At 50.0% G+C, this 502299-nt stretch overlaps 4 protein-coding genes across 7 annotated transcripts; 1 reads left to right on the top strand and 3 right to left on the bottom strand.

The window, feature by feature from the left end:
• Positions 1-1929: 1929 nt before the first annotated feature.
• On the bottom strand, positions 1930-20678 carry TTLL12 (tubulin tyrosine ligase like 12). Its single transcript, XM_045554721.1, has 14 exons — positions 20436-20678; positions 16346-16521; positions 14071-14269; positions 13150-13309; positions 12927-13060; positions 10853-10929; positions 9589-9705; positions 9317-9511; positions 8916-9027; positions 7948-8099; positions 7430-7511; positions 5438-5506; positions 4717-4855; positions 1930-4186 (listed from the first exon to the last, which is right to left on the bottom strand). Exons 1-14 carry the CDS (start codon positions 20610-20612, stop codon positions 4035-4037), a joined length of 1941 nt encoding a protein of 646 aa, XP_045410677.1. The 5' UTR covers positions 20613-20678; the 3' UTR covers positions 1930-4034.
• Positions 20679-31855: 11177 nt separating this feature from the next.
• Positions 31856-149873, bottom strand: SCUBE1 (signal peptide, CUB domain and EGF like domain containing 1). Of its 2 annotated transcripts, XM_045554718.1 has the most exons (23): positions 149772-149859; positions 146130-146261; positions 130621-130749; positions 106237-106371; positions 83841-83966; positions 79482-79598; positions 76816-76905; positions 63830-63946; positions 58071-58193; positions 55486-55602; positions 53821-53943; positions 49873-49992; positions 49421-49525; positions 48279-48395; positions 47675-47812; positions 46284-46487; positions 45274-45435; positions 43775-43942; positions 42692-42853; positions 41828-42025; positions 40665-40817; positions 40147-40226; positions 31856-32685 (listed from the first exon to the last, which is right to left on the bottom strand). In XM_045554718.1, the coding sequence occupies exons 1-23, from the start codon at positions 149857-149859 to the stop codon at positions 32533-32535; spliced, it is 3057 nt and encodes a 1018-aa protein (XP_045410674.1). In that variant the 3' UTR covers positions 31856-32532. The 2 variants fall into 2 exon arrangements, with proteins under 2 accessions (XP_045410674.1, XP_045410675.1); XM_045554719.1 differs by lacking the exon at positions 76816-76905 and having other exon boundaries at positions 149772-149873.
• A 53572-nt stretch (positions 149874-203445) lies between these two features.
• Positions 203446-277163, top strand: MPPED1 (metallophosphoesterase domain containing 1). 2 transcript variants are annotated; one of them, XM_045554717.1, is made up of 7 exons: positions 203446-203584; positions 215495-215783; positions 223959-224140; positions 254836-255061; positions 270864-270979; positions 273592-273705; positions 276609-277163. In XM_045554717.1, the coding sequence occupies exons 2-7, from the start codon at positions 215560-215562 to the stop codon at positions 276725-276727; spliced, it is 981 nt and encodes a 326-aa protein (XP_045410673.1). In that variant the 5' UTR covers positions 203446-203584; positions 215495-215559; the 3' UTR covers positions 276728-277163. The 2 variants fall into 2 exon arrangements, with proteins under 2 accessions (XP_045410673.1, XP_045410672.1); XM_045554716.1 differs by lacking the exon at positions 203446-203584 and adding an exon at positions 208079-208333.
• An 886-nt stretch (positions 277164-278049) lies between these two features.
• On the bottom strand, positions 278050-499249 carry EFCAB6 (EF-hand calcium binding domain 6). 2 transcript variants are annotated; one of them, XM_045554715.1, is made up of 34 exons: positions 499156-499249; positions 497795-497985; positions 494640-494808; positions 492047-492153; positions 480440-480591; positions 470683-470894; positions 462151-462239; positions 454911-454977; positions 438311-438447; positions 434379-434491; positions 427561-427685; positions 421817-421965; positions 412879-412989; positions 408090-408198; positions 402310-402477; positions 398626-398685; positions 398350-398510; positions 394091-394261; positions 392310-392478; positions 375096-375225; positions 372836-372969; positions 368826-369058; positions 361886-361982; positions 357084-357202; positions 346633-346827; positions 338481-338636; positions 329208-329403; positions 325733-325924; positions 303752-303979; positions 291496-291726; positions 289146-289308; positions 286907-287091; positions 283516-283665; positions 278050-281766 (listed from the first exon to the last, which is right to left on the bottom strand). In XM_045554715.1, exons 4-34 carry the CDS (start codon positions 492115-492117, stop codon positions 281644-281646), a joined length of 4596 nt encoding a protein of 1531 aa, XP_045410671.1. In that variant the 5' UTR covers positions 492118-492153; positions 494640-494808; positions 497795-497985; positions 499156-499249; the 3' UTR covers positions 278050-281643. The 2 variants fall into 2 exon arrangements, 1 of the variants encoding a protein (XP_045410671.1); XR_006735936.1 differs by lacking the exons at positions 470683-470894; positions 480440-480591; positions 492047-492153; ... (1 more) ...; positions 497795-497985; positions 499156-499249 and having other exon boundaries at positions 278050-280430; positions 280512-281766; positions 462151-462279.
• Positions 499250-502299: the final 3050 nt, after the last annotated feature.

Below are 502299 nucleotides of genomic sequence, written 5' to 3'. Positions count from 1 at the left end.
GGCACTTGGCCAAGGCTCTGAACGGCTGGGGCCCCAACCAGAGTCCAATGCCTGGCTCTGCCCAGACCCCATGCAGGGTCCTCAACTGGTCTTGCCCACAACAGAGCTGGGGACACCGACTGACCCTTTCCCTGGGTGCCCGGACTCATGCCAGCTGCATTCCACCGGGGGTGGCCCCACAAACGCCCAGTCAGCAGGAGGTAGGTGTCAGAGGTCCGAACCCCAGCAGATGGGGCCTCCTTGCTGGCCCAGACTTGCCCAGGTTTGGACGTATCACCCCCAACGTGCCCCCTATCCTGGCTGTAAATTGGGTGACCCACGACCTCTGCAGGCAGCTGGGTGGGGTAAATGAGCCGGGCAAAGCGCCTCACACAGGCAGGCTACTGCCCGGACAAGGGCGCTCCTGTCCCGTTCCCGTCACCACATCCTGGGAGGCACCTGGCAGCACAGGGCTGCGGCGCCCTCCCCTCGGCCAGGCCTGGCCTGCTGGGCCTTCCACGGTTGGTTTTTGGTGGTTGAATTAAGTTGACCCAAACCGGCAGAACGTGCACGATCTCCCTTATCAGCCCCTCCCACGCCCTCCTCCCACTGCACGTGCAGAAGCCACCGAATGTTAGGACAGCTCGGGGAGATGCGCGAGGACAGGGGACCGCGTTCTGAGAGAAGGGCGGCTCCCGTCCAGGGGCTGCCATGAAGAGCCGTGCCCTGAGCCCAGCCTCTCCTCACTCCACTGTGGGGCAGTTTGATGCCCAACAGATCACGCCCTGCAGGAATCTAGCAGCTTCTCGGCCTCGACTCCACTGAGCCCTCGGCCAGCCCACAGGGTTCCCCTGACACTCGGCAGTGCAGAGGCGGCGGGTGGGGGCCCTGCGTGTGTGCTTCCTACCCACTGGTTTCTCAAGTTCTCTGAGGTGTCGGGGCGTATTCCCCGCAGAGCTTTGTGCAGACACGTGTCTGGCACCGAGGTGGCGCGCCTTGCTAGCAACGAGCTCGCTCGCAGGCTGGTCTCCTGCTCCCGCACGCCTTGTGAGCGTGTGAGGTCCCCGCAGGGCTCAGGGGTGGCCCTCAGGGCGTCACGGGGCACCTGAGTGTGTACCAGACACTTAGGGCAAGTGCACCTGAGAGTCTTGGGGTCTTTTCAGGACGGTTCCTCAAGGCTGTGTGGCCCATGCCACACATTCCACATGCTTCCTGCTGGCCACGAAACACACGCACCACAGAAACACTCCGGAAAGCCGGGCGGGAGAACCCATCGAGCCATTTTGTCTGCCAGCTTTCTACTAACAGCCCCATGACGCGCTCCTCGTTCATAACATGCGATGTTATCTCCTTTTCTAAGCTGTCATCGCGTTGGGGACTTTAGGGTTCTGACAGGTTCACGGTGGTTTCAATAGGAAAATCCACACCCCACAGACGAGGTAAGTCCTTCCGGTCTGCCCTCCTGCCTAGAGCCACCGCACAGTGAGGTCCCAAACTGTGCACTCGCCCCCTTGCCAGCCGACTGGCCACAGAGGGCGCGAGGCCAGGCCGTCCGCATGGCCCCAGAGGGCTCGGCCGGCCGGGCAGCAGCACAGAAGCAACCGTGACCTTAGGAGTCTGTCAAACGCTTCGGTTCTGTGGCCGGCCACTCCGGGCTGGGCTGGGAGAAACTGGGCTCCCCTGCACCGCGATGCCACAGTGCATTGGTGCTTCCTGACAAAAGAGCCGCCACCCGTGGGTGTATTTACGTCCACAGGGGCCACCGGGACAGGTTCTAAGTCTCGCTGCCAGCAGCTCGAGCTCTGCCTTTTGATTTCTCCTGCCTCGCTCTGTAGGACTTCGGTACCATCACCTTCACCACCCAGACTCTCCAGTTGACTCCAAACGTCCGATGCTGACAAATTCTGGCTTCTGATGCATTTTCAACACAGAAAGTGACACGGGTGCAAATGAGTTCCAGGAATTAGTATTTGGTGGGATAAGCACCATCTCCATGGCAACTGTCTCAGCCTGTGGAGCCCCCGACTCATGGCCCTCCCTGGGGGTTGTCCCTGTGCACCGGGCAGAGGTGCCGGGACGTCTGGGAACAGAGAAAAGCACAGGTAGCATCAGGGATAGCCCGGACCATGTGGTCCTGACCCCAGGGGCTGTCCCCGCTCACTCGTGGGCATCGGGTTCTAGGTGCATGGGGAGAAGGCAAGAGCAGCACCCTGGCCAGGCTCTGGACAGACAGCCCCGCGTGGGCGTCCTCCCGAGGGGCACCCTGCGTAGTGCCGCTCGAGAGAAGCAGCATCGTGCAGGCTGCTCCCCTTCCCAGTTTTAACCTCTCAGGCCACCAGGTGGCGCCGCTGCCGCCGGCGTCCTGCACCTACCCTGCCGCAGCCCTTGGAACCCTCCACACCCCAGAGTTGGGGTCTCTTATCATCCCCACCTCTGCGCAAGGTGGCAGGTGTGGGAAGAACGCCATTGCCCAGGGCCGCCAGGGCTCTGGGCTCACGAGGACCGAGGCTGCTGGGCGGTGGTGGCAGAGCTGGCAGGGGCTCAGCCTCCTGTGGCTTGGAAATTCCCAGCGCTGGGAAATCATACTTTGGAGTGGGGGACTCTGAAATCTAAATGCCATCTTATTTCTTCTGTGGCTTCCCAAAGTGACATTGGTATTTTGGGGGTTTTTGGCAACAGCAGGGGAAACAGCTGCCACACCAGGCCAAGCCCATGGCTCCAGGCCCCAGAGACAGGAGGGTAGGCGTGAGAGGAGGCGTCCTTTACTGCAGCACATAACCCAGTGGAAGGGACATGGGACGGCAGTGCTCCCAGGGAAACCGGTGAGGTGCCCGCCCCACCCAGCAGCTACAGGCCTGGGCCTGCCGGGGAGGGCGAGGCTCTCCTTAACCCCAAGGGGGCAGGCGGAATCACTGTGTGCAGTTTTGCCACAAGGGTCACTTGTATCTTCACAAATGAAACACCACCATGCGCAGCCCTGCCTTCCTGCAAACCAGAAGGCCCTGGAAGCAGCTCCCACCTGCCCAGGGCGTCAGGCCCACCCGCTGCCGTGAGCCCGGCCCAGGTGCGCTGCGGTTACACAAAACACCAGCAGCTGACTCTAGATTTCAGAAACAAAATTAGGAAAGAACTAGAATTCTGTATTTTCCTCCCATAAGTTAAAAAACAAACAAAAGCCAACATTATGACTGTAGACGCTGGTAGAAGATGGCATCTGACTTTAACATAAAGTTCTCCGCGGAATCATCTTCTACCTGCTGCCTGCCTGGTGCTCTGCCCCCCACACTTGCCCCGAGACCCCTTGCCAGAGGGTCCCAGCTGAAATCAGACTAAGGTGGTGAGCAGGGAGGCCACTGGGACAAAAGGGACTCTACAGGCCGACTTCCCTGTTGGGGTCTGGGACCCTTGATGTTGGAAAAGGAACCTAACAGAAGACAGCTGCCCTCCTGCCTGGAACTCAGGGGAGGTTTGCTGGTGAAGGTCCTGGCAGCTGGGGGTGCTGATAAGGCGGGTTTGGCCAGCAGCTTCCCCAGGCTGTTCCGGGTCACCCGTCAGAGCCCTGCGGGCAGCGCGTGAGGCCCGACACCCGTACAGGGGAGCCACGGTGCACGAGGGCAGAGACTCTGGGACAGAGGCCCACCCGGCCCTGTTCGCTGCAGGGTCCCCAGCGCCTCCCTGGGGAGCCCCGACTGAGGAGCACATCATTGTGCTCCTGCACAGAGCCCGTCCCCACACGCCCTGGGAACGGCAGCCTGGAGCCGCCTGCTCAGCGCCGGGAAGGAAGCCCTGGCAGCCATGGTCCCTCACCAGATGGTGGTGAGGGGAGTGGATGGGGCAGCGCTCAGTCCCGGGGACACCACCGCTGTCCTGCTCCGACCCCCTGGCAGGAGATGGACCCTGAGCTCCCAGGGTGAGGCCAGGACCATGGCTGAGGACAGAGCCCGGGGCCGGGCCCGAGGGAGGGAGGGGGAGGACGGGCGGGGCCTTTCAGAAGCAGCTCAGAGAACTGAGGTGGGGATCCCGCCCCCAGCACAGGTTGAGGGGACAGCAAGTGCCTAGATGAGGCGGGTGACATGGCAGTCGCTGGGCTGGTCCAGAAACAAGGTGCTGAAGACGTCGTTGAAGAAGGTGGGGTGATACCTGCAGGCTCGCTCACAGTCCGGGTTGAAGTTCACCTCCAGGATCTGCGGCTGCATCACTTGCCTCCCTGAGGGCACAGAGCAGAGCTGGCGGGGAGGCTCACCTGCGCCTCGAGCCCCGGAGGGGCAGCTGGGGACCCCGTGAAGGCCGGGGCGGACCTGGCCCCAGCTCCCACAGTGGGCGGGCGCAGGGCCCCAAACTCCTGCTTTGCGGGGGGGCCTGGCCTGACACCTGCTCCTCCAGGACAGACCAGAGCTGCCGCCAGCCTTAGGGACAAGAGTGTCACTTTAAGCTTAGATGTTCAGTTTAGTCAAAAAACAGAGATGCAGGGCCTAGCGCCAAGGGGGCCTGGCCAAGGTTGTGCGGGGATGGGGACGAGGGGCCTGTCACACGGGACTCCTATGCTGGGCACTCTCTCCCCGCTGCAGGTGTTTCCCCTTCCCAGTGGGCTAAGCCAGGGCCTCCCCCAGCCTGGATCTCCCGCCCCTGCGAGCCAAAGGCCAGCCTGGGTCTGTGCCTCCCACCCCTGTTCTCCTGGGGTGTGGCCAGCCGGGGAGGCCTGGTGTTTTGGATGGGGGACAGGGGAGACCCTCTCACCATCTGGACGGTTGTCCCACTTCAGCATGAGGTCAACAGCATACATGGCCCGGGACGAGGGGTAGTCACACAGGCCCAGGGGTGGTGGCTTGGCACAGGCCACCTGGAACAGTTCCGTGAAGGCCCGGAAGATCTCCGCCTGGGGACCGGAGGAGGCTGAGTCACGAGCCCTCCTTGACCCTGATGCTGGGACTAGCCGCCCAGAGCAGCCTCTCAATAAAGGGTTCGCTGTCCCTGCCTGAGTCCTGGCCTCCACATACCCCACATCACCCCCTCCTACACCTTCATGTCTCTAAACCTGGCCATGGCCACCTCCAACTGCCACCTGCCCCCTCATTCCTGGCGTCCACCTTCTGCAAATCTGCCTGCGTCTCCAGCCTCAGAGACCCTGCTGCTCCCCTGCACCGCAGAGCTCAGCCAGCACCTGAAACGCTGCTCCGGGACGTGAGGACCAGCCCGCGTCTCCAGATGGCCCGGATTCCAGGGGCAGGTGGAGCCCGTTGCCTTCTGGCTGTCTCAGGAGTGTCCCAGGTCACCCCCTCCCTCTGAAGAGGCCCCACAAAGGCCTAGAGCAGAAGGAGGGGAGCTCTCGCTGTCTCCTCCAAGGCAAAGCACCATCTGGAGCCGGCGAAGACCCCACCCAGCCCACGAGAGGGGGCGGCTCCTGCAGGGCCCAGCCCAGGACCCAAACCCCTGACACCTGGTGGAACTCAGGACTCACCTGGACGTCGCTCCAGGGAAACTCTGGGTATTGCTTCTCAAACTCGGGGATGAACTCGTCATGATGCACCTGCGACAGACACAGGGCCCATCACACGCTGCCAGGGCCGCCTCAGGCAGGGGTGGGGAAGGCTCCGGCCTTGGCCAGCAGCCTGCGACTTGCTGGGGGTGACAGGAGGTCAGCACGGGCAGGAGGGTATGTGGCCCCAGCCCTTTAGGGTACAAATGGGAGGCAGGAGACTGGGTTTGAGCTCTGGCTCTTACTGTGTAACTCTGGACAAGCAGATTAACTTCTCTGAGCCTCAGTTTCCTCCTCTGTGAAACGGGAGAATGCCCCCTGTCCAGCAAACTGACTCTGCGTGGTTGCTGGGAGGCTCAGGGCTCGAGGGGTTGCAGGCTGGGGCCGGTGCCTATCCTCACACCCAACTCAGAGCAGGGCACTGGCAGAAGAGCTCGGACCCCATCTGCAGGGCCAGCCCGTGCCACTGCTCGGCACTGGCTCAGAAGTGCCTGTGGGACAGCAGCATAGTCTCATGCCCAAGACTTCACCCACAACACACCTCAGTGAGGTGGCAGTCTGCTCAGGTCTCTCTTAGAGAAGGACAAGCCAGGACAGGGCCTCTGTGGGAACCCAACACTCAAGCCCTGGCACAGTCCCAGGCACAGGGCTTCAGGGATTAGCTCTCAGGATGACTCAGGCACGACACAGAGGGGGTTGCTCGGTGCCTTAAGGGATGACTTCCAGCAATGTTCTGGGTCCCGATGGCAGCTCTGGGTCCTAGGACTGGCCTTCAACACAACCGAGAACAAGAGGGGACAAGAGCAACAGGACTACTCAGTCAGCACGGCCACTCTGTGCCGCAGGGCCCTTTCTGCAAGTCCTCTGGGGACCTCTCGGGCTCGGGCACGGCAAGGCGCCCCCGCAAGGCTGTTCGAGGCAGCAGGCGTATGAACAGTGAAAACTAGGAGTAACACAAGAATGACCTGCAGCTCTGCTTAGCAACATCGATGAAGCTAAACGTGACACTCAGAAAAAAAGGTGCAAAAGTCCAGTAAGATGGTATTTATACAGAAACCTAAACAGGCCAAACAACAGTTCAGAGACAAGCTTGCGCTGGAAAGAATCAAGACGCGACTGGGTGCGCCAATCGCACATTCCGGAGAGGGTGGAGGAGTGGGCAGGTGTGCGGGGGCTTCCCGGGACCTGCGACCCTGGCGTCGGGCGGGACAGGGTAGGTGGGCGCTCCATGCTCTGTTTGCCTGAAATACCTGTTAACCAGCCAGGTCAGAGAACTTTGGGCCACTGAACCCAGTGACCTATCTCTCCTTTCCGTCTTCCTGTATCCAGAGCTGGCCCCTCACTTCCGTGCGGGCTGTGCCCACCTGTCTCAGGTGTGCTGGTAGGCCGGCTCTGGCTTCTTGCCCTCAGCTTGGAAGCAGCTTTGCCCTGATGCCCCAAGTGCCAGGCGCCCAGATGGTACAGCCACCACTCACTGAGCGCCCACCGCGTGGGGCACTGCTCAGAGAAGACAGGAGATTCTAGACCCTGGCAGGGTCACAGGCCAGCAGGTGGCGGGGCCAGGTGGGCTGGGGAGGGTCGGCGGTCTCTGGGTGGGGCCATGCGTCATCTCCCTGCCCCGCCACCCCTCCTGTCCTGGTGCTCGCAGGGGCAGGCTGTCCTGCCCGGTTGAGGCGGCCGAGGGAAGCTCCGGCTGAGAACCCGCTCTGCTCTAACCTGCTGCAGACCTGCGGAAGCCCCCTGTAGCGCGTTGTCATACACGGAGCAAGTGCCCTTCTGAGCTCCAGAACAGCCCACCTGACACGACACAGGCACCCGAGCCTGGCACACCACGGCTGTTCTAAAAACTGCCTTTGAAAGCGTGGACTCAGAAGGCAGCTCCTCGGACGGGCCCGCGTGCCCAGAAGGCAGGCGAGGGCTGGGTCTGCACTGACCTCCATGCGAACCTGCTCCCCAGACCCCACCATGCCCCACCTGCTTAAGCACCACATCCGGGTCGTAGTTCATGACCGTGAAATGCTTCTCATAGTCGTCCAGGTCATTGAGCTCGAAGGGCCTGGAGGACGAGGAGACACAGAGACCCGCGTGAGTTCCTGAGCCGGCCTCGTCTGCCCGTGGAGGGAGGTCACTGACCGAGCCTTCCCGCCTGGGGGGCTCGGGGCAGGACTGCCGCTGCCCGGGCTGGGCGCCGGCTCCCTCATCTGTGAGGGTGGGGCAGCCCCAGGGCCCCGCTTAGAGCTGGGGTCAAGGGAGTGACGTGCTAACTGGGAAAAATCTCCCTGGGTCCATAAACCGTCCTCATAATTCTCATGTGCTGGTGCCTACTTTAGAAAGAACGTTCACGTCCATAACCGTGGCTGATGCGGGAACGCTGGGTGGGTGATGGAGGAGCCCAGCCCAGGCGTGTCAACGACCCAGGCGTCTCAGCCCAAGTCTAAAGGGCCCAGGGCCCTGCCCCTCCTGGACCCCAGGACCCCGCAGGCCCCAGTTACCGGTTGGAGAAGCGCAGCCAGAACACGTCGTACACGAACAAGCTCAGGGGTTTCACCAACCGCAGCAGCACAACGTAGCGGATGTCGAACTTGACCTTGCCGACGTCATCTCGAAGGAACAAGACGGGACTTTCAATGTACTTGGACACAACCTGGAGGACACAGACGCGGGCTCACTGGCGGCTCTCGCCTCCCCGGGGCCAGGACAGAGAGAACCTCGAGCTTGTGCAGCCCACCCCGAGCACTTGGGGCCCCACAACGAGGGCCCCTCTCTTGTCACGGCAGAACCCATGCCCAGCGCTGAAAGGCAGAGCCACAGCTGCGCTTCCCTCCTCCTGCCCTTTCAAACCCTGTCTAGGTTCCAGCAAATTCTTTTTATTCGTCTCTTCTTTAATTAAACAAAATCCTGCCAGCTTTCAGGTTTTGACAACAGAATACGAATCCTCATGGATGACTCCGCCCACCTCCTCCTACTACCTGCGGCCCTCATAGTGACCGTCCCCGCAATGCTTTTCCTTCCGCCTCTGCCCAGGGACACATCCCACTGCTGTAGCCACGGCCTGGGTGGATGTCATGCCCTGCAATCCCAGCACTGCCTCTGATGTCCTGTCACCGTGGAATCTTGGCCTTGGCCCTGAGGGGCTCCCTGCACAGGCCTGGCGACCCCCCTCCTGCCAGGCAGTCACATCTGGTGCAGCATGTCCTGGGGACTTTGAGGTCAGATGCACCCAGGACGCTTCTGAGGGTCTCCTGCACTCGCCTGGGCTGTCACACAGCCCCCTCCTTGATGGTGACAGCACAGTGGAAGGAGTGAGGGTGGGGGCGTCAGATACCAGGCTCCAGCCCAGCCGGAGTCACTGCAGACCCTCCCCAAGCCTCCCCACCACGTTCCCTATCCGCAGAGGTCCCCTGGCACGCGAGCCCCCTCCCCAGCTGCGCGCCCTGGCACATGGCACCGTGGGGCCCACCTTGGGGGTGCTCTCTCGGTGCCGGATGATGCTGTGGAGGCTCCTGGTGATGTGGGTGTCCAGGCTGCGGGCCAGGTTCCAGGGCTTGCAGATCCAGTGGTTGTCCTCACCCCTGGGGGGCGGAGAGGGCTGGCTGGGTTGCTCCTGGGGCCTGTCCTCCCAGGACCCCAGCAGCAGAGCTGGGAGGGGGGACTCGGGGAGTAAGGAGGTGTCTGTCAGAGTCAAGGGCGCCGTGTCCTAGTAGAAGCAGCAGCCCCAGCAGAGGCCTAGAGAGAAGCCTGTGGTCCCCATGCCACAGCTTGGACACCGCAGGCGCTTGGCTGAGGGGCAGGCTGGGCACTGCTGAGATGGGGACCAGGCCGTGGGAGCGTGGTGGACCGTCTCCATCGCACGGGGCTTACCGCCGCTCCCGCTGCTGGAAGTAGCTGATAAACTGGGGCAGCTCGGTGCGCAGGTTGAAGGTTCGGGGCAGCCAGGGGGGGCCCTCGGGGCCCCCGGCCCGGCGCGCAATGGAGGCCAGGCAGTCCTTCACGGTCAGCAGGCTCTCGCAGGGGAACTGGTTCAGCAGCACGCCCGGCCTCTCCTGGCTCAGCCTCCTGCGGGCAGAGGCAGGCGTGGTGGTCAAGGGGGACGCGGGGCTCGGAGAGCGTGGCGGGGCTGGAGGCGCCCTCACCTGTAGTCCTTGAAGTGGGAGAAGTTGAAGAGGATGTCGGCGTCCGCCTGGCTCTGGGTGAAGGTGAAGCGCGGGTGAGTGAGGGCGCTGAGCACCTGCTGCATGTCTGTGTAGACCCTGTGGGAGGCGCTGAGTGAGCCGGGCCCCACGCGCCCCCGGGGAGCCCTGTCCCCGGCCGAGTCTCGACGCGGGACAGCCTGGGCCCTCCACTGACCTGCCAAGGGCTGGGGCAACTCGTACCCTGCACCCCCAGGCTCCCCACCTGTAGGATGGACCACAGGGTCTGCCTCACATTTGTCGTTATAGCATTAAACATGGTTCATTTGGGTGTTTAATGCTAGTTCTTCCTTCCCACACAGAACAAGAGGATGCAGCGGACACTGCAGGTCTCACACGGACGTGCCAAGTGGGCCTCGTGAGGCCTCTGCCCCAGAGGAGGTGGAGAGTCGCTGGGCAGGGGTCACAGCCAGACCGTGTCTCAGCAACAGCCCCTGGGAGGCCCGGCTGGGGCCAGCACCAAGGAGACCCCGGGGACCTGGTGGAAGGGGGGTAGAGGCCAGCCTCTGCCCTGGCTGCAGGGGGACCTGCCCGAGTCCTGCTCTGCACCAGATGGGCGCAGCTGTCTGCACCCCACTTCCTCTCCTGCAAAACACAGCAACTGCTTCCGCAAGGGGTCCAGCCTGGACCTGCCGTGCCGTGACTCACCGGCCCACACCTGCAGACTCCTAGGAGGCCCCCCGGCAGCCCAGGCACCTGTTCTAGGTGCCTGGCACAGTCACAGCCAGCACGGGCTCCCCTGGCAGGGGCTGGTGTGCGGAGGCCTGGCCGTGCATCTGCGTCTCCTGGACCAAATGAGCACAGCAGACCCAGCAAGCAGCAGCCCCGCGTGGCAGAGTTGGGGACATGACCCCCCATGCCTGGAGGACAGCAGGTGGGGACCCGCGGGAGCCCAATGCCTCTGCCCGGAGTGCCCCTTGCCTGTGGCCAGCATTTCCATGGCCTACTCCTATTTTTAATTTTCAAGGGCAAGTTTAAAATCTGCTTTCTCCAGGAAGCCCTGTTCGCCCTCCACTCTCCACAGCACTCTGTGATCCTAAGGTCTGTGCCTGGGTATCTCTGTCACCACCGTGCCCAGACTGCGTGGCCAGGGCACAGCTGACCTACTGAGCCCTGTGTGCCAGGCACTGTTCTAGGGCCGTGGGAACCGTGGTGAGCGTAGGAGACAAGGACGAGTCCCAGCACACGCAGAGAAGGGGCTACGCACCTGAAGATGTGGTCGTGGGGACGCAGCACTGGGCTGATGGCAAGTGGCAGCTTCTCCTTGTTCTCCTCCAGAATGGCCTAGAAGGAAACACACTGGAGCTAGAAACGGACCTTAGTGAAGGCACGTCGGGGTTGAGGTCTCGTGGGGCACACGGCCACCCTCAGGTAGAGCCCTCACAGCTGCCGCCGACTCCCAGTATACGTCTCTGACCAGCCCCCGTTTGGTATCAAAAGAAGAGGTAAACATCGTTTTAAATCACAGGTGCCTCCAAATCACAGGTGGCCGAGAAGGTGCCAAACCTGTCCCGGGAGGGCACTGCTTGGTCCTGGAGGAGCCCCGAGGGCTGCGCTGAGCTCAGGCAGTGACGGTTTAAAACGCGTCCATAAACTCTCTGATGTCCCCTTCAAAGGCAGGGCTTAATGAGCTGTTTCTCGCAGATAGAGAAAGTGAAAGCGACAGTGTTTCAGTGTTTCTTTCTTCCACGAAGGCCCCGCAGCTTCCTCTGGGCTTTCTCTCGGATGACTGGGTCGAGGAGGAGCCAGCACCGCGGCGGGGCCACTCAAGCAGCCCCGAGGAGGGGCCCAGGTGGGGAGGCACCGACTCGCCAGGCGCGAGTGTGCTGCGTGGGAGCAGGTCCTCGGCCCTGTCACACCTCCAGCAACGCAGCCCGGCGGGCGCCTGGGCACCTTATGAGACCCTGAGCCAGAAGCACCAGCTGAGCCACTCCTGAACTTCTGCTGCACAGAAATTGTTCCTGATGCTCCACGTTTGCTGTTTTGGAGTCATTTGTCACCCGGCCATAGCTGACCAATACAGGCAACGCCAAGGCCCAGACCGCAGGCCTGGCCCTGCCGGCTCACACGGGAACAACAAGGAGCGCTTGGCCTCGTGTCTCCTCTCCCTGGTCAGCACAGAGCTTCCCCGGGAGAAGTACTAACTGGAATTCATGTTCCATTAACAACCTCAACGCCAGGAAGCGTCTGCCCTTAGCCATTCACTGGCTTGTTCAGACAAACGTTTACTAAGCGCCCCCCACGCCTCTGAACCAAGAGTGATCTGGATTTCAGCCTGGTTAGTTCAATCCCTGCCGACTCGGACTGAGAAGCGCCAACAGGCCCACTGCCCATTCCAGCGAGCTAACGTGTTTCATCCTTCCCAGACCCTCAGAGGCCGGGCGTGGGTGCCTGGGGTGCGAGTGGGGCGGCCGAGGGCAGCCTCTGCCGGCCACCATCAGGTCCCCTTAGTTCTGGACTCCAGCTCTCCCACCAGCTGTGTGGCCTTTGGCAGGTTACTTAACTTCTCTGTGCTTCAGTTTCCTCATCCTCAGTAAAATGAAAATAAAGCAGAACCAAGAAGCTGCCGCAGGAACGCAGCAGAGCGCGCCCTCGCGGGGCCGGTGCCCCCAGCCGACGGGAGGCCGCGGCAGACCAGAGCCGGGCAGGAGGAGAGGGCTCAGTTCTGGCGGGGGCTGTGTCCCCATCCGCTCCACTTCCTCCTGCCCCTGGCTCCCTCACTGCCAGCCGGCACTTCAGCGGGGCAGGCTGGGCCCTGACCGCGGCTGCCCAGACTGGACGTGCCTTTGTTATCCATGACAGTGACAAAAACGAAGACTTGTCGAGGGCCTGCTGCGTGCTGGGAAACGTCCTCCAGCATTTGCACAGAGGGCCTTCCCGTCCCCTGGCGAGGGAGGTGTCAATAGGAGGAAAGGGGACCGAGCAGGGTTCACAGCCAAGTCCGGTGGCACAGCCCCCAGCGTCCCTCCGGAGAGGAGCAGACCAACCGCCAGCACCGCCAGCTCTGCACAAACCTCTGGGGACGGATTCCCAACTCCAGCACCTGGGATCTGGATTCGGGGCTGGTGCCCAAGCTGTGCGGCCACAGCAGCTGGTGGTCACTCTCTGAGCCCCTTGTCACTCAGACTCTCCCACAACCCTTCTCTACCTCCCACAGTAATCAGCTCAGGGCCTGGCACCCAGCTGGAATTCAGTACCACTTGGTGCCTGGGTGGAGAACATTCCAGAAGCCACCAAGCAAGCAGGCCCAGGGTCGGAGGTGGAGGCAGAGGCGGTCACACCTGGTAGTGCTCAGCCGGCGGCTCGGGCGTGGAGGAGCTGAGGTCCTGCATGTCGGCAGGGGCCCAGGGCAGCAGCATGCATCTCCGGATCAGAGGGTCTGCCTCTCCATAGGCAAAGTCCCGGGTCACCTCCTCTGTGCCAAGACACGCGTGCCCATCAGAGCGGGCAGCAGGAAACCGGGCCTGATGCCCATCCTCCAGGGCAGGTGGGCACTGGACTTACCGCCCGTGTCCAGGTCCCTCAGGGGCCACAGCAGCGTGTAGGCCACCTGCTGGGGCATGTAGAAGAAAGGCGCGGTGGCAAAGCTGGCTACGTCCGCGTGCTGGATTCGAGAGCCGAATTCGTCCATGATGTACCACACCGGCACCTTCTCCTCGGCTGTCTGTGAGCAGAGCACAGGTGGCAACCCTCGTCCATCTGCCTACTCACCCGAACCCCCTGCCACATACCCAAACGCCAAGCACTCGTGCCTCCACACCCACCTCGCCAGGCCTGCAGAGTTTCCCACACGTGCTCCCTTTAGCGAACCCAGGCCCCCCTTGCAGACAAACACAGGCCCGTCCAGTGCAGTGCGCCACCCTGTGTGGCAAAAGGGTGCTCGGAGACAAGCACTTAGCCCAGCAACCACAGGGGTGCGTCTGGGTGTGTATGTATGTGTAGAGCGGGGAGGAGAGACCTGGAGTCAGGGAAGGCTCCCTGGAGGAGGTGACATCTAAGCTGAGATCATGAGAAATAAACGTCTCTTCCCAGACCAAGAATGGGGAGGGGCTGGATCGCAGGGGTGAGTCTGGAGGGGCTGGCAGGGCTGGGTGAAGAGGACGTGCTGGAGGGACTCAACTTCTCCCACACACGGTGAAAAACTGTTGAGGACTTTTAGGAGGGTGACAGAATCAGAGGGGCCAGAAAAGAGGCAGCTGAGTCACCTGGGCCCAGGTTTAGGGGTCTAAGAGAGGGCTGTGCCCTGTGAGCTCAAAGGCCAGGAAGGCAACCGAGTTCTCGGCGCTGGCTGGCCCAGGTGAAGAGGTAACGTGTGCCTCTGAAGCCACAGGGACGCGGGACGTTTCCAGGGGCCACAGGAGAAAATGAGTTTGCTTCCTCTGGCCTGTGTCCTAGTCTGCCCTCCCCTGCCCCCCGCCCACTCACCCCCTGGGCCAGCTGGTAGGTCTGGTTGAACTTCCACATCTCCTCCAGCACCAGGGCCACCGTGTCCGCGCTGGGCAGCTCGCCATGGAACTCGACGCCCATCAGGTTGGCCATGCGGTGCAGCAGCCCTGGCACCTGCTGCAGCTGCTGGCGGGCGTGCTCCACGCGACACGTCCAGGCGTGGTCAATGAGGAAGATGCTGTGGGCACAGGCCACACGTGAGGCTGCCGGGTGGGCAGGGCACCAAGGGAAGGGGCAGAAAAGGCCCAGGGCTGCGGCCAGGACCTGGCACCCAACTTTCCTGAGACTCGGTGTCCCCAGCACCACAGTTGTGCAGTTGTGGCATCTAGCGGGCCCCGGTCAGGTCACTGTGTGGCCCTGAGCAAGTTCTGCTTTCTCCTCAAACAGGGCAGCAGGGGTCTCCACCACCCACCACTAGCCTGTCACAAGCACCAAACGAGAGCAGATAAACGGCACGCCGACTGCATGCCAGCACTCGCAACAGACAGCAGCATCACGAGCACCGCGTGTCCTCACCGCACTCCGAGCTGCTGGAGGACTGGTCTGTGCTCCCCATCCCGCCCCCTGGGCCTGGCATGCGGCAAGTGCTCAGCAAAAGCAAAGGCTCCATGTACTGGGAGGCCAGCAGCAGGTGGCTCGCGCAGGAGCTGTGACACGTAGCTCGTGCACACACCCCCAGGGCTCCTGGAAGCACCAAGGCCTTTCTGTGGGACAGGCTTCAAGTCCCCCCACACAGATGCCCGCAGCCCCACGCTCTGGCTTCCCCAGAAGAGCCCAGGTGGGCCTGCTGCACAGCTGCTGCCAAACACGACGTGGCCGCGGCAGAGCGTCAGGCGTCCCCACTGCAGGTCCGAGGCCACACCCACCCTCCCACCCTGCAGGGCCAGGGGCTGACCAGCAACAATCCCAGACCCTGTGGAGCAGCAATGACAAGGCCCCAACAAGCAGGGCAGCCCCTCGTTGGCCCCAGGACCCTATTATTCTTTTAAGACGAAAGGAACAGCAAACGTTCCAGTTCCTAGGTTGGGTGGCAAGTCCAGGAGTATTTATTTTACTGTGCTTGTATCTGTTGCGTTTGTTTGCATACCCTAAAATAAATGACGATTTATTCTTGCTCCTGTGATCAGAGCTGGTGACTGTACGATGCAGCGTGCAGAGACAGGCCTTCGAGGTCCAACCCTTGCGGGTGACCCTTGGAAATGCGCTGGGGGCTGGTACACACAGTGGCAGGTGTGGGGGACAGAGGATGGAGGAACTTCTTGGGGACTGGTAATCAGGGAAGGCTCAGTGGACAAGGGTCTGGGGACAAAAAGGCCCAGGAGCAGGTGGAGCTGAAATTAACCCCTCCCAACCCTGGGTGGTGGCAGTGTGTGTTGTTAGGCCTGAGAGAGACCTTGGGCTCCCAAGAGTGGCCGCTGCATCTGATTCGCCTGTACCTGGGCCCGCACAGCACCAGGCGGGAGCAGAGCACGAAGGCTCGCTGCCCGGAACCTAAGGGGGAAGGCGGGCTGAGCTGGGACGTGTGGCTGGAGGTGCTGGGCTGTGCGTATGACCGGGTGGACAGTGCCACCCGCTCACGGCTGGAGCAGCTATGCAGAAGAGAGCAGACCCTGCCAAAGAGCTGTGAGTGGACACAGGGGCCCAGTGACCCTTGGAGACCAGGAAGTGTCTTCCTCAAGGCTCCGACAATGCCTTCAGCAGAGGGGCCTGCAGGCCTGCCCTGCCCCAGCCACCGTGTGGCCCTGGGCAAGGTCAGGCCTGCTCCAGGTTTCAGGCCCTCACGCCTCCCGGGGCCCACCCCAGAGAATCAGATCCAGGGGGACTGAGGGGGAGCTCTGAGCAAGGCTGCCTGGGTTCAGTACCCGCACTCTTGGCCGGTGGGGTGACCTCAGGCAAGCCCTTGCCCTGTGTGCTTCCCCACCAGCAAACTCGGAACTCGACACGCTGTAGCGGGACCACTGTGAGGGCAAGGCCACCGGGAGGCACTCTCAGGACCTCATCGACCCAGTCACCGTGGGACTGAGATCAGCGTTGACACGGATACTGCTCTGAGGCCGCGATGGGAACGCAGCTGGCCACACGTCACACCACAAGGCCATCCCGGGGATGAAGTCCAGCCCTGGTGCTTGGCACACAGGAAGCACAGAGCGTCTGTAGTCATCGCCTTCCCCCCAGCAGTGATGACCTTGGTAAACCTCTCTAAAAGGAAAACAGGCCCTGAGAGTAAGTGACCGGTGGCAGCCCCAGCTCCTACCTGCTGGGGTCGGCCGCCTGGAGCCCGCTCTCCCTGGTCACGATGACCTTGTAGCACAGCTCGTGGCCTGGGTTGGGCTGCTTCCTCCTCGCCTCCTGTGCCGCTGCCGCCTCCTCCTCCTCCTCGCCCGCCTCCTCCACTTGCATTATCCCAAACACCTCCCCAGCGTCGAACACCTGGGGGCCGGAGCACGGTCAGCAGTGGGCGTGGGCAGGAGACCCCATCCAACCCCTTAAGGACGCCAAAGGTGCCGCAGCCAGGCCGCAGAGACAAACCTGACTCCTGAGAGAAGCAGGGCCTGTGGTGGTGACCTACCCACCCCAGCTTACAGGCGGGGAAACTGACTGTTAGCGACATCAGTCACATCACCTGTGGGGTCGCCAAGGCCCCTCAGCCCACAGCACACCACGCCTGGAGATGGGACCGCTCCTATGTGGTGGTGTTCTCTCCAGTCATGCCCCTTGCTTTATAGGGAAAAGCGGTCCAAACGGCAAGATGGCTCCAGTCACAGTGGAGGTGGATGGAAGAGTCAGGATCTTGGGGTCTGGGGAGTGCACCCCAGTTTTCCTCTAACCAGAAGAATCCAACCAACACCAGAGCTGCTGAGGTAACCCACAGGGAAGCCTCCTCTGGCCACCCTGCCAACCCCACCAGCAGCCCAGGCTGGTGGAAGCAAGGCTGGACGGCCCGAGCTACTCTCAGAGGCCCCAGGTCCAGGCGGGACAGGACGATGGGGCCTTGGTCCTGGAGTTTCCCTGGCAAAGCCATGTGTAGATAGTAAAGCATACAGATCGGCCACTTCTTGCATGCTCTGGGGCCAGAGGGGCCCCAGGCCCAGCCACTCCTGCAGTGTCCCTCATAGGCTAGCAAGGGGGGGCCTCTGGACAGATTCTGGAGCCAGGCTATGTGGGTTCAAATCTTGGCTTCACCAATTCCTAGATGTGTGACCTTGAACAAGTTACTTAACCACCTTGCGCCTGTTTCCTCATCTATACAATGGGAGTAACAACTGAGCTCAGTGTTACCGGAAGGATTAAATGATTAACACACACGAAGAGCTCAGATAGGGCCTCGACCACGGCAAATGCTCTGAGTGCTTGGTACCATCATTATGCTTCTGAGACTCAGTTTCCTGATTTGTGAGATGAGGGTATCATCTGCCTTCCAGGACAGCTGAGAGAATTAAATAGAACAGTGCCCGTAAAGGCTCTGGCATACAGCAAGGACTCAGCAAAGGCTAGGTCCTCCCTCAAACCTCCTTCTCACCCCTATACTACAAACGGCAGCGAGGAGCCAGCTGTCTCCCCAGGCACAGGCAGCTTCTGTGCGGGGCAGGACTGGGCAGCTCCGTGGTGTGAGGATGAATCACTCATGATCTTGCCTAGAAGCCGGCTGCTGCTCAAGGTCCAGGGCATTTGAGTATCAGGTAAATCGCTCCGGGGCCTGGGAAGGCTACAGGCGAGAAGAGGTAATGAGAGGTGAGCTCCAAGGAAGGGGAGATGTAAACACCAGCGACTCCCTGGGGGAGGAAACGCTCCAGGCGGAGGGAACGCCCAGGAGCAGGGAGGGCTGCACACCCACACCCAGCAGCACAGACCAGGGATCACTCAAAGACACGGGAGCTCAGGCACTTCCTGGGAGCAGGTGGACCGAGTTCTCCCGGCCCTGGGGAGGCCAACACCTTCTTCTCCAGTTTAAGAGATCAGGAGAGGCTCAGGGGGCTGGAATCCACAGCTCGGGCTTCGCCCCAGCTCTCCAAATCCCAGCCTTCCACCCCAAACCTTATGGAGGACTGTGAGGGCAGTGCAAGGCTGAGGGACAGAGAGCCTGCCTCAAGCCTAGCTGGGCTTCTCCAAACTGCGAAATGGGGGTGACCACAACCCCTTCATGGCGGACTGGAGGATATCCTAAGGAGATGAAAGGAGGGAATGGCTTCGCCACCGCAAAGTTGTGCAGAAGAGTAGACATTTATTTTTAAAACATCCTTTTGGCTGGGCCTGGTGGCTCATGTAACCCCAGCACTTTGGGATGCTGAGATACCAGGATTGCTTGAGGTCAAGAGTTCGAGGCCAGCCTGGGTGACACAGCGAGATCCTGTCTCCACAAAAAATTTTAAAAATTACCTGGGTGTGGTGGTGTCTACAGTCCTAGCTACTCAGGAGGCCGAGGTGGGAGGATCGCTTGAGCCCAGGAGTTCCAACCTGGGCAACAGCACAAGATCCTGACTCTTAAACACCTCCCCCCAAAAAACACAATAGTCTTCTTTTCAGGCTGCTGGGGGGGGGAAAAAAAAACCCCCACAAACTGCCCCTCCCCCCCAAAACCATCCTTCTAAATCTTCCCATCCTTTCCGAGGGAACTGGTCTAAGGCAAGGCCTGGCGGGGGCGGGGGGGTGTGCCCTCCCCCACACCTGGGCCCACAGCAGCAGGAGGCTTCACTCAGGAACAGCGGCTGCAGGTTTATGTCTGGCACAGTGGTGACTCAGCTCTGGCTGGAATGGCTCGGGAGGGTCATGGAAAAACACTGGCTGCCCCTCAGCAGGGCACCAGCAGCCAGGGTGGCCTGGGCAGAGGGGACCTGGCTCTGTGGCGACTGGCCTCTATGTGTTGGGCACTGGCTGAAGCTTACTCCTCATGCCACCCCCACCCCCCACCTCTGTAGGAGCCAGGTGCTCTAGTCTCACCATCCCCTTTCCACATGAGGACAGGGACTCAGATGGGCTAGTGACCTGCCCAGTGAGGGGCTACTGCCAATGGAGGCTGGCTGGGCAGGAGGGGGGCACTCCCACATTGTGCTCCTTTCACCCAGCACATAGGGACTCTTTATCCTCTTGAACAAACTGGGGTCCCCTTCCACCCCACGCCTGGGACCAGGGCAAGTCCTCAGGAAATGGTGGCAGAAGCGAGGGCACAAGGCTTATGAGCAAAGAAAATCGAGTTATAAACACACTGTATTTAAGGAGGTGCGACTGTACAGTTCTATTCTGTGTTTTGAGCAGGAAGGTTCCTGGTACAACCAGGATTACATGTAGAGAGAAACTGGCTCAGAGGGGGTGGGGTTCACCCAGCAGCCAGACTGGTTCCCGCTGGGACATCCTCCTCTTGGCTTTGGAGTTCTGCTTCATCACCTGAACCACACAGCTTGTCTCAGTCCTCCCAAAAAGGGAGAACCCAGAAGCCTCTGAGCCCTTTTCATTTCCCTTTAGATTCCTTCTCCACCTCCCACAGCCTGTTTCCTTTACTCTGAAAAAACGTGGGGGCCCTGAGGCTCAAGCCAAATGAAGAAACAGAATTCTATGAACCAAATGGTTAAAGCTACACAAATTCACGAGGCTCCTATTCTCCCCGGGGGAGGCAGTGGCTGAAAGAAACCTGGTTGTGGCCAACTGTGGTGGCTCACACCTATAATCCTAGCACCCTAGGAGGCCAAAGCAGGAGGATCGCTTAAGTTCAGGAGTTCGAGCAAGAGTGAGACCTCCTCTCTACAAAAAAACAGAAAAATTAGCCAGGCATGGTGGCACACACCTGCAGTCCCACCTATTCGGGAGGCTGAGGCAGGAAGATCGCTGGAGCACAGGAGTTTGAGGTTGCAGTGAGCTATGATGATGCCACACTGCACTTTATGGGGGATGGGAGGGACAGAGCCAGACACTATCTTAAAAAAAAAAAAAAAGAAACCTGGTTGTTAAGTCTGACAGACCTTGGGAGAGTCCCTGAGCCTCAGTTCTCTCAACTGTAAAATGGGGTGATGAATCTAACTCCTTACAGGGCTGTCGCGGGGCTGGGATGTGTGGGCTTAGCTCAGGGGCCGGCACACACTGGGAGCCAAGTCCCCACCGCAGCCCCGGCCTCAGGCCCTGGCAGGACAGGGGCCACAGGTACCGCTCTCCTGCAGTCACTCTTCGGCGCCAAACTCCAAACCGCTCCCTTTTTCTTTTGGCCAAGGACGCAAAGTCTAAGTCGCTCGTCACGGCGCCCGCGTCTCCAGCCTTCCCCTCCCGCCCGCACACCGTGCTCGCCTCTCCGCGCCGCAGACGCCCTCCCGCCCGCAGTGCACGTGTCCGCCCGGTGCCCGCGCCCTTGCCCGCACCTCGTGCTCCAGCTTGTGCAGGAGGCGGCCCCAGTACCGCTCAGGGACCCCCGAGGCGCGCAGCGCCGGACCGTGCAGCGCCGCGAACTCAGCCAGGGCCCGCGCGCCCTCCGCCGGCTTCCGGCCCGGGCCGCTGCGCTCCGCAGGCGGGTTCTCCGGCCCCCGCTCGGCCTCCATGGCGCCCGCACCCGCGCCAGCGCCGACTGCAGCGCCGCCGCCGCCCGTGGCCCGGCCCTCCCCATTCGGCCCGCCCGCCGGCGCCGCGGGCCCCGCCCTCCTCCTCGGGCCCCGCCTCCGCCCGCCCTCCGCCGGCTCGCCGCGGGCCTCCGGGTCACCGAGCTCGGAGGCCCACGGATGTGGAGCGTGTCCACCTGCTGAGCGCGTGAGCGCGGGGTCCCCCGTTGGGGATCCGCGCGCGCGCGCGCGCGCAGCCGCGTTGGTGGCTTGAAGTGCCGGCGTATGCGCACGCGCGCCTGACGGGGACGGTGTTTATTACACGCACCCTGCGGCTGCCGCAGGGGATGCCGGGAGGGCGGGCTGCCTGCGTGCCGCGTGGTAAGAGCCGGAAGAGACCCGAGAATGACCGGAAGGGACCTGAGGCCCGGTGGCCCGGCGGGGTATAGCTGCAGCCCCTGCTCTGACCACGCTTTGACGCCCTGCAGACCCCTGGGGTGGTAGAGGAGCTCAGTTCTTTCAATGCTTCACCAAATTTAGATGCTGCGAAATCGTGACCCCTCTTGATTTCTTCATATTTGGATTTGGAATGTAAATTAATCCAATCAGAACTGGATATAGTATCAAAATAGTTTTGTCTTGCAAGTCGAGATATTTTGAAGTGCAATTGAGCGTGGTCGCACGCGCCTGTAGTCCCAGCTACTTGGAAGGTTGAGGAAGGAAGGTCGCTTGAAGGCTGGCGTTTGAGACCGGCCTGGACAACATAGTGAGACCCCACGTCTAGAAGAAAAAAACGTGCAGTTATAGAGTTTCAAAAGTTCGTTGAACTCATTTTTTTTCCAGTTCTGTTGCGCCATAGGAATGCATATCAATGTCTGTTTGCATCTTTGCAATAATTGGTATTTGCTAAGAAGTTAAAAGGCTGAAGTTTTTGGTGCTTTAGTTGGGGACTATTTTGACTTAACATTTTTGAACTGAATTTGAACAAAAGGCACTAGTTTAGAGAACTTGTTCAATGCCATCTCAGCTGAAATGTTACCTCCTGATAGGATGGCCTTGCTAATAAACTATCTAACAGGAAAAAAAGGGGAAAACTCTCAGCACATAATTGCCCCTTTGAAGAGAAAGATCACAGCGGCACAAGTGCCCCTTTGTTTAACCACCTGTGGCTTAAATGGTCTTATTTGAGAGTTTAACAGCCTTGAAGAGACCTGAGCAGACAGCAGTGGTGTGAGTGCCCCATCCCAGCTCTGATTCCAAGGACCCTGATTAGCTAGCTTCACAGAGAAGAAAAAAAAGGGGACATTTCATAGCTATTTTCTGCTATCAGCTGGCAACAACCACTTTTTTCTTCCTTTTTTCCCCCATAAAAACTCCAAGCCCCTTAGCCTTGAGGCTGGAACTTTTTTCTTTTTCTTTCTTCCTTGTGCTGAGCTCTTTCCCTCTCTCTCTAAGGAAAAGCAAAATAAACTTTTTTTCCTTTTTCTTTTTTCTTTTTTGAGACAGAGTCTCACTCTGTTGCCTGGGCTAGAGTGCTGTGGTGTCAGCCTAGCTCACAGCAACCTCAAACTCCTGGGCTCACACAATCCTCCTGCTTCAGACTCCCAAGTAGCTGGGACTACAGGAATGTGCCACAACACCTGGCTAATTTTCTCATTTTTTTGTGAAAATAGGGTCTCATTACAATTGCCCAAGCTGGTTTTGAACTCCTGGCCTTGAACAATCCTCTCACCTCAGCCTCCCAAAGTGCTGGGGTTACAGTCATGAGCCACTGGGCCCAGCCTGTCCATTTTTATTAACAAATTAGGTTATTTGTCTTATTGTTGAGTTATGAGAGTCCTTTATATATGCTGGACACTAGAGCCTTATCAGATAATATGATTTGCAAAGATTTTTCTTTCATTCTATGAGTTACCCTTTTTCTTTCTTGATTGTCCTTTCAAGTATAAGTTTTTAATTTTTTTCATTTTATTTATACATCAGGAAAGTTGAGACAAAATAAATTTTTAATTTTGATGAAGCCCAATTTATCTATTTTTTTTCTTTGGTTGGTTGTTATTTAGGTGTCACATCTAAGAATCTGTTACCTAATTCAGGCTCACAAAGATTTATCCATCTGTTTTCTTCTAAGGGTTTTATAGTTTTACCTCTTACATTTAGGTCCTTGGTCACTTTGAGTTAATTTTTTGTATCCCTCTTTTGCATGTAGATATCCAGTTGTCCTAGCACCATTCGTTGAAAAGACTATTTTTTCGCCATGGAATTGTCTTGGAAACCTTGTTGAAAATCAACTGATAAATTCAAGGGTTCATTTCTGGACTCTGAATTCTATTCCATTGATCTATATGTCTGTCCTTATATCAATGCCACACAATCTTGATTAATGTAGGCTTATAGTAAGTTTTCAAAATGGGAAATCGGCAAGGCTTAGTTCTTCCAAATTCTTCTGCAGAAGGGTCTTGGCCATTTCAAACCATTTGCTTTTCTATATCCAGTGATGGAAAGTTTTGGGTTTTTTTTCTTTTTTGGCTAGTCAAGTGAAGCAGTGGGAGTGGAAAAGGAACAAAGAAATATGTAACTGGTTGTGATTAATTAGTTGTAAACACCACTGCACTCAGACCAGCCAAGTAGTTCTAAATTACTGATTCAATTACAGATGCTTGTCAACTTATGAGCATAGGGTTAAATCCAGTAAACTCACTGTAAGTTGAAAGTATCATAAGTCAAAAATGCATTTAATACACCTAGTCTACCAAACATTATAGCTTAGCCTACTGTACCATAAATATGCTCAGAATGCTTATGTTAGTACAGTTGGGCAAAATCATCTAACATAAAACCTATTTGACAATAAAGTGTTGAATATATCATGTAATTTATTGATTACTGTACTGAAAGTGAAAAAAAATGGTTCTGTGGTACAACTGTACAGGTTTCTACTGAATGCCTATCATTTTCATACCATCATAAAGTCAAAAAACTGTGCACTGAACCATCATAAAACAAGGACTGCTTGTATTTGTTATTCTGATTTTCTATTTCTTCTTGTGTTGTTTGGTAAGTTTTCTAGGAATTTGTCCATTACATCTAAATTTTCAGATCTGTTGGCATAATATATTCATACTCTCCTCCCACCAGAAGTTTAAGAACTGAGAATTTCATTTGTGGAAATATATTATTAATACATATTTAATCTCTTAATCCTAAAATGAATAGAAAAGGCAGCAGATGTCATCCACACTTTATTTGCATGCCTGGATTTGATTAGTGAGCTCTCTTGGAGTTTAGAGAGTCTAGAAATACTGTAATGTGTGACAGGTCAGTCCCAGACCGACCAGAGGTAAAGTCTCCTGAATCTCCATACCAGCAAGCTGGAATATGGGCCTTATGCTCTACAAGGCATTTGGAATTCATCTTGGATTTGGGATCTGGGGAATAAATTGGGCCACACTGACCCCATACTTCTCTCACACTTGTGAGCTGGGCCAGGCTGTTCCTTAGGTCATTGTCCAATCCAAAAAGGCTGAATCTTTTGATCCTATCTTCATGTGGGCTTGAGCAGAAACTTGGTAGAAATGTCCAGTGTGTTGAGTGCTCTGAGGATGTCATCATTGCTTTCTCCTTAGACTTTATTGTCTTTAATTATGGTAAAATAGATGTAATATAGAATTTACCATTTTAACAATTTAAAATAATACAATACATTGACATCGTTGTACCACCGTCACCACCATCCACCTCAAGAACTTTTCCACCTCTCAGACTGAAACTCTGTACTGATTAAACACTAGCTCCCCGGTCTTTCCACCCCTGGCCCTTGGCAACCACCATTCTACTTTCTGTCTCTATGAATTTGACTATTGTAGGTATCTAAGTGGAATCATACAGGATTTTTCCTTTTGTGTCTGGCTTATTTCACTTAGCATTATGTCCCCCAGGTTCATCCATGTTATAAGATGTGTCAGAATTTCCTTCTTTTTCAAGGCTGACTAATATTCCATTGTATGGCTAGACCATATTTTGTTTATCCATTCATCTGTCAATGGATATTTGAGTTGTTTCCACCCTTTGGCTACTGTGAATAATGCTGCTGTGAACATGGGCGCACAAGTACCTGTCCAAGTCCCTAATTTTAGTTTTTTTTGGTATATATGCAGAAGCTTCACTTTGTTGCCCAGGCTAGAGTGCAGCGGCATCATCATAGCTCGCTGTAACCTTAAACTCCTGGGTTCAAGTGATCCTCCTGTCTCAGCCTCTCCAGTAGCTGGGACCACAGACATGTGCCACCACACCTGCCTAATTTTTGTATTTGTTTTTGTAGAGACAGGGTCTCTCTATGTTGCTCAGGCTGATTTTGAACTCCTGGCTTTGAGTGATCCTCTGCCTCAGCCTCCCAAGGTGCTGGGATTACAGGTGTGAGCCACTGCGCCCGGCCCTCCTTGGACTTTCAAGTCACCATGTTAATCAAGAAATGACCTGGTATTCACCCTGTCATTTATTTGGAACATTAACTGATATTTTATAAAATTGTTTCTTCTCCTTTTGAGTGTTTGATGCCCGGAGGGCTCCTTATTGAGGAGAGTATTTGTTTTAGCCTTTATGGGGTTCTAGATTTCTTTTGGAATCTGATCAAAGCTATGGGCCATATTCCCAGAGAAATGTGTACATATGCACATGTGCACACACACATGCACACACACAGCATTGTGCAGCTAATTTCAAGAGGTCTCAGATTCCACGAGGCTCACCGTGACCAGGACTTCCAGATCAAAGACCCACTCACTGTAAAAGAAAATCTCTCATTTCATAATATAAATTATGAGGAGAAACGGGATCTGAAACATGGACATTTTCCTTGCTGGCCATTCGTTTGGGAGCATGTCTACTCCTGAAATTTGGGTGCCGTCCACCTCTCCACACGCAGCTCTCAGACTCGGTTTTACTTTCCATGAAGTTATTGTAGCTCCTTTACTTCCAGCCCTCAATAGTGTCATGACATTTCTTTTTTTTTTTTTTTTTTGAGACAGAGTCTCGCTCCGTTGCCCGGGCTAGAGTGAGTGCCGTGGCGTCAGCCTAGCTCACAGCAACCTCAAACTCCTGGACTCAAGCGATCCTCCTGCCTCAGCCTCCCGAGTAGCTGGGACTACAGGCATGTGCCACCATGCCCAGCTAATTTTTTCTATATATATTTTTAGTTGGCCAGATAATTTATTTCTATTTTTAGTAGAGACGGGGTCTTGCTCTTGCTCAGGCTGGTCTCGAACTCCTGACCTCGAGCGATCCTGCCGCCTCGGCCTCCCAGAGTGCTAGGATTACAGACGTGAGCCACTGTGCCCGGCCTCATGACATTTCTTAATTTTTTTTTTCCTTTTCTGGAATCCAGTTACCATTGTCCCCCCAATCATGACCTCTGATAAGAGAAAAGAGCAATATTTAGGTTCATTTGCTGTTTATTATTAAAGTGGTTTTCACAAATGTTTCATCACATGCATATGAGGGAATGTGATGGAGAAAACAAAACTTTGAACATTTGAGGCAACTGGAAGGAAGATGTGGTGATGCTGACATTTGTCACTCTCATGGGACGAGTTCTTGCCAAGTGCCGGGATGGCACAGCACAGAAGCTGCGGACACGAGAGTACAGCCCCCTGGTATCCCGCTTCCAGAGCACTGTGAACCAGGTCTGCTTGGAGTGTTTAGGGTTCTGACCTCAGCAGAGTAAGGATTTCCCCTGCAGATTGACACGGGCTCTGGACTGAAAAACAAAACACTTGGCAGCAGCCTGCTCCCTCTTTCTCCCTCCACTTTCTGCCGCCAGGCCCCACACTCTCTCTAGTGTGTGTCTCTCCAGGGCTGGGCGCGGGCATCACCCAGAGCAGCAGGAAGGACCAGGCGGGAGCTCGGCGCCTGGCCTAGGTGCTGTGCCCTGCCCACTTGGTAGGGAAAGCAGGATCCCGTCCTTTCTCCGGGTGAGTGTCAGTGCTTGTTGAGGAGGCAGGGAAGTCACTGAAGTCACCAGGGCCCCAGCTCCTCCTTGCGCTGTCCTCTCTCTGCCCTTCATGACCCCGTCCCTGCACTCCCTGCTGCCAGGGCTGACCTAGCTGAGTCTCCAGTCTGTAAAATTCAGATTAATCAACGTTTTAGAGACATTTCCTACCATGGGATTAGATGGGCTTTGGTTTGATTCCAGACTCCAGGAACTACCAACTACTTGTCTTGGGCACGCCATCGGTCTCCCCGAGTCTTCACTTCCACACCTAAAGGACTGGTTTAGCCCCAGCCTCACAGGGCTGGGAGGAGGGGCTGTGTGGCCATAAGAGTTGAGCCCAGAGCCTGGCACACAGGCATGTCTTCCTGTAGAGGCCTGGACAATAGGGACAGTTTCAGAGGGCTCATCCAGGGGCCTCCATGCCAGTGCGGGGCTGGGGAGGCCTCGGAGAAGCAAAGACCTGTGGGGGCCAGTGGAGCAGGGTGCCGGGAGGGAGCACGGGCCGTGCTGTGTCATCTGGGCCCCAAGGTGATGTGCCCCCACCTGGTGCCGTTTGCTAGAAGCAAAGCAGGCCGGAGGAAGCAAACTCCAGCTCTGCCCTGCGCAGGACTTACTCCCGGATGGGCAGGGCTTTCTGGTGCTGAGGGGGCAGAGGCAGCCATGGCTCTATCTCCACCAGTTTGACGGGCATTTTCACCCAAACATCAAGTCCTTCAGCCTTCGGCCTGGATGACATCAACTCAGCTCTGTCACCTTGGGCTGAAGGAAGGCCCGAGCTGCCACCATGTGTATTTTTAGGGAAGAAAAGGGGCCTCGATATAAGATGCAGTTTGCCAGGTTGACCGAACTTTCCACACATGGAACAGGGCAGGTAAAAACAGCTGGACTCCCCAGGTGAGAAGACAGACACCTTCCTTCCTGGGCACTGACGGTGCCAGGTGAGGTCAGTGGGCGACTGTCTGCTGTCCTGGGCGAGATGCCATCTCAGTGTCCATGTGGTGCACCAGTTCCCCACCTTTCAAGGAGGCTGACAAACAGCAGGTGCTCAGTAAACGCTTTGCTAAACGACCCAACTTATTTGAGCATGTTATGTTTCTGCTGGGGGCTGTGGAGGCACTGGGATAACACTCGGCTCACGAAGTGTCAATTAAGCACCCACTACGGCTCCAGCGGGCTGGGGGCCTCTTGACGTGGACAAGCTGGGCTGGGGGCAGCTGCGGCCCTGGGAGGCTGCCTGGGGCCCACGGCCGAGTCTTCAGGGAGGAAAACTGCATTTGTCAGTCGGGAGGTGGGAGAAAGAGGTTCTCTTTTGAGGTTTTCAGATTTGGTCTCTTGTGCCATTGCTCTGGGGACTTTTTGGCCCATATTTCAGTTCTACTTTATCTGTGTGTCCCAGACTGATGGCGGCAGGAGGGAAAGCCACCTGATGCCTCCATCTTGGGCCCCGCAGCCTGGGTCACCAGAGAGTTGGGGAGGGGCTGGGAAGTGTGTCCCCTGGGGAGGCAGAGTTTGAGAAACTGGTCACCCCACTGGCCAGTCGGCCTGTGCAGGGGTGAGGGGCACAGAGATGGAGGGAGCACAGGCTGACTGCTGCTTAAGAGCGTGGACGGGAGCCCCAGTGGGAGGAGGCAGGGCAGCATGGCAGGCCAGTTGCACAGCAGGTAAGAGAGGAATCGGGAAATGCAAAACCTAATTCTGGGGACCAGCCGAGGCTGCCTGGCTCACTGAGGGCTCGGCCAGCCACTAACCTTGAGGCAGGTTCTTTCTCTTCTCAGTGTTTCTGCAGAAGCAGAGTACGGAGGTGCCAGGAAGGCGGGATAGAAAGGCTTCTTCCAGGCCCTACCGCTGCGGCCCCTCCATGTCGGGTCCCACCTGGGGAGCTGTGAGGGGCACCTGACAGACGTGCTCCAGTTGCCCCAGGGCACAGTGCTCCTCTAGGAGCCTGGAGACCTTGGCACCCTCTTTCAGGCCCAGTCAAATGGCAAAACTTTTACTTCTAGAAGCTTGTTCCTTTGTTCCTTTCCTTGGGAGCGCAGGGTGCAGTGCAGCTGCTGGGGCGTTTATCCGCTGGCCAGCTACTGAGGGCCCTCGGCTGCGGAAGGCCACAGGCCAGGAGTGTGCTGTGCTGGCCTCTCCCTCAGGCAGCGCGGGAGGCTCCTGCCCTCTCCAGCCTCAGCTTCTGTCCTTCTTGGGGCCTTCACGTGGCCTGGCCCTGCCTGGGCCCAGTCCTCACCCCCTTCCCTTTCTCTACACCTCCACTTGAACCAGGTGGGGTGGCCACCTCGTGTCAGTCACGCTACCACTGGCTTCAACATGCTTTGCTGTCCAGGGAGGGCTCCCTGGGACCACCAAGCCCTGAGGTGCAGGGTCAGCTCTGGGTTTAACAGGTGGGATTCCCCAAGGTCCCCAATTTAGGGCTAATGTGGAGATTCGGGGCAGTCCCCACCTTGGACTTCACGTGGCCCAGAGGGTGCAGGAGGCAGTTTACTGGGAGGCCTGGGTGGGGACTGTGCCGGCAGCTGGTGAGTCTGAGCTGCCGGCGGCCTCACACTCCTCAAGCCTCTTGCGTGGGGTGAGAGCGGCACCTGGGCTTTAGAGCGAGAGTAAGAGGAGAGGCCTGCACCTCTGTCTGCATCTGCACCTGCCTCGTCCTACTGGGCCTCGGGGACGCCGGGCACAGTCTGACCATGGTCGTGGAACAGGAGGGGAGATGGCAGTGGATCTGTGAGTATGCGGACACCAACTGCCAGAAACCCCTCATAAGAATTGCTGAAAGAGTTCAAGAGAGGTTAAGAGGTCTTTCTGGTCCTCTCTGGTTTTTAAGAGGATTTAAAAAACCCAAAGACTTAAGTATGATGGTTAATTTCTTTTTGGGGCCTTGCTATGTTGTCCAGGCTGGTCTCTAATTGCTGGGCTCAAGAGATCCTCCTCCCTCAGCCTCCCAAAGTACTGGGATTACATGTGTGAGCCACTACACACGGCATGATGGGCATTCCATGGCTTGACTTGGCTGGGGTAAGGGATACTCAGGTAGCTGGTAAAACATTATTTGTGGGTGTGTCTGTGAGGGTGTTTCCAGAAGAGATTAACGTTTGAGTCAGTAGACTGAGTAAAGAAGCTCTGCCCTCACCACGGTGGGGGGGCACCAGCCAATGCAATGCGGGCCCAGATAGAACAAAAGGTGGAAGAAGGGAGATTCCCTCTCTTTTGGAGCTGGGACCTCCATCTTCTCCGGCCCTTGGACATCAGAGCTCCTGGTTCTCAGGCCTTTGGCCCCTGGGACTCACACCAGTGGCCCTCCAGCTTCTCAGGCTTTCAGACTCAGACTGAATTATAGCACGAGTTTTCCTGGGTCTCCAGCTTGCAGACTGCAGATTGCGGGACACTCATCTTGGCCTCCAGAACTCTGTGAGCCAATTCTCATAATAAACCCCTCCTGTGTACCTGTATCTGTATCTGTATCTGAATCCACCCTATTGGCTCTGTTTTCTCTGGAGGACCCTAATAAAGAAGCAAAACCCCTCACAGTCTCCTCCCTCAGGTGGCTGTTGTTTTGGGCTCATTCTGGAGGAGGAGTTTGTCTCTAATTTCTGGGCATGGCCAAGAGTTTGACACAGAGAGGGAGGCTGGCCTGCATGGGAACCAGGAGAGCGGCAGTGTGGCCCCTGCAGGGCTCGTCCCCGCCAAGTGCAGGGGCTCTACCCTGCCCCTCTCCCAGCTTCAGCTGGACCGTAGCAGAGAAGGCAGGTGATGGCAGCGGTAGCCAAATTGAGGAGCCAAACTCCAATGCTGCTCACATACGTAATGGCAGTGGCTCATTCCTGAGTTCCAGGCCCTTTTTTGGGCTATAGAATGTGTCATGACCTGCCTGCCTCATCACCAAGCCCTGAATCTCCAGCGACCTCACTCGCCCGCCCTCCGTCTGCACGGTCCTGGGAGTGCCACAGCTGTCTGGCAAACTGTGCGTTCCTCTGGTCAGTCAGATGGGCCCAGGGGTGGCCAGGAGGAAACCTAAAGGCAACTTGGAGCTGGCCACTGGAATTCAATTTACAATTCTCCTGCATTCCCTGGAATTTTCAATATTTGCTAACCCCTCAAATATAGGCCATTTCCTACACTGGCAGCAAGCAGTCCGGGGGCAGGCGAGGCCACCCAGACCTCGGCCCTCAGCACCCTACTCCAGGCACTGGCTTCCTGGCTGGGTGGGACATGATGCAGCCTGGTCACACCCACACTTCTCCTTTTTATTTTATTTATCTATTTTCTGAGACAGGGTCTTGCTCTGTTGTCTAGGCTGGAGTGCAGTGGCGTGCTCATAACTCACTGCAGCCTTGAACTCTTGGGCTAAGGTGATCCTCCTGCCTCAGCCTCCTGAATAGCTGGGACTATAAGTGTGCACCACCACACCCGGCCGATTTTTCTATTTTTTGTAGAGATGGGGGTCTCGCTATGTTGCTCAGGCTGGTCTCGAACTCCTGGCCTCAAATGATCCTCCCACCTCAGACTCCCAAAATGCTGAGATTACAGATGTGAACCACCGCGCCCCACGATGTCTCCTTTTTAAAGAGACTCAGAAGAGGCAGCAGAAGGGAGACTGCACTGGGAGCCAGGCCTCCTGACAGCCTCGCCTGCCCCCGTACTGCCTTGAGGGTGGCTACCTGCTCTCCCTGGGCCTCAGTTTCCCTCAGTGGGCAGCTACCTTCTGAGGCCCCTCATGGTTTCACAGCCTGAGTGCCTGTGGAAAGGCTTTGCTTCTTGGTGACATGAGGGCACAGCATGGACCCCAAGGTTACTACTGCGGGGTCAGAACTGAGGCCCCTTCCAGAGTTTACTGCTGGACCCCTGCAGCCTCTGGCAATGGATCCGAGAGGAAACTGCTTTCCTCTACATCCTGTCCAAGGGCAGTGACATTGCTTGTGAGGGGACTGGGATGGGGCCAGCAGTCCAGCAAGGCAGCTGAGGCCCGTTCTCAGAGAATGCGTATTCAGAAGTATTCAACAGCCACGGCCCAGGCAAGCTATGCCGGCCCTAGTCCCGGGGGCTCCCGGCCTCACGTGAACGGAGGGGCAGGTGCTTGGAGGAGCAGTTTAATCACTCAGGGAGGCTGACGATGGCTGGGACTCCCAAGGGTTCGTGCGAGAAATGGGGTTGCAATTAATATTTACAATTGCTGAAGAGCATTTTCCAAAAGTACCCACAAATAGAAGTATATATATATTTTATACATACGTACATATATATAGAATACTTACTTAGATGTTCTAGGAAGGGAAAGCACAAACCTACAGTTTCCTCCCCTAGCAGCTCTGTTCCGTCCCATCACAGAATCCTTAGAGCCCAACAGCAAGGCACCGCGGTGTCCTCGCTTGTGACTGGAGGAGTCGCCAAGGTGTGGAGGCCCCTGGGCATCTGGGCATCGACGACACAGGCTCATCAACCCCCCAGATGGTGCCTTCACACACCCCTCCTTCCATGCCTGCTTCCCGTCGCGATTACCACGGCTGAGCCTCCGGGAGCCTCCATGGGAAAGTGTCGGCCACGCTCCTCTCTCTCCTGCAGCGCCAGGTGGACGGCGCGTGCAATCCTGCCCCCCGCGTGGTGGGCACGGGCGTCCCAGCTGGGCAGCGTCCTGCCAGAGCTGGCTCAGGAGGGAGCGCTCTCTGCGTCCTGGGAAATGAAGAGGCAGAGGCAGGAAGGGAGGGAGGCTTTCTGAAGCAATGCTTCCCCGCTGGGGCGGTGGGTCCGAGGGGTGCCTGGGCTCGGTCGCAGCCCCCCACCGGCTGGTGGTCTTTCCTGAAGGGCACAAGCCACGGATTTCCCAAGGCTACGTGGAGGCCTGTGACGCCACCTTGCAGCTTCTGCTGTGGAGGGAAGGAACTCTTCCCCTCCCCTGCGGGAGACCCGGCCGCCCCCAAGCAGGGCAGCTCCCGAGCGTTATTTGTAGGGCCGCAGGAATCGGGACACTTTGGAGCGCAGCAGTTTGATGAAGGACCTTGGGAACATCTCCTTGGACTCCTGGGCTGTGTACTTGAAGTAGTTCTGGGGATGAGCCAACACGTCGAAGAGGGCCTTGATCAGCTTCTTGTCCTGCAAGGCATGGCGAGACCAGGGTGAGCGGGGGTGAGGCTGAAGGGGCCTGTGGGGTCTCTGCCAGGTGGGGTTGGGGGCAGAGGTTGGGCTGGCTGGTGGGTTCAGGAACCCACAGACCCTCTCTGCCACAGATAGTCTTTTGGTTTTATTAATAATAGTGTAATTGGTTTTTAAACAGTCTAACACTTGGGATTCTAATAGTATTTATTTAAAAAGAGTTCTGCTGCAAAGTGGAACACTTAGGAAACCACAGAACACTCCGCCGAGAGCGCAGGCTTTGCGGCCCGCAGCCCGGGTTTCAAACCGTTGCCTTCCCACCAGCGCACCAGCTCCTTGACCTTGGGAAGTCACACTGCTGCTCTCAACTTCCCTCTCTGCCCTGTGCAGAGGGGTGATGGTGCCTGCTCCTAGGGCTGCCACGAAGGTTAACTGCAAACAGAGGCTGTCCTCACTGAGTGGCCTTTGCAGGGGCGGACACAGCCCTCAGCGGGTGCCGTCACTCACCAGCCAGGCTCCCCCTCTGAGCCCCAGTATCCTCTGAAGTGGGCAATGCCACCCTGGAGGAGAGACTAAGGAGATGTGGGGCCCGCCCGAGTCTCCCTGGGGGCAGGCCCGCTGCCTCTGGCCCCTGGCAGCGTCCTCAGACCTTGCGCGGGGAAGGCGAAAGCCAATGGCCACCGCCACCTCCCGAGGGCTCCGAGGCTCCCTGTCCCAGTGACTTCAGCTGCATTTTCTGTCTTTGGGTTTGACCTGTTCTGGTGCACACGCGTAGCTTCTCTCCCACGCACACATCCACCCCCTCTCACCGCACACTCACCACACACCCACTCACCACACTCACCACACACACCACACACTCACCACACACCCACTCACCACACACACCACACACACCCAACACACACACTCACCACACACACTCACCACACACACTCACCACACACACCACACACCCACTCACCACACACACTCACCACACACACTCACCACACACCCAACACACACACTCACCACACACACTCACCACACACACCACACACACTCACCACACACACTCACCACACACCCAACACACACACTCACCACACACACTCACCACACACCCAACACACACACTCACCACACACACTCACCACACACACCACACACACTCACCACACACACTCACCACACACACCACACATACCCAACACACAAACTCACCACACACACCCACCACACACCCACCACACACCACACACACCACACTCACCACACACACCACACACCCACTCACCACACACACCACACACCACACACTCACCACACACTCACCACACACACCACACTCACCACACACACCACACACCCACTCACCACACACACCACACACCACACACTCACCACACACTCACCACACACACCACACACTCACCCCACACCCACTCACCACACACACCACACACTCACCACACACACCACACACTCACCCCACACCCACTCACCACACACACCACACACTCACCACACACACCACACACCCACTCACCACACACACCACACACCACACACTCACCACACACTCACCACACACACCACACACTCACCCCACACCCACTCACCACACACACCACACAATCACCACACACACACCACACACCCACCACACACCCAACACACACACTCACCACACACACCACACACTCACCACACACCCAACACAGACACCACACACACCACACACACACACTCACCACACACACTCACCACACACCCAGCACACACCCATTCACCACACCCACTCACCACACACACTCACCACACCCAACACACACCCACTCACCACACCCACTCACCACACACACTCACCACACACACCACACACACCCACTCACCACACCCACTCACCACACACTCACCACACACATTCACCACACACCACACACACCACACACCCACTCACCACACACACTCACCACACACACCACACACTCACCGCACACACTCACCACACACACCACACACTCACCACACACATACCACACACACTCATCACACACACACCACACACACTCACCACACACACACCACACACTCACCACACACACCACACACTCACCACACACACACCACACACCCACTCACCACACACCCACTCACCACACACACCACACACTCACCACACACCCACCACACACCCACTCACCACACACCCACTCACCACACACCCACTCACCACACACACCACCCACTCACCACACACACCACACACTCACCACACACCCACCACACACCCACTCACCACACACCCACTCACCACACACACCACACACTCACCACACACACTCACCACACACCCACTCACCACACACACCACACACTCACCACACACTCACCACACACACACCACACACACACCACACACTCACCACACACACACCACACACACACCACACACTCACCACACACCACACACTCACCACACACACACCACACACTCACCACACACCACACACACACCACACACTCACCACACACACACCACACACTCACCACACACACACCACACGCTCACCACACACACTACACGCTCACCACACACACACCACACGCTCACCACACACACACCACACGCTCACCACACACTCACCACACGCTCACCACACACACACCACACGCTCACCACACACACTACACGCTCACCACACACACACCACACGCTCACCACACACCCACCACACACCCACTCACCACACCCACTCACCACACCACACACCACACACACTCAACACACACACCACACACTCACCACACACCCACTCACCACACACACCACACACTCACCACACACACACCACACACTCACCACACACTCACCACACACACACCACACACACTGACCACACACACCACACACGACACACACACCACACAGTCACCACACACACACACCACACACTCACCACACACACACCACACACACACCACACACTCACCACACACACACCACACACTCACCACACACTCACCACTCACCACACACTCACCACACACACCACACACTCACCACACACCCACTCACCACACACACCACACACTCACCAAACACCACACACACTCACCACACACACCACACACTCACCACACACACTCACCACACACACCACACACTCACCACACACACCACACACTCACCACACACCCACTCACCACACACCCACTCACCACACACACACCACACACTCACCACACACTCACCACACACACACCACACACTCACCACACACTCACCACACACACACCACACACACACCACACACCACACACACACCACACTCACCACACACACACAACACACACTCACCACACACACCACACACTCACCACACACACCACACACTCACCACACACACACCACACACTCACCACACACACACCACACACCCTCACCACACACACACCACACACCCTCACCACACACACACCACACACTCACCACACACATACCACACACCACACACTCACCCCACACCCACTCACCACACACACCACACACTCACCACACACCCACTCACCACACACACCACCCACTCACCACACACCCACCACACACCCACTCACCACACCCACTCACCACACCCACTCACCACACACACCACACACTCACCACACACACTCACCACACACACCACACACTCACCACACACCCACACACTCACCACACACACACCACACACCCACCACACACCCACTCACCACACACACCACACACTCACCACACACACTCACCACACACACCACACACACTCACCACACACACCACACACTCACCACACACACCACACACTCACCACACACCCACTCACCACACACACCACACACTCACCACACACACACCACACACTCACCACACACTCACCACACACACACCACACACACCACACACACACCACACACACTCACCACACACACACCACACACCACACACACACACTCACCACACACACACCACACACACTCACCACACACACCACACACTCACCACACACACCACACACTCACCACACACACACCACACCCTCACCACACACACACCACACACCCTCACCACACACACACCACACACCCTCACCACACACACCACACACTCACCACACACTCACCACACACTCACCACACACACCACACACTCACCACACACCCACTCACCACACACACCACACACTCACCACACACCCACTCACCACACACACCACCCACTCACCACACACCCACCACACACCCACTCACCACACCCACTCACCACACCCACTCACCACACACACCACACACTCACCACACACACTCACCACACACACCACACACTCACCACACACACCACACACACCACACACTCACCACACACCCACTCACCACACACACCACACACTCACCACACACACACCACACACTCACCACACACACACCACACACACACCACACACACCACACACTCACCACACACCCACTCACCACACACACCACACACACCACACACTCACCAGACACTCACCACACACTCACCACACACACACCACACACTCACCACACACTCACCACACACCCACTCACCACACACACCACACTCACCACACACACCACACACTCACCACACACTCACCACACACACACACCACACACTCACCACACACACACCACACACCCACACCCACTCACCACACACACCACACACTCACCACACACCCACTCACCACACACACCACACACTCACCACACACACCACACTCACCACACACACCACACACTCACCACACACCCACTCACCACACACACCACACTCACCACACACTCACCACACACACACCACACACTCACCACACACACCACACACTCACCACACACACCACACTCACCACACACACCACACACTCACCACACACTCACCACACACACACCACACACTCACCACACACACACCATACACTCACCACACATCCACTCACCACACACACACCACACACTCACCACACACACACCACACACTCACCACACACACTCACCACACACACCACACACACCACACACACCACACACTCACCACACACCCACTCACCACACACACCACACACTCACCACACACACACCACACACTCACCACACACACACCACACACACCACACACCACACACCCACTCACCACACACACCACACACACCACACACTCACCAGACACTCACCACACACTCACCACACACACACCACACACTCACCACACACTCACCACACACCCACTCACCACACACACCACACTCACCACACACACCACACACTCACCACACACTCACCACACACACACACCACACACTCACCACACACTCACCACACACCCACACCCACTCACCACACACACCACACACTCACCACACACCCACTCACCACACACACCACACACTCACCACACACACCACACTCACCACACACACCACACACTCACCACACACCCACTCACCACACACACCACACTCACCACACACTCACCACACACACACCACACACTCACCACACACACCACACACTCACCACACACACCACACTCACCACACACACCACACACTCACCACACACTCACCACACACACACCACACACTCACCACACACACACCATACACTCACCACACATCCACTCACCACACACACACCACACACTCACCACACACACACCACACACTCACCACACACACACCACACACTCACCACACACCCACTCACCACACACACACCACACACTCACCACACACACACCACACAGTCACCACACACTCACCACACACACACCACACACTCACCACACGCCCACTCACCACACACACAACACACTCACCACACACACACCACACTCACCACACACACCACACACTCACCACACACCCACACCCACTCACCACACACACCACACACCCACCACACACCCACCACACACTCACCACACACACACACCACACACTCACCACACACTCACCACACACTCACCACACACCCACTCACCACACACTCACCACACTCACCACACACCCACCACACACCCACTCACCACACACCCACTCACCACACACCCACTCACCACACACACTCACCACACACACCACACACTCACCACACACACTCACCACACACACTCACCACACACACCACACACTCACCCACTCGCCACACACGCCCCTCACACCCCCACCCCCGGCCTGCATCCGTACCCTTGAGAAACAGAGGGTCCCGGCTGCTGGACACAGAATAGGGACCCAGAGCCCCGCGGCTGCTCCCCGTGAGGGGCCGGGTCCACACAACCACAGAAGAAACCCAAGGTGCAGCGCTCACGGGTGCCAGGAGGGAGGGCCGGGGGGGGCTCTAAGAGTCTGTGCCGGGTGTGCACCCTGGTCGGGGAGGTCTGGGCAGGCTGCCCAGAGGGTGGGACGCCTGAGCTGAGGAGGGAAGGATGGGTGGACATTCTCTGAGGAAGAATGTTCCAGAGAAGCTCTTGGCGAGCAAGAGTGTGGTGAGCACGAAGAACTGGGAGCTGCTGCCGAGGCAGGGCAGGGGCCTCGCCGGCCACGGTTTTGCCCCAGCCCAGGAGAGGTGAAGCTAAGGGCAGAGCTGAGGGCTGGGGCCGGGTGGCAGGGAGGGTGAGGAGGACAGAGCGCTCCTGCCTACGAGACTGACTGGCGGAAGGCCAGGAGGACTCTGGTTTCTGCTGTGACAGACAGGCGGCCTGAGGAGGACGGGAGGAGCCGAGTGCAGCAGGGGGGCAGACCGCAGGCTGGTGGACCGCCCGCCGCACGGCCCAGACGATTCCAAGTGAATCTTCCCCGAACTCTGCAACAGTCCCTTTTCTCAGACCCGTGACAGCTGGAGCAGGGTGAGCGGGGCCCATGTGGCCTGGCGCTGCTCCGTCCTCTGCACCACCCTGGGCTCCCAGGCCGAGGGTGAGAACCAGGTCCCTGGGCCTCCGGCCAGTGCCCGCTACGTGACAGTCACAGCCCCCACTCTATGTCAAGGTGGCTCTGCTTCTTAAGGCCATAATCAGAAAGAGGAGGAAGCCTAGTCCCAATGGTAGGGGTGGCTCCAAGTGACAATGGCGTCGGGTGGCTCCCACTGATTTTAAGATACCACCCTGTTGAACTACCCTCATTTCCCTGATGAGGAAAGTGACGCTGAGAACTGGCAAGGAGCCTGCCCAAGGCCACATCACCAGGTCTTGGTCCCCACAGCCCCACCAGGCGGCTTGTCTCAGGCCTCCTGGTCTGGAGGGACAGTCCTCGCTCCCAGAGCCCCTGTGGTCCCCGGGCCTCCTCCTCCTCTCCCATCACCACCCTCCCTCCCTCCCCTCTCCAGGTGGCCTGGGCAGGGCTGGGGCAGGGCCGGCCTGGCTCACCACAGGCCACTACTGCCGGGTTACACGGGTTCCCTCCCAATAAACTCACTCACTTTCAAGATCTCCTGGTGATTCTCCGAGGCGTACAGCCGCCCGTCGCGCACGATGTCCTCTATGAGCTGCTGGTAGTCCTCTGGGAAGCGCGGCGCGGAGGAGGAGGCCGTGAGGCCCAGCCGCGGCCCCAACCTCCGGCCTCTGCCCTCCCCCGCCCCGCCGCGGCCTTCTGGTGTGGCTGCATGCAGCTCTGCCTCTGTGCCCTTGACCCTGGGGTTCCCTCCGCCTGCACTGTCCTCCTTGGGGTTCAGCTACCTGGGAAAGCCCTATTTAACCTCAAAACCCTGCTTGGGCCGTGCCTCACACTGACGCCTGCACACACCTGGCTGCGCCCTCATCTGCACACCTGCGGCCTCTCCCGGCCTGTGTGCATCGCTCCTCTGAGAACCCTGTTTCTGGGTCTGTCCCCTGCCAGGTCGGAGCTCCTTGCGGGAGGGTATGTGTGACCCATCTCTGCGTCCTGCGGCCCAGCCTGGGCTGGCACACAGTGGACTGTGATGAGATGGCTGTGCCTTACCATCGTAGGTGACGTAGGGCACTTGGAACCCTTTGCCACTGTTGCCTTCGTTGGATTTGAACTGGATCCAGAGCTTCCGGGAGCGGGAGGTGAAGGCAATGGGCCTCTCGTAGGTCTGGCAGGTCTCGTAGGTGGTGATAGATGTGGGCGAGGCTGCAGGGGCGCCACGCCATCGCTGAGTTGCCACAGACGGCAGCTCTGCACGGACCCCACCCTCCTGCTGCAGGCCGCATGCCCCCACCCAGTCAGCCACGCAGCCCCTGTGAGGAACCCTGGTCCCCCCAACACAAAGGCTCTCCTGCCTTTGTGCTTGCTCCCTTTGTCTCAAATGCCCTTCTCTACTCTCAACCCTGCTTCCTACTTGTCCTTTGGAGACCCATTTCCGTGCCCCCTCCTCCAGGAAGCCTCCCTGACTGCTCCCTCCCCACGCTACCATGTTCCTGCTCTGCCCTAGTGAATCCCGTATTGCAGCCCCCTCCAGCTCTGTCTCCCTCCAGCTCACTGCTCCTCTGTGACAGGGCTCACGTGGCACCCGGTGCACAGCCAGGGCCGCAGTGGAAGCTCAGGGAGGGTGTGGCAGATGAGCTGGCATGGGCTGTGGGGCTGAAGGCTTAGACTTGGGAAGTCCTCTGTCCCTGGGAGCGAATGGTGAGCCTCCTGGGCCCGGGGTGCCCGCCACTCGCTGCTCCCTGGGGAGCCTTCCTGAGGTGCCCCCGAGGCGGGAGAGGCTGGCCCCCCTTGAGCTCAGCTATGGGTGGACCATGAAGCGGAGGGTGCTGGGGCCAGTGGAGCTGGTGACAGGAACGGTTGGAGAAGTGGTCCCAGGCTGAGCCCAGACCTGCTGTGGCACCCTGGGCAGGTCCCCTGCCCTTTCACAGCAGGGATGAGAGACCGGCTTGTGGCCAGAGTTGAGACCAGACCTGACCAGGTCCTGACTCATGCTCAGGGCATACCCTAAGCTTTCTAGACCTTTCCACAGAGCTCTGTAAAGCTAACTCTTACAGTCAGACCCAAGTGGGTTTCAAACCTGCCTGACAGGTGAACTCTGCCTGTCCTCTCTGAGTCCCAGGGGGAGAGGCCCCTGCCTGGCGGAGCTGTGCCAAGATGGTGAGGGGTGTGCGCACACGGCTGAGGCTGCCTCTGGTCCCCCGCCCCACACGTACCACTCTTCCTCATGACCAGGACATCGCCGCACTCATCCTCGATGGGCAGGAAGATCTCGGGGACCACTATGAGGATCCTGCGCTTGGGTGGGGGCGCAATGTGCCACACGCACTCGGCATTGGCTGGGTAGTCGCCGGGGTAGTTGGGGGACTCGATGTAGCCTGTGTAGTCACCAAGCTCACCACCGCAGTGCTGGTCTGGCGGCACACGGCCCGAGGGCCTGATCAGGCTCAGCTGGAAGGGGGCCCTGGCCGGCCGGGGCCCCAACAGCCTGGGAGGCCCAGGGCAGGGCTGGCAGGTGTTCCTGTTCCCTCCTTGGCCCAGCCTCCACCCAGCCCTCCTATGCCAGCCAGGCCCTGAGCCCACCTCCCTGGGGGACCCTGCCTGGGCTGCCCCTGAGTGGGAGGGCAGGTTCCGCACTCATGCCTAGTGGTTCTCAGAGGCCCTGCCCAAGGGGCTCCTTCTTGCTGGGCTGCCTTATCTGACACAGGCCTGCCCTATTTCTCTGTGGCTGGGCCTGGTCAGCCTGTCCCCTCCCCAGGAGGTCCAATCGGTACCCCTGCAGGCTGTAAGCTCCCCCAGCAGACCCAGAAACTAGAGCAGGGCCTGGCCTGGGCAGAGGCCCACGCTGTGTCCGGGGAGTGAGGGGAAGTGGTGAGTGATGGGCACTGTGTCACTGCGTAAGGCAGGGCTAAGCTGGGGCTGCCGCTCCATGCCACCAGGTTGGGATGGATGTCAGGTGCCAGAGAGCAGGCGAAATGGAGCAGGGAGCCAATAGTCTCCTCGCAGCCGTGGTGTGCGACCAGGTCTCACCCTGCCCCACAACCTGCCCAGCCCCTCCCATGCGGAAGGGCAGCACCTACTTTTGCAGTGTGTGACGTTGGTAGAGCCGTCGAAGTCAGTGCTAGTGTTGCCTGGACAGGTGATGCAGTGGTTCTGGCCAAACTCAGGCTGGTAGGTGCCGACAGGGCAGCGGATACACCGGTGGGTGGACGTGTTGTAGTGGTGGCCAGGGGAGCAGTGCACTGCGGGGAGGGGACACACATGGGGTGAAGGATGCTGGTGGGAAGGGCAGGGCAGGGGGCACTCTCCCCAGGGCCTCCCATGCCCTCCAGGTCCGGCTCAGCACAGAGTTCAAGGTGCTCCTCCCACCCCATGGCCTCCCGCCACGCGGGGTCCACCACAGGTGGGGGAAGGTGGCCAGCAAGGGTGGCCTCCTGGAAGCCAGGAAGAGCACTTGGAGGGGGCACGTGGCAGACCAGGCTGGGAACTGATGCTTGCCCCAGTAATGTAGGGACCACCCAGTAATGCTGCCACCTTCATGGCAGCAGTGGGGGTGACAGTGTGACCAGAGGAGTTCAGGTGCAGAAGTGGGGCCAGGAGGCCAGACAGTCTTTCTATAAGGTCAGTGGGGTGGAGGCTAGAAGGTGGCCGTTTCTTTGTTTAGAATGGGAGAATTCGGAGCAGTTAGTACGTTGGGGGAGCCCCTGGGGATGCAGCAGCCCACTCGATGGGACCCCAGGCCTGGCTGCCCAGCCCCCGCTGGCAGCACAGACAGACTGACAGCTGCTGAGAGGCAGGAGTGGAGAGAAGCCGTGCCACCAGCCGAGCGGGGGCTGGGGTTTGGTGGGTGAGGAGGGGGCCACCGAGGCCAGTCTGCCCTGATCCTGACCTTGGCCCTGCCCTCCTACACCTTCCCAACCCTCCCAACCTTCCTTCTAGATACTCTGAAGGACAGAGGCCTTCCCCAGTGTCCCCTCAGTGCTTCTAGGCACTCAGCAAGTGGCGACTGTAACTGCAGCCCTGTCCTAGTGCTGGTCACCTGTGTCCACTGCCTGACGGCTCCAGGTTCCTCCTCTGACCACAGAGGAGGTGGGAGGAGCTCAGGGAGAAGGTGCCTGGGCAGCCCAGCCCCACCCTCGGGTGGGCAGGTGGGGCATCCTCACCTTTGGCCTCACAGTCCTGGAAGGAGGCAGTGCCCTCGTGCTTGGTGAGCAGCCCCCCTCCGCAGGGGAAGCAGCCGGTGCGCCCGGGCTCGGGCTGGTACGTGCCCGCAGGGCAGGCCTGGCAGGGCTTGAAGCCATCGACTGAGAAGAAGCCTGGAGAGCACTGGCCTGGAAGGCAGAGGTCACGACTCAGGCTGGCGGGAGGGGGCGCCGCAGTCTCTGAGGCTGTGGGGGGCCTCAGGCCCTGCCCCTGGAAAAGGCACCAAGGCAGCAGAGGCCTGAGGTGGGGAGGACACAGCGGCCGGGATGGCAGGAGGCTGGGCCCTCAGTCCAGATGCTGCCAGTGGCTCGCTGTGCAGCAGTGGCCAAGCCTGGCCTTACTGCTCCCACCAGAAAGAAGGGCTGGGGGTCAAAGAACATGTGGCCTTACGCTGAGCTGGGAGTGGACACCCCTCGGGCGGGGGGCAGTCATTTATTTCCGAGGGGCTCTCCCCATTGGGCAGGAGGACCTGGCCTGTTCAGCTCCTGACCGACGCTGCCTTGTCTATCAGCAGTGCCTGGCCAGAGCAGAGGGAAAGAGGGGCTGCGACGGTCTTTGAGGGACCCAAGTGCACCCCGTGGACAAAGGGAGGAGACCATAGGAAAGCCAGTTTCAGCTCAACATAAAGAACATTCTAGCATTCCAGCAGAAAGTCAGGATGCAGAGGACATTCTGGCATTGAGTAATGTGTAGGTTTAGTGTCCTCTCAGCCCAGACCCTGGAATATTCTCGGCTTCTAACCAGTGATTCTCCCCCGAGTGGCCACCCTGTGCTCTAACAGTTGCCAGTCCCCATGGGGGTGGAGAACGCACGGCAGAAGCAGGCAGTGGGCGAGAGTAGCCAGCAGCCTGCACACTCAGGGTGGGGCTCTGGTCTCTTTCGTCCCTGGGAAAAGGCTGGTCCTACCCCAAGGACCACTCAGCCACCCTCGCAGGCACCACACTTCTCAGGGCGCTGAGTCTCTCCCCATGCATTCTCTGGGGTGAGCCCCACAGAAGAGAGGCCTACGGGAGACTAGGAGCCCATTTCACAGATGGGGTTAAGTGGGGGGTAGTCACTGGAAATGCTCTTTGCAAACCCAGTTGTGCTTGGTAAATTGAAAAAGGGCTTTCTAAACCATTTATAAGGCAAATTATAAACTTCTTTGTGTTCAGCAAAGTTCTTGCTCCCCTATACAGTACACTGTGGAAAGCGTTTTGATCATGGAGTATTCCATAAAATGTAATCTATTTCGGTCAACCGCAAAGCACTTATGCACCTTGTTATAAACCCTAAGTTGACCCGTAAGTGTTTGCGTGCTGCACGGAAATCGTGAAAGTGTTTGGAAATGGCAAAGAGCTTTAGAAAATACCATGCTCTGTGGCCACACCAGGCCTTTGCTCTGGGAGCCTGAGCCTAGACAGGAGGGGCCCTATCTGCCTCCTCTCCCCCCCCCTTTCCAGGGTGCACCCACACTCGCCTCCACATTCAGATACGTTGCGGGCACCTGCCAGACCAAGCCCGTCGCTGCTGGGGCACGGTGTGCAACTGAGCTGGCCTTCCAAATCCTGGTAGGTCCCCGGCACGCACAGCACACACTGGCTGAGCTCGCCACTGAAGTAGGTGCCAGGCCCGCAGGCCCCTGGGAGGCAAAGTGGAGAAACTGCTGGAGGTGGAGGTGGGGAGTGGTGGCCGGGTGGTCATGTCTGTGTGCTCAAGCCCAGGCTCTCCCCTGCCATATACGGCACAGCCTGTGTTCCCTGGGGCTCGGAGGACACAGAGGGGCCCCAGACACATCCCAGAAGAGCCTGGGGCAGGATCCAGGCCTGTGAGGACCCTAGAGCCTGACCCCTCTGGCTGCTCCTGCAGCGTCCTCTCCTGCATGCCTGGGCTCGCTCTCTGCTCCACATCCTGCCCTCCAGCCCACGATTCTTGGCCTGTCCTCCTGGAGGTCTCCACCTGGATGTCCCACAGTCATTTTGTCCCAAACCAAGCTCCCATTTCCTTCCCTTCCTTTTTCCTTTGCACGGGGAGGAGTTGGCACCTGGGGACGTGGGGCAGTGCAGAGGGGTTGGCTGGGCTGAGAGGGAGGCTGCAGGGGCAATAATGAAGAGACACATGGTGGCTGAACAGAGTGGGCTGGCTACACTGAGCAAAACAAACTGACAAGCAAAGAAGGAAACCGGGTGCATCAGTAAATGCGGGAGAAAGGGAGCGGGTTTCCCACTGCTGGGGAAGAGCCTTATAAACACGGAGAAGGGGACTTAGAAGGAACCCTGGGGTGTTGCACTGGGGGTATCGGTATGAACTCATGGTTTTATAACACGCACACGCACACCCCTACAGAAACAATACAGGCGTGTGCGTGAGCGTGTACACACACCCACATGCCCCTATGTGCCCACCGCTGCTTACCTACGTTGCATGTGCAAAGAAGGACAGAGAAAGTTTGTCAAGTCAGCATCTGAGTGGCCATGGGCAAGGACTCACCGCACTTGTTGTCCTGAAGCACCTGGCCTGTGCTGCACGTCCCCGGCCCCTCCAGGGCCTTGGCTGGCCGCTGGGCTACCTCGTACTCAGTGCCTGAGACCTGGACATAGAACTGCTGCCGGCCAATGGACTTCCGCAGGGTCTTGATGGCAGCCTGCAAGCTCTGCTCCGCCCGCTTCCGCATGCAGTCTGCTTCGCAGGTGTCTGCAGGGACCGGAGAAGGAGAACAAGAGTAACCCGCAGCCTGACCAGCAGCCGCCTGCTTTGCTGAGGGTGCCCCTACGCCAGGCCCTGCGCTGTGCTAGGCCTCTGCTTGACCACCTCAGTGCATCCTCACAGCAGCCCCGGGGCAGTGCCACTGTCATGCCCATCTGACAGGTGAGGAGACTGAAGCTCTGAGAAGTGTGACCTGCCCAAGGCCACGAAGATCTGAGTGCACACCATGCCTCTGCCATGGCAACACGTCACACATACCTCACTGGGTGGGGGCTTCTTTCTGTCACTCAAACACCCCTGAGGACTGCCACTGTCCCCAGGATACTATCCAGGTCTCTGGCCTTGAATCCAAGCCCTTTGAGGTCCCGCCCTCGCCTGCCTTGCCAGCCTCAATCCCATGCTCCCATGCGCGTATGAACGCCACTGTCGAGCCACCTGCCCTCCTCTCTTCCTGGACACATCCTCCTCTCTCTGACCTCTGTGCCTTTGCCTAGTCTGTTCCCTCTGCCTCAGTGCCACTCCTTGACACCTCTTCCACCCAATGAACTTAGATTTCAAGCTCTCACTCAAGCTTCCTGAGACCCTCCCGTGGGGAGAGACCTCAGCTCCAGGCTCTGTGTGTTCTCACGTGCCCACCACCCAGTCTCACCCGGCACTGGGTGTTCTTTGTGTACGTGTGTCTCTCTGTGGTGGGGAGCGTTGCCTGGGCAGAGACTTTTCCTTCCATGGTGCCCAGGCCCAGGGCCAGGCACACCCCGCGCACACCTGCAGACACATCTCAACTCCTCTGTCACAACTCAGTACTCAGTCACAGCCAGGAGGAAAGCAGTGGGGTGAAGCAAGCCGGTGACAAGCTCCCTTCTGCAACCTGGGAGACAGTCCTTGGCTCGACTGTTCTGGGGAGCTGCACACATTTGTCCTTCCAGACGCTGGCAGGGGGGCGGGGGGAGAGGCCATGGGGCTCTCTGTGGTCCCTGGAGCCCTTCCTCTCATTGCCCCGGCTGCCTCTTCCACCACAGGCTATGGGCCAGTCCCCTCTGCTCACGGGCTGGCCTCTCCTCCAGAAGCCACGGTGGGGTGGGGAGCCCAGCCTTGTGTCCAGCCGACCCCGCCAGCGCCCAGTCTGCTGTTTTCCCTCAGGTCCGCCACAGCCCACGAGAGAAGCCCTCACCTACCTGAGGCCTCTTCCATCTTTGTCTCAACCTCAAATTCTGCTGTGATGTGGGACACCTCTTTGGAAGGGGACTTGCGGCCACGGCGCTTCTTCTTAGAGGAGTCACACTTGAGGGTCACGAAAGTCACGTGACAGTTGTCTAGACAATGAAGGGACCATGGTGGCCTGGGGCAGGGAGCAGGATCTTACCTATCCCTGCACACAGACTGCTGTTAGGAAGGGTCCCTCCATGCCTAATAGTCCATGGTACAGATGGGAAACTGAGGCTGGAGAAGGCCAGGGCTGGCTCAGGGTCTCATGAGGGTTTGGTGGCTGACCCAGGTCCCACACTGAGCCCTTCTGAGTCCCCCACACCACTGCACATGTAGGCACCTCCTGCATATTCATTAATGAGCGGTGCACCCCAGCTCAGGGCCTGCTGAGGGTCTGGCCAGGGGAGACTCAGGCTAAGCCTGCTGCGTGATCAGAGTTCAGGCAGGTTTGAGAAAGAATCTTCATGGAATCAGAGCGGGATGCTTTCCTCCTGGGCCCTGGGCCCCAGCTCCAGGCCTGGGGGCTCCCCCCTTGCCCTCTAGTATGGGGTGGCACCAGGGTGGCCCACTCACCCAGCAGCGGCTGCCTTGGGGTCTCCTTTGTTCGCTCGCGGCTATGGGGCCAGAGGTGGCATTTGGCATCTCTGATCTTGAAGCGGGCCTTCTGCTTGATTGTAGTGGCAGGGGCATCTGGGGAAAGCCAAAATCCCCCAGGTGGTGGCCTCTCCTGCGGGCAAGGAGGTGGTGGGGGACGGGGGCTGCCAGGGGACAAATCCACCTGGAGCTGGGGTGGGGCTTGGTTTGAGTCACTCTTCCCTGACGGCCCTCCCAGAGTAGGGGACGCTTCCCTGCCCCTTTCTCTCCCTGTAAGGCCTGGTAAAGATGAACGTGTGTGTGTGTGTGTGTGTGTGTGTGTGTGTTGGGGGTGCGGTGTCAGGCGTAAGCTCAGGGGCCATCTAGCCAGAGGTATTCTCATCCCCATCACCAAACCATTAGTGTGCCTCACGCTTTTAGGAAGGAGGCCAGAACAGAGGCGAGCAGGGAACAAGGAAGGGAAGGGGTGTGAAATATCACAGATACTCAGAACTGCTGATTCCCTCAAAGGGCAAGTCATGGCCCCTTGGACTAAAAAATCCTACAATCACAGATGCTTAGAATCACATCATGTATGCGGTAAATTTACACAAATGCACCTATCTTATTGAATCCAGCATTCTGAATAAGAAAAGCTGCTGAAGACCCCGCCCCCAAGCTGGTGGGAAGGCTGGCTGTGCTGTGCCCACAGCCCTGCTGCTGTTCCAAAGGGCTGGGAGCGCGCTGTGCCTCGGCACTTACTGGGCACAGTCTTCAAGGGTAGCTTTCTGACTCAGACAGCTTTCAGAACCTCACTGCCACAGCAGATGCAACTCACTCCACCGAAACAGAGTCTGAGATCTGTGGACTCGCATTTTAGAGTCACTGAAACATCCTTGTACTGTGACCTCAGAGCCAGAAGGGCTCTCCCACCATCCACAGCCCTGAGCTGGGACGCAGCCCGCACCCTGCGGGCTTCCAGGTCCTGGCCTGGCCCACCTCCACTGCCGCAGGCCGCGCTGGGCAGGGCCCAGACCAGGGAGCTCTTCCCTGGGTGGTGCCCCTCTCTCCCATTCATGGTGCCGGACGCAAAGTCAAGGGGTCACCCAGGTGTGTGCAGTGTGGACAGGCCTAAGGGCTACCTGAGCAGCTGGGCCCGGGGCCAGAGCTGGTGCCGTTGCGCTTCTGTAGCGTCCTGTCCTGAAGGCCTGGAACACCGCAGCTCAGGATGTAGCTGTTTTCCGAGTCTGCAGAGAGGCCAGTGGGTGAGATGGGGCTGGGTGCACCTCCCTCCCGGGCCCTCGGATTCTTGGGGCCTCAGAGCGGTTGCTGAAGGAGATGAAGGTCAGGACTGACCCCTGTGCCGGTTTGCTTCTGCTACAAGACTACAGGGAAGTGGCTGGCAGGAATGAGCCACTGCCTTTGCGGAGGACAGTGAGGTCCGCAGAGAACCAGCAGCTGCCCTGGATCACTTACGATCAGGGCCCTTCTTTAGGTTGGGCTCTTTCCCGGAGAACAGGAGGGGGCAGGGGCTGGACCTCAGGGAAGAAGCCCCCCACAACACCATCCCATCCCAGAGACAGCCTGGGGTTACCTGGCATGAAGAGCGTGTGGCCCGGGCAGGAAAGGAAGCAGCTCTCCACACCGCCCACCTTGCTGCAGGATAGCTGGGCCTGGGGTGAGGACTTGGCCCGAGAAAGGCACTTGCCCGTCTCTGAGGAGAAGGAAGACACAAGAGCAAGCCTGAGAGAGGCCGGGGGGCAGGCTTCCTGGAGCTGGCAGGGCCCCTGAGCATGGACCAACAGGGACACCCGCCATGCCTCCTCCCCTGCTAGACTGTCTTGGTGGGAAGGGGCTTGGAGATGGCAGGGTCCAGACCCAGTTGGCCTTGTAGGGATGCTGGCTTAGTCCCTCTTCCCCTTCAGACACGAGCTGTCTGTGCTCCCTGAGGGCAGGCCGAGTTCTCCAGAGCAGGTGTCCACTAGACCACCCCACAGACGTTTGCAAACATCTTCCCTAGGACGACTCATTCCTGTAAGGGAGAAACCGGCTGTGATGCCAGCAGCGCTGCTGAGAAACTCCTCCAGGGCAGCAGAGGAAACGGCCAGTTCATGACTGTTCTGGAACCAACAGAATCCTGGGCAGACTGTAAAGACAGGAACCAGGCCCTACGGTACCCTCTGAGCCTCTGTGCGGACCGTGTGGGCCACACGTATGTACGAGCAGTATGGTCATATTCTGGATGAACGGAAGCAGTCACTTCTTGAAAAAAATAATAGCACTCAAAGGGGCCAAAATATTAGATTTTGTATTTCTCATTTGGGATGTTCCAACTTATTTATTTAGTAATATGCAAACACATTTTATCAGAAGAATTATTTATAAACTACTGAGAAATTTCAGTGTCTTTACTTGCCCTACTCTTTTGGAAAAATAGAAATGAATTTTTCAGAAATGTAAAGTTAAAGTTACCATTTAGAGGTTTGAACCTGAGGTTCTTCAGAGAACTTCCAAAAGCAGACAGTTCACAGAAATCTCACTACCCAAGATTCTGAAGTCAGCTGACTACATAAAGCAGCAAGCTTTTGCCCAAGACCACTGGAATAAATTCTCCTATATGTTTGCAACTGCTGATTTCCATACCCTCCTTTGTATACTTTTTGTTTTTCACTCTTTTGGTTGTGTTTTCCCACCTTAAGGATTTAAGGTTACGCACTCTGACATAACCTATCATGTTTCCCTTAAAAATAACAACTCACCTAGCTCTGGGCTTTACTAGGGATAACCACTACCCTAATTCTATAAATCAGCTCTCCCAAGCTATTGCTAGCGCAGCCAATTTGACAAATGGTATGAAGTATATCATCTGCACCTTATTATAATGTTAAGATAATACATAAAAAAGAAGGAAAGTGCTATTGCACCGGGACAGGTGGATTCAGCTATTCTTGCAATGTATCTGTCCCCCACATGCCACCCACAGACGACACACCTCCAGCTCCACTCAGGCTGGCCGTACTCCCGTGTGGAAACCCGGCTCGGCACAGTCACCATAGACAGAGGCTGTTAGACTGTTCCAAGTGGGTGACCCCCAAACCCACAGTGAACCGCTTTCCTGCAAAGAATCTGAAGTATACTACCCTGCCTAGGGTGTGAACAGCTGGTGAAACAGACTGCGGAAGATACTGAGCCCCTCCGTAGGAACTGGACAGCTCACAATGCTCATTAAAAATCCCTCCTGCCTTGGGCCATGCAGTAAATAACACAACCTACACCGTGGTGGGGCAGGGCAGGGGCACAACAAACCAGTGTGACACGCCAGCACAAGTAGTTGCGGACAATAGTACAACCCTGGATTTCCTTTTGGCCAGCTGGGGAGAGTGTGCACCACTGCCAGGCACCGCATTTTGACCCTGCATTTGCAGGAGAGGTGAGGTGGAACCATCTACGCTGAGCTAAAAGCAGCAGCAACCTGAATATCTAAGGCAGACTTAGGGAGTTGTTGGGACCTGTTTCCTTGGTCAGGCTTAGGAAACCTTAGATCATGGTTCTAGAGAAACTTCCAGCACCTTCTCATAATACCTTTGGTTATACTTGTCTCAGTCATCCCACGTCTATTATCAGAATATTAAATGCTTTTATGTAGCCTCAGTCCTAGCAGATGACTTCAAGACAAAAATATGATAACACCATGCTGACTGATATGTGACCTGAAGGTCTGACCTCCACCAACGACTCTTCATGGAGGTCTAGTGACAGGGTCAAGATCTGGACAAGCCCTATAGGCGGCCTCTCCTATAGCTCTGACTGAGGGAGGACCAAAAAGGGGACTGCGAAAAACAAAACCAAAAAACACCTCCCTATACCCCTGGAGAAGGACCGTCAGCCCTAGAGCACGGGCAGCGAGTAAACACCAGCGCTGGACACGCCTCTGGAAGCCCCAGGCAGAGCCGCGTGAACAGGCTCCCGAGGCTGGTGAGAGTCCATGCCTGTCTCTGATCCGCACACACCATGCTCCAGGATCCGCATCACCCAGTCCTGCCTCTGTAACCAGCACAACGGACTCTTTCCCCAAACTCAACTTCAGACCAGCAGTTTGCTCCCTTCAACAAACACTGTGCCCGAGCAGCACAGCAATTCCTAATTTAAGTAAGCAACCAATTCATCTTTGTGATTTCAGATATTAAGTGGTGGTCTCCATTCTTTGATGCATTCATTCATTAAACAAACACTTAGTGCCTGTGGTTGCCAGGCTCTGTTCTAGGGGCTGGGGATGTAGCAGTAAAAGGGACAGGCCAAGAATACCTGTTTAACCTTATAAAACTTACATTCCAGTGCAGACAGACAGACACAAACCAACATGAGCTCATAAAATATATGTCACATCTGGTGGATGGAAGTGCGATGGGAAAAGAAAGCTGGATAGCAAAGAGGGCCGAGAAGGGGCCAGAGGTGGGCAGGGCTGCTGCTCTGGGCTGGGGGTCAGGGCAGGCCTTGCTGAGCAGACCCCCCAGCAAGGAAGGAGTGCGGAGCGCGGACGGGAGCCCTCCAGGCCCAGAGAAGAGCAGGGCTCAGCCCAGCGCGGTGAGGCTGACACGAGCAAATGAGGGAGAGGAGAAGGTGACCAGGCCAGTCGGGAGTAGCATTCTGGCCATTCTGAGAATGGTGGTTTTGATTCTGAGTGAAACGTGGAGTCGCTGGAAGGCTCTGGGCCGGGAGGGACGTTCCAACAGATCTGATATAACAGGTTTCCCCAGCACACGGACCCAGGAGGGCAGAGGAGGTGGCGGTGAAGTTCCCTTCCAGCTGGGTCCTGTGGGCAGGGAGTGGCCTGATCTCACAGTGGGACTGTGGACAAGCCCCCTCCCAGCCTCAGTGCCCATCCCGCTCACTCCAGCGGCCCTGGGGACCGAGAGCCCAGCAGGGCAAGGACCTGGACAGCGGGTTCCGGAGGGCAGGCACACAGCCCTGTGCCCCATCAGGGCCCAGCTGGTGTGCGGGACCCAGGGAATGTGCGGGCCGTGTGGAACTCAGCCTTTCTAGGGGGCACTGCCCTGCTCCCCAGCTGTGGGTCTGGCAGCTGGACAGGCGGAGGGTTTGGAAAGACAGATGGGACCTGATGCTGCTACACCCGCTGTAACCACTACCCTTCCCCTCAGCTTCCTCAGCAGGACAAGGGGAAGCTGGGTGAGGTGGGGCCTCCACGCGCACTCCCCATGAGCCCCCAGCCCCACTTAGACACCAGCAGGGTCCCTGGCCCCATGGCTCTGGCTGCACACTGACTCCTGGATATCCTCCTTGGGACCCCTCTCTGCCACAGGTCCCTGTTTCTGTGTCTCCAGCTGACCCTAAGCTTGCTGTCACCTGTGACCCACTCCATTAGCCACATCCCTCCAGCAGAGAACCCCTGCCTAGTAACCCAAGGCCCAAAGGAAGAGGGTGGCCCTGCCTTGCTCACCTCCACCTTGGAAAGCCACTGCCCCGCCGTCCAACCCCAGGCGGAAGGGGAGGAGCCAGCGCAGGTGGCCCCGCCCCCACTCACCCACACAGTCCTTCCTGTTCCAGTGGAGCCGCCTCCCTGGGGGGCAGATGCACTCGTAGCTGCCCTTGGTGTTGACGCAGCCCTGGTCACAGCTCCCGTTGTTCATGCTGCACTCATCCACATCTGGAAGCACAGCGGGGAGTGAGAGCAGAAGGGGAGGTGGGGCTGGCCGGCCCAGGCCACACCCACACGGCTGGCAGGGCAAGGGCCCACGGGGACAGGAGAGCCTGATGCCCTCATGCCACGCCAGCAAGTAGCTGCACACGCCATACACACACGCACACACATGCACGCTCAGGGGCACGAGGCTCCTCACAGGCACTAACACACTTCCCTTCCCCTCGAACCTCCGAGGTTTTCTGAACTTAAGCAGCTGCACACAGACTGGGGGGGGGGGCAGAGGAGGTGCGTGAAGTTCCCACCCAGCTGGGTCCTGTGGGCAGGGAGTTGCCTGATCTCATGGCAGGACTGGGGACAAGCCCCCTCCCAGCCTCAGTGCCCATCCTGTACGGTGGGCACAGGGGAAAGAAGTCACGCCCAACGCCCTGCCTCTTCTGACCAGAGCTCCTGCTGGAGACAGACAAGGGCGGGACCTCACGCCCTGTCGGCGCTCAGGCTGCCTGCACGCAGGGAGTGCAGGCCCAGGGATGCGATGCTGATTTTTGAGTCTTTCCAGAGAATCTGTAGCCCACCTCCAGCAGCCACCCCCCACCAGCTGTGCCCTGATCAGTCCATTGCTGACCCCACCTGATCTCCAAGCTGCTGGCACGGTGAGTGTGGCTACCCCCAGGTCACAGAAAAGGGAGAGACACCCGGGCCATCCTTGAGCCACCTTCACCCATCACACCTGTATAACACCAAGTCCTGTCAGCTCAGCTCTGCTCCTAAACACACCTAGAGCCTTCCCTCCTCTCCGGCTGAGCCCACCCTGCCCCAGCTCCAGCAGCACCTGAGCTGTGCCCAGAGCTGTCTCCCCTCAGGGGACCCCGGATTCCACTCCTTTCCACATGCCAGCGGATGCATCTCGTGATGTGAACTTGGCCACATTATACCCCCGCCCAAACCCTCCAGTGGTTTCTCCTCTCACTGGGGATAAAACCCCATGTCCCCTCGGGGCTAACGGAACCCTGCGTGTCGGGTCATGCCACCTCCCAGCCTGCCTCTCCCACCACCACCCCTTCTCCGGGGGGCTCCAGCTGCATCAGCTGCAGGCTACTCCCTCGCACCGCTCTGCGCAGTGCCTTCACTGCAGAGCCTCCACCGCAGAGCCCTCTGGAGTGCTTCCCCATCGCGACCCAGCATTCCTCCGTCAGAACTGTGGCCACGCACTGCCCTTCTGCCGTGACCCTCTGGATTTTCTGTGTGCTGGCCACGCCCCCTTCTGGCTGGGTGGGGGCGGGTTCTCCAGTGCCTGTGGTTGCTAGGCCTACCCCACAACCTGGCCAAGGCCCAGCACCCAGCAGGTGCCTGGTGCCCCTCCCGCATCCCTGCTCCTGCCCTGCCCACGGCTGAGCCCCTCTGCCCAGCAGTCCCCAGCCTGGCCGACATCCCTCCCAGGCCCACCAGGGTAGAGGTCAGGGTTGGGATGTGGGATGCAGTGTAGGTGGCCGTGTGGCCAGGCGCGTGCCTCGGGGGGAAGGTGGCCCTGGCGGGCAGGCTGCAGACCTCCGCAGTGGGTTGTCCCGTAGAGTGTGTAGCCACGGTGACACAGGCACTGGAAGCTGCCGGGGGAGTTGATGCAGATGTGGTCGCAGGTCCGCTCGAAGGAGCACTCGTCGATGTCTGTGTGGCCACAGGGAGACAAAGTTTGGGGAGGAATTTGAGGTGTGCTGGGTAGGCATGGCCTGTCACTGTCACTCAATGCACATCTGTGTGGGACAGTCCCTGGGCCCTGAGGCTCAGTACAGAGGTGACCCACGGTAAATGTTAGCCTTCTTGTTGCTGGTTAATTTTCCATTTTGTCTCCATCAACCTTCTGTTGCTGGGTTAGAAGCCACCTCACTTCTTTTCTGGAGGCAAGCGAGGTAGGAATAGTTTGCATAGAAGGGATTATTATGAATCTCTGCCATTTTAATACCTCATATTCAACTGTGATTAGTAGAGGTATTTAATCCACACCTGCAGGAAACTGGGGCTTGCCCCAGGGCTCTGAGGAAGCAGCTGAACTAGGACATGAGCCCAGGCCTCTTGGATGCTAACCAAAGCATATTTTCCTATCACCCCAGGATGTTTCTTGAGAAATAAGGAAAACAGCAGAAATAGAAAGAGGGGAAGGGAAAATATGCCACCAATAAAGGGTAAAAAGGGAGTTCTGATACTATGTGAAATTTGATTGAGTTTCCTGGAAGCCAAGGTAAAAAGCAAAAGAAGAAGGGTCACCTAGTGCTTGTTCCTGGAAAGGAGAAAATGAATCACATACTGACAGGAGACAAGTCTATCCCGGCTATAAATTCTGAGGAAAATGGCTCCTACAGGACAGCTGATGGGGGCCCATGAGGGTAAAGCAGACATCACTTGACCCTCCACAGGCATAGCAGTTAGGAGTTCATTCTTTGAATACATTAGCTCACGCCACTTCACAAATACTCATAATACACACGTGTTTACAAAAACACTAACACAAGGAAGGAATTGTGCTGTGAGTGCTCAAAGGAGGATGTGACCCTTCCCAGGAGTGATCTGGGAAGACCTCCTGGTGCTTGTGGCACCTGGGCTAGACCTGGTAGGATAGGCCAGCTTGGAATGCAGGAGTGACAGCGGAGGAAGGGCTCCACGCAAAGGCTGGGAGGTGGCAGCATAGGGTGCCCAGGGGATTATGTGGAGCTCAAAGGGGCCTGGGGTTGTGTCTTGGGTCCCCATCACAAGAGTGCCAAGCAAAGGAGCATGGACCCCTCCCTGTCGGACCTGGGGAGCCTAGAGCCCAGGGCCTCGGAGAGATGAGCCCGGAAGAGGGTGGAGAAGACATGGGTGGGGTTAGGCAGGGGAGGACAGAGCCTTGCCCTGGAGCCCAGAAGCAGACACGCTATCCCGCCGTCTCACCACCTCCTTGGCAGCTGGCCGCCATTCTCAGGGGGCAGCTGGGAATGCCAGGCCAAGGGCCCCCCTCAGCCCTCCACAGAACTTGGCAAGGCCGACTGAAACAAAGTCAAGGTCAGAGGAGCCCTTATCAGGACCTGGACAGATTTCTTGCTCCTGACCGGCCCCTGTGCCCTGAGAGGAAGACAAGGCTGGGATGCCCAGCCAGGGACGAAGAGGGGCATTGACTGACCTGGGTCACAAGGTGAGCCGAGGACGGGCTGGCCCCGGACCCTGCCTTGCCAGCCTCCTGCTCTCACCTTCCTCAGGACCTCACACTGCCCCAGTGCCAGCCTCTGAGCAGCACTGGCAGGCAGAAGCTGCGAGCCCTGCAGCCAGACTGGCCATGTGCAGCTGCAGCCACCAGTACCCCGCAGAAACAGAACAACTGATCACAACAGAGTAACCACCGGGGAGACGGAGCCCCCCACCACAGGGCACTCACCTCCTTCCTAAGGGCCTCATCCAGCCCCACTGAGCTCCCTGTGGCCCCCTGAAGCCTCCTCAGCCCAGCAGCGCCATCTCCTGGGTGAGTTTATCTGCCCGGCTCCTCCTGGAAACTCATCCTTCAAGCGTTTCACTAAGGAACCCTCCCCAGGAGGCCTTCCCTGACCACCTCCCTCCACTGTCCGCCCCCTGGGCTCCCGCTGCATCCTGCACTCCACGGGACTTGTCCTGGGCTGTGATTCTTGGCTTCTGCTCTGGCCTCTCTGCCCACCACCCCTGTTCCCAGCAGGCACGCAGGACCCTAAGGACAGACTGTTGGAGAGCGTCTGCGATGTACAATTCTGGCCACCAGGTGGCAGCACCCCACCGCGGGAGCCTGGGCGGTTCAGCCCCTGGAGGCGGCCTGGGGGACACCTGGAGGGGAGGGGTGGGACCTGGGACATGTGCTGATCCCTCCCTGGGCCTCAGTTCCCATCTATAAAAGGGACAGGTTGGACCGGATGGCCCCTAGACGCATAAAGGACAGGGAAGGCAGGGTGCGGGGGAGCACACGCTTAGGACTGAAAAACTGCCCAGCCCGGCAGAGTGGGCCAACCCCATCCACACTCACCTCCTCTCCTAGCAGCCTGCATAGGCCCAGGAGGAGAAGGGACACTGACCCTGCCGGACCCGATGAGGACGGGGAGCCCAGGCCCCGAGGGCTGCCCAGGGCACAGCAGGAGGCTCACCTTGGCACGTCCGCTCGTCCGTCAGCAGCTTGTAGCCCTTCCGGCAGCCGCACTCGAAGCTGCCCACGGTGTTGCGGCAGAAGTGGTCGCAGCCTCCGTTGTTGACCAGGCACTCGTTGATGTCTGTGGGAGCCAAGGGCGGGGGGAGGCGAGGAGAATGAGCCTGTGCACCTACCCAGCGGGACACGCCGGACCCGCGTGCAGGACGGCACTGTCCTCACTTGCCTGCTCCCACCGCCGAGGGCTGGCCTCAGGCCCCTAGCTGAGCACATGGCTGGGCCTGTCTCACTGAGGTGGGGGTCGGGGGCTGGGTTACATGTGGAGGTGCAGCCCCCCACGTTTCCCTGCTTCCCCTGAGCTCGGAGAGCCTGGCATTCACAACACATAACAGAGGAAGTGGTATCTGCTGTGCCAGGCAAGACAGCAGGGACGATGACATCCCCCACGTCCTTTCATTTACGTACTCTGCATACTCGGGGAGGCAGCCTGGCTGTGGGGCTGGACCAGACAAGAACCACTTCTGCCGACCTTGGGCAAGCTACTGCCCCTCCCAGGGCTCTTGTCTGCAGACCCAGGGTAGGAAGCGCACGTGCTCTGAAGGACAGCGTGAGGACTGCATGCCATCCCATTCCTAAGGTGGTGCTGCTCAGAGCTTAATAAACTTTTTTACAAAAGTAGGTGTTAGCCAGGCGCAGTGACACACACCTGCAGTCCCAGCTACTCGGGAGGCTGAGGCAGGAGGATCGCTTGAGCCCAGGAGTTCGAGATTACAGTGAGCTGTGATCACACCACTGCACTCCAGCCTGGGCAACAAACTGAGACCCTGTCTCTAAAAAAATAATAATAAAAAAGGTAGGCCTTACTGCCCCTGTCTGAGGAGGAGACTGCGGCTTAGAAGGATAAAGCACCTGGTTCAAAAGCTTCAAGTGGGAGTGGGAGCTGGGCTGCTCCCTGGGCCGACTGACGTCCCAGTACCCCACCCAGACTCCCCACCTGCCTGGCCTCTTTCTCTGCTCAGCAAGCAATGAACTGCAGCTGTATTCTGAAGGTTGCCTGGCCCAATCCGGTGAAATAAGTGATGTCCTCCTGAGTATCTCTGCCAGCCCTCCTCGCCCTGTGCACAGCCCTGACCCCTGAGTCCCCCAGACCTGTTCCCCCACCATGCTCACCTGGGCTTCCCTCTCGGGCCCCAGCCCGATATTCTGTGCTATCAGAGGCCCTGACCCTGAGGGGACATAGTCCCAGCTACCCTGAAGTTCCTCTTGGGGCCCGGTCTCCAGGCCCCCACACTGGTCACCCCCTCCAGACATGACCCCAGCATTGGTGACAAAGCAAGAGATGACTGGCAGACGCGGCCTCACCCTCCTGCGGAGGGGCACAAGGGAAGTGCTGGAAGAGGCCCTTCCGGCAGGGAGAACGGACAGCACGTCTTCCTGGTGGCCGATGGCCGTGTCTCAGCAGAGCTGCCCGACACCGATTCCAGCGTCTGCCAAGCCCGTCCTGAGTGTGGCTGCTGGGCCAGGTGCCTGGAGGCCCCTGTCTCGTGTGGCTGGCACTGACCCGTGAGGAAGGTAAACCTGCCCCACTTTACACGGGGCCCCAAGCCCCGGTCACGGCGACTGGCCTCAGGCCACCCTCATTTCTTTTGCCTGAAACAGTCTGGACTCAATCCCTGCCCAAAGTCCTAAAGCAGCGTTCCCACAGAATGTTCCCCAACAAGGACGAAACAGAAACCCGGGCTCTGGGCCAGCATATCAGAGAACATGGGTTAAAGAGAGCGGGGCTGAGATGCCCCACGCAGCGCCCTGGAAGCCTCGGGAGGGGAATGTGCCATGTACCTTCTGGCAACATCTCACGGGACCTTCACGGCTGGGAGAGCAGAACGCCCATCTTACAGGTGGGTCACAGACCACATGTGGGAGCCGGACCTCTGCCTGCACCAGCTGTCCCCAAAGGTGGGCCTTCTCCAGCACATTGCCTGGCCCTGCAGCCCCCACAGAAAGAGACATTAAGTCCAGCGTGGCCTCAGCCGGGGCAGAGCCTCGGGCATCTCCATCGCCCCCTCCCCTCCAACCCCGGGATCACAGGAGAGGGCAGAATTTCTAGCTACAAGCTCAGACTCCAGGAGAACAGAGGCCCATCTCAGCCCTGCCTTGGCCAGCCGTGTGGCCTTGGGCAGGGAAAGGCAGGTTCCTGTCTGCAAACAGGGCTGGTAACCTTGGTCGCTTCTCCTGGTGTTGTCTCTCCTAGCGTCGCCTCTCCTAGCATCCTCAGCGAGATCAAACGGGCTGACACTGCTAAGCAGACAGGGGCCCCTGCCTCAGGCCTTCCGGAACCCCCCAACCCCAACCTCTTCCCCATATGGTCCTGTCTGCTAAGGGGCTGTCATAGCAACCAGACAGGCAGAGGCAGGCATGTTTGCCTGAGGCCCAGGCTGCTGTAGCTGGCTGCCTGGGGGTCAGAGTGGGGGAAGCCCCCTTCTCACGCCAGTCCAGGACATAGTGAGGGGGTGCTGGGCTCACACGGCCCCTCGACCTCCATTCCAATAGCCCCTGGGGGTACAGCTCCGTTCTGCCTCTCTCTCCACTTCCCTCCTTCACTGGCTCCCACACCCCCTCCCCCAGCGAGCACCCCCTTCCACATGCAAACCTGGCCGAGTCCCCTACCTGCCAACAGCCTTCTGAGGCCCTGGGTCTCCCAGGATGAAGGCTGCCTCTCTCCAGAGGCTCACAGCCTTCCCTTTGCAGCCCGGGCCAGCTGCCCAGACTCTGGTCACCCCACCCGGCCGCAGTCCACTTCCCACCTGCTGACTCTCTGCAGGGAGGCCCACCCCCCGGGAAGACTGCACTTCTGGGAAGCCTTTCCTGATGTTCTCTCCACAGTTAGCTGCTCCCTTGTCACAGGACCTGCCCTCAGGGGCAGGAGAGGGCCTGGGGACCACGGTGATGGGGGTATCTGCTCCTGCCTGGCACCCTAGGGCCCACAAGTGACTGCCTAGGACTGTTCATAGGTTTCCAGCTCTGGGTTTTCCAAGCCCTCTGTTACCTGCCCCCTGTCCATCTTCCTTGACAATGACTTTTTGGCTTCCAAAAAACACTGAACCTTTGAAATCACTCCTTGCTGAGATGAGGGTATGTGCCCTGATGGAGGGGCCAAAGCCCTGGGGCCAGGGCTGCGGGTCTGCCAGGACCCCCTGCCCACATCTCTCCAGCCAAGCCGGGAGAACGCCAGGTACTGACCCTGAGCTCTAGAGGTCAGTCACTGCCTGGTTTCTCAGGCTCCCTGACTCCACAGCATTACGACGACTTTCGTACTATGCAGCTCTAGACTAGTCCCACGGTCTTTAAATTCAAATATCTCTGGACATGTCTAGGCTCTACTTCTCCACCTCTGCTGCCAGCCCTGGCAGAGCCCTGCTGTCTTGAGCCTGGGCAACCACAGCTGCATCTCACGGCTCTTCCAGACCCTGCCCAGGGCCCACTGTGCCAGTATGGCCAGGGATCATTTCAGAAGGGAAACTTGGGCCTGTGCCTCCCCTGCCCAGGGCTGCCCAAGGCCTGGCCAGGCCACCGGGTCACAGGCTGGCCCCTTGCCCCGGCCCCCAGGCCCTGCACCATCTGGCCGGCTCCTTCGCATCCTTCCCAGACTGGAGTCCTTGAGCCTGTAGGCCTCTGCGTGGCAGCCTCAGCTCAGGAATGCTGCTCCCCACCCACTGTCCCCCCAGCCCCCCTGCCCTCCCGCACTGCCAGCTCTGGCCAGTTCCTCCCGCTCCTGTCCCACTGCACTTCTCTAGCCAACATGAAGTGGTCTGTAATACACATTCATCTTAGTAATTTAAAAAATTAAAATCTGTCCTCTGCACTCAGTAGAGGTCCCCAGGGGTAGGGGATGTCTGATTTATTCGTCCCATCTCCCTTGAACCTGCACACAGTAGGAGCCCAGAAAACCTGTTTGTTCAGTGAGTGAATGAGACGACCACCTGACTGCAGGCCCACGGCCCTGCCTGAGGACTCTCACTGCATGGCAGGCCCCAGGTGGCGGCCACAGAGGGGGTTTGGCCGAAGGGGCAGCCCTGGTTAAAGGGCTCCTATTGTTCCAACAAGATTTTGTTTCAAGAAGAGCTCCAGAAAATGTGGTGGTGGTGGTTGGGGGAGCTCAGGCTGGTTGGCTTGGGGCTATGTGGACGGCTCTCCTGAGCACCTCCTGTCCCCCAGAAATGGAGGGGGAGGGGACGAGTGCCCCTTGGGCCACCAAGAGCTGGGCAGGGGCAGGGGGCAGCAGCCAGAACTCCTGGGCCCAGACAGGCTGGCCCCTGGCCTCCACCCCCGATTCCGGGCAGCCCTGCCCCGCCCCTCTGCCCCGGGCAGCAGCGCTGCACCTCAGAGGGAGGCAGGTGGCTGCCTGCCCGGACGTCACTGCGCCCTGAGAATGCCCAGATTTGCGCAGACCCCTGCCATCCTCAGTGAGTCACTCCTGGCACCAAGTGCGTGCGGCAAGGACTCAGATGCCACCCACCTGCCCACCCGCCTGCCAGGAACCCACCAAGGCTATGAACAGGCTGAGTGGTGGCTACAGAAGGGCTTTATTTTCAAATAAACAGGAGGAAGAACTGTTATTTCTGTCAATAATCACCGGGTTCTTCCTAGTGAGTTGGCAAGGAAGAAGGCAAATACGCTGTTTATTTTTACAGGCTTAAAAAAAGTCCATCTTGAACTATTTTAAATCACTCTAACCTCCGCTTTCAATATTTTCACTCATGGGACTTTAAAAGCTCTAGTTCCTCTCCCCTTCCATGCCCCACCCTCTGAGGCCTGGCAAGGTCGGGGAGGAGAGTGGCCAGGGCCATGGGCGCGCAGGGGCTTTGCTGTTTGGGCCTGATGCCCTGCCTGGAGGGCCTGTGGCTTCTCCGGCTCACAGTCACCTGGCCTGGTGACGGTCCTCCCCGCCTGCAGGGCTGGCCCATTCCTTCCCCAGCGCCTGTCTCCAGAGCTCAGCCAGCTCCTCTTCCAGCTCACTGGGCTGCTTATTTCCTGAGGGTCCCTTGTCCCCCAGCAGGCACTCTAACTCTCTGTGGGACGAATCAGTGACTGAGTGGAAAGATAAACCTCTGTCCTCTCTCCCCGCACACCGCCCTTCCCTGCCTTTCTTCAGCTGCGGTCACTCAGACCCTCATGAGTCCCCACTTTCTAAGGCGAGAGGACATCCTTCCGTGTCCTCCTCCCTTCAGCTGAAATCTCCCTGCTTTGCTCACCCAGTGACAATGACACAGTGTCCTTGTTTTTCCCACGATGAGATCTGCACCTCCCAAACGGCCCAGTGCTTAACTATGCCCACCAGCTCTGCAAGACCCCCTGCAACTAAAGGTCAGGTAGGTAGGAAATGTGCCACGCTCCACCCTCCTTGGGAAGCCTCGAGTCACCGAAGGCCCAGGAGGGCCCACGGTAGACACACCCATTTAATTGCTTAACCCAGTGTGCAGCCAAATTCTTTGGGCCAGGAACCTACTGATGTGCCATGGAACCAGTGTTCTCTGGGACCCTGCTGGGGACCCTGGTGCTGACTGGCTGTCCCTCTTGCCCTCTTCAATAACAATGTGAATGACTGCTGAGTGCCCGTATTCCGGCAGCCACACACCGTCCCCCACCCAGCCCCATGCTGGGCCCAGCTCATGGGGGCTCTCGGCCCCTGCTCCTGCCCATGTGGCTTTGGGGTCAGGTGAGCACAGGTGGGGGCGAGCCCACGTGGCTCCAGGTGCTGACCTTTGCATGTCTTCCCATCCGGCTGCAGCGTGAATCCAACTGGGCAGCTACATCGCACGCCAGTGGCTGTGTCCTTGCATGTCCGGTCGCAGCCTCCATTATTTACTGCACACGTCTCTGGGGAGGAAAAGAGACAGAGATGCTCAGTCTCCTTGGGCAGAAGCCACTGCCTTTCCCTGTCCACGGGGGTGGGGGGATCTATAAGACAGGAAGACCTGGGTTCAAGTTCCGGCTCTGAAACCCTCCAGCCATGGGGCGCTAGGGAAGCTGCGCTGCCTCTCTGAGCCTCAGGCTCCCATTTGTGAAATGGGAGGACACCATTCCCGTGGGGTGGCTGGTGCAGATCCGACGTGATGAGGGATAGGCCGACTGCACAGGGCTGTGCTTGTGCAAAGGTGCCTGCCAACAGGTCAGCCGTGCTGAGAGTGGCCTGGCTGGTATTCCCCTGCCCAGGGCCAGGTTCCTCAAGCTTCGCCCCAGCTGGACTCAGACTGCAGGTCCAGGCTGGTGTTACCAGGAGGCAGCTGGGGCTTGTGGCCCTGGTCGTTGAGTCACGACTGAGGTTCTCAGGGCCCGCACACCATCCATCACCTTGATGAGGCTCTTAGCCCAACATCTGTTCTCACTGAACGATAAGCCAACGGCATCTGGCTTTTGTCTACTTGAAGCTTGTCTAGGGCTTTTTTTTCTTTTGCAAAATTCAAAGGGGCTAGAGTGGCTGGGGGCATAACTGAGGTCACCGCAGCCGTCGTGCGGTGAGAGTGATCCTCCCCAGGCCTGGAGACGCGGCTGGCAGAGCTGGCTCGCAGGGCTATGGTGCAGCTCCAGAGGAGCCGCTGCCCCACACCTCTCATCCTGGCCACCTGGGCTTCTTCCCCAGCATCTGGCAGGCTTTTATCTTGTGGAAACTGTGCCTGAGAGGGCTTCCCTCTTCTCTTTGCTGCTAGAAAGTAGAGAGCCGACAGGCGCCCATCTTCCGTGACCTGAACTCCCCTGCCTGGCCTCCCCTTGGCTCCCCCGGGTGCCTGGTCCTGGCCTTCCCTGCAGGTTCCCCCTAATCCGTGTACTCTGTTAGTGTCTGTGTCCTTGCAGGCTGCCTTCAGTTCTCACTGGGTCCTCTCTGGTCTGGGGACAAACGTAGGAGTGAATAAATGAATCCATACTCTCAGCTGCCAGGAGTTGCTGCTACTAATTAAATCAAATTCATGGTTCCTTTCCTTTGAACCTTACCTTGGAGGAGGTGTGCAGGGGGAGAAGGAAACGGGACGTTCCCGTGTGTGTGTGTGTGTGTGTGTGTGTGCGTGACTGTGCATCTGTGATTCTGCAGGGCCACAGGGGCTGCTTGCTGTGGAGGGCCACCCGTCCTCCCCCTCATAACCCACGTCTTCACCGTCACAGGGTGAGCTGCAGACCCGCCAACTCCTCCTGGCCTGCCTTCGTGTCTCCACAAATCCTGACCTCTAGCTGCCATGGGCAGTCGCTGTGACCCAGCCTTGCCTTTGCAGCATGCTGGCCCAGGGCTCGGAGGCCTCCTGCCTGCTCATCCTTCAAGGCCCAGCTCAAAGACCACCTCCACAAGGAGCCCCCCTGAAGCCCCAGAGGGAAGGTGCTACCCTTCTCTGTACTCGCGCAGTTGGCTTCTGTGCCCATGTGGGCCACATTCTGACTGGCACTCGGCCTGCTCGTGCCCTTGCGTCTTCCCACAGGACCAGCTACCGGGGCAGTGGAGGTGGGCAGGCCATGATATGCACCCTGGCTCTGTCCTTCACAGGGTGACCAGGCAGGCCCCCCTTGGGGCTGGACCTCAACACCCCCCCAGGGCAGAGGTGAGGGCAAACAATCTCCCCACTTAAAAGCACCTGGCCTGGGTACCAGCACATAGCAGTTGCTCAACAAATGTTAGTTTCCTCTCCTGGGCTGACAGCCAGAGAGCAAAATCCTGCCTCCCACCCCAAATCAGGGAGCCATGCACCCCACCCTGCCACCGACAGCCCTTTTCGGTGGGAGAGCCCTCTGTGGAGAGGAGCAGAGGGCTGCCTGTTTCCCAGGTGGGGTAATTAAGGCTCAGGCTCGGGGTGGGGTGGGGGCCAGGCACTGAGAGCTTGGGCTGGGCACTGGGTCTGCAATGTGGAGGTGCAGGCACAGGTGGGGTGTGGTGCAGGCGCTGGGGGCCATGTCCCTGAGGAGTGGACCTGGCCAGGCAGGCTTCAGGGATCCTGCAGGTTCTTCCATTCCCTGGAGGCCCTGATGGGACTGGGACTCTCCACCCTCCAGAGCCAAGAGGGTCTCAGGGATGTGCTGTGCCCCTGCCCGCTGGGCAGGCTGAGGCTGAGGGGGCTGGGGCACAGCTGGAATAGACGCCCACTGCAGGACAGGCAGTTTTAGTCTCCCTGCCTTGCCCCAGCCTATGGCTCTGAGTGAAGGGTCCTGGGGCCCTTCTTGGGTGCCAACAGCCCACTCACAGTCTCCTCATGGCCGTCGCCACATGCCAGGCCCTGCTCTGCCTCCCATGTCTCACACCCCCACCTGAACAGCTCCAGTGCCCTCCACCGCCCTGATGAGTGCGGGGCACAGCGTGAGGGACGCTGCCCAGGCCATGCAGACCACATGGTGGGGCTGGTGGGACTCACGCAGCCTGACTCTACCCCTCTAGGCCCTCGAGGAAGGAGGCCCACCTGATGGCTCCCTACAAGCCCCCCAACCACTCTTCATCTTCCTCCCCAGCAGCCCCTCCCCCAGTCTCCCCCGGAAGGCCACCCCCACCTGCGCCTCTCCTGGGGCTGCGCCTGCTGCTTCCCTAACATCCCTCGACTCTGGCCCCTGCTCTTACTGCTGCCATCTGGGCCAGGTCATCACAGTCCCGTTGACTGTCATGGCCTCCCAACGGCCCCTCTTTCCAACCACTGCCTCACTTGGGGTAGCCAGAGAAATGTGCCCTCGTTGGGCTCATGCGATAATGCCCAGAGCCAAAGTTCCCCAGGACTTCCTCTGTGCCAGGCCCTGGCTGCCCACCCTCACCTCCTCCCGCTGCAGGGCCTCAGGCAGCCCGCCGCGTCTCACCTTCCTCCATCCCTCCCCTACAACACAGGGATAGTAGTTTCTGCCATGCCCACCTCAGCTATACTGTCCCGAGGCTAACAGACGTCCACTACAAAATGCAATGAACGTGGACAGCAAAACAATGAAATCTACCTCGGTCCTTTGGGCTGAAGTGCGGTTTGGGGACTGAAGTCTACATTACAGGACCCGGGTAGGACTGAGCACCTTGTCCCTGTTAGTTTGCAGAGGCCCCCGCTGCTGCCAAGGGTCCCTTGCCTTCAGTGGCAATCAGCCTGGGGCATCGAACCAGTCCCCCATCTCTGAGTGTCTCAGAAGCAGTCTCACCTCTGTCCTGGGTGCTGGGAGAGCGACGTGGAAGCTGAGGTGGGCGGAACTGAAGGGTGAACAGGCTCACCCGGTTGAGGACACGATGCGGCGGCCGCTGGAGCAGGCCACAACAGGGCGCTCCACGGCACCCCGCAATGACAACTAGGTGTGGCGCCAGGCTCAGCTTCCAACACAGTGGGGGATTTGGGCCAAGGCCCGGGGTTTCCTGCCTGTGCTGAGCCTGGACATCACTGAGGGGCCTGTCAACAGTGCAGGGCCCGGCCCGCTCCCATGGGCTCTGATCCGGTGAGTCTTGTGTGGGCCCAGCACCCCATGGAGACCCTGCAGCCCTAATCTGCCCTGTGTCTAGAAGGCCTGACCCTGGTGGCTCGAGCAGCCCAAGGTCCTTGATGTGACCTGTCGAGGCCTCAGGTAGGGCTGGTCCACCTGCTCTCTGCCACCAAAATCAACTGAAGCTGGCTGTGAGGAGGGTTAGCCACTGGCTCTCTCGGCCGGTCTGTTGACCCCCTGAGCCTCTTCCCTCCGCTGACTGCTGGGCCCTCCATGGCCCCCATCACTTTAGGCAAAAGCCACACCCCTGGTGAGGCCCTTCCACAGTGGCCCTGGTACCCCTCACCTGCCCCATCTCCTGAGGGGCCCTCTGAACTCTGGGACAGGCTGTGGCTCGTCCCTGGTGCTGTGCAGCAGGCTTGTGTCTGGCACTGTGCGGGGCACGATGAGCATGACCTCTCCTGCTACCTCCTGTCTTTCGGCAGGGAGTGGTGTGGTGGGGGCCTGACCCCACCTGCAAGTGCCAGCGCCCTGGTCCTGACCACGCTTCCACTCTTACCTCCGCCAGGGACACCAGGTCCGCCGCCAGCTGAGCAAACGTCCACTCCTGAAGGCTGTCTGCCTGCTGGGGTGGCTGCTGGATGAGTCTGCCCCAGGGCAGCCTAGGGGACGTGCTGGTGACAGTGTGCATGTACGTGGGGGCAGGGGGAGTTGGTGCAGCTGGAGGCAGGGAGGCTGTGAAGGCCAGGACTGCGGCCCTGACAAAGCAGGGGGCTCCCAAAAAGAAAGTGGGAAAGGAGGCTTGGGAAGGCGTCCCTGGACCCGGCAGCCAGCACCAGCACTGCTCACACCTGAGGCCTGTGGACCCTCGACGGGGTGCCGTGGCCTCTGGGGCAGTCCCGGTGTGCCTGTGACTCTGCCGTTTTAGCCCACAGCCCGGGTGACTCAGGGCTGTTTAGGCCCTTTGCTGACTTTGGCCTGGCTGTGTGGAAACAAAAGGCCCACAGGCCCAACCACCCTGCAGGCCTCCACCCACCCTGCTCAGGGGAGTTCTCTGCAAGGTAAAACTTTGTCAGTGTCTTCCAGAGACACCACGTGGGTTCATGATTCCAGGGCCATGCTGAGCGCGTGGCAAACCATACCCTCGTGTGCCCGTTTGGTGGGCGGGAGGAGGCCTGAGGCTGATGGTGCCAGAAGCAGAGAAGACGCCAATCCAGAAGCCAGACAAGAAGACCCTGGGAGAGGCCTCCTCACCTGGCTTGAGGGTTCTCGAGTGCCCGTCCACTCAGAGGGACATAGTGGCTGAACACTACAGCACATGGCAGGGGCAGAGCTGCTGCGAGTCTCCTCCTGGCCTCTGCCCCCTCACCTCCTGCCTTTCCCTGGCTGTTCAGAGGCTGCATGGGGCAGGCAAGGGGGCTCACGCTCAGTGTCTCACTGGAGTCTATCCTTTGGAGGCAGATGGGGTGGGAGCCTTGTGCCCACCCTAGAGAAGGCTCAGGGGACTGAGGCATGGGGAGGGGAAGGAGCCAGAGCAAGGTTTTACAGCTGGCGAACAGCTGGGCTGGCAGTCCTCTGCAAGGGGCTGCCCCCCAGCTGTGAGACTGGGGAGGTCTGGCGGTCAGACCCTCCTGCCTAGAATACCCCAAACAGCAGCTAAGGCTTGCTGAGCACGCCCACATCAGGCCCTGTGCAAAGCGCCGGGAGCATGTGGGGGTCCAGCACGCCTTGTCCCCACTGGGATGGAGTGGAATATGAGGGAAGCCGGGGCGGGGGGGAGGGCAGGGTCACCTTTTGTCTGTGGGGCTCACCTCTACTCTTGCTGCCCACAGCAGGTGGTGAGGCAGCAGAGGGACCCCTCCAGCCAGGCTTGGTCCCCAGAAGTGCCAAGGTGGCCCTGGGCAGGCCTCAGTCTCCCCAGCTGGGCCAGCCAATGCCCTGCCCCCTTCTTGTCTCTACTAAGCCCTATCTGGCACTGTGCCTCCACCCTGCCCACTCTACCCCTCGAGACAGCTGAGTCATTGTGACCTACCTTCCTCTGCCAGCCCCAGCCGCGTTTGTGTGTTTGTGTGAGACTAAACTTGAGACAGGAGCTCAGGCCCCAGCTGACCAGAGACCAGCCACTCTTGGGACCAGTCCAGTGACTGGGTGTAGCCTGACCACCTGATCCTTCTCTGACAGAGCTCAGTCTCAGAGCCAGTGGGCAGGGAGCCCCAGCTCAAGGAGAGAGAGTCTGCCTCCCACTACTCTGACCAGGTCTCCTGCTAAGCACCTGGGCCTGGGGAACTGCCCTGTGTCACCACCTCACTAGCCAGCACTCAGATCTGCTGCCAGGCACACTCAGGCTCCAGGTCCCATCCTTTCTCTCTGAGCCGGACACCTGCCTGTCTGAGCAGTGAAGCCCCACCCATCCCCGGCACCTCTTCCAGGAAGCCTTCATTCGTGACTGAGCTAACCAGCCTGCCCCAAGCTCCTGCTCTGGGCAAGGCCCTGTGCTGCATGCTGGGGGCAGGAGCTGGTGCAGACCTGGCCTCTATTTCCAGGCAGGGGGTGCTGGCATAGGAGGGGTGAGCAGAGGGGACGGGGAGGGAAGGTCCAGTGAGGTCTGGACACACAAGGTGGCCTTTGCCAGGTAGAATCATACAAGATGGCATCTGAGTAGAGTGATAGGTGGCATGATGGGCTGAATGTGCAGAGCCTAAGGGACAGACAGAGGGTGGCTTCCAGGAGGTGTGTGGATGTGTGGGGCGGAGGGCTGGGACATAGGTTGGTGACATCAGGAGTGACCCATGTCCCTGGAGGTGGTGCCTGCAGAAGAGGCGGCATAGGCAGGCAGCCCCTGGGTAGACAGGGGAGCTGGCACAGAGCTGGCAGCTGGGCAGGGGAAGCAGTCTGTGTCCCCTAAGTGTCAGCCACTGTTACCATAATAGCTCTCCCATCCTCCCAGTCTTCCCTGGCCTTCCAGGTCTCCAGTCTCGGCCCCCTGCCTGGAATGCTCGTGACAGAGCAGCCCCTTATGGAGCACTGGCTCGGTGCCAGCCCCTCCAGCCTTTCACTTCCAGCTCCGTTGACCCTGGCAAGGGAAGCTGGTCATGCCCATTTGACAGATGGAAAACCCAGGGCTCAGAAGCTAAGGTCATAGCAGCAGAAAGCCTCCTCCCTCTTCCTCTTCTCAGCAGGACAGGGTCCCTGAGTGCAGGCATGAGGTCCAGGTCGGCTGCTTCCTCATGCCCCAGAGGGCTTGGCTGGGGTTAAACAGGACAGAGATGGCCACATTGCTGGGGAGACAGGTTTAGGGGACGAAGGGTTGGGGAAGACCAGAATGCCAGTTGTGCCCTGCCTGCTCACCTGCAACTCAACTCCTGGCGGCCTCCCTTTGCAGCGTTTGCACCTCGGCACCCCAACGATGCCAACACAGCAGACGCACAGTGAGCGCCCTCTGCCTGGCACCCCTCTAAGCACTTTCTGTTTGTCAGCTCATCGCATCCTCACAACTCGAGGAAGCACACACTGCTGTGATCCTCATTTTACAGATGAGGAAACACTCAGAGAAGAAACTTGCTTGACCAAGTGTAGCTACTGGGGAGTGGACAGACCTGGAACCGAAGCCTGAAGCTTTTCCCCTCTCCTCTGGCCACCCTGGGGCTCCTGTTGTTCTGGGTTGTGCCCCCGAGAGATGCCCAGCAATGTTTGCAGATTGAGGGACTCACGGACCCTGGTGCTGGTCCCAGGTTCTGTTGGGCAATGGCCCAGGGGACATTTATGAAGAGGGCTCTTACTGTACAAAGGGACAGGTAAGGCTTCCAGGGGCCGTCCCTGCTGGAACCTGAGGCGCCCTCAGACCAGGCACTGCTTCTCAGGCAGCGTCCCGGCAGCTCTGACTTCTGTAAGCATCACCTAGCACCTACTCCCGGCCAGACCCCAAGAGGAAGCAGAAAAGCGTGGGCCTAAGCCTGACCAGGCAGGTGCACTGCAGGAGGACAGGGACAGGAATTGCGAGCTGCCTTTCTGTGCCACGGTCTCCTCATCTCCAAAACACATTTGCACCTGCCCACAGGGTGGCTGTGAGGCTGGGGAAGCCTGGGGGGAAGGCAAAGCCCAGAGAGCGCTGGGCTGGCAGTCAGCTCGGGGTAGGCTGGCTGTGGACACTGCTGCTTTAGTGCCCGGAGGAGGCGTGTCCAGCTCTGAGCCTGCGGGGCGTGTCCCTCAGGCCTGACGGGGGCCCTGGACTTGGCGTGCACAGGGCTCGACCCTTGGCCCAGATTGCTGCTTACTGACCAAGCAATCTCCCTCCCCAGGGCCTCAGGTTCTTCATCTGTAAAATGGGGACAGTTGCCTCACAGGGTTGTGAGCTGGCTGGAAAGTCCTTTGCAAACCGTGGAGTGCTGCGGTGGTCCTGGTGAGGCGGAAGAGCTCAGGCAGGGGGCAGCTGAGAAGTGTGAGGCTGCCTGAGGCAAGAGCTGGGGGATGAGAGCGGCCCTTCTGAAGGGGGTGGGGGGCCTCCCACACTCTCAGCACTGGCTCTGGAGCGCCCACTGAGTGCTGGGACATTCGTGGTCCTGGGGACAAGTCAGCGAGGAGGGCAGGTGTGGGCTCCACCCTGACGGAGGTCCTCGCAGCCCAAGTTGAACCACTTGTTTTAGGCAGAATAGTGGTCCCCTAAAATACCCATGTCCTAACCCCAGGACCCGCAACCCTACACAGCAAAAAGGACTTTGCAGGTGTTAAGAACCTTGAGATGAGAGGTGCCCCTGCACTATCTGGATGAGCCCAGTGAGATCACAAGGGGTCCTTAAAAGTGGCAGATGGGGGCAGAAAAGATGGGCTAGGGAAAGGGCTGTGACAATGGGTGGGTCACAGAGAGGCCAGGCTGCTGGCACCGAAGGTGGAGGATGGGCCCCGAGCCAAGGGACACGGGGAGCTCTAGAAGCTGGGAAAGCAGAGGAAGGGGTTCACTGAGAGCCTTCCGAAGCTGCCCATACTACACTCTTAGCCCTGGGAGAGCCATGTCCCATCTCTGACCTAGAGAAGATAATAAATTTGTGATGTTTTAAGCCACTAAGATTGTGGTAATTTGTTAATAGCCACAGTAGGAAATGAACACACCATGTGCCCTCAGTGTTCCTCTGGGAAAGGAACTTGCTGTACAACCAGAGCTGACACATCTGACCAACGGCGTCCCACCAATCTTGCCACAAGTAGGGCCCAAGGAGCCCGTGGCAAACTTCGACCCACACCCGTTGCCAGGCATGCAGACGTGTCACGGAGCAAGCCTACCAGGTCCTCGACATTTATCACTTTACCCTTCAAATTCAAAACCTGTAATTGATTTTCAAGGCAATCTAAAGCTGGTTACATGTTTTGAGGCCTCTTCAAAGGAAACATAACTGACCCTGCCCTTACCCTGTGCTCAGTGACGGGGTAACTGCCATAAACAGCAACTGCTTGGTGCCACTGTGAACCCAAGAGTGCGGCAGGGCCACGTAGCCCTGAATGGCCCCACACCACTGTGCTAGAGGCCCCTGGGCCCCCGGCCCCCAGAGAATAGCTCTCTGGAGGTATTCTCTCTCCCCACGCACACTCCAGACTGACAACCACTGCGTCTGCTGCTGGGAGCACTCCCTTCGCCCCTGGAGCCAGAATCCCGGCTCTGTCCTGACCAGCTGTGCAGCTGCAGCCACTGAACCCCTCTGAGCCATGTGTCCTCCCTTCTGTGGTTTCTATCGGAGATGGCCTTTTCTGCATCCTGGTGCTGCCAGAGGATGGAGTTCTGTGCACCTAAGGACTCTTGTGGGAGCTGGCCAGGCAACAGCCAAGAGCACAGACTTGCTGCAAGTAATGCTGCAAAATTTCAGTCAATGCTGGTGCTCATATCACTTCGTGTTCATGTCACGTCACTTATGGTTTCTAAACTTGGGAACCTTATAATCAAAATGTCACAACTTGAGCAAACAAAAAGCAGGCAGGTTTCAGGCAAGGAATTGAGAGCCTCAGAGATGGGCAAACCGCCTCAGTTTTAGTTCATATATTTTGTGTCCTCTGTTTCTCACTTCTGTCCTGGCTCTTGGGTGTTAGGTGAGGCTGTTAATTATATGACTTGCAGATATCTAAGGGACTGTGACCTCTTCAGTCTGGGCACAAAATATCTCCAAAATAATTCTAATTCAAACAGCTGGTAAGAGTGTATGAAATCTAAATTCTGCATCTCCTTTTGGGGGAAAGCAAGTTGGAACAGGAAGCCTGCAACAGAGCTGCGGCACTGAGGCCACGCCCCCTCCCGGAGACTGACGGCTTGTCCGTCCAGAATGGAGGGTGTGGCCCTGGACACCCCATGGCAAGAGGAGAAAGCTCACAAGGAGGAGATTTCACTCTGTCTGCTCCTCATGTGTGGCCCGCAGGGAGAATGACAAAGATGGGTATATGCCCAGAGGTTCCTGGGGCTGGCAAAAGCAGCCCTGGGAGCCCTTTGCCCTGAGCTCTCCGCACCTGCTCACTCCTGGGGGAAAGGGAGCCCTCTCTCGATCCTCCCCTACCCACTCTAAAAATAAACCCTTAACACAGGAGATCACTGGCAACTCAGGGCCAGAAGAAACCTGCGGCTGTCTTAGCCCCCATGTGACTATGGCACAGGTGCCCTGCTCTGGAGCAAGCCTGTCCCAGGACTCCAACGGGCCCTGCTCACATCAGACCATTCTGGCCGCCCAGTCTTCTCTCACACCCAGCACCCATCTCCGTGCTCTCGTGGGAGCTGGCCAGTGCAGCAGTCAAGGGCACAGACTTGGGAGCCCGGCGGCCCAGGGTCTGACTTTGCCATGTCTCGCCTTCTCCATCTGTTGCTGGGTCCTTCCCCCTCTGCCTGTCCTACCTCACTCCCCTCCTAGGACCCCAAACAGGGCTCGAGCTGCCCAGCAGCCCCACAGGCTAACAGGATAAAGCGCTGGTGCTCTCTCCCACGGGCCGGTGACGCTGGCAGCACTGACAGATGGGGCTGAGCAGCTCTGAGTCCCCTCCCCATCCAGGCTGCTCTCTCCACGCAGGGCCTGGCTCTGAGTGTGATGCCCAGGTGTGCTCTTACCAGCACGGGGCAGAAGGGGAGGGTCACCTCCCCCGCTCTCCATACCTTGCCTCTATGAATACAGCGTGGGGGCAGCCACGCCTCCCTGGGGACTAGGTCTTTATCACACAGGTGGCTCTCAGAGACAGGTGCTAAGAACTATGAGCTCGCCAGATAGGGGCTCACCTGTGCTCTAGATTTGGAGCCCCAAGACTGACCTTTTGTGGAAGCCTCTGAGTCTGGCTACCTGGTTCAGGGTGAGGCCTGGGCTGTGGGCCCTGTCCCCTCGTTGCAGGGAGACCAGAGGGAGAAGTCTCCTCCGTCTGGGGGGCAGGACAGGCTCTAAGAGGGTGGGATGGGGGGATTTTGATAACCAGAGAGGTGGGAACACAGGGAGCCGTTTCCTTGGTCCCCACCCCAATGCCTGGCACAGACCCCCCGAAGCAATCCCTCTGTCTGCCTCCAAACCCAGGGTGAGGTTACCTGTACTCTCAGCGCCTCCCTCCTCACCTCCCCAACCTGCTCCAGGATCTGGTTCTGGGCCATTTCCCAAACTCTAATTATAAAAAGCAAGTACAGAGGCCCCTCTCCCCACCGACCCACCCACTGCACCGCCCACCTGCTCTATGCCAACGCAGCTCAGCCCTCTTCTGCCACCCATCCTCTTCCCAGGAAGGGCACGGGGTACCTGAGGGGCCCAGCTCCTGGTTCTGCCCTGCTCTGGCTTTGGACAGTAGTGCCACCACTCCTAGTGAGTGACGCTGAGGGCTCTGGGCCCTCTGAGACCTGAGCATGGCCTCAGAACAGTGACAACTCTGGGTCTCCCACTGCCACCTCCAGCCACCTTTCCAGAAAGTCCACGGTGCTGACTCCCGCCTTCCTGGAGGGTACCGGTCATTCCTGCTGGCTGGGGCCTGGGCTGGAGGCTCGAAGCCTAACCCCTCTGCTCTTTCCAGCTCTTTCTAGGCCAACCCAGACTGCCCAAGTCAACGAGAAAGCCCTGCCCAAAGATCTGCGGAGAGCTGGCTTCCAGCCCAAGCTTGTCCCGTCTGTCTGTGTGACCAGAGGAGGGGAGGGCTCTGGCCTCTGTGGCCCTTAGTGTGCCCATCTGAGTCCTCCCTAGCATGGACTTTAGGGTTCACAGAACACCATCAGCCAGGCCCATGGGCGCTTTTGCTCCCCCAAACTCCCCAGAGGCAGGCTGGCCACAGGCTTCCTCACCAGCACACGAGGCCACCTGTCTCCCTGTGCTCCGCCCCAACCTTCCTCCTGGTTCCTCTCTGGACGACTGAGCCGCTCTAAGGTCTACACACAGTCCACAAAACCAGGTGACCTCTCTGGGACCTTCAGGCTCTGACCTTCACGGTCCTGTGACCCCAACACCTGAGACAGCCCACACAGCCATGACCTCTGGGCGGAGCTCAGCTAGGTTGGGCAGTGTGCGACCTTGGGCAAGCCAGGGCCCCCCAGGGAGCCTCAGTTTCTTCCTCTGAAAAATGGAGACTGCACCACCAACCCCACAGCTGCCAGGGCTGGTGTGAGCTACCCAAGAGCCATAGCCCTGGGTGACCACAGCTATGCTCAGGAGGCCCTGGGCAGCTAGTGCAGCCCAGAGGCCAGCAAGCCTAGCACTGTGGAACCAACTGACGGACACAGGAGTGACCGAGGGAGGAGGCAGACTGAGCTGCCCAAGAGCAGGGATTTTCTCCTCTTCCTTCTCTTCCCACACACTGGCCCTGGATCAACCCTGCCAGCAGCCTCCGGAGACACTCTGAGTGGCACGTGAGAAATAGGTGGCTTTCCCCTTGTGAGGTACTAGAGGCCCTGGATGGTGGCTTCCTTCCTGGAGGGGAGACAGGTAAGGACCCCCTTCTACTTGAGCGCCCTGCTCTGTGGCTGAGCCGCAGTGCTGCTCTGCGGGTGCTGGGGTCCTGCTGCAAATGTGGGTGCTTCCTGCGAGTAGGGGAGCTTTACCCCAGTGTCTCCTCACAGGCTCAGGCCAGCAGACACAAAGAACACATGTGCTTTATGGAGGGTACAAACTTTAAAAAGGAAGAGGTGAGGTCACATCTGGAGTGGAGCCCCCCACACTCACACACACACATGACTGCACACATGTGGGCACACCCCACAACACACAGATTCACACCAGCACACACATGCTCACACCCACACACCAGCACATGCCTGAGACACGCACATGCGCGTGCACACACACACACACACATACACACAAAGTGCAAGTACGACAAAGGAAGTGGAAGAAAAGTGTTACCCATGAGTAGCCGCCGTTTCACCCGCTTGTCCACATCAGCTACTGACGTGGCATTGAACTGAGAGCGCTCAATTGCAGCCTCATCCTTCTCTAAAACACAAGTAAGGGACAAACATGGAGCCGGTGGTTAATGAGAGCCCACTTCCCGCGGCCCAAGACAGTCAGCCTCTCGGCGTGGCGCACACAAAGCCAACGCAGCATGCCAGGCCAGCACGGCGTCCGCGCCGAGGGCTAATCCCAGGAACCTCCAGGTGGGTATGTTCAGGGCAAAGCGAGAGGCAGCAAGGGCGAGGGCGGGGGTCGTGCAGAAAAGGAGGAATGACCACAAAATGCCCTGGGGCACAGAAGGGACTCTGGGCCCACGAGCAAACAGAGGCGGCGGTGGCGGCGGCTCAGGCAGAGGGCCACGGCAGCAGACGGCACCACTGCGGTGCTCACGAACATAGGTGATTACAGGGCCTGCTCAGGCTGGAGAGGCAGGCGCAGGACAAGGCACAGGACGAGGGAACAGAGACAGGGCCGCGAGGTCCGGTGATGGATGTGCCTGGGACAGCAGATGCCCTGTCACAAGGAAGTGAAGTGTGCCAAACACTTGTGCAAAATGAAGAACAAAACACACAAAGGAACACACATACACACACAACAACGGACCCAATCGCACAGATACAGAGAAGCCGCGGGATCGATTGGGGCAGCGCTGGTTGCCTGCTTGTCTATAGAGGACTAGAGCTAAACATCCAGGTGCCCGACAAGGGGCTGCTGAGAGGGGTCAGTCATTTTAGGAGCATACAGAAAAGCAAAGGCCCGGGGCGGGCCAGGGAGCGTGCTGGCTGCGCCAAGACGCTTCCTGCGGGGCGGTGTACGAGGTTAGCGGGCTTGAGTTTCTCTGCTCAGTCAGAAGACGTTCGTTCCCAAGGGGGGACCGATGAACAGTGAGCAAAGTCAGATGAAAGGCGCTCATCCTGGCAGGAGTGGAGCAGCGGCAGCGGGAGCTGGCATGGAGGATATTTTCTAATGAGAGGGGAGGGAAGAGGGGCTTGGAAGTTACTTTAGAAAGCGGATTCAAGCTGGGACCTTCACATGCAGCAGACATTAAAAAATAAAAAAATCAGAAAGGATGAGTCAGGCAGACAAAGACGAGATGTGTTAGACAAAGGCTGGGTGTGTGTCTGGCCCGGCAGCTGTTTGCACCGGTCCAGCGGCCGCAGAGCCGGCTCCACTGGAGATGGCAAACCCTGGGGGAGACCTGGAGCACACGAGACAGCGGAGAGGCCAGCAGGGCCTGGGAGAGCCCCCAGGCGGGACAGCAGAGGGAGAGGCTGGAGGGGAGGAGGTTCTAGACGGGATCAGGCTGCAATAGAGACACTGGTCTGAGACCGGGTTTGACTTTCAATTTTTTTTTTTTTTTGATTATTTGGTTGGTTTGGTTTGGCTTTTGGCTCTGAAAATAATTAATGAACGTCAGTTACCAGACAAGACAGGCAATCAGGGACCATCACCAGAAAAGCAGGAAGAATGAGATAAAAATGAAATAAAAAAAATGGTTGTCTGAAAGAAGAGACCACACAGAGGAAGGGAGAACCACCGCAGGCAGCAGCACCCTGTGACCACAGCCCCAGATGACAGAGGTGACGGCCTGGTGCCCCCACCGGCCCAGGGCCCAGCTCCCGGAGAGGCAGGAGCAGAGTCCCAGGGGACAGGGCAGAAGCCAGCTCTGCTCCCCGCGCTTCTGCCTGCTTACTGACCCTCAAGAAATACCTTCTGAGTTTACAATAAGAAATGGGGCCTTTTTAAAATGAATAATAAATGTGATAACCGATTTGTGTGGGGTTTCTAACGTTTGCTAACACTGAAGAGAAAGAAGAGGGCGAACTCTGGTGTCAACTTTGCAATCCCCCTCTTTCTTAGTTAAAAAATCCGCTGTTATTTCTGAGTGGGAGAAAAGAGCCTACTAGCGATCATGGTAGGAAATACAAATATTCTAGCTTCCCCTTGGAAATATGGAGCAGGAGGAAGGAGGTGACAGAGACTCATGTGACAGGTGAGTAAATGGGGCAGGGCAATGCTGGGAAACGTGGACTTCAAGAGGGAGGGAAGTTCTGAGAGAGGCCGGTTCCTCGGAATAAGACACCCAACCCCACACAGGATTCACGCCACCCATCTACCCTGGACTTTTGGGCAATAGCGACTTAACGCAAAGTTCTGAGAAAAACCTCTCGGTTTTCCAGACTGCTGTAGGTGGGCAGCTCACGTGACTAACGGAGCCACTGCAGTGGGTCTGGCCGTGGGCTTCCGTGTTAGGGGAGGAAACCTTGTACTTCAGGAAGGGCAGATGCCTGCTCAGGTACACACACCTTCCTTCTCCCCACAGAACACCTGTCTGGGACCAGCCCTCACTTTGAGGATGAGGACAAGCAGAAAGCCCCATTAGGGAGCCCCCAGGCAGGTGTCACCAGGGAACACAAGGCAGGCGGGCATGGCCCTGGGCTGCCTTTGGGGACGCCTGCCATCTCCATCATTCCCATGGGCCTTCCTCCTCCTGTTCCCCTTACGCTTCCTTCTGAGAAACCGGGACTGGGAGAGTACTGGCAGGCTTCAGGCCTCACGGTGTGCCCCGCGTGGGGGTGGTGACGCAAGGGCGGTGTGCGGCAGAGGCACCTACTTACCGATGCACGTCCGACCGTCTGAGTGGAGGGCATACTTCTGGTGGCAGCCACACATGGGGCCCGTGTCCGTGTCCTCGCAGCTGTGCTGGCAGCCTCCGTTTCCATAGTTACAGGTTACTAGTTAGGCCCAAAGTATACACACGTGTGTGTAAACAGAACAATAAAAACAATTAGTTTGTCGGTGTTGGTTGTGTGTTTCAGGCTATGGGGAAAGAGAGGCCAAAGATGGTGAGTGGGCAGGACCACGGAGGCCTGCCAGGCACCAGATGGGCATCTCCCAGCAAGTCACCCCGCCGGGGTCTTCCCTGGGACTGCTAACTCCCTAGAGCTGAACTGGGGGGACAGAGAATGAATTTGGGGTTCTGCGGGCTTTAAACAGAGTGGGCACACAGCTGATGTGCTCAGACAGTAGTAGCTGAAGAAAGTGACAAGCTAGACACCTTTATCCTTCCTAGGTTGCAAGACACTTTACAATGGACTCTTTCAATGGGGCAAATGTCTATTAATACCAGGACAAACTCAGCAAGTTGTCAGAGGAGGGGAGATGGCAGGCCGATGGCTAGAGGTGACACTCATTTCCTTAGTTCTTGCAGAGCTTTCTTTTCTCTGCCTATGTCTTGGGGTACGTGGAAGGATGTCCCCACAATGTCCACCCAGAGGAAGGGAGAACCACCGCAGGCAGCAGCACCCTGTGACCACAGCCCCAGACTACCGAGGGGATGGCCTGGTGATGGCCAAGTCCCAGTGGCCATCTCAAACTCTATGCCCAAAAGCCCTAATCCTCCTGGAGCTTGGCAATGCAAATTAATATCATCGAGGTGCAGCTCTGAAAATGGCCTAAATAAAAACACGTGGCATAGTTTTTGATGCCTGTGGCCTGGAGGACCTAGTGCCCTTCAGCCCAGAATCTCAAAGTGTTCCACAACAGCAGCAACCTGGCCTGGTTGAAAAAGAGGCTGAACAGAAAGGAGTCAGTCTGAAGTAGAAAAAATTACAAATTCCAGTTTATTTAAAAGAAAACCCATTATCAGTTTCCAGGGTGAGAGAGATTGCTGGAGGAGGACAAGGTGATCCAAGGTCCCTTTGGGAGGGGTTCTCAGAGCCCCGGCTTTGTTATGCTAGTGAGACTGCAAGCCTGTCACCTGCACACAAAGGGTACACCAGGGCCTCAGCACACGGTGTGTTCCTGGATACCTTAACCACTTGTCCAGAATTCTGTCTCCACTCTTGAATTTACTTGGCAAAACCCTAGTGATGATCAAATATGCAAAAATAAATCTCAGACCAACTATAGTCAGAGGGTTCAAAAATTCTAAACCCTGAGAGTTTCAATTAATTAGATTCTATTAGGCTGATCCATTAGCATGGCTGGTACGAGAGGAAAGTCATTTGGTGGCAACTCCCCGGGAAAGGATTCCAAACATTTCAGAAGTAACTTTGGCAGCTGCTCTCCTCAGGCACTCCTCCTTTCACAAAGATTGTCGTGAGTGACGGTGGCCCTTTCAGCCTTGGACACGTGCAGCCTCCACGGCAGGTGAGGAGGATATAAAGAGAATGGCTTGATGGGGACAAGTGTCTGCTCAGTGCCTTAGATGCTGTCCTCAGCAGGCAGAGGGTCTAAGGGGCTGCCCCTCTTCTGCAGGGAGCTGGTGACCATCTGAAGGAGGGGTTCAACTTCTAGGGTGAAATTTAAAGGACCTAAAAAATACTTCTGGAAACACAACTGGGGCTTCAAGCACAAAGCCCTCTGGCCCCTTTTTCGCAGAAGTGACTCTTCTCTTAGCACTCTGGGATGGAGCCTGGCATCCGGAAGTCACATTCGCTCATCTCTGAAGCATCTTGTCTCTCTCGCCAGAAAGAGGCTCAGCGAAGCCAAGGGTTCCAGGAGGCTGCAGCTTTGCAAACATCTCAGGTGATGGGGAGAGACCCAGGTAGAGCCCAGCTTGGGCTGGACATCCTGTGCCTTTCTGGGACTAAGCAGAGTCCCATTTCAGAGTGCGCAGGGATGGAGCTAGGGAGAAGGCAGTGAGAATACTGCAGACAGCTCTCCCCAAGCTCCAGGGGACTTCTGGGATGGGCTGCACCCCCAAAGTGCCTCCAATGAGGACACAGGCCTGCCTGAGGCAACTGGAGGGAGGTCTCCACTCAGGGCCCTTGTTCCTTCCACACAGGTGTTTGTGCATCTCACAGACCCCCACGGGCCGAGCCTTCGAGCACCTGGAGAGCCTACAGCTCTCATGGAAATAACTGAGCCCAAGCTCTATGAAGACAAGGAAGGATGGAGAAAGCCTGCTGTGGCCCTAGTATGGATCCCGGGCTCTGGACAGAGGAGAATTTGGTCCCCCTGGTCCAGAAAAGCTGGCTAAGTCAGGCGTCAGCCCCCAACCCAACTTGAAATGATAATTTCCTGGACCACAAGTGACCTCAAGGACTAGAGTGAAAGTCTCAGAGCTCAGAGCTAAGTTCACACCAACACTGCTTCCCTAACCACATAGAGGGGCCAAAGCGGGACTGGCTGGGCAGCCACCTGTGCAGGCCCTTCATGGGGGGCCTCAGGGCCTCGGAAACCGCACCAGGCTCTCCACACCTTGGCAACACCCAGCCACCCAGTGGGGGTGTGGGACTACTGCTTCGGAAACCAGCCAATGCTCTGGGCAAGGGTTTAGCTCCTCTCTGATGGGGCAGCCAGGGTAGGGGTGGGGGGTCTTAACTGCTCACAGACCCCTGCCTTGTCCCTGACCTCTCACAACAGGCCAGCTCCTCAGGAGATGCTCTCTGAACAAACTCTCCTTGTAGCACTTGTCCCAGATGGCACTGTGGAATCAGGTAGTGAGCTGTCCCAGCCACGCTGGCCTGCGGCCCGTGCCCTGATTGAGGGAGTGCACTGTCCTTCTGGCTATCGAGGAGCCTGCCAACTCCACGTGTTCTTGCCCTTGGCCTTTCTTGTGAGGAAACTTGGATCATGCAACAGGGAAGACTGGGGAAAATGAAGTCAGCATTTTCTGTTCTGAAAGCACCAGCTGGCAGGAGGTTCCTCTGCAGTTAAAGGAATCCATCTGGCATAGAGGAAAGGGTGCCTCACTGGGGTCCCAGGGCTGGAGCTGCCCCCACCTGGTCCTGCCCTTGGTGACAGCATACCTGCTTATCTTTGTTATTCCACAGGAAAGAGCCAGAACACAGGAAGGCTGGCCCACCCCTCGGACCATAGCTGGGGCAAAAGGAAGCACCTCCACTTTGGGGAATGGGTGAATCAGATCTTGGCTGATGCACGTGGGTCCCCAGGGCCTTGGCGGCTGCTTGAGGACAGCATGAATTGGAAAGCTGTGACGAGATGCCCAAAGGAGAGCTGAGGACAGCTGAGAGAATCGCAGACTAAGGAGGACGGACCAACAGGGGCCAGCTGTCTTCTCCACAGAATGAGGGAGAAAGAAAGGTCATTTTCTTTATGACAGCCCGTCAGCCTCAGTCTCCCATTTCAACAGCTAGGTGAGGACCGCTTTCTCCATCGAGAGTTGGAACTGGATGCCTCCGTAACTCTTTTCTGCATCAGAAAGTGGGCTTGGTATGAAACACCTGTCTCTGGCCAGAGATGGGAAGTGCTCACAACAGCCCCCTCCACTCTGTGTAGACAAAGGGCAGATGCAACAGCAGTCCAGGTATCCCTGCTGCCCAATGAGGAGAGGCCACATCCTGCCATCCCCCTACATGGCTATTGGGCAAGTGTGTTGGGTCTGAAGCATTTGTGGATCAGCTGAGTGTGCTCAGCTATTGTCCTACTTGTTTCCTGGCTCCCACTCCTTCTGGGGAACTGGGTGACCCTGTTAAGAGGCTGGATTACACTTGAGCCCTGCAGGCAGACCTCCGAGCAGGTTCTGAAATGGCCCCTTTGGCCAGAGGCCTCATTTGACCCAAATCTCCCAAGGTATCATCATTTGCAGTCAGCTTTGCAAGGGTCAGAATATGAGTTCTGATCTTTGATTCTGGAAATAAGGTCAGCACAGCCAGAATGGGACCCCGAAACCAAACTCCTGTCCTTCTTCGTACAAACCCATTACCAAGGGCTTCCCAGGCCTATGGAGAAACCTGGGCTTTTAGACCTCTGTGCCACAGCCCTCCATTCCTGCTGGAGAGCTCAGGCTCAGGGCCCAGTGTGAGATCCAGCCCAGCTCCTGGGGCAGCATTGGTGGTGTCGTGCCTAGTGGGGAAGACTCCAAGCCTGGAGTTCACAATCCCTGTCCCTCATGCCTCCCCCAAGCCTTGCCCTCCCTGGCCAACGTCCAGCAGGCTGGATAGACCCTCCACAAAGCAAAGGCAGGAGGCACATGGGGATGTCTGACCCAGTTGCCTCCATCTACCTACGTGTGCAGTCCTTCTGGTTTTGGGCAAGGTCAAAGCCGGGCCTGCAGTCGCAGGCCACCCCACCTTTGGGCGTCTCCCGGCAGATGTGGGCACAGCCATGGTCTTTGTTCATGCAGTTCATACCCTCTGGGAAGAGAGATGGACAAGAAAGGGGTTGGGGACCAGGGAGAGGGAGGGAGAGAGAAAATTTCAGGCTGAAAAGAGATAGCCAGATGGTACGTCACAATCAAATAGTGCGCTCTTGGGCTGCCACTGCATGCACCGTGCACACACGCGTGTACACACACGCATACACACACACACGTGTGCATCAGCCACTCACATGGAGATCCCTTAGGGAGAAACCAAGGGCCTGGTGCCTGGGTCTGGAGTTGGCCTCGCTCTGTGAGCTGCACTGTCAATGACACCTCGGGACCCACGGGGGCGAAGCTCCTGCCCTAGGTCAGGTTACAGACGTGGTCTGTGGAACTACTTTCATTTTGGAGTCATTTGCTCCCCCCGCCCCAGTCACCCATGGTTCTAGGACACCCCCACCCCAGCAGAACTGACCTCCCCTCCCTGTCTGCCTGGGGTAGCTCAGACCCTCTTCCATTGACCCAGCTGATGTTTATCTTCCTGTGGTTTGTGAGGAGTTTCCAGAATTTATGAGGTCAGGGATCAAGTGAGAGGTTGTAAGTCACAAGTCCATCAAGAGGCCAAAGGCAGATGAAAGGGAAGAGCTGCTGTCTGCCAGCACACCAGCTCTGTGACCCGACTCCCACCTCCACCTCAGGAAACTAACGCGGGAGCGAGGCTGGCCTTGGAGAGAGGAAGTGAACGCCGTGGGCAGCTGCACACACACAGGGCGGCCTCCTTCCCCAGGGCACACACTGGCCTCTTGCTCAAGGTGAGGCCCAGCTCAATCTCAATCCTGTCCACTTTAAACATGGGTGTGTGGCAACTTAGCATATGTTGAAAACACAAACACCCTGGTAGTTATGACAAAGATAAAAAAAAGTCTTAAGTTAAAATCAAACAAACGAACAAGAGTGAAGCCTGCACTCTTCCTAGTACCCTTACTCCTGGTTTCACCGGATTTTGCCATTTTTATCATTCTTTCACCTTGACTTTCTCATATCTCCAAATCAAATTGTTGGACTGACGCAGAGTAAAACCAGCTAACCAATGACTGAATAAGTAAAGCACTCTCATGCTGCTGCTCCTCACAGAAGTGACCCGTTCACGTGGAGAGAGCTTTCCGCTGACTCAATTCCAAGAGAATTTATGCACGAATCGCACAGACCGTGGCATGCTGATAGGCATTTAACCACCTGCAGGGTGGAGGGCTGATCCGTGGCGTTTGCCAGTTTCTGTGGTATAAATACTCTGACCATGGCTGGTTCCAAGCTACCAGGGAGATGTCACTGAAGGCGGAGCTGGAAAGAAATTGTGTACAGTTGGCTCTTACGAGCTGAGACAAGCCGGCCCTAGCACGTGGCTTTCTTAGAAAGGTTGTTGTGAAGTCAGGGAGGTGTAGGTGTGAATCCAGCCTCCTCACTAGCTGTGTGCTCTGCAGACAACTGCTTCCCTCCTCTGAGCCTCCTCTGTAGAATGGGCACGGTAACCTCTGCCTCCGGAGGAGGGATGCGAATGAAATGTGGTCAGACAGGAAAAGCGCCAGGCACACACAGACTGGATCTCTCTACGGAGCACTAACTTCTGAAGGCTGCAGAGGGGGAGGAAGTGTAACTCCTCCCTGGGGCCCTAGCCAGGCAGCCCCACCTCAGGGGTGGCTTTAAGTAGAGGGACTTCCTTGGCCCATTGAGACATATTCAATCTCTCATCAGGTCTTCTGGGAGACTCCTGCCCTGCCTGCCCTGGCGAGGGTGTGGCCTGGGGTGGTGGCCACGAAGCAGTCTCCCTGACCATCATTAATGTCCATGGTAAGTGGTGGGCTCAAGGCCCAGGGTCACCTGCCCTCCCTCCTTATATGTCTCCCGTGGCTCTCTGCTGTCCAGCTTCTTCCCAGCCCTGTGTCCCACCCTCCCACACGCATTGCCTGGGCCTGCAATCAATCCCATGCTGCCTGTTGACTGTCCCCCAGAGGTGCCCCATCCTCCTTTTCTCCTTTGCTCCTCCATCCTCCCTGGATACCCTCTCCTGTCTTCCATAAACTAACTCCTAGGCCCGTCTCCAAGTCCACCAATTCCTCAAAGCTGTTTCTTTTTTTGGGGGGGTGCGGGGGGGACGGAGTTGCACTCTGTCACCTGGGCTAGAGTGCCATGGTGTCAGCCTAGCTCACAACAACCTCAACGTCCTGGGCTCAAGCAACTCTCCTGCCTCAGCCTCCCGAGTGGCTGGGATTACAGGCACACGCCACCACGCCTGGCTCATTTTTCTATTTTTAGTGGAGACAGGGTCTCACTCTTGCTCAGGCTGGTCTCGAACTCCTGAGCTCAAGCAACCCTCCTGCCTCGGCCTCCCAGAGTGCCAGGATTACAGGCGTGAGCCACCACCCCTGGCCTCTTGGATCTTGTTGACTCATGGGCTATGCTCCCTAGCACTACCGCCCCACGTTACTTTCCCAGGGCTGTCCCACGGGTGGCACGGAGATCAATGCTGTAAGCAGAGCTGTGCTTCTTCGTAAGCTGGGAAGAGCCCAAGGGCCCCTGTTTAGCTCAGGCTTACGTGTGATGAAGAAAGGGAGATTGAATTTCCATTCCCAGCCAAAGAACCACAATTTACGAGAAGCCCTGCTAATCATCAAGAGCCATGAATGTGTCTCTGGGGAGCTCACATGGCCCCGAACCTCGGACTACAGAGTATTAAGCTGTAGAGATCACTCAGTTTTCTCATTCACCGTGGACTTGCCATCAAGTGATTTTTCTTTTTGAGTCTCTTGACTTTAATAATGAGCCAAGATGTTGTTGCTTTGCTATCATAGGATAATTTTTGGGGTAATCTAGCATCACTACCAACTATAGTAATCCATGGTCACCATGACACGAAGCAACAGAACTGCAGAGCTGGGAAGGGTGAGCCCCAGTTCCCATTGGCAGTGCCAATCTCAAAGGTCTCCACCTTAGTCCTCTGAACCACTGTGGGGACAGAGGGGGCCTCCACTCCACCTGAAGACCCTGAGGTGGAGCCGAGGTGCTGTGATCAGTCCTCAGCACTCCAGGCCAGGCTCCCGCACCCTGCCTCTGGCCCAGCAGCCCTAGCATGAGGCCCCACTGTCCCTCCAATGGAGGGCAAGGGATGGGGCGGTGATCGTTAGTGGGACTGGCTTCAGGACCTCTTTATGTTCGTAATAATTATAGAGGAGCCCCAAGAGCTTTGGTATATGTGTTTATGGGTTACAGCTATTAATATTTACCATACTAGAAATTAAAGGAGAGGAATTTATGTTTATTAACTTACTTAAAAATTAAAAACTTATTACAAGTTAACATAACTAATATATTTTTATTGAAAACTGTATTTTCCAAAATGAGGTGAGGGCCGCCTGAGACAAGAGCCCTCGCAGCCCTACCAGCCCCCAGGCTGGAGTGAGCCAGGCTCCCTGGCTGTGCTGCAAGGCTGGCATCTGCTCAGCATGAGTGCTCCCAGGGTGCTGTGTCCCCAAGATGTGTGGGTGTCAGGGCATCACCATCACACTTCAAAATGACCCCTGCAACCACTCCAAGGATGGCTGTAAGTGACCAGCCTGGGGTGACTGTGGCTTCCCTGAGCTGATAATCCAGCTTCCCTGGCAGCACTGGCCTTCAGGCTGTGAGCAGACAGGCTGTGTGGCCGGTGGAACCACAGAAGGTCAGGGCTGGGCGGATCCGTGCAGCCCATCTTGTCCATCTACCTTTCAGGAAGAGAAAATGAGACCCTGAGATGGGCAGCGAGTGTCTCAGAGCACACAGCAGGGCTGGAACCCAGGCCGCCGGGCTCCCAGCCAAGGCTCTCCGGCCCTGGAGTCCGCCCAGAGGGGCTGACTGGCAGCAAACATTTCCTGGGTGAGCAGAATCCGGAACCAGCACAGCACTAGCCTAATACATGGTGCCTGTTACTGCTAATTGTCCCCAACTTAAAAGCCTATTAAAATTCAGGGCCAATTCAGATGCTGCCTCCCGCTGCAGCTCTCTGGGCAGCCCTTCAACAAAGCACACAACACCTGGCTCCTCTTTTGACCTTCCGTGGCTGTCACGGAAAGGCCCTGAGCTAGAATGGAGCCTCAGCCCCATGCACCACGGGATGTCTCTGACTGCATCCGCCACCCCTCCAGCCTTTCCAAATGGGGCAAGGTTCCCCCGAGGAGCTGTGTGACGACTGCCTGGGTCTGTGACTCCCTCACCGGCTTGTCCTCTGAGCCCCACTGAGGCCAGAAGCAGGCCTGGCAGAGCCTCCTCCACAACCCTTCCTCCTCTGGGCTTGGCCTTGGAAACTAGTCCCTCTTCTGCCTAACTGATGCTTTCATCTTCCCAGAGCTGCTCAGGACCCAACCCCAATCCAAGCTGCTGTTCTTGGTTCCCTTGGCTCTCCAGTTTAAAACATGCTGACGGGGTAGCTCTGTATCTACACCTGCTCTTGGTCTCTCCCATTAGATGGTGAGCTCCTCAGGCAGGGGATGTGTCCTGGTCACTGCTGGCTGCGGCATCTAGAACCACAGCTGCACACAGCAGACGCTCAGCCAATGCTTAGTGAGTACCTGAAAAGCCACCAGGAGGAGAGGCCAACTCCAGGCCCCGAAGGTGGCACAGCCATGGGCTCACCACACTCAAGACAGCCAGAGGAAGACTGCCCCACTCAATAGATGGGCTGGGGGCAGGACCCCCCTCTGGCTGCCGTGCTGCCTTCTCTGGGTCGCTTGTTTTCTGAGCTGTGAAATGGGGATGTGATAATCTTTACCTCCAAGGACTGCCGTGAAGCTCAAATGAGATAACTGTATCAAGTATGGCACAGGGCAGGTTCTCAATAAAGTGTGACTGTTACTACACTGTTTCCACTTTGCTGCTGCTTCCTTCTGCTTGTCTTAAATCGGAACAGCTGCTTATGCTACTCTCTTTCCTGCCAGCCATGGGTAACTGGGGGAGGCCTGAGCTTTGCTTTTCTGTATCACGAGTACCCAGCACAGGGCCTGGCACAGCGCTAGGAATCAGCAAACAGTGGCTGGAAGAAAGAGAAGAACGAGTAGAGAAAGAGAGAAGGAAGGGTGGAAAAGAAGAGAGGGAGGAAGGAGGAAGGAAGGAGAGAGAAATAAAGGCTCTCCTATCTCAGAACAGATCAAGCCATTGTCTGTTATTTTAGGGGGCAAGACAAGAATTCCGGAAAGCTATTGTGGCATCCCTTGTGTGTTCTCTGAAACACAGTGCTTTGGACGCCTGATGCAGGAAATTCACAGCTTACAGCTCTGAGAAGTCCTATGGTCAGTCCCTTCCCCCTCACTTAGCTCAGAACCCTGGAGTGGAGGAGACCCCAGGACTAGCAGGAATTGAAGATGGCCCACTCCAGTGCCTCACCTGATAGACTAAGCCACAGTGGCACAGGGACAGGGGCAGCAGGCTGGTGCAGAGACAGGACACCACTCCACCCCGGAGCGTGTGTGGCTTCCTCTGTGCCTCAGAGCCTCTGGGGCAGAGCGGGTGGCATCCCCTCCCTGTCCTCTCCCAGGAGGGCCATCCTGAGGGCAGTGAGCTAACGGGAAGGAATGCCAGTGTGCCTCCTCCTGCAGGCAGTATTGCTGCATGGTTACTGCCAAGGCCATGGGGGCCAGGTGGAGACCAAAGGTGGAGAGGTGAACCCTGGGGCATGTGAGGTCTCAGTACTAAGCACTGCTGTTCCAGGAGAATGGTCCTGGCACTTTGTGGGTCTGCGACTCCACTTCCTCTGCCAAAGCCTCGGAGGCAGCCTCCAGCCCCACCCTAACTCCTCCCAGCCAGCCAGGCCCACTGGGGCTGGCTCCGGTTGGCAGACTGCTCACCCTGACGTGAGCCTGCGTGTTCCTCAAGAGCAGGCTGAGCCTACACGTGTCCACCCCCAATCCCAGAGGCCCAGCCCTGGCCCAGGCACAGAGCAGACTTCCCTGAGCCTGTTGGACTAAGGGGCCCTGGCTCAAACTCTGCCCTGTGGCTCCCTGCTTTGTTCCATGTTTGCTCTTGGGAGCCACACATCTCCCTCAGCCTCGATATGGGGGGGCAGCCAGAGATGAGTTCAGCAGAAAGCCTGTTGTCTTCCCTCCTGGAGGGGAAGTGAGATAGAATTTCAGAGTCATTCCCAGAAACCCTGGTCCTCAGAGGGCCAGTGCCCATTAGGCCAGGCTGCCTGCCAGGTCGAATCTAATCCGATCCAATCCATCCAAATCCAATTACACTCTGCAAACTCTGACCGAGTGTCTCCTTGGTGCCCAGGATGGGCTGGGAGCAGTGAGGAGACAGATGCCTTGCTGCCACATTGCCAGGTTCACATTCGGACTCTGCCACTTGCTGTGTGACCTCAGGCAATTCACTACACCTCTGGACCTTAGTGCCTAAAGTCACAGGACCTGCCTCCCAGATGCACAACGAATGTGCGGCCCCTGCTCTGCGTGAGTGAGGCACTGGCTAAGGGTGCACTGGGCAGGAGGGAGTCACAGGAGGGCTGTCAACAGGGAAACGATGTACTGATGTGTCAGAAAGATCTCTGGATGCTGTGTGGAAGGTGCCCCGAGGGGCAGGACTGCAGGTCAGAGACAAGAGGAGAGGCTGTTGCTGTCACCCTGAAAAGGATAAAGGAGCCTGGTGGGGGGACAGTGGCTGTGGGGACAGGGAGGAAAGCTGATTGGACATATTTAAGAGCCTCTTCCCTGAGTTTTCTGGAAGGCATGACATATGGACTTGGGCCCTTACAACAGGCCTAAGAAGCAGGAGTTGCCAGGCCCACCTCACAGACAGGCACCTGGAGGCTGGGGCAGAGCAGATGAAAGACGTGCCCTAAGATGTGCCCTCTCTTCCCAAGTGCCCCGAGCTTCCTCCTGATGGGCCCCATCTCCAACTCCTTGCCCTCTCTGGACCCTCTGACAGGCCCCTTCCCCACTAGAACCTGTTTTTCCTAAAGGCTACCATTGTTGGATACTCCACCAGAGTGTTCACAGAGAGAAACAATGGCAGGACCTGCCTGGCCCCAGCCAGTGTGCGCCTCCCACCCTCTGGCAAGTTCATGGATGCATCCAAGGCAGGGAGTGGTGGCAGGCCCAGTGTTTGTACTTAGGAGCAGGGCCTAAGTACAAACACACTGGGAGCCCCCAGCCCGGGACAACAAAGCCGGAATGTGTCCTGAGGGTCATTGCTATGGCAACTTCATCAATAACATCATTTTCTGCATCCATGTCCCTTAAACACATGGGAAGGGACGGCAAGCTGGGAACGGCAGAGCAGGAAGAAAAGAACAATTACCTTGTCCCGCCCTTCCCCCCACAACTTGGGAGGAAGGGACCCTCCTTCCCTTCACCTCATCAACAGAAAATTATGGAGCCAGGAAAGAGGCCAGAGCCCTGGGGGCGGGGGCAGGCGGAGGCTGCTGCCACGACCCAGACTCAGCGAGCTGTCCAAGTCAGGCAGAGAAAACAAACAGGGGCTCCCACCAACTTCGAAGGGGGCCTGAAGAAAGTACCAGAAAGGTTCTGCCAGCGAAAAGGTACAGGAGCAGCTGTGGGGACTGAGGACGATGACAGCAGTGGTAGCTGCATGTGTTCACCTAGAACTACCTGTGTACCAAGTGCTGTCCACACACCGCAGATGCGTCACCTCAGTGACTCCCCCGGCAGCCCCAGGAGGCGGGTATGGCGCAGTACAGGTTGAGAGTCCTTCAACCGAAAACTTGAAATCTAAACTGCTCCAAAATCCAAAACTTTTTGAGCACTGACATGATGCCACAAGTGGAAAATTCCACACATAAGTACTTAACACAAACTTTGTTTTATGCACAAATTAAAATACTGTATAAAATTACCTCCAGGCTATGTGTCTAAAACAAATGAATGAAACAAATGAATTTTGTGTTTAGACTTGGGTCCTATCCCGAAGATGTCACATTACGTACATGCAAATATTCCCAAATCTAAAAAAATCCAAAATCTGAAACACTTCTGGTCCCAAGCATTTCGGATAAGGGACCCTCGGCCTGCATTACGTCCACTTAACAGGTGAGAACACTGAGCACACAGGGGTCAGTGACTGGGGGGAGAGGCTGCACCTGGGACAGAGTGGGAACGAGACAGAATGGTGGCAGCTGTGGCTGCAACACAGGCCACCAGGAGCTTGCTGTGGGCTGAGGACGCCAGAGCTGCCATTTACTCAGGACACCACACGAATTGTAACCGGTTATATATCACCCCCTCACCCCACCAGAGGGGGGCTTCTCAAGGGGGCAGGGCCCACACTTAAGTGACCTCTTTGCTCCCACGCCCCAGGCAGTGCCTAACTCCCAACGAATGCACAAGAAACATTCGCTGAACCCAACCATGCTGGTGAGAGGCCTGGGCTCAGCCACTCTAGGATCTGGACTCTGCATCAGAACAGGGGCCAACACTCAGACAACAGCGGTGCGTCTGTCTGCCTGGCCGCCGGTCTGGCTCCCCCAGATCCCCTAATTACACGCTAATAGCATTTGCCCCTGGAGCAGTGTGCTGAGAGCCTCTCATTATGTGGTGGGCTTTAGCAGAGATGCAACACTCTGCCTCCCACCCTGTACTCCCCTCTGGGGGCAAATCCAGTCCTGGCCAGGTACTAGTAGCTAGCTGCCCCAGACCAGACCCCCAGCTGACCCTGAGCCTAGCCACTCCCAGGTAGCACCCCAAGAGGCAGCCCCATTTGTAAAATGGGAGCAACTGAAGAGGCTGTGGGCTTCCACCGACCCAGAGGGTCTGTGCCAGGCCCCATGCCAGGCTCTCTGCAAACTTCCCTAATTAAATCTCTCAACAACCGACTGCCAGGTACCACCAGTAGCCCCACCTGACAGGTGAGGATGCCGCAGCTCAAAGAAGTAAAGAGACTTGCCCAGATCTGCCAACTTGTATGACAGAGCCAGGATCCACCCTCCTGATGACCATTCCAGCAGTGGGTCCAAAGGTGTCCCAGCCCTCAGCCAAATGCTCACCTTACTCCTGCCCTAGTGCCCACGCAGCAGGTGATGGCCCCTGAAGGGGACTCTGCTCCTCTCACCCTCCCTCCCACTCCCCACTGCTTTGGCCCATGCCACTCTAGCGGATGCAGAGGAAAGAGACTGTTCCCTGGAGCCTCTCTGCCTGCTCCTCTTCCTGTCCACCCCACGTGCCTGAGTACTGGCCCCTCTGCTCTCACACCATCCAGGCCCTCCTTTGGGGCTTGGAGGCCACTGCCAGGGCCCCAGGAGGACTAGTCCCTCTGGGCATGCACTTGCCACCCAGCCTGTCCAGCCACAAAAGCCCACCTGGTATTGTTTGGCTCCCAAGGCCTTCCAAGTCCATCTGCTCGCCTGCTCACGTGCCCACTCATTCCGCAGACGTGCAGGGAGAGCCTCCTTTGTTTCAGGCCTGAGATCCCATTCAGGCGCCGGCCTTTCCACATGATCAGTCTGCGCCTTTCATCCTGTCCTGCTCTCCCAGTGGTCAGACCAGTCAAGCCCATAGCAGGTGTCCATCAAACACCTGCAGGGCGGTCGCTCGATGAGCTCACTGAGTAGGGACATGGGGCACAGCCCTGAGAGATACTGTCCTGCTTTGTGTTAACACTCACGCAAATGGCCAGAGTGGGTGGGTTTTCCAGAAAGCTAGAATTGGAAGGGCCCTTGGAGAGTGCGTGGATGGAGGCTCTCCTTCCCATGGAAGAGGATGAAGCCCACAAGATAGCAACTGTCTTGAGTCACACAGAGCCACCTGCCCTGGGCCATGCAGCCATCACGCAGAGTCCATGTGTAACCTCCTGCTTCAGCACCTGGATTCTCAAGCTCAGCATTCTTTCCATCACATCAGGAGGTGGCTCACAAGGCACCACTGTCCTTGTTTGGGGACTGTCAATCAGGCTTTCAGCTCATGCATTCATTTACTCCCTTGTTCTATAATATAAGCCTTTGCTAAGCGCCACCTGTGTGCAGTTCTGTGTTGAGACTCTGGGCAGAAACAGCCGGTGTGCCCATGCCCACAGGTGCATTCTCAGTTGGATACCAAGTCCGTCGCCACGCTGCTCACTGCAGGCAGGCACCAGGTACACAGATAGCAGACGGAGAGCTGAGGCTGTGGTCGGCTCCTGGCACACCAGATGCGAGTAGAGGGGTGGGCTGGGTCCTGCCATCTCCGAAAGCAGGATGGACAGCAGCCTCCCTTCAGCCTCCCCTCCCTGCCCTGGTGCCTCGGCCAGTCCTGGCACTGGGAACCCCAGGACAGCTGCCTCTATGAAATAGGAGGTGATCCTGTCTCTGACAGTTGGGAGGACTAAGAATCATTTGTAGAGCCACAAAGTGCCACATGGCATCATGGAGGTGGGGTAGGTTGACTTCAGCAGCTCCGTGTCATGTCCCCGTTCCCACCCTTTCTTAGGTGTGTGGTCTTAGAACATGCTCAGTTTCCTCATCTGTAAGGCAGGGAGACTAAAGCCCTCTTGTAAGAGTGCTAAAGGGCAGTAAAAAGGGTGATGAGCTCCAGCTCAGATCCCTGAAGCCCCCCAAGACTGGGGTGCTCAGGAGAGGCCTCCCCCTCCCCAGCACCCTGGCGTCTCCTGCCGCCACCCCGTCCCAGGGCGATCCCTCCTTCCTCTTCCTCAACTCCTGAAGTTCCCCAAGCTGATCGCTAGGTGTCACCCCACTCAAGTCAAGGCCCTGCTGAGGCCCAGAGAGGACCTGCCGGAGAGACCTACTCACCTCCTGAGCTTCCACTGCCCGTGGCCTGGAGGCCAGAGGCGTCCTTCTTCCCCTCACTAGGGTTGCCAGATTTAGCAAATATAAATATGGGATGCTCGGTTAAATCTGCATTTCAGATACACAGCAAATGCTTTCTGAGTATAAGTATATCCAAAAGTTGTATGGGTCATACTTATACTAAAAAAGGCTCTTGTTTATCTGAAATCCCAATTTAAATGGGCACCCTGCATTTTTATCTGCCAACCCTACCCCTCCTTTCGCAGGGACCCTAAAGGAAGCCACTGGTGGGGGGGCTGATGTCCGGTGCCACCCTCAGCCCTGCTGTGAGCAGGGAACAAGTCTGTTTCTCCTTCCCAATAGGTGAGCAGATGGAGGCAGCCCAGGCACGGGGGCCACGGTGGTAGCATCCTTAAGGTGTTCTCACAGCAGCCCCCTGGGGACCCGGGAGGAGAAGCCAACAGGAACACTGGGGGACACACTAGCAGGAGTTTCTCTAAGGCCGTTAGCAGCTCCCCAGTGCCACAGCCAGCCACCCTCCACCACTGTCCACCTACGTCCACGGCGAGGGGCAGGGGCTGCAGAGCCACAGGCCTGACCCGAGCCTGGCAGCAGCACACCAGAGGTAAGCACCTCCCTCCACCATGTACACGACAGGGCGGCAGCTGGTACTTCCCCAGGCCCTTCGAGGATTGAAGGGCCCAAGGGCTTAGGGCACGGTAGGCACTCAACAAATCCCACACCTTGGATCCACAGATGGTACAACCACCCTTGGGAACTTAGGCCAATTCCCACCATTTATTCTCACTTAAACAGGCTGCATTCAGTAAACAGATCTGCGGGTGCATGCTGTAGTGAGGCCTGGGGGAAAGGAGCAGGCCGGCAGCAGGGAGGACAGGTGCTCCCAATGAGGAACCGGCTTACGCAGAGACCTGGAGGCACCAACCCGTGGGAGGCTGGGGTCTCTGAACTTGTGACAAACTTGGGCTACCCTGCGAGAGACCTTGTGGCGAGAAAAGCCCAGCGGACCTGCAAGCTGGCTGCAGCTGAGGGAGGGAGCCCAGGAGACAGCCGCAGCGGCACCCAGCCAAACCGCAGAACCGTGAGAAATCGCAAGATGTGGCACACCCCTGGGCAGCCCTCTCCTGGGGGTGGCTGTGCACACGGCTGGGCACACAGGGCACTTTGCAACTCAATGCCACACATAACTGAGGCATTGTCTCCCTCATGCTATGGATCTCATCTCCTTTTCACTTCCATCTGACATGTGTCCTCTGCACTCAGCCCTGTGTGCGACATAAAAACACAAAGATGACTCAGACGCATCCCGTCTCTTCTTGGGAGTCGCAGCCTGGTCCTCTAGCAGAGGACTGAACCTCTTTACAACACGAGTGCGGGTCAAGAGGAAGACATGCCTGCCAAAGAGCCAGAGACTGTCAGAAAGGAAGTGAATGTGAGCTGGGATTTGAAGGGTGACTGAGTTCTTCAGGGAGAGAGGGGACAGGGAATGGCAGTCCAGGCAGAGGGCATGGCAGGAACGAGGGCACAGGTAGTTAAGGGCCTGCGTGCAGGAGCCAGAGGGAGCTGGACCGTGAGAGGCCTTGGAAGGCAGTGAGGGCCTAGCCTGGGGGGACAGGAATGATGTGGGCTTTGGAGAGAGAGCACCCTGGCCACAGTGTGCAGCAGGGAAGGGGGAAGAGGCAGATGCCAAGTATGCCAATTAGCAACCACAGTGCCTGAAGAAAGGAGGGTGATTTGAGAGGTGCGGAACATGATCAGGCTGGGATGTGGAAGCCAAGGGCGTGGAAGGGTCCAGGGTGACAACACGCTGGGAAGAAGGTCTGGGGGCATGGGAAGATAATACATTTGATTCGAAGCAGTTGGCAATGCTGCAGCTGGGGACTCTGTCCAGGGGACAGTTGGCTCGGGGTCACGGCTGGAGCTGGGTAAGTGGCCACTGCTGGTCAGGGAGGAGGCCAGAGCAGCCCTGGGGAGGACTAGGAGAGGGCTGAGGGCAAGGAGGAGCCCGGGTTGGTGCTGAGGAGGAATGGAAGACACATGGGCCATAAATACCGGAAGAGTTCCGTGAGACAATCCAGTGGCCACCAGGCTGGGGGACAAAAGCCTGCCTGGCTGGCCTCAGTCAGGTGACGAGGCCCTGGGAATGCTGCGGCTAGTGGGTGGCTGGGCAGACGTCCTGCCAGGAGATCGGCTGAGGCCTCATGGCCACAGTCACAACCCAGTTCCCCTAATGAGGCCCACAGAGGCTGGGGAGGAATAAGACCCCAAATGACCCAGGATTACTGTGGCTGGTTCCACAGTGCCAGCCAGGCATCTGCCCAGCGGTTTCTGAACCCACACTCTGGATCTGCGCAGCTTTTTACATGCTGGGCATCTGCTCACAACCCCCGCGCTGGAGGCGGGGACGTGGGCTGCAGTGTAGGCGATGGGCTCTGGCCTAGAGGCCTCTGCCACCAGCATGTGAGGTGACCTCCGACAGGCCACATGGCCTTTCCAGGGCCTCTGCTACCTTACTCTAGAGCAGGCGTGCAGGCCAGTTCCCACCAAATGGTCCTTTCAGTTCTGGTGCGCCTTGGCTCAATGACATGTCCTCATCTTCCCCAGACTGCCTGCTCCCTACCAGGCCACATTCTGGACACCAGGGGTACAAGGGGTCCTTGTGTCCAAACAAAAAAACCTCATTTGAGGGAGAAAGACCTGGGAGCAGAGACAGGAGAGACAGCGGAAGGAGGCAGAGGGTAGGGCGTGGACAAGACAGAGACAGGTCCAAAGAGGCAGGGGCCCACCTGCTCTGCCTGGGTGTCAGCAGGGAACAGGGAGGAGGGCTCTGTGCAGAGTGCTCTTGAGTAAGTGGCGGTCAGGGTAAGAGGGTGCTTCAGACAGAGAGAGCTCTGTGAGTGCAGGCTGGGACAAGACTTTTGTTGTGGCTGGTTCATGACACGCAAGGTAAGGAGAGGCTGAGAGCCAGAGCCCTCTGGGGAGCCACAGGCAGGTCCTGGGCGGAGAATGATGTGGCCAAAGGGACAGGAGGAGCAGTGGCTCTGCCTGGGGCGGAAAGACGCACTGGGCAGCTGCTGCGCTAACTTAGGAAAAGGATGGCAGCCTGGCCCAGGCAAAAGGGATGGTGAGGTGGGGGCTCTCTGCATCATGGGGGTCTGGGCTGTGTGGCACCCCCTGCTCTTGCCCCTCCATCTGTTTGTTCATTTGGTTTCTTTGATCTTAGGAGGCAGTCAGACCTGGGTTCAAATCCTGCCTCTGCTACTTACTCATTACGGACAAATCACTTTGCTTTCAGCCTCCATTTTCTTACCTGCAAAATGGGGATAACAGTAGCTACATGACACAGATTGTTCTCAGGATTACATGACTCGTGTCAATCTGGGCACAATGTTTGGCCCGTAGTGATGCTCAGCTACGATGCATGTGATAGCTGTTCTGCTGACCCCAGGGCCAGGTGCTACACTAGGGCTATACCTTGTATATATGATCTAATTTTAATCCTCATAAACAATTCTGTAATGAAAGACTCTAACATTTGCCCCTCTTTATAGATAAGAAACCAGGACTTGTGGCTGAGAAGGGAGCCAGAGCCGGGGCAGCTACCTCCTGGCCTGGTGCCCTCTGAGCTGCAGATCAGCCCCTGCCCTGTACCGTCCACTCCAGGAGACTTGAAGTTTCTGCAGCTCGGAGAATATTTCCACTGCTAATGTCGTGAAGTAGGTACTGGGGGTGCCCCCAGCGCTGGCTCAAGGCCAGGCCAGGAGAGGGGCGTGAAACTGGGCTCACCAGCCAAAGGAGTTGTTTATGGGGTGGGAGGCTCATAAAAAATAATGGGCTGGATTTATTGTCCCCGCCTTGAGGGCCATTCCGGACCGCACAGGCCCAGGACAGGTCTTCCCCAGTAGCACCGTAAATCTCCCCACTAAGCAAGAGAGCTGTTTATTCTCCTGGTCTGTAGCAGGCAGGGGAGCAGGAGAACCTACAATGCCACACGTCCCACCCAGCGCTCTGGCCTGGCTGGTCCACCCCAAGGAGTGGTGGAGGGGCAGTTGCTGAGGCTGGAGCCATCTCCCCTCATTTTAAACAGTTCCTAGCCATGCTACCCCAACATCCACAGCCGATGAGGGAAAGCACTAGAACAGGGCAGCAGATGTCCCTGGCTGTGCAGGGCCATGCTAGGGCCCCTCAGGTCAAGGCCTGGCCCACATCCCACAATGTGGGAATCACATCCCAGAAGCCAATAGGAGCCCAACAGCCAGGCACAGGGATAGGATCCTACGCCCACATGTGGCTGGGGTGGCTCAGGAGGGGCTGTGGGTCTCTGCCCATTGGCTTGTTTATCTGAGTCTGGGAGCGGGATGGAGCTGGGGAAAAAGAACTGGCTTTGGCATCAGACATCCGGGCCCTGCTACTGAAGTGCTGCCTACAGAGCGGCACAGGGAAGCTGTTTCCCCTTCTGTGACGGGGATGGTGGCACTCATCCGGAGTGCCTCACGGGCTGGCTGTGAGCATCAAGGTGGTGCTGCCCGGAAAACCACAGCAAAGCTGCCGGAGGGCGGAGGGGACCTGCCGAGGACACCTGTGGGCTGAGACAGGATTGGGGGAAGGGCGGTGTCCAGTCGGCCTGCAGGCCACGCGCAAGTGGGAGCAGGATAGGCAGAGCAGGAGACCCAGTCGGGAGGAGGACCAGGGACTAGGCTGGAGGAGGGTGGCAGGAGGGCCAAGAATAAGAATTTTAGACACAGGCTGCCCCAGAGGCTGCCCCTACAGTGAGACCTCCCAGATCTCTGCCCTGACCCAGCCCCAGGGAATCTGCACCTGAAAACTCTTGGGTAATCTTTGTCAAGGAGCCCCCAGCCAGTCCCGAGACTGCTGTGGGCTTGGAGCAGGAGCTCAGGATGCAGGGGCAGGGTGTGCCTGGTCTCCTATAATGCTTCTGACCATGGCCCACTTGACGGGGTTTAAGGTACAGGGCTTCACCTCCACTCAGCTTAGGAGTCTGAGTGCTGCCTGGAAAGAAACACTTGATTTTTAAGTCCACCACGCAGTAAGCATGTGCTATGGCTTGAAAGTGTCTGTCCCCTCCACAAATTCATGTTTTGAAAGTTAATCCCCAATGCAGCAGTATTAGGAGGCTCTGCCTTCATGGATGGATTAGTGGCTTTTAAAAGGGCTGGAGAGACAAGCTAGGCCCTTTTGCCCTTCTACCCTCTGCCTGCAAAGAGGCACCATCCAAGAAGCAGAGAACAGCCCTCACTAGACACTGAATATGCTGGTGCCCTGGTCTTGCACCTCCACCTCCAGAAGTGTGAGAGGTAAATTTCTGTTCTTTATAAACTAACCCCTCTCAGCTATTTTGTTATAGCAGCAGGAACGGGCTAAGATGGCATGCAATCTTGCTGACTGAGGGAGTGAGCTCCCTCCCAGTCTCCCGCACCCCCCGTGAGGCATCTGCCGAGCCCTTCACCCATTGGTCGGGACCTAGGGCAGGTCTGCCTCTCCCACAGCCTGTGGGTTCTGAAAGGACCTGCCCTGGCACAAAGCTCTACTTGTGCAGGTGGGATGGAGGGGTCTGGGCACATGGTCACTGAAATGCAGTACAGAGAGGGCAGGAAGAGTCCTGCTGTCCCCACAGCCCTAGAACACCTACAGGGACAGCTGAAACCCCATGAGTCTCCCAAGCTCCTGACTCTCAGTGAAGCCCCAATTCCTGAGCTTTTCCTCACTTATACCAGTCAAGTCCCAGTGACAGACTCAGGCTCCCGGAGCCTGCTACCTCCCTCTCAGCCATTCTGCGCCAGCCTATTAGGAGAGGGAGGGTGGACGTCTGCCCTTTGCATAAGCCTTTCCTGGACACTTGAAATAGACACTGAATGAGATGCTGAGGACTCAGCATTTTCAGCCTCTTAAAAGGCAGACTAGCTAGTCCCCCAGACCTCAGGGCTCTTTGCCATAAAGAGAACAAGGCCTCACCTTGTCCAGAGACACCTGCCACTAAAATATTCCACACCTATGTGACACGAGTAACAGACCTCTCTGAAGTGTAAATCTGAGGCAGACAGAGGGCTCAGTTGAGGGTGTGCCTGCCCTGCCTATCACCTTCCCCTCAGTGACCCTCCTTCCACCCCCCGCTCAGCCACCCTGTCAACTCCCCTCTCAACTATCCTCCTGCCACCTCCCCGCAGCCATTCTCCTGTCCTCTCCCCTCAGCCATCTCCTGTCATGTCCCCTCAGTCACCCTCCTATCATCTCCCCTCTCAGCCATCCTGCTCTCCACCCATGCTGCCCCCGTGTGAGTTCCAGACCCTGAAGGCTGCCAGCCGCCCTGCCCTGTTCCTTGCATGATCTCCCCGTGCAACAGAGGCGAATGTGATCTCCTTACAGTGGGATCATACACTGTTGGAACAACGCGATGTTTCCTCTCACTTGGTGTCTGCCACCACAGCTGAGGCAGGACCACAGTGGGTGTCCAGTGAGGCTTCAGAGCAGAGCCCTGCAGGACAGTCCCTGTGTACAGGGGCACAGGCCTCTCAACCCACAGGCTGTCAACAGCTGGTGTGGCCCAGGGTCAGTGCTGGCAAGAGGAGATGTGATCATGAACATCTCTGCTGTTCAGATGAGAAAGTCAAAGCTATAGAAGCCCCAGAGAGTTAGGGTCTCACTCTGTCGCCCAGACTGGAGCACAGTGGCATCATCATAGCTCACTGCAGCCTAGAACTCCTGGGGTGGAGCGATCCTCCTGCCGCAGCCTCCCGAGTAACTGGGACGACAGGTGTATATCACCATGACTAACTCATTATTTTCATTTTTTTAGAGATGGGGTCTTACTATGTTGCCCAGGCTGGGCTGGAACTCCAGAGCTCAAGTGATCCTCCTGCCTCACCCTCCCAAGTCACTGGGATTACAAGGGTGAGCCACCACACCTGTCTTTCCCAGAGCATTTTTCTCAGCTCATTATTATACAGTAACTCTTAGGACCCTTGTTTAGCATTCTATCCTCTTTCTAGACTGAAAGCTTCACAGGGGACCATGCCTGGGATCCTAGGGACTAGCTGAACACCTAGCACACAAATGAATGAATAAATGAGAGAATAAATGAACAGTGACCTGGAATCACACAGCTAGTAAACCCAGGCCTTTCAGAGCCCTTTCTACTCCCAAATCAGTTCTGTTCAGACTGAAAGAAAGAATTCTTCATTGAGAGAAAAGGAGAAAGTTCCTCCAGGAGGAAATACCTTCCTGGAGCACAAATATGACATAAGTTAAAGACAAGAGGAGCAAATGTGGCAGAGGGAGAGAGCTTGAAGGTGCCAGCTCCTGGGCAGACCAGGCACATGGCTATTACCGGGACGGTGGAGGCTGGGCCTTGGCCAAATATGGGGCTGATGCACTTGTTGGGCCGGGGCTCAGTGGGAGGTGAGCATGAGCTGTCATGGGGCCAGAACCAGCGCTGGGGAACGCAGAGCAGAGGGAGACTGGCCGATCTCAAATGCTCTAGATACCCTTCTGTCCAGTGCATGGACAAAGGAGCAGCCTGTGTGTGTCCCCAAATCAGTCCTGAGTTCTAAAGACCTGAAGAAGCGGCCTACATCAGTTACCACCTGTAGGACAGGTACCGCACTTGACTGCTTCAGAGCATTTTCCCCTAACAGATCTCTGGCTCGCCAGGGAGGGACTACCAGCCCATTTCACACTGAAGGGATCCAAAGAGGCAGGAGTGATTGTGTGGAGGCCACAAGGCCACATGGAGAGCTGGAGCTGAGAACTCAACACTCCCAAACCCACAGCCGGCGCCTGGGAAGTGGGGCCACTCAGAAGGGCTGAGCCCTGTGGCCTTGTTTCTTGGCCAGGAACCCGGACTGACTCTGGCAGACCTCTCTTGTGCACCTGGCTCCGTCTAACCAAAACCAGTCTGTGTGCCTTTGCCCCTGTTCAGGGGTAGGCTCCAAAGAGCTGGACAGGCATTAGGAAGAGTCAGGTTACACGAGGCTCTGGATCCGTCAGCCCTCCCAGGAGCCTTGGGAATCGGAAGTCACTTATGTGCAAAACAAGCTCAGGTTCAGCACCCCAACATGCTCTGATTTTGAGCTACGACAATCATTATTACAGTTGAAACTAATGGTGGGCAACTGTCACAACAACAGACTGAGACTCAGAGAGGCAGACAACCTGCTGTCACCCAGGTCTGTCTCCCCCACGAGCACTAGTGAGCTGCTGGCCCACAGACTGTGTGCCTGCTCTGTCCCCTTCAGACCTGCCACACAGCCTTGGGAGCCCTGGGAATGCTGCTGCCTGTCCTTCAGGAGGTATCCAAGAAGTCATCTGTTGCTTTTTAGATTGGTCTTGTTGCCCAGATTTATTAATAAAAATCAGGAGATTCTACACAAAAATACTAAGGAGAAAAGGGACTTCTTTAACACAGATTGGGGCTAAGGCCTCCAAATCTGTATTCTGGTTAAATCTGGGTTCCTGGCTTACTTACTAATCAGGATCTGGCCACCGGGGGCCTTTGGGTGGGGTGAGCCACGGGTGCTGCACAATTCCTTGGATACCCAGCCCCCGAAGCATCCGAGTGTCCCTGGAAATCCTCCACCATCATCTCCCCTCCAGCATCATCTTCCCACCTCTGCTTAACCAGCTTTCCACGGCTGCCCTCCTGCCACAGCCCACCAGGCCCCATGGGGTCTGGCCCCCAGCCCCACATCCTGGGCTCCTCTCTCTGTTGCTCAGTGCGCTCCTCTGTCCTGCTCTCTGTCTGCTTTTCACAGGTGCCTGGGCCATTCCTACCTCAGGGCCTTTGCACACACCCTGCCTGGCACACTCCCCCCCGTACCGCCGGCACAGCTCATTCTCATCAGTCGGTTTCAGCTCAAATGTGGTTTCCTCAGAGAGGTCTCCAGCTCTAGCCTCTCTATTCCTCCACCCTATTTCTTTCCTTACGAGCGTCATCACCTTCTGAGAAGCGAGCTCCAGAGCTAGTGTGCCTGGGCTCTGCTACTTCCTGGGCTTTGGCTCCCCATCAATCCAGCCCCATGGCCGGGTGGGGTGGAGTGAGCTGGCCTGCAGGCAGGGCTCAGCCCACACAGGCTCCAGTAAGCACAGGCCCCACGGCAGCTCCTGTCACTGTACCCCACGTCCCCACTTCCCCCACCCCACTCCTTTGGTGGATGCCAAGTTTGCAGCCTCCATAGTACGGCAAATGCTTGCAGGTCAAACGAGAGCCCTGTGACAAACAGGCCCCAGCCACTGTCCCACATGGCGCTGGCCTCCCTTCCCACGTGCCCTTGCAACCAGCAGCCTCGCAACTTCACCTGGAGTCTGCTTTGGGGGAAGCCACTCTTCAGAGGAACACAGCACACACAACCTGGCTGAAAAAGAGGCTCAGGCCACCCTGGCCTTGAGGACTTTCCAGCCTGCTCAGAGCAGTCACCCTGTGAAGTCCCATCTCCCGAGGAAGGCAGGACTCCTTCTCCCACCCTCACTCTCTCTCCCCCACATAGATCTGTTTCTTACACAACCCTGCTGGGCTTGGAATCTCATTTATGAGTTGTGCCTCCACCCTGGGCAGCTTGACCCACGGTACTACGGCTGGGAGGTCTCGTGAGGAGCAAAAGGAGCTCCAGACGGCAGAGGAGCCACCTGGGGGAGTCTGGACAGTGGGGTGAGTGCCAGGAGCCACAGAGCTGGGTCTTTACGTCCTCCGGGAGCCCTGCAGTGCTGGGGATTAGCAGGCCCCTCTTGCCTTTGAGGAAACTCCCAAAGCAAACACTAAGAATTCTAAGGAGCTCATTAAAGTATTTCTGCTTATTACTCTGAGTTTTGTACTTTTTTTTTTTTTTTTTTTTGAGACAGAGTCTCGCTTTGTTGCCCGGCTAGAGTGAGTGCCGTGGCGTCAGCCTAGCTCACAGCAACCTCAAACTCCTGGGCTTAAACAATTCTACTGCCTCAGCCTCCCGAGTAGCTGGGACTACAGGCATGCGCCACCATGCCCGGCTAATTTTTTTTTTTCTATATATATATTTTAGTTGGCCAGATAATTTCTTTCTATTTTTAGTAGAGATGGGGTCTCGCTCTTGCTCAGGCTGGTCTCGAACTCCTGAGCTCACCCGCCTTGGCCTCCCAGAGTGCTAGGATTACAGGCGTGAGCCACCGGGCCCGGCCTGAGTTTTGTACTTTTTAAATGTTTTTGCCTTTACTTTCTCAGGAACTGTTTTCTAATAAAAATCATGTCGGGGGTCCCCGGAGTATCACCTTACAGCCCCCTGCCAGCCTCCCTGGACCCCAGGCTCTTCATACCCACGGCCTCACTCATTCCCTGAACACCTTGCCAGGTCAACACCAAAGTCCCCATTTTGTGGATGAGGAAGCCGGGGTTCAGAGCAGCTGGCGGAGCTGCCCGAGGAATGGCAGGGAGAGGAGGAGCTGGATTCACTCCCGGTCCAGCTGAGCAGGAGCCCAGCCTGGGCTCTTTTTGTTCCCCACTTTTCAGTGTGAGCTACTCCACAGGCCTCTGCTGGTGCCCTGTGTTTACTGGAGGCCTCTCCGTGGCCTCAGGCCTCCAGCACCTCCTCCTGTCAAGGGTCAGTGGTGGGAGAGGGCTCAGGCAGGGCAGGGGGCTGTCCTGGCTCCTTCCTTTCATTCACCCCTTGGTCACTCAGAACACCTGGCCCCAGGAGCCTCGGCTGTGGCCTCTGCCCACAGGGCCTGCTCTGTTGTAGCACACAACACTGCCTTGGGGGTCCAGACCCTGCCATTATCTCAAGCAAGAGATGTCTCTGTGCCTTTGCAAACGCTGTTCGCTTTGCCAGGAAGCCCCTCTCTTCCAAGCACATGTGTCCTGGCTTCTGGTCAGCTCTGCCCCCACCTCACAGCCCTGATGTCCTGGGCCCAAACTCCGGGATCTGACCACCAGTGTCCTGACACTAAGTACCTTCACTGCTGGGCTTGGCAGTGGATCTGTCCCCAGGCTACCCTGGCACTCCAGCTGGCAGGGTGTCTTCCTGGGGCCCTCTGTACCTCCCCAGGCTGGCCTGCCATTCCACCTGGCCTCCAGGGCACAGCAGGCTCCTGACCACAAGGACCCTCTGCTGGCTGGGGACCCAGTTAACACAGCAGAGAGTCGTTGGTGCTGCCAGAGTCACAGAGATGGGGAAATTGGCATGCAACCCGGGTAGGCCTCGAGACACCCTTGGAAAAGGGGACCAGTGGGAATTGAGCCCCACTCTTCCTGGCCACAGCCAGCCCCCAACCCAGAAAGGAAAACAGCTTCTTTAGTCACATCTGCCACTTGTGGCCCACCTGTCTCCATACATAAACATGAGAAACACTGACAGCTCCGGAACAGCAGGGAAGAGAAGGAGCTGGAAAGACTTCCATGCAGAACCAACACCAGAAGCACAAAACAGACATGCAGGCCACCACCAAGATGCCCTGTCTTGAGCCTGAGGGCCCCTGGAATCGAGACGTGGACAGGGGATTTCCACGGGGCCGCCCGTTTCTTTGGGGATGGGCAGCGTGCCTGGTCAGCTCGGGCCATACTCACCGTTGGAGCGGTGGATGCAGGTGTGCTGGTTGTCACTGAGGAAGAAGCCACTGTGGCACTGACACTCGTAGCTGCCCATGGCATTGACACAGATTTGCTGGCAGCCACCATTGTTGTCCTGACACTCATCCACATCTGCGAGGAGAGAAAGATAGGGGGAGAAGAAATCATACCTGGAGCTGGAGTGAGGAGTGATGGGCTCGTTGGACACAGAGGCAATGAATGTCCCCAGAATGCACCGAAGGGGCTCCCGAGGGACCCTGTGGCACTGCACTCCAACGGTACTCTACAGTGGTACTCCAAGGAGGCACTGCATGGTGGCACTCTACAGGCGTACTCCACACTAGTACTGCACAGTGCTGCACACAGAGGTACTCTCCAGAGGTACTCCAGGGTGCTGCACCATGGCAGCACAGAGGTACTCGCCAGAGGGACTCCTCAGAAGCAGCCAGTTAGCACAGCTGTCTTGCTATCTGACCCTGACAGTTTCCCGAGTGCCTGGCACTGGTCTACGCATATCACCTGCATTGGAAAAGAGATCACTCCTTTGATTCCTCAGCAACCCTGTAAGTCAGATCCAGGTATTAGCCCATTTTATAGATGAGGAAACTGAGGTACAGGGAGGCAAAGTCACCTGTCCAAGGCCCCACACACAGTACGTGGCAGAGGCAGGATTTAAACCTGGTGGTCTGACTCTCAAACCTAGGATCTCCCTGATGTCGCCAGACTGCCCCTCTCGAGGAAGACAGAGCAGCCTGCACCGGCTCCCCAGCACATGCAGCCTCACCAACCAGGCCCCCCCCCCACTTCCTCCACAGCCACCTCAGGTCTACAGCCAGCAGCACAAGACCTCGGCACTAGAGGCCGGAGAACAAGGCAGCAACCTGAGGCTTTGTGCCCTGCAAATTGATTCCACAAGACCAGAGAACGGGGAGGTTTTTAAAAGGTCCTGACCTCTGGCTGCCAAGACTGCCACGGAAGGCTGCCAAGTGGTCTTTCCCATTCTCCAGGAGAGACAGACCTCAGGGCTGACACTCATTTTTGACCAGGGGCCACTGGCACAAAAGGTGCTATTGGCTGAGAAGAGTCTTTATGGAGTTCTGGTCTTGAACAGAACAGCATGTTTCAATTACCAGAGTCATAACCCCCTACTCTGTTGGTTTGTTTAATGAAAGAAGGGCTTCTTAAACCTTAATGTTCCATGTCTGTATTGTCATTTTAATAGGCAAATATATAAAACCACAAAGGCAACGTGAGCTACTGGCTGCTTCTGGCCAATCCTCGGCCCCCAACACACACATGCACGCACACTTTGGCACTGAGCTTTTTGATGCAGTTCTTTTTAACACAGACATCTTTTACTATTGGGACCAAAAAGACGTGAGAAGGTAAAGAGTCAGGCAGACTGACCTGCACTGGGCTGGGAGAGGACTCGGCTCTGGAATGATTTCAGCTGGGTCCTATTTAGGCTCACAGACAACAGACCACTTCACCACCCAGGAGACTGTGCGGCTGCCTTTGAGGCCGACGGCGAGGTCATTATTCTCTTGCAACCTCAAATGTCAGCTGTGCAGCAGCCGGAGGGGGGAGGCAGAGCTCTGAACTCTAAAAGCCACCAGGAGTTACAGCTAAAATGGTAAAGGTGGCTCTTGCTGAGACGAGCCACGTGATCATACCACGGCCTGAGAGTCTGACTGGGGGAAGCCTGGGAAGTATAGACAGGGATTATTCTGAATACCTTTCTCCACCCAGCAAAGTCTTCCTCATGGCTCCCTAAAGGCCCAGTGCCAATGTCACCTTTGCTGGGGGGACCCCTGAGGTGTGGCAAGTGGTTGCCTCCCCTCCACCCCTCAGAGCGTTCGTCTCCAGCCTGCACTGGACCACGACCAGCACCGTGTCTATTCATCCTATTCAAACACAAAGCGGACAGCCCTCGAGTGTTTACTGAGTGTCAAGCGCAGACTCACGATCCTCACAGAGCCGGTGTGGTAGGGCGTGTTGCCGGCTCCACTGTGTTGGTGAGGACGTGGAGGCCGAGCGCTGAAGGAACTGGGGCAAAGTCACACAGTGGGTGAGAGCGAGGGCAGGACTCTCACCCGCTATCTAGCTCCAGAGCGTGTGCCTTTGGCTCCCGTGCGTTCAGACTAATGCTATGAAGAACCGGCTACTCCTAACACGAGCTGGAGTCCGGGTGTCAACTTGAGCATGTGCAAGTGAACCCCAGATGCAAACTGCCATAGCTAGCATCAAGAATGACCCAGCATTCCTGGAGTTAGTCCCATCTCTGGCCCTAGAAGGTCCTGCAGGGGCACCTATGCCTACATCCTGGCACACACTTAATGGTGAGATCTGAGCACAGGCAGCTGTCCCTGGACTCAGTCTAGACCCTTCTCAAGCCACAGTCACTGCCTTTCTTCCTGTGTTCTCAGACTCTTTGCTCTGTACCTTGGCTTCCCCACCTTAGTAAAGGTTCAGCTGTAAACCAAACAAAACAGATATAGTCCCTCAAATGCTGAATTCATGGTACAGAAATACTACCTTGTCCCTGCCATGAATAAGCTCCTGGTGTCACCCATGTGCAGCCATCTGGCCTGGCCCAGCTCCTCACCTCGCTGAAAGCTAGGAACCAAAGGGCAGTTGACGTAACACATCTACAAACCCTTGATGACCTGGCAGGGTGGCTGGGCCTTGGGACAGGGCTGTTTACACTAGCAGGGAACAATGACTTGCCAACACTGATGAATAATTAGAAACAAATGCAAAGCCATGTAAACATTTCTTTCCCCCACTCCCAAACGACAAAGCCCCAGGATTAAGTAGGCGGGAAGAGGGGGCTGCCCCTCTGCATCGTTTTTCTACTGTGGTCCCAACTCAGACCTCCCCTTCTCCCGTCACCCCCGTCCCCAAACAGAGCGGACAGGAAATTATGCTGCCAAATTAACCCTTTGGGCAGCCTGAGGCTGTTACCAACATCTCTAGGGGCTGGATTAAGGGCCTGAGGCCCCACTTTTACCCCTTTGCACCCCTGTGTCTCCAGCCCTCCAAACAGGACCCACAGTAAGGTACGAAGGAAGAGTGTCTAGCTGGGGCAGTTGGGTCTGTGAGATGGCTGCTCATGGGCCCAGGACAGACTGGGTTCACTTGGAGGCCCTGCAAGTCACTATGGGAAACAGACCCCTGGCCCTGTCCAAGAAGTGGGGCAAGCCCAGCACACCCTGCCCCATGGCCCCTAGTACTTGGCATACTCTGTTATAAGAGGTGCAAGAAGGGAACCCACACCTGGGAGTCAGACTCCCTGAGTTCTGCCCCACCCTGCCCTGTAGCCTAGGGGTGGTGCCCAGGCCTTGTCCACAGGAAGTGCTCCCAGAGCTTCAGGGACTGCAGACTGTGTCCTCCAGGAACCCTCCTGGAGTGCCCATGGCACGCACAGACCTCTTCCTTCTCTGCCCCATGGAACTGACTGCTCCATGCACTGAGGTTTCGCATGCAGCTGGCCCCAGGCCTGCACACAGAGGTGAGCATCTGGGCTTGCTGGGCGGGGCTGGCAGCCTTATTACCATAAATATTAATAACAGTGCTGGGGCCAGCAAGGCCCCGCTCAGGCACTCACGCACTATCTTAATCCATTCACCCAGCAGCTCCACACCAGGGTGTTATTCTTTTTTTTTTTGAGACAGAGTCTCACTTTGTTGCCCAGGCTAGAGTGCCATAGTGTCAGCCTAGCTCACAGCAACCTCAAACTCCTGGGCTCAAGCTATCCTACTGCCTCAGCTTCCCGAGTAGCTGGGACTATAGGCATGCGCCACCATGCCCGGCTAATTTTTTTTTTTTCTATATATATATTTTTAGTTGTCCAGCTAATTTCTTTCTATTTTTAGTAGAGACGGGGTCTCGCTCTTGCTCAGGCTGATCTTGATCTCCTGACCTCGAGCGATCCTCCCACCTCGGCCTCCCAGAGTGCTAGGATTACAGGTGTGAGCCACTGCGCCCGGCCTGGGGCGTTATTCTTATCATCCTTGGGTCTCAGATGAGAAAACTGAGGCTGAGAGAGGAAGAGACTTGCCTAAAGCTGTAAAAGAGGCAGAAGGGGGATTTGAAGCCCAGGGAGTCCAAAGTCCTCACTCTGTCTCCATGTCTCCATGGCATAGCCCTGGCCTGGCCCTCAGCTTCCTCTCGGGGAAGACTGCACACTTCTCCTGGGTCGCCAGCCTCTACCCCTCCCTCCCAATCCCTTCTCTATGGGCAGCAGCCACCGTGATGACTCTAGCTGGAACACGACATGGGATCTTGGCACCAAAGTTCAACAGGGTCTCTGGGGCCAGGTTCCCTTCACTCTGCAGTGCCCTGCATGAGCACAACCCTGACTACTGGGGTGGGGACAGCAGCCCTCAGTTGTGACTCCCGCCCACCTCCACTCGGGGTGCTCCCTCCTCGCAGGCAAGGGCCATGTCTCCCGTGCTCCTGCCAGCTGCTGAAGGGTCATGTCTGGGATGGGACCCATACATGGTGACTGACACTGCTGTTTTCCAGCAAGAAGAGTTTCCAGAACCGACACCAACAGACTGTAGGTCAACTGGCTTCTGAAAGGTCTATGCAGGCAGGACTATGGTTTGCCTGTGAGGTCTGGTTTTTTGGTCCAAGGTGCTGTTTGTTTTTATTAATAGCTAGTTGTTTATCCTACTTTGGACCAAGAATCCAGGTTTTCAGTTATTTATAATAACTAAAAATTACTTCTGGATCCAGCTTTGGTTGCTTTGTGTTTCCCTTGAATGTTTCACAATTTGAAACAGAGACTGCCTGGACCCACCCATGTTTTCATGGATGTCAAGAGCCTACTGTGTGTCAGGCCCTGCACTGGCTCCGGCACCCCAGGTCCCACTGAGGGTCTGGGAACAGAGGCAGAGGTGCCCTGCCCATCTTAGGAACCAAACTTGACCTCGAACACTGAGAGCTCCCACCCGGTCCCCGAGGGCTGAGGCCCCAGCCCTCCCCTGGCTCTTTTCAGAAGGGTGGCTTAGGCAGAAAGGCCTCTTGGCTATCGAGCGGCTCTTGCAAAACTGCATTTGATGAGTTAAATGTAAATAAATGAGAACCAGATGGATTAGATTTCGGGTAAAATACACATGGGTCTTAGAGCTTTGAGGCCTGGGTTCTGCTAGATCCAGAACACTCTCTGAGCTGTCAAGAGCTGCTGGCACAGGCAGGCAGGAGGCAGACTGGGGTCTCCCAGGGCCTGTCTGCTTCCCGGCCTGGGCATCAGCTGAGGCCTCGCCCAGGGCCCCTGACTCCCCAGTAGGCCGGCTGTGTGGAGAAGACACAGGGTCAACGGCTGTGGCTCCCTGGGCTGGGCCTAAGTCCAAGGTACGCGGACGGCGGGGTCCGCTTGGCAGACCAGCAGGCTCCTGCTCACACCCAGGTCCGGTGGGCCAGCCCGGGAGAGGCTGAGCTCTGTTGGAGCCTGCTGGCTGTGAGGGCCTGCTCCTCATGCGCCCCCACCGGAGCCCTGCCGTCCCCCACGGTGGCACATCCCTGAGGACAGGGAGTCTGCCACCAAGTACAGACTGCTGACCACTCCTTCTTAGGATGGTCTGTATGATGCTGCCCTGTGGCCGCTACCCATGGGACCTGGCTCTTGCCCCACAAGTCACACCAGATGGGGTGCAAGATTCAGTGAGTAACTTGCTCTGTGACCTTGAGTAGGTCATTTAACCACTTTGGGACTTGGTTTCCTTCCCCATAAAACAGATAATAGCACCTGTAGTGTGTGGGGAATTAAAAGGGAACACTCAGCACGGCGCCTGGCACACACAACACACAAACCACCGGGACATGGCAGCCGACTGCTCGCAAAGCTGCTGTAAGTGCCTCAGGGAATCACCACTGGGAACGTAATCTGGGGGCTCTAAAGTCCCTTCCAAATTGGAACAGCAACGACAAGCCACATCAGAAGGGAAAGCTCAGCCTGCTGTAGCCTTCTGGCCTCTGAGCGAAGCGGCGGCAGCTCCTCACACTGCTCCCCCCCTGACCTAGCCTCCAGCCCCTCACCACCTGGCCGCCCCTCTCTGGGGGACCCCAGCTAATTGAGGTGCTTAAACCTGACCCAGAACTGGACACAAGGCCGTGCAAGTGGTCTGCTCAGAGGGTGTGGGACAAGCCTTCTGCTGCTTTGCACGTGCCACCTCCTCTATTTCTCCACTTTTTTTTTGTTGAAATATAATTCACATAGCATAAGATTCACCATCTGTAAGTGTACACCTCAGTGGGTTTTAGCATATTCACTATGTTGTGCAACCATCACCACTATCTAATTCCAGAATATTGCCATCACTCCAAAAAGAAGCCCCACGCCCATTTTCAGTGAGTACCAACTCCTCCTTCCCCCCAGCCCCTGGCAACCACAAGTCTACTTTCTGTCTCTGTGGATTTGCCTATTCTGGACATGACATGTAAATGGAATCATATAATATTCGTCATTTTGTGAGTAGCTTCTTTCACTTAGCATAATGTTTTCAAGCTTCATCTGTGTAAGCATAGATTAGTACTTCACTCCTTTTTATGGCTGAATAATATTCCATAGTGTGGATAGACCATATTTTGTTTATCCACTCACCAGTTGATAAGACGTTCGGGTTGTTTCTACTTTTTTGTCTATTATGAATAATGCTGCTATGAACATTCATGTATAAGCTTTTATGTGGACATATGTTTTTAATTCTCTTGGGTATATACCTTAGGGTGGCATTGTTAGATCATATGGTAACTTTAATGTTTTGAGGAAATGCTCAACTATTTTCCACAGGGCTACACCACTTTACATTCCTACCAGCAAAGTACAAGGTTTCCAATTTCTCCATATCCTTGTCAACACTTATAATTTTCTGTTTTTTTTTTAAATAGCCATCCTAGTGGGTATGAAGTGGTATCATTATGGTTTCAATTTGCATTTCCCTAACTACTAATGATGTTCAGAATCTTTTCATGTGCTTATTGGCCATTTGTATATATTCTTTGGAGAAATGTCTATTCAAATCCATTTTTAAATTGTGTTGTCTTGAGTTGTTAAGAGTTCTTTATATATTCCAGATATTAGAGCCAGATATGATTGACAAGTACCTTCTCCATGCTGTGGACACCTCCTCCTATACATCAGCCTTGGGCAGCAAGAAATACCAGGAGCTCTGTGCAAGTGTTGGGGCCAGGCAAGTGAGACCTGGGCCCCCCTTGGGCTCTGCCTTTTCCCCATCTACGTTCTGTTCCTGGAAGATTTCACCCTGTTCCATGGCTTCACCAGCTACACACTTGCCAACGCCACCCCAAACTTCTAGGGCTGTCTGCTCCACCACCCTCCCAACTTAGTCATCAATGGCAGACCTGGTGCCTGCATGTGGATGTCCAACAGGCATGACAAACCTTACAGGGCCTAAGCTAACCTCCTAACTGCCCTTCCATGAAAGCAGAACAGAAAGAAGCCCAGTCTGCCCTCAGCCTTCCCTGTCTTAGCAAATGGCTGCATAACCCACAGTCACTTCAGCCAAAATACCTGGCAGTTACTCTCAATACTGTCTTCCCCATGCCCACATACGATCCTTTAGCAGGTCCAGGCCTGTCAGCTCTGCCTGCAAAATCACCCCCGAGTATACCCTCTCTCCTTACCTCCACTGCTGGGATGGCTGGGCCACCCTTGTCTCTGGCCTAGGTTATTGGCCTCACCTCCCCACTGGCCTCCCAGCCTCCACCTTTGCCCCCATCCCACCCCCCCAATCCTTCATGGACCTTGGAAGACATCAGCCAGCTGTGCGATTCCCCTGCCTAAAGGCCCCCAAAGTTCTCATAAACATAGACTCTCTTCCGTGGCCACCAAGACCTATGGGAACTACTCTGCCCACGTCCCCTGCCAGCCACCTCCTCACTCACCCAGCTCGGGTCATGCTGCTGTGGCCTGCTCTCCGTGACCACAACTCTCTTGCTCCCACGTTGAGGCTTTTGCACATGCTTCTCTGCCTGGAGTGCTCTTCACTCATCTTGGCATGGCTGACTCCTCCTTCAGGCCTCAGCTTACATGTCACTTCCCCAGGGACACTCTCCCTGAGCACCAACCTAAAGCAGCAGACAAGCCATTCTGCCACGCTACCCTGCCCTGCTTCCTTCAGAGCATGTTCCATCCACCTGCTGTCTTCTTTCATGATTGTTTCCCTCTGGCTCTCTCCGGACCATACAGAGTCCTTGGGAACAGGGATCGTGTGTGACACAGGATCACTCTATCCAGGATTTTGAATAGCACATGGGGCACTTGCTATATGTCTGTGACCCGAGTAACTGACTGTGCACTATAAAAGTGTGGTTGGGGAATAGAGCTTCTGGCCCTGGCTCTAGGCCTGTCCCATTGGGGATGAGCTGGAATTTAGTGCAGTGCTGACTGCAGAGGGGCTGCCATGAGGCCCGGGGGTCCCAGGACCCAGTTAAGAAAGCAGGTCTAGGTGAGTGAGATGAGCACATGCTGGCCGCTGGCACGTCAGGAGAAGTCTGGTCAGAGAAGGCCAGTGCTCATCTGCCTGCCTTAGCCAAGCCTGGGAGTGGGCCCACTGTGGGCTGAGCACAGCCTGCCCGTGGGGAGCCTGCAGAGATCATGATGGAGGAAGACCAGATGCCCTCACAGTCACTGCCAGCTTGTGGCTGTGGTGCTCAGTGCCATTCATAACTGCTCTGTGAACAAAGGGACTCACGCTGGGGGCCTTGGCCAGTGGGTGCAGCTCAGCATGTCCTCCTGCTTTGCTGGCAGCTTCACTCATATGAGGACCAAAGTCTTCCACTAAAGAGAAGTCGCTCTAGTTGGGCAGAGTCACAGGAAGTAGGTGGAGAAGGGAGGGATTTGGAGACACAGTGGGATGCCCTCCTGAGGGGCACCTCCCTGACTCTCGTCTAGGCCACCCAGGCAAGACCAGCTCCTCCTCTAACCTCTAAAGTGCAGGCAGGGGAGGAGGCTGCAGAGCCCCTGATTGTGGCAGGCATTTCCACTACAGTATCTCATTTAACCTCGGCCCAGGGCGGGAGCAGCCTGCCTGTGGTTCCCAGCACGTGGGCGACAGAGCCAGGATGGGAGCTGGACGCTTTCATCCCCACCCTCAGGCCCCTGACGGCGCAGCTGTGAGTGTGATCCTGGCTGCACATCTGTGGGAGGCACTGGAGTTGTTAAAAATCTCTTTTGAAGGGGATAAGAATGGAGGACTGGAGAGAGGGAAGGAAGAAAACCAAACAAACAAATCACGGAACCAAAGCGAGAAGCTGTAAGAAAAGACAGGGGAAGTGCTCCAACGGGATTCTTAATGAACAGCCGCAGAGCTGAAGCAGGCCCAGCTGGATGTGATTACCTCCAGGCCGGTGGATGGGGTGGCAGGGGAAGTCCCCCTCCTTGTAAAAAACTCCCTGAACCAGGGAGGGGCCCTGGAGCTTCCCATGACTTCCCAGTTGACACAGGTCCTCTGACCCAAGCTGATCAATTTAGTCCTAGCATAACCCCCCAGTGAACCTTCAGGCATTAATTCCTCCCAGTGAAACTAGGCATTTTCTTCTACCTTCCAAAGCTGTGAGTGTAAAATCCAGGCCTTTCTACTTCCAGGTTGCTGCGGCTGTCCATTCTCTTCCTTCTCACTAGCGCCTGCCAATTGCACACCAGTCCCCTCCTGAGAGGTCTCCGTGAGTGTGGGGCCATCAGCACACCCTGAGCTGTGGCCACACCCTGGTCCAGGCCACTCGGCCTCCTGGCCCATGTCCTGCAAGCTTCTCACCTGGGCTTGCTATGTTGACTTGTTCCTTCCTGCGCCCAGCAGGCCCTCACTGTCAGGCTCTGGGGTGGGTCATGCGACAACAACCAGGACTCAGAAACAGTTTTGTCTCATCAGAGTTGGCACCTCTGAGAAAGTGGCAGACAGAGGGGCCTCTAAGAGGGCAGAGGCAGAGGGCTGACCGTGGGCACCAGGGAGCTTTGAGGAAAAGAGGGCATTTCAACTTGGCTGAAGCACCAGGGTGACTGCACACCTCCCCACAGCCAACCCCATCCTCTCCAATCTGAGTCTGCGGCCACCTGCTTTCCGTGGCACTCTTTCCCACAGGAAACTAGCGTGGCTTCCCATCACTTGTCCAATAAAATTGGTTTATTATTTAAGATTTTGAACTGACAAGGAATTTTGAAAAATAGTGAAAAAAAATGGATCAACAATCGTACACTCTAGATACAACCACAATCACAAGCACCTACTTTGCTTCTGTCTTTTCTCGTGTGCCGATTTTCTCCTCACTGTAACAAGTCACTCTGCACATGGTCTGCACAGCCTGCTTCACTGAGTTGAGTTAAAGCATTTTCCATGCTGTGACTTGGTCCTGACCACCCTTCTAACCTGCTGCCTGTCCACTCAGCAAGTGACCCCCTACCCTAGGCTCTCCGTGCAATTGTCCCTGCTCCATCCTTGTTAATGGGCTCCCCTGTGAAGGACACATCTGGGCAGCTACAGCCCTTTTCAGCCGAGGCCTTATTTCCTTCAGACGATCCCCAGAGCAGGATTCCTGGGTCACAGAGGGTGAGCTTTCTACTTCTCATCCCTCCCTGGGGACCCCCGCTAACCTGCATACCACGTACAAACCTGCAGTGGCCCCGTGTGCTGTGGTCTCTCCTACTGCACACGTCCTCCCCCAAAGAGAACCTCCGTGATTAGCCACACGGTTTATTCAGCCACTCAACAAGGGCACAAGGCACCATGCTGGTGCAGAGACAAAGAAGTGAAGGAGAGGCCAAGGCCTGTTCCCCAGGGGAGCAAGAGGTGGTGAGGACATTGGCAGACCACTCGCCATCAGCCACTGAGTGGGGTTGGAGCTCTGCAGGACAATAAGAGGGAGCAGACAGGCTGAACGCCTCTCTCTGGCATAGCCAGGCAAGGACCAGTGAAGAGAAAGGTGCTACTGGTGGTGGGATTCGGTGGGTCACGTGTGTGTGTGTGTGCGCGCATGCACGCATGTGTAGAGGCTAGAGCAGAGGTGGGGCTGGACAGCAGGGCCCTGGCGGCTGTGGCAGGAAGGGCTGAGAGCCAAGCTCAAGTCCACGGCATGCTCAATATACAGCCACTGGTGATCCCCTGACATCCCTATGCTTGCAGGTATAAGTCTCCAGGTTTCAGACCCAGAAAGCATTTGGCATGCTTGGCTCGCCTGACAGAGACTGTCTTTTCATACACCGTCACCCCCAAGCCCACTCTCCTATCTGGCTGAGCCTTTCCCACCTCTAGGCGTTGCACATGCTGTTCCCAACTCCTAAAATGTCCTCCCCTCCCCCATCCCCACCCCCACCTGGGGACCCTCTAATCATTCCGGGAAGGGTGAACTGCTCACTCTGCAACACCCTCTGCACATACACCTGGTATTGATTACACAAGGAATGCCATTTTGAGATTATTTCTCCACGTGGCCTGGGAGCTCCCTGAGGACAAGAAGTCATGTCTAACCAACCTCAGAATCCCCGACCTGGCAGATATAGGCACTCAGGGGACATGTCCTGACAGAGAAGAGTCTGGGCATTTTCGCTGTGCCAACCAGAGTGCCTGCTGGCTCCCCACATACTGGGTTTTGGTGACATTCCCACATCTCAGCAACACAATTATATATCAACAGTGAAGAAAGTTCTGCTAGAATATTGGGGGGGAAGCAGTGCACAAACATCGACGTGATGATTATAACCATATAAAGTTATGTCTAAACCCAGACAATATTGGACATGAACAACAGGACATGAAAACTGTTGATCTACTGGGGTGGTAAGAGAATGGGGGAATTATTTTCTGTCTTTTCTCTTGATTTCTCTAAGTGTTTTTGTATAAGTGTTACATGTGTGAAAGATGGATAAGTAAACAGACATTTGCAACTCAGCCTAATCCTGGTTGGTCCGAGTGCAGGGGGAGCAGAGAGCAGGGAGCAGGTCACTGCCCAGGAGCCCAGCGAAGAGGTGCAGGAGGAAGAACTGGAGTGCTCGGGACAGGCAGGGGGAACAGGACATGCAGAGGCCCGGAGGGCATGGGGTGCCTGGGCACAGGCTTAACATTTAGTTTGCTGGGGGCAAGGGGAGAGAAGGAAAGCTGGAGTGGCAAGCAGGGGACTGACCATGAGGGGCCAGCTGCCAGGCTGAGGAAGCCAGACTTCCCCAATGGCAACGGGGGCCTCCACCAATGGCTGGTTCCAAATGATTCCACTGGCATCTGACCCCTTGGTGGCCAGGAGATGAGGCAACAGGAGGACAAGCCTCTGGGCTCCTCTCCCTACCATTAAGGTAGCACCTGGGAGGTTACTTAGACCAAGCAGCTGGGCTGCTGCCATGGCTGCCCACTTCCCACAAATAAAGAGTGCCAGCCAGGCGCAGGGTGTCTCTGCCAGCAGTCTATTTCTAGCTGCATGTGGTTGGGACGAGGTGGGTGACAGGGAGGGGTGCCAGGGCAGCCTGGTGCACAGGGCTGGCTAATGGCCACTATAAACAGCTTGAGCCTGTCCTGCTGGGGGAGACGAGTCACTGCAGCATCTGCCCAGATGCAGCCAGGCCCAGCAAATGTCCAGGGTGACCCCAAATGCCACACAGGGCCCAGGCTACTCCAAGATAAGCAAACTGTTGGCAGAGGAAGTGCAGGACCGGAGACTCTGGGACACCCTCATCTGTTGCTAATGCCCCCTTTTAGGTACATGGCTCAGTGTCTGGTTTGGGGCACATGTTTTGGTGGTAGGATATTTTTAAAGAACCTTCACAAGACACTTATTTTGTGTTTATTTCTCAGGGTTATGACCAAGCCCTTGGCACAAGGATTGCAAACAGGAACAGATGAAGCCAAGTGTCTGCAGTGGGTGTTCTTCTTTGCTGTTTGTGGACTTGGTATTCCCTGCCCTGGGACAGAGCAGGACTTCTTCCCCAAGCCACCAAATCAAGACCTATCCAAAGGTGGGGCTGGCACCAGGCTGAGTGACAACTGATTTCACCGCAGTGAAGGGAGGACAGGTCTGACCATTAACAAACACTCCTACCAATGGGAAGGGTGGCCTCATCCAGGGATGCAATCCCTGACGTGAACATACAACCGGAGGGAGGGGGAAGGAGGAAGGAGGTGAATGCTCCTGGTGCCTACCAGATCCCACCTTTCTTTCACACAGACCACCACGCTGTGTTCCGAGAGGCCCCTCCCAGGAACATCATCACGCCTCCTTTCCAGGTAAGAAAAGTGAGAGCAGAGAGCTGGCCCCCAACCAGCAGAGAGGAGGGAGCCAGGAGTCAAGGCCCAGTGTGCTTGATTCCCAACTCCATGCTCTGCCTGCATCTAGAACAGGGGCCAGAAGGAGCCTGGCATGGAGATGTGGACAGGGGGAGTCACCAGCCACCGCAGGCCACAGGAGGAGGCTAGGAGACTCTGCCAGCAGACCTCCCCGGTTTCAAGTGCGCAGACACTCCGCCTCAGCAGCAGGCCTGTGCACTCACCACCATTCAGTCGTGCTCCTCCCAATTGTCAGAATCAAAGCCCCTTACCTGCCATCCGCCTACTGCTCCATCACCAAATGAGCCTGCTCTGGGCCCAGCCTTTGCAGGCCTCGGGATGAAGAGCTAAGTCTACCCAGAGCTCAGCACTCCAGGAGTTCCCAAGGAAGGTGGGGAGAGCCACCCTGAGATGCCCAGTGCCAGTCCCGGGAGCTCAGTGCTGAATCCGAGGAAAGCCCAGGGGAGGGTGTGCAGCTCAGAGAGATTTCCTCTAGGGGCTGATGTTGCAGCTGAGTCCTAAGGGACAAGTGGGGTCAGCAAAACAAAGCACTGATTAAGAGTCTAAGGAAGGGCGACAGGGGCAGAAGGAACAGCAGGTATAAGGATAGGCTGCAGAAGGGAAGGCTGGCACCTTAGGAAGAGGAAACTTGTTCCACATGCCAGGGGTTACAGTTCTGAGAAACAAGGAGAGAGGCAGACAGGGACTGTGTCTTGCTGGGACCAGGAGGACACAGAAAAGAGCTAAGCCACTGTCCCTGGAGCCAAATCATGAACATCAGGCTGCTAAGTCACAAGATGCTAGAGGAAGAAGGGCTCTGATGCAGCAGCCAGCCAGGGGGTTCCAAACTATGCCCCCCGGGGCTTTAGGGAACTTTTGAGGTAGAGACAGGCTCCACGGCGAGTGGGGCCCTAATCACAGTCAGTCCTGGCCCGACATGGCCAGTGCAGCATGAGCACCTTGTGGTTCTGTTGTAAACCAGGGTTCTGCTGCTACATACAAACCCCACAAAACTTAAATCCACTGGTTGAATCCCATCCTTTTATTTCACATATGATGGAGAAACTGAGGCACAAAGAGGCAGGGAGTTTCCCAAGGTCCCCCAACAAGTCAGTGACCCGAAGAGCCTGACTCCTGGCCCACCCCTCTTTCACCCCAGCCCCCACCTGGCCCCTCTGTATGAGGCACCCCACTGTCCCCCACATAATCCCAGGCCGGCATGGGCATGAGGCTGTGGAAGGCCACTGCACCCCAACACACAACTGGGTCTGAGTCAGTCTGCCTCCCCGCACCCTGCTCCAGGATCTCCCCACTTTTGTAGTGATTTGGGGAGAGAAGGAAGCTCATTCATAAAGATGCACAAAACTGTCCAGCATGTTCCTTTTTCTCAGGGCAAAGAATTTCCATCAGATTAGCAGTTGGAAAAAGCTAAGAGAAGTGGGCCTGAATCCGACTTGGGCTCTGACAGCAAATCCCTCCAACCAGCGTGTTCAGATCACCTGACTGCGGGTCGAGAGTGGAGAAAAGGTGGGGGGTGGGAGATGGGCATAAAGGAAGAGAACGGGAAGAAACCTCTTGAGTTTACCTTAGAAAATATTGTTGTTTATGGAGTAACTATATGACTGTCCAAAATTGTTTAGTTTTACATTAAAATGGTCAGCATTTTTTTCCCCAGCAAGAAATGCATTTGAGCTGTTGAAGTATAAAGACAAATAAACAGAAGCACTCGAGCCTTCATTAGGGGTTCGAGGGAGCAGCACACTGTCTCCAGCTGTCCTGCAGCATGAGAGGGACGCCTTCAAAAGGGCCGGGGTGGCGCAGGCCCTCTCATCATGCCAGGGACCAGCCCAGCCCAGTGTGGGCAGAGCTGCGCCTGCTGTGGTGACGTGGAGCATCTGGGATGCCCGTGGGTGACTTCCTCTCCCAGGTGCAGCTGGGATCTAGGCCCCATCAGGCCCATCCTCTTCTCCTTCCACTTGGCAGCCTCCAGTGTCACTTGCAGATCCATGTCCTCATCTGATCCTAACAGATAGGGACCGTCTGCATTTCACAGAGACCCAAACTGAGAGACTATAGGGAATGGGGTGATATGTCCCAGGTTACAAAACAAGTACACGGCAGAGCTGGGATTTGAAACCCGGTTGTCATGTGACCCCACGGCCAATGGATGAGTGTGAGAACCAATGCAAGAGGATGGGGAAGCTTGTTGGCCTGGGGGCAGGGAGCAGTGGTCTGTGGGCAGCAGCTCATCTGGCAGGAGCGCCCTGTGGCATGGGAGGGGCAGGTCCCAGCCAAAGAGCTTCCCACACAGCCCAGGGCCCAGGCTCGTCCCCTGCAACTCTGCCAGCACAAAAATACATCCATTTTCTCTAAAATGTGTTCTGACTTTGCACACTAGGAGTAAGTGCTAATTAGACAACTCACACTGCTGAGCTCTTGCTATGCGCCAGGCACAGTGGTACGTTCTGCGCAAGCTCACCCCATTAGGCCTCTGCATCATCCCTGCCAAACAGGCACTATTGGTCCTGCCTTCCAAAAGAGGATACAGAGGCCCAGAGAAGCCAAGTTACTTGCTCAAGGTCACAACAGTAAGCAACGGATCCAGGGTTTAAAGCCAGGCAGGTCGATTTCCTATCTCCTTGAGGGCCAGAAATAATGTCATCCATCTCCTAGCTGAGCTCCCAGCCAAGGGCATGGCACAGGGCAGGTGCTCATGGAATCTTTATGAAACGTGCAAATGTTAGTATTTCTGGCATCCACAGCCATCTAGGAGCTGACCATTCTCATATTTTCCCCAGACTTCTGAACTTGCACACTATTTCCATCTAGATGGCTATTTACCATCTCAAACAGACTCTAGAGTCCTGCACCCCACCCGCAAATCTGTCTCCCCACCGTCCTCCCCATCTCAGCCCAGCAGCAGAGCCACACAGCTCTGGACAAAACCTTGCAGTCAGTTTTGACCCTCTTTCCCCCTTACCTCTCATGTCTCTTCCACCGGCCATTCCCGTTGGCTGTTTTCAAAATACACTGAGTTCACAGTCCCCTCTCTCTCACTGTCACTGAATTGAGCCACCAACATCTCTGACCCAGAACACAGCAGTAGTCTCCCTGTTCAAGCCACTCCACCTCTTATGACCTATAACACCTCCCTATTCAGCATCCAGAAAAGGTTTTTTATTAAAATGTCAATCAGAACATGACAATCCTGGTGAAAATGCACCATGGCTTCCCAGGAACTTAGAATAAGATCCAAGCCCCTTTCTTGTGCTTCTAGGGCCCTGTGAGGCCAGCCCAAGGCTGCCTCCCTGATTCATCTCCAGCCCCTCTCCCTCACTCCTGATCCTCCAGGCACACTGACCTGTCCCAAAATTCACTTAGCTTGTTCCCGCTGCAGGGCCATTGCACTTGTCCCATTCGGCCTGGATGGAGGACCTTCTCTAGATCTTCAAATGGCACTTCCTCCTCCTCACGGAGGCCTCCTCCCCTTGCATCTGGGTGGACCTTCGTAACTGCCTTCACTGGTAGTCTGGTGGAAGTGACTTCTCAGGCCAGACTGTAAAACTTCCAAGCACTGGATTTTGTTCTCTTGGGACCCAGCTGCCATGCTGTGAGGAAGCTCACAACAGCCCATGCAGAAAGACTAAATAAAGGGCTACCCACAGTATCCTGGCTGACAGCCAACAATAACCACCAGAAATGAGCATAGAAGCTTCCAGATGATTCCAGCTTCTGGCCATCAAGTTATCCCCAGCCTTCATGTCTTCCCAGCTGAGGCCCCAGACACTGTGGAGCAGAGACTATCTGTTCCTGCTGTGCCCTGTCTGAATTCCTGACCCACAGAATTCCTGAGCAGAATGAGATGGTGTTTCACACCACTAAGCATAAGGTGGTTTTTACGGAGCAATAATAACTGGAATCCTGCCCTAGCCAAAGCTGTCGCCCTCCCTCTGTTGCCTTTTATCACCTATTTTGTTATTTTTTCAACGGATCTGACCCGACTGCAATGACTGAGCTACATGCGCGCTTGTTTATGGCCTTTCTCCCCTTACTGTGCAAGTTCATGAGCACAGGGATGTTGCCACTTTTGTTCACCTCTGTTTCCTCAGCACTTAACACCATGTGTGGCATACAGGAGTGCTCAGAACAATTTTCTGGAATACACAAATGGATGATTCTAGGTGGAAGGCTACAGTATTCTGCCAACATCACACTTTCTACCTTTCATTACGGTTGTGAGTATCTGCTTCCTGGGAAGGCCTGCGAGAGATGCCTCACCTAGATCACCTCCCTCTCTGCCCTGTGCCAGCACAGAGGTTTGCTGAGCACGAGGGTTTTTACGTGTCAAGGCACTTTTACAAATGTGTGTATTCATTCGATAAATATTTATTAAATGCCTACGATACGTCTGACACTGTGCTAGGTTCCGAGGAGGAAAATGGAAAGATAAACAGGACAAATTCTGCTTGCAGGGCATGAAAAGAGGACCCCAACACAGAGCTACGGTGGAGGTGCGCAGCTTGGTTTAGGTCACAGAAGGCTTCAGAGCAAGGGGAGATTTGCGCTGGGGCTTGAATGGTGAGCTGGACCTCACCAGATCTGTGCTGTGTATGAGGGTTGGTGGGGGGTCACACAGGAGCAGACTGTAGACAGCAGAGATGTGCAGAAGGACCCTAAGGGTCTGAGAAAGGCTGGGTCAGAGGGCACAGGTAAGTAAGGGTGAGTGGTGAGGGGAAGAAGCTGGCAGGGCTCTGGCCTGAGGGGCCTCATGAGCCAGTGGGCTGATGAACAGGTGGTACTGTGACAACAACGGGAACCATGAGAGGACAGCTCTGCATGGTCAGATAGGGTGAGACAATGTCCCAAGAGAAGCTCGAGGGTGACGTGAGGTGCCTAATCAAGGCGGCAAGCTCTTGCGTTGGCCCAGGGAGGCTGAACAAGCTTTGGGCAGGAGGGCATGGACTCTCTGGAGCAAGGGTGCTCACCCTCCCACTGCCTGGCCTGGCAGATGCCAGGGTTTCTGAACACCCTCAGTGACTTCCAAACTCACGCACAGGTACGGGCTGCATACCTAATATCCTACGACAGGGAGGCCCTCCCTGACCCCAGCTGACCTCCCACAGCTAGCGCTGTGGGGCAGGCTGGGCAGTGGGGGCAGGCTTAGAGGCTTCGACTGGCAAAATCACAGACCTAGTCCCTGGTCCCAGCTCCACACAACCACTTACTGGCTGTGTGACCCTGGGTAGGTCACTTTCCCACTCTGAGCCCCCCAGTTTCCTTATTTGTAAAAAGAAGATACTAATGCCTTCTGCCTAGAGATGCTGTGAGGACTAACGAGAAAATGTGAGCACAACATCCCATGCAACTCCGGGTACATGGCAGAGACTCACCCAAAATTCACTCAAGCAGAACTGTCTATCTAGCACCAGGCCAGGCACATAGCAGGTGCTCAATAAAAATGGTAATGGGAATAGAGTGATCTGGTCAATAAATAAATTCTTCTGCTGAACATGGCTATGAATTACTTCTCTTCATCAGGGCAAAAAAGTGCTGAGAGGCAAGTCCAAAATTCAAACTGTGAGCGACTTGAGAAACATATTTTTCAGTGAGTCAAGGTAAAGATCGGGGTCGAAGAAAACATCTGGCTAAGTGAACTAATGGCTTTAGAGAAAAAAGAGACTTGCTTTGTGGAGACGGGAAAAAATTATCCACTGCTGGTTTTAATTTAAGATGAAAAAAATCTTATTCTATTAGCCTAAATAGCGCTCCGCTGTCCAATTGCATGGAGTTTGGAATAATATTTTTCAAATGGAACTACTGCTATTTCAAGTAATTACACAGCTAAAAGCAGCCATTTGGGGTTGAGCAAGATCTCATCATGGTTTCAATTCCCTCTGGTGTCATTTTCTGTTATATTTGAGAAATTCCTCAATAAAGATGTCAAATAGAGAGAGGGTTTTGCTCCCCAGAGGACAGACTTGGCCACCCTCCAGGACACAGTCACAGGCAAGCCATCTCCACAAGAAAATAACCTCGTTTACTCAAAAGAAAAGGTTCAACTATGAAAACTTAGGCAAGAAAATAACCCTTAAGTCATCAGCCTCATTTCTCCTAATTAACTCAGAATGCTTTTCAAACCGTGTGTTTATTTCTAAGGTGATCAGGGTTTCACCCCAGCCATCATCCCTAAGGAATTCAGCAGTGGTTCAAAGAGGAATGTCACAACTGGACAAGACTCTTGACCCAGACTTCTGGAGACAAAACAACAGTAGGTGCAAGAGGCCTAACTGTCCCTGATGGGTGATGGGCCATGGGGGGAGATTCAGTGACGGGTGAGGCCATCAGGACTGCACGTGGCAGTGAGAATCGAACCTTCCAATAATTTCATTGCTCATGGCCACCGAACACCCACCAAGGCCAGGCCCCGTGCTGGAAGCTTTGTGTTAGGCAGCACAAACATAATTCCAAGCAGGTAGTCAAATGACCAAAGCCCACTGGTTGTGAGCAACAGGGACTGGTGGGGATTGTGGCAAATAGGAGAGCACACACCCTCCAAAGGGGACAGCTGCAATGCCACACCCTCCAGCTGTAGCCAGTACTACCCTGAGATGGAGGCAAGAGGTACTGCTGCCCTGGGCCCCATGCTTTGGGGGTCCCTGCTCTACTTCTCCTGTGGCCGCAGCCCTCCCATGGAGTAAGGGGCCCAGGTTCCTGGGCACCTGGAATACATATCCACCACTTTAGACCACATCCTGGTTATTTGGGACCCTAGAATTTCCCTCAACTGGCCCCAAGCAGCCCCAAGTCTGTCGGTTCTCAGAAGGACACATGACACTTAGGTCTGAGCAACAGCAAAAGGCAGTTGCTTTGGAGACAATTGGCCAGAGCTTGAATGTTCAGGTCAGGGTGTCCTGGGGTTCAACTCCAAGGAGTCCTAGAATTCTAAATTCAAATCTAGCCTGCCAGGTCAGTAAGAAGGAATATTTGTCAAGGCAAAAGACATATATTCTAGTTCTGGAGCTTCATAATTACTTTTAAATACTTAGCCGTGTGGGACAGGGGCCTCCACTTGCACTCCTGCCCCAAGTCCCACAAATGTCATGGGCTCGGTGACCGTGGCCAAATAGGAGTGATGCTGGAAATAGCAATTTTCACGTGAAAACCTCTAATCTTTAACTGTTGACAAATAATTTGGTAACAACAAATGACACCACTGTGGGGACAAACTGAACATGTTTGTGGGCTACATGAGAACTGTGGGTGGCCAGCAGGAAGCCCCTGCTACAACATGATGACAACATCTGGCGCTTATACAGAATTTACATCTGTACATACAGTTCTGCACATCTCCTTCCAGATTTAGCTGTCACATCAACCCTCTGAGTCAGGTATTACCAACTCATTTCATAGTTATGGGAGCCAAAGCTTGGCGGGCTTGAGGAACAGGTCCCAAACTGTAAAACTCACATGTGGTGGTGACAGAATTTGAGCCTAAATCTTCAAACTCCAAGCCCAGCTTACTCTTATATTTAATAGCATTATTTGTTTCAGCCAACATTTATCAAGCCCCCATGATTCTGACAGTCTCATAGGTACTCTAATTCCCACAGTTTCGTGAATGAAGGAGCTGAGATTCCAAGAGGTCAGCCAACAAGCCCGGGGTCACACGGTCAGTCTGGGGTGGAGCTGGTGGGAAGCATGGTGTGACTTCTTTAGAGCTGGAGTTTTGTCTTGCGATGGAAAAAAACAAACAAAAAGAAGTCTGTTGAGAAGGGTCTGCCCTCAGCTAAAAGCAGAGGAACAACAGAGAGCGCCTTTTCTTGGCTGCCATATGTGCAAGTTAGAGCCGCGTAAAGTTGCAATCTGTACTCAGAGGTGGTGGTAGTGGAGTGGAATCTTACCCAGTTCTTTTAAATTAATCAGTCTAAAAAGAATCCATTGTGAAAACAATGTTGTTGAAACAAAGACCCGCACAGACTTCTCTGTTAGTCTGGAGGCTGGCAGCATCAGCTGTCAGAGGCATGGGTGGACCTGCCATGGCCAAGAACAAGGGTGTTTACAAACAGGTGGGTTCCACCCAGGTAACAGTGCTGTGGCCAGAAGGAGAGCCCGTATGGAGACACAGCCCTGGGGGTGCAGACAGTGGGTTCTGCCTCCACTCCCCCGAGGTCCTGGCAGCATCAAACCAGCCCGCATCAACACATCTCATCTGGAAGTTGATGACCAGATGGATGCCTGTCACATTTTAAGTGTTTGGCGCCAGGCACTCTGCTACATGCCCTACACCCACAATTTCACTGAATCCTCACAAGAACTCTCCAAGACAGAGACTACACATTCCACTTCGTAGGTGAGGAGGGGAGGCGTGGAGAGGGGAGGTGACTGGCCAAAGGCCACGCAGCTGATAACTGGAAAGCCAGGATTTAAGTCTCAAACTGGCAGTTCTCAAGCTCTGTCCTCTCAACCTCTAGGTGATACAGCCTGCTTTAAATAGTTGTCCCACAGGGACTGTCAGCTCTGCCTTCACTGACTAATCAATTACTAAAATGTACCCTCTCTATCATTTGAAAAAGGAGCAAATGACCAGGAAAGCTAAGTGCTTACAATTTGGGAGGATTAAATGAGATAACACTTGGACAATACTTAACCTGGCCTCTGGCACAATAAATGACATAGGGTCCTCATTCTTTATAATCTAATCAAAGGCTCTGCCTACCTCCACAGCCACCCCCCCTGCCTGCCACTCCTCCCATACACCCGGAGCCAGGCTCCATGGAGCTGCCTACAGCTCTCTACTCAGGCTGTGCCCTCAACCCAGCAAACTGCTCCCCAGCCTTTGGAGGGCCCACTCAATGCTACCTCCTCTTTGAAGCCCCCCTGGGGAGTCAGCCCCACTTCCACCCCCACCCTCACCCAACAATAGGGGTAGCTCTTCACAGGCCACCTCTGGGCTTCAATAACCTGCTGTCTTGACCTCCGTTTTGGCACTTATTTGGGGTATAATTACATGTTCACAGATCTGTTTCCCATAACAAGCTCATCTAAAATCCAGCGTGCATTAAACAAAAACAGGCAGGGAAATCTAAGGGTAATACATCACTAAGAGGAAAAGTTCCAGAGTACCCAGTATGTCCAGCTTCTTATACTATACTCTGCCCCAACAAAACAGCTGGCACAATGGGAGGTTTGCAGAGCCCTTTTGGAAAACACTGCATTGAAAGCCATACAAAATCTGAATGATCCTTTGACCCAGTTCTACTTTTGTGAAGCATTCCTAAGGAAATAATTGGGAAAACAGGAAAAAAATGTTTTATGTTCAGAACCACCTGTGGATTCTGATGATAAAAACAAACAAAAAAGCAAACAATCTACAGTGGCTGAGTCACCTAAAGTAATAATGCTTGTTTGTTGACTATTTAGCACCTACTAAGTACCAGTCCCTTCACTTCACATTGTCACGTCATCCTCGTACACAACCTTGAGAAGTAGGTAGCATAATTCTCCCTACTTTAAAGGGGAGAAGACTGAGGCTCAGAGACCTGTGAGGACAGTTAATAGCAGCCAGCTGCTGAGAGCCCAAGCCAGGCCTGCTCCTCAGCTGTCTGGACATTTTCCCAGTCGCTGCTCCTGACAGCCTTCCTCTACCAGCAAGGGCCTGAGACCCACGCAAGTCAACAATATATCTACGCCTGTACTCCCCTGGCTTCAGGGGCTGTGCCCCAGGTCCCCTAGCAGCCGGTGGCAGATGAGGGACTGGGGGACAGGCACGACTGCTTTGAAATCCATGCACTTTCTAGCGTGAGATATCGCTCCTCCTATTACAGATTTCAAACCACCTCTATTATGAGTTGAATTATGTCCCCTCAAAAAATGTTAAAGTTCTAACCCCCAGTACTCCTGAATGTGACCCTTGTTGGAAATAAGGTCTTGGCAGATGATCAGGTTAAGATGAGGTCGTTAGGGTGGGCCCTAATCCAATATGACTGGTGTCCTTATAAAAAAGGGAAATTTGGACACAGAGACAAACATGCAGAGAACTTAGACAATGTGAAGACAGAGAGAGAGTGCCATCTACAAGCCAAAGAATACCTGAGGTTACCAGAAGCTACAAGAATGGCCTGGAACAGATTCTTCCTCACAGCCGTCAGAAGCAACCGGTCCTGCCTATGCCTCCAGTTTAGACTTCTGGCCTCCATGAGGGTGAAAGAAAAACTTTCTGTTGTTTAAGACACCCAGTCTGTTACTTTGTTATGGCAGTGCCAGGAAACTAATACAGGTTTTGTTAATTGATCAGACTATGGGGCAACTAGGAAAATGGTGGTAACAGGGACCCCGTAAAAACGGCTGAGATATATATGACGTTAAAGGACAAAACCATACTGATCACCTGATCACCACTACGGTAAAAACACACCTGCATACAGACAGAAGACTGAAAAGAAACATGCCGGCATAATTAAGACGCTTTCCAAATTCTTCTTCCTACTCTTCCACAATTTTCCAATTTCATCTGGCAAATGTGGACTACTCTTATAAATTTTATACAACTGGCTTAAAAAATGTATTTGAACCATGGGAATATGGAGGTATATAAGTTTATGGGCTGAATTGTGTCCCCTCAAAATTCCTATGTTGAAGGAATTCAACCCCTAGTACCTCAAAATGTGACTATATTTGGAGACGGGGCCTTTAAAGAGCTAATTAAGTTAAAAATGGAGTTGCTAGGGTGGGCCCTACTCCAATGACTGGTGTCCTTACAGGAAAAGGTGATTAGGACTCAGAGACACACTAGACACTCTGCATGCACAGAGGAAAGACAATGTGAAGACACAGGGAGAAGGTGGCCATCTGCAAGCCAAGGAGAGAGGCCTCAGAAAAAAAACAAGCCTGTCAGCACCTTGATCTCAGACTTCCAGCCTCCAGAACTGTGAGGAAATAAACTTCTGTTGTTTAAGCCACCCAGTCTGTGGCATTTTGTTATGGCACCCCTACCAAACTAATATAAGGAGGCAAAGGAGGGCAAGCCTTCCCACAGCCCCCTACTCTGCAAGTTAGAGCTGAGAAACAGGCAAGGTGCGCCCAGAGGGCAGGGCATGGCTATATCACTCACCCAGGCAGTTGTGTCCATCATGTGCCAGCATGAAGCCATCAAAGCAGGTGCACCTGTAGTTCCCTGGGATGTTGATGCACTCGTGGACACAGCCCCCGTTGTAGTAGTCATTCTCACACTCGTCAATGTCTGAAAAATGAGTGGCAGGAGAGGTGTCAGAGGAAGAGCCTGGGGGTCCCTCTCCCACCACCACAGAAGCCAACAGAATATAAGTGATTAGGAGATGACTAAACAGGTGTTAGGTGAAGTCCTCCCTGGGGGCTGGGGACCCAATAGTCATAAAAAATGAAGATCCTAGCTCTGCAACAAGGCTGGCCAACACCTTGCAGAGCACATTGCTGGGGATGTATGGGGTACCTTCCAGTTCCTACCATAGTGAAGCAGGCAAGATTCACACCTAGTTCTGCCTCCCTAGAAAGCCTCTCAACACTAACAGTTCGTGGGGATCCAGTCTACAATTCCTGAAAACTAGCTCTCTTGAAGCAGAGGCATCAGTAAAATTAACTTTGCACACCACCAAAAACTGTAATCTCTGGAGTGAAAGAAAAGTCCACTAACTCCTCCAAATAGTTTCCTTCCACATCAGCAGTCTGATGCCTGAATTTCAACTGCTCCAGCTTCCTTGTTATAACAAAGGCTTCTGTCTCATAAACAATGGCCAATAGCCTTTCTAAAGGTCACCCTTTTTGCTGTCTTAAGTCTTTTTCAACATTTCCCATCAAGGGTCAAAGGGCTATCAATTCTGGAGTTCCAGAGAGATTTGAGAGACCTCGGAGAATAATAGGAACACATATAGTTAACCTTCAGGGAGTTGCTTCTAAACCCAAGTTCTGCTTGCTAGACTATGTCATCATCTCTTCAATCCCCACACTCAGTGATGTAGGCACCACTATCATTATTCCAAGTTTACAAGAGCACTGAAGAAACCAAGGGACAGAGAAGCTAAAACCTTGCCAAGGGTCACACCCCTAGGAGGTGGTACGAGTGGGACTGGCACTTGCCGGCCTGGCGCAGGAGCCCAGGGGGCCCTAACCCGGGTCACATCCGGTCTCTCCGGGAGTACCGGGCACAGGGAGACCCGGTCACCCACGGCCTGGGGGTGCGGGTCTTCAGCCTCCCCACTCCGAAGTGCTCCCTGGGCTCGCCCACCTCAGCCTACACCCACCCTGACCTCCAGAGGCTCCGGGACAGAGCAGGGAAGAAGCCGGAAATTCCCCACACACAGCGGAAGCGGAACCAGAACTGGAAGCGCTGAGCTAAGTGGAACCGGAAGTGCCCCACTAAGCAGGACCGGAAGTGCCGCTCAAGAGGCAGCTGAGCTTGGAGAAAGCAGTCTTTCTCCGTTCGGTAGAAGAGGGATTTTTGAGGCTGGGTTCTAGCTCTGAAGGTGAGGATGGGGCCAGCCTGTACTGGAGGCAGGACTGGCCGCTCCCTCAACTGCCTGAGGAGCTGCCACAGGGGGACGCCGAGCTCCATGCTCTCTCCATGCTGGTCCGCAGGGCAGGGCTGCGCATGGCCCGGGCAAGCCATGGGGGCCAGTCAGCGTTCACGGGTAAGAGAGCCAATCTGGAAGGCAGAAGCTCGCTTAGGAGGTAGTGAACTCCCTGACTCTGCAAATGACTAAGCACTGCCCAGACACCTGCCTGCCAGAGATACTGCAGAGCAGAGGAGTTAGCTTAAGTGAAAACAGAAGCAAAAATGCCAGAGTACGGGGTCTGGCCCAGACACGATGAGATAAGAACAAAATAGCCTGAGTCTCCAAAGGAACAAGAAACAGGAGGCTTTGCCTAACCTGCCCATAATGGCCATCTGCATCAGCTGGGAAGCAGATCCAATTCTGCAACTCATTTGAATTGTTTTTAATCATGATATTTAATACACTTAGCCATTGTAAATATCATTAAAGGAGGATGTAAGATTTTATGTTTATTGAAAGGGCACATAGATTTATAAAGAGATACTGGTTAATTCCCAGTCTCTGTTTGCAGCCCAGACCTTTCCCCAGAGTCCTAGATACACCAATCCAACCACCTCTCCCCCTGGATCTTCCACAGACTGCAAAGGCAACATAGCCCAACTCATCAATCTGCACTTGAAGTTCCCCATCCCAGTGAATATTGTTTCCCTTTCACTGCTCCCTTGACATACAATCAGCTACCAAAGCATGTTTTTTCTACACCTTTGACATGGTTACAGCCTGCCCACTGGTCACTTATTTCCCCTGCCTGTCAGCATGAGTATCACCTCACATCTGATCTGACAGAGCAACCCTCAAACTGTTCCCTCCCTGGCTTTCTTCCTTCTAGCAGGTGACCCAGGGTAAGCTGGCCTGGTCCTGACTCTGGGGTAGAGCCTGATCAGTCTAATCCAAACAACACATGCCATTAGCAACTGCTATTGGTCCCAGGGTGGGTACATGACTTAGGCTGGATCAATAAGACTGGGGGAAAGGGCTTTTATTTCATGCTTGGGTAAAAAAATTTTCTCTCATGTTGTGTCTCAGAAAGAAATATGAGGTATTTACTCCTGAAAAAAACACCAGCCCTTTCAATTCTCATAGCAACCCTCTGGGGTAGGTATTTTAACTCCATTTATGGTCAAGGAAACTAAAGTGCAGAGAGGTTAGGTACTTGCTCAAGGTCACATAGTAAGTGGGAGGGCAAGGATCAGAACAAAGTCTTTCAGTCTATGAACCCCACATCATTTCTAATAAGTTAGAATGCCCATGACATGTCAGTCATTGGCAAAGTTATTTATACATGATATTTCACCCTTGGCACATTTACACTGTACCAAGAAAGTATTATCCAATCACCCAAATACCCCTTTACTCATCTATTCTTTTTTTTCTATATCACAAGTCATTAAGCAATGCCCATCTATTCTTGTTCCACATCCATCCATCCACACACACATACATGCATGTGTGCATGCATATCCATCTACTCAAAACAACTCTAGCCATTTCCTTCCTTTGACTCCGCATAGGATAGATCACAGTAGTTGCCAATGGGCTGGAGAGTGCAAGAATGTTTGCTGCTCTCATCTCTTCCCTTATTTCATCCCCAAAGAGTCCCCCCAGATCTGACCAACTCTTAGAGTGACTAGTTCCTCTGAGATCCCCAGGCCTGCCCTGCTCCCATGGACTCCCACGGCAACCAGATTTACTTCCCCAGTGCCCTGGATGGAGGACATCTGCTCACAAACCAAACCTCCCCCAGTTTTCTGTGTTTGTGCCTTGAATTTTTGTTTCTTTAAATCATGTGAGTCTCCTCCTTTAATACATAAGAGATAAACACACAAACAAACCAAATAAAAAAAAAATCTCTGCCAAAGCAAATGGATTTATTATTTCTGTTATTTGAGATACGGTCTCCCTGTGTTGCCCAGGCTGGAGTGCCGTGGTGTCATCACAGTTCACTGCAGCCTCAAACTCCTGGGCTCAAGCGATCCTCCTGCCTCAGCCTCCCAAGTAGCTGGGATTACAGGTGCATGCCACCATGCCCAGCTAATTTTTCTATTTCTGGTACAGATGGGGCCTCGCTATGTTGCTCAGGCTGGTCTTGAACTCCTGGGCTCAAGCAATCCTCTTGCCTCAGCCTCCCGAAGTGCTGGGATTACAGGCGTGAGCCACTGCACCAGGCCCAAATGGATTTATTATTATAAAAACATGTCCAGAAGTCCCCTCCCTGGAAGAGGCCCCACAGATTGCCAAGACACCCATTAGGCTCAGACCAGTTTTCCAGGCCTAGAGAATGAAGAACAGGCAGATAGGGCAGGGAGAGGGTAAAGGAATGGAGGGGACAGAGCAGGCTCTCTGGATCTTTATTACTAAAGGGCTGTTGTGGGGTGAATTGTGTCCCCCAGAAAGATGTGTTGAAGTCCTAATCCTCAGGACCTGAAAATGTGACCTGATTTGGAAATAGGGTCTTTCCAGATGTGGTCAAGTTCAGATGAGGTCATACTGGGTTAGGGTGGTCCCTAATCAAATGGATGGTGTCCTTCTAAGAGAGGGAAATTGGACACAGACTCACAGAAAGGAGAATACCTGTGAAGACAGACACGCAGAAGGAAGACAGCCATGTGAGACAGAGGCAGAGACTGGAGTGACACAGCTGCACATGAAGCGGGTATGAATGCCGCTCTCATTTCCCCGAAAAGGAGGCTGAGGCATAGCATGGCTGAGGACCTCGTCTCCAGGCCTCCAGCTGGTGGCTGCATTCAAATGCAAGCCCTATTCCTGTGGCTGGAGCCACATCCTCATCTTCAGGGTGCATGAGATGAATGCTTTTAAAAATACTGCTTCATGCTCCAAAAAGTTATTGAGGAGAAAGGTGTGGAAGAGATGTCACGTGCATTATTATTTCTATTTCCAATGTCTGTGTACCTACTCTTGAGGTTGAAGGATGGTGACAGTTGATGGGTGGTGACAGAGCTGGTTCATAGGAATGGAGAAAGTGGGCAGGACAAAAACTCTGGCCAGGTTTCAGAACTCTAAGCACTGACGAAAAGGAGTCCAACAGCTCAATCCAGGCATCCCTGCTCCTGCCCCTGCTTAGATTTTTTTTTTTTAATTGAAAATTCAATTCCCACCAAAGACAGCTCCCAGCATCCAATAAGGCAGAGAAAAACAGCACAGGGAACTGCTCATTATGGGATTTTTGAAAAATCAAACAGTTCCATTTTTTGTATATTAAAATGGCAGTGTGCACACACACAATCCCATAGCTATGGTTATGTGCCAACAATACTGGTTTGGAACCCAAAGTAGGATGAATTGGTTTTTTTTCATTTAATTAAATTAAATTAAAATTGATTCTTGCTGCTCCATAAAATATATATTTATTCTGTGGTGGCTACGTTCTAAAAGTTTCTATTGCAATGAATCAGAGTGCCTTCTCATTTTATTTTAATACTATTTTAGGGCATTTTCCTCAAAATCAGGAAAACTTTTCAAAATGAGGATTTTTAAAGCACCCACTCTCCACTCCAGGCAATCGTTACTGAAAATGTCTTCTCATTTCCCCCTGAAACTGGCATTTTTCTAGACATTCCTCATAGACAGTGGAGACCAAACACTCTAACAAAGACCCCTTCCCTGGCTGGGCTCTAGGACGTCCTCTCCTTTGTCTGGGGGCTTTAGGAAAAACCATGTACTCCTTAGATCAGGCAACCATTCTGGGAGAGATGTATGGCTTAGGAAGTTGAGTCCTTATTGATGAATAAATCTTAATCCGGTTTGTTGGCTAATTACGCTCTCGGGAAGGTAGTTTCTCGGGCTGCCTAGCAGGAAGGATTAAGCCCCCTGTCTCCGGTGGCGCGGGGTTAAGCTCTGCGTTTGTAATGACTGAGTAATGAGACCCGCTCTCGGAGGACCCCTGGCATCCATTGATCAGGTTTCTCTTCTGCAAAGACAATGCTAGAAGTGGGCCCAGCAGTTAATTACGGGAAAGGTCAAAGGTCACACAAAACCAACACAAATCTATATACTTTTTCATTCCTAACTGCACACAATTGACCGTGGCTCAGCCAGAGGGTGGGAAGTTTCCCTCCCCCGTCCCACCCTGTGATCCAAGATAACCATGAGGTTCGAGCTCCTTGGTGACCTCTCCCAGTTCCCTGTGTGGCTCATGCTGGTCCCTGTGCCTGGAGCTCCTTCCCCTGCACAAATGCCTGCTCATCTCTGTACCCCAAGCCCCAGCACGACCTCCTCCCTGAAGCCTCTGCCCATCTCCTAGCAGATATAAGCCCTCCCCCCGCCTTGGGCTCTGTGGCCCCCAAACAGACACTACCGTTCCTGACCTCGCTTGCTTATGCATGTGTCCTTCCATGCTGCAAGTCCATGAGGAGGAGAACTGTGTCCTGTTCGGCTAAAGCCTCAGAACCTGGCAGAATGTGCTCGACATAAGCCTGCTGATCGTTGAACAGAGGAACAGTCATGACCGTGGCCTCATTTACTGACCCTCATGACGTGTGAGGCCATCTGCAGGCCCCACACACATGACTGCCCTGAGAGGTGGGTGCCAACATCTTCATTTTACAGCAAGGGAAACCAAGGCTCAGAGACGTTGCCTGCCCTGCCTCAAATCACACAGCTAATATAAAGGGAGCCAGGAATTGAGCCAGGCCCCCTGACTTCAAAGTTAAGGCTATCTCAGTCACACAGGACCACATATTATGTGATTCCATTTATATGAAATCTCCAGGAAAAGCAAATCAATTGAGACAGACAGTAAATTAGTGGTTTCCTAGGGCTGGAGGGGCTGGAGGCTCGAAGGGGAGATGGTCAAGGAGTATGGGGTTTCTTTTTGGAGTAATGAAAAGATTCTAAAATTGATTGTGGTAATGGATGAACAATGTGAATATGCTAAAAGACATTGAATTATATGCTTTAAATGATTGAATTATATAGTATGTGAATTATATCTCAATAAAGCTGCTTAAAAAATAAAAATAAAATAAGTTCATGTTGTCAGCTTTCTTATCTGCTGGGCCAGGTCTGCCTGGATGCAGGGAAACCACAAGGCTACTCACTGTGAACTGACCTCAAATGCCACCTGCCCAGCTTGGGTACATGGTGGGGGGCGTGGCTCCCAGGAACCAGGGGGATTCCCCTACCCAACCAGTAGGCTGAGGCCCAGTTAATTATTTCCTTTACCCCTCAAAAACACACCGAACCCTTTGCTGGGGGCTGTTTCCAGCCTCGGGCATCAGGACTAACGGACACGGAAGCGACCTGGTCAAGGGAGCTGACCTGTTGGAGTGTTTGAGATAGAAGTGAGGAGGGGCCCCAGGGGACCTGCCAGGCTTGAGTTGGCTCTGCTAGCCCTGGGTCAAGGGTCCTATTGCTCCCTCCTGCCAATCACAGGCATGGTCATTCTCTCACCCCTCCAGGAAAGGCAGGGGAGATGTGCCAGGCCCCGAGACTACAGGCTCTGAGGGGCCACTCCATAGGCCTGGCCACCTCTGAGCTCTAAAGGAGGATAATCAGAAACATACAGTTGCCAGAAAACCCGAACCACCGCTTAGAATCAGTAAGCCAGAATCCTAGAGCTCTTCTGCTCCACCATCCTGGGTTTTATAAAGGGGCAACTGAGCAACTGAGGGACAAAGGATGCCCTCAGCCTGGACGCTGACCACAGTGTCCCTGGAGGGGGAAAATGACCCAACACAGACAAACACAACCTCATGTGGGGTGAGTCTCTCCTGCTCTGGACCAGCCAGGCCCAGGTCTGCCCATGGGGCTGGCAGTGGGAAGGGACAAGTGGCTAAGCCTGGCTGAAACCTACCTACCACCCCTGCAGTCTGAGCTGGCATTGGGCACCACCAAAGCAGGGATCGCCAGGTGGAAGGAGCTGCCCACAATGAGAGGCCGAGGGGCCCGGGATCTCCTGGCCCCCCTGAACTTTGCAGTTGGCATGCTAAGGGCTGAAAGGCCCACAGACCTGCCCCAGGTCACACAGGGCCAGGACCCAGGTCTCCACGGACCTACTCTCATCTCAACGCCCCTCTACATGAAGGGTAGGAGGCCCAGACAGAAGGCATGGGGGCTCCTGGAGGGAGGGGTACATCTTACAGACCTTGGAGAGGGGAGTGGTCACCACCACCAGCTGGTATCAGCCCAGGCCAGCTGGCTGGAGTTTGCAACTCCCTCTGCCCAGGGGCTGCAGCCCTGGCCCATCTGGAGGACCCCCTCAGAGCACCCCCTCTAGACCCCCTGACCTTGCCCTTACACACAAGCCCCCCAGCCCTCTTTGTCTCAAGGCCTTTGGGGAAGGCCGCCATCCATTTCAGTAGCATTCAAAGGCACATAAGCCCACAGTTTATTTTCTTAGAAATAATGGTTTTTTCTGGTTAGCATTCCTCTGATGGGAAAACAAATACAGCCACTGTAATGAGAAGCGGCCAAGAGGAGGCGAGAGGGCCCGGAGGAAGAGGGCAGAGAAGGGCTGCCACCCGGGGAGCTCAGAGACACGGGGGGCGGGAGGTGGGGGACAGAGACCCCCAACCCTGGCAGAAATGTGGATTTAGAGGAAAAAAGCCCAATACGCAGGCACCGGTGCTGCCTTCAACATGTGCTCATGGGCAGTGAGGCCTTTCCCTCCAATCTCTACTCACACGCGTGTTCTGTAAGGCAGGTGTGGTGGCGCCCATTTGATGGGCGAGGAAACCAGGGCTCAGGAGGTTAAGTCACTTGTTAGGCTTACCAAGCTAGCAAGGACCAAACCACACGCCTCCAAATCCTTGCTACAAATGCTTCCATCGACCATCAGAGCTGGAAGGACCCTCAGAGACCCTATTCTGCTTTTCTAACCTGGCGCAGATGACACCTCCTCCAGGGAGCCCTCCCTGATTTCTTCCCCTCCTCCGGCAGAATATGCATTCTCTCTACTTTACCCCACTGAGTCTTGTCTGCATTTCCTTCGCTGCACTTTCCATATCCCCTTATGATCCCGTCGTTTCCAGTCTGTCTCTCCTACAAACCAGCAAGGTCTTCAAGGGCAGGAAACATGTCTTGGCCCCAGCACCAAGCCTGGCACAGAGCAGGTACTCAGTGAATGTAGATGATCCCTAACTGAATCCAGTCCAGTGCATATATTTTACAGCCGGGCAAACTGAGGCTCAGAGAGGCAAACTGACCTCCTAGGCTTAAATGCAACAGCTTGAGCTTTTTATTTTTCCTCCTAAAAATGAACATGGGCTCCAAGAACTCTCCAAGGAGCCTAAACTCTGCAGCAGAGCTGGGCCCAGTTGCAAGCAACACTGCCTAATTACTAGCTGACAGCAACTCGGAATTTTAAGTCACATCCAATTTCTTCCTGCCCGCTGGTCTGCTGGACTTGAATGCTTTCATCTTCGGCACAGCACACGTTAGCATACATAATTGCATGTTTTAAGACTCGAAGGGGAAGAATTTCCCCTTCTTCCCCCATTGTCCCCCATCCCCACTTACCTCCTACCGCCTTTCCTGCCCTCCCAAATAGCAGAATTTTATCTGGAGTTTCAATACAGTGTGCAGTAATGATGATGAAAATGATTTAATAAGGTCATGGACGTTATATCCTAAGAAGGCCAATTGGTTTCAAGAGTTTTTTCCCCCTAATGTTAAACTAAATAGATCACTGGGTATGTTATTATGAGTTTTGTTAAAACGCTTTAATAACATGTTCTGTAATCTACCTAACTTCAGTGATTGACAAGCAGACCCCGGGGATATAAAACTCAGGAAGTGACTATTTAGATTCATTACACACATGCTAATTTTGTGATCTCTCATGGCCAGAAGGTTGTCATTTTTTTCCCTTTCACACAAAAAAGGAAAATAGTAATATATTTGATATACTGTGGCCAAAACAAAAAGTTACTTCCCCCAAGAGTTTTAATTATAGCATTTGGAAAAGGCCGGAGTTGGAACTTGCAAGTGGAATAAACCACTTGAATAAATGGTCTAAAAAATGAAGTACACATAGATGGGGTGATGTGTGCTGCTGCTTCAGGTGAAGCAGCGATTACCCGGAGCGTCTCAGTTATCTAAACAAGCCGTCTGAAGGCCGTTTGCTCCTCCTTTGGGGCCTGGTCCTGATTATAAATGAGAGCTTTTAATTAAGATTAGTAAGACCCAATTCAAGCTATAATTTGGTCCTTTTCCTTAGCAAATGTCTATGAAAACAAGGCAATTAAGGTTAAATGAGTTGAAGCCTTCAAAAGGGATGAAATGCCCCCTCCTTACCCCTGGCCTGCCCCCTCCCAGAATGAGCACAGACAGGCCTGGCTAATTCAGAGTAGGAGGCCAGTGCAGGGTGGCCTGGAAGCTTCCAAAAGGCCCACACCCAAGGGGCTGGGTGAGCTGGGGATCTGCAGGCTTAGCTAAGTGAAGAGGGACAGAGGACACAGAATGTGCAAAGGCCCTTCGGTAGGAAGGAGCTGGCAAGTGTGGGAAACTATTATAAAAAAAGAGTGGTATTGGAGTGAGGTTAGGGAGGGAAGGATAGCAAATAATAGCAGCTCAAAGTGGGTGAGCTGCAGCTAAGCCCCAGGGCGTCATCCCCCAGTTGTACCGAGGGGTGATGAGTCTCTGGCACTCACATTCCTGAGGCCTGTCCTAGACCAGCTGGCAGTAGCAGGGAGCGGATGTGTGAAAAAGGAAAGGGTCTCTGCAGCCCCCTCTGTCACTCTGTAGCTGAGAAGCCTCCCCCACTGCCTTCTGACAGGCTTATGGGGCCTGGCCTGCTGCTGGGACCCCTTGGCTGGTGGAGGTGGAAGCCAGGCCCTGCTGCCTCTCACCTAGGTGGCCTGGCTAGAGGCTGACCTCTCTGAACCCAATTTCCCCAGGCTAACTCTGCCACTGGCCACACCAGATATCCTTAGAATAGGCCCCTCCCCGCCTGGGCCTCAGCTTCCTCATCTGTAAAACCTTCAGAGTTTGTGAGGTTCTGGGAGGCCTTTCTGGGAACCCCCAGGAAGGATAACGGTCATTCACTGTCCACCGACCCCAGCTCTGGGCCTGGCCCTGAGGGAAGTCACACAACCTAGTGTGACAGAAGCACTGAGGAGGAAGGCTCATAGGTGGTAGCTTACCTGTCTGGGGGACCAGGCAAGACTTCCTGGAGGAGATGACCCTCGAGACCCATCCTTTCACCCGACAAATGCCTTCCATGGCCTTGCCGGGCCCGTGCTGGGTTCCAGGGATGGGAGCTGAACAGGTCACAGACCCTGCCCTGGAGGAGCCCACATTTCAGGAGGAGACACAGGAAAACGTAAGTGCAGTGTGGCATAGGCTAAAATGGGTGTGCATGTGGGACGGGCAGTGGAGAGGGACGGCACCTGTCACTCACAGGGGCTGCCCCGCATACCCTCTAAAGTTTCTTCCAACTCCACACATCCGTGAGTCACTTCAGATCCCGACAAGAGCCAGTCACGAAGAAAACGGGATTTATCCTCAGCCTTGCTCAGAGCCTTTCCAGCCGTCCGAGGTGCCTCGTCAGTCTGGCTACAGCAAGCCCCGGCCGGCACTGAGCTGACCACACGGGGCCCCAGACCGCCCTCTGGACACAGCCGCAACGTCGCTGCACGTGTGCAGGCCACGTCATCATCACATGTCCACTGGCCACATGCCAAGATGGCCTGGAAACTGTGGTAAGAAACTGTCCCCAGAATGAGAGGCAGGTTGCCTCCAGTGTGGGGTTTGCTAATGGGGGTTCACAAGCAGTGGAGTTTCAGGGTGACATGGGTAAGGGTGTAAGAGGCTATGTCAGCCCCCGCAGGGCTTCCCACGGTCTGGGCTCATTTCCCGTGAAGATCCAGACTGTGGACCACGCACTCGCAGGGTCCGTTTTGCTGAGTGCCTCCTCTGTGTCTACCACAGCAAACAGCGACGTCGATGAGATCTGTAGGATAGGGTGCACATTTTCCCCAAAACTCCAACCCTGACCTCTGCAGAACCCCACAGCAGCTCAGGACCTGCAGATGCAGGAGCCCAGGGAGGGAAAACAGACTTCATCTACTGCAGAAATGACTGTCCGGAGGGTGTGGGGATTGATTACTGATGTCTGCTCCGGGAGAAGGTAGCAGCAAATCTGCGTCCCTGAAGAGTAGGTTTAGTTGAACAAAGGAAGGCCTTCTGTTCTGTGTATTTTTTGTTGTACATTCCGTTTTTTTTTTTTTAAAGAGATGAGGTCTGGCTGACTCTGTCACCCAAGCTGGAGTGCAGTGGCACAACCAGAGCTCACTGCAGCCTGAAACTCCTGGTCCCAAACAATCCTCCCACCTTGGCCTCTCATATTGTACCTTCTTGATAAAGCATCACCTGTGAAGGGCACACCTGTCTGTACACCTCTACGGGGATATGGATGTATGCATATGGTTTATAGGAACAGTCGATGAACCAGAATACCCCATTTCCCAACCATTTTAGATCTTGGGAATTGTAGGAAAAAGAAAAGCTTCACCTCTTTTCACATATTAACCAAATTATGATCATCAACATTGTGACGATGATCACCATCAACACTGCTGTCATCAACATCTTCATCATTGTCATCATCACCACCACCACCATCATCACCATCACAGTAACAGCAGCTAATGCTTATACAGTGTGTCCTGTGTGCCAGGCTATGTTCAAATGCTTTAAGTACATTAACTCATTGAATTCTCAAACTGTCTATGAAGTAGGTACTAGTATCATGTCCATTTTACAGATAAACAAATAGAGGTTAAGTAATGCTACACAGGCAGCATTTGAACCCAAGCAGTCTGGCTCCAAAGTCAATGCTTTAACCATTATGCTCAACTGAATACAGACTGTTCATTCTCTCTTCTCGGAACAGAAAGCCACAGACGGAAGAAACCACTCGCAGAAATGCGGTGTGGAGAAATGGGCCTACCAAACCTGGGGTCTGGTCCACACTCAGGAAAGATCCCTGTCCTCTCAGGCCTCCATCTCCCCATCTGCAAACCAAGGAGTGGACATCTGGCTGGTCTCCAAGCTCCCCCAGGCCATGCTGCATGTGGCCTGACACACACTTCAGATTTCAAAGCTCCCAGAAGTCCCTGCACAGTCATCCCGGGGAAGCCAGCAGGGATCTGACATCTCTCGGGGGAACACTCCGGCAGGCTGCCTTGATTCTGACTGATGACTGTGGGTGGGTCCCCAGGGATGAGAGAACCTGAGTGCAAGTGGGATAGGGTCCACTCGGGTCCCCAGAACCCACGCCAGCACTCACTCACTGAAGGCTTAGGGAGCGAGTAACCAAATGGCATTTTCCTCTTGGTTCCTCATGTTATTTTTATACTGTTAGTATGAAACTCGGCAGGTACTGACCTGTGCTATCCTAAATCTGCTAACAAGGAATTTCCAGCTCATGCAGCCGGACCAGACCACAAGCTCTTCAAAGGCAGGGACTGGGTTGCACCCTAACTATCACCTCTAAAGTATATAGCTGAGTCATTTTCAAAGGTCTCCACCATTCATAATCTCATTTGAGCCTGAAACCACTGTGAGAGGCAGTGAGAGCTGATGATGATGACGGTGATGATGAGGCAATGGCACTGTCATCTGTGTGCTGAGCACAGAACTGTGTACCAAGTGCCTGCCGTGTGTTGAGTGCCAGGCCCCCAGTGCACTACACTGCATCTCACTCAGTCTTCAGAATGACCTATGAGAAAGTACTTGAGGCCCATATAGGAGAAACTGGGGCTCAGTGAGGGCAAATCACCACCCACATTTTCACATCAGCGGTGGGCTGCACCTCAGGCTCCCATGAGCGGTCAGGCCTGTCCCTGCTCTCCTCTTTCATTACACGGGGTCAAGATGACACCATGGCAAGAAGAAGCCCTTCCAGGGACCCAGCATGCCGCACTTCCCTCTGTGGGTATCTCACAGATTGCTCATTTAATGTGAAACCCCAGTCTGGGCAGAAGAGAGCCAACTCAGACTAGACATTTTCCACACACCCATGCTAGCCCCAGGCCCTGCCTCAAGAGCTGGGAACACAGTGACAAGCACAAAGCATCTCTGTAATTGAGAAGCTCGCTGGGCACTCCTAGGGGCATGGCCTGAGATTGACAGCTTCAGTGTGGTGGCCCCACCACCGAGCTCATGGCAGGCCCTCAGCAAATGAGCTCACAGCTCAGTGGGGGAACAAGATGTGTAATTATAACCCAGAGTCGGAAGCGTGACACTGGAGCAGAGTAGGTACTTAACACAGCCCAGCGTGCGTGTGTGCAGGTGTGTGTGGAAGTAGAGGTATCAGGGAAGGCTGCCGAGAGGAGGCAAATCTAAGGGATGATTATCCTTTAGCCAGGACACAAAAAGAGGGCAGAAGCTCTAGGCACAGGGAAAACCTGAGCTGGGGCTCACAAGCGTGGAACAGCCCAGCGTGCGTGTGTGCGCTGGGACACGCAGTGTTCCGCGTTTCAGGATATAAGGGCCAGAGGCTGGAGCCTGGCCGAAGAGATAGGGAGACCCCTGGCAGTTCCTGAAGCACACTCACGAGCCTCGTCCTCTCTCCTCCTCATGCCTAGCAGATGAGGATGTGAGGCCCACAGAGCCAGCGAGTGGCAGAGCTGGGCTTGGGACACAGTTTGACCCCTAACCCAGGGCTCAAGCAGAGGGGGGAGTTAAAGCTGACTCTGAAGGCCCTCAAGGAAACAGGAGACACAGTGGCTCCTGGGCAGAAGACAGGAGGACAGGGCCTATGGAGCTGGGCTGGGGGAGGAAACATGACCCTCCTTTGCCAGGGCACTGGGTCTGTGAGGCCCAGGGGAGGATCAGAAAACATTGCCCACAGCCTCACATGTGCCACTTGAACCATGAAGCTGGCCTCCAGGCCCTGCCGGTAGCTGGGCCAGCCCGTCCCGCTAGGCTTCTTGCTAACGGCCTGATCTATCTGCCTCCAGCCTGGCCTCCTTCCAGAGGTCTGTGGATAGGCGCCAGCTCCCCACTGTGGTTTCTGGGCCCTGACCAAGCCAGGGATATGACCAAACCAGGCATGGTCCAGGACGATGGCATCTGCCCAGCACTCAGCCTTAAGTATTTGCTCAATAAATGAGATGGACAAACACTGTCAGTATCCGGAGGAGTCATATCTCCATCTCCTGTAAAATGCCGGCCCTGCAAAGCCTCACGTAGAAAGAACATGTCGCTTTCCTAACACAAATATCACATTTTGAAAAAGCAAACTGGCAGGGCCCAGGGAGAAGAAAATGAGATGCTGGAGAGTCACTGGGTGGGAGTTAGAAGACCCGGGTTTCAGTCCTTGCCATGTCACTGAGAAACTTGGGGACTTTGCCAAGGATGCTTCTCCTCCCTAAGTGTCAGTTTTCCTCATTCATACAGTGGGGCAGATAGGGACAATCTGGATCAGTGACCCCAACCAGGCTGCACGTCAGTCATGGAGAGCTGTTTCCAGCCCCCCGATGCCGAGTTCTGCCCCAGACCCCAGACTCCAAACACAGCTGGAGTTCTCCTCACTCTGACTTTCAGCCTGCCAGGAAGGCAGCTTCTAACACCAGGCAGTCAAACTAGCACCCCAGGTGCAAGGAAGGAAGGCTGGACAGACAGACAGATGCCACAAATCTACCAGTCTCTGTCTGTGCTCTGGAGCTGGAGACCTGAGCCAGCCTCATGAATGCCATGGTTGGCTACTGAGCAGGTCCTTTGGGGAAGCTAAGGCTACCTAGGTTGGTTTTGGACTTGACATTAGGGACCTGGAGGGAGGGGTCACCCCCTAACACCCCCTGACACACATATCCAGTCAGGAACAGATGTATAAACACATCATTCAATGCTTCACTCAGTTGCTCTAAAACACAAAGTTTCAAACCCGGGTGAGAATCAGATACCCCATGACTCCAGCTTCATCTCCCAGGGAAGCAGCCTGCATTCCCAGAAAGCCTGTGGCCTCCCTCCCAAGGCCGAGAGAAGCCAGTTCTGTCAGCATCGGTGGTGGCAGGCTGGAGGCTTGGCCCTAGCTGGTGTCAGATGGGGAGGGCTGGGCTCCACTCACCTTCACACTGCCTCCCTTCCCCCTTGTAGCCTGGCTTGCAGAGGCATTTGTAGGACTTAGGCGTGTTCTGACAGATGGCGTCGATGTGGCAGTCATCTGTGCCCTCGGAGCACTCGTCCACGTCAACTGCCCCTGGTGGGGGGACAACAGATGAGCTGTGGCCTGGGAGCAGGCAGTGGGTAGTGTGTGCAGGGAGCTCCTGCCTCCTCCCTGCCACTGACCATTGGGGTAATTAACAGCAACAGCTGTCGCGTGACAGTCTGGTGTGACAAGTGGCAACTGGTAGCATCTCTGGGGCAGCTACTCTGTGCCAGGCACAGTGCTACCAATACGCCTGGCTTCATTTATATCACAACCCCACTGAGTAGGGCTATTCTTCTGCAAACAGATAAGGAAACAGGCTTAGGGACACACGAGGAAAAGCCTTTCTCTGTGTGTCCTGCTCTTCCTACAGGTTTCACTGCAACCCTCTTCGCTCTCATTACTTTAGAATTTAGAGCCAGAAGAGTCCTTGGAGGATTTAACTCCAGCCCCTTTGGGTTACAGCTTGGAAAACTGAGGCCAGGGTAGAGCAGTGAGCAGAGGCCAGGCCAGCAGTCTCCTGCAGGTGAACACAGGATCCCAGCCAGCCCTAGGCTGGGAGGACATGAGATTCTTCATTCCACACCCCACACTGGAGTGTCCGGTGGCAGGACCACACCCTCACTGGGTTAACTCAGCTGACCGATGGTTCTGGTCTCCCCAGTGGTCCCTCTTCCCCTCCTCGGAAATCTACATGTGACCTGGTTCTCATAACCTCACTTCTAAACTAAAGTTCCATCTAGGGTGAGGGCCCCTGACACCCCCCACCTCCTGCCCTAACACACATGTACAGCTCCAGTCTGGAAGAGCTACTGGGGCAAAGTAAGGCAAAACGGATCCTGTGTATCTGTGTATACACTCCAACATTCCCTCCCTCTCTTGCGCGCGCTCTCTCTCTCTCTCTCTCTCTCTCTCTCTCTCTCTCTCTCTCTCTCTCTCTCTCTCTCTCACTCACACACACACACACACACACACACAGGGCTCAGACAGAAAGAGGACCCTCATGGCCTAGGATAGCACAGCCAGAAGAACCTTAGCTGTAACACAGTTGAATTCCTCAGGCTATAGATGAGGAACCTGAGGTGCAGTGAGGTGTGTCACAGGTCGGTAGCTCATTGGGGCAGAGACTAGAACACAGAATAAGCTTTTCTACGTGCCAGTTACTTCCAACTAGCTATGAATAAAATGCAGGGGGATGACAGAAGGACAGGAGGGCAGCACCAGGGACTCTCTGCAGCTGCTATTAATATGATGGCAGCCCCCTAGGGGTGAGCTCAGAATGTCCCCATCTCTTTATGCCTCTGGCCCTACTGCAGATTGCCTTGTCCCCAAGTGTCCACCCTGAATTACTCCCCTGGCTGACATCTGGGTTCTAAATCTGCATGTGGGGCCTCTGTAAGAGACCATATCCCCCTTCCCAGGGCTTCTTCTCCTCTAGCCCCCAAGGCTCCAGCCCAGCCCTGAAGGAAGAGAGGCATCAAAAAGAAACATAACAGGATGATGAGCGTGCGTGCACGCACACACGGCAGGCAGCATCAGTTGTCAGGGGGCTGCATCTGCTCAGGTGGGCAGCCCATCCTCTACAGCTGCCCAAAGGAAGGGTGAAAAGCTGCCCGGGAGGCAGTGGGCGGAGGGGGTCAGAGCTGGCGCTCAGATGGCCAGGGGCCAGCAGGAACATTGGTGAGGGGCCTTCTGGGGAAGTGGCAACAGAGGGAGCCCAGTGCAGGGGTGGCACTGCCTCAAGGGAAGGAAATCAGATGCCAGAGGGGGCCAATCTACATGCTTCCAGCGGGGAGGAAGGGCCATTTCTAAGACAGGACCAGCGGGGGCAGTGGCCACAGAGACGGCTCTTCCCACTTCCCAAGGGTCAGTGTCTGGGAATGAGGGGAGGGAAACTGCCTGGGGCTCTGGAGCCCCTTGCGCTGCCCACCCCCAGTCTCCCACCTAGGTAGCTGTCCTGTCAGGATGGAAATGGACCGATGTTGGTGAGGGGTGGGTGGAGCCATCTCCCAACACACCTCCTAAGCATGTCCTTAGGTGGAGGGTGGGGAGAGGGCTGGCAAGTTCCAGGAGAGAGGGTGAGGAGCCACAGCCATTGGAAGGCCTGGGCTCCCTGGTCTGGGCTGGAGATTCCCTCACAGGGACTCTCAGGGAATCACAGGGAGCCGGGGCCTCCCATCACAGGCTGCTCACTTTGACTTTGGTTTGCTTATGCTGGGGACCGGCGGGGCTTCACAGCCACAGGGCTTCCCTGGGTGGGAGGATGGGGGCAGGAGACAGACACAGAGACCTGAGAGGGGACTGAGAGGTGGAGAGAGGCACACACACGAACAGTCATTCAGAGGCAAAGGAGCCTGAAGCTTGAGAGAGACACAGGTATGAGGGGGTGTGGACAGCAGGGTGAGCGGAACAGTTTAAATGGCCTGGCATCCTGACTCACGGCGTGACTACCAGGAATAGACCCCCAAGCCGCCAAACACAGACCTCAGGGAGCCCAGAGGGGCAGGCAGGACCCTCCCGGCCATGTCCCTCTCCAGGGAGAGAAAGGGGAGGAAGCTCCTCTAAAGACGTGGGAGGAGAGAATGTCACTCCAGCTTAGCCAGGAGCCCCTCCAGGCAGCCAGAGAGCAGGAGGGACGGGGTGGGAGGACGGGGGACGGGGAGTCCCCGTGAAATACGCCCCCACCTCCCGTGGCCCCACCTGGCCTCTGCCCCGACCCCTCCCTGGATCCTCTGCTCCCGCTTCCCTCTCCTGGATCCCCTGCGCTATGTCCCGAGCCTGGTCCCGCGCTCCCGAGTCCGTCCTCTCCGCCTTCCATCCTCATCCCCACCGCTCCTGTCTGACCGTCCTCCGGCCGCAGCCTCCCAGGTAGCCCCGGCCTCCTTCCCCGTCTCCCTCCTCCTTCGCCCCTCCGAGGTCTCCTTTCGCAGCGTCCGTCTGTCCCGCCTCCCGCTTCCTCCCGTCGTCAGTCCATCCCTTTCTCATCTCTTTCCTCCCGCGGTCCTTCTGCCTTCTCCTCCCTCCCTCGGGTTTCTCCTTGCGCCCCCGGCCTTTCTCGCCTCTTCTCTACCGCTGTGTCTGTCTTTTTCTGGTTGCTTCTCGTGTCCTTTTGTCTGCTCCCTCTGCGCCTGCTTTCCTGTCCGTCTGTCCCTCCAGCCACCGCCTCCCCTCCCCTTTCTCGGGGTCCGTCCTTTTCTCGAGCACGTCCTCGGGGCTCCCCGGACCCTCCCTCCGCCCGCGCCCCATCTCCCCAGGCAGCGCCCCTCCCGGCCCCGCCGTCCCAGCCGCGGTCCGCACGCCGGGCCCTCGGCCGTCGCGCTTCCTTCCTCCCTCCGGCCTCACTCTCCCCTCCCCGGGCCTCGGCCCACCGCCCCTGCCGCGGCCCGCGGGGCTGCAGGAGCCCGGCCGCCTGGCTGCGGGGAGGGGGCGCCGGGCCGGCCCAGAAGTTACTTTGTAAAGAGGCGGGGCCGGGCGGGTGCGGCCTCTGGACGGCGCGGAGTGGGGGGCGCCCGGCCCGCGCCCCCCGCGTCTCCCGCCCGCAGTCCCGGGCCCGGCGCTTACCTGGGAGCCCGCTGCCCCCCGCCAGCCGCCCGCGCGCACCCAGCGCGAGCAGCACGCACAAGTGCCAGCGCACGGCTGCCGCGCCCATGCTCGCTGCGGGCCCGGCTGGGCGTGCGGGGCTCGGGGACCCGACCGACCGGCCGCTCCCGCGAGCGCTCCTCGCTGCCTACAGCCCCGCCAGGGCTCGGGATACCGAGCCAGCGAGCCGGCGCGGCTGACGAGCTGACAGCGCGCGCTCATTGGCCCGCGGCAGCTAGGGGGCGGGGCGCTGCTCGCGGCCGGCCAATGGGCGCCGCCCGCCGGCCCGTGGGGGGAGGGGCGGGCGCGGGCAGCCGGGGCGGCCCCCTCCCCTCGGGGCGGCGGCAGGTGGGGGGTGGGGGCCAGGCTGGGTGGTGCGGCCGCGGGGGGCTCTGTCTCGACCCGGCCGGGGCGTGCTCGGGGCTGCCCCCCCTGCTCTTGGCCCCCGCGGCCCCAGTCGTCTAGGGTGGTCGCCCCCGGGGCAGCGTCTCCCCCCGCCGCCAGCGCTCCAGGCAGAGGAGGGGGCTGCGAAGCGACTCTCGGAGGTCGGGAGAGGCCGGCGCCCCGCGTTTGTAGCGGGAGAAACGCGACGCGCGCGGCAGAACTGCGCGCAGCCAGTCGGCAAGGGTCCCCTGAGCGCCACTGGGTGCCCAGCGCGGGCCCGGCAGCAGCGAGCGAGCCAGACGCGGAAAAATAGTGAAATCATCTTAAAATTCATGCTCAAAACAAACGAACTTTTTACCCCTCCCCAAAAGACAATGGCCCGTAAGTGCGCTCGTCGTGGGGCAGCCGCAGGACCCGCGTCTGGCACCGGGCGCCCCGGACGGCTCCGGCGGACAATGCGCCTTTGCGCCGGGTCCCGACGGGCGCCGCCCACGCGTGGGCAGAGCCGGGACAGCGAGTTCGCCGCCGGTGATGCGAGGCCTGGGCCTCCTGGGACAGCGACAGGCCGACGGGGTCGGGGACAGGAGGTGGGGCGGGACGAACATCACGGTCGTTCGGCCCAGGAACGTCTCTGGCTGGCCTGGGGTCTACACCTGACGCCTGCCCTGCCGGCCTCGGCCGGCCCCACCGCCCGGGAGGGAGGCGAGGCCACAAATAAATGGCCCCTCTCAGCTGCAGGCAGGACGCTTTAAGGCAAGAAAGTTCAGCAAACCCCAAGGCCCATCTCCTTGACAACCACCAATAAGAGCTCCTTTTTTCTCTCCTGCCCTCCAGGCCCGACTCAAAGACAAGACTTTTCTCTTTTTTGTCCACTCTGCCTGCACCAGTTTGCGCCCAACGTTGCCTCTGCACACCAGCTCCCTTCCCTGCCCCAACACACCCCCACACGCATAGACAGACACCGCTGTCACACACAGCCACTGGGACACAGCCCCACACATGCTCATGCGCCCTTCTGTACACAGTCTCCTCCGAGCGCAACGTTAAATCTGTGTCCAGACGGCTCCCAATCTGACTTCACCTCAGCTGTGGCACTAATCTGGTGCACTGATCTGAGACAAGGGGTCCCCGACATGCGGGTCCCAAAAAGGCCAGAGAGGAAGTGCTGCTTCTTGCTTCCACTAAGCCCGCTCCCCATTGCTTGGACATTTTCCTCTGCACAGCTGCTCCTGGCTGGCGGTTTAACTTGGGAGACCCTGTCATCAGGTTTTATTTTGTCCTCCTCTCAGTGTGGCTTTGGGTTTCTGGGGGTGGGACAGAACCACATATTATTAATACCTTGTGCACTGGGCAACAAGGGCAGGAAGTGTGAGAGGGGGCTGTGACCTGCTAGGAACAATGTCCTTTAATGTGCCTATTCATCAGGGCCCCCCAACCCAGCCAGGTGTCCCCCAAGCTCGATGGCAGCAGAACCTTCTTCCAGGCTCTGTCCCCCTAAATCAAGGTGGGAATGGAGGCAGATGATAGGCTGTTATTCTGTGACCTTCAGTGCCCAGGGGTAGCTCTCACTCATACCAAGTTTCAGTCCCCAGCCTGCTCCCAAGTAATTGGTCAGGTCAAGTTTGCTGGTGAATTAACACCCTCTGAGGTGTGCAGACAGAGAAAAAGTGGCTCTTTTCAGAAGGAGATCGGGGTCTGTGTGGAGGATTCAGAGAAAGGGGAGGGAAGTGGAGAGAAACACATGAGTGCACTAAAGGAGGTGGCTTACGGAGCAGAGAAAGAGGAGGTCACTCCTGGCCCAGGGGGCCGTCAGGGAGGTCCCCCAGGGCAGGTGATCTGGGCTGGACACAAAGCACAGTAAATCTTCCCGATGGACAAGAAAGGACAGACGAGAGAACATGCCAAGGTCCACGAGAGAAGGCAAGGACCCAGCAAGCAAGCCAGAGAATGTTCTCGGAGCACCTTAAAAACTGTAGGGCACTATACAAGTGTGACAGTGACGGGGGGGGGGGGGCTGCCCATGGAGACTGGTGTGTGTGTTTGGGAGTGGGGTGGGGGGGCTGAGAACCTGTACATCAAGCCCCCAGCAAAAGGTGCCTTGGAGCCTCTGGACACTGAGCTGGGAGAGCGGAGGGTGACAGCTGAATCACACAGTGACTTTGGGAGGGAGCTCTCTGTGGCTCCCATCACCTTCCAAATGACCTGTGAGCTCTTTGCATGGCAAACAAGGCAGCCCTTGCCCTCCACAGCAACCCCAGCCTCACCAAATTGCTGCAAAGGGTGCCCCACAGACATCCTGCTTTCCACACCCCTGAGCCCGCACACCCCCCTCTGCCAGGAGCACCCTTTGTTCCCCTCCCTTGTAAGGCGCGGCCCTCCTCTTCTGCCCACCCCCACCCCCCAGCCGCTGATCTATGTCTGAGGCCACAGCTCCCCGTTGGGGCCTGAGAAATTATTGTCAAATGAATGAATGAATGAAGAAAGGAACAAAGAAACAAGACAGACGTTATTTAACTGAGATGTCTTTTTGCTCCATGGAAAAGATTCTCTGGCTATTTGATGGGGCATTGAGAAGTGAATCCAGCTGCTCACTGTCTCCTGTCCACCTCCCCCTCCATGCCCTGTGGGCAAGCTGGGACAGCCGGTTGCAGGACCACAGTTCTTGGTGCCCAGGGCAGCCGACCTGGGCCCTTTGGCTCCCCCTGGTGACGCCTAGCACAGATCTAGCAAGAAGAGGAGGGAAGAGGTGAGCTCCCCTCTTTCTCCCCTCCAGGCACACCCTCTGCCACCCTGACTCCAGCAGCTGACCTCAGCCCTAGCACGACATCCAGCAGGTCTGGGCTCAGACCACACCTTCGATGCTCACCAGCCCCACAACATTGGCTAAATTGCTTAACACCTCCGTGCGCCTCAGGTTCCACCTCTGTGTAACTGACCCCTTAGAGTTGTCGGGAAGATTAAACACAGGCAAAAAAGGGTGTGGGTCCACTCTGAGGCTCAGTTTTCTCATCAGTAAAATGGAAGTGATGCTAATGTCTTTCTCACGAGGCTGTGGGAGGGATTCAATGAGATTTTGTACATAAAGCCCTGGCACATGGAGGTAGTCAGTACGTGCTGTTATTACAATTACTGCTATTACACTATTACTAGTACTAATACTATTACTAATAGCAGCAGGTGGTAGTAATATTCAACTGGTTAAGAGCACCTTACTTTTTAAAATTTCCTCATGAAAAATCCTCTTGATTAATAACAGTGTGACAGTTCTTAGAGAAAATAAGTTTCTCTGCAAGCATAAAATGTCATTACACAGACGTCAAGCCTCTGTCTTGAGGACATTAGAGGCATTTGTCATTCTTTTTTCATAAAAACGAAATTGCGTGGTACCTCCAGTATTGCACACGTCTCTAGACCTTTGAGGGTAGTCTTTTCCCCAATTCCTGGGTGACCCTGAGCCACACAGGCCCCGTTTCTTGGGTTGACCTGTCAAATGAGGATCTCAGTTCCCAGGAGCCTATGTCCCTCTGAAATGACCTGCCTGGGTTGTGACACTCAGCAGATCCTGACCTGTCGCTGTTGACTCCTCCCCTAGGGGTAACAACAGCGTCCCCGTGTACCTGGCACTGTGCTGAAATGCCCTGGGTGTTGCAGTACGTAAGCCTGCGAGGCAGAAACTGCCACCAGCCCCACTCCACACTTGCGAAACGGGGCCTCGTGCTGCCTGCCCAGGACCCAGTGCCAAAAAGCGGCAGAGGTGAGATTTGAACCTAGGTCTATGTGACACCCCCCCAACAAGACACACTCTGAAATTAACCATTACCTGTTAAGGAAACACACTCAAAGGCTCAAAGGGCTGGGGGGGCAGGGGCAGTAGAGCGCTCCTCCTTGTAATGCTTCAAGGTTTACTTTCTGTGTTTCCATATTGAGAAAAGTGGTTTTTACGTGTAACAGTTCATAATTTGAATGGTTGATTTTAGGTCTACTCAGTTTTATGTTCTCTCATCTTTCTAATAGTTCCAAAATCTGTTGGAACCGCTGCCCTCCACCGCCCCCACCCACCGTGTCGAGGAGGCAGATGAGACAGGGCGACACCTAGGAGAGCTTCACAACGGGAGCCCAAGGACCGGCAGCTTTGCCTTGGCAGCACGTCCTGCAGAGCCTGGCAGCGTGCCGGGCACGTCCCCACCCATGGCCTCTGGGGCTGCAAGTTCATGGACATCTTGGCAGGAAAAGCTGCAGATGAGTTCTAAAGACAGCCCAGCCTATGCTTCTTATTTTACAGCTGGGGAAACTGAGGCCCAGCCTCACAGATCCACTACCCCTTGGACACATCTACCCAGAGCCCCCTCAGGCACCTAAACTCTGCCAAGTGGGCCCTCCTGCCCAAGCCTGTCAGGGCTCCCCACTTGGGGGGTGCCTCTCTCCTCTCCTCACTCCACTCTCCAGCCCCTGTCAACCTGCATCCATGATCTCTCTTGTCCGTCCCCGCGGCCACTGGCTTTGTTGAGCCACTACTGTCTCTCACCCCGGTGACTCCACAGAGGCTCAAAGCCATGCCCGCCAGGGTAGCCGGAGTCAGCTCGCAAAGGCTGGCCTGACTTCACCACTCCAGAAATTAACATTTTTTTCCTATTTAAAGTCCTATCTATCTGCTTAATACAGAAAAGACTCTGAAGGACAAGTAACATTCTACTGTCTGTCCTTCCAGTGTTTTTTCTGTGAGCATATACATTAAAAAAATAAATAAAACTAAGACCATATTACACATACAGCGTATTTTTCTGGCCTCTATGTTTACTTTTGTTTTATTTAAATGATCTTTGTAGAGGCGTACTTTACATACAGTAATATGCACTGTTTTAAGTGAATAGTTGGGTGAGTTAAAATTTTTTTATTGTGGTCAAATATACATAACATAAAATTTACCTTTTAAATGAACAGTTCTGTGGCATTAAGTACATTTACACTGTTGTGCAACCATCACCACCACCCATCTCCAGAACTTTCTCATCTTCCCAAACTGAAACTCTGTCCCCATGAAATGCTAACTTCCCCTCTCCCTTCCTCTTCCCCCGCAGCCCCCAGTCACCACTGCTCCACTTTCTGTCTCTACGGATTCTGTACCTCATATAAGTGGAATCATATGATGTTGGTCCTTTTGTGTCTGGCTTATTTCACATATCGTAACATTTTGAAGGCTCATTCATGTTGTAGCATGTATCAGAATTAATTTTATTCCTTTTTAAGGCTGAGTAATATTCCATTGTATGTATGTACCACATTTTGTTTACCCATTCATCTGTGGATGGACATTTGGGTCATTTCCACCTTTTGATATTGTGAATAATACTGCTCTGAACGCTGCTGTACAAATACTGGTTTGTGTCCCTGCTTTCAGTTCTTTGGGGTATATCGATATATCTAGAAGTAGGATTCCTGCATCACATGGTAATTTTATATTTAAGTTTTTGAGAAACCACCATAATGTTTTCCACAGTGGCTGCACCCTCAAATGAGTTTTGACGAACGAATGCACACACCTGTATAATTTCCACCACACTCAAGACAGAAAACATTTCCAGTACTCCCAGAATTTCTACTTGCCCTTCCCAGTCAATTGCCCTAACCAAACACAAGCAGCCACTGATCTGATACCTTTGACTATGGATTAATTTGGACTATTCTGGAGCTTTATATGAATGGAATCATGCATAACGGTGTACCCTTTTCTTTCTGGCTTCTTTTATTGGGCATACTTTCTGAGTTTCATTTGACACATACATTTTTGCAACCTATTTTCTCTTATTTCACTCAAAATCATTAGCATAAAATCTTTCAAAATGTGTGATTTTAATTTTTTTAAAAATTTTTTAGAGACAGGGTCTCACTCTGTTGCCCAGGCTGGAGTGCAGTGGTGGGATCATAGCTCACTGTAACCTTGAACTCTAGGGCTCACATCCTCCTGACTCAGCCCCCTGAGTAGCTAGGACTACACAGCTATGTGCCACCATGCCTGGCTAATTTTTCAAAAACTTTTGTAGAGACAGAGTTTCACTATGTTGCCTAGACTAATCTTGAACTCCTGGCCTCAAGTTGTCCTCCTGCCTTGGTCTCCCAAAGTGCTGGCATTACAGCCACCACACCCAGCCTAAAATGAGTGACTTTTAAGTTGGATATGTAGTATTCCACTGCAGGGATGCACCATAATTTGCAGTATAGACTGATTCAAATTTTTCGCTGTTATAAACAACACAGAGTGGAACATCCTTGACCTAAATCTTTGCCCACATGTCTGATCATGTCTTTAAAATAAATCTGTGGAGGTGAAATAACTGGTTGGAAGGGAATCAGGTTTTTGTCTCCTATCTACTGCCAAACGGCTTCTCAGAAAGACATTACCAAGTTCTGTCAGTTTTACCTCCCAAGTATCTCTGAGATCTGTGGAGCCCTCTTTATCTTACCCTTTGCCCTTGGGGGTCACTGCCTAGCACTCTTCCTGGGGCCCCTGTGCGAGGATGCTACCCACCTGCGCTGTGAGCAATTCTCTGTACCCAAGACCAACGCTGACCTCCAAGGGGGTGGCACCAACAGGAAGCAGGTAAGGACATCAAGGCTGCAGTTGCTCGGAGAGGAGCCTTGATACCAGGTACATGGGGGGACCCTATGACTTTGGGGCATCAGTAAATTAGGGGGTCGCTAGTCCCCTTCCCCCCTTCTTCCTCCAGTGCCAGCAGAGGGCCAGCAAGGCAGATACTGAACATACGTATGGCAGTGCAGACACGTGCCTGGATTCCCCTCAAACGTGTTTCTCCCAGACTAATCACTGGCAGTGATGATATACAAGTAGGAGGCTATGATGCTGGCCAGCAACATCCCAGGGTGCGTCTCCTGGGATCCAGAGAGAAGTTAAGGTCTCAGCCCAGGGACCCGCAGCTTTCTGTCCTCTGGGGCCTCGCCCTCCTTTGCCATTTTGAGTGGAAAAGGCCTAGTTGAGCTCAATTCCAAGATTGTCCCCAGCACAAAGGAGGAGGGCATAAGTATCACCAGGATAAAAGTCTCCCACAGCTGCCCACGCCAGGCTGTAGACAGACACATGCCCCACGCACAGTGAGCCATGATGGCCTCCTGCTGACGTCCTTATCTCCCAGAATGCTGGAGGAGTGGAGACTGGCCAGAGCGAGCTCCACCAAGGGACCTGGGCTCTTCTGCCCCCAAGGCCAGCTATGCTCTTTGATAAGTAGCCTCGTGGTTGTGATGTAGCCGGGGTGGGTCACGGAGATAGTGACAATGGGCATTTGTGCAGGACTTCACAGACTCAGTCACGCCTTTCATCTTATTGGATCCTCATAGTCAAAGACTGAGGTTGGGAATCTCATATCCTGTTTTTCAGGCAGAGAAACTGAGGCCAAGAAAGTGAATTACCCCTCCCCCAGGTTGTGCTGGTCCTACCTAAGTTGTTGGAGAAAGAAAAAGAGCTATTTAGTTGTTGCGATAGTGCCCAGCAGAGATGGAAGAGGATTTATTTCACTTATAGAAAGAAACTCACTAAGCAATGGCTCCATGCCAGGCCCTGTGCCAGACGCTAGGAACACAGGACAAGACCTGGCCCCTGCTCATGAGCAGCTCAAGGCCGGAGAAGGAGACTTGAAGAATGAATTCTGCAGGAGGCCGCCAAGATTCCAGCCAGAGGGGCCCTTTTTCCTGTCTGCTAGATGGCAAGTCTCCTGCAACTGACCATGTGAATTGGTTTTGGTCTCAGTGGACCCAACCACTTAACCAGCTGTGTGTCCTTGGGGAAGTTACTTAGCCTCTCTGAGCTTTGGCTTCCTCATATATAAAATGAGAATTAAAAACTCTCATCACTGGGGTTCAGTGAGGGAGAGATGAGATGACACATGTAAAGTCCTGGCATGGTGGCTGGCATACAGCCGGTACTCAATAAATACTGACGTAAATTTTTGGCAGGATAGAATAAGTGTCAACATACACTTGTAAAGAACATTGTAGGGAGTGCCAACCTGGGTGGGACAAGGCACGTGGCCTAGAGGTGATAGGTTATAACTCTGGCTACCTGAAGCAGCACAAGATCTCCTGGGAAGAGGTGGGTACCCCACTGAAGGGAGACGTCCCAGACCGCAGGCCTCGGGAGGGGCAGGGTCAAGGCGGCCGAGGGATCTGGTTCGGGAAGCAGGAACTAGAGGCCATGCTCTCCAGGGCGGGACGGATCTGCCCCAGTGAGTCTCTGGCCTGGAGTCAAGATTTAGGAGCCCAGGAGTGAGTCTAGTGGGTCAAGCCAGGGTCGTGGGCCCAGCCAGGGTTTGGGTGCCTTGCCCGATAAGTCCACCAGACTGCAGGCCGTGGGGCACTGGGGAGTCTGCAAAGGAGGTGCCGTGGCCAGAGGAGCACTGGAGAGCAGGCTGCAGGCTCAGCAGGTGCCTGCTCTAGGAGGGAGGGAGGAAGAAAGGAAACCTCTCCTGAGAACTCACCGTGTGCCTCCAGGAAGGCTTCTGTGGGGAAGTGGCATTGGCTCTGGGACAAAGTTACACCCAAAGGGTATGGAGAGTAGGTAAAGGAATGCTGTCCTCTGTCACCCAGACCTACCCAGAAGGACTTACTGAGGGATACCACATCATTAGAACCTAAGGGCCAGTGGCATTTTTGGCAGTATCTTTCCTGCCACGCCAATGTCCAGGCTTTAATTTCTTCTTTGGGTTTCTGGTCCTGGATAATTGATTCCGCACAACTCAGTGAGGAGAAAGCATCTGTCATTAAACCTCTGTGCCTGTGTTTGGGTGACATTCTGTTAGAGCAACATTCATTGTCATTCAACAAACATTTAACCAAGCACCCACTACTATGTGCCAAGCACTACTAAGCACCAAGCACTGTTCTGGGCACAGTTTCTATTCCCCAGGAACTCAGACCCTAGCGGAAGGGAGATACAGACAGTCACCCCTCAGAGAGATAGGGGCTAGATTTGAGGCCCATATGACATGCAGTTTTGTGGTGAAGGAGGGTGGCAGCAACCCAGCAGGCCTGGTGGCAGGGGAGGGAGACACATGTGCAAGGGTAAAGTTTCACAGGAGAGGTAAGTGGGTTTTGTGGGATGACTAGGAGTTCAACAGGTGCTTGGAGACTAACAGCATTCCAAGTGGAGGAACAGACGTGAAGCAGAGGAAACTGCAAATAGTTTGGGGAGCCTGGAGGCAAAGCTGTGAGCCGGGGCGGGGGTCCAACTGTATCCTGGCAGTGGTGTGAGCCACAGGGGACAGACAGGATCCGGGCAAGGGAATGGCATGGCAGAGTTGTGTTTTAGAAAGGTCCCTCTGGCCTGGGTAGGATGCTGCAAGTAAGGCTGGGGCATTTATTTACCCCACCCAAGTGGTGGCTTTCCCAGAGCAGACACCCGGGGTATTTCTCCCGCTGCTCTGGGAATTCAGGGTCAAATCCACTCGGGAACTACCCCACATGCAGCCCACCCCCTGGAGAGTGGTCCCTCGCTGCTGGCATGTTAAGGGCTCTGAGAGATGCCGCAGCACAGACATCCTATGTCTGCGGGGCCCACAGTACCCCACACTGCTTTGACCACTCCCACCCCCTGTATTTCAACCATGTAGCATCTATTTAAGATTCTTTGGAACACTCTTTGAGGAACAGTCTAGGTCCTTTTTGATCCCAGGGTTTGAGAAAAGCTGCTTTAAAGTAACCCTTGGGGGTCTCCCCACTGTGGACCCAGAGCCCCTAAATCCCTGGTCCTTCCTCATCTTTCAGCAATAGGAATCCAGTTCCAGGGGGCTCCTCAGTTTGGAACCCAAGAAAGGGCTGGGAAAATAAGTTCTTAATAAGGGCCAACCATTCACAATCTCATTTCGTTCATAAAACACCCTTGCCACGAGGGTGTGCATCTCACCAGGCTACAGATGCAGAAACTGAGGCTCAGAGAGGTTAAGTGAGCTGTCCCAGGTGTTCTGTGGTAAGAATGCCAGGAAGGCGGACTTCCAGCAGCAAACAAAGGACGATATTTAAACCCTTCCTTCCCTACCAGGGCGAAGAGCCCGGAAGCGTGGGGGAAGAGGACGCAGAACGTGGGGAGGGAAAGGGCTCAGACCGACCCCAGGCTGCAGGGTGGCCAAGATGGCAAGTCTTAAGGGACTAAGTAAAGGGGCAAAGGATGTGAACTGGCAATTCGCAGATGAAGAATTACTAAAGGCAGAGTATTTTTGGAGAAAAAACTTTAGCTTCACTCCCATCCAAGGGTTCAACTAGGTCAACACAAGACACACCTTTCCCCTGCAGAATTGGCAAAAAAGACAGGGATCAGTGACACACAGTGCTGGCCAGGGTGTTGGGAGACAGAGTCTTGAACATGGCCAGTGAGGGGTAAAATGGAGCAGCTTTTATGGAGGGATTGTAATTTTAAATACTCCTTCCTACCTGGGGATGGGGGTTGTCAGGGAGGGCACACAGGGAGCCTTCTGGGGGTGTGGGAAGTGTTTTCTGTCTTGATCTGGGTGGGATTACCCAGACATAGGGATGCGTAGAATGTATTGAGCTGAACACTTAAGATAAGTGCCTAATGCACCTTGCTCTATGCGTTGTATAAAAAGGGAAAATAGAAATACATGCAACTACCTTTGAATCAACAATTGCCCATCCAAGAATCTCTGCAGAAATATTTGCCCGTGGAGAGGCTGGGCATGGTGGCTCACACCTGTAATCCTAGCAACTCTGGGAGGCTGAGGTGGGTGGATCACTTGAGCTTAGGAGTTCAAGACCAGCCTGAGCAAGAGTGAGACCCCATCTTTACTAAAAATAGAAAATACTAGCTGGCATGGTAGTGCGCACCTGTAGTCCCAGTGACTCGGGAAGCTGAAGCAGGAGGATTACTTGAGCCCAGGAGTTTGAAGTTGCTGTGAGCTATGACAATGCTCTAGCCAGGGCAATAGAGCGAGACTCTATCTCAAAAAAAAAAAAAAGAAATAAAGAAAGAAATACTTGCCCACGGACAGAGATACCTGTTCAAGGGTGCTCAGGACAACATCACTGGTTATGAAGAACACTTGAAAACAACCTAAAAATCCTCCAGCAGGGGAATGACTGAGCCAGTGATGCACAAACATCATAGAATAGTAATATGCAGCCATTAAAGAGTATCTCAAAACATGCTCCTGCTACATTGTGACAAAAGCAAGTTTTAAAACAGGATTTGTCTATGATCCTGTGTTTGCAAAAGCACAACAAACTATAAAAACCCTCTCTGCTTGTGTGAGAGTGTGTGTGTGTGTATTTGTATAAAGAAAGTCTCAAAAAGTGACACATCCGAATGTTAACAGTGGTTTCCTCCCAGGAGTGGGATTAAGAGGTCCCTGGTGGGACTTTTGCTTCTTACTGCAAACCCCGTAGCGTGCCATGGAATTGTTTTGCAATTGTCATTCACTGCTTTTTCAATTAAAACAATTTTAAAAACCCATAAAAATAGAATTAATCGGTAGAGGTGCCTGGCACATAGTAGGTGCTCACTAAATATTTGTTGAAGGCGGTGCCTCCCCCTCAGACCATGGGCCTGTGGGATGTTGCTGGAATAGATGTTAGGAATGCGTGAAGCTGGCAGCCACGTTTCCCTGGGGGACTGCTCTAAGGCCAGAGCTCTGTTTGGTCGGCCAAAAGTTTTATTTGTGGGGAGATTAAGAAAAAATAAAATAAAAAATTTAAAGCAATCCAGCCCTCCTTTCCGTCCACTGCGGGTGAATGGTGGGGCTTCAGGCAGGCCTGCCCCCGGCGCCTGCAGACTTGCTGCCCACAAAACAAACAAACGGACTGGGGATGGGATCCTGGGGACAGAAACAGACATTATGCATGGCCCCCGCCTCCCCCTTCCCAGGCCATCACTCCACAGGCTCAGCCTCCCAGTGCCCCCCCCTCCCAGGCAGCCCGGGGGACCAGGAGACCCTCCCCACTCCACCCCCACCCCAACCTCCTCCCGCTCCCACCTCCCACCCGACCAAAGACTTTTTGAAGTTGATCAATGAAACATGTTTTATTTAAGGGCCCTATTCCTGAGCGGGGACTCTGCGAGGCCTTCATTAGTTCCACATAATGAAAGAATGGGCCGATTCAAGGAGACCAGGGGAGAGAAAAGAGGGAAAATTAGAGTTCAGTCTGCTCACTTAAAAAAAAAAAAAAAAAAGAGGAGGGGGCAGGGTAGAAATTGTGGATTTGCTAAGTAAAGCTCCGGCTGTATTCAGAGCTTGGGGAAGGGTCCCCCACTCAATCCTCTTAGGCCTGACAAAGTGGGACCCGGAGATCCTCTGCCCGGCGCTCACATTCCACATGGGGATGGAAGGGCAATGGACTGTTTAAATTGCTACTTAGGTTTCCAGCTGTTTTACCAGTGATTTGCCCGACTTAATAGCTCTTTAAGGCTTTAAACAAGAAAATAGCTCTTCTCACGACTCAAAGAATCGGCCCTGGTTAGTTCAGACGGCGCCCATTGTCCAGGGCTTAAACCCTTCTCTGCAGCCGAATTCCCCTTCCCCCTCCGGCCGGCCCAGACTTTGTCCAGCTCCCAGAGACTCTTTATTTATCCTTTTAACATTCTGGTTTTCTGAGCCTGCGTCGGGAGGCCTTCTCCGTGAGTGCTTACTAGAGGGGCTGCCTGCCTGCTGCCTCTGAACATCCCCCGACAAGTTAGCAATAAACAATGATGATGATGATGATGATGATGACTGCACCTCCTTATTGAGTGCCTACTATGTGCCAGGCCTTGGATTCGGCACTTTTCTTCCTTCATCCCATTTCATTCTCATCCAGGTCTACAAAGGAGGTGACTACTGCTGTGATGGCCATTTTACAGATGGGGAAATTGAGGCACAGAGAAAGGGATCACTTGGCCAAGTTCACACAGAGCATACACCAGGGTCAGGGCTTGTCAGACTTCTGGAGTTTGGGCTTTTCACCACCCCTCTTTCTGTCAGGTAGCAGTTAAAACAAATCAGGGGAGAGGACTCCCGGGATCTGGGGTTCTAGCTTCACCCTCTGAGGATGCGTAGTTAGAGGCAGCTGTCGGGCCCAGGTTTCAGGGGGGCTGTAGGGGAGGGGGGAGTGGGCAGGAGAGGAGGGGGTCCGGAAGCCTAGACATCTCACCTGGAAGGTGGTCGGGGGAGTCTGACCTTAGCTGTCTGTGTCTAGAACCTTTAACTGCATGAAAATAATTCACAATTTAACTCTAATACACTAAAAAGCAACATGTGTTTCTGATTACAAAAGTCATCCATATAAATTACATAGAATTTGAAATATATTAATATGATTAACGAGAACCTATAAAATATTTAGTGTGCTTCTTGGCATGCAGTGCTTAACTCATGTAAGCTATTGTCTCACCATTATCAATGTTATTACCTTGAAGATACACAAAGAGCATTTAGTTATCATATTTCCTTCTGGTCTTTTTTTCCCACACATTACACACACCCAAGCTTAACTGTAACTGTACCACATGCCTATTTGGAATGTGCATGCTTTTTTCCTCTTTGGTTCGCTAAGATTCACTGAGCCAGAAAGCCCTGATGAAGGGCTTATAGATTTTCACTGTCCTGACCCTGTGGCCTTTGACTCTTACATCAGATTACACGCTACAGATTATGCAGAAGGGCACACACGATTGGTGGAAAAGGAAGTCCCTAGAGATGGATGGGAGGACGTTGCAGGTGAACACAGTTCTGGCGGAAGGGAAGCCCTCAGGTAAGATGTATGTTCAAAGCTCAGTTTGCGGAAAATAGAGACTATGCTTCGGGCCAGACGGTAGTGGGAGGCTGGAAGTGGAGCCTGGAGCCTTACATCCCTGGGCAGTGGGGAGCCACAGATGGTTCTGAGCAAGATCGGTGTTTGAATGGCCCACACCTAAACCACCAGGAAAGGCAGCCCTGGGGCCCAACCGCACAGTGGCAGGAAAACAACCACCTCTCCAACAGAGCAGACATCGGCTTCCCCACCGTCCTCAGCTGTAGCTTAGGAATGAGACCCGCGCCTGTCTGCCCGGGCTGGGCCAGGCTGGAGCCCCTCTGTGGCTGCTTCGCTGGTGTGTACGAGGGAAGGCGGGCAAGGACCACCTCCCACCACCCCCGCCACCCGGGACCCTCAGGGTAAGGCCAACTCACTCTTTGTCATTCGGTGAGGAGCTTTAAAAATGTGAATTTATTTCATCCCCCTTGTTTTACAGGTGGGAAACTGAGATCCGGGGAGGGGAGCAGATCTGCTGAGGACCACACAGCAGGTAAGTGGCAAAGGCAGAAAGAAGAAAAATTCCTTACATTTGTAGCACAGTTTGCAGTTCCTGACTGGTTTCTATCCCACCCATGCACCCACAGTGTCCTTTTTTTTTTTTTTTAAAAAAAATGGACTTAACAATGAAAACAATATTAATGTTATGATTCTTGGTGCTGGAGCAGGTGCAGGGACCCAGGCGTTCACACACACGACGGGTTGGTGTTAACCACTGCAACCCTGTGGGAAGGCACTTTGGCAGCACCCCTCAACATTTGCATAGCAAAGGCCGTTCCTTGAGCAATCCACGCCAAGACTCTTTCCTAAGGAAATATTTATGCACGTGTGCAAAGCCGGATGCACAAGGATGTTCGTCACAGCGCTGCTTTTCAGACCAAAACTGGAAAAACAACCCTAAGTATCTATAAACAAGGACTGGTTAAATAAATTTCTCTACAGCGACACGTGGAGTATCATACAGCAATCAAAAGGCATAGAATAGACCAATCTATACTCCTTCTAATAGTGTTTGAGAATAGCTATTTCTCCATATATTCAGGGCATTTTCAAACTTACAGGCCAGGCGCAGTGGCTCACGCCTGTAATCCTAGCACTCTGGGAGGCTGAGGCAGGTGGATTGTTTGAGCTCAGGTGTTCGAGACCAGCCTGAGCAAGAGCGAGACCCCGTCTCCACTAAAAAAATATAGAAAGAAATTAGCCGGATAACCAAAAATATATATAGAAAGAATTAGCAGGGCATGGTGGCACATGCCTGTAGTCCCAGCTACTCAGGAGGCTGAGGCAGGAGGATCACTTGAGACCAGGAGTTTGAGGTTGCTGTGAGCCAGGCTGACGCCACGGCACTCTAGCCTGGGCAACAGAGTGAGACTCTTGTCTCAAAAAAAAAAAAAAAAAAAGAAAACTTACAAATCTTGGCCAATTTGATAGGTAAAAACGGCATCTTATTGTTTTTACTTATGTTTCTTAATTATGAATGAGGTTGGACATTTTTCGTATGGTTATTGTTCATTTTAATGTCTTTTTCTGGGAAGTTCCTTTTCATATACAGCTTTTGTCATTTTTTTCTGCTAGGTTTTAAGGCTTTTTCTCACTTATTTGTATGGGTGTTCTCTAAATTAAAGCAATTAATCCTGTGACATGTCAGCCCCCATCTAGCTTCTATCTTTACTTTGTTTATACTTATTTTTTCAGTATTTTTATTAAAATACGTAATTTTAAAATGTTATGTAGTCAAAGTTATTTAACTTTGATTTTTTGGTACAGAAACCTTTTTTACATAGCTGTATCAGTTCTTTCCTTTTTTGATTTCCTCAATCATTTTAAAGCTTGGAAGGTTCTCATTCCTCCAGAGATCTGTTCAATATTCCCTTATATTTGGGGGCAGTCTTTCTAGGATTCGATTTGCTTCATAAAGAATTCATTTTTAGTATATGTGAAAATGGATTTAAACTGATATTTGTCCTTACGTGGCGTCCCAACTGCATTGAGCCAACATTCTTCCCGTTGTTCATTCTCCGAGGAAGACCCGTGATCACGTATTGAGTCACTTTACGTAGGGAAGCCTGTTTCTCTGCTCTCTGCTAATCGTATGTTTTCATGTCAGGGAGGACTCACTCTTCATTGTTTCCAAAATACTCTTTGGCTGTCTCACCCATGTATTTCTGCAAATGAATTTTATTATAGCTTCTGGGTTCTGTATCCTGCTTAGAAAGACCTTTCCTTTCCAAGGTCATAAATACGTTCACCTATGTTTTCTTTTAGAATTTTTATGGTTCAATTTTTTTTTTAAATTTTGGATCCATCTGGAATTTATTTGGGTGTAAGGGGTGAGGTAGGGATTCAATGTTATTTTTTCCAGATGGCTGATGACCCGGTTATCTCACGCCAGGCTTTGAGCGGCGAATGCGTCTGTCCCCCGTGGTGGGAACTGCCTCCCTGCACACGGGCCACATCCCCACGTTCCCACCCCGTGTCTGCACTCAGGTCTGGATGGAGCTGTCTATTTCTTTTCCAGCACTAAACTTTAAAAATTATTGTACTTTCATACGACATTTCAACATCTGGTAAAGCCAGTTGTCCTCCACTACTTTTGTTTTTGCTCAGAATTTCCCTGGCTGGTCTCACATGTTTATTTTTCCAGATGAAATTTGGTATCATTTTGTCAAGTTCCAAAAAATAAAAGAAAATAAAAACTCTGTTGGTTTAAGGCTTTTCTTACCACTGAGCGTAGTGTTTTCATAGATTATTGGTCTTAACCCCTCGCCATTCATTTGCTTGTCAGTCTATTTCTCCCTTGTTCATTTTTTTTCTGTAGTATAGAAGATTTTTTGTTTTTATACAGTCAATCAGTTCTCTTTTCCCTTTAAAAAAAAGATCTCCCTAATGATTTCAAAGCTCGAAAACTTCCCGTTCCCCAGAGAGCCGGTAAATATTCACTTACATGTTTGGCCAGTCTTCCAAGGATTTGCTTTGCTTTATAAATATTCCTTTTTTTCAGTGTATGTGAAAGATTTGAAGAATGCGTCTGCACTGGGTTTTTATTCGGGACACCTTCCGTGGCTCTTTGTCTACTAAAGACAACTTTGTCATGTACTGAACTCTTTGCACGAGGACGTTTCTCTGCTCTCCAGTCGGTTCCATTCACGCCTGCTCTGCGGCTCCATCAGGGACTTAATCATCTGCTTTAACATCTGAGAGGGTTGATTGCTTGAGTTTCTCAAAATAGTCCTTGGATTTCACACCCTTTTATTTCCCAAAATACCCCTGCCTGCGTGATTCATGTGGCCCTCGCAGGAACCCTGAGAAGTAGGCGAGAAGTATTAATTCCACTAGCTGAGAGTTTGCTTGGGCTGAAACAAGGTAAGGGACAGAGTAGACGACACAGCTGTCATAGGTGTGAGGGGAAAGGTGTGACTTCTAGGATCTGAAACTTCCATAGGAAGGGGGTTGTCCCCATTCAGCCCCAAGTTTGGTTATTGAGTTTGACACAAAGAGGAAGGGGGGGTGATGTGTATGCAGTGGCATCTAATACTCAGTCTCAGATGATCTGTTCTGGGGGCCATCACCTGTGACCCTTCAGTAAAATCTGCCTCCTGCAACTGTGAGTCAGTGTGGAGGAAACTGGCAGAAAAGGGCAGGGACTGGGGTGGGGGCAACAGCACAGGATTCGATGTGACTCGATGGTCCCCCACATCCCTGGGGTACCCCTCCCACAGATTCTACTTTGTCTCTGTGACCTCAGGTGCTTGAGGTGTCTCTTGAGGGCCTGATGTGTCAGTGCCCGTGTCATTAGCATGTGCGGTGACAGCCCTCTACAGCCCAGTTCCTTTTGTGGAGCAGCAGCCTGGAATGAGGGCCGGCAGGGCAGCCCTGGGCGGGCTCCTCATTTGCAATTGACATCAATAGGTCAATACAGAGGCCGTGAGTGAGCAGGAAGGTTGGTGCAGATGGGTCTCCTGCAGGCAGGCGATTCTCTGTTGGGATCTTCAACCAATCTGCGGCCATAATTCATACGGGGTGTGGGAGGCATCATGTGCTGGAGGGTCGGAGGGGTGTCTCCCGGGTCAAAGGCGGAGTCTCCAGGGGAAACAGAAAAGCCTGGGCTCTCCGCCTCCAGGCCCCGCCCTGGCAGCCCTGGCTTGCAGGATCTGTCTAGGATCAGGGAACATTGTTTATTTCTTTTCTTTATTTTTAGCTTTTATTTTTATCAAGCTTATACAGGCAAATAGTTCTACAAGGTTTGTTAGGAAAAACAGCAATTTCCTGCCCTGTCCCTCTTCCCCCTCCTGTGTGCCCTCCGGAGGCAACTATTTCACCTCCTTTAACTAGCTACTCGGGTTTTTACCTGTGTCATTAAATACGTGCCCCTGAGACCACAGCTTGAGTTGTTTTTAGTTGTCAGCCTTCTAGGTTGACCCGCCATCCTGGAAGGTGAGGACTGGGCTGGTTCCTGGCTCTCCCTCACCACGCACACCTTCCCATGTCCTCACACCTGTCCGTGCAGGCCTAGGATTTGGGTCACCTCTGTTGTCAGCAATGAAGGGTATGGAGTCTGGTCCTCCTCTGCCTCTCAGCTGCGTGATCTTGGGCAGATCATTCGACCTCTCGGTTGGAGCCACTGACCCAGCCTTGCCGGGCCTGAGCTTTCAGTGAGTCAACTCCGGCAACATGCTTCAAACAGTGAAGAAACCTTTCCTGCAGTGGCGCCCCCGTGCCCAGCTAATAGGCTTGTTTCTTTTTTGCTTAGTTTTCTACACAACTGTCGCTAATTCCGCCCCCAACTTTCCTGGCAGGACTTCCAGGAGCACTGCGTCTTCTCTACCCACATCTGCCTGGTGTGGGTCTCTTCTTATGCATTCGTCCAGAGAAGTACTTGGTGGATCCTTTTGCTTTGAAAAATTTCCCAAGTTGTGGTTGGGTGCAATATATTTTATATATTTATATATAAAATAAGGAATTGGATCAAGTGAGAAGTCCCACAATCTGCTGTCTACAAGCTAGAGGCCCAGAGAAGCCAGTGGTATAGTTCTGAGAACCTATCGGTCCCAGTCTGAGGACAGGAGAAGACCAGTGTCCCAGCAAGGAGTCAGGTGGGGAGAGAAAATTTGCTCTTCCTCCAATTTTTGTTCTATTCAGGCCCTCAGGATTGGTTGATGCCCACTCGCATTGTGGAGTGCGGTGTGCTTTACTAAGTCTACCCATTCAAATGCTAATATCATCTGGAAACATCCTCACAGACTCTGAAATAATGTTTAGCAAAATATCTGGCCACCCCATGATCCAGCCAAGTTGATACGGAAAATTAATCATCACACCTCCTATTTTCTATCTCTGTCCTTTGGGCGCATTCACTCAAATTTATATTCCAGCTTTTTTACTAAGTGTTGAAAATCTCTGCTATTTTTTTTTAGTTTCCAAAAGCTCTTTTTAAATTCTCAGGATGTACATTTTTTATAGCATCCTGTTCTTGTTTCATGAGTACAGTATCTTCTCTTCTTTAAGAATGTCAATGGCAGCTATTTAAAAGGCTTTCCTCCCCACAAATAGAGACTTGTTCCAAGTTGCTTTTGTCTGATTGTTGTTTGTTGCATGTGTGCTGCTTTCCTCCCATGACTAATAACTCTTGGTTGTCTGTTCATAAGATTGATCTTTCTGAATGTGTGCATGGAGCCTGGTGGTATGAGTGTCTCTGGGAGTCATTTGGATGATTGGTTTGAGAAATGTTAACATCTGTGTGTAGAGACCTTTTCCTTTGGGCTGGTAAGATTCCCTGGAGAAAGCTTTTCCAATCTCTTGCCTGGAGTGTGCAGGACTGGCTGGGACTGAGTGTTCTGGGACAGAGGTAGGAGGAAAGTTCTAGGATTCCCATCCCATATACACCTGTCCAGAAGGCCTCTGTCTCAGGCAAGGGGTGTGTTGCTTGGTTGCTTGGAGTTGGGGAGAAGATGGGGTTTTTAACTATTCCTTGAACAGATGCTCCATTAGTTCTGCTCCTGATTTTTTTTTTTTTTTGAGGAGAAAGAAAGAGGAGGTTGGTAGACTCCCGTCTCAAAGTACTGACATCCTGCTTCTGAGCAGAAGTACAGTCTGCTCCTGATTTTAGCTCCATTCACTTCCTGGTATAGCCCATCCCCCAAGCACTGGGGACTTGTGATATAAGTGCAGTCAAGACCGTCATCTTAGGATTGTCCCCGAACCTGCAAAGTTGGTCTGATCTTCAGGTTCCCGAATTTGGTTGCTGCTGTCTCCTCTCCTGCCCTCTCCATCATTCTCAGTTTCTGGGGTTTGAAGAAGTCCCTTTACTGCTGCTTTGATAGGGTTTGGGGAGGGAGAAACACTAGATGCAGGTGTTGCATCTGTCATTTCTGTTGGAAACCTCTGTTTATTTCTTTCAATGTCCTTCTGCCTTCTACTCTGTGGGTGCCCTCAGGGTACCCTTGCTCAAGTCCCCTGAGTGAGCACAGTCCCTGGCCTCAGTAAATGCCAGTTTGATGTTTTACAGCAGAAAAGCAGGGTCGACCTTCCCACAAGGGAGGCAGATCTCAAGCCAAGAGATCTGAGTTCATATTCCAGTTCTGCTTCTGACCTACTAGAATTGGATAAGTTATTTTAGTTCTCTGTTTCTTAGTTTCTTCATCTGCAAAATGGGCATACACAGATTACCTCACAAAATTGATATAAAACAGAAACAAAAGATGTGTGTGGGAGCAGTGACTGGGCAGTAAGCCTCTTTAGAGATGTAGGTAGTTACTAGTAACACTGAAAGAACGACGGCAGTGTTAGTTACAAGCAATCGTAGAAGGAACACAGGATTGGAGACAGGAAAGCTAGGCTGCAATCCTGCGTCTGCCACTGACCATTTTTAAAAATGACTTTAATCCTGTCTCTTTCTCTCTTAGGTTCCATTTCTTCTCCTCCTCCTTTATCATCATCATCATCATCATCTCAAAAGTGTCAACGCAACAATAAAAATGTGGCATTTGTCATTATGAGCACTTAGTGAGCACTAGAAGCTTGCTAAGCCCTGTGATTATACACAGTTGCATGTATATTTTCATCTGATTGTTATCTGACCTTACAAGGTAGGTTTAATAGCCTCATCTCTGTTTTACAGCGCAGAAAGTAGAGGTCAAATGACTTGCCCAGGATCACACAACCGAGAGGGAGTGGGGAAGGCCTCAAATTCAGTTTTGCCGGACTCACAACCTCGCCTGTCACCTCTGGGGCCTGCTCAGCTCCAGGGTTTTGCGATTCTTCCTGTGCCCTGAGAAGGAGTGTGCGGGAGGCCACGTGTGCAGGCGCTGAGGGGCTGCCTCACGTTCTAGCTGGTGAGAATTCCCTTTCTGACCTGTATTTTTAACTGGTTTTACATGGCGAGTGTTTTAAGGTGTTTTTTGTAAAGTTAAAACACACTTTCCCGAGGTTGGCAGCGCAGATGTAGACACTGAGACACTGTTTGGCTTGGCACAGCTTCCAAGCGTCTCCCAGCCACGGCTGCTTTCTATTTCTTTTTGCCAGGACCAAGATCAGAAATAACTCAGCTGTGAAAAAAAAATTATAAGCTTGCCGGCAGCCCTTGAAGGAGATGAATTGCTGGTGGGTTATTTTTCCCCCTTGAGTCAGAAGTGTGAAGGTAGGTGGGAGAAGGAGCAAGCTTTTGAAAGACCTGTGTATATTTAGGTACCAGGGCTGGTTCCATTTTAGGAAAGGTGCGGGTTGAGGCATCCACCCTCGGTCAGCCAGTCCGGCTTATTCCCTGCCAGCCTCTTGCCGCCCATCGGTTGGGCCTTCTGGTTAGGGCCGCTAAGATCCACAGGCCCCAAATTTGGTTGGTGTGATTCCAACTGGCAAGCAGTATTTTCATTTTGTGGCATTAAAACTTTTTTGTACAGGTCAGTTTTGAAGCTTTCTGTGACTGTATCCCGGTTGAAACGTGGCCCACAGTAGAGAGGGGAAGCTGTGATTAACAGCGGGTGACACGCAAATCTCCTGCACACACGCTGTCCCCGCACGCTAGGAGAGACCTGAGACAGGCCCAGGACACGGGTCGTACTTAACATTCTCAGATGGTGCAGATGAAGCAGCTTGGATGTTATAAGGAGGATTCATCCATTTATTCAGTTAGTCAACTGTCCCCACATGTTTCTGAAGTGCCTTCCTTGTTCCAAGCCCACACCAAGGTTGGGAACACTGAACTTTCCCTTCCTCCTGGCCCTTGAGAAGCCCATGTGGGAGGAAACACGGCCACCATGACAACAGCCCACAGACAGCTACCTAAATGTGCTGTGGTGTGTGTTAAAAGGGAAGAATAGGCGTAAGGTCAAAACAAGCTCTGGAAGGTTTTCAGAGAGAACTTCTGCTTCTGGCACTCTGCCAGATTAGATACCTTTAATAACTCCCCTGATTATAACTAAAATGCCGGATAAAATATTTTTGTAGAGTCTTTTCTTTTTCATGCATTGCTAAGTTGACATGAAAATAAGAACATGATGAATCTCCACATGCAGTGAAGGTAGAAGCCTTGGAGAGCTGAGCCTGTGTTTTGACCGATGCGTGAGATGCCAGGAACAGGAGAGCCAGCCTGGGCTTCTCCCAAGGGGGAGTGTTACAGGAGACCCCTTCCGAGCTAGCATCCAACAAGTCTATGTCCCGAGTGTCAGAAAGAATGAAAAGAGAACAGAAAGGAAACCTGCCTGCCCTGCCCTTGACATTGGGTTGAGAGAAAAATATTTCCACTGGGAATCTATAATCACAAGCTGGCCCTCACGTGATTTTCAATTAGAATTCCTGCTACTTGTGTGGTTCACAAAAACTCAAGTTGAAAATTTAAAGTGGCCTCTCTTTGATAGTGCCACAAATAAATTCCAAAGAAAATGAGCACCTCGCAGTGAAAAATAATAAATCTCACAAGGAACAAAAGAGATATTAGTTATATATAAACTGAGAACTGTTATAGCTTCCTGGGGAATTGAACCTTCCACCATTATCTAGTGACTATCTTATCCCTAGTAATGCCTTTTCCTCTTATAGTTTATTTTTATCTTATATTAAAAAGATAAGCAGAAACAAGAGATAGTAGAAGTAGATCCTTAGAGCTTTCAGATTGGAAATTATCATATGCAGAATACAAATTTAAAATAAGAATTTTTGTGTTTTTAAAGAAATAAAAGAGAAGTTTAAAATATGAGCAGGGAATAAGAGATTATAAAGAACATCCAGATTTGAAAAAGAATCAAATAAAACTTATAGAAGTAAAAAATATAATATTTGAAATTAAAAATGGGCAGATTGAACAGCAGATAAGACACAAAGAGAGGATCAATAAGCTAGTAGAACCAAAGGAATTATCCAGAAAAATAAAGTGACAGGGCCTGATGTACATCTATTCACATTTCTAAAAGGAGCTAATAGAATAGGGGAACAGGAAATGTATGAATAATGGCTGATGATTTTGTGGAATTGTTGTATATAACAAATCTCAGATCTAGGAAGCCCAGTGAATCCCAAGCAAGATACATAAAAAGAAATTCACATCTAGATACATCCTAGTAAGACTATAGAACATTAGAGAAAAAGAAAAGATGTTAAAAGCATCAGAGGAAAAAAAAAGATTATCTTCAAAGAATCAATAATTAGATCCACGGCTGACTTGTCACTGTCATCAATGGGAAGCAGAAGACAGTGGAATTCTATCTTTCATGTGCTGAGAAAAAAATAATTTGTCAACTTAGAACTCTATACTGTCTTTCAAGAATGAGAGTGAAATAAAGACATCTTCAGACAAATAAAAACTGTGAGATTTTATAACAAAAAGTTCCTCACTGGAGAAAATTTTAAATATAATGTACTTTGGACAGAATAAAAATTATTCCAGAGAAAACACCAGATTCAGAGGAAGGAACAGTGGGCAAAGACACTGCAAATATTTGGGGAAAAACTAAGCAAACACAGACTGTTTGGCTCCACAATAATAATGTCTAATTTATGGTAGGAAAAAAGGCTAGTACTAAAATATCGGACAATACCATATAATTTGGGAAGGATGTTGAAAATTGAAGTTTTAAAGTCTTTCAACTATTTGGGAATAGGGCAAATATATTGTTTAAGTTTAGACTTCATTAGTTAAGTGCTCAGTGTTAAAATAACTAGGGTAAGCACTGAAAAGTAGTCTTGGAGTGTATAACTTCTAAATAATTAGAAAGAAAAATTAGGATCAGAAGAAGAAGACAAAAATCTTAAATGATTCAAAGGAAGGCAAGAAAGGAAATTGTGGGCAGGAAAAGCAGAATGAATAGAAAACACAATATAAGACTGTAGAAATTCATATAAATGTACGTTATCAGTAATTCATGTCAAAGGACTAAACTGTTCAGTTAAAAAATGGTTGCCAGACTGAATTTTTAAAACATACAGGTTAGGCTCTGTTTACAAGAGACATACCTCAAACATAAGAACCCAGAACTGTTGAAAGTCCAAGTACAGAAAAAATGCTGGGGCAAATACCAACTAAAAGAAAGCTGCCGTGGCTGTCTTAATATAAGATAAAAACAGACTTTAAGAGAGAAAAGCATTAGTGATAAGACAGTCACTAGATAATGGTGGAAGGTTCAATTCACCAGGAAGCTGTAACAGTTCTCAGTTTATATATAACTAATATCATCATAGCTGCAAGAAATATAAAACAAAAATGGAAAGAACAAGAATAGACATATCCACCTTCGTGAAGGGATATTTTTAGGCCATCTCAGGGAGGATACAGAAGGTTTGAGGAGCACAATTACAAGCCTAAAATAATTAACATGTAGCATATGGAACCCCCAAGTTGGGGAAAACACCTTCTTTCCAAGCACGCATGGGACATTTAGAAAATATGCTAGACTGTAGCGCTAACCTCAACACGTTTTGAAGATTAGAGCTGCAGGTTGGATCTCCTGGGAGCCAGACTCTGAGATGGAGATTGGGGTGCAGGAGTTTTATTAGAGAACACACCTGGGATCAGCACCTGTGGAATGGAGGGGAAGAAGCAGGTCCGTACGGTACCAGTGGGAGCCTCAGCCAACTCCGCGGAGAGCTTTGGAGCCGGGCTGGTCCTTCAGAGCCATCTTGAGTTGGGTAACGGGCCAAGCCTTTACACTCCTGCACGGAGCAGCCATTGGACGTGGGCTGCCTGTTGAAGGAGGCATGGCCTTGGCTGCGCAGGGCAATGTCTTTAGCTCAGGCGCCGCTAAGGAGAGCTGCAGCTGAGGGCCCCTGGGGGCGTAAGTCCTTCCTTCTGGAAGGGGAAGCTGGGTGGTTCTCATAGTATCCTCCACAATTTGCATAGAGATGACATTCTCTAATCACAATCTAAACAAGTTAGACGTTCATAACCCAAAAGACAACTAACAAATGCTTATACTTTAGGAAAAACAGTACCTCTAAATAATTCACAGGCTAAAAAAAAAATGTCACAACTAAAGTTAGAAAATAGTTAGAACTGAGCATTCACAAAAATATTTTGTATCAAAACTTGTGAGATCCAACCAAAGCAGTTTTTAGAGGAGAGTTTATAATCTTAAATGCCTGTATTGGCAGATTAAAAAATGCTTCAAATAAATGAGCTAAGCATCCAATTTAAAAAGTTAGAATAAGAATATTTTAATAAACCCAAAGATAATAAAAGGAATTAAATATTAAGATAAGAACAGAAATTAATGAAATAGAAAAAAACTTGTAGGGAAGTTGATCAAAGACAAAAGATTAAATTTTGGAAAGACTAAAATTATTACACAAATATCTTACAAGATTAAGATAAAAGAGAGAGCACAAATAAGCAATACTAGGGATGAAACAAGGGACATAATTCTAGATGCTTCATAGATTAAAAGAGTGACACAACAAGTGACTTTATGCCAAAACATTAGAAGTCTTAAGTGAAATACCAAATTCCTAGAAAAATACCAATTTATCAAAATCAACTCAAGAAGAAGTAGAAAACCTGAATGGTCCTATAATTATTAAATAAATTAAATTAGTAACTGAAAATCTTCCTATAAAGAAAATATCTGTTCCACATGGCAATTCCAGATGCGTAAATTTGGTTAAATATTCAAAGAACCGACAGTTCCAGCTTACCCGAATCTCCACTCCAGAGTGCAGAGGCAGAGTCAGCACTCCTCAGCTTCCCTGTTAGTTTAGTGTAAGCTTGATAACCAGAGGAAGACAGTATAATAAGGAAAACTTCAAACTGATTCTACTCGTGAACATAAATTCCAAAAAGTCTTTAAAATTATTAGCGTAGTGAATTCAGCAATAATAATCATTGAAAAATATAGTACATTATGATTAAGTTGTATTTATCTTATGAATGCAAGGTTGGCTTTCTGTTAGGAAATTAATTAATGCAATCATAATATCAACAGTTTAAAGGAAAATCATATAATCATTTCAGTAGGACCTGGGGGGCACCAGGAACCACCATGGCCCTGGCTGGAGCATGGGGACAACCCAAGGCTGTGTGACCTGCACCTCGAGCAGGAGGTAACAGAGATGCTCAGTCTATGGGGACCGGATGGGGAAACCAGGGAGGGGGGTGCATGAAAATGGCAATAACCGTAATCTGATAGGGGCTGGTGCTCACCCACCCCCTCTTCCCATTTGTCTGGAAAGGAAGCCCAAGTTAGTGAAAAAGACTTGACTTTCCCTCTCACCCCACCCACCCCCACCCACCCCACTCTCTTCTGTGATTGCTGTAACCCAGGAGTTACAACCTTGAAGGCCTATTGTGGCCAGACAGGTGCCAAAAATAGGTGATGTGGAGCTGAGTGTAAGAAATATTGTGTATTATATGCTTTACATGGGATACATCTTTGTTGCATGCTCCCTGGAGACTGCCTTCTCTCCTGTGAAGAAAATTGTCTCTGCTTTTTTGTTTCTTCAAATAGGCAGGCTTCTCTGGCCAGCTCTCTCTCTCTCTCTTTTTTTTTTTTTTTTGAGACAGAGTCTCGATTTGTTGTCCAGGCTAGAGTGAGTGCCGTGGCGTCAGCCTAGCTCACAGCAACATCAGAGTCCTGGGCTTAAGCGATCCTTCTGCCTCAGCCTCCCAAGTAGCTGGGACTACAGGCATGCACCACCATGCCCGGCTAATTTTTTCTATATATATATTTTTAGTTGGCCAGATAATTTCTTTCTATTTTTAGTAGAGACGGGGTCTCGCTCTTGCTCAGGCTGGTCTCAAACTTCTGACCTCGAGCAATCCACCCACCTCGGCCTCCCAGAGTGCTAGGATTACAGGCGTGAGCCACCGTGCCCGGCCTCTGGCCAGCTCTCTTTCCTACACACTTGATGGGACAAAGAGACATCTCCTCAATGTAAAAAGCACATCAGTGCAACCCAGCACTCGACAGCAGCTGACCTGGGGCCCCAGAGTCAGGGAGGCAGCAGGGAGCGGTGAAGCCTGCAGCACACCCCAATCCAAAAGGACAGCCTAGATGTGGTTCAAGCCAATTTTTGTCACCCTAAGAGGTGGGTCTAGGGACAATCCACAGGGCTGGGTGACAGGTTGGAGGGGAGATGGGGGGTTACGGGGACTCAGACTAGTTGCGGGTGATTCTAGGTTGCAGGCTTGGGGGTCTCAGTGCAGTGGAACCCCTCACTGAGGGGGTACAGAAGGAGGGAAGAGCAATGAGTTGGCTTTGGGTGGGCCATGTTTGTGACCGGCTGTGGGACATCCTGGAGGCCACTGTCGGTGGCTCAGGGCTCCTGCAAGCAGCCAGCTCTCTCTGGGAGATGGTGGGCCTCCTAGTCTTGACTCTGCACCTACCCTGGCAAATCGCTCCAGCCTTTGGAGTCTCCTGTCCACCCTCACGGAGGCAGCAACACCATCAAGCCAGCACGTCTGTGAAATGGAACCAGTGCGTGGCTCACTGACCCCTTTTATTTTTCTCCCCCAGCCTGGCCAGCCAGGCACAAGCACTAATGGAAGTTATCCAGAGCCTGGGCTTCCTCGCTGGGGACACGTGCCCCGGCCTGCAACCCTGTGTGACATACTGAGATTGACCCGAGGGGCCCTCCGCACGACTTCCCTGATGGGCTAATAGCTTGTCTTGGGGGCGTCCAGGGACCCTGACGTCTTACTGCTCTGTGGTCCTGGAGTCTGTGTTTACCCAGCACCTGGGGCTTGGCTCTGGGTGGGGAGGGGAGAAGGGGGAGAGAGGTCTCAGGTGTCGTCTCACGGTGGGATTGGAGGAGTGGACTGATGTAGTTCTAGATTAGTTTGTGCTGGGCCCTGAGACAGGCGTGTGTATACACACACACACACACACACACACACACACACACGTGTGTGTATACATACGTATAAAATCTCAAACTTCACAGCCACTCCAGGTTATACCCACTTTTACAGAGGAGAAGTGAGGCCAAAAAAAAAAAAAAAAACCAGTAAATTGTTGTCTGTGCCTAAGGCTAAGCCTTTCCTCCCACAGAGGACGGTGGTCCTAGACCCTGGGGGTCGTCCTGAGGGTGGACCCTGGGGGTCGCCCCGAGGGCAGGCAGACGAGAAGTTGGGGCAGGGCCTTGTGAGCCCCTCCTGGAAGGCGGGTTCCCAGCCTGGCTCCCCGGGGGCTGCTGGCTCTGGGGTGGGGGTGAGGGGGTGCTGGGTGGCCAACAAGCCGGGGCTTTGCTCAGGTGGGTGGCAGAGGACCTGGACGCTGGCAGAGGCTGGGGGGGAGGCCACATGGGCCACCTGTCTGGCCAGGCCACTCTGTAGGAGAAGCAGTCAACCAATTATAATTTTGAAAAACACTGCGTGGATTGAAAAAAAGTGCAGACTGTCAATTTGCTATCCCTGACCTGACCCACATTTTGCAGGGAAACTGAGGCCCAGAGAGGGGCTTGCCCAGGTCACACTGCAAAACTCCCCGAGCTGGGCTAGGCGCAGCCCTCTGCCGGCACCGCAGCCCGCCAGCCTTGTACCTGTGGCATTTGCTCCACGGCAGTGGAAGCATCGGGACGTAGCCTGGGCCCGTCGCAGACCCGAGAGGCCCTCAGACGCGCGCGGCAGCTGCGCCCCCCAGGCCTCGGCAGGCGGCGCGCGGGTGGGCGGGGAAGAGGCGCTGCCCGGCCGCGATGGCTGGGGCGCTGCTGCCCCCCTGTGGCCAAGGTGCGGAGGTGCGGCTGTGATTCGGAGAAGAGTGTGGTTTTTCGCCAGCACGCAGGCTCAGGTGCAGGCTGTTGCCCTGATGAGCCGAAGCTGACCCTCCCTGGAACCCGAGGTTTGATTCCAGCATTGCCCAATTTGAATACAGCCCTGCCCCAGCACTGTGTGACACTAGGAATGTCTCTCCCTCCTCTGGGCCTCAGTTTCCCCATCTGGAAAACAGGGGTAGAAACGGGTTTGGTGAGGGTTCAGTGAGGTAATGGATGCGAGGGTGCCAAGTACTGTGTGAGCTGATTGGTGTGTGCACAGCCAACGTTTGCCCGGCCACCCTTCATCCTTCTTTCGAGGACGCTGACACGGCCAGCCTGGGCGGCGGTCACCGTCAGGGCTGACCCTTGGGCACCAGTGATGCCGAGGTACTCTGCATTCTGCTGCACAGGGTCGTCCTATCCCGTCCTACCACCACCAGCCCCCTTTGGCAGATGAGACGGGGCACCGATGGAGGGAACAGGCAGCTGCCCAAGGGCACACGGCCATTAAACCACAGTGCCGCTGGGCTTGACCCTGCCCCATCTTTCCCACCACATTTATGGACAGGGCATGATTGGCCCCAGAGGGGCTTTGGATTCCAGCTGAAGGGGGGTCTGCAGGTACAGCGAGGGGCTGAAACTCGGAGAGGGAAGGGACACGCCCAGGGGGGCTGGCCAGGGGTTGTATCACTGACCCTGAGGAGGCAGGGCTGTCCTGCCTGCTGCGTCCTTGAGTTGCCACACTGCCGGGGAGTCCTGTTTGCTTCCATGTTCACCAAACCGTTTTGGCTTTGGTTTCCTAAAGATGGGTCACCTTGGGGAAACTGAGGGTGCCCAGCACCACTGGGAGGTATGTGTGTTTGCACTTGCTGATGAGGGGAGGCAGGGAGAGAGGGTTATAATATTTCAGATCAACTTCTTACTAGGTAGACAGGAGGGGAAACTGAGGCTGGGTAGGAGATGGCAATTTGTAGGTGGCCCAGGCTCTGCCAATCTCACTGCAGGGCCCTCTTCCCTCATGAAAGCTGGTGGGCTTGTTGGCTGGGTGGAGGGGGTGAGGATCGGGGAGAGGGAGCTGGTCTCTGGTGGACAGTGTTTGAGGACTCATGTTCTGTCTGCTTATGGAGAACACAGCTCTTGCAGGAGGCCTGGTCTAACCCCTAGCAGTGGCTGAAACCTGCTGGAACCAGCCTCTGGAGAAACAGCAGCCTCCTGAGCCTTGTTAGGGAGGGAGTTGGGGGTTGTTTTTGCAGCCTGGCAGTGGGTCTGCCGGGGACCCTGCACCCTCCCAGCCTCTTAGAGCCTGGTAGACTTGGGTCCCTCTCTGAGCCCCACCTCCTCTTGCTATGTGACATTGGGGGAGTCACTCCACCTCTCTGAGCCTCATCTTTAAAAAGCAATTAATCCTGCCTTGCAGAACTGGTGGGGAGATCAAATGAAACAATGTTGCATTCTCTCCTTCCCCATTAAGCATGATTATGCTTGCAATTAAATGGCTCCTTGTATAATGATTTGTTTAATCTCAGCCTCCAGCCCTCAGAGCCTGCAGGGACCATGAATGTCTAGTTGGTTACAGTGCCATCGGTGCCTAGCACAGGGCTGGCCCTCAGCACATGTTTGGGGAGTGAATGAAGATTTATAGTCTGACACACCTGTGACATGTAAAAATGTCACGTCTGTGAACAAAACCTGGAGCAGCTGTTGGGAGAGACTTGTGGGGAGGAGGATGCTTTGCCACCGGGCAGGAGCCCAGGACACACGCCCAGGGCTGCGGGATCCTCAGCAAGTCTCAGTCCCGAAGACCCGAGGGCAAGAGCGGGCTCCGGCGCGCACGTCTCACCTGTGACCAGCAGGTGGCGCCCGTCCCCACCGCCGGCCAGTGGGCGCCCCGCTGCCTGCGCGCGGGGATGCGGGCGCCCCATCCCGCTGTATTCGGTTTGGGGGTGTGTCTGCCTCCAGCTCCCTGCCAGGAGCGGTGGACTTTTGCTCTTCCTCTGACGCCAGCTCTGCGGGGGCAGCTTCAAGGGGCAGCTCCAGGTGGAAATGACCCCTCATCGCGGAGCCCGGCCTGGGGTCTGGCTGGGGGCTGCGCAAATGTTGTGGCCTCAGTGATGGACAGAGCCAGCGAGGTCAGGAGGGAGGGGTCTAGGGTTGGGGAAGGAGAGAGCAGCCCTGGGTCGCATGTTTCATTTGTTAAAAATGAATAAATGTATAAAGCATGCTTGTGAGCAGGTATCTCTGCTGCCCCCGCCCCCTCCCCACTCCAGAGACCCCCACAGACCCCCAGAGTCCTCTTGGCTTCTTGAACGTTTTTCCAGAGACATCTACCCAGATGTGTGTGTGTGCAGGGGTGCTGGTGCACGAAGCCTGTTTGCTACAACCGTGTGGGAAGAAACAGTCTCATCTTGAAAAACCCCTTAGCCAGAAATATTATAGTTCCTGCTATAGAATGACCTTCTTGGGAATTTGTGGGGTGGGGAGAGGCTGAGTCCCTGAGTGGAGCTTCGGGGTCTGGCTCCCGTTGCCTGTGCCCTTCGCAGTGGACAGCACCTCGTAGTTTGCAAAGTACCCTTTTTAATTTTACGCTTGATGCTGGCTTTGGTCCTCCCAACAGCCCGGGTTGGGGAGTGTTATGGATTCCCACTGCACAGGTGGGGACCACGGCCGCAGAGGTTAAGGGACAGCTGTGTGCCACACAGCTGGTGACAGAGAAGCTGCGGCACAAATTGGGGTATCCTGACTGCCCCTCCCTCCCCCATTATGGCGATTTTCCAGATGGTTAGGGAAAGGCCAGGCCACTGGGGGGGCCTGGGCTGTGTGCCTGGGCAGCAGGTAGGAACCAACCAGTTGACCCCCCCCCCCAGGCCGTTTGAATTCAGGGGTTCTTAAGGCCGCTGGAAACCAGCCTGCAAAATAGTCTTCTGTTCTCCCTCCTCCTTTTCCCTCCTCCCTCTTCCCCTCTTGTCAGGAGTCTGCAAGAAGAGTGGAGAGCGGATTATAATTGCCCCCCGCGGAACTCACCTGCCATGAAAGGGTGTTAAATAACACGCAATTTACATGTCTTCCCTGTAGGAAATTATAGAATCAGAGCTTTCAAATTAGCAATAGATTTTTCTAATTGAATCTATTTCCCGTACGGCAGGTGAAGTGAGAAATGATCAGGTAGTTCAGTTTCCCCTGCAAATGGACCACCAGACGATTGAAGGAATTAAATGCTTATTAAAAGTGCAGGTAAAATTGATGTTATGTTTCTGGGAACTATGTCTGCAGAAAGATACTGAAGGTGCATTTGTGTCCATATGATCACTTGCTTGACAAGATAAAGGGTCTGCACCCAAAGATGACACGGTGTGGATGGGGGGGGGAAGGGAATTGGGCTGGATGCTCCCGGGCCACCTTCCGCTTCTCCAGCCAGTTCTGAGCCCAGAGCCAGGCCCGTCATTTCAATTGTTCCGAGCCCCCGTTCATCTGCAAATGGTAACCATAGCATGGTCGTGGCTAGTGTGAGGAATAAATAAGACAATGCAAGTGAAGCGCTTAAAATGGTGCCTGGCACATAGTATGTGCTCAGTGGTCTTTCTACTACTACTATCAATTATTGTCGTTTGCCTGGTAGACTAGTTGTCTATTGCTGCATAATAAATTACCACAACACTTAGAGGCTTAAAACAAAATGCATTTGTTTCTCCTGGTTTTTGTGGGTCAGGAGCCTGGGTGCAGCTTAGCAGGGTCCTCTGCTCGAGAGTCTTTGACAAGGCTACAATAAGGGTGTTGGAACAGGGGCTGCAGTCTCACCGGAAGGCTGGACTAGGGAGGGATCTGCTTCCAAGCTCTTGTGGTTGTTGGCAGGATTCAGCTCCTTTCTGGCTCTTGCACCGAGAGCCTCAGTACCTGGCCACATGTGGCCTCTCTAAGGTGGCAGCTTGCTTCGTGACAGCCAGCAAGGGAGCGAGTCTGCAAGACAAAAGCCATAAGCTTATACCACCTCATCGCAGAAGGGACATCCACCACCTTTGCCATATCCCGTTGGCCAGACTCAAGTCCCAGTCCTGTTCACACTCCCGGCAAGGGGCAGGAAGACCAAGAGGCAGAGCTCTTTGGGGGCCTCTTGGAAGCTGCCCACCAGAGCAGTAACCAGCGGCCTGAGGCAGAGGTTTGGCAGACAATGGCAGTGCCTTAGCGGGCCATGGTTTCTCGCCTGGTGGGCCGACCCTAACCTTCATTCCTAAAGGGTCCAGGCCCTTAGGAATCCTGCCTGAACTGGGTTATTGTGGTTCCCACTGACTATTTTCCAATCCTCATTCTGCTGTCAAGGACCTCAGCTTCCTTCAGAGTCAGGGCACTTTGCCCCCGAGGGCGTTTTGACCCTGCCTGAGTCCTGACACTTTGCTTTGTAGCCCTAAATCTCTTGGCTGCAGGAAGTCAGCACAAACCCAGAGTCCTTCACCCGGTGCAGGGTACATCTCACCGGGAGAATTGCCAGCCTCAAACCAAACCTGCACCACGGAAAACCTTTTGATTTAGAGACTGATGGAAGAATCAAACCTTCCTAACCAAGTTTTTTTTTCTTGAGACAGAATCTTGCTCTGGGCTAGAGTGCCATGGCATCAGCCTCGCTCACAGCAACCTCAAACTCCTGGGCTCAAGTGATCCTCCTGCCTCAGCCTCCTGGGTAGCTGGGACTACAGGCATGCACCACCACACCTGGCTATTTTTTTCTATTTTTAGTAGAGACGGGGGTCTCACTCTTGCTCAGGCTGGTCTCGAACTCCTGAGCTGAAGCAGTTCTCCTGCCTTGGCCTCCCAGAGTGCTAGGATTACAGGCATGAGCCACTGCACCCAGCCGCCTAACCAAGTTTAGAACTTACAATATTTGTCTCTGAAACAGTGGCCTTAGCAGAAAAAAAATGGTCTCCAAAGGCACTCACAGTGGCAGAAGCTAAGATGGGATGTGGCTGAAAACCGTTCAGAAGACGAAATCTTCAGTGGAAATGTCATAGGGAAAATATTGATGCCAACAAAAATAAGTTCAGTAAAATGGAATGAAAATAAAAATAATAAACTAGAAACAATTGAACCACACTTAACAGAAGACTGGCCAAGGAACTAAATTAACTTACGGAGCTCTAATCTGAAAAATACTTGCTCTTGAAAATGACACAATGCCGTCAAAACTCTGATGAAAATGCTATTATTCATAAGCAAGGAGTTGGAAGGCCTGGCCAGGCGTCCCGTCTCCCTCGCACCCTGCACACAGCCCCCACCAAGCCTGCTCTGTTCCCTCCAGGACACAAGGCCCCCCGTATCCAGCAGCCGACCCGACCCAGGGATTGTCCCCCTTCCCAGGGAGAGGGACCTGATGGCAAAGGGCAGGGCGAGGGCTCCCCAGACCCCAGGGGCAGGTGCTCCTCCTCGGGGCCCCTCAGGGCTGGGGCAGTAACCAGGGGCCCAGGCAGAGATCCAGGCGTGGACACCAGGCGGCCTTGCCCGGGCTCGCATGTGAGGATGGAGGCCCCCCAGCCCCCCGGCCCTGGGCTCAGGAAACCGGAGCAGGAGGCACGCTGGTGCTGGGGCTCAGCCAGGGGTCTCTGGGGAGGGGGTCCTGCCAGGCTGTGGGAGATGGGAGGGCCAGGAATGAGAAAAGTCTAGAAAAGAAGGAGGAGGAGAGAGAGTGCAAGTGAGCCAGAGTCATTGGGCAGGGAGAAATGGGTATTTATTGAGCACTTACTGTGTGCTTGGCACCGGACCTCCATTATCTAATATAGATCCCATAACAACCCCATGTAGAAGGTGTTACTATTATTTGCCCGTTTGCAGAAGAGGATACAGGCTCGGCGTGAGGGAGTCTCTGGTCCAAGGCTGCAGAGCAGGCAGTTTCTGGGCCCTGGTCCGTCTGTCTGTCGCTCTGCGTCTCCAAAACCCACTCAAGCACACAGTCTTTCCCCAGGATCCTTTCTGAAGGGTTAAATCTCCCCTCCCCTAATTATTCCTGCTAATGAAAAACACCCTTGTCTTGTCTTACCCCTGGAATCTCAATCTCTCTCTCTGTTTGTCCCAGGCCTCAGCCCCCGGGCCTTTCCCGACCTAGGCCTGGCCACCCCCACCCCTCTGTTCCCCACTTCCCTGTCCCCTCCTGGGCCCCATCTCGGGAGGCCCTGGTGAGGTCACCCCTGTGTCAACAGGAGCTGCACAATAGGGCCGGCTCCGCCTTCCTGCTGAAGAGGGAGACTTGGGTGGGGGAGCGAGAGGCCGGAGGCTGCAATTACAGGACCCACAATGGGCGCAGGCAAGGGGGCCGTGCCAAGGGGGCCTCTGCCAATTAGGGCCACTGCGGGAGGAGTTGGGGGCAGGGGCAGGGGCCCAGGCAGGGCCTGGGAGGATCAGCCCAGGTGGGCCCCGACATTCACTGTTCATTCATTCGTGCTGTCGATATTGCCTGAGCACCTACTATGTGCCAGACCCAGGCCCTGTGCTAAACACCAGGGACACAGCAGAGACTGTGTGGATGAGGCCCCGCTCTGACAGAGCGAACGCCGTACGTAGTAGGTAAGACACACAATAACACATAAATACACATAACACATAAACATGGGTCACACTTGTAAGTTGAGTAAAGTGCCACACAGGAAGTAAAACAGCATGAAATCGCAGAATGGCAGGTGGTGGGGTGGGAGGAAGCAAGATTAACAAGGTGGTCAGGGCAGGCTTCTTGGAGGAGGTGATGTTTAAGCCAAGATCTGGAAAGCAAGACACCACCAGCTGTCTTAACCTGTTTGTGTTGCTATAAAGGAATAGTGAAGTCTGGATAATTTATACAGAAAAGGGGTTTATTTGGCTCACGGTTCTGCCAGCACCTGCTCCTGATGAGGGCCTCAGACGGCTTCCACTCGTGGTGGAGGAAGGGGAGCTGGCGTGTGCAGAGGTCACATGGCGAGAGAGCGGGGGATGCCAGGCTCTTTTTAACAACCAGCTCTCTCTGGAACTAATAGAGCAAGAACTCACTCACTCCGCCCCCTCCGGGGAGGCCATTAATCTATTCGTGAGCTGTCCACCCCCATGCCACTACTAGGGGAGGAATGTTCCAGGCAGAGGACACAACCATAAGTGCAAAGGCCCTGAGGCAGGAACACACCCGGCATGTGTAGGGACCAGAAACATGGTGGGTGTGGTAGGAGGGTATTCTGTTGAGGAGAGGGTGGGTGACAGAGAAGGGTGGCTGTGGGGAGCTGTGGGGTCATGGAGCTGCCCCTCATCACTCCTGAGGGCCGTCTGTGCACAGCTGGGCACAATGCTGTGTGCAGGTTGGTAGCTTCAAATTGATCACAGGAGTGTTTACACCATGGAAATGGGCAAATGCTACAAGTCAGGGCTTTGAGAAAGAGAAGGGAGAGAGGGGAGAGAGGGAGAATGCATAAGAGCATCTTTTCCCAAGTATTCACAGATTCAAGGAGTGAAGTGCTAATGAGACTAATATTAATTAAGCTCCTACTGTGTGCAGACACTCCTAGACCCCTTCATGTGCCTTTCCCATTTAATCCCTGCAAAGAGGCTCAGAGAGGCTAACTAACACGACCAAGGTCACCCAGCTCTTATGTGATGGATTCAGCATCAAAACCCATGCATGCCTGACACCCTCGCTGGGCCCTTTCCCACTTTGCCAGGCCCCTGTGCCCCGCGTCCATCCTTCTTCATAACTCTACAAACACTCTGCGTGACTAGAACACTCTGCAAAGCACTTCCACTGGAGAGCTGATGGCTAGCATGGCTCTTTCCGCTGAGCACGCGCCACGTACCTGCTGCTGCCTGACGTTCTGATCTCTGGTGTGTTTGTCCCACAGTCCTGTGATGTGGGGCATGATGTCATTGGCCTCGCTTTGCAGATGAGGAAACAGGCTCAGGGAGGTTTGGTCAGGACCCCAGGGCTCCCCTAGCTGCTGTGGCTCTCACTGTGCAGATGCGGGAATGAGGCTGGGTCCCGGCTGCTCCTGAACCGAGGGGCAGCTTTGGCCAACAGCTACCTGGGCTTCTTCCACCAGCGCTGCCCCTGTTTTCTGCTTCTCCAAAGGTGGATTATCCTGCCAGGTGCTGGGGCCCAGGACATCCAAGATGAGACACAGGCCTAAAGGGAGCTCTGGGCTGGAGACCACTGGGAGGGGACCCTGAGAGAGGAGTGGATTCCTCATGGCCACTTCCCACCTCTGTGGAAATGGGGACCTTGGTGCAGACTCAAAGGAAGGCCCTGGAGGGCAAGGACCGGTCAGCGTTGTCTCTGTCCCCAGCTTTCTCAGCACAGAAAGGGACCTGAGAGCCCCAGCGTGGGGGCTCCAAAGGAGCTGGATCCCTGGGATGCTCAAAGGCTTCTTGGAGGAGGGGTAGTTGGGCCAGCATATGGGGACAAAGGCAGGGATGGCTGCCCTGGCTCTGGCTGAGATGGGGCCGCAAGGCTGCTGGCCTCCTAAGGGACATGGAAGCTAGGATTGGCCCTGGTGGGGCCTGGACTGGCCCCTGGGAAGCCACCTCCCTACCAAAGCAAAACGCTGTGCACTGTCCCCCTCCTCCCTGTCCAGTCCTTTCCACCAGGGCTTGGTGGGTCAAATCTAGGCTCCACACAGCCTAGTGGCTCTGGCGGGACCTCAGTTTCCTCCCTATCCTGTGGGTCTGATGACAGTCATCTTGCAGAGGTTTTGTGAGGATGGAGTCTCGAGTGCAAAGCACCGCTGCCCGTGCTCTGGACCCTCAGGCCCCAGCACCAGTGATGTTGGCGAGGTGCCAATGACTGACATCCACGGGGCTCGCGGGCTGTGGCCAGTGCTTTGCTGAACGCGTTCCTGCCCAGACAGTGGCCCTGTGAGGACACTGTGGTTCACACCCTCCCGTTTCACAGGTGAAGGAGAAAGGAGGCCCAGAGCCGTGCAGTGACTTGCCAGTGAGCAGGGGCTGGGGTTCTGGCTCAGAGCCTGTGCTCTTGGCCTCTCCTGGCTTCTGTCCCCCTGGCCCATGGGCAGGAGCTGGCTCGTTCACCTTTGTCCACCGACAGGGAGCACCGGGCCCAGCATGAGGGCTGCTTGTCAAAGGGATGAGGGTTGGGATGGAGCTTTCTGGGGCAGCTTTGACAGTGACTAGAGGGGTGATGCTGCCGGCAGAGAGGTGACGCCAGAGACGGGATGAGGGGCAGATGAGGCTGGGGGTGGCGGGCTGTGGCTGGGGAAGCACTGGGGACAGGAAGCAGGGTCTGCCCTGCATCTCTGCATCAGCCAAATCCCAGCTGGGAGGAAGCGGGCTTGTGGGGGGGTGAGCCTCCCTAACAATGTAGAGATAAAGCGCGCTCCGCCACCCACACACAGCACACGCTGCACGAGCTGAAGACAAATTGAGCTAATCAATGCTCTGGCTGCTGGTGGCAGCGAGAACCCCTGGGGACTAGGGCAAATGCAAGGCCTGGCACCTGGGCGTCTGCACCTCCCTGAAGCTGAATCCATGGCACAATCTCCCCTCAGCCTCTGTTTGCAGTGTAAACACCCACTTTCCTGTGCGGCTGCCCGGTCCTGCCTGCCCGCCCTGCTGCCAGGCAGGAGTGGTGGGGGCGGGGGTAGGCACTTGGCTTCCTCAGCCTCCTGGGCCTGTGGGTGGTTTCAGATGGGCCGTCTGTGTGGCACCAACAACTGCCGCCAAGAGAAGACAGCCGGGAGAGCATGTCAGCCCAGAGGGTGTAGATACAGGCCAACGGTCAGTGAGAGCCTCGAAGGATGGGCATGATGTGGGCACGGCACAGGCAAAGGCAGGGAGGAGGGAAATACTACTGGATCATATTTTTAGGGAATATTGGGACCCTGGCACCCCCACAGGGCCGTCCATCCGTCTGCTGTTAGAGTGTGTGAGTTCCCATCTGTCTCCCCCATCAGCTATGTGAGGCCAGGTTCTGCCCTGGATCTGTCTTTGTCTTTTGGCTGGTCCTAAGATCAAGACCTGGCATAAAGAGGGTTCCTCCCTCTCCAGGCAACTATTCAAAGGGCAACTCACTCAATCCCCAAGGTAGTCCTGGGAGATAGGCACATAAACCCCATTTTGCAGATGAGGAAACCAAGGTTCTGACATAGGGTCCAGACTCGCCCAAGATCGTGCAGGTAGCAGGTGGCAGAGTCAGGACATGAACCTGAGCCCATCAAGCCCCAAACCTCATGTGGGCTCCAAAAAGTCACAATATTCCTGGCATTGCCCTAATCTGAGAGCCCATCTGCCTGTGTGCCCCGCTCCCGGGGTTGCAGTGTGTGTGGCGGCAGCTCCCTGGAGGCCAGAGTGGGTGTCTGCCCAGAATGTCCCAGGCCATACGGGGGCTGATTCCCACCTGAGGCCTCCCGGGGAGAGCTGGGCACCTGCAGGCTGGGCTTTCCCTGGCCGCACCAGGCTGGTCTAGAGAGGACACCACAGCCAAGCAGAGGCCTAGCTGAGGCTCCTGGGGCAGGGGGCTGAGGCCTGAGGAGAAGTCTAGCCCAAGTCTCCTTCCCCTGCAATGGCCATGACATTCACTGCTAGCATCACTTGGGGCATGGTCGGGCCAGGAGGAGAGAGCGCTGCCACCGGGGGCCCTGATCCTGGGCCTGGCTCTGCCCTTGGACGAGCTGCCCCCACTCATTTTCTCATCTGTAAAATGGGGCTCTGCTAGGGGCCCTGGGAACACAATGTAGCTGTTTCCTGACACATTTCAGACACCGGTCCCTTCTAGCCAAAGAAATCTCTGCCCCGACAAACACTGGGGTCATTGTTCTCAACATAAAAGAGAATTGCTCCCGAGCGCTGGAGAGATGCCCTGCTTCAGGGGGTGTCTCCCCTTCTCACCGCCACCATCCCAGCCCCCTCGGGAACCCTCTCCTAAAGGTCCCCCATGGCCTTCCCGTTGTTAAGCCCCAGTTCTCTCACTGGGGCCCTGCTCCTGGACCTGGTCTCTTCCCTCTCTGTCCCGCCCACCCCCAGCTGTTTCTCCCTGTTTTTTCTGTACCCTTCTTTTGAATGTTGGGTTCCCCAGGACTCAGCCCAGGGCCCCCTGTCTCCTGGGTGTTTCCCAAGTGATCCTGACTACTCCCTTGGCCTCCCGGGCCATCTCTGTTCATTCCAGTCACCCCAAGTCACTGATTAAAGCTCAGGCCTCTTTCCCTGTGGCCCCTGCCCTCTCGCTGTCTCTCCGGGTACCTCACAAAACCTCATGCTGAAATGTCCCCGGCTAAACTCTTCATCCTCGCCCCAGCAGGCTGCCCGCCCTCCTCCCCACCTCCCCAGCACGCGCCATCGTGCATCCTGCAGCCCCGGCGGCAGCTCCTCCCTCCCACCTGCCCGCAGTGGCCTGGATCCAGGCATTCACCCTCAATCCCTGTCCCCATCTACTCCCTCCCTCCTCCCGGATCGCCTCCTGGCCTCCCACTACCAGCGTCATTGCTGCAGACAGGGACCTCATCACGCCTGTCCTGCCCCAGGCCCTGAAGTCCATCTCAGGTCCTCTCCCCTGGGGCCCTACCCCCCTTCCTCCCTCCTCTCCACCAGGACACACCTGGCTCTCTCCCACTTCAGGGCTTTTGTCTGGGTTGGTCCAGGGACGCTGGGACACACTGCCCAGCGACCTTTTGTTGGGGGCCTGTCAACCTCCCACCTGTAAAATGGGAAGCCACCTGTTGGTGACTGCCCCGCCCACCGACTTTCTCGCTTCTCTGGGATTGGCCAAACCCACTCAAGGTGGCCCCACCTCCCACCGTGGCTGATTGGTCCAGGCTGGACACCTGACCCAACTGTGGCCCAATGGGATGCTCTCCCGCGGTTCTGGGGCCTGGAGTCGGTTACTGACAGCTGTGGCGGCTGAGGCCCCCAGTGCCCAGCGGATCTCTCCCTTCCTCGCCTTCTTTCCTGCCCTTTCCTTTGCCCGCTGCCCTCCCAGAGGACACCCTTCCCCCGAACTCCTGGACCGGGCTCCTGTTGCCGCCGAGAGTTACCCAGCCTGTGCCTGCCGGGCGAGCCCAGGCCAGCCCCGGAGAGCCCCTCCCGGCCGTGCGCTGGCGCCCGCCGCTGCCACCTGGCGCTGCCCCTTGCTCCGCGCTCCCGCATCGCGCCCGCCGTGGCCGGCGAGGGGCCTCGCCCAGTGCTGCCAGGGCCCAGGCAGGGCGGTCGGGCTGCTCACAGCTTTCTCCCTCTGCAAGGGGCAAGGGGGCAGCAGGGGGCTGGGGCCTGGGCCCTCACCTCCTTCCACCTGCCACCAGCCTGGCCGGAAATATCAGAATCAGTTTGGCAGAGGAGGAAGCGAGGCTCAGAGACAGGGAGTGAGTGACTCCACGAGATGACCTTGGAGCCAGGGCGGGTCTCAGGTCTGGGTGACCCTAGGCTCTCTCATCCTCACCTCACGGCCAAGGCCAGCAGGCAGAGTGTCCTGGCATCTGTGGGGATCAGATGTCCTCCTGCCCGGCCCTCAGTTGCCTCTGTGGGCTCAGAGTCAGGAAGGAGACACAGAAGTCCAGCCTCCAGGAGCCAAACACAGCCGTTATGAAGAGCCAGCCAGGCGCCCAAGCTCGGGGAGAAGCAGCACCCGCAAGTGGACAGCAGAGGAGCCCTGGGGAGCCTCATCTCCCACCCCTAAGCGACCTTAGCTGTGAAGTGCCCACCCGTGGCTGTCTGTTGCTGGGCACCTGAGAGGGAGCTTTGACCAGACTGGAGGTCAGGACCCTCCTCTGAGAAAGTGCCCGCCAGTATTGAGCTGGGAGGGACCAGTGGCCGGTGGAATGGGAGCATTCTGGCAGAGGGGACTGCCTTCCACAGACTTCTGATCGTCACCCTGACAGGTTGGTCTTACCAATTTAGCCAGTTTCAAGAGTCTCCCCTCCAGCTTCAGTTTCCTGATTTGCACTGGGAGGGCCGGATCCCCCAGTGCTGATGCCCCCACCCCGTGGCCGTAGAAGCAGTGCCCACCCTGCCGGCCTGGTGGCTGTGGGGCGGCTCGAGGTGATGTTTGCCAAGGCTGCTGCTGGCACTCCCTCTGGCTGCCTTGGGGCGATGACAGGAGCTGACGGCTTGGCAGCAGCTCCCAAGGAGGCAGCAGCCGGGCTGGCGGCGGGTGGTGGGGACGGGAGGGGGCTCCTGGGGCGGAGAACAAAGTGCTGAGGGTGCTGGGCCCTAGGACCAACTCAGGCAGTGGGGGTGGGAGTGTTCTGGAGTGTTCAGCCCACAGGGAGGCCATGGCATGGGGGCGGGGGTGGGGTACAGCACTTGGAGCCCACTTCATGGCTGTGTGAGCCCAGGCAGGTCACTTAGCCTCTGTGAGTCTCAGCTTCCACACTTGTACAATTGGAACAATAATACCTTCATAGTTCACTGCTGTATCTCCAGTGCTTAGTGTGTGGCATATAACAGGGACTTAATAAATATTTTTTGAGTCAATAAACACATAGGGTTGATGTAGGATGGGACTGGCTAATTCATGCTTAGCACAATGCGTGATGCGTGGTGTCTCTAGATAAGCAACAGTTTTGTTATTATTATTGCCGTGGTTGTTTGTGGAGGGAGGGTGCAGAGGACTGAGCCAGCATGGAGTCCCAGAGCAAATGAGAAGGAAGTTGGTCAGTGTGTGGAGAGCAGGGTGGGAGGAGTGGGTCGTGGAACTGGCTGGATACTGGGACCAGAGTGTGGGGATTGAGGGCATGGCCAGGAGTCTGGACTCTGTCCTGAGAGCAGGGCAGGGGCCCACATGGCCAGAGGTGAGCAGAATGAGGTCTGAGCAAGACTGCTGTGGACACCAGGGGCTGTTGGTGGCCCTGGCCTAGCCTGAGGAGGCAGAGAAGCGGAGAGGGCACGTGTGCACGGCCGTTTTGGGAAACTTGGCTGAGAAGGTGGAAGAGATGAGGCAGCAGCCGGAGGGCGATGCAGGAGGGACAGAGGCTTGTTTCTTAGGTCAGGTGTAAATGGGACGGAGAGGGGCTGGTGCCCTGGGGTGCCTGAATATGCGGAGAAGTGGGGGACTGGCTAGAGGGGTCCCTGAGGGAGGCAGAGGCAGGAGGGGTGGCAGAGAGGGGCTTCAGGAAGGGCTACAGCTTTGGTTTAGGCCAGAGGGTATTTCCATGGCCCAATGGGGTGCATCGCTGGGCATCCCTTCAAGGCAGGGACCTGGAGACCCCAGAAAGCTGTGAGGAGGGGGCAGGTCTCTGGGGAGAGAAGGCAGCATGGAGGGGTGCAGAGCCCCCCTGGATCACAGTGTGGCCCAGGTCCGCTCCAGACCCAGCACTGCGGGGAAGTGACGGCCCCTATCACCCATGACTGGGCCTGAGCTGCCTGCTGAGGCCCTGTGGGCAGATGGGAGCTCGGTGGATCTTTCATGAGAGATGCCAGCTTCTATGGCAAACTTCTAATGACCTCAAGATAATCTCCCAACCTTCCAGTTGCCGTTACACCTGTGGAGCCCGGGGAGTGCCCTGTTAGGCAGGCAGGCCCCAGGACTCCACTGCATTTTGGGGAAGCTCTGGTGGGCCCTAGGGTGGGCAGGAAGCAGGGACTCCAAGCCTGGCCTGGAGCACAGGCTCTGCTCTACCAGCTTGCTGTATGCCTGGGGCAGGTCACCTCTTTCTCTATCTCTGTGCCCAAAGGGTCCTTCCAGCATAGTGCTCTGGGATTCTGGGCCAGCTTCAGGTCTGTCACAGCTGAGTAAGAGCAGAAGGGCACCCATGGAATGTCAGGCAGCTCCTTGAGAAGCTTGGCCTGGCCTGGGGCCTGGCCTGGCCAGCAGTTGCAAGTGGACATCATTTCTAGAGCCACCCCATCACCGTGGCTGCCTGGAGTCCTGTGCAAGGAATCTGAGCCTACATCCTGGTTTAACAGGGAAGAGTGTTGTGATTGATTGGTGATGTCTGCTGTGGGCACACTATGGAAGGTGCAGAACTTGAGCAGTTTCTGTGCCACCCCTGCCTAGGTTCTTTCCTCTGCCCCAGGCAGCAGCAGAGAGCTAGAGGCCAGGGGATGGAGTGGTGCCAAAACTGGGTGTCATTTCACCCCTACCAGGGACTCAAGGTGTGTCCTTGGGCCGGTCCATCTCCAAGCCTGTTTGTCATCTGTAAACTGGAGATAATAACACCATCTTTCCCGATGTTTATGAGGATTAAGTGCTTAATGTGTGCAGAGTGCCCAGCTCAGGGCAGATGCTCAAACACAGCAGGTTTGATCACTGAGAGTGGTTTGCAGAGGCAGGGCTGTCCAGGGCAGTATGAATGGGAGTCAGCGGGGTGCTGAGTGAGTGATGTCCCGCTGGCATGGTGGCCTGAGGACTGCGTGTGCACACACACCTTTCTTTTCCCCTCTGCTGTTGGTGGAGTGGTGCCAGGGAGTGGAAGCATGTGGAGGCTGGAGTCTGGGAGATCTGGGCAGGACTGCAATGTGCCCATTGGCCGAGTTACTCTACTGCTTCAACCTCCCTGTCCTCGTCTGTGAAATAGAGAATTGTCCTGACGGAGTACAGCGGTAAGGTTCAGCAGCAGCCTCTGTGGCCTGTAGTAACTAGGTATCAACAATCCTGGACAGAGAAACACAAAGGCGTCTTTTCAGCCCTGTCCTGACACCCTTGACCTGCTCTGCAGGGGCATCCATCCTTTCCTCTAGTCTAAAGCCAGAGTATTCCCTCTCCTACCTTTCTTCCTTAGTCTAGGCCTCAGTTTCCCTATTTGTACAGTGGAGGAATAGAGCAGGGTTGAAGAGGAGCACTGAGGTCCCTCCCAGATCTAATTTTTTTTTTTTTTTTTGAGACAGAGTCTCACTTTGTTGCCCGGGCTAGAGTGAATGCCGTGGCGTCAGCCTAGCTCACAGCAACCTCAGACTCCTGGGCTTAAGCGATCCTACTGCCTCAGCCTCCCGAGTAGCTGGGACTACAGGCATGAGCCACCATGCCCGGCTAATTTTTTTGTATATATATTTTTAGTTGGCCAGATAATTTCTTTCTATTTTTGGTAGAGATGGGGTCTCACTCTTGCTCAGGCTGGTCTCGAACTCCTGACCTCGAGCGATCCACCCGCCTCGGCCTCCCAGAGCTAGGATTACAGGCGTGAGCCACCACGCCCGGCTAATTTTGATGATTCTGACTCAAATCTTTTGTTATGAAAGAGCTGGAAACATTCCGACTAGGGTGTGAATGACTGCCACAGCAGAAGCATTACTCTGCTTAGCCAGGTTCTCCCTCATCCACACCTGCCTAAGAGCTGCACTTGGCCTCAGCTGGTCTGGCGGCCACACCGTGAGGGGAAGGAGACCCTGGGGCTCATCCAGAGAGGCGGAACAAGACGGGCAGCAGGTGTGTGGCCAGGTTAGCTGAGAGACAGTTGCAGGACAGGCTGTGGAGGCTGGGGAGAAACAGGCTCAGGGAGTCCCGCTGATGATGCCAGGGCTCCCCAGGGCCACCCAGGAGGGAGCTGAGGGTGCTGGGCAGCCCTGGAGGTAGGGTGGGAAGCAAAGGGGAAAGAAGCTACAGGCTCGACGGAAGGAAGAAACTGCTGATGGGTGAACACTCCCAAAGGTGGAACAGGTCCCAGGGGAGGTGGGGAGCCCTGGGCACAGAAGGCACCTGGGTCCCTGCAGGAATGCAGGGGACAGGCTCCTTCCTGAGGAGGGGAGCAGGGGGCAGCTGCATCAGGCGGCTGGCTCCATTTCCCCAGCTCTAAGGTCCCTGCCCTGGACATCACAGTCCCTCCCTCAACTCTACTGTCCCTGCCCTGACTCTACTGCCTCTCCCCCAGCTCTACTGTCCCTCCAGCTCTACTGTCCTTCCCGGCCCCAGCTCTACTGGGTCCTCTCCCTGGGATACACCTCCCTTTTGGGGGGATTTCAGGTATCCACAAAAGCAGGGGTGCTTCCTGAGGTTCCTTTTTCTGACACACCTGGTGCATGTCGTGTTTACTGGGTTGTAGGAATGAAGCTGGGGGTCCCGTGGGGAAAAGCACGAGCTGCTGTGGTCCGGCAGGGGATGGGCAGCTGCCCACTGGCTCTCCTGGGGTCCCCCTGCTGCTCCTGGCATCAGAGCTGGCACTCGGCGGCAGCTCATAATCCGTATCTCGTGTAATCAGCACAACCTTGAGCGGCAGGTATCTTTACCCTCATTTCACAGGTGAGGCCTGGGCCTGTCTGCCACCTCAGGGCCTGCTCCTCCCAGCCCCTGCTCTGTGAGGCAGAGGCGCTGAAGGGGGATTTCTGGCAGGAGAGGGAGGGGCAGGAATTAGCTCCGGGAGGGCACCTGCGTAGCAGGCAGCTCCGGCTGCACGTGCTGCTGGCCCCAGGCCTGCCAACTGCCCCCTGGCTCCCGATCCTCCCCAGGGGTCACAGGCTCAGGCTCTGCCCCAGCCCTGGACAGAGTAGAGGGCAGAGCACCAGTCCCATGGTGGGCTGGGGGCTAGGTTGCTGGGGTAAGTACAGCCTTGGCAGGACAGGCAGGACCCCTCTCCCCAGACAGAATGCAGACTTAAGAGCACTTGGCAGCCACTAGGGTTCCTATGGACGGGGTGCGCAGCAAGCCCAGGGAAGGTACGAGGACAGGGAGGATGGCAGGGACCGCAGACAGATTCGGGAGGCAGGTGACAGGACCTGGGGTGCTGCCTGCTGCAGGAGGAGGGAACAGGAGACAGGGCATGGAGTGCCCAGGTTTCAGGTCTCGCTCCTTCGAAGGAGGTGCCCACTCTGAGCCGTCACCACCCAGCGCATCACTCTCAGGGCGCTCACTCCAGCATTGCCAGGATGCCTACGCTGAGACCCGTCCAAACCCCTTCTTATCCGAGCCGCCCCCAGACCTCTCTGGATGGGTGGGGTGTGTGTGTGGGCTGGGGCCAGCAGAGCTCTGGGTCTGGGCTCCACAGCCGGAGCCAGGACCGCTCTACTTGTCCCCCTTTCCTGGCTCCCAGGAGCAAACCCTCTTTGGCTTCCTCCTTCCCCACGTTTGGCTCCAGCACCACCACTGACCTGGCTCTGGTGTCAGACTGCCTGACTCAAACTCCATGTCCCACTACTGGCCTTGGCACTTGGGGACTTCTGTGGGTGGGGCAGCTCCTGAGCTGCAGAGAGAAGGAGACACAAGGGATCCAGCCCCAAAGAGAGGCTTGTGAGCTCACCCAAGTTCCTGCAGTAGGATAAGATGTCCCCAAGAATAGAGGCCCCGGTTTTCAGGGTCCGTTGACAGTCCATGCTTCACCCGACCCCCACCAGACCCCCAGGCGCTTTTATCTTCTTTCTGAATGTGGACGCTGAGCTCAGGAACATTAAGGAAATCATAAGCTCAGCTGGAGGGGGTCATTGGCACCTGTGGACCCCACAGTGCCCTAGTTCCTGCCACCATTGTCCCCCACTCCACACTGAGCCAATGGGCAGGTCCTGAGGACTGAAGGAGGAGATCCAGGTAGAGTGCCTGGCACAGCGCCTGGAGCCCAGCGAGGGCTGACTGTCATTGTCATTATCCTGTAAGTCATGGAGCCCTGGCCTTTCTACCTCCTGGGGCCCCTCCTCACTGACCCCCCACCTATGCCCTGCCCAGGCCTCATCAACTTTCCCCTGGACTCCACCTCCGCTTTGCACCTAGATTTTTTTCTCTCTCCTTCCTTCCTTCCTTCCTTCCTTCCTTCCTTCCTTCCTTCCTTCCTTCCTTCCTTCCTTCCTTCCTTCCTTCCTTCCTTCCTTCCTCCCTCCCTCCCTTCCTTTCTTCCTTCCTTTCTTTTTGAGACAGAGTCTTGCTTTGTCACTCAGGCTACAGTGCAGTAGCATCATCATAGCTCACAGCAACCTCCAACTCCTGGGCTCAAGTGATCCTCCTGCCTCAGCCTCCCAAGTAGCTGGGACTACAGGTGCGCTCCATAAGCACCTGGCTAATTTTTCTATTTTTAGTAGAGATGGGGTCTCACTTTTGTTCTGGCTGGTCTTGAACTCCTGAGCTCAAGCAATCCTCCCACCTCGACCTCCCAGAGTGCTAGGATTACAAGCGTGAGCCACTGTGCCTGGCCTGCACCTGTATTTCAACCTTAAGCCTCCATCCACTGCCTGAGGGATCTGCCCAGGATCTGGTCTGGCTCCAACCACCGTCCCTGGTGTTCTGCTGTGTGGCTGCAGGCAGTGCTGGGGAGGGACTGCCTGTGCCTCCCTGTCCCTCTCCACACCAGACTGCCACTGGCTCCTGCTAAGCATGTGCTTTTGCCCCCTCTGTCTGGAATGCACTTCTCTGCACTCTCCAAGCGCCTCCCCTTCTCTGCCCCCAGAGTGATGGGAGCCCCACTGTGCTCAGCCTGTGCAGTCATTGTTCATTTCCAGGCCCCTCTGGGCCTCTTGCCCAAGGGCAGGGCCAGGTCCAAGTCTCTCTGGGTCTCTGACTTTGCCTGGCCCAGAGGAGGCAACACAGACATGTGGAAGTTTGCCGAATATGAATGGCCTCCTGGCCTGCCCCATGTTGGGCCCATTTTTCAGAAAAGGAAACTGAGGCCCTGAGTGTTGACGTGTAGTATCCAAGGGCCACAGGACATACAGGAAGTGCAGGGACAGGAGCCCTTGGGGCAGGCCCAGCCTCACATGTTCCTTCTTCTTTTCTTTGATATTCAGGGGTGGGACAGGTGGTGGCTGGGGAAAGATCAGAAAAGGCTACGGGGCAGGGCTGGGCCTGGCCAGGACCCTGGACAGCTCACCAGGGCCCATCTGACGGGGCAGTGCTGGGATGGCACCTGAGATGCATTTGGGGGCCCTAGCTGGGTTGGGAGCAGCTGGCCTGGCCCCTGGTGGGGGAGGGGCAGTCCTAAATGGAGGGGAAAGCTCGTGTTTTGGAGTCTGAAGGCTGGCCTTGTGGCCCCGACTTTACCATATACTGGTAAAGCTGGACAGCTCTAGAAACCTCTTGGAGCCTCAGTTTTTTCATCTATAAAACGGGGAAGGTTGCCCCTGAGGTCCCAGCCAGGCTGTTGTTAGAAATGAACCAGCTGCAAAGCATCTGGAGAAGTCCTCTAGAACAACAAAGGAATGAGGGGCCAAGGGCCACGGCTACGACGGCCCTCAGGAGCAGTGACAGGTAGCCCAGGAGTGGCACCATAAGCTGACTCCTGCAGACTGCAGGGGGCAGCTGGCCTTGCCTGGGCTTGGCTTCTGTCCAGCTCTCTCCTGGCTTTCCGGGTGACGGCCTGGGGTCATATGGTGGGAATGCCATGGAGTGGGGTGGGGGGCTCATTCGGACAACAGCCTGACCAGGAAGAGGAGCTTCTGGGATCTTTCCCTATCTCGTCATTTCATCCATGAGCAAGCCCAGGGTCGAGCTATTACACCCCCTTTTCTACTCAAGCTAAGAAAACTGAGACTCAGAGAAACGTGAGAATGTCCCAAGGTCCCAAACAAGTTAGTGACAGAACTAGGTTATAATCCAGATCTCCAGACCTGGTATCTAGAACTGTGGCAATGTTAACTGCCACAACTTGCTGAATACTAATTGTATAGCAGGTACTCTATGTGTGCACTGCCCGTGAGATAGAGATTATTGTATTGGCTTTACAGAAGAGGAGACTGAGGTTCAGAGTTACATGCTGTAAGTGGCAGAGGCAGTATCTGAATCTGTGGTCAGGGCATGGTTCGAGAGTTGGGGTAGTCATTGCAGGTTGTACCTGAGCCTGCTGGAGGTAGGCAGGGCCTGGGGTCCTTGACAGGGTGTGGCTTGTCCATCTTGGGCTCTGGGCCTGAGGAAGGCCTGGAATGAGGCCCATGCCAGACAGCTGGACTGAAAGTGACTTCCCTTGGGCTGTGTGGGGATCCAGACAGACCTGGGCTGGCAGGGGTAGACCTCAGAGGGGTCTAATGGGGCAGAAGTGGGGACATGAAGCCAGGCTCCATCCTTCAAGTCTCAGCTTGGGTCACCTTCTCTTGGGAGCCTCTCCCAACTCTCAGCCCATGCCGACTTCCACCTCCCCTGAGCTCCTCTGGCTTCTCTGCCAGGGTGACTCCTGGTGCCTAGAGCGGTGCCTATGAATATATGCTGATTAATAACCCCGTCTGGCATGCTGGCTGTGAGCCAGTCACCAGGGAGCCCCCAAGGAAGGCATGAGCGCTTGGTCACTCTATCAGCAAGGCACTGGAAGCCTCTGTGGCCTGGGCCTTGCCCGGCCTTGAGCTTATCCCAGCCCCTGCCCTACAGGCACCCATAGTCCGCTCACACATCTCCCGGAATGTCCCCCATGTCCCATCCTTCATGACTTCCTGATGGGCACGGGAAAGTAGGAGACAAAAAAAAAAAAATCCCTAAGTAATGTGGAAAATCACCCATAATCTTATCATCAAGGTTGACATTTTGCTGTACTTACTTCCTGTCTTCTTTCTCCCTCTTTCCCTCTAGTTTTTATTTTCAAAACATAGAATTAGGTACACTCTTGTGTACCCACTTCACCCATTCACAGGATGTGTGCTGAGCATGGAGATCATTTTCCCAACACATCACATTTGTGTTGTGGCTACTTGAAATTCCCCGGGTGTACCATAATTTAAAAAACTGATCCCCTCCGGCTGGGCATTTAGGTTGCTTTCAGTTTGGGGCTATTATAAATAGCTTGCAGTTACTCAGGACTCCTTCCTGGAAGGTGAATTTCTTAGCCAGGGGATATCACACACGCTCTTTGGAGACTCTGAGCCTTTGCACAGGCTGTTCCCTCTGCCGGGCTGCCCCTCCGGAGTGCGCACACTGCCTCGTCTGCAGTGTCCTGGCTGCATCTGATGTCCCCTCTTTGCCCTCAGCTGTCCTCTTCTCCCTGCTGTCGGGAGCGTCTGCTGATCTCCTGCCTCTCCTGGGGCAGAGAGCCTGCCTCCTCCTCCTCTTCTCCCTTGGCCTCCAGCACATAGTAGGCGCCTGGGAAATGCTTCCCAGAGAGAGCCATCTCCTGGCTGGTTCAGCAGTGTGGGATTGTGTGGTGTTTCTATTAGTCTCCATGAACAAGTGCCACTGTGTTATTAAATTTTTCCAAAAGCAGAATGTCGGCTGTGTTTGCCAGAATGGTTGCTCTTTTAGGAGTGGGTCTGTCCTGCCCATCCTGCACTCCTCATTTTCTCGTTGCTTGGAGCCCATTCACTGGGCACCTAATGAGTGCCAGGCCCCGCAGGTGCAGCACTGGGCTCTGGGGAGCCTGACATCTGGGGTGCAGCCTGGCCCAGGGAGGTGTGAGGGTTACACAAGGCAGTGTGGGTCAAGCTCAGTCAAGCGCAGGACTCAGTGCCTGGGCCCGGGTGGTGCAGGTGATGGGAGGCCCCGTTGGGGAGCTTGAGCTTTGCTCCAAAGGAGGTGCTGAGTGCCAGGTATACAGTAGGTGCTCAATAAATGTGTATCTAGGGAAGGTAAGAGATGGTGTTCTGGGCGCTGAGAGGAGTTCTGGTAGGATTGGAGGTGGTGACGAAGCTGGCCTTGGAGGACAAATGTCATAGGAACTTCCCCGCTCTCAACCCAGGGACCAAGAAGGCACATTTTTCACTATCGTTCGGCATCTCCTGAGGCCACAGCCAAGCTGGCTTTGTCCTTGGCAGACAGAAGGTGGAGTCTGCTGAGACGCTGAGCCCCAGTCCTGTCTCGTGGGCGGACAGGGCAGTTTCCTCATCTCCCTTGCAGCCATTGCGCTCGGAAGCCGGCAGCCTGAGGAGGGAGAGGCTCCCAGGTTGAGCTTTGGATGTTCTGAGAGAGAACTGGGGTCCAAAGACAAGGAAGCAGGAGGAGGTGACCACCTAAGGCCCCCTCAGGCAGCCCCTGTCCCCCTGGCCTCAGGGCCCCAGGGTTCCATTCTTTCCCTCCACAACACTGCTTCTTGCCTCCAGCCCCTCCTCCTCCTCTGCCAGGGCTATGGAGTAACCTCTGAAAAGATAAACCTGACCGAGTCGCAACCCTGCTCACAAACCCTCTGTGGCTCCCCACTGCCACTCCCTTAGCCTGGCATCCAAGGCTCTTCCCCACCTGGCGTCTGCCCCTCGTCTGGCCACCCCATCTTCCCTCCTCCCTACTTTTCCTTTGTCTCTAACCCACCGAGCTTATGGCCCCAACATGCCAACAAGGCCTTTGCATGTGCTGTTCCCTCTGCCTGGAATGCCTTTCCCGTACCCTCTCTCCTTGGCGAACACTCATTCAGCTGGGGCATCTCCACCTCCAGGAAGCCATGCCAGGTCCTTTGTCTGCTTCTCTGAGCAAACTGGGCTCTCCCTGAGGGCAGAACAGGCCTGAAGTGCCCCCCAGGGGGCTCTTGGTGCCCATGTCTACGGTCTGATGAACGGGAGCGAGAGGCACCTTGTGGAGTGTGAACTGGGGAAGGGGGGACCCACAGACATTTGTTGAAGGGCCTTAAATGGGCCCCTGAAGGGTCACACCCCTTCTCATCTCCCTCAGCCAGAGTGACCTGCGCCCTGACTATACAAAGCCCCGTGGACACCCCTGACCACCGCTGCGGGGGCTAGAGGTCACAAGGGGCCTCTCAACCTGCCCAGGGTGACTACCCCGCTGCAGTGTTGCTCGCTCCTCTCCCCGCTAAAGCAGGGCCTTCTTCAAACCAGGTGCCGGGTCTCCAAGGTCCTGGCTCGCTCACCTGCCCCGCTCCGGGTGAGGCCGCTGCCTGCTACCCACTTGCCCAGGGACTGGGGACCTGGGACCCCCGCGTAGAAGAGATGGGGGCTCGGAGGAGGTCCCCCGGCCTATTCTGACTACGAGCTGGGGTCCAGTCTCTCCGGAAGTGGGGCGGAGGGGGAAATTCCAGACCCCTGGCAGGAGGGGCCGGAGCAGGGTGCCCGGGAGGCCCCGAGAGGGGGTCGGGGCCTCGGGCGGGGGCTGCGGCGCCCCGGAAGGAGCCGCGCACGCCCCTGCACGCGGTGCCCGCCGCGGCGGCCGCGGATTCGGAGGTGAGAGCGCCCCCGCCCCGCCGCCCGCCCAACCCGCCGGCCGGCCCGGGGCTGGGGGCGGGCGCGGAGGGGGTGCCGGGCGCGGCGGGGCGGCCCCTACCCCTTTGCGCAGCGCGGGCCCCGCTCCTCCTCCCCGAGTCCGGGCCGGCTTCCGCGCTCCCTTCCCCTCCGCAGCGGGATGCGGGCGCCGGGCCCGGGCGGGGACCGAGGGCCGAGGCCTGGCCGGCCTGGCGGGGGCCCCGGCGGGCGGCCGCGCAGGGGCCGGATCCGAGGACGCGGGCGCGCCCCTCCCGGCGCCGGGCGGGGGTAGGCGGGCAGGGCGGGCGGGCGCGGGGAGGGCGGCGGCGGGAGGGGGAGGCTCGGAGCCTCGCGGCGCGCGGGCTGCCGAGGGAGGGGGCGCGGGGAGCCCCCCGCCCCCCGAAGGAGGAGTCTGGCTCCCACTTGCATCCTCGGACGCGCGGCTAGGCGGCCGCTGCCGGAGGAGCCCCCGCCCCTGCGCGCCTCCCTCCCGGGAGCCCCTGCCTCCCTCGGTGCGCGCTGCTGCTCGCGGCCGCCGCGGCCGCCGAAGAGGAGCCCGGGGCCAGGTAGGGCTGGGGGCGGGCGGGGCGCAGGCTGGGGCGCGACGGGCGACGGGCGCGGACGGCCGGCCGGGCGGGGGCGCGGCCGGGACCCTCTACGGGCGCGGGGTGACGCCCGCGGCTCAGCGCAGGGCGCCCGCAAAGTTACTTTGGCCGCCTTTGCCAGGTGCCGGCGCCCGGCCGGGCACCCCAGCTGCCCTGCCTGCCGAGCGGGTGCCGGCAGGAGGGGCCTCGGCCGGGGCGCAGGACTCCGGCTGGGGCCGCGGGGTCAGCGAAACTTTTCCCCCGCCTGCCAGTTGCTGCTGGCTGCTGGCGGAGTAGCTGGTGGCCGAAGGGGGGCTGCTGGGGTACAAGTGATGACGACGGTGGTAACAATAGCCGCCCCTGGTTGTGGAGCGCCTACTGTGCGCAGCGAAGCCCCTACGGCACTTGGGGCGAAGGGAGGGGAGTCTAATGCTGCTGGTCGAGTGGCCACTTTTGCAGGTATTGCTGGAAACTTCATCCGTTTCCGTCAATCTATTCATCCATCCATCCATCCATCCATCCACTCACTCATTCAACACATATTTATTGCCGCCTGCTATGTGCCCTGCCAGGGAATCGTTGGCTACCCAGACAGTATTTCATGGAATGCCAGTGCTAAGGAGCAGTTCTGTCTCTTGTGTGTTTGCTCTGGGACATGCTGTAGGAGAGTGAATTCATGCACAGTCTCCCTTCACTCTGGTAGGGCCAGAGAAGGGTCAGTCTGAGAGCAGATATGTCCAGGAGTCTGGGAGGCCACCGCTTGGGGTTTGGGACCCACCCTCCTCCATCCCCTCCAACCCCCCTGGGCTCAGGCTGGGTGGCCCAGGCCCAGGTGCTGTCTGGAGGCCGCACTCTGGAGCTGATCCCCTCCCTGCCCAGCTGACCTCTGTGGGGTGTCTCTCCTGAGAGCTGGGCTGGCCTCTCTCCGGGCTCCAGGAGCTGCTTTGCCTCCCCCTCCCCACGTCCACTGCTCCACTGATGGCCGGGAGGAGAGCTTGTTAAGTGGCAAACAATTATGAAATTAAACCGCAGGAACCAAAGTGACAGGAGTTGAATGGCGGGGATCTGCTGTGCTGGGGGGTGGGGCGGGGGTCATGCAGACACACTGTCAATGCTCTGATTGGACTTTGCAAAAAAAAAAAACAAATAAAAACCCCCAACTCGGTGATTAGTCTGGCACAGGGCTACACATGCCTCCGGGAGTGTCGGGGAGGCCACCAGCTGACCACCAGTCCCCGCTGGAATTGAGGCCTTGGTCCACAAGAGCCAAAGCTCCAAGAGGCCATTTGGGGCGGGGGGGGGGGGGGATCATGGATGGGGCTGGGCTGAGGACACCAGGGCTTCAGAGAGGCTTCTGGAGAGAGGCTCAGTCTGCAGGGCCCACCGAGTAGGAGCCAGGCGTAATAAACCAGGCTTTGCCATGCCCGGCTCCCCCTAGACTGGCTTTCCGAGTGGCAGCCCCACAGCACTTGTAAAATCTTTTTTCTCAAGACGGATTTCGGTGAAATGGCTACATCTATTCGAGTGCTCACTCGTTGGAGGTACATTAATTGGCTGATGGCTAGTCAAAAAGCGATGATCCAGTCGCGGAGGTTTAATCATGTGCTTGGAAGTGTTTCAACATGGGGCTGCCTTCCTATTTATTCCTCGGCCCCAGGAATTTTGGAAGACCTGGATTGCATTAGATACCTGTGATGTTGACATGAGTAGGCTCAGAGTGTCACCTACGTGTCAGAGGAAGCACCCATATAGCCGCTGTGCGACATGCTTAGAATCACTGACGCACCCCCCAGCCAGTGCCCTGTGGGCTGCGTCTCTGGACAGATAGAGCAGGTCTGGGTCTAGGGAAACAACAGTAATTTTAGGGTATTTCTACTTAAGCCCAAACTGTCAAGAATACACAGACCGACATGTGAAATAATCGTTTAAGAAAAGCCTGCTTTTTGAAATTTCCCAGTCCACCCATGAGACTATTAAATCTTCATCCAATGAAATTGATTTAAGTTCATTTGTTCTCCCTTGAACTCGCTGCCTTCCTACGCAGGCAGTGCAGCCTCTGGCTTGCTCACCCCATCCAGGACACCGCTCCCCGCGTGTTTGAAGAATGACGGGTGGCTGCTGGGTTTCACCGAAGGGTAGCATTCAGTGAGAAAAATCAGCATTCTGGGTGCGGGTTCTGGACTTCTGGAAAAAAGAAACCCTCCCCAAAGTGCAATCATCTTTTAATCTATCAAAATGACTTCATTTTTCCAGTTGCAGGCCTGTGAACTGATCGTGAATAGCAGGGCAGAGGAAATTAATCGCCCAGGCAAAGACTTTTAACAAGTAAATATTATGCACAGAAAAACATGCAATTAGTGGAGGGTAGTTAATGCCTTTCAAGTTTCTGCGAGCTGCAGCTACGGGTGGAATTTCTGCCTTATCCCTGAATTGTCTGTCAAAATCTTTAATGTGACAATGTGACATGTCTCTCCCATCGCCCCTCCCTCACCGGGAACAAAAAAGGGTCTTTTCACGAATTTTCCCTTTCCATTCTTCTTCTCCCTGAGATCTTTCCGTTCAGCAGTCAGTACCTTTGTCTGCAGCACCTCTGGAGTGAGGGTCCCTGGGGCAAAGGGCTCCCCAGGTGCAGAGGCCCACGAATGGGTTCTCAGGCTCACTCTGTCCCCACAGATCAAAGTTGATGGCACCTCAGATAATACACAGGCCTACTTGTGGGGTCTTTCTTCTGGCCTCACGCTCAGGGGCCAGATGTGCCCAGTGCTTGCGGGGCCAGGGAGAAGAGAGGGTGAAGGGAATGTTTCTCTCAGGGAGAACCGTTTAGAGCAGGCTGTGCTGGGGCGCTCTGAAAGCAATTTGCTGCAGCCCCGGTGGCTGGTGTGTGGACGTCCCCCCGCAATGATGCCATCAGCCAGCATCCTCTCCAGACTGCCACTGAAATTGTTTGACTTGAGTCTGAAGAGGTGACTAAAATGTCAAAAGCAAAAAACAACCCCAAGGGGAAAAATATAAGAGGCCCCTTTTTGGGGGTGGTGGTGGAAGGAAGGTATAAATATATAAATAGTTTCTTGGTTAATTTGATTCACTGTGGCTCTTTCTGGTGACCGGACCAGTCTGCGGCCAACAGAAATGTTTTACTTTATTTTGACATTTTTTCCCTAATGAAACAAGACTTAGTTATGTTCTATTTCTATTTAAAATACCTATGAGGGATGAGGGCAGCCCAATCTTGTGAAACAAATCGTAACAAATTGAGACGATATGTATTAATTTTGAATTCAAATCCTGAGTTGAGATCTACCTTGGTCCTTCCAGGCCTTTCTGTGAACTACCCTATGGGGGGGTTTCTTGGACACGAGCTTAGCTAGATTAATGTCAGAACCTGGTCGTCCTCATAAACAGAAGCAGCTGCAGAAAAGAAAAAAATCTCCCCTCTGGCTGACTGTGATCTGCATCCGGTTCAGAGCCAGGGGTGAGGAGGGTCCTCTTTCTGCCACCCAGTCTGCCCCTGAAAGTTTGTTTCTGCAGTGTAACTTGTCTCTTGCTCATCTGCACATTTCCCCCCTTCCAAGAAGGATTTGAGGTTCAGCGTTGATGCACATGAAAGGACGTTTGGCATCGCCCATGCTAATTTCGTCACTTTAAGGAGAAAATGATGCCTGCTTCCAATTTCCAACACTCTCATCATTTCCCCTTCATTTCATTCTTTTGCATTTTCTGGACAGCTCTGCAGTCTGCAAGGCTGCAAAATATATTTCACCGGCTACCTGAGAAATGTAGGGCCTTCCCGGCACCCTGCCTTTCCCCCTTCGTAACGAAGCGCTTTTCAGTGTTTCGGTGTTCATGGAAAAGGCAAATGTTCCCTCCCCCCACCCTTAGCCTAGCCAGGGCTCCCTGCACAAATGGTAGGTGGGGGGCTTGGAGGATGGAGTTTTGCTTTTCTAAGTTTGTCATTCAGACGCATTAGTTAATTGATCATACTTTAGAGGTTTAATCCTTAATTGCAAATTCCTGCACGATCACAAAAAATATACTCAAACTGATCATAAAAATGGCAAAACCCCAATCTTAGACTTAAGTGTAGAATTACCATAGTGCCGATTTGATTATGCTTCAGTGACATCTGTTTAATAGATTTCCACGAGAACTGTAAATCCACATTTACTTTCTTTGCAAATTGTATTTGAATGTTGAGCAACCACGACCCTCCTGCCTCTTCCCCTCCCTAATCATGCATGTCCCAAACCCCCATGGATGTTGAGTGTAACTTGATGTGTATGTGGGAAGGGGACACAGAATGCTGATCTTTACACATTTCCCTCTTGCTTCCTTTTGTGTGTGGGTATGTCTGTGTGCATGTTTGAAACGGATCTGAGCAGCTTCCCATTTCAACTCCACAGATACGTGACTCTCCAAGTGCTTTATTTTGAAAACTAGGACATAGCACTTTGCAGAAGAAAAATCAGTCCACTCACTATTATTTATGTGATTGCTGATCTGCTAGATGGATATAGAAAGCACCAAGAATTATAATAATTTATGGAGTGAAGCACTGGTTTACAAACATATCTCTCTGCCCGAGCTTTGTGGGTTTCTTTGCATCTCGGCCCTCGTTCCGTGCGATGGGAACGGAGAATATTCGGAATTTGAAGTCGGGCAAACCGACTGCATTCATGTCTAAAATTAAAGGAATAAGTGAGCAGCTATTTGTGGCAGACAGGACATGATCCAGTAAGTAGCACTCTTCATATTCCGAAATAAAAGTACATAATTGGAAAATGAGGCGGCAGAGCCTGCTGGGGTGGTGGTGGGGAGGAATTAGAAAGTGTAATTTAAAATCATGTAGTCATAATTCAAAATGGGCCCAGCTAAAAGGTTTTTAAGTGGTAAATGCTTTAAAGTCACTTGTGGTTGATCCTTTTTCAAGGAATAGGGTCTAATTTTCACTATATTTGTGGATTCCTTCATCTACTTAGCTCATCAACTCATTCAACTTAGCTGCTAACACCAGCTGCAGGCCAGCATCTTCTTTCCTTGAAACCCACGGTTGACGGAGAGGGAGGTCAGGCATCAGGGCCTGTCCTTTCAGGACGTGGTGGGAACTGGGTTTGATTGTTACCCCCCCCTTCCATTGGGTTATTTGTTTCTTTTCCTTTCTTTTGAGTCCCTCTTTATTTTTTTACCCTGTATGACATTTTCAGCTATCGGCTAATCAATTGCATATTTTCGGGCACAAGCAAAACAAGGAAAGAGAATACAGTTTAAAAGTGATTTTTGAGCTTGTGTGGGAATCGTGGCTTGTAAAATAATTCTCCCCACACTTTGGCACTTTTCTGTTCAATATTATCTCCTGCATTTTGCTTGGCGGGGTGTGGGGGGACCACTTAGGAGGTGTTAGCGTGGTTTCTCTGTGACATTTCACCACGTTGCAACAAAAGCCTCAGTCAGCAGTGGCTTCGCTGAGCTGAGCGGGCTTTCTCTCCGCATCGCTCTGAGCCACCGGCCGAGGAACGGCAGCCGCGCTTCGGGCTGGCCAGTGAGAGGGGCCGGGGCTGCTCACGGTCACAGGCCGCGAGGCGGAGTGGGAGAAAGGTGTGGCTGGAACGCCGGTGAAAGCTGCCCAAGCGAGGGGTTCTCCAGGACGCTGCGCAGGGAAGGCTGCTGGGGCATCTTCTTCTGTTTAATGAGACAGTCGTCCCTCTGTGGCCATCGCTTGTCAACCGAGTTTTGGACTCAGGACAACGCGATATCGTCCTAGCCTCACAGATATTGTTTAGGAAGTGCCAGTGAATGGAGGAGAAACACTGGCAGCTTTTGGGGGTGGCTGTCTTAGTAGCGTCACGTTGACTTTGATTAGAGTGACCTTTACCTTCCAAATTGGGACGCTTTTGAGAGCCGGAGGGACACTGAGAACAATGGCACCAGAGCAACACTCATGAGCGGGCCCTGTCCCGGGCCAGCACTGACTCTCAGGGGCCCGTGCTGGGTGGAAGTGACTGCTTCCAGTCACTCGGCAAAGCAAATGTGTCTTTGGTGTGCGGGTCAGCAACCGCCCCGGGGCAGTGCAAATGCCCCAAGGTTTTCCTCACATGTCTTTGGGCAGATGAGAGCCGTTAGGGTGACCCAGCGTCTGTTTTGCAGAAATCCACCTGCTGTTGAGATGCTCCACCTGAGCCGAGGCTCTTTGGACAGATGAGGGCCGTTAGGGTGATCCAGCGTCTGTTCTGCAGAAATCCACCTGCTGTTGAGATGCTCCACCTGAGCCATCCTTCTCAGTCTGTCTCCTGTTGGGCCTGCGGCACACCCGGCAGGCCCCGGTTTGGTGGGGGCCTTCGTGGGGCCCCACAGACCCCCTCCCCCGTATCTCCCCGTACCGGGGTTCCGAGGAGGCCTGTTGGTCTGTCTGCACTCACTGGTCTGAGCCCTTTGAGTGCAAGTTTCAAGTCTGAGTCATTTGGGTCTCAGAACAGGGCCTGGCCCAGAGGAGGAGCAGCATGTTTTGGGGTTGTGCCCAGGTAAGGGGGGTGGTGAAGAGTTTTCCTAGAAAAGCTAGCCAAGGTCAGGCTGCATGTGTCCAGCCACAACACCCTGGGAGGTATGACAGCCAGTGGCCCACTCATTCATGCTGCCGACTGGGAGCCCCGGTTCTGGGCAGGGGAGGAGGTGGTTGCTTGACTCTCTGGAAGTCTCTGTTGGATTCTCCAAAGTTCTCTCCGGAGCTTCTGGGTTTTATCACAGCTTTCTAACAGGGGAGGAGGAGATAGTAAGTAAGTACCTACTGTGTGCCGGGTGGGCCCTTGGCTGGGTGCTTTTGCAGCTGCTGTGCCCTTTAATGTTCCCGGCAGTCCTGAGAGGGGGTGGTTTAGCATCTGCGTGTTTGCAGGTGAAACCAAGCTCCAGGAGGTAATTGCCGCTTCTGAACCTGGGCTGTCGGACTCTCCAAGGCCTGTGCATTTTCTCTCATTCATTCATTCATTTGTTGGTTTGTTCAGGTAGCATTTTATTTTTGGCTTCTCATTCAGCTCAGACACCGAACCAGACTGTGTGCTGGGAGCTTCGATGAGGGAAGCCCTGAGGGGCTGTGGGTGGAGGCTCCTGACCCAGCCTGGGGAGCCGGGGAAGACGTCTGCAAGGCCCTGAGCCACCTTGAGTCTGCGTGGGCACGAGTCAGGACACGGAGGTGACTGCAGGGCGGGGCGGTGTGCGCAGCTTTCCAGGTAGGGGGAACAGTGGTGTGGAGGCTCCAGCTGTGCCAGGAAAGCCCGAGGGTCGAGCTAGGCCTGAGAAGTGAGAGGGGCCGTGGCCGGGCAGGTGCGGCCTCTTGAGCTGGGTTTCACCCGAGAGGCTTGGTGTGCCAGAGGGAATGGCCTGGTCACAAGTGAGTTCTAGCACATTCCTTCTGGGGGCTGGTGTGGTGTGGCCGTGGTGGTGGAGGGCCAAGACCAGCGGAAGGCTGGACAAGGTTGGGGGTGCGTCAGCGAGAGGCACAGGCACACAAGGGCGGGAGGCTGGAGTCAGACCTCTTTCCCAGACTCAGCTTTCCATACAGTCGGCGCCTAATGGCTACTTGCTCCTTGCTGTCTTGGCTAAAACCCAGGTTTTCCTTATAGTACCCTGGTCCAAGTCAACTTATGGTACCTAAGTACCAACAAATAAATGGCTTTGAGAGGAAAACAGAAAGAGGAACTATTGTATAAAAGAATGAGACTTAAAAAGCAAGCTCTTAAAAATGGAAGGAATTTTCAATGAGTGCTGGGCTGGGAGGACCCGCAGCCTCCAGATCTGGGCTCACTGGGCCTTTATGGAGGGGCAGGCACGTGGCTCATTATGAACCTTCTGCAACCAGTGAAGAAATGGGAACAGAGAGGTTGAGTGACTTGCCCAGTGTCCCACAGCTCAGCAGCACCTGAGACTGAATTTGAACTCCGTTTCTTCTGACTTCAAAGTCCAGGCTCTCTCCATTGCAGAAGCGGGCCAGTGGCCAGCAGCAACAGCAGTCAAAGTGAGGCCATTTACTGATGCCACCTCTGCCTCAGGGCCTTTGCACTTGCTGTTCCCTCTGCCTCAGTTCTCTTTCCCCAGGTCTGAGCGTGGCTGGCTTCTCTCATCATTCCTGTGTGGGGTGACGTCACCTCTTCAGATAGGCCTTTCTTAATCATCCAGTTTAAAGTGAACCCTCCGCCTTACTCCTCGCCCCCTTACCCTGCTCTGTCTGCTCCCGGGGGCGTGTCTTTTCTGTTTGCTGTGCATTAACTCGATTGTCCCGCCCCATTCCTTGAGGGCAGGGATCTCTTTGCTTTTCCACTGCTCTTGCTGGCACCTGGCGCAGTGAGGGCACGCAGGGCTGTGGCAAATATCTGTTGACTGAGTAGTGCTTCGTCCATTCATCCCACCCTCCTCCCTAGTGCCGTTTCCCCCGACCCACTTGCACAGAGGATGCATGACTTGCTCAAGGTCGCTCTGCTGAACGGGAGCCAGGACAGAAGCCCAGGTGGCCTCCCTGCGTTGGGTCCCAGTGCACTGCGTTGCTCGCGAGCTGTGCTGTTTTGTGGACCAGGTGTAAACGCGTCCCAGCTCAAAGCTGTTTGTTTGGTAAAGGCTGCTCCCCCTCTGCGGATGGGCTGCACGGCAGAGAATGCTCCCTTCCCACACGGCGGCTAACGCGCTGCTGCGGCTCCATAAATATTAAATGGGTATTAAAAGAAGGCGCTGCGTTCCCAGTTTCCCTGATTTCTCCGAGCAGGGCCCATTGCAAACCCCCTTTATGTGAAATGCAGCATTTCGCCGCAGAGCGCCTCTGGGATGCCTTGCCGCCTGCCTTTTCCAGCTGAGTCCCTTGGTGCGGAGCAGTTCTCCCCCCAGTGCAAGCCATCCGCGTGCTGGGGCCTGCTTCTCTGGGGAAAGGATGGGCGGAAGCCCCTGGGACCCCCCCCCCCTTCACCAGAGCTGTGCCCTGGCCGGCCTCCTGGCAGGGCTATGGGGTGGGCAAGGTGGAGAGGGGTGACGATGCTTCAGTCTTTAGCTGAGCTCTCTTGACACCCATCGCCAGGCCTGTGCTGAGAGAGTCCACTCATCCCTGTGTCTGTCCCTCCATCCATTGTCCCTGCATCTGTCCCTCCATCCACCTGTCCCTCCATCCTTTCACCTATTCACCCATCCACTGATTCAGTATTGATGAAGGATTTGTGATAGGCCCTGGGGTGATAATAATGTAAAAATAACAATCGCTAGCATTTATTGAGCACTTACTATGTGCTGGGCTCTGTGATAAGCAGTTTACACTTGTCACCTCGTTTACTACCCAGGACTCTGAGCGAGGGCTGCTGTTCTTTCTTCCCATCTTGTAGGGGAGGAAATGGAGCTCCTGGAGGTTAAACCGCTTGCTCAGGGTCACAGAGCTGGTGGGGCCTCAGTGGCATCCAGAGTAAGCAGGGGAGACCCAGGCTCTGCCCTCCAGGGACACCTAGGCTCTTCCTGGGTCCTGGCCCGCAGTCCTCTCTGAGGAGACCCTGGCGTGGTGAGAGGAAGGGCGAGTTGGCTGTAGCCCCTGGGGAGGAGGACGGAGTGTCTAGCAGAGGGAGGCGGAACCTGGGAGCCAGGCAGCCTGGGTCTGGGCCTCAGCTCTGCCACCTGCTCTCTGTGCGATGCTGGCAGGAGACGTGGCTTCTCTGAGACACGCCCTTCTTATTTGCAAAACGAGAGATACAGGATACCTGCCTCTTAGGAGGTGAGCCTTAGAGAGGACAACCCTTGTCATGTGTTGGAATTTCATGGCTCTGAAAAGAGCATGGCACCTGGTCCCTGAAGGCCTCCGGGCGCAAGAGCCCAGTGGGCACTGGCCTGTGGCAGGGCAGGGCCTTGTGGTCAAGGGCCTCTGTCAGAGCCACGGCAAGGATTTCAAGCAGGGGTGTGACGTGGTCAGCTTGTGTTTGAGAGAGAGGAGAGTCCCCCAGGGCCCTGTGGGGCACTTCCAGCTCCTGGGGCTGGGCCCTGGGCTCACACTGGACACCCCCACACCACACATGTCCCAGTACCCGGGCAGCCAGCTGACGGCGGGCCTTCAATCCCCAGACATCACATTGACCTGAACAGTGATTGTGACAGTCACAGCGGGTGTTAGCTGGGCACTTGGTTGGACTCAGAAGTCCTGCTTCCTTCCTCATCCAGCTGCACACTCGCACCTGGGAGGTGGCACTACTATGATCAAAGCCACTTCCCAGAGGAGGAAGCTGAGGCTCAGAGAGGTTAGGAAGTTGGCCCAAGGACACACAGCAAGGCAGTCAATGCTGAGGCTCCAGGCATTCTGGCTCAGAGCAGCAGGAGCCCTCAGCGTGTGGTCCCTGGGCCTCTCCCAGGGCTTCTCGGTGCCGGGCAGCAGTGACAGGCAGGACGGGAGCAGGTGTCTCTGTGAGCCCTGCGGCCAGGAGACCCCGACCCACCCCCCCAGAGGCCTGCTGCGCTGGCATCTGCAGGGAAAGCCGGTTCACTCAGGAGCACCAGGGCCAAAGGGCCAGGGCAAGTGTGTCTGAGGAAAAGCAGATTTTTTTCTTGTCATCCCAGGTGGAGAAGAGAGGGCTGTCCGGTGGGTCGGGACACGTTTTTGGGGATGGGTGGGGGAGGAGGAGGAGGATGTTGCTATTTATTTCACCTTTTATGGAAATGATCGAGGTTTTTAAAAAATTAATAACCCATTTCTCCTCTGCACATAATTAAAATGTTCTCCAGTCTCTAATTTTTGCCATTTTCCTAATCTAATTTGTTTTCTGACTGTGTCGATTCTTCTTCCAAGCACAAAGCAAAGGGGATTTTTCTTCGTTTAATGTGACTGGGACATGACTGTCCAGGAATAGTTTAAATGATGTTATTTTCTCCTTGGTTAAATACAGTGCAAATGGAATCATCGGAGGGTCTTAATGGCCAAAAACTGAAAACAACAAAAACAAAATATCTTCAAGGCATTTCCTATTTATACAGTTTAAAAAATAATTACGAAAAGGAACAAGAAAAATCGCCGGTCTTAGCACGGAGGTGTCGGCTGCCAGGTTGAGTGCCGGGCCAGGATGGGGTCTTGCCCAGCGCCTGAATTTCCGACTTTCTCCGTAGCTGGGCTGGAAGGGGCGTTTTAGTCTAGAAAATATGAATACAAACTGCACTTTCCAGTGAAGGGAATGATAAAAAATGATAGCATTGGGAAGCTGCGATTCCAAGTGCATTCAAGGAGTGACAGGGATGTCAGCATTCCTGAGATCCTTACAAGGGAGTGAGAGTGAGGTAGGGGAGTAGATCCCTCCTCCCGCCTCCCCCCAGCCACCACCCCAAGCCGAGGAGGTGTGTGGCAATCCGTGTCTGGGAAAGTCCCTCCTCCAGGGCCACTAGGAGGCACCTTTAGGTGAAACCGGTGTTGAGGAAGGAACTCCCGCCTGGGCGGTCCGCGCCTGCTCAGGCTTGCAGGGGTGTGGGGTGTGGGGTGAGGGAGACTCCTTGCTATTGCCCAGTTCTGAGAGTAAAACTTAACTCACCTGTTTGCAAAACCCAGCCGCTGCCTTGCCCCAGCTCCCTGTCACCCCGGAGGTTCTGGAGGATTTTGTTGAAGGGGAAAAATAGGCCTGAAGTATTTGAACACGGGCCGTGCTCGCATCCGTCCCCGGCGCTGCCGGTTGTTTTTCTTTTTTTTTTTCCCCCTGGTCCCCTCCCTCCCTTCTCTTTTCTTTTTACCAAAGTATATTCATCAAACTGCTGAGTTGGAAAGATTTGTAATGAGTTTTTGAGCTGTACGACTGTGTTTTTTCCCTCTCCCCCCGCCCTCTCCCTCTTTCTAAATCTTCATCTGACATTAAATAAAGCAAATCCCAAACAGATTAACTGTCGCACGGTTCTGCTCCGTCTCCTCAGTCTGCTTCCAGGTCTGGCGGGGGCCGGGCGGCGGCGGGAGATGCCCGGGCGGCCCGCGGAGGCCCATGTGGCGCTCTAGGTGGGATGCCGGCGTCCTGAAGGCGGAGGCCCTGGCGCTGCTCCCCTGCGGCCTGGGCATGGCGTTCTCCCAGTCGCACGTGATGGCCGCGCGGCGGCACCAGCACGGCCGGCTCATCATCGAGGTGGACGAGTACAGCTCCAACCCCACCCAGGCCTTCACCTTCTACAACATCAACCAGGGCCGCTTCCAGCCACCGCACGTGCAGATGTAAGTGGGCGGCCCGGTGGGACCGGCGGGCGCGGGTGGTGACGGCGGTGACGGCGGTGACGGCCGCCGGGTGGGCTCCTGCGCTCGGGGCGCCTCCTGGCTTCCGGGCGCAGTTAACAAGCCTTGAATGTTTGTTGCCTGAACCAATTCTGGAATCCTAGGATCATTGGGGCCCTGAGTTGGGAGGGACCCGCGAGAAGCTGCAGATTGGTGGCCTGTGGGCGATTCTGGCCCGCAGTCCTGTTTTATTTGGCCAGGAGAATGTTTTACAAATATTTAAAATGAGGTGAATGCATATAGAAACCCAGACTTCTGGTTTCACTTGACAAAACCAAAGGGCCTGGCAACTCCAGGCCCACACGTCCTCTTGGCAATGTCTGGGGGGCTGAATTCCGGCTCCCCGCCTTGGCTTTTGGGCCAGCGACCCTTTTCTGATTGACTCTCCTCATTGTACAGATGGGGAGACTGAGTCCTGGAGCGGGCGAGGTACTTGCTGCAGGCCCCCTGTCAGGTTAGGACCCTAGTCTTGGGCTGACTGTCTCCCCTGTACCCCACCACCCCTTCCCTTCGTCCAGACCCCTGTGCTTCTTGTGAGAGCAGAGATGCTTTTCTAGAAGGACTAAGGAGTTCTGCCGCCTGCCCCTTGTGGCTGTGACGGAAATACCAGGGGTGCCGGAGCATGAGGCCTTGGGGAATACACAGACTCGGGACCCCCTTAGAGCAGCACCCAGGACTTGTCCCAACACCTGTGCGTGGGCCAAAATCCCTGGATTTTCTCTGAGGTCTTGGAGGGGTATGGGTGGCCCAGGGTGGAGGTGCACAAGCTCCTGGCCCTGCTCTGCGACTCCGTGTGTCCCTAGGGGACTCTCCTCCTTTATCTCCATTGCTCCTCCCATTGGTCCTGTGTGGCACAGCTCACCTGGTTAAGGTTAGGGTTAGGGTTACAGTTAGGGTCTTGGTGGGGACCCAGGGGCCCAGACCGGTGAATTGACCCACCCCAGCCCACCCAGATATTTAGTGCCAGAGCTGGCCTCACAGGCAAGTGGCCTGACCCCAGTCCCGGGCTCTCTCCACGCCCAGCGTCTCCGCATCCTTTGCTTGTGGCATCTGCGGATGTGCGCACCTCCACCTGGGGGCTGAGTCGTCTGTCCCCTCAGCCATCACACCTTCTCCTGGCCGCTCTGGGAGCCGCCCCTGTGCTGGGCCTGCTCACAGGCGAACCCCTGTGGAGTGGGCAGGTGGCAGCGCAGGGGGATGAGAGCTGTGATGAGGGTGGCCTGGCGCTGTGGGCACAGAGCAGGCCCTCCTGAGGGGGTCCAGGCGCTGGGCCTCCACCAGGGCCATGAGCACCATCTCTGGGCAGAGGTGTTCTGGTGGCGTCCCAGACACTGGAGGAGCCTCATGTGGACCCTCAGAGACGGGGCCTGGCCTGGCAGTGTGGGTGGTGCCCACCTCCCTGTGTGCTGCCCCTCCAGAAAGGGCTCGGGAGGGCGGCAGGCCCCGGGCTGGGGTGGGTTCTGGCGCCAGGAACTCCCTCTTCTCAGTGGCACTTGCTCAGGAAAGCGCTTGTTTCTGTGGGGGCGGTGGGGCGGCAGGACGGGCGTTGTCATTGGCTGCCTACTGTATTCTTTGGTAGATTCTATTTGGGCGACTGCCTCTAATTTTCTGTTTTGGGAGCCAGACTGGTGGATTTGGGCAGGATGGGAGGCCCTGGATCTTAGGACTGCTCCGCAGGTGGCGGGACTGTGAGGCCCGGCAGGGCTGCTGCCGGGAGGGGGCCCTGCCCTGGGCTGGCTTTCTCTTCTGTTGGTGGGCTCAGTTCTCCGGGTGGGTGGGTCGGAGGTGACTGTGCCTGAGGTCCCTGGAGGCTGGGCTGGATGCCTGCCCAGCGGGATGGAGAGAGAGCTGGGCCCTCAGAGAGCAGGTGGGGTTTGCGCGTCTGCACCTGTGTGCGTACCCCGTCACCCTCTCAGAGGGTCCCCGGCCCCACAGATAGTACCATGCAGAGCTGTTATTTACAGCACCCCGCCTGGGCCAGGCAGACACCTGGGAGCCCCTAGTCTGAGAACAGAGCCAGGGAAACGGGAAGGCAGGGAGGAGGCTCCTGCCAATTTCCGGGGATTCAAAAAGGACCCCCTGGAGAAGGCAACTGCTAGGTTGAGACCCCAAGAAGGAGAAGGGGTGTGAGGAGGAAGTGGGCAGACAGGAGGAGCTGCGGGGCCACGGCCAGGAGGTGGCTGGGAGAAGAGGGTGTCTGGGAACTGCAGAGCTGCCCAGCTGGGGAGGTGGCCCCGTGTGGGAGACGCTAGGCCCCACGGACTGGCCTGTGTCCTGAGGAAGGCCACTGAATGTCCCAGCGAGAGAGGAGTGATTGCTCCCATTTAACTGGGCAACTGAGGGTCGTTTGTTGCTTTGTTCATTCATTGGGGACAGTTGTGAGCAGCTGAGTAGGTCACTGGTTAGGAACCTGAGCTAGCCTGCGGGTCGGGTTCATGCCTCTTGGTGCCTCAGTTTCCCCAACCACAGACTGCTGCTCAGAGTAATAGTGGGATGAAATCCCACAAATAGGTCTTGGTGGGTAGCAGCAAATCTTCAGTACCATTAGCACATGCCATGCCTGGGCTGGGTGTCACAGCAGTGACCCAGCAGTGATTGAAGACCAACCTCTGCCCACGAGGAGCTCACATCCAGCGGGATGGTGGACATTGGCAAACTGTCATAAAAGTGTGTGAGGCTGGGAGTGGGAGTGCTGTGGAGGAAGAGCTTAGTGGCTCTCTCGTGGTCCAGCTGGGGAGCTGGGTGGCCCAGCAGGACTCACACCTGGCCTGCCCACTCCCACCCTGGGCTCCCCCACGACATGAGGGTTCCCGGCTTCCACTGGCAGTGGGGCTCCGAGGCGGCTGGGGCTTTGAGGGGGCCCCAGGAAGGGCATGCACTAGGCTCCGCCTTTGAGACACAACTTCGCACACAGCCAGGTAAAGCCAGGCAGGCCGGGACCAGGGGGCTGTGGCCTCCCCTTCATCCCATGTGCAGGCGCCGGAGGTGGCCATGTGGGCTTCTGTGGTGAGTCAGCTGCTCCACCTCGGAGAGGTGGGAGGATGGATGCCGCTTCCCGACACATGGCCTGTTGCCACCCTGGACTTTGTTTCCGGGTGAAGGAGTGATGGGGCCTTATTTAACAAATCCACAATTTATATTTAATAACAACAGTGACAGTCCAGATGTGGCCTCTGATTGAGCCGTGTGATTTACGCAGTTGCCCCCAGAGACCCTGCCGGTGAGGAGGCCGCCTTTGCCGGAGTCACGGATCTCCAGGCCTGTCCCCTGGGCTGTGGCCCTGAGGTGAAGACGCTGCGTGCTGGGGCTGGGAAACCCTGCGGGCCCTGGGAGGGCGGGCGGGCGGGGTGCCTGGGGGTCAGCAAGGGCGAGTGCTGCGGGACAGGGTTGTCCTGCAGGGGTTCCGCAGCGCCAGGCACAGCCACTCTCCTCTCTGGCCTTTGACAAGAATCACGGGGGAGACTTGAGTCACCCCTCTGAAGACCCTCTGAGCCTTCTTGAAGAATGTTGAGGAGGGGCCGGGAGAGCACACAGGGCTGGCAGGGCCCCTTTGTACCCTGTTCCCGGCCCTCCCAGCCGTGCCAGGCCAGGGCGCTGACCCCCTCCACAGATGAGGGAGCCAAGCCCAGGCAGTGTCCGCGCACTCAGAGGTCTGGGAGACGGGGGCCTTGGCCTGGAGCCTGGGAGGAGGGCGGGCAAGGCAGGAGGGGGGACTCAAATTGGGCACCATCTGGCTCTAAAGCCTCATCTTGCTCCCCCCCCCCCACTGAGCAATAGATGCAGAAGCTGCTCCCAGTTTCCTGAACGTTCCATTCTTCCTCCTGCCTCAGGTCTTTGCACATGCTGTTCCCTGTGCTTCCCTGTCTCTTTGCCCTACCAGCACTGACTCCTTTCTCAGATCACACACAGGTGTCACTTCTTCACAGAGTATTCCCTGGCCCCTCCCCAGACCAGGTCACCTCCTGGCCCAGCTCTAGTTGCTCAGAGTCCCTCCATTCCTCCCTTGGTGGCACGTGCTTCAGTCTGTGCTAACACATCCATCTGTGGAAAAATTTCCCAAGTGACTGTCCCCTCCACCAGCTTGGGGCTGTGTCCCTGAGCCCAGCACAGTGAATGGGAAGAAGGAAAGAAAAGGGAGCGAGGACAAGACAGGTAGTAAGGCCCAGGAAGAATGCTGGGAATCAAGGAGGGCCTCCTGGGGTGGCAGCATAAGCCCTGGGCTTGGAGGACCAGCAGCTCTTTGACCCGAGTAGGGCTGGCCACTCTAGGTGGCAGGGCCAGCAGAAGCACAGGCTGGGAGGTGGGAAGGAAGGGTGGGCATCAGGACATAGCCGGTGGTGTGGCCATGTCACCTTGGTACCAGCGCTTCGTGGGAACAGCACCAGGCAGGGAGTCAGGGTGGCTGTTGTGTGATACTGAGCCAGCCAATCATTGTCCCTCCCCAGGCCTCAGTGTCCCCATTTGTAAAATGAGAGGAAGGGACTAGAGGTCCTTCCTGTTCCAGAATGCTGTGGTTCATGTCCAGTTACATGGCTGGACTTGTTGGAACCTCTGTCCTCCCCCGGACCTTCAGAGGACCCCATTTCCCCGAGGCTGGGGTAACAAGGGGGTAACAACCTCTGCTTCTGATGGTCCTGTGGGCTTTGGGCATCAGGGTGGGAGAGAGACCCAGGCGCAGGGTGCAGGGAGACTGCAGGGTGGTGCATCAGGGCTTCCAGCTGAGCAGCCCATTTAAGTGCTCACAGCATCCCAAAGAGAGAGTGGCCTGTCTGCCCCCCGCAGAGCTGGACGGAGCCTGGGAGGGTCAAGGGGCCCAGAGCAGAGGAGGTCACTGGGCCAAGTGCCAGCCTAAGTCTCAGTGCCACACCATTCCTGCTGCCATGATTCCCACTGGAAGATCCGGAGTTAGGCTGGGGAGAGCTGGGGAAGTCAGGTTTGGCTCCAACAAACAAGGAGCATTTATTTCTATACCTTCTCTTTCACCCCTGCAGAATGTTACAGGGAAATAACCATTTTTCCTGTGGTTTTTTTTTTTTTTTTTTTTTTGGTCACAATAAGGTATTGAGGTTAGATGCCTAAATTCCTGTTGTGAGGACTTGGGTTCAAATTCTATTCTTTAACTTACTAGCTGGGACCTTGGGCTTGGGATTGACTTTTCCAGGGCTCAGTTACTTCATCCACAGGGCTGTTATAACTCAGGTGTTAGCCAGAGTTTTGTCACTGCAAGTGCCAGAAACAAAACTTAAATGGCTTTGAGCATGAAAAGGCATTTACTGGCTCATGTCTTAGCTAGGAAGTTCAGGTTTGGGTCTGGCTTCAGGTACAGCTGGATCTAGGGGTCAAATGATGGTCTCTCATACACTGTCCATAGCTCCACTCTTTTCGCTCTTTTTGTCACTTCAAACACAGGCAGGGTTTCTGGGAACTCCTGTGTGGGTGACGTGTCCACAGGTGTATCCAGCACACCTAGCAGGTGCCTAGCATTTGGGAGGCACTCAGTAAGCATTTATCTGTAGGTGGAATGGAATGAAGTTGGGCCTGGAAATAATAGTCCAGCCTGGTGTGAGTTCTAGGACCAAAAACCAGCTTCAAATTTCAGCTCCGGTAGCTGGGATCATGGGCCAGTCTGCTTTTCTTGAGCCTCAGTTTCCTCACCTGTGAAGTGGGGCCACCCATAGTACCCTGCTGCAATGGCCATTGTGAGGGTGAAGAGAGCAGATGCCTGTACCGTGCTTAGCACATCGTGAGCTCTCTGTACGTGGGGATCGTGGATAGCACGATTGTTGTTATTATTTCAAAGTCGAGCATTTGGTGCAATCCAAATAGCCAGAGGACTGTGCAGGGAAATGAGTCTGTTTTTTTCTCTGGAGATTAGGAAGTCTGCATCTTCACTGTGCTCCAAAAGCCTCAGGGCGTAGGGAAGTAAGAGCAGAGTTAATTAAAGAACTCTGGCTCCGACACAGGCCGGCCCAGAACGCGCACTGGTCCTGGCTGGCCGGTGGCGGCGGGAGCTGCGGCCCTCTCAGGGCTCCTGGGAGAGGTGGGGCTGATTGCTGGCGTCTGAGGCAGCTCTGGGGGTGGCATCGCGCTCCTGTATGTCCCTTCTGTGTCTCTCTAACTTGGTCTTTGTCACCTTGTGGCATCTTCAAAACCCGAGAGAGACAGACAGAATGAGCGAATGAATTTGATTGGCTCCCTGGCGTTCCTGAGCCAATAGCCCAGCAGTGACTGGCTGCCCTTGGTCCAATCAGCTGTGGGGCGGGCAGGGTGTGCAGGTGGAGCCGCAGCCGGCTGGACTGCCTGTCTTGGGGGAGGGGGGGTGTTGGGGACCCCAGAGGACAGAGTGTTGGTGGCAATTACTGGCAGGGAGATTTCGGCTTCCAGACCAGCTCCGGTGTTGCCTCCTGCTGGAAGCTTCCAGGAGGCCCCAGGCCAGGTTAGGGCCTTCACTGGCCCCCAGCCTCTCTGCTGCGCATCGGCAGAGGTGGATGTCTGGCCGTCAGCCCGTGGGCTCCTGGCGGGCAGCGAGCAGGCCTGGTTCATCCCTGTGGCCCTCACTGAGCCCAGGGCTGGCACACGGTGGGCATTTAGAGTGTGTTGTGTTGAGTGACCGAGTGAGTGAGTGAATGAATGAATGGAGAGAGACGAGGAAGAGCTGCCAGCGCCTCCCTGATTGGTCATCACTGGACTCACTCGGGGGATTTTCCTCTCCCCAGTCCAGCCCGCCCGACCTGCTGGGACTGTCCCTTGGCTTAACAGCCCCGGAAGGAAGGGGCTGGGGGTGCTCCCTCCCGCCGTGCCATCGCCGTGGCGGGAGGCTGGCTTGCTGCCTCCGACTGTGGCGGATGGAGCGTGCTAAGGCTCCCTGCACATTAGCATGCTGAACCCACGTCTCTTGTAAGGTGTTAATTAAATTTCTTCGAAGTATATTGTCTGAAAAAAAAAAGGATAATTAGAAAGATGTCTTTAAAAGTATTTATGTAACTGATATGGTACCGCTTTTGGTTTGCCGCATAATTAGATTTAAACACAACTCCTCGAGCGGCATACTCATTTGGAGAGAGCTGCTTGTTGAAATGTCATTGTGTTGTTTTTAAGAGTTTTGAGCCTGGCAAAGTCATTCAGCTGAGGGGTTAGTGTGTAGCGAGAGCACTGGACTGGGAGCCTCGGGCCGGGCACCGGATTCTTAGCCATGTCCACATTTATGCATGGGGTGGGGGCAGGGCCACTCACTCAGCCTGGCTGGATCTCAGTGTCCTCATCTGTCACACGATGGGCTCCGGAGGAACAAGAACCTGTTATACATTTGTGCCACTTTTTACAATTTTCTGTGTGTTTTGCTTGGTGAAGTAGCTCCATTTCACAGATACACAAACCAGGCCAGGCAGAGCCTGGGTTTCCTGAGTCCAGGAGTGTTTTCCTGCACAATCCTGTGAGGCCCTTGGTCTGCCATTGGACAGGCTATCTCATAGCTTGGAAAAGCTGCCTTTATTTCAGGTGCCCATGAAGTTCCCTGTCCCATGTTGCTCTCCTGGGGTGGTGTATGTGTTCTGTGTGGCACTGGGGCATCAGTCCCGACCACTCTCAGTGGCGGCGACAGCACCCCACCGGGTGGAAACTGGTTTGGAGGTGGAAAAACGTCTTGCTCCTCTTAGTCTAAAGCCTGGATCAATATAAAGTGCATCAACAGACACACAGCGTGTCTGTGGTGTTCAAATCTCACGGGAGGAGGGCAAGTAGGGACAGACATCTGAAAGGCCACTCTGGGGGTGAAAGTGAACAAAAGACGGAAGTGTGAGCTGCCACCGTGTGAGCTGCCGTGCACAGCAGCCAGGCCCTCATTGTACCGGCCCTTCTGCCCACCCTCTCCCTTAACCTCCCCCAGCAGCCCGCTGAGCTTCCATTCCCATGTTATAGAGGGGGAAACCAAGGCTCTAGGGCCAAAAATGTTTTGCCTGACTATTGGGGGGGGGTCAGGATTTAGACCCAGGTAGAAGGCTGGGCTGACCTGAGTCGATGGGGCTGTGAGCTGCAGCCTTGCCTGCATCCTGGAGATGTGCCACACGCAGGTGCCTGGCTCTGTGGCCCCGTGACTGGCAGTGTCTTCTCTCGCTGCAGGGTGGACCCGGTGCCTCACGATGCCCCCAAGCCTCCTGGCTACACCCGCTTTGTCTGTGTCTCTGACACCCACTCGAGGACGGACCCCATCCAGATGCCCTACGGCGACGTGCTGATCCACGCTGGGGACTTCACCGAGCTGGGGCTCCCGAGCGAGGTGAAGAAGTTCAACGAGTGGCTCGGTAGGTCCCCTCTGCCCAGGGCGGGCCAGCTCCTGAGGCTGCCCCTCTGCCCCAGCCCCTCCTTGGACTTTGTCTGTCTGTTCACCCTCCCTGCCCCTCCCGCTCCCACCCACCTCGGACCTGTCCCACCCCAGCACCTGTCTCAGTTCGGACATTGCATTTGTTTGTGGGATTTTTTGGCCTCGGGACCCCCTTCCCAAAGGGACTTTGTTTACATCTGTTTCTGTCTACTTGTGTGTCCAGCCCCAGTGCCTGGCATAGGTAGGTGCTCAACGAATAACTGATGAATGAATGAATGGCTGATTGGGCGAATGAATGAATGACTCTAAGAATGGCAATGCCAGCGTAGATACTAAGCTGGTATGTACTAGCTCAGCCACCCACTGCCATCAGGATGGCTTCCCCAGTGAGGGGACACACCAGCCTCTGCGGCCCCTAGCAGGGCCCAGGGGACCAGATGTGGGCTCCCGCAGGCAGCTGTCGGTACCGGCAGCAGAAACAGCAGAATGCATTCGCGCGGTGGTGATGATTTACAAGACACCCCTAGGGTTTTGTCTTTGTGCTTTTTTTCTAAAATAAGAAATAAGTAAACCTGGGAGGGCCCCCTGGGAGAAGTCGCTTGCCTTGGAATCCAGAGAAACCTCACTGTGGGGAAGACAGATGGATGGCCCCTGCGCAGGCCGGCGCTCGGGCCTGCTGTCACGGTGGCGTGGGTGCGGGGCGCTCACCTCCGAACACAGCCCCATGTGGCTGCCAGACGGTCTCTTCTGCCTCCCCAGGGGCGTCCCGCTGTGCACTTGGCTGGGAGCTGTTCGAACAGAGGGCCGGGCGCGAGGCAGGGCGCCGTGGCCAGCAGGGGCCTGGCTCTGCCAGGCGGGACAAATATTTACAAGCAAGGCCTTCCCTTCTGCTTGGCAGGCCGAGGGCTTTCAATATTGATTTTCCAAAGGGGAAGCTCTAATCAAGGGCCCATTTGGGCTGGACAAAGTGAAGGCCGTGGAGCAAGGGCTCCTGCAGGGGCTGCTGCAGGCTTCTCACCGGCCCCTGCCGCCTCCAGGTCTGCTCTGCCTCTGAGGAGGGGGCCCTTCGCCCAGGGAGGCTCTTATCCTATCTGTCGCAGGGCTCAAAAGACGTGAGGCCCACTTGGCTGAGTCAAGAGGCCATCTCCAAGGCAGAGACCAGAGTCACTGTGGGCCGTGCACCTACTATGTGCCAGGCATGGGGTGGCAGGCTCTTTGCCACATCTGTCTTGTTGAATTTGGGAACAGCCCTTTGGGGTGGGTACTGTTTGCATCCCATCTGACAGAGGAGAACTGAGGTTTCCCCGGGGACGGGGACTGTCTCTGACATGCAGCCTGGCCTGCGACGTGCCCCGTGGGGTGTGTGAATGAACCGCACAAGGGCACGGACAGTGGATGTGGGCACCCGGGGCTGGGCTCAGCGAGCAGTGACTGACTGTGGCTTTCTCCGGGATGGGGGAAGGCTTCTCAGAGAAGCAGACTTCCGGCCTGGGCTCGATGGAGGAGTTGGTGTTTGTGCAGGGAAGGGAGCAGTTTCAGGCTGGGGACAGCTCAGGCCAAGGTGTGCTCCAGGACACTTGCAAGGAGGAACGGTGTGTCGTGGCTGGAGCAAGGGGCTTTGGAGGATATGCTGGTGACGGGCTGGAAGGAAGGGTGGGGTGTGGCTGTGACTCTGCAGCTGGGGGGACCAGGGAAGGGCTTTAGCCTGGGAGGGCCAGGCCAATGAGAAAGACCTCTCCCCTGCCGCTTGGTAGAGGTGAATCGGGGGAATTTGGGAGGAGGCCTTCTTCATAATTTGCACCTATAGTTGGGTTGATTTTTTATTTGCCTGGGTTGTGATGGGTGGGAAGTGTGAGCTTACAAAGGGGTCTTCCTTTTACACAAGGTTCCTTCCCCAGCCAAAGCCCCCGGCCTCTCCCCTTTGCCGTCTGAAAGTGTTGGCCGATGGCAGGGCCCTCACAGGTGGGGTGGGCTTCAGACCGCAGAACGAGGAGCTGCTCTGCCCTGGGGTGAGTGGCAGGGGACTCACACGTGAGTGGGAGCATGAGCAGGAGCCACGTCATGGGAGTCTGTTTGCATTTGTAGGAACTGTCCCGTGCACAGAGTGAGACTCACCTTATGGGCCAGTGTTCAGGTCCCCAGGGTTTGGTGACCACGGCTGAGAGATGAACTCGCCAGCTGTATCTGGCCAGGCAATTTTATATAGAACTAGTGTTTATTGAGTGTCTAAGATGTGCTAGGTGCTGTTCAGTACCCTTCATGTGTGCTACTAACTCATTTAATCCTCCTGACAATGGAATGAGGCAGGAAGTATTGTCATCCCCATTTTACAGAGGAAAAAACCAAGGCCCAGAGAAGTGAAATAACTTGCCCAAGTTCACACAGCTAATAAGCCGCAGAACTGGGATTCAAACCCAGGCAGTTGGACTCCAGAGCCAAACTCTTGGTGTCTTCTCTGCATTGCCTCTCCTTAAGGCGACACCTTTCTGATTGGCAGCAAGGGGAAGGACTACCTCTCTGGACCTCCATGGCCTCATTTTAGATGGGAGTGGCCAGGCTCCTGGGCCCCACTTCCCTCCGGAGGTTGTTTTAAGGCTCTATTGGGATGGAGGAAATAACCAAATTTTATAAACTGAGAAGTGCTGCATAAATGTTCTTATTGTCCTATGACCTGGCATTTGCCGGGTCTGGGCTGCCCTGGGCAGGGCTGGGGGTCCTGGGATGGTCCCACAGGAGGAGGACACTGGACCTGAGCCTTGAGGCTGCATCAGCAGGGAAGGCACTAGAACAGCCCGTGTTAGTGTGTAGAGTGTATGAGAAGTGTTGGTGTGTGGTCTCAGCTGTCAACAGCCCCCCGCACCCCGACACACAAAGAGAAAAAAGACTGGAAGGAAATATTCACTCGTCCATTTGCTACACCTCACTGAGGACCCACTGGGTGCCAGGTGTGTCCCCAACCCTGGTGACAGTGGGGAGAGCATGTGCAGGGCCTGCTCAGTCTGATGAGAGTAGACTGGGTCAGTGGACACGGAGACAGCAAGAGAACCATTAGAGCCGCAGGGTCTGCCGAGGACCGACCCCGGGGCTGCGTGGTGACCACCGTTAGCTGAGTGGGCACAGAAGGCCTCCCTGAGGAGGTAACGTTGGGTGGCCGGGCCTGAGGTGAGATGAGGCAGCCTCATATGGATTTTGGGGACGACCTGTTCCAGGCAGAGGACACAGGGTGGCAGAGGCCTGGGGTGGGAGCAGGGAGCAGAGGGTGCCGAGCGGGGGGAGTTTGAGCAGGGCAGGGGCTGGTTTGCACCCGCCCTGTGGGCCAGGGACAGGAGTGTGGGGCTGATTCTCAGTTTGAGGGGGGCTTTGGGAAGGTTTCTGTGGGGGCATGATCTTTAAAATTTTTTTCCAGAGGCCATTATGATTGTAGACTCAAAGTGGAAGCAGTGAGGGCAAAGGCTCCAGAATGTTCCAGAATCAATGTCTGGGTAGTGGGATCATGGGATATGACTGTCTTCTTTACGGAGCGTGCTCTCTCCCTCTCTTGCACAAGCTCTCTCTCTCTCTGTCTCTGATTTTTCATGGGGTGAGGGTGTGTATTGTTCTGGTAGTATCAAATCAAGGCAGCACTCATTGTTTTCAGAAATGGCCGCTTGGCCTCTCTGCTGTCTGACGCACAGTGTGTCTGGCGGGGCGGGGGCCGTGCTGGCCTCAGTCCATGCTGGCACCACCCAGACACTGAGAAGGTCTCCACGAGCCCCTGCCCCAGGCCATCGGGGTCCTGCCTCCCTCACAGGCCCAGCCCCTTCTCCCAGGTGAGAAAGTTACCGGCTTGAAATGCACGACCAGCTTCTTCACTGTTCATCGATCTCATAGAGAGCTTTAAAATCATATTCCAGGGGCACCTCCAGACAGACGAGAGGCGATGTAAAAGATTAATAAAGACCCACCGTGTAAGACAGGTGGGCTCCTGACCGGGCTGCGCGGCTGATTCCGCCGACTCCGACTTGGGGGCGGGGCGTTGCCCTCAGCTTGGCCGTGAGCTGCCTCCGCCCTTCGCCCCTGTGCAGGCTTCTCTCTGGGTCTGCACTCACTGGAGGGGACCGAGTTGGGGTGACAGGGCCCCTGTAAGCAGACCCTCTTTCCCGTTGGCTGTTAATATCTCGAATGCATTCATGAAATAGGAACATCAGCTCGATTTGTAAATATCCCAGAAAGCAGCTAACAACTCGCTAAGGGTGCGTTCCCCAGCTATAAAGAGTGAAAGGAAAAGTCTAACTGGCGTGAAATGGCAAAGCGCGTGCTGGCAGTTCCTTGCTGCCCCACCGCTCACAGCGCGATGGTTGGCACGAAGCCTGCAGCTCCCAGCCTGGCCAGGGCAGTTGCGCCTGTGTGGCGGTGAGGGGCGCAGCGTGAAGGTCAGAGGTCCTGCCCAGGGGCCCAGCTGATCTGTCTTCAGCCTTGCTTCCTCTTCCTCTTTGCTGTGTGACCTTAGCCCAGTTGCTCAACCTCTCTGTGCCCCATCTGTAAAAAGGGGAGAATTATTTACTTACCCAGTAGGGTTGTGGGAGGATTGAAGAATAACAGTCTGGGCACAGGGGGAGCCCTTGAAAAGTGGCGGCTTCTACTGTGAAAACCTGCCTCTGCCTGGTGTCCGCCCCACACAAAACAAACAGGCCCATCGATCCCTTCGTGCCAGCCACACCAGCCCACTGCACTTGGCACTCGTAGAACAAGCCTCCCAGGACTGGGCTCACGCTCTCCTCTCTGCTGTGAATGCTCTTCCTTCTCTGCTCACAGTCCCTCTGATGCCACCTCCCCACGCCCCCGCGTGAAGCCTGTCCCGCCTCCCTCTGTACACCCAGAGCTCCCGGTCCAGCCTTGGTGGTGGCTCTCCCCTTGCAGCAGGTAGTCCTCTGTGTCTCCCCGCCTAGACCGCCGGGCCCTGGGACACAGCCCAGTGCGGAACTGGAGCAGTCATCTGAGACGACTCAGGGAGAAGAGGCGAGTTGGGTTCTAGCAGATAATCGGGACCCAGTCGAGGTTGCCAGGTGTTCCAGGTGGGCAGATGCACTCCGTGGGTGGCGATCAGGGTGCTGAGGGCAGGGGCAGAGGCTGAGAGCCCAGCAGCACCCTCCTCCCAGGATGCCAGCTGCAGAGGCAGCAACTGACCCGAGGCCCTGACACCACCCACATCCTCCCCAAGGCAAGAATACTAGGCCCGAATTCTGCTGCTCTGAGTGACAGCCATGCCTGCAAGAACTGTCAGCTCATGAGCTGGGATTTGCAAGATGCCAGAAAGTTCCCCCTCTGTGACTGGCAGGCGCCAGGCTGGCTTCCCCACCCCCCACCATGGGGAGCCTGCAGCCTCAGCGGCCTTTGCTGCCATGCCCCCAGCTCCCACAGCCTCAGGACCCTGCATTCCCCCGGGAGTGACCGCCCAGAGGCCACAGGTGGCTTTGTACCACCTCTCCTGGCCTTTTCTCTGCAGCATCTGATGCTGGACGCTGCCGCGTCTAATGTGGGTCTCCTTCCCAGCTTCCATAGAGCCTCCCTCTCCAGCCCCTTCTCCATCTCTTGCTTTTACTCCTGTTCTCCTCCTGTCCACTGGATGGGGCTCCTCCCAGGGGCCATCCTTGGGCCTCTGACCACCTTCTTTCTAGATGACAACCACTCAGACCCCAGCTCTCCCACCTAGCCCTGCAGAACGCCTGCCTCCCTCTTTGTCCCTGAGATCCAGCAGCGCATTGTTCAGTCCTCTTAAAAAACTCCTCCTCCTGGGTGTCTGCTAGGATTTCAGACTTGCTCTATCCCAAACTGAACTTCCAGACCTCTGACTCATCCCCATAGCCTGCTTAGTAAGACGTGCACCCCAGGGTGGCCTTTGGGGCTCTCTCTCCCTTCCCTCTGAGGCTGATGTCAGCTGCCAACTATAGTTATGCAGACTCTGCTGTTGTCTGTCCTGCCCGCCATCCCCTCTGCCCACTCACATCACCTGCTGAGCCGCCGTGGGCACTCTGGCCAGCCCGCCGGGCTCCCCTTCCTCCCGCTGAATCCTCGGAGCCCCTCCAGGGCCGAGACCACGCCCAGGTCGGCAAGGGTCTTTGGAGCCCCTGAGCTGTGCTCGTGGGCGTTTGTGGAATACAGCATGGGGGGTCTGCAAAGCACTGGAAGAGCCAGTCGATGAGGCAGCACCATCCTTAGCAGGACCAGGAAGGGGAGGAGGAAGAGGGCCTGGTAATGGAGTGTTTAGAAGTTATAATTAACTTTGTTCTGCTGCCCTGGCATAACACGATATATAAGACAATATAAAAGGGGTCCAAGGATTTAGTTAAATACAGCTAGGTCTTTTTGCAAGTAAACCCTTAATTAAAATCTGTGAGGGAGGAAGGGAGAGACAGGGAAATGGAGAATTCCTTTCACGGCAGTTTCATCGGCTCTGGCCTCATCTGCCAGGGTGTGGAAGGCCCCAGGGCCGCCGGGGTTTGACCCGCAGGTCGCAGGTCGAGGGCGCCGCCCTGCGGAATGGGCACCTTCTCTGCGGGGCTCCCGGCTCAGCAGGGAGCGGGGCTGGGGGGGCTCGCCCTCCCCTGCAGGGCAGGAGGCTGCTCACGGGCACAGAAATTAAGTTTATTTGTGGGAAAAAGTCTTTTGTGGAAGCAGCTGGAGGATGACCCCCTTTTTAGCCCCCCTTCTGCCCCCCAAATTTGGCTGTTCCCTTCAGGAGGAAGGGAAGGAGGAAGCTCCCTGGCTTCCTCTCTTCTTTGGGGGTGCTGGTGGGGGGCTGAGGGAGGTGGCCAACCTCAGATGCCCATGGGGGATGTTCAAGGCTCTCTGTCCCCGGCAGCTTGTGCAGGACCCAGCTTTTGTCTCGTTCCTTCAATATTTTTCCCTCTGTCTTCCCGCCCAATGAGTGGCTCCCCTCCCAGCCCCCACCGGTGGGGGGAGCCCCGTGCTCGGCTCCTCTCCTGCGCACCTGTCTGGCTTGCCCTGCCGTATGCGACCTCGCCCTTCCTCAGTTTCCTGACTTTAGCTCCGGAAGATCTTGCCACATGGCCACCCCTTCTGACCACTGCTGTGGCATGTTCTGGGCAGGCCCTCATTTTGTGGGTCATGCCCTAGAGCCAGTGTGTGGGTGGCCCCCCGGTGCAGGATGCTCTAGTGCACACGGCAGGTGAGGGTTTCCCTGGGTGCTACCAGCTGGCTCTGGGGTGCCCAGTACAGCCCAGGCAGGTGGGTGGGTGGAGGTGGGATGGGAGTTTTCCCAGGAACGGCCACAATCCCTGGGTGCCAGCAGCTTCAGGCTGGGGAGGCAGACGCAGTCTAACCGACCTCACTCTGACCACGTCAGGACTGGCAGCCTCTCCCAGCACAGGGCACGGGCGCACTTGAGGTCGGGGACCTGGGCACACTTCTGTCTCTGCTCCTCACCGGCCAGGTCACCTCCCTGCCTCCCTGCTAGGTGTCCACCTCATTCAAATGAGACCACGTGTGGACCATGTGTTAACCCAGCCCCCTTCCTGGCACTCATGTCCCTGTGGGTCCCACACCTCCCAGCATCAGAACACCGGTGTGAGTTAGGAAAGTGTTTGCCTTTGTCACTGCTGGATGATGGTGTGAACTCTACACTCACCTCAGTCAACACCTGTCTCGGGGGGCCTAGTGCATTCACTGGTTTGATGTTGGAGATTGAGTGACGATGGTGCAGAAGTGTCCCTGTCCTCTCAGGCCCGAGGACCAATGCAGAGAGAAGTGGTAGGCAGTAAGCAAAGTGATTAGACAAGATCATTTTGGGTGATCAGATCCATGAATCAGACCAATGGGCAGGGTGAGGTGATAGTGACTGGGGGAGGTTTCTTGACATAAGATGGCAGGGAAGGCCCCTCCGGGAGGGTCCTGTGTGGAGAAGGACCCAGCTGTGAATTCCTGGGGTGCAGTGGAGGCCTGCGGTGGAACTGAGCCCAGTGAGCCCAGGGTGGAGGCCAGGGAGAGAGGCCGGGGCTAGTGCATGGGTTTAATTCCCACTGGGGGCCTTAGGGAGGAGAGGGACAGGGTCTGGTTCAGGGTTTCCAAAGACCGTCTGGTGTCAAGGTGGACCGTGACTGCGGCAGGCAGGAGAGGACATGGGGGCACCAGGGGATGCTGGTGCAGGTGTCAGCAAGAGGCCGGCGTAGCTGGGACTGGACGTGGAGGTGGCCCAGGGACAGAGCACAGTGGTGTTTGGCTGTGGCTCAGAGGTGCAATCGCGGATTTGCTCATGGAAGGTAAACACGTTGTTATTCTTGCAAAGACTCAAGATTGAATATTTTAAAAATAATTTGTTTTTAAATTCCGGGGACTCATGTCATCTCTGGCCCTCTGATTGGAAGCCAGTCGTTTGTTTGTGGAGGGATTTTGGTTTAGGGGAATCACAGCCCCAGCACGAGTGATAAACAGAGTGGCTGCCCGGGGAGCGAGGTCGGGGCTCAGGTGGAAAATGGACGGGCCGTGCGGCAGAGGCTCCCTGTTCACTTAAAAATTAATTTTCTGTATTCTTTATCAAAGAAAGTTCCTCCCAAAGCCAAACTGTGTTTTAGGGGCTAAGAGGGAGAAAAATAACTCCTAATAAGATGAAAAATCTAGAATTCTAAGTTGTAGTCAAGCGATTTTGGCCAGCCATAATTACAGTATTTTCATGTTAATGTATAAACCCCTTGAAAGGTGTGCCTAAGTGCTAATTATCTATTTACAACAGAATGGCTTTGGAAATGAAATGAGACCCTCTGGGGGGTGTGTGTGTGCTTCAAACATGTTCTGCAGTGTTTTTTCTTTTCTCTTTTTTTTTAAAGACTATCACCCTAAATATCTCTGCCTTAAATTGAAAAAAAATTTTTTTTGAGACAAGGTCTCGCTGTCACCCTGGCTAGAGTGCTGTGGCATCATCATAGCTCACTGCAACCTTCAACTCCTGGGCTCAAGCGATCCTCCTGCCTCAGCCTCCCAAGTAGCTGGGACTACAGGCGCCCACCACTATGCCTGACTGATTTTTTTTTTTTAGTTTTGTAGAGACAGGGTCTTGCTCTTGCTCAGGCTGGTCTCAAACACCTGAGTTCAAGTGATCCTCCTGCCTCGGCCTCCCCAAAGAGCTAGGATTACAGGCATGAGCCACCTCTTCTGGCTGAAATTTTTTTTTTTTTTTAATGTTTAAACAAGGTAGCAATGCATTTCTCTGAAAGGACTGGGCTATCTGGAAGTTCTTATATGGTTTTATTTTGTGTATTATGTTATTTGTTTGGTTTTTTTGCTTAGTTATTTATATCTCATTTGTGTCAAATGGTTTGAAATAGTTTATAAAAACAACAAGAATAATAAAATGGGCAGAGTATTGATGACAAATTTGAAGCCAAGTTTTTTTTAAAAAAAGAAATTAGAGCAGTTCAGAGGGAGGACCTAGAATTTTAACACCCAGAGCTATGTGGGCTCTATGAGTGGGAAACTGGGGTCTGAGCTTCCCGGGGGCCAAAGTGAAAAAGGAGATGCATTTGATTCTGATTGTTGGAAGATATACCAGCTCCTCTGATTGGTCTATCCCGTGTAATGTGTTTGATATCCGTCTCACTCAGCTGTGAGTACCTTGAGTGACTGGAGTCATTTCAGTGTAGGAGGACCTTGGTAAAATTGTTTGTATTTCAATAATAGCAACAAATACTTGTTTGGTGTTTCCTGTTGCATAAAACATGCCTGTTTCTGTCATTCATTTTGTACTCTCTATCCCCGCACCCCCACCTCCTTTTGGATTTATTGAGGCTTCTTTTTTTCCCTTTTACTAGTTTGGAAATTGTGCATTCTTTTTTGATTCATTTAGTAGTTACTCATAAATGTTTAATATGCATATCTGACTTAACTCAGTCTAAAATTAATCACCATCTCCGTGCTTCCCCGAAGGACTCTGGGATGCACCTACCCCATCCCCTCGTGCTGCCATCTTATGTATTTGCTGTCTGGTGCTCACATCTAACTCGTTTTTAACCCTGCTCCAAAGAAGTCCTGGTGGTTGTTTGTTTTCCAGTTTGCACTTCATTATTTACTCAACAGATGTTTACTGAGCAGTTTTTAGGCCCTTGGGGATGCAGCAGTGAAGGAAACCTAGTGCCTGCCTGTGTGAGGCAGGGGAGACAGACCATGGCTAAACGGGGGCCAGGGTGTGGGGACAGGGAGGGATGGGGTAAGGCGGGACCCTCTGCTGAGGGCACAGTTGAGCAGAGACCTGAATGGAGCCTGGGCAGAGGCAGCAGCTCTGCTTGGGGGTGTCGGCGGAGCTGAGGACCAGCAAGGAGGCCATGGCTGGGGTTCCACGGAGTGTCTAAGGGAGCCGGGGAGAGAATTGGAGGTCACGTGGGGGATGGGACCAGGTAGGGAAGCTGGGGGCGGTTCATGCAGGAAGTGGCACTTGAGGCAGACCTGGGCACTTGGGCAGTGCTTGGACAAGTCCAGCTCAAGGGAGCGGGCTGACCAGGGGCCCAAGGCTGGAGCTCCTGCTTGCCATTGGTTTGCAATCATTCATTCATTCAGTAAACATTTATGGAGCACCTACCTTGTTCTACACCCTGTGCTAGGTCCTGGGGCTACAGGGGGCAGCAAATCAACCGAGTCCCATTTAAGAGTCATATCAACAAGAAAAGGCCATGACACGATGGAGACAGGAAGGGTGAAGAGGTAGCCTGGGACCAAATTAGACCATCCAGGTTTCACTTGCAGCTCACCTGCCTCCCAGGTGTGGGGTTGAGGGCAGGTGACTTTCCTGCGCAGAGGAGGCTGGTGGTTGTGCGGATGGGAGAAGGCGTGTGTTCCAAGCATGCGGTCCGTGGCCTTGCCAAGCTTCCTGGTGGGAGCCTTCCTCTTCATTCTCAAGTGCGCCTTCACGTGCTATCTCGTTGGCGGCTGTGGAGCCGCCGGGAGAAATCGCTGGCTGGTCGTCCGAGAGCAGGCTGGTGGGGGAGGCGAGACTTCCTTGCTGGTGCACCGCTTCTCTTTCTCACAAACATGGAGAGACTGCGTTTGGATGTGAAATAAACCTGTGGGTTTTTAAAAATGTCATTTTCATACTGGATTTCATTCCAGAATAGGAATCATGAACAAGCCAGAAAATCCTGGCCGGCACAGAATTAAAATGTTCTGCTCCTGTGCGCACACAGACTTCTGGAATGTGTGGACGATTCCGCCATTTCCTGTCTACGCAGCCTCCCCTGCCCATCTCTGGCACCTGGACTCAGCATAGGCTGTCAGAGCTCTGTGACCGGTTTGGTTTGGAGAATGCGATCACCGCTTAGCGAGAGTGGAAACCGCCAGGGCTGTCTCCCTCCTGGGCTCGCACTTAAGCCCATAAGCAGCCCTGCTCAGACTTCAGCACCCAAGGACCCCCTGGGGAGGGAGATCTTGTTAAAGATCCTGGAGGACATGCAATTGTGCATTTTTAATAAGCGCCCAGGGGATGGCTCTTTTGTTCTCCTGGGACTCTTTTGGGGACCACACTTTGAGTGGCAGGGCCCTAGACCAGCCCTGTCCCAAAGAGCCTCCTGCGAGGGCAGTATGCTACCCCTGTGTTGTCCAGCATGGCAGCCACTGGCCTCGTGTGGGTATCCAGCGCTTGAATGTCGTTTGTGTGACTGACAAACTTGACGTTTGTATTTTATTACATTGTGATTAATTTGAAATTAAACAGCCACAGGGGGTTCATAGCTACTGTATTGGACAACACCGGCGAGACAACCCCCAGAGGTGTCTGCTGTCACTGTCTCGCTTTGCAGGTGAAGAAACCGAGCTCTAAGCGGCAGAGAGCTGGCCCAGCATCACACAGCAAATAAAATGGAGTCAAGGGTGTGACCCAAGGTTTACATTCTTTTTAAAATTTTTATTTTTTTTAATACCTGAGGTGACCTTTTTTTATGTGGGAACTACCCTTGTGTGTCCATAAAATCCCAGCCAGCCCTTTCTATTAACAAATTCCTCCTTTCCAAGCTGTGTTTGATATTTGTGGTCAGGAGTAATGCTTTCTGGCATTAGGACAACTGAACAAAGTCGTGTTAAAGCTGCTGACGGAATATGAAAATTTCCAATGTCCTACATTTCATATTAAAAAAAAACAAATTTTGCTACAAAACCTATCCAAGTCACACAGGCTTAACAGCAGTAATGACTTCTGGATAGCACATCACAGTTTACAGGCACTTTCACGTTGTTTTCTCACTTCTCCCTCACAACAAACATCCTGGGTCCTGAATATTGACCCCACTTTACAGATGGGGAGACCGAGGCCCAGTGCAGGGACATGGTTCCCCAGCAGTCATGCATCTTGAGTGGCCACCATATTTTCAGCACCACGGACAGGTCCCACCCACCCCAGCACTCAGGATTGTTGTTATTGGTTAAATGAAGCAATGGCAGTGCCCACCGTCCCCTTACCCCATGGCCCTGTGCCAAGTGTGGGCACTGGAGTCCCCTTATACACTGTGGATATGCCAGGCCTCTGCCTGCCTTGACCCCTGGCTCGCCCCATCCCTCTGCCCTGAACCCCCTCCACCCCCCGGCCAGTGGGTGAAGGGGCAGGGGCCCTTGAGGGTCACATATGTGTCAGGACGTGGTTGAGAGCCCAGACTTTGGACTGAAGCCAGAGCTGGGCCACCCTGCCTCCTCGATGTGTGGCCTTGGGCAGCGTGGCCTTGGACAGGTGACTTCACCTCCCTGGACATCAGTGTTTTCATCTGCAAAATGGGGGAATAACGGGATGTTTCTCACAGGGCCTTTGTGAGGGCTGCACAAGACAATGCAGGTGAAGTGGAAGTCAGGGCCTGTACAGGGTAAACTCTGAGCTGTTTCTGTCCAGAGTGTGGCGCATGTGAGAAGAGAGACACAGTAGATTCAACTGGGATTGCGGTGAGGGGTGGGAGTGGGGCTGCAGGGTGGGTGGGCTGGGCCAGGCCAGGCCCAGTCAGAGGGCAGTGGTTTGCAGAGCCTTGGGGTCTTCCCAGGGGTCCCAGCAACTACTCTGGGCACAGGCTGCCCACCCTGCCTCGATGGGGCCAGCCATGCTCTGCTCAGGTGTAAGCATTAGGCTTCCATGGAAGGCCGTGTTGGAAGCTGGTCTGAAAACGGGTCCCCGGAATGTCTGGGACAAAGGAACCCGAAAACAGGCTAACCTCCCTCCCACTCAGTGTTCCCTGTAGCCCAAGGTCCCTTGGAGTCTCCCCATGTCACAGGAGTTGTCTGGGTTTCAAAGGGAGCCGAGATGTGGCCGTAGCCATGGTCCTGGCCTGAAATGAGTCAGGGGCCAGTGGGAAGGAAGGGGCAGACCCCTCCCCAGCCCCGCCTGGCCACGGGCCTGCTGCGCAGCCTTGAGAAAGTCATCGGTCCACTGGGCCTCAGTGTCTGCACCTACAAAATGGGGTCATTTACTTGATTTGTAGGGCTGCTGTGGGGATGGAATAAGATAGTGTAGTTGTGATCTTGTCTAAGCAGGTGGGTCTGGAGAGACCCGGGGGATTTGGAGCCTGGCTCCCTTCTTCCCAGCTGTCTGGGCTAGGGCATGTTATGTCCCATCTCTGAGCCGCAGTTTTCCCACTTGTAAGAGGGCACCGATATTGGGAGAGTGGAATGAGACAGTGGGTGATCTGGGCTTATCACAGAGCCCGGCATCATTGTGTGCGTAACCGTAAGTTAGGGTTAGGGTTAGGGCTGATATCGTGTTAGTTTGCTAGGGCTGCCATGACAAAGCACCGCACACTGGGCAGCTTAAAACAACAGAAACTTCCTGTCTCACAGTTCTGGAGGCCAGAAGTCCAAGGTCAAGGTGTCAGCAGGGTTGGTTTCTTCTACAGCCTCTCTCCTTGGCTGGTAGATGGCCTCTTCTTGCATCATCAATGCAGCTGTTGCTGTGGTTTTATGAATACATCTAAAGTGCCCAGCACAAAGTAGATGCTCAGCTGATGGTAGCTTTAATTACTGTTATTAATATCATCCAAGGAGGCATTTTTTTAAATCATACATATAAAAGTTAGGATTTAGTTCATTGAAATTTGTTTCAAAAGGAAAGCAGATTTTTAAAGTGTATAGGTTTGTTTCTTTGATCTCTCTTAAGAAGAAGAATTTCACACCTTTCGGAGTGTGCACGATGCAAATGAAGATCTGAGAGCTCTCGGGGAGGCCGTGCGGAGCTAATTCCGGGCCTGTTTGACAGCCACGACACCAAAGGGGAAGCATGGAGCTGACAGAGCGAGGCTTTCTTTGGTAACATCCCAACCTCTCAAAATAGTCACTTTCCAAACTAACATTTGTCATACTGGTGTTTGAAAGAAGTTTCTTGTTCATTGATCCAACTGTGTCCCCCCTCCGTCCTCAGAGCTCCTCGGAGGTTTCCTGCTGTGTCCCGGGAGAGTCCAGACGCTTTGCCTGGCAGTGAGGAGCCCCTGGGGTGACTCCCTGTGCCTTCTAGGCCTGGCTCCACTCCTCCCCATGGTCTGTTCGGGGCTTCTAGGCGGTTGTCAGATGCGTTGAAAGTTTTCCCGCCTCCGTGTCTTTCGGGTGTGGGTGCTGCTGCGGGTGCCGTTCTCCTGCTGCTGTCTGTCCTCGATACGGTGTGCGCGCAACTCGCCCTTAAGCAGCACTGCCGTTTGTGACTCCGCGGGACTCAGTACCACCCGCAGCACGATCCCCACTCTCGGGGATCCCCACTCTTGGGGTGTGTCTTCCTCTCGGCCTGGACAGCAGGGGAAGGGGCCCAGATGGGGCCTCTCTGGTTCCAGCTGTCGCGACAGCGCAGGAGCTTCCCAGGGCGAAGGAAGGGGATTGTGGAGTGAAGGAATGAATAGCAGAGGTGGCAAGATAATTTTATTTCAGTGTATCCTAACATCCGAGATGTTTATTTAGTCTTAAAACACTTGGCTTCACTTAGAAATATTTAAAAAACAGGAACCTCTAGTCTTAGCTGTTTCTACTGCAAAGAATGTTGCTCTGCCCTGGTATTTTTCTCCCTTTAAATGAGTTGTGTTTGGCCAGAAGGCACCTGCAAGACCTTTTGAAAAAGTGTTTGCTCAGTATCACAAGGGCTGGGCCTCTGACCCCGCGGCTGTGTCTGTCATCCGGGGCTTTGGTCAAACGCTGGTGCAGTCCTTGCTGGGGGTTTCCTGGTGGTGGGGCCGGCTTGTCCTGAGGCTTCTCAAGAGAGCGTCGCAATGGTGGGGTGGGGGCGTGGGGGTGGGGGATAGGGTGGGCGTGGACTCTAGATGGCCCCTGTGTCTCTCTTTTCCTCTAAACCTCACTGACTTCTAAAATTCTAAAATTGTTTCTTTCTAAGATTAGATTCCAAGATTTCTAAAAACTGCATTTCTCCCAGAGCTCCGTGCAACTACAGCCCTGTGTGCTCACAGCTCCAGTTGTCTGCGATCCTGGCGCCTCGGATTGTTTTTTAATTTGTGGTGCAATATACATAACGTAACATTTATCATTTTCACCTTTTAAGACGTGTGCAGCTCACTGGCATTCAGGACATGCACGTGTGCTGCCATTGCCACATCTGTCTCCAGAACTTTCGCATCTTCCCCAACTGGAACCCCACACCCCCTAAGTGCGACTCCCCACCGCCCCTCCCGGCCCCCCGCACCCACCATTCTACTTGGTCTCTGTGGATTTGCCTACTCTGGGGGCCTCGCGTAAGTGGAGTCATACGGTGTCTGTCCTTTCGAGACTGGCTTATGTCACTGAGCAGATGTCCTCAAGGGTCATCTGTGTTGTAGCAGGTGTCAGGCTCTCCTTCCTTTGTGAAGCCGTGCGATGTTCCACCCTGCGTCTGCCCCGTGTCTTGTTGTCCGTTCATCCGTCCGCGGCACTGGGGCTGCTGCCACCGTTTGGCTGCTGTGATCCCGCAGCTGTGGACACGGTGCACAGACGTCTCTCCCAGGCAGCACTGCCCGTTCTTCTAACGATACGACTTTCCTTTCAGTTAACGTGACTGGGCAGACACATACCATGTATGACTGAACTCGAACATAGGAATATTTAGAGATGGAGATCAAATAATCAAACTGGTGATAAAATTTAAATTTTTCCTATAGTCATGTATTTTGAAAATATTAAAATATTTTTCATTCTCACATTGTACGAAACATTTATTTGCAGAGTCTCCGAGCGCAGACTTGGGTTAGTTCGCCAGGGCTGCCTTCACGAAGCACGCGGGCTGCGTGGCTTAAAACAGCAGGAACTTCCTTTCTCCCAGTTCCGGGGCCAGAAGTCCGAGATGGAGGCGTCAGCAGGGCTGGTGTCTTCTGAGGCCGCTCTGCTTGGCTTCCAGGTGGCCGTCTCCTTGCCGTGTTGTCACACGGTTTTTCTTCTGTGCCTGTGTGTGTCCTAACATCCTCTTCCTACAGGACACCAGTGGTATTGGATTAGGTGTCCCGATAGTGACCTCGTTGTACCTTGATTACCTGTTTAAAGGCCCTTTCTCTACCATCATACCCTGAGGTACTGGGGATTAAGACTCCAACATGGGGCTTTGGGGGGATGCAGTTCACCCCGTAACAGGTGAAGCTGCCATCACTGGAACCGTGTGTTGTGGTCCAGTGTACCCTCCCGAGAGCGTCATAGTCCCCACGCCTTGGGTGTTGGACGGCATTTTCGAATCTATTGCAGGAAGCCGTGGAAGCCACCGAAACCTCCACGACCGCCTGGTGCGTTGTCGTGTTGACTGACCCGCTGTCAGCCTTCCTGCTGACTCTTGAAGATGCTGTGTCCTCCTTCCCCTCTCATTGTGTTAAACAGTTTCTTGCCTTTGCTTTCTAGCACTTTGACTGCTGTGTGAGTCTCCCGAGGCTGCTGTGAAAAATCACCACACACTTGTTGGTTTCAAACAACGGAAGTTTGTCCTCTCCGTGTTCTGGAGGCCGGAAGTCTGAGTCAAGGTGTGGGCAGGGCTGGAGGCTCCATCCGGGACAGGGAGGTGAGGCTCTGTCCTTGCCTCTTGGGGCTGTTGGCAACCTGTGGCTTCCTTGATTTGTGGCTGCAAGATTATGTTATCTGTGAGTAGAGACAGTCTTATTTCTTCCATTCCATTCTGGATGCTTTTATTTCTGTTTCTTGCTTAATTTCCCTGGCTTAGAACCTCCAGTACAATGTTGATAGAAATGGTAAGCGTGGCCATCCTTGTATTGTTACTGATTTTTAAAAAAATTATGTATTCATTCATTCATTTATTCATTCATTCAGAGATGGGCTCTTGCTATGTTTCCTAGGCTGGCTTCAAACTCCTAGGCTGCAGCAATCCTCTTGCCTCGGCCTCCCAAGTGGCGTGGACTACAGGTGTGTGCCACTGTGCCTGGCTGCCTGTGATTTTTGGATATGCTCTTTATCAGTTTGGGAAGGTCCCTTCTTTTTCTAGTTTTTAAGTGTTTCTGTCATGAAAAGGTGCTGGATTTTGTCAAATGCTTGTCTGTGTCTATGGAGATGAGCATGTGGGTTTTTCCCCACTTATTATTATGGTATATTACATTGATTAATTGTATGTTGCATCAACCTTACATTCCTGGGATAATCCCGTTTGGTCAGGTGTATAATACTTTTTATATTAATATGTTTGTTGGATTTGATTTGCTAGTATTTTATTGAGGATTTTGTATCTATGTTCAGAAGGAAGATTGGTTTGTAGTTTTCTTTTCTTGTGATTTCTTTGATTTTGGTGTCAGGACCCCATAGAATGAGTTGGGAAGTGGTTTTTTTCCTCTTTTATTTTTAAGAAGAGTTTGTCAAGGACTGGTGTTAATTCTTCTTGAAATGTTTGGTGAAAATCACCAGTGAAGCCATCTGGTGCTGGGCTTTTTATCGTTATAAAATATTCTTACTTTTCTCTAGCAAAAATTTTTGTCTTAAAATCTGTTTTGCCTGATATTGGTATAGCTACTATAGCTCTCCTTTGGTTACTGTTTGCATAGTATGTCTTTTTTTATCCTTTTACTTTCAACCTGCTTGTTTCTTTGGTTCTAAAGTGTCTCTTGTCTCTTATAAACAGCATATAATTGGATTTTTAAAAAATCCATTCTTCTAATCTCTGTGTTTTGGTGGGAGTGCTTAAACATTTTAGGTTTAATATAATTACTGCTAAGGTAAGATTCATATCTGCCAGTTTGGTCTTGTTTTCTTTATATCTTATGTCTTTTTTGCCCATCTTTCTTCCATTATTGCCTGCCTTTGTGTTAAATAGATATTTTCTATTTACCATTTTAATCCCATTTCTTTTCCTATATTAAAACTTTTTTTCTTAATGGTTGCCCTGGGGATTATAATTAACCTTTTTAACTTATAACAATCTAGTTTGGATTAATAGCAAATTAATTTCATTAATATATAAAAACTGTGCTCTAATATAAAATTCCATTTCCTCTCCTCTCCTTTGTGCTATTATAGTCACACAAATTATATTTTTGTGCATTATAAGCTCATCAACACAGTTTTATAACTATAGCCATGGGCTGCATAATGATGTTTTGGTCAACACCGGACCACATAGATGACAGTGACCCCATACTATTGTGACACCATGTTTTTACTTACCTTTTCACGTTTGGATTTGTTTAGATACACAAATACTTGCCATTGTGTTACAGTTGCCTACAGTCCTCAGAACAGTAACATGCTGTGCAGGTTTGTAGCCTGGGACTGACAGGCTATATTGCATAGCCCAGCTGTGTAGCAGGCTCTGCCATTTGGTTTGTGTAAGTGCACTCTGTGATGTTTGTACAATGGCAAAATTGCCAAACAATGCGTTTCTCAGAACGCATTCCTGTTGTCAAGGGATGCATGACTGTATTCCTTTATGTAGTTGTTTTTTAAACCAGATGGGAGGATAAAAGAATTGCAAACAGAAATACATTTGTATATTGACCTGTGTAGTTACTTTTACCAGGGCGCTCTGTTTCTTCATGTGGATTTGGGTTACTGTCATTTACCCCTTTCATTTCAGCCTGAAAGGTTCCCTTTAGAATTTCTTGTGCAGAATGACTGCTAGTGATATATTCTGTTTTTGTTTATCTGGGAATGACTTAATTTGTCCTTCATTTTTGAAAGATAGTTTTGCTGGTTATAGAATTCCTGGTTGACAGTGTTTTTTCAGCATTTTGTGTATGCCATCCTACTGCCTTCTGGTTTCTATGGTTTCTGATGAGAAGTCAGCTGTTAGTCTTATTGAAGATTATTTGTGTGATGAGTAATTTTTCTCTTTCTGCTTTTTGACAGTTTTATTCATGATGTGTGGTGATGTGACTCTCTTTGAATTTATCCTGCTTAGAGTTATTTGAGTTTCTTGAATCTGTCAATGAATATTTTTCATCAAATGTGGGGAGAGTTTTGGATACTATTTCTTCAATTATTCTTTCTGTCCCTTCTCTCTTCTCTTTCTGTGACTCCTCTTGTGTGTGTGTTAGTATGCCGGATGGTGTCCCACAGTTCTCAGAGGCTCTGCTCATTTTTCTCCATTCTTTTTCCTTCCTCTTCCTCAGACTGGATAATCTCAATTGACCTGCCTTCAAGTTTGCCCATTCTGTCTCCTGCTGGCTCAAAACTGCTATTGAGTCACTTTAATGAAATTTTTGTTTTAGTTATCATACTTTTCCACTCCAGAGTTTGATTCTTTTTTTACAGTTATACCTCTTTATTGATATTCTCTATTTGCTAACACATAATTATCATAATTTCTTTGAATTCTTTAGACGTAGTTTCCTTTAGTTCTTTGAACATATTTCTAATAGCTGATTTAAAGGCATTATTTAGTTCAGTCTGACATCTGGGTTTCCTCAGGGAGAGTTTCTGTTGACTGCTCTTTTCCCTAAGGGCCATACTTTCCTATTTCTTTGTGTGTATCATTTTTAAAGATAAAACTGGATATTTTAAATAATATAATTTGCCAGCTATGAAAATCAGATCCCCTGTCCCACCAAGGGTTGCTGTTGTTGCCATTTATTTAGTGAATTTCCTGTAACGTTTGTATTCTTTGTCATGAGTGGGCGGCCACTAAAGTCTCTTCTTGGTTAACTTGTCAGCTAATGAGTGGTTAGAGATTTCCTTACATGCCACGAACCATTAAGTCTCCCATCATTTGGTGAGGGGCTCCCAGCTGTTGTGTTGGGCCATGACCTCGACGCTCTAGCACTTTTTAAAAGCCTCCCCTTCTTGCATTTGTAGAGCTTCAAGGTCAACCAGAGGTGAGTGATCAGGGCTTTTTCAGGTCTTTCCTGGTCATGTGCACAGCCCTGCACATGACCACGATCCTCTAGATCTCCTGTGGACACCTCATTTCCCAGATTTTCTTTTTATGTTTTTTTGGCTAGGTTCTTGTTTGCCCCAGCTGGTATTCCCTCCTTGGGAAACTGTGATGTTAAACAGCTGCCACTGATTGTTTTCAACAAACGCTGTGGTGATAGGGTCTTCCTTACTGAGCAAGCTCCGAGTCAGCTCAAATAAAGACAAATCCTGTGAATGGGGTTTTACATGATCAATAGTGACAGTTCTTTATGGATGGGGATTTCTGGGGAGTCTCAAAGCTATTTTACCCCCCACCTCCAGTGGCTGCTGGGCTGCTGGTTTTCACAGCTACGATATTTCTGAGGCTGCTGGTTTTCAGGCTACTACAGCACTGGGGAGAGGGTGGGAATAGGGTAAGTTAGAATGCCACAAAGCTCCGCTGTTTTTCTTAAATATATGCTCCTTGGATTTTTGCAAACCATTGCAAACCTTTCCAGAATTCTAAAAAAATGGATTTTTGACCATTTTTGCCAGTGTTGTCATTGCCTTTGTGGAGGAGCATGTGCTCAAAGGTCCTTACTCCTCTGTCCGCAGAGAGCTTCTCTGTATTGCTTTCTGTTCACAGTGGTCACAGGGTCTTCCCCAGAGTGTTATGTTGCTTAAAATAAAGTCATCGAGAACTCCTAATAACAGCAGAGACATTGTAAAGACTCAAATATAAGGCAATGCTCTTTCTTTTTCTTTTTCTTTTTTTTTTTGAGAAATGTTTAATGAAGAAACCTGAGAATATGTAATGTCTGTGTGGTTGTGACAGAGAGGGAGAAATCGTGGGCTTCAGCTTCCAAGGGACCTGGGTTCAAATTCCCACTTCTCTGCATATCAATCACGTAGTTATTGAGCTTCATAAAGCCCCAGTTTCTTCATCTGCCAAAAAGTACTGCCCGTTTTGTGGGACTGTTGTGAGAATTAGAAATAGGGCAGGTGACAGCTGTGGTGTCATTGTGGCTGCCTGGCCTGCCAAGGTGAGGAGCTGCTTAGCTGGGTCTCCTGCCTTGGAACCTGGTGCCAGAGTAATCCCAGCACTCGGACCCTCAGAAGCAGCAGCCACTTAGGTTTTCTACCTGTTCTTTCCGTCAATCTTAACTGGTGGCCCAGGCTGCTTGGGTCCTAGATTTTGAGCAAGGGGCAGAGCAAGTGGGAGGTCAGGCTGCCCTAGACAGAGTTAGGAAGTGGATGAGAGCACCTGGCCCCTATGCCTTCTACTTTAGTGGACGTATTATTTGCATTCAGGCAATGCAGGTGCACGTAAGTCACAAAGTGCTGCAAGGCTTACGATAAAGACGGCAGCTCCCTCCCCAGTGCAGTAACTCTGGAGCTGCCTCTCTTGTGTACCTGTTTCTCTAAGGAAAACCCTGAGATTGCTCTCTTTTGAGTTTTCAATTTTGTCCATTACTTTTATTTATTTATTTTTTCTTTATTTCTTTTTTCTTTTTTTTAAATTTTCATTTTATTTTTTTATTATTATTTCAGCATATTGTGGGGGTACAAAAGTTTAGGTTACGTATATTGCCCTTGCCCCCCCCACCCCCCCAAGTCAGAGCTTCAAATGTGACCATCGCCTAGACAGTGTGCATTGCACTCATTATGTTGTCCATTACTTTTTTTTTTTTTGAGACAGAGTCTCGCTTTGTTGCCTGGGCTAGAGTGAGTGCCGTGGCGTCAGCCTAGCTCACAACAACCTCAAACTCCTGGGCTTAAACGATCCTACTGCCTCAGCCTCCCCAGTAGCTGGGACTACAGGCATGTGCCACCACGCCCGGCTAATTTTTTCTATATATATTTTATTTGGTCAGATAATTTCTTTCTATTTTTAGTAGAGACGGGGTCTCGCTCTTGCTCAGGCTGGTCTCGAACTCCTGAGCTCAAGCAATCCACCCGCCTTGGCCTCCCAGAGTGCTAGGATTACAGGCGTGAGCCACCGCGCCCGGCCTCATTATGTTGTCCATTACTTTTAAAGTTCATACAAGGAAGAATGAAGCTCTAGAGATTTAGCCTCCCCACTCCCATAGATGTCTTTTTACCTATCTTTTAAATATATTCCTACCACAGTTTTTGTTGCATATTCATTATATGACTTGTTATTTTTCCTAAAGTAGTTAATTACTTTGTTCGTTTGCTTGTGGTTCTGTGTAGCCGTCATAGCTCATGCCTAAGTCTCCTGCAGGCCTTTAAATGCCCTGCAGCAGTGTGATGAGGTGCGCTGGGTCATGTTTCTCTTGGAGGCTTAGCTCCGGGAGAATCCGAGCCCTGCTCTTGCTGGGACTGATTGGTACCCAGGCCTGCCCACGTCATTGTCCTGGGATGGCTACTTTCTCTCGTTGCCTCTTTTCTGTCTGGGAGCCCCCGGTTCTGGGATCCAGTGGCTTCCTTTTTCTTGGTTTACTCCCTCATTTCGGTGGAACACACCCCCCAGTAGCTTTCTGAGAAAGAGTGCATGCGAGATAAATGTCTGGCAGACTTGCATGTCAGAAGTGTTCATTCTGTCCTTAGTCTTAACTAATAGTTCGTCTGAGTGTAGAATCCTCGGTTGCAAGTCGTTTTCCCTCAGACTCTGGGAGGCATTGGTCCATTTCCTTTTAGCGACCAGTGTCACTATTGAAAATTCCTCTGCCTTTGGGATTCCTCATTCTTCATATGTGACCTGTTGTGTGTCTAGACAGTGTGCCTCAGGGGTGGGTTTTTTTCATTCATTTTTCTGGGCAATTTTTTAGTGGAGTGAATTTTGTCCTTTAATTCCGGGACATTTTCTCATATTGTTTTCTAATTTTCCTTATGTCTGCTTTCTGTGACTTCTTTTTCTGCAGCTGATAGTACTTAGATGTTGGACGTCTGGTTTGATTTCCTTACCTTTTCTCATCTTTACTCACTTCATTGTCTTTTTGTTTTAGTCCCTGCTGGATTTCCTACTCTTTAGCCAAATTTCATCTTCCTACTCTGTAGCCAAATTTCAAAAAATCTTGCTACATTTTTATTTCTCTTGTAAGCGTGCCCTGCTAGAATTTCATCAGTGCAATATCTTCTATCATCTGGCCAAGGGTGTTAATTGAAGAGTAAAAATTATTTCCTGCCTGAGCCCCGTTTCCTCTGATTTCCTGTCTTCTGTTTGTTTCGGACTCTGACTGTGTTCACTGGGGGCTTCTCAGAGGCCTGATGACACCGTGCGGCTGTTGGTGAGCCACGTGTGTGTGTGGAGGGGGGGAGATGGCATCACAGGGACCTGGCCGTGTCTTTGGGGAACATCCCATGTTGACATCTGTCGGCATTTTCTCCCCAGCCTGTTCCTCTTCTCAGTGTCCGGTTTGTAAGCCCGGCTGCCGCATTTGAGTGCTGAGAGGGAAAGCGGGCCGGGGTCTCTGTGGTCACTGTGTCTGTGTGTGTTTTCACTTCTGTTGTTCACCCCCGGCCTCACTGCCCGTCTCCCCTGGGCCTGATACTCCCCAGCGGGGCTCTCTGGCATGTCTGTACCCCTGAGAACCCACCCTCTCTGCTGGGGTGGGGTGGAGGGTGAGTGGAGTTGGAGCTGACTTGGAAGGAAGGGCAGGAAGGGGATCCCGGGTGCGCGGAACAGCATAAGCAAATGTCAGGAGGCCTTGTGCAGCCCAGATGGGTGCAGGGGTGGCGAGAGGTGAGGTAAGAACACCAGCGGGGGGCGCTGCCACCCCCAGCACCCGTGATTCCCGCCTGAGCCCCGCGTGAGGCCACCAGGGGCCTTTTGTGAATGTCTGGGGGCACGTGTGTTCTGCCAGACTGGGCTTCGGCTTCGGGGAGGTTCCCACAAGTCCTGGCCACAGGCAGCCTTCGCTCTGGGGGAAACCAGGAAACTGTCGGCTCCTTTCCGGCCTACAGTCGTGTGTGCTCTGCAGCAGCAAAGGAGACAAGTGGTTGAAGATGATTAGGAGTGAATGTTCCTGTTTTTAAAACATTTCCCTGGAAAAACAAGTGTTTGAAAGTTAGACATTTTGGATATCAGGGTGGAACAGAAGAAAAATCACATTTTCCCTTTAAATACGGCACCGATGCTGAGTGCGTGTCCAGGCACCTCCGCACAGGACCCACGGGCTGGGCCAGGCTGGTGGCCCGAACCTGGTGGCCTGAACCTGGTGGCGGGTCTGCTGTCCCAGGACATGTCTGTCCACAGGGAGTGTCGTGGCTGCCGTGGGCTCCCATGAGCCTCTGTGTGGCCCTGGGCAGGTGACCTGGCCTTCTAGAGTCTCTGTTCCCATCTCCGGCTTGGCAGCTCTCATTTCTGGGCCATGTGGCAGATTACAGCGTTATCCTCCTGAATGGCCCATAGTGCAGTGAAATCGGCCACTGTCCAGTTTGTGTCAGCCTTGCCTTTTAGTTTCTGCTTTCTGATGTTCAACATCTGAGGCCTTGCTGGCCCTGGGGGACTGTCCCCCAGGGTTAACCGGTTCCTCCAGACAGCACACAACTTACCTTCTATATGCAAACCACCACGCCTCAGCCCACACCCCAGCCACCCCTTGGGGTCTCACACTTGGACCAGGCTCCACCTGCCTGATCACTGCAGGGTCAGCACCAGACAGTTGGGGACAGCCGTATGCCCCAGAGCCAGAGTCATTCAAACCCGCCAGTCCCCAGCCTGTTTTCCCTGCCTTGCCTGTCCTTCCTTCTGGAACCACCACAGAGGCTCTTGCCCACGTGTTCCCCTCCCGCTCCCCTCCTGAGCGACCCCGGTGCTTCCCCATGTGGCCCTGCGTGGCGGGGCATGGCTGTTTCCGGGGAACAGAGCGTATCAACCGCCGTCACCACAGTTAGCTCTGTGTCCCTGTGTCTTACCGAACCTGCTTCAAACCCACCCCCAAGTAAGTACAACACAGGGCTCCGTGTGTCTGCCCTGGCTCGATTGTTACAAGGACCCCATGGACATCCTTGCTTTACAGATGGGGACACTGAGGCTCAGGGAAGTGAGGGCTCTCACCCCCGCCAGGGGCCAGTAGCAGGTAGAGATGGGTGGAGGCCCCACCGCCCACACCCCTGCCACTCTGCCACACCACCTGTGCTCTGTGCAGCGGGGAGGGGAGGGCGGCCTTTGCCTGCTGGGGGCCTGGAAGCATTGAATGCAAAGTGCTAGTCACAGGCTGGGCCAGGGGAGATGCTCAGTGCAGGGAGCCCGACTTCCGCAGGCACAGCCGGGCTTTGTCCTCCTGCAGCTCAGCCCCGCCGCCCTCCCGCACCCGACTCCAGAGCTCTCCCGCCTGGGTGGTCGCACACAGAATCCCCTTTCTCTGCATTGCCGGCCGCACGCTCGCGTGTGCTTGGCCGTGGGATTCCTGAGCCACACCGAGACCCCACGGTGGCTCGAGCCGCTGGCGGAGCTCGCTGCGTTCCAGCCTTGTTCTAGACCGCGCTGTAGCGGGAAGTCTGCTGGTGTGAATCTCCCAGACACCGGCAAGTGTTTAAACACAGAACTGTCAAAGACGTACTAAAAATGCAATCAGAGATCGTTATGCCGTCTCTTTATTCCATCCCCCTCTGCTGTGCTCCGCGAGATGGGAATGGGCGGAAGAAGCCGTAAGTGGGCATTTTCCTGATTGTCACCGCATTTAGAGAACACTAAAACTCCGCCGGGCTCCATACGCCGCTCCGGGAATGGCATGGATGGCGGAGAAGCTTACACATATCTTGTTGAATTTAACAGATTATGCAGTTTGGAGGTAGCACTTTCTGCTAAATGGGATGGGTAAGTGTTAGCAATGAAGAATTGTAACCTTTTGGAGGGAGATTAATCTCGGAAGCACAAATAGCAGAGATTTCCATTTGTGTCCCCCCCCCCCCGCACATCAGCCACGCTGGCTCACATGGGCTGTGTGTGGGGGCGCAGTCCATCTGGATAGACGAATGTGGCACAGGAAGAGTTAAAGCAGGGCCAGCCTCTGCTGCTTTGCTGACCACTGCAAAATGGTCGCTTCACCCCAAGAAACCCACGGCTGGTGCCGGCATCTCTGTGATCTGGCTGAGAGGGAAGCTTTTGGGAAGCAGGTGTGAATGCCATCACGCAGAATGCAGAGGCATGCCATTGCCCCAGCTCTGAAAAGCAGGGGGGCAGGGCTGCTTTCGAGTCAGGGACGTGGTGCTTGTGTCAGAGGTTGGGAAGTCAGTGTCCTGGCCCACCCAGCAGGGCCCACCCTGCGAGTCTCCAGTGGCAGGATGTGGCCTGGGCTGCAGTCCCTGCTCCGTTCTTCCAGCATGTCCTCCAAACCTTCCTTCCAGTTCCCCAAACCATCTGCCTGTTGGGCACGTCCTGCAAGAGGCTGGTCATTGTTCAGGCGTCCACAAGGCAGGAGGCCTGGGTTCCAGTCCCAGCTCGGCACTGTCTTGCTGTGTGATCCTGGGCAAGTCCCTTCCCCTCTCTGAGCTTCAGTTGCCTCCTTTTTCCAGTGAGTGGTATGGACTGGAAGCCCTGCAGGCCTCGCCACTGTGTCCTGTTCACTGTGTCTCCAGCAGAGCCTCGCCAGGGTCTGGAACACGGCCCGTGCCCAGTCAGGGCTTGTGGAGAGCTGACCAGGGCTGGGGCTTTACAGCCGGCACAGGGTCAGGGAAGAAGGAGAGCGTCTGTCTTGGTGGGCTTTGGGATAGGTAGGCTGAGTGGATTCCTAGCTTCTGTTGGGTTGATGGAGGGGCAGGGGGGAAAAGCATTTGGACCCATCTGTCCCCTCGCTGAGCCTTGCCAAGGCCAGCACAGCCCCCCGGGCATCTGCCGCTGCCCGCTTCGCCAGCCTGGGTGCCCTCAGACAGCTGGCTTTCTTCCCTGTGCTGTGCCCGCCCTTGGTCCCCGGGGTGCTGGTGTGTTCTGGCTCCAAGGCCCATGCTGCTGCCTGATCTCTTTTCCCACCTGCCTGGAGAACACCCGCTCCCTGGGCTTCAGGCGCTTCTGGTGCCCTGTCAGGGCAGCTGTTCCCATCCGTCACTGAGGCAGCTCCCTGTGTGTCAGCCTTGTGTGCTGCAGGGAAGGGTAAGGGGAACAGCATTGCTTTCCTCTGTGTGCAGGCATTGGGTGGAAGAGCTTGTGTTCATCTCATCCCCCCGACAAAGCCCCTGTGAATCAGTCAGTTGGATGGGCCCCCAGACACTCCCTCATTCCCGCCCAGGCAGAGGGTGGAGAAGAAACTAAGCAAGACAGTTGCTAGGCATTCTGTCCACAGTCGGGCCTGTAAAAGCTGCAGGGTGATGTGAGCGCTGGGAGATGAATGCAGCCTTGGGCTGTAATAACAGAGGTAGCAGCCCTAGAACAGAGGAGGGGACCCCTCCTCCCACCCTATGGTGGTCAGGCCATGCCAGAGCTTCAGTTCTGTCTCCTCCTCCCCCTGCTAGAGAGCAGGTCCGGCTGGAGAAGATTCAGAGGTAGACACTCGGGACTGTGGGTGAGGGGTGGGTCCGAAAAACATGCCCTGCAGGGACAGTTGGAGGAAAAGGAGGGACGCGGGGGTCAGTCGGTAGAGAGGAGACAGTCAGCCCTGTCTAAGGATGGACGGATTGATAAATGCGTCCATCCACCCATGTGTCAGCCCGTCCGTCTGTCCATCCATGTGTGCGTCTGTGTATCTGTCCATCTATAAACCAACCTTCTGCCCGTCCACCCGTCCATCTGTCCGTCTGCCCACTGCAAGGCGGGGTGGTGTGGTGGTTCAGAGTGCGCCTCAGGACACTGCCACAGGGGCCGTCCAGTGTCCACTGTCGTCTGTAATTGCAATAATTGTCCATCATTTTAGTATAGATTTGTGTGACCTCAGGCAGTGTCTGAGCCTCGGTGTTCCCGGCTGTGACATGGGGGAGTAAAGCTCAGGTGTCTGTGAAGCTCGTATACCGGTTCGAGCCGCCAGGGCCAGGCGGACACACAGACGGCACACTCGTGGCTAGACCTGCAGCCCCGAGGGACGTGGCGCTGGACGGGTCCTGTGTTCATGGATGACACAGCCCTGCTGCCACGCTGTGGGCGCCCACCTTGTGGGAGGGAGCACACAATGAGGGTGTCACCCCAGCAGGTGGTGGCTGCTGCCCAGCTGCCTGGCTTTGCGTGCACCCTTTCCTGGGAGGGAGGGAGCCCCAGCCTTCCTCCTCGGCCGGGTGGGAGGAAGAGGGGAGAGCTGACAGCTTCCTGCACACCCCCAGCCTGGTAGTCGGGAGCTGCAGAAATAAATGAAGCTGTACAGTTGGAGTAATTTGCTAATTTGCTTAAGTAACACCCCCAGTCAGAGACTTGACATAAATACGCGAGTGCGGGCTGTGGCCCCCCCGGCTTGGGCGGCCCCCGGAGCAGGGTGGATGGGTGCTGTGAAGTGGAAGCACGGATGAATCAGAGCCCGACGGCAGGCGGCGGCCACCTCCTCCCCAGCCAGTGTGGACTCTTGCCGCCTCCCCACCGCAGTATGTCGGGGAGGGGCTCAACGAGGGGTCCCACCCCTTCTCTGCGGTCTAGTGGCCTTGGAGGAGTCTGAGGCACTACCTTCTCCCCACGGCCTGGTTGGCTGGACTCCTGCTGGGGCCCGCCGGGGTCACATGCGCTCCTGTGTTCCTGGAGGTCTCCTGCGAGGGGAATGAGCAGGCTGCTCAGTACCCTGGGGGGCCGATGGGTGGGCTGCGCTGAAAGATAGGAGTATGTGGGGGGTGGAGGGGCGTGGAGAGCTTCCTCTCTGGCCCGATTGGATGCCCCCTGCCGGGGGCCAGGTCTGCTCCCTTCATGTCTCCAGGGGCCAGGAACCCAAACGCCTCCTATGGGTGGGCAGCACCTTAAAATGAGTGAAGTGGCCTGGGTGTGAGCAGTAGGGACAGGTGGGGCCTGGGGCAAACTGGACGTTTCCATCCTGTCTAAGGGGACCCAGATGCTCAGCACCTCCTGACTGGGCCAGGACTGCCAGACGTTATATTTTATTTATTTATTTTAAGAAAACAGAAACAATGAAGTGTTATTGGGAGTCTCTCAAATTTTTAATGTTGGCAACAAATTCAAATTCAAAAAAGAAAAAGTTGTGCCCAATAAAATATGTCTGTGGGCGGGTCTGGCCTCCACGATTCTAGTTTGCAAACTGCGGCTCAGGGAAGCTGACTTATTTTTTTTAACATAAAAAGTTTTGTACTTTTCCGTTCATACTCTTGCAAGAAGAGCCTTGCAAGGTAGATGTTGCTGTTCTCATTTTACAGGTGAGGAAACTGAGGCACAGACAGGTGAAATTGTGCAGCTGGTTAGGAGCAGAGCGGCGCCTGGGACCCAGGCTGCCGGAGCTGAGAGCCCACGGCTGCCGTGTCCCCAAGGCCTCCCGAGCTAATAAATACCGAAGCAGGGAGAACACTGTTCTATCAAACCTGTAAAGACGTCCGGGGTGGGTGGCGAGTGGGTGATGAGTAGACACGTTTCTGCCTCTTGCCTCTGGGCTCCTGCCTCCGCCCCCACGGCCGGCCCACTGGAGGGGCCAGTCTGGGAATTGGCCATTGCTGTGGTCACGGGCATGTGACTGTGACTGGACGGACAGTGCAGGTCCCTTCTGGGGAGGAACATGGAGAAGTTTATAACTGGGTTCTGGACTCTTCTGTGTCACTGCGATTAGAATGTAACAGCAGCGGTTGTTACAGAACACGGTTTGTTGTAAGGCCATGAACCCCACCTGCCCTTCCCTGGAGCTCAGCCTAGGGGCTGGGGACCGAGCTCCTTCCTAGAACACCCAGTGGGAGCGGAGTCTGCGCACAGATCTGTTCTGATCCCACACTGTGAGCGTCAGTTCCAGTTAGACCCACAGTCCTCCGTGTTTGGAGCAGAGGCATTTCTGGAATTCGGTTCCCGAGGAATGCCCACGCAGCGGGACAGGTAGCGTTTTGTGTCACGGTCAGAGGTGGGAGAGACTCTGCTGTTGCTAGACTTGTCGGGTTCCCCAGGAGACAGACCACGGTGCCTGGGGGGAGGAGGAGCGAGGGGAGCCCCAGGGAAGGGGCTCGGGGCAGCCTGAGTTCCCTTTCTCCCCTGGGAAGGGGCAGGCACCAGGCTCACCCCTCTGATCAGAGGGGAAACTGAGGCTCAGAGAGGTTAAGTAACTTGCCCAGGTGAGAGGTGACAGGACCCAGGACAGCTGGCTCCACAGCCAGGGCCTTTGCCTTGTGAGTGGCTTGGTGGGGTGGGGGAGCCTGTCCAGCCCCTCCCACTGGTCTCAGGGGCTGACACCAGCCGAGGCCTGGGCAGGCAGGGCCATGGGGACAGTGATCCGAGGACAGCGGTTGAGGGGCAAGCAGCAGGGGTGCCCCTACCAGCGATTCGGGCGGCTCTCGTCTGCCCCCCTCCCTCGGCTGTGCTGTGGCTTCTGGAAGGGCCACAGCTGTGTGCCGTGTGTCTGTCCGTGTCTGCCCCTGCAGGCAGCCTGCCCTACGAGTACAAGATCGTGATCGCCGGCAACCACGAGCTGACCTTTGACCAGGAGTTCATGGCCGACCTCATCAAGCAGGACTTTTACTACTTCCCGTCCGTGTCGAAGCTGAAGCCGGAGAGCTACGAGAACGTTCAGTCGCTGCTGACCAACTGCATCTACCTGCAGGACTCGGAGGTCACCGTGCGTGGCTTCAGGATCTACGGCTCCCCGTGGTGAGCGGCCAGGGCGCTGGGCGGAGCGCGGAGTGGGTGGGCGGTTGAAGAGGCAGCAGCATCCTCTGCGTGCTGCCCTCTGGGCCTCTGTTTGCCGTATCCAACCGGACGGTAGTAGTACCCGTGGTGCCCTGCGCGCTGCACTGTACTGCATCACATACAGCCAGCTATTGTTTTTATCCTCATTTTTCAGGGGAGGAACCTGGGGCACAGAGAGGGTGAGGACCTGTGGAAAGTCACACAGCTAGGAAGGGGCAGAGCTGGGATTAAGCCCAGGCAGCTTGGTTCTAGAGCCACCCCTTTTCAGCTGTCATTCTGGGGTGCTAGGGATCTTCCCCACTGCTTGTCTTCCTTCCGCCCCAGAGGTGCCTGGGGGTGATGACTGAGCAGCCTGACTGAGGAAGGGCGGTCAGAATTTTCATGGGTGGCCAAAAGCCTGATTTACTGCATGAGGATGGCAGTTGTTTAAAAAACAAATACGCATCAAGCCCAGATTCTTTGTGTGGGACAGAACGATCATGCCTCTACTCTGAGCTCATCTGGCTGGGTGGGGATCGAGGTGAGAATGGGTCACGACTGTTCTATGTGACGGTCGTTGTGTCTGTGGGAGCCCTGGTGGTAACGGTGGTGATGTGGTGATGGTGGTGGTGGTGGTGATGACAGTGACGGTGGTGATGGTGGTGATGATGATGGTGGTGGTGATGGTGGTGTTGATGGTGGTAGTGATGACAGTGATGGTGATGATGGTGATGGTGGTGATGGTGGTGATGACGGTGGTGATGTGGTGATGGTGGTGGTGATGACAGTAATGGTGGTGATGTGATGGTGATGGTGGTGGTGATGACAGTGATGGTGGTGATGGTGGTGATGACGGTGGTGATGATGGTGATGGTGGTGGTGATGACAGTGATGGTGGTGATGGTGGTGATGACGGTGGTGATGATGGTGATGGTGGTGATGTGGTGATGGTGGTGATGGTGATGACAGTGATGGTGGTGATAGTGGTGGTGATGATGGTGATGATGTGGTGATGACAGTGATGGTGGTGGTGGTGGTGATGGTGGTGTTGATGGTGGTGGTGATGACAGTGATGGTGGTGATGGTGGTGGTGATGATGGTGATGTGGTGATGGTGGTGGTGATGGTGGTGATGACAGTGATGGTGGTGATGTGGTGATGGTGGTGGTAGTGATGACAGTGATGGTGGTGATGGTGGTGATGACGGTGGTGATGTGGTGATGGTGGTGGTGGTGATGACAGTGATGGTGGTGATAGTGGTGGTGATGATGGTGATGATGGTGATGGTGGTGATGTGGTAATGATTGTGATGGTGGTGGTGATGGTGATGACAGTGATGGTGGTGATGTGGTGATGATTAAGACAATGGTGACAGTGCCAAGTGCTGGCAGGGTGAGGCAGGTACCATACACAGAAAGGAGAGACCATATGTGCTTGATAGTGTGGCTTGATCCTGGAAGGCTCCCTGGAGGAGGCGTGGTGACTTGAGCCTTACAGGAAGAGAAGGGTATTCACAGGCAGGGAGGGCCCAGCGTGAGCAAAGGCCTGGAGCTGAGCAGGCGCAGGCGGCTGCAGTGTAAGGTGCAGGAAGAGGGGAAGTGGACAAGGAAGAGGCGGCAGAGAGGGCAGCAGGAGAGCCCGGGGAATCTGGGCTGAATCTCTTTGCCCAGTGGTCCCACCCCTCCCCCACACTTCTTTTTTTTAAGTTGTATTTTGTAGAAGTTAAGAGCACGGCTTGGAACCAAACTGCGCTCAAATCTTGGCCTCACCTTTTACTGGCTGGGTGACTCTGGGTGAGTCACTTAACCTCCCTGTGCCTCAGTTTCCTCCTCTGCAAAATGGGAGTGACAGTGTGCCTCCTCCAAGGGGTGGTTGTAAGGGTGTCACGAGGGTTCAGCTGAGCCCGGTGCCAGGATGGAGACATTGTCATTGTTACTTGCCGCAGAGCCCGTCCTCCCAGCACGGCCTTGCCCGGAGCCCAGTGAGTGGGGTGAAGGATAGTGGGGGATCGGGGCTGACAGGCATATCTTGGGGTCCTGCCCCCTACCCCCAGAGCATCCCTGTGTGTCCCGACACTGGGCTCTGAAGAACCCCGGGGCCAACAGGCTCGCTAGGCTCAGGGGGGACTGAGGGCAGCATGGGCCCAGCCCTGTGGACTTCTGCTGCTGGGGCCAAGTCCTGACGCTGCTGTGGCGCTGGGCCTGAGGCCTGGCGAGCCTGGCTGTTGGTCAAGCCACCAGTGGTCCCTGCTTTTGGCTCCTGTGGCTTCCAGCGTGAGCAGTTTTGGACTCCCTAGTTCCCAGTTGCCCCCGGGGTCTGAGTACAAGTGGCACTTTCTCTTTGACATCCTCACTGGCTGGGCACATGCATGCAGCCTGGAGTGGGACTAGAACCCAGGAGATGGCTTCAGGGGCCGTGTGACCCTGCTGCAAGAGGGCTTGGTGAGATCCAGGAGGGCTCCCTGTTGGAGGGGGCATTTGAGTGGGGGCCAGAAGCGTTGAGGGGTTTCCATGGTGGAGGAGGCAGGGACGACCCACACATCTGAGCCCCTGTTACGTGCCAGGCTCTGTGCCAGACTCTCCGTGGGGCTGATGTCATTTAACAGCTCTTAATGCTGAAGGCTGAACGCCCCCCCCCACCCCCCGCCCCCAGCGCAGGCTGCCCGGAGCACCCGCGGTTTCTCTCTGGCCCCGTCTGGGGCTGGGAGCAGGTGGTGGGAGGTGAGACCCGGGCTCATTTGCTGGGCAGGTTTCACTGAATCTCCAACTGGTGTGAGCTAATTGCTTGCATCTGCTTCCGTGGCGATGGGGAAATTAACCCTGAGCAGCTCTGGCTGCCACCTGCCCCCTGGGCCTGTGTGCCCGGGAAGCTGGGTCCCTGCCACAGAGCCACAGCACGGGCTGTTCAAATCGGGGTGCCACTGCTTTTTAGCTGTGTGACTTTGGGCAAGTGACTTCGCCTCTCTGGTCCCTCTGTCTAGTGGGGGTGTTGTGAGGGCTGCGGGGCCCATCGGGATGAAGGCCTGGCCCAGGGAGCCCTGGGTGTCGGTTGCGGTGCTCGTCACTGGGTGCTCTGCGGGGCGGGGGGAGGATGGCTTTATCCACGGCAACCTCACCAGCCCCCAAGGCAAGGCGAGGCCTACAAGGACCCCTTTTACAGAAGGGCAAGTGGAGGCCCGGCGGGGGATGTGGCTTGCCCGGGGCCACACAGTGAGCCCTCCAGGGTGGAGGCCACTCTGTCCTCTCCGAGGCTCCTCCTGTGTGCCAGGCCTTGGTCCTCAGGGTGCTGTAGGACGCGCACAGGGCTTACTGGCCCCACGAGGACATTCAGGCCTGGGGGTCTCATGGCCTCAGGAATGAATCTGTCAGTTCATTCATCAAGTATATGTCGCGTTCCTGGGAGCCCCAGGACACAGATGGATAGGCACAGCTCTGCCTTTGGGGTCCACACTCCCAGGGGAGACACATCCCGTGGCCAGTTCCTTGATTCAGCGAGAGCCGGGAATCAGGGGCCCCGGGAGCCGGGTCAGGAGGGCTTCCCGCCGGAGAGCCGCAGGCTGAAGGGACACAGGCAGCCGTGGGGGCTGGGGAAGGGTGTGGCAGGCAGAGGGAACAGCCCGGGCAAAGGCAGGAGGCTTGAGAGGGCCAGGGCCTGGGTGGGTCTCCATGAGAGAGCAGAGCTGGGCAGCCAGCCCGTGCTTGGTGCCACCAGAACCTGGGTCTCTGGGTCCTCGGCCACCATCTCTCCCCCGGCCGTGCCGCCCGGAGCCAGGACTGTGCAGAGTGGCCTAATCCCTCGGGAGAGTCGTGTCACCTCCCTGAGCCCCGGGTTTCTGGCCAGAAAGTAGAAAGATGACATGAGGTGATCTGGGGGGTGGGACTGGGCACTGCCCCACTAGGGTCCTCAGCTGCTGGTGTCCCCAGGTGACGCTAGAAGCCACACAAGTGGAAATGTCATTAACCGGCCCCCAAGAAGGTATTGGTGGCTGAAGAAGCTCCTGGCCTGGCCGCTGGTTCTGCTGGGGTGGGGCAGGTGCATGGGGTTGTGCAGCCCCCCCGCTGTCTGTCGGGGTTCAGGCTGGGGCACTCAGCTCCCTGGCACCGGGTGCCTGGCCATATGGCAGCTCATTAGGAGGGTACAGGTGACAAAGCCGACTGTGACCATTATTAAATTCAGTTCGGGATCTTCGTTTTCTTTTTCCCCTCCCCTTAACCTACTGGCTCACATGCGGGATTCCGGAGATGGTCTCCCGGCCGTAGACACACAGTTACCAGTAGGTAGGGATCAGGGACTGAGCAAACACTAGCCTTGAGTGACCTAATAGCTGTGGCAGCTGGGGCACGTGGCCAGGCTGATGGGGCCGAGGGGCAGATGTGTTCCACGTGGCCCTAGAAGGCAGAGCAGGGGGCAGAGGGACATGACAAGAGGCAGTCTCACCAGTGTGGGAAGACTCCGGCATAGGCAGGAGCCCAGAGCAGAGTCCATGTTGCCTTACCAAGTAGTGAGCTGCCCGTCACAAGAGGTATGCAAACAGGGATTAGCTGTGGGTGGGCCCAGTGTCCTTCCAGCCCCTTGCCCCTTAAAGGGCCATAGTTCCTCTGCCTGCGGCTGATGATCCGCCCTGTACGCAGAGGGATGCAGAGGCACGTTCCCAGGGGAGGTCCCCCATGCTAGGCTTGGGGGGCGCTGGGCTTGACACTGAGGACGCTCTAAAGCAAGCTAGGAAGGGGAAGCAAAACGCAAACTCACGGTTACGGCCACTGAGCGACACCACTGGGAGGTAGTCTGCTTGGGAGACCGGTGGTCGGGTTTCAGTGGTTCCGACTTTGCTCTTTCTTAGGCTGCGTGACCCGGCCCTGTGCACGGCTCAGGAGCCCCCGAAATGGATCAAGCCTGGCCCTGCCACCCAGGAGCTCAGGCTGGGAGGCTGGGGCAGGGGCCCGTGACCGTCGGCAACGTGTGCTTGCCAGGCCTTGGCACAGCCAGTGCTTGTTTCCTGTGCTCATTCTGTCCTCGCAGTGGCCTTGTGACCAGGCACCTTTACCAAGCCCACGTGCAGGAGCTGAACCTTTTTTTTTCTTCCCCCCCGTAAGAGACAGGGTCTTGCTGTGTCCCCCAGGCTGCAGTGCAGTGGTGTCATCATAGCTCACTGCAGCCTCAAACTCCTGGGCTCAAGTGATCCTCCCACCTCGGCCTCCCAAAGTGCTGGGACTACAGGTGTGAGCCACTGTGCCCGGCCTAACCTGTTTCCAAAGTGGGTGTGCCAGTCTACTTCCCCTGCCAGCAGTACCTCACCTCGCCTCCTGCCAGCACTTGGTATTGTGGGACTTTTACATTTTGTCCATCCTGATGGCGTGTGCTGGTATCCCGGAGTGGTTCTCATCTGTCTTCTCCTGCTGACCAGTGAAATCAAGAATCTTTCCACATGTTCTTTGTCCACCTAGATTTACTCTTTTGTGAAGTGCTTATCTTTCGCCCATCTAAAAAATAGTTGGCTTCTCTGTCTTTTTCTCATTGGCTCATGGAGATTCTGTGTGTATTCTGAACACGAGCATGAGCCCTTTCTCAGCTATAACGTCACAAGTAGCTTTTCCTCCTCTGTGACCTGCCTTTCCCTCTCTTAGCAGAGCCTTCAGATGAACAGAAGTTTTAAACTTTGGTGTAGTCAAATGCCTTAGTGTTTCTCTTTGTGGTAACTGCTTCTGGCGCCCTACTGAGGACATCTTCCCTCGTCCAAAGTCGTGAACGTTTGTTTCTATATCGCCTTGCAGAACTTGCGTCGTTTCGCCTTTTACGTCTGGGTGTTGGATCCACCAGAAATGATGGTGTCGATGGTGTGAGGTAGGGGTCCCATTTTGGGTTTTCCCACGTGGACGCCCACCTGGCCTGGCCCCCTGGGCAGAAAGCCTGTCCTCTGCGCTGCCACCCTTATCCTGCACGTGGCGTCGCGGGTAGCTCTCGCTCCTGCTCCACTGGTGCAGGTGGGGCAGGGCCACACTGTCTTAATTACTCCAGCAATTCCACTGATTTCTTCAATATCTCTTTTCCTACTAGAACATTTGAGGCTCCATGAGGGAAGGGACTTGAATCTCTCTCTCCTGTGCACCCGACACCTGGTGCAGTGTCTAGCTCAGCGTAATAAATATTTATTGAATGGATGAAAATGAATGGCTGAGCCAACATGGGCGGCAAGTGGTGGCCTCAGTTAACAACCAGGCCTGGCCTGCATTTCCTGTGTTGGACTGTTCCTGTGGCCTCCTCTCTGTCCCGCCACCAGCTCTCTGCCTGCTGGTTCCGTCCTCGTCTTCCTTGCTGCCACCCATAAAGCCAGGTCTGACGGAGCCCCCGCCTGGCTTGCCACACTGCCCCTGCAATGCCATCCCCGTCACCCCAGGCCAAGGCTGCCCCCCAGCCCAGATCCTGTGCCCTACCTTCCCCCAGCAGGGTCCCTTCCTGCAGCCCCTCATCCGGTGGGCAGGGAAGGGTGAGTCTCACTGGGGCCGCGTGTCTGTGCTGCCTTCCAAGGGCTCTGTGACTTTCCAGGGCACAGGGAAGCCGTCTGTGGCCCCGTCAGGTGCAGACTCGGCCCTGGGCCTTCGCCGAGAGCAGCTTAGAGGAAGGGGGCGGGAACCAACTGCAGGAGAAGAGGAAGAACTCAGCTGTTACCAAATCCTAAGTGTTAAAAAAAAATTCCGTATACATACCGTATTCATTTATGGGTTTTGGATGCATTTTTTTGTTCTCATTTAACTGAAAACGGCCTTGATTTAAAAAAAAAAAGAGTGAGCGAGAGAGTGAAATTGGCACGCAGCGAGTCCATCTGGTCTAATCACTTCTGGTATTTTGAAAGAAGGAATCTAAACCTGCTGAGACATTAAACTTTGAGAAGTGGCTGCGGGGCCCGTTGCTGGGCGTCTGGGCTCGGATCCTGGTTCTCGGCTTGGAGGTTTGGCTGCCTCCCGGTGGGGCTGAGCCTCGGGCGGGCAGGGGTGTCCGGGACACCCTGCACAGCTCCGCCAGGACCTGGGGCTGCCACGCAGGGCCATTGTGGCACACACGTCCCAGCGAGTGGCCCCCAGCCGTGTAACCTCGGGTTGGAATCTTGGCTTTCTGTGAAATGGCAACAGGGATGGTCTCCTGGTGGCGTTTTCTCAGGATTCAAGGAGGGCACGTGTGTGTGTCACTTGGCACCCAGTGGGCATCCACACACCTGCTGCTGGCTGCTTAAGGCCACCGAGGATGGGGACGGGGTGGTGACGGTGGTCTGTGTGCAGCGCCGGCTGTGGGACAGAGCTGCCCCAGGGAGGCACTGCTGGAACTGGGCGGTTCCGTCTCTCCGTCCCTGTCCCTGCCCTAGTGGCCCAGTCGTAGTCAGCCTGTTGTGGGTGGGGGTGGGGGGCCAGAACCCAGCAGCCTGGGAACCGTAGCTCTGTCCTCCGGAGGAGCCGGGGGGCCCACGTGTCGCTGTGGCCCTGTGACGGTAACTGTCCTGCCGCCATCCTGAGGCTCAGGGCCTCAGCCGCTCAGGCCTGCACAGCAGCCTGTGAGCAGAGACTCTCGTCCCCGCTTTACAGCTCGAATAACCTCCCGCGGGAGTCGGGCGGCAGGCTGGGCCTGGGTGGGTGGAAGGACGGGGTCCTGCCCAGGACTGTGCACAGCGAGCTGCTCAATTTCTTCTTTTGAAACTTTATAAATATCCTTTGTAGAGAAAACGAACACAGGATGTTGTCACGAATCCATGGTGTCCTCCTTGCCTCTCCGATGCGCCTCACCAGAATGGGGCGGAGGCCCCGAGTGGAGCGCGGGTGGCCGGCTTCCTGGCCAGCCCTGAGGCAGCCCCGACTGTCCCCCCGGCTCTCGCTGGCCGTGGCCGCAGCCACATGCTGTCGTGTGACAGCGGTGAGGCCGGCTCTGCCCGCCTTGGCCCCTGCCCCCTGGCCGTGTTCCGCCCAGCGACGCCACCCTTTCCAGGAGGCCCCGCGAGGCCAGTGTGGACTGACAGCCCCTGCGGCGCCCAGGCCCTCGGCCCTTCCTCCCGGTCAGCGTGGGGAGTGGGTCAGGCACCTGACCCCAAATCCTCTTTCTCTTAAGAAACATTTTTAATCTTTTGAAAAACATTTATTTTTTAGCCTCTGTCCAGTAATTCTTTCTGAGGTCTTTGGGATATTGTAATTTTGGATTACACGTTCAGCACGGTTTTCTGGGGGAGTCCTGGGCTGCCTGGTTTGGGGGTGTGGTCTGGTTTGGGGGTGTGGCCTTGTTTGGGGCGTGGCCTTATTTGGGGTGTGGCCTAGTTTGGGGGTGTGGCCTAGTTTGGGGGTGTGGCCTAGTTTGGGGCTGTAGCCTGGTTGGGGGTGTGGCCTGGTTTGGGGTGTGGCCTCTTTGGGGCGTGGCCCGGTTTGGGGGTGCCGGTCCGGATTGTGTCTGCCTCAGTCTGCAGGTGTGCCCAGCAGGGACCACTTCACGTGAATTTCCTGGCCTGTGGCTTCCGGGGCCGCACAGGTTCACACCTAGGACGGCCTTGGCCAGAGGCCTGGGGTTCTGGGTCCCGCTCCCCGTAGTCAGCCCTTTCCGCCCTGCTCTCTTCCTGAGGCCCCGGGTCCCAGCTTCTCAGGTGGGTCGCAAGTCCATCTCCCCCTGAACCAGCTGAGGCCTCTTCTCTCTCGCGGCCTCACAACTGTGAAGACCCGCGTCCCCCGGTTCAGAGGCCCGTAGTCCCTGCACATCTAGACCAGTGTTGGTGACATGTTGTCTTGTGTTTCAGGGTGGCTTCAGCATGAGGCTGTGGCCTTCCCCAGTTTGTTCAAGCAGGTGAGGCAAAGACTTCCCCTTCCCTTTTACATCTGAGACTCCCACTCTGCAAACTTCCCGTGAGCTGCCACCTGCACAGCTGTCCCTTAATCTGCCTGGCAGCAGGGCGAGGCAGGGCTGTGTCCATTCCCGTTTTACAGCCAAGCCACATGAGGCCTGAGCAGGTCTGGTGACTGGCCAAGATCTCAGCCCTAGGAAGATGCGGCACCGGGTCCCAACCCAGGTGTCTGGGCTTGGTCAGCTCCCGGGGCGGCCAGCCTTGGCCAGCCCAGTGGGCAGCTGCTTCCTGGCCTCCCCCTGCCCAGCCCTCTGGTAGCCCCTGTTGGGCTGCAGAACCCAGAATAGGGCTGGGCTTTGGGCTCCTGGATCCTGTCTGCTTCCATGTATTCTTCCTGAGCCCTGGGACAGTATTTCCCATCCCTGTCTTGAGCCCAGAGTGAGGAGTTGCTTGTGTCTGTTCAGGGGTAGCTGTCAACCCTGTCGTCCAGGGCACACTGTAAACCCTGCTCCAAGCCGCCCCAGGACAAGGGGCCATCCTGTGACCAAGGTGCTTGGCACAGGGCACAGGGTACAGGTCGGGGTGCCCTGGGGGACCCAGCAGTGTCCACCGTATGTGGTCCTGTGGCTGCTCCCTTCCCTCCCCCCACATGCCCCACTGAGTTTAGAATCCTGAGCCCAACGTAGCAGCAGTTGACAAATTCTGATGCAGGGAAAGAACTTTCTCACCATTGCTGGCCGCATGCTGTGCAGCCTCTATACACACACACACACACACACGTACACATACGTACACACACATGCACACACATAATGCACATGCACACATGCACACATGCATGCATGCATGCATGCATTCACACAATCGTGATATACTCACGCACATTCACACACATTCACATGCACACGAATGATTTCTCTTTTGGCGCTTTCTGTCTTTATCTTCCTTTTGCGTGCCCAGAGAAAACTGATTTCGCATTGCTGTCTTTTTCTTTTTAGAGGGCCCCTCACACACATGTGCACACTATTCTACATGAGATTAATGTCTGAGACGAGTCATCTGCCTTCCTCCTGCTGCCGAGTCCCAGCAAAACAAAAGATGAATGATTCTGCACATCGGAAGGGTGGGGAAATTAATTAGGAATGACAAAGGACCCCATTCTTCGGTTCCACTCATCTTGCTGCTGACTCCGGTGGCTGTGTGCCCTGGCAAGGTGTGTGAGTGACAGGCCCCACACAGCCCCGCCCCCTCCTGGGCAGCCTCGGGCCCCATGCAGGGCAGGCGGGTGGAGCTGGACCCTGCTGCCGGTGCCTCAGCGTCACCCCTCGGCCTGCCAACCCGGGAAATGCAGACACGGGGCTGGACAGGCGACAGAGGAAGCTTGGTTGGTGGATGTCCCCAGGAGAAAGGGACCGCCCGTAGAGTGAGGAGTCAGCACACCGCAGGCTGGCCTTGGCGCAGGCAGGACCTCACTTGGGAACTGGGCCCGTCTCTGACCTCTCTGAGCCTCAGTTTCCCCTGCAGCGCATCTAGGCAGGCTCCTCTGAGAGCTCAGGGGTGGCCACACGAGCTGCATGGCTGGGATGTGCCTCACCCTGTGCTGAGCCACAGCTTTTACCCTATAGAGTGGAGACACCAAAGCCGCCCTCAGAGGGCTGTGAAGGGGAGGAGGCGAGAGACCGCCTGGCCTGGCAGGTCCCCCGGAAGAGGCCGCCTTCTTCTCCCGAAGGGCTTTCACAGTGGCGGCTGCCTACGCAGCCACAGAGTTCCCAGCACTCCCGGCCCTGAGTCCCCGCCCTGGGCCATGGGCCGCCTGGGGAAGCAGGGAGGGTCCCCCAGGGGAGGCGAGCCTTCGTGGGGGTCGGGATGCAGCGTCCTGGGTCAGGCTTCGCCTCTGAGGCCTCATCTGTGGGGCGGGCACATCCTTCCCTGGGCGGGTTCGTGGTGGGCGAGGGAGATCGGGCTACTCGGCAGATGGGAGAGTTCTGTTCATGTGTTGTTCTTGTGTTGATGTAGGTCTCGGGCCTCATGGCTGTTGGGGTCTCTGAGCCGGGGCTCCTGCCAGGGGGTGCAGAGAGCAGAGGGCTCATGCGTAGTTTCTCCCACCTGCCTGCCAGGTAGAACGCCTCTCGTTCATTCCAAATTTCATTGATTCTTCATTCACGCATTCATTCGTGCCCACCTTGAATGAGCCCTCCCTGAAGCCCACCTGGGCATGAGGGATTCAGGGACAGATCTGACCTGGGCCTGCCGAGGAGCCAGCCCGGGCCGGTCTGGGGGAGGGGCATGATCAGGGAAACTCCTGGAAGAGGTGGCCTTTGAGCCAGGCCCTAATGCATATGGGGCATGGATGACAAGGAGAGGCTAGGAAGGGCGTTTCGGATTTTTGGACCAGCACGAGCAAAAACCTACAGGTGGGGCAAGGCCTGGCTATATTGTTACAGCTGACTGGGGGTGGGAGGGTGTCCCAGCAGGATGCTCTGAAAGGTGGGCTGGGGCAGGTTCTGCGGGCCCATGTGCCAGGCCATGAGGAGGCAGTGGGGCGCCATGGGAGGCTTTGGAGCAGAGGAGTCACTTGCAGGAATGTGAGAGGTGGGGACCCAGAGCCAGAGCTGCAGGCTCAGAGAGGGACCGGGCTGGGATCGGGCAGGGGACCTGGAGGAGCTGCTCAGAGGAGCAGTCAGGAAGTCGCCGTTGAAGGGGGGAGCCTGGGCCTGACCCCCGAGTCCTCTTAGCATCAGCCATTGGCGTGGCGACAGGATGCGGGAGCCCAGAGCCCTGGTCCACACCCCTGTTGCTTCCTGCGTGTCCTCAGACACACTGCGTGACTTCTCTGTGAGTCTGTTTCTTGTCTCTGAGGGGGACTCCCGACAGCTTCACCCCGAGGATTAACTGATGAGGTAGTGGCTGGTATGGGGGCTCGCCGAGGGGCGAGACGTGATTCCCGGTGACAGTTTCCTTGTTCTGGGATGGTAGCACAGGGTATGACCCTGGCTATGTCACTTGGAAACCTCTTCCCGCCTCGGTTTCTGCATCTGTAAGATGGTGACAGTGATGGCAGCTGCCTCTGTGGGGTGAGGGGCAGTGGTGAGGATTGAGTGGCTGCTCCTGGAAAGGCCTTTGGAGCCATCTGTCTCGGTGTCCCCTTGGTGTCCCCTGGGCGTTCCACTGAGGGAGGACCCCTGTCCTCTGCTCTTGGGCATGTCACGCTGGCCTGGGTGCACGGCTGGCTCAGCCCCACCCAGAGGCACCCCCAGCACCTCCTGTGTCCCCAAGCCCCAGTGCCCCAGGAAATGGCGTACAGCCAGGGGTGGCTGTTCCCAGGCTAATTAAGTGACCTTGGGGTACACCTGCCTGCCCAGGGCCGTGCACCTTACCTGGGCGACAGGAAACCTGAGCAGCGCAGGCCCTGCCTCTGCCATTCTCGGCAGACAAGTATTTTCTTCCTCATGTGCAGTTAAAGCACCCGGAATTCACGCTTGGTGGGGGGGGGCCGTTTAATGATTGGCCACGAGGAGGTCATTTATATTGGCTAAGCGGGCTTAATTAGACTGGATTCGAAGGTTACCATAAGCACACAAAAAAGCTGTTAAGGGGTTAACCTCTGAGAGATTACATTGTATTCAGCGCTCTGTTAAAGTTTGAATTAATTTTTCCCATGGGTTTGTTCACATTCTAATTTTCAACTAAATGAGACATCTGTTTCAGAAAAGGAAAATTTGCTCTGGTTGTCATGGCAACTATCATTCTGTAAGAAAATTATTCCAATGGTTACTTTAGAACAGAAAGACGGAAATTCAGGACATAAAGCCGCCTCCCATCGCTTCGCTGGAATTCTGATCCCCGCCCTCCCCGTGGGCTGCTAGGTGGGCAGGCCCGGGGCTCCGGCCCGCGGGGCGGCCAGGCTGGGTCCCGGCGCCAGGTTGCGCTGGAAACTGGTACCGCGGCCCCTGGGCGCCCAAGCATAGGGTCTAATGCGTTCGTGGGTCTCAGCCCACGGTGGCAGTGGTGGCGGTGAGGGGCCTCCGAGCACTTGCCTCCCCTGTCCTTTGGAACCCGGGACTGCTCCGCGGGGAGTGGGACGGCGGTCACACATGCCGCTGTGGGATGGTGGATCCCACAAGCCGCCGTCTCTGGACGTGCTGAGGCTCATTTCAGCACCAGACACCGCGTGCTGGGAGGATCCAGGGCGCACCTCACCCGAGGGAGGACCGCTCCTTTGTCTCCGGGGCCCACGGCAGACCCCGGGTTGCTTTGCAGGAGCACAGGGCCATGGACTGTCCCGGCCTCGGGGGCCGCTCAAAGGCCTGCGGTCACTGAGGTCACCCTTGCCCACCTTTGAGTGAGGCCCCCATCCTGAGGATGGCTCTCTCTAGCCAGCAGACTGTCCGGGAAATGTCTCTTCTGGATGTTTCTGTGCACAATTTGACTTCCTGCTCCCCCCAAATTCTAATAAAAGCTAGAACATCACCTCTTCCCGTTGATGGAGCTCGTAGCTATTCAGAATCGCTTCCGCAGCGGTGGCGCAATCCGCTCCTCTTACGCCTGCTCTGTGCCCCCTGGTCCCCCGGGCAGCGGGGTACAGAGAGAGCAAAGCGCTCCCTGCCCTGGTGAGGCAGGGTGAGGGTGAGGTCTGGGGACACAGGCATCAGTATTCCACTTTTACGCAGGAGGAAACCGAGGCCGGGAGAGGAGAGGTGCCCAGCCCAGGGGCAGAACCAGGATGTGTGACGCCAGCGCCGTGCCCTTTCCACCCGTTACAAGGGAGCAAGGCCGCCTCCTGCCCTCTGGGACCTAACGCTCTGGTGTCAGCTGCTGCTGCCCCAGATTGTGTGGCAAGGCCGGCTGTCCTGTGCATCTGGGGATGTCCTCGTGGCCCCACAGAGGGGAGAGACGGAGAGGGAGGCAGGAGCAACAGTAGGAATAGTTCCAGACCAGCTGCCCTATTGAGACTGGTTCTTGACCCAGGTCTGCCTGGACTTGCTGTGTGTTGCTGGGAAGCGGAGCGACCTCTCTGGGCATTATGGAGGGCTGGTGAGGCGGATTCCAGCTTCCCAAGATTTGAGATCATGTGTTTCCAAGAAGCTGGCAGGAAACTGTCACCGCTGGAGGAAGGATCCTCCGTGCAGGGTGAGGGGAAGGTGGGACAGGCAGATGCCCCCTCCACCAGGGCTGGCTTCTGGGTGTCCGCAGGGTCTCTGGTATGTTTCTGAGTGTCTCTGTCGAAAAACCGCCCGCTGCTGTGGCTCGCGAGAACTAACAGACGTGTTTTCTCCGTACTGATGAGGCCTCGCCCCACCTTGTAAATATTTGATAAGATTTTTGAAAAATGGAGCCTGCTTGGAAGGCAGCGCCAGGCACGAGTGGCTTGCTCCTGTCTCCCAGCTTCTGGTGGCGCGGGCATCTCGCCGTTCCTTGGCGTGGAAGCGTCACTTCCTCTGTGGCCACCTGGTGTTCTTCCCTCTGCCTGTGTCTGTTTTCACGTGGCCCTTATAAGGACACCCGTCCTGGGCTGTAGGGCCCACGCCAATCCGGCATGGTCTTAACTAATTTCACCTGCAAAGAACTTCTTTCCGAATAAGGTCATGCTCACAGGGACTGGGGTAGCCACACGTCTGCTTGGGGGACAGTCTGACCCACAACCGTGGTGGTGGCGATGATGGGGATGGTGGCTGTCCTCATCTGTCTGGGCTGCTATGACAAAACACCACAGACTGGGTGGCTTATTAACGACAGAAATCGCTTCTCGCGGTCTGGGGGCCGGGAAGTCCACGGTCAAGGCAGTGGCAGATTTGGTGTCTGCTGAGGCCCCTTCCTTGTCCACAGATGGCAGCGTCTTACGGCGGAAGCGGGGGTCTCTCACGTCTCTGCTCTCTCTCCGAACCCCTTCACCAGGGCGCCACCCTCAGACCTAATCACCCCCAAAGGCCCCACCTCCTAATACTGTTACCTTGGGATTAGTTTTCAAACGATGCATTCTGGGGGACACGTATGTTCAGACCACAGCAGTGGAGGCGAAGGTGGTGGTGCCGAGGGTGGTGACCTTGTGGACGCTAAAGTCACGTGGGGTCGTGTGATGACTTAAACCTAAGGGCTGATCCTCATGCTGTGGTCTGGACGCTCTGGCTGCAAATGACCGAAAAGTCCAATTCAGACAGCTTCATACTGGCCCATACGGCGGGGGAGTGCCAGGGATGGTGGACGCCTGGCTCGGCTGGCTCCAGCTGTCTGCCCTGGGACAGTGTCACAGCTATCGACGGCTCCCAAGGCTGGGTGACAGTGTCCTCTTTTCTCATCATTGAAAGAGTCTGATTTCCTGAATACAGAAGGAGAATGGAAAAGAAAAAGCAGGAGTCCGCGCTTCCCTCCAGCTGGGAGAATCTAGGTCACATGTTCATGGCTGAACCAGTTGAGGGGGGGGGATGACTCACAGCCGGGGGCCAGTCTGGGCTGGGTGATAGGCTGGGACCACATTATAGGCCAGGTCCACCAGGCCCCCTCTCGCTGGCGCGGGCCCCGCCCCACCGAACTCCCCGCTGGGCGCCCAGGCGGAAGTCACCTGGACTCTGCTGTCTCGGCTGGGGCTCCCTCGCCACACCTGGGGGGCAGGGCAGGTTCCTGGGGGTGGGGGTCAGGGGGTGGAGAATGTTCCCTGTGGATTTCCTTAGAGGGCTTGGAGCAAGGAAGGTCTTTGGAAGAAAGTAAGATACATATATATAATTAATGTATAATGCTGATAAATGAAATATATTAATATTACTTATCATAGACAAATAGAAACTAGAGGTTAGCAAGAGGAAATAGGAAAGAGAATTGCGGTGACCCCGTGGCCCTCAGCGGGCCGGCGAGTGCCAGCTCCCGGGCGTGGGTCTCCAGCAGCGAGCTGGCCCCGGCCTGGCCCCCAGGAGAGCTCCCCGACCCCGGTGGTCGCCCCCGAGTCTCCCAGGTCCCCTCACCACCTGCTGTTCCCCCGCAGGCAGCCCTGGTTCTACGGCTGGGGGTTTAACCTCCCGAGAGGCCAAGCCCTGCTGGAGAAGTGGAGCCTCATCCCCGAAGGCGTAGACATCCTGATAACCCACGGGCCGCCCCTGGGTAAGAACCGCCCGCCCTGCGGGGGCGGCAGTGCTGGGGGAGCTGGGCTGGGGCTGGGGGGCCTTGCGCTGTCAACCCGGCCCATCCAGAGGAGCCCTGGGCAGGATCTGTTCTGAGTCCAGCTTGCTGGGGTGCTGGGAGCATGTCTCCCCATTGTCCCCCCTATTTCCTGAGTGCCTACCGTGTGCTGCGGCCTGCCTTGTGACCCTGTGGGCTCCACACAGGAGCATCGGCCATTCCACACGTGGCACCAGCCCCAGGCCCTTGACTCTGCAGACCCGAGTCCTGGGTGAGGGACCCGGCCAGGACCCGGGCACGGGGCTTCACCCGGCAGCCCTCCCCCACCAGCACCCTGGGCCCAGCCCCTCACCCCCATCCTGGCTGTCCCCAGGGAGGCGGATCCAGCACCCAGCATTGCTCCTCTCGCCCCCACCCGCCACCCTGGTCCCACCAAGGTCTCACTCGCCTGCAGACCACTTCCTGCCCCGCCGCTGTGGCACGGGGGGCTCTCTCAACTCTCCCCTCCCCGCTTCCCCGAGCCCGCATCCTCTCCATCTGCACGGTTCTGTTCTGCCTCCAGACTCCCCCAGCTCCCTCCCTTGTCTCCACCCCTGCTAGCCCTGCCTCGGTCCCAGCCCCTGTCCTCTCCCCCGACGGCTGCTGTGGCCTCCGCACTGGCCCCTCAGCCCCGAGTCTTGCCCCTTCCAGTCTGTAGAAGGGGTTCTCTGATCCTCGCGTATGCCATGCCATCCCTCTGTAACCCTTGGTGGCTCCCTCAGTCCTTAGAATGAAGTTCCAGCTCGCGGGACCCTGGCGCAGACCCACCTCTTGCTCCCACCGCTGCCTCCACGCACCCACCATCGTGCCCTGTGTGCTGGGGGCCGGCCACCCTGTGGGTGACGCTGGGCCAGGGGTTAACCCCGTGCCGTGCCAGCCTAGCGGGGCTTGCAGGCTGCAGGGTGGAGGCTCCAGGAATGGCCAAGCCCAAGGGGACCTGTGCAGGGACGAGGGGAGCTTGGCCAGTCAGGGGAGAGGGGACAGCTGGCAGAGGGGCCCGGGAGCCCTGCGGAAGGGACGTGCCAGCGCGGGGTCTGGGGCGCCCGCGGGAGAGACGGCGGTGGGGTGAGGCCCAGTCCGGCTGGAGAGCCACGGGCTCACACACCTGCCAGGACCAAGCTCCGACCCCGTGCGCCACCCGCCCGGCCGGTGCCCTCGGCGTCCCCTGCGCCCCGGAGCCCAAGAAAGGAAGGTTCGGTAGCCCCGCTTGTGAGGGAGCCTTGGGCTCTGCCCAGCTTTAGGCAGCACAGCGGGACTGTGCCCAGGCTGGTGTCGCTGCCACGAAGCCTCCTGACCACTGGGACAGGCTCCCCTCAACCTGTGGTGGCGTCAGGGGCAGCCATGTGTGTTTGTGTCCTTCCTTTCCCCTCCCCACGCTCTCTCCCTCCCTCTCAGTCTTGCTTCCTGGTTTCCTTCTTCCCTCCCTTTGTCCCTCCCCTCCCTCCCCCTTCCCGCTCCCCTCCCCTCTTCCCTCCCCCTTCCCTCCCCCGTCCCACCCACCCGGCAAACAGTGTCTTTGGCTCCCTGCCTCTGGACACCCCACCCTGGCCACTTGTCACTCAGGTGTTCCAGCTGGTGCTGCCTGCATGTCACTGTCCAGACTGTGCACCAGGAAGCCCTGAGCTGGGGGCCCCTCCCCGCCAGCACGCTCTAGGGACTGAGAAGGGCCAGCCTCATGCATGGCGGGATCCCTGTGCCCAGCACAGCACGCCTAACTGTTGAATGCACTGAGAGGTTAAGTGACTTGTCCAAGGTCACACAGCCAGTAGGCAGCAAAGCCTGGGGTTTAAACCTGGGCTTTGTGCCAAGCCTGTGCCCCACCATTCCCGCCCCTCTTCTCTGCTTCCCCAACCCTCACCTGTCTGTCAGTCTGTCTGTCTCTCATCTTTAAGTCAGTGTTGTAGCTTGCTTGGCACCCCTGTCCCTTCCCAGCATTTGCAGACGCCTGTTTGGCCACCCAGAGCAGGGCTGAGATGAGCCCTAAGTGTCCAGTTGGAGTAATCAGTTACTGTTCTGTTCGTGTGTGGAGTCCCGTGAGGGGACGGCTCCGGGGGGCGGGGGCGGGGGGCGCAGGGCAGACACAGCGGCCACGTGAGCTGTGCTGCGTGGACCAAGTTCATGCTCAGGATTTTGTGTTGTTTGTTTACAAAGTTTCCAACATGGAAATCTCGCTCCTGGGCTGGGTGTCCAGGGGCCCTGCTCTGCCACCAACCAGCGGGGTACCCTCGGGCCTCACCCGTCCCTCTAGGGCTCGGTTTGCTTATCTCTGCAATGGGTGGACGTCACCCTCGAGGCCACTGGAGTATGGATGGTCTGGGGACACCAGCGGCTCCTGCAGGGAGGCTCTCAGTGTCCCCAGACAGAGGAGTGGGGGATGGCGCAAGGCCCCGGAGGGGACGCGACAGTCACGTGTGCATCCCTGGGGGCTGAGGCAGGGTGGGGTTCAGAGAGCCCATGTCTCTCTGAGGCTGCAGATGCTGCCACCTGGGGTGTGAGGGGTGCGGGCTGGGCCTCCCGGGGCCTGTCATCGCCCCCCTGTTGTCTCTCCTGCACAGGCTTCCTGGACTGGGTCCCCAAGAAGATGCAGCGGGTGGGCTGCGTGGAGCTGCTTAACACGGTTCAGAGGCGCGTCCAACCGCGGCTGCACGTCTTCGGCCACATCCACGAAGGTCAGTGGGAATGGGGGAGTGGGCCTCACACTCGGGGGCTCCTGACTGACCCCTCAGAGGGCCGCGTCCCCTCTCTTCAGCCCTGGTCACCTCCTCCCTGATCTGCTTAGCCAGAAGGACAATTACCCAGTTGCGCTGTTCACTTGCACAGCCATGTACACTCTTGGCTGTCGATCAGCCCTTGCCGAAACAGCTAATAATAGGAAGACGAATGCAAAATCTTGCGAGACTCAGGGGGTACATTTTGCTTCCTTGGAGCCCTGCAGTTCTGCTGAGCCTCTAGTCTGGGTGGTCTTCCAGATGGGCAGGGGTTTTTCAGAGGAGAGGACATTTGGACTGTGTTTGGAGGATGCATTATATTTGGTGGGCGCACTACGAATTCCTCCAGGCTGATGGCCCTGTCTTGTGGCTCACATCCCCGGGGCCTGCATACAGTAGGTGTTTAATAAACGTGGAGGGACTGCCTGCCTGCCTGCCTGAGGGGCTGGAGCCACGTTGCTGGAGGGGTGATGTGCACTTCACCTGGTGGGCAGTGGCAGGGCGGCTCCAGCTCTGGCCGCCCACACGGCACAGCCTGGCCCGTTGCTGCACATGGCGGTCACGGGTAGACCTCAGGTGTCCTCACTGGAGCCTGATTTCGCCAGTTTGGCACACGCCCCTCTTTTAGTTCCTTTTAAACATTTATCCCACATACCCAAGGCCTCCCTGTCACATCCCTGCTGTGGGGTGTACCCGCGCAGTTTCCCCCGAGCCATCGCCCGGCCCCTGAACCTGTCTGTGGTTGGACCAGGGCCCTTGGGCCTCCACCTGTGCCTGGGCCACATCGTGTCATTTCCCAGCTCAGAAGCAAACAAGCCCCAAACAACTCCCTGAGGGCCCTGCAGCTCGCTGTGGAGGGCAGGAGTGAGCAGGGCCCGGTGGCAGGAGTGAGCGGGCCTCACCGGGCCCGGCGGAGCTCGCAGGCAGAGCCTCAGCGGCCACAGGAGAGGCGCACGGCTCATGTGCTGGGGATGATGATGATGGCTATCATTTTCTGTGGCCCTACCGTGGGCATGCAGCTCTGTCAGAGCCAAGGCGCCTGTGACCCGAATCATACCTGAGCACAGTTGTGATCTGGGCTGAAGGATGAGGAGGATTCTGACAAGCAGAGGTGGCAGGAAGAGGGTATGAGTGAAGCAGAGACGAACACACATCATGATGGTGGTCATGATGGTGATGATGACACAGGGGACAGTCATGGTAGTGATGACAGTGATGGTGGTGGTGATGTCAGTGATGACAGTGATGATGTAAGGATGACAACAATGATGATGACAAAGGTGACAGTCATGGTATTGATGATAGTGATGGTCATGACAATGGTGGCAATGATGGTGGTGATGTCAGTGATGATAGTGATGATGATGGTGATACAATAATGAGGGTGATGATGACAGTGGTATTGATGGTGGGGATGATGATAGTGATGTCATCATGACAGTGGTGATGTCAATGATGATGGTGATGATGATGGTGATGGTGGTGGTGATGATGGTGATGATGATGATGATGATGATGATGATGATGGTGATGATGGTGTAAGCACCAAGGCCCTTGGCCCCCTAAAGTTTCTGTGAAAAATCACCGACATGAAAAAGATTGATTATTAGGAGAAAAGGCATAAAACTTTATTTAAGCTGTATACATGGAGCCTTCAAACTGAAAACACAAAGATACAGGGGAAATTGTCCATTTTTATACTTAGGCTCAACAAAGTATGAACAGTCATGTAGAAATATGATTGGACAAAAAAGTGTGATCTGATGCTTTAGACCGAGTGAGGAAACCCAGCAAGGCCTGTCTGTCCAGGTTCTTCCCTGTGCAGCAACCTTCCTTCTGGGTGTGGGGCAGGACCCTCTCTGGAATGGGGGTCTTACGCACTACAGTCCAACATGTAGGTCAGATAATTTCTTTGTGGCCAGTTTTTACGTAGAATAATTTTAGGTTTTGTGGCTGACTTTCAGGAACAAGGGTTCTGATTTCAATGACCTGACTTGGGGAAGAGGGATTCTAGTTTCTATGACTAGTCTTGGGGAAGAATGGGACTGAGAGACAGGAGGACAGGAGAAGGTCAGGGAAAAACTTTTGCTTCTGAGGCTGCTTCTGAGGTCTTCACTTTGGGTTACTATTTTCTGAGCCCCAACAATGGTGATAACGATGATAATGGTGATGGTGGTGGTGGTGACGGTGATGGTGCTGGTGGTTGTGATGGTGCTGGTGGTGGCAGTCGTGGTGGTGATGATGGTGGTGGTGGTGATGGCGGTGATGGCAGTGATGGTGGTGATGTGGTGATGATGGTGTGATGGTGATGGCGGTGATGGTGGTGGCGATGGCAGTGGTGGTGATGGTGATGATAATGGCAGTGGTGGCAGTGGTGGTGATGGTGGTGGTGATGGCAGTGGTGATGGTGATGGTGGTGGTGGTGGTGGCGGTGGTGGTGGTGGTGGTTGTGATGGTGATGGTGGTGACAGTGATGGCAGTGATGATGGTGGTGGTGGTGGCAGTGGTGGTGGTGGTGGCAATGGTGGCAGTGGTGGTGGTGATGGCGGTGGTGACAGTGATGGCAATAAGGGCGATGGTGAAGATGACGGTGATGATGGTGGGACTCACTGTGTGCTGCTCGTGTGCCAGGCACTGGGCTGAGCACCGTACATGGATGATTTTCGCACTTAACCCTCACAGCAGCTTGGAAGCAGGATCTGTCATTATCATCTCCATTTTATAGACGAAGCGACGGACCCTGAGAGTTTCAGGCTTGCCCCAGACACACCCAGCCCACGTGGCTGAGCGCCTTCTGCCCACCATGCCCACCAGATCCTCACTGCTCTGGGTCCTGGCTTGACAGGCGTGTGCTTCCGTTCCAGGGTACGGTGTCATGGCAGATGGGACCACCACCTATGTGAATGCGTCCGTGTGCACTGTGAACTACCAACCTGTGAATCCACCCATAGTCATCGACCTCCCCACACCCCGGAACTCCTGACTGCTCCCCGCTGCTGCAGCGCTGCCCACCCGTGTCAGCTACACATGCCTGGCCGAGAGCACAGACCCCAGCCACCCCTCCTTCCACGCCAAATGGCCCAGACAATCCGTCTGGCTGTAGGGACCAGCCCAGCAGACTCGTTGAGGCCTTGGAATGACCCTTCAGCGTTCTGTCACCTGGAATCGGGACCCTGTGTGTCCCCATCAGGGGTTCTGTGCTTATTACTTTTTCTGCGTGTACATCCCATGTGTACCTCGTTAAAGGACCCGATAATCTCATGGCCCTGTCTTGCTTTGGAAATGACCGAGTCTTCTCCATCCTTCTCAGTTGGATACCCTCCCGGTCTGTGAAGCTGCTGCTCTTGAATGGGTTTTGGAAGTTCTCGCACAAAATGTCCGTCTGCCCAAGGGTCTGTGTGGCTGCAGGCCCCAGAGTTGGGGGTAAAACGTCCAGGGACGTTTTACAGCCTGGGCGCAGACAGCCCTTCCTGTCCTCCTAGGCTGGAGAGGAGACAGGCCTGCTGGAGGTGGAGCCCTCCAAGGGGGTGCTTGGGGACATCTCAGGAATTCAGACTGTCCCTGGCCGGGCCCACAAGCAGTGTGCCTGGCGTTGTCCCCTATTTCTTCCCGTGGGCATTTTCGCTGACTTGGACAATGGCCTGAGCATTCTGGGCAATTGCTGGCAGCCTGGATTTGGGGGACTGGATCTACAGAATGAGCCCTCTGAGCGCCCAGGGCCAGCCAGAGGCTCCCAGTCATGGTGAGTCAACCCTGGGTCCCTGGGGACTGCGCTGTTCTGCAGAGCTCAGCAGCCTGGAGGGTCTGCAGGCCGAGGCTGCGGCCGCCCTATCACACGTGTGTGTGCACACACATGCACACATGTGTGCATGCACTCTCCTAATTTACCCAAGTGGGCCCCGTGTTTCTCGTCACTGCCCTGTAGTGGGGTTGTGTTCCTTGGTGTGGTTTCCTTGCACCACCAGGATTCTGTCTGTGTGCCCGCAGCTGGGGGACCCTAAAGGGCTCAAAATCCTCATTGCCCTGGTCCCAGCCGGCCTGTCAACGGGAGAGGGTGGCACCATGACAGAGCAGGCCCTGGGCTCTGGCAGCCCCACCTTGGACAGCTGCTTTCTCTTCTGTGGATCAGGACTGGGGGTGGGGGTGGGGGTGGGGGAGGAGCCAGCAGGGGTGGGACTGGGGAGGCCACGAGGCAGGTCGGGCAAGCGCAGGGTCCCATTCTGTCTTTATTTAAAATTTTGATATTTTGTTCATCATGCATTTTTTGCATTAATTTTGATTTTTTATAAAATTGAGTGGGTCTGTGGAAACATTTTGATTTTTAACACCATTACATTAAATAGTAATTTGTCCTGATGACTGATTTTCGCACCCCCTTTAAATCGTGCACCCAAGAGCAGGGCCTCACGCTCTCCCCGGTCCCTGCCCTGGAACCAGCCTTTGCTGAGTCTTTTTGCAGGTTTAATCTCGTTCCATCTGCAGATGGTCCTTCCAGGTAGGTACTGCTGTCCCCATTTCAGAGATGAGGCGAGGTGACTTGCCTGGGGGCGCACAGCACATAAGGGGCAGAGGTAGGATTTGAAGCCTGGTCCCTGGCTTCACAGCCCTCACTTTGCCATGACCCAAAGTTTCGTCCCTACAACGTAGTGCATGGTCCAAGGCTCTTTTTTTTTTTTAAGGGTCCTGTTCAAACCAGTCAGAGCTCTGAGGACTCCTGAGTCGGCTCAGTCCCAGCACCCGGGGAGGCTGTGGCTTCTCCCAGGCTCGTGGGCGAGCTGGGCCAGCCTGGGGTGAGGCTGCCGTCCCAGGGAGCTGGCAGTGGCACCGTGTCGGGCTGGCAGGGGCTGGGCTCCCCGGGGTGCAGGGGCCAAAGTGGCGCTTGGTAGCAGGGACGTTTGGGAGCCTCTTGGGGCAGAGAGAACACAAGGCCCTTTCTGTGCCACCTCTGCTCAGTTTCTATGTGGACCGAGAACTATAAACTTTAAACAAATCTTTTTTCCTGAGGTATCTTCAGAATATGGTGTATTTTTATGTGGGAAAGAGAAGTTACGAAGGCAGCTGTTACTTTAAGAGCAAATGCATTAAAAGTCGTGAGGTATGAAAGATGACGGCGTGCTCCTCAATCATTTTGGCATAACTTGATTGTGGCTGTAATTTTTTTTGTCAAGCATGTCAGACAATAAAGTCTTTGTAAAAAGAAAGAGAAGTCCACGGGCGCCTCTTCCTTGCGCGTCGGGGGCGTCGGGGGGGGCACGTGGGAAGGGCAGTGTCGTCCCAGGAGCGCGGAATCAAAGTCCGTGCACGCGGCGGCAGCTGGCACCCCTGGAGCCTGGCGTGCCCTCCTGCTGCGAGACGGACCAGGGGCTGTGCCCAGCCAGCACCAGGGCACCTCCTCTGTGCCGGGCTGGGGGACAGCTCCGGGGGTGGACCGTGGCCCAGCGGCCCTGCACAGAGGGCAGGGAGGGGACCGCACACCGCCTGGTGACGCTGTCCCTCTGCAGCACCACGGGGTGCTCCGCCTCTGCCCAGAGGTTACAGGAGGGTTCCCCAAGCAGGGGACCTCAGAGCTGGGCCTCAGAGGAGGCGTGTGGGGCCGTGCGGAAGAGGACAGAAGGAGCCCAGGGGGAGGGGCCGGCAGGAGGCACGAAGGCAGGGTCTTGGTGGGGGCGAGTGACTCCTGGTGCTGTCCATAGGGGGAGCCTGTCCACCCCATTCAGGGCCTCTGACGCTGGCCTGGGCCATTGCTCGCTGCCTGGGGCACGTCCTGCCAGCTGTGAAACTCTGGATAAGTTAACTTCTGGTGACTCAGTTTCCTTGTCTGTCAAATGGGGATACTCACGCGCCGAGCCACAGTCCAGCACACGTCCGTGCTCACCCGACAGTGGCACTGCCCTGTCCCTTGGCCTGACTCCCGAGCTGGGGTCCTCCGGCCCTCACAGGCCTTCCTTACCCCAGCGTGAAACCTCTTCCCAGGACACCGGCCGCCCCCACGCCAGGTCCCACAACAAAGGTTCCTACAGAGAAGAGAGGACACGGGGAACCAGGGAGGGGTGTGACCTGCACAAAGCACATGGAGGAGCCGCTGGGGTACCACGTGGCTCTGTTGATGCACCTACTCGAGGCCTGGACCCAGGGCTGCCTGAGCACCCCATGTCCTGCAGTGGCCGACTGCCCCGGGCCACCCCGGCCCCCAGGTTCTCTGGGATCTTAAGGTCTCCCCAGCCCTGGCCTGGCCAGAGCCCCTCAGCCTCATCGTCCCTGATGCCCGCCCTGCCGGGCCAAGGAGCAAGCAGGTAGCAGAGAGCCACCTCCTCACCCCCGGCCACCTGTGCTGCCTGCACAGCCGGCCCTGGCTTCGTGACAGCTCACGTGGCTTCTGGGGAGGACATTTCACTACTTCCTCGATGAGTGGAAGGATCGTGCTGTGTCCTGATGGGTGTGGGGACAGTGAGCGGAACGGCCACAGCAGCGAGGTCACAGAAAGGGACGAGAATCCCATGCCGTGGCCCGGGGCCCCAGACCTGCCCTCCTGGTGGCTGGGCCGCTGCGGGTGCTGGTTTGTTGGCTGCCCTTAGGGAGACCCCAGTGTGCGCGGCCCCTGCCAGGCTTACACGTGTGGCTAGTTAAGCACCATGATGGTAAAGTCCTCAGTCTCACACAATTTGGTTAACAGCAAATTTCCACAACTGCAATAAATCCAGACATCCTAATTTAGGTTAATTACAGGCAAAAATAAGACAACTAGAGAAGGTGCCCCCTGCACTCACCAAATCACAACTTGGGGACCAGGAGGCGCCTGCAGTTGGATGGAGCAGAGCCAGGCACGGCAGAGGCTGTCCGGGCTGAGCGGAGGAAGCCCCGGGCCAGGTGGAGGGCCCGGGTGGGGCCGCCCCCTTGCTCAGAGCTGACATTGCAGCCTCCCATGGGCCCACCCCCGTCAGTGTGGGGGGTCCAGTCTGTGGACCAGGTGTGGAACATGGGTGGGGCCTCTCTCCCCCCAGGCAGGCAGCCCCCGCGCACATGGAGAGCTCTGCTCCATCAGGTGGGGCCTGGTTTGGGCCCCCGCGCAGGGGCAGGGAAGGGCACTCGGGTCAGTGTGGCCGGGGCCCAGATGGGAGTGGAGGGGCTGCCTCGCCCCCTCGCCGCACCCCTCCCCGACAGCCCCTGGCCACACAGCCCAGCCAGCTCTCCTGCCTGCAGCTCCCAGTCCTTGGAGAACCTCCCAGAAGGCAGCAAACTCTGCCTGTGTCTCCCGCTCAGCGTCACAGCAGTTTCCAGGCTCCTCTGAGCTTGCCGGGCCGTCATTTCCGAGGAGTTCCTGTCACAGTGGTCACTGGCGCTTCCAGCTGCCGGCTCGGCCGGACCTCGGGAGGCCTCAGGAAGGCTGAGCCCTGCAGGGCTGCCGGGGCCTGACGTGTGAGTGGTTCTGGGGTGAGGTGAGGCTGGCTGGTCCATCAGCAGGGACAGGGACGGTCGATGCACACGGCCCAGGGCCAGTGCAGCGTGGTACAGACGTCCTCTGGCCCTGACACGGGATGCCGGCAGTGGAGGGGGCCTGCACCCTGCATCGGGGACGTGCTAGCCTGCAGTCACCAACACAACCTCCAGAGACTCCATGTGTTAGAGCATTTTATCATTAGTAGTTCTTTTAAAGTCTCTGGAGTCATCCTTGCAAAGACTATTTTATTTGCGCAAACTAACAGGTGAAGGCGCCTGAGCCTGGGGGCGGCCAAGCGTGCGCCCCCTCCCCCCCCCCACCAGGACAGACACAGACCAGCCTCGGCTTTGGGTTTTGTTTCTGGAGACACTTTGGAGTATTCATTAAACTCCCCAATCTGATTTGATTAGTCTTGAAACAAGCCCCGTGGCCCTGCCTGTCGGGGGTGCCCCACGGGGTGCCTACTGCAGGAAGGCCCGGAGGAAGTCGTTGTAGGAGATTTTTGAGGACAGCGTCTTGTCGTAATACTCCAGGATGTGGAAGAACTCCTCCTCAGACAGGTTGATGCTGTACTGTCTCAGGACCTGGAAGGCAGAGCAAAGGGGCCACTGGGCTTGTCCTGGCCCGGATTTAAGGATTTAAGGAGGCAGGCTGCCAGGAGGGGTCTGGGGGACACGTCCACCTGTCCTTAAGCCTGTACGTCCCACCTCCAATGCCCCCTCCCAGTAGCATTCTCTCTCCATCTGTCTCTGTCTCTGGCTCTCTCTCCTCTGTCTGCACAGGAAGCAGCCGCCGAGGGAACCTTCCGGCGCCTCCGGCTGTGAAGCAGGAAGAGGCAGAGGGTGGCTGAAGGCTGGTCAATGCGTTCAGACAAGGACGGACAGAGAGCAGGGCTGGAGGCGAGACCTGGCCACAGGCCTAACTGGGGTGGGGCCGAGGAGGGTGGGGCCAGTGGGTGCAGGTGCATAGAGTGGCTGTGATGAGACAGAGCTGCCAGCGGCCCACCCGGTATTCACTGCTCCTTCCTCGTCACGTACAGAGCCCCAGTTTTCCCACAGGCTGCTCTGTGTCCAGCTAACACAACAGTTCTCAGCTCTCTCCATGCTAGCTACGTTCTGGCCAGTGGAACCTAAGTAAAAATGTTATGTGGAACTTCAGGGAAGCCTCCTTTGAAGGCATGCCCGTTTTCTCTCCCTGCCTGGAATACGGATACAATGCTGGGGCTCCAGCAGCCACCCTGGACCACAAGGTGATCCTGAGGAAGGAAGACGAAGGTGAGGGGAGTAGAGCAAAAACATGGTCCCCGTGAAGCCACCACACCAGCTCCAGACCACCCACCTCTGCACTTCTTTTACGTGGGGGAGAAATAACTTCCCCCTTGCTTACGCGGCTGTTATTGCCCCCTGTTGTACGCAGCTGAAACCAATCCTGATAGATAGACCCTAGTAATAAGTGAATAAAGATTAGGTCATAAACTTCCTATCTAAGTTTTGTTACGATAAGTTTCTAAGAGGGGACTAGGAAGTGGGGCTAGAAGGCCGGGGGCTCCAGGCTCTGCGGGATGAAAGCGGGAAAGGAAGCCGAGCGGCTGTCTGGGAGGGGCCCAGTTACTCCTTCCGACAGGACGACGTCTCCATTCTAGTGTCCCCTTCCCACCCCATGCCCAGGTTCCTGACGGAAAGGAGTAACAGAATCTCGCCCCACTTCCTTCCCTTCTTCGCACGAGAATGCCTGGCTGACATTTATACTTGAGCCCGAAGTACAGACAGACAAGGCGCACGTGAGCCGGAGAACCGGTGCAGGGTGTTCGCTAGGCTGTGGGGGTGGGGCACTGAGGGGCTGAGACTTGTGTATTTACCACCCAGGGACACAGGGACGGATGCCCAAAGATGAGCCCCAGTGTGCGCAGCAGGGGCTGGGCCGCACTGCTCAGGCTCCTTGGGAGGCGACCTGGGTCAGAGACGCTCCTCGGAGTCTGCGACAAGGCTGGGGGCAGGCCAGGCCAGCCAGGGCTCCGAGCAGCAGCAGCAGCCGCGGTGCCTCAAGGGAAGCCGGGCTCGGGCACCAGCTGGGGAGCTGGCCGTGGGGGGATAGAGCGACCCCACAGGGCTCTGGAGACCTCCAGCGAGGAGAAGCTGGGGTCTGCATGTGAGGGGCAAGTGGCTCAGGCCTTGATAACTTGGGGGTCCTGGGAAAATGGGGTCTGGGACAGTGGGGGCACACCTGGGCCTTCAGCAGGTGACTGGGTGGGTCCCCTTTTGAGCTTTTCTGGCCACTGGCATTTGGCAACTGCTCCCTGCTCAGAGGCGCCAGACGCACAGGGCTGTGCTCACCTTCCTGAAATCGGCCACGCTTAAAAGCCCCGTTCCAGCCTCGTCGTAGCTTTTGAATGTGCGCCGCATCGGCCGCCAGCAGTGCATGATTTTGGGCTGAATGCGCAGCAAAGCAGAGTAAAAGGACGAAGTCTCGGCACCAGCTTCTTTCTAAAAAAGGAAAAAAACAAAAACCAAGAAGGGGTGAGAGAGAAGCACTATGAATGGGGGATGGGGCAGGCCCCAGGGGGCGGAGAGGCAGCTGAGGGGCTGCTCGGGCATCATCCCGCCCGGCCACCCCACCCGGCCGCCACTGGCTCTCTGCCCAGCATGGAGCCTGCGAGCAGAACTCTTTCTTTTCAGACAGGGTCTTGCTGTGTTGCCCCGGGTAGAGTGCAGTGGCATCATCATCGCTCACTGCACCCTCAAACTCCTGGGTTCAAGCAGTCCTCCTGCCTCAGTCTCCCGGGTAGCTGGAACTACAGACACACGCCACCACATCTGGCTAATTTTCTATTTTTTTGTAGAGATGTGGTCTCCCTCTTGCTCAGGCTGGTCTTGAACTTCTGACCCCAAGTGATCCTCCCGCCTCGGCCTCCCAGAGTGCTAGGATTACAGGTGTGAGCCACCGCGCCCAGCCTAGAACTCTTAACAGCGATGCCATCCCTGTCCCTCTGATCACTGCGTGTGGGCTGCTTGAAGTCACCATCCCATTTATATCTCCCTTCCGCTCCCCTGGCCACGTGGAAGGAAGGCAGGTCTCCCACCCCCATCTCACAGATTGGGGACAGGTGCAGCGAGGTCAAGTGATCTGCGCTCTGACCCCAACACACCTCAGGCCTCACCACCTGCCGGGGAACGCAAGGAGAAGGCCAGGCAGATACTCAGCCAATTTCTAAATAGTTTGAGGAAAAAAAGAGATTTCAGTCTGGGTCTTCTAGTAGGTTATTATAATGAAGAGTGTTAAAAAAAAAATCACAAGGTTGTAATTATATCTAGTAATTAGACAGTACACTAAACTGTGATTATTTCATTTAGGTGACATTATTAATAGATTGAAAACAAGATCTTTTAGCATGATTTAGCCCCAACACGTCTGAGTATCACAGAGGTGAACTGTAGGCAATGTGTAACACGTTTTGGGAAAGTTTAATTTTAACATGGCACTACATAAAACAAATTAGCAGAGAGCTAAGCTGCTTTCAATTTGACATCATTTAGCACCTATGAGGGAAACTCCCCAGGTGGCCGCCGGCTTTGTTAGCTGCCCGTCTCCGGAGCAGGCCGCAGGAGAGGGCTGCCGGCTCCCTGGCCCTCCCGCACCCGGGTTCCGACACAGTGCGGGACGGCCAGCGGGGCTGCAGGCAACGGCTGTGCCCATGCTGGCTTCCCCAGAGAAAGTCTTCCTGCTGCCGAGGGTTCCAGAGGAAGCTCCCAAGTAAGTAGAAAATGAAACCACACTTTCAGCAAAGAATTGCAAAGAGACATTTGACGTGAGCAGCACAGTTATGCGGTGGAGGGAGGCCTCGGCAGCTGCTGGAGGGGGCGAGAACTGAGGCCAGGACCATGGCAGGGGCCCCACTCTTTCCTGGGAAGGTGTGTGGCCTCTCCATCCGTGTCAGGCTGCTGTGGGGATCCAGGAGGAAGGGCAGGACGAACGATTCTGAACCACCGAGTGGCACCTGGGGCGGGGGTAGAGGACCTGCAGCACCTCTCACTGCACGTAATACAGCCTCAGTCTGGTGCCCAGCAGCCCCCGGCCAGCCCTGCAGTCACACTGAGGCTGGATGGCGCGTCTGGGAGCAGGCACGGCCTTGGCGCTGGGGAGGGCCTGGAAGCGGGCACTGCCATGCTCTTCCCAGGAGAAGCCCACCGGCCAACCCTCAAAGGCCCTTAGAGCCCAGCAGACCTTCCTCTCATTTACAGAAGGGGAAACCGAGGCCCAGAGAGGCGGGGGGAGGCCAGAGCAGGCAGGGGCCCTGCGGGCCACGTGGTCTCCATACTTCTCCAGCTGTGGATCTGGGCCCCATGAAGATCTAATGAGGACAGCCTGTCTCAGAAGAATGGAGCTAGCAGAAGACGTGTCTTAAGTTTTTTTTAAATAAACTTGGCCTAAGCCTTCGATACTAGCTGCCGCTTGTCTAAACTAGAACCTACACCAAGACGGCACCTGAGTGTGCACAGAATGGGAAATCTAGCGGTGCACTCTCTGCCTGGCACCTGCTTACCTGCTGCTGGATCAGCCCACTCTCTCCATTTCCTCCCCCGCTCGCCGGCTGCTCTGGCAGGGCAGGGGCCGCCTGGGGTCCGCCCTGCACTTTTTGTCCCTCCAGCTGAATCATAAGGTGGTTGGAGTCAGCTGTGTTGTTCCCCAAATCGATGCCAGCTGTACCTCTTTAATTCAACACAACTTAATTCAGGTATCTCAGATGATAGAATCAGAACATTAAAATAGCATCTCTGGCTTCACGGCTGCACAGGGTGGGTCAGTGCAAACACGCCATTGCACTCGCCGTGGGTTTCAATTGTAAAATTGCAAATGATTAGGAATAAAAGGTGAAAATCCAGAACTGTGCCCTCCAGTTGCTATTTAAGTGTCTTTAGGTTCTCATTCCTCTTCAAAGAAACAGAAAAAGAAAATTGTAGACTATGCATCTACAGTGTCTAGTGTAGTTTATGTGAGAAAGGTGATGGGAGAGTCCAGCCTGTCCCCTGCACTCGGAGGAGAGGGTCTGGCCTGTCTCCAGTGGCCGATGAGCGAGTCCACGTTTGACCCAAATGCTCCCTTTGCTGCAACCTGCCCCACCCGCTCCGCCTTTTCAGGAAACTGATGGCCGTTGCTCCCAGGGTGCTGGCCGAGGGGCTAGACTGCCAGTCATGGGGACGCTCTGGGAAGAGCCACGATAATCAGGTGTCTGCCACCCGAAGGAGTTGGAGAGCCCAGGGTCCAGGCTACTGGTTCCGTCTGGGGTCTCCAGACCCTTCTAGGGTTCCAGAAAGAGAGAAAGGAAATCTTTGAGTTACTTCCAAGAAAGTAAATTTCTGAGCTGTTTTCAATGTCCCCAAAGCGTGGTGGAGGCCTCATCTTTACAGCCCCTGCTTCCCAGGTGTAAGCCCCTGACACACAGGTGTGGGCTTTGGGACCCCGATAGTCCCTGGTTATCTCAAGCTGACCTGACAACTGCCTGGCACTGTCCAGGCCTCTACGTGACGGAGGAGGTGGAGTGACAAAGTCTTGCTGGACAAGTGTCAGATGGGTATAGCAAACGTCTGAGTAGGGTCTGTGGGGACAGCGGACAGACGAGTCCTGGCTGGTGGCAGAGCTGGGCTGGGCTCTGCAGTCTCTGAGCCCCGAGTCGCCACCTTTGTGAGCCCCTTGAGCCCCACCCCGCGCTCCCGGGACGCTGCGTACCATTCTGTGTGCGTTCTGGATTTTCATCCTCTGCAGCAGGGAGGTTCCCTTTGCCTTTAGCAGGAGGACGCAGCTCTGAATGAAGTCGCAGTATGCAAACTTCCCCTTGTTCTTCAAGTCGTACTTTATAAGGAGCTGCTGGCGCTCCTCTTTGTTTATGTCCAGGTTGAATTTCTCCACAAGAGCTAAGGACAAAAATGGCAGTTCAACTGGTGACAATTCATCCATTCATCCATTTATTAATCGAACACCTACTGAGGCTCCTCCTCTGCTGTAGGCTCTGGCGTGGTCCTTGTTTCACAGAACTCAGAGTTGGTGGGTGGACATATATGGAAACAGACGTACACGACAAATTAAGGGCTGCAGGGAGGGGGACCCGAGTCCTACTGCCCACATGCTCCTGGGTTCTCGTGGTCACCAGAACTATGGTGACAGCAAATGGACACAGACTGTGGGAGCAATGACTGCAGAGCAGAGGGGCAGGTGAGGACCTGGGGGCAGAGGAAGGGTCCACAAGCCGGGTGTGGGCCTGGCGGGGGCTGGGCTGGGAGGCAGTTCAGACTTGGCCTAGACCATGTGTCTTTTACCTGGGCTCCAGATACATGCCCTTGACAGTCTGTTTAGCTATGTGAATTTATACGTTTTGAGTTTTCTTTCCAATGAGACAATCTAAAATATATCAATATATATTCTGGACACATGGACCACCCTTAAGAGACAGCTGCTGTGCAGTCTCGGGGTTCGAGCCTCGCTTTCTGACTGGGGTTACGTGGATGCCATGGTGGGGCATCTTGCCGGCTGCTGTGAGATTGGCACATCTTAACACCAAAATATCAACACTCGCCCTAAGCTTTGCACTAGTACTCATGCTAAATTCTCTTGCTGGTTTGTAAAGACAACACTTCTTTTGGAGTGACAGACAACTAATACTTGAAAGAGGCTTATGTAGGAAAAGATTTTTGTTTAAGTTTATGAAACTGAGACTTTGAGTTGTCATCATGGAAGAACAAAGTGTCAAAGAGTGGAGTACTATGCTAGTTGCTGAGGCTAAGAAGCAAAACCAGTGGGAGCGGACTATGTGCACGAGGCCTGCGGGCCAGGGAAGGCCAGAGCCGCTGCGCTGTGTGAGCAGAGCTTTCTCTGTCCTGCCTGGAAGGAGGCAGCAGCCCCCACGGCGCCCACCAGCACTCAGCGGGAGGCCCGTGCAACCCAAGGGAAACTGCCCCATAAGTGCCTTTGATGTTCCAACTTGCAGAAGGCCATCACTGGTGAGTAGAAAATACAGAATGACTTTTGAAAATTAATCATTTTACAGTATTGAATTGATGCACTACTAAAGTCTGACAAGCCTATCGGAATAATAGGCTGGTGGCTTAAACGAGTTCAAGTTTTAAAAATAACACAGCAATAACAATAAGGATAATAACAGAAGTTAAGGTTTATCATGCTCAAAATCAAAATAACTAATTAAAAAACAAGTGGAACTCAAGTGTGTATTAAAACCAACATGGGTGTTTTGGTTTCCACAAAACATGTCACATTAAATCAGTGTAACAACATTGGATTATTACCATTTAATATTTAATTTATGTGTTTTTTTAATAGGAGCTAACTTAGAAAGTTTACACCTTGTTTCATTTGTACATTTTAAAGCCATGGTTATGATAAAAGTAATTCATATTGATTTTGGAGGTCCTCAAGGAAAACATTTTCCTTTAAAAGGGGTCTGTGTATCAATCAGGAAGAGGAGGGCTAGCAGCAGAGGAGGGACATGGTCAAATTATTCTCCTGTGATGCAAAATGTTGCATTGACAACATGCAACAATTAGTTAAAGTACAAATCCAACTTGTTTAATTTTTAAAGTTGGTGAAAAACTACATGAGAGCAAAGAGTGGATGCTGGCAGGAGTGGGACCCTGGCCCGAGTGTCCCCGCAACCCGCCTCCTCAGCCTCCCCCACCACTCCGCTTTCAGAGTCCCTGAACATTTACACTGTGCCCAGCAATCACAGCCAAGTCTGGGTTTCTAACGGCCCGAGTCCGTGGCGTGTTGGCCTGGACACGCGGGTGTGCACCTGCTTGGTGGCTGCGGGCAGGAGGTGGACTAGGATTGGTGCAGCTCACATCTCGACCCAGACGTTCCCAGCTGGTCTCCTGTCCTATTACTCCCCTGCCTCTACCATGGGCTCTTGCCACAGAGTGTGACAAGGTATTATCAAGAGGACAGAACCCAAACGAACCCAGGAACTCGGCCGCGGTGATCTCGCCCTGCTTGTTGACGTCCCTCTCTTTGCAGTCCCTCAGCAGCTCTCTCCAGCAGCCCTGGATCTGCCGCCGGAGCTTGCTCTCGATGGGCTCGCAGTTCTGCAGGGGCGGCGTGCCCGCTACGCTGCTCGCTGGCGTCTAGCAGGAGGGAGAGGAAAATTGGCTTGTAACCGGAGACTTAAAATTGAAGTAATAAAAAACCTTACAGATAGGACTCAGATTTTGAGGTTCACGATTTTATAGGCAGTATTAGTCCAGAAATAAAATGAAAAATAAAACAAGTAGCAATTTTATGATTTAATTTTTACTTCCATCAGTGGTCTATATGTATTTGTGCCAAACTATAATAAACAAAATAGTTTTGAAAATGAATATACAGCCAGGATTCAAATATATACAGAGATGTATTTAAATGTATTAATGGAGTCTGTGTGTGTGTAAGGTACGGCAGAATATTTTTCACTGGAGGAAGAGTGTTACTGAAGTAAGGGATTTGCTTGTCACTTGCACGAGGCGTCCAATCCTATAAACTCACAGAATATCGGTTATTTTGAAATTACGTGGACCAAGTATGAGGCTGTTCTTTGCTTTATCGTATTTTCCATTTGAAAGCAAGAGATGAATTTAGTCTGACCTGGGCTTTTCTCCTGAAGGCCTTCTTGACACATGGTCGTGAATCTAGTAATTTACCCCACTCAGCTGGCTTCCTGGTCTCCCTCCCCAACCCGGAGCCTTCGGCGTGGCAGTCGATACTGACTCCCTTCTTCCAGCTGCCGAGGCCCAAAGCTGAGCAGCCCTCCCCGAGCCTCGCCCTCCCTCTGGCCCCACAGCCAGCGTGTCAGGACTCCTGTTGCTCCGCCTTGAAGACCCAGCCGCAGTCTGACCTCCGCTCCCCAGCTTCCCTGCCCCACCCCACGCCAGGCCACCGCTCACGGCCTCCGCCAAACCTCACTGTGTCCCTGCTTCTGCCTGTCCCCTCAGCGTCCAAAGTGGTCTTTAAAGAGTCCCTCAGGTCATGTCACTCCACTGCTTAAAAATGTATAAAGGCTCCTCGCCCCTCAAGTGCCAGCCGAAGTCCTTACTGTGGCCTTCCAGGCCTGCATGAATTTCCCGTGGTTGCTGTAACAGGTTACCACGAATTCAGTGGCTACAACAGGTTTATTATCTTACAGCTCTGGAGGTCAGATGTCTGAAATGGGTCTCTCTGAGCTAAAGTCATGGTGTCTGGAGGCTCCAGGGGAGAGTCCATTTCCTTGCCTGTCCAGCTTCTAGAGGCTTCCAACGCCCGGCCTGTGGCCCCTTCCTCCCTCCTCAAAGCCAGCAAGCCCGGGTGAAGTCTCTCTAGTCTCGTCTTTCTAACACTGACCCTTCTGCCTCCAGATTCCCAGTTAAAGGCCTTTGTGATTACTCTGAGCCTACCCGGGGACTCCAGGGTCACCTCCCTGCCCAAGAGCCAGCTGACTGGCAACGGGAATTCCATCTGCAGCCTTAATTCCCACTTGCCATGTAAGGCAACATAGTTCCACGGATTAGGATTAGGACACGGACATCTCCGGGGAGCTCCTGCCCCCTCACTCCGCTCTACTTTCCACCCTTTTGCTCACTAAATACTTACACCTGCTCCACAGCAGCAGGGCCTGCATCCCCCTCGGCTGCAGGAAGCGCCCACACAGCAGGCGTGCAGTTGCTGCGTGTGGATACACAAAGGCACGAGAACCCGCCTCTGGTGGCACAAGCTCTACACACAGCAAGGGCGGCACTATGTGCCGAGGGGCATTCTCTCAGCCACCCTGCCTGGAAGGCACTGTCGTCTCTGCTCGCAGACCCTGCCCAGGCCTGGGGCTCAGGGCTGTGTAGTTAGGCCTGGGCTTAAAACTGGGTGGGTCTCTCCATGTCTACCTGAGGACCGAGGGCACACGGGGCACCTCTCAGAGCCTCGCTGCCTTCGCCTGTAAAATGGGTATGACGACACTTACCTCCGGGGTGTGGCCCGTGGCAGGGTGCTTAGCACATGGTGGCTGTTCAGCGTGGGGCATCTGCTGTCCCACCCAAAGATGCCAGTAGCACCGCGGACCCCTGCTCCTCTTTCTTCTTCTCTTCTACCTCCTCCTCCTCCTCTTCCCACCTGCTTCCACCCCACCGTGCTGTCCCCCCCAGGGAAGCAGACGCTCCTGTCCAGTGCCCCTACGTCAGGCTCACCTGGGGGCCAGATTCTCAGTCACTTGGCCCCCGGGGAACACTGGGCCCCCCCAAAGGCCCCTGCCCAGTGGAACTTGTGGGTCTGGCGTGAGGCGGCGCATGACCCTGGCGGGACAGAGAACTCACACAGGGGTGGCTGTGAGACCGGAGCCCGGCTCTCAGGTCCTTAGCGGGTGAGGAGATGGCAGATCTGGCTCTTTCTGAGACTTCGGGAACACTGCTTCCTCTCTGGGCCTCAACCGATTCGCCAGCGGCTGGTGGCGTTGCCTCCCTCTCAGAGCTGAACCTGCTCAGGAAGTCCAGGTAGCGCAGCCTGCCCTTGGCGCTGACGGGCATCTCGGTCCAGAGCCTGTCGAACTGGCGGAGAAGCAGAGTCATTTTCCGGCGTCGCGCACACCAGGCAGAGCCCACCCGCGCTGCCGAGAAGTGGCACGGGAGGGACGGGAGGGCGCTCACGGGGCTGGCGGGTCCCGGCCACGTCAAGAAGGAAATTAAAAAAGAAAAAAGCCCATTTGGCCTCCGCTTGGTGGAAGCCTCCGGAAGACTGGAAAAGCAAAGACAAGAGGATTATTCATGGCTTCCGCAGGACATTTTTTAATTGAATTGGGCCTTCAGTGAGCACTTTAAGGCCATTAAATCTTGTGATTAGTCACAGTGCCTGAGCTGCAGTGTATATGAACATTTGGGAGAAAATGAAATCGAAGCCCCGGCCCACCTCCGTCCCGGGGAGGCCCGTGCTCATTTCTCTCCTTCCAGGTACACCTGAGCTCCGCTACAGCTCACCAGGTGACGCAGCCCTCAGCGCTGTGTTTGCATCCACAATTTATGTCACCCTAAGGGCAAAGAATGTCTTCCCGCAAGATGAAAAAGGAGGCATTTGGAAAACTGGAGAGAAGTTTATGGCTTTGTATTGTTGCGGTCTGACGCCACAGACTGTATCAAAACCACACACAGCACAGATAGAACAAAATGACTCAATGCATCCTAAATGAGCCACTTCTGGTGACTGGAGGTCTTTCAGGGAGGCAAGAAGGATGGGAGCTGACTTCCAGCTGGATTTTATGTACGGCCCCCGAAGCCCCCGGGCCCAGCCCGCGGCAGCACTGACTGCAGAGGCCGCCCCCTCCGGCGCGGGGAAGGTGCAACCCCCCCCATCCCTGCCTGTGCCTTAAGGCGCAACACCCCCATCCCGTCCCTACCTGTGCCTTAAGGTGCAACCCCCCCTCCCATCCCTGCCTGTGCCTTAAGGCGCAACACCCCCATCCCGTCCCTACCTGTGCCTTAAGGTGCAACCCCCCACCCCTCCGTCCCTGCCTGTGCCTCCCCGAGAAGCCTGGGCTCTGCCAGAGATCGAGTTTGCCTCTGGGGCTCCACTGGGGTTTTCCAAAAGCAAATTAAAAGTGATCGTCTCGGGCTCTATTTGAATCCCCTGAAATGAAGCAGTGAGGGTTGTGGAAGAGAGGGAGAATGTTCCAGGCCCTGAAAAGGCAAAAAGGTTTAGTTTGGGACAATATTCTCAGTTTACTTATTTATTCTTTGGCCTTTTAGTTAAGAGATAACTATAAACTTGCAGGAAGTTGCGAGGATAGTACAGAGAGGTCCCCTGGACCCTTCATCCACCTTCTCCCAAGGCTACATCTTATGTAAAACACCAAGCCCAGGAAGTTGGCTTTGGCGCAGTGCGAGGACAGCCTGTCATTTTATTACACAGGGTGATTCATGTAGATTTGATTTAGACCCATGAGGAAAAACTATTTGGTGGAACGGAAGTGACAGGCCTTGAGGAAGTGACCACAGCATCTCAGACCTCACCACAACCAAATGCAGTAACTGCACAAACAGGAGTGTGCTCTGCCACCTCTGTGTCCTCCAGGACAGCGCTCCAAAACCACTGGCCAGGCGACCCCACCGCCTCTGAAATTCATCTCTCAATGTTAAACATCTGGCAAAGGGGCCGGCACCCAGCATCAGCAAATGTTTGCTCGGTGGCTGACAAGACCGAGCAGACCCCGGGGAAAGACACCTTGAGGTGTTTACACTGTCCTGCTCACAGTCGCCCTGAGCGGCTCTCACGGAGGGGAGGAGGAGGCCTGGGAAGGAGGACGGGCCCTGGCAGGCTCATGTCCCCCTCTTAGGGCGGGACCTGGGAGCCAGCGTGGCAGGCACAGCTTCGCGCTCACTATTGCTCGGCCCTCGCCGGCCCGTCCCTGCACTGAGCCTACTGGCAGGGCTCCTACCGTAACGGCCGGACACTCCGACCGGCCCTCCCTGGTACATGCCCTTTGCTGTCTCTGTGGAGACTATCCCAGGCCATTTCCTTTTCTTAAATACCCAGTGTGGCCCCTTCACTCTCAGCTGATAATCTTGTCCCATCTTTCATAGAGAAAACACCCATTACGTCAAATTAACTGCCTCTGTGCTCCCCATAACTATGGGATAAAGGTCTCTGCTCCTATTTGAGGCCACCCCCTCTCCTGTCTCTGGATATGTCCCTCTGCAGCCCTCTTAACCACAGAGCCTGAGAGCTGACAGCTGCAGTGCCCATCTTCCCTTGTAGCGGACACCACTGCCTGAACAGGGGAAGGAGGGAACGGGCCACCAGTAGGCCATCAGTTCTCCACGTAAGCTTGGTGGCAGAGGTGTCTGGCTGCATGTCCTGTCCCCTTAGTACTACAAATGCTGAGCTTCTCTGTGAGGCAGTGGCAGTGGGTTTCCTCCGGAAGAGCCCCACAGTGGGCTTGGGTTTGTCCTTACTGCTGTGGCTCCTGGCTGTGGCGCATCCTCCCTGGTGCCAGCCCTGCCAGAGTTTCTGTAAGATCCTGATACCCTTAAAATAGTCCCTTTCTGCTTGAACTAGCCTGAGCAGACCCTGAAACCTGCAACTAAGAATGCTGAACAATACACAAAGCAACAAATGACATCTCCAAATAAATCATAAATTAAAAAAAAAGATTTAGATCCTGTTTTCTGGCCACGAAACAATACAAATAGAAACCAACTATGAAAGATCCTATGTCTGGAAAATGGAAACCTCACTTCTAAATGGTTTATGGCTTAAAGAGATCTCAGGCAATGTGGCAGTCTAGACATTCTAGTAAGCCTTCATTCACAAAACACCCAGTTGGTGGATAAATATCCTTTAAAACATACTTTTAAATACATTGTAGAGCTCATAAGGAAGTACAGGAAATCATTAATGGCCAGGAAAGCTGCTAACCACAAAGGTAGGTGAACAAAACTTGAGAGCCAATTGGCAAAAGCCAATCCTGGGAGGCCTAAGTTTTGGGGACTGAAGGCCCGCAGGGGACGGGCCAGAGCTAGAGATCCTCCTATACGGAGCTGTGTCACCTGACAGGCTACAGCTTCAGGGCAAGGCTCGGGGGACAATCTGCCTGGTTCTGACTGTGCTGCAGGCTGCACACAAGCCTTTCTAGTGGCCTGGGGTTTGTGGCAGGCCCCAGCGCATTTTAGTCTCTCCAGCATGGAGCCCTAAGGTACAGGAACTAACGCAGCACTAGGCTGTAGCATCGTTGGCACATGGAAGAAGGAAACATGAATCACCTGTGTGGAAAACCATCCTCAGTGCAGGCCCTTGGGATCCGCCCAGATTAAGTTCAGCCACGTGTAAGCTCTTAATGAAATAAAAATCACTGAACACGTGAAGAGGCAAGTCACCATGAACATGAGTTCGCAAAAACAAGCTAAGACAGATTTAGACTTCAGATATCAGAATTATTAGAGAATATAACATGGTCATATGTAAAATAGTTAAAGAACTAAAAAGTGGTATTAAAATGAACAAAAAGCAATGTATAAAATAGCTAAAGGAGTAAGTATGGGTATTAAAAATCTGCAAGGAGCAAGATATCACCAAAATTGACAAGCCAGATTTGCAAAGATAGACAAATAGAATTCCTTGAAATGAAAAATATAATCATTGAAAAATTTGAAAAATTTTAAAACCACTAGTGTATAGATTAAACAACAGATGAGACACAGTTGATGAGAGAATTGACGAACTTGAAGATAGACGAGAACAGTGGTTCTCAAACTTTAGCAATCAGACTCACCTGGAGAGCTTAAATGCACGGTTTTCTGGGCCTACCGACTGCTCAGCAGATGGGATTGCCGAGGACAAAGACAAGACGTGAGCTTGAAAGCAGCATCAGTGGGAGCCAGGAGAGAGTAGATTTATTTATTTATTTATTTTTTTAAGAATTGATAGAAATTACTGTAAATTTAAAACTCCCTACTTCATGAAGAAAGAAAATGATCTCAGAAGAAAGGTCTAAGTTGTAAAGAGTACAGAAGATAACCCTAAATAAATACCAACTGTATAAAACAAGTCAGTCGAGGAATTAATCTGTGGAGAAAAAATAATACGATAGATCTAAAATATTAAATAACACTGACCTACAGGGAAAATCGGAGTTAGAGGAACTTAATATCCTTGTATGCCCAGCGAACAATGAGAATACTGCTGAACTTCCAGCTGTTTTGTTACATATGATACAATTTCAAGGGCAATAACCACCTATTGGTTAAAAGAACAGAAATAGATAATATAACTTCCAAACAAATAGAAGGAAAAAAGGAATTTAAAAACAATCAATCCAAAAAAAGGTAATAAGGGTTTTAAAAATAATATAAAAGATACAAGCGTTAAATAGAAAGCACAATATTAGATGACAGAAATAAATCCATATATATCAGTAATCACAATAAATATAACTGGACCAAACATCCATATAAATAAAAGAGATTATTAGACCAGATTTATAAACATCCACTTAATATTCTGTTTATAATAGCACACATATACAAAACATATGTGATAGAAGGGCCAAAGATTTTTTTTTAAAGTTAGAAATAGATATACCAAGCAAATGCTAAATTAAAAAAAGCTGGATAGTTATATTAGTATCACCTAAAATAGAGTTTAAGCCACAAACTATTTTCCAGGCATAAAGAAGGTTATTACATGATGTTACAAGGTTCAATTCACTAGGAGGATACAATAGTTCTAAATCTGTACACACTTAAAAAAAAACTAATCTTGAACATATATATAAAATAAATAAAAATGGACAGAATTATAAGAAATTGATAAATCTACCATTACAGTGGGAGATTGCAACATACCTCTTAGTGATTGATGGACCAGACAGACAGGCAGGATAAAGATTCATTGAAGGGTAGAGATTACAAGCTGGCTGTGATCAGCAGATGTGGAACCCCTCATCCAACCACCAGAGGCTGTGCAAACGACCCAATCACAAATGACACATTTATAAAACATGACCACACATCAGATCTCAACATATTTCTAAGAACTGATGTGATTAGATTATATTCTCTAATTAAAATGCAGTTATTTATAAGCTAATAACGTTAAAAAGATCAATTTATTTGGAAACAGAGAAGCACATTTTTAAGTGCTTTATGGATCAAAGGAATCAAAATGGAAATAGGAACTATAGAGAACTGAATTATAATTTTAAAACTACATATAAAAACTTGGATGCAGCTAAAGTGGTAATTAGAAGGAAATATATACTTTTAAATCCTCATTAAGAAAGGAAGAATAGCTGAAATTAAAAAGCTGTGTCTAACTTAAGCTAAAGCAGAAGGAATAAGATAAAGATAACAGCAGAAATTAATAAAACATAAAAGTGATATAATAGAGAGAATCAACAAAATCAGAAGTTGATTCTTTGAAAAGACTAATAAAATGAGCACATTCTGGCAAGAATAAGCCAGGGGAAAAGTAATATTAGAAAAACAAAAAAGGAGGTATAACTAGAGATTCAGCAGAGATTAAAAAAGGATACTCTCAATAATTTTATGCTAATAAATTTGAAAACTTAGAGAAAAATGAACAAATTCCTGTAAAAAAAAAAGTCACCAATCTGACAAAAAGAAAAAAGTCTAAATAGCTCTATAACCCTGAAAGAAATAAAATTAGCATTTTAAAAAACCTTCCCATTAAAAAAACACCGGGCCCAGGTGGCTTTCCAAGCATTTCTACTCAAAGCTCAATAAGTTGGTAGCTCCAAACTTACCCAAACTCTTCTGGAAAAACAGAAAAAATGGATTAACCCAAAACTCCATCTACAAAGCTCATGTAATATTGATACCAAAGCCAGACACAGGCAGTATGAGAAGAGAAAATAGCAGATTAATGTCATAATCATGGATGTAAATTGTACGCAAAAAAACTTGCCAACTGAATCCTGCATTGTAAAAACATCATGACTAAATTGGGTTTATACCAGGAATTTAAATTTAGTTTAACATTAGAAAGTCCATTAATGTAATTCAGTATATTAAGAAATCAAACAAAAACTATATACAGGAAAAGCACTGGATAAAATTCAACATCTATTCATGGTTAACAGCTCTTAGCAAAATAGTAATAAAAGGGAACTTTTACATTTGACAAAGAATATCTACAAAACTATCTCAAGAAAACATATTTAATCTTGAAAATTTAGAAGCAGTTCTGTTAAAATCAAGGACCAAACAGGGAGCCTCACTACCACAGCTTCTATTTAAAGTTGAACTGAAGGTTCTAGACATTGCAATAAGGCAAGAATAAGAAATAGGAGGTATGGAGATTAGAAAAGAAACCCTGACTGTCATTCACAGATATTATTTGAGTGCACTATCTACACTCAGAATAATCTACTGAAAAATTATTAGAGTTAACGAGAGACTCTAGCAAGGTGGATACACCAGTAACAAACAGAAAGTGTAACTTAAGAAAACAGCATTAGAAATATATTACTACAATAAAAATATAAAAACTCGAGGATGCAAAAGGCCTCTAGGCAGAAAATTAGGGCACTAAATTAAAGACAGTAAGGAAAACCTATACAGAGAGACAGAACATGTTGGTATATAAGAAGGCTTGATACTGAGAAGACTTCATTTCTCCCCAAAGAGATAAAATGATTTAATGCAATTCCAATAAAAATTTCAACAGAGATCTTTGTGGAAATTGACCAGATGATTCTAAAATGTCTCTGGAAAGCAAGAGGCTCAGATTAAGGCAGAAGGTCTTGAAGAAGAGGAGTGAGCTGGGGGGTTGCCCCACCCAGTACTAAGACATATAAGGCTAGAGTCATTTGGATATGGTGGCATTAATTCAAAGACAGAAAAAAGACCAGTGGAACAGAGCAGAGTCCAGATACAGACCCACACGTACACGGAAACTTGACACACGACAGATGTGACGTTGCAGCTCAGTGAGGAAAGCACATAACTAAAGAACTGGTGTTGGGGAAACTCTTCATCCATATGGAAACTACTGTGGAGCCCTATCTCTTACAAATGAGGAAAAATGTATTTCAGGTGTATTAAAACACAAAATAAAAATTTAAAAACCTTTAGAAGAGAATAAAAGTTAATATCGTTATCTTGGGATAAGTAAGGATTTCTTAGCCAGAGCACAAAATGGAAACGGTAAATGGAAAGATAGATACGCTTGATTCCATCAGTTAAAGTGGTTTTTCATCAAGGCACACACACCCCACAGACATACACGAACTGACAGAAGATCCACGTCCACAGCTGCTCCAGGTCTCCTCCCATGCGATTAGTGGCTGCTCAGTCCCTTTTTCTGGTCCCTCCCTGACTTTTCCACACTGGGAGGCCCAGGACTCTACCCTTCTCCACCTACACTCCTGCCCTTAAACTGCTCCTGGTGCACCGGGGATGCCGGCGGGCTCTGCCAGTCCGCCCGCCTCCTGACTCCACGCCTTCCCCTGGACATCGACTTTGGACCTCTCCGACCTACCAAGCCCTGCACCAACAGCCGCCCCTGCCACGCATCCCCCCCTCAGCCCCCATCTCCCCTCTCCTGTGCTCTCCCTTCCTCTCACACCCCACCTCCACTGGCACATCCTGCTGGCTCCAACTCTGGCGTGTCCCATCTCTTCTTACCCCTCCTTTGCCACCAGGATCACCGCCTGCTCGCCCCCGGGGCCTGCCCTCCTGCCTCCGCCCCACCTGGACTCAGCCTCACACAGCAGCCGGGGCGACAGTCGACCACACCAACAGCGCTTGTGCTCAGGGCCCTACAACCCTCTCTAGTCACTGTGAATAAAAGAAGGAAAGTCCTCCCGTGGGGCTCACGTCCTATACCACCTGGCATCCTGCTCCGACCCCGGAGACCACCCAGCCCCTCCACAGCACTGGCTTCTGTCTTATTCTTCAAACTTCAACACATGGCCTGGACACTCACGTCCCCTTTGCTGATGAACCTCTGCTCCCAGCTACCCCCTCCCTGGCTGCCAGGTCCCTGCTCCAGCGTCACCTTTCTTCACAGACTACCCTGTTCACAAGTGCAGCCCACCCAACTCCCTACCCTTCCTCCTTCCCTGCCTTTTTTCACGCCCTCTAGAGCATTAATTGCCATCTACCATACTCCATCTTTTACTTATTCTGTGCACAGTCTGAACACATGGACAGAGACTCTGCAGGGCAGGGTCTACCTGTGCACGCCAGCCTGCTGGCAGTGGCTCTAACGCCACACACTCACTGCTCCTGTGTCCAGGATGCTCCCTCTGCCTTCGTGGCTCTCTCCTGTCTCCTCTCAGAGGCAAATCCCAGGAACCCAACATTCTGTCCTCAGGCAAACCGCTTGACCCCTCCGTCCAGGCCAGGGCCCTGCTACACCCTCTCAGCGTGCTGCACGCTACACCCTAGAGTAGGGAGCAGCATGTAATTACATGAGCAACTTACACCTGCCGGGTAATGGCTCGCTCTCCTCCCTGGATGCAAGCTTGAAGGCAGGCTGCAGACCCGCTGTGGTTCCCAGGGCCCAGCGGCACCGCCTGGTGCACTGTGGGCCCCAGAACACAGACGAATGCTGCCTCTGGGCACTCCCTGCACAGTCAGGACAGACAGCTACGCGCCTAAGGACATGCAAGAGTGTCTCAAGGGCTCTAGGTCGGTGGGGCGGGGGGAGTGAAGGGGTGAGAGGGGCAAAGTGGGAGTGGGGTGTGGGCAGCTCCACCAGGTAGAGATGTGGTCAGGAAAGGCTTCCCTCTGCTAGAGTCTGGCATTGAGAGACATGGGGGTGGGCGGGGGTTGAGAGACATGGGGGTGGGCGGGGGGGGGGAGGTAAGGGCCAGCTGAGGCAGCAGCGGGCAGAGGCAGGGAAGGCTGAACTTCAGCCTGGTTGCAGGAGAGGGTGCGTGCAAGAGCCTGTGGAGTATTGTGCAACCCACTTCTTGGGGAAGACACAAGCTCGGAGAGGCTGAGTAACTTTTCCAAGGTCAACAGCTGGACAAGGGCAGAAGCAGGATTGAAACCCAAGTCTGCCTGCAGGAAGGCTTGTTTTTTGTGTGAGCATCATTGTCACGCACTTCCTGGGGGTGTCTGTTTTAGAGATACCAGGTCTAAAATGTTCAGAAACATTTAACATTTCCTTTCCCTAATATGGCTGCGTATTAAAAGGCCTCACACAATCACTATGGACTCATGTAAATTGCTTTGCAAGGAGAGGCTCTTGCTGCGGGTCTCTAATGTTTTAACCAATACCCAAGAGGACCCAGTTTGGAGCCTTTTATCACACGCTTTCTACAGAGCCACGAAGACCTATCAGTTTCCAACTCCATCTGCTCTGAAAGTTGCTCTCCTTCTCTGAAAGGTTAATTGCACCAAAAGGATTCAAAAGATGTGGCACTTCCCCCACTTACAGCGCTCGATAAGTTGAGAAAGCGTCCCCTCAGATTCGTGATTGTTGGATTTTTTTTTTTTAGTATGAGATAAGTTTCTGTAATGTAGATAAACTAAGTCATGAAATCTGTAGTTAAAATGTTATTTAATATGGTTGGAACTGTCCCAGCATCTTCAGTGAACTCTTTAGAATAATGGCATGAGGCGTCTAGACATGTTAAGAGTACAAATTACTTTGCTGTCGTACTGTACCAGACACTGTGCCTTCGCCCAAGAAGGTCGCTGGCAAAGTAACTCATACAAGGAGAAAACGCGTGGATCTCTGGGGATGTTGCTGTGTACCAGCCCATATCCAGAAACATCCTTCCCAAATATAGAACAATTTCTGCTAATCATCACCCAACTTAAACCGTGATGTGCTCATGCCGGAGTCTGATGCTCTCGACAATGCAGACTGGATGTGAGACGTGTCAGCTTATTTTTAGAAAGCAGCATTTAAAAATAAGTGCTTAATTTTCCTTGGTGGGGGGGATTGATGTGCTGGGGCTGGTGAAGTTTTCTTGGTGGACAATTAAAATCAAATTCTCTGTTATCAATGCCAGGCATGTCAGCATGTCATTAATTTATATCTATAATGAGAGTAAAATTTTACTCATTTAGATGAAATGAAAAATTTTTATTAGTAAAACCTTTATTGGTTGGCCACATAGAATAATAAGTGCAACTGTATTAATTTCAAAGGTTTACTTTCATTTATAATGAGAGAAGTATTTGCAGATACAGATCTTGCTTGGCTTTGATGCTCCATGGCTGCGGTTCCCCAACCCCGGGCTGGGCTGAGGAACAGCACTTGCACATGGCCTGGGAGGAACTGGGCTGCACGGCAGGAGGTGAGCAACCAGCAAGTGGGTGAAGTGTCATCTGTATTTACAGCCGCTCCCCATCACTCGCATCACCGCATAAGCTCCGCCTCCTGTCAGATCAGCGTAGCCGTTAGATTCTCACAGGAGCGTGAACCCTACTGTAAACTGCGCATGTGAGGGATCTAGGTTGGTGCTCCTTGTGAGAATCTAATGCCTGATGATCTGAGGTGGAGCTGAGGCAGTGATGCGAGTGCTGGGGAGCGGCTGCAAATACAGATTATCATTAGCAAAGAGGTTTGACTGCACAATAAATGTAATGTGCCTGAACCATCCTGAAACCATTGGTCCCCTTCCCCCATCCATCGAAAAATCGTCTTCCATGAAACCGGTCCCTGGTGCCAAAAAGGTTGGGGACCACTGCTCTATGGGACAGAATCATTTGGAAACAGCACTTTATTTTGCTTAGAAAAAATGATCACACCAAAGAAGGTGATATTTTAGGAAAGTTAAATTTGATGTTCATATTCTTAATGCCTTCAACAAATGCATTCTTTAGGGCAGTGAGCTCAGAGGCTTGAGTACGGCCGGGGGGTGGATGCAGTGATGAGCCCTCCCTATGAATACTTTCAGGTCCTTACCCTGGAGCTCTGATAAAATGAGATGAGAGGTTGGAGTGGCTCCACCTTAGAGGTGAAAGAGTGACATTTCCACCCGGGGTCTGTAGGAAGCTCCCTGGGCTGAGCCTGAGCAGAACCAGGAGGAAGGAGGGACGTGGAGTTGTCTTGTAAGTATTTTGGGATCTTGTGTTTTATCTGAATTACTCTCTGGGAATGGGACACTGACTTGTTGGAGATCCGGAGGGGGCCTGTAGCAATCTGCTTCTGTAATGGGATCACTGGTGTTCTGTGTCACCAGGCCTCTCAGCCACCGGGCTGTCAAGGGTGGCGGGGAGCCAGGGCATGTGGACACCATCAACTGACTGGTACTTACTGAGCACCCACTCTGTGCCAGGTGCTGTTTCGGCATTTGGGGCACAGTGAGGAACAAAGGAACCCAGAACACTGCCCCCCTGGTGCTGGAATTTAGTGCCACTGTTTACTGAAGTCCATAAGGACAGGGACTCACTTCCAAAACTCTTCCCTCCTACGGCTACTGTGGCAAGGCAGTCCCTCAGGACACCATTGGCTGTGAGCTGCTCTTGGCTTTGGAAGGCCATGAAGGGCCAAAGAGGCCCAGGTGGCAGGTTGTTAGAGCCTTTGAGCTACGGAAGAGCCCAGCTCAGTCCTGGGGGGGAAGCCCTTCTGGGGGTTCTGTGATGAGGAGGAGGACCTTGGAGAGAGAGGACCTGTGTCCAGCCCGTGCACAGTGGAGAGGCCCACTGGGGGTGGGCATGTCCCCAGCAGGCCGAGAGCAGCACCCCAGCGCGTCTGACCCTGCCAGCACCTGGACGTGGCAAGACGGGAGTGGGGCTGGCGGGAGGAGTGCCGGCAACTCCCAGGGTCCACGTCCCCGCTAAGGTGCGGGGAAAGACCGGCCTCTCTCTATGAACTACACAAGCCCTGAGACGACCCAGGGAAGGGGTAGCTGGAGCCGAGTTTAACTTAATTTTAAAGTAAAAGTGACATTGTTTGCACCCGGATCAAAATGGCTCAATTCATAGCTGTTATATAAACAGAGGCTCCTGTGAGTCTTCCGTAAGATTTAAAAATAAAACAAAATAAACATCAAGTATTTTAAAAACAGAGAGCCTCCTAAACCCTACATCTGGCCGATGGCCAGCCTGATGCCCAGGTGACATGACATTGTTAGGATGATGACCCAAGTGAGCTTCTCACCTGTTCATCTGTCAGGATTTGGACATGGCGGTTACAGATGGCCCTGAACTCCTCTCTGGAGGCCGTGCTTGTTTTCGCGGTGTCGAAGTTCTCAAACTCCTGGGCAATGGCATGGTAATGGGAAGTCACTGCTTTGTGGAGACGAGCCAGGAGGTCCCTGTCGGCCGTTCCCTTGGGAGAGCTGGGCGGCGGGCCTCTGGGCATCTTCTCAGCCCACTCATCAGCCGTCTGGACAAAACAGAATGGAAAATTGACCATTTAAGAAATAACAAATCATCATTTGGCTCTGGGCCCATCCCCGGGACAAGTTCCAGGGAGGCCCAGCTGCGGGAAGATAAACCAGAAGGCAAACGCACCACGGCAGGTGAAAACAGCATCCGGTCACAGGTCACACTGAGCCGAGCCCGAGCCTGGGTTCACCCACTGGGAAGGAGCGAGCCAGCTGGCCCCACAGGGCAGGGCCGCACCCCAGCAGGTAGAGCTGCCCTGCTGAGCCAGACCCCGGAGAGGGCGCACCTTTTACTCTCATCCATTCGTTCCTTTGGTCTTTTAGTTTGCTGAACAAACACACAGCACGTGCCTGCTCTGAGAGGTCAGGGAGTCGCAGGGGTAGGTATTGGGCTGCTTTCATCTCAGGACGTCAGTTTAGTTGATTTCCCCAGAGCAGTCAGAAGTCAAAAGGCAGGCTTGGATGGCTGCACGACACTGTGCCGCAGCCCCACCATGGCTAAGTGTTTCCTGAAGTCTGAAACTGTGTGAGACCCACAGGGACTTAATTCCCGGGAGTGCAGTGGAATCTGCCGGGAGCAGCAGTGGGCCCCGGGCCTGGGGTAGCGCCCTGCACCACTCCCTGGGCAGTGGAAGCCTGGTGTTGGGGGGCACTGTCTGTGGTGCCGGGGAGTCCAGATGAGGGTTGTGCACCTTGGCCAGGACTCAGGGACTTCCTGGGGGGAGGAGAAATTGGCTGCAGCGAAAGAGGGGCAGCAGAAGGATTCTTTTTCCTTAAGTGCTGGCAAGGGGGCTAGTGGCAAGGTGGGCCAGAAGGGGCCCGAGGAGGACTGAACCCCACCTTCAGTGTCTGATGACGCTCACTGTGGCAGACAGATGGGACAGCAGGAAGAGCCAGCAAGGAAAAGTTACTGAGTGAGCAACCTGGGGGATGAGGCTGGCCAGGGGCCACGATCCTCCCGCTAGTCAGGAGGGGGTGCTGGGGAGGCTGAGTGCCACGCTAAAGTCAGGCCTGGGAGACTGGGGCCAGCTGGGTCCTGAGCCTCCTGCAAGGGACAAGGGTCGGGGGAGTGGGGGGGCAGGGAAGCAGCCCTGACATGCACCCACTTACTGACATTAGAAAAAGGCTCCCAAAGCCAGGCCTGGGGCTGCTGCATCCACAAGCCAGCCGCTGACGTGTGAGGAAGGGGGACGGGAGGGGAGATGGGCTCAGGTGAGAATCCCAGGTGACCATGCATGAAAGCTGTCCCTGCACCTGAGTGTATCCTGAGATATGGTGCGTTTCCCCACATCAAAACCTAACAGCTCCTACCATGCACCGGTGCTGCGCCGAGAGCTTTACCACATTATCACATCTAATCCCCCCAACTAGTATCAAAACTTGGCCATGTTTTACTTTAACTCCATGGCAGTGCATGTATTATATGTTGCTATTCTTTATGACAGGGAAGTGTGCATGATGCATAAAGTCTTCCACACTTCATGAAATCGTATCGAACACAGGAAGCTGCTGGGGTGACCCTCAGAAACACACAGACCAAAGCCCACCACGTCCTCTGCAACCCACAGGTTACCAGAAGCTTTCATTTATGTCTATTTGGAGCCACTTGCAAAGTAAATGAATGGCTTTCTTTTCTCATTTTAGAAAATAAAAGTGATACTCCAGACGCATTTTATGCATTTTTAGAATTCAAACAGTCGAAAATGCACTTCCCAGAGCTCAGTAAAGGAGCATTTCCCTAAATCTTCCCAGGGATGTTGGCACCAAAAGAGTAGAGGGACCTCTCCTGGATGTAGAGTCACACCCCTACTCCATCCTTACACTTGTCATACCTGCAGGGCCTGAGGAGGAGGGGCCCCGGGTGAGCATCGCTGGAAAGGACACAGTGGACGGAGCTCTGCGTGAAGACAGGAGTCCTGGGTCTGAAGCTGGACTCTGTCTCTACCTGGCCATGTGGCCCTGCAAGAAGTTGCGTCCTCACTTTTCCCCCGTTTCCTCACCTACCCAGGAGGAATCAGGGCTCACCTGGGATGAGGTATGTGAAAGCTGTTTGAAAGTGTTAAAGCACAAAACTAACTGTAAATATTATCATTCTAACAACAGATATGGAAGAATTCTAATAAAGTATGATATGCTTTAAACTCCAGAGAAAATCGAATTGTTTTCTAGCAAAATACAGATTACTAAATTTAACTTAAGTATTAGGAAAGCCTGAATAGACAGGTAACCACAAAAGAAATGGAAAAAGCTGTTAAAAGATCTACCATCTATCATTAAAAATGTGTTAAGCCCAGATTATTTTAAAGGCAAGCTGTATCAAACCTTCAAGGAATAGATAACTTTACAATAGTCAAATCATTCCAGAACACGGAAACAGATATACAGTATTCCAATTCATGGTATATTACCCTAATACCAAAAGATGATAAAGAAAACATGCTAAAAGAAAAAATACAAACCAATCCAGTTTATGGACATTAATGGAAAAGTTCTAAAGTATTAGAAATATTTAACACTATATTTAAAAATGACACACCAAGATCAACTAGGGTTTGTTCCAAGTATAAGAATGCTTCAAGAATCAACAAGTCTTTCAATTCCTTACATTAGTGAGGGTCACATGTCAACAAATGGCAAAAAGGCATTTGACAAAATTCAGTGGCCATTCCTGATTAAATGGTATGGGATAGAATGAAATGGATAAACTATATAGAAATAAAATGAACACTCTAAGCATGAGTATTAATGAGACACCATCTGCAAACATCAGACTAAATGGGTGAAACAGTAAAGCGTTAACATCAGGAACAAGACAGGGACGCTCACTGTCACTTCTGCTCACATTCCTACAGGCTCCAGCTTTTGAAATAAAACAAGAAAATGAAATAAACCTATGAATGTTGAAAAAAATATTTATCATTTGTGGATATAATTGTACAAGCAGAAAATCTCAATAAGACAATTTAGGAAAATGACTGAATCAAGCTAAAAATACAAAAAAACAATACCTTTTTTTTTTTTTGCAATAACTATAACTAGTTAGAAATTGAAATGTGAAAAAAATTCACATTAATGACAAAGCTACTGAATACCTATGGATAAATTCCATATGAAAGGCACTAGATCTATACAGGCATACCTTGTTTTCTTGCACTTTGCTTTATTGTGCTTTGCAGATATTGTTTGATTTTTATTATTTTACAAATTGAAGGTTTGTGGCACACCTGTATTGAGCAAGTCTGTCAGTGCCATTTTTCCAACGGCATGTGCTCACTTCATGTCTCTGTCACATTTTGTTAATTCTCACACCATTTCAAACATTTTCATTATTATTATCTCTGTTATGGTGATCTATAATCTGTGATTTTTGATGTTACTATTATATTAATTGTTCTGGGGCACCACGAACCATAGCCATATCAGATGGCAAACTTAACTGATGAATGTAGTGTGTGTTCTGACTGCTCCACTGAAACCCCCATCTCCCTTTCTCTACTTGCTTCCCTGTTCCGTGAGACATAACAGTATTGAAATTAGGCCAATTAGTAGCCCTACCGTGACTTCTCAGAGTTCATGTGAAAGGAAGAGTCCCACATCTCTCACTTTAAATCAAAAGCTAAAAATGATTAAGCTTAGTGAGGAAGGGATGTTGAGAGCCAAGAGAGGCCCAAAGCTAGGCCTCTCACACCAAACAGTTAGCCAAGCTGTCAGGCAAAGGAAAAGTTCTTGAAGGAAATTTAAAGTGCTACTCCAGTGAATACACAAATGATAAGAAAGCAAAACAGCCTTACTGCTGATGTGGAGAAAGTTTGAGTGTTCTGGATAGAAGTGCAAACCAGCCACAACAGTCCCTTAAGCCAAAGCCTAATCCAGAGCAAGATCTTAACTCTCTTCAATTCTATGAACGCTGAGATGGGTGAGAAAGCTTCAGAAAAAAAATTTGATGCCAGCAGAGGTTGATTCATGAGGTTTAAGGAAAGAGCCATCTCCGTAACATAAAAGTGCAAGCTGAAGCAGCAAGTGCTGATGGAGAAGCTGCAGCAAGTTACCCAGAAGATCTTGCTAAGATCACTGATGAAGATGGCTCCACTGAAAAACAGATTTCCAACGTAGATGAAACAGCCTTCTATTGGAAGGAGATGCCATCTAGGACTTTCATACCTAGAGAGGAGAAGACAATGCCTGGCTTCAAAGCTTCAAAGGACAGAATGACTCTCTTGTTAGGGGCTAATGCAGCTGGTAACTTAAGGTGAAGCCAGTGCTCATTCACCATTCTGAAAATCCTAGAGCCCTTAAGAATTACACTAACTCTACTCTGCCCGTGCTCTATACATGGAACAACAAAGCCTGGATGACGGCACATCTGTTTACAGCACGGTTTACTGAATATGTTAAGCCCACTGTTGAGACCTACTGCTGGGAAAAAAAATTCCTTTCAAAATATTACTGCTCATGACAATGCACCTGGTCACCCAAGAGCTCTGATGGAGAGGTACAAGGAGATTAATGTTGTTTTCATGCCTGCCAACACAACATCTATTCGGCAGCCCACGGATCAGGGAGTCATTTTAACTTTCACATCTTATTATTTGAGCAATACATTTCTTAAGGCCATAGCTGCCACAGATAGTGATTCCTCAGGTGGATCTGGGCAGAGTCAATTGAAAACTTTCTGGAAAGGATTCAACATTCTAGATGCCATCAAGAACATTAGTGATTCAAGGGAGGAGGTCAAAACAGCAACATTAACAGGAGTTTGGAAGAATTTGATTCCAGCCCTCATAGAGGACTTTAAGGGGTTTAAGAGTCCAGTGTTGGAAGTCACCGAAGATGTGGTGGAAACAGCAAGAGAACTAGCATTAGAAGTGGAGCCTGAAGACGTGACTGAATTGCTGCAATATCATGTTCAAACTTTATTGCATGAGGAGTTGTTTCTTATGGACGAGCAAAGAGAGTGGTTTCTTGAGATGGGATCTACTCCTGGTGAAGATGCTGTGAACATTGTTGAAATGACAACAAAGGATTTAGGATATTCCATAAACTTAGTTGGTAAAGCAGTAGCACGGTGTGAGAGGATTGAAAGAAGTTCTAAAGTGGGTAAAATGCTATCAAACAGCATCACATGCCATGGAGAAATCTTCATGAAAGGAAAAGTCAATTGAAGTGGCAAAGTTTATTGTCTTATTTTAAGAAATTGCTACAGCCACCCCAGCCATCACTAACCACCACCCTAATCAGTCAGCAGCCATCAACACCAAGGCAAGACCCTCCACCAGCAAAAAGATTATGACTTGCTGAATGCTCAGATAATCGTTAGCATATTTTAGTAATGAAGTATTTTTTAATTAAGGTACAGAAATTTTATTTTAGGCATAATGCTACTGCACACTTAATAGACTAACAGTATAGTGTAAACATACTTTTATAAGCCCTGGGAAACCAAAAAATTCGTAGGACTCACTTTATTGCAGTGATCTGGAACTGAACCTGCAATGTCTCTGAGGTGTACCTGTTCTACACATTCAATTAAGGTTATTAAAGCAAGATTGGAATAAATGGTGAGGCATTATGTTCTTGGATGTAAAGACTCAATTTCAAAAGATAAAACCCTTCTCACATTATAAATAAGCCTAACAAAATTCTAATAAAAATCTCAATGGATATTTGGGGAGATCTTTAGACATATTGATATTAATGTTGATATTGAAACATAAATATGTGAAAATTATCATGAAATTTTTGGAAAAGGCTAGCAATGAAGTTTTTGACCCACCAGATATTAAAACTTGCCATCAACTTAGAGTCGTACAGCTAGGTTCGGAAATACACAGGTCAGCAGGCAGCTGCTCTGACTGTGAGTGAGGAACATGTTTCTACTGTGGCCGGGCCCTCACGCCATAAGCCCTGTTTGTCACAGCAACTTAAACTGTTAGAGGACGATATGGCCAACCCAAAGACGATCTTGGGTAGGGGCAGCCCTCCTAAGCCAAATAGAACACCCCAGTTTCATAAAAGAAAATTTTTCTTTCCGGAGTCATCAACTTTAAGACACAGTGCTCTTACGGTATCCACTTCAGCAAACAGAAACTGTCCTTCCAGTCACTTAGGTGGGGACTCATCTGTGACATGTCATCCCATTACCCACGTCCATGTCCAAACCACCCACAAACCCCAATACGTATCCAGAAGCCGATCGCTCCGTCCTCACCTCCTGGTCCAAGCCACCACCGTCTCGTGCATGGATTACTGCAGCAGCCTCCCTGCCTGCACCCTTCCTATTTGCCTCTGAGATGATCTTTTTAAAAGGTACAAATCAGATCAAGGCAAAACTCTCAGGTGGCTTCCTTCACCTTTGGCTCAGAGTAACAGGCAGAACTTCATGACGGCCCTCCCACCAGCCCGCCCAGCACCCTCTGACCTCACCTCTGACTCTCTTCCTTGCTCCTTCTGCTCAGAGCCACGAGGCCTCCTCGCTTAGCTTCAGACACAGCAAGCACAGCTCTGCCTCAGGGCCTTTGCACTTGCTATTCTTGCACTTCCTTCAAGGTTTTCGTAACATTCCTGAGCCCTGTCCCACACCCCTACCCCCTTTCCGTGCTGTTGTCACACTGATTGCTCTCTGACCCACCATGTATTTGCCTCTTGTCTTGCTCACTGAACAGAAAGTAAACTTCATGAAGCCAAGGGCTCTGGTCCTTTGTTCACTGCTGAATCCCTGGGGCTCAGAACAGAAGCTGGCACAGTGAGATCTTGATATTTGCTCAAAGAAACGATGAAAAAACAACACATCCACACAACAGAAAGTGAATGAGGTGGCAGGGTCTTGTGCTCTGCTCTGGGCAGTGGCCCAGGGTCTACTGTCAAAAAGCTTGTCATGATGCAAGGAGATGGAAATTAAAATAAGATTCTGTTTTATCTTCTAACAAACTGGCAAAATTTTTGATTGATAATATCATAACTGGAAAGGTGGAATACAGTTTCTGGAGCCATAAGAAATTCCTACACTTTGACTTAATACCTCCCCCTTTTAAGACTCTTCTTAAGGAAATAAACAAAGTGAGGTTATAGAATTATAATCATTATGAGATTATGTATGAAATTAACAAAAATAAAAATTTGGCAACAATCTGGATGTCTAATATTAGGAGAACTGCTAAATAAAACATGGTATTTCTTTAAGATGGAATATAACGTAACTATTTAGAATGTTCCAGGGAATAATTTAATAATCTGGGAAAGTGTGATGCACCAATAAATGAAACAGGATGGCAAAATGGGGCATCTACCAAATGGTCAGACACACGTGCACTCACGTGTACACACACACAAGGATCAACACTTCCCCCTGCGGGGTCCGTGGGTGGGGACGGTCTGGTCTTGCAAGCCTGGGTGGTGACACTGAGTCTCCGGCCCCGAGGGGGTGGGGAACACAGGTGCGCAATGCACTCACAGAGAACACGCAACAGACACTGAGATTACTATGGCAAGTCTTTCGCAAACACCTGTGGGACATCTGCTCTGTGCCAGGCACTTTTCTAGACCTGGGCATCTAGGTAAGAAATAATCCTTAAAATCTCTGCCCAGGGGGAGCTGAGAGTCCCTGGGGTGGGGAGAGAGATGTGGGCAAAGTCTCACAGGTGAGGGGGGCGCTGCTCTGAGGAGGGGGCGCCATGCTGTGGACGCCACTGGCTGGGACACGGCCTTGGTCAGTCTGGCAACCTCGGGCCAACCCGGGGAGGAAAAGACCGATGCGGGAGCTGCAGGACGTGCAGGTAGAAACGGATAAAAAGCCCAGAGTGGGAGGTAACGTGATCAACAGGCTGGCGGACGTGAAGGAAGGGCGGCTAAGAAACGTCTGAGGTCACAGAACCCACAGAGAGCCACGCCCGGTTCCACTCCAGGCTGCAGCCCCACAAACTGCCGCTTCTTCCCTGCGCACACTGAGGCTGCAGCTGGAGTCCAGGCTGCAGTGACACCTTGCCACCCTCACCTGGAGAGGCAAAGGGACAGACACAGGTCCTGGCAAAGGAGAAGCAAAGCAGCCCAACTGTGCGACGGAGCAAGTGACGAGCAGGGTGACTGACAGTCTCCGTGGCATGAAGGTAGTTGCTGCCAGTGGGAGATGCCCTTTTCTTGCTTGCAAAAGTAATTATTGCACATCCACTATAGAAAACCTAAAAACTACAAAAAAGGCACAAAGAAAAAATAAAGATCACTGACAACTCCACCCCCAGCAGCCACCACTGTCATTACCTCAGTGCACAAGGGACAAACCACTGACCTCTGGTCCCCAGGCCCCATGGACGTGGCTGTACCCCTGACCCCTTGGCCACTGGAGGCAGAGCCACCTGCGTCTCCATCAAGGGCGTTTTGGCTCAGAATCTGCTAGGCGCCGTGTTCTGGTTCCCATTTCATTTTTTAGCAAAGCTGCTCAGCCCCTGCCAGCCTCGCTCGAGTGACTGGAGACGCCAGGGAGGAACAGATGGCTCTTGGTCTGGCGCTTCTGTGTCCCTGGCATTTCTCACGTGATCATTATATCTGAATGGGGGGAAAATAATGCTTTTTCTGTAACTAGAAGAAATGTTTCTTCTAATCAAAAAAGACACGACTAACTTCAGATGCAAATGACACTTTCCAATATTAACTACGCTTTACATGAAAGGCACCCTCAGGACAGGAATCGGCAGCAACAGGAAGAGAAGAACCCCAGGGGAGGAGGAGGCAGCAGGCCCTGACCTTGGTCCATGCAGGGCCTGAACACCCCCTGCTTCTCCCTGGGCCTCTCATTTGACAAAGATAAGCTCCTGCTGCTTCTGGTGCCTTTCAAAATGCCAGCGGGGGGCGAGGTGGGGGCATAAAGAAAGTAGTGGAACCGTATGCACTGTAGGTCTAACCCGACTAGAGCACGACGTACCTGTTTTGAAGGGATTTTCTCTGACTTAAGGGTATTCATGGGACCTTGTTTTAGTAAACAATTGTCTTTCCAGATGTGGCAGAGAAATACAGGCTACCACTAAAAGGAAAATTCTTGGGCCCCTTTGTGACTATACCACAATGTTGGCAAAATATGTAAAAAAATGACGTCCCAACATACGAAGTATACAATCATCAAAGAGCCTACTAATGACACTCCCTGTACAGAGTGCTTCCTGGATTCAAACGTATCCACCCACATATCTTGTTTGGTAAAAAGCAAATCACAGCTTTAGAACATAAACCTGTGGTTCTCAATCCTGCCATTACATGGGCATGGAATCACCCAAGAGGCTGCTCCAATAGCAGCTAGTTCTGGGTGGGGGTGAGAGGGAGGCAGGCTGGGTGCTCTAACTAGGGTCTCTGGGTGATGGTCCTCCAGGCAGGCAACACACTGGGGTCCCCAGCTCAGATCCAGGCCTCTGCAGCTCAGGCTGGACTTGCCCTCATTCAGAGCCTCCCGCTGTGAGTCTGGGAAGAGGGGGCGGGCAGGCCTACTAGGTGTAACCAAATCAGCCAGGGTCCGACTGGCCCAGAGGAGGGGTTCTTGGGCCTGGAGAGCCGGGACAGCTGCCATCAACCCAGGACTCAGCTCTTGCCCCTTTCTTGTGACCTTGGGCAAGATAAGCACCCAAATCAGCCTCAGTGCCCTCCTTGGGATGAAGCGGGGACACACACACAGCACTCCCAAGAGCAGGCCTGGGGTTTTCCCATGCGACACTTCCCGGTGCCAGGCCCAAAGCCTGCCATCCCTGCCACTGCCGCTGGTCATTACAGACGCTGAGTCAGGAGGTCAGACAGACCTGGTTTCAGCCCTGCTGCCTGGCCGACACCATTTCTATCATGAATCATCAGAGGACAGGGCTGGTCTGGCACAGTCACTGCCTGCAGGTCAAACCTCACTGCCAAGGAGCTGGAGGCGCTTCTGAGGGAGGAGCCGGGTCTGCGACTTGGCCGCGTCCTCCAGGAGCCCAGGTGGGGGCCCAGGCACACAGTGCGTGTTCCACCCAACTGTGTCTCCCGACCGGCTGCCATGGGCTCTGGACAGCCAGGCTGTCGGGGGTCCAGCCGTGGGCTTGGATCAGACTAGGGCCCTGCTCTGCCATCTTCTAGCTGAGCTTAGGTTCTCCTTCCGTGCAATGGAGAGAACTTCCCTGCAAGAATCACTCTAGGAAAACCAGGCACATTCAGGGAGACCCCACATCTATTTCAGAAAGGCACTCTCCTCCCCAGCGTCTGTGATAAAGCTGAATTAACCTGTATCCTGCAGGGAACTCACATCTGAGGTAGGAAAAGCTCTAAGGGAGACACTTTCTCGCCCAACCGAAACCAAAGGCAGGACCAGCACCTATGGTGACGGTCAAGCCAAGTGCAAGAACCAGCCTGACAGGGCAGGGCAGGCTCCCTAAGGCAATGGTCCCCAAGCTTCTTGACACCAGGGGCTGGTTTCATGGAAGACAATTTTTCCATGGACTGGGGGTTGGGGGGATGGTTGCAGGATGATTCAAGCCCATTACATTTATTGTGCAGTCAAACCTCTCTCTAATGATAATCTGTATTTGCAGCCGCTCCCCAGCACTCGCATCACTGCCTCAGCTCCACCTCAGATCATCATGCGTTAGATTCTCATAAGGAGCATGAGACCCAGATCCCTCACGTGTGCAGTTTGCAGTAGGGTTTGAGCTCCTATGAGAATCCAATGCTGCGCTGATCTGACAGGAGGCAGAACTTATGCAGTGATGCGAGTGCTGGGGAGCGGCTGTTAAAACAGATGAAACTTCCGTGCTCACGGCCACTCACCTCCTGCTGTGCGGCCTGGTTCCTAACAGGCCAGGGACGAGGACCACAGCCCAAAGGGTTAAGTGAACCTGAAGTTTGGTTAGTTCACATTCATAGTTTGATTGTACTGTTGTTTCAACAGCTCTATTAATAGGGTGGCTTCTGTCTAACTTATGTCCTGGACCTAAGTTGTGCTTAGCGTTATTCTTGGCTGACTTATAAAATCAGTTTTCCACCAAATCATATCCTAAACAACTTCTGTAGACAAAGGGGAAGAGAGAATATAATAGGGAGGTGGCAGGTTGAATCGTCCAATGACGCAGCAGAGCTGGAAACGGAGACGTGCACGTGTGTTTGTTTTCTTGGGGGCTACTGCATTCTTGGGGGCTACTGCATTCTTGGGGGCTACTGCATTCAGGGCTCCATGTCTTTGGCTCTTCCTGTATCCACATCCTTTGCCATGTGCCTTGGTAGTTCCTCCCACTAAAGAGGCTGAGAGCATTTCCCTACCCCTTAACTTCAGATTCAGCCACATCATGCTTTGGCCAATGGAATGCTAGTAACTGTGACCACAGAACAGTTGCATCACTGGGCAAGCCCTCTTGCTCCTCCGCCATTGCCTTGAGAAGAATATGCCCTGGCTGTCACATTGGCCCCAGGATGAGGGTGAGAGAAAGACACAGAGCAGAGAAGTCCCAGTCAAGACACCAGAGCTGAGCCTGGCCTCGATAAGCTACCCCACAGACGTGAAAGCTGAATAAATTCTTACTGTTTTGTGCTCTTGAGGCTTCGTGTCTGTTACTTAGCAATAGCTGACAGATACAGTTCTGAATTTCTAACTAGTAAGAAATAAAAGGGGAGGTTAGAATACAGAGAAAAAAAGTGGGCTGATGTCTATGGCCATACCACCCTGCGTGCGCCCGATCTCATCTGTTCTCGGAGGTTGGCTGGGCGCGGTGGATCACGCCTGTAATCCCAGCACTCTGGGAAGCTGAGGCAGGAGGATTGTTTGAGCTCAGGAGTTTGAAACCAGCCTGAGCAAGAGCGAGACCCCTATCTCTACTAAAAGTAGAAAAAATCAGCTCGGCGTTGTGGAAGGCACCTGTAGTCCCAGCTACTTGAGAGGCTGAGGCAGAAGGATCACTTGAGCCCAGGAGTCAGAGGTTGCAGGGAGCTACAATGACACACTGCACTCTATTCAGGACAAGAGAGTAAGACTTTGTCTCAACAACAACAAAAAACACCAAGGAAACTGTTCTTGGAAGCTAAGCAGGGTCATGCCTGGGAAGAAGTAGGCTGCTTAGCACAGGTAGCTTTTGGATCATCAATGCTCCTCGACAACAGGCACGTTGCAGGGGGACTTTGTGGTCCTCCTGTGGGTGTCAGGATGGCAGTTACCTGCCGGAGAGCACTGGGTTAAGACAAAGTGGTTTTGCAAGGTCCACCCAAGCTGTCAGATTAGAGATATATCTGTATATTAATTTAACTATGAAGGTTATAATTAGCTCATCAGACTGCATGATTCATGTACTAAGTTTTGCTCTCAATACTTAGGGAGACAATTACATAGTTTTTTCCATGCTTTGTTACAGAAGGGAAAAAAAAAATCCTGAAACTTCATATAGAATAAGAACTCAGCAGGTAGCAAAAACTCCTAATTAGAAATACTCAGTAAAGAATTCCTCCACTTCCTTTTAAAGAACGGTATAATTACTTCTAAGAATTGAAAAATTGCTTCATTTGATCAAATATTTTGATTAGGAAAGAAATTAATTGTACTGTATCTTCATTTGTATTTACAGTGAATAAATGAATGCTAAAAATAACAACAGCAGTAAAACTGCCTGTCAAAAACAAAAGATAAAACACTTAGAAATCCAGATGAAAGTAACTGGAAGCTCTGTGTGGAAGCTGACTGCCACAGACCTCTACTTCTGGGTCCAGAAACTGCCGTGTGAGGGGCACCGTGCACCCCCAAAGGGAGACGCTCGTCCACTAGGAGATTGGGCCTGAAGTGATTGCCAAATCAGAGTAAACAATCCAGTACGTTGTTTGCACAAGTAAGGCAGTTTCGCCAGAATTCCAGCCTCCCTGGTGGCAAAACCACTGCCTAGACCTGGGATCTCTTACCAAGCAAGAGTCTTTCTCGGCAATGAATGATGGCAAATTAGAAGATTCCAGAGCTTCCCATGGAAAGGCCATCAGGTTAAGTCAGGCTTCAAGTCAGTTAAACCAATGTTTACTGAGAACCGACCCCTGCAGCACTGGCAGCCACCCTGCTGCACCTCCTTCAGCCAGGCACCAGGCTGGGATGACATGGAACCTTCTCTGATCCTCACATCACCCTGTGAGGCAGCCGTGGCTTTCCCTGCAGTATAGACAAAGTGAGTGGGGCTCAGGTCCGAGAGGCCAGGACTTGCTGTGGTCCCAGGCTGCCCCCCACAAGCCATGCTGAAGCTTGTGAGGGTCTGACTCCAAAGCCACGTTCTCCCAATTCCATCACAGTTCCAGCTGCCTACCCCATGCACGAGAACACAAGCGCCTACTGAATGTAGGAGTGTCATAACTCAGAAAGATTGACTGGGGCCCACTCTGTGCCTGGCACCGTCCCGGGCAGTGGCGACAGAGACCAAAGCCTCTGCACTGGAGACGCTGACTCTTTGAGAGGCCCACCAAGCAAGGACAAAGCGGACCACCCTGCCCCTGGGTCTCCTCACAGAACCCTTTGCCACGGCCTTCCCTGATGGCCCATGCTCTGGGCATGCCCAAAGCATGGTGCTCTCCCTGCCTCTGGGGCTGTGCACACCATGGTTTCCTCCACCCAGGAAGCCCCGGCTCCTCCAACTCAGCCTTCCAGACTCTGCGCAAGCTCATCAGAAAGCTGCTTCTGCTCGTCTTTCCCCACCCACACTCCCCTCGGCTCTCTGCGCTTACTCCTGCATACAGCTTGACATTCACAAAGGATCTATGCTGAGACCTTTGCAAACATCCAATTCACAAATCCTTCAGTAGCATGAAATTGCCATAAAACACAGAGAAACAAAAGGGAAACATTTAAGCCACCCCTCTGACCCTTTAATGATTCAATAAACTCATGGGTGAAGTCATTTATAAAACTATTAAGATAAATTCTTCCACCCAAATAAATCCTATACCATTTAATCACATCATTACTAAACATTAAATATGCACTCAATGAAGTAAGATAGAATAAAAACAATAAGGAACGCAAACGTTTGGTGTTTGGCGTGTTAGTTACCATGCAAAGCTTTTTCCGCATTAACTTGCTTAATCTGAACAGCAATCCTGTGAGGTAGATGCTAGAACTGATCGCATTTTACAGGTAGGAGGCAGGGAGCAGGGGCCCGGGAACGGGTCGGCATTCTAATCGAGCTCCGCGTCTCTAGCTGTGTGGCTGGGAACAGATGCTCCTACCTCTCTGAACTTCAGTCTCTGCCTCTGTGAAACAGTGCCAATGATAGTGCCCGCACTTAAAGGGCTGGCATGAGGATTCACCGAGTTAATTATGGGAAGTGCTTAGAGTGGTGCCTGGCTCACAGCAGACGCCCAATGTCTGTCAGCCATCACTTTGGTCTGACTGTGGGTGACAAGAGGATGACAGTAACTGGCCAGGCACAGTCACTAGGTAGGGGGCTTGCTTCTTCTCTTAATCTCTCAGCATGGACCATTCAAATTCAGGCTTCAGTGCAAGCCAAGAGATGGAAACTTCTGGTTTGTTGACAAATGGTCACAGTCATCTGCTGGAGCACTGCCCACCCAAAGGGGAACTGAGTGTGTCTACTGTCTCCCCATGGGCCTGGCCCTGTGCCCAGCACACGTTCTCATTCACGTTTGTTGTATGTTCAATGTTAAGATGCTTCCAGTGTAACGGGGCATTCGAGTCAAGTGAACGGGGAGCCTGCCCACCTGGACTGGTTGTGCCAGACCCATTATTTTGAACATATGGAGCGTCCCACTGAGGGCAGGAAGCAAGAAAGAAGCCCAACCCAGATGCAGGAGGGACGATGCTCTGAGAATCGCAGAGCAGGATACTGGAGGAAGTGGACAGGATTCCTCCACGCGGTGCCGGTGCCGGGAGACTGGGCAGGGTCTCCCCTGCAGGCACTGTATGGAGCTGGGACACAGGTAAAGGAGGCCCCGTTCTTGCCCCCTAAGAACACAGCGCTTTCGGGTTTGAGAAAATTCAACCATACAAATGAAAACAGCTACGTTACCAGAAATTCAGTCTGGATACGCTTCCTTCTGAACCTCACTGACTGGATTCATGAAAGCCTTCTGCCCAAACCAGCTGTGTTTAAAAGGGGGTCCCTCCAATGGGTAAGGGGGCAACGTGACCACCTTCCACAGGGCCCAGGTGGAAGAAAGCCTGGTGTGGCCATCTTCACATTCGTGCAGGAGGCATCAGAAGCCAAGCCACTGTCCCTCTGGTGGGTGACCCTGTCCCTTGTCTGGCAAAGCTCCACCTGGCAGGTGCTAGAGCAGAGCAGGTGCCCAGCCCCAGACTGCTCACCCCGCTGGGAACCGGGGCTGGAGGGGGACCGACACTCCTTCCCAAAAGGAGGCTTCAGATCCAGGCGGGGCTCAGTGCGCAGAGGAGCTGCACTGTTGCTGTTACCAACCTGAACTTGGGAGAATGTTTGAACCTTAAAAGACTAACTCTGCACCATGCTAAGTGACGGTTAAATTTATCAGGTTGTGGCCCCTCACTGCTAATCTTCCGTGATGATGACACTTTATTCTGCTGCTTTGATCACTATAGTTGGCTTTCAGAAGGCTACCTGTACTAGTGCGGACACTGGGATGGTGCGGGGGCCAGTGCAGATGCTGGTGCTCGGAGGGAGCAGACGGCCCCCTGCCAAGGACCCAGGGCTCTCCGCCTACAGGGCAGCCAGCTCGGCAAGCTCACAGGCCTGAGGTCGAGGGGACGTGTCGCGTCTACCCTTTCCCGCAGGAACACCACGCGACGCCTATGGGCCCTGTGGGGTGGGCGGCTGGTGATATTCAGGGCTGTGATAATATTCCTTTCACCGGAGTTTAGGCACAGTGGGCCCAGCAGGCCCCTTGCCCTGGCCTGTCACCAAGGCCACTGAGTATCTAAGTGGGCCTAAGTTACCCACAGGACTCGCCACAGCGTCAGCAGTCCACAGCACAGCAAGGTAGTAAGTGTCAGTCACTTAGCAAGCAGCGAGAGTCAAAGTCCAGGAAACACAAAATCACTGGAATTATATCAAGAAGACTTAGCTTTTCTTGCCATTAGGAGCAAGAGTAAATAACAGTAATGATAATGTCTTAATAATTTACTTAGTATATGTCTAATAATCTTAGAGCCCTTTCCTGAAATGGAAACTCCCTCCCCCTTTTTGCTTATCACATTCATTAAAAATACATGGACACCATTATATTTACAATAAAAAGAAAGATAAATTGAAGTAACACTGTTGGCAGCAAATATAAATATGATATTCATAAAAGATTACAAACATTTTGATGTGCTTTATGGTCCCTTCGGTTGAAAACTACATGCTTTAATTCTCTCTTGATAAAAGAACCATCTTCAAATTATTTAACGTATAACTGAATGACTTTAAAGATCATGTATTATAAACACAAAGTAAGGAAAGCTCTCATTGGCTCTCTGCTGGCTAGAATGTGACAAAATAATTACCCTGGATTGAAAAAAAATCTGTTTTGTTAAAAAAAATTCCATTATTTCCATGGTAATAAAGTAGAAAGATTTTATACGGGTTTCTACTATGTCTTCCAAAAATTCTATTTTGCTCTGAGTGTTATTTTTATATTTGCAGAAGATACTGAAGTTGCACGTTAAGATTTGAAAGAAATGTTAAACAGGAACGATTTTCTAAAAACAAGGTAATACTCTACATTTTGCACATGGCATTTTGAATGTAAAATGTTTTTCTAGGAGTGAAAAAGAGGTATCTGCTGAGGAGAGAGGTTCAGACGATGTTTTCACCCAGTTTGTGGGAATCTTATGAAAAAGGTACTTTTGCTGTCATCTAGTACTTGTCCTTTTTTTTTTTTTTTTTTCCTTTTTCTGTGTTGCTTGTTAATCAAGCCACTAGGTAGCATTTCCGTCTCCAAACTTCACAGCTCTCCTTTGGGGCCCCACAGGTCAGTGCTCCCGTCTTGCATGGAGCGGGGAGGGTCCCAGGTGCAGGAACAAGGCTGCCTGGGAAGACGGTGGCGCTCTGCCTCCCCATCAGTTCACAGGCCGCTGCGCCCGGGGCTGCTCTCGGGCGGAGGGCCGTGTGCACAAGGATAACCACCGCGCCTGCTGCACGGGGGACGCTTGGGCCTGCCATGGACTGACCCTGCGCCCTGTGGTGGGCTGATCTATGCTGGCTGGTGGTCTGTGACCTGCACTTTGAGAAGCACTGTCTGGTTTTAGTGGCGCTCAACAAAGCAGCAGAAGGAGCAAGGAGGGGACGAGCACGCGGTGAAGCCACGTACCAGGGGGCAGAAAGCAGGCAGCACCACTGAGGGAAGAGCTCAGATCGTTTCTGCACGTCTGTGTGACAGGCAGATGAGATGTAAGATTAACAAAGTTTTTGAGGACAGATTCAGTGGTACCCCTAATATAAGGAATGGATTCTGAGTAGGTGTAAAATTGTCACCTTTGCTCTCCATGTACTCTCAGTCTACTCAAGGTCTTACGCGATGTCCTAACTACAATTCCAGTTTTTCCCTTTCCAAGGGCGGATTCGGTCTGGCTGGGGAGTGTTCACGGTGAACTTGCTTTGTGAGGAGAGGTGCCGACTGTCTTAATTACATTTTGGTAATCTCCTTTTAATTACTTGCCTCCTGTGCATCCCCTAGAGGAAAAGGATGACTGGGATCATATTTAATGAGCTAAGGATGATGCATTAACTACTCCTATTATTTGTTACTTCTTTCCCTTCTATTAAAGACAGAACAAGCTGGGATTAGACGTTAGAAGTCCTCTCGGTGAGCACAGTCTCAGTTCTTGCCTGGCCCCCAACCTTCGGCCGCCCTGGAGTAAGCTGGCCCACTCCCGCGCTCAGGAGTCATCCGCGTTTCTCTGCTCAGAGGAAGGGACCTAAACCGCAGCGGAGGATGCTGGAACCCTGGTGGTCTGTCCCTGCCACACCTCTTGCCCCCAATGGCAGATAAACAGGACAAAAGAAAGCCCTCGCCTCCCCTGAAACTCGCCATGACCGGAGCTGTGCAGTCACCCCTCGCCCTGCCATCTCGTGCTCTCACGGTCTCACTGTGTCCTTCCAGCCCACAAGTCCCTCGCTCAGCTTGTCCTGCTGCTAAGTGCACACTCTTCCGGTCCACCTCAGCTCAGGCACTGGCAGGTGTCCCACATCCTCCTAGGCCAATTCAGGGGGCCGACAGGATGGCACTCCCAGAGCGCTGACCGCTCACTGACCAGGTCGAGCAGGAGGCGGCACTGCCTGGGCACCTCGAGGACAGCGCCACCGCTGTGCCCTGGTCCCCGGCCCACCACAGTCACTCCCGTCTCAGAGCACGTTTATCTTCATCACTCTTTTCACAATTAACCCTAACCCTTCTCACAAAGATGCCAAGCAAAGTGTGTCCAGAGGTGAAAGCGACTCTCCGTGAAGGAAATCAGGTAGAGCTAATCGACGCTGGGGAAGCAAGCTGGCAACAGGAAAGCTTTAGAAACGCCCGCACCCTTGGGACTTAATTCCAGAGTCAGCGGAGGGGCCCCCTGTGATTCACGTGCAGGACAGTCTGGCCACCCCAAGGCAGGACAGCAGACTGGGGAGGTTTGAGCACAGTCTCCTCCACTCATGGGTCCTTTGAAGGACTTTTGCTAAGGCCGCCAGAGCAGACCCAGACTCAAAGCCAAAGTCTTGACGAGGACCTTAGGCCACACGGCCCCGCCTCTCCCTGCCCAACAGCCCTCTTCTTCACCCACCCACCGCTGACCCTCTGCCCCTCAAATGCACAGTTCCCTCCCGTCCAAGCCATCATACTGGCTGTGCCTGAGGTCCCTCCCCTCTGTCACTGCACTCACTCCCTCACCTCCATGGTCTCGGCTCAGACATCACATTCTCAGGCCCTCCCTTCGCTCTGCTTCCTCTTCTCACAGCAGGTGCTGTTCTCTGACATGAGATCTAGTCTCTCGCTCCTGGTCCCTGGCTAGAATGGAGGCTCCTGCAAGGCAGGGATTGTGTCTGTTTTGCTCGCCGCTAAGCCTGGCACCTAGCTCAGTGCCTGGTCCACAGGAGCCCATAGGAAACACGTGTCCACAGAGACAGTGAATGAATCCACACAGTGGAACGGGACATGCCAAATGAAATCCACACTTTGGATGAAAATGAAGAGTCCTGAGAGTGCCAGTGCTGTGACAGTAAGTGAAAAGGCAGAAGGGAGCCGGCCAGGGACTCCAGGAGAAGCGCCCGCATGGCAGGAAGCGGAAAGCCCGATCCTGTCTGCTGCACGGCCAGTCAGTGCACAGGGCCTGAGACCCACCACTCGGGCACCGCAGGGGCGAGTGCACCGCTGAGGGACCGGCTGGTGGCAGCTGAAGCAACAGCAAAAGCAATAGTGTCACTTTTGGGGAACGGGACTGGGGCTGAACAGTGAGTCAAGTGATCTCTGCTTTTAAATCTGTTGCAACAATTCAATTTTATTTCTACATGGGCATATATTACCTTTGATAGCAACAAAAAATGTTTCTTAAAAAACAAACTTGTAAGAGTCCAGAAGACAATCCCCAAACTCACTAGCAGATACAGTCTGTCTTGGCCCCACTCCCGAAGACGTTTGTACAGAAAAGGGACTGGATGTAAATATACCAAAATATTAATATTAGTTGTTCCTAGGGGTGATTTTACTTTCTTCAAAATTATCAGTATATTCCAAATAGCGTATGATGGAATATAATGTCTACGAATATTAGCTTAAACTTATGAAATTGTCACTATTTAATCATCTATGACTTTAAAAATGGTAACTTCATATGATTCATCCCTATAAAAAATTATTTAAAACAATATACAAGGGGCTTCTTTTGAGATCAACAAAAATATTCCTGGCTTTTGACCCTCATTATTTCATTTCTTGGATTCTTTCCTAAAGAGAGAATCCAAAATGTGGATATAGATTTTCATACAAAGTGTTCACTGTAAAGTACAGTGGCAAAAGCTGGAAAAAATCTAAATGCTTAAAAATAAGGGAGTCAATGGAATGTTGTATAGACATTTTAAATGATGTTTGAAAACATTTAAGTGACATGGTGCAATTTCATGTTAAGTGAAAAAAAGGAAGATACATGATCATAAATACAGTGTCATCTCCACTTTTTAAAAAAGTGCATTAAAAATAGGAAAAAAAAGATCTCCAAGTCAGTGTGGCACCAGGAATACTGGCTCTAAATCTGAACCACCTGGACGGCCACTCCCTGCTGAGGTGGCCACGGGACTGCTGGGAATCTGTGTGCTCCACCTTCCTCACCGTGGACAGCAAGAGGAGAAAGTGCTCGTGGAGGGCCCAGAGCTTAGCAGGTGCTCACTAAAGAGTGGTTGAGGTTGTTCTTGTCATCATACCATCATCGTGGGGTTTAGATTCCTGCTTTCTTTTTTATATTTTCCTACATTTCCCCAAATTTCTACAATGAATATATATTTCTTTTAAAAACCACAAAAAGTATAATCATTAAAAGTACTGAGAGTCACCACAAGCAAAGAGCAAAGACAAGTCACAGACTAGAGAAGGTTATCTGCAACCCACATGCCAGCCAAGGACTGACTGGAATCCTTTCAGGTAGTTTGCAGATGAAGAAACCGGAATGGCTAACCACACACAGGAGTGTCCCACCTTACTCACAATCAGATCAGAGGAAGTTACCAAGGGTTAGAGGGATGTGGAGTGCCAGGAGCTCAGGTACCGCTGGTGGGAGTGTACACTGGTGCGGCCACTTAGGAGAACGCTGGCCAGCGCCTGGGGAAGCTGAACACGGGCCTGCCCTCCGCTCGGCAACTGCACGCAGAGTAGCTCCCGTGTGCGTGCACAAGGAGACAGGCACAGAGGGCTGACTGGTGCTCTGCTTGTGGTGGAGGAAATCGAGAACAACCTACATGTTCATTAACAGGAGGATGATAACTGAATGGTAGCATGTTCACTCAAAACAATATATTCATTTAAGACTATTTCTATAGCAGCTTAAGTAAATGAACTAAAACCAATGTATTGACATGAATAAATCTTAAATTCATAATACTAAGCAAGAAAAAAATAAGTACAGAAGACAACATTCAATATAATACCATTTATATGAAGTTTCAAAACATGCTATATAATAGACTATATTGTTTGGGAACATCCATCTAAGTGGTGAAGATAAAAAAATTCAGAGACAGCACAGTGCTCAGGAGCCCAGCATCGGGGCCCAGCCTTCTGGGTTTGCACGTCAGCTCTCCCTTCACCAGCCAGGTGCCTGTGGGCAGGGCCTGACGTCTCCGTGCCAGCCGCCTCATCTCTCAACTGGGGACGTGAACAGCTCAGACCTTGTGGTGACCGCAACAGGATTACACAAGCCAATTGCACACACAGGACTAAGAACAGCAGCTGCCCATAGAAAGTGCTCGCTCCGTGGTGTTTGCTGCTGCTGTTATTATTAACCTAACACCTTAAAAATGGTCCTGCTCTTTGCTCTAGTAATCTCATTTCCCGGCTCATATTCTGGGATCTAAGATTCCTTAGCACTCTAAAACAACCAGATAAAAGCAAGCTCTAAAACTTCTTTGAAAGTTAAAATAAAATAAAAACTTTTCAACAAAGTAAAGGCTATCCACCTTCTAATACTCCATGTAGAATCTATACCAATTTTTCATTAAGGATGAGCTAATTACAAAAGGTGATTGGCAATTTACCTGATGTGGTTCAAATCAATTATCCATTTTGCAAAAACTAATTTTGGCTCGTTTTCACAGAGACACTTACATGCTGCAGGCAGGCATCCTTACCTCCTCAAGGAAACAGCTGAAGTTCTGGAGGAAATATTTCCAATTTACATAGGGGGTTAGATGAATTCTTAGTGTCCTCAAAAAATAATGATACTGACTATCTGTGAGTTTGTAACAGAAATCCTTAATAACTTGTCCAAATTCTGTAGCCTTTATAAATCCTGTGTCCTCTTTATCCAATGCAGAAAATGCCTAAAAAAACGGAGAAAGAAAAAAAAGATGGTAAATGCTACTATTGTCAAGTGATTATTTCAAAAACATTTTCCTTAAGTATCATTTCTGCTGAATGCAAACGAAATCTAGTATATGAAAGTCCCCTATAAATTCTAAATTACTAAATAAATGCACCATTATTGAAGGACTAAGACAGGAGGATATGCACACAGGATGGGAGCGTCTGAGTTCCAGAGAAATTTACCTTATTTGCTCCTATGTGGATGAAGAGTGAAGAGGAATTCTGGCCCCAGGCACCCATGACCTAACAGAGCCCTCACCCCTGCTCCCAGGAGCCCTGTTTGACAGAGGAGAGGGGAGAGTAACGTGCTGAAGTTCTCGCGACTCTTAAACTCCAGGTCCTTTAAGCACAAATGACTTGTAACAGGAGGCTCAGGAGAGATCCCACTGCCTCGGGGCAGGTGTCTCAAGGCAGGAGTCTGACTTTGGGAGCAGATAAGGGAAGGGTCATGGGGCCACCCCTCCGCCACCCCTCCACCCACCATAGGCTTTTACACTGAGGCTACCGTCCTCTCCTGACCCTCAGCCAGAGCCCGAGGGGCCTCACATATGAGAAGACCCCTGCTGCCCGTGCCTGTGCTGGAGGGGCTGGGGTACACATTGCAAATCCAGCAGCATAGTAGTCAAACTGAAAAAGTGCAAAAATGTGCTATAAAAAGAAAACACATTTTTTTCCATCTGTCGAAATAAAATCATTCATTTTTATTGCACTAGGAAATCTGTATCAAGTGGTAGATTAAGATCTTTTTTTTTTTAAGTAAGAATTTAATGTGCCTGCAAACCCCAAACCAAATTCCCCTGTTAATTCTCATTCAGGGATAATTAGGCACACCCCATTGGCTCACGGGGGTGACGGTATATGTGTAACCAAATTAACCTTAAAATTACTAGATAGTTTCAAATTTGTACTTAGCTCGTAGTAATACGAGGTGGCTGTGTACAGTGGGACATTTCCCTGGTCCTACAGCCAGGAATGTCTTTGGACCTAGGCTCTGTTGCCCACTATAAGTCCTCAATCTCTCTGAACTTCAGCTTCTTAGCTATAAAGACGGACTTAATTCAGAGGGCAGTTGTAAGTTTTACTAAGTTACTGGAAAATGCCCTATCCAGGTACTAAACGTTGAGGACAGTCACAAAAATGCACATGGCAAACTGGGTGCTTTGTGCTACTGGGCAACTGGAGGCTTGTGGCATGGAGGGGGCACTGTGCAATGCTCAGCAGGCCTAAGAGGTGACCCTGGGTCCAGCTTTCTCTGGCCACAGGAACTGCACTTCCCTGGGTCTGTGTGCAAACCCAGCCTGCCAAGGCACAGGGCCGGTGGAAGAATCAACTGTGAAAAGGCTTAGAAAACTGTATGTTATATAAAAGTGAGGTACTGTTAGGCCATTTCAGAAACAAGACGCGTGTGAGGCATCTCCACTGACATATACAAATGCGTAGATATGTCGGGGTCCCCTCTGATGGCTATCCGTAGACATCATCATCCCCTCCTCTCCGCACTGCCCCCTCGTGCCCCATCTCCCTCCGATCCATCTTCCACACTCTCTCACTCAGAATCGCATCGCCAGGAGCATTTCTCAAAAGTGAGAGCCACAGTTCCTCACAAGGGTTCCATGGACCTCAGCTTGAGAAACATCCTGATAGCTGTCAAGCAGTGCCACTTTAGGTTAGAAGTGGGCAAAGCCATCCCGCAAATGGGTTTATTTGGCCCGCACAGTGCTTTTGAAAAATCTGAAATATGTGCTGACATTCAGAAATCAGGAGACTTACAGCTTCTCATAAAAAATGACAAGATCTAGGGACTCTGGGCCCACTGTCCAGCTCAGCGACAGTCGGGTGGGGTGAGGGGAGGCTGCCTTTAGCCAGGCTGTGCTCCCCGGCTTGCTGGGGCCCCGTCATCTATTTCACTCCTGGCCCCTGTGGACATCTGAGTTCGTGAACCTTCCTAGGTGACCACTGGGCAGGGCAACCTCAAGCACAAGCTCTGGCGCTGGCGGTCTGGTAGCACCTTGTCACGTGTCTCCAGGTGACCCACAACATGCGCCTACTAAGTTTCCTTAGATAATCATGAAAATAAAGACATAAAAATGCAAAATCCTCGTAAAACTCTAAGCGACTAAAGTCGATTTCCAAAAGTCATGGATAGTGAACAGCACAGCTCAATTAAAGATCCTCAGGACTTTAACTCTTCAAACCACTTGGATTTGGACAAGACAGGCTGGGACAAGCCCACTTTCCCCTTTCTAGCCACGTTCCTGGCTCTGCTACATATTCCCTGTGTGACCTCGGGCAAGTTTATTCACTCTGAGCCTTAATTTCCCCTCCTGTAGAGTGGAACCAGTAATCCCACCTTGCAAGGTTATGATCAAAGAGAAAAAAAGACTCATGGAATCTCATCAGGGCTGGTGGCCCACCAAAGCACCCAGGGGACAGAGCAGGCTGTCTGCAAAGCTACTGGGGAACCCTCTCCCCAGTGCAACACTGAATGCTCAGTGCACAGCCAGGACTTTGTGACGTCAGAGGGGATTTTCACTCTGGGGACTTAGTGCACATGGCCCTAGGGGTTTTCAGTGGCTCTTTAAGTCTGGTTTGGCTGGGGTTGTTTGGGCTGTGGGTGCCAGCTTCCCATGGGAAGTAGGAAACTCATCGTGGGCCAGTCTGGGGACCACCACCTTTCCAGGAGCGTGGTTCCAAAGCACTCTTTCCAAGGACACCAGTGTGGTTAGCAGCATCATTCCACACTCCCTCTCAAGTGACACACAAATGTAAGCTGTGCAATGACAATCTACTTGGGTGACTCTCCTAGCTCCTGGTGGCCTAGTCTCTGTGCCACAGCCAGCCCCACTCAACCTCTTCAAGACCACCTTTCATCCCTCATCTCTGTGGGCCCGTGCCTGGCCACACGGAGAGCTCACTGGATGTGCCAAGTTCACTCTTGCCCAAGGGCCCTGTTCTCTACCCTCTGTGACCGGAACCCCCTGACCTCACCCCACACCCAGGATTTGCTAAGTACTGAGCACTTGCACCTCGAGAGCAAGTGCTGGGGTGGAATCGTGGTAGTTTTCTGTAGGGCAAAAATGGATACACATTTGTTCAAATAAACAATCTGCTCTTGATGAGCTAGACACGCCAAGGAGAATGGAAAGAGGCAGGAAGGGTCCTGGAGGAGTGGGATGGCTGAAAGGCGTCTGCCCGAGTTGCGATGAGTTTTCCCAATAAAGCACGTTCAGTCTGCCATACCTTTAACAAAGCGGGCTGGGAAGACTCGACCACCTCCTGGATGTTCTTCACAACCTCCTCTGGGGCCAGCGTGGAAAAGTTGATTGGCAGGCTCTCCTCTTTCTCTTTCAGCTGAGCTCTTGCCAGCATGCTGTTCTCCAGCGCTCTCAAGAAGTCAGCGTAACTGACAGAATTATCACGCCAGCTGATTCCCCAACTTGTCCCCAAAGAAAGAGAAGAATGTATTAAAACCCACCCTACCACTTAACTCATTGAACAAACAGTTGCTGAACACAGAACAGTGTGGCAAAAGTGAATAATTTTGAGACACTGTTCCCTGCGCCGTAGGTGTGTACATGCCAGTTAGCTCTGCTCGTAGGCAGGTGCACACAAATACTGCCACAGAGGGAAACAAGGGACGGGCTACGGGAGGTGAGAGCACGGCCACTGCCAGCTGCGGGGCCACAGGTGCCCTGCCTGGCACAGCAGGGCTCACTGCTTGGCAGAGCAGAAGATGGTAAGGGGGTTCCGGCTAAAGAATCTAGTCCTAGGACCAGGGAAGTTGACAGTGCTTGGACGGGAATGTGGCATCTCCAGAGCAGCATGACGGGGAGGTGACTCTGAAGCCAGCCTGTGCGGTGGCGGGCAGGTAGGTCCAGTAGTCTGGATGGAGGCTCCCGTGGCCATCCAGGCCTGAACGGTAGGGCTGGACTTAGAAGTAGCAATGGAACTTGAAAAGAAGGGAAAATGTCAAAAGACTGTAAAAAGGAGAAGAAGAACTGAATAAAATACACGTCAAGTTCTTTTTCAAGAGTGGTTGAAATGAAGTGGTCAAGCCAAAAGCACTCAGAAGATATTTTGCAAATAAAAATTCCCCCTGAATATATATCTCAAAAAGGGCATCCATGTAGAAACAGAGGTTCCTTCATGTTCTCGACTCCAACACAGAAGAAATTACCTCTAAATTCTGAAAGACTAGATTGTGAGATAAAATCGAAAAGTTTCATAGAACATAGAATACACCTATTAAAGATGTAAAATAATTCAAAATAAAGTTGAATTGCATTCAGAGTTCACATTGCTGTAACTTCAGCTCTCTGGGGAGTCCCCTGGCACTCAAACACCTAAACTTTCTTTCAGCAGGACGGGGTGCAAGTGTCCAAGTGGAGCCACTTGCAATGTTGGTAAGCCGGAGAGAGAAGTTTCCAGTGACTCACATATCTGCTTCTAAAGAAGACGAGCCAAAAGCCGAGTTTTCCAACCCACAGCTGCAGAGCAGCCTCGCACAGGCCCCGCGTCGGGTCGGCTCGCATGATGGAGACACGAAGGAAAAGGACAATTAACACTATTTCATCAGCAGGCTAAATTGCCAATGTGGTATTAAGATGTAGTAATAAAATCAAATGCATATGCTAATCTCCTCAGTAGTATTTAGAAAAGTCTATTTTGGATCTAGAAAAGAATAATCTACATATGATTACAAATAACAGAGATGTTTATCATCAAGGGGTCTTTGAGAGGAAACAAGCAACTAAGCGATGGATCCTTATTAAGGTTTCAACGCATAAAAAAGTTGATCACCCCCATTGAAAGGTGGACTACAGAAATTCCACAATCCTTTTGTTATTGTTTATAAAAGTATCAAGTCTAACTATGTTTTAACAAGACTCTCTTATAATCATTTAGTTAGTTATTTATCTGCTGCTATTTTCCCATGATTTATTCATTGAATGCACATGAATTCCTGTTCAGCTGGCAACAGATTCAGTGAGAGGAGATCCTGTTTAAGGAAGAAAAAACCATACAGGCATTTGAGGATGAATGTCCCTCCCTTTCTCTGTACACACACCCTTGTGTGCATACATGCTCTGGACTTCTCACAGCTCAAACACAATGGAGCAACGTCTTCAAAATTTTAAGGGAAAATGATTTTCACTCTAAGGATTCTGTGCTCAGATAAGCTGTGTGGGGAGAATTTTTAAAGACTTCAGATCAACAAGAACTCAGAAAATTTACTTTCTGTCTATCCTTTCTTAGGAAATTACTTCAGGGAGTACTCCAGCAAAAGAAGAATGTAAGTCAAGATATAAAGAGATGTGGGATGTAGGAAACAGGGGCTCCAACCCAGGAGAACTGTGGAGGCAGTCCAGGATGCCCTGGGGGCCAGGCTCTGGGATGGAGGTGCCAGAGGAAAAAACTCAAGAGAACAGAAAGTGGGATAGAACGCTGGGGAAACCTGCAGGTTGACAATGTCGGATTTTACCTGAGCCCTGTTCCTCCTAGAAAACAGAAGTGGCCAAAGAAATCACCCCACCCTGTATGTCCTTGGAAAGGGCTACTACAAAGAACCACCTTTTCTGCACTAGGCTTAGAAAAGAATCAAAGATGCTCCCAGGTTTACCTCTGACAACTTAGACACAGACCTTCCAAATTCCCCTTCTCATTCTCATTAATGATTAGCTGAACTGTTTGTACCCACTGACTAGTCTGGACAAAATACCTGCTAACCTGACCACAGTTTCGTTAAGCTTCTCTCCTTCCCCGACCCCTGAACTTTGGCCCACCTCGGCGTGAGCCAGTGTGGGAATGGGGAACAGCCATGCCTGAATGGCGCCTCCTGAGACTGACCACAAGGAAAGGCATTTCTTGCCCCGTCTGTCTGATCACGCTATTCACTCATCTCACTCTCCATGCTAGATGCTTTCTCGCCTTGTTCACTCTTCCCTATTAAAGAAAAGCCCTTTCCTCCTTGACTGTTGAGATGCTTACAAATTTCATAGTTGGAGCATTCTTCCCATTGCAAGAATCCTCCTCTCCCTATTACAATATTGCAGTAGTCTTTTCAAATGGAGTCTCTTTTACCTGAGTATGAATTTGTCTTTATTTGACAAGGTAAAATAAAGGCAAATAATGCAAGAAAAACAAAGAGTATATTAGAAACTCCAGGAGACAAATAACCTATCCAATATAATTGTAGTATAAATATGAAACAAATTTAACATGTTGCTATGGAATGAATGTTTGTGTCCCCTCAAAATTCATATATTGAAATCCTAGCCCCCAAGGTGATGGTGTTAGCATGTGGGGCCTTTGGGAGGTGGCTAGGTCATGAGGGCAGAGGCCTTATGAATGGACCTAGTGCCCTTGTAAAAGAGGCCCCAGAGAGACCCTCATCCCTTCTGCCTCCCGAGGATACACTGAAAAGATGGACATCTATGAACCAGGAAGCCCACTTCCTTCACCAGATGCTGAATCTGCCAGTGCCTTGATACTGGACTTCTCAGCTCCAGAACTGCGAGAAATAAATTTCTGCTATTTACAAGCCAGCCAGTTAATGGTATTTTGTTATAGCAGCCTGAATGGACTGAGATAAATGTAGTATGATTTTCAGCAACAAATGAAATCTATGAAAGAAAATCTATTTGACATTAAGGCCAGAGGCTCAGGGCTAGTACTACTGAGGGGGAAAAAAGCTAATTTTCATTCATTACTTGTTGACATTGAACAATACTTAAATAGTTATAATAATGAAATGGTGTTTAATGATTTTCAAGTTTTAGAAGCAACCTATGAACCAAGTGGGAAGGACTTGGTTGCAGCCAGAGGATAGAAGGTTAAATTTAACTACCTTTTCCAAAGTACAAACCAAAGTGCAGCTGCCAAAAGATGGGACATGGAAAGAGGAGAAAGTGGTGGGAAGAGGAAGGGAGCTCCGACATGTGTAGAGCTCAGAAGTGTTGCTCTCATACTTGTAACAAGAAACAAGCTGAATAAACTGAATACCAGTGGTTTTTCTTGGGCCTATCAGAGAGTCAAGACCACAGGGCAAAATGTCACCCTGTAACCTGGAGAGACAGTTGGGACCTGTTTTCCTAGCGCAAAGCTTCGTAGCCCCAGGCTGGCAGGGGCACCCACACGCTAACGCTGACAAACCAGTGAAGGCTGCGAGTGGATTAGAGTGAGAGCAGGAAGCTCCAGGACCTACTCTTAGCCACCCCCGCCCACTTCCATGGGCTTTACCAGCAGGAATCCCACCAGCTTCTCACAGTGAAGATCTGGGAAAGGTCCCCTTGTGGTGCTGGCAGGGGAAGGGGAAGAGCAATTCTTGTAAAATATGTCCAGGGTCTTCTCCACAATGACTTTCCAAGGGAAAAGACTTTACCAAAGCCTATCTCAGCTTTGGGGGAAGCACAGTTAGCCAACTCCAGCCCCCTCTAGCCTTCCTGTCTTACTTGAGGGAGGAAAAAAAAAGCTAAGAAACATTTCTAAAGGTTGTAGCCCAGGAACTCAGCCCACTAAAAGACTGAGATTTAATCACAAGACTAGAATGTTTCCCCTCCCAATACCTTACCACTACCTTAACCCAGCTCCAGCGTAATAATGACGGATTACAACTGAAAGAGCTGCAAAACACAGTCTCTATTTAAGAGGGAGTTCCTAGGGAAGCCCAAGAAAATAGGAGAAGCAAAAACAAGGACACCGGAAGAAACCAAAGCCTTTGGCACTGACAGCTATGGCAAACACTAGCCACAGCCCACCTCCTAGCCAAATTATAAAATCTCACACTAAAGCCCTGTTTACCTCAGTTCCTGTCTGGCTTTCTAAAATATTAACAAAAAAACTACAATGCATGTAAAAAGGCAAGAAAAGACAGTCTAAAGAGACCAAGCAAGCATCGGAAGCAGACTTGAATATGACACAGATTTTGAAATGATCAGACAGGGGATTTAAAATAATTATAGTTAATACGTAAAGTGCTCTAATGGAAAAAGTAGACAACATGCAAGAACAAATGGGCAATGTAAGCAGAGAGGTGGAAACGTTAAGAAAGAATCAAAAGGAAATGCTAGAAATCAAAAAACGCTACAACAGAAATGAAGACTGACTCTGAAGGCTCATCAGGAGACCGGACGTGGTTAAGGAGGGAATCAGTGAGCTTGAAGGGTGTCAGCAGAAACTTCTCAGACAGAAATGCAAAGAGAATAAATAGTGGGGGAAAATAGGGCAGAATATCCAAGAACTGTGGGACAATTTCTAAATATCAAAAATCTGCATAATTGGAATACCATAAGGAGAAAAAAAGAGGAACAGAAAAAATATTTAAAGTAATAATGGCTGAGATGTTTCCAAAATTAAGTGTAGAGACCAAATCACAGATCCAGGAAGTTCACAGAACACCAAGCAGGATAAATACCAAAAAATCTACACCTGTGCACATTATATGCAAACTGGAGAAAAAAACTAAAGACAGAGAAAATCTTGAAAGAAGTCAGAAAATCTTGGGGTAAAAAAAACTTCCCTATAAAGGAACTAAGATAAGAATTACATCAGACTTCTTGCCAAAAACCATGCAAGAAGGGAATGGACTGAAATATTTCAAGCGTTGAAAGAAAAAAAAAAAAACCCACCAGCCTAAAATGCTATAACCAGTGAAATTATCCTTCTAAAATGAAGGGGAAATAAAGACTTTCTCAGACAAACAAAAACTGAGAGATTTTATCACCAGCAGCCCTGCCCTTCAAGAAATGCAAAAAGTCATTGTTCAGAGAGAAGGAAAAAATCATACAGATCTGCATAAAGAAAGGGTTTCAGAGAAGGAATAAATAAAGGTGAAAGAGAATCTTATATTCTTATTCTCAGTTGATCAAAGTGGTAATAATAACAATGTATTGGATGATTATAGCACATGGGTGAGTGAATGACAGCCACGTTATTAGGTACAGGAGGGAAGGATTAGGAATACTCTGTTGCAAGGTTCCTGTACGTCCTGTGAAGTTGCATCATGTTATTCGCAAGTGGGCTTAGGCTAGCTGTGAATGTATACTGCAAACTCTAGAGCAAGCAGGAAAAATTGCTTTAAAAGCTGGGGTAGGACTGCTAATATTCTCCCCTTACAAAGTGGGGGACATAAGATTCGTGCATTCAGACAGCGCAGCTAAATTACACTGCAAGACAGAAATGCATATGAAGGAGTCAGAGCAGGCAATTAACTCTAAGTTATTTCAGTGTGGATAAGACTTGCAGTTAAATAAGGTGGCTTGAACACACATATCTAGTTTTGTTCCCACTCAACCCTTCTGTTATAAAATGACAGGAAAGGGAGTTTTAACAAGGCATAAGGAAGTGGTTCTCAAAGTGGGGTGCCCTAGCACAGCAGCAGCAGCAGCAGCCTCACCTGAGTCCTTGTTAGAAATGTCAACTCTCAGACCTACTGAGTCAGAAACTTTGGGGGAGGGGCCCACAACTGAGTTTTAACAAGTCTCCCCGTGATTCTGATGGTCACTGGAGTTTGAGGACCACAGGCAAAATCCCCTAAGGACTAAGAGAAGGTGAAAGAAGACAACAAGTGCTGGTGCCCCTGCGGATGAGTGTGAATGAATGTCTGAGAATCCAAGAAATCACCTCCTAAAGCCAACAGAAGGAATGTGGGAAAGAGGTAAACCTGCATACTCTGCAAATACTCTCAGAGACTCTGGAATTGGTGGTATAAGCTCCATCTAAAAGTAGGGATAAAAGGGGTTAAAATAGAAGGATTGGTTAACACATTAACTGCCATGTGAGTTGTATTTAACTCACGCTAGTTTTGAGCCTGGGGCCTTGTGAGGCATATGTAACTCAGGCATCTTCACCTTGGGAGCCATGAGAACTATTTTTCAAGTTGCATATAACTCACGCACAGTAAACAATAAAAAATAACAAATTTTTCATTAAATTAGGAAGGATCGTTTTGTTTTTGAAATTTTTATTCTATTTTCATAATAAAACACTGTGGCCCTGAGGAAAAAATATTTTTCTAGTGTGGCAGTCAATGTGGGAAGCAATTAGACCCCAGAGTCCTCTCCAAACCCCATGTGGCTGGGTGCCTGTCCCTACCCGGCAGAGGGTCTGGAGGCGTATTCCCTGGAGATGGTGTTCCCGAACGGGAGGGCAGCTCCCTTGTTCAAGGTAGGGAGGGCTCCCAGTGAAAAGAGGGGGATTAAGTGAAAGTGTCTACACTGACTCTACCCGTTTCCCATGGCTCTGTAACAAAATACCACATGCCTGGTGGCTTAAAACAACACAAATTTATTCTCTTGAAGTTTTGGACACCAGAAGTCCATAATCAGCTTCCTGGTGCTGGCCCAGCTGTGCTCCCTCTGGAGATTCTGGGGGAGAATCTGTGCTCTGCCCCTTCCAGCTTCTGCCAAAGGCGGGCTCCTGGCCACACCATTCCAATCCCCACCTCCCTGGTCACATGGTCCCACTTCTTCCTGCATCAAATCTCCTTCTGCCTGCCTTATTTATTTATTTACTTATTAACTTATGTTTTAGAGACAGGGTCTTGCTCTATCACCCAGGCTGGAGTGCAGTGGTACAATCATAACTCACTGTAACCTCTAACTCCTGGGCTCAAGGGATCCTCCTGCCTCAGCCCCCCAAGTAGCTAGTGCCTGCCTCTTATAAGAACACTTATGAAGACAGGACAGGTAGTCTCCTCAAGATCCTTAGCTTAATCACATCTGTAAAGATCCTTTTTCCAAAGAAAGTAATGTTCACAGGTTCTAGGAATTAGGCCTTGGATCTCTTTAGAGGGTATTATTCAGCTTACCACACTGACTGGTGAAACTTCCAGCCTTCTTCCCCCAGTCAGCTCATAGAGTATGGGCAGGAGAAGACCAAAGAGTCTTCTCTTCTTGGGTTGCCACGTGTAGCAAACCAACAAACCAACAAGCCAAACCCAGAGGGATACCCAGTCAAATCAGAATTTCAGATAAAAATATGTTTTTGGTATATCAAAAATATTGTGTGAGACATATTTAAAAATTATGGTTTCTCTATAATTTTAATTTAACTGTGCATCCTATGTTTTATCTGGCAACTCTATTCTCTGAGCAGGCCAAAAGAAAAGTTTTAAGAATACTGACACTGGGTGCCCTCAAGGAAACTACATGCCAGATTACCCTACAGTTCAGACCAAAGGGAAAAAGCTCTCCCTATCTGCACAGAATTGCTAATCCACGTTGTAGTACCCTGCATTGTTAATATAAGCATATTTTTGAGGAAAGTATCTAACATAGAGCATAGTTTTAAATAGCAACACTGAGGAGAGACTTCTCAGGTAAAGAAAACCTTTTTTAAAAGTCTATTGCTAATATCTTTAGAGAAACGCATCTATGAAACAAGAACATGATGCTTTTAAAAAGGAACACTCAAAGAACAAAAATGAGCTCTAGTAATCAGAAATATAAGTATTACAGCAGAAACAAAAATCTCAAAATAAGGCTCAGGAGCCACAACTGAGAAATCTATGAGAAGGTGGAGCAAAAAGAAAAAGAGATAAAAATAGAAGAGAAAGATTTAAAAATATATAAGAACAATCTAGGCAGTTAAATATTTAATAACAATAGGAGTTTCAGAAAGAACAGGAGAGGAACCCCTTAATAAAATAAATCAAGAAAATTTCTGAGAATTGAAGAACATGAAAAGAGCCATCTTTATCAAAAGATGAAGCTGAAAGATCAGCTGAGGTGTCTGAACACACTGATAAGAGATTTCACAATTAGGGGTGAGTTGGGGATTTAATTCGTGATAACGAGTACAAAGGAAACTAAATGAACAACGGTAAAAAATAAGATAATTTAACTTCAGGGGAAAAGTGCTACATAGAAAAGAAAAGTAATCAGCTAGTCATGGCAATGTAGGTGCTGAATGTGGATCTAACCCCGAATGTGACACAGCAGCATGGTGAGTACATGGAGAGAAGTTTGGGTTGTTTCCCTGGGGTGATGGCATGTGATGAGTGGAAAAGAGTTAAACCCACATCTTCCTGGTAGGATGTCAATAGACACTGCCTAAAAGGGATAAATCAACAAGGAGCAATACATGCTTGTCACTTAGAAAGAGGGACATTTGGTACCAAAAGACATCAGCCCAAAGCGTTGAAGGCTGTTGACTCTAGTGAGGGGAATGAAGGCCATGGCAGGGCCAAGGGGCCGCTGTTTCCAGTGATGAGCCTTGTAGAACCATTTGACTCCTGTCTAAGTGCCTGAATAACTTGGATAAAATAAAAACATGTTTAAAAATGCTGCTGCTGCTGCTAACACACATCAGGAAGTTAGGCATTCATTTGTCAAACTGCTTTCTCTTTCTGCTTTTGGTTTACTCAAACCCATTCTAACATAGCCCAGCCAAAAGGAATATGAGGTTATTTTAATGTCAAAAGGCTGTTTGAATGGACATATGGAAGACATAAAAGCAACTTGGCAGCATGTTTTTCGTACAGTGAGAAACATGTGTAAGCTAGTCAAAAGAGACCTGCTTAGAAGATTGGTCAGCTCCTCTTCCGTGAGAGAACAACCGCATTCTTGCAGTACTTTCTGTATCCTGGATATGGCTATGTAGCCATTTTTAGATTTATCAATTTTGGTGAGTGCTTTGCTGATATCTTGATAATGGTCCATAAGCTTATCCCTGAAAAAGGAATTGTTTCAGACACACCCTAAAATCAGCAAAACAAACAATTTCTTTAAAGTAGACGTTTCATGATCATTCTAATGTGATGATTTGATGGTTCATCTAAGAACTAATTTTGAAGATGTTTTATAGCCTCAGTGTAATATTTACATTCAAAAGTATCCCAGAAAAAATTACAAATCTGCAGCATTATCACTTTATTATTACTATCATTAGCCAAACTACATTAGAGAAATTACAATCTTGTCTTTTTACTAGAATTGGTACTTTTAAAATGGAACCAAGAATTATAAACATATAGTGATATTACACAGACATGTGAAATACACATTCACTCTCAATAAATCCTTCTTGAGCACCTATTACGTGCCAGGTGCTGCTCCAGGGGTTGGAACACATGCAGTGAATCAAACAGGCATCCCTAGAAGAATCTCCATTCCGGTGGGGGCAAGATCTACAATAAACAGAAGAACAAGGACACTGCACGGTTGGACGACAGGTTAGCAGGCAAGAACAAGAGCCAGTCAGGGGGCCTGAGGATGCCCAAGTGGTAGAGGGTTGCAAGTCTAAGTAGGGAGGTGCAGGTGGGCCTCATTGGGTGTGTGACATTCCAGCAAGGACTACCAGGCAGCGAAGGAGTCAGCTGAGGGCCCAGGGAACGGCAGTGCCAGGCCCTCAGGAGGAGTGGGGGAGGCACGGGGCCCTGCCCATGCCGGGGGCAGGGGAGTGTCCCGTGACTCCTCATTTAGTCAGGTATTTTTATTAAGAAACGCAGCCACTATTTTGTGTGCATCAGCAGACAAACCAGGAGCTGTGTTGTCTTCCTCATGTGCAGTCTCACATTTGATCTTCTCAACAACCCTGCAAGGGGGTGGGTCTTCTTGTCCCCATTATACAGACAAGGAACAGGACAGTGCCGGACCCAAGGGCAGAGTCAGGACAAGCCCAGGCCTTTCCCTGGCAGCGAGGGAGACAGCATCCTGTTGTAGTTCCCAGCTCCAGGGCTGATTTTCTTACAGAATGCACTGAAGTCTCTATGATTCAGTTTTTCAGTTCTGGAAAATTCTTCTCTGACTTAAAAAAAAAACATTGTTAAGGGACTAAAGAAGTATGGAAATCTTTAAGAATAAACAATCTTGCACTTGACCTATGGTGGAGTGATTATAAATTCTATAATTTCAGCTCACACAGGTCTCTGAAAAGCTCTTTCTTAACAAACTGAACAATATGATTGTCTGATGTGCTCGGACTTGATCTTGGCTTTGGGGCTATCCCTCAGGGAAAAGAATGTGCTATAAATTCTAAAAACGAAATCTTTGGTGGTAATTGTCTACCATCTCAGACACGTATTTGTGGCAGAGGACAGTTCCTTGAGCATGTCTAGAAAAAATAATCCACAGGAACAGAAAAGTCAGAAATACAGGAGAGGTGAAATTCAGTGGGAATGTCCAGGGTGATAGAGGGAAGTGACATTTACTTTGAAGCTACCTTGGAGGCCCTACTCCTTTCCCTTGCTGGCCTCCAATTTGGAACTGGCTCACATGACATTTGAGCACTTAATACAAATGAGGCACATTAACTGCTCCGTGCGTGTATACCAACAGTAGCAACATTTTGGATTCCCTTACAGGTGTACATTGAATTCAGTCCCATGTTACAAAATGATTACTCGTCATCACAACTATTATATTCCACTTAATCCTTCAAAATGAAAGCAAATGGAGGTATAAAAAAATCAAAACATTTTTTGAGATACATATTTTTAGAAAATTGAGGCATTCAGTATTTCTTGGACCGGTTTCTAGGCAGTAATTATTTCCCTTGCAGAGTAAACATGTGCAGAGTAAATGAGGGTTTAGCACGCAGATCACAGCACACTGCCAAACAGAAATGGTGTCAGCCGACACTCGGTGGCAAAGCTGCTCTGCGTCCATGTCTAGTTCCTGGTCTGGACAATGAGACAAAAGGCTGAAGAGGGCACTGTCATGGCCAGTAGGACAGCCACAGACCCCTCACACCTGCAGCCTCCCTGGCCAGTGCTATTGAAAACTTGCTGCCTCTCAGTTTGCATTCTAGAATGGGCTCCTCTTATGTGGCTCATTCACTGTTGCTATTCTGATTCTGAAGCTCAGGCAAAAAAGAGCAAGGCATGGAAAATAAATGTAAGTTTAAAAAAAGGATTTTTCTTAAACCTACAAAATGTATTTAGGGCACTCAAAACAAAATTAATTCCCTTAGATTTAAGAGAAAAATACAAAATTTTGGTCACTTTAATTGAACATGACTCCCATCTATCAATCTGATCAGAGTTTCACTATAAATGAGAAGGTAAAAAAAAAATCCTACAAACATTGACTCTTAGGGCTCATCGGAAAGACCTGCTGACAGTGAAATTTAAAAATATCCTGAAGGGCAAGGTCACTTGGAAATTTTTGCAAGCTGATATTTTTGAGAAAACAGAAGTTGGTCATGCATTTGTCTTCTTTACTAACAGAGTAGGGGCATGGCAAAGAGGAATGGTGACAGTGAATTAGTTAACTGAGCTTGGTGGTCTGAAATGCACTGTCTCACAGCACATAGAGCCACAGACCCATGCTCCACCCAGCACAGAGACACAGGCAGAGAAAACATGTGCCGTCAGCACCCAGGATGCGCAGTCTCTCTCCTAGAGCCTCATTACTCACAAGTGGCAGGAGAGATGAGAAGAGAAGACACGAGTGGGTAATGAGGCCAACCATGTCTGGTAAAGATAAATTCCACATTTTCATTAGCTTTATGGCATATTTGATTTATACCAATCTTGCACATATTTTACTTTGAATTTTACAAACTGAATTCTCTGCCTTCAGGCTTCATAACTCAGTAACTTAGACATAATTCAGAGGTGTGTTCAAACTGCTTTTCTCTTAAACCCCATTTAGCTGTTACTTTTCATCCCTGTGTCCTTGGCATTCTTATTTCCTATGGGTATTATTTAGCAATAACTCATTCATTTGTTCAGGTGGTATGCGAAGTGATGGAGACAGAGAGCTGAATCTTGCCTTTTGAAATGACAGACAGGAGTCAGATGCACAAACAGGTAGGAGCAAGACAGATCTAAGGCAGAGACACAGAGCAGCAGGACAGAGCCACACACATAGGTAGTGTGGATGAGTGACCAACAAGGATTGAGACTAATGTCTATTTGCCAGTAAAATCTGTCTTATTGCTATATGGTCACATCATACACAGCCCAATTTTTTCCTAAGCTATAAATGTTAAAAACATGACATAAGCAACTAGTTTTAAAATTTGAAAGTAAAATTTGAAATTCAGAGTGGCTTAATGGATTAAAAAACAAGACTCACCTATATGCTGCCTACAAGAAACAGAAACTCACTTCCTCTATAAAGACACACATAGACTGAAAGTGAAGGGATAGAAAAAGATATTCTACACAAATGAAAACAAAACAAAACAAAACAAAACAAAAAAACCCCAGCCAGAGTAGCTATACTTAGATAAAGTAGATGTTAAGTCAAAAACTATAGAAACAAAGATCATTGTATAATGCTAAAGGGGTCAATTCAACAAGAGAATATAACAATAGTAAATACATATGCACCTAACACTGGAGCACCAAAATCTATAAAGCAAATATTAATAGATCTACAGGGAGAGATAGACTGCAATACAATAATGGTAGGAAACTTCAACACCCCACTTTGGGCAATGGAAAGATCATCAAGGCAGAAAATCAAAAAGAAACATTGAAGTTAAACTATACTCTAGACCAAATGGACCTAGCAGACATTTACAGAACATTTCATTCAATTGCTGCAGAAAATACATTCTTCTCATCAGCACAGAGAATATTTTCCAGAATACATGTTACGTTACGCCATAAAACAAGTCTCAAAAAATCCAAAAAAGTCATCATATTAAGTACAAGTATCTCTTCTGATCACAACAGAATAAAAATAGAAATCAACAAGAGGAATTTTGGAAACTGTATAAATACGTGGAAATTAAACAACATGCTCCTGAATGACCAAGGGTCAAGGAAGAAATTAAGAAGGAAATTCAAAATTTTCTTGAAATAAACAAAAATGGAAATACAACATACCAAAATCTATGGGATGCAACAAAAGCAGTACAAAGAGGGAAATGAAAAGTTGTTTTTTCAAAAAGATAAACAGAATTGACAAACCTTTAGCTAGACTAAGAACAAAAGAGATAAAATACAAATAAATAAAATCAGAGATGAAAAAGGAAACATTACAACTGAGACCCCAGAAATACAAAGGATCATTAGAGACTACTATGAACAACTATATGCCAACTAATTGGAAACCCTAAAAGAAAGGGAAAAATTGGGGGCACATATAACCTATCAAGATTGAAACATGAAGAAATAGAAAATCTGAACAGACCAATAATGAATGATGAGATTGAAGCAGTAATAAAAAGTCTCCCCCCCAAAAATCCCAGGACCTAACAGATTCACTGCTGAATTCTACCAAAGATTTAAAGAAGAACTAATACTAATTCTATTTAACTATTTCAAAAAATTGAAGAGGATGGAATACTTTCAAACTCATTCTACAAGGCCATCATTACACTGATATCAAAACCAGACAAGGACACAACAAAAAAAGAAAACTGCAGGCCGATATCCTTGAAGAACACAGATGCAAAAATCCTCAACAAGATACTAGCAAACCAAATGCAACAACACATTAAAAAGATCATTCACCATGATCAAGTGGGATTCTTTCCTGGGATGCAAAGATGGTTCAACATACACAAATCAGTCAATGTGACACAACACATATATCAACAGAATGAAGGACAAAAGCTATATGATCATTTCAATAGATGCTAAAAAAGCATTCAGTAAAATTCAACATCCCTTCATCATAAAAACTCTTAACAACTTGGGTATAGGAAGGAACATATCTCAACATGATAAGACAAACCCATAGCTAATATCATACCAAATGGGGAAAATTTGAAAGCCTTTCCACCGAGATCTGGAACAATACAGGATGCCCACTTTTATCATTCTATTCAACATGTTACTGGAAGTCCCAGGCAGAGCAATTAGGCAAGAGAAAGAAATGAAAGGCATCCACTGGAAAAAAAGAAGACAAATTATCTTTATTTGCAGATAACATGAGCTTATATTTTAAAAATCCTAAAAACTCCACCAAAAAACCTCTTAGAACTGACAAATGAGTTCAGTAAATTTGCAGGACATAAGATCAACATACAAAAATCAGGAGTGTTTCTACATGCTGAAAGTGATCAATCTGAAAAAGAAATCAAGAAAGCAATCTCATTTACGATAGCCACACACACAAGAAAGCTAGGAAGAAATGTAACCCCCAAAGTGAAAGATCTCTACAGGGACAACTGTAAAGCACCAATAAAAGAAATTGAAGAAAACACAAAAAATGGAAAGATATCCCACGCTCATGAATTGGAAGAATTAATATTGTTAAAATATCTATGCTATACTACTGAAAGTAATCTACAGATTCAATGTAATCCCTACCAAAATACCAATGACATTCTTCACAGAAATAGAAAAAATAATCCTAAAATTTGTATGGAACCACAAAAGACCCCAAATATCTAATGCAAGCCTGAGCAAAAAGAACAAAGTTGTAGGTCTCACACTACTTGGTTTCAAATTATACTACAAAGCTATAGCAACAAAAACAGCATGGTACTGACATTCGAACAGTACCAATGGAACACATAGATCAATGGAAAAGAATAGAGAACCGAGAAATAAATCCATGTACTTACAATCAACTAATTTTTGACAAAGGCACCAAGGACAATGGGGAAAGGACATTCTTTTTAATAAATGGTGCTGGAAAAACTATATATCCACATGCAGGAAAATAAAACTAGATCCCCATCTTTTACCATATATGAAAATCAACTCAAAATGGATTAAAGACTTATAAGACCTGACACTATGAAACTATCAGAAGAAAACATTGGGGAAACACTACAGACATCCGTCTGGGCAAAGATGTTTTGGGTAAGTCCTCAAAAGCACAGGCAAGAAAGGCAAAAATAAACAAATGGGATTACATCAAGCTAAAAAGCTTTTGCACAGCAAAGGAAACAATTAACAAAGTGAAGAGATAACTTACTAAATGGGAGAAAATTATTTGCAAACTATCCATCTGACAAAGGTTAATAACCAGAATATATAAGGAACTCAAACAACTCAATAGCAAAAATCAAATAATCCAATTTTAAAATGGACAAAAGACCTGAATATACACTTCTCAAAAGAAGACATACAAATGGCCAAGAGGTATATGAAAAAATGCTCAACATCACTGACCATCAGGGGAATGCAAATCCGAACCACAATGAGATATCATCTCACCTCAGTCAGAATGGCTACCATCAAAAAGACAAAAGTAACAAATTCCAGTGAGGATTTAGAGAAAGGAGAATGCTTGTACACTCTTGGTAGGAGTATAAATTAGCACAGCCACTATGGAAAACACTATGGAGGTTCCTCAAAAAACTAAAAATAGAACTACCATATGATCCATCAATCCCACTACTGGGTATATACCCAAAAGAAAGATATATCAAAGCGATATCTGCATTCCTGTGTTTATTACAGCACTGTTCACAATAGCCAAGATATGGAATCAACCTAAGTGTCTACCAAAGGATGAATGGATAAAGAAAATGTATCTCATATATACAGTGGAATGTTATTCAGCCATAAAAAAGGATGAAATCTTGTCGTTTGCAGTAACATGGATGGAACTGTAGGTCATTATGTTAAATGAAATGTCAGGCACAGAAAGACCCATATCACATGTTCTCACTCATATGTGGGAGCTAAAAAAATGGAGTTCATGGAGGTAGAAAGTAGAATGGTGGTTACCAGAGGCTGGGAAAGGAAGGAGGGAGGGAGAGATGAAGAGAAGTTGGTTAAGGGGTATACAAATACACTTAGATGGAGGGAATAAGTTCTAGTACTTAATAGTACAGTGGAGAAATTATAGTTAATAATTTATTGTCTATTTCAAAATGGCTAGACCAGACGATATGCAGTGTTCCTACCACAAAGGAAAGATAAATGTTTGAGGTGATAAATTATCTCAATTACCCTGATGTGATCATTACACATTGTATACATGTATAAAAATATCACGTGTGCCCCAAATATGTACAACTATTAAATATCAATTAAGAAAAACTGAAAATAATCATGTACAATCCCGCTACCCAAATACAATATATTAGTAATTTCTGCAGGGCATCTTCTGGTCTTTGTGCACGGCCACATACATCAGACGTCATTCCAATCACGGACACACACTGCTCAAAATTTCACTGCCAGTGAGCCCTTTATCATAAACATGTTTTCCATGTTCTCCCTCAATAATTTCAATAGGTACGTACTATTTCATATTCTTTTGGGCCACACTTTACTAAGATAGTGCACTAATTTGGGATTGGAAGGTATTCCTTTTGTTGTTGTTGTTGCTAAAGACACACTACAAGTCTTACCTTCCAATCACTAAACTGTTGGCCTCTTCTGAATTATTTTTTGGGATAAAGTTCTCAAAGTAGAAGTGGTGAGTTAAAGAATATGTCGGTTCATTCATTCATTCAACACATATTTGCTGGGTGCCAATTAGGTGTCAGACACTGAGCAAAGTGACAGACATCCCTAGGTGGGCCAAGTGAGGGGCCAGGCACTGTGCCACACACAACTAAAAAGGATAATTTTCAAGGGTGACCTGTAAATATGAGAGAATGATATGAGATCGTGACTGGGTAAGGTGGAATAGGCTTACAGCTTTCTAGCTACTATTTGACTTGGCACTAATGTCTAGAATCTACAGCATTGAACAAGTATAACAATTTCACTACAACTTTGCTGGCACTGGAAAGTTTCATTTTAAAACAATTGTCACTGCAAGGGAGCGTCCACGTGATAGTCCCGCAACACTTCTAAACTCACCTGGCGGGCACAGCCTTCTCCGTGTTCTGCTGCAGCTCCTTGGTCTCTTCTTGTACCTGCTGTGGCTTCGTGAAATGACCCATGAAGTTGAAATAATCCTCTGCATAGGGCCGATGGACAGTTGGGGAATAGTTAATACCCAATTTCTGTAAAAACTCTTGGTAAGTAATGTGCCCTTTTCCTTCAGTGTCATAGCTTAAACAAACAAAAACAGAAACAAAAAGGTCTCATCAGTAGACACTAAGGTGCTGGGGCTCAGGGTTCTGGCAGTTTCTGCTCCATCTGTGAGGAGCTCAGACTGGGTTCTTCTCCATTCAGTGTGCCCTGCAGCCCAGCAGCACCGGCCTCCCCTGGGAGAGTGCGAAAGGCACACTCTTGGGCCTCTCCCTGGCCGGGTCTGACCTGCATTCGTACAAGGTCTCCAGGTGACTCGCAGGCGCAAAGTTTGCAAACCATTGCTCTAAGCAACAGAATGATCCCCTCACATACGGCCTGCCCTGAGAGAGCGCCCCTAGCGTCCCCTGTCATTCTGTAGAAATGCAGTTGTGGGCAGAGAAAATTAAAATCAACCCCTCCACATATTCAACGGTTTTTTTTTTATGAGCACCCACATGTAAAAGGAACTGTGCTAAGGTTTAGAAGAAAATTCTTCAAAAGCATATTCAATCTTAAAACTCAAATAAATGAATGCCACTTGATTCAAGATGGTAAAATTTCCATTTTCTCCTTGAAGAGATGCCAATTACATACAGCCAATGAGAGAGACCAGTGAGGAAAACAAGATAAGAATTATGCTATGTGGCTTTTATGTCGTTTTCTATTATTGAGATTTTTCTCAATTATAACTCATTAAAAGAGGCATAATGGAGGGTTTTTATCTCCCCACGTTATTCAAATAGAATAGAATTACTTCAATAAAAATTTTAAGGCAAATTGCCAATTTTCTTTAAAGAAAAAAAACCATTTATTTTTACAGAAAGATCTTGGTCCTCATCTGATCGATAAAAATGGCACTTATGGATGTGATTTTCCCCAGATGAACTCAGAGTTCCAAGGAATGAGACTATATTTAAACAATTTTGTGAGCATAATTCTTCCATCAGGACGCTGTTTGGGTACTTGTCTGAGCGGAAGGACACGCGTTTTCCCCTGCGAAGCAGAGCGTCTCTCCGTGCTGTTCTCTAACTGAGAGACCCTGGAGGAGCCACAGAGCCCCTGTCGCTCGGACACACTGAGCCCGTGTGCACAATGGCTTCTGCTGAATAACAATGCAGAAGTGTATTTGTTTACCCGAGTTCTTGTCCTCAGTGGGTGGGGTGGCGGGTGGAAGAGGAGGGTGATACGTTTGTGTAAATGCTTCACGCACTTGGGCTAAAATCTGCAGAGGATCCCAGGTGTTGGAAGGCCACCATCCTTCCTGAAGGCCATGTGGGCCCGTCCCCCCAGGTGCCCCAAGAACCCGAGGCCTCTCCCTCTCCCTGCTCCTTTCCCTCTTGTGCCCTAGAGATCTGCAGCCCCCCTGCCCTGCCTCTGACCTCTACCTGCCTGGTCCCAACATGGACTCCACCTTACAAGGGAAGGAAATGCCCCCTGGCGATTTCTTTCAACACAAGGAACTGGGAGTCAAACACCAGCTCACAGGCTTGGAGACCCCGGCAAGAGCCCATCATTGCCTCCAGCAAAGGGCTTCCCCCACCGCTGCCGACAGGACAGCTGCAGAACGGGGAGTTTAGCTTCTGATCACCATACCTAGGAAGGGGAAAGGACTGCCATTTCTTGAGCTTCTAGGGTGATCCCAGGGTCATGCCTCTCTCCTTGAACTACATCAGGACTGTCACTTACCTTGTGCCACCAGAATGATGTAAGAACGCAACTCTGGCAAAGACATCCCCTGCATAAAGCTCCCCAGGGGCTCTGCCTTCCTAAGGGAGGTTCCTGACAGAAGGGTCCACAGGGCACCCACCTGACAAGCAGCCCCCAGGCAGCGGTGGACCTGGTTTCAGAAACCTCTGTCTCCTCCCAAGTCAAAAGTAGGGCAACCCTGCCTTCCTCTGAGTTCCTTTAGGGCGTGAGGAGGACGGATGGGTTAGTGCACGTGGGACCCTGAACCAGGCTCAGATACACAGGGGTGCAAGCCGGCGTCTGCCATTGCTATTTGCCACCCAAAGGCTCTACCACATTCTGTCATTCCAGTTTCTAAGTCAATGTCTTATCTCCCTATGAGACAGCAAGTTCCCCGAGGAGAACTACGCCTGATTCATCATTACAAACTCACAGGGCCAGCAACATGCCTTGCACAAACTAAGTTATCAATTCATATCTTTTGAGCTAATGAATGTGAAGGAAGTGTATTTCTGAGGGAGGACTCCCCTCTTGGTGTGTTGTGCTCAAGAGATTATCAACAACAAACTCTAAATCATGACACTTGAGCTGAATGAAAAGGCACTTCTTAATTACTTCATTAATAAAGATTACAAACATTCTATTCTCATCGCAAAGGAACAGAAGACCAGATTGCACAATTGCAACTAAAATATTGTTATGAATCTGAATAATAAGAGAGTTAATTCAGCTTACATAACCTCACCCTTCATTATATAATCCTTTGTGTAACATTTTAAAAAATCAACTTGCCTATAAAGGTTGAATTTTAAAATGGTTCAGCAACAGATGTGCTAGGAAAAATGTGTACATAAACAGAGGATCCATAAAAACTCACATTTGCATATGGCAATGGCCACTAATTTATGATATAATCAGATTACTCTGCCCATTTATTGTACACACAGCAATTCAGCTGTGTACATAATTTGGATACATTCATATCGATTGTTTTGCTTTGCTGGGAAAGCCTTAGCCCTATACGCTCAGCTTAGGCACTTGATTCTTACATAAATTTCACAAGTGCCTTCGAACACCACTGGCCCCAGAGTTAGAAGGCATAGTCAGGAGGGTGGTATAAGCCCCACTGATGGCCCAGGCCAGGCAACAGAGGCAGATGTGGTGCACTGTGCAACTGAGGACACAGGAATTCTCTCAGGTACCTTCTTGGAGGGTGGTCTGATAGCTCAAATAGCTGATCTTGAGAAATAAAAGTGTCCAGCTCCCAATGGGCACATTCGGGAAGTTCTGATGGAATCACAGATTAGCCACCATCTGCTCCAGGGTCCACCCAGGACCCGGATCCCTCCTCCATGCTCCCCAGACAGTGGTGGTCCAGCCTTGCATATAGCCATGCCAGCGATGAGAAACCCAGTCCTCCTTCAAGGATTGCCTGCTGGAGTCCTAGCTGACTTTAATTACTGCAAAGTTCTTGAGGCTGAGCTAGGGGCCTACCTGGCCAGCTTGTCTCCAAGTTGAACCTTCTTCATATGAGGGCTGTGGGAAAGTGTCCACCACGTAGCATGAAAATTACTTATGTTAACAATGGCTGGATACTTTCCAGACACTCCTGCTATACAGCACTTTAAAAACTCAACTCCTACAATCACATGGCATTAAATCTTCTCTCTTTTTTTTTTCTTTTCTTTTTGAGACAGAGTCTTACCTAAAGACTCATCCCAGCTAGAGTGCTGTGGTGTCTTCATAGTTCACAGCAACCTCAAACTCCTGGGCTGAAGCGATCCTCCTGCCTCAGCCTCTCTACTAGCTGGGACTACCGGCACTTACCACCACGCTTGCTACTATTTCTATTTCTATTTTTAGTAGAGACAAGGTCTTGCTCTTGCTCAGGCTGGTCTAAAACTCCTGGGCTCAAGCGATCCTCCCACCTTGGCCTCCCAGAGTGCTAGGATTACAGGCGTGAGCCACGGTGCCTGGCCAAATCTCTTTTCTAAGCTCAAGACCCTGTTCATTCAACCTTTTTGAACCCTTCCCCATCTCAAGGCTCTCTGTCCAGATGTTCCACCGGCTGGGCACTGAGTAGGTTCTCTCTAGGCACTGCCTGGGTTGAGCCAACAGAAATGACCTCACTTCCTGTGAACTGAAAGCCCCAAGGCTTTCATTCCTCATGAGCTGCTGCACGTGACACAGGCGCTTTTTCATAGTCTCTTTTTTTTATATTTGAACACTTGTATACAATTTGCGTACCATTTCAAGAAATGTGCATAAATTATCTCCAAAGCTTTCCAGCACGTCTGCCTGGTAGCTGGTTTTGCACAGTGAATAATCCACACAGATACTTCTCAGCCTGCTGCTTTCTTACTTTGGTCTTCTCTTTGGTGCGTTTTTGTAATACACCCTCTTTATAGCTTTCCCGCAAAGTTTGTTTTACATCCACAATAGCCAAGCTCCATCTGATGAAAGGAGGCTACAGAAGGTGCTCACAAGGCTGAGCACCTCCCCATGGGTGGGCCGTCCCGGCCCAGGCAGGACAGCGAGCACCCCCTGGGCCTGGCCTTCCCCTTCCCAGACAGGGGTCAGTCTCGGGTTCTTCCTGTATGCGCAGTGCCTGGTCCTCTGCATCTTTCCTCTTCCATCCTGGGATTGCCTACCCTCCTCCGGCTCTGGGGCTCTGCTGGTGGGATGCCCTTCCCCTACCTCTGGCTTCTCCTGGCTAATGACAGTTTATTAAGATGCAACTCAGATGTCATGTCTCCTGGGAGTCATGCCTTGGACACCCATGCTGGCTACCCGCACTTCTCCCTCCTGACATGCGGCTGCTGTCACTGTATTTGGATGTTTATCTTGCTATGAGCAACCTGAGGGCAGGGACTGCCTTTAATCTCCGAAGCCCCAGAATCTAGCACAGGGCCTGGCGCATAGAAAGTTTCAGAAAACTACTGCTTAATGGTTGCTGGAATGAGTGAATGGGTGAATGCACTTCCACCTTGTCATTTATGCTTAGCAGGCTCTCCAAAGTCCAGTCAAATTTATTGCTCTTGAAATCTCATGCTTAGAGCCCCCAGTCTGGCTTCAGTGAGCAGGGTTCCTTTCACAGGGGCCTCCTCCAGGCTTGCAAAGTTTTGTCCCCTTAACCCTCCATGAGCTAGCTTGTGACATCTAGGGCTCCTTGACATCCATGTCCCCCCATCCCCATCTGTGGAGCCCTGTACTGTTAGCTGGGCCCCCTGACTAGCCCTGGGCAAGGGCCACGAGCAGAAGCCTGGCACTTCAGACTGAACCCCTGAAAGCCTGCATGTGACCCTCCAGCTCTGCAGTCCCCGCCCCAGTGGGTGGAGTCCCCCACTGAGATGACAGTGACACAAGCTGAAAGCCGGCCAAATCCCCGAATCATTGCTTGGAAGGGAATTGCCCGGAAGAGCCACTAGACATGCAGCAGACTTTGGGTGGGCAAGAAATAAAACACTGACGTGCTAAGCCACTGAGATTTGGGGGTTAATTTATTAATTTACTTCTGCAGCATAAACTAGACCCTCCAGACTAATCTGAAGCTCTAAACTAGTGCACTTCGTAGTGCTTAATAAATGTCGAGTGAATGAATAATGGAGGTGGAAATTTTTTTTTCATGACTATATTTTCCCATATTTTCTAATTTCATGTTTTCAAAAGAGCACAGTGGTATTTTCCTGTTTGCTTCTACCTAGTTTTTTGGGAGCTCTCCTATTCTGACGATCGACCTGGGCCTGCTCAGACTCCTGAGCTGACGGCGTGTGTCAGGCTGGCCCTGGCTGCTCCCCACGTCCCTGCAGCTCCTGTTCAGCAGGAACATTGGGTGCTGGTGCTTCAGTCCCACCGGGAGAGGGCCGGTCTCTGCCACTGTTTGGGACCCAACCACCTTCCTGTCGTTAGGGCAACTGAAGGAGGCTCCTGGGTGTCTTGCCAACCCATCGCAGCCACTGAGCCCCTTCCTGCCACTTATGATGCTTCCTGCTGGGGTGATGGAGAGGAGGGTGAGGATGATTAAACTGATGTTACACTGACACGTAGAAAAAGCAGGGAAAAGTACACCGGCGAGTTGCCGTGGTCCGCCGTCTCTGCTGAGTGGGTTAGGCTGATTTATCATTGTCTTTCCCTTTCTTCACGTTCCTTCTCCTTTCCTGGATTCTCTGAGTCTTCACAAATGCATGTGCATTAACATTACAATTAGAATTTTTTCAAATCTATATTGTCATTTTGCTACTAACTTTTATGCTTACATATGCGCAGTCCTCTACATACATTACACTGTTTGGTTTGCATAATTCAGTAGGTGGCTGCAGCCAGAGGAGGCGAGCTGCTGGCCCATGGGCCCCAGGCTCTGTCCACGGGCTCTGGGCAGGGGTGCAGGAGCCAGCTCAGGGCAGAGCCTTTGCTGTGAGCTGCTTCGCCACCTCGGGGGTCTTCCTAATTTCCGTGCATGACTCACAGACTGAATCCGAGGAGCACCTTATTTCCCTCTCATGCAGCTTCTCCATCCAGGCCACTATAGGCGAATTTTCACCTCCTATGTCTCTCTCAAACCCTCACTTCCTTCCAGGCCTCCTAGCACCAACCGGGAGAGTTCACGGCTCGCACCTCTTCTTTGCTGGACCATTAGAGAGCCCCTCATTCACCTCTGTGCTCCAGGCTTGTCTCTGGCCTTCCCCTCCTCATAGCCAGAGTGATCTTTCTAGAATGTGGGCCTTCCCAGGGCTTTCTCCTACTACTCCTCTGACCTTCAGGGCAAGGTTGTGCCAGCCGGTCCCTGCTGTGTGTCTTCTGGCCACCCAGGTATCCAGCAGGCCGGGAAGGTGGCAACCTCCTCTGCTCTTTAGGAGGATGTTCGTCTGGTGACTCCCAACCCCATGCCCGGCCTTCTGTGCCCAATCACAAGGTGGGATGAGGGCGGAGCCATGCTGTTTTCAGGGGCCCCTCCAGGTAGGCAGTGGCCATGGCTCTTGCTCAGTGCAGCAGCCGAGATTCTAGCAGCTTCCACAACAACATCGGTGGCACCGAGTCAGGCTGGGCTGTCGGCTGCAGCCCAGGTCGGAGGCAATTTCTTTATCACAAAGATATTTCCCTTTGGCCCCCCCAGCCCCTGAAGTGGGGGGCAGTTTCCAATCTCTGGGTAGCACCTCTGTCCTCTCTTGCTTCTCCAGCCCACAGCAGCAGCAGCCTCCTGGTTTCTGATTAAGCCACATTCCCCTTTTCAGGCTTCCAGCCCTTTGGACACTTTGTTACCATTCACTGCATTAAATCTCGCTTGGCTGTGAGTACGGAGAGTGGTTTCTGTTCACCCTGCCTGGACACTGACGAACACATGCCTGGAGTCTCCTCTGCCGCAAATGCTTTCTCCCCTTCCCCTTGGGGGTAATTCCACGTATGGCAAACACCACTGTGAGCTCCCCCATCTCTGTTTCTTTTTCTCCTGCACAGGCATGCAGATTGCTTCCCCCAGCCTCCCTCGCAGGTGGGCACAGCCGTGTGAGTGGATCCGGCCAAAGGAACATGGCGACAGCCACATTTCCAGGCCTGGCCCCTGCAAAGCTGACCACGCCATCCTCTGTGCTCGTTCCTCTTCTCTGGTGTCTGGACACGGAGGTCCAGGGCATGGTGGGATGCCTGGTTCCTGAATGACCCCCCACACCCACACTAGGCCATGATGTCATTTTGGGGGAAGCCCCTGAGATATTAGCTTTCTTTGTTATCACAGCTAGCCTAGCCTGACAAATGTGCCACTCAAACTAACTCAGCTTCACAGTCACTTTCAAATCTGTTTTACAAGATGAAAAGAGTTCTGGAGCTGGATGGTGGTGGTTGCACAACATTATGAATGTATCGAATACCACTGAACTGTATGCTTAAATTTGGTTAAGGGGGTAAATTGTATGTTATGTGTATTTTAACATAGTTAAAAAAAATTGGGGGAAAAACCCAACAGCAGCTAATAAAATCCTGAATCAATAATAATTTAATTTGATTTTGAAAATGTAGTTATAGCATGAAATACTTTTTAGGAAACAGTTCATCTAATGAGAAAAAATCGAAATAACAGGTGCTATAATTTTCAAAGCTTACTGGTAACTGCTTTATGGAGCTGAGAGAGAATAAAGGGCACGGCAGCACCATGAAGAGAATACGTACTGACCAAAAGAGGTGCTGTCTAGAACTGGAAGGGCTTCTCTGAGTGAAGGGAGGGCATAGGGGAATTGTCACACAAGAACTGGACTTCTCTGCAGCCTCCAAATTTGTTTCTCTAGCAAACCAGATTCATTGTAAGTCCTGCACCTCTCTGCTTCTTCATAAATTAACTTTGTTTTGTGAAAAAAAAGTCATCTTAAAATAACTCAGTTTAAAAGCCCAGCTCATCAGTCACCGACCTCTGAGGTCTTCGCCAGTCCCCCGGGGACACTGCACGTAATGACCAAGTATTTCTCTTTGCGAGACCACAAGAGCACCTTAGGGAAGAGTTCTATACTGTTTATCCACCGTGGTCATCCTCAGCCCAACAGAGAACCACACTGCCAGGTTTTTAGTGCACATCAGCTGGATGAACAAATGGGAGAGGGTTTGTTAAGTTTAACGAGTGGTTACCGTGTGCCTGGCCCTGTGCTAGCACTGCACTTGGAGTCCTCACCCAGGCCGCACAGAGTCCCTGGGTGATAGGGAACATTAGTCCTGCTTTGCAGATGAAGAGCATGAGGCACAGAGAAGTTAAATAACTGATGGAGGCCACACAGCAGGAGGGGTGCAGGGGTCAGGCCCGTGCATCTGAACGCAGAGCTGGCACTTTAACCACTCATCATGCATGGCATGAGATCAACTAAACAACAGTAGCTGTCAGCACAGGGTAAAAATCTATATATTTCATAATAAGGTTCGTAAATGTATAAAGAAACTTTATCCAAAAGCAACATGAGAATCTCCTCCAACGAGAATGGAAACAGGGTCTGTCCCACCCACGGGAAGAGGGTACGTGTGCTCTCATTCCCACAGGGGAACCCTCATGGGGGACCCTGGACTCTAGCGCCCCTCACTCCCACGGCCAGTCCCCAGCCCAGGGGCTCATCCTATCCTGCCTGATGGAGGCAGTGGTCTGCCAGAGCCACAGCCCCCAGCCAGCCCCTCCCCTAACCTGTTTCTTGACTCACCTTCTTAAACTACAGCTCAGCTCATGTCACAACCTCACTCAAATTCCATTTCGGGTACCTGGGCAATAATGTCTGGAAACCAGGACCTGGTAAGGGGATGGGCCTCCCCTTCCTTTCTGGCCCTGGAGGCCCCATGCCACTCCTGATAGAACACCTCCCACAGACTGGGCAGGTTCCTGGCTCAGAATGTCCACTCTCCATATCGACCCCCAGAAATTCTACTTCCACAACCCTTCCATCATGACAGATCCCTGGTCCCCCTGGCCCCCATGCTCCTGCCTTGACTCCCATGCCATGGGACATGCCCTCTGCTCCGGCATTTAATGCAGTTGGCACAGCACTCTAGCTATTTGTGTGGATGCTTTCTGTGCCCCAACAGCTCCCCGAAGACAGGGACCATGTAGTCATCTTTGAATCATCCAAAACATCTACAGAGTGGGAGGGCCATGCGTTTGCCTGCTGCACAAGGATCTTTTTATTGCTCAGTTAGAACTAATGTAATCTACTGAAAAAGAAAATGGATGAGGAGTCTAAATTGGCCCTGTGTTGGAACTGATCTTAAAAAAAAATAAGGATTTTGTAAGAACTTCAAGTTGCTTTTCTAAATTAGACACAAAACAACCCACCTAATTCTAAACTTGGCCAACATTTCAGCCTTCCGCTTTGAACAGATGAAAAGCTAAGAATTATATGAACTGTTTCCCCGGTTGGCCTCCTGAGTGGACATACGATATTGGTGTGCCATCCTGGGGGAATGCAAGTGGCAACGAACATAAAATGAAGAAGGAAGCAATTCTAAGATGGGTCTAGAACTTGGAAACAGGCCACTTTGTCAGTAGCCTTGAAACTTGGCTGCACAGGGAATAGCACAATTGGGGCCTGGCTCGAACATAGCTAAATCTAAAGTACCTTTTGAAAAATGGAAACAGCCTTAGATACTATTTTCAGTTTAAGAGACCCTCAGGAAACTACTCCAAGTTGCCAAAAGTTTGGTTATTTTCTTCCCACAAATGACTTATCTATAAAACAGTTGTGTGACACTGATTTCACCTTTAGGCAATGAGAAAAACTGTTTTTTCCTTTACCCACTGCATATCTGTCTGCTGCATGTGTTGTACTGAGTTAAATCTTCGCAGAGTGACTTATTTCTCTAAAACAGTTCAAGCATGGGCTTGAGCTCCCAGGTCCTCGGAAGTGCAGACCTCTCCAGGCCAGTATTGACGATGAGTGTTAACCCTGGCTCTCCACGTTCCTGCGGACCAGCCCGTCCACCAAGGCTGCTTTCTATGAGCAACACGGAATGAGGAACAAGGACACAGGACGCAGGACAGATACACCGTCACCATATCCTGAAGTTACGAAAGATTTGTGCTGAGTTTGCTGCAGCAAGCGACCCCAGACCATCATAAGGGAAAACAGCCAGTCTTCACATCCACTTACCTTGTCCAAAGCTTTTCAAATTCTCTCGGTGTGAGGGGAATATCAAAACCGTACAGAGCGTTCTTTACATCCCGTCGTCGAAGAATGCCATTGCCCTCATTATCAGTTTCTATAAAATTCTACAATATTAGAAAATGGTATTTAGTGACATATAAAATGTATTTACAATAGCATAAAAGATTTCCCATAGTCAATGTCTGGAACAATCCTAGGCATTTCTCTCCCCATCCACCTACTTGATTACCATTTTATCTAAGTGCTAGATATCCTCATTGTTCCTGAAAGAAGGTGACAGAGCAAAATAGGAACAAGTGTTATATATTAAAAGGGGGTTGTTTCTGGGTAAATGAGTGAGACATAGATTCTTCTGACCAATAACTTGGGTTCACAAACTATTAGAAATAATTTCCAAGCCTCTGAGATATGAAATTCAGGATTATGATCTCAGTGATGGTTTGGTCCTCTGGCTGTAAGAGGGGAAATGAGGGACATCAGGCTCCAACTATTATGACAAGATGATACGGCACCATTTTTATGTCCTTGAAGGGTGCGAAAGGTACCTGGGGATTTGTCAGGCATTTAAGAGGACGACAGATGAGAGTAACAGCTGATACATACAGTGCTCAACACTGTCTTAAACTGTTTCCAAGCACCACTTCATTTAACCCTCTTCATAACAACACCGTGAGGTAGACATAAGGGTTCATCTACAGAATCCTCCACAAGCATTATGCTTCCTGGTGAAAGAACACTTCCCGTAAGATCAGGAACAAGATAAGAATATCTCTAACACCCTGTATTCAACATTGTACTGGAGGCCTCAGCCACTTTAAACAGGTAAAAGGAATAGAAGGTATAACAATAGGACAGGAAGAAATACAATTGTCATTATTTACAGATGACGTGATTATATACATAGTAATACAAAGAATCTACAAATAAATTATTGTAAGAGGTGAATTTAGCAAAAGGCTGGATTCTATATCAACAGGCAAAATCAATTACACTTTTATATATCAGACATAGAAAATGAAGTTTTTAAAAGATAACATTTACAGTAGCATCAAAAACAGAAAGTCCTAGGAATAAATCTATAAATGATATGTAAGAAATACCTCTATACAGAAAAGTACAAAACTTTATTGAAAGATAGTAAAGAAGATAAAAATAAATGGGGATATACTATGTTCATGAATTAGAAGACTCAAATAGTAAAGATGTCATTTCTCTCCAAACAAACATTGTGACAGGTTTTTTTTTTTCCTTTGTGGAATGTGACAAACAGATTTAAAACTTTTGAATAACAAGATGGAGTTGCCAACCAGCTAATTGAGATGTATGAGTATCACTATGGTACAGTGACTACGAAGATGTGGTGTAAGTGCCAGGACAGATGAGCTGACCATTGGAACACAATGAGGAGCCCAGAATCACCTATGGGCTGTGAGATAGGACAGTGGTGATGCTGCAGGTCCCTGGGGGCAGTCACAGTGACTGGTGCTAGGACAACTGGACCTCTGTATGGAAGAAATGAAACCGGTCCCTGCCTCACAGCACACGGGAAACAGCCAGTCCAGATTTCAAGACCTGAATGTCAAAGTTGAAACTGTACAGCTCCTATAAGAGAATGTGGGAGAATATTTTCAAGACTTCAAGGTGGGACAGAATTTATTAAATAAGACCAATAGAGAAATGTTAATAAATTTGACTGCTAAAAATAACTTATATTTTTCAGAAGACACTATATAAAGAGGGCAAGAACACAGAATACAAACTGGGAGAGGATATTTGCATCACATATTACTTACAAAAGAGCAGGACCCACAGAGCAGTGCACACTGTGACCACAGCAGAGTTTCTAATGGCCAATGAAAAAAAGGCCAACAACCCAGTCTGAAAACTGTGAAAAGTCTCAAGCAAGCACTTCACAAAAAAGGAAACCTGTCTAATGAATAAACAAATGAAAAGATACTCAATCTCATTTAATAATCAACAACATGCTAATTAAAGCTGCAATGAGATACTATTACACAGCCACTAGAATGGAAAAAATTGGGTCTGATAGCACCAACTCTTTCAACGGTAGGGTTGAGTAATTGTGACAGAAGCCTTTAGGCCCGCAAAGCCAAAAATATTTACTGGCTGGCCCTTTATGGAAAAGGTGTGCCACCTCCTGCTCTAAGATAGTGACAATATTCATTTCCTTCATCTGGATGGTGGTTACATGGTGACTACTTTAAATTTATTTAAAATATACATGTACATTTTATATATTCACAATTTAAAAAATAATTTAAGCTTTAAAAAGTTTAGTCTGCAGGATTTCAAAGTCCCTTTGAAAACATGCAGCAGGCCTGGCAAGTAAACACTTGGGAGTCACCATTCTGTCCCAACAAGTCAAAATCCTAACACACTGAAAACTCAACAACTCTTCTCAGATCGTAAGAGAGGTGAGGTTACATGGCAAACCACTGCCCCGGAGAGAGAGAGACAGGCGAACACAATTTACCAGAGCAGACCCCCGTGAGCAGGACCCACGGCAGGAAGACAGAAGCTGAGGCAACCCGCCTACCTCATTCTCTAGACCAGTATGACCCCAGCACCAAACCAGACAAAGACATTACTAGTAAACAAAATCGCAGACCAATATCTCTCATGTACATAGATGCAAAAGTCCTCAACAAAATATTAGCAAATTGAATCCCACGATATATAAAAGGCATTATATGCCATGACCAAGTAGGATTTTTCCCAGGTATACAAAGCTGGTTCAACACTTGAAAATCAGTTAATGTAATACATCACAACAACAGAGACAAGAAGAAAAACCACATGATCACATCAATAGATGCATAAAAAACATTTGACAAAATTCAATACCTATTCATGACAACTCTCAGTAAATAGAGAACTTCTTCAACTTGATAAATGATATCTTCAAAAAACCTATAGCTAACATCACACTTAATGATGAGAAACTAGAAGATTTCCTGCTAAGGTCAGGAACAAGGCAGGGATGTTCCTCTCACCACTTTTTCAACATTGTGCTGGAAGTCCTAGCTAATGCATTAAGACAACACAAGGAAATAAAAGGTATACTGATTAGGAAGGAAGAAATAAAACTGTTTTTATTCACAGATGACATGACTGTTTATGTAGAAAATGCAAAAGAATTAACAACAAAAAACCTCCTGGAATTGATAAGGAATTATACCAAGATTAGTACACGAAAGTCAATCACTTTTCTATATACCAGCAACAAACAAGTGGAATTTGAAATTAAAAATACAATACCATTTACATTAGCACCACCAAAAATGAAATACTTAGATGTAAATCTAACAAGATATGGCAGATGGCAGAAATAAAGACCTCCATAGCCCACTTGTCACTCTCCTATAGCCTGTTTATTATTATTTTTTTCACAGCACTGATCTGCCTTGTTAATAATCTGTTTTGTTGCTTGTTGACTGTCACCTCCCTTGGTCTCTGAGCTCCAGGAAGCAGGGATCAGACTGGCCTTGGTTACCCCAGATCCCAGCATACGACTGGTGCACAGTCGACATGCTGAATAAAGCAAAGCAGGGAAAGACACAGCTGGGAAGGGTCCTGGGGTCCGTGGAGAGCAGCATCGGCAGGTGGGGGCTGGGAGGCTGGTCTGGTTGCCTTAGAGGGTGGGCTGCAGGGAGGGGAGGAGAGAGAGGCCAGGAGAAGAGCAGCGGGGAGTGTGGACAAGGAGAGGCAGAGCCCAGGCCCAGCTGAGAGGAGAGGCCACTGGGGAGCAAGGGGCCCTTGTCTTTCCTAGGTCAGACCCCAGTGAGCTGAAGAAGGTTAAAGAGAAGCTGGTGGAGAGGGAGCAGGGGATGGTGCCAAACCCACGTCCTGCTCTCTCCCCAGCTGATGTGCCCTGTGTCAGCTGTAGTTTCAAGCCAGACCCTGCCCTGCACTCCTCTGCCCATAGGGCTGCTCTGAAAGGTGGGCCCTGCCTCAGTGGGCCTCACAGAGCTTTGGTCTGTGTGACTGGCCAGGCTGGGCCAGTACAGACAGTCCACTCTATGGAGGACAGAGGGCTGCAGAGGCAGTGCCAGGACTTAAAAGACAGAACTTCACTTTGGGCACAGGCCAAGGAAGAGCAAACATACAAAGAAAACAACCAAATGAAATGAAGCAGAGACATTCTTCAAAATAATATGAAAATACTCGCATAATGCAATATTAAAAATGCTCCTTAGAGGAAAGTTACTGTGTCCTTGTTGCATTATAAAATGGTGATCCTATATCCCATCCTAGATTTTTGGACAAACCCAGTTTTGCACGTTCAGTTCTATTATCCTACAGGTATAGCTGTCATTGTCACTGTCAGATTATACATCCCCATCTCAACACCATAATCACAATTTACATGACTGCACATGCAGGGTACCAGCTGATAAATGTGCTTCTATAATTTTGGCAAGACAAGGGGAAATAGCTCTTTAAAATGCATGTTTATATCATGTAAAAGTAAGTATGACAGCATCTTAACATGTTTCATTTAAATTTTTAATTCACATCAAGCCTGAAATAATGCCAGGAATTTCTATCCCTAACTCCAACAATTACATATCTTTCTAAACATCAGTTGACCTTGAATGAGAGAATTTAGTCTGAAAAAGTCTTTTGGGAATAAAAGGAGTCACCAGGTTGGGTATACAGAGTTTTTCCCATCTCGGCAGCTGGGTCTAAATAGCTTGATCATCCCAGTGATCTTGAAACACTGAAATAGATTTTCTTTCCTTTTAAGGAAATAATCACTTTCTTACCTTAGACAAGTCTGACCATCTGTTTTTCGCTTTGGTAACAAGATACTGATGAGCCTGTTCACAAGCCAGTTCCGAATCTGCGACCTTCTGTTTTGGTCTTAAAAGAAAAAAAAAATAATAAATAACTATGTTTAAATTTAATGGGCTCATTAATCTCCCAAGGGGTTCCCCTATCCCCTGTTTGTTTCAAAGATACCATTAAAGTCTGTTGTTCCACATCTGGTCTAACTTAATTCTTAAAATACAGTCTTATTTCCCCAGCTGCATGTTAGGGAAGTCTTCTTAAATTTTGTAAGTCCTTGTTTATTTTCAGATAAATGCTATTCAACTTTTTTTTTCAGCAAACAAAACAAACAGGGCTCATTTATTCTCAGAGGGGGAAAAACACAATATAACATTAAGTGTCTTAGGAAGAAAACAACTAAAAACTTTTGTCTGAATTTGTAAGATGGAGCACAGACGAAAGCAAAGAGCTGAGGCACTGGGGGATATGGTTTCCAGACTTCTCAGTCTCAGCTAATTGTCCAAGGTTAGGCTTGTAGGGTTTAAAGATGGTCAAAATTCTGTCATATTCACTCGCAGGATGGACACTGAAGACACTTATAAAAAGCCCCTGTGCTTGCAGTCCCCGGCCAGGCTGCAGGCAGCACAGGCGAGACCTGGCAGAAGGAAGCAGGCACCCCGGATCTTCTCACGCCTGAGAACACACCAGGCAAGCATGGAAATCTGTAGAGTCTCCTCCACTGCCCTTGGCCTCTCCCTGCCTCCCCGTCTCCTCTGAGAGGTCATCCCTTCTCATGTCCCCAGCTACAAGTGCGAGGCTGCTGACCAGAAATCGGCATCACCTGCCTTTCTTCGCCATCTCTCTCCAACTGCCTACCGGACCCCACAGAACCATGGAACTTCCAGGGTGGAAAGGCAGCCACAGCTCAGCCAGCCCCATTCCCTACCGTGACTTCACCAACAAAGGATTTGGAAAGTTCATTATGCTGCATTTTTACAACTTTTGATTAAAAGGACTGCAAGTCCGAATGAGGTATATTTTCCTGCCTTCATCTTTAGACTCCTCCTAGACCCCACCTGCACCCAGGCACTCACCTGGACCTCCCCAAAGGTGCTATCACAGAGCCCCCGAGGGGCATGTGCCATCTCAGCAGAGTTGCTATCCAAACACATATCCAAACAGCCCCCCGGTCCCCACAACCCGATTTCTTTTCTAGGTCATAAAGCTTGATTATTTCCTTAGTTACCTGTGCTCAAACCAGAGAGTCCTACTGATTTTCCATCCATTTCTTCCCTTTCTCATTTTACATACTTGACCCTCTCGAGAGATCAGGAGGTTTTCCAGTGGGTACTTGCTCTCCTGTTGCCTGGTTCATTAGACCTTGACAATCAGTCAGATCCAGCCTTCCTATCAGCTAGTCTTATCAGTCACAAAAACACAGGAACAGTCCCTACGTGCTGCTCTAGGTCCTGCAAACACAGCAAGCAACAATGTGGACAGAGCCCACGTCCTCAAAGAGCTTACACTGTGATGAGGGGGACTTAGAACAAACACATGGAAAATTAAGCGAATCAGATAACTTTAGATACTGCATGTGACCAAGAATGATGTGGAGAGGGGACACTTCAGCAGAAGGCCAGGGAGCTGCTCTGTGGCAGTGTGGGAAGACCCTGGGGACACACTCCAGGCCGTGCAAGAGTCCTGGGATGTGCTTCTGGTCCCAGTTAAGACGAGCAGACAGACTTCACCCTTTTTCTCCCTCTTACGACAACCAAAAATCCTGCACAGAATATAGAAAGTAACTCTCTGTGGACACTAAAAAATAAATAATAAGAGGCTGGCAGAGAGGGAAATCAAACCTTGAAGAAATACATGGTTGTGAGTTTCACGGGGTTTTCATTCCATATTCCCAGATTAGACTTAAGGGCGGTCCTAATTCTGGAACTACAGCAGCAGATGTGGGCAGAAATGGCTCTGAAAGCAAGCCTGTCTTCCTGACCAAGAAACCAGGAAAGAGGGCCCTTGAGGTACAAAACCCCCTTTTTTGTTTCTTTTTATTCTCCTAGTCCTGATCTGAGGCAAACTCAGTTCTGAGACTGCACTTTTGTAGTGGTGCCAACAACAGCAGTGGTCAAACAGGTCCCTAAACTCTGAAATTCTTCTTTTTGACCAGAGGATAAGGAAAAGGGGCCCTTGTGACTCAAAGAATGCTGGGGGACTCCCTGAGTTTTTTTCTCTTTTTTCTCTCATCATGTTACCCTGGGGGTGGGCCCAGTTGTGAGAAGTGCACAGCAGTACTATAGGCTAAAACTTAAGATTTTCTAGCCAGGAGATCAAACAAAGTAGCCCCTGAGGGATGGAGAGTGTGGGGGAAAATCACAGAGAAGAGAGAGCTGGAAGAAGGAATCCCCGACATCCGTGCAGGAAGTTCCACGTTCAGCTCTGCCGTGAGCCTGCGTGGAACTCACCCACAGCAGCATGGCAGTGGCTTTGAGAACTTGACCACTGTGTAGTCAGACTGGCCCCTGCGTGGGGCATACACGGGCTTCCCTGAAGAATGCTGCAATGACTTTGAAAACTAAACTAACACTGAAACCACAGAAAGCAGGTCAGGAGTTGTGTGAAACTAATTGGGTTGACTGCCTGCTAAACAAAAAAATAAACCAACACACTGCAGAGGATTTTAACAGGACCAGAGTGCCATAATAAAATATTTAAGATGTCCAGGATACAATCTAAAATTACACAAAGAGCCAGGAAAACAGGAAAATCTCAATAATTATCAAGGTAAAAGACAACAGACACCAACCCTAAGATTAACCAGATGTTGAAATTATCACATTTTAAAGCAGCTATTATATTCATGAAGTAAGAGCAAACATCCTTGAGATGAATGGAAACACAGAAGTTCTGAGAAAAGAAATAGAAACTAAAAAGGAAGAAGAAAAAGAGGAAGAGGAATAAGATGAAGAAGAATAAGATGAAGAAGAAGAAGAAGGAGGAGGAGGGGGAGGAGAAGAAAGAAAAAAAAAGAACAAGAAAATAACCAAGTGGAAACGTCAAAATACAATAATTGAAATGAAATTTTTGGCCAACGAGTATATGAAAAAGTAGTCAACATCACTAATCATCAGGGAAATACATAGCGAGGTACCATTTCACCCCAGTTAGAAGAGCAAATGCTGGCAAGGGTGCAGAGGAAGTGGAAACTCCTGCACTGCTGGTGGGAATATGAAGTAGCATGGCCACTATGGAAAACAGTACAGAGGTTCCTCAAAAAACGAAAATAGAACTCTCATGTAATCCAGCAATCCCACTGCTGCTACATATCCAACAGAAAAGAAGTCAGTATGTCAAAGAGATACTTGCACTGCAGCACTATTCACAATAGCCAGCATACGGAATCAAACTAAGTGTCCATCAATGGATGAATGGATAAAGAAAATGTGGTCTATACACAATGGACTATTATTCAGCCATAAAAACGAATAAAACCCTATCATTGGAAGCAACACGAATGGAACCAGAAAACATTATGTTAAGTGAGATAAGCCAGGCACAGAAAGACAAATATCACATGTTCTCACTAACATGTAGGAGCCAAAAGAGTGGATCTCGTGGAGGTAATGAGTCAATGGTGGTTACCAGATGATGGGAAGGAAAGTGGGCACAGGCAGGAGAGCCAGCTAAGAGCACTTGGTTAATGGACACAAAAATGAAGTTAGGTAGAAGGAATAAATTCCAGTGTTCGACAGTATGCAGGGAAATGATAGCTAATAATTTATTGTATAAATAAATTATAGCTAGAAGATATAAATTGTAATGCTCTCAACACAAAGAAAAGATAAATGTTTAAGGTAGTCGATATCCCAATTATCCTGATGTGATCATTTGATAAAAATATCACATGTACCCCCAAAATACATATAACTATGATTTATCAATTAAAAATACAAAAAAATTTTTAAAAGAAATAAAAATTTTACTGGATTGGCTCAATGGCAGAATGGAGATAACAGAGGAGTCAACAAACCTGAAAATAAATGAAGAGAAATAATTCAGTCTTAACAACAGAGAAAATAAAAATAACATCGCCTCGGAGACCTGTTATACAAAATCAGAAGATCTAAGCTTCATGTCATTGAGGTACCAAAAGAAGCAAAAGATTGGTATAGAAAAAAATACCCTAAGAAATAATAGCTGAAAACTCCCCACATTTGGTGAACATAAATATACAGATTCAAGAAGCTCAGTAAACTCCAAAAGGGATAAACTAAAAACACAAAGCAAAACAAAACAAAAACCACATGCTCAGACACATCGTACCTAATGTGCTGAAAACCAAAGATAAAGAAAAAATCTTGAAAGCAGCCTGAGAAAAATGACACATTACAAATAGGGAAACAATATTTGAGTACTTCCATACTTCTTACCATAAACCATGGAGGCCAGAAGACAGTGGAACAATATTTTTGAAGTGCTGGAACAAAAGAATTGTCAAACCTAAATTCTATATCCAGCAAAATTATCTTTTTAGGAATGAAGGAAAAATAAAGATATTCTCAAGGAAAGAAGACTAAGACAATCTGTCTCCAGCAGACCTGCTCCTAGGGCTCAAATCCCTGCCCTGCCCCCATCACCTATGTCCTATGGATGTGTCACTAACTTTTCCCTGAGCCCCAGTTGTTTCATCTGTGAAGCTAGGTAGGAATGCTTTCTTGCAGGGTTGTTGGGGTGTTAAAGGACACGTCTTTAGGAAGCACAGCGTGGGGCCTGGCCATGGAGGACTCAGTTTTCAGAAGCAGTGCCTTGGTTTGGGTCTCAGAGCTGTCTCTCCACCAGGCCCCGGGAGGCCAAGCCAGGCCCCAGGGTGCAGCTGATCCTCCTTCATGTCCACCCTCCCTTTTGGGGCTGCTGGAGGATCTTCCTAAAACTCAGTGTGAGTCCTTCACTCCACAGCTTACAAGCCTTCCCTGCCCACCAACAAAGGATGACTCCTCATCCTGGCACGGGGGCTCCTTCACAGCTTGCCCTCCTGCCCTCCTGGCCTTCTCCCCTGCCACACCCTGCCCCCCATGCAGGCCGCCCCTCCACACACCCTCTCCCCATTTCCCAAATGTGCTCAACACTCCCACCTCTGTGATTTTGCAAATGCTGTTCCCTGGCCTTGAGTGACCTTTCCTCTAGGCTGCACCTGGCAAACTCCTACTCAAACTCCAAGATTCAGCTCAAATATCCTCAGTTTTCCTGAGCACCTCAACAGGCTTCAGCTCTGCCCTCTCTGTGTCCGTGTGGCACTTCCATCATCTTCTCTTTCAGTGTAGCTCTTTACTTTTGTTCCTCACGTTCGACCATGAGCTCCTTAAAGGGAGCATCTAAGTCTTACTCATCTTTGCACCGCCTAGTCCTGGGACGGCACCCAGCACACAGCAGACCTTAGTAAATACATGACGAATCCATAAATAAATATGATTAGGTTGAGAACATTGAAGTTTGTGGTTGAAATTGTCCACGTTCATTCTGCATACATTCTCCAGAAAATTCTTTGGGCGGGATTTTGTTTTGTTTTAATGTTAAGCCATCAAGTCTCATATGAAAGCTCCTCAGAACCTGAGTGATTGGAAGCAGGTGTTCAAATGTTATATGATCATTTTGCTTAGGAAGAGTCTATAGTCATTTTCTTGCTTGCTTTTTTTTGCCTTTTTTTTTTTTTGGATAGGCAAAATAAAACCTATGACTATAAGGGAAAAAAATTAAAGTGCAACTTCAGAGGGCCTTCTGCAGCCTAGCCAAGTGTCACAACAGTCTGGCACAGTGGCCGTGGATTCTGGGGGCTTTACTCTCCAGGGGAGCTGCCCTGGTAGAAAGGGACACTTGTCTGGAGCCTCTAGGGGCCATGCATGCCTCAAGGACAAAACATCACAGCGAATATTACTACCATGCGGTACCATCATATCAGAAAACACACCCTGGATTAGCACAACAGATGACAACAGTTCAGAAATACTAACATTACAAGAACTGCCGAGGAGGGGCCGACTGGCTACTTCATTCATGCATGTCGCCACTCAACAGATCTCAGCAGGGAGCCAACTGGGACGCATTGGAGTGACTCCTTTCATTAAAAGGATTTCTTCTGTAAAATTTGGATTCAGGCAAAGGGCCACAAGTGGCCCCAAGGCCACAGGCTCCCTGGACGGTGGACCCTATTATGCCTCCAAGGAGTGTCCACTCTTTCTGACTGGAAGCTGAGATCCTCCTCCTCACTGTGAGTGGGGCTGGGCAGGGGCCGGGGCAGCACGGCCCAGGGAGGGACTGGAAGGGGGTCCCTGAGTCTCCTGAGGCAGCTGGCACAGACAACTTCTCAGTTCCTGTCAATTACCATAAAGATGGTCTGCGGTTCCCCAAATTCACACCTCTCACCTAGATGAACACTTGGAAGTGACAAGGAGGTAGGAAGCAGCAGTTCCTGAAGAAAGTTCATGTGTCCACTTGGCAAGGACTTGCCTGACCAAGTGCATGCACAGCCCTCTGCCTGGCCCTGCAGTGGGCCCTGTGCCAGGGCCGAGCCTTGGCAGAGCAGAGTGTGCTCAAAGGTCTCTCAAGCTTGGCTTTGGAAAGGCTGAGCAAAAGGCATATGCATTTGGCCCCAGATTAATAAACAGAAAAAATAAGTACATGTATGTATTTATGTGCATAGAAAAGAGACTGGAACCCAGTGAAATATAAAAAAATAATGCTCACAGGTGTGAGACAAGGGTTGTATTTTCTGATTGCTCTACACTGAATGCACATTCCTGGTATGACTTTCCTTGAACTAAGAAAAGGAAAGAATAATCACTCCACTCTTTGTATCCTTTGCGGACACAATAGAAATGGTGAGCTTTATGGTGGCAAAGGCCAATGTTTATGAAAGACACCGAGCTGCATTCTTACCTAATGAGTCTTTGAGGTGCATCATCTGTACTGATTGGTCTCTTTTCACACAAATTCCGAAATTCCCGAAAATTTAAAGTGACACTAAGTCTCAAACCGAGAAGCCCAAGGAAACGCTCAAATTCTTCATCTCTGAGGTTGAGCAACAAGAGCAGCAGCAGTCTCTGAAGGTCCTGCATGTTGATTATGCCATCCCTGTCAGTGTCTGTTTTAAAGAAGGCTGAGTAGCAGTCCTGAAAACAAAATGCACGTGTCAAAGCACTCCCTTCTCATCCCGGGATGATGCCACACGGGTAACGCTACATGTGCGGACTCATCTCCACGGTGAGGAGGGGGCGGCCTGGCTGTGTCTCGGCTGCTACTTGGGGAGACCTGCACAGAACACCCCTGCCATGTTTTGCTTCTCCCAAGAAATTATAAACTACGCTCTCCGACTCCTTCTTTTAATGCAAAGAGTTAAGGGAAAGGAAGAAAACAGGCGTTTCCTTCCCTTCCACACTCTCAGTTTCTGGGAAACCTTAGTACTGGAAGGAAGAAAAAGAAAGTGCTGGAGATTTCTGGATCATATGAAAATCTTGCTTGCAATATTTTTGCGTAACTTTCATAATGTTTGGCCATTTCTGTCTATTGGAAAACAAATACGGTACTGAATTTCATGCCGAGGAGCCACCTGAAGACCAGCCCTGTCTGTGATAACTGTGATAGAGACCAGCCATATCTAGGACCTGAGATCAGCCATGTTTGAAGCACTCTGCTCAGCCCACTGCACTGTCTGGAGAATACAGTGATTGCCATTTTGCAGAGGAGGAAACACAGGTTCTGGGTTCCTGGGGATCATGTGATTTAGAGGCCCTGCTGCATGTGCACTAGTACACTTGAGGCAGGTTGCTTAGTTGCAGACCTCAGCTCTGCCACTTACTGGTGTGACCTTGAGTGAGATATTAACCTTGCCATGCTTCTGTTTTCTTATCTGTGAAATGGGGATTATAACAGTCCCTACTTCCTTGGGTAGTTGTGAGGAGTGAATATGCTAATGTATGCAAAGCACTTGCCATGTGAGAGCTCCAAAATGCTGTTTGTCACTATTGCTATTGCCTACGGTCACACCGCATGTGCAAGGCTCTGTCTGGGCCCAGGCCTGTGTTTTCGGCATGTGCTTCTGCCAATTTGGCCCCAACTCTCTTGCCCGTCAGCACCTGATGCAGCCCTTCCCAACGAGCTTACCTGTCTATTTTGGAGGCATCATACTTGTACCTTCATGTGGCAGCTTCCTCCAAAAGGGGTTATTTACAATATAAAGGAAGACCTGCTATGACTCAAGTGTCTAATTAAAATGTTTGGGCATTTTGTGGAAAGATCTGTCTGTATTCACTCATTGATTAATTCACCCCATATTATTCAGCACCTAATATATGCAATCACCGTGCTAAATGCCATGGAAATCAATGTAACAGATGCTGCCTGGGCAGACTCTGACCCGCTGGTGGCCTCTTCTTGTCAGGACCCGCCTTAGGGGCCTTCCGGGGCTGCAGGCCCATGTGCTCGCCAGTGACTCCTGCTACCCCGCCAGCTCCAGGCCCTCATGCCTGCCCAGACTCACCTCCAGCAGTCGGGGGCATTTCCACTTAGACGTCAAACGGAACATGGCCAAAATCACACTGCTGACCCCAACCCCTGCCCCAATTTGCTCCTCTTGGGTCTTCCTGTCCCAGTATGTGGCAGCTTTCTTCCCAGTTGCTCAGACCACAATCCTTAGAGCCTCCGGAATCCTCCCTTCCTCCCGCCCCGCATCCGCCTGCCCACATGCCCCTTGGTTCTCCATTTGGAGCATGTCAGAATCGGACTTCTCCCAGTCCCTCGGACTCTACCTGACCCAAGGCCTCTGAATTCCTGCAGGAACCTCCTAACAGGCTTCCAGTGGCCACCCTTGTCTCCATCATCCATTCTCAACACAGTTGGCCCAGTGCAGTTCCCGACAGCGAGTCGCTCATGCTGCTCCTCTGCCCCACCCCGGGCTCTCCGTCTCTCTCCGAGTCCAAGCCCAAGTCCTGCGTGGCCAAAAGCCTGTCTGTCCCCATCCCACTTGCCCCCTCCCCAGCCATTCTTTCAACATGCCGGGCCTCAGGGCATCTCGGGGAGCTCTCCCCCAGTGCCTGCAGGGCTCACTCTTCACACCTCTGCCTGAATGTCACCTCTCCAGAGAGGCGTTTCCTGACCCCTGTATAACAGGACCAGCCCTGATGGGTCCCTGGCTTCCCACGCTGCTTTATTTTTCTTTTCAGCACGTGGCACCACCAGACACATCAGAGATTCGACTTGAGTGTCCACGGCGCACTCCTCCTCCAGAACGTGAGCGTGAGCCCTGGCTCTGCTCTGCTCCTTGCTATAGCCCGGCCCCAAGAGCCGTGCTCGGTAAACATCTGTGGGATGACGGTGCTGGGTATGAAGGGGGCAACAAGCATTTCCTAGGCACCAGGCACTCTGCTGGACACAGGGATATTGCGATAACTCAAACATGGTCCCCAACAACAAGGTTCTCACAGTCTATTGGGAAAGGAAAGACAAGAAGCAAATAGTAGCAATTCAGTGCAATAAATGCAGGAACACAGGCGTGAGAGCAGCCCTAACTACAGGACCAGAGGGACAATCCCAATGTCGTGGGACCCCATATTTATAATCCTCACAAGTTTATAAACTTTAATCATTGCCCAAATCTCAGTCCTTAATGTCTCTGGATGAAGAATCCTAATTTTATTAGGTAGTTCACAGGCTTTGGGATCAAGCAGATGTTATTTCAGTCCCTGACTCTGACATTCATGAGATGTGTGGCTTGGGGAAGGTTTCTCCCATCCTTGACCCTCAGTTTTTCCAGCTATAGAATGGGAACACTAAACCCACTTGACAGGGTAGTTGTTGGTGTCAAAATAAATGAGGCCAGGTGCATAAGCCTTCCAGTGCAGTGCCTGGCAAGTAGCGTGGCATCCTATTCACTCAGCAAACACATATCGATCACCTGCGGTGTGGTAGGCACTGTGGCAGCCACGTGGAGTATTGCAGCAAATGGTGCAGAAATGACTCGGGCTCACTGTTTAATCACAATGGCACGCCGGCTGGGTGCAGTGAGGGACACGCAGGTGCCAGGGAATGTACCAGCGTGGACCTCCCCTGGCTGATCTGAAGGGCTCAAGAAGAACAGAAGCTTGGGCGGGAGTTCGCTGGTCGAAGGGGAGCAGCAATCCAGGCAAAGGAACAGAATGTGCAAAAGCATGGAGGCAGTAAAGAGCGTTGCCTGCAATGTGGCAGGAGGAGGGGTCAAGCTGCAGCTGGAGGAGGCCTGGGCTGAGCAGAGCCCCGGGGCCCTGGGAGCAGGGCTTATCCTAAGAGCAATGGCGTGCTCTGATCGAAGCTGCATATTGATGAGACCATCCTGCAAGGCCAGTGCAGGGCCCCCTCCTCCAGGAAGTCCTCCTTAAGGGGGTCTTTTTCCTGTGCCCCCATAGCACACTTCAGTTCCTTCTACAACAGCCAATCACGATGTACCTGAATTGTCTGCTTACCATCTGTGTCTTGGATTAGACTGGGCCCCCTGGCAGGGCTGGTGTCTTCCATCCCCCCGCATTTAGCACAGAGTCCAGCATATGGCAAGTGGGCGATACTTGTCTGGTGAGGAATGAGTGGAGTGCAGTGGATGAATGGATCCTAGGGTCACGGTATCTCAGCTGTCACACTGCTCCCCAGGCCCCACCCTCCCAAGAAGTGAGGAGGGTCTCCTTACTTCACCTCCCAACAAAGTGGCCTTGGAGAGGCCCTCAGGGATCCGGGGTCTCAGAGTTAAAAAGCACCCCCCGCCCCATGCGGCTCTCTCTGACCAACACTGAGTCTGCAGAGGAAACACTCCGTGTCCCGTGGTGACTGGGAATGACTGGGCGCCAGGACTCCACCCTTGGGGGGCTGCGAGGCCAGGAGCAAGTGGGGCTGGAGGAGTGAAGCCGTAGACAGTCACAACTTACCCGGAATGACTCCTTCAGTCTCTTGGGGAAAAGTTTCAGACATTCTTCAGCAGTTATAAAGTGGCTGTCCAGGTGACTTTTTGAAGAAATTGGAGTGTGAGGTGGGGTTGCTTCTGGCCTATTCCTTTGAGTATCTGAAACAATGACATCAGTCAGATGACTCTCATTAGCACAGAACTTCCACACTTTACCTCTTCCTGCCTCAATGCTGTGAAATCCTACACAGTCTCACACCACCCTGAGAATCGAACATGGCATTAACTCTGTTATGATCCGGTTTCTTTCCCTTCAGCTTCTCAGACATGCTCCTGTTATTACGAGAGGAACTGTTCTCTAGACTGCGGGGCCAGCCTTTACCGGCACGCGTTGCACTTGGCGGCCTGGTGCATTTACTTGTCCTGTGTCTCTGTCATTCCTGTGGTTCATCTCCAAGTTCCTAGAGGCAGAGAATAAAAATTCTTGCCTCTTTTTTGTTTCTTGGAATCATGTCCTAAAGGCCAGAATGTGTAATTCATTCAATATTCATTAATTCAACAAGTATTTCCTGACCACATATGTGTTAGACAACATGACAGGGGCCTGCAGATATTTCTTGGTCTTTCCCACAACCCTAAGAAGTAGGATCTCATTCTCTGTTGACACACAGGTTAACATGTCATCATGTCCCCCAGCTTCCCCCAAGAGCACAGCAGACCCCAGAGCTGGCTGGCTCACTGTAGCCCCATGCTCTCTCCCTCCCCTAAACTGGGGAAGGAAGCGTAGCCTCTACTTAGAAACCTGGGATCATCGAGGGTGGCCTTGTGTCAAAGCCAGGCCACACATTGGGGACTTGGTTTCAGAGTGGCTCTGCACACATTATTCTTCCTTTTTGAAGCATGGAAAACAAATTTTTATGCCACTCTGGTCATAAATAAAATTTTAACTTTAGCCCTGAAAGAAAAGAAAAATAAAAGGGCAGCCTTGCTTTTCCCACTGGCTTGTCTGCAGATGGTCGCCAGCACGGCATCCTCTGGTCCCGTCTCGAGCCTGGCTTTGACCTCACTCCACCTCACAGAGGCGGCTGCAGCAGCCTCCCTGAGCTCATCACCACCCACTGCCTGACCCCTCTGCCATGCCCCCACTGACCTCTGGCACGGGGCCACTGGAGCCTTGGTCTCCCTTGCTGGGGGACTGATGGAGACCAGCAGGCTGCTCAGAGGGGCAGGGAGGAGGCAGGCAGGGAGAGGGAGAGTCACAAGGGGAGGTTGACCGGGCTGGGCAGCCAGGAAGGCGAGAGCCGCTGGCAGATACCCAGATACCGAATGGAGCTCCTGCTGCGACAGACTCACCAGCCCGGGACCTCGGCAAACATTTCCTCACCTGAGAAATGGATGCAGCTGGCACACTGGAAGCCTCACTAAAATGCATGTGAGTTCATTTTCCTTCTCTTTATTTTCCTTCAAAAATGTCAAAACAGATACCCAGAGAAAGTGTGAAAGTTCCACAATGCTACGGCTTCTCGCGTTGCCTTTTTTCAGGGGTGTGAGGCCTCTCTCTCTATGGAGTCGGCAAATGAAAGTCTGGCTGAGGGGACCTTGGCGATAAGCCGGCCAAGTTTTCCGGGAACCTGCTACCTCCCAGACCCAGGCCGGGAGAATGGCAAAGTGCAGAGTTCTGCCCGGCCAGCCTGCGTGGTGTTTGCAGCAAAAGAGAAGAGAAATTCTACAGACATATTTGTGTGATTTCTGCAGCTTTTCTTGAGGGCTTGTTTGTCCGTCTAAATGTCTTTCGAGTGTGAGAAAGCAGAGTGAAGGGCCGCCCCCCACAGCACAGAGATGGGTTTCCTAACGAGCACTGGTGGGTGATCTGAGTCTTTCAGAATCTCTGCGTACTTATCTGCCAGCAGGAAGGAACAATACTTGCCCCGCTGGTGCATGGTATTACATAATTACAGACAACCAGCATCTGTGTTAGGAGGAAAATCTTAAAGGACATGAGGTGTGATTGAAGAAACAGGCTGTGGAGTAAAGTTCATGAACCATTTGTGCTCTGAGTTTGTAGAAGACTCTTTCTGGCAAATTTCTGCACTCACAGTTCTGTTTAACTTAGTGAAAAGAAAATGCCGAAACACATTCAGATAAAATTAAACAAAAAATGTCTGTTTGTAGTCCCAGAACACACATGTCTCAGCATCTTAGCTTATGCTTCTTCCACCCGAGAGCCTAGTGGCACTGCTACCAAGACTCGCGCTACCACCCAGGACGCGTCCCGGCATGCACACCTGGCCATTTGCCACCTTCGAATCCTGTTGCAAAATCAAGATAACTCATCCCTTCTTTCTTAAAGCCTATTTTTGTCGTCAGCAGAGCATACTGGTCATCATCCATGGGCATTCCAGTATCTTCCAGTACCTGGCAGAAAAGAGAGGTGACGGTAGAGAGGCATTAGGCTGTCCTACAGGTCTCCGCCGGGCCAAACCTTCCTGCCCTGCTCCGGCTCCCATCAGGGCTCTAGGCTCCAGTCCACGATTGTTACCTGCGGCTGCCAGAGGCCGGGGCCGGGCCTGCTGTTCCCTGGGCCCCAGGGCCGCCTTGTGCTTGCTGAGCAGTGAGTGCACAAAGGACCAGCCCCGGGTCAGCACGGCGCTCAGCTTGCAGGCAGCCAAGACATCCAAATTCACACTTGTCACCAGAGTAGCTTTCAGTGTCACGAGTTATATTCTCATGTATTCAAGGAAACCCAAACACAATCAAGCAAGGTAGTTTGGGAGGAAAAACTAACATTGTCATTAAAGTTTCATTACGACCCACAGTTTAAATTGAAAGCTATTGTGCTTTTTTAAAGGTGGGAGGCATCCGTGGACACCTTTTTGCCTCTCCCTATGCTAGTCCCCCCACTGGACGTTATTCTCGATCCCTTCCCTCCAACACATGCCCTACCGTTTCCACTTGTGTGTGTTGGGGGCGGGGCGCCTGAGAAAACATGCTTCCCTGCGCCGCAGATATCGAAGGGGAACCATCGGGGTGACGCCTTCCCAGGAGAAAGTGAGGACGCTGGTCGGCTGGACTGTTCACGGAGCAGACTGTGCGCTTCGGCCAACGACCCAGACACAGCCACCTGCTCAGAGGTGAGCCGCCGCGGCAGGCAGGCAGAGGCACCACCCCTGCTGCTCTCCAGGTATTCATAATTCAAATGAGAAAACATGGCTTTTCTTCCGGAAAAGGACACAACCACAGTTCAAAATGTGTCAGTCTAGGGGCCAAAGACATCTAGGATGACTGACCCCACCTGGAACAGAGGACAGGTTTTCTGGGAGAGCTGGATTTGCACGTGGGGTGAGGAACACCGGGACTGGCATTAACATAAGTCGGGAGGTTCTAACTGACCCCGTAGGAAGCCAGAGTAAGTCACAGAGGGCAGGAACAGCGGGACGAAGCTGCGCTCACTGCACAGTGAAGAGACGGAATGGGCGAGGGAGCAGGAGGGCAGGGTGAGACGTATTACGTTGCCATCTTCACCACTGTTACTGTGTAGTAACATTTACTGCCTACTACGTGCCAGGCATTGTGCTGAGTTCTTTACAGGCACTACTGAGATATCGATTAATCCTTATCAGAAGCCTTGAGAAAGGTACTTTTACTAACCCCATTTTAAAGATGTGGAAACTGAGGCTTAGGGAGTTTAGGGGACTTGTCTCAGTCATAGGCCTAGGAAGTGGCAGACCTGGGGTTCAAACCCAGTTCTCATTATTAACCACTATGATGAACTCTGCTGTTGGAATAAGGTCATCAGGGCCTGACAAAGCACAGCGCTGTGGAAACAGGTAGGGAATGACACAGCAGAAGCAGCGGAAGAGCAGCCATGGAGCCCCGGCGCCCTCCCACGTATCCAAAGGGGCCAAACAGGCAAAGGCTCGTTGGGTCTCAGTGGAACACAGATGGATGGGGCCTCTAAGGAGATGCCAGGAGGCCTCTCCCACTTGCCTCCTATCTCCCCCGGGAGGCTGTCGGGATGGTTTCTCCTGGCCCGTGTTCTGCTAAGGTGTGGAGCTTTTGGCCCTGGTCCCCTCAGACTAGAGCTGCAGAAGATACACCCCGTCAGCTGCAGTCTGGATTTGGTGCTTGGCAACAGCGTATGCCACAGCTCCTGGTGCAGTCACCAGCTCCTTTTGTTCGGCTTCCGTCCTTTTTGGTGTATAGGAAGAGGACCAGGGAGCTCATTTGTGGCTTACTCTTCCCTTTGCTGTCCATGAAAGTAGCCCGTTGTACCTTTTACTGGTCCAGTCAGTCCGGCCAGGCCCCAGCTTGCCTCCGTGGAGCATGAGAGTAAGCAAGCTGCCAGGGCTTGGTGCAGGGCTGGAGCCCAGTGGAGACGAATGCAGGCATTGCAATGTTGCCCAGGGAGGCTGGGGCAGGTGGGCAGCGCTGGATTTCAAGGCTTTCCCAAGGGTCTGCCTGGGGACTTGGGCGGAAAGTGTGTGACCGTGACCAGAAATTCTGACGGCTCTGCACCATCTGCACCCAGTCCAACTCTGGGTGCAGTGCGCCCAGTCCAACTCTGCTGCAGAACCTGTCCCAGCATGGGACAGTGCTAGTGTTCAGGTAGAAAGCTGTGGCCCACACAGAACCACTGAGGCCATGGTGGGCCTCTGATTGGCTGCTTGCTTTGAAAAATAACTTTATATTTTGAAAACAATGGCACATGAATTATTCATCGCAAATTCCTCCTTCTCAGTCCTTTCATGAAAACATATGTGATGGATAGTAAGAAAATGTCTGTAGGCAAATGTTTCCCAGCCTGGAGGGTCCTGAAGCACCAGGAGCGTGGCTATGCCGCAAGCAGCCTGCCCAGCGGTTGCAGGCCTGCCGTCCCCAAGGGGCGCCGAGCACCACAAAGGACACAAAACCCAGCAAGTGCAGTTCCCAGAAGAGGCACCGAGCATTCTACAAATACCAATGTCTCTGAGGCCTCTTTCCAGGCTCCCCTTGCACCACTCTCATTTCTAAGATGAACACAGCAGCAAACCAACTGGATTGATCACAGCCCTCAGAGGCAATTTACAATACAACAGAAGGCTAGACTGCAACAATTACAGACTTAAAAAACGTTTAACCATTCAAGTCATTTCCTTTGGTCTTTTCTAAAAGGCATTTCCCTAACAAACTTGCTCAGAGAGACAAACTACTCCCTCCACCTCTCCCACCCCCTTCTTTACGTTCCAGTGGCATTAGTTGCCCAGGCCTCTTCCTTCTGGTTCTTCAGGCCAGAAAGGCTGTAAGTTTCCTACCAGTGTTTTATCTGTTTATGTGGTACCAACTTCAACCTTCACTCAGGTGAAAAGCTGTAAAAAATGGGAACGCACCCATGCTATTTCCATCTTCAAGATTTGATGCCCTTCGGAATCTCCTTGTTTCATTTCATTTTCCAGAGCCTTCGGGTACTTGGTTATTTATTTATGTATTTACATACTTACTTAACGTTGCCCAGTGTTTATACTTGATACCTGTGGGAAGGCGGGTCCAGTAGAAGCCTACTTAGCCATATTGGAAGCAGAACTCCCAGTAATACTTGCTATAACGAGCACATCCTTCAGATACAGGTGTCACTAACTCAGGGAAAGCCTTTCCAGTTGTCCCTAGCCTGGGTGACCAAAAAAATTGTCTGTTTACTTCTAGCATAGACAGTCTCTCGTACAGAGCCCAGCACATGGCAGGCACCCAAGAAATTGCTGGTGGATAGAGGTACGACCAGCACTTCTTGTTCACTTCCATATCCCAAGAGCACATGGCAGATGCTCAGTAAGTGCTGAACAAAGAGAAGAAGAGGGACATCGACATAAGGAACAGCAGGCACCGGATTCTTACTGTCTTGTCTGGAGGAACCTTGAGTCTGATGAAGAAAGTCCATGTCCACGCACACGGAGTGCAAAGAGGCGTTCAGCCTTGGCTAGGAAGGAGTTAGAACATCAAGAAAATTGTGATGCAGGACAGAAAGGCACTTTCCTATGAGACATACACAATGAACCAGGAGGAAAGGGACAAAGGATAGGGATTGTGAAGTTGTGCCAGCTCTTCGATCTGCAGCGCAGAGACTTCTGGCTTGGGTATCTCACTGCGTTTGTGCTGTATCAGCCACAATTCCTTTATTGTTCTTCCCTTCCTACCAGTAATGTTCTCTTTGGCAAATGTTAGTTAAGGGGAACCAAGGAAAAGATTCATGTTTGTACTTAAGTGAGAGATTTAAAGGACACACCCTGAGGAGAATGTGGGATTCTGGGGCACAAAATCTGGAGACTTTTCTTTAGCCATTCTCCCTGCCTGGAAATCATGTGGTCTAAGTTCTTTTGTGATAAAACTAAAGAGAGTTATGGGTTTTATTTTTATAGAGTAATAGTATTTCTATTTCTTTACACACACATTCACAGACAAAATGAAACAGGCACCAAACTCAGGTGTCTCCCCACCTGTGAACCACCTGCCACCATGGAACCGTGTCACCCAGGATGCAGGCAAGAGCTGAGAATTCCAGTCATCATGATTATTGGATCACATGCAAGTCAGGTACTAGGGACAAGACGACCATGGCTGGAAAAGAATATGAAACTTTCAAAATAGATCTAATTTGTACTTGAATAGAAAATTCAAATTCTTTTGGCAAACGCTTCCTAGAATCTTCAGACACACACATCTGCCTGTCCACGTGGCCCCCAACAAGACGGAACCTGCAAAGCCAAACAACCCCAGGTGAGAGACGAACATGACATGGTCACATACATAGGCCACAAGTATTCCTGGCTCAAAATGCTATTGCCAGTCATGGTGCAGATAAAGGACTGGGGTTTCCTCTTTGTATCTTAACTGACAGGAACGCTGTAAAGAATGAAATGGATGTTCAAAGGACACAGAACATCCCACATGAATAGCCCTTGTGGGAGAACATTGCTGGTGGTGAGGTCGGCTGAGGGTGAACATCTTGCGCACAGCCCCACCACGAGTGGCATGATACCAGGGGCCAGAGCCAGCTTCTGAGCTGTAAACACTCCTTCCTGGTTCCCAGAATGAATGGAAGCTCCCCAAGGGTCACTGAGAAAGAGCATTTGACCGAGGATATACTAGGGGCCACATGGGACTAAGTCGCCTCCAAACAGTATATTATTTAAACCTCACAACAATGCCTCAACAAATGTATGGCCAACCCCATTTTACAAATGAGGAGGCTATAGTTTAAGAAGGCTAAGTAATCCACCTGTTTTCTAGAAAGACATAGCTGGTAAGAGGTAAAGTTAAGACTTGAACACGCGTCAGGCAGGCCCCACGGGACAACCCTGTCTCGTAGACTCAGCACTGGGAGAGACCAGAGACTGTCAGCTTCAACCTCGTCACTTACAGATGAGGAACCTGATGCCCGGAGATGCACGAACCTGCCTCAAAGTCACATGCGAGTAGTAAGGAGCCACTCAAACAACTCTGGTGTGCGTGTTACAGCCCAGGGAAGCTTGGGAGCCACTGACAACAACCCAGCACTGGCGACAGAATCAAGACACACAGCCGAGGCTCTGGCAGTGGGCAGTGGTGGTTCCTGCTGCACAGGATCCACACACTGGGAGCCGTGTTGCTCCCCATCCAAATGACCCAGCCTGCGGACCGTCTGCCATGTTTGGAATAGCTCTACAACAGGGATAGGGACTCTATGAGTCAGCAACTGCATGATGAGCCACCCGAAATTCTGTGGCTTACAACAAAACAACCATTTATTCTTGTACTAACAGGCCAGCAGGTCAAGTGCAGTTTGGCTGATGTGAGATGGGCTTGGCTGGGTGTTTGATTCAGGCTACAGGTTGACTGGGCTTGGCTCCAGGCTGCAGTTGGGTTTAGGCCTGTTCCACAAAGATTTATTCTGGGGACAAACTGAAGGGACAGTCACTTCCCTGGGCAAGCTCTTTGAATAGCAGATTTCAGACAGTGGGAGCACAGGCCCAGCACACTCCTTACCAAAGAAAGTCTCACTTGAGTGGCCAGGCAAGCGCATGCCATCCACTGAGTAGCGAATGACAGGCAGGAGCGAGGAGGGAGAGGATAATAGCCGGAACATGAGCTCGGTGGTCCTTTCCAGCTCTGAAGCTGTGGGATTCTGTTAATTTGGGAGCAATGCTATGACCACTAGAAACATGCCATGATCACAATTCAAGCATTGCCCCAAATCTAGAAATTTCTAATCCATAGGCTAGATCTATCTGGTCCTCAAATTATTAATAATTTCATCCAATCCATAGTGGATGGAACTGCATCACACTTCCAAAAACAATCCTTCTTCCAACCTTCTGCCCAACTCTGGACCTTCAAGACAGACTGATGGTTTGCTGACAGCAATCACACAGCTGTAAAACATACTTTTTCTTTACTTTTTTGCTGCAGGCATGATGATGACGATGATGACGATGATTTGGTTTAGTTTGTTTTTATTTTGTAAAAATATATTATCCCCATAGAAACTAACAAGACTAAAATTGTGTTTAGATGGCACAGAATGACAAAATGCTTAACCTAACTGCAACCTTCAAAAACTGGGAGATGAGACAGCCTCAGCCTGAGAATAAAAGATGAGGTGATCTGACAGCCTTTCAATGTCAAGGGAAATTCCAGGCATAACTTGTATATCGACCAGAATGTCTAATTTTAGAAGCACATGTCCAGAACCCAGCTTATTTTTGCACATATGTGTAAAATCTTAGCGTGTTCCATGGGCAAATGAATTCAGTATTTCAATAACATATTTTGAACACTGAGGATAAAAGCAGACAAACCATGCCTACTTCAGAGAGGCTGTTCTCGAGTCCTGGAGATCAGATCTGTTGTTCAAAGGGCAAGTGGAAACAAACTTGGAGGCCCAAAGCTCAGGACAAACTCAAGTGCAACAGGAAATGCTGAGGCTACACTGCCACATTCTCCCCAGGAATTACAGAACTCTCTGTCACTCTTTCTCTGCATTCCTGTACGTTCTTTCTTCTTGACTTTAAAAGCAGACATATTTTTAATATATAAATTTAATATGCATCCAATTATGATCCCCATAATGCATCTGAAGGGTAAATGGATAAAAAGATTTTAAAGTTTATATGGTAAACCTGGTCTGAGAATAGCCAAGAACATACAAAAAAGGAAGAAAATTGAGGAAAGACCTCAATTTTTATTTATATTAAATAAAAATCCATATTGCATTAATATAGAAATAGACATATAAATCAGTGGAATGGAAATTTTCAGATGTAGACCTTAGTGTAATGAGAATTTCATAAATGACAAAGGTAATAGTTCAATTCAGAGGGAAAATATAGAAGAGGAGCCCCATCTTACATCACAAATAAAAATTAATTCCATATGGATTAAGCATCTACCCTTTAAAAGAAACAATAAAAATTCTTTCAAGAAACCAATAGGAAAGATAGGTTCAGGCTCACTAAAATCAAAGAAATGCAAATTAAAACAATGAATATAATTTTGGCTAGCATATTAGCATATATTAAACTTTATTATACCCAAAGTTGGTAAACATTTGGAAATTAGGAACTCCCAAACACTGCTGGTAGGAATGAATTTGATAGGATCTTTGGAAATGCAATATGGCAATATGCATTAAACATTTAAATGTGAATATTCTTTGACCCAGAAATTTCACTTCTTCTATACACAAGAAATTATAATATTAAATAATTTCAGTGTAGGTTCAGAGATTGTAACAAACGTACCCTCTGGTGAGGGGTGTTGATAGTGGGGGAGGCTGTGCATGTGGGGACAGGGGTTACATGGGAATTCTCTGCAGTTTCCACTAAATTTTGCTGTAAACCTAAAACTGCTCTAAAAAATAAAGTCTATTAAAACAAACAAAATCCTTGCAAGAAAGTCTAGGAGACTGGGAGGTGGAGGAATGACACCTTATTAACCAATGCTACAAACTCAGAATTTATTTTTTTTACAAAAGGAAGGAAAGTAGATGTATTTGGTTGCATAAAAATAAAATATTTTAATGGCAAAAAATAGAAGTATAATAAAACAAAAAGACAAATGATAGATTTAGAAAATATATTTGTATTGCAGAAAATAAAGTTGATAAATTATTAATTATTAATATTCTACAGATTTTTCTGAGCACCTATATGACAGATAGTGGGAATACAATAGTGAACAAAATAGCAAAGTCCCTGCCCTCACGGGCTAGGCACTATGTTAAGGGTTTAGACATTATTGAGGGTTGCATTATGTCCTCTAAAGGATATCTTGTAGTCTTAATCCCAGTTCCTATGAACGGAACCTTTAATGGAAATAGAGTCTTTTCAGATGTAAGCGAGTTAAGACGAGGTCATACAGGATTAGGTGGGTCTCTAATCCAATGACTGGTATCCTTATAACAAGAAGGAAATTTGGACAGAAATACACAGAGAGGGGAACATGATGTGAAGACACAGACATAGAAGAGGCCATGTGAAGACAGAGGCAAAGATTAGAGTGACACAGCTACAAATCAAAGATGTCCAAGAATGCCAGCAGCCACTAGACGCTGGCAGAGGCAAGGAAGCATCCTCCCCTAGGGCCATCAGAGGAGCATGGATCTGCTGACACTTTCATTTCAAACTCCTGGCTTCTAGAACTATGACAGAATATATTCTGTTGTTTTGCTTAAAACAACAGGATAGCTTCCCCAGATTGTGGTAATTTGTTACAATAGTCCTAGGAAACTAATACATGCATATCACCTCATTGAATCCTTATAACAATCCAATGATGTAGCTATGACTATGCTCTCCAATGTATGGATAAGGAAGCCTCAACACAGAGAGGTTTTCCCAAGGGCACATAGTTATTAAGAAGCAGAGGGCCGGGGAGGTGGCTCACGCTTGTAATCCTAGCACTGGGAGGTCGAGGTGGGCAGATTGCTGGAGCTCAGGAGTTCAAGACCAGCCTGAGCAAGAGCAAGACCCTGTCTCTACTAAAAATACAAAGAAATTATCTGGCCACCTAAAAATATATATAGAAAAAATTAGCCGGGCATGGTGGCGCATGCCTGTAGTCCCAGCTACTCGGGAGGCTGAGGCAGTAGGATCGCTTAAGCCCAGGAGTTTGAGGTTGCTGTGACCTAGGCTGACGCCACGGCACTCACTCTAGCCCGGGCAACAGAGCAAGACTCTGTCTCAAAAAAAAAAAAAAAAAGAAGCAGAGATGGGATTTGAACCCTAGCAGCTTGGCTTCAGACTCAATTTTTAAAAATTTATTTATTGTTTATTTCAGAATATTATGGGCATACAAACATTTGGTTACATAAATTGCTTTTGTAACATTTGAGTGAAAGTTATAAGTGTGCCCATCCCCCCGATAGTGTGCATTGTACCCGTTAGGTGTGAATTTACCCATCCCCGCCTCCCCCTCCAACCTGCTTGATTTCCAATGGATGTTATTTCCATATGTGCACATAAATGTTGATCAATTAGTTCCAAATTAATGGTGATACATGTGGTGTTTGTTTTTCCATTCTTGTGATACTTCACTTAGAAGAATAGTCTCCAGTTCCATCCAGGTTAATATAAGAGATTTTAGTTCAACATTTTTTAATGACTTAGTAGTACTCCATGGTATACATATACCACATTTTATTAATTCACTCATGTATTGATGGACACTTGGGTTATTTCCACATCTCTGCAATTGTAAATTATGCTGCTATAAACATTCGAGTGCAGGTGTCTTTTTTATTGAATGTCTTTTTTCCCTTTGGGTAGATACCCAGTAGTGGGATTGCTAGATTAAATGGTAGTTCTACTTTTAGTTCTTTGAGGTATCTCCATAGAGGTTGTATTAGTTTGCAGTCCCACCAGCAGTGTACGAGTGTTCCTATCTCTCCACATCCACACCAACATTTGTTGTTTTGGGACTTTTTGATAAAAGCCATTCTTGCTGGAGTCAACTGATATCTCACTGTGGTTTTGATTTTCATTTCCCTGATGATTAGAGATGTTGAGCATTTTTTCATATGGTTGTGGGCCATTGTCTATCTTCTTTTGAAGAGTTTCTGTTCATATCTTTTGCCCACTTTTTAATGGGGTTGTTTGATTTTTTTTTTTTTTTGCTGATTCTATAGATTCTATACATCAAAACATCTATTAGAGAGCTGTTGAGGCAACCAGGACCCAAAGGGACAAAATTCTGAGAGAAGGCGGAAGCTTGAGGAAAGTGAGCCATTCGCCCATTCTGGGACCAGGGCAAGGGACTTAGGATTAGGGCAGATGGCCCAGGCAGAAGGCCACTACCAGCAGACAGAGGGACAAGTAAAGCTTGTGATGAGCTTATGAGACTAGAGAGACCAAAATGAGAGACCTGGGCCAGGCACAGTGGCTCACACTTGTAATCCCAGCACTTTGGGAGGCCAAGGCAGGAGGATCACTTGGGGCTAGGAGTTCGAGACCAGCCTGAGCAACATAGCCAGATCTTATCTCTACAAAAAGTTTAAAAATTAGCTGGGCATGGTGGTATGCATCTATTTTCCCAGCTACTTAGGAGGCTGAGGTGGGAGAATTACTTGAGCCAGGAGTTCAAGCTTACAGTGAGCTATGATCATGCCACTGAACTCCAGCCTGGGCAACAGAGCAAGACCCTGTTTCTAAAGGAAACGTAAGAGAAAGAGTAAGACACCTGAATGGCTGGGTTCTTGGTGAGAAGTGAGAAGTGAAAGTGGGCCCAATACTTGACCAGTTTTCCCCTCAAGATATTTGCTGAATTCATAAGCTATGTGGGGCATAAGACTAAGAATCAAGATAAAAAAAAAAAAAAGCTCTGAAAAGTTGAAAAGATTTTTTGGTCATCTTGTGGTCCTGAGGTAACAAGAATTAGAATTCAGGATCTCTCAGGGGACAGGGGCTCAGGAACAACACAAGCTCTGAGTTAGAAACTTTGGAGGGCTTTGCCCTAGGAACAGGAATAGCAAAAAAAAAAAAAAAAAGAAAGAAAGAAAAAGAAAAAAGAAAAGAAATCAAATAGAGCCTTGCGAAAACTGTAATCCAGCCTCAAATCCACTCAGTTCCTAAGTGGACTAAGGTTATCAGTTCCTACTCTGTTTGCCTAGCAAAGCAAAGGGTGACCCATTATCTAGAGCCTCTCAGTTTTCTTAATAAACAATATCCAACATTCAATAAACATCTACCTGGCATGCCAAGAGACAGGACTATGTGACCCAAAATCAAGAAAAAAACCAAAAACAGAAAATAAAAACAGATCCACAGGTGAACCAGATACTGGAAGTAACAGAAAAAGATTTTTAAATAGCTATAAATATGCTTAAGAAAATGTACAAATATATTGAAACAAAAGAAAAAACAGACATGGAATATGTAAAAATGATCCCACAACTGAAAAATACAATACTAAAATTAAGAACTATATTAATAAAATGAACCACAGATTGAAAAAGCAGAACACAGGATTAACGAAGTGGAAGATAGATCAGTGGAAAGAACTGGGACTGAAGCACTGAGAGAAACAGGATGAGGAATGCACACAAGAGTGAGAGAGACATGTGGGACACTGTGCAAAGGGCTCACATACACAGCTGGAGTCCCAGAAGGGTAGAGAGAATGGGGCATAAGTACAAGGACAGGAGATGATGGCTGAGAATTTTTCACAACTTATTAAACTCATCAGCCTACAGATTCAAAAAAAACTGCAAACTCCAGTAGGATTCATACAAAGAAAGCCGTATGAGACAAATCGTAGTAAAACTGCTGAAATCCACAAAGATAAAAATCTTAAAAGCTGCTAGAGAAAAAGGATACATTACACTCAAAAGGGCAATGATAAGACTGATAGCCGATTTATCAAAAAAAGCTGATGGAAGCCATAAGACAATGGAATGTCTTTAAAATGACAGAAGAAAATCATTGCCAACCTAGAATGTTTTTCCAGCTAACATATTTTTTAAAAGTAAGGGTGCACTTTTGCTTTCAGGTCTGACATGTAAAGAGCCTGGAAGTCACCGCTACCATCCTTACAACAAGAAAAAAGCCAAATAAACTGAAAATCAATGACTTTTCTTAGAGCCATCAGAGAAATAGAAGTTCTGGAGAGACCACTGAACACAGAGAATCATAGCCAGGATCAGCTTACCTGGTGCAGAAGCCACTGCAGCCATAAACTGGTAGGGACAGTAAGTGGTAATTCTGACAAATTGCTGGAGGCTGAGTGTGGATTAGCTTGAGAGTGTGAGGGTCCTGGAGGCCCTGTCTCTGGTGCGGGAGGGCATATTTACATGGCTTTTAACACCAGGAGTCCCACCAGGTTCTCAAGGTATCCAAGAAAGTATCCAAGTATCCGAGAAAAATCCTCTTGTGTGTCAGGTAAATTAAACCGAATGTAAGTACAAGTAAGTAGATAGAAGTAAAGAAATAAAAAAAAAAGCAGAAATCAGTGAAATAGAATATGGACAAACAATAGAGGAAATCAATAAAACTACAGCTTGTTTTATATAAAGATCAATGAAAGTGACGAATCTCTAGCTAGATTATTCAAGAAACAAATGGAAAAGATAAAAAAAATACCAACATCGGGAGTGAAAAAGGAAAAATCATTAAGGATCAGATATTTAAAGGATAATGAGGCATGAGCGCATACCAGTATCAATAATTGGCTGAATACATTAATAAACAGAGAAGAGACAATCTTCCATGAAGAATTCCAAATGATGTATGGAGTTGCTCTGCTTTTAAAGAGGTGGAGCATTATAACTCCCCATTCCCTACAAGTGGGCTGTACATAGTGATTTTCTTCCAAAGAGTGCAGTATGGAAAGAGAAAGGAAAAAAAAGAGTAACTTAACAGTGGAGAAGCCTGACAAATTACACCTCAGCCAGGTGACCAGGCTCAACATCAGTAGTGACAAGTCATATTAATAGTAGGTACCCTTGATACAAAGGGTGCTTTACCTCTGCAGTCTTCCTTCCAAAAACACACTACCCAGTGTTCATGAGAAAAACATCAGACAAATCCCAATCGAGGGACATTCTATAAAATATCTGGCCAGTCATCCTCAAAACCATCAAGGTCACCAAAAACAAAGAAAGTCTGAGAAACTGTCACAGCCAAGAGAAGCCAAAGGAGATGTGGTGACTAAAATAATGTGGATTCCTGGATGCAGTCCTGGACAGAAAAAGGAAGTAGGTAAAAAACTAAGGAAATCTGAATAAACTATGGCAACTTGGAGAATGAGTCACCAGTATATTTGCCTTAAAAGAAGTACAAAAGGGAGGTCTTTTGGTCAAAGTATAAAACAAGTCCAGCTGTAAACACAAAATGTTATGACAGATAATTTACTATACAAAATAACAATAATGCCTGTGGGATTTAAAATGTATGTAAAGTTAAAATGCATGACAACAACACAAAAGTGAAGAGGGGACAGATTAAATTAAACTATTAAAAAATCTAGCATCATTAGAGAATGGTAAACATAATTTATATTTGACTACAATAATAAAGAATGCATGTTGCAATCTCTAGTGTAGCCTCTATAAGACTGATATAAGAATATACCTCATAAGCTAATAGAGGGGAAAACGAAATAATAGAAGTAGTTGAATAGTCTAAAATCAGGCAAGAAAAAACAGAAAAAGAAACATGAGACAGTTGGGTCAAATAGAAAAAACATTAAGATGATAGATACACAGCCAACTATCTCAGTAATTAAATAAATACAGAATGGGCTAAATACTTTAAGTAGGAGACCAAGATTGTCAGACTGTATCTTTTAAACAATCAGCTATCTGCTGCCCACAAGAAACTTGTTTTAAACAAGTAGCCAGATATTTCAACAGTAAAAGGATATAAAAGAATATACCACACTAACATTAATCAAAAGAAAGCTGAAGTAACTGTATTATTATTATTATTATCAGACAAAACAGGCTTGAGGGCAAGTGGCATTACTCTGCATCAAGAGAGTTATGTCATAATGATAAAGGAGACAATTCACAGGAAGTTTCAACAATTCCAAATCTATTTGTACCAAATGATTTAGCTTCAAACTAAATAATGCAACAATCAGCAGAATAAAAAGGATGTCACTAGATAAACCCACAATCAGGTGGGAGTCTCAACAGCTAGCAGAAAGAACAGGCAAAAAGATTGGTAAGGATGTAGAAGTTCTGATAACACAGTTATTAAGCTGGTGCATAGTCATGTACCACATGACAACATTTCAATCAATGATGGACTGCATATACCATTGTGGTCCCAAAAGATTGTCATATACTATTTATAGTGCTCCTTTTCTGTTTATATATGTTTAGATACACAAATACACTGTGCTAACAATTCCGTACATTAACATGCTGTATAGGGCAAGAACATTGTATAGCCATGACCAAAATAATAGGAAGAAGTTAAGTGGCATTGTTATTAACATTATGTCCTTCTCACAAAACTCTGAGGCCAGACAAAACCTCAAAATGTGATGTCATCAATTACCCAGCAAGTCTGCAGTATAACCAACAAGCCTGAATTACACTCAGCTAGGCGGTGGTACACCCAGCAAGACCATATTACACCGAGCAAGGCTGCAGTACACCTGGCAAGCCTATATTACACCCAACAAGCCTGCACCAACAAGGGCCATATCATACTCAGCAAGCCCACATTACACTCAGCAAGCCTGTATTATACCCAGTTAGCCCATATTACACCCAAAAGCCTGCAGTACACCCAGCAAGGCTGCACTACCCCCACTAGCCTGTATTATACCCAGCAAGCCTGTATCACACCTAACAAGCCCAAATTACACCCAGCAAAGGTCTGAGGATGCTACAGACAGGTATGAATTCCAATCCAAGTTCCAGGCCCAGCCTGGTGGCTCACACCTATAATGCTAGCACTTTGGGAGGCTGATGTGGGAGGGTCACTTGAGGCCAGGAATTTGAGACCGGTCTGAGCAACACAGTGAGACCCCGTCTCTAAAAATATACAAAAATTGGCCAGGCATGGTCGCACACACCTGTAGTCCCAGCTACTTGGGAGCCTGAGGCAGGTGGATCACTTGAGCCCAGAGTTTGATGTCGCAGTGAACAATGATGACGCCACTACACTCTATCCTGGGCAACAGGACAAGACTCTCTCAAAACAAAACAAAACAAAAAAACACATCCAAGTTCCTGAATGGCTTAACAGCTGAACAACACTGAGCCACTGTCTTAACTACTAAGCTTTGGTCTCCCCATCTGTGAAAGGGGTATAACGTAATCTACACCTCATGGGGTTCCTGTGAGGATTAGAAATGGCACATGCAAAGCAGCGTCTGCAGTGCCTGGATATCGGCAGAGCTCAATTCATGGTAGCTGTATCATTATGGTCACTACCACCGTCATTATTTTGTGATGGTAACCGTTATCATCATCATCATTGCTCTTACTGCTATTACAGAATTATAATACTATTGCCAATTGTACTCAAAGATCTCTAGAGAAGTCCATTCCAAAGATTTCCTTGCCAGAGTCCAACATTCCCAACCCTTATCTCTGGCTGCCCTGTGTTACGTCTGACCTAAATCCTTCCTGCCCACAGCGCAAGCCCATGAGTGAGATGCAGAGCCACCGGCGGGTTCCCAGCAGGAGGGATCCTGTTAAGGAGCTGCCCTGGCTGCTCTGTTGAGAATTAACTGTAGCACGGCAAGGGTGGGGCAGGGAGGCAGTGAAAAGGCTGCTGTGATAATCAAGTGGGAGACATGGGGGAAGCAGGGGAGGGGTCATGCATTCTGGAACAATCTGGAAGGGAGCCAACAGGCCTTTGTTGACGAATTGGATGTAGGGGTAAGAGGAGGCCCTGAGCAACTGGAACACAAGTTGTTGCCTCTGACTGAGAATGGAAAGAACGCTGGCAGAGCAGCCTTGGAGAGAACACGGGCGTCTCTCCAGGTGTGGCCACGTGGAAGAGAGGAGGCAGGACCCGTGAGACTGAGGCTCAGGAGGGCGGTATGGGACATGAACTCCGGAGTCACTGGCTTCTCAACAGCAAGGCTGTGAGACGGGAGAACCTGCAGCTGAGCTGATGACCCAAAGGTGTTCTCAGGTGAGAAGAAGACAGGCCAGGTAAGAAGCTGCCCTCAAAGTCAGTAGCCGTGGGTGTTTGTCCCAGTTTTGCCACCCTCTCCTGCGTCTTCTCTAAGATAGTCACTTTCCACTCTGAAAAACCAGAGGCAGACTAGGGATTCTTAATCTCCTGTGCCTCTAAGAATCAATGCTGAGCACTGGGCTAGTTCAAAACTATTAGGCATCAGGGGCAAGGACACTGGTGCCAGGTAACTTGGGGTGAAATAAAACCTAGGACAGAGGGCCCTGCAGGGCTGGGGCAGGAGGGTGGAGGGAATAGATGGTGGTTATTCACCTTCCAGCCCCGGCTCCCACACCACCACTCACTCCACTGAAGTCTCGTCCAAGTCATCAATGACTGATTATCAACCACCTGGTCCCCCAAACCAGAAATCTGGGAATCTGTCCTCTGCCTTACTCCTCTATTTCTTATCCCCCATCCTCATTTCCTATCCCCGACCTCTTATTTCTTAGTCTTTCTTGAACCCATTCTCCTTCATCCCCTTATGCTCACAGAACACCAGATCCTTAAGATCTTTCTGTTTTGTCCTGTTTGGGGAGGGGAGTGGGTCTGGACCATTTGAATAGCTACCCAACCCTCCCTCCTCCACGATGCTGCAGTCCCGAGGCTTAGGAATGAGAGCATAGCGAGCCCGTTACAGCACCTGGCGTAGGGGCCTGTACTAGATCAATAGTGGCTACTAATGTAATTACTCTCTTCTTGGAAATATATTTCATTGCTTCTAAATTTGTCCACATGGACACTGTTACATATTAACTGAAATGCTTTCCTTAAAAATAGCTGAAGATGATTAGCTAGAGGGATCATAATAGGAATTTTAAGCAATCATTTAAATTAATTCCTGAGAAGTCTATGCAGAACCCTTCAAGCTGAGCCCTTTCTGGCAGAAACTCACTAGTTCCCATAAGCACATGCAAATCAACACTGAGTTTCCCATATTTCACTGCCAGATTTCTTTCTTTCTTATTTTTTTTTTTTAATATACTTTCTAGAGGAACAAACCACAGCTCTGTTATCACAGCATCACAAGAACTCTCCGTCGGCAGGCAGGGGTCCTGGGCAGCTTCGTATTCCCACCTCCACAGCACCAGGATTAGGAGATTGCCAAACAGTGCATCAATGAACGCTTTGTTTTAACAGTTTAAATATCAAAAACTGGTCACATCCTTTTTGAAATTATTCTCTGAAGAAATCTGCCAAAGAATTTTTGGCCAAAAGAATTCTTTTAAATTGTTCAAAGATGCCTAGAAATGGATCTGCTTTGCCCTGGGATAAACCATTACCCTTTAAAGTATGTTAGTGTAATAAAACTGAACTTCTTTGGAAAAGAAACAAACACACAGAAACCCATTCTCCTACCTTCTTAAATTCGTGCACGTTGATTTTTCCATTAGGTTCTTTGCCAAAGTCAAGAAATCGTTTTCTGAATGCTGGGTCCTGCTGCTGTATATAGTTTTTGAGTTTTTTGATAACTTCTTCTTTGGTCATATTCTTGGTCAGGGAGGTTTTATCCTCAGTGGGCTTGGTTCTAAAATCACAAGCAGGCACTTAGACCCAGCATCAACTGAGACATGCAGAGCACCCAATTTCGATGTAACCCATGACAATAAGGTTCACATTCCCTGTTTCACAAGGGAAGAAACAGGTGCTCGGAAACGTGGAGTGACTCGGAGACTTCTTACACTCCTCTGGCTTGTAGGACCAGGGCCAGCACTGCAGGCCAGCAGCACTGTGTCCCAGCGAAACTCTTCCTATGGCACCTCTACTACGGTGGCAGGCTGAGGTGGGGAGCTTGAGAGGATACTATCGTCCTTGTGCTGAGATTTTCACTGTGCTCTGAGCTGGCTGAAGGTGGTGGGAGACTGGGCACACGTGATTGAAAAAGGATATCTTTGTGAAGTGGGAAAATTTAAAGTCAGAGCCCATTAGAAAGCTTTAAATTAAAGAAATAGGCCATTTTGTGGTAACTAGATCAAGGGAGTCATCAAACATTTATGGAAGGAAGAGAAGTCCACAGTTATTCTAAGGTGATTTATGAAATCCACTTGATTTATGAAATATAAATTATATGTGCTATAAATGTGAGTATGGTTGTACGGGTGTGTGCGGGTGTTTGGGGATAATTATTTCCTCAGCTCTGTAGAAGTCTCTTGGGTCCCTTTTGGGGGTGAGGAGGAACAGCCATCAAATAGTCGTGGAGAACGGACATCTATTCCTTCCCTGCTGCTTCTCTCAATTTTTAAGAGCTCTCCAGGAAAGCCTACATTTTATGAAATGCTTAATCACTGTTGCCTCTTTCACCAGTTTTAGGAAGCAGACATATCTTATCACAGAATATTTAACCTTTCTCTTAAAATACCCTCTTTCTGCCCGTTTATAAATCGGCTACTACTGAAAAGCACAGATATTCAAATTTCATTAGCATATCATTAAAATATTCCCATTGCTCTCTATACTTGAGAACTTTTTAAAAGGGCTATGACAAAGTGAAGTCTGCTGAATAGTCCTACATTTTACCTTTCATTATGGATTTATTATCAGCTATGAGCAAGCAAATTAAAATAATATCTTTTCATTAGACTAAAGCTATATTTTTAGGTGAAGAAGAGCTAGAATATTCATCAGTCCAATTTTTTATAGATTTACTAAGTATATTTTATTGTTACAATTCAATTTGGCAATCATTTTAATAATTCTATCATTCATATTAGAAAACATTAACTGGTTTAATGGGTGAGTGTTGCAATAAATATTAAATTGTGGTAAGGAATGTAAGTTTCTGGAAAAGAATAAATGTGAATGCAGGTATATAAGAGTCGAGTTGCAGACCAGTGTCTCTGAGAGTTGAGAGTCCTGGATTCTCAACCCAGGCCAGCCACTAAGTTTGCGATACAAGTCCTCAAACCTCTCAGACATCAGTGCTTTCATTTCTAAAATTAACAAGTAGATTTATTCCTAAGATCTCTGTTTGCTCTAAAATTCTCTGACTCTGATCACTGCATATATGGTGTGCCATCTTTCTTATTTAAATAATAAGATATTAAAATACTCATTTAGTCAACAAATATTAAAATATTCATTTAGTCAATCTATTCCATGATAGACAGTGTGGTATGTGCTTTCATTTTGCATTATTTTACCTCTCAGAAAGATCTGGCTGCTGCTGTTTTGCTTTTTGAAAACGTTCACTTAGCTGATCCTTTGGAGCAAGAACTGGAGAGATGACAGGTGGGCCATTAATTCCTATGCTTGCCAAAAGTTTCTTGTAAAGGATTCTTCCTGAACCAACATCCTGAAACTTACTGTAGAGTCTGAGTTTTAAAAATAATTAAAACACACTCATTAGAATGACTAAAATTAAAAAAAACTGACACTATCAAGTGTTGGTGAAGATGCATGAAGGTAACTACAGCTCTCATCCACTGCTGGTGGGGATGGAAGATGGAGCAACCACTCTGGAAGACAGTTTGACAACTGAATTACAATTACCACAGGAGCCAGCTGTTCTGCTCCCAGACATTTACCTGAGAAAAATAAAAATGTATGTCTACACCGAGAGTTACAATATAGACAGATTTATTTGTAGTAGCCAAAAACTGGAAACAAACCATACATCTATTAATACCAACAGATGAATGGATACACAAACTATGGTAAAACTATACAATGGAATAGTACACAGCCATGAAAAGGAACGAACTGTTGATATATATAACAATATGAATGAATCTCAAAATCATTATGCTTAGTGAATAAAGCCAGACAAAAAAGAGAACCTATTGTGTGCTTCCATTTATATAAAGTCCTAGAAAATGCAATGTAATCTACAGCAAAAGAGAGCAGGTCAGTGGTTACATGGGGGTGAGAGGAGGGAGCTATGAGTTGCAAAAGGATACAAGGAAGCTTTTAGGGGTGATGAAAATGTTTGATATCTGCTTGTGATGGTCCTATAGACACATGATGAATCTTATCACATTGTATCATTTAAATATATACAGCTTATTATATATAAAGTATACCACAAAAAAGATACAATAAATGTAAAACAAGAGAATTTTTAAAATTAGAAATGTTGGTGTGGAATTGTATAAGATTTATATTGGAATTTTAGCATCTGCAAATACTTTAGCAAAATGTAGGTAACCACTAATATGTCACAATAATTTCTTTTTTTTTTTTTTTTTTTTGAGACAGAGTCTCGCTTTGTTGCCTGGGCTAGAGTGAGTGCGGTGGCATCAGCCTAGCTCACAGCAACCTCAAACTCCTGGGCTTAAGTAATCCCACTGCCTCAGCCTCCCGAGTAGTCCCGAGGGACTACAGGCATGCACCACCATGCCCGGCTAATTTTTTTTTCTATATATATTTTAGTTGGCCAGATAATTTCTTTCTATTTTTTAGTAGAGACGGGGTCTTGCTCTTGCTCAGGCTGGTCTCGAACTCCTGAGTTCAGGAGATCCACCCGCCTTGGCCTCCCAGAGTGCTAGGATTACAGGTGTGAGCCACCGCGCCCGGCCACAATAATTTCTTTTCAACATTTTGTCTGTTAATATTTTTCTAATTATAAAAGTTGCACATGTTTTTTCTTGCAAATTTGGTAAAGTCTGAGTATCTAACAAAATTTTACGTATTCATTGAAATCTGCAGGGCAACAGAGATAGCAGTTATGGGCATGGCCCTGAAACTGGCCTCCCGGGGTTGAACGTGAGCTCTGCGACTGAAGAACTGCCTGGCTGAAGTCAGGGGCCCACGAAGTTGGTCTAAGGACACTGCCTGGGCAGCAGCAAGGCCAAAACTATTTGCGTATTAACACTACAGTGTTATTTGCCTTTTTCACACTGATTCTCCCACACACGTACAGAGGAGTTTTCAGAGGCAACATGTGTGTGATCACATCCTTGCTCTGACCACTAATGGAACATACCCTTGTGTAGTCTGTGTTTACAGAAATAGGTTTTCAGAGATTAACTCAGTTTCTTCACAGCATTTCTACTGTGCTCTTTACTGGTGACCTTCATTTATACCTGCTATAGTTTCTGTAATCTCATCATCCAACAAAACATTATTTTGAAATGCCAGAGTTTTCTCTGAGCCTAACTGGAAGCACAAGTAAGTACACTTGTATTCTGCATTAACACTTTTTAAATGTCTCAGTTTTAATTTCTAATATGGTAAATAATGACATATTCCACGTGACAAAAACTCTCATCAAGGTCCTCTGAAAGTTTTAGGAGCAGAGACGTGTCCCAGCACCAACAGTGTTGAGAGCCGCTGGTAGAGAACCAGTGCCACAGGCATCCCTGCCAGGCCCTGCCTGTCCCTGCAAAACCTCCTCCTCCAGCTGTCCCATATGACTTGCCAGTCCCTGATGTGTCATGTTCCCCCAGCCCTCTGGGCCTTTCCCCTGGACCCCATATCCTGAAATGCCCTTCCTCCTCTTCTCCAGACTCCGGCATCACGTCCCCAGGAAGCTTCCCTGCATTCTGTGTCACCGCCCCAGGACATCCTGTTGAGGCACCGAGCACGCAGCTGCTGTGGCACTTAAATGCCTTGCTGCGTTTGTCTGCATCTCCTCCCCCCATACTAGACCTCCCTGTAAATAAAGGGCTTGCATGAGCCTATTGCAGTGGGACAGCCCGTGTCTGTACGCACCCCTAACATTCCCTGAACGACAGGCTAAGTGATGGAATAAGCAACTTGCCCAACCGACCACAGGCCCCTCTCTTCCTCATGAGCACACACGAAGGCCAAGAGCGTTGGAAGCCGCACAGACAGGGATGTGCCACGTGGCCTTGTTCCTTTCCCCATCTGGCCACTGCCTCAGCACAGGTCCGTACCGTCTCTTACCTACACTCTCTCTAGAACCCTCTCTCTTGACTTGCAGTCACCTGTTTTTCCCCATTTCAGTGTTTCTTTCACACGCTAGCAAACTCATCTTTCTACAAACATTCAATAAGAATTGGATAAAATACAAACGTCCAAGCCAGACACACCAAGCCACTCCTGACCAGTGAAGCCTTTGCCTCGCCCTCCTCTGCTGATAAATCCTTCTCCTCCTACAAAAACTAGCCATTTAAAAAAAGAGTTGGGAGCATGAATGTTCACAGAAAGGAGACACAAATGGCCTATAACTACCAGTAGATCAACTTGTGTTTCACTCACCTAAAATCAATGTAATGTAAACAAAATCAACAAGTAAGATTTTTCACATTTCAATCAGAAGAACCAGAAGAGAATTAGAATAACATTCTTCTCTGTGATTCCATTTGATCCCCCCAAAGAAAACTGCCCAAATTCCACTTTGGGAAACACTGAACCAGACAAACTCTAAGGCTGTCCAGGTCTCAGTTCTGCGAGAGCAAGTCTGAGTGACACTGAGGTGGTGACAAGGAAGGCACGTCCTCTGCAGACCTGTGGGCTTCTGAGTGGTAGGTCCTCAAGGTCATCTGCAGAGAAGGACCAGGCTCTGTGCCCCGAGGGGAGACTTGTGGGTGGTGAAACAGTCCCCAGGGAGGAGAGCCAGAGGGACCTGATCTCTTCTTTCTCTTCCCTTCCCTATTCAGTCGTCTAACGCCTGTCCCCTTCTGGCTTCGGCTCATCCACCCCAATGAAGCTTGAAACTAAGGTGACAGGAAAATAGAAATGAAGCCACTGCTGTGGGATGACCAACCCCAGCTGGGGAGGTAACGCGGCGTAAGGACTGAGAGCACAGGCTCCTCCCTCTGACCCCACTGTGGGGGTGGCGGTGGGAGAGGTGAGCAGGTAGCACCAATCAGCTGTGGCCCAACTGTCGAATTTCTTGGCCCAGAAATGAAATGTCTAGAACTATGCTCTGTCTTAACCATGACTGGTCTACCCCTATATAATAGTTTCATTATGTAAAATCAACAGTAGTTAGTTGATTGTATATAATTAAATTGTTCAATTATCAACATTTTATGTGTTAAACCACAAGAAACTCTTGATAATAATGCTCTGACCATCAGAACCCAACATATTTAACTGTAGCAACTAAAACAAAAGAGCTTTCTAAATTCAACAAGAGTTGAGATGAAATCTTTGCATTTTGAACAATACTTTACAGGATATTACTTAAAAAGAAAGATATTTGCTTGCAAAATAAGAAAACAGAAAAGAGCACAGAGTCCTGGAACCCAAGCCCCCTCCCCACTGTGTGACTTGGAGTGGGTACTCGACCTCTCCAGGCCTCGGTTTCTTTGTCCATAGAAAGGAATAATAGTAGCTACCTCATATGTCCAGCACTTAGTAAGGATTCAGTAAACAGCTGCTATTATCAATATTATCTACTGATGTTGCAAAAATACATAGAAAAAGGTTTAGAATTACAAAACAGACTTGATGATAAATATGACATAAATTAATTTTGTTATCAAAAACTTACTTTACTAAATGTTCATTCGTTAAAAGTGGGCAGAATATGTTCATGAGTCTCTTGAAATTAATTCGACCAATGAGCCCTGTGTCTCCAAGGTCATATGATTGCAGCATGTTATAAAAAGCTTGTAGACTCCTAGTAATTGCATCATGAACAACTTCTTCTACCTAACATAAAAAAAAAAAAACCATATTTACTAAGCCATACGTTTGTAATCTGGTGTGATCTCACCCTCGGACCAGAAAGGAAGGCATCCGCAAAGAGACAGCAAGTGTTACTTACTGAATCCCAAGCCAGGTGGAGAGGTGTCTTAGTGTCTGTGCCGGGGGATACCTTCCTCATCTAATTGGGAAAGAGAAAGTATATAAATAAAAATCACGAAAGGCAACAGGAGCTTTGGAGGCACATGGACCTGGACTTGAATCCCAGCACTGCCCATGATTAGCCAATAGCTTTGAGACCTTGAATGAGTGAGTCTACCTTCCAACACCCATCTGAAAATGGGGATAATAACACTTAACCTGCACTTGTTTAAAAAGAAAAAGTACAATAAACATGAAAAGATCCATCACCTAGAAATTAAATGAATGTAAATAAAAGAATAACCAGATGGCATTTTTGTCTAACAGAATGGCAAAAAAGAAAAAGAAGCAAACTGCCCGCACTGGCAGGGGTTTCAGAAATGGTGGGGGTGTAAATTGATCTAGATTTCTGGAAGGTATTTGTCTCACTTGGATAATATTAGAGAATTTGATGATTTACAGACTCTAGGGTGACGATGGCCGCTGGGCAGAACTGAGTGGCTCGGGAGCAGGGCAAAAGGAAACTTCCTTTCATTGTATTCCCTTTATTGCCTTTTGCATCTTTTGCATTTTTTACTTTATATACATATTCCTCTTTAAAAATAATTAATAAAATAAAACATACATTCTTTGACCCAATAATTCCATTTCTAGAAATTTATACTAAAGAAATAATCAAAGAGTGATGCAAAAAAGCAGATACCAAAATATTCACTGTAGCAAATTTTTAAAAACAGGCAAACAAAAAAATGAACATCTAGATTATAACAAGAGAACAGCTACGTGGTATCTTTTAAAATTATATAGCAGAACTTTTATTGGCATTAAATGTTAATAACATGTTAATAAATGATAACATAAACTAACAAGCCATTAATTATATTATGTAATCTCTCTTTTAAATAGATACACTATACAAAAGTATGTATCCAAACTCATCAAAGTATATGAATTAAATATGTACAGGTTTTATATATCAGTTATACCTCAATAAAACTGCTTTTTAAAAACTGTGTGTGTATATTTTTATAAGTTTGTATAAGAATATACAACAAAGTGTAACAATAACAACTCCTTGGTATTAGAATTAGTGGTTTAGTGATTTTTATTTTCTTCTATTTGCATGTCTGTGTTTTCTAATTTTTCCAATTCATTCATTCATGATTCATTCGTGTGAGAGCGTGCCTGGCCCTGGCCTCCCCTCTGGTGCACTGGGCAGTGACAACACAAGGCCTCTGCCTTTGTGAGGACAGGACTCCCGCAGGCCGCAAACGTGGCTCCGGTTGCAACAGGTGCTTGGGGCGCTAGTGAGGTCAGTAACTAGAAGGTACGGCTTCCCCAGAGACCTCGGGGAGGGTCCCTGCTTGGGCGCTGGGGGCACCGCGCTCTGGAGATGGCACCATAGGTGAGAGAAGCAAGAAAGAAACCGAGGCAGTGGCTGCAGGGTAGGCTGGGCCTGGGAGCCGAGGAACTGGAAGATGCACCTCCCATTAGGTGGCAGGGCTGGACACGTGGGCACCTGATCAACCACGTCAGGAAGTTCTGTTCTATCCCACAAGTCCTCAAAAGCCACTGGGGTGGTTTAAGCATGAAGGCAGACATGATCTGATTTATAGTAAGCAAAGCGTCACACCGCTTGCCATGCGGAGAACAGACTGCTTATGTGTCTATATTTTGTTTTTAAAGAAAAAAGATTCTAAACATTTTATGTGCATTATCCTTTTAAATTTCCCTAACAACCCTACAAGGTGATACCATTATCAACCTTGTTTTACAGATGAAGAAAAGAGTCTTAAAGAGATAAATTAATTGCCCCAGTAACCAATGTGAGATGGAGGCAGGGAGTTGAAGGCAGGTACTCAAGCTCCCAGCCCAGCTGACAGCCTTCATGCCCGGCACTGGGCTTGATCTCACTCTGAAGCCCTAGCAGTAAATTGAGTCAGGCACACGTCCAGGCTTCCATATGTCACAAACACTGGCTGGGTGCACAGGTTCACATACCCATCCACCCGTATGGGACAGGTATGTGGTACAACCAACATTTTACTTGTCAGCCTATTCCCACCCATTTTCTAGCAAAATGGATCATCAGGCCTTTCCTATTTAAAAGAAATTATATATATGCCCAGAACCATAAAAATGCTCATACCGTTTGGCCCAGTATTTCCACTTCTATGAATCTGTTCTAAGGAAATATTCGCATGTGAATGAAGATCTCTGCACAAAGATGTCCACCACAGCACTACCCCCCATAGTGAAAGTAAACAGAGCGGCTAAATGCTCCAATGACAAGTACATGCACAGAGCACTCCTAGAGACCACTGAAAATTACGTCTATGATGAGTTTTTAATGGTATGGGGATGTGGGGGAAATGTTGATCATACAATGTGAAGTTGGAAAAAATGGAATACAAAATCTTACAAATAATGAGTTCAACCATGTTAAAAAATATGTGCATACATAACACACACAAAGAGTAGAAGGAAATTTGTCAAAATTTTAACAGTGGGTGTCTCTGGGTGTTTGGATTTGGGCTTTTTATCATTATTTTCACATTTGTAGTTTTGGACAGTTTCTAAATACAATGGATGTTTATTACTTGTATAATCATAAAACATTTGAATGAATTATGTAATATGGTCTATTAAAATTATCACCAAAATGTTGGTAGAAAATTTCTAGATGTACCAAAAGAAGGTAATTTAAATATAACATTTTCATTCCAATAAATTGCTCCATTTTAAACCAAGAAGTATGCCCCAACTCTCCACAAGACCATGCAGCAAAACCACAACAGGTGGAAAGGATTCACTGAAGATGAATCAATTGCCTTTTACACAGGAGCCAGGGGAATAGAATGCAGTTGGGTTCAGTTAAACTATCTTAAAGCGATCCCCAAAGCAAGGCACCCCCGTTCAGATCTATTAAATAGAAACACTATCTTTGGGGAATAGTGCACCTCTTAACATTACTAGTTTGATTTTGATTTATAGGTATGTCAGCTTCATAAATCTAAAAATTAAAAGCTAATTTGTATCTGTTAAAAGATGTCTTTAACAGACATTTCACCAAGAGTCCTGTTAAAGCCTATTGCATGTGTTATCTGAAATTAATCTGATTTTTTAAAGTTCTTAAAATGTTTTGATGCTAATAGCTATTAAAGTTACAGAAGCATTTCTAATAATAAAATTATCAACTTTTCAGTCAAAAGAAACAAATATTAAAGGCAAGTATTAGTCACTGGAGGCAATCAATGAACATTTATTTTTTAAAAAGAATAACCAACATAGGGTACAAAATTCTAAAAATATGAATGAGAACCAGAGTAATCATTTACAAACATTCCTTTTAAGACACCGTTGTAAAAGAAATGCTGTCAAAGTGCTGTGTAAAGAAGTTACATCCTGTCCATAAAAGGGCTCTCATTCAGAACAGTTTTTCAGAAATGTCAAATACCATCCTTTGATAAGATTTAGAAACTAAAAGTTAAAATCAACCAACTCTTAAATACTTAACGCTTACTTACAATGAAAATTAATTCAGTTGAAAAACATGGTCATTAATTTATTTAAAGCATATTTCACCTGCATCTCTTATTTTGCTGAAAATAATCAAGTTCCTGCCATAAAGAGAAAACCAAACATGAAGTTGTTCAAAACTCACCTTTGGGTTCTCATCAAGCAGGTCAGTAAACGTGGAGACCTTGACCATTCCAGTGCCCCCAGGGTCGAGCGTTTGCATTAGTTCTTTGAATTCTGAATCACTTAATTTTATGACCCTGCAATTTAGAACATGTCGCAATTCTTCCCCTGCTATCTGTCCATCAGGTTCCTGAGCATGAGAGTGTATATATAAGGGAATTTAAAAAAAGAAAAAGGGAGGGAAAGCATTATGTATATTTAGCATCATTTAATAAAAAGTGAGCTTTGGCAAAACAGAATTATGATTTAAAACATGAATACTTCAATTGATCATTATGTATAATACATGTGCCAAGAGCAGGGGTGAGAGGGTGGGAGGGATTGCTAGAACTTTCCAAGTGCAGTACCGACAATGTTCTCTACCAGGGCCAGGGCATCGGCAGGAGATGGCCCCCGAATGACGAATGGGGCCCATTTCTCAGGCACAGCCTGATCCCCTGCCCCAGGGGCTTGGATGGCTTGGACAGTCCCTCCCTCCCTAGCCCCACCTGAGTGCTGGGTGGTTCAGCCACATGGGGCACAAAACTTCCCAGCAGCTCAATTACAACTTGCCAACTTACTAAGAATAAATTATGCTTGTTTTCACTACCACCAACCTCATCAATTACATAAATGGACAATTACTTAGTGAGAAAAATTTCAGCCATGCTGCATAAAGAAAACATATTATGAGCAAAATACTGTAAGGCAAATTTCTTCCCCCAGAATAAAAAATTATCAATAAGTAAATTGAGTATCAAAATCAAGAGATACTGTTTACTGGAAAGACAGGGGAAATAAAGAAACCCTATCTCATAGACAGACATTGTGAATATTAATGTGACAAAAGGATTTATTAAGTAAGTGATAAGGCAGCATACAAATGTCAACTACTATTTTGGGGTCCAAAATCTGAAAGGATATAAGGTTATCTTGAGGGTAAATTCAGTACTTTAGGGGATATATTCATGCTTACTTTTAGGTTTGGGAGTGATAATCAATTTTTTAATGTCTAAACCGGAATCACTGACAATTGATTTTTAAAATAATTTTAAATAAATTTATACCATTGAGTAACCATCACCACTTTCTAATTCTAGAACATTTTCAGCACCCCCAAAAGAAATCTCATGCACATTTGCAGTCACTCCCCATTTCCAGCCCTAACCTAAGGCAACTACTCCATTTTCTGTCTCTATATATTTGCCTGGATAGTTTATGTAAATAGAATAATATAATAAATATATGGTTTCCCATATCTTGCTTCTTTCACTTAGGCTAGTGTTTCTGAGGTTCATCCATGTTGGGGCATGTATCAGTATTTTTTCTCTCTTTATTCCTAATTAGTATTACATTGTATGGATATGCCAGATTTTGTTCATTTTGTCACAAGTTAATGAACTCTTTGATTGTTTCCAGTTTGGAAATTATGAATAATGTTTTCTGAACATTTGCACACAAGTCTGTGTGGATATGTGTTTTTATTTCTCTTGGGCAAATACCTAGGAGTGGAACTGATGGGTCATACGACAAATTACAATTAATTTTTTAAGAAACTGCCACACTGTTTTCCACAGTGGCTGTACCATTTTACATTTCCACTAGCAGTGTGTGGGAGTTCCAGTATCTCCACATCCTTGTCAATACTTATGATTACCTGTCTTTTTGATTATAGCCATCCTAGTGGGTGAGAAGTAGTATCTCATGGTTTTGATTTGTGTTTCTCTAATGACTAATAATGTCAAGTATCTTTTAATGTGCTTGTTGGCCATTCATGTATCTTCTTTGGTGCAATGTATCTTTTGCTCATTTAAAAAACTGGGTTATCTGCCTACTGAGTTCTAAAAGTTCTTGTATATTCTAGATACAAGTCTTTTACCAAATATATGATTTGTGTATATTTTTTCCCAGTCTGTGGCTTATGTTTCTACTTTCTTAATGGCATCTTTTGAAGCACAAAAATTAATTTTGATGAAGTCCAATGTATTTATTTTATTCATTTATGGATCATGCTTTTGGTGTCACATCTAAGAAATGTTTGCCTAAAATATACATATGTTTTTCTTATAATAATTTTATTATTTTAGCTTTTACATTTAAGTCTATGTGCATATAGTATAAGGTAAGGTTCTAAATTCATTTTTTTGCATATGGATATCCAATTGTCCCAGGACCACTTTTGAAAATATTACCCTTTCCTCCACTGAATTTCTCAAAAGAGAATTGACCACAAATTTAAGGATTTATTTATGGATGCTCAATTCTGTTCTATTGATCTATATGTCTACCCTCATGTCAGTATCACATAGTCTTTTACTAAGATTCAAAATCTGGAAGTTTAAGTACTCTAACTTCATTCTTCTTTTCCAAGATTGTTTTGGCTATTTCTCAACCTTTGTATTTCCACATGAATTTTAAGATAGTTTTTTAACTGCAAAAAAAAAAAAAATCTAGCTGGGATGTTGATAGGGTTTGCACTAAATCTATAAATCAATGTGGAGAGAACTGTCATCCTAATAATATTGTTTTCTAATCTATAAATATGGAATGTCTCTTCATTTATTTATATATTCTTTAATTTCTTTTAAAAATGTTTTGTAATTTTCAGTGTATATATGTCTGGCACTTCTTTTGTTAAATCTGTTCTGAGGTATTTTATTCTTTTGATGCTATTACGAATGAAATTGCTTTCTGAAGTTCATTTTCAGATTGTTCATTGCTAGTTTATAGAAATGTAACTGATTTTTATACATTAATCTTATACCCTGCAACCTTGATGAATTCACTTATTAGTTCTAGCAGTGTGTGTGTGCACACACATTCACACAATCCTTAGAATTTTCTACACTCAAGATCATGTCTGTGAATGAAGACAGTCTTTCTCCTTCCTTTCCAATCTGGATGCCTGTCTATGGCCACACCACCCTGAAAGCGCTGATCTCGTCTTGTCGGTCCAGTCTGGATGCCTTTTACTTCTCCTTTCCTGACTGGACTGCATAGAACTCAAGCACAGTGTTGAACAGAAGTAGCAAGAGCTCACATTCCATGTCATTCCTGATCTTAGGGGAAAGGCATTCAGTCTTTCACCATTAACTATGCTGTTGGCTATGGATTTATCGTAAATGTCCTTTATGAGGTTAAGGCATTTCCCTTCTATTCCTAATTTGTTGAAAGTTCTTATCATGAACAGATGTTGGATTTTTCACGTACTTTTTTTCTGCATCTATGAGATAATCATGCAGTTTTGTCTTTAATTCTATTAATATTGCATATTACATTAATTGGGTTTTTTTGAAGTTAAACCAACTTTGCAATCCTGGGATAAATCTCATATGGCCATAGCATTGCATCCTTGCTGTATATTGCTGGAGTGGACTCACTAACATTTTGTTGAGAATTTTTGTAACTATAGTCACAAAGGATATTGGGCTGCAGTTTTCTTTTCTTGTGATCCTTTTGCCTGGCTTTGGTATCAGGGTAATATTGGCCTCAGAGATTGAGTTAGTGTTCCTTCCTCCTATACTTTCTGAAAGTTTATAAAGAATTGATAATATTTTTGTGAATAATCTTTGTAGCCTTCAATGAAGAGAATTTGTACATTTTTGTTAATATATTCCTAGGTATTTGATTTTTTAAATGTTATTAAAAATGACACTTTTAAAATTCTTCTCTAATTGTTTATTGCACTTTATAGAAATATTATTGGTCTTTGGATGATGACCTTGTATCCAATGACCTAAATTCTACTAGTTCTAATGTTTTATGAGAAGAGTCTTTTGGAGTTTCTAATAACACAATCACATCAGCTGCAAATAATAACACCAAGAATAAGAGTAAGTCAAAAGTCAGTGTGCAAATTGTTTCTGGGTGATAGGAAGTGAGCCACCTCATTTAAATATAAGTGATCACAACAGCTGGGTCCACTGGCAGAGCTGGTGGCAGCGTCTGGAGGCAGCACATACAGCAAATGGATGCATGACTTGGAGCAGATCTAAAGCAGTCTTTCTTCTAAACATCGCACATCCCCTCTGCCGCAGGAGAGAGACCTATTTCCCACGGCTGCCCTATGCAGCAGGCAACACACCCAGCCCTGCCTGCTCCTGGCTCCCTCCCCTGCATTCTTCATCCAGTCCTTTCCATGGCAAGGCACTTGGTGATGGCGGGGGGAGGGGACAGGAGGTCCCACTCTGAAACCGTGCACTACACATCTCTAAGGCACCTGGTGGTCACTACTGTTATGTGGTGCTCCAGAGTGAGAGCTCAGCAGCAGCAGGGGCTTTGGGTTACTTCTCTGTGTGTTTAGCCTAAGTGCTCAACGCAACACAAGGGCCCAGCACAGCCTAGGTACTCAATTTTTAACCTACACTATCTGCATATTGATCTCCAGTTGGGCAGTACAGCATTGACTTTTAAATGGTCTAATATTTGGAGTGGTTAGCATTATTACAGTCTTCCATTGAAGGAAACAAAGATTTCACTATTTTTAATTAAATTACTTCTTCAATATAGTAATAGAACCCCACAAAAGCCTTCATTCCTCTTTCCCTAGGTGGTTCTGTGAGCACACTCCCTGGCAGCCCTGCCCGGGGCTGGAGGGCACCCGCTCTGGAGCCAGGCGCTCCCCCACCTCCAGCTGGGGAGCCTCTGGCTCGTTACTGGCCCTGAGGTTCCCTTTCTGCAACTGTCAAATGGAGATAACAGTAATGTCTACCTCATAGAGGTGTTGAGAGGATTAAGTGTGTGTACATAACCGAATTGCTAAGATCGTGCCTGGCACATAGTAAGCATTAGGTATTATTGTTCATTCAGAGAGACCAAGTCATATAGGCCTAAATATTCATTAAAATAGGTATATCTCCCCAGGAACACAGAACCCCACATTTCTGAATCCACACTGTGCTTGGAAACCCCAAGCAATGGCATTCTAGGCTGACAGACGCGGGAGCTGGAGCCTCCAGCACAGACAGCAAACCCCAAACCTGGAGGCCATCTCCAGGCAATGTGGGCTGCTCCCCAGAGTGCTGCCCTCGTGCTCGCACACGTCTGTCCTTTGTCGGCTGTCTGTGTGAGGCTGATGCTGAGGCTAAGGAACTCCTCTGGCATATGAAGTCATTTGTACACAGTCCTATTTGAGTCTAAAGAAAAGTAATTCACCCTGCTCCTCATTATTTACTAGAGATTCAATTACTGAATGTGATTAGTAAATACAAACTTGGGAAATGTTGTTATGTATCAAAGTATCCAAATGCTGCTTTCTAAAATAAACATTCAAGTGAGACAGGAGCTAATGTTTAAAGCAAGAAAAAGCAAGTCGCAAAGTCATGAATTAGCCTCTGTAGTACAATTAAAAAAGTAAATAGGCTATTTTGGAACTAAGAAAATGCTTCTGTTATGGGCAGCAAGTTGCTTATGAACTGATAAACTCTAGGTTATGGTGGGAAAGGTTCAGCAAGTCTGGACCACTTGTTAATTACATAGTTAACAAGGACTAGTCACTCCATTCCTAACAATCTCACCACACATTGCTATCGGCATTTATCTTCCTACATTGCAATTAATTTTACATCCTCTGTTCCTCCCAACTAGACTCAACTCTTGAGGTCAGGGTTCATATCCCTGAGCACACAGAACAATATAACAGGAGCTCAAAAAGTGTTTGTTGGATGGATAAATGAACGAATATTGAGTTTTTATTGGTATCGTTCTGAGTGTTAGCATTCTTAGAAACAGTGTTTCCCCAAGAGAAGGGTTTCAAAATCTTACAGTATTGATCATCAGTAATGCTTTCTTCAATGATGTAAAGCAGTCTTCAGAATGTCTAAATAACTTTGTGATGATATCTTTCTTGCGAGATTGATTTCTAGAGTTGAAGCTACAAGAGGATTAGGAGAAAAACAGAAATAAGATTATCTCCTTGAACTTTGCTCTTTCTTAATGTAAAAAACAAGCACCCTCACAACAGCTATAATAACACTTTCTTTGGGGATGGCTCTTGTTCCTGAAAGTGTAATGTGCTTGTATGGCTTCTCCATCACTCTGCTAGCATGAGATCTAATAAGGGAGATGCCAGGGGTGCACTTGCCACTGGCATCAGGTAGCTCTGCTGCACCCCGCCCCCTTCCCTTAAACCAACTCTGGTCAGCCATCGTGCAAATCAGTGCTTTTGGTCTCCAAAAAGATTGGTAAATAGACCATGGATCTATGGTCTGAGACCTCAGCCACAGTGAGAAGCTGGGAACCATCTCCTCCTTTATGGGCAGCGGACTGTAGCACACTCATCCAGCGATGACTGAGGGCACAAATTCCAGTCTCAAAGCTGTGAGGACAGCAGTCTTCACGAGCTCTCCCTTTCCATCGCCAGTGGAAGGGCTATGACCACCTATGTTGCCTGGCCTTCTTCCTCTGTTGCCTCTTTCTTTCATCCCCACCGGTCTACCTGTGTGCTCTTGAAGGCCATGATTGTCCCCTCTGGAGATCAAAATCAACTGCAGTGTAGACTCTGCTCAGAAAGGGAGACTGCCAGAATCTCATAACAAAATACTGTTTGCTGCTTCCCTTTCTCAATGTTCAATTACACAGCCAAACATTTTCCACTAACTAATGATAGTGAATCAGTTTACCTGTGGAACCATTCTCACATTTGGGGATTTTTGTTGCTGCATCTATATGGCCATCTTAGCTTTTTTCCAGTTGTGTAAAAACAAACATATACCCCACTACTTTTCAGAAACATACTCTGGTTTACTGAGTCTGAGTTCCTCCTCAGTGACTCATTGGAACCTAGTTTTTCTAAAGACTGCTAGCACTGGCATAAACGGATACTTTTTACAGCAGTTTTTATTTACCGAGTATTACTGAAATTGGGGGCAGAGAGCTCTCTGTTATGGGGTACTCACTATAGGATGCTGAGCAGTGTCCCTGGCCTCTATCCCTAGATAACAGTAGCAGATTTGGATCATAATCCAGAAAGACACAATCTCAAATGCCATAATCCCAAATGTTGAAATCCCAAAAGATCAATATCCCTAAAGTCTAAAATCCCTAACATCTAAAACCCTAATGTCTAAAATTTCAAAAATCACCATCCTGAAAGATTAAAATCCTGAATGTTGAAATCCTAAAAGCTGAATTCTGGGGAAGGGCTTAGTGTCTTTTCACTTGTACGCATGATAGTTGTATCATATTAGGTGGAAGTATTACCTTGTCTTTATTTGGAAATTAAGTATGGTTTAAGGAGATGCGTGTGGGTGCCAAGTTGATAAGGAGTAGATCTGTGGACTTAATTTTAGGTGCCAACTTGACTGGCTTAAGGAATGCCTAGGAACCTGGTAGCACGTTATTTTGGGTGTGTCTATGAGGATGTTTCCTGAGTGCACTAGGTGGGGAAGATCTGCCCTCAGTGCTGACAGGCACCATCCAATCGGCTGGGGTCCCAGAGGGAACACAGAAGGCAAACTGGTCTCTCTCTGAGATCCGGGACAGACTTTTCTTCTGCTGTCTTGGACATCAGAAATTTGACTCCACCAAAGTGCATTATCACATCATTGACTTTGTGTGTAAGCATTGTGCATGTACATAAAAATGTTCAAACTTCCTTTTTATACCTCTGCATTTGTGAAAGAGAAAGTTTCTCAAGATCTCAGCTCTTTGGGCAATTGCAGTATGTGGTGGTAACGAACCTGAGGGAAAAATGCAAGTTCCCCACCACATAACAGAAACATCGTGCTGGCCTGGAGTGCTCAACAAAACTGTTACAAAATAGATTAAGCAGGTACCAAGATAACTACTGGGCCTGGGAAAAGTACCCAACACTTTCTTGTCTTGAAATAGTGGGTTCTAACAGGGCCTGACTGCTTTATAGCTCTTTGATTGTCCTATAGTGCCCTTTAGCTAACTGTAATGCTAAATTCCCCACGTAGGGGAAACCTGTAATATCATTAACATAACATGGGTTGCATGGCAGCATTATGATGATGGTGTAACTGAAGTAAGGGTCCAAAAAAGGGCAAAATGTTTATGAGTTGTCTTTTTAAAACCCCTCACCCTTTTTGAGGAATTAAAACCTACATTCCTGCTGGAGGCCAGTAATCAGAGGGGCAGAGAGGTGTTCTCTGTTTCACAGTATCTTAAACCACAGGGGATAGTTCAACAGAATTATCCAGGCAGATGTCACGAGATAATCTTCATCAGAGATGCTATAGTCAAACAGAAATAGCCCAAAGCTGAAAACCCCCTTTAAAAACCCTGTTTTTCTGTTTAAAAGAGGGATGGTGGTTCTTTAATATGAGAGTCTGCCATCCTCCTCATTTGCCAGCAAATTAATAAACTTCTCTTTCCTTTTCCTGAAACCACTTGGCCTCATTCGTTCAGCCTTGGGGACAAGTACTGAACTTTGGGTAACAATGGTACTGCACTGGTGTGATATGTTTCACTGTGACCAAGCAAAAGCACAATGTAAAAACTTTGCATTACTCATGGGGAAGAGAGTTAAGGCAACACCACAGGGTGGGCAGATGTGGATTTTGCAAGCAAGAAAGCTCCTGTGGAAGAAATTCCTGTGCCACCCAGAAGCAAGTGCCCTAATAAGTAACCTCTGTCAAACTCATCTAACCTGCCAATGACTTGTCGGAGTCACTCTTTGGTCTCTTGATTCCCTATCAGTTTGGCGGACAGTTTTTCTATACTGTCCTGGGATTTTCACGAAACACCATCTCAGATTTTGATGCATCTTATCAAAAGACTTAGGTTGTCCATCACAGTATTTCAGATGACCACAGTTATTAAGCTGGATGCACACAATTACTAACCGTAGTAATATGCTTATACATTTCCATTTTGACCTATTTTTAATGAATTCAATTTGTCTGCTCATAACTATCATACCCATGCACCTAACGTTAGTATACTTGAGTGTTTATACCTGCAAAAATATGTAAGGTATTATTGCCTATTTTATTGTGTAAAGTTTCCTATGAAGTGTTCTGTTGTGTATTTATATGTCTCTCAAATAAATGCACTTTTAAAAATGTAAATAAATATCTTCTGAAGAATTTTTAAATTAGTTTTTCCAGAATTATATATTCAGGATTTTGATCTTTCAGGATTGTGATTGTAGAGATTTTAGACTTTTAGGGGTTTTGATCTTTTAGGATTATGTCGTTCAGGATTGTTGTCTTTCGGGATTATGATCAGCTCCCATCAGTAGCATCCCCAACCTTAGTGTAACTACCAAAAACATCTCGTGATGTTGCCAAATGTCTCCTGGGAGGCAAGATTGCCCGCAGTTGAGAACCACAGTTTTAAAGTAAATAAAACTTTAAAATTCTGACAGCTCTAGATAAGATACTATTAGACGAGAAAATTATAAAGAAACAGAAGTAACTTCACTTAAGAGAGTAACTCGGCTGGGGATGGTGGCTCATGCCTGTAATCCTAGCACTCTGGGAGGCTGGGACGGGAGGATTGCTTCAGCTCAGGAGTTTGAGACCAGCCTGAGCAAGAGCAAGAACCTATTTCTACTAAAAATAGAAAAATTAGCTGGGCATGGTGGTGCATGCCTATAGTCCTAGCTACACGGGAGGCTGAGGCAGGAGGATCACTTGAGCCCAGGAGTTTGAGGTTGCAGTGAGCTAGGCTGACGCCACTGCACTCTACCTGGGGTGACAGAGCGAGACTCTGTCTGAAAAAGAAAAAATGAATTCACAGAGTTGCATCTCGGGAGCAGAGAGCTCTGAAGGCTCTGAATACCTGAAAGGCTGGTAACGAGAGCAGTTCATTAAATATTCATAAATCCCTGAGACAGGGATGGGAACCATGAAATGTGGTATATTTTACTTTACAATGGAGCATAATGCTTTCAATGAATGTGCCAAGATTATAAAGCCTGGTTTTTCCCTTAAGACTCATAGAGGGCAATCAGTCCGGGATGCACCTCAACATAAACAAAATACTTCTTAGAGCAAAGTCTAAATTCTAAATGTCATATTATTAGGTACTTTTTTTGCATTTTGGGGCCCCCACCACAATTTACATGATATTGTAAATATGAAGTTATAATAGATATGAGAATGAGACAGGATGACGTCCAAGGCAAATAATCCCCATGACCCATGATATGTGCACCACGCAGAGAGTGGCTGGAAACGAATGAACAATATTGTTCTTTTCCATACCACACTTAACAAGCACATGTTTATACACAATTTTGCAAGAACCTGGAGCTCAGCAGCAGCAGCTGTGTGCGTACCCAGAGCCTTGGGCTTCACCGCACACTGAGCTGGTGACTAAGTGAAGATCTTGTAGTCTTATTTTTCTCATCTAGAAATTGAAATAGTAATCACACCAACCTTACAGTTTAAGTCAATCTTAAATAAGAAAAATGTATGAAAAATAATTTATAAACTGTAAAATCACTATGTAAAAGTTGGCAATTATTCAGTGGAGACTAATTGGTCATTCAACAAATGATGAAAAAGTAACTCGGATATTCTCTAACCTTTTACATATTATGATATGTGTAACTAAAATTTGTTTTGTTTTTTTTTTTACATACCTATTTCTTTTTCTTGGGGGAACAATATTGCTAATATCCAACCCCTGAGGCTCATAAAATGATGCTAGAAATTGCTTCCAATTGATTTTTGTGGTGGTTTTAAGTCCAAGTCTGGATTTTAAAAAACAAAAATATTATTTTAAACATTTTTCTATAACACTGCATGGATTAGATGCTTAATACTGAATTGAAAATGACAGCAATGAATTTATATGAAGTTTCAAATCTAAGGTAAACAAAATCATTTAGTAAAATAGTACTATAAATTGATTTTTAAAAAGCAAGAAAAAATCAAACTGATTACACATCTCCATGTCTCTCTATTCTGTTAGTGGTAGCATACGCTGAATGAAGAAACAAATGAATTTGATTAAAATTCTAATGTCCATACAACAATTTTTTCAAATTAATTATTTGAAGAGCTCAATTATTGTGGTAGGCAGGACAACGGCCCCCACAGTGTCCACATCCTCATCCTGGGAATCTGAGAATACGTTCCCTGTACTAAGGGACTTTGCAGATGTGATTAAGGGTGGATCTTGAGATGGAGTCACCTGGGTTATCCAGGTGGGCCCAATTTAATCACATAAGCTCTTAAAATGGGAGAACTTTTCCCAGCTGCAGCCATAAAAAGCTGTGATGACAGGAGGGCCAGAGATGTGACATGGCTGGCTCTGAAGATGGAGGAAGGGGCTGTAAATAAATGAATGTAGGCAGCTTCTAGAAACTGCAAAAAGCAAGAAATGTAATTGCCCCAGACCCCTCATAAGGAACAAAGCCTTGCTGAAACCTGGATTTTAGCCCAGTGAGACCCATGTTGGGCTTCTAACCTACCAAACATTAAGAATAAATCTGTGTTAAATTACTAGGCCTGTGTACTTTGTTATAGCAGCAATAGAAAACTAGTATAGATTTAAAGTCTTAGCAAGAATAAGTAATTGGAAAATTATTCAAAAGCAAACTTCCAAAGTTAATATGGTCCCATGCCTCAGAGTCCAATAATGTCTGAGCTACAAGGTGCCAGCAGGAGCGACCCGATGTGGATACAGGTGCTGCTCAGAAAGAGCAGAGTGCGAATCCCTGCTCCTGCACTACTGACGCGGCCTCAGAGAAGCTGCTCACTACTCTGATTCTCTGTCCTTCTCATCATGAGAACAATGATCTCTTCTGAGGGTGTTACCATAAGGATTAGGGCTGATAGATCGAAAGCCTCTACTGCAGGCGGGACACCCTGACCTGCTGTGAATGTTACAGGTTAAGCAGCATCCACCCTTCCGTAACAGGATGGCAAAAAGTAGTTTTGCCTGAGGTCCTTGGATAACAGATATGAGACACCGAAGCGGGCATCAGACAGACTGCCCTGGTTTGATTGTAGCTGAGAGAGAACTGGTTAGATAAACTTAAACTCTTTACGTACACCTAGGATACTAAAAAGTCCAGAAAATAGAGGATAAGAGAGAGGATTTTTGGAGAAAATCTTTTGGTATGCCTGAGTCCCAACCCCAGCACAAAGGATAGGGAGAAGGATATCTATTCATCACCTGAAGCTTTGTGACAAGAACTGGCTCCACTTGGGGAGCTTGGCACCTGTCCCCTGCAATGGGGGGAAGCTGCGTTGGTGCCTGACTCCCACACAGGCATCTTGCGGGTGAGAGATGAGCTGGCTAGCCACCGGGGAAAAGAAGGCGGGGTTGGTTGACTGGGGGGACTGTTACGGGGGCTGTTGGTTGATTTGCTCTATCAGAGTTATCACGAAAATAATTTCACGTGGATCAGATGTGGGTCATGTGAGAAAGAGAGTATGCGCACGCGTGCACACACACCATTCTGGAGGACAATGTGTTCATTCTGGAGGAATGAACACACCTTGAAAGCGAAGTTTTTCCTTCTCTATTCCCAAATTCCCAGGGGCCGAGAAAGGAATAAGCAATCAGCTGGGTTAGAGATGTATCTGCCTTCATCAAATGTGAAATCCAAAAAAACCAACAACGGTGCTCGTGAAAGGAAAAACCTACAAACGCTTGCCAGGCCCCGAGAACACAGCTTCCAGCTCACAAGCAATGCCGGTCAAGTCAGAACTTTCATGCTGCCCTTTCTTTCTCCGCTTTCTCCGTGTATTTCAGTTCCTGGAGGAGTCAGAAACAGAGCTTACAAGATGAGGGAGGAAGAGATATGCAAAGTGGGGAAAGGGAGAAGCAGCCATCGGGCCCCCTTCCTTCCTGCCTGGCAAGAGCCCTAACTGGGGGAGGGGGCACAATTCACAATTAAATCAAGTCTATGGCTCTGACTGTACATGAGACTGGCTGTTGCATTACTAAACTGACAAACCTGAAAAATCAAGGTCAGCTCATGTTTTTGTCTAGGGGCAAAAGAACTAATCCAATTGAGCAGATTTCAAGGAGCAATGAGAAATAAACTTAAGTTGCTTTAAGATTATAGTCCATTAGTCTTGCCAGCACAACTTAGGTTACATATCCAGCCAGGCAGCCAGCTATCCACCCATTCATACATCCACATATAGTACCAAGCTACCATCTTCTTTCACTTGGATTATTGCAGTAATCTCCTATTTGGTCTCCTTGTACCTACTATTGCCTTCCTCCAATATGTTTCCATACATCTGCCAGCTTTGTCTTCTTGAAATGCAAATCTGATCAGATTGCTCTCTTGCTGAATATCTCTCCATATCTCCCCATTGCTCTTAGGATAAAAATTAAAATCCTTCTGAAACTTGCAAGCCTGCATGGTTTGGCTCTGCTCACCTCTCTAGCCTCATCCATGACATGCACGGTCCTCTGGCTCTCTTAGCTCCAGCTGTGTTGGTCTTTCAGTTCTTCAAAAGGGCTGTGCTCTTCCCTGCCCTAGGTCCCTTAGGTGTGTTGCTTCCTTTGCCAACTGACACATCCCCCAATCACTACCTACTTCCTACACTTACTGGTTAATTCTACTCCTCCATCAAGTCTTAATCACTGCTTCCTCAAGGAAGCCTTCCCTGATTTCCAAGCCAGTGCTAGTTCCTCTATTGGACTCTCATGGTATACATATCCTTTCTTTATAGCATTTATCATTATTTAGTGTTATTATTATAGCATCTAACACTTCTATAGTACTTTTATTATGATTATAATTATAGCAGCTAATATTTGATAAATGGTTATTACTTCTGCTTCTGCTGCTAGCACTGTGTGTGTGGCCATTAGAAAGAGAGACAGAGATTAGCTCATTGATTTTTTTAGGCCTACATGGCCACATTTAAAAAAGGAGATTGTGACTTGGTTTGATGAAATACTATTCACATACAAAAAATTTTTCATCTTTCTTATTAAGTCTTTGTTCCTCAAACTTTGCCCACTACTCTGATATAGCTTGTCAATATTATATCTTTTCATCTTAAATTTCAGTAACTTAAAAATTAATTTTTTTCTATAATGGAAACACATGGCCACCATTAAAAATACAATCGGCTTCAATATATTATATTTAAGAAATTGCCTTGCTCTTTGGTAAAAATATCAAATGAGATCTTCACTTAGTACCATATACTAAAATAAGTTCAAAAGAGATTAAAAAGTTAAATGTAAAAACTATGACTACTAAAAAAACTAGAAGAAAATTCAGGTATATACTTATCTGCTCCTTGAATAAGAATGAATTTTTAAGCAAAACTTGAGAGGAAATCTCAATCTTACCTATTTAATTACATCAAAATACAAAATGTCTGTATACCATAAGTACTAAACAAAATTTAAAAGCCAAACAACATATCAACAAAGTTAGCTATCACAAATATGTACAATAAATTTTTAATACTCTTAAAACATAAAGTGCTTATATAAATTAATATGACAATACTAAAACTTGACTTCTTCCAATAGGGATAGAGTAAGATCCTATTGGACCAACCCTCCTGCAAACAATCACAATAAACTCTGGGCATAATACCAAAAGCAGTTACCTGAAAGCTGAACAGCAGACAAACTCTGACGTGAAATCCATGCTAAGAGGAGTGGAATTGTAGGGAGTATTTTCAGTGCTTTTAGCCAAGGGCTAGGGAGGTACTGCAGCATGAAGGGTGGCAGGGGCACCAGTTTAAGAAAAAAAAAGAAGACTTTATGTCTTGGAAAACTAGAAAACCAATCCCAGGTAAACCATGGCCACTAGAGAGAAACAAGAAATCCTGGGAGGAAAACAGTCAGGGAAGGATTCCCAAATTCTATATCGCCACATTTCTGACTGGCTCCTGAACCTCAGATGTTTGGAACATACTCAGAACAGCTTAGCTGAACACAAAAGATCTGAACTAAGATCAGAGCAGCCACCCAAGAAACAGAGTGTGCAGTTTGAGTCCAACCAAGATAATTGCCTACTAAAATAAAAGAAGCAACATTCATCAGGAAAAAAATAACCAAATTTAGCGTCTCTACAATTAAACATTTCCAATAGCCACGATACATTCCAAAGTTATATGACATGAGAACAATAAGAAAATGGAACATGTGCTAAGGAAAAATGACAATCAACTGAGATAACCCAAATAGTGGCATTAACACACAGGATTTTAAAAGCAATGATTATAACTATCCTCAGTGAAATAAATGAAAATATGCCCACAATAAATCAAAAGATAGGAAATCTCAGCAGAGAAATGGGCATCATAAAAAGAACTAAACAAAAATTCTAGAACGTAAAAATATACTATATAAAATAAAAATTCATTCAATGGACTTAACAAAAGAATGGAGAGGATGGAGAAAAGAGTGAATGAACTTAAATATAGATCACCAGAAACCATCCAACATGAAGAATACAGAATATACACATATTTATAAAATGAACAGAGACTCAAAAATGTGCTATTAATATATAATACCAGATAGTCTGACATACATGTAATTGAAGTCACAGAAGGAGAGGAGAAAAAGAATGAGACAGAAAAACTTCAAAGGCCAGAATTTACCCAAATTTGATTAATGATCTACATTTACAGGTTTAAGATATACAACAAACACCCAGCATGACACATGTGAAAAAGGCCATGCCAAGGCATACTATAATTACAGAGTTGAAAGTCAAATTCAAAGGGTAAATCTTGAATGCAACAAAAGAAAAATGACCCATTAAGTACAAGAGGACAACAATGTAACAGATGACTTTTCACTCAAAACAATGGAAGCCAAAAGCTGTGGACAACATCATAAAGTGCCAAGAACAAGGGAAAAAGTTACTGAAAAATTTTCCATCTAAGAAAATATCCTTCAAAAATGAAGGCAAAATAAAGACATTTCTAAATAAAATGAAACTAAGGGAATCCATCATTAGCACATTTATAAATCAATAAAGGAAGTTCTTCGGGCTGAAGGGAAATGATAGCAGATGAAGACCTTGACCCGCCAGAAAGAAACCAAAACAGTGTCAGACATGGTAAATATCTGAAAAGAATACCAAAAGCTTTCTTCTTAATCTCTTTCTGCTTAAAGCAAAAGACAGTAACACTGTCTTGTGGGGTTTATAACATAGGTAGATATAATACACATAATGTCCATAGTAGTCCCCCCTTTTATCCACAGTTTTACTTTCCATGGTTTCAGTTACTCATAGTCAACCACAGTCTGAAAATATTAAATGGAAAATTCCAGAAGTAAACAATCATAAGTTTGACCCCACACTGTCCTGCTCCATTCTGTCTGGGATGTGAATCATCCCTTTGCCCAGCGTAGTGGCACTGTGTACGCTACCCGCCTTTAGTCATCTAGCAGCTGTCTTGGTTATCAGATCTACCGTCATGCTACCACAGTGCTTGTGTTCAAGTAACTCTTATTTCACTTAATAATGGCCCCAAAGCACCAGAGTAGTGATGCTGGTAATTCAGATATGCCAAACACAAGCTTTTACATAAAAAAGTGAAAGTTCTTGACTTAATAAGGAAAGAAAAAAATCATATACTGAGGTTGCTAAGATCTATGGGAAGAACAAATCTTCTATCCATCATATTGTGAAGATGGAAAAAGAAATTCATGTTAGTTTAGCTGTTGTACCTCCAACTGCAAAAGTTATGGCCACAGTGCATGATAAGCACTTAGTTAAGATGAAAAAGGTATTAAATTAGTGGGAGAAAGACATGAACAGAAATACCTGTTCCAATTGACAGCAAATAGGTTCAGTACTATCTTTAAAATATCTGCAATCCTCAAAAACTTGCAAGGTCATCAAATACAAGGGAATCCTGAGTAACTCATAATCAAGAGGAGACTAAGAACACATGACTACTAAGTGTAATGGGGTACCCTAGATGATATCCTGGAACAGAAAAAGGATGTCAGGGAAAAACTGAGGAAATACAAATAAATTTTGGACATTAGGTAATAATGATGTATCAATATTAGTTCATCATTTGTGAAAAATGTACCATACTCATGAAAGATAATAGTAGGGGAACCTGAGTGTGTAGTACACTGAAACTCTATCTTCACACTAATCTGTAAGTGTGAAACTGTTCTAAAATAAGAAGGTTATATTTAAAAAGGATAATGCAGGAATATTATGAATAGTGTTATACCAATACATTTGACAATTAAGATGAAACGGAATTTGTTGAAAAACACAAATTACCAAAATGACCCAAGAAGGAAGAGAAAACTTGAATAGTTCTATATTAACTTTTTCAAAATTGAATTTGTGATTAAAACATTCCCAAAAAGAAAACTCCAGGCCTAAATGGCTTCATCAGTGAATTCTATCAAACATTTACGGAATATAAATAATGCCTCTCAGAAAGCAGAGTTCAGGAAGGAAACATTTCCCAACACATTTTCCAAGGTCAGCATTACTCTGATCTCAAACCCAGACAAACACTGTATGAGGAAAGGCAACGTGAGAAAAACAACACTTGTGAAAAACAATGCTTAACAAAATTTAGCAGACAAAATCAAACAATACATAAAAAGGGTAATATGTTATCACTAAGTGAAATTTAATCCCAGGATACCAGGTTGGCTTAACATTTGAAAATCAATGTAATTCTCCATACTAATAGAATAGTGGAGAAAAACTACATGATCATGAGACAAGATGCAGAAAAAACATTTGACAAAACTCAACATACATGATAAAAACTTTTGGCAAACAAGGAATAAAAAGGAAATTCTTTAAACTAATAGAGGACAGCTACAAAGAACTCATGGCTAACATCATAACCGATGGTGTACGATGGAGTGCTTCCTATCTCAGATGAGGAGTAGGCAGGGACGTCTCATACGACCATTTCTGTTCTGCACTGTGCTGAAGGTTCTCGCGAGTTCTAGCCAGTAAACTGCCTAGACAATAAAACTGTCCTAGCCAGGAAAATAAGGCAAGAGAAAGAAATAAAAGACACACAAACTGGAAAAGAAGATTAAGCTTCCCTTTATTTGCAGGCAACATGACTGTATATTTAGAAAACACTGGGGAATCTATAATAAAATTTCTAGAACTAATTAATCAGTGAATTTAGTAAGGTCACAGCCTCTCCTTTCTAGGAACCCCCAAGGCATCCACCCACTACCCAGGGTTTTACAGGACAATATTTCCGTTAGCTTCCACCCTAGTTCCCCTGAGAAAAGGCTCTCTGTCTCGCCTGGATAGAAAACCAGGTAAATTAAAGAGGGTATTCCTTACCCAGATTTTGGTCTATATATACCATTTCCAACTGAAAGGAACCAGTGATCCTTGGAGAAATGGCTGATGCCAGGTCCGGGCAGGAGATGTACAAGATGAGCCTGAAGCGTTTTGTCCCAACAGAAAGCAAGAAAGCTATCCAAGACTATTAGGGTCATGTCAACAGGACTCAGGAGCCAACATGAAAAGGCTTCTACTGCCCCAGATGGAACAAACTGATCATCAATAAGAATAATAACTGTAATGAATTGAGGCACATAAAATATGTTTAAATTCATGAGTTCATAATAATTATTAAGAAAAATAATTAAGAAAAAACAGTCATTGATCACTTTTGGAGGATGCTAGAGAACTAGTAGAAAATGAAGGGAAAGAATCAAGGATATCCTGTCTTTCTTACACTAATGGTGCCTCACTGGTACCAAATAGTAGGAGGCGGCTGTTTTTATTACAGAAGTACTCCAACTAATAAAAAGAAGAAATGATAGAGTATCACCACTTTACAATCTCTAGTGAATTAATGAATCTAGGTATGATCAACAGAGGATGCTAAGATCATAAAAGAGAGACAACCTGTCAGTATATAGTTGCCACCACCTATGAAGTGTTCTTGCCAAAAAAACTGTGAACAGAGGTCTATATATCTAACTATCAATGTAGGGCAGGGAGTTGGGGGAGGGAAACAGGGAAACATGTTAAATGTCACTGCAGGTTGCAATCAGTCAACTCTAGATTGTAAGAAAGCCCACATAACAATCTAGATTACTTCTAAAATTAAGAAATGAAGCCTATAGATTTAAAAAAACTTGTGGCAGATTAACCAGTTGCAATGTACTGACTTAATTTGGATTCTGATTTAAATAAATTATAAAAGAAAACATGAGACAAGCAGTTAAATTTGAACCTTGACTGGATATTTATTAATATTATTGATAATTCTATTAGATGTGAAAAAAGTATTTTCATCTTGTTTTTAAAAAGAGTTCTTATCTTTTAGAGAGATATGGGGAAATATGATGTCTTGTATTTGTTTAAAAAATATCCAGGATTAAGGAAAATAACCAGGGAAACAGATGAAATTGACTAGCCAGGACTTGAACATTGTTGAAGCAGGATAGTAGCTATGTTAGCGGATTCATTATATTATTCTCTTTATGTTTGTATATGTTTGAAATTTTCAATAATAAAAAGTCTAAAACATTAATAAAAAATAAATGAAGCTGTTCCTTATTCTCACAGTTGACGTTTAGGGAAAAAAATGTCAAGGAAACAATGGGACTCTTACCTTTTCATTAACTGGATAAAAATTCTTCTTGGTAATTGGTATACAAAGGTGTCAAAGACAATCTTTAGGTAATTAAAAGACACATAACCACTTTTAGATGGGTCCCCTGCACTGAGAGCCTTTTCGATCTTTTCATAGGACTTCCAAAACTGCAATAAATTAAAATTAGAGTGTGGCATTCATGAAAATCAACTTCATGGAACTATTCAACCATTTTATTTTTACCAAAACTTCTTCATATTTTCTCTCCAAAAACTGATCAAAAAGGTTACCATGGCATGTACTGAACTTCAAATGTTTAATTGATGAGTTCACTACAAAACAGTATTCCCAGTCACAGCTACTGAATTGACAAGGCAGACAAGTTTCTCAGGGAAAAACAGCACATATAATAGCTCCACCTCAAATTTTAGAGCTAAAAATACTTGCTGGATCTGCCAGTTTGATGCATCTTTCTTAATAAACTTTCAACCATTCCCTACTGTGAGCCCACGCTACGATTCTCCTGATTAAGTCAGGCCAATCAAACAAAAAACTGGTAACATTTTTTAAAAATCGTAGTAGTTTTTACAGTAAGGAAAATAATTAATATAAGGATTGCATAAACATAGTATATACTGGACATTTCTTTAATCATTGCTTTTTAAATGGCAAATTACAAAGAACCTGGATGAATGAGCTTTGCTTATGGGACTTCTAAAATGCAACAATGTAGGTTAACCACTGATTTTTATATGACTTATAAAAATACTGTGAAGATTGTTTTTATTTCCAGAGGTTTTCCTGCTGTTTATTATTGAGTAATAACAATATTCTCCAATATTTTCAACCCTCTTACTTGTCTAAATTCAATTTTTCCTGCTAACTGGGATAAGAAGATAAGCAAAAGAACCACCAACTTGGTATAAAAGGTGACTTTCTTAAAAAGCTTCTAGAACATGGAACTATATGTACAAGAGTCTCGATCCACTAAAGGAGTAAGAAGCAGATTCATTAAATCTTTCTTAGCATGCACAGGAATATTGGAACTCCAAAAGGAAAATCTTTAAAAATATTATGAGACCTACATTTCTTAAAAAGGACCTAAGCTTCCTAGGAAGTTACATAAAATTAACCCAAAATGTGGCTAAATTTGCCCATTCCTCTTTCTAGGAGGTGAGTTGCATTTGACACACTGCCTGGGGGAAAACTGAAGCAAGATCCTGGTGTGGAGGAGGGTCTCAGTGTATTTATTGGACTAATGAAGCCCATTTTTAATATCTTAATGACATTTGGTCTCCAGCATTTTTTTTCAGGAGAGCGTTTCTGACATGATCAAGAGCTTTTAGAAAAAGAGCAAGGAATGAAACAGAGACACTGTCTTTGTGACAGGTATCTTTTTAGAAATTTTCATTGTTACTGTTTATAAAGAAAGTACCAGCCATTGTTTAAAAAAATGCAAGCAATTCAGCAAAGTATAAAAAAGGAAATAAAGATACCTGGAAGTCTTACCATCCACAATTTTGTATATAGTGTTCCAAAACCCTCAACATGATCATATAAACATATATTATAATTTTGCAAAAATGGAATCATAGTACACTTTCAGGTTTGACAAGTACTTTCTTCATTTAACCATATGTTATGAAATTTTTTCCGTAAGAACTAGCATGTATCTATATGATTCTTTTACATGATATATAGTACGCCATTACATTATTGAAGGACTAGCAAAGGGTACACCCGTTTTCCATCCTTATCCTCTTTATGCATTGAGTTTTTGTAAACGTTTCCCTGATCCCAAATCTAAATAAAATGCCTGTTGTTATTCTCTCACCTAACATTCTGGCCTTTTCTGTCATATGACTAAAATATTATTATTTATGAATGTGATTATTCATTTAACATTTCTCGCCTTGATGTAAAGTCATGTGCTCTCTATGACAACAAACATTGTGTCTGTTTTGTTCACTAATAATTATAATATCTACAATAAAGCCACAATATTGGCATGCAGTAGGCCAATAAATATTTGTTAAAAGTGGATATATTTATACCAAAAATCTTCTAAACAAAATTGCAAGATATAAAAAGCTGTTCAACACATTAGTAATCAGGGAAAGGAACATTAAAATCATAGCTGAGATACCATTTCATCTGCATCTGACTGGCAAGTATGCAAAAGCCTGACAATATCAAGTGTTGGTGAGCATGTGGAACAACAGGAATTCTCATATGCTTCTGGTGGGAGCGTAAACTGATATCGTGGAAAACAATCTGAGGCTGCCAGTTAAATCTGAGGGGCATATTTTCAACAATCTAGCAAGCAATTCCACTCCTGGGTGTATTTCTCACTCCTAGCTACAAACCCTGGCACCTGTGCACCGAAGCTATGTCTGCAGCCATTTATGGTGGCATTGTTTGGATTAGCACAAACAGGATGCAGTCCAAATGTCCATCCATAGGAGAAAGTATAACTTGTGTACTATTTAGATAACAGAACACTGCCCAGCAGTGAAAATGATAATACAGCTACATCCACAATATGTGTGTGTGACTCTCATCCTGAGCACGAAGAAGCTAGAAATAGATGGCTTTGCAGCTATGCAAACACAGAAAGAAAGCAACGTTAGGCAAAAGACAAAGAACCCAGTCTGTAAGAAAATGTAACATAAAAAATAAATAAATACATCTCCTGCAAGAATTTCATGCCACAAAAAGGAACTAAATAAGAAAATTAATTAATTAAAAGAAAATCTTGAAGATGATTAAACAATGAAAGAGACAAGAAGGGATGTTTCAAAGCTAAGAAAATAGAAAGCAAAAATAACATAATTATAGGAACTAATAAATTAGAAACAGCAAAAATAAGAGACAAAAATGAAATTTAAATTAATATTAAAGGAGTGGCTTGAAAGAATGAAGGCAGAGGAAAGAAGAAAAGGACTAAAGCAACTTGAGAGAAGATGACAGCTATGAAGGATAAGCAGAAATGATCCAATATAAGGATAACTGGGAATATCACTGAAGGAAGGATTGAGGGAGGAAGAAAGAGGGACAGGGGAGATGATTTTAGTAATACGAAGGAAATTTTCCTGAAACGAAGGAAGAATGAATCTGTATGTCACTGTGTTCCAGGAAACTTTGTCAAAATGTTCCATGCCAAGACATAGCTTCGTTTTTCTTTTTTAATTTCAAGGATCAAGAAAAAAATACTTTAGGCATCCAAGTAGGAAAAGGAAATCACCTACAAGGGGAAAACGATCTGGTTGATCCAGGTTTCTCCACAGCATCATGTGGTGCCGGAAGACAATGGAAAAATATTTAGTGCATTATGAGGAAAAGAAAGTACGATGGAAGAATCATACCCAGCCAAGCTTTTGTGCAAGCATAGAATCAAAAGGCACATAGTCTCAAATATGAAAAAAACAAAGGGAAAAGCACCCATGAGCCTTTCTTAAGGAAATTTCTTGACAGTGAAATCCAGCCAACCAAAAAATACATCAAAATAAAGAACTCGGAGAGGGATAAACTGGGGTAAGTGTTGAGCTATAGTGATGCACATTAAATTTGTGTAAACATCAAACAAAGTCAAAACAACATGGGGAATTATGGTGACTGAACAAAATATAAATATTATAAACTTGACTAAGGACAAACTATAAACAACACAAATTGTGAGGTGGGAGGGAGGGGTAGGGAGAAACACACAAGTGCCCATTACTTTGAGTTCCTAGCAGAAAGCCAGCCCATACTGTCTGTAATTGAAAACTGAAACATCCTTCAAAAACAGCTCTTAATGGCTTTTTGAATCTCTTTCCTTATCTAGAGTCCCCATGGTTACCTAACGCGTCTTGTAGGAAAGAAATGTTTCATCCAAAGTTCAACAATGTCTCCGGTTTCACTTGAGGCCCGCACTGTGGGGTTAAGAGCAAGGACAATAAAGCGACCCTGCTTGAGCTTGTTTAAACTTGGCTCCAGTACTTACTGGCAAGTCATTTAACCCTCCATGCCTCAGTTTCCTCAACTTAAAACTGGGATAACAGTAGAGCCTAACTCCTGGAGTTGCTGTTAGGACTAGATAGAACACCTAAAGAACACTTAGAACGCTGCCTGGCACCCAGGAAGCCCCCATAAAAGGGTTAATTATAATGGTGATCATATGATGGTGATCATGACATTACCTTTCATCTGGTAAATCTGAGGAAATTTAAATTAAATATATTTTGTTTGTTTGTTTGTTTTTAAGAGATGAGTCTCACTCTGTTTCCCAGGCTGGACTGCAGTGGTGCAATCATAGCTCCCTGTAGCCTCAAACTCCTGGACTCAAGTAATCCTCCTACCTCAGCCTCCAAAGTAGCTGGGACTACAGGCACTAAATATGTTTTATTTTTTAAAAGGAACATGATCCTCTTCTTATAAAATTATTTCTATCTATGTATCCACATAAAATTATTTCTATCTATGTATCCACCCACCTACCCACCCACTCACTGTGCAGCCATCCTTCTATATATGGATGAAGACAGGTCTAGAATTATGTTCACCAAATGTTGCCTTTGATTATTTCTGGGTGGTGGACTGTGAATAATTTATTACTTTCTTCTTTGTACTTTTCAGAATTGCTTACATTTTTTTATATGTTCATGGATTTTATAATGGTCATGTTTTTATGAAAACAATAAAGTCATCGACAACAACTAGAGAAAAAAATTGTTACCAATTTACCAACAAAGTGCTCACTTCTCTAATACCTTTACCAATACTGGCCTTGCTAGTTTTTCCTCATTGACATTTTTCTATTGAAAATTTTATATTAATAATTTGTAAATGTTCTATGTATGTTAGGAAGAGTTATTATTTAACTGTCATTTATGCTGCACATATTTTGCCAAGTTTATCATGTTTATACAAAGTTTTGCTGTACAAAACCTTTTTCATTTTCATGTAGTCAAATTTACCAGTCTTTTTCTTTATGGCTTTTGGGCTTTACTTCATGCTTAAAAGAGATTCTAAATTTCAAGGTTAAAATTTTTTCATTCATACTGTTTATTTTTAAACTTAAATAGCTAATGCATATAGAAATTATTTTTGGTGAAGAGTAGAAGGTTACAAGCTTACTTTTCCCAAAATTATTTCAATAATTACTGAATAATCCATTCCCTGTTCCCATTATACTTTATTGAAATGCCTCATATCATAGGTTAAATTCACATGTTAAAGATGGGTTCATTATCCAACTATCCTTTTAAATCAATTTGAATGTCCATTGCTGGGCCAGTGCTGTATTGTCTTAATTTTTAAACCTTTATAAAATATTTTATATGTGATAGAATAAGTCCTCTATTACAATTTTTTGAAAGAAAAAATATATATATCCAGATACAGTGAGAGCAGGCATTAATACTAAATCTTCCGATCCAAGAATTAGAAAAGACCTCTTTATTTATTCAAGTTTTCCTTTATGCCACTCAATAAAGTTATATCATTTCTTTATGTAAGTCTTACATGTTTCTTATTAGAGTTAGTACATGAGTAGCACAAAGGATGTACTTAAAAATTAGTTTCTCATTGCCGTCACCATTAGCGGTAGTATTACTGTTACTATCGCTGCTTTTAGGAGATGGAATAGGTTTCAGGGCTTGAGGACATGTAGGCAGGATCAAAACAAATGTTAGAAATGATGTCTAGTCCTTAGTTTTTCACAGTTGTCTACTTTGCTGTTTATACTTTAGATAACTGTGGCTTTAGGAAAACATTCTTACCTCTTGGCAAAAGGTCCTCTCAATTTCATCTAAGGAGTAGTTTTTCCAGGTATCTTCAGATGACACAGAATTTATTAGACGCTCCTTTTTGGAATTTTTGCCTTGTTGATACTCTAATGAGACATCTATTAAAACAAAATAGCTTTAGTTTATTAACATTGTCAAAGGTAAATTTAAATAGTGTTTCCTTTTAATCATCACCTGTCTGGCAAAAGTTAAGACTTGAATAAACCAAGAAAATGATGAACCATCTAATAAATTGTATTGAAATGATTGGATGAACATTCTGGAAAAAATAAGTCTCCCACTTGCTGTGTTACTCTAGGATAAACCCTAGATAGAGAGAAATGTACATTAAATAGAATTTAAAAATCATAAAAGTGTAGTAGAAAATTAAGATGACTATTACCTAATATATAATCTTTGTGTGAGATGGCCTTTCTTGCTGTGAAGAAACCACTAATGCCAGAAATAATTTAAATAATGGATAGGACTGACAATATAAATACTTAATATTTTCGGTTAAAAAAACCCACACAAATAACAGTGAAAAAATGAGTAAGGAAAACTATTGTTAACATACATGAGAAATACAGGTCAATTTTCACAATATATGAATAGCTCTTACAAATCAATAAAATAAACATAAATATCCAATAGAACAGTAGACAGAGGTTATATACAGGTAATTCACATAAAAAGAACTAAAAAAAATCCAATAAATGTATGAAAAACTGTTCAAGCTCATTGATAACTTTAAAAGTTAACATTTTTTTTCTACCCCTCAAATGGGCAAGGATTAAAGGGAATGGTAAGAACCAGTTCTGGCTTGTGTATAAAAAGCTGGTACTTGAATATACTTAAATCCCCTTCCAGAACTTTATACTCATGGAATAATAGGACCATTGAACACGTATATGGATAAGGATATTTTCTGTACCATTTGTAAGAGAAAAAAAAATTGCAACAATCTAAATGCCCATTAATAGAAGATAAGTTTTACAGATTAATGGCTCATCAAACCTATGAAATACTACCCAGACATTAAAAACAAAGATGCACGTCTAAATTAATGGATGTGGAAATTTTTTCTTGCTATATATTGTCTCGTGATTTTAAAAAGGACAATTAGCCTAATTTAATTTTCATTTTAACACTTGTTTTATCTTCCTATCTATCCATTCATCTATCCATGTATGCATCAGAAACAAATCTGGGAAATAATACACCAAAAAGAACACAGTAGTAGGATTCAGGTGGTAGGATTACAGGTAACTGTTATTTTGTACCTTTATGTTTTCTGGCTTCTTTGAAACAAGCAGGTATTACTTTTATAATAAAAGAGAATAAAATAAATCTAAAATATAGCCACTTTCTTTTTCAAAGTCGACTGCAAAGAATCACAAATGGTTTCCCAGATTTATTTCCTAAAATGTCTGCAAATAAGCTTCAGTCAAATTAAGCCCGCTTAGCTGCATTAACAAACTGCCAGTCATCTGGAATTCCATTTCCTATCTCCAAAAAAACAAAAAGTCTCCCTCGGTGGCTCCCTCTGGGCTACATAATAAAACACAAAGTTGGTCTTTCAGAACATGGTCTGGAATTCTGTGGCCTCAGTTGGCTGAGAATGAAACATGGGCTCTCAGAACACACAAGGTGCAAGAGGCCTCACTGAAAGATAAGGAAGCCAGGTCACACAACCAGGATCTGACTTGGTCCGGCACAGAGGTCTCTGGACCCGTCTCTGATATTTCATCCTGTCCTCACTCCACCCTGTGACACTGGTACTCTAACAGTGACTCATGGGAACACACCCACAGCACACGTATGAGCCCACTTGTGCTCTGTTTAAACAACATGCCCTGCCTGGGAGGGTGGAGAGGGGTGAAGGTGTGAGGCCTGCCCTTGGGAGCTCGGAGTCCAAGACCTCGTGCACATGTGCTGTAGTTGCTTTCCCGGCTGACAGAACCCAGGGATGGCACATCCAATGACTCCTCTCTCACCACAGTTACACCAGGTTTCATTCTTTAGTGCAGCTTAGTAATTCCTGCCACCTTCTGATTTTCCCAAAGTTTCCTCTGAAGAATCCTTGCTGATTTGAAACAGGTAGAGAAGAAATCCAAAGCTTAAAGTGGGTTATATACATCATGAGTGCAGCAAAAGAAAACTAGCTCCCCAATATCATTTCTTCATGCACCCAAATAGATGGTGCTTTTGATAAGCAAGATGGTGATGGCTTATTAAGAACCCAATGCAGCCAAAACAGAAGAATGCAAACTTAATAGAATATATTGTTCTACATTTAGAAAAATCAAAGATAATGGGTTGCTGCAAATATATGAAATAGAGAGTCTCCTACAGAAGAAAGCAACAAACCCATAAACAGCTCTTGGTAATTAGTTCTTATACAACATAAGAACTAGATATGAACATACAGTAGCAAGTTTTATCCTTATCATTCATAATTCACAGAGAGTAGAAAAGTAGTTCATATTAAAGCTAGAAATGGATATAAAGAATTCTTTAGAATTGTGATTAATTATGGATGTGAAATTTTTGGCAAATGCAAATAGGTGAAATATATTTTTAAATTATTACTCTCTTATAATATCTCCCCAAAATGCTAAAACCATCGTATACAAAACAAATACAGTTGACCCTTGAACAACACATGTTTGAACTGTGTGGGTCCACTTAAAAACAGCATTTTTTCAATAAATATATTGGAAAATTTTTCAGAGATTTGGAACAATTTGAAAAAAATTCACAAATGAACCATGTAGCCTAGAAATATTGAAAAACTTAAGTTAGGTATGACATTAATACATAAAATTTACATAGATACCAGTCAATTTTATCATTTACTACCATAAAATATATACAAATTTATTATAAGAAGTTAAAATTTATTAAAACTTATGCACACAAACACCTACAGACCTTTTATGGCTCCATTCACAGTTGAGAGAAATGTAAACCAATGTAAAGAGTCAATGTTAACACATTGCCACACTAGAAAAAAAAACTTTTCCTTGGGGCCACAGTGTTTTATTATGAAAATAGAAATCGAAAAAAAATGATCCCTTCTAACTTAATGAAAAATTTGTTATTTTTTATTGTTTTATGTGTGTGAGTTTTTGCAAATTGAAAAACGGATCTCACAGCTTCCAAGGTGAAGAGACGTGTGAGCTACCTATGCTTCATGAGGCCTCGGACTCAAAACTAGCGTGAGTTAAATACAACTCACATGGTAGTTAATGTATTAAATCATAACTGTATAAAAGGAACTGTAGTACATCCTGCATTACTGTAATAAGTTCATAGCTACCTCCTGTTGCTATGCTGTGAGCTCAAGTGCTGCAAGTATCTGCTTAAAATGCCATGTGATGCTAATTATCTCTGTGTGAGCAGTTCTTCTCTCCAGTAAATTGCACATTGCAGTAAAAAGTGATCTATTGCGGTTCTCGAGTACTTTTCATTGTGTTTAGTGCAATACCATAATCCCTGAATAATACCAGGAAACCCATACAGAATGCCACCAGTGATGCTGGAAATGCTTCCAAGAAGCAGAGGAAAGTCATGACATTACAAGAAAAAGTTGAATGGCTTGATCTACACTATGCACTGAGGTCTGCAGCTGCAGTTGCCCACCATTTCCAGATAAATGAATCCAGCATAAGGACTGTTGGAAAAAAAGAAAAAGAAATTCATGAGGCTGTCACTGTAGCTACTCCAGCAGGCACAAAAACTTTGCACTTTTTGTGAAATACCTCTTTTTTATCTTATATTGAAAATGCAGCTTTTATGTAGGTGCAGGATTGTAATCAGAAAGGCATACCTACAGACTCTAATATAATTCAATAAAAAGTGAAGTCATTATATGACAACTTAAAGCAAAAGGAAGGTGAAAGATCTAAAGTTAGAGAATTTAATGCCAGCAAAGGATGGTTTGATGATTTTACAAAGAGGTTTGGCTTTAAAAATTTGAAGGTAACAGGAGAAGCAGCCTCTGCCAACCAAGAGGCAGCAAACGAGTTCTCAGGCACCATTAAGAAAATCATTGAGGAGAAGGGATACTTGCCTAACAGGTTTTTAATGCAGACAAAAGGGCCCTATTTTGGAAAACAAAAATATCACAAAGGACATTTACCAGTAAGGAAGAGAAGCAAGCACCAGTACTTAAGGCAAGAAGGGATAGGCTAACTCTACTGTTTTGTGCCAATGCAGCCAGATTTATGACCAGAGCTGCCCTTGTCTATAAAGCTGCTAACCTCTAAGCCTTGCAGGGAAAAGATAAACACCAGCTACCAGCCTTTTGGTTGTACAACAAGAAAGCCTGGACAATGAGAACACTTTGTTTGGATTGGTTCAATGAATGCTTTGTCCCTAAAGTCAGGAAATGCCTTGCTGGTAAGGTCTTTTAAAGTTCTTTTGATATTGGACAATGTCCCTGGCCATCCTCATGAGTTAACACTGAAGGCATCAAAGTAGTCTACTTGCTTCCAAACATAACATCTAATTCAACCCCTAGACCAGGGCATCATAAAGTCCTTTAAGGCTTATTTTACATAGTACTCTATGAAGTACTGCCGATGCCACGAGACAGAAACCCAGTGGAGAGAACCCCAATAGAGAAAACATCATCAATGTCTGGAAGGATTACATCATTGAAGATGCCATCATTGTTACAGAAAAAGCTGTGAAAGCCATCAAGCCTGAAATAATAAATTCCTGCTGGAGAAAACTGTGTCCAGATGTTGTGCACAACTTCACAGGATTTATGACAGAACCAATCAAGGATATCACAAAAGAGATTGTGGATATGGCCAAAAAGGTGGAAGGTGAGGGTTTCAAGATATGGAACTTGGAGAAATTCAGGAGCTAATAGATGACTTGATGGAGATGAGCTTCTGAACCAGTGCAGGAGGATGGAGAAGATGATGGAGGAGCAGCAGTGCCGGAAAACAATTGACATTAGGCAATCCGGCGGGAGAGTTCCAATTATTCAAGACTGCTTTTGACTTCTTTTATGACATGGATCCCTCTATGATATAGGCACTGAAACTAAAGAAAATGGTGGAAGAAGGATTGGTGTGGTATAGAAAGAGTTTTAGAGAAATGAAAAAGGAAAAAAGTCAGATAGAAATTAAGATGCATTTCCGTAAAGTTACACCGAGCGTGCCTGCCTCTCCTGCCTCCCCTTCCAGCTCCTCCATGTCTTCTGCCTCTGCCACCCCTGAGACAGCAACACCAACCCCTCCTGTTCTTCCTCTTCCTCGGCCTACTCCACATGAAGATGATGAGGATGAAGACCTTCATGATGATCCTTCCACTTAATGAATAGTAAATGTACCTTCTCTTTCTTATGGTTTTCTTAATAACATTTTCTTTTCTCTAGCTTACTTTATTATAAGAACACGGTATATAAAACATAGACAAAATGTGTGTTAACTGTTTATGTTATTGAGAAGGCTTCTGGTCAACAGTAGGCTATTAGTAGTAATAATTCTGGGGGGCATCAAAAATTATACACAGATTTTCACCTGCACAGAAGGGGTCAGTATCCCTAACCCTCATGTTGTTCAAGAATCAACTGTATTATTAAAACACTGGTAGGTTAAAATGTTACTCTAGAAGAATTAGAGGCCATAGACACTTGACTTATCTGTCTTCAAGGCTGGAGTGCCACGGGAAGCATTTCTCAGCAGGAGTTCCTGAGTCAGTAACATTCAGAACCTTTGAAAGGTGGAGAGTGCTGGCTGGGGAAACAGCCTATCTGGATTTGATTGTTTACTTCAACCTTTAACTCGTCTATCCGCCTCACAGGGCTGGGGGGAATATGAAAAGATGATGCAGAAACATGCTTATCCCATGCCTGGCATGGGAAGCTTTAAAAAGTAGAATACTGGAGTCTGCCATAAGCGATCTTGACTAGCGAAACCAGGCTGAAACCTGAGAATCTGTCATTTTTCAGCTTGCTAGTGAGATGGATCTGAGAGTCACAGAAGGTGCTCAGTGAATACTTGCCGCACTGAAGCGAGTTGAAAGCACACAGTGACGAGCCCTTCTGAATGAGCCAGTCACAGTGGTGGTAAACCCCTGAAGCAAGAAACCGCTAAGGAGAAATCCTGTCTAAGGCAAGGAAAATGACCAACAACCAGGAGGGGAGAGTGTCCAATTGAATTATTCATACATTCATCCTCAAAGAACTGGGCCCCTGCTCTCTCCAAAACTATCCAACAGGTTGGCAACTCTGAGTGTTACACTGATGAGGCTGGGACAGGGACGATTACCACGAGGAACAATTTTCCTTCTCACGGTTGTATGCCTACATAAGCCTGGCTTTGCACGTCTAAAAAACTGTAAATTACTCAACTTTTTGCCCTTTTACATTAAGATTTTTCTCATCATTAAAGGAATATATGTTTATTATAAAAAAAATCTTTGAAACTACAGAAGCAGCATAAAGAAAACAAAGTAACACCCAGAGACATATCACTGAAAGACGATCTGTGAGTATTTTGGAATGTTTTCTAATCAGTCACAGATATTCCACATACATTTTCTATGTTATCACTAATTCTTTGTGGAAATCATTGTTCCTGGTGTGCATTTTACTGTGTGCATATGCTGTGACTCAACCCTTTTTCTATTGTTAGGCATTTACATTATTCTTATAAATAATGATACCATGGCTATCTTTGCAGATAATGTATTTTCTGTATTTGAAAGTATTTCTTCAGGAAAGATTCATAGAAGAGGAATTACCATGCCAAAAGATATTGAAATCTTTAGCTTCATACTTTAAAAATACTTACCTTGGTTTCCCATAAGATATCTAAGGTTCAAATCATTATTTGTGCTGAGGTTCTTCAAAAAGACATTGTAATCCACTGCGGTATCTTTATCGATATTGTAGTGTTTTGAAAACCTAAAATATAAATGTTCTTTAGAAATCAGAAATTATGACACAGTGAATCTACAAGAAAGCAAGTTTGTTACTAAGGTATCCTTTGCACTGGGGTTGACATTCATTTTAATGTCTGTTTCTAGCTACAGCTGGAATTTAAAAATAAACCCTATAAAATGTTACTGTAAGATTTTTTGAATTCAGCTACTCCACTTTTTCAGCCCAACAGATGGGTGCACAGAGGTTCGAATGAGGAAGAAACATCGCTGGACCTGCTAAGGATTGCCCCTGCTACCCAAACCCCCGCGGAGCTTCTCCCTTCTCTCAAGAGAGGGCAGGGAAGCCGGGGATTTACTGCAAGGCAGCCACTTCTCAGATGGCAATGCAGATCCCACTTGCCTTTAATAATTGGAGGGAAATGAGTCCGTTAGCATAAAATTTCCTTCACCAGGGAAATCTAGAACTGGGTGGAAGGGCAAGCATAGATGATGGTCTTGACTCCGCATGCTTCTCTGGAGAGAAACTGAGGCCCCAAATGGCATGTGGTTTCAAAACAGTGGATGGTGGAGGGGACAAGGCTTTTCTTGTAGCAGTCTATGATTTTTATTTATAATAAGGAATATTTAAAACACTTAACCACTGTGTATCCCTAAAATATGTTGAGATACTCTTTTTTAAAGTTAAGATAAGTAGAATGTTTGGATTTTTTTAAATGAATTTTGTATTATTAAAATCTGCCACTTGATAAATGGTTTTCTAGATAATTTCTGTGTTATTATATTTCTAAAAATTGACAGTTTTTAAATGTTTGGTTATAGTCTCTCCATATGTGTTGATTTCTATAATTATCTAATTTTGTACTGTTTTCTAAAAATTGTTATAATTATCACTTAAAGTATTTGTTATTTTTCTGTTTTCTAAATTTAACAAAGAGTAATGTCATTTGTTCATTTTAATGCATACCTTTTTTTCCACTTTGATGAATCTTGCCTATTGTTCTAATAAGAAAAATCATCTTTAGATATGATAGCTGCCAGATGTTAACACTGACTCTCCCTACACAGTTCCAAGTTTCAGCCACAGTCTGTCTTGTGAAAATGAGGTGGTAAGCTTGAGAACCCAGAAGGTGGTACCTAACGTCCTCCTTTTTGAGTTCCTGTCATATAGAAAGTGTTAGCTAGTCTGCAGCACCAGGAAAATGCCAGCATACTGATGAGAGGCTCATGGCCGCCTTCCGGTTTCCGACGAAAATGTAGCAATCCTTGAAACTGGTATTTTCTCATAGGAGAATCCTGCCCTGTCTTAATTCCCCGGCCATCTGCATTCACAGTACCTGCTGCACCTTCATCGAGGACAGAAAGAATCCCATGGTAATGTTTTCTACAGATAAAATTTCAGAACTGAAGCTTCAGTACTGCCCAAGAATGCAGCAACTCAAAAGGCTTTTTATAAAAAGAAAGGATGGGAGACAGAACCACTCCTAAGACACAACAATCAGGGCCAGTGTCACAGGGACCTGAACTCTGGACAGGAGGATGTACAAGCCTGCAAAGACCCGCAGACAAGTTGGTCACACAGAAGGGCCAAACTTATGGAGAAGGGAATGACCCCAATCGTCCCATAAACCTCTCCTGCATCACCAGCTGGAACTGTGCTTCACTCATCCACTCAGGCAACAGGCTGACCTTTAGTGCTTTGTTTGTTTGTTTGTTTGCCCGTTTGACAAGGCTGCTAATAAATTATTTTGCCTAGATCAAATGCTCTGACCTGCAGAGCAAGGAAGGTAGGGTGGAGTGAGATAGGAAAGGAAAAACAAAACCTGATAGGTTTCAAGGGAGCCCTGATTAAGTATAAAACTTGGTAAATTTTATCTCTGGCCTCTTGTTTTACATAGCCTGGACAGTATTTGCAGCCTAAAAGGAATTATTTATGAAAGAGTACAGGGCATTCATGGAATCTTTGTGATTATGAGGTAGTCACCATGAGATGAGCACCTACTATGTGCAGGTGCATCACAGGCATGTTACGTACATTACCTTGAACTCTCATCCCGGCCCTGCAAGGAGGGCTGCTCAGTTCCCACTTCTTTAAGAGGAAACTGAGTTTCAGAGAGGCCCAGGCACTTCCCCAAGGCCAGAACCAGGGAGGGCAGAGCACAGACTTCACCTCTAGCATGTCTGACTTCAATGCACAGGCCATTTCTACCACACCAAGAGCCAAATGTTGATTTTAAATAGAAAGCTGTTAGATAAAAGAAAGGATTCAAAAATGCATTGTGTTTCCTGCTCAAAAACTAAAAAGGTAAAGTTAATACTGAAGCAGCTTCTTAAGGAAAGAATATATTCTTGAGCTTCAATGGGAAAAGCATTAAAGCAATTGAAGAAATGGTCTCCTTTTGATCTTCTGTGTTTCCTAGTCTAAAGGAAAGCAATTCTATTATGTTAAGTTTCTCAAGCCTTATCATGAAAACGGCATTGTTTTTGAGGCTTAAAAAAAATCTCAAATAAAAATTTGTGGAGTTCTTTATTACTCAATACTTAAGAGATGGGGAAACAGACAGTAACATTTTTTATAGATTTACTAGGTTGGAGACTGCAGTGCCAAACACAAGGTTTATTGTCAAATAAAACACTGTTTTGTTTTTTGATTGCCTGTTTTAGAAGAGCGCTGCCTCTGTTCTATAATTGCGTGCACAAAATTATTTAATTTGTTTTGTTTGGATCTTATTCTGGACATTTTCCCAGCCGGAAAAGATGTAAAAATTAAAACATCTATTATGTCTTTTATATTCTGAGGTGGGTTATAAAGAGAAAAAAGAAGAAGAAAGTATTCAAAAGAGTAGGAAATATCCATTTTCTGAAGTCTGCCTGATTTGCAGCCCCTGCAGCCTCTGCCCTCTAGACTTCCCCACCTCGGGGGCAAACTCCTCAGCTCCACCCCTAGCAACGGCCACACTGTCTTCAGGGGATGAGTAAGGCGTAAGGGGACCCATTTTAATAGCAACTTAGAACTCCAGTGCCACGCTCAGGGTGAAATAATGAAGCTCAGCGCTTTGGTTAATGGCCTGGAGGGTATTAAGAAAAGTGTTTGGGAAAAGGCAGAAGAGGGAATGGACCTTTTGGCTGGGTACTACATAAATTAAGCTGAACTTGGACCATTCTTCTAGCAGCTTTCACTTACAACTCGAGTAGCCACAGAAGCCAGGCATTTGGCTTCTTCTAAATAATCTGGAGTTTACTGGAGGCTCAAAAAACAATGCCCACGTAGGCTTGCGTGCGCTGCCCTTGAAGTCAGGAGCAGGTGGTGGCGGCTTTCAAACGCCATGAAGCAGCTAAATGTTCTGTTGTTCATCACCTCCCTGCTGCGCAGCCCCCCAACCTCAGCAACACAGTCCTCAACGGAAAATTAAGTTTCTGTTATTATATCAGGATGGAGAGCCAACAGGGAGCCCATCAACAAACGAATAAATCCTGAAATTTGTGGTTCCTCTCCTAACCCCAGGCTTTGAGTAAAAATCAACTGTGAACTGAAAATGCGTGGGATGGAGGTTGGGTGCCCAAAAGACAATTGGTGATGGATGACTCACGTAATCTAGATGCACTCAAACCTGAAGGCCTGAGGGCCTGCCAGGATGGTGCTTAGGGAATGAGAACCATTAGCTCTCATTTTTGAGAATTCATGGAGAGCTTCAGGAACACGAGAGAAAGCCCAGTAAGTGGCTCTTTGAAAAAGAAGGCAGGAAGGAGGAGGACGGATGGATCCAATGAACCCAATAGGTCTCATTCAGAAATGGGTTAGAGTGTTGCTGCGTGGCCCCTCACCACGCCTGCGTGTACTTACTTGCTGTATTCTTCATCCTTTAACTTCAAACAGAAGGTCTCCAGAACTCTTCTTAGCTCATGTGGTTGAACCAGTCCAGTCTTGTTAACATCAATGAGCTTAAAGGCTTTGGTAACTGTTTTAATGTTTTTGAAAACCTATGTATAAAAAATGATTCAGGAAAAGTCAAAAGATCTAGTGTTAAAAACCAAATGGTAATAAAAATGTGAAAGTTTCTTAATACTTCTTGTAAAATAAAATGTTTTCAAAGACTCACAGTGGTAGGCATTGCAAAATGACATGTTTATGGAAAAAAAGAACACTTTGCATTTATTGAATGTTTTCAAGGCAATTTTCTCTGTAAATGGTCTTAGCAATTTAAAAAAAAAAAACTCTTTCTGATGTAAAGCAATAAGTCTCATACACAATTCATTCCCTTTTAGGGCTGTATGAAAAATCTTTTTTGTTAATTGATACTTTAAAACTACAGTTTTGGCATAGCTGGACTTGCACAATTTTTATTTTTCACAGCCATATGCAAACTATTTTTACTAGGAGCTGGAAAATATGACTATATTTCAACCCCTCTGAATTTTTTAAGGATATTACAGAAAAGTTTTATAGAGATTTTCTCCAAACTCGGCAAACGCTATTTATCGGGCACACAGACTTGTAAGGCGTTAGGACGGGCCCTGAGCAGATGCAGAGAACACCGAGGGGCTCCCAGGAGCCAAGCCCAGAGCTAGGTAACTGAGTCCTCCCAACTCACCTGGAGGAAGCACCATTTCCCCAATTTTAGACAAGGAAACTGATCACTCCCCGCTTACACTCTACAATGACCTCTGATAGCACAATCATACCCCACATCACAGCCGCCCCCCTAAACTCTTTCCAGCTCACTCCCTTGGGGGCCCAAAGCCTTGACCTTGCCAGGACCACTGCCTCCTTCCACACTCCACTCCTCTCATCACCACTTCCTTCCTAAGCCGCCTACCTGCACCCCTGCACCCCGCCACCCAGGCTCCCCCATACATACTCAGCTCCCCGTTCCCATCCTCTGCCTCCTCTCTCTTGGCAAGACCCCAACCGGAGGTGAATTCAACTCACTGCCCCTTCCAAACCCATCCAAACAGCCTGATGGGGAAGGGGGGAAACGTACCACAGGCACCTCCCAGGCTTCCAGCCAGGCTGTGGTACTGCGTGGTACTCCCATTATGGCCACGTCAACTGCTACACGCCATCACCCTCACGCATGCTCACTTACACACTCACACACACACACTCACATACACCCCATCCCAACAGCCATTCCCGCCTTCTCCACCCTCCTAACCTCCAGTTTCTCATCCCACCTCCTTCCTCTCCACTGACAACCCTGCTTCTTATTTTACAGAGAAAACAGAAGCCACTGTGAGACAATGCTCCCATGCGCCCACACTACCGTCTGCCCAGCTCCATGCTCAGATGAGGTGTCTCTTGTCCTGTTCCAAGAGATGAACCTCTGTGATCCCACCAGGCAGCCAGGTGGGCTGCGCGACCACGGGAGCCTGTTCCTATGGCCACGCAAGAAAATGCTCCCGCACCGTCCATCCTGCTCACTCCGAGGCCACCCTGTTCTGACATACCATCTCTGAACAGAACCCCTCCTTGCCTCTCCTCTTTCTCCCGTCACCTGTTCTCTTGCACAGAAATCCCCTCTCCAGATTGTCACCAATGCATCTCCCTACTCTCCCTCTTAAAATCACCCCCATCACTTTGTCCCCACCACTGCGCAAACACTGTCCTTATCAGGGTGACCAAAGACTTCTACTTCAGCAGACCCAATGGCCGCTTCCCAGTCCTCATCTCGCTGTCCCAGCAGCAGCATTTGACACAGCTGCTGGGCCCTTCTTCCTTCAGGTACCTTTCCTCCTTGGCTTCCAGATCTCTCTCTCTGCTTCTCCTCCAGCCTCTCCAGCATCTTCTTCTCCATCTCCCTCCCTGGCTCCTCTTGTCTCCCCCCTTGAATCCTGAAGCCTTCAGGACTCAGTCCTTGGCTCTGTCTGTCCTCTGGCCACACTTACTCCTCCACAGGTCAGTCCCGTGGCTTCAGTGACCAACTGAAGACTGCCAAATGTCTGCTCAAGCCCTGTGCTCTTCTCTAAGCTCAGGTTAGTATATCCAACTGCCCACTTGACACCCTCCTCGAGGCCCTAACAGACATCTCAGATTTACCATGCCCAAGCTGCTCCACCCACAGTCTGCCACCCTAATAAATGGCAAATCCATCTACCAGATTCCTAGTTTCTCACATCCCATACCCAGTCTAGCAGGACAGCCTAGCAGCACCTCCCTTTAGCACGCCTCCAGAATCCAACTGTGTCTCACCCCTCCGTCCCACACCCCACAGGCCAGTGCAACAGCCTCCCTCTCGGTCCTCCAGTTTCCCCAGCGTACTCCACATAGCAGCCAAGGCATTCTTGTTTAAATGCACATCTGAGCACACCCTCCCCTGTGCACAGCCCGCCAGTGGCTCCCGTGCTGCCCAGAGTAAAAGGTAACGTCTCAGCGAGACCACCAGGCCCCCACCCCACCCCTGACTGGCTCCTGGTGACCCTCTGGCCTTGTCTCCCACCACCCATCCCCACTCAGCGTTTCTGGCCACACCCGATGCTGCTGCTCCTCTTGAGTGTGTGGCTTTCCCTGCCTCAAGGTGCTGGCACTTGCTTTCCTTCTGCCTGGAACATTCTTCCCCAGATGTCCACTGGCTCACTGTCACTTCACTCAGGTCTTGGCCAACTGCCATTGTGTCAGAAAGGCCTTCCTTGACCACCTATATAAATTAGGGCTCCCTACCCCAATACTCTTATCTTCTTCCCAGTCCTCCTCACCAACAATGTCATCCCTGTTTGTCTTTACTGTCTACCCTCCCCTCCCCCACAATGCTGGCTCCCTAAGAGCAGGTTCATTCACTCTTGGTCCCAGGGTCTAGGACAGCATCTGGCACAGTGTGGACGTTCAGTGAATATTTATTTGAATGGATGAATGAATTTGTCTTCTCACCTGCTTGGAAAAAAGCCACACTCTAAGGAAGGCTAGTGGTATGTCTGCAAACACCTCCTCAGATCAGTGGTCCACACTCTCAGGCCACCCTGAATATATTCATCATAATGGCGATATCCAGTATCAGTGTAATAATGATTACAGCAATATGATCTTTGCACAAACATTAACTGAATGAATGAATGTTGGGTGCAAAGCCCTGTGTTAAATTCTCTACAAACCTCCCAACTAGAGAACAACTAACAACTAGAGAACGCTGGCTAACCTGACCTCAGTATCTGAAACTGGGAGAATCGAGAGAAGACAAGAGGGCCCGGTGCCAGCTGGAGCAGAGCCGGTGTCCGTGCCTCCGTCCGCAGCGCCATCGCTTTGTCTAAAAGAGGGAGCCCTCGCCTCTATGAGCACTCGGTCCCGTGGCCAAATAAAAATCTCAGCACCTCATCTGCTGTCAAATCTCGATTCACCTCTTTTGGTAAAAAGGAGGACATGAGGCGATGCGCTTTTTTAAAAACCCAGAGCAACCCATATGGATCTCCAGCGTGGAAAGCCAGGAAGCAGCGAGCCTGGCACAGAACTCACACCCACCAGAGGTACGTCTCCAAGTTTCTTATCATTTGTCAGACTGAAGTTTGGCAAGGTCTGAAGAATTGAGCTGCAGATGGTGAGGCTTATCAAAGGCAACAAAGTTAGGGTGTGGTGTGCAAGACTTGTCCAGCACATGGTAGGAAAGAAGGAAAAAGTACGAAGGAATAAAATGGCTTAAGGCCCCCAACAATAGTGACCAGGCCCCATCCCACCCCGTTTCCCTGCCCTGCCATGGCCTCTGGGCCCCAGCCACACACAACTATTTAGAATTCGCAAGCACATGAGGGGCTCTTCTCACATGCTGAAAAGCCTGCAAGGCCATGGCCTGACCTCTACCTTACCACCTGGGGAGACTCTGCCCCAGCTGCAGGGCCTGCTCACACTTCATGACTCCCTCCCTCATCCCTTTCCGGCCACTTGCTTCATTTTTCTCAGCATTCATCAACACCTGGACCATTTCATATTTATTTCTGTATCTGTTTATTGTCTTTCTTCCTCCATTGAAATGCAAACTCCAGGAGCAGGGACTTGCCCTTGTTTGCTGCCCCTAAATATGTGCAGAGTGCTGCCGCCCTCAGCCCTGGGGCAGGAGGTGGCACTTCTCCTCTGGCTTTCCTAATGACCCTCCCATCCAGTGGCTGGATCCCCAAGTCCATCTTGACACCTTGGCTTATTCCTGCCTGATCTTGGTAACCAGCTCCCTCCCCTGGGTTGGGGCACCTGCCCACTCCCTGCCTGTCTCTGCTGTCTAGCCATTTCTTTCCCACCCTTCAAATCCCCACCTCGTCAGGGAGGAGTGCTCAGAGAGCCAAATCTGCCGAGAGAGGGTAGAACTGGAGCATAGTTAACAAAAGGAGAAGCCACTGCTGCTTCTTCCTCCCTCCAAATCCAGCACGCTTCTCAGAACAGAGCATTCCTCTTGCCCTCATCATTGCCCAAAGAGATCAGCCAGAGAAACTCGATCTCCTAGCCTGACTTCATTACCCATTGTACCCCAACCCCCCTGTACCCTGGGCCCCCCACTGCACCCCCGCTGCCTCCCCCCAGCACCTAACTCCCTGTATTCCAGGTGCGGGCACACCACCACCCACCACCTGATTGTGTGCACCTGCAAGCTAAGAATGGCTTTAATATTTTTAAATGGTTGAAAACAAGCAAAAGAAGACTAATATTTCATGACATGTGAAAGTTATGTGAATTTCAAATTTCAGTATCTATAAATAAATTTTAGTGGGACACATTCATGCCCATTCATTCATTTACATATTGTCTAGGGCTGCTTTCCCCGACAGCCCAGTGGAATGGTTGGGCAGATATTCACTCTCAGCCCTTCACAAAATAAGTTCACCTAGCCGTGTTCCACTCTCCCACACTCCCCTTGCTTACATCCAAGTGGGTGAAGAAGTTTCAGGGGAGCTTTCTGTGCACAAACACAAGAAAAAGCGCTGAGGATTTTTAAAGAAAACCAAAACAAGAGCTAGTTCTGGCTTTAAATTAAAGGCTCAGAAGCCTGGAACTGGGCCTGCGGCTTTCTGAAAAACCTGTCCCACAGAGTTCCCCTCCCAACCCTCTTCCCCACCCCTGCCATGCTTTCCCCACCCTTGTGTAGTCCATGTCCAGCTGAGCTACTTCTAGCCCAGCTTGCTGAGCACTGCTCTGGGCTGCCTGCTAGGGTGTGCCCCCACCTCCCCCCCCAGTATCCTACCACACTCCAGCACCCCACCGCACCCTGAGCCCCCACTACACCCCAGCACCCCATCACACCCAGATACCCCACTGCACTCTGATTCCCCTCTCCTACCTTGGCCCCCTCCATCCTGTCTGGCCCCATTGTACACTGACCGCCTGCACCCTGGGCCCCCCACCGTACCCCCACTGCCTCCCCCCCAGCACCTCAGTCCTCTCAGCACCCAGCCTGGCCCTACCCACCTCCACCTCCCCCATGACACTCCGCCCCACTCCACTGCACCCCCAGCCCAGCCCCGCATTGCAGCACTGTGGACCCTGATAGCAGGGCAGTATGTGACCTTCTCGGTGTCCTTAGGGCCCAGGTCTGGTAGAGGCTGGGCCAAGCAGTGTAAGGAGGGAACCATGAGGACGGCCTAAAACTCCCAGGCACTCCAGTCCAGGGAGCGAGGCTGGGGAAGGGCAGGGCGGAAAGCTTCAAGTCCTGAAGTGTGGCTTCATAAACCAAAACCCCTTACCTAACAATTAAGGCAAAGAAACGAAGACATTTCACACTGAAGCAAAATAAAAGAATGAAGTTATTGCTAAAAATAAAAATAATAAATTTGTTTAAAAAAATAGGAGTGAAATTTAAATTAAAATATTTTTCTAAAACAGATTTGGGTGAATTTACAAAGGGCAGAATCACAAATGTTACTACAAGAAGCAAAGTAGGTCTGACCTTGAAGATTAAAGCGAGGGAGTGGAGAAAATAAACACCTTTTCCCAGGCGAGGTGGTTTGCCCCAGCGAAAAGCACAGAAAACTGCTCTGGGCTGGAGCTACCCCACTGGACAATCCCAAAATCGCCTCTCTCCCTCCTTCTCCACAAGGGACCTGAAGGGCAGAATAGTGCCGTGACTCGTTACTGGCTCTGAAATGAGGCCTCCAATCCCAGCTCCACACCTATTATCCAGGTAACCTGAGTGAAGCAATCTGATTCCTCCAAACTTCAGTCTCCTCATCTGTGAAATGGAAATGAACAAGGCACTGTACAGGTGTGTGGTTAACATGAAATGAGCTCGTGTGCAGATGCCTCACACATGGAACACATTCAGTAAATGGTGGTGTGATGAGAATTGCTGACTGGGATCAATGACTGAGGACAGAGTTCCAGATAACCAAATGACCACACACCCTTGTCAGGGAATATTAAGTGGTTGAACTGGCATTATTCTCCCCAACCCCAGTCCCTCCTTCCCTGCCTCCACTACCCCACTACCCCACTACCCAGCCTAAGATAACAGAAGACTAGAGAGGGAAGGCAGTCTTGAATAGGCACAAGTCCAGGTCTGAGAATAGGGCTTGAATCAATGAATAATTGTTGAATAGGCAGATGGATGGATGATGGATGATGGATGGATAGGGGATGGATGGATGGACGATGGATGGATAGATGAGTGGGTGGATGGATGGATGGACGATGGATGGATAGATGAGTGGGTGGATGGATGGATGGATGGAAGAATGGATGGATGATGGGTGGATGGATGGATGACAGATGGGTGATGAATGGATGGATGATGGGTAGATAGATGAGTGGGTGGACGGATGGATGGATGGATGGGTAGGTGGGTGGGGTGATTGCAGCATTCATGGAAGAAGCTTTGGTAAGCCAAGGAAATCCTTGTACAGCCAGGACAGGTATCTGCAAGAAGGGCAGATAGGCATCTCATGTCCTGGTAGATTCAGTGATCTGCTCTGCATCTTCCTGGGTAGAGGAACAGAGAATTGTATAGAGAGCAGAGCATGGCAGGAGGATCAGATTAATGCAGCCAGAACACCTACTGTTGGCATGGATAGAATGTGTGAATTTTCCACGGGGTTGAGAGGCTATCAAGAAAGGTAGCAAGCTTGAGCTATCCTGCTCCCAAGGGGCTGCTCCTCAGGTGATGGGATCTGAGCAGCAAAGGATGTGAGGTGGACCACCAGAAGCTGGAGCTGAGGACCTCCTCAGAGGGGGTTGTCAGAGCTGATCCCCCTCATCAGGAAACCATACAGTTTAGGGCCCCCCAAAGCACTGTCCTATTTACTCCATGTGCCCCACGAGAGAGCAGCCTTTACATATTGTCCAAAAAGGACACCAGCCAAAGGAGAGAGAGACATGCTCATCACAGACCCCAGGATCTGCAGGAAAGAGGAAGCAGAGAGAGGAAGAGAAGGCCCAGCAAGTGAGCAGGCTGTGCCCCTTCCCACCGCAGGGCCCTCGAGCTGGGAGGAGCAGGGAGAAGAAGGGCATGTGGAACCAGCTCTGACCTTGAGACTTAAACCCAACTTACCTGCACTGGACTTGTTTATACCTCAGTGTGACCAGAGAGCCATGAGATCTGCCTAAGATATCCTTAAGGGATGAAAAAGGAAGATTCACCAGTCCCTGTCTGAGAACAGCGAGAGGAGAAAAATCAAACTGCTTCATATTTGTACCCCACTGAGTTCAGATGGTTCAATAAACAGCGAACGGTGGATGCTATTATTACTCTATACTTCTTTGTTTAAAATTCTTTTTATAGCACTTTGAGCTCCAGGAAGGAAAACTGTGAACCCAAATAAATATGACCACCCAGGCTTTAAAGGAAGTGAGAAAAGGCCTAATGTTTCCTCTCTGAAGCCCAGAATCCCCACTCAGCCTGCAAAATAATCCCTCTGGAGGCCTGGCTCAGATGCGGGAGCAGGGGAAGCTACTTCATGCCCGAGTGTAACCTGCAAACAAACTTAGACCTTTTACAAGTTTATTCTTATTGCCTGCCCCCGCCAGCTGTTTTCTGGTCAGCTCCTCACCCAATCACCCACTGCTTCTTTTTCCTGCCTGCTTCCTAAGGGAAAGGGGCCAGGAACCAGGAACCGCAGCCCCCACCCCACGGCTGCAGACTGAGCCCCAAGGGGAGGGGGCTGTAGGCAGCCCCCCGTCTTGGCTCTGCAGCAAACGGAGGGGGTCAGCACCCACGGCTGTCAGTCTGGCACCTCTCTGTCTCCACTGCTAAATTCATTTTAAATTTAAGAAGTAAAAATTTTAAATGAAACCATGTAAAAGGATTTCTCTTACAATAAACACATCAATGCTCATTTTCCTTATTATTCTACTTTTGGCTATTTTGTATAAAATCTTTAATTAAAGTTTTTCTTTGAAATTGTCATTATCAACCCAGAAGAAAGCAAGAGGAAGAAAGAACAACACAGCTGTGCAGATACGCAGCACTATTCAGGACTAAATGAACTGGAACGGAATCAGTAGCTTGACTGTTATGTTCTTAGCGTTGGCTCTGTATTCTCAATAGCACAGTCTAACTTGTCACTTTATATCGATTCCATCTGTTTACACTCTGCAGAGTATTGGCTTCCCACCGTGAACATTTCCTATTTACCAGCTGGTAGAGATGAGCCAAACCAGATAGGAAAAAATTAGACTGCATTCAAACCTCATAAACACAAACTTTCAACTCTGGGACACGTGGGCAGAGCGGGGACTGGCATCGCTCACCTTTAACAAAGGCTTCCCTTCCCTGCCTCCGGGCTGACACACTCTCTCACTGCTGTGGCAGTTGCCTCCACAGGCCAAGGACTATGCACTTACTTACTGAACATATGTATACCCTGCCTTTACCAAAAATTGAACAAGCTCACATAAAAAGACATCCAAATGAGATCCACAAGAATGGAGAAAAGAAAGCTGACCAAAAAAATTGCTAAAGAAACCTAAAAGTCACAGTGACTATGATGGAGCAAAAATCTGATCTTCAGTCTCCTTGCAGCCAAGGTGAAGAGGGAAACTTGCAGTGGTTATATACTCCACAAGCGATGCAAACCTTCCCCCACATTTGCTTTCCATTTTTAAAATGCTTACCTGCAATGTATAGCTTAGAGACATAGAGACATACCAGGAAACTCTAGCTACCCATTGAACTTACAACACAGCTATGAAAAGTAGCCCCAAGTCTATACACTGAAGGTCTTAAAAACGGTGCCAGATTGATAAGAAATATTTTTTCTCTTTTCTTTCTTTCTTACCCAGCCCACACTCATAGGATGGGAGCTCCCTTGCAGGTACCACAGGCCAAGAATACTGGAACCCCTAGGACTCCACCCTAGCTCACTCCTAGGACAGAGCTACACACCAGGAGAAGCAAGCCGAGAAGATCAGGGGCTACCATCCCTACCTAGCACCGCACTACTTGTTTGGACATCCTAGGTGAGGATCCTGCTTTGAGAAAGGTAGGCAGATCGAGGAGGATTGCTCGGGTTAAGTGAAAAGTTCCCCAGGCTGGGCCAATGCTGGGTACTGCCACATTGCTACAGCACTTAGCCAAGATCCCAGCCAGCCACAGACCACCTAACATTAAGAACTAGACCAGAATCGCATTTCAGAGTAGAAAAGGACCTGTCTGCCATTTCTCCCAGCATTTCCCAAAACGGCGTTCCTCCAAACACAAGTTCCTCTGGATCTTAACTAGAACTAACCAATAAATGCGCAGGAAGGCTGGCTTCAGCAACATTAAATAGATTTCTGTACAGTGGCCTCCTCTGAGCCTCTACTGTGCTAACTGTGAATCCTCAAGGACCAGGGAACAGCACTGGAGGAGCTGGGGTGAACTCTAGAGGACCCTAATCAGCAGGACCTAGAGATGCACTGGGTGTAGAGGATGATGGAAAGGAAAGTCAAAGTGGTGCCCAGTTTCTGGCTTGCTGACCTGAGTGGATGAGACCAAGAATGCAGGATCTGGCACAGGTTTGGGAGGAAGCTCCTAAGTCCACTCAGTGTACACTGAGTGGGAAGTGCCTACATCCTCTCCCTTCACCCCTGTAGACATCTTTCCTCCTCAAAAATTGACCCAGTTCATGGAGAAACACCCACCCTCTTCCTTCCTGGCTTCCTTCTTCTGTTCACTCATTAATGCCAAGACTTAATGAGCCGCTGGTATGTGTAAACCATCTGGAGTCCAACCCTTCCTCCAAGGCCAGGCTCAAACTGAACACCCTCCATGGGCATGGGCATCCCAGTAGCCAGTAGGGGTGACCTCCTCTTATAAACTCTTAGGGAGTTTACTGTCCACATCACTCAACTGACTTCCAGCAAGAGCAACTCACATTGCTTTATCCCCTAAATCCTCCTGGTCAAGGTGATACGCCAACCAACAAATCCATTTTTAAACCATTGTAATGTGCGGCTTATGTTTGTTGTGTTCCCACTGAGGATGAAGATCAGATCCTAGTCTTTGTATCCCCAGTAACCACATGGTGTCCTCCCTGCCACCAGCATGTGCTCAACAGATGCAGGCTGGTGACGAGGATAAGAGGGTAACCGAGGACATCAGAGCCTCATAATAAGTAGCCCTGACTCCAGTTGCACTCCCAGAAAACTGACCCATTAGGCTGCTGACAACCAGCTCCAAAATACCCCCTTCTCACATCAGAACCTCCTTATCAGAAACCTTCCATCATCCTCCTCCCCACCATGCCTTGGGGTCCAAACCCAGCCTTCAAATACTTCTATCTTTTTGTCCAGCCTACCTTTCAAAACTGATCTGTCCCAACCTACATTGAGAAACAGAACTTTCCACAGAACAGTCCCAGACTTGTCTCCTCACTGTGCCCTGGCCACATCTCCACTGCCCCCACCTCCAGGTCCTTTTCTCATGCCAGGTTGCAATTCTGAAAGCTGTCCCCACATCACTTCCCCTATTCCATTCTTAGCACACATTGAAACCCTGTCCATGGTCCAAAGCCAAGCTCCACTCTCACCTTTCTCATCAAATTGTTCCAAGTACCATGAACTTTTCTACAAAACTTTATTTATTCATACAATAAATATTTACTAAGTACATATCAGGTGCCAGGATCTGTTCAAGGCACTGAAGTACAGCAGAGAGCAAGATAGAGAAGATGCCTGCTCACACAGGACACGTATCCTAGCCATGAGCAAGTAAACAAACAAAATTTCGGAGTGTTCTAAGTGTTAAGGAAAATATACAATGTTAGATGGGGTAGTCAAAAAGCATCTCTCAGGAGAGATCTCTCCCACAGAGCTCTGTAAGCCAGGATGTTGAACTGAAGTTCACTCAACATGCAATCAAAGCCATGAGCCATCTTCACCAGAGGAGTCTGACGAGATCTACCTTAGGTTTTGAACAGATAACTCTAGCTACGTGTGGAATACAGACTTTAAGGGGCAAGAGAGGCAACAGGAAATCAGCTAAGGGATCATCAACCAAGCACAGGCCACAGACGACCGTGGCTTAGGCTATAACGGTGGCAGCGGGCAGGAGTAGCTGGTTCAGGATCTAGTTCAGGATCCAGCAGAGGGGACTTGCTGCAGGGCTGGGTATGGGAGCGGCGCTGGTAAGGGAAAGAGGCGTGAGGCCAGTCCTCAGTTTCTGCTTGAATGAACGGCGCGTGGTGGGAACAGTCACTAACCCCGGGGGAGGGGTAGGGAGGATGGCTTCCTGGGGTGGGGGAGGACAGTCAGAAGTTATGCTTTGCCCTGTGGACCCTGGTGAGTCGGGGGCCCTAGAGGAGAGGTCAGTGTGGGCATGATGAGCACAGAGGCCTCACCCTTTCCCTCTGTAGCAGTAAAGCACAGACGCCCGCACGATCATTTCACCTTCCATGTGAGAACTCGTTTGTCTCATGTCCTTCAAATGCAGACTCCTAATTTTTCTGAGTCACTTATACGGGCCCAACACTTTGGCGAGTTCATTTTACATTCATCCTCACATCGATCCCCAACAACATTAGAAAACATTGCAATATTGTTTCCCCATTTCAGAGACTCAGAAAGTCTCGAGAGAGACTAGCTCCCCTGGGGTCACTCAGAGAGTAAGCCTTGGTGCTCGGACACACACTCAGCCTAGCTAAGGCAGAGAGCTGCACACTGTTCTCCCACGCTGCGCTGTTTTAAACATTACCCTGCAATCTTGTGTTTGTGCTACTAATTTGCCACATCAGGAAGATGTTATTTTTTTTTAAAAAAAGGTAAACAGTCTGTAATAATGACAAATTCTGATAGAATCTCTGCTGTCCTTTCCTCATGAAAGCTTTAGTAAATTAATAATAGAGCAACCAAAAATAGGTCCTGAGGGTAGAAGTATATTCTATATAATTTTTTTATAAAATGGCAACTGATTATTTTGTGGTGTGAGATTCTCTAGATCAAAATGTAAGTGCTACTCTTCACTTAGCTGCACGCAGACACACGAATAAAAGCTGTGACATTACTAATCACTATATTCAGTCATGATTGATAGGCTTTTCTGCGGGGAGGAAAAAGTGCCTCAGATACAATCTGTCCCAACAGCTCTGCGATATGCTAATATTTTCTTCAGATGAAAGAGGAGATGTGTTCAAATACCTGCTACAATAGGCAATTAATAGCGAGTACACCAAAGTAGGGCTGATGAAAGTAGGATTAGGAGAATATTAGGAATTAACCAAGAGCTTGTATGTCTTAGTAAATGGCCTCATTTGGAGTTTGACATAGCCTTTTCACTAGGCAAACACACTGCACTCTGGTCTGTTCAGCCATGCTGATGTGGTTTATAATAATTAGATATGTTTATAAAATGGTTGTGACTCAGACTTACAACTGGTTCTTTATTCCTTGAGCAGGAAATTTTTTAATTTCTTTTTAAAGAAAATTCACCAATTTAAGAAAATGAGTCTACCCATCACTTTTGCCTCTTCTTCATGAGGATATTACAGAGCAAGCAAGCAGCTTAGTACCTATAATTATTTACTAATTGCTGCTGAAATGACTACGGCTGCATCTATACAACTCCAAGGCACCAGAGTAATCCCATAAAAACTTGTGTCGGATCACTCGGTGTCCAACAGACACACTAGTCACAGCCGACTGGGTAGACCAGATGCTGTGACATCATGGAGCCCAAGCTTTTGAGCTTTTTTTCTTCTGAGAGCTCTCTGCCTTAGGTAGTGACATGGGTAGCAGACAGCCTGGGGCTTTAGATGGTATTTCTCTTTTTCTACTTCTTTAAATTATACATTCTTAAATTCTAGTCTTCAGTTAAGGACAGTTTTTTGTGTGGGGAGGAGAGAGGAAGAGTCATGACATTTCTGAACACGTACTGTGTTCTCACATAGGTCACAGTGGTTTCCTATTTCGCAGTAATTTCCAGGATGGGCTTACAGTCACCCCACCTAAGTGACAAGATGGGATTTTCTTCCTTTATTAGCCACTTCTGCCTTCAGCTCATGTGGGGAGTTGACAAATGACAAAACAGAGTGAAAATCCAAACCTCTGTGAGCCCAGCAAGACACTGGAGCCCTGCTGGAGTCCCTTTATTCCTGGCAGATTCTTCACCCGAAGAACGTGAAGCACCTGGCCTGAGGTCTCAGACACTGCCCCTGCTGTAGGATGGGCAGGAGGGAGGGTGTGAGAGGCAGGACAACAGAAAGAGACAACAGGAGAAAACTCCCAAATGCCCATTTGAAGCAGATGCCATGTGGACGGGAAAGATGGCTGTGGTTGGAACAAAACTCCGTTTACTCACACAGGATGGTGAACAGAGACTTCTCTGCGATGGGCTGGGTCCACCAACAGGCATAACAAGTTGTCACATGTGCTGAATGCAAAGCAAGTGTCAATATCTTCCCTGAATAGGGCCTCCAAGAGGCCTTTGACAAATTCCTCCGCCTCCTGGGAGACTCTGGGAGCAAAGCACCTGAAGACCAGAGAACGGAAGAGCCAGGCCAGGAGATGCCCAAAGGCACAGAAGAGGCAATGAAAGCGCACGGTCATGTTTATGACCAAAATGAGAAGCAAGGGCTAAGACAGTGAGGGCACTCGAGGTGTGGCCAGGCCTCAGAGGGGCTGCTGGGTGGAACATGAGCACACATCAGCCAGACCCACACAGCCAGGTGGAGCCGAAGAGGGCACACTGAGAACCACCCCTGGGCTTCCAGAGCTTCCTCCTCCCCCAAACTCCAGGCCCCCTGGGAACAGACAGCACCTCTTCCCACGAAGCCATGGAGCATGACACCAAAGACAGAGATGGGACCTGGAGATCATCCAGTCTGGCCTTGTCCCTTGACTGATGGAGAAAATGAGGCTCAGAGAGCCCAAGAGTTCGATTGGATAGTAAGTGTAAACGTGGACACATGTTGGAGGGCCTGAGTGCCCACGAAGAAGGGAGAGGCTGAGACACTCGCCATCAGACCAAGCACACTGCAGAAGAAAACAGTGAGAAAGTGTGAGCGTTGAGGTTTAGTCAGTTTGGGGTTCCAACTGCTAATTATTTGCTGGTTTAGGAAGGCTAGTCCACACGTGTACCAGCAAAGTCTGGCTCCAAAGATTCAGAGACATTTGCATGCATTCTTGACTCAAATATGCCGTGTGGACTTGTATTTAAAACAAAATAGTTAGCATTTTTTCATTCCCAAACTGTGGTCACCCAGCAATGACAACATGTGTATGCAGAGTTCTACACATGCATAGGAGCGTGTATTCCTGTGGTAATTCCCAAGTATTCTTCTCAGTCTCCAACTGGTGTGTTGCCATTAACAGGATCAAGGCTCCCTGGAAGCGTGCTATTACACACAGCAGACAGAGAGGAGTATATTTGGCTAGTTCTGTTTATTTGGTGGGGGAGGAAGAGATGAGATTCCTTTGTGTCCCTACCTATACTCCACAGGACGCTGCAGTAATCAGCATAACAGCTGGCATTTCTAAAGTGGATATTTTTAAGCCACAGAACAGCACTGCAGGTGGGTGGTGTTAACCCCACTGACAGAGGAAGAAACCCGATGACAAGGACTTGCCTAGGGCCATCTGGCTGATAAATGGCAGCAGCCCAAGATGGAAACCCACGTCTGACTGGGTCCTGCGGTCAGTCTTCCCCACTCCACCTGCCTGCCCAGGGTCGGGGTCATAGGTAGACTTTGGGCTGCAGGACACCTGGCAGAGGATACCCCACACTTCCCTGGGATTTGGCATTACCTCAGCCTTTTACCTTCCTCCGTGTGTCCTCACGGGAAGCAGCATGAAAACTGACTGCACTGGTTTAAACTCACTCTGCTAGGAGGGTTTCTGTGGGGAGGAGGCTGGGATAAAAACGGACGCATTGAAAGGCTGGGTAGTGACACAGTTCCTTTGGAGATTTGCTCATCACAGCCCTCTTTTTGGTAGGTCACGGTGCTGGCCCATGTCCACACCCTCCACACTGACCGTAGTGTCACAGTATTGATCCATAACAACATGTATGCTGCTACAATGACTGTCATAAACAGTGGACTTTCGAAGGAGGATTTTATTTTGTTTTTAATTATTATGGGTACATAATAGTTGTACCAGGAGTATTTTGTGATTGACACAAGTTTATGAAGAGATAAATAAAAAACATCATAAATAATATCAATCATATTATTAATATGTATTTCTTACAGAATAACAAATGGGCCACAACAAAAGAAGCAGATAATTATACCAGTGTTCTCACTGATATCAACTATAGTGAAACAGGTTTTTAGGAGCACATAATGCTAAAAAATTATCATATTAAGATGAATTTTCTGGTGTTAATGGTATCAGCCAGGGAAATTGAGACAAACATTTTGTGGATCTCTGGCTATATTTGATTTTGAAATGTATGAAAGTCTCAGAAGAGTTCAAAAAAGAAAGAAAATTTGTCACATTTTAAACCAACATATTGAATCAAATAAATTAAACCCTGATTCTCAAACTGCTCATGTAACTGACAGGCTCAAATGCATTTTAAAAAGTAGTCCGATTCCAACCCCTGAATGACATTATCATCTCCTCCCATCCTCAACCATAATCAGCAAATTGGAACAAAGCTATATGCTCTTTTTCTGAAGACATGTGGTAGTTTTTGTGGCTATACTGCTCAATACTTAAATATATATCATTTTGAGTTTGACTGTTTTTTTTATACCACGCTGCTCTTGATTGGCATTTACTGCTACAAAGCAGTCGTTTTCTCTTTCTAAAGAAAAACCTGCTCAGTGTTAGACAAAGACAGAAAAGGCAGCCCTACTAATAATGATCTAAAGTTAATACAACAGTAATTAATATTCCAGGACTTTTGCTGGTGTCATTTATCAAAAGAGATGCCATCCAAGGCAGTCGGAGCAGCCGGAACATGAGCTTTCACACCGGCTTGTTATCGGAAGATCTCTTTAGTCAGACGACTTTGACACGAGCACTCAAATGACAAGGTGCCTCATTTTGTATTATCTATGTCTGGTAACAATGGCTGTTGACAAAGGGTGGGGGGAAAATCATTTTTAAAAATCTCCATTACCTTTTCTCCCACTTGGGTTTCAATTTCTTTTAATGTCCGGCAGCAATTAATTTCATTTCCACCACCCCTTAAAAATAAAAAAAAAATTCTTTGTTAAAATGTTTTAACCAAATAAATGTTTACATAAGACATGCAGAGATCAAAACTGCAAGGATTTCTGAATAATCTATTTTAAAATGCAAGGTATGTCATATGTGCTACCATCTGCCAGAAGTGTGAACTTGGGCAAATTACTTAGTTTCTCCATGTCTTAGTTTCCTCATCTGTAAAATGAAATATAACATCATTTACTCCTCCTGGGGTAGTGTAGGGATTGAGTAATTACAGCTGATACTTAATGAGCACTTACTATACACCAAGCCTTAACAGGCCTGGTCTCATGAAACCTCCCAGCAGCTCTATGGGTTAGGTACCTTATCATCCTCACTTCACAGACAAGCAGATGAGGAGGATGAAGGTGACATGTGAGGAAGTGGGGGCGCTGGGGTCAGACCCAGGTGATCTGGCTCCGAACCCAGCTCCCAAACCCTCTGCTGCGCTCCACTTTGTTCTGGCCACTGTGGGGCTCACCTTTGGCTACTCAGTAAAGGACTTTATGGTCACTGTGTGTTGGTACCATCCCCTTGAATCCATCTGCTTTTTCTTATTAACTGTTTTTTATTTTGCATTATTTGTGTATCTGTAACTCACTTCTGAGCTCCTTTGGGACAGACTGGGAGGGCTGAGGTCGTGTGTGGAGAATGACAGAGGCAGAACTGGGTTCCTCCACCTCACAGGCCCTGGCCAGCGCCTCCTACACGTCAGGCCTGGGGCTGTCGTGGGGAGCAAGACATTCTCCCTACTGGTGACAGCGACAGATGGGAAATAAACCAACAAATAAGTAATGTAAGTTGAAATAGTAACAGGGGCCATGAAGAAAAAAAGGTGAGCTGTGGGATACATGGGAGATAGGGGAGGGTGGGATTACTATTTTGGGTGGGGTGGACAACAAAATGCCTCTCCGACCATGGTGATTGGAATAGACAGCCACAAGCTGAGGGGCCACAAAGCCTTCCAGGCAAAGCAGAGAGAACACGCAGCCGGCATGAAGCCGTGAGGGGGCAGGAGCTCGGCACATCCCAGGGTCAGCAGGAAGGGGGCCAGCCAGACTGGAGCTGGAGGGGCAGCAGGAGGGCTGCGGGCTACGTTCAGAGATGAGGCAGCAGCCAGGCCCGTGGTGCTGTGGGCCACGGTAAGGAGTCTGGATCTGGACTTCAAGCTAAGGGTAAAGGGAAGCCACTGGAGTGTTTTAAGCAGAAATGAACTTCATTTACATCAGAAAACTGAGGCTAAGAGGGGTTAAGTTCTGTCTGTGCCCAAGTTAAAGACAGAACCTGATCAGGAATCCAAGTCTTAATCTATGCTAAATGTAATATTTTACTATTGTTTAATGATATATTCAATAGATATAAAACATAGTTTATAATATACATTTAAGAGTTAATAAAAATCAAATGCCTCTGTACCCACCATCCTTTTACATTTAATGTGGTAACCTACATATGGTGATAGGTCTAAAAATTTGTATTATCTGTTCTAGGTTTTTCTCTCCTTTCTTACCTTCTTTCGGATTGAGTATTTTTTAGAATCATTTCATTTTTCCTTCCAAATGTTTGGAAGTTAAACACTTTGTTTCTATTCTTTAGCACTTATCCTAAAAATCACAATGTGCATATTTAACATTTCAATGTACACAGTTCATTGATACCTTTATCCTCCTGCCAGCTAATAGACAGACTTTAATTCCATATATCCACTCTCAGCTTATTCTTGTCTGATATTTTAATTCTAAACTTTTTATTTAACTCATAGAAATTTTTGTAACCATTTTATACAACCAATAACCATTTCTATTTACCCATATTTTGTCACTTTCTTTGCTCTTAATTCCTAAAATCTCAGACCTTCCATCTGGGACCACTCTCCTTTTGCTCCTAGCATAACTTTTAGTCAAGAACTGCAGGAGATTAATTATCTCAGTTTTTGTCTGAAAATAACTTTATTTAACACTCAGTCTTTATTTTTTTAAACATTTTTCACTGGCTTTTATTGTATCTCTAATCTTCAAAAATTCAAAATAAGCTGTCCAAATTGAGTTGATCTTTAGAGGCACACAAATTCAAGACGGTATGCAGCAGGCTTTTTTTTTTTTCTTTTTTATCTGTATGGGTTCCTTTGCTGGTAGTTTCCTTAGCCACTTGTTTCTTTGTAGCAAATAGCCTTTTCCCCCTGCAAATCCTGCTTCTCTTGGCCCAAAGCCTTCTCTCCTTCCTTCTCTGCCTGCCTAGAATCTGCTCCGTGAGCTGATGTGCTGCGGCTTCTCTGCCCTTTATCCATCTGAATTTGGGATACCTGCCCTGGCAAAGGAATGCTGCAACACATGGTCTTTGTTAAGGAATTTAGCTTCACTACCATTCTCAGGTTCTTTAGTAATTTCTTCAGAACTCGGTGGTGAATACTGTATGGTGCTCAGAAAGGTTTTCAAAACTTCTACTAAGATCGGTGTTGACTGTCTTACCCATGAAAGACTGTACTCTTCATAGCCTTGTCCCAAGTGCCACATGGATTATCTAATATGCAGAGGGCTCTTTCCGTCTACATGTAGAAATGCCCTACATGTCCGTCTGAAGCAAATCCCAAAGGCTCAGTTCACTCATTTCAAGTAAAATCATTCCTCGGAAGTTTCTGAAGGGCTGATGATGGTACTGCCATTATTCATAGATGCTACGAGGTCCTCTATGCCAGATACAACAACAGTCCCACATTTTGCCCTTACCAGCTGCCATGATTTGGATATTTGTTCCCTTCAAATCTCATATTGACATTTGATCCCCAGTGTTGGGGGTGGGGCCTGGTGGGAGGTGTTTGGGTTATGGGGGCCAATCCCTCATGAATGGCTTGGTGCCTTCCTCAGGTCCTCATGGGAATGAATGTGTTCTCACTGAATTAGTTCCTGCTAGAACTGATAGTTGAAAAGAACTTGGCACCTCCTTCCCCTCTGTCTCTTCCTCCCTGTCCTGCCCTGTGATTTCGCCAGCTCCTCATCACCTTCTGCCATGAATAGAAGCAGCCTGGGGCCCTCACCAGAAGCAGATGCTGGGCCCACACTTCTTGTACAGCCTGCAGAACCGTGAGCCAAATAAAACTCTTTTTTAAATAAATTACTCAGCCTCAGGTATGTCCTTTATAGCAATCTAAACGGACCAAGACACCAACTCTTACACACTCAGAGGCGTAGACTTTTTAAACATCATCCTAGGTCATACAATTTTAATCTTCATGTTGCTTCCAATTTAATCAACCACGATTGGATAGTCAGGAACCTCCTCAATATGGTGATTTTTATACAGACCAGTTCTGGCAAGGCTAAGGTAGCCAGGCAGAAGAGATGGCATACCACTTCTGTGTGTTCACTCTGTGTTATTAATGGCATTAAGTTTTTGGCTGGTGTAAAATGTGACCTCCCCAAATAATTTCAGAAGGGAAGTTCCATGACCAGAATATTAAGTCTCACCCTCACATACTTAGGGAATTTGAGCTATACCTTTGTCAGTGTCCCAAGATTCAGCCCCAGTCTAATGACATGATATTTCAATGACTGCATAGGCTGCCTCTTGTTTTTATATGAGTTGATATGAAGAAATTATACAAGATCTGGTTGAAACAGATCTGGTTTGAACACAGGAGGCAAAGGTGCTAGATGTTTCTACCTTTTCCAAGTACTCTGATGTCAGTAGATGAGCATATACTATGGCGAGATGAGGAGAGGGTCCCAGGGGCTCCCACAGAAGAAGTTTACTCTTATTCTTACAAATATAGTATAGAGTTCTGGGATGGCAAATATTTTATTTCAGCACATTGAAGATATTCTTTATCTTATAGCTTCCACTGTCACTGTTGAGAAGTTAGTGTCTAATTGTCACTCCTCTGAAGTCAATTCAGTTTTTTTCTCATTGCCTTTAATATTTTCTCTCTGATTTTGATATTCTACAGTTTCACTGTTAGATGTCTAAATAGGCATTTCTTTTTATTTGGCTTCAGATTCTTAACCATTATCTTTTCAAATATTATTTCTGCCCTATTCTTTCTCTTATATTGCTATGGTTTGAATGTGCCCCTCCAAAATTCAGTGTTGCCAATGTGGTAATATTAAGAGGCCTTTAAGAGGTGATTGGGCCATGAGGGTTCCTCCCTCTTGAACAACATTAGGGGCCCTTAGAAAGGGGATTGAAGGAGGGAGTCCATCCTCCCTTGCCCTTCCCCCACGTGGGGACACAGTAAAAAGGTCCTTACCAGATGCCAACACCTTGGTCTTGGACTTCTCAGCCTCAAGAACTGTGAGAAATAAATTTCTGTTCTTATACATTATAGTACCCAGTCTCGGGTATTCTGCTATAGCAACACAAAATGGACTAAGACAGCTATCTTTCTGGAAATCCAATTAGAAGTATATTAGGCCTCCTCTTCCTATCTTCCATGTCTCTTATATCTGTCCTCCATATTTTGTATCTCTTTTTCTTTCGGTGTTGCATTCTGGAAAATTTCTTCAGCTCTGTCTTCTACTCCACAAATGCTCTTTTCAGCTATGTTTAATCCAATTATTTTCACCCACCCACTGAATTTTATATATATTTAATTATTTTATTTTTCAGTACCAGCAATTCTATTTTGTACTTCTTTAAATCTTCACTTATCTATTCTTTCATTTCTTTAAACATATTAAAACACTAGTTTTATATGATATATCTGATGGTTCCAATATTTCAAGTGTTTGGAGATCTAATTCTACTTGGTTTTATATGTATTGGTTTGCAGTCCTCAATTTTTGCCTCTTCATATGTTTTTAAAATTTTTGGTGTGATCTGATGTTACTTAGCACTTCATCTATGGAATTCTTTAAGGAACAGGTTGAAGATACAGTATTCCACAGAAGGGCACACCCAGTCCAGGATTACTTCTAAGTAAGTTCCTAGCCTGAGACTTTTCAGACCACACAGGTAGCATTAATTCAGGTGCAGACCTGCATGAAAATCAACCTATAATTAGAATTTATTCCCCTATTCACTCAACACTAGTGTTGAAACAGGTAGGTTTCCTTGTTGTGCCCCTCTGTGATGCAGGCTTACATTTGTAATTTATCCTTACATAAGGGTGTAGGTGTCCCAACTTGGTATGCAATGGTCCTCTATTAGGTTCTTCCACCTTGGGCAGGCCCCCTAGGCCTTTTCTCTTGTCTCCTTTACTCCAAATGGCCAACAAAAGTGAGCACACAAACTCACCAGGATTGGCTAATACCCTCAGGGCAAAACCTGACTTTATCAAATGCTCCCTTAATTGAATTCCAATTTTCACCTTATGTTAGGCCTCTGAGGATTCCTTGCTTTCCTGCCAGCTCAGTAATGTATTAAAATGTATGCATATATTTTACCTTTTATCCAGCATTTTAATTGTTTTCCGTAGAAATGTTGTATGTTGTTCGTGGTATATAGCCTAACCATATGGCTAGAAAGAGAAGTCTCTGTTCACTATAATGCAATGTCTCCAATGATAAAGAGAATTCAGCTTCAGGAGTAAGTCAGAAATCTTTCAAATTTAGTTTAAATATTTATCCTTTTATGTTTAAAAAAGTAACTCAGGATTTATTTTTTTTTTAGAAACAGGGTCTCACTCTGTCACCCAGGCTGGAGTGCAGTGGTGCAATAAGAGCTCACTGTAGCCTCAAAATCCTGAACTCCAACAATCCTCCTGTCTCAGCCTCCCAAGAAACTAGTATTACATGTGCACCATCACATCTGGCTAATTTTTTTTTTTTTTTTGTAAATATGGGGTCTTGCTATGTTACCCAGGCTGGTCTCAAACTCTTGGCCTCATGCGATCCTCCTGCTTCGTCCTCCCAAGGTGCTAGGATTACAGGTGTGAGCCACCACACCCAGCTGATCTTTTCATCTCAAATTAATTAGACTGAGGTTTCACAATAAGAGAAAAAGGCTCTCCTGCTGTCAGTTTTACCAATTGTTTAGCTTTTCCAACAAAGAATATTCATATTAGGTTAATGTCCACCCAACAACCTTATCCCACAAAAGAGTCAGGGTCTTTTAGGTCAAGGCCATGACTATGCAGCCTACAAAACAACAGTCATTCTTTGAATGAGCCTAAAAATGATTTTAGTCCACCAATTACTGAGCATTTACTAAACAGAACACAGAAAAGTTCCAGATCACAGAGGGGATAATACTTTGTCATTCTTGGGGGAGCGATTTTTTAATTGTGATTAAAAAACAAACACATAACATGAAATTTACCATATTCACCATTTTTAGGTGCATAGGTCAGTAGTGTTACGTATTAATATATTCATGTTGTTGTGCAAAAGATCTCTAGAACTTTTTCATCATGCAAAATTGAAACTCTATACCCACAAAGCATCAACTCCTCCCTCCCCCTCCCCCTGCTGCACTGATTCTTATACCTAAGTTGCATCGGTGATAGATTCAATCACAAAAGCTATAACATCAGAATTTGCTAATATTTCAGGATCAAATTTAATTCTTATATGTAATTGTTTACATAACTCCTATGAAAATGAGGCTTATTCATTTTTAGAGTCAGGTAATGAGTAAATAATTTTTTTTCTAAAACAATATTTCCTAAATCATACACTAGAATCAAAGAACTGTTGATTGAGACATAAAAGGTCATACTCCAACCTGCTCATGTTGCAGATAAAGCAAACAAGCCCTATGCTTATGCTAAAACTACAAAATACTAGAGGAGCTCATACAAAATCGTTTTTTTTCATTTCTAGCCACCAAAACATGATCACTTTCCAATGAGCAATGTTAAAAATGTATAAAAACCAACCAATTTTAAATTTGGCATCTTAATATTTTAAAGATTAAAATTCATTATTTCCAAATTTAAATATATTGCATGTAAAATATTTTTATCTGGCTTTAATTTGCTATATTTACATTTTGTTACAGAATCATTTATCTTATTCTTAAGTATATCCTATATAGATGCTAAAATATTCTCTAAATAAAATGTGATGATTAATTCCATTAAATTCTAAATGGATAAGCTCTACCAACCCATCTTCCATATATATCTGTTGATATGATCAGCTGTAATGGCTTTATGTCACAGTTCTTATATATCATTTAAAATTTCACATTTTCACATGAGCAAACAAAACACTTACTTCTTTATAACATTTACATTTAGGTCAATTCCACCAAACCTGGACAGGAATTGATGGTATGGTACAGAACCAGAGCCCGTGAGGGGGATCTACGTACAAACAAGAAGGACAACACATTAGAGAATTAAGATCCAGGCAATAGACAGTGTAGTAGGTCTCTAAATCACAGCTTCCAGGATATAATGTAGAATCCTATCGATGTGATGGGCATTCTAGTAAACATTTATAGCTGCTTACTCTAGGTGCCTGAGTTGATGTGCATTCTCAGCAAACCAAGTGTGAATCGCATCCTAGAATGCTAGTCTGCTCAATTATTAATAAAAGTCAAGTTATCTACAAAATTATCCATAATCTACATATAAATGTAGCTAAATCTAAAGTCTAACTAAAAATAAAATAAAATTGGCAGAAATATTTTCTAATATATATTAATATTATATGTATAATATATATTGGAAGCTGAGGCCACAGCACAGTTTTGCACTGAGTGTCATGTGAACTTTCTGTACATGCATATAGTTTTAAGGTTGAAAAAGTCATTTTTAAATTAGAAACTCTATGAACGACACTATTGGGTCAAGTGGGTCAGCACAGACTGTCGATTAAATAAAGTACTATTTCAATGTTTAATTTACTGAAGTTGATAACTGTGCTGTGATTATGTAAAAGAATAGTTCCTATTCTCAGGAAATATACACTGAGGTATTTAGGGGTAAACAACCATGATATAAGCAACTTCAAGTGCTTTTTTAAAAAAATATTATACACATTATGTATGTCGTTTGCATACACATATACACACATACTCTCTCTCACACACATAGATAATGACAGATCACAGGAGAAGCAAATACGGTAAATAAAATGTTCACCATAGATAAATCTGAGTACAAGAGTATATCAGTATTATTTGTACCAAATGGGTGCTATTTTACTATTCTTATTCTTGCAAATTTTCTGGAAGTTTGCAATTATTTTTAAATAAAATGTTAAACTTTTTAAAATCAAAATAATTATTTCAAAAAAGTATTATGAATCTAAAATTTAAATAAACATAAAATAAATATATCCTCATTATAAAATATTTCATTAGACTTCATGCAAATATACAAACTACAATTTCCCATGCAGTTGACTAGCTCCCAAGTCTACACAATCAAGTCTGTTATTTACTTAGCCCTAAAAATGCTGGCCTTAAAGCCAAGCATGGTTCTCTCAGTCTCCCCCAAAGGATAAATTTCTCTTTACTGTTTAAAATATGTATGACTAGGAAACGAGACTGGGGGCAGTGGCTCAGGGCTCACAAGGTAGGCCTTTGTAGAGCCTTGTCCTGGAAAGGATACGCATGACTTCTATTTCTTTCTTTCTTTTTTTTTTTTTGAGACAGAGTCTCATTCTGTTGCCCTGGCTAGAGTGCAATGGCACGACCATAGCTCACTGCAACGTCAAACTCCTAGGCTGAAGGAATCCTCCTGCCTCAGCCTCCCAAAGTGCTAGGATTACAGATGTGAGCCACCACACCCAGCCTTCTGATAGTACATTTTTTTAGTAGATATAATTTTGGGTAAACACTTCAAAGTTTCTCTAATGTTGCAGAAGAAGGACATTGAGTAGTACCCTCATGGTTTTGGTAATGGTAAGAGTAAATGAGGACAGGAAGAAACTTACATCTACAGAGCTCATAATAAATGGGCACAGGACTACTCTCATGCTTTACATGAGCAGTCCCCGAACCACCTTCGGGGTGGTATCATTTTCTACATTTCACAGAGCAGAGGTCTGACCTTCCTGCATGGCACTGCCATTAAGTGCCAGAAATCTCTGTGAATCCAGAGCATAAGTTCATCCCACTACACTAACCACCCTGCCTATAAAGAAAAAAAGTCCATCAAATGATTCAAGTTTTCATCACATTTTATATTATTATCTATGGTCGAACACAAGTTCTAAGTAGTAGAGAAATTCTTTCAATGATTGGTCTCCAAAGCTAAGCCCCTTTAGACAACTAAAGAATCTAATCTAAAATGAGAGGCTCTTCTCAGTACGTGCCTTTTCAGTATTTGTGATTCTGGCAAAAATGTGTAAGAATCAAAACCATACATGGATAAATTGATGAAAGTCAATTCTTAGACGAGGGCTGGGAGAGGGTCTTTTTTAAATCAGTATCCATCACATTAATAAGTATCTTGAAAGAAGACTTTTTCTCCAAACTGGCACAACCACTGGGACCAGAACAGAATTGTTTTCCTTCTCTGGAATCTATTTACCAAGTTGACTCCTTTAAAAATAGTCTATATTAACATTCAGAGACTAGACAGGTGCAGTAACTCAGGTCTGTACTCCCAGCACTTTGGAAGGCCGGGACAGGAGGACCACTTGAGGCAAGGGGTTCAAGACCAGCCTGAACAACATAGCAAGACCCCATTTATACAAAAACTAAGAAAATTAGCTGGGTTTGGCGATGCGCTCCTGTGGTCCCAGCTACTCAGAAGGCTGAGGCGGGAGGATCGCTTGAGCCCAAGAGTTCAAGGTTACAGTGAGCTGGGGTGGTGCCACTGCATTCCAGCCTGGGTGACAGAACAAGACTCTGTCTCTTAAAAAAAAATTCAGAGATTGAGGCCACATTTTTAAATAAACCACAAAATTTGCATTACTCTAGTATAGGGCAGATTATAAGCAAAGCCTCCTCATTCTTCCTTTGCTGATAAATTATTAAAACACTGACATTCAAACATTTCCTGGCACAATTCTTCAAATAAAATTAAAGCTAAAGTAAATGAAGACTATAACTGAAAAATTCTTTTCTAATTTTTAAGGGGAAATTCCAATGAAATCTTTTACTGTTTGTATTAAGTGCCCAGTTAGGCTCACATTAACCACTAAAAAAGAAACGTTGAATCACCACATAGATTAGTCATTAAGATCTAGAAAAGTCACAGACACTGTGAAATCCATGAATGGAGAAAGGAAGCCCTGCCCTTCATTCCCAATGACCTTGGCCTCCTGTAAATTCGCCACACTCCAGCCTTCATGATTGACATATGCATCACAGGAGCTCAAGGTTCCAGAAAAACATGCTGATTATTTAAGGGTAGACTACCAAGACCTGTTTTCTAAAAAGTCTTTGAAGTTCTACAGTTCTCAGTGATTTCTTTTAAAAACAGATGTAGCTTTTAAAAACAGATACACATTTCATATTTTCTGTACTTTTCCTCTTCCTGCATAGCTGATTAGCTTGGGAAGACTGTCAAAATTTTAAATTAACATTAGATCATGACTATAAGCACACATAGCAGGAAATAATATTTTAACTCTCCATTTGGTATAAAGTATCACCAGCTAGATTGAGCTTATGAGGAAACTGATGCAATGTTTACAAGGACAAATGTTCTTTAACAGCAAGAGAACATTACCATATGACACAGCAATTCCACTCCCAGGTATGTACCCAAGAGAACTAAAAACATATGTCCACAGAAAAAACTTGTTCATGAATGTTCATAGCAGCATTAGTCACAAAAGTCAAAAAGTGAAAACAATTCAAAGATCCATCAACTGATGAAAATATAAGCAAAATGTGGCCTATCCATACAATGGACTATTATTCAACCATAAAAAAGAATGAAGTACTCATTTATGCTAACATGGGTGAACCTTGAAAACATGCTAAATGAAAGAAGCCAGACACAAAAGATCATGTATTATATGATTCATTTTATATGAAATGTCCAGAATCTATAGTGACAAATCTATACTGACAGAAAGTAGACTTGTGGTTTCCAGGTACCAGCAGGAGAAATGGGGAGTGACTGCTAATGAGTATAGGTTACTTTCTGGAAAGATGAAAATGGTCTTGAATTAGATAGTGGTGATGATTGCAAAACTCTGTGAATATACGAAAAACATCAATTTATACATGTTAAAAGGGTGAATTTTATGATTTGTAAATTATATTTTAATAAAGCTGCTATTACAAATGTAGATAGCAATAAAAGGTAATATGAAAATATCAGTATGTACTGTTTATTCCCTATTCTAGAAGTGAGTAAAGGAGAAACATTTTTTTAAAAGGAAGAGAAAAGCTCTTTGCCTTCCTTCCGCCTTCCCTACTGCCCTAACAATTCAGTCCTAAAGTCATCAGATGGGGCAGAGAAAAGTCGTGTCTGCAGTGTTGGGGGAGCCTTGGTGTGGGGATGTGGGGTGAAAATGGCATGATCGTGGGTCAGAGCCCACATGGGGGAGAGGGCACCCACACTGGGAGAAGAAAGGCTGGGTATGAGTTAGGTCACATACAGGGAGATTGAGCAAATAAGTAAATCTAAGCCTAATGGGAATCAAGTTCCTCATTCAATGGGAAGGCAGTTACAACCATGGAAAGGGAGAAACCAGAATGATCTCTGGAATGTTGAGTTAGAATTGGTGGTATTGGTATGAACTCTTGGTTTTTAATATGAACAGAGAAATCGAGACAGAATAAATGTAGACATAAATGTACATACACATGTGTATGAAAAAAACGTACCCCCTAGAGCACTGCTCGCTGAGAGGGCCTGGGGGCAGGGACCTCCCAACCACACCAGCAGTCCTAGCGCCCACGGCCTGGCTTCTCAGTTATCTTCTTCCATTCAAAGGAACCAGAACTCTTTGGAAAATAGACAATTCCAGGACCAAAGCAAGCAAAGTACAGATAAGTTTGGAATATCTTCTATTTAAAGGCTCTGGAGAGTAAAGCAAAGAAATGTTCAAAGAATGACGGGGACTGTCAAAAGGATACAGAAACCAGCTTGAAGGAGTTCCTACTGGCCAAATCTGGAATAATTCAAACATCAAAATAAATAATGAACGTAACACACCCATAGCCCACTTAGTAGGAAATCTTGAGTTCCTATAAATATTAATATATAAATAATAAATGAATAAATTGAAAGTTTGATAAGTAGAATAGTTACTGGTTTCAAAGTTTCTCTCACAAAATACTTATTAATTACAAAGTGGATACCTTGGAAAAGCCTGACGGATCTCACCTTAATCAAGTGATCAAAGGAAACCTCAGCAGCAACGAGATAAGCTGAAATCATGTGCCGTCTAATCAAACACAATGAGAAGAACACAGCATTGCTGCAGTGATGTTTCTGCCAAAGATGCAAGCCTGGGTCTAGTCTCAAGGAAACACCACAAAATAACAGGTCTGCAACCTTCAAAGTGTTAAGGTCATGAAAGCCAAGGACAGACTAACAAACCATTCTAGACTGAAGCAGACTAACGGGATATGACAACCAAATGCAATGTATGATTCTGACCTGGATCCTACAAGACATTTGTGGGACAACTGGTAAAACCTGGCTGGACTTTGGAGCTGAGATGGCAATAATGAGTCCATGTTAACTTCTTTATTTTGATGGGTGGGTTATGGTTACTATAGGACAGTGTCCTTGTTTAAAGGAAACATACATTAAAATATTTAGGGGTAAGGGAACAACTTACTCTCAAATGTTTTAGAAAAAAATTGCTCTTTGCACTGTACTTCCAACTTTTCTGTAACTCTGTGATTTCTTTTCAAAAATGATAAAGCAGAGAAGTTGTGCAGAGAAAGCTCAAAACAGGCCACCCTTCCTTCAGAAAACAACCATAAACTCTGGTCAAAATACAAGAAATAACTATTTAAAGGCTCTGGAAAGTAAATAAAAGCAGGGACACTTTGGAGGAGGGCAAAACTTAGAAGAAGGGACAGGAACGGAAGGAGTTTCCTATTCTTAATGGATTTTGTCCTGAGGGTAGGCCACATGCTCAGCACAGAGCCCCATTATAAAACCCACTGTCTCTCTAGCCTAAAGGACTAGCACACAAAACCCAAAGCAACTACAGCCACTAGAAAATGTGAGGGGAATCTCACATATTCTCTCATGGGAGAGAAACAGAGGAGGAGACCCACTTCCTGGGTATAAATTCTGTTTGACTTCTAGCTGACCTCTGAATATGCATGTGCAGGTCAGACTCAAAGAGGCCCAGGTAAAGACAAAAGAACTGAGCTACTGCACACTGCAGGTGAGATAGTGTTTGCAAGTAAATTGCCTGTCAAAACAAAAGCATCAACAGTCTTCAGAGGAATATAACAGAATCCACAGTCCCCACAATACACCATTCACAATGTTTAGTACTGCATTGTCTAATAAACAGCCAAAGCCTCATGTGGCTATTGATCACTTGAAATGTGGCCAATACAACTTATTAACTGAAAATTTTTTGCTTTATTTAATGTTAATTAATTTAAATTTTAAAAATAATATTGATTCAGCTATTGGAAAACTTTTAAGTATGTTTGGAACAGATGAGAATGTAATGTAGTATTTCAACTACAAATTTTATGAAATTAAAATATAAATCAAGTATTTCCAATGAAAATTTAGTGTCTGGAGTCTGCTGTGTGAAATATATAACAGGTTTGAAGATTTAGTACACAGAAAAGAATGTAAAATATCTTATTAACAATTTTAATAGTGATTACATATTGCAATGAGATAATATTTTGGATACATTGGATTAAATAAATATATTAAAATTAAGTTCACCTATTTTTTACTTTTTAATGTGGCTACTAGAAAATGCTACATATGTGGTTCACATGATATTTCTGTTGGTTGTGATATTATCCAAACATACTCGAATATGAATAACTAGGGAAATAAGACCAGTGGAAAAGATAATCAATACAGGCCAACTCTGAGATGACCAACATGCTAGAATTAATAGACAAGGACTTTAAAGCAGCTATTTTAATTATGTTCAATGAGTTAAAAGAAATATGCTCATAACTGAAGGAAGAACCAGGAAATCAAAGCAGGTTAAACAGAAATTATAAAAAAGAACCAAATGGAAATTCTAGAACTGTCATATACAACGTCTAAAATAAAAAATTCATTGAATGGGCTTAATAGAAGAATGGAGATAAGAGTCAGTGAACTTAAAGTAGATCAATAAATATTATCCACTCTGAATAATAGAAAAAAAGATTTTTAAAAATGAACAGAGCCTCAGGGGCCAGTGGGACAATATAAAAATGTCTAACAGAGAAGAGAATGGGACAGAAAAAATATATGAGGAAATAATAAGCTGAAAACTTGCCAAATTCAAAGAAAGAAAAAATTAAAGGGAAGAGAAAACCTTGAAATAGCAACATGGTATGCACAAGAAGCAACACCAAATAGAACCGCACATGTTAAAAAAAAAAAAAAAAACAGTGAAAGAAATGAGAGTCAGTACCTGAGATCAAGACTGGAATTTAGGAATGCCTAAATTCATTGAGATACTTGTTTTCATGACACATAATTCCCCCATGTTGAAAATATGCACAGTGGGTTGGTTGGGGTATATACCAAACTCTAAAAAGGCTTTCAAATTCTATTAAATAGCACAAAGCCAGATTCTGATTAAGAACCAATGAATGAGTAAAATACCTAGACTTGTCTGTGTGTGTGCATGCATGAGTGCATGTGCATTTGTGTGTGTACAAATTCCGTTATTGGGTCGAAAGGAATACTAATGATATTCCAGCACAACTTTTCCACTCTTATGATTACTATATTGATCATTACAGACTTATTTTGAGACTGTTTAATTCCTACTGCATTTTGTATTCCTTTTTTAAGGGCCCTGAGGGCACGGACCACAAACTTTCACTCTTTATGTCCCCCTGGTATGATACACCACTAGGTGGCCCAAGTGCCCTCGCCCTACATATCCCTCCCAAAGTAACTGCACCACCCCCTGCTGCGCACCCTTCACTGGCTCCCTAGAGCTTCCAGGACAAAGGTCAAACAAAGTACTTTCCCGATTGCCCCCCACCCCCAGCCATATCCCTTCATTGCAGATATGAATGACTCTGCCCAGTCCCCTGAATGAGCATGGCAGGTTGAGGCAGGCCCCCAAGCTTTCACAGAGGCTATCCCCTCAGCCTGTGATGGCCTTTCCTTCCTCTCTCATCTGGTTAATACCCACCCCTCAGTTAAAACTATGTAAATACCCCCTACACCAAAAAGCCTTCCTGGACTACCACCCCTGGTTTTCAGAAATTCTCCCTCTCCCTCATCTAACTCTCAAACCACCCTGTAGTGACCCCTGTCCCAGCACTTGCCAACACTCCATAAATACCTCGCTGGGCCGGGAGCTCCTCAAGGGCACCCTTAGTGTCTAGCACTGGGTCCAGCATATAGTAGATGCTCAATAACCATTTAATGCAAGAACAAATACCAACATACTAAGCTCCAAAATATAAGTTGACCAAATACATTTATGTGGAACCTCAAAAAAAACCTAAAATAAATCGGCTGCAGCAGCACTATGTGTAAAATATAACCAAATAATCATTGATTGTGATCATTTAAATTGGCCTTAATTAAGTGAATTTTGAAGAACAAGCAAAACTTCTACTGTTCATTTGTGACAGCAAGGGATAAAGCCAGAATAGGTGACATACTCCTCCGATCTGCTTCAGCTTTTCTCCAATTGAATTATTCTGAGTACAACATACCATACCTGAGCCAACACGTCTTGAAACTGTTCTCTCGTGAGAGGCATCAGGAAGGTTGTGATAGTTCTTCGTAGTTCATTTTTTGACACAGTCAAGGTCTGACCAGGATCAAGCAGCTGAAAGGCTTTTTTCAACTCATCCCCTTTAGCAGTAATTTTTTCAAATAAAATCCGTTTAACATCTAAGAAGGACAGTATTGGATTTGCAACAGCTGTGTCTATAAAAGAGATAGAGCTATTTATTAAATACATTTAAAGCTAAGATACTAAACAAAAAATGTTCCACTGTTTAATAGAATCAAATAAACTTCTAAAATAGTATTTCTTCTACTACATCTAAGTTTACATGTCTAATCATTAGATAACCTGAAATGAAAAATCTGAAATTTAGTCAATATAAAATATTAGTAATGACATCAGGGGGAAGAAAAACAAGGGAAATATAATCTTCCCTATAGAGGACATAGGTCACCACAGTGACAAACATGGAAGAAAATTTAGTTAAGAATTCATATCACTCAAATAAATCCTTAAAATATATTTAATTTTCATCTCCTTGCCAATTTTTGAGGGAAAAACATGCAATTCTTAAATCCAGATCATGTCCCATTCAAAGACGAGGAAGAAATGAGAATAGTCTAGACACTAAAAGGTAATAAAGGAATGTTCACAGTGGGCTAAATAACCTTTGGGGGTTTGAATTTCCTAGGAGGAAAGGAATAATGTCTTGACTCGTGTTTTAGGTCCCAGGCCCCGAGTCACCAAAGGAGAGGTGATACACCACAGGCCTCCCTCCCCTCTGTCCAAGATGAAAACCACTGTGGGGACAATAGGTAGGAAATAACCTAAGTAAATATGGTAACTACAAACCAACTCATGCTACCACTCAGGATCATACACGTGATGACGTGATTGATCACTTTGATGTTTCATAACCTGCTAGGAAAAGAAGACACCAAGAATAATGGTAGTTTGATAAATCTCTCATATTTATTTATGAGATTGCAAGGGCTTGGTAACCATAGTTTACTTAGTAGCTCTTTCTTACATAGGAAATTCTGGATAGATGTTAAATGGTTTTAACATTGCCTCACCTTTTATAGTATTATTTACAAACAGTAGCTAGACAGGGATGACTGCAGTTCCTTCCCTACGAATGAGAATTTCTTACCAAGCTACCGCACATTTCCAGCCGGAGGACAGTGATAGCCTTGGTCTTGGGGTGGCCTGGGCTGATGAGAGACTCAAAGGACAGGACCTCAATGTGCCAACTTGAAGCCACCCAGAGGGCAGTCAGGGATTTCTTCACAGCTATGGGATGCCCTGAGCTCCCTTCTGCTTGAGGTGGCACAAGAGAGAACATGTCAGAGCCCCCACTCTCACACTGCTATGGTGACCTGCCACAGGCCCTAAGCTCACAAGCTGCAGAGTGGCAGGTCTTGGGACTTCACTCTCGCCCAGGGGCTGTGCTGGCTGTCATCAATTCTTGCCTCTCCTGACACCCACTGAGGACCGAGCACATACTGGCCTGTGCCAGGGGCTGGGGATGCTTCCTGGAGGGAGGTGAGTATATAACTGGGACACAGCAATGAGGTGTGGGGACAGGCATTCGGTGTCTGCATGGAGCACTGGAGACTACTGGAGACCCAGAGAAGAGCTGGTTGGTTTGGGGTGACAGGAGGAAAGGTCTCAGGAAAGGCTTCTCAGTGGAAAGCAACGTAGTGTTCCTGAGGGCCAGGCGCAGAGCTGGAGGAGGGGTGCTTGGGGGAGGGCTGTGGAGCTCAGCCAGCCAGGCACGGGGAAGAGGAGGAGGAGAGGAGCACAGGAGGTGCTGGCCAAGAGATGTGATGGGAAAAGTCAGCAGGAGCCCAGTCGCAATGGTCCTGTCCTTGGGCTTTGTGCTCTGGTTGTGGGACTTCACGTGGGGTTTTCACCAAGAAAACAACATAACCCAATTTTCATCCTTACCCTCCCTGTGCTATCAGTGGACGAGCAGCAGAAAGGAAAGGAGAGTGATGGGATGGAGACACATTGGGTAATTACAGCTGCCCAGGCAAGTATTCACAGGGGTCTACGCTAATGTGTTGGTCATAGAGTGAAAAACAGGGGTGAATAAAAGAAAGGTTAAGAAGGTGGAGTCTACAGACTCTTCTGAGGCCAGGTGAGGGAGGGAAAGAAGATGCAGTGTCCATATCTGGCAGGTGGCTGGGCAGGAGGCAGCACCCTTCCCTGAGAAAGGGAAAAGAGAAGATGTAGCAGAAGGTATTTGCCAAGAGAGCCACAGTGAGATCTCCCAGCACAATGTCATGTCAATGCTCCTGCCCCCAAAAGTAGGCATATGTTCCCCCCCCTTGAATCTGGGTGGGCCCGTGACTACCACAGATTGGACATATGTCAATATGACACATGACATACGTGATTCCAAAATTGACTGTGTGGTCTCCAACATGAGGTCACGCAAGGTGCTATAGCTTCTGCCCAGTCCTCTCTAGACTCTCACACCCCATCACCACTTGGCTGTGAGGAAGCCAAGAAGCCACATGGAGAGGCCACATGTAAGAGCTCTGGGTAACAGCCCCAACCAAGGTTCCAGCCAACAGCCAGCATCAACTACTGGCCATTGGAGTAATCCAGTCCTCTGTAGAGGACTCCAGCCCCTGTCATGAAGTCAGCCCAGCCTCTGCACCTTCCCAGCTGAACTGCATGGAGCAAAGAAAAGCTGTCCCTGACACCTACCCAAATTGCATATCTATGAGGAAAATAAATGATTGTTGCTATTTTGAGCCACTATGTTTGGGATTGTTTGTACACAGCAATAGATACCTGGAGCAGAAGAGAAAAAAGCTTATGGGAAAGCTAATGAGTTCAGTTTGGGATGTCCAAGCAGGATGTCCACTTGAAAGCCGAATACATAGTCTAGAGATCTGAGAGCCTGTGATGGAGATGCCAGCGTGGGAACCAACAGCATGGAGCCACGGGGAAGCGTGCCTAGCGGGAAGAGAAGGCGGCAGCCTGCAAAACACTGGCTTTTAAAGAAGTGGAATTCATTCATTCAAAAAATATTGACTGAGCACCTATCATATTTCAACCACTGCTCTCAGCCCCGAGGGTACTGCAGTGAATAAGACAGGTACAACTTACAATCTGGAGGTGAGAAGACAGACAAGAAACCAATAATAAGTAAATTATAAGGCATGGTACAGAGTGACAAGCGCAGCGAAGATGGAAAGACAGAACAATGAGGTATCGCGTGGCCAGGGAGCCATTTCAGAGGGGTGGTCAGGACAGTCCTCTCCAAGTAGTTTTACAAGCTGAAACCAGAATGATAAAAATGAGCCAGCCGGTCATGATGCTGAAATAAGAATGTCCTCAACAGGGAAACCATAGCAACTAGTAAAGAGCCCCTAAGCAAGGATGAGCTTGATATGTCCAGGAAAGCAAACAGGCCAGAGTGACAGAGTGTGGCATGTAGCAAGCGGGATAGAGAGCAGTAAGAGCCAGCCCCAGGAGGGGAGGGCCAGCTTCCCTGCGCTTCCCGCACCCAAGGAAAGTGCTGGCCTTTTCCCCAAAGCGCCCTGGGAAGGCTCAGGAGAGTTTAAGCAGGCAAGTGACGTTAGTTAACACGGTGCCTGTCACTCTGGCTGCCATGTAGAGAGTGGATTATAGGGGCAAGAATTGAAGACGGAAGACCAGAGAGGAGGCCATTCCAAGAAGAGATGATTGTGGCTTGAGCCAGGTGGTAGCCCTGAATGTGGGAAAAAGCAGACAGATGGGAGACAAGATCTGTCAGTTCTGTGACTGACAGGATCTTGCTGATGGACTGGCTGGGGCGGGTGTTAAAAGGAAAAGAGAAATCAAGGATAATTCCTTGGTGCTGGACTTGAGGAACTAGATAAATGACAGTGCCTTTGACTGAGATGGAGAACATTGGAGAGTCAAGAGGTCTGCCTGGCCAGTTCACATCTGAGACGCCCGTTGGATGAGGTGCAAGCAGAAAGGTCAGCGAGGCAACTGGATATACCATCAGGAGCTTAGGGAGTAAGTCAGAATGGAGCTATCGTTTTGGTTACAGATGGTATCTTGGGACATGGAGCCAGATGACTCACCTACAGAGAGGGCAGACAGGGAGAAGAGGACTGAGCATAGAGCCTTAAAGGAGAAGAAGGAACTTGAACCTCCCACCAGAGTTACAAGGATGCTCAGAAATGCAGGAGGCGCTCCAGGCTTCCCTTCCATTTCCGACTGCCACTTAGACTCTCTGAAGCAGCTGATCCACACAGAGGAGCTGCATGATTCAACATCAGCTGGTGAGCACTCTCTCTTCCTCTGCCCACCAGCCTGAAAACCAGCCTCCTGCCCCCATGTCATCAGGGGCTCCCTCTTGTTAACGTATGCCCCCCTCTTAAAATCTTTTCTCAGACTTTTCATATATATATTTTTAGTTGCTTTCCGAGAAGCCCTATCTTTGCAATCAATAGTAGTAATATAAAAGAATCAGAAAATATTGATTTAAAACTATTTTAAATTATTTGAATGAAAACTTTATTTCATGTGCCTACTGCAGCTTCTGAGATTGAAAGTGAAAGCAGTAACCAAACTCGCATACCCTGCCGGTGGGAGTACAAATGGATATAATCTTTCTGGAGGGCAATTTGACAAAATTTTCCACATCCGTTTAGAATATAGAAAGTCACAACAGACTGTCACTGTCACCCTAACAATGAGAACATGCAGGATAAGCTTAAAATATATATACAGTTTTAAAAGCCATCAGAGATTTAAGGATGCAAAGAAACTAAATTCTAGAAATGACAAGCCACTCCTCAGAGAGAAAAGACCCATAAACTCCTTCCATCCCCGCAGAGCAGTTAGAAAATGCAAATTCATTATAATCAGGGTAAGGGTAAGAAGAAAACAACCCAACAGTTAGCAGCCATATGTAGACTGGCAGATAGATTAGAATCCCAGAAGCCTTAGTCACAGAGCAAGTCTGGACCCTTCATCTTGGGCCTCCCCAGGTGCACATAAGCAGCACACCAAAGACTGGAGGCGGCAGGAGAGCTGTGTGATGTGCCCCAAGGTATGTGCGGTTTTACACAAGTCCAGCTGTTTTTCAAAGGCTGAGTACAGGGAAGAAGAACTAAAGCAAACCCTCTGAAGCATATGAACGTCAGTGGGCTGCTTCAGGTTGGAGGCAGGGCCACAGGGTAGACAGAGGTCTCCTGAGCTGCACAAAGCCAAGGAAAGAGCTAGAGAACCAAGAGAACTCTCAAAGAAGCCCCTAAAATGGCAGGTGGGCTGAAACGCAGAGAGAGATCCCCCCATAATATGCCAAGCTGGCTGCTAGGCTGTAAAACATAGAGATCTGGATTCCCACCAGTGCTCAGATCTCAAGACCTATTAATGGAAAGCATATGAAACTGGGGGTAACCTAAATATAAATAAAACTGCAACAAAGTCAAGATGCAGCTCACCTTAAAGATTAAACTGAGTCATCCCACCTTGCTAAAAGCCTGAAAGAGACATTCCTTTTCTGAGGGTAAAAATTGTTTACTTATTTCTCTACTGTTTTTTACACAAATATGTAGCAGTAAATCTTTTAAAAATTGCAAAACAAGTGAAGAAGAAAAGGTGACCTAATCAAGAGTAAAAACAGTCATCAGAAAAAGACCCACAGATAGAGCAAATGTAGAAATCATCAAGTATTTAAACTAGAATGAGAAATAAGTTAAAGATTAAAGGGAAAAGTTGCGAACATGCTGAACATATGAGGGATTTCAGTAGGGAAATGAAAACTATTTTTAAAGAGCACATGAAAAAGCTAGAAATTAAAAATATAATATCAGAAGCGAAGGGGGGCTGAATGATGGGAGGTTGCTTGGTGGGTACAATGTGCGTTGCTTCAGTGATGGATGCACCGGAGGCCCTGACGTCACCACAATGCAATGTATCAATGGAGCAAAACTGCACTTGTACCCCATGAATATACACAAAAAAAGAATAAATAGGAAAAATAGATGGGAAGAATTCATTTGTTTTGCTTAGTAGCAGATTGTACATGGTAGGAAAAAGAACTAGTGAATATGAAGTCAGGTCAATAGAAATCATTCAAATTGAAACACAAAGATAAAAACATTTAAAAAGGAAACAGGATGTCTACTATTAATTTGCTTATTTAATATATGAGTTATACAAGTACATATCTACCAACATATGAGTATTCATGAAAAAGAGACCACCCAAACTGTTGACGATGCCCTCTGTGGAGGAAAGTGGTGCAGGAAAGCATACATATTTAATTTTTAAAAAGTAAAAAATACTTCAGTGCATTGAAAAACTACCATCAACAGAAATAAAAAGCAAAAGACAAAGAACAAAAATATCTGTGGCACATAAGGCAGATGAAGGATTAATATCTTTAATACAAAGCGAATGCATACTAATCACTAAAAAAGACCAACCCACATCAAGTAAATGGGCAAAGGATATGAACAGGCAACTCAGCAAAAAAAAAAAAAAAGGCATAAACCTGACGAACTAAGAATAAAAGTTAACCTTACTTTTTTTGTTTGTTTGTTTGTTTTTGTGAGACAAGGTCTCACTCTGTTGCCCAGGCTAGAGAGCCGTGGTACAATCATAGCTCACTGTAAACTCAAATTCCTGGGCTCAAGTGATCCTCCTGCCTCTCAGCCTGCTGTGTAGCTGGGACTATAGGCATGAGTCAGCACGCCTGGCTAATTTTTTAATTTTTTGTAGAGAAAGGGTCTTGCTTATGTTGCTCAGGCTGGTCTCAAACTCCTGGGCTCAAGCAATCCTCCTGCCTCAGCCTCCCAAAGTGCTGGGATTACAGGTGTGAGCCATGGCACCTGGCCAACCTTACTATTGAATAAATGCAAATTAAATTTACAATGGACTGTTATTTTCACATATCAAATGGGCAAGATCTTAAAAGATAATATTTAGTGCTAGAATACTTAGAAATGAGCACTTATAAGTACTATTTGTGGGAATGTACAGCACACGCTTCCTGAAGGATAATTTGGTAGCACTCGTCAAGAGCCTTAAGAGTATGAACGCCCTTTAATCCAGTAATCCCACTTCACTCTCGTCTTCTATGTACTATCAAAAGTAGTTAAATAAACTAACATGAAGCTATTGAACTGGAATGGATCTATTTTTGATGATATATTTTTATGTCAGAAACTAGTAAATTAACCCCTGCTATCCATTCTCCTTGTTTTCCTTAGAAATAGGCCCCTGAGTTTCAGGTAAATACATGGCTGTCTGAAATAAAGTCTATATTCCTAGGCTCCCTAGTAGATGCATGTGACATGTGATTCCAGTCTTGCCAATTATAAGTAAGCACAAGTGTCCAGTGTGACTTCTGACTAGAAATGATTTTCCCCCATTTACAAGGAAAAATCACATTTCTCTTTCATAATGCCCCTCTGGGTCCTGCTGATTGCTCAGGTTGTGCTCGCACAGAGCTTCGTACAAGTGCTTGTTACAGCATTTGCCTCGCTCTACTGGAATTTCTTCTCTCCCTCTCAGACCGTGAGCTCCTTCAGGGCCAGCCTTCCATCAGATCCAACTCTTATCCTCAGCACCTGCTACAGTGCTTGTCACATATGACAGCTCAGAAAATGTTTGTGAATAAATGAACAAATGAATAAAGGAACTAATGAGTGAAATTAAAGGACATATACTTTTGGCAAATAATAATGTCAAATTTTATTGCTTTTAAAACTGAGTAAGGAATACAAATGAGTAGAAAACTTATGTCCACACAAAAACACCAGTACATAAATGTTTATGGCAACTTTATTTATACTGCCAAAACGTGGAAGCAACTAAGATGTCCTTCAACAGGTGAATGGATAAACAAACTGTGCTAAGGCATACAGTGGAATATTATTCAGCAGTAAAAATAAATGAGTACAATACAATGAAGAACAGATAATCCTTTCGACAAATGGTGCTAGAACAACTAGACATGCATGCATAAGAAAATTAATCTACACACAGAACTTACACCCTTCACAAAAAATTAGCTCAAAATGTTGCACAGTCTTTCTGAACCACAGAAAGAAAAACAAATGGATCAGAGACCTAAATGTAAAACTCAAAACCATAAAACTCATAGAAGATAACCTAGAAGAAAATCTAGATGACCTTGGGTTTAGCAATCAGGTCTGAGTTTCTTACAAAACTAAACATACTCTCACCATAAAATCTAGCAATTGCGCTCCTTGGTATTCACCCAAAAGAGTTGAAAACTTATGTCCACACAAAAACCCACAAGCAGATGTTTATAGAAGCTTTATTCAAAACTTCCAAAACTTGAGGCAACCAAGATCTAGCAGGTGAATCAATAAATAAACTGGTACATCCAGACAATAGAATAGTATTCAGCACTATAAAGAAATGAACAATTGAGCCATGAAGAAACATGAGGGAACCTTAAATATATGTTATTAAATGAGAGAAGCCAATCTGAAAAGGCTACCTGCTGAATGATTCCACCTGGAAAAGACAAATCTATAGAGACAATAAAAAGATCAGTGGTTCCCAGGGGTAGGAGGAAGGGAAAGACGAGTAGGTAGAACACAGTGAATTTTTAGGGCTGTGAAACTACTGTATATACTATATAATAGTGATGCATGCATTTTATACATTTTTCTAAACTCAGAATATGCACCAGGAGTACACCCTAATGTAAACTATAGACTTTGGGTAATAATAATATATCAATATTGGTTTATCAATTTTAACAAATTAACACTAATATGTTAATAATAGGGGAAAGTGGTGGTGGGAAGGAGGGGGTATATGGAAACTTTCTGCACTTTCTGCTCAATGTTTCTATAAACCTGAAACTACTCAAAAAAATAAAGTCTACTGATTTCATTTTTAAAACTGAGTCAGTCAGTATAATCTATAACTGCAGTCCTTAACCCCTGGACCATGGCCCGGTACCAGTCTGTGGCATGTTAGGAAACAGGCCGTTCACCACTGCCTGAGCTCCACAACCCCCCCAACTCACAGCACCCCGGCTCTGCCCCCAACCCTAGTCCATGGAAAAACTGGTCCCTGGCACCAAAAAGGTTGGGGACTGCTGCTCTCTAACATGGTAGTTAAGTCCATGAATTCTAGAATCGCACTGCCTGGGTTCAAATCCTGACCCTGCCACTTAAAAACTACGTAACTTGGTACCAGGCACAGTGGCTCACACCTGTAATCTTAGGACTCTTGGAGGCTGAGGAGCAAGGATCGCTTGAGCTCAGGAGTTCGAGACCAGCCTGAGCAAGAGTGAGGTCCCATCTCTACTAAAAATAGAAAAATTAGCCAGGTGTGGTGGCATGCACCTGTAATCCCAGCTACTCGGGAGCTTGAGGCAGGAGAAGCTTGAGCCCAGGAATTTGAGGTTGCTGTGAGCTAGGCTAACACCACAGCACTCTAGCCCAGGTGACAGAGCAAGACTCCGTCTCAAAAAAAAAAAAAAAAAAAAAAAAAAAAAAAAAAATATATATATATATATATATATATATATATATATATAACTACATAACTTTTCGGCAAATAGCATAATCAATCCATGTCTCAGGTTTCCTATATAGAAAACAGAGATAAAAACCAAACCTAATTCATAGAATTATTGTGAGGATTAAATGTCACAAGAAGCCTTTGAACCAAGCCTGGTACATATTAAACATACATGAGTGGTATCTACTGTTAATGTTATTATTTGCTCATGAATACTCACTTGAAGATGAAGGTCTGAACATATTTTGGAAACCATTCTTTGAATATAATAATCTACATGGTGAAGAATGGGGTCTTGAACATGTAAATTTTCGCGTGTGAGGATACGAAGTAAGCCAATCTGGTATAATCGCCATTTTGCACTTTAAATCCCTGTTATATAAAAGAAAACAGATTACATCCTCTTAAAGCATACATTACAAATGTGGCCAATTTCCTACCCAATCCTTCTTTGAAAGGACAGCTGGAGAGTGTAAAAATCATGCTAGTCATGATCTGCTTGCTGATGTTTCAAAGACTATTTCTTAAGATGGACACAAAATCATGATTTTGGTCTCCTTGTTTTTAGTAGATCCAATAAACTTCAATAATGGCAAAATTGAGACATTTTTGAACAGGAAAATCCACCTACATCTTGACTACCACTGATGCATTTCTTTGGTAGGCAGTTAGAGGAAGAAAGTGTGGATTCTCTGAGATCTCTTGAAGTGCCTCGCTATACATTCAACACACAGTCATAGGCAGAGCTGGGGGTGACAGCAGCAAAGATGGTGGAGTAAGGACCTCTGAAAATCCTCTCCTCCATAAAGTTGATGAGAACACTGGCACAAAATTGTCAAAATCAACTTTTTCAGAACTGTGGAAATTACCAAGCACTTGCAGCAATCTGAGGAGCATTTATTAAAAAAAAAAGTCTGAATCTCAATATGAAGAGCACACTTTGTGGCACTTTAACCTGCCTTTCTCCCTCTCCTCTCCCCGCCCTCCTCACCCCCCACCATCTCTGATGCAGCCGTGAAAACCCACAGCCTGCGATCACAGTGAAAACACAGCCTGACAGTCACTGCAGCGGGCAGAACGGAGCTGGAGCTCCTTCAAAGCCCCACTTCCAGAAAATTATCATTATTTGACCTGGTGGTTCCCTGAAAGCCCCCATTCACAGGATGTCTTCATTAGAACTGATTTAGAGCTCGCCCAGTGAGAATAGCCTATCATGAAGAGGCATTTGTTAGAAAAAAATTGAGGCAATTGTGGTTTAAAATCACAGCTGCCTGAATGGGTGGATAATGGGGCAAATAATAGGCTAACCAAAAAGCTTAAAGAGAAAATCTGGGGAATGAGATGTCCACAGGGGCATGGTAAAGCTCCCGCATATTCCTGGGAGTCTAGAAGGCCACTCACATGCATAGAGTTGTAACAATTCCCACGGTTCTGTGTGTGTTCAAAAAAGACCTGAGATGGCCTTAAACTTTCACCTCTGGCTGACCTTGAGGCTCTGCACAAGCAGGAAGTAAAGGCTAAGACAGAGTTATTAACTGCCTGGATGAGTGTTGAAGGAATGCTCCAACACAAACAGACCCTGGGCAAAAAGTGGAAGACTTATTGTTTCTAGGCATTTAAGGAAATTTCTGCCCAACCATGAACTGACCAGGAAGGCAACCAATCAGAGACTTCAATGGCCATACAAAACAAAGAATACAGACTTTACAAAGTTAGTTTAGAAAAGTCACTAAACAAATGAATAACAAACAGCAACAACAAAACATGGAAAGGGCTGAGAATATGATTTCCATAATTGCCACATTACATTCTTTAAAATGTCCAGTTTTCAACAAAAATGTATGAGACATACAAAGAAACAAGAAAGTACAGTGCATAGTGCTTATCTTCAGAAACTATACAAGCATGAATAAAGTAGAGTAAAATATTTATTTAAAGTGTTGAAAGAAAAAAAACCCACCAACCTAGAATTATGAATCCAGCAATATTATCCTTCAAAAATGAAGGAGAAATAAAGACTTTCTCAGGCCAAAAAAAAAAAAATTGAAGGAATTTGTTGTAAGCAGGTCTGCTTGCAATAAATGTTAAAAAAAAAATCTTCAGAAAGAAGGGAATATGATATAGCTCAGAAAGTCAGGTCTACATAAAGAAAGGAAGAGCATTAGAAAAAGAATAAATGAAGGAATGAAGGCAAAATAAACAGATACACCTAACAACAGAGCCCCAATATACATGAAGCAAAAACTAACAAAATTGAAAGAAGAAATAGACACTTTAACAATAATAGTTAGAGACTTCAATACCCACTTTTAATAATGGGTAGAATAACTAGACAGCAGATCAACAAAGAAACAGACATATAGACCAATAGAATGGAATTGACAGTCCAGAAATAAACTCTTATATTTATCATTAATTGATTTTTGACGAGGGTGCCAAGACCACTCAATGGAAAAACAACAGTCTTTTCAACAAATGATTCTGGGAAATCTAGATATACATATGTAAAAGAATGAAATTGGATCCTTACACTGTATACAAAAACTAACTCAAAATAGATAAAAGACCTAAATTTAAGAACTACGACTATAAAATTCCTAGAAGAAAATACAGATGTAAATATTTGTGACCCTGGATTAGACAATGATATCTCAGATATTACACCAAAAACACAAGCAACTAAAGAAGAAATAAATTAATTGGACTTCATCAAAATTTAAAACTTCTGTGCTTCAAAGAACATTATCTAGAAAGTGAAAAGACAACCTATAGGGTGGAAGAAATTATTTGCCAATCATATATCTGATAAGGATCTAGTATGTAGACTATATTAAGAACTCAATAATAAAAGACAAATAACCCAAGTTAAAAATGGGCAAAGGATTTGAACAGACATTTCTGCAAAGGAAATACACAAATGACCAGTAAATATATGAAAAAATGTTCAACATCACTAGTGATTAGAGAAATGAAAATCAAAACCACAATAAGATATCACTTTACACGCACTAGGATGGCTATAATAAAAGAAACAAAGACTAACAAGTATTGGTGAGAATGTAGAGATACTGGAATCTTCATATCACTGGTGGGAAGGTAAAATGGTGCAGATGCTTAGGACTGCTGCTTGGCAATTTCTCAAAAAGTTAAACATAGAGTTACCATGTGGCCAAGCAATTTCACACCCAGGTATACACCCAAGGGAACTGAAAACATATATCCACACAAAAAGTTGAACATAAATATTCATAGCAGCATTACTCACAACAGAGAAGTGGAAATAAGCCAAAGTTCCATGAACTGGTGAGTGGATAAAGGAAAAGTGGTACATCCATTCAGTGGACTATTATTCAGCCATAAAAAGGAATGAAGTACTGATTCATGCTACAACACAGATAAATCTTTAAAACATTATGCTAAGGCAAACCCCAAAGACTACATACTATATCATTCTATTTACATAAAATGTCCAAAATAGGCAAATCTATAGAGACAGAAAATAGATCTGTGGTTGCCAGGAACTGGAAGAATGGGACTGCTAATAGGTATGGGGTTTCTTTTGTAGGTGACAAAAATGTTCTGGAATCAGGTAGTGGTAATGGTTGCATAACTTTGTGAATATACTCAAAACCAATGAATTGTATACTTTAAAACGATGCAAATTTTATGGTATATGAATTATATTGCAATTAGAAAAAAGAAGGAAGAGGAGGAAGAGAGGAGGAGGAAGAAGAAGAAAAGGAAGAGGAGGATAGGAAGGGGAAGGAGAGGGAGGGGGGAAGGGAGGAAGAATGGGTGTGGGAGGGCAAACAGCAGCAGCAGCAGCAGCAGCAGCAGCACTAGCACTGCCAAGGGCAAAGTTGCTCCCATAGGCACCTTTGGCAAAGATGGTGCCTTTCAATAATTTTTAAGGTAATATGTTTACTTGACAGTTATTAAGATTATGATTAAAGATGTTAAAGGAAGCAGGGCAAAAGCAAGACTAGATGTATCCCAGCGAGAGTCACAGGGATATCCTGCTTACCCCTGCCCTCAGGGGTCCCACCCAGGCTCATACCCACTGGCAGAGCTAACCTGGCTGTGCCTCCCACTGACAGCAGGACTAGTGCTCGGCGGTCACCACACCATTACATGCATTTGTGATTTTTTAACTCATAGACTCCGCCAGTCTGTGACAATGAGGAGTTTGGCTTATTAGAGTTTCAGAAAATGAAGGGAAATTTAGTCTGACTCATTCCTGTCTGGCCACTCTCAGCACAAGAGTGAGAAGCAAGACTCTCCCTTAACTTAATTGAATCAAGAAGGCCAAGCTCAGCCCTATAAGGAAGTTTTAGAACGTAATTGCCTGAGGCTCCTAAGTTAGCTAAACTTCTCAGGGAAAAAAAAAAAAAAAGCTTCCTGACTGGGCTTCATGTATTAAATGTAAGTGCATAATTATTATTTAATATCCCAAACTAGATGGATGTGCATGGCACTGTGAGTATACAGAATCAGACTAGACAAGAATGCTAAAGTCCTCAATTTGAAGAACCTTAAAGTTTACAGGGTTGAAGAAATAAATCAGAATATATTTTAATGTGCAAGGAATCCACAGTGGCTACTATTTGCTTCACCTCTCTTCAGGGAGGCACCCACTGAGCCTTGTGTTGCGTAGTCTGGAGCCCTGTCGGTTGGCAGGTGCTGTCGGTAAGGACCAGACCGTGGCTTACACATCAGCCTTAGAGCCTCAGTGGCCCCACACATCCTTCTTCAACTGGGTTAATTTAACTGAATTGAAACCAGAGAATCATGGCATAGGTAAATTTCCAGAATTCCATTTAAGAACGTGGCTTGGTATGTGTTCACACAGTCAACACATATTTATGAAGCTCCCTTCTAGGAGTCTGGAATAAAATAGGTAAAATGTTGGACCTCGTGGATCTTATATTCTAGTAACAGAAGAGAGACAATAAATACGTAAATCATGCAAGTGAGTAAGCACTACAGAGATCAATGGAGCAGAGCAAGAGAATAGGTGACACTGAGCAAAGATCTAAAGGAGATCAGGAAGGAAACCATGTAGTCAAGAAGACAAAGACACAACAGGCGGCCAGAGGAAGGAGAACTCTGTAGGCCACTATGGGACTTTGACATTTACTGCGATATGTCAGTGACATGTGGAACCACTGGACGGTTACGTGCAGAGGACGTGATCTGGCCTCTGGCTGTATGTTAAGAATAGGCTTACAGGTGCGAGGAGGAAACAGGGAGACAATTAAAATCTACTACAATAACCTAGGCAAGAGAAGATGGTGGCTTGGCCCAGAGTGATTTCCATAATAGTGTTGAGAAGTGATCACATTCCAGACATATTCTCAAGGAAGAGTCAGTTGTACTCTCTGATAGATCCGATTTGGCATACAAGAGAAAGGTTGGGTGGGGTGGCCATTAACTGAGAAGAGAGAGACCACAGGATTGGAGGAGAAGATCAAGAATTCCACTGTGGACATGTTAAGCTTGAGATGCCCATTAGATGTCCAAGTAGAGACGCTGAATAGGTAGTTGGATGTGTGAGTCTGAGTTCAGGGGAGAGACTGGGTCTGAGATAAAAAGTCTGGGAACTGTCAAGATATAATGCATATAAAGGCCTGATATCAGAGAACCCACTACGAAAGTAGGTGTAAAAAGAACAAGCGCAAGGCTGAGCCTTGGGGCGCTCCAACATGCAGAGTTCAGGGCTCCGAGGAGGAACCAGCAAAGGAGGCTGAGAAAGAACAGACTGTAGTGCCCTGGAAACCACCGGAAGGAAGTTCAAGGACGAGGGGTGATGGTGTATGCCAAATGCTACAGTGATGAAGCCTGAGAATTGCCCTTTGGGTTGAATGAGCCCTGTGGAAATCACTGACAGTCACAGTGTTGGGGGAACAGTGGGGGAAGCCTGTCTAAGTGAATTCCTGAACAATTCAGAGAATTCATGGCAGTAAATAAAAATAACTGTTTCAAAGGAACTCTGCTGTAATGGGGAAAAAGAGTAAAGTAGAGAAACGATATGATGGCTGGTCGAGGGAGACATTCTTTAAGACAGGAGAATCAGTAGTATGTTTGGACACTCATGACAGTGGCCCAGACGGTGGCAAGGCAAAGAATAATGCAGCAAGAGAGAAAGGCGAGTGTCACCGGTTGCCACGGGTTGGCTGGTGGAGGGGAGACCTTGTGGACAAGTAGCAGGATGAGGCTTTTCTAGGATCATGAGCAGTGTACTCAAGGTGATAAAGAGAAGACAGTGTGGACCAGGTGTGGTGATGGGAGCCTGCGGCAGCTCCCTTCTTATTCTATCTTCTCGTTGCAATAGAAAGTCAGTCAACAGCAACGAGTGAGGCTGGGGAGAAGGGTCTCAGGATTGAGATGGCAGCACGAGGAATGAAACGGTGTCCACAAGAGAAGTGGGAGAATGGAAGAAGTGAAGTGACTGCGGGGAGTTTTAAGGGCCCCTCTGAGGTTCATGGACCTGTGGATGTTTTTCCCCCACCATGCTCAGTGCACTGGTAGGCAAAGTGGGGTTTAATTTGGGTCAGGGTCTTGACAAGCAAATGTGACACAGCAAGTCAAGGGAGTGTGCCAGGGAAGTGATGAGATGTGCACTTCTTGCACAGGAAGGAACACCAAGAGTGATGGGAATTATCTGTATAACTGAAACAATAGGACAAGATTGAAGAAATTAAGAAACAAAAAACCTGATGAAGAATTTGAAAAAGAAAATAAATTATCTAATCCGATTATCAGTTATTGGGGACTTATTCTGAGCCCAAAATGTGCCTAAGATTTATGAAAACTATCATTTAACCCTCCCACACCCTGTCAGTCTTGTTCTTCCCACAGCACAGGTGAGGAAGCTGGTGCTCAGAGCAGGCAAGCGGTCTGCCCTGGGCTACACAACTGCTGAGCCCCAGAGCTGCAGACTGAGCCTCTCTCTTCCCAGGAATCAAGTTCACATAGCTGTCATTGACCAAGGCTTTCCCGTCTCTTTTTACAAAGTTAATAACACATTCCTGGAGGGCAGCAGCAGGCCACCAGCTACCAACACTTGTGTAGATGGTGACAAACACTCAGTCTCGTGCCTCACCCTGCTCTCCAAGCACGTAGGGAGTATCTGCGGCAAGTGCATCCCTTGTTGCAGTGAATGCTGATGCACAGAACCATTCTCTTTATTTTATCCATAAATTCACTTCCTAATAACAATAAGGCATGCCAGGGCTTTGGCCTCATGCCTTATTACACCACCTGAGGAGTAAGATAATCACCCAGAAATGTACTGCCTGTTGTGCATTTTATTACTTGAATACAAAGCGATCCAATTCAAGAAACACTTAGTTGAAGACAGCATGAAAAAAAATAATAATCATGTGAAAAGTAATTCCTCCCAATGCCACTGAGTACACTGCAGGGAATAATCCTCTTCCAGCAGGAGAATGGTCCAGATGACCTGTCAGGTCGCCTCCAGTTCTAATTTCTACCAATTGCAGGACCATAAATGCTAGTGAGACTTCAATTACAATATGAATATACCAAAGAGTCAAATCTGGATAGTTCTGAAAATAGAGTTTATTTGGGGTTCTACCTAAACATTCTTGGTGTAAGCATTTTACAAGCTACTATTCTCTTAATTATTCATTCTTCAGCAAACTACAGGCCATGCCTTGGCTAGTATCTCAGAAGAAGAAGAGAAATATGACCCACTTCGACACTACAGTTGCTCACCATTTAACTTGGGATTTAAAAGAAAATACAACATGTTTTAAAGGTATGGAACAAGGCATCCCCACAACGTTGGGAACTACACTGACATAGCATGCAGAAATTCAGTGTTGCTCTATGAAGTACCTGTCTTCCTAAGGTTGATGAGAGTGAGAACTCAATCACCCTATCTCTGGGGTCAGATTAAAGACTTTTCCCAAGAGATGCCATCCATCAGATCATCTCAAGGGGAGGAAGAGCTATTCTATTTGTATATTCTTCAAGCCAAAATAACATGGTTTTATTGCTATTAATACCATTATTTTTAAATGCATTTATTTTCCATTTTTAAAAATTAATTTTTAAAAGGCTGTTAAAGCAGGCATGTAGCTTTTAAACAGTGGCTCTCAAAGTGTGGTCCCTGAGCCAGCAATATCAGCATCAGCTGGGACCTTTTTTAGAAATGCACATTTTCAGGCCCCACCCAGACAAACTGACTCTCTGAGGGTAGGCCTCAGCCATCTACATTTTACCAAGCTTGAGACCACTGCTTTAGAAGATCCTGAGGCTGACTGATACATATGAGTCTATAGTTTTGTTTTTTTAAAGAGGCTCATGTGTAAAATTCCTGCTTTATATCAAAATGAAGTCAAATGTTACATGTGAGTGATTCTACAAGATTCAACTAGCAATAACTGAGCACTTATTTTGCTCGGCACTGGGTGTTATCTCATTTAATCATCACCCTGTGACAACCTTGTAAGTTAGACATCATTATCTATATTCTTAGAGGTAGGGAAATTAAACGCCAGAGAGAAAAAGCCAAATTTACTCAGTTATAGCAAGGCCAAGACTCAAACTGTCCTGAACGTAATCCCAGGCCTTTTGCCCAATTGTGCCAGCATATGTGTGTATATATGTGCATTTCTACACATCTATGTGAGTGATATGTATCAATTCCTATATAAACAGATAAGAATGATAAAGTTTGCATATATTTGATATGGCAGTAAGAAAATCTATGATTCGATCTACAAGAATGGATATCTATCTTTAGTTTGCAAAACAGTGTAACAATTCTGCAACCTACTCAAGAGAACATGTAGAAAATTAAAAGCAAGTCATCTACATAAATTTCCAATCACATATCAGGATTCCAGTATTCATGACATCAACATCTAAAGCCCAGCCCTGCCTCCCCCATCCCAGTTTCATACTGCCTTAATATTTTAGACAGACTCCACTGGCGACCCCTAGTCTGCTATTCTAAACATAGGAATTATAAGAATGCAAGTTGATTTACAAATATATTCCAAATGATAGGGTATTGTAAAAAACAATTTAGCCAGTCATTTGAATTCAATTTAGCAGAAAAATCCATGGTTCCAAACTGACCTACCTCCACAGCTAGGCAGTACCATTTCCATGGGTTTGAGGGGCAGCTCCCTGCACTCAGGGCCTCCCAGGCCCTGCCCAGCTCTCACCTGTCTCCCAAATCTCACCTTCACGCACACCTTCTCTCCCAGAATGCATTTTTAAGTCCACCCACACACACTACAAGACCCATGACCATAAACCCAGAAATCAAACTCAAAAGACAACAAACTTCTCAAAGATATATTTTAGTGGGTACTAGGTAGTATCTCACTATTTATAAATGGTCACTAGAAAGAACATGTAGAAACAGAAAAACACATTCAGGACAATGTCAACAGAAAAAGCACAGTGAGGTATACACTATGAATAAAATGATATAAAAATGTATTTTCAAATATTGTCAGGAGCTAGAAGATGTGACAAAAATAGCTACTTTGGGATGAGGGAGACTTTGATCATTTGTTTTTTCAAATGGTCTTTAATAAGCATGTCACAGTATGTTGCATATAACATGCCTACCAGGGCCTACCAGGCAGGACGAGACCTGCTCACACCTCCCTGCTCATGCTTCCCACGGCCCCATGGGCCCCTCTGCCCCCTCTCCCAGGGCCGACTGCTCTGCCTTCAGATCTCCTGAGAACAGCCCCTTCTGGAGAGGTCTCCCTGACCACCCTAAGTCCTCCTCACAGCTCCTCACAGCCTGCACTTCCCTGCACTGCACTTCCCACAAAGTGTAATTACACTTTACTTGGGAAATTACGGACAGATTATAAGCTCCATGAAATAAACTGCTCTTACACCACTGCAGCCCCAGCCCCAGAGCACCCAGCACATAACTGGAGCTCCAGAGGTGCTGACGGCTGAATGGTTTCCACAGCCCTGTCATTCACGCAGCACTCGCCTCCAACAGACACAGGTGCACGCGCGCACACACACACACACACACCACCCCACCCTCACCACATACACACACACCCCACCCTCACCACACACACACACACACACACACCCCACCCTCACCACATACACACACACCCCACCCTCACCACACACACACACACACACACACCCCACCCTCACCACATACACACACACCCCACCCTCACCACACACACACACACACACACACCCCACCCTCACCACACACACACACACACACCCCACCCTCACCACATACACACACACCCCACCCTCACCACACACACACCACATACCCTCACCACACACACCACACCCTCACCACACACACACCACACCACCCTCACCACACACACACACATACACACCCCACCCTCACCACATACACACACACCCCACCCTCACCACACACACACACATACACACACCCCCACCCTCACCACACACACACCACATACCCTCACCACACACACCACACCCTCACCACACACACACCACATACCCTCACCACATACACACCACACATACACTACACACCCTTGCCACACACATACCCCCCATATACACACCCTCAACCCCCAGACACACACACCACACACACACAGAATAGCACACACACACACACACACACATACACGCCTTTCCACTCCTGTATTTTAAGATCCCCCCTTTTTCCCACCACTCAAGGTAGAAGTTTCCCCACAATCCGTGATTCCTCACTCTTACCCCGTCTACCAAGTGACCAGCATCAGTAAGGTTTTCTTAATTAACACCCATGACCCTCATGAGTCTTCACTGTCTTCCCTGTTAGACCATTAATGTCACGGGAGCAGGGGTCATGTCTGATTATGAGCCTGGCACATAACCCTCCAAAATATAATGAATGTTGAGTCGAACTAAATTAAGTAATTGTATTTTTGTAGTAAGTTATATCCGCATGAATGCCTTGCTGCCTGAGAATACAGACCCTTAAGAAAGAGCTTACACTATTTTGTTTGTAATGTGCTTTCTCTATCACGGACACAAAAATCTAATTTCAGGAGCTGTCTCAGAAATTCACTGTTACCTAATGAACATTTTCAGACTCCCCACCACACCTGATGTGATAACAAACACAGATATGGCAAAGGGGGAAAAACAAGTTGTCAGGAAAACTGACCACAGCCTGCTGTCAGAGTTGTTCCCATCTCAAAACTGTCTCGCTGGCAGCCTTTTAAAATGTAAGAGCTGGAAACAATGACGTTCTCGCCCAGCTCTCACAAGCAGACAGGAGTGTTTAACACATCCTATTTATAGTCCAGCCAAGTCCAAGCAAGCCTTGGCGCCAGCAAAGTTTCAATGGTTTCCTAGCTTCAGGGTTCAGTAACAAAGTTTTGCTGCTGCTGCCACCTATAGCAGGAAATGTGAATCTAGTTCCAAAAAAGTCTGGATTGTCGAGTTGGCCCCGGGGGGCCCTACTGCCCTGCAGTGAAGTAGGCTGAATCATTTACTGAATTCACTGCAGTTGTCTAATATTTGCAGTCATGTTGAGCACCAAATTAAGGTCATTCAGTGTTAAAATGTGAAAGCCAATGCTTGTTGATATGATTAATATGAGAGCCCCCAGACAATTTTGGCACAAACGTCAGCACTCAGTAAATGCTTATTGCCTGAACAACTGACACAAATCAGAGAGAACTGGCAGTAGTAACATTATCAACTTTTAAAGCACCTTTCTCTTGAGACCTCAAGCTGTGCACAGTACAGTGACCTGGCTGCCTTCTTGTGTACACGAGCCACATAGACGGACACAGACGTTCAAGGTAGAGGAGCGTCTCACCTGGCTTTGGTGCTGCCCGCTAGGGTGCTGCTGACTTTGGTAGCGCTCGTTTTGGTGGTATTTCGTTTCATTTTCTTTGAGATAAAGTGTTTCTGAATTTGAGAATTCTGAAAAATAAGAGAGCAATGGGGTTAGCACAGATTGGCAGACAGATTTTCTCATTCAGCTTATCAAGCCACAAGAATGGAGCCTCTGGGTTTGCAAAACAATGCAATTATTTGCCAGCGACTGGAGAATTGTGTAGAAAACTTCAGGCAAATCACATGAATCCCACACTAAATTGTGTGGAGGTGGAGGTGTTTTATTGAGCACCACTTCTCTATGTCTCAACCCAACACATACATGTATACACATGTATACACACACATACACACACCCCTACTGTGGTCCCCCCTCTGTCTCCCTCACCACAATCAGAACAGTCATTTGAAATGCTGATCTCCTTGTGTTACTTCCTTGCTTCAAACACTCCAGTTGCTTCCCAGTGCTCTTAGAGTAAGGACCAAAGCCTCGGTGTCATTGTGCCTGCAGTATGGGCCCTCCTCTGCCTCGACCTCCCTAGCCTTTGGCAGTCCCTCGAATGTGCTCTTTCCCACATAGGGGCTTTTTCCTCTTCATCTGCTGTAACCCTCTACCCAGGCCATTCATCCTTCTTCCTCTCTGCCTAATGAACTCCTCATCCTAACGCTTAGTGGCTCTCGGACTTGCTGGAGGGCTTGTTGGAAACAGACAGCAGCCCCATTCTAGATTCTGACTCCCCTTCAGGGCAGGGGTGGGGCCTAAGAATTCGCATCCTTGACAAGTTCCCAGGAGATGCTGGTGTTCCCGGACATCACTCTGAGAACCATCCCTCTAAATTTCAGTTCAAATGTCACTTCCGCAGGGAGTCTTCCTTGACACCCCGCACAAGGTCGGTCTCCCTTACACACGTTTATGACTTCTGCCATCCTTCACAGCTTAGTCCAGTTTGTGATACTGCAGCTGTTCGTGTGTCTTTGGTTAACGCTTGTATCCTGCTAGACTGTAAGTTCCATAAAGACTAGAGCCAAGCCAATTCACACTGTCACCATGTTCCCAGATCCTAGGCCAGTGACTAGTAATTCAGAGTGGTTTATAATGAATGAGTGAATGAATGGATTTGCTTCAATTTCTGAACTTTGGCAACTGAAGGCAGACTTGCCTGTGGTCTCCTGCCTCAAGCCCTCTTTCTAATCAGTAAACAAGTATTGTCAATGTTACTTGCAGAACACTTCTTAAATATATGCCCTGCCTCTCTGCATCCCTGAAGTCACAGCCCATCATCTGCACTCATCAGGATCACAGAAATGACCCCTCAAATCCCTTTCAGGTCTCCAGCTTCTCCCACTGATCTGTCCTCTTCTGTGGTGCGGACTTATCTTTCTAAAGCACAGACATATTTATGTTACTTCCTTGCTTTAAAATGCACAATGTGAAATTATACATACATGTGTTAAAATTTCATAGAAATATATGCCAAGAAAAAAGATAAGCACATGTAAAAACTGCTGAAATCTGAATAAAGTTTTTAGTGTAGCTGATATTAAATTTAGTTAAACTGACGTACCAGTGTCAATTTCCCAGTTTTGGTAACTCTGGTTATTCTGTGAGATGTTATCACTGGGGGAATCTGGGAGTACACAGGAACTCTCTGCACTAATTTTGGAACTTTTATGTGAATCTAAAACTATTTCAAAATAAAAATTAAAAAAAATACTTCTTCAGGACACAGACTGAAATTCCAACCGTAAACTGTGGGTAGAAGATCATTCACATCACTGACAACCTGACCCCAGGCAACTCTTCCAGATACCATCACTTCCTTGTGGAGTTTTGGTTCACACTTTTTTTTTTTTTTTTTTTTATCCTTTTTGAGACAGAGTTTTGCTTTGTTGCCCCAGGTAGAGTGCAGTGGCATCACCATAGCTCACTGCAGCTTCAAACTCCTGGGCTAAAGCAATCCTCCTGCCTCAGCCTTCCAAGTAGCTGGGACAACAGGTATATGCCCTGACACTCGGCTAATTTTTCTATTTTTAGGAGAGATGGGGTCACACTCTTACTCAGGCTCAGTCTCAAACTCCTGAGCTCAAGAGATCCTCCCACCTCAGACTCCCAGAGTGCTAGGTTTACAGGCGCCAGACTGGTTCATACTTTTGATAGAATTTCCTTCATTCTGTCTGTGGCCATATCACCCTGAAAATGCCCGATCTTGTCTGATCTTGATAGCTAAACAGGGCCAGGCCTGCTCAGCACTTGAATGGGAGAATTTCCTTCATTCTTTTGCAGCTGGCACACTTCAATTAATCTTTCAAGCTTGAAGGTATAGCCCCTTCCTCGTGGGGCCTTCCCATCCTCCTCAAATAAAGTTAATCATGCCTTTATCGACAACTTAGTCTTATAGATTTGTTTCGCTATTGTTTTATTTAATAAAGAAAAAAACTAAAAGGTAAAAGGCACCTGTAAGTCCATCACTTTGCTGTGGGGATGGGGAGGGGGGTGGGGGTGGAGATTGGGGGGTGATATAAAGAAGGAAATAAAACTATTAATCCTTCCCCATCCATCCCTCTAGTCCTACCTTGGTTTTCACTTTGATTCTCTGCTTTCAGGCTTTTCAGCTGACCCCTGATCGACAGCAAGTCCCCTGAGTGGAAGGGGCTCCACTCAACTTTTCATATTCAGCATGGCCTGGCATCCAGCAAGCACTCCATTAAGCTTTGCTCCTGATGGGCCACAGTTACCAATACCTAAGACAGCAAGGGCAAGAAGCTTGGGCTCATTTTACCCTTGATTGTGAAAGCTAAACAACATTCTGAGTACGACCAAGGACCGTGAGGAGTCCTGTACATCATCCTCAGTTTAGGTTTTCAAAAGAAAGAGAATTCTGAGATGTTCATGAATGTGATTACTTCAGAACTTGGTGAGAGAGAAATCAGCAAGGATTATAAAACCAATACACACCAAATAAATACCAAGTCACAGACCATCAAATACACTTCTTAACCACAAGCAAAAACACAATTAGAAGACTATTTCACTGATATATTTGTTTATTTGCCAGAGAAGTATTGATGTCCAGTTTTTAACACATGCTATTTATATCAGAATCATAACAAAAGTACCATCCATCTGCCTTGGCATCCAGAGAAAACATAATTCAACACAAGAGTAAAAAATATGCACAGCCAAACAGAAATGGCACCAGAAGCAAAAATTGTTGGAACCGTATCTCGAGGGGAATCATCACTTGACTAAATTGGAAAAAAATTGTAAGCAACACAAAAGAGTTTGGCAGTTAAATCCAAATACTTGAGAAAAATCTTCTCCTTGTCTATTCTGATATCAAATGGATGTTCTGCTATACTTTGGGACACATACACTATAAAGTTCCCTTTATAGTCTTTCATACACTCCCATATACACATCAGTCATTTTCTGAACATCTTCTCTTTGGGGCGGTGGAAAAAACAAAGGGTTTGGGGCCAAACATGGGATCAAACCGGCTCCACTATCTGCCATGGTAACTCGCACGTTCATTAACCTCCTCCTGAACCAGTTTCCTCATTTGAAAAATGGAAATTCAGTCTGTGGGTTCTGAATCCATGCATTCGACCAAGCATGGATCAAAAATATTTGGAAAAAAATGGATGGTTGTGTCTGTACCGAACAGACTTTTTTTCTTATCACTATTCTCTAAATAATACAGCATAACAACTATTTGTATAGCATTTATATTAAGTATTATAAGTAATCTAGAGATGATTTGAAGCATATGGGAGGATATACATAAGTTACATGCAAATACTATACCATTTTATATTGGGGACTTGAGCATCTATGAATTTGGGGGTACTGGAACCTAACCCCCACAGATATCAAGGCAGGATTATAATCTCTCTCTTTAAAGCAAGTATTCTTAACCAGGAATCTAGGGACAAGGTCCATGTGTGTGCTTTTGCAGACCTACAGACTCTGAGATTAAATGTGAAATTGCACGTGAGATGATTTTTCTAGAGAGCTTCTCAAGGGACAAGTGACCCAAAAATGGCTAAGGCCACTGCTCTAAAGTCTGTGGAAAGATCACAGATAATGTGCATAAAGTGCCTGGCACATAGTATACCTTCACTATTTGGTAGCTGTTATTTTTACGTCCTGGCAATGTACAGAAAGATAAATCAGACAAGCATGGGGCAGAAAACAGGCAGACAGTAACAATGTAAGGTGCTGAGTGTCATCTCAGGGTATCAGAGGACAATAAAGGAGGACAATCTAAAAATCAGTTCAGAAAAAACTTCAGCAGGAGGAAGTGGCAGAGGCACCAGGAGTGCCAAGACAGTGAGATGACCGTTGTTGTGGCATCTTTGATGCCTAGGCAGCTCTTGGCACACAACAAGTGCTAAATAAATGAGGAAACAAATGACTGAAACCAACCAAGGGGACAGGATAACACCATTTACAGAGTCCCAGGGAAAAAATAAAATTCAGAAGGTGTTACTGGAAACTGTTACTATTCAGATATCTTCAATTTCCAATATTCAATTCAAATGCAATAGTCCACATTCTTTCCCTAACAGTGAGGACACTGGGCCTACACTTCTGTCATTCAGCCCTTCCAAGCCTCTCTCATCAGCCCCATGAGAAATTTCTTTTAGACCTAGGTATTAGAAAAGCTTTGTTTTTTCCAGAGGAATCAAAAGGTCTTATTTGCCTGGAGAAAATGAATTTGATTTCCTTTTTTTATTTATTTTTCCTTGAATTGACAAGAAGCTCCCAGCTAAATTTTCAGCCCAAATTTATTGACCATTATGGATAATCTGAGTATTCTCTTTCCTTCTGATGTTACTTTCCTTTTCTATCTGTATTTCTCATGATCCCGATTTACATGTTTCTATTTTATCATATTGTAATTATTCTTCCAAGTCATATAAAAGCCTTGGTGGGACTTATAAATATTTGAGAGTGGCAGAGTACTTGTCAAGAACACAGGTAATTATCAGGCAGTACTGGAGGAGAAGCCACACTTGTTACCAGTTATTAGCTTTGTAAAGTCCCTTAACCTTTTTGTGTCCCTGTTGCCTCATCTACAAAATGGGATTAGTAACTGTATTTTTTCATAGCCAGGTTGTGGGGACTAAATATTAAAAGTATATGAGGTCCCAAACTGTGTCCAGGACATAGTAAGTGTTCAATTAGTATTAGCCAGTAATAATAGTAGTTGCTGTTGTAGAAATATTAGCAGAACTGCAGACAAACAGAGAGTCAAAATAACAAATGGTACCTGAAACAAACTAAACAAAATAAAATAGCAGTGAAAGGTCAAAACCAAAAGAAAAAGAAGTGAAAATGAGGCTTTTTGGTACGGAAAGTGTATATTTGTATGGTATCTCTATTCACAGAGTTTTCTCAAACGTGTCCCTTCCCTTTACACATTCTCTTCCAAAGTACTATCCTACATTATACTGTATTGAAAGTGAACTAATATTTAAATATCCCAAGAATCCAACTGAGATAACTGTGCAAGCCTAGATTTGGAGTATTTTTAGACAAATATTCTAAGGTCACTTGTGGTATTTAAAATAAGAAAATGATTGTTACCTTTTTTCCCTCACTCATAATTTCTCGTCTACATTATGTGGCTTATTCTTCAATGCTGATAAGGAAAGGAGGCATGCAGGAAAACTTTCTGTGACCCTCAGCATCCACTAACCTTAAACAGTCACTCTCAGTACACACCTGTAGCGAAGCTTTACTAAAGCAACTGCCTTGTTAACAGCCAGTAGCCTCCCACCAGATTCCTGATCTGGACAGGCACCAGGCTACTGAACATCCTCATGGAGTCGCTTCCATCTCCAGGTGCCAGTCAGCTGAAGGGGTCACGGCATGGATGCTGTAGAGATCTTTGTACATGGGGCAGAAGTAGAGATCTAGAAAAGGGCAGGAAAAATGCAAACAAAATTGGACGGCAAAATTTAAAGTCTCGGGTAAGCATTTCTTGACAAATATCTGTGAGCACCTACCATGAGCCAAACACTAAAATGAACACAGAGGGGAAAGGGAAAGAGCACAGATAACTAAAACAAAATCCTTGTCTTCAAAGAATCTTGCAATAAGTTTGGGTGGAGGCAAATATGTTCGCTTATTATAAAGGGGCCGTGCCTGATTCACTTTCATTTAAATCCCCATAATTCAGCCAAGTAAATATTTGCGGAATTGAAGGCAATGGATAAAAGAAAGAGATGAAGGAGCTGCAATGTATGAAGGCAGACTTTATTTACAGCATTTCCGTGAAGGCCACCCATTAAGGAGCACATATACAATTTAAGAAACATCATTAAATTACTCTTCTTGTAAGTAAAGTAGGACTCCTCGTAATGGGGGCAAGACATCCTGGAAGGCAAAGATTTTCAGGAGAGGAGGAAAAGGGAGTAAAGGGGTGATTTGGACAACAGTCTTAAGCCCTGTACCGCAGTACATTTCACAGAGTGCTTCCAAACAGAATTTGTGAGAGAGGCAGAGGTAATAATTATGTGCAGGCTGAGGTAGAAGAGTGTAAAAGAACGGAGATTTTGCCATGAGACAGAAATGGGTTTGGATTCCGGTTTTGCAACTTCCTAGTTGCGTGACTTCTGACAAACCCCTTCACCCCACGGGTTTCAAGTCCTCATCTACAGGATGGAGTTAATAATGATATTCAAAAGATTGCTGTGGGGCACAAATGAAATTCGTAAACTGGAGAGATTTAAGGCATTTCCACACACATTTCCCATCTGATCCTCACAGACATTAGGAAGGAAGATGTCACCACCTTCAGCGTTGTCTATTGTCTGACTTTACCAAATATCACATATGCTCCCTGGGACCGTACTATTCCTCACAGTTGACCCAGTGCCTTCAACGCTCCATAAACCCGCGCTCAGTGAATAAACGAATCACCACCCCTCTGTCTCTGGGGGTGGGCAGCAGCGCGGCTGTGGGACCCTCAGAGCTGTGCGATCCTCAGAGATGCCCGCTCTCCCCTTCCTCGGCCCTCGGGCTCGCGCTTGGCCGCCCCGAACGCACGCGGGGACCGGGGCCCGAGGCCCGCGCCGCCTTACCCAGGCCCCCGCCCTGACTCTCCGCCTCGCCGGGCAAACACCTGCGCGCAGACTCCAGGCCGCAGCGCCGCAGAGGCGCAGCCCTTTCGGCGGCTCTAGGACGCTGTTGCCCGAGCGACGACGACACTCGCTGATTGGAGAATGAATCTCCGCGCCTGGCAAAAAGCGGATCTTTCATTGGTCAATCGCGGTGGCCGGTGGCTCCCTCCCCGGAAGGAGCTTCCACCGGAAGTCCTGTTCCGGCGATAGGCCCTGTGGGAGTCTGTTTGGCGCTAGGTGTGGAGTCGGCCTGGTCCCACCGCGGGTGGGCTGTGGTCTGGGGGAAGCTGGACCCTTCTCTTCGTCTGTAAAAATCTAAACGTACCCACTCCGGGGCGTGTTGTAAGGACTGGATGAAATGCCTCTAAAGCCCCCGCCACGTACTGCGCCCCTCATGATGTTGGGACTGACCGTGACTTCCGTTTGTTTCACTTAGTAGCGTGTCCAAATGCGTCCTGCTTGTCTGCGCTAGGAGACAGCCCCATGAAGACGGGGACTAGCTTTGCCCGCCACTATATGCTCAGCCTCGCCCGGTGCCCACAGGAGGCATTCCGTCGATATTCGCCGAATTATTGATTAGACTCACAGGACCAATAAATCACGTTAGTAATAATAGTAACAGTAGTTTTAGTTGTTTCCGCTGACTCTGTGGAGCACTTAACCTTTGCGAGGCACCCACTTATCCTAAGTATGTACATCATGTGTAACTCAATTTTCATCTACCTTCACAACAGCCCAAAAGGTAGGTGCTATGATTGCTCCGATTCTATAGACAGGAAACTGAGGCACAGAGAGAGTATTTTGTCCCGTGACACACCGTTGTCAGGGGCAGAACCAGAATGAGAACCCAGGCTGCTGGCTCCATAGTCCATGCTCTTGGCCACCCTGCCACACTACTCACTTGTGAGAAAGAAGTAGTGGACCAGAGATGAAGCTGTAGATTTTCTCCACACACCTCTGTCAGCAGGTAGGTTATGTGGAGTGCCCTGCTGTGCTCTGCAGAGGTGGATGTTATAGAGTCCCTGATTGGCAATCCGTATTTCTCTTGTTAGCTAGTTTTCCTACTCACCAGGCGAATTCTTTCCTATGGCCTCTCTGCTCAGACCTTCCACACCCTTTACTTCCTCACCCTGATTGAATGACAGGGCCTTGTATCTCATTGAGAAAATAGAATCAGCAAGAATGGAACACACTTGGTCACAACCACTTTGGATGCCTCTGCATCTGCTTACAGTTAAGCCGTCAGCTAGGACTGTAAAAAATCAAGGAACCATATATATATGTGTTGTCAGTTTCTGGACCCTATTCTGTTCTGTTGGTCTATTTCTCTTTCCTTGTGCCACTATCATACTGTCTGAATTACTGTTATCTTACGGGAAGTCTGTAAGTTCTACAACTACCTTCTTCAATATTGCCTTGAATCTTCTTGGCCTTTGCATTTTCCTACATATTTTAAAATCAGCTTGCCAAGTTCAAAATCAGTAACAATAACAACAAAGCCTGGTAGGATTTTGACTGGGTTTGCAGTGAATTTATGACACTATTGCTAAACCCATGACAGTCCCAGGCAAATCAGGACAGTTGGTCACTCTGGTTGGAGCTGTAGTGATTTCGCTTGTTTCTTTCCTGTCATAGTTTATCAATTTTATTAGCCTTTCAAAGAAATCTATTACTCATTTTCATGTCATTGATTTCTGCTCTTATTTCCTTTCTTCTTTTTGGGGAGTTTGCTATTCTTTTCCTAGCATCATGATATGAATATTTAAATCATTGGTGTTCAGCCTTTCTTCTTTTCCAAGACATGTATTTAAGACTATAAATTCCCCTCTAAACATAGTTGTACCTTCACTCCCTAAGTTCTGATATGACAGACTTTTTTTAGCATTCAGTGCAAAATTTTGTTTTAATTTCCATTGTAGTGTCTTTTCACCCCTTCAGCTAAATTATATAAAACTATATTGTGTAAAACTATATTAATTTCCAAACATTTGGGGATTTTTCAAGCTGTATTTTTGTGTTGATTTCTATCTTAAGTCCACTGTAGTCAGAGGACATATAAATAATATTTCCAATCTGCTGAAATTTGTTGAGATTTACTTTATGGCTCACCATATGGTCGATCTTGGTAAACGTTCTATGTGCACTTGAAAATAATGTATATTTTGCAGTTTTTTGGTAAAGTTGCTGGTTTTTTTAATTAGGTCAAGTTTGTTGACTGTTGTTGAAATATTCCATCTCTACTAATTTTTTTGTTGTTGCTGTTTCTTTCAGTTTCTGAGAGAGAGATGATACAATAAATTTTATTTACTATGGGTCTGCTGGCAATAAGTTAATTCAGTTTTTATTCATCTGAAAATGTGTTTTGTCACCTTCATTGTTGAAGGATATTTTTGCTGAATATAGAGTTTAAGTTGGCAGTTATTTTCATTCAGCATTTTAAAGATGTCATTTAGTTATATTCTGGCTTTTGTCATTTCTGTTGCAAAATCTTCTGTCTGTGTAATTGTTACTCCTTTGGAGGTAATGTGTGTTTCTTTTCTTTGGAAGTTTTTAAGATATGCCTGGGTGTGGTTTTATCTTGCTTGGGTTTTGTAGCACGTCTTCAATATGTGGCTTGATGTCTTCCATCAGTTTTGGAACATTCTCGGCCAATATTTCTTCAAATATTGCTTCCGCCCCATTTTTTCCTCTCCTTCTGAGACTATGAGCCACAAGTGTATAACAAGCCACAAGGATATAACATTAAGACAATTGTTTCTAAAAATACATCCTGTGGCTATTTGTTTATAATCTCCAGGATTATTTCACTGTATTGGTTTTTAAAGTACTCTTTAGAAGGCCTATTTAAAATAACATCTAATACATCTAATACCAAAAAAATGCAATGACATGGCACTAGGAATTTACTAAATCTGTGTTAAATCAATCTCTCTCCCTCCTATCCTTTAATTCCATCAGGTGTCAGCCCTTCAGTTTAAAACCAGCAATAGTTAAGGTAATTTGTTATTAAAAATAAAGTAACCAGGAGAACAAGCCACTATATGAAAGTCTTTGTAAGGATTCTAGTTTTTAGTAGCACTGTTTTCTGAGGGATAACTTTAGGTT

This window comes from Lemur catta, chromosome 6 (genome assembly GCF_020740605.2).
Source record: "Lemur catta isolate mLemCat1 chromosome 6, mLemCat1.pri, whole genome shotgun sequence".
Taxonomy (NCBI): domain Eukaryota; kingdom Metazoa; phylum Chordata; class Mammalia; order Primates; family Lemuridae; genus Lemur; species Lemur catta.
This window is presented reverse-complemented; position numbering and strand designations above follow the sequence as displayed.

Bases quoted from the DNA above. Each gene is read 5' to 3' on its own strand.
- MPPED1 (XM_045554717.1), top strand. From the start codon at position 215,560: ATGTGGCGCTCTAGGTGGGATGCCGGCGTCCTGAAGGCGGAGGCCCTG. The intron at 255,062-270,863 runs GTGAGCGGCCAG...GTTCCCCCGCAG, and splicing joins AGGATCTACGGCTCCCCGTG to GCAGCCCTGGTTCTACGGCT. The intron at 273,706-276,608 runs GTCAGTGGGAAT...CTTCCGTTCCAG, and splicing joins CTTCGGCCACATCCACGAAG to GGTACGGTGTCATGGCAGAT.
- EFCAB6 (XM_045554715.1), bottom strand. From the start codon at position 492,117: ATGAAACGAAATACCACCAAAACGAGCGCTACCAAAGTCAGCAGCACC. The intron at 427,686-434,378 runs GTAAGTATTTTT...TTGTTTTAATAG, and splicing joins ATATCTTATGGGAAACCAAG to ATGTCTCATTAGAGTATCAA. The intron at 421,966-427,560 runs GTAAGAATGTTT...AATTTATTGCAG, and splicing joins AGAGGACCTTTTGCCAAGAG to TTTTGGAAGTCCTATGAAAA.
- TTLL12 (XM_045554721.1), bottom strand. From the start codon at position 20,612: ATGGAGGCCGAGCGGGGGCCGGAGAACCCGCCTGCGGAGCGCAGCGGC. The intron at 9,512-9,588 runs GTGAGGGCGCCT...CTCTGCCCGCAG, and splicing joins TCCCACTTCAAGGACTACAG to GAGGCTGAGCCAGGAGAGGC. The intron at 8,100-8,915 runs GTGGGCCCCACG...TGTGTCCTCCAG, and splicing joins ACCGAGAGAGCACCCCCAAG to GTTGTGTCCAAGTACATTGA.
- SCUBE1 (XM_045554718.1), bottom strand. From the start codon at position 149,859: ATGGGCGCGGCAGCCGTGCGCTGGCACTTGTGCGTGCTGCTCGCGCTG. The intron at 146,262-149,771 runs GTAAGCGCCGGG...TCCCCCCACCAG, and splicing joins GGGGGGCAGCGGGCTCCCAG to GGGCAGTTGACGTGGACGAG. The intron at 106,372-130,620 runs GTGAGTGATATA...CTCTCCTCGCAG, and splicing joins TGATGGACACAACTGCCTGG to ATGTGGATGAGTGTCAGGAC.